Here is a 576,716-nt window from a genome sequence, read left to right as displayed (position 1 = left end):
CGTGTAAGATCCATACTAGTATCATCAAATTATCTGGTAAAATTTTTACGACACCATTACACTAACAGGGAATAACTTCCTCTTTGCAACGGATATATTCCAGGGTGTGTTCGAGTTTTATTGCCCATTACGTCTGGGATGTGCTTTGGAGGAGATTGTTTGAATAATTCTTATATTATAAAAATGCCATTATTATAGATTGCTTCTCATTCCGTGGACGGGTTTACTGTTCAATAGCTAATAAAGGACGGTCGAATGTCCCAAGACAGGTATGGAATTTTTAGTTCATTTTTAGTTTCATAGGGATGCTATTTTTCGATATGAATATATGAAGCTAGAGGAAACTATAAAAGTTTTATATTTATACTCAAGTAATGGGGAAAATATCGGTAGGAACGTTCTATTATTGATATAAAACTGCTCCAAACTGGGTTCATGGATTAACAGAAAGAAGATTTAGTGCTCGTATTTATAATCGCGCTTCAAATTGAGCATAACCTAAAAGGCTGGAAGGAACTTATTTCGGTCTTAACTTTAGTCGGTGTTCTTTATATTTTTCTGAAAAATTAGCCAGATCATTCATTGCAACCCACTATTCCACTCTTCTTCTCTGAGGACGAAATAATTGATTCTTCTCAAAAATTTGTTTGGCTTTTTTTTCATCCAGATTATCAATCTTCTTTTTAAATTTGTGAGTAATTAACCAACTCAATAATTTCAATATATTCTTCTGATTTTCTATTATTTTCTATTCTGACACTGAAAGAACTTTTTATTATACTTAACAGAAAATACTACATTTTCAACTGTTTATAAAATACAGTAAATATGACATTTTCGGAACAGCGCACGGAAATTTTTTCCCGATCCCTCTTTCCGTGCGCTTAATAATAAACATAGATATCCATGATACTAGATATCCTATGGCAACCCGAAGAAAAAAAAGAAACGAGTAATGTGTCTATAGCAACGATTTATTTATTAATGACAAATTTTATTTTCTGTCAGTGAAAATTAAGTATTTATGTATTTATTCACCGCCCTCTGTACAAGAAAGCCAAGAAGGTGCATGCCAAAAATTCCAATATGGCCGAAATATGGGATTGACAGTTTGCATTTGTTTGTATTGTGGAAATTGAGTTTTTCGATGATTAAATTCATTTTTAAAGTTTAAAGTCAAGACTTGGGATTACTTGCCAAAGTAATTTTTGTTTGCTATTATATATTGTTGTTTATATGTTTGTTGTTCTAGTGAAAGTGTAGTTTGTGTTCATTTTATTGTGTTATCACTATTGTTATTGTTCCTTCATTGTTCTATAATTTGTTGTTGGTTTTTTAACTTAAATTCTATTGCCTCTACAATATGCCGTCACACTTGTTGTTTGCCAAATTGTAAAAGCAATTTGGAGAAAGGCCCAAAAGTATCCTTTCCTTTCCAAAAGACCCTGCTCGAACCCAACAGTGGTTGAAAGCTTTGAACTGGAATGATTTTACTCCAACACAATACTCAGTGGTAAGTACAATATGCTTTCTCATTCAGTAAACTTATTGCCTCTTACATACATAAGTGAGTTAAATTTTGAGGCCGCCTGCATTTTGAGAGCAACAAAGGTTTACTCTGAAGAAACAGGACAGCTTTTAGAAGTTTCATTGGCACATTTACATTTTAAAAGAAAGGTCTTGGTAATAATATAAAACCCATTTACCACTTTTGCTTACCTAGATTCAAGGATTTCCAAATTTTCTTTGATTGAGCAGTTTTTACATTAGTTTGTTGTACTTTCCAAGACAAAGGGTTCTAACCAAACTTGCTTTGGCTGGACTTTATTGGATATAAAAAGCCATATCTATACATATCTGGATCAGGAATGAAGCGTTCTTTGATTTTTCACTCACAACTTCTAATCAACTACACGAAAAAATAAAAAAAAACATATTTTCTACTGCATCTCCATAGGTTTGTGTACAAAAAAAAATCCGATAACGCCGCCATTAAAAGGACATTCTAGGCTTTCTTGTAAAGAAGGCGGTGATTTATTACATTTTGCAAAAATGAATTCAGATTGTGAAGAAAATCGGGATATTTCCGAAAATATCTTACAACGAGCGGCAGAAGTGAGTGCAGATTTATTACCAGTGAAATCCAGGTTGAGATATGAACAAGAATATAACAGTTTTACCGAATGGCGGACTCAGAAACGAATCAAAATTGTGAGTGACGATATTCGTTTAGTATATTTTTCTGAAAAAGCCAATACTATGAAATCCTCCACTTTATGGAGTCGATTCTCTATGTTAAAGAGTTGTTTGGCAATAAAAGAAAATACTCACCATCAATATCCAAAAACGATTGCTTTTTTGAAACGACAAGCTGTAGGATATATACCAAAGAAATCCAAGATTCTTACAGCAGAACAAGTAACCAAATTTTTATGTGAAGCTTCAGATGGAGAATATCTACTAGCAAAAGTAATTTTAGTGTTTGGCATCTTTGGTGCATGCCGCAGAGATGATTTAATACGTTTGAGTTTAGATGATGTGGAAGATAATGGGCGTTTCCTTGTCGTGTTCTTACGAGATGGAAAAACTCACAGGTCAAGAAGTTTTACCATTACCAATGAAAATTGCAAATTCGATCCCTGTACAATTTACCGTAAATACGCAGATCTCCGCCCTAAACATATGGAGAGTAGAAGATTATTTGTTGCATACCGAAACCAAAGATGTTACGCTCAACATGTTGGGTGCCATACTATCAGTGGTATTCCAAAACTTATTGCAAAATACCTAAAACTAAAAAATCCCGAAGAATATACCGGACATGGGCTAAGGCGCTTTTCGGCAACCATGTTGGTGGAAAACGGCGGTGATTTGCTCACTTTGAAAAGACACGGAGGATGGCTTTCTTCCAATGTAGCAGAAGGATATATAGAAGAGTCCATACAAAGAAAAATTGAAGTATCACGGAAGTTGTTTAGCCCTTGTAACTTAGAAACTACAACATCTGTAACAGTCAATCAAGAGAACCAAAGCACACACGAACACTCCGCTTCAACATCTTTAGCAGAGTCTTTAGTTCAACAAAAAGAAATGAAAAAGGGATTGAGCTTCAACAATAATACGAATTGTACAATAAATATTACTATTAATAATAACGGTTCTGTCCAAAATTAATTTTCTTAGAATTACCTACTTGTATTTTTTTTGTTAATTTGAGTTGTATGTACTTACATTTTTGGCTTTCAAATTGATTCTTCAATGTGCTTTCAAAAAATGTCTGGACTTTTGGCCAGCTTAACAGTTTCAACACACGCGGAGTTTATATAAATCGTTTTTCTAATTTTGGCATATAAAGTGACACTTTTCAAAACTGATTAGAGTGACAAAACGTTTTACTTTATGTAACTTTAAATTAACTAGTTACATAAAGTATCACTTTATACATCATATGAAAAGTTCATTTCATCACTCCCTGTTTTTATGCATTTCCGTAGAAACATATGGGCGACATCCATCATAACATGTCATTGTCACTGTTTATACAAGGTGCTATGAAAGTGAATATTTGTGTTAAATCACTTTAAAAGATGGACTCATTCAAATTGTAGGACCTCGCTGCGCTCGCCCTACGAACATTCGTTCGTTACACAAAATCGATCTTTTCGTAACTGGTTACATAAATAGCTATTTATAATAAAATTCAAAGTGAGACAGTTAAAAAAATGGAATTAGTAGTTTCCTGTAGCTTTTCGATTTTACTTTCTTTTGAATGTAGCTAGTAATCCACGAACTGCATTTTAATCATTCAAAACCTCATCTTTAATGGACAATTTTGAAAACCTGAATCCTCTCTTGTGGATGTACGTTTACGGTAATACTTTACTTTCGTCTTTCGGGTGTTGTTTTTTTCTCGTCATATTTTTCCATTTTGTGAGTTTGGCAATATAGTGCCTCTGATCAGTGATTCAGCATTTCTTGTCCCAGCCCTTGCAGTTATTTTAGCTTATTTTAAAGCGGGTAGCTTCACTGTAATGTAGGTTTCTTCCTTTGTGCAATTCCTCTAGTTTTGTCTCCAGAAAGTCCTTAAAATATCCCTTCCATTCTTTGATTAGCTATTTCCCACTTTATATCATGAGTCTTTAATACTTAAAACATCTTTGGATCTTTTTCTATTGCTTTTTTGTCCTTCGTACATCCTTTTTTTGTTACTATTAGTTTTCTTGCTTCTTTCCGATATTCCTCGTATTTACTTATTCTTTCGTTTCTAGTTGTTTGTCTTTCCTTGTCAAACCATGTTCTAGTCCTCTTTCTTCCACATTTTCTGATGAGTTATTAGTTTTGCCTTTAATTTCTAAAGTTTTTAATCTCATTATATTCTGCTTTAAAATTCTACTAGTCGAGTTGTTCTCTTTATTGTTGTTGTTTCACAACACCCACCACCATTTGGTTAATCATCATATTATTGGATGTGGCTGATTCGATTAGTCCGTTATTATTGGATTTGTTATGGAGACTGTAGTTACCTATTGTTGGCTTAAGGATAAGTTTCTTACCTGTCTTAGCATTGAAGTCGCTACATAGTTAATTAAAAATGGCATTATTAATTTGTTTGGAATTCCAAGGTGTTGTTTTTGCTTCCTATATGATTTTTACCTATAAACTTCAATAAGAAATGAGTATAATAATGATTACTGTTGGAACGTAGGTACACACAATTGCATGGGACACATTGTATAAAAGTAAATTTTTCTATCGAATTATATAATACTGTAAAAGTTTAACAAACATAAATTGCTTGATATACGTTTTGAACACGAGTGTGTACTTGACTTAAATTCATTTTTTCTTGGGATATCCCACGTACATCATTTATTTAACTAACAAATTTCCTAACACTTTATCTGTGTAACAAATCGAGGAAACCTTTCGACAAAATCCAGTTCAACGACAATCCCAGAGACCTCATAAGTTCAGTGAAAAAGGTTAAGCCCGCCTATAGTTTGAATATCTTAACCGTAAATCACCTACTTTATTTTTGCGGCACAAATAGGACGACTGTCCGGTGAGACTGTGGATTAGCTTTTGCGGAAACGTACGTGTCCGGCTTAGTTCCAACTCCCCGGATTACACTTTGGCAAGCCAAATTGGTATAAATTCCTGGATTATTTAAATCTAGATGCGCGGGGTATTTCTGTAAAAAACTATGAGAAAATTACAACTTAGAAGCGCAAAATATTTAATGAGAAAATAACCACCAACTTTTTTGCAATTGCAAACTATTTCCTGGGCTTTTGTTGACAATTTTCAGGTGCAATTACGGTAAAACTAAAACTAACCTCAATTACGCGGTCGCGTTGCCAGACTATTCCCAAAAACAACACCAATATTGTCCTAGCCGGTGAAATAACAGGCCGACAAACAACGCGGGAACGGCCGCATTTAACAAACTTAATATTTCTGTTTATTTAATAGTTAAATCCCTCTAATGGCGAAAATTAGTATGGAGTTTTCCATGGCCGGACCTTCCTTAATGAGTCTACACGCCCCAGCAAATTATTGTCCGCTAGTCCGGAACTATTGTTCGGGTTAACGAGTATTATTTTAAACCGAGGCGAGAACTTTGGGGTTCCACCTTTTGGTCTCGCTAGAATTTCCTTTAAATAGTATTGGACGCACTCTGGGGAACGGTTTTGGATGATACTGAACCGAGGTAGGAAGCCAGTTTTAAATAACACAGCAAAGCTGTTGCAGATAACTCCAAACAGAGAATAAACACATTTTTCTGTAAAATAATGTAGTACTACGTTACTAAAGAGAAATCAAAACCATTCTGTAACAAGTGTGACGAATTTCACCGTGAATTTGTTAACACAAAAGTGCAGGAAAGGAGTCCTACAACCATGCAAAAATATCACATTTCCAAATGCTTTTAAAAGTTGAGCTTTAGTGCACCTGTGTGCGCAAGAAGTTTTACTGCACGCAACGTTGAAATTATATCACACGGTAGAAGTGTAGTTAACTATCAAATCACTAAAATATCAAAACTAAGATGGTTTCCATTTTTCTGCTTTATTCTCTACGTCACTGTATATTTTTCAAAAATATTTTTTTACTTTACTTGTTCAATTTGACAAAATAAGTATCTCTTATAAAATTCTGATTTGAAACTTTGTTTACGAGATAATTGAGTTATTACGTTCAAAACAAATCCAACCCAACTTAAAAGTTTTCTTGAAAACAGTGAAAATTCACTTAAGAAGCTTAAAAAACGTCTTTGTAGATAATTTTCAGACAAATTGAAAGACTTTAGTTTTGAAAATTGATTTAGAAACCAGTAAATTTACTTTGAAACGGTGAAACTTGACTTGAGAGGCTTAAAAATTGTCTTTGTAACCAGTTTTCACAGTTTTCAGACAAATTGAAAGACTTTAGCCTTGACAATTGACTTGAAAACTGTGAAAATTGACTTTAGAGACTTAAAAACTGCCTTTGTAGTCAGTCGTTATAGTTTTCAGATAAGTTGAAAAACTTTAGTAGTGAAAATTGACTTGTAGTCATGAAAAACTACTTTATCTAGAATTTTTGACTACAAATTCACACATTTCAACCTTGAAAATTGACTTGGACACCAAAAAGTGACTCTGTACCAATGAAAAGTGACATAAAAAGCTTAAAATTTGCACTTAAAGCAAGTTTTCATAATTTGAAAATAGATTTCAATATTTTAGTCTTGAAAATAGTCTTAAATACAGGATATTGACATTAGATTCATGAAAATTGACTTGAAGACTAACTTTTCAAGTTTTCTTACTTTGCTTTTTATTTTCTTAGAATTCTGGACTATTTTTAGGGCTTTAAAACTGCTTTCAGCTTGGAAAATCAAGTACCAATTAGGGTTATCTTCACCAAGTTTTTGACATAGCAAACTTAAAAAACTATTTTAACATTTTCCATAGGCTTCAACATGCCATTTCACGCTTTGTCAGTATTAAATTGACTTCTAGACGCTTCACTGTGATTTAATACTGAAAAATCAAATTTTAAACTATTTTTATAATAAAGTTTCAGACTCTTCATTGAGGAAAGTAAACAAATTTGTCATTAAAAATTCTACGATATTAGTCTTAAACGCTAATTTTTAGAATTAAATTAGTCCAAAATGTTTAATTGAACAAAAAAAAAGTTTGAATTGAATGATCAGTTTTACACTAACTATAGTCAAAAAAATTGAACGCCAGTAAACATTAGTTCAAAAATGCTGTTTTTTGACTATTGACTAATATTCAGTGTCAAAAATTAACTCGTAAACCTCACAGATGACCAGATTTGAATACTTTTGAACTATTTTAAAGTAAAAAACACAATAACCCAATTAGACATTTTTGTCAATTTTGAATAACATCACAGACAAGCTAATATATAACTTAGGAGGTTTGTGTCTTCCTTAGGAAGCGTTCTTCAGGAAAATGACATAATGCATGTCAACTTATTTTTTGATGGGCTATCGATTGGTGAATTATTGACATTTAAAACTGGACCACCCTGTAGAAGTATGTAACTTTGTTTATTTTCGGGAATATTTGGGTAATTGACCATTGACATAACTTACATACCTTCTCTAGAAGATTACAAAATAAATGAGGCACGTCTTGGATGAAGTAAATTTTCCAGTAAACCAAATTGCACATTTTTTAGCATCAAAGTTGATTTGTATGTGCACTTAATACCTTTATGGTATGCTTAAATTTTCGCTTTTGCCATTTGTGAAATTTGCCAGATTTTAGCTACAAATTACGCAAACAATCCAATTGTCTTGGTTGCGATGAACGACAACAATGGAAATGGCGTTTCCTACATCAGCTCAATTACGTTCGTTGCTAAACTTTTATCTCACTTCATTTCGATGACGTTTACATACGTATCCGCGTTTTCCTTGAAATTTCCCGAATTGAAACGTTTCTATTTGCTCATACATTGTACGCCAAGATAAATTTCCCTTTTCGCAGACGGCGAAACAAGCTGATGTTCGCCTAGCGACCGTGCTTTATCGCTTTATTATTCTAATATCGGCAAACCTGATTATGTAAATACTACGCTCCGGAAAATAGCATCTTTTGACAAGAACTTGAAGGGAAATTAAGAGCGTTGAAATGTAAACGAGGACCGTCTTGCGCCATCGCGTTCTTAAACAATCAGTTCGTGATTTCGTAGATTTAGCAAGCTGTACACGTAGCGATCAACAAACGGTCATTACCGCCATCGAATCCGAACACTACATACATTTTATTGGCACCGCCAACATTGCCCCGAGCTGAATTCCTTTTCACCGGAATATAAAGTTTCCATTCGTCTACCGAATACACGAAATATCAATTGTGGAACTGCAACAGATATGGAGGTAGAACGGTTTTAAATCTGGATACCGCCAGCCGGAATGATATGAATATGGATTTGCGGTATTGCGCGTTCGAGGGCAATTTTGAACACAATCATTTTTGCAAATATGAAATTGATGTGTATGGTGTGTGGTAAATCTCTCATTATGGAAGCAAACTCAATTGAAAGTTATTAATGTTAAATAAAATGAACTAACAAACAGTTGTTTTTGAGGAGAATGATGCAACAGACAAAAAAGGTCTGACAAGCAAAATAGGCAACAATAAGTACGATAATCAGTGATTTTAAAAGGTATTAATTACTGTGACAGAGAACCATATAATTAATACAGAGAACTAATCTGCCGCCATTAACTTAGTAACTAATATATTGATAAGCAGACCAGTGATTTAAAATAACTATTTATGATATGAGTGATAAAAGTACATTCTTGAGGCAAAGAGTTGCAGAACCAGCAAAGCGTATAAGTAACAAGTTATTGGCAGCTCTGCTCATGGCTTGAAACAGGCAAAATCCTACTACTTGGTACGTCTCCTAAACGCACAAAACTTTTGCTAAACCTTAACAGAAGCAACTTGAAGGTATTTGAAATGGTTTTTCAACAAAATTGATGTGATCCACTTACAGAAATTCAAACTTTTCAAGTTGAATGGAAGATAACAGAGTGATTGAGGACAGGAATTTTCTAATTTAAAAGACTGAATTAAAAATTTTCTTGACAAGCAAAATAGGCAACAATAAGTACGATAATCAGTGATTTTAAAAGATATTAATTACTGTGACAGAGAACCATATAATTAATGCAGAGAACTAATCTGCCGCCATTAACTTAGTAACTAATATATTGATAAGCAAACCAGTGATTTAAAATAACTATTTATGATATGAGTGATAAAAGTACATTTTTAAGGCACACATTTTAAAGTTTGCAGAACCACCAAAGCGTATAAGTAACAAGTTATTGGCAACTCTGCTCATGGCTTGAAACAGGCAAAATCCTACTACTTGGTACGTCTCCTAAACGCACAAAACTTTTGGTAAACCTTAACAGAAGCAACTTGAAGGTATTTGAGATGGTTTCAACAAAATTGATGTGATCCACTTACAGAAATTCAAACTTTTCAAGTTGAATGGAAGATAACAGAGTGATTGAGGACAGGAATTTTCTAATTTAAAAGACTGAATTAAAAATTTTCTTGACAAGCAAAATAGGCAACAATAAGTACGATAATCAGTGATTTTAAAAGATATTAATTACTGTGACAGAGAACCATATAATTAATGCAGAGAACTAATCTGCCGCCATTAACTTAGTAACTAATATATTGATAAGCAGACCAGTGATTTAAAATAACTATTTATGATATGAGTGATAAAAGTACATTTTTAAGGCACACATTTAAAAGTTTGCGGAACCAGCAAAGCGTATAAGTAACAAGTTATTGGCAACTCTGCTCATGGCTTGAAACAGGCAAAATCCTACTACTTGGTACGTCTCCTAAACGCACAAAACTTTTGTTAAACCTTAACAGAAGCAACTTGAAGGTATTTGAAATGGTTTTTCAACAAAATTGATGTGATCCACTTACAGAAATTCAAACTTTTCAAGTTGAATGGAAGATAACAGAGTGATTGAGGACAGGAATTTTCTAATTTAAAAGACTGAATTAAAAATTTTCTTGACAAGCAAAATAGGCAACAATAAGTACGATAATCAGTGATTTTAAAAGATATTAATTACTGTGACAGAGAACCATATAATTAATGCAGAGAACTAATCTGCCGCCATTAACTTAGTAACTAATATATTGATAAGCAGACCAGTGATTTAAAATAACTATTTATGATATGAGTGATAAAAGTACATTTTTAAGGCACACATTTAAAAGTTTGCAGAACCAGCAAAGCCTATAAGTAACAAGTTATTGGCAACTCTGCTCATGGCTTGAAACAGGCAAAATCCTACTACTTGGTACGTCTCCTAAACGCACAAAACTTTTGCTAAACCTTAACAGAAGCAACTTGAAGGTAATTGAGATGGTTTCAACAAAATTGATGTGATCCACTTACAGAAATTCAAACTTTTCAAGTTGAATGGAAGATAACAGAGTGATTAAGGACAGGAATTTTCTAATTTAAAAGACTGAATTAAAATTTTTCTTGACAAGCAAAATAGGCAACAATAAGTACGATAATCAGTGATTTTAAAAGGTATTAATTACTGTGACAGAGAACCATATAATTAATACAGAGAACTAATCTGCCGCCATTAACTTAGTAACTAATATATTGATAAGCAAACCAGTGATTTAAAATAACTATTTATGATATGAGTGATAAAAGTACATTTTTAAGGCACACATTTAAAAGTTTGCAGAACCAGCAAAGCCTATAAGTAACAAGTTATTGGCAACTCTGCTCATGGCTTGAAACAGGCAAAATCCTACTACTTGGTACGTCTCCTAAACGCACAAAACTTTTGCTAAACCTTAACAGAAGCAACTTGAAGGTATTTGAGATGGTTTCAACAAAATTGATGTGATCCACTTACAGAAATGCAAACTTTTCAAGTCGAATGGAAGATAACAGAGTGATTAAGGACAGGAATTTTCTAATTTAAAAGACTGAATTAAAATTTTTCTTATCCACGACGTTCTATTACCTTTTAGAAAATGTCCGTTTGCGCAAAAAGTTTTAATCCAACTCGGGGACAATAAACTGTTCTTTCGAGTAGAGAGTGACAAAATTAATGAGCTTTATTCATTCCATGTAAAAATCGCTGACGCAATTAAGTTCTTTGTGGGCACCGCGGAGAATTCAATTAGCTTGCAGCTGAGGACTAATCGGTTTACCGAAGCTTCGCAATTTTCCTATATTTTTGCAAAGTCATTAATTTGCGTCGCTTTATAGTCTAGCCTAGACCAGCCAGTTCATTGTCGCGCCAGCTTCGAAACCGATCACCATACCCGGCCCTTTGGAGCGTGATCGATAAATATCCGAACGAAATGCTAATTAGAATCGGTTAACCCAAGCAAATGGTGAGGAGCGTTAATTTTGTTGCGGCCGTCCACACCGAAGTTACCGCCACTTCTGTCAGGATATTTCGCAAAATAATTTCGATCGAATTCGAAGATCGTATAAAAATCCTCGGTGCGTCAAAACGTTTTCCAGATTATTCAATTTTTGATTCAAATTAGCGCGCTAAATTGGTGAGTGTGTGCAGGAAATTGAAAACGCAAATGCGTTCGGATTTATGATGGGCCCCGATTGTAATCAAATCGCTCGTGTTTTGTACAGATAATACGTTGAACTGCGTTTAAATTAGACATATTGTACTAAACCAAAAAGCAATTTGCAAATATTGCCGGAGTTTGTTGTTTTGGCACTAATCAACCAATTTTGACTACTATGGGAAAGTGAAAATGGTTGATTGAAAAAATACAAAACATGCAATTTTATTTAATTTTTTTAAATATTGTGTTTGTCAGAACAGCTTCCGTTTAAGATACTCTAACAAAACATGCTTACTTAAATACTAAATTAACCTTTACCCAAACAGAGAGCTGACTTATACTTAGTTGCTTTAGTTATTTAGGTACTATACATAAAAGTAGTTATTCGTACACTTATGCCCCTAAGTGCAGAATGTAGTACATTCTCACAAAACACTTAATTTGCAACTCAGCTCTGGAGTGAAAGATTATTTGTGCATGTGTTAGTTCCTAACCTTCCTTTTCTATATTTTTCCAAAAATGACAATTTACATTAAATTGAACAAACGTACATAGATAAATTATGAACTAACATAAAAGTACAGTTGTTAATTCAAGTTTTGATTGCTGTTTATAGTCCTATAGACTCAAATTAGAACCAACTTGTAATGAATAAAACCTCTAACATACACCATAAGAGTAACTTAGTGGAAAATGCGGGCTAACTGATTAACTATATTTAACAATTTCCAAACTAACGGACCACAATTTCATTAATGTTCCCAGATCAATTTGCTATTACAACAATGGCAGCCGAGCGGTTAAACTCCACTAATTTCCCTTCAGCAAGGAAACGAGCAAACTTAATAGAGCCATAAAATCAATCTCACTCGACGATCGCGCCCGTCCATTTTTTCCATTTTACTTTTAACACTTTTTAGATTTCGCGCCCCCCTTAATTACACATTTAATTATGGAACTTTTTCAAAGAACGGCTTACAGCATCATTAATTACGGTTGTAAAAAATGGCAGTTGGCGAGTAAAATTCTCAGTGATTTTTTCAGTCCATTGTATCGCCTTTAGGGGGATTTGCGCCTCCGGGACTAAAAAAGAAAATTAGGACGGTCGGCAAATAAATGTTTTTCAACCGTGAAATATTTCACACATTTTTTCCGGATAAAGGCTTTGAAGCGCTCCAGTTAAAAAAATCGGCTTTACGGATTATTTTGTTTGGGTTGTCCATTCTCAGGGTTTTAGGCATTTTGCCAGGATGTTATATTTATTGTATGGGTTACAGTTAATTGTTCTGATGAGAAAATGCCATTCCAATTGTTTTAGCAGAAAAATTAGAGAATTTTAACACGATTTGCGTAAATTTCTTTCGTTTTACGTACTTTCGGCCAAGCAGTCGAGTGTGGAAAAGATGCTTTCCACAAGTGTTAGGAACAAAATTTTTTCTACGAGCGGTTGAAAATTATCTCTATCTCAAAAAAAAACAATAATTCTTTATTAAAAACATAGTTAGCTTGTAATAGCTGGCTAAATCTAAATTTTTTCTAGCTTCGTAGTACTCTTCAACACTAGGAGCTCCTTCAAGCTCTTTACCTGATGGTTTTCATTACATTAATTTGAAAATAATACAAATTCCTTGTTGTAGCGTCCTATTTGGTAGTATGTTGCATTGAACTTAAATTATGACATATAATAAACAAATTTCCTTTGCACTAATTTGCAAAAGAGCCAAACTTTCTGCACTCATATGCGTGCGAAAAAGTATCAAATTCTGCACACGAGTCGAAAAACTTAATTTCGAGATAGTTGTTATAGTAAGTAAAGAAAAAAAGAAGATTAGAAGTAGATTAGAAGAAGATTAACTGATAACTGAAGATTTTGTAGGTCCATGTGATAAATATGAAAATTTTGACAGTGGATACATATACAATAGTTACTACGTAACATTAGAATGCCATAAAATAAGCCAATACATCATAACAGTCAACTACCTTGTCACAAAATTATCGATTATCTGGTTATCTTATTTCTGGTAGAGAAAAGAAAATTTTCTCTACCAGAAATAAGACTAATTTAATCAGTATGATTTTTGTCTGTTTGTCTTAGAAGTGTCTAGTTCAATTTTTATAACTTTTTAAGTTGTAATGTTATGTCATAGTAGTCCAATTTATGATTGAATAATTTACTTTTAATTTTCTCAACTGTGTCCAATAAAATTGTGATTTTTGTTGGATTATACTAAGAAAGTCATTTCTCAACTAAAGTAGTGTTCATATATTCTGTAGTCGATTTTAAGGTGCTCTGGCATACATTTTTTGTGTTGCTTATCGAGCATCAAGAACATCCGACGTTACAGGATGTTTAAAATAAAACAAAATTCATAGATGTCTTGAATATTTTCAAAGCGTAACCGGATTATACTTTTTAAGAAAATTTCTTTCTTTATCTCACTTTTCTTGCATTTCTTTCTAAAAACTTGTCTATCCTCGAATTACATAGTAGTTCTACTGATATTTTCAACTAGATTTGGAAAGTTTTGACTGTTCTATACAGATGCCTGTTTATTTTTGACATTGCGCTTACCAGTCCGTCTACACTTGACAAAAAATGACTGCGCTACTGATTTTTGGAAAAAATTTAAATTTGAATGTTTTTGACAATTTTGAAGAAAAAGGTTCTCTTAATTTTGTCACGTTTCCTGTGTGATGTCGCCATTTTGGTTAGTCTCCTTACAGTAAAATTTGATCAAAAATTAAATTGTGTTAAATTTTCGAAAAATAAGTAACTCGACTGTCTTGACAATGCTGCTTAATATTTTACTTTGTCTCTTCTTGGCCTTGTCAAATAAAATTCTGGTTTAAGTGTATTTTGAGATTTCACACCTGTAATTTTGCTTGATCATTTCTTTTAGTTTGAGAACCGGATTACCACTAATTCTACAGGAGTTACATTCAGATTAAAGGGATATACCGGGTGTAACATTTAACTTGAGACATCTCAATATCTCGAAAAATAAGCACTTTTCGAAAAAATGTTTAGTATCAAAGTTGTATTATTCCGCGGGGGAAATACATTGATGACAAAATTTGTATTCCTCTGCCCCTCCATGTAGGGGGGAAGGGGGGTAACTTTAATTTTTTAAATGGCACCCCCAATTTTTTATTGCAGATTCAGATTCTGCGGCTAAAAACACGTGGAATTTGTTTAAAACATTTTTTACAAAAAAAAACTTTTTTATTTATTTTTTTTTATTATTTTTTTTTTTCATTTTTTTTTTCTTTTTTTTTTGTTATTTATTACACCTATGTATCCCTAGCAACGACGGTTTTTTAAGCAGATTTTACCAAACATTTTTAACAAATTTTTACAAATTTTAACAAATTTAATTAAAAAATGTAAATTAAATTTTGTCGTTTATAGCGCCATCTATCGTTAATACAAAAAAAATGTTTTAAACAAATTCCACGTGTTTTTAGCCGCAGAATCTGAATCTGCAATAAAAAATTGGGGGTGCCATTTAAGAAATGAAAGTTACCCCCCTTCCCCCCCACATGGAGGGGCAGAGGAACACAAATTTTGTCATCAATGTATTTCCCCCGCGGAATAATACAACTTTGATACTAAACATTTTTTCGAAAAGTGCTTATTTTTCGAGATATTGAGATGTCTCAAGTTAAATGTTACACCCGGTATTTTGCTTTTCTAACATTCTAATAGCAGTTTGCTACTGATGGTGCAATTTTGCCTCCGTTGTCGGTTCGACGAGTTTCAAAGAAATACATTTCCGACAACGCTTTTCATCGCTTTAACTTAAGGTCTGGATTAATTATCTCGGTTGTCTCCAAGCGATTCACGGTAACAAAATAAGCATCCAAAACGGCTTTACGACTCGCTGCGCAAAAACAAAAGCGGAATGCATACAAATTTAAGGTTTTCCGGAATATTCCAGGATAGACCGGATGCATTCGCGACTCGTCAGCGTAACGCCTTTGGGGAGCAACCTGCGGCAACAACAAGCCTCTCCTCGAAGGCTTTCGCAACGAAAAGTACTTGGAGTGTATGGAAATCAATTTTCAAAGCGAAGCAAAATTAAATATGTCAGCGAAATAGTCGGGCCCGATCCAAAATTCAGCCCGCGCACACCCGAATGAAATTAATCGAGCGTTTTCAATCAACATCCCTCCTGGAAAAAGGGGATTGTGAATATGTTTGCACGCTATTCTTCTTTCTTCTGTCACTGACTTTGAAAAATTGGTTGACTCCTAAGTTGGAACCTTGACAAATTCCATTTTCTTTCTTTTTTAGTCTTTGGTAGCTATTAAGAAACTGCTAACGAAAATAATCTAGCCAGGATTTTAAAATAAAGAAAATGTTTAGTTACTATAGCGCCCTGTATCTCCGTTATGTCTTGAATAATTAACAAAAAATAGTGTAAAATGGCGTTCCTTTAAGAATCAATATTAATGATTGGGTCTTAAAATATTGTTAATTCTTATACAGGGTGTTGAGGAATACACCCGGTGTCACTGAGTTTTAATAGAGTTTTAGAGACCAATTTTTGAACACTTCGTATTACATGAAAACTCAAATATTATTTATTATTATTATTAGAGATAAATATTAATGGTAAACTCTTTGCAATTGGATAAATTAATGCCAGATGTTTGACATGCCTAACAAGTTGCTGGAAATATTTTTATTTTTTTTATTTTTTTTTATATATTTTATTTTTTTTTAGTTTATCATTAAAATAATAATCGTTGTAGATAAAATGTTGTACGTAACACGTAGGATATGTTATTAACGCACTGTGTGATTACACGACTTGGCCTGCGGCATCGTCGTGCAAATTTTCACATGCGTGCGGTAATAACATTCATATCCTACTTGTTAAGTAGGATAGTAAACTATTACCGCTTTATTATTGATTTTTTTGGAAAATCAATGGCACCTTGTATAGGACACCCTAGAGATGCTATGAACACTGAAAACTTTCAGATTTTTTATTCTCGAACTCTCTTCCAATTACAATACATTTTTTCAAAAACTGGGGATTTGGATACATTTTTGCTAGTTTTTACGTTTTACCGGATTTTTTGTGTATAAAATGATTTAAAAGTCAACAGAACACTATTTATACAACGTTCTTGGATGCTTTTCGAGAACAACTTATTATCTTGATGATATCAAAATCATATAGTCATTATCTAGTGATTTCATACTTCAGTACAAATTTAAAGAAAAGCCAAAAGTACACTTTCACACCGGAGTAACTTTGGGTAGGTACTTGAGTGAAGAAAATGTCAAAGGAGGAAAGTTATGAGGATTTCATGCCCTTGAAGCTTACTAGATGGCGTTATAGCCTAAAAGGGTCTCCAAAGGCTTCATTTAAAGAAAACTGTCTTAAAACTGTAAATATTTTTCTAACCGAAGTTAGTAAAAACGTTTGTGAATGAATGTTTTTGTTTGAATTTTTTCCTTGTAAAAATCGATTTTGTATTAGCGTTTATACCAACTTAACACAGACCATTAATTGCCATTACTACCCAATTTAAATTAGGCCTTATTGGTAAATTATAATCAAACACCAATAAGGATTTTATAGACTCAATTTACGTTTTCTCTCTGAAACACAAAGAGGTAAACTATCTCTCTGCCACAGTCAATACATTAAAACCGCATTAATTTCAGATATTTCCATTAGCAGTATGAAACATTTAAATGGTTTCAACGGGGCTATATTATACGAATGACGGGAAAATTATAATATGCATGTAAAATGAATGCCGCCGGCTGTAGTGATAAATGAATAACCTGTGTTTAACTGAAACAAGACGATCTATGTTGTTAATTCGGATATACGTTTTTATCGGTTTTTTTAGGGAAGTTTTAATATTAACACAGGATTTACAGCTAGTGCTAGCTGAAATTTAAAATTTAATTAATGTTTGGGTTTGATTTGAAAGCTCTGTAGGTGAAAGGACGGCTGGAACTTCATAGTTTATTAATTCGGAAGGGCTTAGGAGTGGAAATTTATAGTTGAATAACCCTTAACGATCTATTTTCGGTTTTGGTTCAGATTTTAATCCTCGAGAAATAAGGGTGAACTGCTAGCACACAGGAAATATTGTCTATTCAGCTAAGAAAGTTGGAAACTAATTAAGAATACCTTAGGGATGAAAGAAACTTAGTAGCGTATTGCCGTAGCGGGGTGCTCCACTTTCAAATTCTGCATAAAACAAACTTCAGACTTCATTAAGTGCTCCTTTATTTCCGCCCGGCCATTAATTAGCAGTAAAACCAGTATTTGTGAATGTTGCAAAGCATTAAAGGCTTCCTCCGAGCGTAATGAGGCCACCTGCAGCCAAAAATCTGCTGCAGGCAAAGTCTAAAGCCTTATCCCGACGCTATCGCAAACAATACCTTAATGTCTCGACGAATAAATGAAGTCAAATTTGTATTCAGCATAACTTTGGCACGTTTTCCCTGTTGTAATGTATTACCGCTTAGTAAAACGCGCAATACCACTCCGGGATATTAATAGTTTTGCGCTGGAAATGCAGTTTTCTGCAACTTCCGGCTTTATTAAAATCTTAGCTCGTTGTTTGGTAATTAAGTGGATTGTAATCGAGACTGCTCCAAGCTGTGAGTTTGTCTTGATGGTCGTAATGACCCTTTTCCTAAAGGAAATTCAAGTATAGGTGGATGTTTTTAGCTTAATTAAACGGCAGAATGAGTTATTGTCGCTTTGTTGAAAATGTTACAATTTCTTTCGTGAAAGTGTGTATTTTAATATACTAGGTGATTCAAAAACTGTGAATAGTTGGCTTATTTTAGTCGTAAAAATATTAATCTGGGAACGCTCTGTTTTTGAGGCACAGGGTGTTTCTCAAAACACAGGGGTGTATCCTGTACGCGGTGTCCCAAATTGAAAGTTTGAATCAAAAACTAATTTTGGGATTTTGTAAACATTAGGTGTTCACGAATTTTACGTTAATATATATTAATTATTAATAGTTCCTTTTTTTGAATGTTTGACATAGCATTAAAAACTGCGGCTTTTAAAAATTGAAATAATGCTTGGCAATTTAGACAAACCTGAGTTGTTTTTATAAATTTTAACTAATGGTATTGTAATGTTAATTGTCAACCAGCTATTTTAGCCGAGATTTGACAATATCGTACGAACAAATCGCCGAAGATCTGATTTCAGTGTATTCCAGTGTAAGGGTGGTTTCTCCACCAAATCATTGTATATTTTTGGATTTTTATCGGAGTTTTCTAAAGCAAATAGTAGATTTCCTGCAAATTAATTCATTCATTTAAAGGTCGTAACCTACAGGAAAAAAAAGGTAACAAAATTCGAATACACAATTTAATAATAACTGCTGTTCTAAAACGGTTGAACGTGATCTAATCTGCTCATAATTACAAATTTAATTTGCATAAAATTACCTAAAGTACAATCTGGGACATAAGACTGGATATGATTTATAAAAAACGTACTAGATTCAAATTTATGCTCGAAACCTACTTAAGTGAACTTTTTTTTATATTAAAAAAAAAGGTTTAAAAGCATTTTTACCAGCATAATCGAACAGGATATGACGCACATTGCATTATTATAATGTACTATTTAAAATTTAAGCTTTCAAAGCGAAAACTAAAATAACTGAAATTAAATTAACTTTTTAGCATCATAATAATAGAAATTAACATTTGTTTATACAATGTGTTTCATTTAAAGGCATGTAGATACTATACAGGGTTAGCCACCCAAACTGTTCATTAAGTTTATCAGGATCAAATATTTATAAAAAATTTAAATTTTGGAAATAAGATAAATAAATTAAGACACTTGAACACCTAAAATTGTCATTTTTCAAACGTCAGTATCTCGAAAACCGTTGTAGATATGTAGGTTGTAGGTTATAATACATGAAAAATAAATGAAATCGATAAGACTAGTCAAAAATACAATAATATACAGGTTGCTCCAATTAATATAAGCAAGTTGACATCAACTTCCAGTTAAACCGGAAGTGACAGAAAGATTAAAATATTTTTAAAACATAGCTTATCAAATTTCTTTTAATTCCAAAATTTCAAATTTCTATTAATATTGGATCCTTAATAAACTTTTTTTATAAAATAGTTCTAGTTTTACTTTTTTGCACTAGTGCAACAAAGTATTTAATAATTAGTAAATTATTCGATTTTATAGAAAATGTTGTATGTAACCCATGCAAAAAGTCCTTTTTTGCACTTACGTGTTATAGGTTAGGAACTTTTTGCACTTGTTGCATAAATAACTATTAATGTTTTTGCAAATAAGTGCTTTGAAAAGTCTGATTTTTAAACATTTTCTTATACAGAGTATCAAATAATGTTTTTTAAACATATATCTCTAGAATATTGAAATTGTTAAGTAAATTTAAAGCTGCGGTTTGAGAACCGAACAAAAGAAGTAGATAAGTAATAATTGGTAGTTACAGTGCGTCTCAATAAGTTTGATAAGCTGTAACTTTTGTTTTTAGAGATATCGTAATGAAACCAAAACTTTATTGCGTAGATGACTAACCAAACCTAACCTAACATATAGTTTTTTAATGAAAGTCCATGTACATATACAGGGTGTGGTTTTTGAAAATATTAGGGATTACTATTTGCATTGGGGCCTCCACTTCTAAAATATTTCCACGTTTGAGGTACCACCATAGATAACTAAATTTGGTACCAACTCCACTACACACACACCACCCTTTAGATTGTGAACAATTTCAAGTATGTTTCATGTATGTAACGGTTTTCGAGATATTGCCGTATAAAAATTTTCACATTTTGGAGTGTCAGTGCTTCTAAGCAGAAGAAGTTAGAGAAAAACTTATGTCTGTCTTAACTTTTTCTGGTGTATGCCCAGGTCAAACTGCAAAGTGACAGGTGTCAATTTTTTCACTCTGTCAAAATTGAAAAATGTTGTCGGGTAATAGATCTCAAAAAGTAAAGATAGGAGCATGTAAATCATTTTGCTCTATCTCTATCTGATTAAGAGCTATGACGGTTTAAAGTGTAAAAACGTCATTTTTCAAACGTCAATATCTCGAAAACAGTTGCATATAGAGATAGAATATATACATGAAACATACTTTAAAACTTTAGGAGAATCGAATAATATAATAATGTACAGCGTGGTCCATTTAAAATAGTAAAGTTGACACCAACAAGTAGAGCAAATTTTATAATAATTTGACATTTGTAAAGCGTTTAGTGTTTTAGTAATTTTACTTCACTTGTTGATGATGGTGAAAAACATGTTTTGTCTATCGACCAATAGACATACAGCGAATCTAGAAGGTGGATAAACTAATAATGTGTTTTTTTTGGGATGTTCTAAGAATAGTATAAGCTAAATTTAAACTTCAATCAAATCTAAATCCAAAAGCTGGTGCCGTCCTTCAATTAACATAGGTCTGGGCGAGCTTAATACATATTAAATCGAACATAACCGCGCCTTACCCCCACAGAATCGAGCCCCGGGGCTAATTCGAATAAAACCGAATTGATTTTCCTCTAAACAGCCGGGACGAAGCAGATTTGTCTAGTGTAATATTGCCAAAACAAGCGACTCCCTGTACAAAGCGGGGATTTAAATTATTATTAGAGCAGGTATAGGAATGCGGCGGAATACGGCTAATTACGGTTTTAAATGCTCGTACACATTTGGGAGCGAGCTTTGCGGTTGACGTTCGAAGCGGTTTCGTTTCTAATTATATGGAAAACTGTCGGCACGACGTTCAACGTGACAAAGGGTGCTCGTTTTACGGCAAATAACCCATTGTGAGCATGTGTACATCTACAGAAAGGTGTGGAAATATTAAAGCAGCACAATAAAGAGACCAATAATCTCGACAAAGATGGGAAGAAAACTCAAGACAAACTATAGTGACACTTTGTCTTGAGAGACTACAGCTTTGCGTGAGTTATTGATTCTGAAATGTTTCGAAAACTGGTTTGGACCATTTGCACGATAATTTCATCATCATTCTGTAATTCAATATCCTATCCATGCAGATGATCCAAATCAGTGCCAGAACAGTTCCAAATCATGAACCTAAACAATGCTTATGCCTTCTCATTTAACAGTTTGTAGAATTTGTAATAGTTATTTACGTAACAAGTAGGATATGAATGTTATTAACGCACGCATGTGAAAATTTGTTGTAATCACACAGTGCGTTAATAACATATCCTACGTGTTACGTACAACATTTTATCTACAACGATTATTATTTTAATGATTAATTGAAAAAAAATAAAAAAAATTAAAAAAATAAAAATATTTCCAGCAACTTGTTAGGCATGTCAACATCTGGCAATAATGTATCCAATTGCGAAGAGTTTACCATTAATATTTATCCTAATAATAATTGAGTTTTCATGTAATTGTATGTCCTTTTTTTAATTTAAAAAAATCTAACTAAAAGTTACTTTTAATATTAATATTAACAAGAAGCAAGATAGTGGAGGCAATAGAACTCCAGATGTATAAACAAATTGTTCACCGATTATTAACGCACTAGTGCGGTAATAGATTCAAAAAAGCAATAGTGCGAAATTACGATATTATGTAACTGTTGTAGATAAAATAATTTAAATTATCCATCACACTGTATACAGTATAACTTGATGGCTGACACTTAATTAAATGTGCGTTATTTCCAAAAAGAAGACTGGAATATGATATAAGAAGTTTTGAAAATTCCGAATTTAGATGTTGAAACATCTTCTGATCCTATTTGAGCAACTGAAAGTAACAAACCGTGAGAAACCAAATATCAAAGTACAGGGTTGGCCAAAGTGTTCTTATTAATAGAAATAGGCGATAACTATGGTGTGTGAAGCTCAAATTTGATAGAAAACTTAATGGCGAAAACTGTTGGTGAATATCTGTCACCGTTTTACAGGTATAGGGTGTTTCTCAAAACTCGTATTTTTTTGAAAGCTTTTTAACTTTTTTTTGAAAAATGTCTAAAAACTCTGAAAATTTAAATGGAAAGGTAAAGTAAAAATCTCATAAAAGTAATCCCCTATTCTCTACGAAAATTGTTCCTATTTAACTTTTTTTCTATCTCTTCAAATAAAGTGGTGGGAGTAGTCCAAAGTTTGCTTTGAAAGGAATGAAATATCTCGAAAACGGCTAATCGTAGAAACTTTGTTTTTGCGGAATTTTAAAAAGCATTTTCTGTCCTGTAGAGTAGAGTGTCCCAAAACAATGTTCCATTTAGTTGCCGGTCTTTTCGATAGAGGGCGTTTTTACAAAAATTGCATTCATCTTAGATATCTCGAAAAAATGTTTTTTTTTCGTTTTCTGATTCAAAACGGAATTGCATGTACTGATGACTGCCATTATAACCAAACATTATGCAACATATAGTATTCTAATTTGATTAATAATGTAATGTTTATAACTGTAAAAAGGCTATTCTTAATGATTTTTCAATAATACACAACGAAATTGTAATATCCTTGTTGTTACAGGTGAATAGTCTATGTTTTAATATCTATACTTCAATCTACAAGATGATTTTTTTAAGTGTTTGAAAGAGTTTTAATTATCTATACAGGGTGAGTCTGGGAAGCGACACCCCTTTGTTATTTCCTAAACAAGAAAAGAATTTAAAAAAAAATCAAATATTAATTCTAGGTGTGCATATGTTCTATATGTTGCAACACCAAACTGTTATACCAGGGTGACTCATAATTGAGGTAACCACGTAATATAACGTTTTTTTAACTGTATATTTTATTGCATATTTAAAAAGAACATTAAATTTGCAATATTTTAATATAATTTTTCGAATTATTCCACATTTTACAAAACTTGATATTTAAATAATAGGAAGTTTCTATTACCCGGTACTAGGTATCTGATGTGTCCAATGATAGTCCTTTCGACTACTATCAGTCATAATTAGAAATTTGAATTAAGCAAACTTCATAGCAGATAATCAAATCAAATTATATGACGCACCTTGATTGGGTTTAATACAAGTTCCAAACAAACTTTATTAGATATTATGGAAAACTATAAAAGACGATTACAATAATTGTAAATTGATTTATAAAATGTTTATTAAAATATTTCGAAAAATAATAAATATTTGACAATGACATGTAATATAAAAATATTGTAAATTTAATGTACTTTTTAAATATGCAATAAAATATACAGAATTTCATTTAAGAAAACATTGTTTTAACTGTGTTTTTTTTATTCAAACTTTTTTTTTTAATTCTTTTTTTTAAGAAATAACAAGGGGGTGTCGCTTTTCAGACTCACCCTGTATACAATTTTGCCAAATTGAGTTATTGATGGCTATTTTAAGCTGTAAACGTTTTCTATGAATGGAACTTTCTTGAATGAAAACTGTGTTCTGGGCTGTTGACTTGCTTCTTAAGCAACCAACTGGAATAACTTCTAAACCATTTTGTCGTGTCGTGAAACAACAAGTTGACAAACCAAATTTACAAAGTTTGTTAAAAAAAATGATTCAAAAGTAAAAAGTTGTCAGAAATTTATTAATCAAATGAGGAAAATATGAGATGTCAATTAGAAAAGCAAAAACTACTACATATTTCGTAATTCTCCAGTCCTAATTTCACAGTTACTATTCACTTATAGTATTATCAAAACATATTAAATTTTTTGACATTTTTAACACTAAACAGAATAAACAATAGCTATAATAGCACTTAATAAAAAATGTTTGCCTCGTTTAAATCCCATACATTACAGTTCCGGAAAGTTTCTGGTTGCTCGATAAAGAAATGGAGCGACGCCGGCAAGAAACAAGCGACCTAAACGAGCAAACTAGGAAAAAGCAAATATATCGTTACACTTTACGGGAAGCGAATTAAGCGACTGGAAATGTCAAAACATTATTTTAAACTAAGGTCGTTATGGTTTTTGGCCTGGACGATCCAGTCAGAGGGCAGAAAACGGAGCGCCAACTTTTATGCGCCACCTCGCAACCAGACAAAGTAATTTCGCCTTAAAACTTCCCTTATTTATCGTCTCAATATTCCCGAACTCTACTGTTGATTTAAAGGGATTTGCTTCGTTGAGTTTTTTCCCTATTTTAAACACCATTGCGGTTCTTCAGCCCAATCAAATCAGATAAATAACTGAAAATCGCTCAACGATAACCGTTATTACCCAGGACCGTCTTATAACTCACCTACGTCATGAATTTTTTATGGGACGAACCGAAAAAAAACTGGCCGGAACCCCAAAAACAAGCCGAGTTTATAGTATCCATTTTCGAAATGAGATTCTAGCTTTAAGGGAGTCGACCTGAAAGGGCCGCCGAAGAGATTTATCGCCTTCGGATACGTCTATTTCCTTAAAAAGGATGTAATAAATAGGCTTAAATTGAACTAAACCGAACGAACTTCCCGCATAAACGTGTAAGAGAACGTGCTCGGACAAATTCGTGAGTTTGTCCGAAATAAATAAAGTGTCACCGGATTTGCACTTTATTTTAACCGTACAACCGGGGATGGATTATGCTTTTTAAGGGTTAACTGTATCTGTTTGACCTTTCTTGTTTTGAATAGTGTCAATTTAAAAAAACTTGTTTTTTAGAATACTCAAAAAACAAACAAAAATGTTTCAATATAATGGACAGGAAAATTTTTTGAAAGTTACGTTTACTTCTTTATTTGTCATATTCAAAATATTTACCTTCTTATTGCATTAAGTCGTTCTATACTTCTTTCATGGTTTGCTAAAGTTAGGTTAGTTACCAAAGTATTCCCAGCTTTTTACTAACTACGTTTACACCGCGACTATCAATCATTTAGTCCTGAAATCATATAACGTCACAAGTACTATACAGTCTGTCCTAAATTCGATGCTCACAATTGGGATCTCAGTTATTATTGAAGTAACAAAAATTTTTAAATTAGAAATGTTTTAAAGAATTATATGGCTAATTCATCTTTTTTAAAAAATATTCTATTATTTTTTGTTTTCAAGATATGATGATGATTGCTTACACGGCCATTATTTTGCCAACTGTTGGTGTATTGGACAGCCGTAATCTTCGACATTGTTAGGACACCTTGTTCTGAAGGAAAAATGTTCTCTCTCTCTTTATTTATTTTTGAGGTTAGGAAACTTTTGTTTTATTTATGGAAGCCATATCTAATTTTATTATCATCTAATAGGCCAAAAAATCACCATTTTATTGATGCATCGCATGGTATAAAAATATTTATTTTAGTTTAACAGTTGTCCACTAAACGATTTGCATAATAATGGCCAAAGGAAAAATCGTAATTTTTCAGTTTTGTTTAAATATCTCGAAAACAAAAATGCTGGGTTATTTTTCACAAGAGATTTGAATTAGCTATGTAAAACTTTTCTAATTTAAACATTTTTATATTCGATAATAACTGATATCCCAATGGCGAGCATCGAATTTGGGACAGATTGAAGACTATATTATACCATAAGTACCACTTAGAATCATTTTTTAAGGTGTACTTTGTAGGTAGTTTGAGTAGCAATTAGCCAAAAGTGTTAAAATAGGTTGACATTCATTATGTCATTTTCCTGAAAAGTGCTTCCTAAGGAAAATACAGTCCTATAAATTTCTGTTTAAAAAATCGTTTTTTTTGTCATAACTGTCAGACCGTTGGAGCAATATTGATCAAATTTGGAACAAGCACTTTATTACACGTTATTACGGTCAAAGACCCAAAACTAACCCAACCCAAATTAAAAATTGTTTTGGAAACGGAAAATTCACTTAAGAAGTTTAAAAAATATTATTGTAGCCAGTTTTCATAGTTTCCAGACAAACTAAAGGACTTAAGTTTTGAAAATTGAATTAGAAAAGATAAAAATTTCAGAAGCTTAAAAGTTGTGTTTGTAACCAGTTTTCATGCAAATCGAGAGACTTTAATACTAAAAATTGACTTGTAGACATAAAAACTACTTTTTCAAGAATTTGTTACTACAAATTTATACATTTAAACCTTAAAAATTGACTTGAACCCCAAAATGTGACTGAACTAATGAAAAGTGACATCAGAAGCTTAAAATTTGCATTTGAAGTAAGTTTCATAATTTTAAGACAAATTTCAATATTTTAGTCTTGAAAATAGTCTTAGATGCAGGACATTGACATTAGATTCATGAAAATTGTCTTGAAAACGAACTTTTCGTGCTTTTTACTTTGCTTTTAATTTTCTTCGAATTCTGGACTATTTTTAGTGCTTCAAAACTGCTTTCAGCTTGGAAAATCGAGTTTCAAGACTATCTTTACCAAGTTATTGACATAACAAACTTAAAAAACATTTTTTACATTCTTCATAGACTTAAAATGGCATTCCAAGCTTTGTCACTATTAAATCGACTTCTAGACATCTCAGTGCTAAAAAATCGGGTATTTCTTAATAAACTAGACTGTTTTTAGTGTTTTAAGGCTGTTTTCAGTGCCTGAAATCGAGTTCAAAACTATCTTTACAAAGTTTTTGACTTATCAGGCCTAAAAGCCAGTGTGACCATAGTCTTGAAAATGTTATTTCAAGCTTCTTCACTATTAAATTGACTTCTACACTCATAGGTGCAATAAATTGTAGCACCTCTAAGAAATTCAGACTGTTTTTAGTGCTTTTTAAGACTGAAAAATCGAGTTTAAGACTATTTCAAAAAGTCAAGTTTCTTTAGTATTAAAAGTAAAAAATTTTGGTACCAAATGCTACAATAATAGTCTTGAGAACTAATTTTTAGAAATAAAATGTCCGAAAATTTAATTTACTTCTAGACTTGTTGTCCAGTCCAGAAAATTGAGTTGTACACCAATTAAAGTCTTGAAAATATACTTTTGGACTCTCTTTAGTCCTAGTAAAGTCAGTTCTAGCATTAAAAGTAAACTTTTATATTATTTTTAGTAGTAAAAAAGTAGTAGTAGTAGTATTAAAAAATGAGTTTCATGCAAATCAATCATACAATCTTTGTCTTGATTTCCGGACTATTTTTAGTTCTTGAATGCCAGTTTCAGACACTCAACCAGGATGGCAGTGTGAGAAAGCGAATCATGAGACTATTCCTAGTAGTAAAAAAGTTTTTAGACTATTCAGTACAAATTTGGACTTTCACAAGTCTTGGATGTTCAGTTTTAAACAATAAAACGATTTTTTAAATTGAAATTTGGAGGATTGTATCTTCCTTACGAAACGTTTTTCAGAAAAATGACACAATGCAAGTCAACTTATTTTTTGATTAGCTGTCAAATGGTGAATTATTGACACTTAAAACTGGACCACCCTATATATTATTTTGTTACGTTTTGATCTAAATCAATTGTGTATAACTGACAGATTGTTTCACTTAAAAAGCTTAAACGCAGCTTTGTTAAGCAGCTGTTTTCTGTGAAAAAAGTAGACTTGAAATTGGGTGTGGATTTAGAAATAGACCAAAGAAGAACCAAGCTCAATTGGTGCTTAATTTGATCCTTAACAAATTAGTCTACGTGTTGTGAACTTTCTAAATAGCATTATAGACAGAGACACTTTTTATGAAGAAAATTATTGTATTCATATTCTGTTCAAGTACCATTGAAACAGTTCAATAAAATAAAATAACCAGAAATAGTAGATTCTGTTAGACTACGTTTTTATAAATTTGTAATTGAAAACATATTTTTAAAACAAAACTTGCCTAGTCGAAAACGCTAGAAGACTAATAAATTAATGAATGAGAGTCTTTTTTATGTTTTTTTTTAATTAGTTAGTTTGCTAATAGTAAATCAAAGACAAAAGGCAAATCTACTGTCAAAGTAAAAAAAAAACAAACAAAAAATAAAGATTGTTTATAACCTAACCTAACCTAACCTAAATATATTAAATTATTACAAAAATGATTATGATCCTTAACTACCTACTAGAAAACTAAATAAAAGCGTAAAACTCTCTTCTAAATTATAAATTCTCTTTTACTTTCTTATTTTTTGGAAAACGTTATTTTAACAGACTCTTTATCTTTTTAAGTTTCACCTATACATTATGAACAAATAATAGCTTGAAAACGGTGTAGGTTATATTGTTCATAACAACCTGAGGGCATTATAGGCTGGCGTTAACGCCCGCTTATAACGCCTTGAAACCTTTTTTAAAATTAACAAAGGCATTTTTATACTGCCGTGCCATAAAAACAGGTAAAATAAACAATAAACAACATACCGGTAAGGTATACCTTACTTTTCAATGCCAGAAACAGTAAATAATTGTTGATTTAGATGAAACATAAAACAGATTGCATTGCATCAGGTAAAACAAAAAAAACAAACATTATGTTCTCTCTAACGCCCTTAGTACAATAATTAGCTATTATGTTTCACTTATACGTTATGAAGACACAATACCTTGGAAACGGTATACGGACGTTATCATAACGCCCGCTTATAACGCCTTGAAACCTCTTTTAATATTACCAGTGGCATTCTTCATTCTTCTTTCTTTCATTTTTTCATGCCATAAAAACTACGTATTCCCTACCTTAGGATGTTCTTGACTTTTTAGGTAATAAACTTTTGTTAGCTTTTCCTGCATTTTCTTTTATATTTTCAAAAATTTGCTGAAAACATTAAATTTAATAAAGATATTCAGTAGATATCGAATACTAAGAAAAAAAACAAATTTTATATTGAAATATATTTCCCCTATTTCCTTTATGCATAAAAACGAAATCGTATTTGCCTGCCAGGAAATTATTAGTTAAACCGCTCCCTTATATTTTATGCGTCTAATAAAATTATTAAGAAATTCCCTCGGAGTTACGGTTTCACTTTAGAGGGGAACCAAAAAAAGAAAAAAAAATCAAAGAAAAATAAAAAAGGGCCAGAAAATAAAAGAATAGAAAACGGGGTCGAGCGAAATTTAATTCAATCGAGATGTTTGCGACTCCCTCTCCGATATTGCCGGTTCAAGGAACTGGTTGACGTCTGAATAAGCCGTTGGGACCCCGAATTAGTTTGGAACTGTAATACGTCCCTCGGTTTATGGCAAATTTTTTCCTTGTTTCGTCCGGTTAAGCTTCAAAAACGGCATAATGCAAGACGTTTTCGCAAAGTTGGTAATAAATTGTCCTGGACGTGGAAAAGTTGCGCCTCGTTCTACTAAACTTTTACTAAACAGCCGTAAAGGCAGTCTCCTTATGTAAATTGACGGGCGATTTATTGCCAGTCGATAAAAATACGTTAAATTTGGCAAGGAATTAATTATGTTTGATTTTAAATTTTGGATTATTATTTATGGTTTCTGTTTAACCTAACATGCAAATTGAATGTTTTGACAAAACTGGTATTATAACCGTTATCGTGTTTTCGACTAGGCCAACCGTAATTATATTTTATTATATGTGGAGGGTTAGAGTAAATATGTATTTAAAATAATTTTGGGTGAATGAAACTATTGACCTATATTATCTATAATGGCATTATTAATTAGTTAGTTTGGAACAAAGCAAATTACTGGAGCTGGTGTAATTTTTTAATCAATTATGCTTAATTAATATAAATACAATACAACAGCTGAAAATTAAAAGCAATTTAAATAATTAGTCATAATATAAATAATGAGATTTTATATAGGGTGGTCCAGCCAATTAAAAAATAAGTTGACATTCATTATGTCATTTTCCTGAAAAGTGCTTCCTAAGGAAAATACAGTTCTTCAAATTTCTGTTTAAAAAATCGTTTTTTTTGTCATAACTGTCAGACCGTTGGAGCAATATTGATCAAATTTGGAACAACACTTTATTACACGTTATTCCGGTCAAAGACCCAAAACTAACCCAACCCAACTTAAAAATTGTCTTGGATACGGAAAATTCACTTAAGAACTTTAAAAAATATTATTGTAGCCAGTTTTTATAGTTTCCAGACAAACTAAAAAACTTGCATCTATTGCTAAAAATCTAAAACTAAAAATCTAAAGCATCTAAAACTAAAAAACTGTTACTACAAATTCATCTGAACTAATGAAAAGTGACATCAGAAGCTTAAAATTTGCATTTGAAGTAAGTTTTCATAATTTGAAGACAAATTTCAATATTTTAGTCTTGAAAATAGTTTTAGATGCAGGACATTAAATTAGATTCATGAAAATTGTCTTGAAAACGAAATTTTCGTGCTTTTTACTTTGCTTTTCATTTTCTTCGAATTCTGGACTATTTTTAGTGCTTCAAAACTGCTTTAAGCTTGGAAAATCGAGTTTCAAGACTATCTTCACTAAGTTATTGACATAGCAAACTTAAAAAACAATTTTTACATTCTTCATAGACTTAAAATGGCATTCCAAGCTTTGTCTCTATTAAATCTACTTTTAGACACCTCAGTGTTAAAAAATCGGGTATTTCCTAATAAACTAGACTGTTTTTAGTGTTTTAAGGCTGTTTTCAGTGCCTCAAATCGAGTTTCAAGACTATCTTTACAAAGTTTTTGACTTATCAGGCCTAAAAGCCAGTGTGTGACCATAGTCTTGAAAATGTTATTTCAAGCTTCTTCACTATTAAATTGACTTCTACACTCATAGGTGCAATAAATTGTAGCATCTCTAAGAAATTCAGACTGTTTTTAGTGCTTTTTAAGACTGAAAAATCGAGTTTAAGACTATTTCCAAAAGTCAAGTTTCTTCAGTAATAAAAGTAAAAAATTTTGGTACCAAATGCTACAATAATAGTCTTGAGAACTAATTTTTAGAAATAAAATAGTCCGAAAATTTAATTTACTTCTAGACTTGTTGTCCAGTCCAGAAAATTCAGTTGTACACCAATTAAAGTCTTGAAAATATACTTTTGGACTCTCTTTAGTCCTAGTAAAGTCAGTTCTAGCATTAAAAGTCAACTTTTATATTACTTTTAGTAGTAAAAAATGAGTTTTTTTAGTTCTTGAATGCCAGTTTCAGACACTCAACCAGGATGGCAGTCTGAGAAAGCGAATCATAAGACCATTCGTAATAGTAAAAAGCACGTTTTTAGACTATTCAGTACAAATTTGGACTTTCACAAGTCTTGGAGGTTCAGTTTTAAACTATAAAACGATTTTTTAAATTGAAATTTGGAGGACTGTATCTTCCTTAGGAAACGTTTTTCAGAAAAATTACATAATGCAAGTAAACTTATTTTTTGATTAGCTATCAAATGGTGAATTATTGACACTTAAAACTGGACCACCCTGTATAATAAACACATTAACTGTGAACACATAAAAAAGTTAAAATATAATAATTGATTGATCTGAGCTTACTTTAGAGGGAGCTAGTTAATTATGTTGTTTTATTAATGTTATGTTAACTTAACATAAATGTACGCTTTTGTGGTTAGTGTTTTTTGATGGCATATCTGTAGATAGTAATTATGTTTTTAAAAATCAATTTAGAATTCCATATAGAAAAAAATTATTGAACCAACATATATTTCTAAAAGCTTCAAATACAGCTGCACAGTTTTGCTGTGTATCACAACAGGTAAACTTTTGATAACCTACATAACATTATTCAGTTATATGCGTCTACAAATAACCAGTTTGGCATTCTTAAGCTCTCTACCATCCTTTACTCTGTTGAAGTATCTAAACCCCGCTAAGCTTTAAAATGCCGTAAACCGGAAAACTTTTTCTATTATCCACGTGACGCAGTTATAATTCTCTCATAAAAATGAGCGGTTGCTACAGTTTGCGTTTCACCTGCACACCGAAAAAGCGGTTCGCAGAGACGCGAATCGGCCCCGAATTTATAACCACAATAAAAATAAAGGGAGTTCCTCGGAAATTAATTAAAGCGGAAGAAACGGCTCCTTAAGAATCTTAAAATTGGTGCACTGCCGCAGGTGCGGCCGTAATATAATAAACTTTTCGGCAAAGCTAATCCGGAATAAGCAGAAAGCTCGGAGAGCAATACGGGAATAGGTGGGAATACAAATAGGGGGGGTTTGGAGTCCCTTCGGCCAGTTCTCTTTGGAGGCAGCGGAGCAGTGTGCCGGCGCGTTTGCTCTGGATAACTTGTTGCCGAAATCGGGTTCAGTCTGGATGAAACCGTCTACGAAGGCTACAGTTACGCCTCCTCGGTTACATGTTGAATATACTCTCGTCAACTCTGTGCTAAATTTGTAAACTGGAAAAGTCGGGTTTTTAGTGTTTGTAATTGTGAGGATTAACTAGTGTAAAAGGTGTTAAAACAAAAGTCCAGAATGTAGAACAGGGCATTGTTCCGAGAATTAAAGTGAATACCATCATTTCATAATTTGTGTGAGTATGACACACCGTTTGTTTTGTTTTTTGATTAATTGATTTTAAAACTGTTTGTTATTGCTCATCTATGCTGTTGTTGTTTGATTTTAAATTTGTTTTAATAATATTTCAAGTTTGATAATAAGAAAGATGAATATAATAACCATTGAGATGAAGTGTTAATGGGACACATTGTCATGTTAATAAAACCATTTGTTCTTAATCTATTTTTAAGAGAAAAATGTTTTTATTAATTAATTAAATTGAAAAAAATCAATGAAGGAAATACAAAATTCGATTGTAATCAACTTTTCCAATATCTTTTTCGCAAAACAAAACGTCAACCCCATGATGAATACTTTGAAAAATGCGTTCCATCAACATTTGCACCTGATCCAACAATTATTAATTTTTCTAAAAATGTAAACAATAATGATTGTTTTTATCTTATATGAGACACACTGTATAAATACCAATTGGATTGCTGGTTTCAAAAAATATATTAGTCAAATAAGTATAATTTATGAAACATAAGAAACACAAAGAATTTATATGTTTTGTTAGTACAAAAGGAAATGTCTGTGAAGGATCGAGAAAAATTTCAGAAAATTTGATTTTGCAAGAAAAAAAACAATACTTTTCAAAATAAACAAAGTTACTCTATTAGAATGTCAAGAGATTATCAAAAGCAAGAAACATACTATAAAACGCTATGAATTCTGAATTTTATTATTATTGTATGCATGATACAGGATGGTTGCCATAATAATAATACAGAGCAGTATTTTTAACATATGAGAAACTACCTTTAAAAGCTCAGGAGTTACTGAAATTTTGCGATATGTTGAACTTTTCAGACAAGACAATACTTTCATGAAATGAGAACGAAATTTGCCAAATCTGACCTGGTTGAAGTATCCATTAAATGGATACTTTCAGACTGTTTACAGAGAAAACAAATAGGACTCTTTTTCGTTTTGTTAACATTTTTATTGAAAGACGATATTACTTGAAGCACGAAATAGATCGAAATAATATTTATTTCCAAATCACATAAACTCTCAATTTAATAGTAAGGAAAGATGGTTTCACTATAGAAATCAATATGTGCCCACACCGTTAAAGTTCAATATTATACTGGTGATTGATTCCACAAAAGTAAAATTACATCAAAAACGTAAATTCCATAACTAAAGTTGATATGATGGGTCGAATGTTAACTAAACTTTTTCACAACATTTTGTTTGCATATTATTATGAAAAAGACTAGCAAAAGTGCCTTCAGCAAATACTACTACCAAATTTAATTATTTTTGCATTTGAAATTAGTTGGTAAAGCTAAACGGCCAACAGCATATTTACTCTAAACTTAACTACGAATCCAACTTCTCTCCAACTCCTCGGGGTTCATAAACGTTGAACTATTAAAAATTCCACAGCCGGAAAATTTGCCCTGTCAAGAATATTATGATTCTGTCAAGAAAGTTATTGTTGTGGCTTACAGCTAAATATAATTCTGCACAGTTTGCCTAAAGTATGTTTTAGGGTAGTTACTGTATTTTAGTTTAAGAAACTAAATTAAAATTCACAGCGTTGCGCATTGAAATTAGTTTGATTTGTTAATTTGTTGCAAAGTAACCCAAACTAGAAATTTTAATCACTTCTCTAAAATTTTCTTAGAAGAAAATGTCGTAGTTATACCAAACAATGTCAGACATTTAATAAACTTACTAATGCCAGTGTCAAAGGAAATTAAATAATTTTCTTTCCCCAAAGTTACAAAATCTTAATATTTGATTTATTAATTTTTAAGAGTTTTAAACAGCAATATAAGCTAGCCGTGATTTTTTCCATTATTCATTTGAATCTGTTTAGATAATTGAAAAAGTCCTCCCTATTTTTGAGTGTTAACTCAATTAAATGCTAATGCCATGTTAAGTAAGTGCATTAATAATTCAACACGAAAGTAGAAAGTAAGAAGGCGATCCTTCGGAAAGAAGAAAATCGCGTCGTCTTCGATGAATATTTTAAAAACGGCCATGTCATGTTTACGTATAGAAAACACGGGCCCGATCTATCCAGAGAAATGTGATTTGAACTCCCCCAGGATCGACCCGACGAGATTCAATCAAGATATGATATTAGACTCGAAAGGCGACAAACAAAGATATAAGCAGAGGTTTTCTTGTCGCATTTCGCCATTGCGGAGCCGTATTTTTTCCTGCTTGCTCAGGAAATGTGAAAGGACGAGTCGTTTTTTTGCCACTTTCCAATTTGGAGTGGATTTGCTACTCGGAACATTCCATTTCACTTTTGTCATCTTATAAGTACTAGTACTGTGAATATTATATGTGGTGTTTTATATGTTGCATAGTTTTTGACATTTTCAAGCTTTTACTAATTTTTTTTTATATAGTAAAATTTAAGTGTTTTTTTATTAATAACTTTTTGCTATTTTGTGTCGTTTTTGTTTACTGGATATCAATCTCAATCTACTCAACGTTTACTCATATTATGGCTCATCAAAGTGGCTTGATAACCAACACACAATATCCTTCCTAAAACAATCTTAAAAAATCTCTCTAGTTTCTGCGTTTAAGATACTCTAAAATTGCTCACAATTTTCTTATTTTGATTATTTGCTGCTTTGGTGCTTTGAATCGTCCAGATTTTTCAAAGTGAGGTAAAAGTCCATGTTTTTATACTGGAAGAAATGACTGAGTCTAATGAATAAAATGCACCCAGGTCCTTGAAGCAAAATACATTTTAGCAATGAAAGTGGAGATATAAACTGCTCGTCAAAAAGAATGGTACAGCAAAAATTTTTGGTCATTTTTAAGCGGCTGTTTCTTCAAATGGTTTCACTCGGTTTATTTTAATATTTTTTTGAGGATTAAAAGGTATTTTCTTCTTTCTGATAACCTAAATATTTTTTGGAAAATTGTGACTGATTAAAAATTCGGTCTAAAGCCATTTCTGGCAAAAAAGCTTTTTATGTTTCAAAATAACCTTAATCGAGTTTTATGGTCAATATCTCTAGACGTTTTTGTCAGTTTGGTATTAAGGGCGGTTTACAAATTTTATTGCAAAATTTCAAAAATGGTGTTATTTTTATTTTTCTTGTTTTTAATTTAACCATTTCTTTAAATCTTTTTCAAACCAGTGAATTAATCAGACATTTTTCTGGTAAATATATAAATCTGATTGAGTATAATATCACAAGCGACTCCAAAACCATTTTGGCGTTATGTAAATCAGAAGACCCTCTGAAATGTTGTGGCAAGGACACAATTTAAATCAGCCATCAATTAATGTAAACGGTTTTCGTAAAAGAGTGTAAAATACAAATCATCTGGGTACTGCACTGAACACTAAGTTAAGCTTCATCAGCCATGTTAATAAAGTAATTTCAGAAACTTCACAAATGATGGTATTATAGAAATTGTAAATCTTTCAATAACATTGCACAATTAGAAACGCTCTACTGTTCATTAGTTAGAAGTAAATTAGAATATGGCTTATTGATATGGACTCCCATTTACGATAAACATAAGAAGGTATTAGAACAAATTAAAAAAAAATCGTAAATATTTAGTCTATAAAGAAGATAATAATAAAATAAAAAAAATAAAACGTAGAAAGATGTACTTTCATATTTCGAAACAATTTTGATTTCCAGTCCCAAACTGAAATATTTTTTCGTTGTCAACTGTAACAATAAGATATACAAATAATGTCATTTTAGCTCTGCTCAAAAAACTTTTAATTAATTTAAAGTTTAGTTAGTAAGTAGTTAGGTTAGGTTAGGTTAAATAAATAAATAAAACAACTTTTGCAATAATGCAATTCACATAACTTTCTATTTTTGTTTGATATCCGATATATCAAATGCGTGATTTGATTGAGTCATTTGAGTAGATATTTCTTAACAAAATATATCTTATAGCAGATTTCACTCCAGTACAACTGAAAAACACGAAACGTGTTTTAAATTTGTTACTTTCATGTTGTGTTTTCGCCTATTCAAACTGCCTAAATCAACAGAAAATCGTGTCCATTCATAATTCCATGGGATACGACCGACATTTGATCTCCGTTAAGTGGAAATGCATTTCGTGTTTTTTTAAATATGAACCGGAAAGTTTGACGGACGATAAAAAGGACGTGACCCGATCCGAATAAATGTATTCTTTTCATTAATCTTCCTTTGCTCCGATGCGGAAATTTTCAAGGTTCATAAATTATTTTATTCGCAATCGGCTGATAGGTAGCTTGTTTTTCGGTCCGATAGTTTTTGCCCGTGATTTGTGGTTTTACCAGCACGTAGGGAATGATGGAGACTGGCCTGAATACTGATAAGGCCGTCTTCTATTTTCATTTGCTACAATGCCCGTTTTCTCCCGGATTTTCGGCTGCGGCTTTTCATATAAACAGGTGCGGTAGGGAATTTTCAATGCGCCATGATTTGCTCATATTGTTGTTCACTCATTGAGGTTAAGACGTCTCGCAGCTTGTTCTTGCTCGGTACAAACTAGTTCAAGACGCTCGACAGTCATCGGATTTCATTAAAGTCGATCCCGGCAAGGCGGAAATTCAATTTTCCCGAACTTATTAGATCGACACCGACCTATTCGAGTTAAATGCTTCGAAGGTTAACGGGAACACATTCGTCCAAATGCCGCACGAGACGAGACCCCCCCTTCTAATTTAACACACGAGATGAAAATTTAATTCTGCTCTGTTAGGAATTTCCAGAATAAATATGATGTTAGATTATAATTTAAATTTACGGTAATAGGTTTACTAGGCGCGTAATTTTATGCTCCGCTGAATTTGACAGGCCAATTTTGCTGCCGCTGAAACTGAAAGAAGAAAAAACTGCGATGGAACGCTGTTCTGGATATGGGGTGACTTGAGTGATGTAGTCGCATGTAGTCGACAAATTACCAGCAGAAAGGTGGTTGGTGTCTCACTTTTATCCAAGAAAATTTTCACGTTTATGCTAGAATTTTAGCTGCATATTGCACTATGCGCAGCAGTAAAAAAACGAGTTACTATGTGCATGTTTTCTTTTACAGACATATTAGGTCCACAAACCCCCCCTTTTGTGTAATCGATAAACATTTTAGCAACTGACCATATAAACGATAACAAAACTCACACCTAACCCTTGAGAATTAATCATCGTTGCTACAATACTGCGTACGCTTTAAAATAACACTACAAAAAACCCTATTCAAGCTTTGAACGCGCCAAAGTTTCATCACAAAGAAAGCTCTCGGAGGCGTTGATGCCGTTCCGAGCCCCGGCATTTTCAAAGACTTTTCCTAAACGATTTCTCATGTCGGAATTTCTGCAGGCAAAAGTTCCATATAATAGAGAAAGTTTCGTCACAATAGACCTCTTAGGCGACTCATTTTTTAAACGGCGCCTTTCCGTATATGTGCGCCGGGAAATAATTTGATTTTTCTTTCAATTACCGCGGAAGACCCGATTTATTTGTTTGTCTGCCAAATATTGAAAGTGACACTGCCAAATTTAATATTGCAGTAATGTAACCATTAGTTTTTATAAATAAAATTACACTCAAATTAGGTACTGTTAACTGGTTTTCTCTACTATACAGTGTGTCGCTGAAAGGTGCGAAAAAGTTGATAACTTTGAAGATACAGAGTGTCAAAAGTTCAATTTGGGTTTAGTTTTTCTTAGTTTTGTAAAATGTAGAGGGCGCTACGACACCTTGTACACATTTAAAACCAAATAATTTTTTGAGTAACCCTGTATTTCATTTTTCAATAAAAATGTTTATTTTCCAACATCTTTTGTCTAAAAAAGGTGTACGTGGTAAGATTTGATATGGGTAGCCGTTTTTGAGATATCTGGATTTAAAAAATGTACTACATGATGACTATGTACTTCATGGTATCATTAAACAGTAAGATTTAGAACTAAAAAGTAAAAAAATACATTAAATGTGTTGTTAATTTTATTATCTAGTAAAAATGATACCTAATAAGAGATTTATCGACAACAAAAGTTAAAACATTCTAATTAAAAAAAGCTTTCAACAAATATTCAAAATGACTTCCATTTTCGTGTCTACTATACGTTTTAAAAAATTAAATTCAATTCTCTTTAGCATTTTAGTTTCCTTAATTCATCTTCTGGACATTAAATCCAGATATCTCAAAAACGATTGCCCTCAATCAACTCTTACCACGTATACCTTTTTTTAGATAAAAGACGATGGATATTAAAAATCTTTTACAAGGGAAATAAGAGCAGACTTGTATTTTTCAAGTTATTAAAAAACAATATTTCGGAAAAACTAATACAAAATTGAACTTTTGACACCCTGTATCTCCAAAATCATCGACTTTTGGACTGAGGTAAGTTAGGCTATATCCTCATATTTAAGCTTCGAGAATTTGTGGTAGCATTTTTTCCCCTGTGACACCCTGTATACTGAGAAAAAGTAATTTAATTTTTATACGTTTACTAAGCAACTCTTAAAGTATCAATTCGTTTTTAATTACTTCTCCTTGATAATCCTTTTTCAAATTTTCACATTTACCATAACCTAAATTTTGTATTTCTCTCAGAACAAAAAAACATTTTTCCATCTAATCAACATACTCATTATGTTTTTTATTATTCTTCCATCTATTTTAACTTAACTTCAATAGGTTTCTCATTTACCTTATCTTAAGTTTCCTCGTACCACTCGTATTTGAACTCCAAACGGTTTCATGCATACATTATCGCCATTTAAAAGAGCCAACAAATTCTAAGTAAGAAATAAGGGGTATGTAAATGTACAGGGTGTCCTAAATCGAGACTCGCTTATTTTTAAAAATACAGGGTTGCGATTTTCATGATAGTAGGCTGCTTTTTCGTTTTTAAGATACAGAGAAAAATTGAAAAATATTATTTTTGAAATTACCTTTCGTTTCTCAGATATCCTTAAACTTATTGAAAAGATAAATGAAAAACACAAAGCTTTCTCCAAAATATTTTTTTTTAATAATTATAATAATTTAATTTTAAAATATTCACGTTACCTGTAGGTAAAGAGGCATAAATGAAAATTCATGTTTTAAATTATTCTAATTACTGAGCAATTAAAATTGTAAGTACCTGTAACATATTCTTATATTTTAATTTTGGTGGTTAATTTATTATTCTTTTTGGAACTAAATGTCTTAGAACTTTTAAACATGTATTTATTTTAATAAACAAAACTGCAAGCAACTAATTTCTTAATTATAAAACTGAAGAAAAAAGAAATAGCAAACATTTTAAAAAAAATAAAAAGTCAGCCACTCTACAAAAGTGTTGAAAATGGGACACCCTGTACAGTTTCCAGAAAACGGCTTTTAATTCAAAATGTTTAATATATTATTGTAATAATGCAACTGTTGTGCAATGTGCTATCTTTTTCACTAACCATCATTGGAGCAAATTTCAACAAAATTGACTGAAAAGTACCGTCTAACCTATTCCAAGTTAAACGGTTTTTTCCATTTTCCTATCTACCCGAACACAAATTTTAGCTATTTCAAAGTTAATTCATCCACCCCATTCTAAATTTTATGTTTTTTACGTTTTTCTCACAAGCCCAGTTTTTTTGGAGTTTAAAGGCAGTATTAGCAGATTTTTTAAAAGATATTTAAAAGCGTTTCTGAAAATTATCGAAACGTTCAGAACTGTCTGGCATTTTGAAAATGGGCCTGTCCCACAATTTTTTTTTATTTCATAACTACAAAGACGGATTGAAAATATTATACCCGTATTTTTTTGTTTTCAAAAATATTAAGTCTAAATAGAAAAAAAATGATGATAAAAACTACATTAATATCATGTTTTAAACGCCCGCCGCCGGTGACGTACTACACTATCAACCAATCAGCGACAAGAAGTGAAACAGTTGGCGTGCAACAGCCAATAAAATGGCCCAGAATTACGTACGTCACATGCGCGCCAAAACAGATCTTTTAAATTTAATGGACAAATTCAAACTAATGTAGGAACATTTACGACCATAATTTTTTCCTCAAGAATATGAAAAATTAGTTTTTTGCTCCTATTCTTTCGATTCCAGTCATTAAAACAAAAATTTATGATATATGGGATAGGCCCATTGTGTTAGGAAGCTTACCTATATAAAATAAATTTAAAAATGTCCCTATGGAAGAACTGATAAGATGCCAAAACAATCGTAAGCCTATATTCCTAATCAGCAACATTTCAAAAAGCTTAAGTGTAAAACTGTTTCATCTTTACTTCCATATAAATAATTTTTAAGTTTTTAGATGCTTGTGTGTGATTTTTGGAGAATTGTGATGTTTTAAAAGGTTCATATTAAAATGATTCTAGAGTCATCTCACATTAATAATAGATTACCGAGAAGCCTACAAAGTATTCAGTACATTCAGTTACACAAAATTCGCAATCATCAAATTGCTGTTGTCATATTTAAAACTTGTCTTCAGGTGGTTCTCAGACAATTTTAACCCCAATAAAATTTTCCATAACGATTAGTTCTATATAACATGGTTAAAACAAAAAAAACAACGTTTACTAAAATGGGTTATTTCCGTTTTCTTTTTTGGAAAAACAAACTTTTACATCAAAATAAATACAATAAAAGGTCGGCCACAAGTGAATTTAAGAGGCCGATCGTAATGGAAACAACTTGTCAAAACCATTGCCTGCCTTTAAGCCTCGCTCGATTTATCCCCAGTAAAACATTACAGGAAACTTTCCACCCAGAAAGGCATTATTTTATTTGTAGCAAGGCTGGCAGTGTTGGCGTTATAGCGCTCGATTTTTTACGGTGATTTGTAACCATCGGAATGTCAGCTTTTGTTTAGGAAACTTCGCTTCGGATTAAAGTGTTCGGAAACTGATTTTCTCATTTATTATCGGTCTCGGCTACAATAAAATGCGGGGAAGTGTACAAGCGGCAACACCGCAAAAGAAAACTACAACAGTATTATAAAGAATATATGGCCTCATATTCGAACCTATACATATGGCATATGTCTTTTTGCTAACCACCCAAATATACCAGAAAAATCATTTGATTTTTTTAAATTTTTCCAGTTTTAATGGATTGAACCAACAGCATGGACGACATAAACTTTGCGGCCCAGTGTTTGGTTCAGCTGTCCAACAGCAGGTACCACTTCACTGTCCCTCTGGACCTTTCCCACAAAGAAGGTAGTCGAGATCCCCCAATTGAAAACCAGCAACCACCTGGAGATGTTCCAGAAAATGTACCCACCCAAAAATCTTCATATATGGTTAGCAGAATCCTGACAGATTTGAAACAAATCAAACAGGAACCTGTACCGGAAGTTCCACCAGTGCCGGACAATTGTAAAACGGACGAAACGCGGAAAAATTTAAAAAAGGATAAACAGAACAGAAAAGTGTCCGTGATGGCAGTGCATTTGAATCGGAGCAAAATGGAGAAAAAGTTAAATTCTAGAGACAAACTGTTCGGGTCGAAAAAAGTTTCAGTGTCCAAGGGGGTGAAAAGACACAGTGAAGGGCAAGTCGGCAGAAAAGTGCACAAGTGTTCGTACGAGGGTTGCTATAAGGCTTATGGAAAGAGCAGCCATTTGAAGGCGCATTTGAGGACGCATACAGGTAAGTTATTCAACTTTAAGAAGAAAAGTTATTTAATTTAAGTTTGTCGCTATGAGATATGATCTGAATTGCCCAAAAGTTCTCTTTGATGCAAGGCAATTTAAGGTAAAGTTTGAACTTTCTGCATGTTGAACCGGACAGGAAATTTCATGTATAGAAGTAGTGAAGTACCTTGTAATTAAAGTCAGTTGTATCTTTGAATAGTCCTGTAGATTTCAAACATTTTTCATGTATCATAACCTATAGCTATCTGCAACGGTTTTCAAAATATTGGCATTTTTAGTTTTTGGAGTATCATACCTCCCAATCTGAATAAGATAGAGCAAAACCGCGTGCATGTTTTTATCTTAACTTTTTGAGATGTGTCGCGTGGTCATTTTAGAAAATTTGACAGGTGTTAGTGTTTTTACTGATGAAACCTGTCAAAATTAAAAATAGTACCAAATGAAAGATCTCAAAAAGTTGAACATGCAAGCCGTTTTGCTCTATCTCATTCTGGTTAGGAGTTATGACACTTGAAAATCTGAAATTGATCATTATTCAAACATCAATATCTCGAAAACCGTTTTAGATAAATATAGGCTATAAAACATGAAACATATTTGAAATTGATAGGACTATTCAAAAATGCAAGTTGACATCAACAAAATGAAAATCCTAAAATTGAATTTATGCAGTAATTTCTGAAAATCATACACGTTGCAACTTATGGTGACAAAGCTAAAAATTTAATATTGCATGTGACTAGCAAAATAGCATTCAAATTGTAACGTCGCAAAAAGTTTAAAAAGGAATTTATGACAATATTGCCGATTCTGGCAGAAAATGCACTGTAAAACTGTTCCGAATTGAAGACTTTTGATTTGCTTTTCAGTTTACCGTTAAAATTACAAACAATGGCTATTTACAATATTTCGGTACGTTGAATACAAAAATAATAGTTTTATTTGAACTAGTATAATAGATATTATACAATTTTGCAATTTCTAGTACGATATAGCAAAAACCCGAGGATTAAATTTTAATTTATTACTGCAAACAAAAACTGTGCCAGTCTATAAATTCAATTTATCATTAACTGTACACCCGGGTATAAAGCAGGGCATTATGGTAGTTGCCAAACGTTCGTTATAAATAAAATGATATGGCTGCATCGACGTTGAGGGATTATAAATAAGCATATTTTAGTTTCCAATTTCCATTTACCATTAATAGCGGATATTGATATTGGATTTAATGCGTACCTCATAGAGCGATTAAATATTGATTCAAAAATAACCCATTTGGTACGAAATATATTATGATGACAAAAAGTGTTTATGGACTTTGGGTTGCATTAGTTTATTTTTTGCATTAGCATTAGTTTTGGGTTGTATTGAATATGAGCAATAAAAAATTATGTGAAAATTTGTTGGTGTACTGGAAACCAAAATAATGTGTGCTTTTAATGCTTTTGCCGATTGAAAATTTACTTCATATAATCGCAATTTTTTTATAAAATAATAAATTATACTGAGTGACAAAAAACCTTGTTTTTTATTCTATAATTTTATTCAACTATTCAGATTTGTAGGCAAATCACAGTTTATTACTGATTAAGACCTGCCAGAACTTTGAAAATAGACTTGCTTTTTGTTCTTACAAGTTTCAAATAGCGCATTCAAAAGTAATTTAGTAACATTTGTATGTTTTATAGTGTGATTCCGTTAAATATGAGCTATTTGTATTATTGAAACGTAAAATGCATTACTACAAGATAATACTAAGTTTAAGAAGAAGGGTTGTGATAAAAGAATATGCTTTTAGTTTAACTCATCATTGGATGAGAGAAAAACGAAAGGATTGTCGCATATTTATGTTGGGTCAATTTTACCAAACTTATACAATGATTCAATGATGTTAATTGTTAGTTTGAAAATTGATTAATATACAAACAGTTTGACTTAAAAAAAATGATATTAGCAATTGCTATACATGACAGCTTGTGTAAGACAAGAACATTTGAAGACAATTTGAAAAACATTTTGCAGGTAGAAACTACAAACTCAATTTTCTCCTCCAAAACTGCTTATTGGCATAACAAATGTCAATAAACCAAATTGAGAAATATTTTCCTACATCTGAAAGCTCTTCAACGATAAGAGCTATATCATTTTTTTTATTAGAACCAGAACAGTCAATAAAAATAAACAGTAAATAAGGAAATTGTATAAATGAAAATTTTGCTTAAAATGTTACATTGTTGTATAATTCTTGTCCCTCATCAGTCTGATAGATACTTTAAAACTTAATTACAAATAGTTCTTATTTCTTTCTATTTTATTGAATTTTTTACTAAATATAACTTTTTCTATGCTAATTATTACTTCAGAATCTCTGAATATCAGAAAACATACTGTGAGCTAATAAAATTGAAGGTAAACCGCAACATTTTTCCGCAGATCGAAATAAAGTGAAACCCATACTTTTATCGAGAATTTTCCGAAGCGTTTAAACTCAAAACCAAAACTCCATAAAATAAAATATCTCACTCCTTAGCCGATACATAACTCTGGCTCGTCGGCGAACAAGTTTTAAATCGATACTCGGTCTCGAGCAAGCTTATAAAAATTTCAAGAAAACCCAATTGTTCGAAACCGGCTTAGGAGCCAAAGAGAATTAGGAGTTCCGTTATTCTTAAGATTAGATTATCTGAGGGGGGAGCAAAAATTGTAAAACGCGGTTCGGATTTTTGATTAAATTGCCGCCATTAACCGACGAGATTGATCGTTTTTTTGCGGTCGCGGATTTTCTTGAACGTTCGCAACTAAATAATTTACTCGAAATGCTGGACCAGTAATTAATGAGGGAATTTCAAATAAATTGCTCTCAGTGAAAAGTCATTATATAACGCAAAACGCCAACAGAGACACTATACAATTTTCGTGATAAATTAACTCACTAACTAATTGAATTGCGCAATTAATTCTGCTGCCGCTGACATTGGCTGACAATTTATAATTCTGACTGTTGCACTCGTTTTAATTACTTACTCTGCATAATGCGTTGAATGCAGCAGCAACGTATTGATGGATATGTCTATCTATTCATGATTTGAATCGAAGATGAACTAAACTGAAAGCAAATTTTGGACAGCAACCCATTTACAGTTATGTTTCATCTACTAGTGATGTTCCTCCTAAAGCAAGTTTCAACAACCTGAATGATTTAATGAATATCGGCACAACTAACCCTATCCTGGAGATAGCCATTATACGCAACTTTAATTACATATAATAACATCTGAGTATAATTTCCTATTCCACATTACCATTAAATTATGAAATTGCCTCCAGCTGCCAGCAGGAATTAGTGCCGTAAATACACATTAAGTGCATCGCCCAAGTATGAGTTCAGCAATAGTTAAGTTGCTTTCTGTGTTTCTAATTATTTTAGTAAGGATTACCGCGATGGGAATGTTGCTCAAAATAATCCCCGTAACGTTAGTTCGCTTCCAAGTTTACTTTAAATGGGCTCTCAGTTGATAATTGTGTAAATTTGAGATGGCCACGCCTCGCGGAACTTAACGGTTACGATGTACTAACACCGAATGCTCTAGCCCGCACTAAATGTTAGGAATTTAACCGCAACTTTGATAATGTACGAGTAAAAAAATCAATTAATACATTAATGAGGCCGATTGTAAATTAAGATTTTCATTGTTAAAATCCATTCATTCGACGATACAGAGTAAACAAAATTCGTACAACAACTAATTTAGTTTTGCTTCTTCTGGAAAAAAATTCTGACAGGATTTTTCAGTTAAAAAGGCGTAAAAAAATTAAGAGTCCCAGAAAAAGAAGGTGATAAATAGGCATAACAAAATAATGTTTTAGAGTAGATATCGGTCATCGACCAAAGTTTTGATTACTTTTACTTCAAAAGGAGGATCATCGCCAGCAATTATGAAAGAACAGAAGATTTGTGTATTTAATGAGCACAACTATAAAGCGTGTTACAGTTTGCATATTTTATCTAATATTTTGATATGATCAGCCGCTTACCTTTTTGGTTTTCCATTCGTGATTTATTACTAACAATAACAATGAATAAACATAATAGGTGATTTGAAAACATAACATAAGTAATTATGCTAAAAAGTCCTATTTCCAGAGCCCATTTTGGTTAACCTAAGCTTTGTTTCTTTTTCTGTCAGTATTTTTCCATATGACGAAGCGAATGCAATTTTTAACTCAGAATGTAAATTTACCTCAAAATACTTATTTTGTACTTTTATTATTATTTTGGTTAGAGCTATTTTTAATGTGACGTTTCGCTCTAAACTGCTCTACTTTGGCCTAATTTAAAATACCTTGCAACTTTACCTTAAGGCGCTAATCACTGACTAAGCAATATTTTTTGAGGGTTCTCCTCGTAAACTAATTTTTGGAAAAAAGTTTTTCTCCTACTATTAACAATAATCATCTAACCTAACTTCATCACTCATACTGATTCATTACATTTATAATTTTTCAGTTTAAAATTCTGTAAAAACTAGAAGTTTACAAAAATAAAATAAGCATCATAATTTATAAGTCATTTCAAATTTTGAATTTGCCTCATACCAACCCAAAAACCATTCTGAAGTTGGTATTGAAACGGCCAAGCGGTTATCTTTGGTACTTTGGGCGTCTTATCAGTAGGTAGTAATTCAAATTTCATCAGCATATGATACAACAAAGCCTTCATTTCCAATAAAGCAAATCGATAACCCAAACAAAGCCTGTGGCCAACTCCAAACGGCATGTAAACGTATGGGTTCAAATTGGACTTATTTTCTTCAGAAAATCGTTCTGGATCAAACTTTTCAGGATTTGGATAATATGCCGGATCGCGATGTATTCCATAAATTGGTATAACAATTCGGTCTCCAGGTTTAAGTTTAATTGAGATGTTGTTAATAGTCTGTAATGTGTAGGGTTTCACTACTAATCGATCAGTTGATACAAATGATGGCCATTTCCTTAAAACTTCTGCAACATTTTTTAGATAGAAATTATTCAAGTTGATCAGTTAATCTTCCTTACCTGAAATTACCATATCCATGTAACCCATCCCTTGCAAAACATCTACAGTCAATTTTTTGTACTTTTGCGATGTTTCAACTATTTCTTCTCGTAATTTTCTTTGAACAACTGGATTTATAGCCAACTCATAGGTCGCAAATGACAAGGTTGTTGCCACAGAGTCTAATCCTCCAAACAAAATTATGAAAGCGTTTGCGATTATTTCTGTGGAGGTTATAGGCGTTGACAAGTTATGCTTCTCGTCTGAAACTGTACGTATTAGGGCAACATTTACCGAACATCTGAAATGTCTACCTTTTTTGGTTGCTTCAACGAGTAAATGCACCACATCTGTACGATTAGTGGGCTCTTGCTGTTCCTGCTTGACTCGTTGTTCAATAGCTTCAAGAAATAAAGCTCCTTTTTTTCGGTCTATAACTTCCAAGTTTAACAACTGAAAGCAACAAATATTAAGTATTATTATACGTTTACGTTTTTTTAGGTTGGTACTTTGGATATCCTAGAAGGAAGAAGCTGTAAAATTAGCAAACGACTAATCCTTTTAGCTGACTTAAAATTAGTTATATGTCTAACAGACTTGTAAAACTCGTTATTTTTATCAGTCAAAGAATCCACTTTAATTCCAAATGCCGTGCTAGCAATTACATCATTTGTGAATCTGCAAGTTAATAATAAAACTTCTCTACCAGGCTCAAAAAAGTTTATTATTACCTGGTAAAATAATTATTAAGATTCAACTCAGTTATAAGTTTTCCCTCAGTTACAGTTTTCAAAACATCCACAAACTGTTCAACTTCTTCAACAATCAAAGTAAACATCAACTTTAATTTACTGCTCGTATACAAGGGAGTTAAAAGGGATCTAACGTTTTTCCACTCTTGACCTACGATAAACAATAATATTGTGTGTTATAACACATTTAAAATTAGAGCTATTAATTTAACGAATTATGGGATTTCTGATTTCCTGAGACTTCCTTGAATCAGAAGAAGAACGCAATTAACAGATTGGCGGTTAAGAGAGTACAAAAGTGTTGGCAGACCTCAAAAAAAATTACGTGACAATATCCAGAAGAGTTCCGGAAAAAACTGGATGAGGACTGCTATGGACAGGTGGAAAATATGGAAGAGGCCTACATTCACGAGTAAATTAGAATAGGTTGATAAGAAGAAGAAGAATTATGGGATTTATAATACTTGTGATACATTCAAAACTGTATCGTATCATTAACAACGGCGATGTGAACATAAATTATGAAAGTCAACATTAACATTAAGTAAAATTTTGATATTTCCGATGATATAACAGCTACAGCTAGCAGTATAAGGTATCATATAGAAAAGGCAAATTTTTAGTCACTGAGTTAGAAAGTCTTGGTAAACGGAAAAAAGAGGGTTGCTCAGTCATTAATCAGGCTTTAGAGAACATACCTCTGATCGAAGACACTAAAGGCCAAAATGTATTCGTCAATTTTGAAAACTGTCAATTTATTGTTTTTGAAGTTCATGGAAACTATTTACTTAGTTTTAATAGTATTGGGTATCTAACGTGTTATGCATGCTTTTGTAACTATCTTAATAAATAATACAGGGTGGTCCAGTTTTAAGTGTCAATAATTCATCATTCGATAGCTAATCAAAAAATAAGTTGACTTGCATTATGTCATTTTTCTAAAAAACGTTTCCTAAGGAACATACAGTCCTCCAAATTTCAATTTCAAAAATCGTTTTATAATGTAAAACTGAACATTCAAGACTTGTGAGAGTCCAAATTTGTACTGAATAGTCTAAAAACTTGCTATTTACTACTAGGAATAGTCTTATAATTCGTTTTCTCAGACTGCCATCCTGGTCGAGTGTCTGAAACTGGATTTCAAAAACTAAAAACAGTCCGGAAATCCAGACAAAGATTGTATTGTGCATGAAACCCATTTTTTACTTCTAAAGATAATCTAAAAGTTGAACTTAAGCTAGAACTGACTTTACTAGGACTAAAAAGAGTCCAAAAGTCTATTTTCAGGACTTTAATTGGTGTACAACTCAATTTTCTGGACCGGAACAAGTCTAGAAGTAAATACAATTTTGGACTATTTCATTTCTAAAAATTAGTTCTTAAGACTAATATCGTAGCATTTGGTAGCAAATGTTTTTACTTTTATTACTTTAATTTTTGACTTGAAGAAACTTGACTTTTGGAAATAGTCTTAAACTCGATTTTTCAGTCTTAAAAAGCACTAAAAACAGTCTGAATTTCTTAAAGATGCTACAATTTATTACACCTATGAGTTTGGAAGTCAATTTAATAGTGAAGAAGCTTGAAATAACATTTTCAAGATTATGGTCAGTGGACACACTGGCTTTTAGGCCTGATAAGTCAAAAAATTTGTAAAGATAGGTTGTAACACAATCTAGATTTTTAAGAAATAATTTTTATCTCGAATTTTCAGCACTGAGATGTCTAGAAGTCGATTTAATAATGACAAAGCTTGGAATGCCATTTTAAGTCTATGAAGAATGTGAAAATGTTTTTTGTTTTTTAAGTTTGCTGTGTCAATAACTTGGTGAAGATAGTCTTAAAAATCGATTTTCCAAGCTGAAAGGAATTTTGAAGCACTAATAATAGTCCAGAATTCTGAGAAAATGAAAAGCAAAGTAAAAAGCAAGAAGAGTTAGTTTTCAAGATAATTTTCATGAATCTAATATCAATGTCCTCTATCTAAGACTATTTTCAAGACTAAAATATTGAAATTTGTCTCAAAATTATGAAAACTTGCAAATTTTAAGCTTCTGATGTTACTTTTCATTAGTTCATAGTCACTTTTTGGTGTTTAAGTCAATTTTTAAAGTTTAAACGTATGAATTTGTAGTCAAAAATTCTAGAAAAAGTAGTTTTTTTATGTCTACAAATCAATTTTCAATATTAAAGTCTCTCGATTTGCATAAAAACTGGTTACAAACACAATTTTTAAGCTTCTGAAATCAATTTTTATTTTTTCTAAGTCAATTTTCAGAACTAAAGTCTTTCAGTTTGTCTGGAAACTATGAAAACTGGCTACAATGAAATTTTTTAAGCTACTTAAGTGAATTTTTCGTTTTCGGTCTTTGAACGTAATAACTGAATTATCTCGTAAACGAAGTTTTAAATCAGAATTTTATAAGAGGTAATTTCTTTTTCATCGTGAACAGTGTAATTTAAAAAAACCGTAATTTTTGAAAAATGAGAGACATAGAAGATAAGGCAAAAACATTAAAAGCATCTTCCTGTATCTACGGTACTGGAGAATTTTGGCAAACGTCATTCATAATGAGTATTAATTTCATAAGTGCTTGTTCCAAATTTGATCAAAATTGCTCCAACGGTTTGACAGTTATGACAAAAAAACGATTTTTTAAACAGAAATTTGAAGGAATGTATTTTACTTAGAAAGCATTTTTCAGGAAAATGACATAATGCATGTCAACTTATTTTTTAATTGGCTATGGATTGGTGAATTATTGACATTTAAAACTGGACCACCCTGTATAGTAACTAATTTGTTATGTGTGACTACAGTTTTATGTAGGTTTTGGCACGTTTAGGATATTAATAGTTATTAATAAAGGTTTTCGATACGACAAAATTCATTAATAAATGACCTCTCAAGCACAATAAATTGCGACTCCATAAAGGGTCTACATTTTCACCGAGTGCCTCCACATCTCGACCACAAAAATACTCAAAATCCTTCACAGTGATAATTTTTAGTAGTTCTGGATCAGTCACGCATAATACAGGATTGTACATTTTGTAGACACCTATAAAACTTGAATAAAATTCACTTTTAGAACAGGATACAATTAATATGAAGCCGTCTTACCCATTTGCTTTAGAGTTTCTCGTTAACCATTCCGTATATTTGGTACCAGCATCCTGCCCATTGAACATTTTCATTTTCCTCCAGCTGTCTCCAAATAACACCCATGGCGATTTGCTCTGGTACACTCCCAAGGTTTTCCAGTAAGACAACGGTTTTACCAGAAAGTACCAAGAAGCGATTAATACTACTGCGACTAGCCACAACATCATTGGAGCTTAATTATAAAATGAAGTTATAAATCGGTAGATTGTTTTAAATAGGGGCCTCAGCTGATAAAAAATCATTGATAAGTTGAATGTACATTAAGTATTAATTAAATTTGCTTAACCATTTTTCTTTTGTTGCCTTTACAATAGAAACAGATTAATCAGTTTTAACCTTTTTGTAAACATATAACTGGGTTAACACAAATAACGTTAATAGCTTATTTTTTTCATTATTGCATTTGCAGTTCATTGATGGGTTGTTGCCCTCATCCTGCTGTTAATCCACAGCAGAATCAGGATTAATTTTGTCAGACCTGTGAAAAATGTGGCAAATGGATTGAAAGAGGAACCCCTTTGAGTGTCCTTCTAGATTACCGGATCTAAAGCCTCTGAACTTTTTTTTTTTGATAAACTAGATTTTTTATAAACTTCAGAAAGCTGTAGCTGTAGCTGTGACTGTCAATAATGTATGAGAAAATCTGTAGCTACCCAGATACTTACCTACTTACTCTTAAAACTTTCAAAGTTCAAATTAAAACCGAGCATTCTATACCCAATTAATAAAATGACAAACAATGGAAAACACTTAGCAACTAGAAATTAAAAAAGATTACTCAAATTGTATTCGTGGAAGTTAAGATCCATTTAAGAACGTTTCCCTTTAATGAATGTTATAAAGGGTCCTGTCGTTACGACCGAGTGTTCATTTGTTAAATGCACGTTTACGTTTTGTTTTCCCAGTAAAGTCAGCTGTAAAGCCGAATTAGTTTTTACTTGTATTCTCAGCGAAAAAAGTCTTAAACCTTCACCGATAATAAGTTCGCTCTGTTTAAAATGCCCGGTACCGAAGCAACAGCAAAGAAAAACATTTTCCCTCCGTCGTGCGGAAAATAATTAAGTAAAACGTTTTGCGGGGAAAACTACACGGAACAGATTCCACCGTTTATTAGTTTCGGAATGATCGCGGGGCCGGAAAATCGGTCCAACAATAACAGACAAACGTGCCAGCCAAATGAACCGTGTTTTGGAGTAAAATTGTGTAGAAACTGGTTTGTTACTTTAATAAAGTAAACAATATAGTGTGTCCTAAATTGCAGTTGAATGCTAGAAGTAAGAATTTTAAATAAATTCCGAAATGAAAGACTTTTAAACCAAGCCAAATATGTCAAACCAACACATTTTTTTTTTCATATAAAAATATGTATAAAAAATTGGAAAAAACTGTTTAAAGTGCTTATTTCGGCTAATTAAAGGTTTTTTAACTTTAAGGGCATCGGTGAAGCAAAACGTCTTATGGGAGATTCAATGCATTTTATGACAATCTTTTAACCCAAATTAAAAAAAAACTAGGCTAGATATTGCTGTTTTTTAAACGGCATATGAAAGAAGACTAGAATGTGCGAAAGTCAATATAATTTTAATAGTACGTCAATTAAAATATTTAGAAGCATTTTAACAAAATGCTAAAAATACCATAATTTTCAAGTCACTATTTTTCCTACCTGCAAAACTTTTTTGGTGACAAAAATAACTTTCGCACATTCCCCAAACCTTTAGCTATTTAATAAAAAAAAATCAGGCAAATAACTTAAAAATTAAAGTCGTAATTTGGGTTAAAAGATAGTACTAAAAAGTTGCTCGAATTTCGGAGCGGAAATCTTGCATCTTTGTTCCATATCACCCTAGGAGCATCGTCGCTTAAACAGTAATGTCTGCGTTAACACTGCCGTAGTTTTATCGACAGAAACAAAGAACGAACAGTGTTTTTTATATATTTTTCTACACGTAGGCCAAGCATCGCGATCGGAAAACGTAAAGTCTTTACCGATCCCCTTAACTCATCAATTTCACAAAATCGACACATTCTTTCATCATTTGTTTCTATGATACAGTAACGAAAACACTGCAGCTGTATAAAAACTTTACAGTTTCATAAGTATATTTTTGACACAACAATCACGTCACGTGATAGCTGTCAACCATATCATAAATGTCAAAATTAGCAGCAATCAGAACGTGGAGCTATTAAAAACAGTTTTATTTGTGAAAACGAAATAAATCTTACAGCTTCATAGGCCTGTTTTTTGACAGTTGTGACGTGACAACTTTGTTGAAAAAGTGTTTTAATGTCACGTGACAGCTGTCAATTACGTAACAAGTGACAAAATTAGCCTCAATCGGAGAATGATCATTTCAACTGGTTTCACTGAACTATCATTGACGAAATGAACTGTACAGCTTCTTGCACGTGTTTTTGACAGTTGTGACATAACTATAAAGTTAGACAATGTGTTAGTGTCACGTGATAGCTGTCGATCACGACATAACTGTCAAAATTCAGTCTCAATCAGAACATGGTACCTACTCTTAAAGTCACCGTTTCAATTTCTGTTGACGTATCAGCGACGAAATAGATTTTACAGCTTTATGGTTATGTTTTTGACAGTTATGACGTAGCAGTTTTGTTTTGTTGAAAAAGTGTTTTAATGTCACGTAACAGCTGTCAATTACGTAACAAGTGACGAAATTAGCCTCAATCAGAGAATGATCATTTCAATTTGTTTCACTGAACTATCATTGACGAAATGAACTTTACAGCTTCTTGCACGTGTTTCTGACAGTTGTGACATAACTGTAATGTTAGACAATGTGTTAGGGTCACGTGATAGCTGTCGACCACGACATAACTGTCAAAATTCAGTCTCAATCAGAACGTGGTACTCTTAAAGTGCCCGTTTCAATTTCTGGTTGACGTATCAGTTACGAAATAGATTTTACAGCTTTATGGGTATGTTTTTGACAGTTGTGACGTAACAGTTTTGTTCAAAAAGGGTGTTAATGTCACGTGACAACTGAGTTATTAGAATGACTCAATTTATGTGGAAGTAACAAAACTACTCAATAACTAGAAACTGGCGGTGGAACCATCAACACAAGCAAAGCAAAATATTTAAATTATAAATTATTTTTTCTGCCTTATTTTGAAATAAAAGACTAGGTTTAGCTATGTTGATGGTATGTATAGAAATTTTAAAATAATCAATACAAAAACATTTAGAGAACCATTACAAATCAATAGGATAAACGAAGATAGAGAATGACATTTTTTGAAAAGACAGTTTACCGAAGTGGATGTGATCTAATTTCATTTAGTGACAATTTAGTTGGTCAGAAGATCATTAAAACTTTCTAACAAGTAGTCAGGTTTTATGATCTTCTATGTGCTGTATATACTCAGATTTTATATAACGAACATGATTTAGTCATTGAACTGTTTTGACATCTGTTAGGCATACAAAAGTTGTTATAAAACTCAATATTAAATGAAGCTTAAATTATACAAAATAAGACCAAAAATTACGTTATTATTCCTTAACGAATTGCGATTCAACATGAAACGAAAACAAAATGCTACGACAGTAAACGAGGACGCAGAAGGCTGGAAGCAAAATGTTATCGAAACAAACAAAACGTCCCAAGAAACAAAAAATTATCCCCCCGAATAAACACAATAAATTTTCCATTAACCGAGAAAGCGTAACTTTCAAATTAACATCAAAATCTCCGGCCCTGTTCATTAACTATACAAAGCGAATGCTTTCTGACCTGTGCCTGGCTTTTTTCCACGTTCCCGGACGTTTTGGGCCTTTCCTTTAGCGCTTTTCTCGAGAATTGTGTCTTAAATAATAATTGGAGCCGGATCGAACACGGCAGCGGCCTACAAAGCGGATTTTGTATGAAACATTCATCGGGAAAAAATGAGCCAATAAAAAATGAGCTTTGTATAAATTGCCCCCGATTCGAATCAATCAATTTTAATATAGGCCGCCGGTTTGGCGGTATTTTGTTAGTCTCCAGGGGTCCATAATTCATGAGGTTTTTGCTTTTCAACTAGATGAACGATCGAACGAAAAATTCTAGTTTTGCATAGACTTTTGTTGGAAATTTTATGGTAATCATGGGACTTTTTTCACAACAAGAAATTCACTGAAATGTTGTTGCTTTGAAAGTTTGTTAAAAACAATAATCAGTGGGAAGAATATGTAATTAGGTAAAGGAGGTAATATAAAATTTAATCGTAAAACAGCTAATTATACAAAATAAATAAAGAGAATCAATTTTGTTACTTTTACCTTTTGAATAATGCATTAGGCTGATGTAGATGTAAAATCTTAGAATCATATAATTTGTAATTCAGGTACACTCAATGATTACTGTTAATTTTGAGCTTAGTTAACTTGCTGAAAAGTAATTACTGTATATCAGACCAAATTATAAGTTTAGTGACATTTTCTTATGCTTTCGTTAAACTTAGCTAATCTAATATAAATCGAGATATAAACTTGTTTAATAAACTAAATGTTGTTTATGTGATTTAGAAAAAAACCTTTTTACACTATCAGAGGTTTTTTTTAACTTTGGAGGTAGTCAAAAAGAAAAAAATATTTAGGTTTATAGACTATACCTTACAAATAAAGTTTTACTCTTACTGTTAGTTAACCAGAGAAAAATACTGATTCATTTAAATGGAACGTGGCAGTTTAACTCAAGAAAGACCTTTGATTTCTGAGATACAGAGAATTTGAATTTTTGAAGATTGTTCTGGATACATTTTTAATCTGATAGTTACCAAAAACATATCAATATGCACTGCAACCGATCTGAAGAACATGAAGTTTCTGATAAACAGTTTTGATGACATTTTGAAATAATTGAAAAATAGAAATAAAGACGATTTTTAAAGTGATTTCAACTTTAATAGTAATTTCAAATAGTTTTGGATATTGCTAGCATTAGTGTCAAATAAGTTGATTGACCAATCTGATCATTTGTAGTAATTATACAGCAAAAGATTGATCAAGTAGTTAAATTTGATTTGAAAACCAGTAGAAATTTCTGGAACAGCCAAAATATAATTAACATTGCCTTTGTAAGTCACTTAAGGATTACAATAAATCCGATTGACATCATCTACTATACTGAATATTACTTAGACTTTCATTATTCAGCTTTCTTGAAGAAAACACCATTTTAAGCTAGTTGGTACGAAGGCGTAAAAAGGCCACAAACATTTTTTTTCTTAAATTCCTCGGAATAGATTTAGTTAAATTCCGACTTCCAACTCAGAATTTACATTGTCACATTGCAAAAGCTCTTCAAACCAAATTAGACAAAAATTTTCAGTTTGGCAACATTGCAAACATTCTTCGAAGCAAATTAGTAAAATTTGTTAACTTTGGCAACATTGCAAACACACTTCAAAGAAATTAGTCGGATTTGTCAGTTCGATTACATTAGAAACACTGTTCTTCGAACCAAAATTGTAGAATTTGTTAGTTTGATAACATTTCAAGGACACTTTTGAGCCAAATTACCAAATTTGGTCAGTTAGGCAACATTGCAAACAGTCTTCGATCTAAATTAGGAGAGTTTGTTAATTTGGCAACATTGCAAGCAAACACACTTCAAAGAAATTAGTTGAACTTGTCAGTTTGGACAGATTGGAAACACTCTTCAACCTAAATTAGTAAAATTAGTTTGGCAACATTGCAAACACTCTTTGATCTTAATTAGTAGAATTTGTTAATTTGTCAACATTGCAAAAACACTTTTCGAACCAAAATAGTAGAATTTGTCAGTTGGACAACATTGCAACTAAATTCCGAGTTTGAAGTCGGAATTTAACTAATTTCCGAGTTCGAAGTCGGAATTTAGTTAATTTCTGAGTTTGAAGTAAAAATTTAACAAAAATAATGTCTGTGGCCCTTCTACGCCTTCGTAAGTTGGAGCCTAAATTATGGAAAAATTGCTGTACTGGTACATTAATTCAAATTTTCCAGACAAGGAATGTCCTATTTGATTCTATATGTCATTTTTTGATTTGAAATCCCATTGTTTCATTAGCTTTATGGGTTTTGTTCAGCTTTCTGTCTACTGTAAAGTTGGGAAATCTAAAATATTATATTGTGAAAGTGGTGGCCTACATACATTTTATAACCGTTTTGTCGAACATGTCACTTCATTACCTAGACTAGTTTCCACGCAACTCTTGCCTTGAACACCAATCCCGTTATTGCAGTGCAGTTGGCATAAACGTTCCACGTTACCGGTCCAATAAAGCTGACGAGACTCCAGGCGTTATAAAAGGTTACGATGCCGATGCCGAAGAAAGAAAACCCGGTATTATTGTCGCTTAAGCAAAGTCATGCGCTCCCATAACTGGTTTATAGAAAGTTACGGGTGCAGCTGCCACGGATATAAGGAAAATATAATTTTATTTTCCCAGATGTTGTCCGAACACGTCCTGGCTGGATCAGGAGAAGATGGATATAAAGCAAGCTACAATTAAATATTTCCAGATTGAGTTTCATCTGGAGGAGAAAGACTTGTCTAAAGAAAGCCGCCGGGGGTAGGAGTACTTTAATTTCCATATTTCCTCCAAGACGCGATTTTTCCAATCTCCAATATCAAATTTCCTTGCAGACTGAGCTTCTGGAAACGTTCCAGACCTGGCGACGAAGCAATATGCTTTATGTATCGAAGTTTCCTTTGCTCTTAATCAAAACCGACTCCAATTACTTTGTATGGGCGCCAGTTCAGACTGCTTCTTTATAAAAAAATTAGTTCTTAACGTTCAAAAGACATTCAAATCGCTATTTTGATTACAATTTTTCAGTGCAGCATATTTCGATAGGATACCATTAGCGGGATTCTTAAATTTCAATTCTTAACTATGGATCGAAATGTTTTCGATACTTCCATAAACATGGATCAACATTTTTTCGAAAAAGACTTGTCTGCCGAAATAATTTATGATCCTTTTCTGCACCATTTCCAAATGTAGTTCAGAACAGACCAAGTGAGATTCAAAAAAGGTCAAGCGTAATTCAGAATAAGGAACTGCAAATCAGAAACCATCAAGTGATCATGGAGTTGTTCGTCTCATTTGAAAAATTCTTTGGCCCAGGGGAAAAGCAAAAATTGATTGAACTATTGGCAGAATTGTCAAAAAAGCTGGCAAATGGAAAATCCAGCAAGTAAATGGCAAAAGGTATAATTAGGTGTCCCTAAAATGTGCAGAAAAAATGCTACCACAATGTTCTTTAGGCTTCATATCATAATAAAAACTAATATTTCTGTGAAAAACTAATAGGTATATGACAGGTATATGACATTATTAACAAAAAAGTTTTTAGATTTCATAGAGATTTAAAAATGTGTTAAAAAATAGAGGGTTCCATTTAAAAAACTAATATTTTATCTTCCACGCCTTTATGAACCACCAAAAAGTAATTTTAAATTATGCATCTCAATATTCTCTAAAACTAAGAGAGAGATAATAAACTTTACTCTATCGTTGACTCACCTTGTACTGAGTTGAAATGCCTCAAATTTGCAATGCATTTTTTGTTGTATATGCTGTATATCCAGAAAGAAAACTTTTATTGAATATCAATTTGCGTATCTGACTCCTTAAGAAGTGGCCTTTCAAACCTTTAATTGCACCTTAAATTCGGCGATACAAGGTGTTGACAATAACCAAAAATTTGGCAATCTCGATTATTTCCAATAGCAGTTTATTTGATAAAGATGCTAAATGATTTTATTAGTAGTCTTATGGTAATAGTAGTATTCCAAACAAATATCTGCTTGGAAAGCTTAAGAAGATACAGGGTAAAATGTCATCAGGAGATGCAAAGTAAGCACTTATTTGCACAACAATTGTTTTAAAATATTAAAAGAAAACTAGTGTAGATATACTAGTCTGTATGACTCAATTAATAAAACAGAACCCTTGTCAAAAGGATTCGTCTGGTTGGTTTAACAATTCTCAATTTGGAGTCGACTAGAAAGCACGAGAAACTGCGGTGGGGCCATTTAAACGCCAAGGGCCATCGCTTCCCAACTAAAGCCAAAGACCCTGGAATATAATTTCACCGACCTGAAAGATATTAGTTAGGGACGTGCCTTTTACTTTCGGCTAGAATGTTGAATCGTCCTGTGCCGTGTCCTAATTCCGTGCACCGCAACCAACCCTCGCAAAAAAACATTTCCCCCAACCTAGATTTAAAAGCCAAATTAACTGTCCCGTGCGAAAACATTCCAACGGGCTTTTTCGGAAATTAATACCGCCCCCTAAAATGAACTGGAGCGCGGTCCAGATATTTGGTCCATTGGCTCGAAATAATGACGTTATTCAGATTTCCTCGTAATCAAACACTCGTCCATTGTTAAGGGCTCGTCCTGCCTGTCGACCGCCTGTATGGTGGTTTTCATTTTGATTACGACTCTAATACACTGAGTATCAATGAATTCTAGATTTTGCACATTTGGTTGGATTCATGAAATTATTAATTAGTGTACTGGACCTCCTGCAATAGAATCTAAATTCTACATCTTCATTTTTCCATTTTTAGTTATTTCTTTGAATTTGATTTCAAAATTTCTATTTCACAGGTTAAATGACACTTTTAAAGTTTAAACTAAAGTTACTTTTAATATTTGAACAAGAATCGTTGTGCAAATTAGTGCTTACTTTGCAACTTCTTCTGACATTTCATCCTTTATCTTCCTATGTTTTCCAAGCAGTTATTAGTTTGAAATACTACTGCTAATCAAGTCACTTACCATCTTTATCAAATTCCCACATTTAAAAATAAATTGGTAAATTAAGAAAAACTTGAAATTAAACTTAAACTAGTCGAACAAAAACTCACATTAAAGATTTTGAAAATAATAAATACAAAGTGAACTAACGAAAAGGTCGCACCCCACGGGTCTTAAGTAATCAGATACAATTTACAATCAGATAAAAATCCAAAAATGTACAGTGATTTGGTGGAGGAACCACAATTTACCTTACTGCCATGTTGTCAAATTCAGGGTGGTCCAGTTTTAAGTGTCAATAATTCACCATTTGATACCCAATAAAAAAATAAGTGGACTTGCATTATGTCATTTTTCTGAAAAACGTTTCCTAAGGAAGATACAGTCCTCCAAATTTCAATTTAAAAAATCGTTTTATAGTTTAAAACTAAATATAGAAGACTTGTGAAAGTCCAAATTTGTACTGAATAGTCTAAAAACTTTTTTACTACTAGGAATGGTCTTATGATTCGCTTTCTCAGACCTGTCATTCTGGTTGAGTGTCTGAAACTGACATTCAAGAACTAAAAAAAGTCCGGAAATCAAGACAAAGATTGTATTGTGCATGAAACTCAATTTTTACTACTAAAAATAGTATAAAAGTTGACTTTTAATGCTAGAACGGACCTTACTAGGACTAAAGAGAGTCCAAAAGAATATTTTCAAGACTTTAATTGGTGTACAACTCAATTTTCTGGACTGGACAACAAGTCTAGAAGTAAATTAAATTTTCGGACTATTTTATTTCTAAAAATTAGTTCTCAAGACTATTATTGTAGCATTTGGTACCAACATTTTTTACTTTTATGACTGAAGAAACTTGACTTTTGGAAATAATGTTAAACTCGATTTTTCAGTCTTAAAAAGCACTAAAAACAGTCTGAATTTCTTAGAGGTGCTACAATTTATTGCACCTATGAGTGTAGAAGTCAATTTAATAGTGAAGAAGCTTGAAATAACATTTTCAAGACTATGGTCAGTAGACACACTGGCTTTTAGGCCTGATAAGTCAAAAACTTTGTAAAGATAGTCTTGAAACTCGATTTGAGGCACTGAAAACAGCCTTAAAACACTAAAAACAGTCTAGTTTATTAAGAAATACCCGAATTTTTAGCACTGAGGTGTCTAGAAGTCGATTTAATAGTGACAAAGCTTGGAATGCTATTTTAAGTCTATGAAGAATGTAAAAATTGTTTTTTAAGTTTGCTATGTCAATAACTTGGTAAAGATAGTCTTGAAACTCGATTTTCCAAGATGAAAGCAGTTTTGAAGCACTAAAAATAGTCCAGAATTCGAATAAAATGAAAAGCAAAGTAAAAAGCACGAAAAGTTCGTTTTAAAGACAATTTTCATGAATCTAATGTTAATGTCCTGCATCTAAGACTATTTTCAAGACTAAAATATTGAAATTTGTCTTCAAATTATGAAAACTTACTTCAAATACAAATTTTAAGCTTCTGATGTCACTTTTCATTAGTTCAGTTACATTTTGGGTTTCAAGTCAATTTTTAAGGTTTAAATGTATGAATTTGTAGTAACAAATTCTTGAAAAAGTAGTTTTTATGTCTACAAGTCAATTTTTAGTATTAAAGTTTCTCGATTTGCATGAAAACTGGTTACAAACACAATTTTTAAGCTTCTGAAATGTTTATCTTTTCTTATTCAATTTTTAAAACTAAAGTCTTTTAGTTTGCCTGGACACTATGAAAACTGGCTACAATAATATTTTTTAAACTTCTTAAGTGAATTTTCCGTTTCCAAGACAATTTTTAAGTTGGGTTGGGTTAGTTTTGGATCTTTGACCGTAATAACGTGTAATAAAGTGCTTGTTCCAACTTTGATCAATATTGCTCCAACGGTCTGACAGTTATGACAAAAAAAACGATTTTTTAAACAGAAATTTGAAAGATTGTATTTTCCTTAGGAAGCACTTTTCAGGAAAATGACATAATGAATGTCAACTTATTTTTTAATTGGCTATGGATTGGTGAATTATTGACATTTAAAACTGGACCACCCTGTATAGTCTTAAGTAGCTGTTACACTGTTATACATTGAGTTGTACAATTAACATTGCAGTACAATTAGTTACAATTTACAACATACACACGTTACATTTTCACTTATACTACTTGGATATTTAGGCTATCAAACATACAGTGTGTCCCAAATTGGTTCTACATGTACTGGGATCTCTGTAACCGTAAGAGCTACAGAGTCGGTTAAATAGGGCATGTTTTAGAGAATTTTATGTGAAACTTTTTTCCGGTTTCCAAATTAAATTATCTTTCTCCGTTTTCCGGAAAATTGGGAAAACGTCAGAGGCTGCATTTTAAACAGTTCTCTTATGACCGCCATATTGAAGGCGAAATCAAATTGAATATCACTGATTATCATTTCTATGAATACCTGCGTACTAGGAATAAGGGCCGATTGCACCGACATATTTAAGGGTTCACTCAAATCACAACTTAGTCTAGGTGAACCTTTAGGTGTATGCCCTTTTACATCTATGCAATCCGCCATAAATCATTCGCAGCCAGTGTCAAGGTATGTCAGTGTAAAATTGCACTCTTTTTCAAGTCAAATCATACTCACCAATCATCCAGTATGACAGCAGACATTAGCGTAAAACCAATATTAGTTCGAAAGTGTCATTAAAAACGATAGTCAACTAAGTTTTCAAGCATCTCAATCTACCGATAATATTTAAAATTTTAAAATTCACATTTAAAAATCAATCTTCTTTTTGGATCACCCTGTATAAGATATAAGATGTGCCCCTATAAGTCAATGTTGACGTGTTCGAGCGTTTTTTTCAGGAAAATCATTAGCAGTGGTGCGACCTTTTCGTTGGGCCACCCTGTATAATAACCCCATTGAAGATGAATCAATATCAAATCTATGATAAACCTTAATTCTGTGCTGTATTATGATGTTCCTATGAGGTATTTGAATTGAAACATTTCCAACAGTCACAATTATAATAATTCATTGATGCTACTTTTAACTTATTACACTTTTCTAGTTTAGCCATTAATTTAAACAAAAGTTTAGTCGTGCAGTAACTTAATTTAATTTGTAAAGTGAAAATTTCCTTCTCTAAAAGTACAATCAACCAGAGAGTTGGCACGAAAATTAATGGCCCAGTAGTAAAACAGACGGAGTTCTACAACCAGTTGTATTGCAACGTCTGGAAAATTGTTTTCTTCTCCACGTTTAAAGCAAAATATCTCGTATTTTCCGGGACATCATAAATAAGAATGAGCCACTTTTATAATTCTTCTCTTTCATATCGCAAAACAGACTGGCAACTTCGAACTAGATCGTATAACCGATACCGTTTCAATTTAAATCGTTCATATAAAGTTTATGAATATATTTCCGACGTATGTGCTTTTCAGACATTTCAACTTCTGCGGGCTGCGGGTTTTGTTCTTTCCGGCACGTATTTGGAAACGCCTGATGTTTAAAATTTCCACACTAATGTTATTATTAAAGTTTCTTAAGATGGTTTGTAGTAATAATGACAATAAATTTCTCACTGAAGAATATAGAAGTTATACTGTTTATATGAACATGGTTAACCAGGCAGATAATAATAATTATGCATAAATATTATTGGGTTTTCGAAAAAGTCTTCTAGGAACACTTATTTTTGCTGTAGAATTAAAGCAGATAAATAATGTAACTTATGATTCTATACAACTTGAATGAAAAATGAGAAAAATTTTGTTTAACAAAAACTAATTAAGACAGATTGTACAGAGTGGTGAGAGCCAGGTTTATAATACCTTATTGAAATAAACTTTAAATTTACGTGACAATTTTATTGAAATATTTGGAAACGTCCACTTTATAAGCAAAAACGTAACAAACTATGTTAATTTTCTTCCAAATAAACATGTTTCCGTTTTAATCGAGACTCTCTCTCAGCTTATTCCGTCTGCAAAATGTCAATATCGAATGAAAGAGCACAAAAACAACTCGTCGGAATTAAATTTGACCCGAGTCTAATTTATTGCCTTTGATTTTCAGCGCTTTGATCGTAATGAGCAATCCGAGATGAATTCGCCCACTTTTTTTGAACGCACCTAGCGACCGTCAGTGACTCAATCGATACGGCGATGAAATGGCCAAGATTGATTCGAATGCTTTTTCTCTAATTGGTCGACTAGCACTGGAAATTTACCGATGGAAATAATTTTCTATTTGTGCAGCGGACAACCATTAGCAGGGAATTTATTTCATTCGAAAGGGACAATGTTAATTGTTTACTCAGTTTACTCACGAATCACGAGTTAGAAATAGTTATTTATCTTCACCAAGTATGTAATGTGTGTCTCACCCAGGTGGCAATGAAGAAAATCAGCAGGTTAATAGGAAATTTAATGTGGATTCCAAAAATGTGCTTAAAACAGTCATTTTCTCACATCAAGCGGGTTTTCCAGTCGATTTTGTCGTTAACTGTCATTTTAAACTGTGTTTCTGGCAGTTCAAACTTTGACACCCCTTTTCTCCCTGACTGTACCAAATTTTGTAGTGTTTTTTCAGGTTATTGGACAGGAAATTTAATGAGGATTCCAAAAATGTGCTTAAAACAGGCATTCCCTTACTACAAGTAGGTTTTAGAGGCAATTTTATCCCTGACTGTCCTTTCAAACTGTGTTTCTAGCAGTTCAAACTTTGACACCGCTTTTCTCCCTGACTGTACCAAATTTTTTTCAGGTTTTTTCAGGTTATTGGATAGGAAATTTAATGAGGATTCCAAAAATGTGCTTAAAACAGCCATTTTCTCACATCAAGCGGGTTTTCCAGTCGATTTTGTCGTTAACTGTCATTTTAAACTGCGTTTCTGGCAGTTCAAACTTTGACACCGCTTTTCTCCCTAACTGTATCAAATTTTGTAGTGTTTTTTCAGGTTATTGGACAGGAAATTTAATGAGGATTCCAAAAATGTGCTTAAAACAGGCATTCCCTTACTACAAGTAGGTTTTACAGGCAATTTTATCCCTGACTGTCCTTTCAAATTGTGTTTCTAGCAGTTCAAACTTTGACACCGCTTTTCTCCCTGACTGTACCAAATTTTGTAGTGTTTTTTCAGGTTATTGGACAGGAAATTTAATGAGGATTCCAAAAATGTGCTTAAAACAGTCATTTTCTCACATCAAGTGGGTTTTACAGTCGATTTTGTCCTTAACTGTCATTTTAAACTGCGTTTCTGGCAGTTCAAACTTTGACACCGCTTTTCTCCCTAACTGTACCAAATTTTTTTCAGGATTTTTCAGGTTATTGGACAGGAAATTTAATTAGGATTCCAAAAATTTGCTTAAAACAGTCATTTTCTCACATCAAGTGGGTTTTACAGTCCATTTTGTCCTTAACTGTCATTTTAAACTGTGTTTATAGCAGTTCGAACTTTGACACCGCTTTTCTCCCTGTCTGTACCAAATTTTGTAGTGTTTTTTCAGGTTATTGGACAGGAAATTTAATGAGGATTCCAAAAAATGTGCTTAAAACAGGCATTTTCTTACTACAAGTAGGTTTTACAGACAATTTTATCCCTGACTGTCCTTTTAAACTGTGTTTCTGGCAGTTCAAACTTTGACACCCCTTTTCTCTCTGACTGTACCAAATTTTTTCAGGTTTTTTCAGGTTATTGGACAGGAAATTTAATGAGGATTCCAAAAATGTGCTTAAAACAGTCATTTTCTTACATCAAGTGGGTTTTACAGTCGATTTTGTCCTTAACTGTCATTTTAAACTGTGTTTATAGCAGTTCGAACTGTGACACCGCTTTTCTCCCTGTCTGTACCAAATTTTGTTGTGTTTTTTCAGGTTATTGGACAGGAAATTTAATGAGGATTCCAAAAATGTGCTTAAAACAGTAATTTTCTCACATCAAGTGGGTTTTACAGTCGATTTTGTCGTTAACTGTCATTTTAAACTGTGTTTCTGGCAGTTCAAACTTTGACACCCCTTTTCTCCCTGTCTGTACCAAATTTTGTAGTGTTTTTTCAGTTTATTGGACAGAAAATTTAATGAGGATTCCAAAAATGTGCTTAAAACAGTAATTTTCTCACATCAAGTGGGTTTTACAGTCGATTTTGTCGTTAACTGTCATTTTAAACTGTGTTTCTGGCAGTTCAAACTTTGACACCCCTTTTCTCCCTGTCTGTACAAAATTTTGTAGTGTTTTTTCAGGTTATTGGACAGGAAATTTAATGAGGATTCCAAAAATGTGCTTAAAACAGTCATTTTCTCACATCAAGTGGGTTTCACAGTCGATTTTGTCCTTAACTGTCCTTTCAAACTGCGTTTATAGCAGTTCAAAGTTTGACACCGCTTTTCTCCCTGTCTATACTAAATTTTGTAGTGTTTATTCAGGTTATTGGACAGGAAATTTAATGAGGATTCCAAAAATGTGCTTAAAACAGTCATTTTCTCACATCCAGTGGGTTTTACAGTCGATTTTGTCCTTAACTGCCATTTTAAACTGTGTTTATAGCAATTCGAACTTTGACACCGCTTTTCATCCTGTCTGTACCAAATTTTGTAGTGTTTTTTCAGGTTATTGGACAGGAAATTTAATGAGGATTCCAAAAATGTGCTTAAAACAGTCATTTTCTCACATCAAGTGGGTTTTACAGTCGATTTTGTCGTTAACTGTCATTTTAAATTGAGTTTCTGGCAGTTCAAACTTTGACACCCCTTTTCTCCCTGTCTGTACCAAATTTTGTAGTGTTTTTTCAGGTTATTGGACAGGAAATTTAATGAGGATTCCAAAAATGTGCTTAAAACAGTCATTTTCTCACATCAAGTGGGTTTCACAGTCGATTTTGTCCTTAACTGTCCTTTCAAACTGTGTTTCTAGCAGTTCAAAGTTTGACACCGCTTTTCTCCCTGTCTGTACTAAATTTTGTAGTGTTTATTCAGGTTATTGGACAGGAAATTTAATGAGGATTCCAAAAATGTGCTTAAAACAGTCATTTTCTCGCATCAAGTGGGTTTTACAGTCGATTTTGTCCTTAACTGTCCTTTCAAACTGTGTTTCTAGCAGTTCAAATTTTGACACCCCTTTTCTCCCTGACTGTACCAAATTTTGTTCAGGTTTTTTCAGGTTATTGGACAGGAAATTTAATGAGGATTCCAAAAATGTGCTTAAAACCGGCATTTTCTTACTACAAGTAGGTTTTACAGGCAATTTTATCCCTGACTGTTCTTTCAAACTGTGTTTTTAGCAGTTCAAACTTTGACACCGCTACTCACTGATTATATGTACAGTGCGTTTTTTTTAACGCGCAACATAGGATTTTACGTGTTAAATTTTTAAGCCCATGTTAGACCATGTTATTTTGGAACTACAAGTATAAAACTTGACGGGTGTGTCTTTAGTACCCTGAAGCCTAAGTAAGTCTATCAATTTGCTCTAAAAAGTGATTTAAAACTGGAAAAAAATCATTTTTTTTCGAAAAGATTTTATCTTTTCATACTCCCTGTATGCATTGTTGTTCCTTGTTGTTTTTGATACTGGCAGGGCAGGTAGCAGGTAAAGTGACTTATTTTGACTGCATCACGACCCGACATCCTTTGAACGTCAAAAGGGCATTTTATGATTGTTTGGAATATACTGTTTGGCTTCAAACGAAGGTCAATTTGAACAATGCACTTATAAAAATACTTCTTTTGTTCTTAACTTGCTTGATATAAACTTAATGATCACCCTGTTTTATTTTCTACGCCAAATTTTACCTGCTACCTGCCGTGCCAGTATCAAAAACAACAAAGAATAACAATGCATACAGGGAGTATGAAACGATAAAACCTTTTCGAAAAAAGATGATTTTTTGCAAGTTTTTTAACACTTTTTAGGCCGAATTGGTAAATTTACTTAAGCTTCAGGGTACGAAATAGCCACCCGTCAAGTTTTATACTTGTAGTTCCAAAATAACATGGTCTAACATGGGCTTAAAAATTTAACACGTGAAATCCTATGTTGCGCGTTAAAAAAAACGCACTGTACAAAATTTTGTAGTGTTTTTTGAGGTTATTAGATAGGAAGTTTAATTTTTTCCATTCCAAAAATGTACTTAAAACTGTAATTTTTTTACTCCAAGTGGGTTTGACAAGCAATTTTGTTCCTGACTATCAAACTGTGCTTAAAAGTTGCAAAAATCAAGAATTAGAACTCTAAGATTTATGACAGATATTTTGACAGTGGTCACGTGACTGCCTTGCTAAATTGTTCTCCAAAAACCACGTGATATCTGTGACTAATGTCAAAACTGTTAAAATTTGCCTAGAATTTGTAAAAATTACAGTTTAACACAGTTTTGACGTGTTTCTGAGATTTATGACATTTATGTTAACAATTGTCAGTAAATTAAAAATTATATGAATAATAATCAGATTTAATTTTCGTTATTTTCGTATCTCAAAAATATATTATTTGTCATAATTTGACAATACAGGTTTTGATACAAAAGGTTACGTTCATAAGAAAGTTATAAGATTGAAACTCATTTAGTCATTTGGTACAATAATCTATACTTTGTCAGAGAAGTTTTACTTTATTTATTTTATTATTGAATTAAATCTGTAAAACAATAAATAACACATCAAAACAGCCTTTTATTCAGTTTTTATTTTGACCATATTGACCGAAACTGACTTTAATAAAATAAATGCAACGCAAATTTTAGTTAGACCCATAAATTTACTGGTCAAATTGGAATTGGCTGATAAAATTAATTAAATTGAAAACCGTTTATACAGTCTATTGAAAAACTTTAAATGTAAGGTTATTTTTACTTCTGTTGAAATAAATTACAAAACTTTTTTTAAATAATAAATTAAAGAATACGTTTAGGAAATGTTTTATATTTTTTTAATGCAAACAATTGTCACTAAAGCCTCTAGTGTCATACAGTACGACTATTAAATAAACATGGTGGACAAACAAAATTCGTAAATTATTTCTTAAGTAAGGCTTTCAATGGAAGTGACCAAAATGTTTATAACTGTGCTTTTAAAATTGCTAGCACTTAAATAATAATGTTATTTAGTAAAAAAATCGAAAGCTTTATAGGTCGTACAATCTTCCATGGAAATCTAGACAGCAAATAAAATATTACAGAATAATCTTCCCACCTGAAAAATAGTTTTGCAAAAATGTCTTTACCCATTAATAAATTCCAAAGAACAAAATGGCTCTTCACTGTAAATCCACTCTTCTCTACACAGCTTTGCGCGCTCCCGCTCGCTAAACGTAATAAATCTTCCCCCATCCTTTGTACAACTTTTACATAAGTTTCCTTATCTGCGAGCAAACTTTATCTCCCACCTATTGTAGTGAAGCGAAAGTTTCATCTCGCCTTACGAACGTTTCTAAGCCATTGTATCTTTGCGTTCGCCGTAGGAAGAATGGCTCTACATTCATTTGCCGGATTAAAGTAGTGCTTTGAAGAAGTCGATGCACGCGACCCACTCTATGTTTATCAGGCATACGCGACGGCACAAAGCTGTGTTTATCTTTTAGAACACACGGTTCTTCCATATTGTCTCTTGGGATAGTGCAGTTTAGCAGTTCATTAGCTTGAAGTGGTTCGATTCTTTCATATTTAGGGCAGCTGGAGTATATTCTTTGAGAAACAGCTTTTTGTGTTTATAAACATGACTTTCAATGGGACACCATTTTACAAAATTGGATAAAACATTCATTTCTAATATTAAGTTTTGAAGGCAAAATTATAAAACCACTTCAGTTACACACAACAGCCAAAACCAACGTTTCAAAGGTAATTTAAGAACTAAATTGTCATGGTTTTCCAAGGCTTGTTCATTGTAAACAAGCCCTGGTTCGATGGAGTTTCTTTCTGTTATGGTTAGGATAGAAAAAATGTTCGTTAAACCACCTAACTTCAATTATGATCAGCATTAGGAGCTCTTATCGTTTGAGAATAAAAAAAATTAGACTGAGAAATAACTCAGTTTTAACCTTTAAAATACAACTGAATTTGTTAAAAATTGAATGTATCGAATATTTAAATTTAGTATCTTCCATATTTTGAAAGATTTCTGAAATTTTCAGTCTTTAGGTTATATGGTAAGTTTTAATTCTAGTCTTAAAGTTGCAACATTTACAGCGATGTGGGATTCGAGTTTTATAACACCTTGAATTTAAAATAGATTTTTTTAATAAGAAACTTTTTATTACTGCCTGTTAACAACGGTGTATTTACGCACAAGCTACACAAGTTAAACAATATGCAAATATAAAATACAGGGTGGTTCAGTTTTAAATGTCAATAACTCACGAATCCATAGCCAATTAAAAAATAAGTTGACATTCATTATGTCATTTTCCTGAAAAGTGCTTCCTAAGGAAAATTTCTGTTTAAAAAATCGTTTTTTTTTTGTCATAACTGTCAGACCGTTGGAGCAATATTGATCAAATTTGGAACAAGCACTTTATTACACGTTACGGTCAAAGACCCAAAACTAACCTAACCCAACTTAAAAATTGTCTTGGAAACGGAAAATTCACTTAAGAAGTTTAAAAAATATTATTGTAGCCAGTTTTCATAGTTTCCAGACAAACTGAAAGACTTTGAAAATTAACTTTTCATGCAAATCGAGAGACTTTAATACTGAAAATTAACTTGTAGACATAAAAACTACTTTTTCAAGAACTTGTTACTACAAATTCATACATTTAAACCTTAAAAATTGACTTGAACCCCAAAATGTGACTGAACTAATGAAGAGTGCCATCAGAAGCTTAAAATTTGCATTTGAAGTAAGTTTTCATAATTTGAAGACAAATTTCAATATTTTAGTCTTGAAAATAGTCTTAGATGCAGGACATTGACATTAGATTCATGAAAATTGTCTTAAAAACTAACTTTTCGTGCTTTTTACTTTGCTTTTAATTTTTTTCCAATTCTGTACTAATTTTAGTGCTTTAAAACTGCTTTCAGCTTGGAAAATCGAGTTTCAAGACTATCTTCACCAAGTTATTGACATAGCAAACTTAAAAAACAATTTTTACATTCTTCATAGACTTAAAATGGCATTCCAAGCTTTGTCACTATTAAATCGACTTCTAGACACCTCAGTGCTAAAAATTCGGGTATTTCTTAATAAACTAGACTGTTTTTAGTATTTTAAGGCTGTTTTCAGTGCCTCAAATCGAGTTTCAAGACTATCTTTACAAAGTTTTTGACTTATCAGGCCTAAAAGCTAGTTTATCCACTGACCATAATCTTGAAAATGTTATTTCAAGCTTCTTCACTATTAAATTGACTTCTACACTCATAGGTGCAATAAATTGTAGCATCTCTAAGAAATTCAGACTGTTTTTAGTGCTTTTTAAGACTGAAAAATCGAGTTTAAGACTATTTCCAAAAGTCAAGTTTCTTCAGTAATAAAAGTAAAAAATATTGGTACCAAATGCTACAATAATACGTCATGAGAACTAATTTTAGAAATAAAATAGTCGAGAAATTTGGAGGACTGTATCTTCCTTAGGAAACGTTTTTCAGAAAAATGACATAAGGCAAGTCAACTTATTTTTTGATTAGCTATCAAATGGTGAATTATTGACACTTAAAACTGGACCACCCTGTATACAGTGTGTCCAGAAAAAGGAGTGCCATTATGGGAATCTTGGAAACGGTTAGATATACAGATTTGTTTAAATGGGAGAAAAGTTGCGTAATCATAGTGTATATATATTTTTCTTTCCTGCATTATTACTTAACCCCAGTAGAATTCCATGGTGGTAATAGCTTTCTTTTAGAATGCTAGACTTGACAACTATGTTACAGATTTTCTTGAGCATAACTTGATTTCCCAACCACCAAATTGTTATAGCTACTTTCATCCATAGTTTTTGCAAAAATTCGCAAAAACTTTAATCGTTAAATTATTTGTTTTTACAATTTTAAGACTTACTTGAACAGTAAAACCCAAAAAACACTAAAAAACACAATAACAAATTTATTAAGTTGGTGTAAGCTATAGAGTGAATATTTTCTGGTAGTTGAGAGTTTCAAATGCAAAATTTTTGAGACAAATGGATTTTCATTGCCAACTACCTTTTATGTCATGCAGACTAGATAAAAATCAACGATCCCCCATTCAATATAAGTCTGATCCAATAAAGGAGACCCTATCAGAATCGAGGTACGAGTTGCGGCAACTAAAAATATCGCATTACCATTTTACGGCGAGTTTTTATTTTCGCAGTATGGACCGAGAGCGTCATAAAGGCGATCCGACCCGTTGGGAAAGTAGCCGTTTTAATATTTAAGGGCAACGTTTTCGACTTGAATGGCTGGCTTAATGGCCGTTTAGCCGTTGCACAATAGCGTGTATTATTTGTCTTTCAATAGTCACGATCGCATCGAACGTAACCGGCTTTCGGAATACAAGAAAACGCCATAAAATTGAGTGCCGTTCTAACCGAATTCAAACGCGATTCAATTTATTTATTGATACGGAACAACGAGCTGCGAAACGGCGAGAAAAAAACAAGAGGGGAAATTTGGCTTCACTCAAATTAAGACAGTAGGGAAATCCACCCTCGAAAGAGAAAATTCGAATTCCGATCGTTCCACGCTGAAAAATAATGAAATGCCTCACTCAGGACGAAACTTGACAGCCTCGGTCTGGAATCCGGCAAATATCCGACCTAATTCCTCTTCTGCCTCCGACACGTCTGGAAGAACATTTGCTCTATAAGCAAACGACATTCTGGACGCATTACGTTAAATTGCTCCGTCTACACCCTCGCATTTAAGCGACAAGGGCAACCGGTTTTCCAATAAAGGTCTATTATAAATATTCCTTTTTCTTTATAAAAACATGGTTGCGTGAGAAACCCAGCCTTTAACTGTTTTTCCAGTAGTTTTAATAAATAAACCTCTAAATAACTACTATATTGTAGTTTAATAGGTATTTTTACTAGATACTATAAGATAAAATTATAGTGTCACTTACGGAATGGTTTTTTGTTATACTCTACTGCCTCGATCACTTTCAGTTAGTGTGCGGCAAAATATCCTACTTACTTAACCAGTGTGGAAAGTAGTACTTTCCCGCATGGGCAGTTGCTCAAACGACGCATAGCTGTGTTATTATTTCTCGATTTAAATGTATGTTTTTGAAAAAAAAAGAGTGCGGAAAAGAAACTTTACCGCATCCAGTGAAGAAACAGTATATTCTACAACAAGGCTATTTTTTCTCATTTTAAAAAGTTGATGATTTTATATTTTACTTGAACACTAACGGAAATCTGAAAGTCAAAATGCAATGTTTGGATGCCAACTGTTAGTGAGATTTTGACATTCGGAAATAATACAGAACATTTAGATTAGATTGCAAATAGCAGCATTACAGAGCTTTAAACCTATAGCAACAAGGATTTTTGCTCAAAAAGAAACTCAAAAAGTCTTTCAACTGAAATATCTCACAAATACGAAAACCAATGTAATGAATTTTGTATTTTATTTCTATTGACATAAAGAAAATTTAGGTTGGATTACAAATAAGGCTGTCACAGGACCTTAAAACTTGGCTAGAACGCTTTCAAGTCTCAGATAATGACAATCTTGAAACATTTCAAATACACGAAAAACTAGAAAATTCATAAAAATTTTGTTTTAGAGTATTTTTTTATCTGCTTTGTATTTACATTGTGACATAAAAGATCAAGTTTGGATTACAAATAAGAGCGTCACAGGGCTTCAAACCTGTGAACAATGTGTTTTTAACTCTTAAAAAGTTACACAATTTTTAAAATAAAATATCTTTAAAACATGAAAAACTGGAAAATTGGTTTAAACGCCATTTTATAGTATTTTTTATCGTCTTTCTAATAATACAGAAAAATTCTAGATTGATTTACAAATAGGGGCGTCAAATTTTGCCACAACCATTTTAAGTTTCAAAAAGGGACACTATTTTTAATTTTTAATATCTGAAGAGCACGGAATGCTAGAAAAATAAGTTAAAAGGCGTTTTATAGTAATTTCATAGAAAAAAATATAGATCAAGGCGACAGAGTCCTTCAACCCTGGCAACAACGCTTTTCACTCTCAAAAAGTGACATAATTTTTGAATTGAAATATCTAAACAACACGAAAAACTGGAAAATTGGTTTAAACGCAATTTTATAGTATTTTTTATCGTCTTTCTAATAACACAGAAAAATTCTAGATTGATTTACAAATAAGGGCGCCACGGAGCTTCAAATTTGACAACAACCGTTTTAACTCCCAAAAAGGGACACTATTTTTAATTTTTAATATCTGAAAAGCACGGAATGCTAGAAAAATCAGTTAAAAGTCGTTTTATAGTAATTTTATAGAACAAAATATAGATAAAGGCGTCACAGTCCTTCAACCCTGGCAACAACGCCTTTAACTCTCCAAAACTGACATAATTTTTTAATTGAAATATCTAAACACACGAAAAACTGGAAAATTGGTTTAAACGCCATTTTATAGTATTTTTTATCGTCTTTCTAATAACACAGAAAAATTCTACATTGATTTACAAATAAGGGCGCCACGGGGCTTCAATTTTGACAACAACCGTTTTAACTCCCAAAATGGGACACTATTTTTAATTTTTAATATCTGAAAAGCACGGAATGGTTGAAAAATCAGTTAAGAGTCGTTTTATAGTAATTTTATAGAAAAAAATATAGATAAAGGCGTCACAGTCCTTCAACCCTGGCAACAATGCTTTTAACTCTCAAAAAGTGACATAATTTTTGAATTGAAATATCTAAACAACACGAAAAACTGGAAAATTGGTTTAAACGCCATTTTATAGTATTTTTTATCGTCTTTCTAATAACACAGAAAAATTCTAGATTGATTTACAAATAAGGGCGTCAAATTTTGCCACAACCATTTTAAGTTTCAAAAAGGGACACTATTTTTAAATTGAAATATGTGAAAAGAACGGAAAGCTAACAAAAGTTAAGAGTTGTTTTATAGTAATTTTCTAGAAAAAAGAGGCAGGCATCACAGACCTTCAAACCTGGTAACAATGCTTTTAACTTTTAAAACGTGACATAATTTTTGAATTGAAATATCTAAAAAACACGAAATGCTAGAAAATTTGTCTAAACTGCGCTTTTTTCATCATCTTTTTACTGACATAGAAAATTTGATCGGATTGCAAATACCAGCTCTACAGATCTTTAAATCCGACAACAAAGCATTTCAAAACTGAAAAACTTAAACTAAAATATCTGAAAAACATGAAAAAACCTTTTATTTTCCAGTATTTTTTATTCTCTTACCATTTACATCTACAAATTCTAGACTGGATTACAAAAAAGGGTCTCACACTGTTACTAACACTTTGTTAGTATATGAAGGTTGTTCGATAAGGAAAAAAGAACCCGTTTACAATTGATGCCTGTAAGTACTGCATTTAATGCTAAATCGTGCTAACTTAATAACCTCCTTATAAAAAAAACTGTAGCAATAATTTGCAATTAATTACTCTTTAAACAGTTATTAGACTAATTACTGAATCCATTAGGCTATGTTAACTTGTTGTAAAATCAAAACACTGAAAACGCTGAATATAACCCTAGTTTTTAATTAATGTCCAAATGCCAAAAATAATTTCCTTTCTAGAGAATAAAAAGAATAAGCAATAATTATTACACTTGACAATTGAAACAAAGGCACACAAATTCTGAAATACAAAAACTGAAATAAAGTTTTGCTCTAAACTAATTATTGTCAATAAAAAACGCAATCAAATCGATAAGGTCAAAGAAAGAAATCCCCATTCCCTCAACAGAACGAGTTCGAAAAGTTTTATTCACTAGCAGCAGTAGCAAACTTGGGGGACTACTTAAAAACCTTCTCTTGTTATTTTCCAATCATTTCAGATTACTTATTGCAATTTTCTTAAAACGCCAGAGCTACGACTGTTTCGCTTTGGGAAATATACAAATTCGCTTTTAAAATAATAATTTTCCGTCATGTTTGCCGTCTCGAGAATACGAGCGAGGCTTTCTATTATGTGACGTTTTCACTTCTCTGGGTAATGACTAGAACGAATTTCCTCCTGCTAATTTTTTCTTTTGTTAACAAGACTGCTGACTGTCCGAAATAACGAATGCTAGCGGCTCCTGTCATTATATAAGATGCTTACACATGTGAAAGAGAACGCGGGAAGATAAATTGTTGTCGGTCTAGTTAGGACAATAAATTACGCTTTACGCAATGTCCGAAATGGCTGCGGGACCAGAGTTGAAAGTTAAATAGCCGCCAGTGTGCATGTTTACTCGGTTTTACATAATGGCAGCTACAGCCTACGAATAATACAAATATGGAAACGTGTGTTAGATCAAACTGAAATGTTAGTTGTACGTGTCAGTCAATGTTTTGAGGTCTGTCTGAAATGAATATTAATATGGATTTTATGAAAATGTTATTTCACAAACATTTTGTCACAATAATCACAAATTGTGTTAATTTAATCGTAAAAAGACAGTAAACTTTTTTATGGTTCATTTTTTTTCACCTGTTTCACCTGTTTGGACGTTGCCGTATTGACAAATTCCTCCTTTAAACCTCAATAATATGTATCTTTCATTAAGCAATTATAAATGAAAATGAGAAAACTATATTGTTTTGAAAAAAAACATTCTTAGAATCTCACATGTTTTGCATGCAATAAATGCTTTTCTTTTCGAAATCTGTATAATTTATCGGTCCGTTTATTACTGCAACCAACAATACACCATCAGGTTCACATCTGCTCGTGGAAGATGTGGCAACATTTTGACGTTAGGAATTTTAAAAAGTTGAAAAACACCAAAAACTACAAACAGAAGAAATAAAAACTTAATTTAGGGTTGTTTAAGTTTATTAATGAGTGTTGTTATTGCGAGACCTTCGTAGAATTTAAGATTTTTCTTCACCAAACTGGAAAACTTACAACATTTGGTGGTAAACAAAGGCGGAAAGTTTCAATCAAACTTTGTTGAGAACAACAACAACATTCAATTTAAATTATCTGGAAAGAATATCACAGATAGGTGCTTTCAAACGAGTCATTAACAGCCCAATACCAACGTTTCAAGAATTATTCCATAAAATTTGCAAGGAAGGAAAGGCAATGTGTGTATCCTGGGGACTATTAAATCCTAAAGCAGTGTTTTAACTTATAACAGAATTGTTGGTGTTTTAAGAACTTGCTTCTTGGTTTTGTGATATAGATTGCTTATTTATTTCATTTCGTAAATTTACCCAACATTAAATACATATCAATTTGGTTTGGTTGTGTGATTTATTTAACATGTTTTTTCAATTTCAGTTCAATTTATTGTAAGAGCAGGTCAGTTAAAGAAATTATCTAATTTTATGATTGTTTATGAAGAAAACTAGACAGATAAAAAAGAAACTTGAGTGTACTTTTTAAAGATTTTATTTGTATATTTCATAATGTGTAAATAATACAATTATTAAAATAGTAATTGAACCTACTGTCTGATGGAAAAGTATTTAACAGTAGCACCTTATGTTTCTAGCCTTATAGTCAGAGAAGATGTGGCAAAATTTATAAGGACTAATTCTGCAAAATAATGGCATTTGATCAAATTTATGTATTAAGTAACTTGTATCTTTCTAATATTACCTGAAACATATTAGAAATTTGTTTTTTCAACACTATGCATAAGGATTTTGACAACACCATTATAACCATAGTTTCAAACACCTTTCGTTCAGTCTTTTAGAGCAATTCTTAATGGGACTTTTTAAATTTAGACCCTTTCAAAGCATGATAAGCAAACTCCAGATTAGGCAAATAAAGGTACCTGAAACATAAGCTATTTAGTATTAGCAGCTTATTAATACCTCTACCAGAGTCCTTTTTATAGTATTAGGTAAATCACCTTGTCAGCTTCTGCTAAATACACCTTTACTCTATATGCATGTTTCTTTGAGAACCACTGGCTTGAATAAACTTGGTTTTTGTAGTGTTCTTGTAAAAACTCTTCTTGGGAGTAAGTAAATATATGGGCTGTTTCATTGTGACAGTGTTTTCTATTAGAAAAGGCATCCTTTTCTGTTCCACAAACTCTAGTTCCTTCAGAATGTTTCACTGGGCCCCTTGATAGTTGTAAAGTGTATTAAGAAGGTGGCATTTTCAAAACTGACTACCGAAACACACATACATTATCTAGTCTCACACGTAGTATCGCAATTAAAAACAAGTTAAATCAAAATCCTCCTTAAAATATTGTAAAATTTATATCAAAAATAATGTCTCTTTGTTTATTTTTTGTCAACAATGGCGGCCGATTTTCCGACTGCTCAGTTCTATTTCAAAAGTCTCTAACCTCTATGTCTCTATTAAATTCTTTATTAAAGTTAATTTTGTTGAAAAAAAATTTAAATTTAAGTTTCTTTTGGCAGTAAAACCTCTTTAATAGTAGTTTTCCTATTCAGTGTGCAAAGTTATGTTTTCCCACACGCGAAAGCAGTTAGACTAGTTAGGATAAGCTTCAAGTGCGGGAAAACTACTTTGCACACGTGTTAGAAACAATATTTTTTCTACGAATGAAATATCTATACATTTTGTTTTTAATTTTTATTGATATTAAAAACAACAACTTATAACTATTTATTGTTATTAACAACATTAATGTTAAATGTACAGTTGGTCGCGTTTTTTAAATTGATCCCAGATTGAGCAACTGAAGGTAAAATACTGGTACTTGGAACTGCTTCACTTTCTTTAGGATTGAAGGTCAGAATTTTGTTACTTAATCCTTTTTTATAACTTGTGGATTCATCAATGTATTCTTCAGCTATCGTAGTCGATTTCCAACCCCCCAAGCGTTTTATGTCAGTGATTCCTTCTCCAGAATCGGCCAGGAACGTTGCCGATGATCGACGATAACTGTGCCCTGTGTAGAGTTCTGGATTTGGCAACTTCAAAAAAATAGCTATTTCAGAAGGCATTTTTCCAAAACTGTTTACTCCAACACTTTGCGAAAAACATTTACCCTTTCTGTAAACTAGGAAAAAACGATTGTTTGACTTTTTTGGACGTAGGCCGGTGTATCTTCTGTACAGTTGCAGGTAGGTTCCGTTATGAACTTCTTCTGATATTATAAAGTTTCTTGCTGTATGATTTTTGGAATCCCTAATTTTAACAATTATGAGGTTTCCTTTGTCTTCAATATCTGTAGTGGTTAAATTGGCTAGCTCTTCCCTTCGACATGCACCAGCAAGTCCGAATATAGTGGCAACTTTAATTAACAGGTAAATTTCATCTGGTGCGGAGTTCATAAAACTGAATATTTCTTCTTTTGTAAAAATTTTCGCCTTTTTAGGTTTAAAACCAACATTCTGCTTTTTCAGAAATGCAGTGAGCTTATAAAATTCACCGATATCGATGTCTCTTTTTATTTTTATTACATTTTTGAGCATTGAATACTTTGACCACATTGTGTTAGGTTTGAATTCTTTGCTTAAAGTAACAAAATACGCTAAAAGTACCTCTTCCTTTAAGGTTTTTATCCCCTTTTGTTCGCACCATTGGGTAAACAACTCGTACTGTTTCTCGTATTTTTCTCGCGATTTGAGAGGCAGCAATTGCAAACTAGCCATGTTGGCGGCTTTTAGAACATCTTCCGGAAGTTCATCTTCAGTGATATCCATTATTAAAATAGTTTTTTTAAGTTAAATAAGTAAGAATAAACACTGTTGTAGACTTTAAATTGCATATAAATGCGTTGTTTGACAATGAGCTTTGGTTTCTAAGGAAACAAGCCTCATTTTCAAAGACAGAGGTGGACAAGGTGGTTTATTTACCTAAACTGTACGGAAGAATAATGTGAAAAAATTCGTGTTTTTTATATGAAACCCCTGAATATTATTACATTTTTGAATTCTACGCAAAATTCTAATTAGATTTTATATATAATAGTCTATATAAAACCACTGTTGCAAGGTATAATCAGCATTTTAAAAAGTGTGCGGGAAAAAAATTTTCCCGCATAGTGTGCGGGAAAGTGCCACTTTGCACACACTTTTACGTATGCAAAGTAGCTTATTTGCAAACATTCGTAGAAATAATTATTTTTAATACTTGGTGAAGAAACTAAAATAAGATAATACACTTGTACCAATGGTTACTTGATTAGTTTCTTGACCTAATTCGTTAAATTAATAAAACTCTGTTGTTGTTTTTTTTCTGAAATAAATTTAAATGAAACGCAAGTAATATATTTCTTTAGCGCAATGTCATGTTCCCTAAAATTGATGACAGGCGCTTTTGAAATTTTAATGAATGCTGGATGTGCCTTCCATGTTTAGTATACAAAACAGCACTGCAACGCAGTTTGAAAGGAGGGAACACTCGATAGGATTACACCGTGAAATTCTCAATGAGGCGTTAATTTCCGTACGTGTTATAACCTTTATGACAGAATGCCGAGATCGATGAGCGTTGGGACATCAAAAGCGTGGATCGCGATCCCATGCAAAACGTTTTACGACAGGAAAGTGAGCGAGGTAACGTCGAAACGAGACTTCAAAGCAAATAACCATTCGAGGGAAAGCTAAGCGAAACGTGCGCCTATTTATTTTAAAACACGTCCAAAATGACCCCGAGCCCGATTCCAGATAAAGGCAATACACCCGCACCGGACAAACATTTTAATTTGCCTTGTCGGCGAAATCTGGATTTGGACTCTGGATGTTTATAGCTGTGGAAAAACATTAGTATGGTTTACGGGCGCTAGTGGTGCGGCTAAGCCAAGCCCCACACGTAAAATAGGAACAAAACGGTTCTGGTTTTTGCGGTCGACGTGTACATGCGGATTATTAGCAAAACGTGCCAAATGCCGCAGAATTTAATTAGCCAGTGTAAACGCTAGACTAACTGGTTCTCTAAAATATAAATATTTGCTAATATTGCATTTCATAAACAATGTGTAGCAAATAACAGTAACAACGTCGTATATTACAATTTGAACATTCAAAATTCAGGAAACGCCAATTTCACATTTTCGGTATGAGTATCTTTTCAAATTTTTGTTTAATGCATCAGAATGTAAAAAAATGAGAAAAATATGTATTTAATAAAAAATAGTCTACAGAGGTATCTTTTAATAACATAACCTAACCTAAATATATCTGAGACATCAACATAACGGAAAATCAGAGATTTTAGGTCTAAAAGCTGTAATCTAACTTAGAAGGTAAAATTTTGGTATGGAAAGTAAATATTTGGAGAAATCATTGACAATGATGGACTCCAAAAACAGATAATACAAAAGAGTTGAACATAAAACATATCCATGAGCTGTATATGCTGTGTGTTTTACGTTTTGGAGTTTCTGTCTGAACCTATTATCTTGACAAGAAAAAAAATATTGTCAGATTAAACAGTGTTTTCAGCAACTTTAAATGTTTTGGCTGTCCAAAAAAAAAAGATAAGATAGAATAGTTCTTAAGTTAAAAACTGAAACTCAGTTACTGGAGCAAGTTAATTTGGATGTTTCAACCTAAAACAACTACTGCCAAGAATACAATTACTGAGCTTCCGAAAAATTTTTTGATTTTATTAGTGCTTCTCAATTCTGTGCTTAGTAAACTAAAGCTGTCAGGACTTGTTTGATTTTGAAGTCACAAATAAAGTAACCAATCTTTGACAAAAGTTGTTTGAAGAACTGCTCCAATAAACAAAGCAATGCAGTTATGTTGGAAAAACGGGCAAACTTGTGCAAAAAGTGTAGAAATATTGTAAAACTATATGATCCTTAAAATTAAAAAGTAATATAAAACTGAATGCAATAGTTTGAAAGGGTGTTCAAATAACAGGAAATAGGAGATAATCCTCCATCAAATCAGATGCTTGTGCAGTCTAGCAGCTGTTCCATATTTTGTATTATAAACAGTTACGAAAACTGTATATTAAGTTTTTTCAGAAAAATCAAAAAGAGTGAGGAAAAGTCTACACCATTTACACATGTAGTTTAGAAAATATCACTTGGATTTTAAAAATATAAGTTGGATTTCACAATCTATAACTTGTATTTCATTATCGTAAATTTGGTTTTAGAAAACGTAAGTTGTATTTCAGATTCGTCACTTGTATTTTAGAACACGTTATTTCAATTTCAGATTTTTTTGTGTTTCTATGTGGTTATTAGTTCATTGTTTTTTTTTAATATCACTTTAAGCAAAAAAACCCGTCCATCGGGAGTATTAATTTATATAAAATATACAGGGTGTGCAATAACTATATGACAATCTCTCGGGGGCATGCAGGGGAGGTCAAAATAATACGATTTGTTCATATAATTAATTTTTTTTAAAGTCACTAAGGGAAATATCGAGCCCCAAAGAACTGCCTTCCAATTAACGTTTTTGGCCGTAATCTTTGAAACACTTTGTATATTGTAATGATTATTGGGTTTAATGTTTTATCGAAAGAGACCTTCTATTTGACATGAAAACCAGGTATCAAGACTTCGAAAGGCTGGAACTAACTGGACCTAAGACACAATTTGCTTACACTTTGACAGCTGTCATTATTTTCAGCTGCAAACGCCATTAATGGATACTCTAAACATTTTTATCGAAAAATTATACTCTTCTTTTATTTCGATAAAATAAACGGTTTTCGAAATAAATCGATTTTTCATTGAACTGCTTAAACCACAATGTTATTAAAAATATTCGTTAAACTATTTACTTTTTTTACTTATATACTTTTTTTTATAAACTTTTTTTGCTCCACTTTAGTTTTCCAAATTACCAATGACCATGCCTAAAATCCAACTGCTCTTTTCTATACTACAAGTGACTCATCTGAAATACAAATTGCAATTTCAAAAATCAAAGTTATTATTCTAAAATTGAAAGTACCTTTTCTGAAATACAAATGATATTTTTCAAATCCATCTTATGATTTCTAAAATTCAACTGACGCTTTCTAAACTACATGTGTAAATGGTGTAGTAAGTTTGCTAATACATATCACCTTAACAAAGTAATTGAGAGGTTTTGTAAAACTAACTAGAAGACAAAGCTTAAGCGAAAAAGAACACTTTTTGATACAATTGTTTCGTCAGAAAAACGTATTCATCAAGAATCTGCAAAATTTGTTTTTTTAACTTATTCTTCTGCGTTAGGTTAGGTTAGGTTAGGTTAGGTTACGTAAGGATAGTTTTTCTTAAGAAACAAACTAATCTAAATTTACCAATTTATGAAAAACGACAACCAGTATATGAGATAACATAAAACTACACTAATTCCAAAAAAGTCTAAAACAAAGTTCAGATGAGGTAAGTCTTGTAATCTAGTCCTCTAAAGAACATGATTTCATTAACCATACTCATCATAAGGTTATACAAAAAATACTGCTAAGAAATTGTAACAGACGTTTTATGTTTTTTTTTTTAAATTCCTAAATACATTGACATAAACTGCTGAGTATAGCTTTCCTTTGGGAGAAACTTAGGAATACACATACTTGATCATACAACAAACAATCAGATATTTTCAAAGACAGCATTCTTCCCACAATGACAAATAGCTAATTTTTGTCTCATATTTCTTACATTCAACACGACCTGTCCCCATCAATAGAAAAACTTTAATCAGCCACTCCATACGGACGTTTTCAGCAGTTCGCTTTTAAACGAGACGCAATTTTTCAAAACCAGTTACACGAAAAGCAAGAATGGAGTGCGAATTTCGGTCCATTTCTTTTTCATCGCGCTGATTGAAAACGTATCGATTATGCTCCCCTTTTTTAGGGGCGGGTTGAGCTTACCGTTTAACAAAACACCCGGCCATATTTCAATTCGACAATACCACACAAGAAGCGATCCAGTTTTTGCTTACAGTCGGCTCAAATTCAGAAATTTGATATAGAAAATGTTCATCCAGCTAAAGTTATTCGGCCCGGTTAGGCTGACGGGTTATGGCTTTATGGCGATCCCTTATAAAATTTATGAGGGACCATGAATATCTTCAAAAAGTTTGCCAGTTTTCTTGAGGTCATTACATTTTTTATTCTGACGGCGCGTTTATAAGAAAAATGCCAGCGATTTTTGGTTCATGTGTGATTTTTGTTAAGAGCCGTCAACTCAAAAGTGTAAAAATATATTAGAGCGATCAGGGCTGAGAGTTTTAAAACTTATCAACAGACTGTATTATTTCGTCTTTTTGCTACATTTAATTTTAAATAAATTCGTCTTGTAAAATTATTCTTCCGCAAACTAGTCACAAGCAATTAATGGTAAAAAAGTGCATCCAATTAAAATCAAAGCCGCGTCCCGTCATCTCTTGCGGTTTTGAAGTGGCGCCCGTTTCATGCAACTCCTTGAAACGAGAAGAGTATGCTGCCAGAGAATTCGTAACTAAAACAAACTCGTCCCTTTGAAACGTTTATTTGAAGTTAATTTGCTACGGGAAATGCGGAATTTTGATATGAGAGTCTCGTTTCTGCATTTGTGTTCAAATGCAGTACGTTGGTTACAGTGACATGTTTGGTTTTGTTCCGTTTCGACGTAACTCAAAGTTAGAATAATTTGTCCACAATTAAAAAAAGCTTGTAACATCAGTTTATTGCTCATGTAATTAGATAATTTATGATCGGCATTTCCATCTCTTTATAAAGCAGTTTATAACTATTTGATCCCTAAATTACTTAATCTAGTTCTCCAAACTCTCAGAGTCAAAATTACTTATCGGGGGTAATATCCCTAGTGCATTTAAAACTACTCTGGCTCAATGCTATTTGTTAATAGCTATTTATGTAACCAGTTACGAAAAGATCGATTTTGTGTAACGAATGAATGTTTGTAGGGCGAGCGCAGCGAGGTCCTACAATTTGAATGAGTTACACAATAAGACATCTTCGAAACGTGTTGCATACATAATTTTTTCTAATTTTGACCAAAGAGCGGTAAAAATCATCTTTTAAAGTGATTTAACACAAATATTCACTTTCATAGCACCTTGTTTATAAACAGTGACAACGACATGTTATGATGGATGTCGCCCATATGTTTCTACGGAAATGCATATAAACAGGGAGTGATGAAATGAACTTTTCATAACTAGTTACATAAAGTGATAATTTATGTAACTAGTTACATAAAGTAACACGTTTTGTCACTCTAATCAGTTTTGAAAAGTGTCACTTTATATGCCAAAATTAGAAAAAACAAATTACTTAGAAACAAGCATTCCAATTTTTCCACAGGAAAAATTAGATGCACGTGGGATATTTGGTAAGATTATTTCCTGAGTTAAATAAACATTTTATTTTAATTAAAACAATAAGAACAATAATTAATAAGAACAATAACTTTCAAGCTAGAAAGGGTAACACTATTCTTTATGTTGCTGTGAGGAGTGTGAAATTTTTTCGAATTTTTTTCCGGAAAAACTGCTGACAGCTAAGTTGACAGTTGTTAAGTGATTTTTGCACTTAAAATTGACATTTGTTATATTAATTCTTGATAGCGATTGGTCAAAATTGATAGGAAGGAAATAATCAATAAAAATTGACATAAATTTTGACTTTTGTCATTCCAATAGGAAAGGTTATCTATTGTTGTAGTGAAAGATGGGTTTTATAATGAAAACAAAATTACAAGAAATTTCAGTTTCGTTTGATATGACCAAGTGTTATCTCCTCCTCTAGAATATTTAACCAAGTTTGGTCAATATTAATAGAGGATGTAGCAACACAGGAGTCATGGTTAATCTAATATATGCACTTTCTTTTATTTTACGTCTTTTTGAAAAAGTTTCTTTGTCTATGATACTACATTCATTCCATTTGACTCTATGACCATTATCAAACGCGTGTTGGCATATATTAGATTTGTGAAAGTCTCCAGTTCTTAAATAATTATGGTGTTCTTTAATACGTTTTTTTAAAGGTCTGGAGGTTTCACCAATATATAATTGATTGCATTTGCAAGGAATTTTATATATCACGTTTCTTGTAGATTCATTTTCATTGTGAGGTTTTGTTTTAGTTAAGTGTGATCTTAATGTGTTTTGAGTTCTAAATATTGTTCTGATTGTTTAGCTATTCGTTTGATTTTGTCAGAAATACCTGGAATGTAAGGAATAAAAAGGTTAGTAAAAGGCAAAATTTGATTTTGATTTCCAGATTGTTTTGGATGTTCTAAATCCCTAAAACATTTATTAATAAATGTTTCAGGATAGTCATTTTCTTTTAGAACATTTTTAATGAATAATTTTTCTTTATTAAATTGTTCATTATTGCAAATAATTTTGGCTCTATCAAATAAATTTTTTACAATACCTTTTTTTACCATTATTGGATGATTGGATTTGTAGTTTAAATATCTATTTGTGTGGGTTGGTTTTCTGTATACTTTTGTTTCAAATTTGTTTATGTATTTTTTGATTAGAATGTCTAAGAATGGAAGTTCGTTATTTTGTTCAGTTTCTGTTGTAAATTTGATTGTGGGTTCTATTGAGTTTATGTGAGTTAGAAATTGTTTGAGATGATCATTACCGAATGGATATATTGAGAAAACATCATCATTATATCTCCACCAGATTGTTGGTTTATGATTAAAATTATTATGTTATTTTCTTCGAAATGTTCCATAAAAATATTACTTAATATTAGAGACAATGGAGAACCCATTGCCATTCCAGAATTTTGTTGGTAATAATCATCTCCATATTGGAAGAATGTTGTTTTAACACAAATTGTTAAAAGTTCTAAAATAGTGTTTACGCTTAAAAACTTGTACGTTCCCCAAGACTTGAATCATTTTGCAATTTAGATCTAACAATTGAAAGAGTTTTGTCAACTGGGACGTTCGTGAATAATATAATAAACAAAGAAACAATGAGTAACTCGTCTCAACAAACATATAGAACATATCTCGGACTAAATTAATTTTGAAATAAAAACTGGAAAAGTTATGTATGGATGAACAAAACACTATAAGGTAAAATGTGCTAGTCGTGTGACTTGGCATTATAGTGAAAGGTAGCAACAAGGGTGATTTTGCCAAACGACAAGTCTCCGCCAAATCAATTTATCCTCAAATAGGACAGAAGCTGTCGATTGTAGGAAAAGACGAAACCCGACAATCATTAATCATCTTGAAATTCATGAAAGGCATACCCCGACTAGAACAATAGAATCTCATAAATCATAATCCTATCTGTGTAATAGATGCGGTGTTTAGACGTTGCCAGATGTCGGCGCAACTAAGGAAAGTCATTGCAGTTTTACGTCCCTCTTTGTCTGCTTGAGAAACTCGGTTTAGCTATTTAATAGAATTTCCAGGTTCCGGCTTCGAAGCCGGAACTTGTTGACATCGTTCAGTACTTAAACTACCGCCGAAAGTTTTTGATGGAGTCGATAACCCACTTTCGTTGCTACCGGCGGGGTCTCATTAAGAATTTTTTTCGGTAAAAGTTTGCATGTCGGAAATTTCTACATTGAAGTAGTCACTTTCCCGAAAAGCGGAAATTTGATTTCGAACATGACGCGGCCGACTTAATGTCGCCTTCGTAACATTGAGAAATTTCCCGCACTCGAGCGAGTTGAGTGCGTCATTAACTACGAAACATCGCTTATAGCGACTGCAATTCTAATAATCCAACTTTAAAGCGTTTTGTCGTTTAAGTTGGCACGGTTTTAGCAGTTCTAGCGAGTTAAATACTTGCACCGGTTAAACACGTAATTCCGGAAGTTTTGGTGTCTAGCGTCGTGCCAGGTATTCTTGGAAAGACGTTAATTGAGTCAAAGGCTAGTTAAGTTTAGAAACTTGGAATGACAGGTATTAGTAGTCGCTGTCACTAGTCACTTTGAGGTGTATTAATGTTAATAGATCTAAAAGTCGGTGAAACTTTCTAGATTTTACTTGACCAGTCAGGTATCACTTATTGTTAGAGTCCGGATTGAAAAGTACTGAAATAAAGAAGCTTAAGGAGCATTTGGAATGTTTTTGGACTTTTTAAAGAGCCTATTGAAGGTTCTGAAATACTTTAGAGGCATTTTAAAATTCTTAGAAGGTTCTAGAACTTTTTGGAAGCTTCTAGACTGTTTTAGAAGCATTTTGGAGTTTCTGTAGTGTTTTGATATCTTTTTAGAATACTTTCGTTCTAGACGGTTCTGGAAACTTTTGAAATCTTGTAAACTGTTCTAAAAGCATACGGAAACTTTTAGAGAGTTTTAAAATGTTTTGAAAGCTTCTAGACTGTTCTAAAAGCTTTTGGAATGCTTTTAACTGCTTTAGAAGCATTTTGGAGTTTCTGGAGAGTTTATAAAACATTGGACTGCTTTTAAAACATTGTGCTCTTCGGGTGTGGTAAAGTTACTTTTCCGCATTGCAAGATTAATTTACAATAAATGAATAATAAATCTGCAAATATGAAGTTTATATGTGTAGAGCAAAAATACCCACTTTTACCAACCTTTTTATGAAATGTTCAAGCAAGGTGCGGTAAAGTTACTTTTCCGCACTCATTTTATACACGGGTTTTTCAATAAAAAGTAGCCACCCTGAATACCTTCCAAAATAATTTCTCTGTTAAAAAATGCTAAGACACGTCAACAAAGATTGCAAGGGGGACATCTTTTTACGTAGGATTTGAATTTCTGCCATCAGCCCCTTTGCCGCCATAGTCACCCCCACTAAGTTTTCAAATAGCACCATACCCTGTGTGGCACATCGTTGAAAAGGGTATTTCATAAGGAATTAATTGCACTATTTTATTTGTACATTTGCTTTGTATTGAGACCAAAAAAATAAAAAATACGTTTTGTGTTTATTTTTTGTTACCTGCAGAAATAATAGCAAATAGCGGTTATCAGTTAATTAATGGCTCAAAATAACCTCCGTTAACTTCCATACAATAATACAAGCGACTTTGGAAGAGTTCGCGAAGTTGTCGGCATTCATGTATTATTCTCTGCCTAAGGTCTGCAATATTGGCCGGTTGTGTTGCACAGACTTTAGATTTTAAATGCCCCCATAGAAAAAAGTCCAATGGAGTGAGGTCGGGTGATCTCGCAGGCCATTCCATGGGACCACGTCTACCAATCCATCTTCCAGGAAATCGATTGTTCAGATATTCTTGAACGGGAAGTGAATAGTGTGGAGGTGCACCGTCTTGTTGGAAAATTAGTTGATTTTCAAATAAATTTTCATCATTTTCTAGTACCTCTGTTATGGTCGGATCTACAGTGGTGTCAAAAAGCTCAAGATAAGTAGCGCCATTTAAATTACCGTCAATAAAAAACGGACCAACAATGTGGTCTCCTAAAATACCTGCCCAAACATTAAGTTTTTCTGGATATTGGGTATGGGTTTCCCTAAACCAATGTGGATTCGTGTCTGACCAATACCTACAGTTATGCCTGTTCACTTCTCCATTCAAAAAAAAACATACACTCATCACTGAAGTAAATATTGTACAACAAGTTCACGTTGTTTGTCAGATTCGTAGACATAATTTCACAAAATTGTAGTCTTCTATCATAGTCATCTTCGTTTAATTCCTGAACCAATTTTACCTGGTATGGATGAAAATTGTGTTTTTTTTAAATTCTCCATGCACTGCTTGTCGAAACACCCGATGCATGGGAAATTTGATTTAAAGACTGATTATTATCCATTGCAACGTGTCCCAAAACAGCAACTTCAATTGGTTCATTAATAATTTGTCTTTCAGGTTGATGTTTTTTGTTTGTCACTGAACCAGTTTCCATGAATTTTTGCATCAAATTTAAAACACACTGACGTACAATTTCTATTCTTTCGGCAGTCGTGTAAACCATATTGACAATGTTCCTTCAAAACGAACTTACAAGTTGACCGACTGAGGCAAAAACATGGAATGAAAAACAGGTATTCGGTAGTGTTATCAGCAGTTTGACCAAAATAACAAAAAAATGTTTTTATTTTTTTTGGTCTCAATTCAAAGCAAATGTACAAATAGAATAGTGCAATTAATTCCTTATGAAATACCCTTTCCAACGATGTGCTACATAGGGTATGGTGCCATTTGAAAACTTAGTGAGGGTGCCTTTGGCGTCAAAGGGGCTGATGAGCAGAAATTCAAATCCTACGTAAAAAGATGTCCCCCTTGCAATCTTTGTTGACGTGTCTTAGCATTTTTTAACAGAGAAATTATTTTGGAAGATATTCAGGGTGGCTTCTTTTCATTGAAAAACCCTGTATAATCTTTACTGTAAAGTACAAAGTCGTTGCATATCTGTCTTTTTATGTGATCTGAGTTTAAACAAAGTCAATGTTCTCTTGACGACCGCCATTTTCCGATAAAGGCGCTCCATCTGGCCATAATCAAAACACTCTCGAGCAAGCGTTTCCTAAATCAAATACTCTTCGCAGCCTACGCTCTCGATATACGTGTGCCGGGGATTTATTTATGGAAAAAGCGGCACAAAGCGGTCTGATTTTGGTTCTTGAATTATTGACGTTTCGTCGGAATTTCCTACAAGCCGTGCGTGCTTGAACATAATTTTTTGTTCTTACGTTCGAGGATAAACTTTCACAAAACCGCCAGAATTAAAAGAGAAAGTTGCGAAATGTTTGTACATTCTGTCCAAGATAAACATCAAGGAAATTTGGTATTTCAGTAAATGACATTTATGATTATTTTCGATTAATAGGACAAGAGATAGAAATCAACTATGCATGACTATAACGCTACAGTTGAAAAGTTTCAAATTTCGTTTAATGCACAATTACTATGGTAACATTGTTCATTTTATAATTTAGTTATTGGTTTAATAAACATTTTGATTGCCATTAAAATTTAGCTGTAAAATAGATTTGGATGTTGCTGTAAAAACAAATTAAGATTTGTACTTTGTGTAATGTTGTTTTGTACAAACATTTTTACAAATATTTTGAAGGACATCAAAAACAGTATTTATTATTAACATAAAATCTCAATAACAACAGTAAAAACTACTAAATTTAATGTATTTGTTATAGCCTAATTTTGTACAATAAAACATTTTATGAAATATTATATAACAAGATAAATCCAGTTAAATAGCCATTCTGAATTCACACTTTAGTCTGACCACAAATGGTTTAGCCAAAGTTCTCTATATCCATGTTAATTCGGGAACTTACTTCATCCGTATATAAATCCACAAACTATTTCCAAAACAGTCTACTGCTATTAATAGAGTTCTCTAATTTCGATTATTATTATGCTACCACTGACAGAGTTAGTTGTTTAATAACTTAAGCGTAAATTTGAGAAAGGATTAGAAGCAGCCACAATATGGTTTCACAATTATTACGAAAGACAATTTTAAAGGAAATTGTGATTTGTTAGTAAGTCAATCAAAGATTTCCTGTGAAATTTAGTCACTTATTTCTGGAAAGAGTGCATGCACGTTTAAAAAATTTGAAAAGTAAGAAGTATGCCTATAATATGCCTTTTGTTGTGCAAAGTAACTTCTCTGGTGTTAATTAAAAAAAATATGAAGTTGCACTTCTGACAATAATCTCATTATTTCCAAATTTTAAATGGCATAGCGTCTTTATCTGAACAAAAATCAATTACGTTCAAATGCCATCGAAAATCACTACAAAATGAGCCAAAACTAGGCACTATAACTCAGTTTGACACTTACCATTTGATAATTCGCGATTATATTATATTTCTAAACTCGATCACTCTGTATATAACACTTTTAATACATTTTTAGAATAATTATGCAATGTCATGTATAGAAACAGAATTGAATCTTAATATATGTTAAGAAAAAAAATGCTTTCTCCAGCTCATACAGGGTGATAACTATCTTTTAAAATTTACCCTTCCACATTACTGCAAAAGTTATGAACCAATTCGTGTTGGTTTAAAATTAGACAAAATCTGTTAAATTCTGTTCAATATTCTATATTGGAAACGGTATATTATTGGTGTGCTAATAATATATAAACCATTATTCTAAATTTTCATTTGGTATGAATTTTAAAAAATGTGTCAAGACTCTAGACAACACAGGCAAAATGCTTTTTTGCGAAAATACAGGTATGAATCTAATTTCAGAATCCAAACATTAAACTTTTTTTTCTAATTACCAAGATTAACGTTTACAAAATATGTTTTAATACACCGTTAAAAAAGTAAAAATCATCAGAATTAAATGAACTAAAAATTATAGGGTGTTCCATTTAAAAAAATGTAACTTATTATTGTCATATGTCAGAAATTAAACGTAATAGAAAAAAACTGACTACGCCATTGGATTCTACGTCAAAACTTCTACCAAACATTAAACTAAAATTATACAATTCCAGATATTTTAATAAAATTGTTTAGATGGCAATAAATAATTAATTATTGTATTGCAAAATTTAACTCTGCTGCATTATATACAGGGTCTCTAAAATACCATACAGGGTAATTCAAATTCGACCCTCACCATTGGGATCTCAGAAACCATAAGAGATACGTAGGGTTTGAATTTCTGCCATCAGCCCCTTTGCCGCCATAGTCACCCCCACTAAGTTTTCAAATGACAACATACCCTGTGTGGCACATCGTTGGAAAGGGTATTTCATAAGGAATTAATTGCACTATTTTATTTGTACATTTGCTTTGAATTGAGACCAAAAAAAATAAAAAATACGTTTTGTGTTTATTTTTTGTTAACTGCAGAAATAATAGCAAATAGCGGTTATCATTTAATTAATGGCTCAAAATAACCTCCGTTAACTTCCATACAATAATACAAGCGACTTTGGAAGAGTTCGCGAACATTTGTGAGGACTTGCGGTGTCAGTTGTCGGCATTCATGTATTATTCTCTGCCTAAGGTCTGCAATATTGGCCGGCTGTGTTGCATAGACTTTAGATTTTAAATTCCCCTATAGAAAAAAGTCCAACGGAGTGAGGTCGGGTGATCTCGCAGGCCATTCCATGGGACCACGTCTACCAATGCATCTTCCAGGAAATCGATTGTTCAGATATTCTCGAATGGGAAGTGAATAGTGTGGAGGTGCACCGTCTTGTTGGAAAATTAGTTGATTTTGAAATAAATTTTCATCATTTTCTAGTAGCTCTGTTATGGTCGGATCAACAGTGGTCTCAAGAAGCTCAAGATAAGTAGCGCCATTCAAATTATCGTCAATAAAAAACGGACCAACGATGTGGTCTCCTAAAATACCTGCCCAAACATTAAGTTTTTCTGGATATTGGGTATGGGTTTCCTTAAACCAATGTGGATTCGTGTCTGACCAATACCTACAGTTATGCCTGTTCACTTCTCCATTCCATATCCTAAAATACCATACAGGGTAATTCAAATTCGACCCTCACCATTGGGATCTCAGAAACCATAAGAGATACGAGAAAGTTTAAATTGGGGCAAAGTTGCGCAATATAAAGCCCAACCAAATGCTGTTTTAAAAATTTTGATTTTCCGAGTACTTCCGAAGATATCCGAAAAAAACTGAAAATTTGATTTTTTGTTTTTATTTATTTCTAACCTTATTTGAAGAGATATCCCAAAACTAAAAGCATCTTTTCATTGCCACTTTTTCTTAGCTATTCGATGATGGATTCAAATTTGCCACACGACGTTTCGTTTTCTGTCAGTCATCATCAACTTTCTTTTTTCTTATGGGCGCCATATTGGATTTTTAGCCCACCAAATAGTACGTTTTATTCTGATTTTAGTGATGTATAATAACTTATGATTTGCTTCATAAATAACAAAATAATTCAATAAAAACTATTTTTACTTTAGTTATTGGCTTTGAGTTAATGGGCCATTTTAAAAAATGTCATTGTTTGACAGTACTTGTCAAACACGATAATTCGGACTATCATTAGAGCGTCAATCATAGTTAAAAATGTATCTAGAAAAGAAACCCCCGCAGAAAATGTTATTATTACACAAGCATTGCTGAACTATTTAGGTTAATCAGAAAAAGAGATTTGTTAGCATTATCTCTAACTTAAAAGGCTTATTTATGTTTCCAAGAGAAAGATCATCATTTTAGGAACTTAATTTTTTGCCAAATTTCAATTTTTTATAATGTTAAGTGCAAGTTTATAGTTATTTATTTTGGAAGTGACAAACCATTTTTTATTCATTCATATTTATTCGAGTGAATAAACCGGTTTAAGTCACGTGTCTTATACAGTATTTTATTAAATTTCGACTTCTTATATTAAAAAAAAAAACTAAAATTACAGTTCTATTAAATTTGCACCGCGCCCCGTAGATGTAACATTGATGTTTGTTTGTTTACATCTGTAAATAGGCGAATGTCATTCAGAGTGATTTAATAGTTACTTTGCAGCAAGTGACTTAAACCATTTTTTATTCACGAAAAGAACAACTAGGTCCACAAGCGTAGCGAGTGGCCTAAGCTCTTCGAGTGAATAAACCGGTTTAAGTCACGTGTATACCTTTGTGACTAAGTATGTTCAGGCCAATTGCGTGTGACAAGTACTACTACCAAGTAATCTTCATAAAACGTTTCATTAACTCAAAGCTAACTAAGGTAAAATCTCTAAAAGCTCTAATGATCGTCCGAATTATCGTGTTTGACAAGTACTGTCAAATAATGACATTTTATGAAACGGCCCATTAACTCAAAACCAATAACTAAAGTAAAAATAGTTTTTATTGAATTATTTTGTTATTTATGAAGCAAATCATAAGTTATTATACATCACTAAAATCAGAATAAAACGTACTATTTGGTGGGCTAAAAATCCAATATGGCGCCCATAAGAAAAAAGAAAGTTGATGATGGCTGCCAAAAAACGAAACGTCGTGTGGCAAATTTGAATCCATCATCGAATAGCTGAGAAAAAGTGGCAATGAAAAGGTGCTTTTAGTTTTGGAATATCTCTTCAAATAAGATTAGAAATAAATAAAAACAAAAAATCAAATTTTCAGTTTTTTTCGGATATCTTCGGAAGTACTCGGAAAATCGAAATTTTTAAAACTGCATTTGGTTGAGCTTTACATTGCGCAACTTTGCCCCAATTTAAACTTTCTCGTATCTCCTATAGTTTCCGAGATCCCAATGGTGAGGGTCGAATTTGAATTACCCTGTATACGTACCAGTATGTATTGCTATATTGTTCTGGTTGTTGAATTGATAGTCTGTTCATAAATAACACTTTCTCCTTGTTTAAGTCTATAGTGAAACACATTCATACTTAATGTTTTCATTAGATTAGATCATTGCAAATTAAACTACAGTATAAGTAATAGTATATTATTAACAAAGGTTTGAGGGATGTAAGACATAAGGTCAAAAAAACTGTCAAAGCCGTGGATAATATAGCGTTTTTTCCACAATTAACTATATTTTTTATGATCCTTGTATTGAAAATTTAAAAATTTAGAATAACAACAAAACAACAACATGAAGAACCAACCTAATTTATTTGTCTCTGTCAAGAGTATATGTTAGGTGTCTTAATAGACGTTGGCATTATTATTTACCTAGGTCAATAATATTTCCTTTTTTGTTGTGTTTGTGTCAGACTAGAACTAGAGATTAGACTCTATTTTTACACGACCATTAAGGTAGAGAAAACCTTTTGGAGCCTTTTAGTATACCGGTTACAGTATTGTGAAATTAAAACTTATAATCAGACGTTTCGGAGATATCAGCCACAGTACAGGATTGGCGATTTATAGTTACGCAGAACTTAAATTATTGTAATTTATTATGGATTATTGTCAAACATTTTGATAATCGAGGATAACGAAGCTGTAAAACTAATAAACTAGCACTTGAAGTAATGAAAACGTAATTTGGAAAGGTTGAGAGATATGGCGTTGGATAAATCTCGAGACTCATTTACATAAGCTCGGAACAGTACTTAACACCTGACCGTTCGCCATAAATCATCCGATAAGCGATGCTGCGTGCTCAAGAACCTCCCGTTGTAAACTTCACCCTATTAATTAAATTACAACGAGCCGCAGTCATTAAGGTGAAAGTTCCTCGCGAAACTGTACCCGAGAAATAAGTCTCTATTAATATTTCACTCAGTAAAGAGCTGAACTGAAAGGGGCAGAGCAAAAATGGTATCCGCAAAGTTTAAATACACAAAAGCCAACCGAATTAGAGGTAAGCAAATTAAAAGTTTGCTTAAATTCTGGCTGGGCTCTTTTAACTAGGTTAACTGGGGATTAGTCGGCCGGTCGAGCTAGAAAATATCTGTTTTCTTCGCAAACAACGGCGGGCATTCGAAGGAAATTAAGCGCCTGAAATAAGGCAGATTAGGGAATATTAAATTACCTCTAATTCTATCCATCACAGACCGAGAAAGAAAGAGAAACTCGCTTTTGAGCAACGAGTTTTTAGTTGCAATTTTAGCAGAAAAGCTTATATGATTTTTATGCACAAATAATATTAACCAAGTGAATAAATCACGTGTTTTTACTCATCATAGTAAGTTCATATGTGCGGCATCAGCGTAAATCACATTATGTGATTGGTCATGTGGCACTTTGGAGTTACCCATGAATCTTTCTGTAGTAAGGAAACTTGTGCATTTCGTACATTAATCGTCAATTCGTTTTGAACATTTACTTGAATTTTTAAGTTTTCGAAGTACTTAAATTCTGTCATATTGTTGGTTGGTGCTTCTGTACGTACAAAATAACATTCTATCTTTTTTAAAAAAAAACTAAGTTACTGACAATATTGTGTGGTAGTTTTTCCTTATTTACCAAGGATATGGTATTTCTGCGTTTTCTTAGGGTGGTTTGTTTTTGGAGCAGCATGATTATAAATATTTTTTAAAAAATCGTGCAAAAAAGTACTCTTTTTTGAACGATTTTTAGTATTAGGCTTGGCCTTCAAAGATTCAATAATTTGATTTTTCCATTTTTTGAGGGTAGGAACGAGATTTGAAAAAACGGTTTTCACTGGCCTATTTGGATGTTATTTGGCTACTTCTGCATTCAAAAAAGTCATTTCATTTAACTTTTACACTAGTGTCTAAACTAGCTCCCTGGCGGCAAAGGATTCAATTAAATTAACTATATTTTGGTTGATTATTATTGCCCCAGGAATGCTCTTTTCCACGATATTAAATTTGTTAAAATCAGTCATACAGCAGGTTATTTCCAAAAAAAAAACCCTCACCATTTTTGTTTTTAAAAATAACTGAAATTTTAGTTTTTAGTTTGTTATGCAAAATTTATAGAAAATGCAATTTTCAAATTGAAGATGGCAGTAACGCCATATGGTGGTCATTTTTAAAACTTGAAAATGTTTTCCAGCGATTCTTCATGACCAATTTGCCCAGTAATTTTTTTACCCCAAAGTCATACGATGAACTGTTTCTGAGATATTGGGTCACCCAGTACATTGTAACTTTTTTGTATTCGTTATGATGACATGAGGTTAACTAACCTCTCTCTAATAGTAATTCTTGTGGGAAAATTATTAATTTGCATTTTACACCATGTTCAAATTGTAAGTGTCTAAATTCGGATTTCGTATCTCTAAGTAATATTCTACAAAATGTGCTACAAGATTTTTTTAATTTTTACCACCCTGTATCTCAAAAACGGAGCAACTTCGGACTAAGGTAAGTTGCTTTAAATCAGCTTATTTTGATGCCAGGAATATGTCATATTATTTTGTATACACCTTTTAGAGACATCCTGTGTAATACAAATTTAAGATCTCTTATTATAATTTTTAAAATTCCTAATCATTTATCATCCAAACATTCCTAAATAGCAAGTTCATCCCTGGAATATGGGTAGCAGTTATTTCAAGCACGGGTATATTCTAAAATATAAGCCAAATATGTGTCCGGTATATGAAAATATATTCCTAATACTACAAGTCTGACACTGTGTCTATTTAGTTCATGTTTATGTGTCAAATTTTGTTAGAAATTTAAAATGTTCCTGTCAACACAAATATATGAATAAAAGAAAAAATGTTGTTTTGTTTTGTCACTATTTATACGTATATGACATGAATTTCTTTAGTTGCTATGTGGGTTATTATTAAGAGACTCACACATACATATTTATAAATCAAATACTTCCACTATACATTTTAAGGGAGTTTAATTATTGATAAAAAAATTTCTACATATAATACAGTTAATAGGACGTTGCTGCTTCAAAAGCTTGAAAGTGTGGGCATAGGTGGTACTGTGCGGAAGTGGTTCGAATCATACTTAACCAATAGAAGTCAAAAAGTCAAATTTGGGAATTATTTGTCAAATAAATTAAGGGTGGAACATGGAGTACCGCAAGGTACTGTTTTGGGTCCATTGTTGTTTTTGTTGTTGTATATGATATCGTTGAGGTTGTAAGTGGATGTCATATAGAGTTGTTCGCAGATGACACAATGTTGTACGTAACTGGAAGGGATTTAAATATAATGCAGCAAATAATAAATAACAATCTGGAGAGACTATACAAATGGCTTTGCTATAACAGACTGTGTGTTAATACAACGAAATCAAAATACTGTTTGTTTGGAAAAAAGTGTAATTTGCGAGGTATTGACTTGGACGACATACATGTAATTGTTAATAACACTAGAATTGCGCATGAGCATCAAATTAAATATCTCGGAGTGATTATGGACTCAAACTTGAACTTTTACGATCATGCTAATTATGTCATTCGAAAATTCTCAAAAAAAGTTGGATTTATTGCAAGAATTGGTAATCAACTATCGTTACACACCAAACTGTTATTATATAAAAACATAGCAGCTCAAACTGTTTTGATTTTATATTGAGTGATAAGTGTAAGAGCAGCCAAATGTTCAATTCTATTTTGTATGGTGGATTACAGGAATACAACAAGTTACCCAATGTGATTAAAGAGTGTGATAGTATAGAAGTTTTTAAGGGTCTAATTAGAAAACATGTTTTAGGATAGGTTATTTGTCGAATTATTAATTACTGTTTGTATTTTATTTTTATCTATTTTAACTTTGTGTGATTTAATTGTTTTTATTTTTAATGTTTTTTCCATGTAGCTTTTTATGCTAAATAAATATTATATTATTATTATTATTATTATTATTATTATTATACAACTTTGTAATTAAATGATATCTGATAATGAAAACCATAATCTCACTATCGGTCTGGCACAATTCTTGAGAACACGACACACACTTTACATCAAACCACTCTCCTTGGCATTAATCCAAAAGGGTATAGTTTTGCGGCCTACTGAACCTTCATCCCCTAAAATTTTGACTAATTTTAAGCGGGAACTGAAGGCGGTAAAATTTATCAAACAAAGCCTCGCGGCCGGATTATTCAAGTGCCAGCGATGTATGATTTATAAGCCGTTATTGTTCTGGAGCCCTCGCAAAAGATGATTAATGTCGTCTTAGTTATGTTTGCGCCGATCGACAGACTTTGTTGCCTCGCTAAACCCCCGAATCTTTTGCTTAATGGCCCTATCGATTTTCCTGTTTGTGCGCCCGACAAGGCAACGTTGGCTTTTTGCCGTTGTTTTTTCTTGCAGGTGTTTTGTTCCAGTCGCTGTTAATATCAGGAAGGTTATTTATTGTATCTTGATGGGCCAAGAAAGGAAAAACGAGACGCTGCTAATGTTCCTACTTGCGTAAATGATGTGGAAGTGGTAGTGTTTTTAGAGGATTTATAACAGCACTCTTATTCTAATATTACTGTTAATTTTATTGGTAATTTTTAGGAGAATGTCATTATAACGGACCTTTATAGATACACAAAAAAAGGAAAATGTGTCAGATCTAAACATTAACGTAATTTTTCTGGTAAATTATTTAGGTACACAATCTCCTCTGGTAGAAAAATAGGAAATAATCTGTTATTTTTTTTATTTATGAGAAGTAATACAATTTTCACTAGGTTTTAGTAGAAGTTTTGCAGCTTGTCTCAATTGAATACTATTATTATTATTATATCTCACAAGTTAGTCTAACATACCGTTATACTATTTTATTAAAAAGTTGGAGTGCATTGGAAGCCTTTTGGAGCAAAGTAAAAAATTTGAAAATTTTGACAAAAAATAGCATTTTTCGAATTTCCGAAAGGTTCAAAGTGGTTATTTCACCTAATTTGAGGTCCTTGGATATAAATATACCCTTTGCTGTGCATTGGAACCCTTATGGAGCAAAATAAAAATTTGCCAAAAATGCACTTTTTGCCAAAACTGTTATTTTTTGTGTTTTTGAAAGGTTGTAACTTTTTTATTTGAATTCCTATCAATTTTGCTATACCGCCATTAGAAAGAGCATAAAAAATACTACAAAATGAGCCAAAACTCGCCGATTTAACTCCTCACGTTACCGAGATATTGAATTTTAAAAAGTACTTAAAAAAGACCTCTAATACCATTCTTTAAATTTTTTTGAAAAATGAAAAATTCAAAATGTTTTTTTTGAGCTTATTTTACCTAATTTAAGGTTTTTCAGTTACAAATATGCCCTTTTCTGTGCATTAGAACCCTTTTGGAGCATAAAAAAAAATTGAAAATGTTGACAAAAAATGGCATTTTTCCGAATTTTCGAAAGGTTCAAAGTGGTTATTTCACCTAATTTGAGGTCCTATGATATAAATATACTTTTTGCTGTACATTGGAACCCTTATGAAGCAAAGTAAAAATTTGCCAAAAATGCACTTTTAGCCAAAACTGTCATTTTTTGTATATTTGAAAAGCTGTAACTTTTTTATTTGAATTCCTATCAATTTCGCTAAACCACCCTTAAAAAGAGCATAAAAAATACTACAAAATGAGCCAAAACTCGCCGATTTAACTCCTCACGTTACCGAGATATTGAATTTTAAAAAGTACTTAAAAAAGACCTCTAATACCCTCTTTCAACTTTTTTGAAAAATGAAAAATTTCAAAATGCTTTTTTTGAGCTTATTTTACCTAATTTAAGGTTTTTAGTTACCAATATGCCCTTTTCTGTGCATTAGAACCCTTTTGGAGTATAAAAAAAATTTGAAAATTTTTACAAAAAATGGCATTTTTCCGAATTTTCGAAAGGTTCAAAGTGATTATTTCACCTAATTTGAGGTCCTATGATATAAATATACCTTTTGCTGTGCATTGGAACCCTTATGGAGCAAAGTAAAAATTTGCCAAAAATGCAGTTTTTTGCCAAAACTGTAATTTATTGTATTTTTGAAAGGCTGTAACTTTTGTAATTCCTATCAATTTTGCTATACCGCCATTAGAAAGAGGATAAAAAATACTACAAAATGAGCCAAAACTCGCCGATTTAACACCTCACGTTACCGAGATATTGAATTTTAAAAAGTACTTAAAAAAGACCCCTAATACCCATACACACCTAAGGAATTCTTTTTAATTTAAAATGCCTTTTTTGTGCTTATTTTACCTAATTTAAGGTTTTTAGTTACAAATATGCCCTTTTCTGTGCATTGGAACCCTTTTGGAGCATTTTTACCAAAACTGTCATTTTTTGGTATTTTTGAAAGGTTGTAACTTTTTTATTTGAACTCCAATCAATTCCGCAAAACTTTTTAAGATAAAAAAGTTCACAAAACCGGTATGTTTCTACCTTAGATTGGAAAACAAAACAATATTAATAAAAATAAACGTACCAAACAAATTGTGAAGGTAGTTAAAAGCGGTTTCGCCTTTTATCTACCCCATTTGCATCGTTTGAAATTACTCCCAGCTCTCGTTTTTTGTGCAATGTTTTATGAATTTGCGGAGTTAACACGTGTTTTCACATTCCAGCCAGAAATATCAACGGGTACATTCCGAAATACATTTATATTTAAAAGAATCAGCTGCCGTTGACGTATTGTGTTGCCGCTTTCAACTCGGTTTCAGTCGACGCGACGTGTGTTTGGCTTCGGAATGATGGAGTTGAACGGGAATTCGAGAGAAAAATTTACTTTGTTTTCAAACTTGCACATTGTAACACTATCGTAAAAGAAACGTTGTTTTCCGAGTTTTTAGTTCTTAAACACCAAATAGTGAGTTTCCAATAAAAATTTTTAGAGGTTGAAACGAAACACTAAGAATACAGAGCCTTCTCTTTAAGTCCTTAGAGCTTATGAGGCTCAATGCCACTAAAACTGTTTGACAGGCAAAATTTAAAAACTTTTTTTCTGGTTTAATTAACAAAATTCTGTTCCTGTACATTCCATAATTTTATCGACACAAACTAACATGCAGGCGTTTATTGAACCAAATGGAAATCAAAGTATTAACATTTTAAAATTCTCTAAACTCTCGATTTTGCCTATTGTCGCAAAATAAAATACGTAATTAAAGCGGGCGCGCAATTAAAACCGAATTTTAAAAGGGAGAGAAATAAAATAAAATTGTAAATAGGTTCTGTTGAATTAAAAATGTTAATTACAGTTTTTGTGCAGGCCTGCGTTCGTTGCTTCTCTGGAATTTTAATTACTATATTGTAGTACGGCGTAGAAATTCAAGTATTTCAATTAGAAAAAAACTCCCTTTTGTAAGGTTGTTCCTTTTATTTCATTATTTCCAGTGCAAATTAGATTAGAGCTTTTAAGAATATAATATGTTTTCTATATGTATATTTTAGATGGGGGATACTCGGTAAATTGCGGTGATACTAGTTCTAGCAGCAGTTTCAACATGGTAAAATTTAAAAATTTAGAACCATAAATTACTGAAAATCTCCCAATCTATGCACAAAATACGTCAATATTGTAAGATTTAGGTAAGAGTGTTCTCAGCTATTCAAATATGTAAAAACTTTCTAAAAAAATTGGATATAGGTCAGAATAATACTACTAAGACAAATAATGCATGATATGAAACACTTAACAATACAACATAAAACGAAAAAGTATAACAAAAAAAAAACAATTGAACACACAGAATGTTTAATTCAATATAATTAAGAATATGAGACTACTCCACAAATGTGTCCAAAACACTGTATACAGGGTGGTCCAGTTTTAAATGTCAATACTTCACCATTCCATAGCCCATTAAAAAATAAGTTGACATGCATTATGTCATTTTCCTGAAAAATTCTTTCTAAGGAAAATATAGTCCTTCAAATTGTTTCAAATAAATAAATTTGGAACAAGCACTTAAAAAAAAATAAAAGAAATTAATACTTATTATGAATGACGTTTGCCAAAATTCTCCAGTAGAAGTAGATACAGGAAGATGGATTTAATTTTTCTGCCTGATTCTTTACGTCACTGGATATTTTTCAAAAATTTCAGTTTTTTTTACTTTACTTGTCCAATTTGACAAAATAAGTACCTCTTATAAAATTCTGATTTAAAGCTTCGTTTACGAGATAATTGAGTTATTACGTTCAAAGACCCTAAATCAACCCAACTTAACTTAAAAATTGTCTTGAAAACAGTGAAAATTTATTTAAGAAGCTTAAAAAATGTCTTTGTAGCCAGTTTTCATAGTTTCCAGACAAATTGAAAGACTTTAATTTTGAAAATTGACTTAGAAACGAGTAAATTTACTTTGAAACGGTGAAAATTGACTTGAGAGGCTTAAAAATTGTCTTTTGACCAGTTTCCACAAATTGAAAGATTTTAGCCTTCGCAATTGACTTGGAAACTGTAAAGATTGTCTTGAAAGGCTTAAAAACTGTCTTTGTAGTCAGTCGTTATAGTTTTCAGATAAGTTGAAAAACTTTAGTAGTGAAAATTAGGTTGTAGCCATGAAAAACTACTTTATCTAAAATTTTTGACTACAAATTCACACATTTTAGCCTTGAAAATTGACTTGGACACCAAAAAGTAACTCTAAACCAATGAAAAGTGACATCAAAAGCTTAAAATTTCCATTTGAAGTAAGTTTTCATACTCTGAAAATACATTTCAATATTTTAATCTTGAAAATAGTCTTAAATACAGGATATTCACATTAGATTGATAAAAATTGACTTGAAGACTAACTTTTCAGGTTTTTTTCCTTTGCTTTTGATTTTCTTAGAACTCCGGACTATTTTTAGGGCTTTAAAACTGCTTTCAGCTAGGAAAATCGAGTTTTAGGGTTATCTTCATCAAGTTTTTGCAATAGGAGACTTAAAAAACTATTTTTACATTTTCCATAGGCTTAAACATGCCATTTCACGCTTTGTCAGTATTAAATTGACTTCTAGACGCTTCACTTTGCTTTAAGACTGAAAAATCTAATTTTAAACAATTTTTTCTAGTGAAAGTTAAGTTTCAGAATCTTCATTGATGAAAGTAAACAATTTTGGCACTAAATGCTACAATATTAGTCTTAAAGACTAATTTTTAGAATTAAATTCAAAAAATCCCCCTATATCGACGCATTTAAACAATTTTGAAGGTCTGTGTCTTCCTTAGGAAGCGTTCTTCAGGGAAATTACATAATGCATGTCAACTTAATTTTTGATTGGCTATCGATTGGTGAAAAATTGACATTTAAAACTGGACCACCCTGTATATTTATAACCGTAAAAATTCAGTTATATTAGAGAAATTAATAGAGGGTTTTGCTTAAAATAGTGCATGTAGAGTCTGGTAAAGTCTCCTTAAAAAGTACGTTTGAACAGTTTTGTAATTTAGACAAAATCGACATTTGAAAATGGTTTAATAAAAATAAAATTTAAAATAAATCAACTTTGGTAAACGTTGTCTGGTAAAATGTTGCTTCTACTATGCCAATCAAAGAACTTCAATTGATTTGAATTGAGATACACCAACACAAAGGAACAAACGGGGCAATTAAATTTTCTGATCTCTAATCAAGCTTGAAAATAGTTCACGTCCGTGTACATTAATATTGGAAATCATCTCCGGGAAATTGCATGAAAGACGCCAGTTTAATTAAACAACAGAAGACCGAGTTGATTAATTAATAATAAAACTGTACCCCATTAATTTGCAGCTGGAAGCCCTTTTAGATTTCTCGAATAAATTACAACTTCAATTAGCCAATTTTAGAGGACCAATTCGATGCCAATATTTTCCACCTCGAAATGCAGAAGATGTTTAGCAATTTTGTTTGTGTGGAGCGTTTAAGTGGATTTTTTACCAAACAATTGCGTTGCCAATTCAGTAATAATACGGACGCAATCCGGTTTAGGTTATTAACGTCCTATTCAAACACCAAAGGGAAATTGTGGCCGGTGCTTCTGCACCACTGGACTCTTATTGCAATTGCGCAATTATATTCCCGTGGTTTCGAAATAGCAATTTTGGGTTTGCAATTATCGAAACACCCCAAAGTTACCAAGCCAACACTCGGTTGTCCTTTAAACAGAATCTTTTTTTTTTTAAAGCAGTGGGAATATTCTTTAACCTTCCCCAAAATACATGGTTAGTCCGTATATTTAGAGTGCTTTTGAAAAAAATAAAAAGACCCAGAAAAAAACAATGGCAACGATACAAAGGCGTAGAAAGGCCACAGACGTTATTTTTCTTAAATTTTGACTTTAAACTCGGAAATTAACTAAATTCCGACTTCAAACTCTGAATTTAGTTAAATTCCTACTTTGAACTCGGAATTTAGTTAAATTCCGACATCGAACTCAGAATTTACATTGTCATATTGCAAAAGCTCTTCAAACCAAATTAGACAACATTTTTCAGTTGGGCAATATTGCAAACATTCTTCGAAGCAAATTAGTAAGATTTGTTAACTTTGGCAACGTTGCTAACACACTTCAAAGAAATTAGTCGGACTTGTCAGTTTGGTTACATTACAAACACTCTTCGAACCAAAATTGTAGAATTTGTTAGTTTGATAACATTGCAAGGATACTTTTGAACCAAATTACCAAATTTTGTCAGTTAGGCAACATTTCAAACAGTCTTCGATCTAAATTAGGAGAGTTTATTAATTTGGCAACATTGCAAGCAAACACACTTCAAAGAAATTAGTTGAACTTGTCAGTTTGGAAAGATTGGAAACACTCTTCAAACCAAAACTGTAGAATTTGTCAGTTTGACATTGCATATACTATTCAAACCAAATTAGTAAAATTAGGCAGTTTGGCAACATTGCAAGCACTCTTTGATCTCAATTAGTAGATCTAAAATAGTAGAATTTGTCAGTTTGACAATATTGCAACTAAATTGCGAGTTCAAAGTCGGAATTTAGTTAATTTCCGAGTTCAAAGTCGAAATTTAACTAATTTCCGAGTTTGAAGTCGGAATTTAGTTAATTTCCGAGTTTGAAGTCGGAATTTAGTTAATTTCCGAGTTTAAAGTCGAAATTTAAGAAAAATAACGTCTGTGGCCTTTCTACGCCTTCGTACAACGATAATATGAGGATGAATATCTGATTCAAATGAAGAGCTCCAAAATGTACGTAAATCGTCTTCAATTAATGAAATATACATCATTTACACTCTGTATTGTTGGGGCTCTATATTAAAATATATCAAATCGCATATAACTTGACTAAGATAGGAGATAATAACATCTTTTATCTTATTCTGTATAGGTTTCTTTTGAGAATTTCCCTCTCACGCCGACCAGTTTTTATAATCAGGAATTTAAGTAAAATAACTTCCTTAAACATCATTGTAAATTGATATTTAGACTTTTTTTGTTCCGTTTAATGGCGTTACCAACTAGGGTATTTGCCAGCTCAATACGAAAAGAGCCAGATAGGCGAGCTCAAAGCTCCTGGTTCTCTAGAGCTTTTTGATTAAGAAGTTTTTAGTGCTGTGAATTTTCTGCGTTTTTGTGGTGTTCTTCAGGTGGTTCTTGGCTTACTTTCTTCTTCTACTTCTTGGCTAATCGCTTGGCTAATGGTATTATCCCAAAAAAACCACACAGGAAGGACTTCACAACTACTCTAAACACATAGAGACATCTCTATTAAAAGTCCAGGTACCGGAAAAAGTTTTTATCTACAACAAAACGAAAACACAAATTTTCCCAACAACACACGTCACAATTTAATTTTATTGATATTGAGAAATTTATTGATAATGTCAATGATCTCTGCATTTGGCTTTCCTAAAACAACTTCAATATTTAAAGGTGCAGTAACACCCACTTTGATTAACTGACACTCAAAAAAGATATGGTTTAAATCTTCAATCTGTCCACAATCACAAAAATGATCATCCTTAACTTTAATTTTAAATAAATGAAGTTTTGTACAACAATGACCAATGAATATTTAGACTTGTAGAACAAATCAACCTAAGCTTGACAAAGATTGTCTTGTAATACAATACAGCAGTCAGCTTAAGTCTTCAATAATGTTGGTTTTGTTAATCCTGTACTGGGACGTGTGATATAAGTAGAGTAGAATTCTATTTATCGACTATATTCTAGGTGTTGGACATTCAATGCACAAAGAGCTAGAAAGCCACAACATCGCGTGAATTCGGCACCTCTAAAAGGTCTCTAATTCACGCCATATTTTGGCTTTCTAGCTCTTTGTGCATAGACTGTCCGACACATACATAGAATTCTACTCTACTTATATCACACTTAGTCCCAGTGCTGGATTAGAACATCATATACTTAAATCTAAATTACATTGGGTTGGTTCTAATTATAACGCCCTTTTGTGTAGCAGAAAAACTCTTGATTGGCAGTTTAAAAAAGGTTTTTTTGTATAAAACAACAACCTGTAAATTGGGCTTAAAGCTCGCACCCTTAGCAACCAGCCAGAAATAAGTTTCGAGTTTTAATGATGGCGGAATGTTTAAAGAGCAAAATCGAGCCGGGGCTACGAGTTTTATAAACGAGCAACATGTCCGACGGAATTAAAACATTCATCCGGACATGGCGGATTGGACGGGGTCGACTTTATTAAAGCGCGAACTTTCCATATCGTATCTGGGACATAACTCCCTCCTGACAGGCTTTATTGCTTATCCATAAATCTGGCAAGCACTCTGTCTGGACGACCGGGCGATATTACGACCTGGACTTGCCCCGGAGTTATGACCTATCAAATTTTCGATATCGCAGCAATACATTGCCGTTCTTTCTCTCTCGATTTATGTAAATTGCCTACGTAATGGCCTCAGACTCACACATGTTCGATATTTATTTACCACTTTCAGATGAATGTCAAGATGATATCATTGATTGCTTAGATTTGCTTGTATGTATTAAATAAATGAAAGTTTCATAAAACCAAACATATAACAGGATGTATATATCAAAAATCAAACACAACTTTTACATTGCCTTTAAAATGTGGAAAAAACTATAAAATGTTGAATATTACATAATTAAAAAAAACACATCCATTTAACAGAGGCTTCTAGATTTCTATTATAAATGACAAAAGTCTCCAAAACCACTCAAATCATACAAGAATTTTCTTCCTGCCTCTAAAATCAATCCGACTTAGAATTATTTAAGAAATTGCTGGTGCTTCTAAATTTCTTGTAAACTATTTAATAATCTATTCTAAAATTCAGATGAATTTAAAAATATTGTTAATACTGCGAATTTCCTCTAAAACCCCTCAAATTATTCAAGAAACTTTAAGTAAAGGTTTCTTAAAATTACCCTGAACGTATTGAGCTGTATAAACCTGACAACAGTGCTAACTTTCAGAAATTACTTTTTAATTAATTGCTAGTTTATTTGACGAGTTGGCTGAAAATAAATGACACTCTACTACTGCCACTCTTCACGGTATTACATTACACAGACAGTTGTAGAGGCCTTTGGATCTTTTTAGAAGGTTCTCAGTAGCATTTAGAGGTCTTCAAACCATCTTAGAGGCCTCTGATAATTTAAAACAAGCCTAGGAGAGTTTAAGACTTTTGTAGAGGCCTCTGACACTTTTTAGAAGATTCTCCGTAGCGTTGAAGGTAAATGAATCTTTTAAAATGGTTCTAAAGGCCTATGACAATTTAAAATAGTTTTGGGAAAATTTAAGACAGTTGTAGAGGGATCTGTAACTTTTCAGAAATTTCTCAGTATATTCAAAACGGTCCTAGAGGCCTTTGACAATTTAAAACAAGTCTGGGAAGGATTAAGATACTTGTAGAGGCCCTTGGCACTTTTTAGAAGATTCTCAATAGCATTTAGAAGTTTGTGGAACTGTTAAAATGATCCTAAAGACCTCTGTCAATTTAAAACAGTGCTGGAAAAATTTAAGACAGTTGTAGAGGCCGCTGGAACCTTTTAGAAGGTTCTCAGTAGCATTTAGAGGTCTTCAGCATATTCAAAACCATCCTAGAGGACTCTGGCCATTTAAAACAGTTCAAAAAGGTTTAAGACAGCTGTAGAAGGCTCTGGAAATTTTAAAACACTTTTAAAGGCCTCTGGAAATTTAAAACAGTTTAAGACAGTTGTAGAGGCCTCTGGAACTTTTTAGAAAGTTCTGAGTAGTATTTAGAGGTTTTCGGCACATTCAAAACCATCCTAGAGGCCTCTGACAACTTAAAACCGTTCTAAAAAAGTTTAAGACACTTTTAGAGGCCTCTGACAATTTAAAACAGTGCTGGAAAAATTTAAGACAGTTGTAGAGGCCGCTGGAACTTTTTAGAAGTTTCTCAGTAGCATTTAGAGGTCTTCGGCACATTCAAAACCATCCTAGAGGCCTCTGGCAATTTAAAACAGTTCTAAAAATGTTTAAGACAGCTGTAGAAGGTCCTGGAAATTTTAAAACACTTTTAAAGGCCTCTGGAAATTTAAAACAGTTTAAGACAGTTGTAGAGGCCTCTGGAACTTTTTAGAAAGTTCTCAGTAGTATTTAGAGGTTTTCGGCACATTCAAAACCATCCTAGAGGCCTCTGACAACTTAAAACCGTTCTAAAAAAGTTTAAGACACTTTTAGAGGCCTCTGGCAATTTAAAACAGTTTAAGACAGTTTTAGAGGCCTCTGAAATTTTTAGAAGGTTCTCAGTACCATTTAGAGGTCTTCGGCACATTCAAAACCATCCTAGAGGCCTCTGACAACTTAAAACAGTTCTAAAAAAGTTTAAGATACTTTTAGAGGCCTCTGGCAATTTAAAACAGTTTAAGACAGTTTTAGAGGCCTCTGAAATTTTTAGAAGGTTCTCAGTACCATTTAGAGGTCTTCGGCACATTCAAAACCATCCTAGAGGCCTCTGACAACTTAAAACCGTTCTAAAAAAGTTTAAGACACTTTTAGAGGCCTCTGGCAATTTAAAACAGTTTAAGACAGTTTTAGAGGCCTCTGAAATTTTTAGAAGGTTCTCAGTACCATTTAGAGGTCTTCGGCACATTCAAAACCATCCTAGAGGCCTCTGACAACTTAAAACAGTTCTAAAAAAGTTTAAGACACTTTTAGAGGCCTCTGGCAATTTAAAACAGTTTAAGACAGTTTTAGAGGCCTCTGAAATTTTTAGAAGGTTCTCAGTACCATTTAGAGGTCTTCGGCACATTCAAAACCATCCTAGAGGACTCTGACAATTTAAAACAGTTCTAAAAAAGTTTAGGACAGCTGTAGAAGGCTTTGGAAAGTTTAAGACACTCTTAGAGGCCTCGGGCAATTTAAAACAGTTGTAAAGGCCTCTGGAACTTTTTAGAAGGCTCTCAGTAGCATTTAGAGGTTTTCGGTACATTCAAAACCATCCTAGTTGCCTCTGACAACTTAAAACAGTTATAAATAAGTTTAAGACACTTTTACAGACCTCTGGCAATTTAAAACAGTTTAAGACAGTTTTAGAGGCCTCTGGAACTTTTAGAAGGTTTTCAGTAGCATTTAGAGGTCTTCGGCAGATTCAAAACCATCCTAGAGGCCTCTGGCAATTTAAAACAGCTCTAAAAAAGATTAAGACAGCAGCTGTATAAGGCTTTGGAAAGTTTAAGACACTTTTAAAGGTCTCTGGTAATTTAAAACAGTTTAAGGCAGTTTTAGAGGCCTCTGGAACTTTTTAGAAAGTTCTCAGTAGTATTTAGAGGTCTTCAGCACATTCAAAACCATCCTAGAGGCCTCTGACAATTTAAAACAGTTCTAAAAAAGTTTAAGACAGCTGTAGAAGGCTCTGGAAAGTTTAAAACACTTTTAGAGGCCTCTGGCAAATTTAAAACAGTTTAAGACAGCTGTAGAAGGCTCTGGAAAGTTTAAGACACTTTTGGAGGACTCTGGCAATTTAAAACAGTTTAAGACAGTTGTATAAGCCTCTGGTACTTTTTAGAAGATTCTAAGTAGCATTTAGAGGTTTTCGGCACATTTAAAACCATCCAAGAGGCCTCTGACAACTTAAAACAGTTCTAAAAAAGCTTAAGACAGCTGTAGAAGGCTCTGGAAAGTTTAAGACACTTTTAGAGGCCTCTGGCAATTTAAAACAGTTCAAGACAGTTGTAGAGGCCTCTGGAACTTTTTAGAAGGTTTTAGTAGCATTTAGAGGTTTTCGGCACATTCAAAACCATCCTAGAGGCCTCTGACAACTTAAAACAGTTCTAAAAAAGTTTAAGACAGCTGTAGAAGGCTCTGGAAAGTTTAAGACACTTTTAGAGGCCTCTGGAAATTTAAAACAGTTTAAGACAGTTGTATAAACCTCTGGAGCTTTTTAGAAGATTCTCAGTAGCATTTAGAGATCTTCGGCATATTCAAAACCATCCTAGAGGCCTCTGGCAATTTAAAACAGCTCTAAAAAAGTTTAAGACAGCTGTAGAAGGCTCTGAAAAGTTTAAGACACTTTTAGAGGACTCTGGCAAATTTAAAACAGTTTAAGACAGTTTTCGAGGCCTCTGGAGCTTTTTAGAAGATTCTCAGTAGCATTTAGGGGTCTTCGGCACATTCAAAACCATCCTAAAGGCCTCTGACAAGTTAAAACAGTCCTAAAAAAGTTTAAGACAGCTGTAGAAGGCTCTGGAAAGTTTAAAACACTTTTAGAGGCCTCTGGCAAATTTAAAACAGTTTAAGACAGTTTTAGAGGCCTCTGGAGCTTTTTAGAAGATTCTCAGTAGCATTTAGAGGTCTTCGGCACATTCAAAACCATCCTAAAGGCCTCTGACAAGTTGAAACAGTCCTAAAAAAGTTTAAGACAGCTGTAGAAGGCTCTGGAAAGTTTTAAAAAACTTTTAGAGGCCTCTGGCAAATTTAAAACAGTTTAAGACAGCTGTAGAAGGCTCTGGAAAGTTTAAAACACTTTTAGAGGCCTCTGGCAAATTTAAAACAGTTTAAGACAGTTTTAGAGGCCTCTGGAGATTTTTAGAAGATTCTCAGTAGCATTTAGAGGTCTTCGGCACATTCAAAACCATCCTAGAGGCCTCTGACAACTTAAAACAGTTCTAAGAAAGTTTAAGATAGCTGTAGGGTTTGAAAAGTTTAAGACACTTTTAGAGGCCTCTGGCAATTTAAAACAGTTCAAGACAGTTGTAGAGGCCTCTGGAACTTTTTAAAAGGTTTTCAGTAGCATTTAGAGGTTTTCGGCACATTCAAAACCATCCTAGAGGCCTCTGACAATTTTAAACAGTTCTAAAAAAGCTTAAGATAGCTCTAGAAGGATCTGGAAAGTTTAAGACGACATGTATGATAAGTTATCTGACAACACATTTTGTCTCTGTGGCGATTATTAAGAGGGATGTGGTTTCTCCGTCTATGAGTTATAGTAAGAAGTAAAGAATTTTCTAATTTCTACACCTGTATACCTAGACAAACTATGGTTAATCAGAGTGAAACATACATTTTACGATTATGACACAAATTCCATCTGTTGTAGAAATAAGACTAGGCTGTTTAGAATTCTGTCAGCGTTTCACTTAATATCAGAAACGTCACAAACACAAGCTTAGCAGCATTATCAGAGTGGTTTTTGCTAATGCTCAAGCTGAATCGATCATTTCCAGCATATTTACATCAGTTAAACTGCCAGCAAGTTAGCCGCAACTATTAAAAGTTTCTTAGTGTAGTTAGGAAAATATAAGACTACTAATTCCAGCCGCGCTAATAAATTAAAAACTTTCTTCTTGTTCCCTCTCCAAGAAAATACATTTCTGTTCTGACTTTTTCATTAAAAGTTCGCCTATTGTGAAAACTGCGAAATCTAGTTAAGGAACATGCAGACAATACGTCTCTTTCAGTCGGAGGTTTTTCACAAGGCCCGAACAGATAAAATTGTAAAAATTACGTCTTCGCCGAGATCCGGCTCTAAACTTTTCAACCGTACTCGTCGGGGGAAAAAAAGGGTTGATGGAATAATTTACTCGGGAGGCTCGAATTTTTGTTGCGCCTTTCGCAAAAAACTGGTTAATTAGGGCAAAATCCAGATTTGCGGAATTAATTTAAACGAGCTGAAAGAGATTTTGCTTTGACGACGACGACGGACTGTTTAAAAGGATTTCGCATTTTTTTCCGCCTGTCGACATTAAAGCGGACGCATATTTATGACTTTTTATACGGGTACATATTTAAACAAAGCCGAGAAGGATTGGAGCGTTAATTGGGAAAAAATTGTTCTATGTCAGTTATTTCCGGATTCATTTTTATGTATGGGAGGGTAAAAACACTTCCAATGAATGTATCTAGATTATACGTCCAGTGTGAAATGTGCAAGCTAAATTTGAACAAAATTTAACAGCAACTTAAATGTTACTATCACACAAATATTTTTTTTTATTAACATTAATTAGATAACAATGGATTTGGTAATATTTTTTAATTTAGAACTGGAGCACACACATGAAGATTCTTGGAAAGTTGATTGTACAATCGATTTGGAGCAGTTGGAAATAGTAGAGTCTTCTTCCAGTGATTTTCTTGGTTTACTTGGTACTAGATTCTTACTTCTAGGATAGTCGACATACATCTGGAGTGACGGTGAATGTCATGGAGAATCTTCAAAAACAGTAAACTGTAAATTAAAAAAAATATAATAATTATATGAATATACTAAAATAATTCTGGCTTCTCCAAGTTAAGAAAAAACATTACGGAGCCATTTGTGCTTCAATAATAATTTAAATTTATCACTCGTATTTTAATACTTCTTCCAGTCTTTTTACTGAAAGTTAATAAATTGCTTCCTCAAGAGAAATGTGTTTAATTTACAAATTTAAGTCGATAATATTAACAATCTGAATTATCTTTTCACTTCATAGTTATTATGAACTTCTTTCTTTAAAATAAGTAATCAACTTTGTGCCATTTTATCTTAAGCGTCATTTTTGTTTTTTGACAATTCCAGGACGAAAAACATGTTTATTCAATTTTAAAAAAATGGTGAGGAACTGGCGTCCCTAATGAACGTACAACCTGGCAGCCAGATGGATTAAATTGCACGGAATATAATTATATTTGTACTTTTTTGTTAATTAAATTAAATTAAAGAAAATCAGGGTTTAGAAACGTTTTCTTGCAGTATGTTATATAAAACGTGTTACTGAGATTTATGAATGTTATATTGCCAATTGTCACGTGACCGTCTAACTAGATAGTGTTATACAATCACGTGACAACTGTCACTAACGTCAAAACTGTCAAACCATGCTCAAAATTTGCAAAAATCAGGGTTTAGAAATGTTTTCTTGCAGTATTTGATATAAAACGTGTTTCTGAGATTAACGAATGTTATTTTGCCAATTGCCACATGACCGTCTAACTAGATAGTGTTATACAATCACGTGACAACTATCACTAACGTTAAAACTGTCAAACCATGCAAAAATCAGGATTTTGAAACGTTTTCTTGCAGTATTTAATATAAAACGAGTTTCTAAGATTTATGAATGTTATTTTGACAATTATCACGTGACGTCTAGCTAAATAGTGTTCTACAATCACGTGACAACTGTCACTAACGTCAAAACTGTCAAACCATGCTCTAAAGTTGCAAAAATCAGGATTTTGAAACGTTTTCTTGCAGTATTTGATATAAAACGTGTTTCTGAAAATTATTACAGTTATTTTCACAATGGTCACGTGACCGTCTAGCTAAATAGTGTTCTACAATCACGTGACAACTGTCTCTAACGTCAAAACTGTCAAACCATTCTCAAAATTTGCAAAAATCAGGATTTAGAAACGTTTTCTTGCAGTATTTGATATAAAACGTGTTTCTGAAAATTATGACAGTTATTTTGACAATTTTCACATGACCATCTAGCTAAATATTGTTCTACAGTCATGTGAAATCAGGGTTTAGAAACTTTTTCCTTGTAATATTCGATATAAAGAATGTTCTTGAGTCACTTTTCGACTACAGTTTATGACACTTTGGAGTTTATTTTTAATGTCCTTTTCACTCTTGAATTATCATACAATCAATTTGAACCACCCTGTATAATTTACGTATTTTTGAAGAATTTTCTTTGTATATTATATATTCATTCCATTTGACTCTATGATAATTATCAAACGCGTGTTGGCATAATAGTTGCAGAATAATTGTATATTGCATGTGTTGTGTGACATTTTGGTTTTTTACCAAGTAACTTTCACAGCACTTTCACTTCAGTTTAATATACTATAACTGAATCTGCATAGTTATCCTATATTTTTGTCGAAGAACGCCCGGATTCCAACTAATCTGTCAAAAACAATTAAAATATCAGTGATAAATTTAATACTTCTTCCAGTCTTTTTACTGAAAGTTAATAAATTGCTTCCTCAAGAGAAATGTGTTTAATTTACAAATTTAAGTCGATAATATTAACAATCTGAATTATCTTTTCACTTCATAGTTATTATGAACTTCTTTCTTTAAAATAAGTAATCAACTTTGTGCCATTTTATCTTAAGCGTCATTTTTGTTTTTTGACAATTCCAGGACGAAAAACATGTTTATTCAATTTTAAAAAAATGGTGAGGAACTGGCGTCCCTAATGAACGTACAACCTGGCAGCCAGATGGATTAAATTGCACGGAAAATAATTATATTTGTACTTTTTTGTTAATTATTTGGGGCTTCCGCTGGTTCGCGTACACGCTCGTCCGCTACAGAAAAATTAGTTGCAAATTGGAATTTTTAATTAAAAATCAACAACAATCCGGTGTTTTTTCGCGAGAGGCGGTTCATCGTAAATTATTCGACGGATTATTAAATCAAATTGACCGTGTATGTACAGTTTCTCTTTGTTTACACATATCCGATAAACGACCTAGATTTTACAAGTTTAATGAAAATTTATACAGCAATACATATGGGAATCTCGTCAATGATAAGAGATGGCAAAATTGCGCCCTGTATAACTGAAAAAAGCCTATTATTATATTGTACAATTGAGCAATAGAACTAAGAGAAAACGCAATAAAACTTATAAATTTAATATACTAGACATTATGTAAACCGATCAGGAAAAGGAATTTTCTAACAATTTAAACAACTTTTATTAAATCCACTAATGTCTCAACGGAAGACAGAAAAGTAGTTTCACGATTGCGATTCAAAGTTGTTCTAGGGCATTTTGACAAAACGTAGAGAGCGCAAGCTGACTGCAGAACAACGGAACCGAACCAGACAAAGTAATTTAATTCCGGAGCCGGTTATTTATGTCTCAATATCGCAGGTTTTGTGTCCAATTTAGCGCCCGGTGACAACTGCCTTGCTAGAGTTTGCACATTTAGAATTTACGGATCGTTGCCGAACATAAACGGTATTCTGATGAGTTAGTGTTCCCGGTCTGGGCGACGCTGTTTACGCTGCACTATTGATGGGGCGCTCTTAGGTGGCGCCGCTATGGTTTTTCTTATCGGGCGTCGTTGTTGCTGACTCAATTGCTCTATGAATGCTATGGTATCGTTTATGGCGCAAACCTACATTAAAGATAGGTTAATAATGTTGAAAGGTTTGAGATTATCAAGATATTCAAGAATTTCCCATAGCTGTTGTCAAAAGTGGTTACGCTAACAGCAGGAAAACACACTACACTTTCTAGTTTTTAGCTTTTATTGTAATTCGTAACCTATTTTTGTGGCATTTCAAAACTGTTTTAGGCATATGTTTGTTTTTAAAATGGTTGGAGAACAAAGGTAATGTAATTACAGTTTGAGCTGCAGTTGACTTTAATTTCATACTTTCTGTGTTTCGTTCAAGACGTTTTTATTATTTTTCTCTTTTATTGCCTCTTTCCCAAAACATTTTATAGCCGAATAGCAAAACGCTTATATTAATTAAAACAGCGAGTTGAAAAAGGTATTTCAATTAACTTTTAAAATGCCCAAAAGTACCTTAAAAACTTTTTTGAAGGAATTATGATAATTATACAAGGTGTATCAGAATAGTGTGTGAGAGTTTTGGTTTTCAAAAAAATATGTTTTTAATTGTTTTTGACAGATAAGTTGGAATCCGGGCGTTCTTCGACAAAAATATAGGATAACTATGCAGAATCAGTTATAGTATATTAAACTGAAGTGAAAGTGCTGTGAAGGTTACTTGGTAAAAAACCAAAATGCCACACAACACATGCAATATACAATTATTCTGCAACTATTATGCCAACACGCGTTTGATAATTATCATAGAGTCAAATGGAATGAATGTAGTATCATAGATAAGGAAAATTTTTCAAAAATACGTAAAATATACAGGGTGGTTCAAATTGATTGTGGGATAATTCAAGAGTGGCAAGGATATTAAAAATAAACTCCAAAGTGTCATAAATTGTAGTCGAAAAGTGACTCAAGAACATTCTTTATATCGAATACTACAAGGAAAAACCCTGATTTCACATGATTGTAGAACAATATTTAGCTAGATGGTCACGTGAAAATTTTCAAAATAACTGTCATAATTTTCAGAAACACGTTTTATATCAAATACTGCAAGAAAACGTTTCTAAATCCTGATTTTTGCAAATTTTGAGGATGGTTTGACAGTTTTGACGTTAGTGAGAGTTGTCACGTGATTGTAGAACACTATTTAGCTAGACGGTCACGTGACCATTGGCAAAATAACATTTATAAATCTCAGAAACTTGTTTGATATCAAATAGTGCTAGAAAACGTTTCAAAATCCTGATTTTTGCAACTTTAGAGCATGGTTTGACAGTTTTGACGTTAGTGACAGTTGTCACGTGATTGTAGAACACTATTTAGCTAGACGTCACGTGATAATTGTCAAAATAACATTCATAAATCTTATAAACTCCTTTTATATCAAATACTGCAAAAAAAACGTTTCTAAATCCTGATTTTTGAGCACGATTTAAGAGTTTTGACGTTAGTGGCAGTTGTCACGTGATTTCAGAAGACTATTTAGCTATACTATGAAGTGACAATTGTCAAAATAACTGTTATAATTCTAAGAAACACGTTTTATATCAAATACTGCAAGAAAACGTTTCAAAATCCTGAGTTTTGCAAATTTTGAGCATGGTTTGACAGCTTTGACGTCAGTGACAGTTGTCGCGTGATTGTAGAACACTATTTAGCCAGACGGTCACGTGACAATTGGCAAAATAACATTTATAAATCTCACAAACTCGTTTTATATCAAATACTGCAAGAAAACGTTTCTAAATCCTGATTTTTGCAATTTTTGAGAACGATTTAAGAGTTTTGACGTTAGTGGCTGTTGTCACGTGATTTCAGAAGACTATTTAGCTATACTATGAAGTGACAATTGTCAAAATAACTGTTATAATTCTCAGAAACATGTTTTATATCAAATACTGCAAGAAAACGTTTCTAAATCGTGAGTTTTGCAACTTTAGAGCATGGTTTGACGTTAGTGACAGTTGTCACGTGATTGTAGAACACTATTTAGCTAGACGTCACGTGATAATTGTCAAAATAACATTCATAAATCTTAGAAACTCGTTTTATATCAAATACTGCAAGAAAACGTTTCTAAATCCTTATTTTTGCAAAACTTTTGTGCATGGTTTGACAGTTTTAACGTTAGAGACAGTTGTCACGTGATTGTATAACACTATCTAGTTAGACGGTCATGTGGCAATTGGCAAAATAACATTCGTTAATCTCAGAAACAAGTTTTATATCAAATACTGCAAGAAAACATTTCTAAACCCTGATTTTTGCAACTTTTGAGCTTGAGCATGGTTTGACAGTTTTGACGTTATTGACAGTTGTCACGTGATTTCAGAAGACTATTTAGCTAGACTATAAGTGACAATCGTCAAAATAACTGTTAAAACTCAGAAAATCGTCTTGTTTCGAAAACTGTGTTAAAATGTAATTCTTGCAAATTCTAGTAACATTTTGACAATTGTGACAATAGTGACAGACATCACGTGGTTTTAGAGAATAATTTGGAGTAGGAAAATGACTCTTTTAAGCGCATTTTTAGAATCCTTATTAAATTTCCTATTCAATAAAGTGAAAAAGTATATAAAAAGTTTCACAACCAACATAATGGCAATAACGTAATTAGAAACGGTAGAACATATACAAAAAACAGAAGAACGGTAGAAGAACTACAAAAACGGTAGACCTGGCAACATTGAGTCTATGAAAAATTCCTCCCCCTTACTACTGGAAATGTGCAACGTTGCCAAACTGAAGGTTCAAGGAGACAATATAAGACGTTTAACATGATGGGTTTGAGTGGCCGACTCATATATGTAGCAATAATTATTAAGATCTCAAAAAGAGAAAAAATATGGAAAACTTCCATTTTAAGAAATTAATAAACAATTATTAGAATGGCATTACTAATTTTGAACAGAAAAGCAGTTCTGTTAACTGAAAAACAAGTCATTTATGCTTAGTAAGGAGAATGACATAAGAAAGGAATAATAACGTGAAAATATGAGTTTTTCTTGCACGAAAGTGATTCATCCACCCTTACTCTGGTAAAAGTAAGTTAAATAAACAATCTGACAACGATTGTATTAAAAAAAAACTAAAAATACGGTGGCACCTAATTCGCACCAGAACCTACACTTGCACCAAAACGTTAGGTTTTTTAGGTATCAAGATTAAGCCTAAGTCAGGGGTATTGTGTTGGCACGACTAGGTTAATGTCATTTTCAACTTAGTTGAAAATAGTGCAAAATTACATTTTCCCAACAAACCTTTTCTGTGTGGTGAGACAGTAAAACCAACTAGCAACTAAGAAATTTTCTGCAACTCACAAACATAAATCAATCATCAAATTTTTTTTTAAATAAAGACGCAAATAAATGTCTAAGTTATTCGATGATTAGATTGTGAGCTACTAACTGAGTGGTTAAACGATTTTCTTCACATTGTACTTTGAATTCAAATGTCTAAATGACATACGGCCAGACTACTACTACGTTACACAACAGTTTTATAAACTCGACCTCGATAGAAAGTACAATATAAAGTTGAACGTAACAGGCCCCGCTCGGTTGTAGAAAATAAGAAATGGACGATCATAAATAAAGTAGTAACATATCGTATTTCATCCACCCACTTTAACCTCTAACGGGCATTTTTCCATTTGTCAACTAAATGCGAAGGAAAGAGGAACTGCGGCAGAAGTAATACGTTGGGTTTCACGTTTGGAGACAAAAGTTTTCGATTCAAGCCGATTTTTCCGCCTCGGGCTTCACTTAACCCGACCCGGCAAAAGTGAAACCAGTTTCCCAGGCCGGCAAATTAACCTTCCGATAAATTTGACTGATAGCTGCATTAAGGGTGAAAGTTGCCGCTTTGCTGACTCCCCCAAAACAATTTCTTAAGGTATTGCGGGCAACACCGGCTCCTAATGGCCAAACTTAGGGGCAATCTCCTGTTGAATCAATCAACGTCACGTAAACCGAGAACTTCAGGACATTCGGATCTTGCTTAATTGCCATGTGTTTGCCCTCGTTTCCACCTAATTTCACCCTTCAGTTGCACATACAATTTAAAACAGACTGAATGCCCTTTAAATGTATCGTCAAAGACCAAAAAAACTCTGACTGGTAATTTGAAATGGCAAACAAATTAAACTGCACGCAAAACAATTACGGTTGTCCTTTTTTTTGTTGGTTTTGAGTGCCTTGTTAACGTAAATGAGTCTCGTATGGTAAATTTTAATTAAAAACTGACAAAACCGTACTTTTTAACTATTTCAAAATTACAAGCTTTTCTATACGGGAAACCAAACTAAACTACTGTAATAAATAATTAAAAAAAACGACACCAAAATAGTTATTCATAGAAATTTCAATTGCATCATTGAGGTTACTAAGACAATTGTTATTTCTAAGCCCGAAGGCGTAAAGGTAATAGTTTTGGAACAAGGTGCGGAAATTGACTATTTTACCTACCATTTCAGTGTAAATAGCTAATTACGCATAGTTTTCCGTTACGTAATGACCATCTTTACGCACAATTGTAAAAAAAACGCACAGTTTTAAGATGGGCCAAAAACTAACTGCTCTAATGTTGGGAAAAATTGATTTTGTTTCCATTTCTTGCTTTATCAAAGTATATTAGATGAAGAATGTTAATAAGTTGAAAATATACTTTTTTTATGAAAAATTACTCTGAATTATATAAATTGTGAAAACAGGACTTTCCATTTTGTCGTAGGTAAAGTATAGTACGTCACACGTGCTATAAGGCATTTTATGCACTCATGGAATTACACACTCGCCTCGCCACTTATTCCATATCGTGCGTAAAATGCTTCTTACAGCACTAGTTACGTAATATACTATTATGTCTGAAATTGAGAAGTTGAAGCTTCTTTACGCAAAAAAGCTATTATTTGAATTAAAACCAAATTTAAGAAAAAATAATTATACAAAGCATTCCAATTAAAATGAGCTATATTGTAATATGTTGACACACTATTTTCCAAGGGAGGTTTTTTTTAACTGAAGAATCAAATACGTCACAGTCAGTCTGACAACACTGCCAAATTAGTGTTTATGAAAAAAAATATGGAAATATTGAAGTGGAGACCATTATTTTCCATTATTTTAGATTTAACTTTGAACAGCTTAAAATGACAAACTTGACATATTAAAGCTTTAATTAAGGCACCTTACTATTTGAAAATCAGAAAAACTGAACGGAGTCGATTGTACAAGTCACGTGACTTGTGACAGCTGTCATACTTAGGTTAAATTACAACATGTGTTAAAACACGATATTTATTTTAGTTTTAAGAAATTTCAACAGTTTGAAAAGATTAATAAGTCCCACATTTAATTTTAAACTTGTGACTTAAATAATGCTAGATGGTCAGATTGACAGTGACATATTCAAATATTATCCGTTTTTTAAAAACATGTCAATTCTGAACCCAGATTGCATTTCAAGCAGTTATTTCTTTGTACAATATGATATCAATGCAATTTTGTTTGGTTGTGACGTCATTCTACTCTACTTTGATTTTCCGTATAATCATAAATCCGAGTACAGAAAACCGATATTTCTTGCAGGTATAAAACACAACGGTTTGAGGTAGTAAAGGTTTATTTGCTCCCTAGAGCTGGTTGGGAGCATATAATTTATTTTACCGTCTCGTAAAGGGACCGGTCTAGGAAATGACATGAACGGAGCCTTGTTTATCCGGCTTTTATATCGACGTTTTGGGAATTAGCTACTAATAGGATTAAACCTCGTTAATAAGATAAGCGCCTAATCAAGATGAATGGCAAAATTGCCCGTTTCGGTCAACCCGATCCAGATAATCGATCCTGAATGGCCTGATAGGTGAAATTTCAAAACTCATAATCCACATTAGTTTATCGTATAACGCATTCAGCTTAAACGTGTTTATCACTCAGGTTGTCATGTTATTAAACGGTGACCTATGTTGAAAAGTTTGGTGGTTATAATAATTATTTACATTACCTACTCGTGTGGTAAACCTTGGTTTTAGAGAATAATTTAGCTAGGCATTCACGTGACCCAGAGAATAAAAAAATACTGTTTTAATTTTTGGAATCCTCATTAAATTTCCTGTCCAATAACCTGAAAAAAAAAAAAGTTTGGACTGCCAGAAACACAGATTAAAAGGACAGTTAAGGACAAAATTGCCTGAAAAAGACCCTTGGAGTGAGACAATGACTGTTTTAAGCACATTTTTGGAATCCTCATTAAATTTCCTATCCAATAACTTGGAAAACAGTACAAAATTTAGTACAGTCAGGGAGAAAAGCGGTGTCAAACTTTGAACTGCCAGAAACACAGTTTAAAAGGACAGTTAAGGAGAAAATCGCCTGAAAAACTCACTTGGAGTGGGAAAATCACTCTTTTAAGCACATTTTTGTAATCGTCATTAAATTTCCTATCCAATAACTTGAAAAACACAAAAAAATTTAGTACAGTTAGGGAGAAAAGCGGTGTCAAAATTTTAGCTGCCAGAAACACAGTTTAAAAGGACAGTTAAGGAGAAAATCGCCTGAAAAAGACCCTTGGAGTGGGACAATAACTGTTTTAAGCACATTTTTGGAATCCTCATTAAATTTCCTATTCTATAACCTGAAAAAACACTACAAAATTTAGTACAGTCACATGTAGAAAAGCGGTGTTAAAGTTTGAACTGCCAGAAACACAGTTTAAAAGGACAGTTAAGGAGAAAATCGCCTGAAAAACTCACTTAGAGTGGGAAAATCACTCTTTTAAGCACATTTTTGGAATCGTCATTAAATTTCCTATCCAATAACTTGAAAAACACCACAAAATCTAGTACAGTCAGGTAGAAAAGCGGTGTCAAAGTTTGAACTGTCAGAAACACAGATTAAAAGGACAGTTAAGGAGAAAATCGGCTGAAAAACTCCCTTGGAGTGGAAAAATGACTGTTTTAAGCGCATTTTTGAAATAGTCACTAAATTTACTATCCAATAACTTGGAAAACACTGCAAAATTTAGTACAGTCAGGGAGAAAAGCGGTGTCAAAGTTTGAACTGCCAGAAACACAGTTTAAAAGGACAGTTAAGGAGAAAATCGCCTGAAAAACTCACTTGGAGTGGGAAAATCACACTTTTAAGCACATTTTTGGAATCGTCATTAAATTTCCTATTCAATAACTTGAAAAACACTACAAAATTTAGTACAGTCAGGGAGAAAAGCGGTGTCAAAATTTGAGCTGCCAGAAACACAGTTTAAAAGGACAGTTAAGGAGAAAATCGCCTGAAAAAGACCCTTGGAGTGGGACAATAACTGTTTTAAGCACATTTTTGGAATCCTCATTAAATTTCCTATTCTATAACCTGAAAAAACACTACAAAATTTAGTACAGTCACATGTAGAAAAGCGGTGTTAAAGTTTGAACTGCCAGAAACACAGTTTAAAAGAACAGTTAAGGAGAAAATCGCCTGAAAAACTCACTTAGAGTGGGAAAATCACTCTTTTAAGCACATTTTTGGAATCGTCATTAAATTTCCTATCCAATAACTTGAAAAACACTACAAAATCTAGTACAGTCAGGTAGAAAAGCGGTGTCAAAGTTTGAACTGTCAGAAACACAGATTAAAAGGACAGTTAAGGAGAAAATCGGCTGAAAAACTCCCTTGGAGTGGAAAAATGACTGTTTTAAGCGCATTTTTGAAATAGTCACTAAATTTACTATCCAATAACTTGGAAAACACTGCAAAATTTAGTACAGTCAGGGAGAAAAGCGGTGTCAAAGTTTGAACTGCCAGAAACACAGTTTAAAAGGACAGTTAAGGAGAAAATCGCCTGAAAATCTCACTTGGAGTGGGAAAATCACTCTTTTAAGCACATTTTTGGAATCGTCATTAAATGTCCTATCCAATAACTTGAAAAACACTACAAAATTTCGTACAGTCAGGGAGAAAAGCGGTGTCAAAGTTTGACCTGCAAGAAACACAGTTTAAAAGGACAGTTAAGGAGAAAATCACCTGAAAAACTCCCTTGGAGTGGGAAAATCACTCTTTTAAGCGAATTTTTGAAATAGTCATTAAATTTCCTATCCAATAACTTGAAAAACACTACAAAATTTAGTACAGTCAGGTAGAAAAGCTGTGTCAAAGTTTGAACTGCCAGAAACACAGTTTAAAAGGACAGTTAAGGAGAAAATCGCCTGAAAAACTCCCTTGGAGTGGGAAAATGACTGTTTTAAGCGCATTTTTGAAATAGTCACTAAATTTACTATCCAATAACTTGGAAAACACTACAAAATTTAATACAGTCAGGGAGAAAAGCGGTGTCAAAGTTTGAACTGCCAGAAACACAGTTTAAAAGGACAGTTAAGGAGAAAATCGGCTGAAAAACTCCCTTGGAGTGGGAAAATGACTGTTTTAAGCGCATTTTTGAAATAGTCACTAAATTTACTATCCAATAACTTGGAAAACACTGCAAAATTTAGTACAGTCAGGGAGAAAAGCGGTGTCAAAGTTTGAACTGCCAGAAACACAGTTTCGGACAAAATTTGCTTGGAAACCCCCCTTGGAGTGGGAAAATGACTGTTTTAAGCACATTTTTGGAATTCTCATTAAATTCCCTATCCAATAACCTAAAAAAACATTTCAAAATTTGGTACAGTCAGAGAGAAAAGCGGTGTCAAAGTTTGAACTGCCAAAAACACAGTATTTGCAATTTACCACTAGTCATTATAATTTGTCTCTATTACATTAATTTAAAGAGTAAATTATATCTAATTTAAGTATCACCTTTTTATAGTCACGAGAAGAAAATATTACAATAATGATCACACTAGTCCTTTAGTTTGTCATGCCACAACACACACACACCATTACTTTCATATTTAACATTACTCTGAACTTGTGTTGTCTACTTATAGGGACTTTCTAGAATTGTAAATTATTGTATACTTTTATTATTTTACAACCCATGTTGAAGGGCTTTCAATAACCCTAAAAGGCATAAGTTGTGTTGTTCAAAAATATAATAGTAACTTAATATAACATTTCACCAAAATGAATGAAAATGGCATGTTCCTATCCTAACCATCCAAACTTAATAGATAATTGCTTTTTTGTCTTGTAGGGCAGAAGATCAAAGCAAAACTACTTCTCTCTCAATTGTAAAATCTACTCTACTGATACAAGGCACTTGGCTAATTGTAAGAAAAAAATCTAAAATGCAAAATGGATTTAAAATTTAAATGTTTTAAAAAATTATAGTTACTTATACGTAAACTTACGTAAAAATTTATACGTTTAGTGAATTCTTAATGTAAGCTGGCAAACCATTATCAGATCGAACCCCAATATAATTTAACGTATTTTGCAAAACTGTTGTCCTATAATTAATGAAATATGTATAATTTTACTATAACTTTGTCTAAAAGTGCAATAAGATTTATTTTTTAATTATACGATCTCCTAACATTATCCTAGCACTGATTTCAATTTAAAGGCATACCCAACATTTGCACATTATTAATGATTTCAATTATTGACAAATTTTAAGTAAATTTTACAAGTGAAAATCCACAAAAATCAAAAATGCAGTGTCATTTATTCAAATATTAAAATTTGAGAACAAGAATAAAATAAATTTTAACGATATTACACAGACGTGAATCTATTATTACTACCTAACTGACACAAAATCACCATATACCTAATATTCTTTCATTTACTTTAAAACTTAAATGCGCTTAAGGAAAGATCCTTTATTTTCCTTATTTAAGGCAGTTTTCAACTTACAAGATACTTAGCCGAACTTAGAAACTTTAAGGCTTAACTTGAACTTTAATTCCAATCATAAATTATCTATCAACTTGTAGATTTTAGCGTGGTCAATAATTCAAACATTTACTCTCTATGTCATCACTCTTTAGTTAGGTTAAGTCTAAATTAGCAATAGTCCTTTATGATTAGCAACACGTACATAACTAATGTTTTCCCATAGCAAATAATAATCCACATCAATCTACGTTTGCAAATTATCGCTTTGGCATAAACGGAATTGTAAATTTCTAAAGCTCTAAACAGCTTTGTAATTTCGATTAGGTACAGAGAGGTATTAACTGTGGAATATGTCCCAATTAGGTGTTTGAAAGGGGGTGAATTGTTTTTAACCCTCCAAATGAGTTACTTCACTATCCGTGCAAAGCGCCAGCTAATCCCCTACCAAAGTAAATGTACAACTGCCTGCTAAATTAGAGGTAAGCAGATTAAAACTTACACTTAGATTTAGCTGATGGCGTTTAATTAGGGCAACTAAGGATTACTCGAAACCACTCTAGAGAAAGTCGCTATTTATTCAATGAGAGTTAACCCAGGAATATTAAGTTTTCGAGGGCAAAAAACTTATCTTTTCAGGCATATTCGGCTTTAATTAAAACGGAATATCGGCGGTGGGGTATTAAGGAAATATACGGGAAAAGTTGCGGTAAGCAGATTAAAACTTAGACTAAAATTCTATGAAAAGTTTTAATTATATTAACAAGAGATTATAAAAGCTTGTTCGCTTGTACACTCTTCAGGTAAACAAAGTTTGAAATTGAATATAAAAGTGACTGCAAGAACAAAGAAGGCTTTTATCATTTCTAATACGGATTTCCTATCAATTATTCTAGCTACACATCAGATTTCGTTTGCAATTCCAGGCGTAGAACTGTTTTTCCGGCTTGTTCGATCCATCAAAATCCGAGCGGATAAAGATATAGATTTCCACGTTTTTGGCAAATAGACTTATCGACCTCCCTGTACAATTTATTATAACGGATGATTTTCGGAATGTATAAATCGGCACTGATAATATTTACGACAGTCAAAAATAAATATGAAAAAGATCCTTGCTTGGTTTGTTTATATTCATCCTTCAATATAATATATAAAGCAAAACATACATTTTTGCTTATGAAATTCAACTCACTTTCTAGGTTGAGTTGCGACACTTGTCACTTTGCTTTTACCAAAACCATCAATCCATTTCTGACCAAATGCGACGCAATTGATAATAATCCATCCATCACAGGCCTATAATAATTCATCAAGCAAATCGACAGATTTATCTTTCCAGGGCCGACAACTTGAGTGACACGTCACCGATCAATAAGTTTGCAGTCCTGCGTTCCTTTTGTGTCCCCGAGATATTTCTCAATCCGACCGAGATATTTATGGTCAGAGACCCCCTCACCACCGTTTTTGATATATTTTTCAAATGCTTTTTGAATATTGAGTGTATTATTCTGAGTGGCATAATATGCTGTTATTTCAGAACAAACAAGTTTTTTCTTTATTGAAAACCAATTAAGAAAACTGGTTTGGAATCAAAGCTAGATTTAAATATATTGTGTTACTATTTAAAAAATATAAGTATATACCTACAGGGTGGTCCCGTTTTAAATGTCAATAATTCACCATTCGATAGCCCATCAAAAAATAAGTTAACATACATTATGCCATTTTTCTGAAAAGGGCTTCCTAAGGAAAATACAGTTCTTCAAATTTCACTTTGAAAAATCGTTTTTTTTTGTCATAACTGTCAGACCGTTGGATCAAATTTGGAACAAGCACTCTAGAAATTAATACTCATTATGAATGACGTTTGCCAAAATTCTCCAGAAGCGTAGATACAGGAAGATGGTTTTCATGTTTTTGTCTTATTTTCTAGGTGTTTGGATATTTTTCAAAAATTACAGTTTTTTTTAATTTTATTGTTAACGATGAAAAAGAAATTATCTCTTATAAAATTCTAATTTAAAACTTTGTTTCCGAGATAATTCAGTTATTACGTTCAAAGACCCAAAACTAACCCAACCCAACTTTAAAATTGTCTTAGAAACGAAAAATTGACTTAAGAAGCTTAAAAAATTTCATTGTAGCCAGTTTTCATAGTTACCAAATAAACTGAAATTCTTTAGTTGTGAAAATTGATTTAGAAAAGATAAAAATTTATTTCAGAAACTTAAAAATTGTTTGTAACCAGTTTTAATACAAATCGAGAGACTTTTCTAGAATTTTTGATTACAAATTCATACATTTAACTCTTAAAAATTGACTTGAACACCAAAAAGTGACTCTTAACTAATGAAGAGTGACATCAGAAGCTTAAAATTTGCATTTGAACTAAGTTTTCATAATTTAAACACAAATTTCTATATTTTAGTCTTGAAAATAGTCTTAGATACAGGACATTGACATTAGATTCATAAAAATTGTCTTGAAAACTAACTTTTCGTACATTTTACTTTCCTTTTCATTTTCTTAGAATTCTGGACTATTTTTAGTGTTTCAAAACTGCTTTCAGCTTGGAAAATCGAAGTTATTGACATAGCAAACTTAAAAAAACAATTTTTACATTCTCCATAGACTTAAAATATCATTCTAAGCTTTTTTACTATTAAATCAACTTCTAGACACGTCAGTGCTAAAAATTCAAGTATTTCTTAAAAATCTAGACTGTTTTTAGTGCTTTAAGATGCTTCAAGACTATCTTTTGACTTATCAGGCCTAAAAGCCAGTTTGGACACTGTCCATAGTCTTCAAAATGTCATTTCAAGCTTAGCTTCTTTACTATTTCTACACTCATAGGTGCAATAAATTGTAGTATCTCTAAGAAATTCAGACTGTTTTTAGTGCTTTTTAAGACTGAAAAATTATTTCCACAAAGAAGTTTATTCCGTAATAAAAGTAAAAAATGTTGGTACCAAATGCTACGATATTAGTCTTGTGAAATAAAATAGTCCGAAAATTTAATTTACTTCTAGTCTTGTTTCAGAAAATTGAGTTATACACCAATTAAAGTCCTAAAAATAGACTTTTGGACTCTCTTTAGTCCTAGTAAAGTTAGTTTTAACTTTAGAAATCAACTTTTAGATTATTTTTAGTAGCAAAAAATGAGTTTCATGTACAATACAATCTTTGTCTTGATTTCCGGACTGTTTTAAGTTTTTACCAGGAAGGCAGTGTGAGAAAACGAATTATAAGACTATTCCTAGTAGTTAATAACACATTTTTAGACTATTCAGTACAAATTTGTACTCTTACAAGTCTTGAATATTCAGTTTTACACTATAAAACGATTTTTTAAATTGAAATTTGATGGGCTGTATCTTAGAAACGTTTTTCAGAAAAATGACAAAATGCAAGTCAACTTATTTTTTGATTGTCTATCGAATGGTGAATTACTGACACTTAAAACTGGACCACCCTGTATATCATTAAGTTAACTGCCATTTTTATGATTCTTTTGTCATACAAGTGAGGTATTGCTCAGTCCAGAAACAGTAATTCAATTGGTATGGTTTGTTCAGGACTTCAGTAGTGTTCTTGGCCATTTCAAAATGATTCTAGAGGACTCTATCAATTTTAAACAATCCTGGAAGGTTTAGAATGCTGGTAGCTTGTCTATACCTATTTTTGGAAGCATATCATGGAATTCATGGAACGAGGGATATGAGTTGTTAAGAGAAACGTATACAGATTATGACCAAAAACTATTATGGTCATGGTACATTCTGTCAACGATTCCCTTGAGAATCCTATTTTTTGCTTTCGAAAGTTGCTGTTCAGAAATATTTAATTTTAGGGGCCTAAAATACAGTACTAGTTTTCAGCAGTGTTTAATGAAGTCTCAAAACTTGTAAAGTTTAAGACACTTGTAGAGCCCTTTATCATCTCCCTCAAGTGGAAGGTTTAGATACTTATAGAGAATTTTTTAAGTGTCATTTAAAGGTTTCTGGTCTTTCAAAAGGTTTCTGGAGAACTTTGACAATTTCACATACTTTCTAAAAGGTTTACGAACCTTTTGTGGGCTTTTCGCAAATTATAGGAACATCTTGACTGGTATTTAGGAGGCCACTAGCAATTTTGTGATATTAGCTTAATGAGGATACTTGTATAGGATTTTAGCAATTTATGTTTCAGTTTTTAGTTGCTTTGCTTTTTGAGTGTTCTGGAACTAAAAAAATAATCATAAAGGTACCTGGTAATTTTTTGAAATGTTTAATATATTTGGATAAGCATCTGGGTGTTCTAAAAATTAATTAAAAAGTTTGGGACACTTGTAGTGACTTTTGGCTAATTTTGTAAAGGTTTTTAGTAGCATTTAGAGGCCACTGACACTTCGAAAATAAATCTAGAAGCCTCTTAGAACTTCCACAAGAAGATTTAGCACACTTACAGAGGCCTTTAGCTATTTTTACACGGTTTGGGAAAGTATTTAGTTTTAGTATTTCCAAAATGCCTCTGGCAATTTGAAATGATTCCTGGAAAGTATTCTCGGATGCTTGTAATGGATTCTGGTAACTTTTCAGTAGGCCTCTAGCTATTTAAAAAAAATGAAGAGGTTTGGGTCATTTGTAAAGGGTTCTGCCAGTTTTTGAGACGTTTACTGTACTATTTAGAGGATTAGAAACTGTATTTGCATAGGGTTTTGGCATTTTAAAAATGACAAGAGAGTTCTAACAGTTTTTGGAAGGCTTAGAGTAGAGACTCTTGGTACTTTTTAGAGGGCTTAGGATGCTTGTAAGTGCAATTTTTTAAAAAACTCTTGTTGTAATGCCTCTTCTACCATGAAACACCTAAACATAAACGTAAACGGATAAGATAACTGTAGTGGATCGTACATATTGGTTCAAAACGACGTTTTTTTCGTACGTATTTTGATTAATCATAAGATAAACATAACGTTGGAAAAAATAACTTTAACTTTATGTTTACGTTAAGTTAAAACAAGTAGCAACTAACACTAAACAATCCTGAATTGTAAAGAGTAATTTCTCAAAAAGTGACTTGAATAGAACAAAAGGCTTAAAACTGAAACTTTCATGCCACTTTCCCCAAACTTTATAAATTCGAAATGGAAAAACTTTGGCTCTAGTTGAATGGATGAAGCTGGAAAGTGTAGAACTCCGGTTCAGTAACATCGAATTCCAAAGCGACTTTTTCTTAATAAGGATCGTCTAGTTAATTTTTCAGCTGGAAATTTGAGAAGTGATTTATTTATTGAGAGGAAACTGAAAGGAAACACGCCGCAATCGCACTCAAAGATCGATTTAAAGGGCCGCAGTCCCAAGCGGGTCGCGTCTGCTTTCCTAATCCAAATTGAAACTGCCACAATGCCAGAATCCCGTTGTGTCCCGACCCTCACCCAAATGGGGTTTGCTGACTAGATGCAACTGCAACATACACTAGTTGGGATGCAACAAGAGTAAAGGGCTGTTTCGGGTTATTCCTGTGAGAGTGGCTTTTCAATCTTTATCTTTACAGCTTTTACCACCAGTAATTTTGTAAAAATAAATGAAGATGAAAGCAATTTCGGTGAACAATTAGGATATCAATTAAATATACATATTAAAACTTGTTTATTCGAAACATTGAAGAACAAATACAGAGTGAGACTGAACAATGACACACTCCTATTATTTCATAAGTAAAAAGGACATTTTACTAGTTACTGGTTAAATAGCTTTGTAAATACTATTGACACAGCTTTATTAAAATAATAAAAATTATGAAAAAAAACATTCGATTTTACAGGAACTACACACTTAAGTTATACAGGGTGGTCCAGTTTTAAATGTCAATAATTCACCAATCCATAACCAATTAAAAAATAAGTTAACATTCATTATGTCATTTTCCTGAAAAGTGCTTCTTAAGGAAAACAGTCCTTCAAATTTCTGTTAAAAAAATCGTTTTTTTTTTGTCATAACTGTCAGACCGTTGGAGCAATATTGATCAAATTTGGAACAAGCACTTTATTACATGTTATTACGATCAAAGACGACCCAAAACTAACCCAACCCAACTTAAAAATTGTCTTGGAAACGGAAAATTCACTTAAGAAGTTTAAAAAATATTATTGTAGCCAGTTTTCAGTTTTTAAGACTTTAGTTTTGAAAATTGACTTAGAAAAGATAAAAATTTCAGAAGCTTAAAAATTGTGTTTCTAACCAGTTTTCATGCAAATCGAGACTTGTAGACATAAAAACTACTTTTTCAAGAATTTATTATTACTACAAATTCATACATTTAAACCTTAAAAATTGACTTGAACCCCAAAATGTAACTGAACTAATGAAAAGTGACATCAAAAGCTTAAAATTTGCATTTGAAGTAAGTTTTCATAATTTGAAGACAAATTTCAATATTTTAGTCTTGAAAATAGTCTTAGATGCAGGACATCATCATCATAACATTAGATTCATGAAAATTGTCTTGAAAACGAACTTTTCGTGCTTTTTACTTTGCTTTTCATTTTCTTCGAATTCTGGACTATTTTTAGTGCTTCAAAACTGCTTTCAGCTTGGAAAATCGAGTTTCAAGACTATCTTCACCAAGTTATTGACATAGCAAACTTAAGAAACAATTTTTACATTCTCCATAGAATTAAAATGACATTCGAAGCTTTGTCACTATTAAATCGACTTCTAGACACCTCAGTGCTAAAAATTCGGGTATTTCTTATTAAACTAGACTGTTTTTAGTGTTTTAAGGCTGTTTTCAGTGCCTCAAATCGAGTTTCAAGACTATCTTTACAAAGTTTTTGACTTATCAGGCCTAGTGTGTCCACTGACCATAGTCTTGAAAATGTTATTTCAAGCTTCTTCACTATTAAATTGACTTCTACACTCATAGGTGCAATAAATTGTAGCATCTCTAAGAAATTCAAACTGTTTCTAATGCTTTTTAAGACTGAAAAATCGAGTTTAAGACTATTTCCAAAATTCTCTTCTTCAGTAATAAAAATAAAAAATTATGGTACCAAATGCTACAATAATAGTCTTGAGAACTAATTTTTAGAAATAAAATAGTCCGAAAATTTAATTTACTTCTAGACTTGTTGTCCAGTCCAGAAAATTGAGTTGTACACCAATCAAAGTCTTGAAAATATACTTTTGGACACTTTAGTCCTAGTAAAGTCAGTTCTAGCATTAAAAGTCAACTTTTATATTATTTTTAGTACTAAAAAATGAGTTTCATGCACAATACAATCTTTGTCTTGATTTCCGGACTTTTTTTAGTTTTTGAATGCCAGTTTCAGACACTCAACCAGGATGGCAGTCTGAGAAAGCGAATCATAAGACCATTCCTAATAGTAAAAAGCAAGTTTTTAGACTATTCAGTACAAATTTGGACTTTCACAAGTCTTGAATGTTCAGTTTTAAACTATAAAACGATTTTTTAAATGAAAATTGGGAGGACTGTATCTTCCTTAGGAAACGTTTTCCAGAAAAATGACACAATGCAAGTCAACTTATTTTTTGATTGGCTATCAAATGGTGAATTATTGACACTTAAAACTGGACCACCCTGTATATTGGTCTTATATTTAAGAATATAATATATATAATACAAGTTTTTCATCACTTACTGTTTGTAGTAAATCCATTAAGTTTGCTTCAACTTGTGGTTCAAAATCTAATTCACTTTGCAACCGATGTGTACCAATATCAAGACTAAGACTTCTTTAAAACACTATTTCTATTGATGTTATGGTGGGTAATTTGCTTACGAAAAAACAAAAATATATATCACATTTAAGCCTAGAAAATTATAATACATATAACAGTAGCAAAAGACAAAAATTGAATCATATAGAAGCTTATCGTTTGCCACAAAAAGAAGTTCTACAAAAGTTGATATTAGAATTTTTCGGAAACAACTCCCTTTGCAGGAACAAAAAAACTTTCCTTCTTTATAAAACTTCAGAGAAACAGCCCCAATTTTTTCAAACAAACCAATAACCAATATAGGGCGAACCATTTGTATGAAAATGGACCTTTTCCTAAAATAATACCAAAGTGTTTTCGGGTGCCTGGTGTCCTGGACCCTTTTTATAGGGTTACTTTCGGCACGCAAATAACTTATAATAAAATAAATTCAGCCTTTGACTTCCTCGGTTTCTTTTTGTGAAATGTGTGTACAGAAAAGTCCAAAGCGCTTTCAGGCGCTTAATTACGAGTCGAAATAAGGAAAACACGGCCCAACAATGGAAGTAAGTGCTCGAGTTCTGCCTGAAACCTTTTCAATACGCATTTCACTGAAAGGATCGGCCCGAACTGCTTAAAATCAGGGCCCCGAAAGGTACATCGTTAAACAACTAAAAGTACTTAACAGCCACTCGAAATTTAAAAGCGATCCGCCCTTGCAAACAGGACGAGAGACTCTATTCTCCTTCACCCTTCTACGATTCAAGTTAAAAGTTGATGAACTGTGTAAAAGGACTTTTCTGCCCTTAAGGGAGGTTTTATGGAGGTTGTTTCGAATTAGGTTAGGTGTGGCATCACTCAATAATCCTAAACTTGTATTATTTTATTACCCCAGAGTCTGCAACATTTAATCAATTCAATCTAAACGGATTCGGATAAGAGTATAAAGTACCATTGATTATGGTAATTTGCGGTGCTGACTGAAGGGAGAGATATATTTAGGTTAAAATTATTCAGTTCACAAGCGATGTCCGCTAATTACCTGTAATTGAATATGCATATCGCCGGGTGCTTGATTGGGTTATGGCAATCGAATATTGACGAAACGAATTTCCATTTATCATGAAATTTTAAATCAATTCGACCTGGTAGTATCATTTAGTTCAAAGAAATTTCGTTATAATAATTTTTAGCGTATTCTTTTTTTTATTTGTATTTTGTATTACACTAGTATAGTATTACACTATTAGATGAAAAATTGAAAAACAAAACTGGAACTTGATTAAATTTGCAGTGCATTTTTCTGTACTCTGTATATCCATAAAAAATATTGTTTGGAGAAAAGAAAAAATTATACTGTTTTAACAAATAATTTTTTTTTCTAATTTTGGCATATAAAGTGACACTTTTCAAAACTGAGTAGAGTGACAAAACGTTTTACTTTATGTAACTAGTTATGAAAAGTTCATTTCATCACTCCCTGTTTTTATGCATTTCCGTAGAAACATATGGGCGACATGCATCATAACATGTCGTTGTCACAGTTTATACAAGGTGCTATGAAAGTGAATATTTGCGTTAAATCACTTTAAAAGATGGTTTTCACAGCTTTTTGGTCAAAATTAGAAAAAATTATGTATGCAACACGTTTCGAAAATGTCTTGTTGTGTAACTCATTCAAATTGTAGGACCTCGCTGCGCTCGCCCTACAAACATTCATTCGTTACACAAAATCGAACTTTTCGTAACTGGTTACATAAATAGCTATTATTATTACACATATTGTCTACAAATTATAACGGAAGTATTGAACAATTTTGTACCTGCCTTTTCTAAATATAACTTCTCTGCAGTGCGTTTTAATATTATTTTTTATCCGTAAAATTACAAAGAACCTTAATAGCTTTTCTACGTTTTTTAAATTACAAAACTCATTTTCAGACCCTTGATTGCGAATTAAAAGACAAAAAAAGCTAAATTTTCACAACTTTCTAAGAGAGCACCGCCGACCGCTAATTACCAAATTCTGCCTTCAAGGGCAAGATGCTCCACTTTATAAATCTGTCCCTATTAATTAAACAGCCCCAACTAGTTAGGAAGGGTGCGACTCGAAGGGCGAGGAGCAAATCGCGCCCAGATTCGGGTCATTAGCGCCTTTAAGTAGACTCTTAACGCAGTCGAAATTATACCTTCTCTCGGCTTTGTTGTTGCTAAAAGCTCGGTAAGATTACAATTTTCCCCACAAAAAGGAATCGTTTGTCTTTCTTAAATGAAATTTTCTAGATTTAGCAGCCGAACCGTCTAGAAATTTACGAGAATCTGTTTTATTCTTAGAGACAGATTTTGGCAAACTATTCATGTTGTTCAGAGAAAATAAAGTTTTACATTAAAAATAATTCGTGATTTAACCAATACAACAAATCAAATCAAGCTAAAAATACTTGACGAGACACATTATGTTAGTGTCTTGGTATTTGCCATAAAAGTTATTACTACTATATTTCAGATAATCTAGAGGCCCTATTTAACTAATAGAGCTAACAGAGCTCTCAAATATAAATGACCAAAGAGTTAACTGTAGTGATAAGGTATGTTTCAACGAACCATATAATATACTTACCCTTTCTCTTTAGCTGAAAATATACCATTATACAGGGTGGTCCAGTTTTAAATTCATAATTCACCATTCCCAGCCCATTAAAAAATAAGTTGACATGCATTATGTCATTTTCCTGAAAAATGCTTCCTAAGAAAAATACAGTTCTTGAAATTTTCGTGTTTTTTGTCATAACTGTCAAACCTTGTAGCAATTTTGATCAAATTTAGAACAAGCACTTATGAAATTAATACTTATTATGAATGACGTTTGCCAAAATTCTCCAGTAGCGTAGATACAGGAAGATGGATTGATTCTTTACGTCACTGGATATTTTTCAAAAATTTCAGTTTTTTTTTACTTTACTTGTCCAATTTGACAAAATAAGTACCTCTTAAAAAATTCTGATTTGAAGCTTCGTTTACGAGATAATTGAGTTATTACGTTCAAAGACCCAAAATCAACCCAACTTAACTTAAAAATGGTCTTGAAAACATTGAAAATTTACTTAAGAAGCTTAAAACATGTCTTTGTAGCCAGTTTTCATAGTTTCCAGACAAATTGAAAGACTTTAGTTTTGAAAATTGACTTAGAAACCAGTAAGTTTACTTTGAAACGGTGAAATTGACTTGAGAGGCTTAAAAATTGTCTTTTGACCAGTTTTCACAAATTGAAAGATTTTAGCTGTGGCAATTGACTTGGAAACTGTGAAAATTGTCTTGAAAGGCTTAAAAACTGTCTTTGTAGTCAGTCGTTATAGTTTTCAGATAAGTTGAATAACTTTAGTAGTGAAAATTAGGTTGTAGCCATGAAAAACTACTTTATCTACAATTTTTTACTACAAATTCACACATTTCAACCTTGAAAATGGACTTGGACACCAAAAAGTAACTCTAAACCAATGAAAACTGACATCAAAAGCTTAAAATTTCCATTTGAAGTAAGTTTTCATACTCTCAGAAAATATATTTCAATATTTTAATCTTGAAAATAGTCTTAAATACAGGATATTGACATTACATTCATAAAAATTGACTTGAAGACTAACTTTTCAGGTTTGTTTACCTTGCTTTTCATTTTCTTAGAACTCTGGACTATTTTTAAGGCTTTAAAACTGCTTTCAGCTAGGAAAATCGAGTTTTATGGTTATCTTCACCAAGTTTTTGACATAGCAGACTTAAAAAACTATTTTTACATTTTCCATAGGTTTAAACATGCCATTTCACGCTTTGTCAATATTAAATTGACTTCTAGACGCTTCACTTTGCTTTAAGACTGAAAAATCGAATTTAAAAAAAAAATTCTAGTAAAAGTTAAGTTTCAGACTCTTCATAGAGAGTAGTAAACTTTAAGTAAACAATTTTGGCATTAAATGCTACGATATTAGTCTTAAACACTAATTTTTAGAATTAAATTAGTCTAAAAATTCGGACTATTACCAGTGTTTAATTGAATAAAAAAAAAATCCTGATTTTTGACTATTTTCAGTGTCAAAAGTTAACTCGTAAACCTCACAGATGACCAGATTTGAATCCTTTTGAACCATTTTAAAGTAAAAAATACAATAACCCAAGTGGACATTTTTGTCAGTTTTGAATAATATCCAGTAAGCGTAGAAAATAAAGACTATCCCCCTATATCGACGCATTTAAACAATTTTGAAAATGATTGGCTATCGATTGTTGAATTATTGACATTTAAAACCCTGTATTTTTAATATTTTCGTTACATACATATGAATATGTATAAATGAACAATATTGTTAAATTCACTTATATTATTAAAAATTAGTTTTTCAATTTTAATTTATCATTTATTTTCAATTGTCGTTTCTATCACGTGCGTAAAGTGCCTTTCCCGCACTCGACTGATGCCCACACTAGCGTAGCGAGTCAACTTCAGTCAGCGTGCAGGAAAGTATCACTTTCCGCACTTGTTAGGAAAATAACTATAGTTCCACCCATTACCTCTCCGTGAGTAGTTAAGTAACTTATTACTTAAATATACTATTATTAGTCTGGATAGCTCTGATTAAAAATATGAAAATCTACAGGTATTATTATACAGTGTGGAACAGCCAAATGGAATAAATTCGATAACGAATAAATGAGAGCGTGTTGGGAAAAACGCTTGGACACGTCGATTTGTATTTTTAGATGCGCATTTATTAAAAAAAATAAAAATTATATAGGGTGTGTCATGTGACAGTGGCCGATACCAGCTTTCTTATTTTAAATACAACCCCCTGTATATTATTAGTTTTTTGGATTCTTCAGAAAATTTTAGACATAATTCATGTACAATGTCCCATACCTATCTTCAACTGTTTCGGAAATATTAAGTGATTTCAGATGTATTACAACAATTAACAGATAGATAGATAGATACACAATCTTTATTTTTTCATACGAAAAAAAGGCTATCGACCACACGTGGTCTTTCTGCCTATGTTTACAGATTTTTAGTTATTTACAATCTTATTTCTAATCAATATTTACAATTATAGATAAAAAAAAAAAAAAAATTCTATTGGAAGTGCTCCAACAGGGTGGATGCGGGAAAGAGGTAACGGGATTGTCTAGTTGGTCTTGTTAAGCACAGTGGAGTAATTATAGTCCAGTTGTGTGGGTTGTTTTTCCATTTGTTTTGGAGTTGTACGAGTCTGTCAGTTATTTTGGTCACGTTTGTACGTTCATAGAGAAGTTGGTTGGATGGGTTGTGTAGTGGGTTTTCTGGGTGTCTTATTTTGGTTATTAGTCTTAGAGCAATCTGTTCCGTTGTTTGTATGTGTTGTTTAGTTTTCGGAGTTGAGTTTGCCATTAGCATGTTTCCATAGTCTATAAGTGGTCTACAGATGGATTTGTAAATTTGTGTTGCAGTTTTGGTACTGATACCTTTATTTTTGTAGGTTAGTGATCTAAAATGTTTTGTTCTTTTAATGAGTTCAGTTCTTGTATTTTTTACATGTTTAGTAAATTTCATTTTGTTGTCTATAGTCATTCCTAAATATTTAATGTCATTTTTAGGGGTAGTTCTTTGACCATCTGCTGAAACAGTTGGTGAGTCCGGTGTAATTTTATGGTTGGAAAGTAGGAGTTGATTTTTAGTAGCGTTAGGTGTTAGTCTCCATTTGTAAAACCACGTCATTGTGCGATCCGCAATTGTCTGGAGTCTTTCTACTGCTTTTTTAGTAGTTTTATCATGTGTAACGAGTGCCGTGTCGTCCGCGTACTGTAAGATATAAGCTGTATCGTCTATGTGTTTTTTATTTTGAAATCGGTGGTTGTATATATCATGGCAGTAGATATTATATAAGAAAGGCGAAAGTGGTGAACCTTGCGGAAGGGCTTGTTCAGGACAAAATGGGAATGAGAAGGTATTGTCTATGCATACCTCTAATTGTCTGTTGTTAAGTAGGTTTTTAACAATTAACATTAAAAAAAGAAAATTATTTTATTTCACAAATTCGCTACATTACACTCAATACTTATTTTCACGAACATTTTGAACATCTTTTACATTGAAATTAAAGTTTTTTTGTTTTTTTTTACATTATTTGTGAAATAAAATAATTTTATTTTTTTAATGTTAATTGTTGTAATACATCTGAAAACACTTAATATTTCCGAAACAGTTGAAGATAGGTATGGGACATTGTACATGAATTATGTCTAGAATTTTCTGAAGAATCCAAAAAACTAATAATATACAGGGGGTTGTATTTAAAATAAGAAAGTTGGTATCGGCCACTGTCACATGACACACTCTATATAATTTTTATTTTTTTTAATAAATGCGCATCTAAAAATACAAATCGACGTGTCCAAGCGTTTTTCCCAACACGCTCTCATTTATTCGTTATCGAATTTATTCCATTTGGCTGTTCCACACTGTATGATCTCAATGAAACACTACTGCAAGTAATAAAAAAATAAGACCTACCAATTTAGTAGAGTGAAATCTACATTAAGCTGTGTTTTTATAAACTTTTTCATCAATTTTATCGTTGTTTGTAGGAGAAAAACCATTCCCCTGTGAATGGAAGGGGTGCGGTAAAAAGTTCGCACGTTCCGACGAACTGGCCAGGCACACGCGCACCCACACCGGAGAGAAAAACTTTGCGTGCCCTGTCTGCAATAAAAAGTTTATGAGGAGCGACCATTTGACGTGAGTATAGTCGTTTATTAAAAGCCCATTCTGATGCTCGCAAAAACTCCCTTACCGCTTGTTTTCCACCCTCGAAAAGTTTGCTCAAGTAATGAACCGCTCGCGTTCTTTATTATTATTAAATCTTCAACGATCAAGTGGTGTAATATCGCCTAAAGAGATTGTCCAAAATTTTAGACGAAGAGTTTTTTTTCGTTTTCTACTTTTAAGCAGGAAAAAACCTGGATATCTAGCAGAGATTTCGCCCAGAAAAATTATCCAGTACAGAGGAGGAGGACAGAGTTCAGCACTGAATGTTGTTTTGAGAGGTTGAATTTCCAAGTAAACGCTTATGAAATGTTGTAGATAACTGAAATGGTATAAAACTAAACCTAACTAAATATAAAAATTCCGGAATGCGGATAGTTACAGCACAAACAAAAAATAATTTTAACAAAGTTGCAACAAATTTAGAATACAGTATAACATTATGAGCAAATTGATCAAACTAAACCTAACTAAATATAAAAATTCCGGAATGCGGATAGTTACAGCACAAACAAAAAATAATTTTAACAAAGTTGCAACAAATTTAGAATACAGTATAACATTATGAGCAAATTGATCAAACTAAACCTAACTAAATATAAAAATTCCGGAATGCGGATAGTTACAGCACAAACAAAAAATAATTTTAACAAAGTTGCAACCAATTCAGAATACAGTATAACATTATGAGCAAATTGATCAACTATTCAACCCTAAAATCACCGTTTATCTAAAGCCTAAAGCTTTTTCTGCAAAAACGCCTTTACTGTACGTTTTCCACCCTCGAAATGTTTGCCCAAGTAATGATCTGCTCGCGCTCAATATTATTATTATCAAATCCCGCAAACCACCTCAAAAGGTCTAATCCTCACTTATCGGGATTAGCAAATAACATTACAAACAAACGAGCCCACATATTCTCTGTTTAACTACCGTCTAAGGTTACATTTGAAAAGCTGATTCGACTGATTGCTCGAAGCAGATTATTAAACTAACACGACGGAATTCATAGGGAGGCAACAATGGCTTTATTAATCTGGAGAGTTGTTCCAAGGCCACGCTCAGTTTAACTAATGCAGAATGCGACAATTACGAAGGTAAACATGGAATTTCTACTCCAGCCAATTATGGAAATTTCACTTGGATAGAGATCCAGTCACTGGTTGCGCCACCAATTAGAGCTATTAACTTATATCAACCTGTTTATAATTCACGTTAGTCTTTGAACCGTTACATAGAGAAGCCATTTGTTAAAAACGTTGCAGAAAATATGGTTTTCAAGTTTCTATTAGTTTTTGCGCAACTAGGGAGGAAAGTGCAACTTTTGCTTTCCGCTTCGCTGCAAAAAGCAGTTTACTCCAGAGTTGCGCATCTAATTTTTTCTAAGACCAATATTATATTTTATGATGAAAAACAGCAGTTTAATACTGTGTGTAACACAACCGTGTTATATGAAGCACGAGACCTGTCTAAGCGCCCGAGAGAGGAAGAGGAGTTTTAGAGGTTATGTAGTTTAAGTTAAGAGGTTACGGATTTTTTCCCGAACTGATGTTTTGGCTTTGTCTTTTGATTTTCTTTTTTTTGTTATAATAAAGTATTAATTAAAGTCTACAACCAGTGTCTGCTTCTCTGAAACAACAGAGCATAACGGTGGCCCGTTACATGTGTCAATAATCGGGGATGTCTGGATGAAAAACGAGGTGTTGTCACTTTTCCTCCCTAACGAGTATTTTCACACATTTTCATTCCTCAAATAAGGGAGGAAAGTTTTATTTTCTATAAGGTTTGTAGGAAATGACCTATAGAACCAGTTGTAGTGCAACTATTCCGCTACTGGCATGGTAAATACCTTTAAGTTGTCAAACCAAATTATACGGCTAATTATATGCCATTTTAAAAAAATTTCTTTCTCTCCCAAAGATATTCAAAGAAACCCGAAAATTTGGATATTAATTTTTACTGCCTATTCCCTTGATTTGATTTTGATATGGTTCGGGACTTTTTGATAATCGACCCATATGGTCTTCGGGCGGGTTTAGGATCGGCCAAGAATGCCCTTGGGATAAGTAGCCCTATTCCACAAGGTACTTTTTGAGCACGGAGTGGATTCTGTCTGGGGATCGTTGACAAATTTTAATTCCTCACATTTTTTTTTTTTTAATTAATTTGTATACTAGTCCACTATTTTATTTTATTTTATTAAACTGTTTGTTAATAGTACCTAACTTACAGAAATTAAGTCTCTCGTCAGATTTTTAGCTGCTGAAGATTATATAGGTAGAAACCGATCCACCAAAAGGATTATTATTAATAAAAACTTGCACGAAGAATACACCCTCTTTTTGTGAATAACCTAAATTAGTATGTATTTTTTGTCGATTTCTTTTACGAGATAACTGAAAATATATAATAATTTACTTTTGCCACTTTTTCTCTTCTACAACATATGGCAGTATCATATTTGAGATCCAGGGTTACTATCACCAACTGTCATTTCTCATATGGGCGAAATATTTGATTTTCACACTTTCGATTACAGCTTCTGTTTCTGATTACGATAATGTATCATGTAATATGGTTTCATTCTTTAATTTTGCGGAAATAACAAATATAATGTTTTTATTGTTGTATGAGGTAATTAAAGTATTGTAGTTAGTAATTGAAGAAGCTCATTAATCAACATTCCGAACACATTTCGAACCAAATTAGTGTAATTTGTCAGTTTGACAACATTGCTAACGCATTTCATATCATTCTGCTAGATTTGTGAGATTGCCAACATTCTGAACACATTTCTAATCAAATTGGAAATATTTTTCATTTTGACAACATTTTCGAATAGTGTTAATTTTGTTACAATATTTTGAGAAACAGTCACAATTTTTTAAATTCTAACATAATTTTCAAAGAAACAAACAAATATCAATTACCGTAATTTACCTTCCAATTCAAATTTGACTTCAAATCACTAATTTCAGTAGTTTACTGATTTTACAAATGCCAATTTTGTGGCATAATTTCAGAAGTTTTCTAGTCGACATTTGGTATAAAATAACTAATTTTGGTAATCTACCGATTTTACAATTGTCATTTTAGAAGCCTAAATTTACAATAACACTAATTGCATTGTCATTTTTTTTATCGCTACTAAAACACCAATTTAGGTATTACATATGAACGAATTTAGTCGATTTCTCGTCTCTTTCGGTTAGAATAATCCTTCATTCGCTAAACCCCAAGTCTTGGCTACTAGATGTCATTTGAACAAAATTCTATTAGGTTCTTATGCTTCTGATATTGTAATTTCAGTCTGAGAACCATACTTTGGAAAGTGATGTAGAGTTGCTAATTAGATAATATTATTATATTGAAAAACTTGTCTATTATAAACGAAAACAAATCACTGTTGTTGTTTTTTTTTGCAAATTTATGATATATTGTGTCACTACCAGTGACATAAGCAAACCAGAACCTCTTAACGGAAAATACGGTTTACAAGTTTCTATTAGTTATATTTGCGCAACTAGGGAGGAAAGTGCAACTTTTGCTTTCCGCTTCGCTGCAAAAAGCAGTTTACTCCAGAGTAAAAGACCAATATTATATTTTATGAGAAAAAACAGCAGTTTAATACTGTGTCAATAATCGGGGATGTCTGGATGAAAAACGAGGTGTTGTCACTTTTCCTCCCTAACGAGTATTTTCACACATTTTCATTCCTCAAATAAGGGAGGAAAGTTTTATTTTCTATAAGGTTTGTAGGAAAAGACCTATAGAACCAGTTGTAGTGCAACTATTCCGCTACTGGCATGGTAAATACCTTTAAGTTGTCAAACCAAATTATACGGCTAATAATATGCCATTTTAAAAAAATTTCTTTCTCTCCCAAAGATATTCAAAGAAACCCGAAAATTTGGATATTAATTTTTACTGCCTATTCCCTTGATTTGATTTTGATATGGTTCGGAACTTTTTGATAATCGACCCATATGGTCTTCGGGCGGGTTTAGGATCGGCAAAGAATGCCCTTGGGATAAGTAGCCCTATTCCACAAGGTACTTTTTGAGCACGGAGTGGATTCTGTCTGGGGATCGTTGACAAATTTTAATTCCTCACATTTTTTTTTTAAATTAATTTGTATACTAGTCCACTATTTTATTTTATTTTATTAAACTGTTTGTTAATAGTACCTAACTTACAGAAATTAAGTCTCTCGTCAGATTTTTAGGTGCTGAAGATCACTTTATAGGTAGAAACCGGTCCATCAAAAGGATTATTAATAAAAACTTGCACGAAGAATACACCCTCTTTTTGTGAAAAACCTAAATTAGTATGTATTTTTTGTCGATTTCTTTTACGAGATAACTGAAAATATATAATAATTTACTTTTGCCACTTTTTCTCTTCTACAACATATGGCAGTATTATATTTGAGATCCACGGTTACTATCACCAACTGTCATTTCTCATATGGGCAAAATATTTTATTTTTACACTTTCGATTACAGCTTCTGTTTCTGATTACGATACTGTATCATGTAATATGGTTTCATTCTATAATTTTGCGGAAATAACAAATATAATGTTTTTATTGTTGTATGAGGTAATTAAAGTATTGTAGTTAGTAATTGAAGAAGCTGATTAATCAACATTCCGAACACATTTCGAACCAAATTAGTGTAATTTGTCAGTTTGACAACATTACTAACGCATTTCATACCATTCTGCTAGATTTGTGAGATTGCCAACATTCTGAACACATTTTCAACCAAATTACTATAATTTGTGTTTTGCAACATTGCAAACACATTTCTAATCAAATTGGAAATATTTTTCATTTTGGCAACCTTTTTGAATAGTGTTAATTTTGTTACAATAGTTTGAGGAACGGTCACAATTTTTTAAATTCTAACATAATTTTCAAAGAAACAAACAAATATCAATTACCGTAATTTACCTTCCAATTCAAATTTGACTTCAAATCACTAATTTCAGTAATTTAGTGATTTTACAAATGCCAATTTTGTGGCAAAATTTCAGAAGTTTTCTAGTCGACATTTGGTATAAAATAACTAACTTCAGTAATCTACCGAATTTACAATTGTCATTTTAGTAGCCTAAATTTACAATAACACTAATTATATTGTCATTTTTTTTGTCGCTACTAAAACACCAATTTAGGTATAACATATGAACGAATTTAGTCGATTTCTCGTCTCTTTCGGTTAGAATAATCCTTCATTCACTAAACCCCAAGTCTTGGCTAGTAGATGTCATTTGAACAAAATTCTATTAGGTTCTTATGCTTCTGATATTGTAATTTCAATCTGAGAACCATACTTTAGAAAGTGATGTAAAGTTGCTAATTAGATAATATTATTATATTGAAAAACTTGTCTATTATAAACGAAAACAAATCCTTGTTTTTTTTATTTGCAAATTAATGAAATACTTGTGTCACTAACAGTGACATAAGCAAACCAGAACCTCTTAACGAAGATAAAGTAATCTTCGCTTGAAGAAACTCGAAATCGTAAGGTGTCACTTAAATTTTCTTTTGATTTTGTCTACTGAGATCATATTCGGAATTACCTATGTGTTTTTACATGGATGATTCTCTTGACTGGTTTCCTAAGTTAACTGTTAAAGTTACTTGCACTCTGGTGGAACTAAATTTTCAATTTTAAGATGCAAAATCAATATTCTTTATGCTAAAAAGTTAGAAAGTGGGTCGCATATATAATAAAATCGGCACATACACACACACACCACGTTTGCTTTGATCTTTAGACTCGCCTTTGGAGGACACGAGCGAGGTTATTCAATTACCTGCAGCGTAATCGGGAAAGTGCTCGCTTTGAACCGATTAGAACCTCGAGTGTTGTAACGTTTACGAAGTTATGCCCATAGGTTTGGAAATTTGCCTAACGAATATCTATCCGGTGTATTCGTCAGGATTTTAACCCCTACTCAAATCCTTCCTAAACTCATTTATCAAGGTAGCTAACTTAAAAGAGTGATTGTTTGAAAACGCACCCCCTCGGGAGAATAATCTCGTCCTTACAGGCTTTGTTAAGAAAGCACCGAATAAAGGGCTTATCTTATTATTAGACACTCGAAAGTTAGTTAACGCAACGAAGGGCTTTGATTATAACGTCAAGTACTACTCGAAACCGGCCCTTTCTAATCGAATTTTGTTCTGGATAAATATAATTGGAAATATGTTCCGGTTTACGGGCAATTATTTCCTCTAGGGTTGTTCCTTTATCACTGTGTTGATGGTAATTTTTGAGTACACTCTAGCAGATTCTAGATTGTATAACAATGTTTATTAAGTAAGTGTATCATTCAATTAGTTGTTCAAGTTTCATCTTCAGTAGTAATTTTATTGTTGTTATTGTGTAAGTTGTATAATATTATTGCGTGTACGAGAGGTCGAGGATGACTCCAAGGTATATCGGAGGATTATTGTGACGAAATGTATTTCCTTTAAAGAGCTCTTTTAATATCATCTTTTTATACAGGGTGGTCCAGTTTTAAATGTCAATAATTTACCATTGCATGGCCCATTAAAAAATAAGTTGACATGCATTATGTCATTTTCCTGAAAAATGCTTCCTAAGAAAAATACAGTCCTTCAAATTTTCGTGTTTTTTGTCATAACTGTCGAACCGTTGTTTTGATCAAATTGATCAAATTTGGAATAAGCACTTATGAAATTAATACTTATTATGAATGGCGTTTGCCAAAATTCTCCAGTAGCGTAGATACAGGAAGATGGTTAAGGCCTGATTCTCTACGTCATTGGATATTTTTCAAAAATTTCATTTTTTTTACTTTACTTGTCCAATTTGACAAAATAAGTACCTCTTATAAAATTCTGATTTGAAGCTTAGTTTACGAGATAATTGAGTTATTACATTCAAAGACCCTAAATCAACCCAACTTAACTTAAAAATGGTCTTGAAAACAGTGAAAATTTACTTAAAAAGCTTAAAACATGTCTTTTTAGTCAGTTTTCATAGTTTCCAGACAAATTGAAAGACTTTAGTTTTGAAAATTGACTTAGAAACCAGTGAGTTTACTTTGAAACGGTGAAAATTGACTTGAAAACAATGAAAATTTACTTAAAAAGCTTAAAACATGTCTTTTTAGTCAGTTTTCATACTTTCCAGACAAATTGAAAGACTTTAGTTTTGAAAATTGACTTAGAAACCAGTGAGTTTACTTTGAAACGGTGAAAATTGACTTGAGAGGCTTAAAATTTGTCTTTTGACCAGTTTTCACAAATTGAAAGATTTTAGCCTTGGCAATTGACTTGGAAACTGTGAAAATTGTCTTGAAAGGCTTAAAAACTGTCTTTGTAGTCAGTCGTTATAGTTTTCAGATAAGTTGAATAACTTTAGTAGTGAAAATTAGGTTGTAGTCATGAAAAACTACTTTATCTACAATTTTTTACTACAAATTCACACATTTCAGTCTTGAAAATTGACTTGGACACCAAAAAGTAACTCTAAAACAATGAAAAGTGACATCAAAAGCTTAAAATTTCCATTGGAAGTAGGTTTTCATAACTTGAAAATACATTCCAGTATTTGAGTCTTGAAAATAGTCTTAAACACAGGATATTGACATTAGATTGATAAAAATTGACTTGAAGACTAACTTTTCAGGTTTGTTTAGCTTTTCTGAACTATTTTTAGGGCTTTAAAACTGCTTTCAGCTAGGAAAATCGAGTTTTAGGGTTACCTTCACCTAGTTTTTGACATAGGAGACTTAAAAAACTATTTTTACATTTTCCATAGATTTAAACATGCCATTTCACGCTTTGTCAGTATTAAATTGACTTCTAGACGCTTCACTTTGCTTTAAGACTGAAAAATCGAATTTTAAACAATTTTTTATAGTAAAAGTTAAGTTTCAGACTCTTAACACTAATTTTTAGAATTAAATTAGTCCAAAAATTCGGACTGTTACCAGTTTTTAATCGAATAAAAAAATGCTGATTTTTGACTATTTTCAGTGTCAAAAATTAACTCGTAAACCTCACAGATGACCACATGATCGTTTTGAACCATTTTAAAGTAAAAAATACAATAACCCAAGTAGACATTTTTGTCAATTTTGAATAATATCCAGTAAGCGTAGAAAATAAAGACTATCCCCCTAGATCGACGCATTTAAACCATTTGGAAGGTCTGTGTCTTCCTTAGGAAGCGTTCTTCAGGAAAATGACATAATGCATGTCAACTTATTTTTTGATTGGCTATCCATTGGTGAATTATTGACATTTAAAACTGGAGCACCCTGTATAAAAAAGAGACTCAAGACAACTAGATCTGTAAAAATGTTGGATAACTCTTCAGACGAGAGAAATTTTAGTTAACCATTTTTTTTTGCTGGGTTATCCAGGTGTATCAGAAGCTTCTCCATGTAAGTTATCCAATAACACTTCCACTTCCTTTCGTTGCCTTATCCAGTTTGGATAATGTGAAAATTGCGGAAAAATTAGAGTCAACGAAGCACCGACCTTTTAGGAACGTCGGAGAGTGGACACACAAACACTAATTGCAAAAAATATTGTCACGTTTAAAGTGTAAAGCCTATTTGGCACAGCAAGTTAAACGAACCCCTTTACCAAAATCTTGTTTCAGAGGTAGAATCAAACCAGTGGATAGAAAAAAAATACTTTAATGACTAAATAGCAGTTAAAACTAAATGACAAAATGGTTGGTCGGAATCGAAATAAATCGTTTAAACATAATCCCCAAAAGTAACACTTTAAACAATAACATGCACAAATTACTACAATAATAAAACCATACTTTTGTTAAACAATTATAAGTGCTTTCTGGAGGGTTTGGCTCTCGCAATTATTATAATTTGAGAAATGGTTTACTATTTCATTAATTTACGAACCCGGTGCAAAATTCAGGACTACTACATGGTCTGGCACGAGACGGAGTTTTCTGGCTGTCTTCTACCGTCTAAGCCTTATTTATACCAAATTGAATCAGTGACGAAATCTATCGTTTGTAGCTTGTTTTCATATTCCTGCATAGCAAATTTAAATATTAATTTAATTTTCTTATATCTATGACAATGAGCTAAATTAAAATAAAATTGTTCAATGACGTTTAAAAAGTGTATTGATGGGTGGATGAGCAGTAGTTGGCAAAACGTCCTACTTATTGTACTAGTGTTCGATTGAGTGTAGTATTTATGCCCTTTAAACGATTGTGACAACTAAGCAAAACTGTGTAATAAATAATAGTAAAAGTTGCTCTATCAAACTAAAAAGAAACTTATGTCTGAAACTGAACTAAAACGGGTAATTTTTTGTAACAAACTTAAGGTGCCATTGATTTTGAACCTCGAGAAATTTCGTTCTTTTCTTAGATCCGAAATTCCCTCTCGGGAGCTAAGTTGAAGCACCGAGAGCAAATAATCTAGTCGAGGATGGGACATGTCCTGAAATAGTTTGTTTTAATTTTCAGCAAACACGCCCGGAGGCATCCGGACTTCGACGCTTCAGTTTTGCGGCAACGACGGGCGCCGAACCGGACTTTTTCGATCAACTCCAGCGACGGCACCCCCTCCGACGTGCTGTCGGACTCCATGTCGAGCCCCTAAGCGAGATAATATATACGTGTTGTGTAAATAGGAAAATATATTGTATACTGCTTCTGTTACGTCTTTGTGTCTTTCATTTCTGACAGGAGATGGGCGGTTATGACGTATTCTTTTGCCGCAAAACATCATGTAGGGTCCTTTATATTAAGTGGAAATAGACGTGACAAATTTACTGGAACAACTAGTCATCAAAATGATGGAGGAGTGGGTTTAAAAGGTCTGTCAAAAATTTATCAAAAACAATCTGAAAAAACAAAGAAACTTAAAGACAGACTTCTTCATACACCAAAATTAAGTTGTAGGCTTGCTCTCCAACAATATTGGATTAGGTTTTTCCAACTGTTTAAGTATAACAAAGATTACTCAGTCTTCAAAAGTTTCACCAAACCACCCTGTATAAGATACTGCTGCATCTTGATGTTTAGCAAAAAATTAGTTATCATTTGTTGAGGCCAATTGCTATTCAAGAGACCTGACAACTTACTTACTTACTTATAAGTTTTATACAAGATGATTGTTTATATTTTGCTCTGTTAATAATCTGTCAGCATAGTTTCAATTATTAGCAAAATTGCAGTACTTTTCTTGAACCGTTAGAATCTGATGTTAAAATGTTTTGAATACCTAAATTAAAACACCCTGTATTTTATTTGCTCAATCAAAAATTCTTCTTTTCTGATTTCAAATAAATGTTTTTTTTAGGTTACGTTGTTCACAATTCCAGTAGCAAAAATATAGTCGTATTGGCTTTTTCTGTCAATTTGATAACTTTTGCGTTACATTTTTACATCACAGTTTTAATCTGAAAATCGCCAGTTTAGCTTTTAGTCAAAATTTGTATTTCTTTAAACTTGACACGTTTCCAACCATCTGAAACTCTGACAATAAGGAGGATAGAGAAACATTCTAATGGGCATTTTAACTTACCAGAAGCTGCTAATAGAGATTAGAATGTTCCAGAAAGTCCTGAAACCTTTTAAGAGACTTTGAAAGTTGCCAGAAGCCACTCAAAACTATTTTGAAAGTGCCAGAGGCCTCTGAAACATTCTGAGGGATATCTCAAAGTTCCAGAAGGTTATAATAGCCATTAGAATGTGCCAGAAGCATCTGAAAGCTTTTAAGAGATTTTGAAAGTTGCTGGAAGCCTCTGAAACATTCTAATGGACATGTTAATGTGCCGGAAACATTAAATAGAGATTTGAATGTGACAGAAGCCTCTGAAAATCGTGAAAATAGTGCCAGAGGCCTTTGAAACATTCTAATGGGCATTTTAACTTACCAGAAGCTGCTAATAGAGATTAGAATGTTCCAGAAAGTCCTGAAACCTTTTAAGAGACTTTGAAAGTTGCTAGGAGCCAGTCAAAACTATTTTGAAAGAGCCAGAGGCCTCTGAAACATTCTGAAGGATATTTCAAAGTGCCAGAAGGTTCAAATAGCGATTAGAATGTGCCAGAAACATCTGAAAGCTTCTAAGAGATTTTGAAAGTTGCCGGAAGCCTCTGAAACATTCTAATGGACATGTTAATGTGAAGGTGCCAGAGGCCTCTAGCAGGCATTTTGTATTGCCAGAGGCCTCTGGCACGTTAAAAACAATTCATAGTAAGCTTAAGAAGGTTTCAGAGGCCTCTGGCAATACAAAATGGCTGTCAGAGCCCTCTGGAACGCAACGGTGTCATGAAACAACTCCTGTAGGAGTATTTTTGAAATTGGGCTTGAAATCCGTTCTATCTGATGTTAAAATTGACATGTGTCAATCACTTGTCAACTTCTTGACACATGTTTTGAATGCCTAAAATGAAACACCCTGTATTTTATTTGCTCAATCTAAAAATCCTCTTTTCTGATTTCAAATAAAAGTTTTTTTTTAGGTTACGTTGGTCACTTTTCAAAACATATACAGAATTTTTTTTTTTTTTTTTTTTAAATTCCAGTAACCAAAAAATATTGGTCGTATTGGCTTTTTCTGTCAATTTGATCACTTTTGCGTTACTTTTTTACATTACAGTTTAAAAGCTAAACTGGCGATTTTCAGATTCAGTCACAATTTGTATTTCTTTAAACTTGACACGTTTCCAACCATCTGGAACTCTGACAACTTTTGACAGTTCTAGCGTCAAAATGACCCTTTTGACAGACTGAATTCGTCAGGAGTCTGAGGATCGTCAGCAGTTCAAAATTGACTAAAATGACTGAAAATAATCCAGTAAGTAAATTTTCATAATATTTAACTGTTTTTCAACGCTTTGCCCTTGAAAATTAATTAGAATGACTGCAAATAGCCCAGTAAGTTTATTGCTATGAAACTTGACGGGTTTTCATAGTTTTGACATTGAGAAATTACTAGAGTAACTGCATTGGTCCAGAAAGTCAATTTCTACGAAATTTTACCATTTTAGAATATTTTGCCAAATGTTTTTATTGATTTTGACCCTTTTTATCGTTTTGACTTTAAAAATTGACTGAAAAAACTAAGTCAAGTCAATTTGTATGTAATTTGATTATTGCTTAACGTTTTGACCTTAACAATCAACTAAAACACAATAATACTCCGGTAAAACAATTGTCATAAAATTTTACTTGTTTTTACATTGAAAATTTACTAAAATGCAAATTGCAAATAGTTCTAATATTGATTTGTTGGTGTAATGTGTAAAAGTAAAATTAATTGCAATACTAAAATCACACTGAAACCAAAAAAGCTGCCTTTTAAAAAAATGAAGAATTGTTAGTTTAACTTCAGCTTAACTAAGGTTTGTTAATATATGCAGGTTAAGCGGCTGTCTGGGGGTTTCACATTAAATTCTAGCCTTTATGGAAAGCTAATGAGAAGTAATCAAACCCTAACATTTAATCTTGAGGTAATTCAGTCGCATGCAAGGTTTACATAGGCAAATTCGGAGCTTATACAGCACATCCTGGTCAATAAGCAAATTACCAAGCTGAAACTGCCTCAAAGCCGATTGAATCGACTTAATCTCTACTCCATTCGAGCCGATCTTGAGTGCCCGATTAATTATGTCTTCAACATACTGTGTAATTAGACCAATTACCCGCAATTTTACACTTTGATGACTACAGCGCATTTCAGCTGAAAATATAAAGGATTTCTAGAATTACTGGAGGAAATTTGAATAAACGGAAATAAATTGGAACTAAAACTTTAATGGGAAAAATTTTCGCCTAACTGCAACTGTAAATCTGCTAAACGTGTCCGGGTTTTTCTAGATTACGTCTTCTATTTGCATAGAAATATGCGGCTTATACATGGAGTTTAATTCAGTGACGTCCGAAAGCAGGTGATAATATGTCAGGAATTATACGCAAAGAGTTAGCAAAGTTTCAGTGATCTATTGTGTACGTGAGAAACTTTTTGGTAAGGTAAAAAGCATTTATAACCAGACTCAATAAAATGGTAAGGAAAAGGTAATCTATCATTATACCCAACAAAATCCATCGACAATTTGGATCTCTTCTGCGAAATTGCAAAGCCATAGATTTCCAGAACTGTACAGTAATTGCTCTGTGTAACCGCACCGATATCGATCAAATATCGCTTACATCGAAAATCCCGAACCTTTAATATTGGAAATGGAATCCTTTAGAGAAAATTGTTTCAGTTTATTTAGATCTGCTCTTACAGTGAAAAATTTTAGTTAACAACATACCGAAACCAGAATCAAACTTTAGTAATTAGCCGCATCGAGACAATGGAACAGCCAATCAGGATCGATTTGTTGCTGATCTCCGATTGCCGAACTTATTTGCGAGTTCGACTTTAATAGAAACGTCGTAATGCAGATCGCGGTTGCGAAACTTACGCCCAACTTTCCGTAGTTATGCGACAAAGATTGATGTCTGGACGTATAAATTGCCGGAAATTTACTCGGTAACTCAATTAGAGTTAGCGACGCCCGAAAATATCTCCTTCCAGATTGTTCCGGGGCTTATTTACTGTCTTAATTACCGACCCAGTTTTTGCACTCGAACATTGTCTAATTCACATGTTTGTTTTGTTCAAATGTAACATTTTGTCATCATGATGAGATTGAGTGGTTGTTGAACATGCAATCCGTCTCAAAAATAATATAGAATTCATGATATTGACCTTACCATCCATATAGCTGTTGATGAACTAAGGGACGTTACAGAGAATATTAATATTAAAACAGCCTAAAGGTATTTAGCGTGCATATAGACTTCAAAGAAACCTCTGAATATTACTGAAAACCTTTCAAAAGGTGGCAGAAGCTTCTAAAACAGTCTTGAACGATCTACGGCATTTCAAAAATTGCCAGAAGCATTTTGAAAAAGTCAAAAACCTCTAAATAATAACACCTTCCAAAAGGTGCCAGAAGCTTTTAAAAATGTTCTGAACGATCAGAGGTTTCTAGAATCATCTTGAAAATATCAACAATCTCTAAACGATACTGAGAACCTTTAAAAAGGTGCCAGAAACTTTTAAAAATATTGTGAACAATCTACGGCTTTTCTAAAATTGCCAGAGGTTTCTAGAATCATTTTGAAATTCCCATAAACCTCTAAATATTACTGAGAACCTTTAAAAAGGTGCCAGAAGCTTTTAAAAATGTTCTGAACGATCTACGGTTTTTCTAAAATTGCCGGGGTTTCTAGAATCATTTTGAAATTCCCATAAACCTCTAAATATTACTGAAAACCTTCCAAAAGTTGCCAGAGGTTTCTAGAATCATTTTTAAATTCCCATAAACTTCTAAAAAGTACTGAGAACCTTTCAAAAGGTGCCAGAAGTTTTTAAAAATGTTCTGAACGATCTACGCCTTTTCTAAAATTGCCAGAGTTTTCTAGAATCATTTTGAAATTCCCATAAACCTCTAAATATTACTGAGAACCTTTCAAAAGATGCCAGAAGCTTTTAAAAATGTTCTGAACGATCTACGGTTTTTCTAAAATTGCCAGGGGTTTCTAGAATCATTTTGAAATTCCCATAAACCTCTAAATATTACTGAAAACCTTCCAAAAGTTGCCAGAAGCTTTTAAAAATGTTCTGAACGATCTACGCCTTTTCTAAAATTGCCAGAGGTTTCTAGAATCATTTTGAAATTCCCATAAACCTCTAAATATTACTGAGAACCTTTCAAAAGGTGCCAGAAGATTTTAAAAATGTTGTGAACGATCTATGGCTTTTCTAAAATTGTCAGAGGTTTCTAGAATCATTTTGAAATTCCCATAAACCTCTAAATATTGCTGAAAACCTTCCAAAAGTTGCCAGAAGCTTTTAAAAATATTGTGAACAATCTACGGTTTTTCTAAAATTGCCAGAGGTTTCTAGAATCATCTTGAAAATATCAACAACCTCTAAACAATACTCAGAACCTTTCAAAAGGTGCCAGAAGCTTTTAAATATATTGTGAACAATCTACGGCTTTTCTAAAATAACCAGAGGTTTCTAGAAGCATTTTGCAATTCCCATAAACCTCTGAATATTACTGAGAACCTACCAAAAGGTGCCAGAAGCTTTTAAAAATGTTCTGAACGATCTACGGTTTTTCTAAAATTGCCAGAGGTTTCTAGAATCATTTTGAAAATCCCGTAAACCTCTAAATATTACGGAGAACCTTTCAAAAGGTGCCAGAAGCTTTTAAAAATGTTCTAAACGATCTACGCCTTTTCTAAAATTGCCAGAGGTTTCTAGAATCATTTTGAAATTCCCATAAACCTCTGAATATTACTGAGAACCTTTCAAAAGGTTAACAACAACAATTAAAAAAGAGAAATTACAATTTCGAATTTATGGTTTTGGATAAAGCATCTAAAAATACAGTTTGTTTGCCTCCTGTAACTGTGTAATCGACAACTTTTTAATAACATTTAGTATCTTAGCTTTCCATGTACCTAAAAACAGAGTTAACTTTCCCATTTTTCTTGCTGTTAAATATTTCTTAATTATATTAATCTTTGTTTCTTCTACCTTTTAGAGTGCTCTCTTTAAATTTAGTTTTAATTGAGCAAATAAGCAGCATATTGGTACGGAAGCAATCTAGCCAGTTTTATAGGATTTCCATGACAAGAAGAGACAACTATTGCAAATGAATTGCTTTAGACAAAGATGGAACTAAGCTTTGTGATGGAAATAATGTCATGTGTGTTGTGTTGTCACCTACAAAGTTTATCATCAGTATGTAATGCAATAGTTTTCTTTTCTTATCATGGAATTTCTATGTATAATTTTAAATCTTCCTTACTTTCATATGAAATTCTTATAAAACTATTTTATTTAGTACAAAAAAAGCCACAACTGCAGTGACATTAACATTCGGATAAATCTAGTAATGTTACTAGAAACATGAAATGTTTTAAGATTGCCATCTAAAATGCATGTTCTTACTAGATAAACTTGAAATAAACCTGAATTTTTATTAGGGTTACTAAAAAATTGTGTATAATGAATAATAAGTAAATATAGTATTACAGCCGGTACTCTGAAATGTCCATTTTCTACTCTTTGAATAGTCTATAAAAGGAGCAATACACCTTCAATTTTAATCTAATTCACAATCTATTGAAAAAAGACCAAACACCACCCGAAAAAAGCTTTGAGTTGCCACTCAAAGTTACCTTATTTTTGATGGTTTTATCTTCTGGATATATCAGCTGTGTATAGCTTTAATAGGGCAAATTTCACAATCAATTTTCAAATCACGCTCCCGTAAACCTAAGAACAGATTTTTCCCATCGAACCAAGAAAATTAAATAAGCAGGCCACGAAATGAAGCAAATTAATTCGGGTTTTTCGCCGTTTTTCCAGCATTTCATCTTCCGCCTCAGCTAACTAACTTTGCTGCTTCGGAAATAAGATTACTTCATTGCATTAACAATGGAATAACCTGCGGCTTGTCTTGGGATATTTAATTTTGCGGAGAAATTGGATTTTTGTCGAAAGTTTTCAATATGATTCGACTCGATTTGCCCGAGAGGAATCTCGTGGCTGTTATTTGATCCCCTGTCTAAGGGTTATGTTCCCACACACGCTGCGCTGTTTAGTTTAAGGTGGAAAGTTTCTTTGTAGGTTTACCACCCACTTTTTGAACAAACTTTGAATAGCTTTGAACTGCTTGCGGCTAATTAAATATTTACTTTGTAATGTAAATCGAATAATTCTCTGAAAATGTACGCATTTTGCAAAGAGAAACATCAAACTAGGACGTAGATTATCTTGAATAATTATTACACAGTTTCCTGCGCAATAAACAATAATTTAATTCCAATAAATGCAAATGGAAAAGTGTAATTAAGGACATTAACAATGCTGCATAATTATTTTAATTAAAACCAGCTCACAGCCGTTTGAAACAGGATAAATCAGATTGATAAAGGCTGGAAATTTTGTAACATTATAATAATAATTACTAAGAGCAATACGTTTTCCCTGTTTGCAAATTAAGTTGCGTTTAGCATGTTTGGGTCCAGATACGACTATGTAATTTCCCTTTTATCAGGAAAAAAAATCCGGCAATCCAACGAAACGCAAATGGAAATTAAACAGAGCCCATAATTCATCTTTTCCAATTAGCGAAAATCATCAATTAAAAATGTCAACGCTTCGTTCGCAATCTGTCTCTCTATAAATCAAGGGCCTGCCATTCCAACGGCGATGGCATGCATAGTCGTTTTCATAGCTTCAGCAAATTAAAAAAAAAAAACTGTTTTGGCGCTGCTCTAAACAATCAAGAGCATAATTCAGTCCCCAAAATGGGATAGGACATGTTTTTCACCTGGAATTCTATTTGCCGTTGAATGGATGTGATGAGAGTGTGTCATTCAGTAAAAATTGATGGACGTAGAATTAACAAGAACTAGTGTTGATGTCAAAACATTTCTATTTCAATGACTGTTACTAGGTCTGTACCTTAATAAATTTAGTAAAAAACTGTTACAAAAATTAATCATTAACTCTTTTTAGTAGTCTTCACATAAAGTAAAAATTTGCATTGGGTATAACAGCAAATATTGAAAACTCTCTATTAGCTGTGGAGCATCAGAGCAAATCAATCAAATCATATCATTCCAAACATAAAAAAACTATTATAAATAAATAGAAAATAGCCAATTATTATTATAAGGACTACTGTTTGTAGTCTAACAACTAATTTATGTATTATTTAGGAGCTTAATTAGATGGTTTAAGACAGTTTCAGACACTTCCAGATCTAAAAGTTTGAAAATGTAGCAATGAGACATTAAAGGTAAGACTGATAATTGATATGTTTCTTGCCAACAAAATTTTAAAATAAATAACTTGATAAACGTGTTCTTTTTCTTTTGCTGCTATCCACTATTTTATTATTTATTTTATATTTTGTAACTATTTTAATATTTTTTCACTTCTATTGTTATTTCTTCTTTGTTCGTATTCTGGACAATCATCATGTTTTGACACTTTTTAGAGTAAATACACAAAATCAGTTCAGGATGACTATTTTGACTTATTAGATGAATAATTAATTCTTTTCGTTGAGCAGTTTATACCAAAAAATAAAATGACTGCTATATCAAACTACGTTGTTTAGTATAGTACAATTCCAGCTGTGGGTACTTCAGAAAATTAATTTTTAACCTGAAAAACAAGTTTTAGATCATTTTAAGCTTGAACCTTACTTTTCGGACAATTTTCAGTAATAAAAATCAAGAGTTTAACTATGGACAGTCCAGAAAATTGGAAGGATAATTTTCAGACTGATGACAGCTTGAAAAGCCAGTTTTATACTGTTTTTATTCGTAAAAATTACGAATCAAACTGTTGACAGTCTGGAACATTTAATTTCAAGCTATTTAGTCCGTAAAGTTAATTTTCAGACTGCTGATAGCTTAAAATCCAGTTTCAAACTATACTTTTACTAACAAAATGATCACAAAATAAACTCTTAGCTGATCAGACCATCGGATTGTGACTAGTCCAGTATAAAAAAAAATTATTTTCAAACTATTGACACATTGGAAATCCAGTTTCACTCATAAAAATCAGGAGTCAAACTGTTGACAATCCAGAAAATTTAAGTTTATGCCATTCAGTCTATAACAGTGATTTTCATGACTATTAATAGCTTGTAAATCCAAATTCAGGCTTTTTTAACTCGTAAAAATCACGAATCAAGTGGTTGGTAGTCCAAAAATTTAAATTTTAGACTATTCCACTGTGAAAAACAAGTTCTAGACTATTTTAAGCTTTAAAGTCATTTATTAAGGAAATTTTGAGTTACGGAAATCAAAAATTCCACTGTGTACAATCCAGAGAAATAGATTTCAAGCTACACAGTCTGTAAAGTAAATTTTCAGACTGGTGATAGCTTGAAATCCAGTTTCAAACTATACTTTCATTAACAAAAAGATCACGAAATAAACTGTCAGCAGTCCAGACAATCGAATTGTTATTAGTTCAGTACAAAAAAAATTATTTTCAAACTACTGACACATTGAAAATCCAGTTTTTACTCATAAAAATCAGGAGTCAAACTGTTGACAATCCAGAAAATTGAAGTTTAAGCCATTCAGTCTATAACAGTGATTTTCATGACTATTAATAGCTTGGAAATCCAAATTCAGGCTTTTTTAACTCGTAAAAATCACGAATCAAGTGGTTGGTAGTTCAAAAATTTAAATTTTAGACTATTCGACTGTGAAAAACAAGTTCTAGACTATTTTAAGCTTTAAAGTCATTTATTAAGGAAATTTTGAGTTACAGAAATCAAAATTTCCACTGTGTACAATCCAGAAAAATGGATTTCAAGCTACACAGTCTGTAAAGTAAATTTTCAGACTGCTGATAGCTTGAAATCCAGTTTCAAACTATACTTTTACTAACAAAATGATCACAAAATAAACTCTTAGCTGATCAGACAATCGGATTGTTACTAGTTCAGTACAAAAAAATTATTTTCAAACTATTGACACATTGAAAATCCAGTTTTCACTCATAAAAATCAGGAGTCAAACTGTTGACAATCCAGAAAATTGAATTTTAAGCCATTCAGTCTATAACAGTGATTTTCATGACTATTAATAGCTTGTAAATCCAAATTCAGGCTTTTTTAACTCGTAAAAATCACGAATCAAGTAGTTGGTAGTCCAAAAATTTAAATTTTAGACTACTCAACTGTGAAAAACAAGTTCTAGACTATTTTAAGCTTTAAAGTCATTATTAAGGAAATTTTTAGTTACAGAAATCAAAATTTCCACTGTGTACAATCCAGAAAAATAGATTTCAAGCTAGCCAGTCTGTAAAGTAAATTTTCAGACTGTTAACAGCTTGAAAATCCAGTTTCAGGTTGTTGTTATTCATAAAGATCACGAATCAAACTGTTGATAGACCAGAAAATCCAATTATAAGCTATTCAGTGCATAAAAGTGATTTTGAGACTATTGGCAGCTTGGAGATTCAATTTTAGACTATTTTACTACTAAAAACCGTGATTCAAGCTGTTGCGGTGGCTGGAAGACAAAATCAAATTTTAGACTACCTACTATAGTCCGGAAAGATTCAGTTTCTGGCTGTTTTTTTTTCATAAAGATTATGAATTAAACTGCTCGCAGTCCAGAAAATCGAATTTTAACCTATTCAGTCCATAAATAAAGTGATTTTCAGACTATTAAGTTTGGAAATCCAATTAATTTCAAACTGTTTTCACTTATAGATATAACGATTTAAGCTGTTGGTAGACAAGATAATCCAATTTTGGACTATTCAGCTCTAGAAAGTAATTTCTACACTATTTCAAGTTAAAACTCACTTTTCAGATAATTTTGAGCTGCTATTTTTACTAAAATTCATTCAACATTCTAACAGTTAAACAAAAATTAAAACGTTTGATTTTGATAAAAAAAAGAGTGTTTGAAAATATACGGATATTTTAACTTTAAAGGTTGTTTCTTAAAGTGAATTCTAGTTAAGGTTCACATTTTACATTATTTGAGAAGAGCTTTATACTGGTCAAAGTTTAAATTTTGGTCCAAACCAAAACAAAACAGTTTTAAACGCTGACCAGTTTGGACGTAACTTATATTATTATAATTAGTGTCCTTACTTTCAATTAACTTTCTAGTTATTTGACAGGACAAGTTGCAGAGAATTAGTAAAAGTTTTAACAATTTATAGTTCTCTTCCAAAATTCATACTTTTGTACTCTCTTCTGTAAGTCCATTAATAACATTAACCATCAAAGTGATGGGGGCCAGGAGATTTAGAATTGATTCCCTATTATTTCAGTATTTTAAACGATTCTACTAAAACAAAAGTTTTGAAATACTATTATTATTGTAGTAGATGGAGTGTTAAAGTTACCGAAGCGTAGCTGAGTGGGTTTCAACTTTACAGAAAGTCCGGTGTTTTAAGCAGCAATTTAAATTCTCAAAGGCGTCCAGCAACTTTGATCGAGAGCTTACACGACTAGTCGATATGTCACAATTAAGGAAAAATCACGGTCTTGAAAAGGCATGTAAATTATCTTAAAACGTCAACGTTCGCTTCGTAGAACTTAAGCTTCACATTCGGTTTGAATTCTTTCTCAACTCCTTTCAGTTTTTCCGAGTTTTCTAACGAATAAAATCTGGAATTGTATAGATTCGGGGAAAAGCCCGGGGTTCTAATCTCCCCACTCGCAGTAATTCGTATTAAATTTGTGATGACCGTGTCCACTTAAAGGTTTAAAAACTAGACGCGCACGGAGATTAAGAGATAAAGTTTCCCTCGGAAAGCTCGGTTCGTGGCGTTAAGCAAGTTCTTATCAGAGGATTTTGAAATTAAGCCTCGCCTGGTTTTTCGGGTTTCTTTTCTCTCTTGTAAGTGGTTTGTTATTAATTTAGTTTGGACTTTTTTTTGCCTAAAGATTATACTCGGCAAAGTTTTCAAGCGGTATAAAATGTTTAGAGTCTGGCATTTTATACTATTTTTCTTCTTTCATTACCGGAAACTAGAGTTTGCCTATTTAACTTGGATCTAAATTTAATTTTGACGGTAAAAATGTAATTATATAGTAAGTTAAAATTATTATGTAAGTTTGGAAACTTTTAATAATTGTTTCTTAGTCTGCCAACGCAAATTTTTACATAAATCGTTAAATATCTCAGAAACTATTAAACTTAGGTATATTATACATTATACATGAAGCCGGTTTGAAGTTAAACATCGAATTCAAAAATATTATACAGGGTGGTCCAGTTTTAAGTGTCAATAATTCACCATTCGATAGTCAATCAAAAAATAAGTTGACTTGCATTATGTAATTTTTCTGAAAAACGTTTCCTAAGATACAGCCCACCAAATTTAAATTTAAAAAATCGTTTTATAGTGTAAAACTGAACATTCAAGACTTGTGAGAGTCCAAATTTGTACTGAATAGTCTAAAAACTTGCTATTAACTACTAGGAATAGTCATATCATTCGTTTTTTCAGACTGCCTTCCTGGTAAAAACTAAAAACAGTCCGGTAATCAAGACAAAGATTGTATTGTACATGAAACTCATTTTTTGCTACTAAAAGTTGATTTCTAAGGTTAAAACTAACTTTACTAGGACTAAAGAGAGTCCAAAAGTCTATTTTCAAGACTTTAATTGGTGTACAACTCAATTTTCTGAAACAAGACTAGAAGTAAATTAAATTTTCAGACTATTTTATTTCTCAAGACTAATATCGTAGCATTTGGTACCAAATTTTTTGAAAACAAAGAAACTTGACTTTTGGAAATAGTCTTAAACTCGATTTTTCAGTCTTAAAAAGCACTAAAAACAGTCTGAATTTCTTAGAGATACTACAATTTACTGCACCTATGAGTGTAGAAATTTAATAGTAAAGAAGCTAATCTTGAAATGACATTTTCAAGACTACGGATAGTGTCCAAACTGGCTTTTAGGCCTGATAAGTCAAAAGATAGTATTGAAGCATCTGAAAGCACTAAAAACAGTGTAGATTTTTAAGAAATACTTGAGTTTTTAGCACTGAGGTGTCTAGAAGTCGATTTAATAGTAAAAAAGCTTAGAATGATATTTTAAGTCTATGGAGAATGTAAAAATTGTTTTTTTAAGTTTGCTATGTCAATATCTTCAATTTTCCAAGCTGAAAGCAGTTTTGAAGCACTAAAAATAGTCCAGAATTCTAAGAAAATGAAAAGCAACGAAAAGTCAGTTTCCAAGACAATTTTTATGAATCTAATGTCAATGTACTGTATCTAAGACTATTTTTAAGACTACAATATTGAAATTTGTCTTCAAAATACGAAAACTTACTTAAAATGCAAATTTTACGTTTCTGATGTCACTTAATGGTGTTCAAGTCAATTTTTAAGGTTTAAATGTATGAATTTGTAATGAAAAATTCTAGAAAAAGTGGTTTTTATGTAAACAAGTCAATTTTGAATATTAAAGTCTCTGGATGTGTATGAAAACTGGTTAGAAACACAATTTTTAATCTTCTGAAATCAATTTTTATCTTTTCTAAATCAATTTTGACAACTAAAGAATTTCAGTTTATTTGAAAACTATGAAAACTGGCTACAATGAAATTTTTTAGGCTTCCAAGACAATTTTTAAGTTGGGTTGGGTTAGTTTTGGGTCTTTGAACGTAATAACTGAATTATCTCGTAAACGAAGTTTCAAATTAGAATTGTATATGAGATAATTAATTTTTCATCGTGAACAATAAATTTAAAAGAAACTGTAAATTTTGAAAAATATCCAAAGACGTAGAAAATAAGGCATAAACATGAAAACCATTTTCCTGTATCTACGCTTCTGGAGAATTTTGGCAAACGTCATACATAATGAGTATTAATTTCTAGAGTGCTTGTTCCAAATTTGATTCAACGGTCTGACAGTTATGACAAAAAAAAACGATTTTTTAAAGTGAAATTTGAAGAACTGTATTTTCCTTAGGAAGCCTTTTTCAGAAAAATGACATAATGCATGTTAACTTAAGTAACTTATTTTTTGATGGGCTATCGAATGGAATTATTAACATTTAAAACTGGACCACCCTGTATTATACAGGTAGTTCAATTTAATATAATCAAATTGGTACCTAATTCAAGTAAAATCGGAAGTCCTTTTGTTTTAGATGGTGGCTACTCAAATTTTCAGATTTTTCTTATTTGTACTTTTTCCATAATTTGTTCTATACACTTCTCGGTGGTCCACCCTGTATATTAGCAATTCCTTCTTCTTCTTCCTTCCCTCTTCATTTTTTTTGTCATACTTCAAGAAGTACAGTCTTTTTAAAACTTTCTAACTGTTCCTAAAATAGTTACTAATACTTATAAGGCTTTTCAAAGCATCTCAAATCAACCACACAAACAAAAACAAAATATGTAACAACCCAAAAAAAAAGAAAAAACCTATAACTGGAGTTATTATCTTTGAAAAGTTATTACTCAAGTTGAACCGAGTTTTTAGTACGGTTGATTGGACCTATTCTCTACACTCTTTTTCGTTTTGTGCTATTACACTTTGTCCCATGAAGTTGAAAATAACGAAGCAATTCCGCTACAAAGCGAAAAGTGCACCAAAAATTTTCTCGAAATAGAGTTCCGTTGTAGTGGCAACACGGTTTCCGGTCGTCCGAAAACAATTCGTTCTTCGAATATTTATCACGGGACATAAAAGTTGCGTTTTGCAAAGTTTGTTACACTGGAAATAGTTTTTTCCCCTCCGGTCAAACTTTATTGGAGCAATCAGGGAAATTTCATTTTTGTTTACTCGCATCCAATATTTGGAAATAGTTAACTTAACTGATTTGTGCGCCTGTTCTTCGGGTTTAAACTGACGTAAATTTGCAAAGTTAATTACAAAGTTTCGGTCTGTACATTTTACGCCGCCAACCCCAAACCGTATACAACCTGTACCGTGGCCTGATATATAGACAAAGGCGTTAAATTCAAGTTGGATCAAAGGAAGGAAATATGTGAGGGTCAAATCGATAAATTCTTTCCCGCTTTGCGGCCTCCGGCTTGCTGTTAATTAAATTTTTCAGATCTCGCTTCTCTAGTTTAGAGCAAACGTGCAGCTATCTACATTGTTATGCTCTTAAAGCTTCGATTAATTTTGTTTTCAGATTTTATCGAGGTTTATATCGTGTTTATATTTTTAAAGCAATCGGGAAAATTGCTTTTATACGTAACGTGATGAGGGATATGAGTTTTTTAACAACAAGCAAACATGTGATAGAATATCTGAAATAAAATATAGATAAATAATATATGTTTTGATAAATCTATGTTTTGATCAATTTTTATAATTTTGCTATTTTTTTGATTTTTGGACCAATTTTCATGTTTTGATCAATTTTCATGATTTTGCTATTTTTTAGTTTTTGGACCAGTTTTCTTCATGTTTTGATCAATTTTCATAATTTAGCTATTTTTTAGTTTTTGGACCAATTTTCATGTTTTGATCAATTTTCATGATTTTGCTCTTTTTTAGTTTTTGGACCAATTTTCATGTTTTGATCAATTTTCATAATTTTGCTCATTTTTTAGTTTTTGGACCAATTTTCATGTTTTCATGATTTTGCTATTTTTTAGTTTTTGGACCAATTTTCATGTTTTGATCAATTTTCATAATTTTGCTCATTTTTTAGTTTTTGGACCAATTTTCATGTTTTGATCAATTTTCATGATTTTGCTATTTTTTAGTTTTTGGACCATGTTTCATGTTTTGATCAATTTTCATGATTTTGCTATTTTTTAGTTTTTGGACCAATTTTCATGTTTTGATCAATTTTCATGAATATTTAATATGAATAATAACCTAAACGTAGTAGTCGTACGTACGGAAGTCGAAACAGTTATGTGTACTTTCATAAGTGCGTAAAATGCCTTACAGCACTATACTTTACCTACGACCAAATGTAAAGTCGTATTTTCGCAACTCATTGTTTTCCATGAAAAAAGTATACAGTGTGGAACAGCCAAATGGAATAAATTCGATAACGAATAAATGAGAGCGTGTTGGGAAAAACGCTTGGACACGTCGATTTGTATTTTTAGATGCGCATTTAAAAAACATAAAAATTATGTAGGGTGTGTCATGTGACAGTGGCCGATACCAACTTTCTTATTTTAAATACAACCCCCTGTATATTATTAGTTTTTTGGATTCTTCAGAAAATTCTAGACATAATTCATGTACAATGTCCCATACCTATCTTCAACTGTTTCAGAAATATTAAGTGTTTTCAGATGTATTACAACAATTAACATTAAAAAAAGAAAATAAGAAAATTATTTTATTTCACAAATTCGCTACATTACACTCAATACTTATTTTCACGAACATTTTGAACAACTCTTACATTGAAATTCATGTTTTTTTGTTTTTTTTTTACATTATTTGTGAAATAAAATAATTTTCTTTTTTTAATATTAATTTTAGTAATACATCTGAAAACACTTAATATTTCCGAAACAGTTGAAGATAGGTATGGGACATTGTACATGAATTATGTCTAGAATTTTCTGAAGAATCTAAAAAAATTATAATATACAGGGGGTTGTATTTCAAATAAGAAAGTTGGTATCGGCCACTGTCACATGACACACCCTATATAATTTTTATTTTTTTTAATAAATGCGCATCTAAAAATACAAATCGACGTGTCCAAGCGTTTTTTCCAACACGCTCTCATTTATTCGTTATCGAATTTATTCCATTTGGCTGTTCCACACTGTATAAGTAGTACATACTTTCCGTAACATTACTTGATCTGTTTGCTATTACAGACGATTTTACAGAAATTGGTATTTACTTAAAACCATGTTAACAATGCATTACCCGATGATGTCCAATTAATTTACTCTGATAAAGCCAGAAAAAAGAACAATAAATGTCTTCGTTTGAGACCATACCAGTGGCCACTTAGGAACTCGCAGGCCTAAATGACTGATAATGACAGTTCCAATGTCATTACACTATTCTGCCAGTCATTGACAGCATATTTTACAAACTTTTACAAGTCGTAATAATGACTAACAATGGACAATTCGTAAAAGAAGAAAATCAACAAATTGAATGTAAAGTAAGTATTTGGTCATACTGAAAGTGTTTAAATGTTTTCTTTCTTCAGCCGAATCCAACGATGTTGTTAATCAAGTTGCTGTAATCTCTGGAAGCAGAGAAGTAAATAAGCCTCCTTTTGTGTTGACCCCTAATGATACTAGAGACCCTAGCTACTCCAACTTGGAACTACCTTAGTATGTTCTACGTTTCTGTAGTTTTAAATATAAAAGATTATTTTAAACAGTAGAGTAGTATGTCGGGAAAGATTAGCAAGACAAGCAAGAGTCATGAAGCAACAGTTTAGAAGAGAACTGATGACTGATGAGCTATGTCAAGGTCTAGCACTTAGTGGAGTCAGACTGCACAGAGAGTTCACCGATTACCGAGTCAAAATATTCAAAAGAAGCATTATTCCTCCATTCACAGCAAAACAGAAGGCGCGACTCGAAGAACTGCTAGCTGACTAATCTAATAATTTATAGGTATTAATATATCCAAGTAATTTTACCACTGAAATGATTTATTCAATTTCCAACTTTCGTGTATAATTCCCACGCAATTTTGCGGCGGATTGCATATTTTTAGTCTAGAATTTTAATGGATGAAATTAACGTTGCCGCTACTATAAAATATCTTCGCTTCTTGGCGTTTTATTGTGCTTGGAAGTCGTTATCTAAAACTGCCTGCTCCTCGCTCTTTACAGCCTGACAGTAAAGCTGGCGTAATTAAATCTTTTTACGATCGAGGACGGTGTTGGAGGAGAGAGTCTGCAAATTTGTTTTACTAGAACCATTAGCGCACTTTTACAACTGTCATTATGTAATTCGTCAAGCTAGATCCTTAGAAACTTGATGATTTTGCTAATCCGTTTCTGCGAAGTTAATTGAAAATTATACGATGAAAATATAATCTAGTATAATTCATTTAAAAATGTTACTGGCCATCTATTGTCCAGGGTGGTGAATTCTAGATTTTCGCTCTAAAAATTGCGATTTTGATGCTACTTTGTATAGTTTGTCATCTTGCCCTCACATGCTAGTTTACGTATTATCATGATATGATTAGCAAATTTTTACTAAGTTAGTGCTTCAAGCCGACTAAAATATTTGAAGCACTTAAAATTGGCAGACCTAAAACGCTTATAAAGTTGGAAGGAAAACTCTAGTGTGCAACAGCTTAGAACAATTCTGCAACATGAGTGGAATATAGTAGAAATCCACTAGAAATTTAGCTGGAAATTACAAAATGCGTTTTTTCTTTCAAATCCTGTCTTACAAATGCAAATAAACTGTAACTTTAGCTTTGTTTGGGTGATTGATTTAGAACGGTTTCGAATATGGGTTTGGACCATTTGTATACTGTAATTCAGTAAACTTATCCCATTTATGCAAATAGCCCAAATCAGTGCAAGAACAGTTTAAAAAACCAAACAAAGCTAATGTCATACATCACAGTTTTCAGTATGTTCCTTTCAAACTTTTTTGCAAGAATTTACAACAAATTAAATACAAAAAGTCTGGAATATTGCAAATAACTCGAAAATTACTAATTTTATTTTTCTCAGTTTTTATATTGTTTTAGTAAATAAAAGCGCATGATACGAGAAATGGGGTGTGCAAGTATACAGGGTCAGTTACAAAGTATACCAACTTTCTTAATTCAAACCTAACATCCTGTATATTACTTACACGTACACGCCACAGTCTTTTATTGGCAATTTTTGATTAGTTTAGTGATAGCAAAATACAGGGTGGTCCAGTTTTAAATGTCAATAATTCACCAATCCATAGCCAATTAAAAAATAAGTTGACATTCATTATGTCATTTTTCTGAAAAACGTTTCCTAAGGAAGATACAGTCCTCCAAATTTCAATTTAAAAAATCGTTTTATAGTTTAAAACTGAACATTCAAGACTTGTGAAAGTCCAAATTTGTACTAAAAAACTGTTTGTCTAAAAACTTGCTTTTTACTATTAGGAATGGCCTTATGATTCGCTTTCTCAGACTGCCATCCTGGTTGAGTGTCTGAAACTGGCATTCAAGAACTAAAAAAAGTCCGGAAATCAAGACAAAGATTGTATTGTGCATGAAACTCATTTTTTACTACTAAAAATAATATAAAAGTTGACTTTTAATGCTAGAACTGACTTTACTAGGACTAAAGAGAGTCCAAAAGTATATTTTCAAGACTTTAATTGGTGTACAACTCAATTTTCTGGACTGGACAACGAGTCTAGAAGTAAATTAAATTTTCGGACTATTTTATTTCTAAAAATTAGTTCTCAAAACTATTATTGTAGCATTTGGTACCAACATTTTTTACTTTTATTACTGAAGAAACTTGACTTTTGGAAATAGTCTTAAACTCGATTTTTCAGTCTTAAAAAGCAGTAAAAACAGTCTGAATTTCTTAGGGGTACTACAATTTATTGCACCTATGAGTGTAGAAGTCAATTTAATAGTGAAGAAGCTTGAAATAACATTTTCAAGACTATGGTCAGTGGACACACTGGCTTTTAGGCCTGATAAGTCAAAAACTTTGTAAAGATAGTCTTGAAACTCGATTTGAGGCACTGAAAAGAGCCTTAAAACACTAAAAACAGTCTAGTTTATTAAGAAATACCCGAATTTTTAGCACTGAGGTGTCTAGAAGTCGATTTAATAGTGACAAAGCTTGGAATGCCATTTTAAGTCTATGAAGAATGTAAAAATTGTTTTTAAGTTTGCTATGTCAATAACTTGGTGAAGATAGTCTTGAAACTCGATTTTCCAAGCTGAAAGCAGTTTTGAAGCACTAAAAATAGTCCAGAATTCGAAGAAAATAAAAAGCACGAAAAGTTCGTTTTCAAGACAATTTTCATGAATCTAATGTCAATGTCCTGCATCTAAGACTATTTTCAAGACTAAAATATTGAAATTTGTCTTAAAATTATGAAAACTTACTTCAAATGCAAATTTTAAGCTTCTGATGTCACTTTTCATTAGTTCAGTCACATTTTGGGGTTCAAGTCAATTTTTAAGGTTTAAATGTATGAATTTGTAGTAACAAATTCTTGAAAAAGTACTTAGTTTTTATGTCTACGTCAATTTTCAGTATTAAAATCTCTCGATTTGCATGAAAAGTCATTTTTCAAAACTAAAGGGTTTCAGTTTGTCTGGAAACTATGAAAACTGGCTACAATAATATTTTTTAACTTCTTAAGTGAATTTTCCGTTTCCAAGACAATTTTTAAGTTGGGTTGGGTTAGTTTTGGGTCTTTGACCGTAATAACGTGTAATAAAGTGCTTGTTCCAAATTTGATCAATATTGCTCCAACGGTCTGACAGTTATGACAAAAAAAACGATTTTTTAAACAGAAATTTGAAGGACTGTATTTTCCTTAGGAAGCACTTTTCAGGAAAATGACATAATGAATGTCAACTTATTTTTTAATTGGCTATGGATTGGTGGATTATTGACATTTAAAACTGGACCACCCTGTATAATGTGAGAAAAATAAAATTAGTAGTTTTCAAGATATTTGCAATCAGTCATCTGGCAATTTTCATTTGGACTAGAGACTAGAGGTTGGCAGTTAAAAATATTAATTATTCTTAATAAAAATGCATGTTTCCTACACATTTTTAACTCTAGCTGAACAAAAGCATAAAACAAACAAACCAGTCGCCGTTGAAACCAAATTTAAAAGTCCATTATCCGATTGTAATACAATAAACGCGGAATTTACAAAGGGGTAAAGACCGTTTTGAAATAAACATCCGCAAACCGGGAAACGGGCTGCTCATTAAATTTACAAAGCGAAATTGTCTGTCCTTCAAACCGGATCCAAAGAGTTCCTATTTGTGTTTCTGACGTCTTTGGTGACGTGGCGGTCGATCCGAACGCAAATAATCCGGATGCCTCTGTTCCTCCCTGTTAGCCATTGTGCTAGTTGGTTTCAGACGTTTCGAAGCTTATTAGTCGTTTCTCCAGTCGAAATCTGGCGGTTATTGATGGAACTGGGTCCCGTCTTATTGAGTAAGTCGGATACTGTCTAGTAGAGTTAATGATAACGAACCTTTATATCAAACGTTCTAGAGTCTATAAATCGAATATTTGGAATTGTCTCATGATACAGTTATCAAAATAGAAAGTGAAGCACTTAAGCCAAATAAATTGCTTTGGTATTTGTTCGTAACTGAGTTCAATAAACTTTGGTCTAGTATCAGAGCAATGTTAACGGAAAACACCTCCAGACGGTTTCAAATGTGATTTTCTTGGTTTTCCAATACTTGCTTTTAGTTTCTTATTTGTAAATTTTACTTTACTGGTCTCCATGTTTTTCTTATGAAGCTAACTTAGCTATTTTTGAACTAAAGAGTGCTCAGGGGCGGGGTAATTGGTACATGGAGACATGAAGAGCTGAACAAGAAACACTGAAAAGTGTGCGGTTACTTACCTATTTCCCTGTTGAGGAGATAGAAAAGGTTGGGAATAAAAAAGTAGTAAAACGGTTGTGATGCTTTTGTGTTTGGGAAAATAGATAAAAAATGTAACTATATCAATTATGTAAAGTGTGAAGACAAATAGCTGACCTTCTTAGTAAACTATAATGGTGATGGTGTTACAGAATCGTAGCAACGAAGAGCCTAAGCATTTGATGGCCGTCAGATTTATGGATGAGGGAGAAAAGGGAACAGAGAAAAACAAAATGATGGCATTGATGGAGTGGATGTGGAAGAGGAGTTGTCGAGATGAGAATAGTTTGAGTAAATGCTGGAGCTTATGATAAATGATGGACAATAGTGAAAATGTGTAAAGCGACTATGGAGACCAACAGTTTTTGGGAGGAGTGTGAGCGAAACAGTCAAAACACGTGAGAGGACCACTGGAAAAATTACAGGGCACGTTCTCACTGTCTGCTGGCTATAGAAGTACTCTAGAAAGCTAGTAACCACCAATTGATAGAACAAGTAAATGTTTGGGAAATTGAGATACAGGAAATATGCATCGAATGAAAGGAACAAGAGCGTGAGTATATTAGGAAGGCAGAAAGTACATAAAAAAGATATCTGAGTGTCATAACTTTATGGGTAAGAAGGACAGTGGAAGTAAAGAATGGCAGAAAGTGTGTGAGAACATAAGTGTGGTTTAGACTAGTTCAAAAATTTGAATTTAGGTTAGGAGGATAAGTCCATGACTGACCATTAGCCACTAAACCGTAACAAACATACCTTATCATCTAATTGGGCATATGCAAATTTAGTATCATCATCGAAAAACCACAAGTTTTGGGAACTAGAATGCTATTCTGAAAGAGGATTTTAATGTTTCATCATGAAGACAAAGAAATTCAGCAGTTTCTTAATTAGGATGAGTATAAAAGTTGGTACAAATATTTAAGAGATGTAATTTGTCTAAAATAAGTGGAGATATAGCTGATTTACAAATACATCTACTATCGTTAAAGGTATTGAGACCTGGGTACTCAGCACTTGGTTTGTAGAATATACATATGGTTTTTGTGGTTATGAGCCAGATCGTTTCCTATAAAGATTTAACTAAAATACCTCTTGTAAATGAGTAAGTTTATTTACCTTGAAGAGCCCATTCCACCAAGAAAAAAATCAGACCCATTAATGTTTTATAAACTTGCAATTCAGCCCTATTATGGTTACATGGTGCAACAAGCTTTATTTATAACTATATCTTCAACTCTGCTGTACTAATGGTAAATGTAGTAAAATTTAGATCGCTGCTCCATCTACAGGAGTTCCTATAGTTGACCACACCTACTCTAAATCTATCATCTAAGAATAGTTGTCAGTAGCTGTTAAACTTTTACTAAATCGCTCTAATCTACCTGTTGATATACTCGATTCCATAAATTTAGATTATTTGAAGCTAATTACCCCTTATCTTAGAAACGACCTACTGTTGTACTGAAATCGTATTAATTGGTCAGGTGATAAGGAACTTATCTAAAAAAAAAACAAAATAATTATATGTTAATCAGCATAAAGTGGTACTCATCGAGCTAGTCTAGAAATAGACTTAAAACTGATATAAACCAGCTCGCTACCGCTTATTTCAAGAACGTTCCAGTAAAACCAAAGCAACAAACTCGAAAATTTAAAACACGAAAAATCCAGTTCAGCCAAGAGCCATAATCCCTCGAAGAATAAAGCTCCATTGTATCCGACAAATTTTAGTGCCCAAGTCGGGCAATTATCCAAAATTATCACGTTCTCGCTCTTTCATATACGCGTCCCGGCTTCAGGACGATTAATTCGGCTTTAAGGCATCCCCTCCATCTATTCCCGGTTCTAAACAAAAAAAGGGCGAAAGGTCGGTATGCGGGAAATAATACGGAAACGCAAGGCCTGCCAACATTAAAAAGATAAATTATAAATATAAACGGGGGGGTCTAGCGATAAAGGAGTAAATTCGGCGCGAAACAATCCCGAAACAGGAGATGGATGGCTGAAAAATGCCGGTTTACGCTTAATGGGCGGATTTGGGCGGCTTAATGTCGATGTTATGAGCCGGTTTTGTTTTTGGGGATTGCGGCTTTTTAGCCGGCCGAATCGTCTGTTTTGAGACAGACAATTTTAGGGTGAATCGTCCCTTCCAAAGCCCTTCTAACTACTGGCAATATTTTAAATTTAAGTTTATTGTGTCACTCGTTAATCTTAATGTAGGTTATGGGATTTTGGGGGGACTGTTAGCTAATACGTAATCTTAAACATTAATTATAGGACTCATTTAGTTGGTCCTGTAAAAATAACTCAACACTTAATTCGCTGCCCATTTGATTAATGTCAATAACAGCTTTGTATTATAATTATTATTAATATTATTAAGCAGTAGCACATAGCAAGTAATTTTTATAATAAATTCAGCTTTCTAAACATATTAAATCATTTTATGTGAATTTTTGGAGCTGATCATCTGAATTCTTTGTCACATACTGCATTTTTTGAACTAGCTCTATTTTGACTGAGCGTAGCTCTGTTATTTGAGAAGCTACAAATGGTGTAAATAACCAAAGTTCTAGTTTTTCCTATTGATAGATTCCTTCACACAACAGATTTTCGTTCTCAAATCATGGTTTTTCTTCTAAATTAACTATAATGATTAATATTTTACTTAGCTATGGTATCTGATTCTTTAATTGGTCAATTTTTCCATATGTTACTCTAGTTTACTTATGTAACGTGATCCTCAAGTCTGCTCCTTCTGAGAACGTTTTCTATCTAATGTAATCTTAAAACCACTTTATCAGCTATCACCGTATATTTTCAGAAAAACTGTCTCCCTCTCCGTCATTACTCATACCAAGTTTCGAAAACACTCGGTAGGAAGGTGGTTTTTATTTTAGGTAATATCATCTTTTATAGAGCTTGGAGCACATTTTTTTTAAATAAACATTATTAGAATAATGCTTTTCTAACCAAAAAATTGCCCAACCTAAACAATTTTCCTATATGAATAAAAAACACTCAAACTTTGTTTCTATGTAGTCGTAATTGAAGAAACACAAATAATAAATAATCCCAATATTTACTTTATTCTAAAAAGATTCTCGAACTCATTCATTGTACCATTGTTACCTCATAATCAATAAAATGACAAAAATAACATAAGTGATATAATAACATAAATAAACATTCTCAAGTGTTTTCAATTTTATTTCTCGTCCCTTATAATGAACGGACGTCATGTATTTACATACCTGTTTTCGTATTATTTCTCAAAAAGTGGAAAACAAGTAGTTTACTAATTATTGTGTTCTTCAGCGACGTTTTTACGTTTGCGGTAGCCGAAAATTTGAAATGAATAGGGAAGCAAATAAACATCACGTTTCATTTGAATATTCATTTACACTGATGTTGGAAGTTATGAAAATAGATGCGACACTCGAGTTATTTGCATAAATTTTCACCTGAAATAGAATATTCTAACTCTAGAGGATAGCGTTGATTGTTTTATTCGTTTTTACAATGCAACTGATGGCCAGTCGTGTACATAACTCTTATCTTCAAGTAGTTATGGACGTCAATATAATCATTCGATACTACTTTTTGGAGATTCTCGTGTAGATTCGATTAATCATTTTAAACTTTTTTTGGATAGTAAAGTATGAACATTGTTTTAGTTTAAATAAACAGAAAACTAAGTGCTTAAATTAATAAGATTTTGTTTTAGGGGGGTTTTCGTTGTGGACTAGTTTCAAGACAAAAACTAGAAATCTGAGAGATTTTTTTCTTCATACCATAAAGTATTTTAGTTTTCTATACAAAATATTCCAGTTACCGTCCAACGTTTTATAACGGTACAATTTTGGTATTAACTAGACCTGAGAGTTTCTCAAAAACATTTTAAAAAAAACCCTGCCACTTAGAGATTGGTTTTTAGAATTTTCTGGAGGATTTACTGCCTCGAAGTCCGGAGAAAAAAACAGGACATGAGTAGATCATGTAATCTGAGTAGATGAGTAGATCATCAAATAAGCATTTAAAAAAGAACAATTAAAAGTATACAGATTCAGGTCCGTATTATTTGAAAAATCTCTAGGGAGTAAAATAAAAATTTGCCAAAAATGTACTTTTTACCAAAACTGTAATTTTTTGTATTTTTGATAGGTTGTAACTTTTTTATTTCAACTCCTATCATTTTTACTCCTATCAAAGGCAAAAAAAATACTACAAAATGAGCCAAAACTCGTCTCTCTAGCTCTTCATGTTACCGAGATATTAAATCTTAAAAAAGACCCCCTATTATTTAATTTTTTTGAAAAATTGTAAATTTTAAAGTGGTTATTTCACCTAATTTGAGGTCCGTTGGTATAAATATACCCTTTGCTGTGCATTGGAACCCTTATGGAGCAAAAAAAAATTTGCTAAAAATGCACTTTTTACCAAAACTGTCATTTTTTTGTATTTTTGATAGGTTGTAACTTTTTTATTTTAACTCCTATCAATTTTGCCAAACAGCCATTAAAAAAGGCATTAAAACGACTACAAAATGAGCCAAAACTTGCCTCTCTAGCTCCTCATGTTACCGAGATATTAAATCTTAAAAAGTACTTAAAAAAGACCCCCCATTATTTAATTTTTTTGAAAAATTGTAAATTTTAAAGTGGTTATTTCACCTAATTTGAGGTCCGTTGGTATAAATATACCCTTTGCTGTGCATTGGAACCCTTATGGAGCAAAATGAAAATTTGCTAAAAATGCACTTTTTACCAAAACTGTCATTTTTTTGTATTTTTGATAGGTTGTAACTTTTTTATTTTAACTCCTATCAATTTTGCCAAACAGCCATTAAAAAAAGCATAAAAACGACTACAAAATGAGCCAAAACTTGCCTGTCTAGCTCCTCATGTTACCGAGATATTGAATCTTAAAAAGTACAAAAAAGACCCCTAATACTATTCTTTCATTTTTTTGAAAAATCGGAAAATTGAAAGTGCTTTTTTTGTGCTTATTTTACCTAGTTTGAGGTTCTTTGGTGTAAATATACCCTTTGCTGTGCATTAAAGCTTTTTTAGAGCAAAAAAAAATTGAAAATTTTGACAAAAAATGGCATTTTTCCAATTTTTGAAAAGTTTAAAGCTTGTTTTGTACTTATTTCACCTAATTTGAGGTCCCTAAATTTGGCAACAGTGTCTCGAGATCTAACAATTTTGAGCACCAGTAATTTGATTCTTATTATACATTGTTGCCAATAATTTCTATACTAACTCGGCTAGAGATCTGGCAACTTTGACACGATTGTCATATTTGGTCAAAATAAATACTTTGTTATAAAACTAAACTAAAAATAATGCAAAACACTTTCAATGTTGAGCATAAACTGTATTTATTAAAATTTTATCAGCAATTTAAAAAAAATATATATTATAGAAATCATGCAGTGTTGCCACTACATATAGTTACAATTTGCTTTTTTTAACTTGTTTATTCATAATACTTTTTTTGTAGGTAGTAACTAAAATCAGGTCTAATTAAGTCAAAATCACTTAGGTTTGTCAAAACTGAATTTTGTTTAAACAAGCTATAAATATACCGCTATAGTTCACAGTGTTGTCAAGTTGTAATTAGTTTCTAAAACATTTTTTTTTACCTAAATTACGATTGCAGTGTTTGCAGATTGATCTAAAAAGCTCAAGATAACTTTTTTCTTGACTAAAGATTGTGACAAAACTACTCCTGCTGAGAAACTGAACCACCAAAACATTGAAAACAATGAGTATGAGAAAAGTTAGTATTCGAGTGTTTTCAAAAATAATCCAAAAGTGGTTTTCGGTTCTGAACAAATAAACAACATCGAGTACCCTAAAGAGGTTCCATCTGATAAAATCAGATCAGTTTACTATAAAAACTCGGCGTTGACGTGGAAAAATCAGGTTGCAGATCATCGTTCGGTGTGAAAAGTAAGTCACAATTATTATCAAAAAACAAAAAAAATTCTAATATATTGTATTTTGTTGCAGCTTCAAACATGAAAGTTGCAATTTTGTTACTAGCCTTTGTGGCTGGTATCCAAGCCGGTGTTTACACTGACCGTTTTAAGGAACAATACGCGAAGATCCACAGTTCCGCTAATGGATACTTCTCCAGTGAAGGTGTGCCTTACCACTCCATTGAAACTCTAGTAGTAAGTATAATACCAGTATAATTGTAAATAAAATATGAGGAAAGTTAATGGTATTCTGCTCTCGTGGCTTTGAATTAATTTGTTTTAAATTGATTAAAATGATTTAGATGACAAAAGCCTGAATGAATTATATATTGTTGAAACTTATTCGAAAATTTTCTTCCAGGTTGAAGCTCCTGACTATGGTCACGAAACCACCTCCGAAGCTTACTCCTACTACTTGTGGATGGAAGCCGTCAACGGTTACATCACTGGTGACTTCTCTGGCTTCAACACAGCTTGGGAAAATTTGGAAAAATACATTATCCCCACCTACCAACCCACCCTGAGCGGTTACAACCCTAGCTCGCCAGCCACCTACGCTGACGAGAAAGACCACCCCAGCGAATACCCCTCCCCGATGGAAAGCGGTGTCCCAGTCGGTCAAGATCCTCTTTACGAGGAACTCAAAGAAACTTACGGTACATCCTTCATGTACTCCATGCATTGGCTTTTGGACGTAGACAACATCTACGGTTTTGGAGATGTGCAAGGACAATGCGAAGCTGGACCTACAGCTACCGGACCGTCTCTAATCAACACTTTCCAGAGAGGACCTGAAGAATCAGTGTGGAGAACCATTCCTCAGCCCACTTGCGATACTTTCAAATACGGAGGAACCAACGGTTTCTTGGACTTGTTCGTCGGTGACAGTAGTTACACCCCCCAATGGAAATACACTGCCGCTCCTGATGCTGACGCCAGAGCCGTTCAAGCCGCTTTCTGGGCTGTTCAATGGGCTAAAGAAAAGGGTGTGTACAGCACCATCTCCGACACTGTTGCCAAAGCAGCCAAAATGGGTGACTACCTTCGTTACGCCATGTATGACAAATACTTCAAGAAGATCGGAGACTGCACAAACAAATACAGCTGCGCTGGTGCTACTGGAAAGGACAGTGCTCACTATTTGATCAGTTGGTACTTTGCTTGGGGAGGTGCTATGCCCGACCACGGTAACTGGGCTTGGATCATTGGAGATGGTGCCAGTCACTTTGGTTACCAAAACCCCTTGGCCGCCTACGCTCTATCTCATGTCGATGAACTAAAACCTAAAGGTTCTACCGCCGTTCAAGACTGGACCACTTCTTTGGAAAGACAAATCGAATTGTACGAATACTTGCAAACTCCTGAAGGTGCTTTTGCTGGTGGTGTTACCAACTCCTGGAAGGGACGTTACGACACTCCCGACTCCAACGTGACCAAAGATGAATTCCACGGCATGTTCTACGACTGGGAACCCGTATACCATGACCCTCCATCCAACAGATGGTTCGGTATGCAACCCTGGTCTACTGACCGTTTGGCTCAATACTACTACGTCACCAAGGACTCCACTGTGGAACCTATCTTGCAGAAATGGGCCAGTTGGGTTATGTCCGTCATTAAGATTGAAAACGGAGACTTCCAAATGCCTGACCATTTAACCTGGTCTGGTGTCCCCCCAGAAATCCACGTCAACGTTGGTGTCTACACTCATGAAATCGGTACCGCCTCCGCCACCGCCAGAACTTTGGCTTATTGGGCTGCTGCTTCCGGTGACACTGAAGCCAAGGAATTCGCCAAGAACCTTTTGGACGCTCTCTACAAGTACGCTACCGACAAAGGTATCACTATCCCTGAGACTCCTGACCAATACGGAAGGTTTGAAGAACCCGTAAGTACACTCAAATCCAATGATTTCTTTATAATATAACGGTACTGATTTAATCCAGGTTTACGTACCTTCTGGATGGACTGGAACTTACCCCTACGGTGATGTTATCGATCAATCTGCAACCTTCATAGGAATCCGTTCCTGGTAAGTTTTCTGTTATACCAATTCAACCTCAGAATTACAATAATAATTTTATATTGTAGGTTCAAGAACGACGCTGATTGGGACAAGATCGAAGCTATCATAGCTGGTGGAGACATCCCCGAATTCACCTTCCACAGATTCTGGGCTCAAACTGATGTCGCTATCGCTTTTGGTACCTACGGTATCTTGTTCGACGAATAAGCCTGTTTGTGATTTGAAATTCTACGTAAATTATTAATAAAATTTTGTCTACATTTTATTGGTTAGTTTTTTTTTGAGTTTCAAGTGTATGCAAAAGGATGTAAAATCATGCTAAATATCTGCTTTTAGTGCTTGAAGAAGACTTCCACAGTAAAACAAATTTGTTACCAAATATCCGAGAGTCTCTTGAAAAGTGAGTGGTTGTACATTGCTGTTAATTGAAAAATCATATGCCTAATGTTTGTAACGTTATAACTTGGTAATTTTTCAGGATTTCAGCGACTGGAAAAAACTAAAGTCTTCTAGTCAACCCTGCTAAATACTGGAATAGTATATTTCATTACCAGTACAGAAATGAGGATTTTTCCGTGCGCGCGTGACAAATTCTCGTGTGAGGCGCAGCCGAACACGGGAAGTCATGCAAGAACGGAAAATCCATTTCTGGACGAGTAATGAACGATATTTTTTATTATACTTAGGTACCTGAAATCACCATAAACAAAAATTATCGCAAAAAATTATTAAGAAAATCGGGAATATTTATTTTTATTTTTAAAACAGTAAAAATGTAAGTACATACAATTCAAATTAACAAAAAAAATACAAGTAGGTAATTCTAAGAAAATTAATTTTGGACAGAACCGTTATTATTAATAGTAATATTTATTGTACTATTCGTATTATTGTTGAAGCTCAATCCCTTTTGCATTTCTTTTTGTTGAACTAAAGACTCTGCTAAAGATGTTGAAGAGGAGTGTTCGTGTGTGCTTTGGTTCTCTTGATTGACTGTTACAGATGTTGTAGTTTCCAAGTTACAAGGGCTAAACAACTTCCGTGATACTTCAATTTTTCTTTGTATGGACTCTTCTATATATCCTTCTGCTACATTGGAAGAAAGCCATCCTCCGTGTCTTTTCAAAGTGAGCAAATCACCGCCGTTTTCCACCAACATGGTTGCCGAAGAGCGCCTTAGCCCATGTCCGGTATATTCTTCGGGATTTTTTAGTTTTAGGTATTTTGCAACAAGTTTTGGAATACCACTGATAGTATGGCACCCAACATGTTGAGCGTAACATCTTTGGTTTCGGTATGCAACAAATAATCTTCTACTCTCCATATGTTTAGGGCGGAGATCTGCGTATTTACGATAAATTGTACAGGGATCGAATTTGCAATTTTCATTGGTAATGGTAAAACTTCTTGACCTGTGAGTTTTTCCATCTCGTAAGAACACGACAAGGAAACGCCCATTATCTTCCACATCATCTAAACTCAAACGTATTAAATCATCTCTGCGGCATGCACCGAAGATGCCAAACACTAAAATTACTTTTGCTAGTAGATATTCTTCATCTGAAGCTTCACATAAAAATTTGGTTACTTGTTCTGCTGTAAGAATCTTGGATTTCTTTGGTATATATCCTACAGCTTGTCGTTTCAAAAAAGCAATCGTTTTTGGATATTGATGGTGAGTATTTTCTTTTATTGCCAAACAACTCTTTAACATAGAGAATCGACTCCATAAAGTGGAGGATTTCATAGTATTGGCTTTTTCAGAAAAATATACTAAAAGAATATCGTCACTCACAATTTTGATTCGTTTCTGAGTCCGCCATTCGGTAAAACTGTTATATTCTTGTTCATATCTCAACCTGGATTTCACTGGTAATAAATCTGCACTCACTTCTGCCGCTCGTTGTAAGATATTTTCGGGAATATCCCGATTTTCTTCACAATCTGAATTCATTTTTGCAAAATGTAATAAATACATAAATACTTAATTTTCACTGACAGAAAATAAAATTTGTAATTAATAAACAAATCGTTGCTATAGACACATTACTCGTTTCTTTTTTTTCTTCGGGTTGCCATAGGATATCTAGTATCATGGATATCTATGTTTATTATTAAGCGCACGGAAAGAGGGATCGGGAAAAAATTTCCGTGCGCTGTTCCGAAAATGTCATATTTACTGTATTTTATAAACAGTTGAAAATGTAGTATTTTCTGTTAAGTATAATAAAAAACTTGTTAACAAATGTATTCCGGGAGTCATAAAAAGTATAGACATTTTTGAGGTACCTGACCATTTGTTAATATGCAAAGCCAAAACTCGGTTACTTTTAATGCCGCAAAAAAATCTCAGCTTTGCAAAATTGATTAACAAAGTTAGACAGGTTTTTAAATTTGAAATTCTTATTGTCAGCAATAATAGGCAAATACAGGAAAAATTACTAAAACAATCGTTAAACAAAACTGATTGGTTTTGTTACAAGTATTATAACCATGTAGAAAATGGCATGAATTAAAATTTTATTCTTCTTTTTGGCAAATTGCCCTATAAAGGAAGCAAAAGCCATATTTCCCTAGATAGGGGATTAAGGAAGGAAGGATTCTTCTTTTGGAAAATTTGAACCGAAATATTGAATAGCTTAAGTGCTTGAACGGTTGTTGATTGAAAACACATTATCAACGTTCAACATTTGTGTTTAATTTAAAAATAAATAATAACTTTAATCAAAAACTGATACTTTTTTCTTCAGAACGACATAACAATGTTGAATTTCGTAAACATTAAAAAAAAGTTCCAAAAACAGGCCTCCTGGTATTCATTAAAAACAGGGAAAACGAGTCCCCTTCAGAAAAAAATTAAAATTTCCACCGGGCAAAAAAAAATAAATCAGTGTCTTGCCGTAATCTGGAAAGTTCGTCAAGAAATGCGTGAATGAAGCCGAAAAAGAAAGTATCGCTTTATTTTTACTGGGAAAAGATAACGCAAAAACGCCTTCCAAAAGCTTTTAAAACGTGACTGGAAGTGGGGGTGTGTTTAATTTCAGTCGGAATGGAAATGCGACAATTCCCAATGCACTTAAGCTTAATGTTAGTGTAGTTTTATATGTTAATTGCGATACGGTTGCGATACTGAAGACAATACGTAATTACTTAAAAGATAGCTGGTTTAGTTACAGTTTGAAAGTGTACGATGAGGTTGAAAGTTGTTTTTTTAGTGTTGGTGCTTTTGTCACTAATTTACGGCACAAATGGATGGTTTAGAGCGAAGCTCTATTTAAAGTATTTCAGCCGTCAGTTCACGAGTTACGTTGATAAAGTTGTGCCAAACACCGAATGTTCCAAACAACTGAAAGCATGGATTGGAGATTTACTAACATTCAAGAAGACATGGGCTTTAAAGAGTATGTCCAAAAAGTGTAAAAACTCTCAATTATCGTGGATTGAAATATAGAAAATCTCTAGTACCTAAAGGACCCTCAATTTAAACCTAATCCAGCTTCTTGTCAGTAGTAAAAATGATGGATTACTATTTTTGGTCTAGTTTGATAAAACACTAAGTATACATGTGCAGTATTTACGCAAGTAAATCACTGCACAGTGAATCAAAAAAAGCAGTTTTCAGCTTTTTCTTGACCAATCACAAAATACGAACATTGGTGTAGTTGACGCAAATACACAAAAACTCATCTTTAGAGATATTTTAAGCAGAGTTTACAATTATAAATAAGTAATGTTGATTATAAAAAACGAACTAATTGCATGCAACAGAATTGTAATATTTTTTGTATTTAAAACAAAAACAATCAAGATAGTTTTGAATTTGAAAACAGGGCTTAGAAAGAATCAATTTTTAAATGACATTCAATGGAAGATAAGGAAAACTTTACTTATCTTAGTTAAAAAACACCAGCTATACTTGATAATCTATAACGTGGATACACGGTTATGTGGTAATGACTATCTACACAAGCATTTTCATACTTTTGGGACATTTACGGTAGATACAAATTAAGAGAACAAACATTTTAGTGTTGGATGCCACGGCCAAACCACAAACCGGTCTTCTGTCTTTGAACATTTTCCATTTTGGTGACTACGACGAGTGTCTGAGAATTCACGAAGTTAAACCTGACCTGGGAGTAATTGAAGGAAAATATTGCACGGCTGTACTAGTACCTTTAAAAAATTCTTCAGGAAGTCCGGATAACTTACTAGACTTTGCCACTGTAAGTTTGCTTCTCGACCGTAACTGATCTCGCTATTTCTCAAAAAGTTTGGAACGGTTTCAGTAAGACTCATCCATAAGCAAGTCGGCAACAGCACAACTTTCAGTCATGTCGGGCCAAACTTTTCAAATTAAATATTTATATCCGTTCGTATTGTTCCTTTCATAGCGATAAAACTGTAGGTTTTAAAGAAAATTGCTTTTGTTCTCGAGACAAATGCCGGAATTTCAATTTATCCTTCTGGATTTTTATAGCGGATTTTAAAGTTCCAACGTTACAGACGCTAAGAGAAATTGTGGGCGTTGGTGAAGCTGACGATTTGAAGCAAATAGTTGGAATGGTCAGGTTGAGCTTTGGGCTTTGCCTACCTAAAGCCTGCAGTGCCGATTCTATACAGATATTGTGGAATCATTTAGAATATACGTTTGGATTGCAAGGACATCTTAGTATGAACGAGGATTTTTGTACTTATAAAGGCAAAGTACCTTTCAGATTTCCCTTTGATGGTTTAATTTTGTATGTTATTTTTTGCAAGTACTTCAAATTAACACAAAGGCTACTTTCAGATGGGGGTTCGCTTTTTACATTCTATTATTGTGCTTGGCTACTGTATATGACCTCATAATTCTCACAAGAAAAGAAGGTAAGTATCGAAGTTTATATCTGACTACAGATTTATTATGAAAGAAATGGTCACAGTGCACATTAGATTGTAATTACACCTGATGAACAATTTTTAGTGGGGTCGGGACTGAAATAATATAAAACTCTATTTTTTAAACCAAAACCCTGTTAGAATAGTATATACAGGATGGTCCAGTTTAAAAAATCGTTTTTTTTTGTCATAACTGTCAGACCGTTGGAGCAATATTGATCAAATTTGGAAAAAGCACTTTATTACACGTTATTACGGTCAAAGACCCAAAACTAACCCAACCCAACTTAAAAATTGTCTTGGAAACGGAAAATTCACTTAAGAAGTTTAAAAAATATTATTGTAGCCAGTTTTCATAGTTTCCAGACAAACTAAAAGACTTTAGTTTTGAAAATTTAATTAAAAAAGATAAAAACTTCAGAAGCTTAAAAATTGTATTTGTAACCAGTTTTCATGCAAATCGATTGAGACTTTAATACTAAAAATTGACTTGTAGACATAAAAACTACTTTTTCAAGAATTTGTTACTACAAATTCATACATTTAAACCTTAAAAATTGACTTGAACCCCAAAATGTGACTGAACTAATGAAAAGTGACATCAGAAGTTTAAAATTTGCATTTGAAGTAAGTTTTCATAATTTGAAGACAAATTTCAATATTTTAGTCTTGAAAATAGTCTTAAATGCAGGACATTGACATTAGATTCATGAAAATTGTCTTGAAAACTAGGCTTTTTACTTTGCTTTTCATTTTCTTCGAATTCTGGACTGTTTTTAGTGCTTCAAAACTGCTTTCAGCTTGGAAAATCGAGTTTCAAGACTATCTTTACCAAGTTATTGACATAGCAAACAATTTTTACATTCTTCATAGACTTAAAATAGCATTCCAAGCTTTGTCACTATTAAATCGACTTCTAGACACCTCAGTGCTAAAAATTCGGGTTTTTCTTAATAAACTAGACTGTTTTTAGTGTTTTAAGGCTGTTTTCAATGCCTCAAATCGAGTTTCAAGACTATTTTTACAAAGTTTTTGACTTATCAGGCCTAAAAGCCAGTGGGTCCACTGACCATAATCTTGAAAATGTTATTTCAAGCTTCTCACTCTTAAATTGACTTCTACACTCATAGGTGCAATAAATTGTAGCATCTCTAAGAAATTCAGACTGTTTTTAGTGCTTTTTAAGACTGAAAAATCGAGTTTAAGACTATTTCCAAAAGTCAAGTTTCTTAAGTAATAAAAGTAATAAATGTTGGTACCAAATACTACAATAATAGTCTTGAGAACTAATTTTTAGAAATAAAATAGTCCGAAAATTTAATTTACTTCTAGACTTGTTGTCCAGTCCAGAAAATTGAGTTGTACACCAATTAAAGTCTTGAAAATATACTTTTGGACTCTCTTTAGTCCTAGTAAAGTCAACTTTTATATTATTTTTAGTAGTAAAAAATGAGTTTCACGTACAATACAATCTTTGTCTTGATTTCCGGACTTTTTTAATTCTTGAATGCCAGTTTCAGACACTCAACCAGGATGGCAGTCTGAGAAAGCGAATCATAAGACCATTCCTAGTAGTAAAAAAGTTTTTAGACTATTCAGTACAAATTTGGACTTTCACGTCTTGGATGTGCAGTTTTAAACTATAAAACGATTTTTTAAATTGAAATTTGGAGGACTGTATCTTCCTTAGGAAACGTTTTTCATAAAAATTACATAATGCATGTCAACTTATTTTTAACTTATTTAATTATTGACACTTAAAACTGGACCACCCTGTATAGATAAACTCATTTGCAACTGATTTTGGCAATGTAGAAATTAGATAAAATTTAGAATCGTTTCTGCCCAAAAAACTCCACATTACTCCACAAAATTTTAACAATACGAAACTCTTATGCGACAACCAATAGAATATGACATTATAAACTTCTATTAATTATACTTATTTTTATAAAATAGTAAATTAGCAGGTACGCCTTTTACTGAAACCAGACTTTCACTTAGTTTACATGAATTAACAATAATTAATACAACTTTTTTACTATCTTCCAGGCTATACTATAACTGATGAAATAATCAGAGCATTCTCCTTAACAACCAATACCTCAAAAATCTTTCAAACCTCCCCCAACTTAGAGGAGTCAAACAATTTCAGCTGTCTCAAAGGAGTTAAAGTGATTAGCATGCTATGGGTGATTTTCGGTCACGTATATTTAGTGGGAATGATTACAGGCGTCTCCAATATGATCGATCATTTTCAGGTGTGATGGTACCTTCAGTCTTAAAAGTGTGTAAACTCATGTGTACATATTTGCAGTGGAGAAAGAGCGTTTCAGCCTTAACAGTGTTTTTAGCTCCCTACGCTGTCAATAACTTTCTAGTTATCAGTGGACTACTCTTGTCTTACAGATATCTTCAAATTAGAGAAGTAATAACCGATAAGAAGGCTTTTCTTTACTTAGTATTTTTTAGTGGAAGATTTCTAAGGTGAGATACATTTTACAGGTTATTTCTGATAATTATCTTGGAAATTTTTTAACAGGTTAAGTCCTGCCTTAATAGCAACAATACTGCTTTACATGTCAGTGCTGAAGTATACCACACAAGGGCCCTTTTGGCCTTTGGTGATCTACAAAGCTGCTTCAGTTTGTAGGTATTCTGGTTGGATTACGGCTCTTTTTGCCACCAATCTGGTTAAATTTCGTCATCAAGTAAGTAACAATTGATGATCTTAAAAATGGGTAGTAGTAATAATACCAACTACCACTTTTTTTCTAAAAACTTTGGATGTAGTGCATGGAAAATAGTTGGTATGTGGCTGTTGACACTCAACTGTGGTTGCTTGCTCCGTTTATCCTACCGTACCTTGCTAAACATCCTAGAAAAACAGTAGCAGCTCTAGTTGCAGTGTCCCTGACTTCAATGGTTTACACTTACTTTGTAACTGTCCTCACTAATGAGAAATGGAGTGTGTCTGAGTGAGTTATACCTCTTTTACAATAATTTTTAATGCTGACAAAACATAACAGTGGAGTGTCTTCCTATCACGAACAAATTTACCAGTCAACTTTTGTGCGAGCGCCTATCTGGATTTGTGGTTTGATAACCGGTACGGTCCTGCAGAAAATCCCAAAACTTCAACTGCCAAAAGTAACAAAAATCCATCAATGGACTTATATTTTAAAGTAATAATTCGTAAGGTTCTAGTGTCGTTGATGTGGTTAGGAGTCGTTCTAACGTTTTTCTCAGTTGGAGGTGCGCACAACATTCTAAGTAACCTACCGTACGATCCGCACTACGCAGGAGTCTACAATGCTATAGCGGGGCTGTTGTGGAGTATGGCACTTTGCTGTTTGATCGTCTTGTGCTGTTACGGTTATGGAGGTTAGGGTTAACGTAGTTCAATCCAGGGATTTCTTATAGATACAATATTTTCATGTTATTTTATTTAATTAGTCAAGAGATTTTTTTTCAATTTTTTTTTAATTTAGTATTAAGTAGATTGTTTCAGGTTTATTGTAAGGCAACTTATCTACTTTTTAGCTTCTTACTTAGTAAGCTTCATAATTCTATTAACTTACTTTAGAGAAAGACAACTGTAGACTTGATCAAGTAGAACAATTCAGATCTTATTAAATTTGATAAAGCTCTATCCGATGAGAAACCAGATATCTATCAGCAATCATGCCATGATAGTAAGCTAACTCTAACAGGAAAAAGCGTGAATGATAAAAATTACCAAATCACCTTGGGGGCGGTAGACTCTAAAAATATAAATCAAGCAATAATAAACAAACAAATCAAATTACACAGACACTGATAAAGTAAGATAAAAAAACACAAGGGAATACATAATTCAACCATACAACCAAAGAAAAACCTAAGAGACAATTGTAAAAAACATTTATAAAGCTGAAGAACAAGAAAAGAAAAAACCAGGACGTTGGAAAGAGAAGTTCTTTGTCATATTAGAAGAGTTGTATAAAGATAACTAGTAGGCTTACTGAAGATTCCAGAAACTAAAAATGATAGACAAAAATTTCTATCTAAACAACAACTGAAATCAATTTGGATGTTAGCTTTAGACTACATTTTCTGTTCAATCTATTGACAACTTTGGAGAAATTTGTTCTGACCAACACCGCTCATAAATTTTTACTTGAAAAGAATTGCATGAATACTTCACTGAAAATGCAAAATAATGATGAATTCTGCAGAGTGGTGTTACAAGGCTTCTTGCTGGATTACATGCTCTTTTTTTTATACCACTGTAGAGAAAGGTAGCAAAAAATACATTATCCCTAATAGCCATACAAACGAATTGAGAAAACTAATAACACAAAAACTCAAGGTAACTGAATAAGGGTTATTTCAAATCTGGTGGAGTAATCTATCTTAGAAAAATAGATACAGGGCGACAAACAAGTTTACTGGAATGAACTAATTTAGCTCAGCCAAGCCTAATACAGATGCAGCAACATGTCGATTGTATGAAAAAAACTTATAAAAAGTGACAAAAAAGACTTATACAAAGTCAGTATTTTTTCCTAATTCAAAGTACAGAAACGATTAAATTATGACAATTTCAACAATGTAATGCAATTTATGCATACCCTGATGAATCCATGGTATTGTGAGCACGTTCTGAACAAGTCTAAACTCCCTGGAAAAACAACAGTTGATTTTGACGACAAAAAAAGAGTCACAAAACCTAGACTGCTTATGATCCAACATTCTACAATTTAATGCTAGAATCTTTCAATGTTCTAAACAGAAATCTTGCTAAACTTAATCATCAAATCTAAACTTAATATCAATCTAATTATCAAAATCTTTAGCAAAATTGTCAAAGAAAGGATAAAATAATGAAAAGAACTGTCTCAAGTTTTAAAAACACATCTTATTTACTTATTTTTAATTTTAAGTTCATTCAAAAACACTATTTTTTGATTCTTGATGAAGTCCCTGGTTCATATTTAACAGTGTTTAATATTTACAATTTTTAGGAGTTGTAAATCAGTTTTTGTCGCTAAAGTGGTACCGACCTTTGGAAAAAATATCTTACAGCGTTTACCTGCTTCATCCTTCTGTGATTTTATATATCCATGGAAGTGCCAGAACTTCTAGATACCACACAATATTTACAACGGTAAGCTGCTTATTTATCTAATAACATTGTATATGCTAATCCTGACAGTAGTTTCATGACTTTCTGGGTGACCTACCTTTTGTCGTGGTGGCTTCTTTTATATGGTGCCTGGCATTTGAGTTACCGTTCATTCACATAATGAAACTGCTACTAACCAGAATAGTTAATAAGGGTGAGTTTTTAAGGGTTTTTGAATATTACTAAACATTGTTAACCATTTCAGGTTCAGCCATAAAACATTCAATAGAATTCAGCTTGGATAAAGTAGAAAGGGTGAAACACAAAACCAAATACTATTGAACTTAAATATTGAAACTCTTTAATATTTAATAAACCTCTATATTATAACTAAAGCATCTCAATAAAATTTCAAGTAGGAGAATTCCGGGTAACTTACAAAACAGTTTGTACAAACACGACTTTATAAATATTATATAAAAAGCCTTCTAAAATTTACAGCAACATCACACTACCTTAACTAACATTACTCCTGCAATAATACTTCTAGAATAAACCAAGCCAATGGGCCTGTCTAATCTAACAAAAGCGATAAAATATGGCAGTTAGGTAAACATAATCAAAGTAACGATTTTCGAAAGAGATTCATGTTAGTTTTACGTCAAAAATCGTCACCCCGTTATAAAAAGCTAGAACACATCCATGTTATGGCAGTGATCCACTATACAAAGAAAGTTGCCTACTGGCAGTGCATCGTAAATTACTATGTAAATAAATGGACTAAATTGTTAAACAACTACCGTAATTTGTTTATTAATAAATTAACTAGAACGTGGTTTATTCGGTAACCACCAGTTTCACCCTCAAAGTGAGAGGTTTTTCGTATTTCTCACCGGTACCGTCGTTTTCGGAAGGTTTTCCATGGATCACCAGGTCAAATTGACCTGGTTTTTTGAGACGTCTCTTAAAGTGTAATGCCCATACTCCGTGTTTGTTTGCCAGCTCAAACTTGTTTTCGTCGTTTCCTTTCACGATGGTGTAAGTCATCGGTGTCTGTAATGAGTAAACAGTTTAAACGATTTTTTAATAAAGAATTGCTTGACGGCAAATTTCTTAACATATTAAGAGAAATTGAAGTAAAAGCAGCTTAAAATTAGAGCTGTAAAATGATTTTTTTTTGACTGTTATCCATATTTTTTTACAAAATAAGCAAGCACATTTTTCAAGTTAAATCAAAATCAAAATATAAAAATAGGGAAATTAAGTCTTAATCTGAAAAATCTATAATTATGTGGATTCTAACCAGTCAGTATTTGCGCTGTAACTGAATTTAGTTAAATTCTGACTTTGAACTCGGAATTTAGTTAAATTTCGACTTTGTACTCGGAATTTAACTAAATTCCGACTTCAAACTCGGAATTTAGTTAAATTTCGATTAAATCCCGACTTCGAACTCGGAATTTAGATAGATTCCGACTTTGAACTCAGAATTTACATTGTCACATTGCAAAAGCTCTTCAAACCAAATTAGACAAAATTTTTCAGTTTGGCAACATTGCAAACATTTTTCGAAGCAAATTAGTAAAATTTGTTAAGTTTAGCTACATTGCAAACACACTTCAAAGAACTTAGTAGGACTTGTCAGTTTGGTTACATTACAAACACTCTTCGAACCAAAATTGTAGAATTTGTTAGTTTGATAACATTGCAAGGACACTTTTGAACCAAATTACCAAATTTTGTCAGTTAGACAAGATTCCAAAAAGTCCTCGATCTTAATTAGGAGAGTTTGTTAATTTGGCAACATTGCAAGCAAACACACTTCAAAGAAATTAGTTGAACTTGTCAGTTTGGACAGATTGGAAAAACTCTTCAAACCAAAATTGTAGAATTGGTCAGTTTGATAACATTGCATATACTCTTCAAACCAAATTAGTAAAATTAGTCAGTTTGGCAACATTGCAAACACTCTTTGATCTTAATTAGTAGAATTTGTTAATTTGTCAACATTGCAAAAACACTCTTCGAACCAAAATAGTAGAATTTGTCAGTTTGACAACATTGCAACTAAATTCCGAGTTTTAAGTCGGAATTTAACTAATTTCCGAGTTTGAAGTCGGAATTTAGTTAATTTCCGAGTTTGAAGTCGGAATTTAGTTAAATTCTGAGTTTGAAGTAAAAATTTAAGAAAAATAACGTCTGTGGCCCTTCTACGCCTTCGTAGTAACTCAACAAAACTTTGTGACAAAAATATTAGATAGATAATTATTTTAACACTGTGTGTTTCTTTGACAAAGCATTTTTTGGATATAGAATATTTAAAAATTAGGAAGAATGCTTTGTATAAGATTTCAGCATTTTCTGTTTAGGCACTGTCTCCAAAAGAAGTTAGAAAACGAACTACAATTTTACTTATTTGTTTCTTCAATTGTTCAGTTCTGTTCAATTTTATATGAAAGTTTTTTTCATGTTTTTTGAAGTCAATACTTTATTTATATTTGCTGTTAATTTTGCGCTACCCTTTTCGTAAAGAAACACTAATCTTTTACTGGAAAATGCATTTCAGGTTTCAATATCTGGCTTAAAGGCTCTCGGAATTCATTAGTGTAACTCTGTTAGTTTCTTAGAAAGAATGATTGAAAAACCCACGTTCTTGATGTGCTCTCTTTAAGAGATAGTATACATACAGGGTGTCCGGAAAATGTATAACTAAAAATTACGCAAATCTCTCTCAAACAAACCGAAAAACATAGTTAGTTTGGCAATACCTTTATTGTTCCTGTAAATATTTCGGAACTAAAGATACATTCTAAACCGCCACTAAAATTGTGCATATGGTTTTTCTCCATTATCTAGAAACTTTTGAGTGCTATTAATCATTATTATTACTGATTTTAATGTCAATACTAAATAGTTGTTCAATGAAGTTAAAGAAAAGTCTCACCACCAGTTTGGAACAATCATGGAAATTATTTTCCAAGACGAAATCTTTTAAAGCAATATTTGTGATAATTTAAAGATATTTAATACATTGGCTTACCTTTACTGCAGGCTGTACTTTCAATATTCTGATCCTATGCTTGGTCTGCGACAAAGAAATCTTCAAATCCAGTTCTTCGTTGTGATAATGCCGGCGCATTCTTCTTCTTGATCTGAGGCTTTTCTTAATCAAATGTGGAAGTGTATCATTCCGTGCTGATCTGTGTCCTTGGTGCCTTGAATCTCTTCGGTGTCTTCCATTTATCTGAAACAAACTCTGATATAAGACCTCTGCAGACTTTTAAGTTTATTAGCACTAGAATTGACATATTTAGCCTGACGCAGACAAATTAAACCTAAAGGTAATTAATAAACCGCACCTGGGCTACAAAAAGGAAAAGCCATAAACGGCAAACCAGCAAAAAGCGATTTTCAAACACAAATAACGAGCCTCGCACCCCCAAATCCCATCGGAATCGAATTATTCCGGAGCATTTGCAAGTGTCACGTGGCAGCAGTCAAGGATTACACTTAATGCCATCTGGAGGACCCCAAATGCGTTTAATATTTGTCCGATCGAGTTTTTATGGCCCTCAATTTCCCATCGATCAACTGGCCCGAAATTAGACTCGGACTGACACTTGAGGTCCCTAAAAAGCTTAAGTCGTGTTACACGCAGGTTAAGCCACCGAGTTTTTGCCCTTTCGATTGAGGGGTCGCGGAGGTTAAATTGCTTCGGGGGTGTTTTTTTAACTGTCAAGAACGGAGTGTGTTTTCGTGTGAGGGGATTTGAGGGAACATTAGGCTTTTTGCCAAGGCAGTGTAAAAGAAAGCTTGATGTGTTGTCTGAATTTAACAGCTTGAATATTCGATCAGTTGGGGTATTAAGTAGCCATATATAACACTATTTCAACAAGTTGAATTGTGCTTAAAACCAATAGAAGTCAATAAATAATAAAGCTATTTTTCTAATTTTGGCATATAAAGTGACACTTTTCAAAACTGATTAGAGTGACAAAACGTTTTACTTTTCGTAACTAGTTACGAAAAGTATCACTTTATGTAACTAGTTATGAAAAGTTCCTTTCATCACTCCCTGTTTTTATGCATTTCCGTAGAAACATATGGGCGACATCCATCATAATATGTCGTTGTCACAGTTTATACAAGGTGCTATGAAAGTGAATATTTGTGTTAAATCACTTTAAAAGATGGTTTTTACCGCTTTTTGGTCAAAATTAGAAAAAATTATGTATGCAACACGTTTCGAAAATGTCTTATTGTGTAACTCATTCAAATTGTAGGACCTCGCTGCGCTCGCCCTACAAACATTCATTCGTTACACAAAATCCATCTATTCGTAACTGGTTACATAAATAGCTATTATGAAACCAGTCAAAAGTTCGTATGTAACTAACAATTTTCTGCTCAAATAAGGTTAGAGTTACATAAAACCGAAGTTTCCAAACATGAATTTGTTTAATTTATCTGTCGTCAAATGGGTAAACAAACTGGATAGAATGCAATCTAATAACAACAGTTTTAGTAAACTAGAAAATGGTAGCGATAAATAATATACTAATGCAGGATCTTTAAAAAATTATCAAATTATACATAGGAAACCAGTAGTATATGGATGTGACGTAATTGTACAGTTAGTCATAAGAACAGTTTGGCAGATGTCACTTCTTTGCTAACTATGTCGTCCCCATTTTGAATGATTCTCTCTTCCCATAACTGGTTTTCATGTGTAATTTTGAAATTTTCAAAGATTTTTACTTTAACATTTTTGAATGTAAAAACAAAAAGCGACTAAGCTACTAAATTTTATGCCACAGTCTTTTATTGGCAATTTTTGATTAGTTTAGTGATAGCAAAATACAGGGTGGTCCAGTTTTAAATGTCAATAATTCACCAATCCATAGCCAATTAAAAAATAAGTTGACATTCATTATGTCATTTTCCTGAAAAGTGCTTCCTAAGGAAAATACAGTCCTTCAAATTTCTGTTTAAAAAATCGTTTTTTTTGTCATATCTGTCAGACCGTTGGAGCAATATTGATCAAATTTGGAACAAGCACTTTATTACACGTTATTACGGTCAAAGACCCAAAACTAACCCAACCCAACTTAAAAATTGTGTTGGAAACGGGAAATTCACTTAAGAAGTTTAAAAAATATTATTGTAGCCAGTTTTCATAGTTTCCAGACAAACTAAAAGACTTTAGTTTTGAAAATTGAATTAGAAAAGATAAAAATTTCAGAGTCTTAAAAATTGTGTTTGTAACCAGTTTTCATGCAAAGCGAGAGACTTTAATACTAAAAATTGACTTGTAGACATAAAAACTACTTTTTCAAGAACTTGTTACTACAAATTCATACATTTAAACCTTAAAAATTGACTTGAACCGCAAAAAGTGACATCAGAAGCTTAAAATTTGCATTTGAAGTAAGTTTTCATAATTTGAAGACAAATTTCAATATTTTAGTCTTGAAAATAGTCTTAGATGCAGGACATTGACATTAGATTCATGAAAATTGTCTTGAAAACGAACTTTTCGTGCTTTTTACTTTGCTTTTCATTTTCTTCGAATTGTGGATCATTTTTAGTGCTTCAAAACTGCTTTCAGCTGGGAAAATCGAGTTTCAAGACTATCTTTACCAAGTTATTGACATAGCAAACTTAAAAAACAATTTTTACATTTTTATAGACTTAAAATGGCATTCCAAGCTTTGTCACTATTAAATCGACTTCTAGACACCTCAGTGCTAAAAATTCGGGTATTTCTTAATAAACTAGACTGTTTTTAGTGTTTTAAGGCTGTTTTCAGTGCCTCAAATCGAGTTTCAAGACTATATTTACAAAGTTTTTGACTAATCAGGCCTAAAAGCCAGTTTGTCCACTGACCATAATCTTGAAAATGTTATTTCAAGCTTCTTCACTATTAAATTGACTTCTACACTCACAGGTGCAATAAATTGTAGCATCTCTAAGAAATTCAGACTGTTTTTACTGCTTTTTAAGACTGAAAAATCGAGTTTAAGACTATTTCCAAAAGTCAAGTTTCTTCAGTAATAAAAGTAAAAAATTTTGGTACCAAATGCTACAATAATAGTCTTGAGAAATAATTTTTAGAAATAAAATAGTCCGAAAATTTAATTTACTTCTAGACTTGTTGTCCAGTCCAGAAAATTGAGTTGTACACCAATTAAAGTCTTGAAAATATACTTTTGGACTCTCTTTAGTCCTAGTAAAGTCCGTTCTAGCATTAAAAGTCAACTTTTATACTATTTTTAGCAGTAAAAAATGAGTTTCATGCACAATACAATCTTTGTCTTGATTTCCGGACTTTTTTTAGTTCTTGAATGCCAGTTTCAGACACTCAACCAGGATGGCAGTCTGAGAAAGCGAATTATAAGACCATTACTAGTAGACAAAAAAGTTTTTAGACTATTCAGTACAAATTTGGACTTTCACAAGTCTTTGATGTTCAGTTTTAAACTATAAAACGATTTTTTAAATTGAAATTTGGAGGACTGTATCTTCCTTAGGAAAAGTTTTTCAGAAAAATGACATAATGCAAGTCAACTTATTTTTTGATTGGCTATGAAATGGTGAATTACACTTAAAACTGGACCACGCTGTATAGTAAAAAATCGAACAACAAATGCCAATTTCCAAAAATCCCCCATATATCTAAAACAAAGAAAGACTACTGCTTTTCTATTCTATCTATTATCTATCTATAAATCTATTATCGTTTGCTTTGTACTCTGTAAAACCGACGAAACAAAGTCATCTCGTACATGAAGGTTGTTCAGAATTCTCTGTACAATCCAAATATGCAAAAATCTATATGAATTTTAATAAAAATAAGAAAGTTATTATTGACTTAACAGTATAACCAGAAGTGTTAAAATGTCAAAAATATTTTTGTTGGATTGAGCAACCTGACCATATTTGTAGCCAAATTTTCAAAACATTCCTATGAATACCTTTTTGTATATCAAACTATAAAACGTTTTCAAAAATCCTTCGGTGTTTTTCTCGTGCGACACTCAGTATAATGCTTGTCAAACTTAATCAAACATTTTATTTTTTTGTCAGATATCTACAAATCTATTTGTCTTTTCAAAACTTTTTAAGAAACCCCATACCTACAGTAAAACTTGGACAAACACCTTTCATCAATGAAATCAATTTTAATCTTCCACTAATGGCTTTTGCTTGCTAGTAGAATAAGTTAAATTATTTGTATTGTGCCCGAAGGACCCGTTTAAATAAACGATCTGTATGTCAAGAGATACTTTCAACCCAAATTGCATTACTAAATCTGGACCGAGTCCCCTATTCGTAAGCTCATCGACGAATTAAATATTAAAGGTTCAATCACACTGATTGTTAACCCGGAAAACTGGAGAATTCTCGGGACGGTATCGGAAGCAAAAAAGTGCGAGAAAAGCTCCCGTTTAATGTTTAACGTTGTTTTGTCTTGATCCGTGGATTTAGTTCCGAGTAACTGCGTTCAAACATTTATTTTCCACTCTCTGGATATGAGTGCATCCCCCCAAAAATGGGCGCTGAAGGGTTTTTGGCGAATTGAGGTTTCAATTATTCACAAATTCGTGTTATGGTCAGGGCGCAAAAACGAGTTCGGAGAGTACAGGTCAAAGTAAAGACCGAGAAGGGTTTTCGTTCGGTCAAACACCTTTCTTCGCAAACAAGCGCCTTAGCCCCCTAGAGATGAATACTTCATGGGGCGCGCAGTTCTAATTAAGTTTCGGACACGTCGGATAACCGGATCAGCTGTGCCCGTTCCCAGATCCCCGGAGCAGGTAATCCTCATAAATAAATTGTCGCGTTTGCGCCAGCTCAAACTTCAAACTCTACCGGGGTGTAAACAGTACGACTTCGCTTCAACAAAAAAAACGTGGAAAAAAACTGGAAAACCGGAGAAAAAGCAATTTTAAAGACGTCGCTCTGCCCTCCGGAACGTAACTAACGAAAGTTGATTTGCTTGACACGGAGTCTCTTAAAGTTTGGGCCCAGAATGGGGCTCGCCGTAAATAAAATTTGCCCCACACGTCTCGGACTCAATCAGAACCGGAAGAACGTAAACAACGTATCCGGGGGGACCGATGGCTTTTTTTTTAACTCGATACCTTGTTTAATCCTATTTTCTTGGATTAAGAATTCACGATCATGGAAACTACAATAGCAAAGGAATAGTTTTGATAATTTATAAATTCCTGAAATTTTTATTAGATTGTCACAATAACCCACTGGTGTCGTAGAGAAAGTATATTTATATTCATCATTGCGAATAATAATCATCATTATACAGGGTTTTTCAATGAAAAGTAGCCCCCTGAATATCTTCCAAAATAATTTCTCTGTTAAAAAATGCTAAGACACGTCAACAAAGATTGCAAGGGGGACATATTTTTACGTAGGATTTGAATTTCTGCCATCAGCCCCTTTGCCGCCATAGCCACCCCCACTAAGTTTTCAAATGGCACCATACCCTGTGTGGCACATCGTTGGAAAGGGTATTTCATAAGGAATTAATTGCACTATTTTGTTTGTACATTTGCTTTGAATTGAGACCAAAAAAAAAAAACGTTTTGTGTTTATTTTTTGTTAACTGCAGAAATAATAGCAAATAGCGGTTATCATTTCATTAATGACTCAAAATAACCTCCGTTAACTTCCATACAATAATACAAGCGACTTTGGAAGAGTTCGCGAACATTTGTGAGGACTTGCGGTGTCAGTTGTAGGCATTCATGTATTATTTTCTGCCTAAGGTCTGCAATATTGGCCGGCTGTGTTGCATAGACTAGATTTCAAATGCCCCCATAGAAAAAAGTCCAACGGAGTGAGGTCGGGTGATCTCGCAGGCCATTCCATGGGACCACGTCTACCAATCCATCTTCCAGGAAATCGATTGTTCAGATATTCTCGAACGGGAAGTGAATAGTGTGGAGGTGCACCGTCTTGTTGGAAAATTAGTTGATTTTCAAATAAATTTTCATCATTTTCTAGTACCTCTGTTATGGTCGGATCAACAGTGGTCTCAAGAAGCTCAAGATAAGTAGCGCCATTCAAATTACCGTCAATAAAAAACGGACCAACGATGTGGTCTCCTAAAATACCTGCCCAAACATTAAGTTTTTCTGGATATTGGGTATTGGTTTCCCTAAACCAATGTGGATTTATGTCTGACCAATACCTACAGTTATGCCTGTTCACTTCTCCATTCAAAAAAAACATACACTCATCACTGAAGCAAATATTGTACAACAAGTTCACGTTGTTTGTCAGATTAGTAGACATAATTTCACAAAATTGTAGTCTTCTATCATAGTAATCTTCGTTTAATTCCTGAACCAATTTTACCTTGTATGGATGAAAATTGTGTTTTTTTTAAATTCTCCATACACTGCTTGTCGATGCATGGGAAATTTGATTTAAAGACTGATTATTATCCATTGCAACGTGTCCCAAAACAGCATCTTCAATTGGTTCATTAACAATTTGTCTTTCAGGTTGATGTTTTTTGTTTGTCACTGAACCAGTTTCCATGAATTTTTGCATCAACTTTAAGATATACTGATGACCAATTAATTTATCTGGATGAAAAATGTACAATTTCTATTCTTTCGGCAGTCGTGTAAACCATATTGACAATGTTCCTTCAAAACGAACTTACAAGTTGTCCGACTGCGGCAAAAATATGAAATGGAAAACAGGTATTCGGTAGTGTTATCAGCAGTTTGACCAAAATAACAAAAAAATGTTTTTATTTTTTTTGGTCTCAATTCAAAGCAAATGTACAAATAAAATAGTGCAATTAATTCCTTAGGAAATACCCTTTCCAACGATGTGCCACACACGATATGGTGCCATTTGAAAACTTAGTGGGGGTGGCCATGGCGGCAAAGAGGCTGATGGCAGAAATTCAAATCCTACGTAAAAAGATATCCCCTTTGCAATCTTTGTTGACGTGTCTTAGCATTTTTTAACAGAGAAATTATTTTGGAAGATATTCAGGGTGGCTACTTTTCATTGAAAAACCCTGTATACAGTATTCTACGTTAAGCTAACTTGATTATGTAGGCTACCCCCCCCAGTTGCTAATCTTAGATTTGCTTTCCAATTGAGTTCATTTTAAGAATTTAACTTACCTGGCACGAAAAGCAACCCTCAGTGGTAATCAATTTATCCTTGGCACCACTAGCATACCGATCATCTATGGGATAAGTGGGAACGTCCCCAATATCATAACCGGCCAAGGCAGGTGTAACAGTTGACAAGCAATGTCCCTGTCCAATTCTAGTGTATCCCTGGGGACATCCGCAGGAGTATCCGCTGCCACTGGCGGAGCATCCGAAAGCGCAAGGAGCTCCGATGCAACTAGGCGCCACCTGTCAACCAAAAAAGTAATCCATTAATCAAATCTAATCGAAATTAAATACGAAATCAAAATAATAGCGCCGCATTCATTTTTCACGTCCGGTAATAGGCGTCGAAATAAAATTTATGATATTCAGGTCGGAGATTAATGGGGTCGCGCAAATAAATTGAATTGAAAACGACAGCTCTGAATTCAACCAATCAGAACAAAACATTTTAAAGGTCACGCGGTTGATTTAATTACCGATGCAGTTTTAAAGTTGTATCACCAAAAAGCGGTTATATGAGCGGCAAACAAGGAGGATCCGAAAAACAAGATGCTCCACTCGACTTGTTATCAAAAAGTTACTTCCATAAATTTTCCACGTAATCACCTAAGAAACGAACATAGTGCCGGCTGAATACAAATCAGAAGACCGCTCGTCGATGCCAGGAGCACCGGAATATCAAGTTAAAATTAACGAATATTCCGGTCCTGTTATTTATGGAAGTTTTTCCGACTGAACCTTCCGTCTGGTAAAAGTTTTTCACGATATTTACTGTAGCTGAGCAAAGCTAAAAAGTGTTGATGTCGAAATGTGTAAATGTGAAAGTTTAAAAAAAAATTGAAACAAGAAAGATTTACCATCACTAAATAAATGTATGTACCAGGTGGCCAACTCAGAATGTGAAGACTGTATTTGGATCAATGTTTTGACCAAAATTTCCAATTTTTGCTATTTTGAAGCGTTCGTAATCAGAAAAGTAAGATATGCAGTTAATACAACTAAGTTGAATTAGTCAAAGGATGTTTTAAAAAATTTAACGCCCTATAGCATCTAAGACACGTTTATTTGCATAAATCTTTTTTGTCATTTCTGTAGAACGCCTTTCGTACCAAATATGAGGATTCTACCTTTAGAACCAATGGCGGTAAAGTGAATTTTCCATCAAAGTAATCTTAATACCGTTGGAGCAATATTGATCAAATTTGGAACAAGCACTTTATTACACGTTATTACGGTCAAAGACCCAAAACTAACCCAACCCAACTTAAAAATTGTCTTGGAAACGGAAAATTCACTTAAGAAGTTTAAAAAACATTATTGTAGCCAGTTTTCATAGTTTCCAGGCAAACTAAAAGACTTTAGTTTTGATAATTGAATTAGAAAAGATAAACATTTCAGAAGCTTAAAAATTGTGTTTGTAACCAGTTTTTATGCAAATCGAGAGACTTTAATACTAAAAATTGACTTGTAGACATAAAAACTACTTTTTCAAGAATTTGTTACTACAAATTCATACATTTAAACCTTAAAAATTGACTTGAACCCCAAAATGTGACTGAACTAATGAAAAGTGACATCAGAAGCTTAAAATTTGCATTTGAAGTAAGTTTTCATAATTTGAAGACAAATTTCAATATTTTAGTCTTGAAAATAGTCTTAGATGCAGGACATTGACATTAGATTCATGAAAATTGTCTTGAAAACGAACTTTTCGTGCTTTTTACTTTGCTTTTCATTTTCTTCGAATTCTGGACTATTTTTAGTGCTTCAAAACTGCTTTCAGCTTGGAAAATCGAGTTTCAAGACTATCTTCACCAAGTTATTGACATAGCAAACTTAAAAAACAATTTTTACATTCTTCATAGACTTAAAATAGCATTCCAAGCTTTGTCAGTATTAAATCGACTTCTAGACACCTCAGTGCTTAAAATTCGGGTATTTCTTAATAAACTAGACTGTTTTTAGTGTTTTAAGGCTGTTTTCAGTGCCTCAAATTGAGTTTCAAGACTATTAAGTTTTGACTTATCAGGCCTAAAAGCCAGTGTGTCCACTGGCCATACTTGAAAATGTTATTTCTAGCTTCTTCACTATTAAATTGACTTCTACACTCATAGGTGCAATAAATTGTAGCACCTCTAAGAAATTCAGACTGTTTTTAGTGCTTTTTAAGACTGAAAAATCGAGTTTAAGACTATTTCCAAAAGTTAAGTTTCTTCAGTAATAAAAGTAAAAAATGTTGGTACCAAATGCTACAATAATAGTCTTGAGAACTAATTTTTAGAAATAAAATAGTCCGAAAATGTAATTTACTTCTAGACTTGTTGTCCAGTCCAGAAAATTGAGTTGTACACCAATTAAAGTCTTGAAAATATACTTTTGGACTCTCTTTAGTCCTAGTAAAGTCAGTTTTAGCATTAAAAGTCAACTTTTATATTATTTTTAGTAGTAAAAAATGAGTTTCATGCACAATACAATCTTTGTCTTGATTTCCGGACTTTTTTTAGTTCTTGAATGCCAGTTTCAGACACTCAACCAGGATGGCAGTCTGAGAAAGCGAATCATCAAGACCATTCCTAGTAGTAAAAAAGTTTCTAGACTATTCAGTACAAATTTGGACTTTCACAAGTCTTGGATGTCCAGTTTTAAACTATAAAACGATTTTTTAAATTTAAATTTGGAGGACTGTATCTTTCTTAGGAAACGTTTTTCAGAAAAATGACATAATGCAAGTCAACTTATTTTTTGATTAGTCAATAAATGGTGAATTATTGACACTTAAAACTGGACCACCCTGTATTATACTTTACCTACGATCATAAAGTCCTGGATTTTGCAACTCATATAATTTAAAAAATGTATTTTCATAAAAAAATATACGTTCAACATATTAATATCATATTTGTACTAATCATAGGATTATGCTTCTAAAAAAAAAATAATAATGCAATAAAAAAAATTCGCAAAAACATGTTACCTAATTGTTAGTGTTGTTCTTAAAATAATGATTTATGATATACAGTTATTAAGAACAAATGGAATATCTGTTTTATTGCTTGTTGAGACTTTTGTCAAGTGTTACGTTATTATTATTATACACCTCAGTTAAATTATTATTAGTATTAGAAGTAATACTTTCAGTAGCATTACATGATGTGTTTGCTATTGCAGATGATATTCTAGACAAACCTGAATTTATACTTAAAACTTAAAAATTCTTTGAAAACCGTGCGCTTTTTTTACAGATTTATAATTTATAACAACAACTGTGCGTAAAGAGGGTCATTACGTAACGGAAAACTATGCATAATTAGTTATTTACATTGAGGTCGTAGGTAAATAAAATTAAATAATTAAAGATTACATAACGCGATGAAGGTTAAGAGTTTTCGAACATTTTATATTGTTATTCCAAGAGTTGATAAAATAACTAAATTTTAAAGCCTGTCAAAAGCATTTCTAATTAAATAAAAAAACTGTTTTGTAGAAAACAGTAGAATTACTCTAGATCTGTTTAGCAACATGCATAAAATTGAGAATGTCAGTGTCAAAAGCACTACAATACAGTACAGTTAAATCACCCTGTTTGTTATTTAAATAAGTTTTAATTTAGTTGTCTACAACTGCTTTTCCCAAAAGAATTCTAAACTATGTGAATACACCTCGTCTTTTTAAAAATAAAATACAAATACAAAACGAAACAACATTGGTGCTACAGAGTGTTTTAAAAATTTAAAACCATTAACTTTGAATGTAAATAATCTTTGGTGTTTTTTTTTAACTTTTTTGTAATTTTACCGTACCTTTGTACAAAAATAACTAGTTTTTGTTTTTGGTACATTTCATAAATGTCAAAATGTCGTTGAAAATAAAGTGGTTTATTGTTATTTTTATTATCACTGCAATTGATTGGTGCTACATAACTATTTTGTTCTTTAAGACTTATATCACTTGCGACTAACTAATTCCACAGTTGGAAAATAACTTTCGCTAATGATCTAAAGCCGGTCTGAAGAAGAAAGATTAAAGTACGATTGACGAACGAAACAAAATCCATAAAATCCCCATCTTTTTCGAGCGAATCGTGCTGATTTATTTGCGGCAGCTCTAGCGTAAAATCAAATATCTCTTTAAACAAAATATGATCCCCGCGTTCGATATATACAACGCGACAAAGGCTGAGAGAGGGTGATCCCTCACTTTGCATGCAAATAAGAAAAGTTAGATTACGTTTCCGGGCGACAAAATTATTATATTTTTGATATGCATTTAGATATGTTTGTATGTGAACTTTCTTTGGTTTCGAGTTAACCGAAGATGAAATTATGCAGGAGACGAGAAGAACGGAGAATCATCGTCACCCGGCCCACTAACTCATTAAAGTCTTAAAACCCTTCCGACAAGATAAATTAAATTTAAACCCGGGCCTCACTGTCACCGGCTTCCGTGCAAGTTTAAGACCCTTAATCGCGGTCTGTCAATAACGGGGAATTTACCTTTTCCGAGAGATGCCGACCGACGTGGATCTGTCCGATACAGACGGTCTGCAGGTGATATATTAAGCAGGAGCAATAAAAACTCTTATAAACATTAGTCTTTGATGAGACTGCTAACCATTAGGTTTTTGTTCTTGGAAAGACAGGGACGGACTCTTACCTGAACGCAAATATTCAATCTGGCATCGAATTGATAACCCTCAGGACATCCGCATCTGAAACTACCGAGAGTGTTGAAACAATTTCCAGGTCCACCACAAGGATTGTCCAAGCACTCATTTTTGTCCACGCATTGATTGTAGTACGGATGCAAAGAATAGCCGTCCGGACATCCGCACCTGTATCCACCAACCAAATTCTGGCAACCTAAAACCAGACAGAATTATCCCTGATTAGCCAAATTTGCGCCTGCTTTATTGCAGGAGTCGAGAAGACGAGGTTGTTTATAGCCCTGTTATCGTTACACGAAACTGCCCTGAAGGGCCGTTTGTGGGTCGTTACGTTTTGTCTTGTATTTACAGTGTCTTAAGTTTTTGGAGGGTTGCAAAACTCACCTTCCGGACATTTAGAGTCGTCGGCGCATTCATCAGCATCGAGGCAATACGTTCCCGTTGAGTCTAGTTTGAATCTTCTTGGACAGATGCATTTAAAGCTTCCTAGAGTGTTGACGCATCTGCCTGGTTTAGAGCAGAAACCAGGCTTATCACATTCGTTGATATCTGAAATTCAAAAATCAATGGTTGATGAATTTAATAACAAATTATTAAAAACGTACAAAATGTTGTGGAAGATGTATCAAAGTGGTTACTGCAGTAATTACATATTAGCTGTTCTAATAAATATACAGAATTCTTTCTGATCCACTGGGACAAATTACTAGAATATGTCAAAATCAGGATAATATCCAATATGATTCAAAAGAGTGATACTTTCATAGCAAGCATTAAGTAACAGGTTAACTTCTGAATTTTAAACAAAAACACACAATTTTTTTATGTTCCTGTGGAAATTTTCACAGAGATTGATTTTAATCCTTTATCCATTTTCTGTCTAGGTAGCTAAGCGAAATACGGATTAGGTATCCAATTTACTGAAAGTTTACACCTTTCTACCTTTTTCTTCTTAAAAAAACAGATCTAATATATCTAAATCTGGAGATCTCGGTTACCATCTAACTGAACCACCTGTACCAATCCATTGCTTCGAAAAATCAGTACTTTTTAAATTAATTATAAATTAATCTCGTAGCAGCATTCATACGGTACAGACGTGTGTAGTGCGGACAACCTGTAAAAACTTTTTTGTGCCGGATAGGAATTTTAAAATTTTGTTTGTCAACAAGATAGCTTATCAGGTGGATTTACAGGGCGTTTGATAAATCAAGAGATGTATCCTGGGAGTTCGCAAGAGTCCGAGTCGGACTTGACCTCCCAGGATGAAGGGTTTAAAAAACCCAAATCCAAGAAAAGAGGTAGAAAACCCAACTCAACCCCCCCCACCCCCACACCTACAACACCGACTCGGGATGCGAAAAGACCTGCATTCGACAAATTATTAACACAACCAACCACATCAACAGGAACAACACCAATTACCAAATACACCAATGTTCAACTTCAACATCCAACATTTCTGTGTACATTTACTGTTACTGCACCATCGACTTTGACACGAGTACAACTAGCTCTCAAATGGGAGGAAATCAACTACAATAACAAAGACATTATAATCAAGCAAGAATCCAATTTCATAATCAAGACTAATGATGAAAACACCACTAAGAAACTACTCGACCTTTTACAACAACAAAAAGTTATAAACTCTTTCAGTTTATACACAGCTAAACCAACACAAGTTCAAACAAATTCCAGCCGAAGCTTTACCCCATCCTACTCAGTTATAGCGACAGGAGTGGAATTGGACATTTCTGATGAGATGTTCTTGCAGCACCTAGAAAAAATGCAGCTTAAAATTCGCTTCTGTAAAAGAATAATCTCCCGGCAAAGGGGAAAACCCACTTTGATGATGCGTTTGATCACAGGCGAACTGGCGACGTATGAAAAACTCATGACCGACCGTGCAGTGCATTTTCTGGGACGTATGTACAGAATTATTGAGAGCAAGCCACCGGAACCAATTCCAGCACCATGTAGCCGATGTAGCTCATTCGAACACCGCACTGAAGACTGTAAAAAACCAACTAAATGCAGCAAATGTCAAGGAAACCACCAAACCAGCACATGTACATCCCCTCTACCCATGAAGTGCACTGCATGCAACGCAGAGGACCACGCAGCCTGGAGCCTAAAATGTCCAAGAAGACCGACAGCGCCGATAGAAGGAATTCCGAATGTAAAGGTTAAGTGCCATAACAAAAAGACCGCTGAGGTGTCAGAAGCTTTAACGAAGGAGAGCAGAGTCCACTCCCCCATAACAACTCACGACTTTATTATAAACAAATATAAACATCAAATTAATAAAACCAACAACAATAATAGAGAAGAACTGCTTAAAAAACTTAAGAAACAATTTATTGAAGACTTCAACATTGACACCACGGCGGTATTTTTTGGCAACCACATGTATATTTTGATGTTTGATTTGTCACTACCTAACAGGATTTCCCCAACCGAACCCTTTGAACAACTTAGACAAACAATCACAAATGCAGAACGTTCAACTTAAAAATGATTTACGCCAACATCAACGGACTAAACCATAAAAAACATCTTATCTATAACTACATTGAACAAAACGATACTGACTGTTGTATGTTTGTAGAAACGAAGACTAAAATTGGACAGACACCAACGTACAGAGACTGGCAGTTTATCTGCAGACATGGTAACACACTTAATAACGCTAGAGGAGGGGCCACAGTGTTGCTAAAACCGAAAATAAAACTGGGAAAGGCAAACCCTCCCTCTCTAAACAACCCACTAAACGACTGCCTTCACTTTACAATACCTTACTTGGACGACAAAATCCACATATTCCTCGTATATATCCATCCTCACTCAGACATTGAACAAAACATTCTGACTAAAGCATGCCTCTACAAGTATGCTATAATAATTGGAGACTTTAACGTAAACAGAAACAAAAAAGTACAGCTGGCCAGATTCCTAAACAACTCAGACTTTATACAAAAACAAACACCGCCGACATTTTTAATGCCAGAAAACCAGGACTCGACACCAGACATATTACTACATACGGCAAACCTGACAAATATTATAAACAACGTTGATTTGACAAACGAACTGGGTTCCGATCATCTGGCTATTAAGTTTGACATTGACATCCATCAAACACAACCTATAAAAAATACGAAAGAAAACACACAAAAATTTGATTTAAACAGGACAGACATAGAAAAAGTACAACGACAAATACATGACTACATTCAATCACAAAAGATAAAGCCTTCTATACAAAACTTACAAGAACAACTGACATTGGCAATAGAAAAATTTTCTCCACGAGTCAAGAATACTTTTTACCAACACACTTTGCCAAAATTTATCCTGAGACTAATCAAACGCAAAAGGGAACTATACAGACTATACACTCGCACTCAAGACAATGATTTAAAAAGAATACTTAACGAACTCAACAGAAACGTCAAGACTTTAGTAGAGCAATACAAACAAGACAAATGGCTTGAGGCGTGCCAGGAAATCGAACTTGACAACGGGAAAACATACTGGCAAAAAATAAAAAAACTCTCACGTTACAAAAAAAATAACCCAGTTGGCATAATTAACGAAAATGGTTCAGAACAAAACACAGACCAAGACAAAGCTAACGCTTTTGCTAGACACTTCGAAAAGGCTTTCCAAATCTCCACCAATCCTAACTTTGACCATCAGAACTGGACCCTAATAAACGAATGGTACGACAATTACTTTGACGACCAAACTAACAACAGATTTCCACTAATTTCAGACAATGAATATGATGAAGCACTAACGCACCTTAAGAACACCGCACCTGGCAAGGACAAAATAAAAAGCAAACTACTAAAAAGCTTAACTCCTGAAACCCACAAACTCATACTAGACTCACTTAACGACTGCATTAAATCCAACACAATTCCGGATACATGGAAAACTGGTATAATAATACCCATTCCAAAACCTGGACTTGACAACACACAAACACAAAATTACAGACCCATCACACTACTTCCAGTACTTAGTAAACTGCTTGAACTTATTATTAAAAACAGACTTCAAGAGCAGATCGGACAACATATACCACCATACCAGTTTGGTTTTAAACCAAAGCACTCGACTATACACCCACTTTTCATCTTAACCAACAACATACAAACAACACACCTCAATAACAATAAAACAGCATGTCTATTCATGGACATAAACAAAGCTTTCGACAGTGTTTGGCATAAGGGACTACTCTACAAACTACATAGACTTAACACACCAAAATACTTACTTTACACTATCAGAAACTTACTGGAAAACAGACAACTGCACGTTCGAATAGACAACAAACTCTCCTTTTCCTTCAGCCCTGAGCAGGGACTACCGCAAGGCTCACCTCTTTCACCTTTACTATATAATCTGTACTGCCATGACATATACAACCATAACAAACAAGACAAAAATCATATTGACGAAACAGCATACATATTACAATACGCAGACGACACTGCACTTATTGTTCACGACAAAACTACAACAAAAGCAGTTTCAAAACTACAATCACTTACTGACGACACCATGACATGGTTCTACAGATGGAGACTAACGCCTAACGCAACTAAAAACCAGCTTTTATTACTGAACCATCAAATAAAAAACGACTCACCAAACATAACCGCAGACGGACACACAACTGATCCCAAACAAGACGTTAAATACTTAGGGATAACACTGGACCAAAAACTAAAATTCACAAAACACCTTAAAAATGTCCGGACTGAAATCATTAAAAGAACAAAACACTTTAGGTCACTAACATACAAAAACAAAGGCATTAGTACAAAAACGGCAACTCAAATATACAAATCCATCTGTAGACCGGTCCTGGACTACGGACACTTACTTAGAGCAAACGCTACGGACAAGACTAAAAAATATACACAAATTACTGAACAGATTGCTCTAAGACTAATAACAAAAATACGACATCCTGCAAACCCACTACACAACCCATCCAACCAACTTCTCTACGAACGTACGAACATGACTAAAATAACTGACAGACTCATACAACTACAAACCAAGTGGAAAAATAACCCAAACAACTTGACAATTGTAAATCCACTATGCATAACCAGACAGACTAGACAATCCCGTTATCTTTTCCCCGCTCTCACCCTGTTAGAACATTTTAATTAGAACTTTTTTTTTTTCTCAATGTATAATTTGTATATATTAATTAGAAATAAGATTACCTGTACATATTAAAAAAACATGTATACATAGGCAGAAAGACCGTAATGGTCGATAGCCGTTTTTTCTTGGAAATAAAGATTGTTTATATATATATATATATATATAAATTAATCGTGTTAACTTTTCAAGTCAATAGCTGAAAAAGGAATGAAAGAGTAAGAGTTACAAGAGGAAAGTGAAAAACACTTCCGAAAGTAGAAGACAGAAGGGTAAGGAGTAGAATTAGGTGAGAGAGAGTAAAGAGAATCAAAGGTATGAAAAATTGCTAAAAAAACATCACTGAATTGATTAAATATGAAAAAGAAGAATGTATAAAAATTGAAAAGAACATCATAAAATATAAAAATCGTAAGAAATATCATGTAATGATGATTATGTATACAGGGTGGTCCAGTTTTAAATGTCAATAATTCACCAATCGATAGCCCATCAAAAAATAAGTTGACACGCATTATGTCATTTTCCTAAGGAAAACACAGACCTCCGAAATTCAGTTTTGAAAATCTTTTTTTGCTGCAACTGTCAGACAGTCAGACTAATTTTATTCTAAAAATTAAAGTTTTAGACTAATATCGTAACATTTAATGCCAAAATTGTTTACTTTCATTAATGAAGAGTCTGAAACTTAACTTTTACTATAAAAATAGTTTCAATTTCGATTTTTCAGTCTTAAAGCACAGTGAAGCGTCTAGAAGTCAAATTAATACTGATAAAGCATGAAATGGCATATTTAAGCCTACGAAAAATGTAAAAATAGTTTTTTAAGTCTGCTGTGTCAAAAGCTTGGTGAAGATAAGCCTAAAACTCAATTTCCCAAGCTGAAAGCAGTTTCAAAGCCCTAAAGTTAGTTCAGAGTTGTAAGAAAATGAAAAGCAAAGTAAAAAAACCTGAAAAGTTAGTCTTCAAGTCAATTTTCATGAATCTAATATCAATATCCTGTATTTAAGACTATTTTGAAGACTAAAATATTGAAATGTATTTTGAAATTATGAAAACTTACTTCAAATGCTAAATTTAAGCCTTTGATGTCACTTTTCATTAGTTCAGAGTCACTTTTTGGTGTCCAAGTCAATTTTCAAGGTTGAAATGGGTGAATTTGTTGTAATAAATTTTAGAAAAAGTAGTTTTTCATGGCTACAAGTCAGTTTTCACAAGTTTTTCAACGTATCTGACTACAAAGACAGTTTTTAAGCCTCTCAAGTAAATTTTCACCGTTTTCAAGACAATTTTGATGTTGGGTTGGGTTGGTTTTGGGTCTTTAAACGTAATTACTCAATTTTGTCGTAAACAAAACTTCAAATCAGAGTTTTGTAAGAGATATTTATTTTGTCAAATTGAAAAAGTAAAAAAAACGGAAAATTTTCAAAAATATCCAGTGACATAGAATATAAGGCAGAAAAATGAAAACCATCTTTTTGTATTTACACCACTGGACAGTTTCGATTAATGGAAGTATTAATTTCATATGTATTTGTTCTAAATTTGATTAAAATTGTTCCAGCGGTCTGTTATGACAAGAAACTGATTTTTTAAACTGAACATTTATGGACTGTATTTTCCTTGGGAAGCATTTTTCAGGAAAATGACATAATATGTATGTTAACTTATTTTTTGATGGGCTATAGAATGGTGAATTATTGACAATTAAAACTGGGCCACCCTGTATACGTAAATGAAATATGCTGTATGTAAAACTGACAAAATATTTTAATAAATGTACCATTTCTGAAGATATCGTGCATGAACCATATCAGGTAAAAGAAAAAAAAACGTAAGTCTATTTACCACTCTAATAAAAGTGTTGAACAAGTAATGAACATATACAAGAAGATTTTGAAAGTGATTGGAAGGAAGAGTTTATTATAATTAAAGGAAGAGCATGCAGAAGCGTGAAAAGAATTTAGCTTCAAAAACTTCACAAATAATTCAACCTTCTACACGTAAATAACTATTACAAACATAAGCGAAAATAATTTGGATTAAACGTTTGTCAAATCATCAACCAACGTCATAACGACAAATATGGAAAACAATGGTTACTCATTTTCGATTCATACTCCGGTGTACTTATCTCTCGAATGCAAGCAACAATTTACCTAAATCCATTAATAACTGAGAACGGAATTAAATAGGCAAACTTGCGACCGTGCAATGCTGGCAAACAATTATCATTACCCATGAAACATTCATAAGCGTCTAGGAGAGGAAGTGAAATAAAATTGTCTGGGCTGGTGCATGGGGAATAATTGCAAACATGCTGCCAGGTTTCCTGTTACATTTTATGGAAACCTTAATTAAAAATTGATTAAATTGTTTCGGAGAAAGTGGAGTGATATACGGAAATTTAAACAAATAAACATTATTGTCTTTAAGATACTAAACAACCAACGTTTACCTAAGACAGAGGCCATAACTAGCAATTTGCTGGAAGCAATTTCCAGTGCCCTCATCTCGGCTAAACGGCCTCCGGTAAAAATAACGAGCGCACAGTCCATAAATAAGGTTCGTTTCGGCTATTTCTCAACATAATTACTGACCGCGTGTGTTGGCGTCCCTAACCACTCCACGTTGACTCCAGCAAATCCCCAATGATTCCAGAAAATCCCCCTTTAAGATATATACTATCGTCGAAATAATCCAGACAGCTTCTATACGCTATTCGCATGTTTTCGTTTGAGGTCGGTTACCTTGCAAAATTTGATTTTTTAGTTGTTTGTCACTGTGAAAAATTTACCTAATCACGTTTATATGCTTTTCAATCTGTCATATTTCTAAATCAAAAAGAGAGGAATGAATGCTTTTAAAAAATGAAATGTAAGCAGTTATAAAGTGAAAATGTAACATGTAAAAGAATGTTTCATATCAGCAACAAAGCGCATTTTTCCTCAAAATGTCTTTAGGTAATCTGTACACATCTCCTTATAAAATATGTCACACTATCAAACCCATTCATAATACCTCCATGTCATCTTAAGTAAGTTTATGTCAAGCCTTCAAATCTGATGAAAAAAGTCCAAAATGTTTGAAACCTCCAGAACTAAATGTTCTCAAGAGAGACTGAATTGGGACTTGAATTGACAAAAACTTGAAATCTAATCTAAAATCTACTTTTAAACCCAACTAGAAAGTTAGTGAAGCAAAAAACACATAATACCTTAAACCATCTACAGATGGCTTCTCCAAGTATCTCAAAAACCCAAATCTATTGAAAAACCTTTGAATGCAATGAAAATTGACCAAACCTCTAAATGCTTGAAACCTTATGTTTACATATTATGAAATAACTTAAAGAACTTCCTGTTATAACGAGTTACTGTACGAAAGTTTATTAATCTACAGCATTATGGACTTCGTTAAGTCTCTGAAGGAGAACATTTTAAAAACTTCAAAGATTTCAGACAGTTTTGAACTTAAAAAGCTGGGTTAGAAAAACTTAAACAGGAGAAACAGAATTTGTCGAGAAAACCACCATAAAGTTCAAAAACCTATTTGGAATATCAGAACTTTTAGGACCTCTAAAGACACAAAAACCTATAAGGACTTAAAAATTAATGGCGTTTTTAAAAAAATTCTTCGTTTTTTAAGCTTAAAAATCTCCTTAAAAACAGTTTCTCCCAAAATCGGAGAAAATTGTTAAGTACAAATCTGTTAAAACTTAGAATACTGACCAGAAGATAGTATAATAATGATCCATTGTTAATCGAAAATCTGAGAAAGTAATCAAAATTTTCAAACATCTGTACGCAAAAAGCTGAATAAGACTTTTTCAGGGAACTAAAAAAGGGTTAGTAAGTTTTAAAAGCTGACCTGGAAAACTTGCAAATGCTTTAGCCCTTTTGAAGATCGATGCCATTCGAAAAACTTTAAAATGCTAAAAATACTTTATAGCTAAGAAATTCAGCTAGAATTAATCGAAATGACATCAACAAAAAAAACTTATCTGAAAACACTCTCTCCAGGTACTTGTATTTCTCTAAAAATACTGTAAAACTTAGAAACAGTCGATATAAAATAGTTCAGAACGTTTCAAAACCTGAAAATTTGTATTACAAAAACTTGACAACGAATTTTCTGACAGACAATTTGAGGAAGAGTTTCAAAGAAGCACAATTCTGAAAATGCTTTTATCTTAGAGAACCGAACTCACTGCAAGAGCTTCAGAACCTTCAAACCAACCTAGAAAAATTACAGGAACTAAAAACCCACTAAAGAAAACTTGTCTAATGACTTGGTGATTTACAGCTGTCGAAAATGCTTGACATCCACTTAACACAGTTTTTCTAGTTTTCTCAAGATACCTTATTCAAAAAGAAAAAGTTCCCTGTTTAAATTTCGATTATGTTTAACAGAAAAATTTAAACAAAAAGCACTAAATTATGGTAAAGTAAGTGTTGTTTATTTTCTGTTATGCTTAATCTTTATTTAATTTCCAACCAATTTAAACTGATAAACAAAAGAAAAACTTACCTTCGCACTTATCACCAACTTGAGTGTAGCCCTCCTCACACGAACAAGTGTAACTGCCTTCTGTGTTGACACAATTCTGCTGGCACAAGTTCTGACCAGTCGCACATTCGTCCAAGTCACGACATGTCAAACCATCTGCGTTAAGTAAGAACCCAGTTGGACAGGAGCAAGTAAAACTTCCATCGGTATTGTGGCAGTTATATTGACAAGGCGATCTTTCACACTCATTGATATCTGAAATGTTAAAACATTTATTTTTGTTTAAAAGTAAGTAAACTGGATTTACCAATGCAATTTTGCCCGAAACCATCTGACTTGTAGCCTCTATTGCAGCTGCACTTGTACGAACCCATGGTGTTGATGCAACGACCATTTCTGCAGAGATCTGGGATTGTTTCGCACTCGTTGATATCTGTAAATCGCCTTGTTAACTGGATTTCTTAATTTAGGAATTTAAAATAAGCAACAAACCTTCTCCTGTTATCAAAAAGCCACTTTCCAAACAAAGTTCCTGGTATTCCACCGAATATTTGGTAGGACAAGCATCACATCGAGGTCCCCACGCCTCACCCATAGAACAGCAGCAACCTGCTTTGGTTGATTTGAAAGCATGTTCGTAACGGTTCGTGCATTGCCTGTTTCGATAACAAAAACCTTCCCTTCGATCTGCAAATCCAACCAATTAAATTTGGTTTCTCAAATTGCCATCAACACCTACCTAAACACCTCTTTCCATCTTCACTATGCTCGAAACCTTCCAGACAATCGCATCTAAACGACCCTTGCAAGTTAATGCATCGTCCATTCTCACACAAATCAGGGTGAACTTCGCATTCGTCAATGTCTTTGCAATCATCACTGTAATCTACTTGAGTGAAACCTTCAGGACAGATGCACATGAAGGAACCCACGAGGTTTTTGCACATAAATCTGCAGTTGTTGGCAGGAGTGTTGCATTCGTCCACATCTGTTTTTGGTTTACATTAGTAATAAATGTGTATGAAGAATGGGTTAGTACTAACCCTGACAGTGGCGTCCGTCTGGGGCTAAAGCGTAGCCGTAAGGGCAAATGCATCTAAACGAGCCGGGGACGTTGTGACATCTGAAAGCGCATTGGTTGCCTAATTCTTGACACTCGTTGATGTCTTCGCAAACCTGTAAAAACAACAATTTTTGAATGCAAAAATTTTCTGTAAAGAATATTAAATAAAAAGAGTTGAACAGAAAGTTAATTAGCTAATGCTGCAAGCTGTTCTGCACCAAAAACAGATCATAAGCCAATAGTGTCCATTATAAAAAAAGTGTCTCTGAGGTGAGTTCTCCAAGACTACAAAGAATGAAAGTCAAATTGTTAAAATATGACCTCAATATTAGTTCCAAGCCTGGTAAGGAAATGCTGATGCTGATCTTTTATCACGAAATTTTTTAAAAGATGAAATTGTACAAGATGATGACTTTTTAACAGAAATTGTACATACGATAAATGTAACCGAAGACAGACTTAAACATTTTCAAAAAGAAACAAGTAATGATGTGGAACTTGTAAAATTAAAGGAGTTTTGTTTTAAGGGTTGGCCACAGGACATATCTAAAGTATTACAAATTTAAAAATAACATTCATTTATACAATGATATTTTATTTTTTGATGACAGAATTATAGTTCCATTGTCCATGCGTAATGAAATGCTGTCTCAGTTGCATGCGAATCATTTTGGGATTATCAAAACACAACAAAGGGCGAAAACGATACTATTCTGGCCGGGAATTAATGAAGAAATTAAAAAATATATCAGCACATGCAAAAAATGTATGAAATATCAAAGTAATAACGTCAAAGAACCATTAATTCTACGGGAACTTCCTGATTTGCCATTTCAGAAAGTGGCAAGTGACATATTAGAGTTTGGTGGTCACTTATATTTAGATTAGATATTTAGACTATTTTTCGAAATGGCTAGAAATAATTGACCTTCCATCAAAAACTGCCAGTGCTGTTATTAAAGCCTTTAATAGCTATTTATGTAACCAGTTACGAAAAGATCGATTTTGTGTAACGAATGAATGTTTGTACAATTTGAATGAGTTACACAATAAGACATTTTCGAAACGTGTTGCATACATAATTTTTTCTAATTTTGACCAAAAAGCTGTGAAAACCACCTTTTAAAGTGATTTAACACAAATATTCACTTTCATAGCACTTTGTATAAACTGTGACAACGACATGTTATGATGGATGTCGCCCATATGTTTCTACCATAGAGTATTATAAAGTAATAATATAGTATTATAAGTCTATGGTTTCTACGGAAATGCATAAAAACAGGGAGTGATGAAATAAACTTTTCATAACTAGTTACATAGAGAGTTACATAAAGTAAAACGTTTTGTCACTCTAATCAGTTTTGAAAAGTGTCACTTTATATGCCAAAATTAGAAAAACATGTATTCAGCACCCATGGTATTCCAATAGAGGTTTTTGCAGACAACATGCCCTATAACTCGTTTGAGTGTCAACAGTTTGCAAAATGTTGGGGTTTTGTCTTTAAAACTTCCAGCCCAAGATATCCAAGATCCAATGGATTGGCAGAGCGAGCTGTGCAAATTGCAAAGCAGATGTTAAGAAAATGTGAAGATTTAGATATAGCTTTGCTTGAGTACAGAGCAACACCTATTTCGGGACTAGAAAAATCACCAGCGGAGTTGCTGTATTCTAGAAGGCTTAATTCATTAGTACCCATGAGGTCAGAGTTGCTAGCTCCTCAGTACATTGATTATAGTGAGGAGAAGAAGAAGTTAGAAAACAAGAGACAACTTCAACATTCATAAGACCAGGGTTTGCAGAAAATGAAAATGTAGCAATCAAGGAAGGAAAAACCTGGGAACCAGCAAAGATTATTAAAAAGCTATCTGAGCCGCGATCATACTTAGTGGAAAAAGAAAATGGAAACCAAGTCAGAAGAAATAGTTTCCATCTGCGTGGATCAAAAATTCATCCAGACTTTTGTAAAAGCGGTCTGATTGACGAGGGCGATGATAATATTAATGTTGGTTGGTCAAGTAGGAAGAGTTGTGATACATCTGGCCCACTTATGTCGACAACACATTTAGATGATGGCACTATTGACAATTCTAACTTGGCAAGTTCAAATAACACTTCTTATACTCAAGTTAGGAAAAGCAACAGGTCAGTGAGAAGGCCTAGTCGTTTCAAGGATTATGATATGTACTAGCTGTACTAACTGTGTTGTTTAATTTGGTTACTTTGTTAATCTGCATATTATGTTTTCTTCAAATGTTTAATTACTTTATTTTAAGTTGTTGTTAAGGGGAAAGGTGTAATATATGTGTCACGACAAGAGACAGTTCGGCTTGTCAGACTCATGACTCATTAATTAAAGTTTGTTTTTGTTAATAATTATCTTCTTTATTTCGTTTGGCTAATAACATTACACAAAGTTTGAACGGAAACTTTAAATTTCACCACAAATTCAGTTTTTATGTTAGAAATTTTATTTTTTTTTTACACAATGTGTCTAGAATATTGTGTAAAATTCTCCCTACTGACAGACAATTACTGACCTCATTAAAAGGTACTTTTTCATTCGAGTAGGCTGATAACTAAATAATACAAAAAAAAAGAAAAAATGACGACAGAAAACCTCATTAAGGCTCATTCGAGTCCCGGAATTCAACAAACTCGTCGAGACGATTACTTTCCAGAAATATCGGTCCCGCATTTCAAGTGGCTTCATTATTTTCGGGGCACGGCAACTTGAACGTTCTCCCCCCGCTGAAAAATTCCCTAACAACGTACACAATAACGTTACATAGTATGGTCGAGAGACTCGTTGGTATGCTTGTTAAAGCCCACTTTTCCAGTCGCCTTTTCGTGTTTTATTCCGCATTATTTCAACGGAAAAGTTACATGGACCACATTTTTTCTGCTCGCATTCTTGAAAGTTTACTTGCACGAGTTTTAGTTTAGAAATGTTAGTTAGTTAGTTTTTCTTCTTTATTTCTAATTATGGTCACAAATACATTTCCTGTAACTACAAAAAACATTCATGAAAACACAAAAAGAAACAGCGTCATTTTAAGATGAGCGTACACCTAATAGTCTCTTACATAATCCCTGATACAATATGGCTCTAAATTAATTAACATCTGTTTTACCTTTCTTTTAAAAAGTTTCTCATTTCTTTCTAATTTTAAATCATTTTGTAATGTATTAAAAAGCTCCAAAAAGGCATAATATGGATTTTTTCGGTTATAGTTAATCTGTGTATCGGATAATTTACATTTATGCTTCGAGTGTTATAACTATGATGTACCTCCAGATCAAACATACTTTTGTTTTTGAAAAAAAAAACTATACATTCATAAATATTTAGTCCCCACACCGTCAGAATGCCATTAGCTTTGAAAACCCCCCTGCAGCTCTCCCTGTATCCCATTTTTTCGACTATTCTAAGTGCTCGTTTTTGTAAAACAAAATTTTTTTCCATTAAGCTATTAGAACCCCAAAATATTATCCCATACTTGAGCACAGATTCAAAGTTTGCGTAATATAGGATTTTTAATGTTCTTTCATTCATGTATTTCGCAGTGACTCGTATGCCATAGCAAACTGAGCTAAGCTTTTTGTTTAACTCTAAAATATGATTTGACCAGTTTAGGAATTCATCCAAGTGAATTCCAAGAAATTTGGTATGTTCTACGAGCTCTGTATTTGATTGTCCAAAAGTTAGTGTTCCAGGTTTTTCAATTTTGAATTGTTTTGTTCTAAAGAGTAGAACCTTTGTTTTATTATTATTAAGTAATAATCTGTTACTTTTAAACCAATCTTGTGCTCTGCAAAATAAGTTTTCTCCCGATAGTGCTAGGCTTTCTACATTTCTTCCCACTGCCAATAAATTCGTATCATCGGCATAACAGGTCACATGCTTATTTTCTGAAAGCAGAATGTTGCTCAGGTCATTAAGAAATACAATGAATAAAATAGGTCCCAATATGCTTCCCTGTGCAATTCCAATTTTATTTTCCTTCAGACTTGAGAAATGTTTAGTTTAATTGCAGTTACTAACCTGCAGGGGTCCTGGAGCAAATCCATCATTGCAAGTGCACTCAAACGATCCAACCAGATTAGAACAAGTTCCGTTACCGCAAATATTTGGATTGTTGTAACATTCGTTTTCGTCCACGCATTTTTTCCCGGTTGAGTCCAATGTAAAACCGGTTGAACAGTCGCAACGGAAGGAACCGTCCGTGTTGACGCATTCTCCTCCTTCGCAAACGTTTGGCATTAATTCGCATTCGTCCAGGTCACTTCCGGTGTCCATCCGGCCCGGACCTTCCGGACACATTTTCAAGAAGTCGGCTACAAATCAAACAGATTTCGTTAGTTAAGCAATTCAGCTCACGTCCCTGTCTAACCTCAAAGTTTTTTGTTCTGGCGAAATGTAATTTTGGCTACCAAAGAAAAATTATGTGTTTGGAATTTAATTTGGTTTCGAAAAGAAACAAATTTATTAACCCTTCCATAAAGCAATGATATAAAAAGCAGACAAGGTAAGTAGACAGTTTTCAGAATATGTGGAGCAAATCTAAAAGTTTGGAAAACGCCAAATATCTCAAAAAAATCCACTTTCCAGCTTCAAGAACTGTATAATATTGAAAAACAATACTTACGAGAACCTTCAACAGGACATCGTTCACATTGTCGACCCCATGCGGCACCTTTAGAACAACAGCACTCTTTCGCCGTTATTTGCATTCCCCTAGGTTCAGTGCACTGGCCCCTGGCAAACGAGTCGTAGCATTGATCCTGTCTAGCGTCCACACACTTCATAGAGATTTGATCCAGGAAAAATCCATCCGGACAAGTGCAAAAAGCACCTCCGAGCGTGTTGGTGCACTGTCCGTTCTCGCAAATTCCTGGATTGATGGCACACTCGTCCACGTCTTCGCACACTCCTGTGATTTGGCTCAGTTCGTATCCTTCTGGACAGGTGCAGATAAAGGAACCCATTACGTTGGTGCATTTGCCTGGTGGTGGACAAGTTTCAGGAATCTGTTTCGAGAACACAAAATTTAATAATGTTGTAGAGCGTATTTTCAAAAGATAATACACCAACATGGCGTAGTAATGGCAAAAAATGGAGAAATGAAACAATTCAAAAACAAAATTTTAACTTTGAAACACACTTATTTTATAAGAAAGTTATTGACGTGCGGTAAAAAACATTTACTTTCTACACCATTTAGACATGTAGTTTAGAAAGCGTCAGTTGAATTTTAGAAACCATAAAATGGATTTAAAAAATATCACTTGTATTTCAGAAAAGGTACTTTCAATTTTAGAATAATAACTTTGATTTTCGAAATTGCAATTTGTATTTCAGATTAGTCACTTGTATTATAGAAAAGAGCAGTTGGATTTTAGACATGGTCATTTGTAATTTGGAAAATTAATGTTGAGCAAAAAAAGTAAAAAAAAAAGTAAATAAGTAAAAAAAGTAAACGAATATTTTTAATAACATTGTGGTTTAAGCAGTTCAATGAAAAATCGATTTATCTCGAAAACCATTTATTTTATCGAAATAAAGAAAAAGTACAATTTTTCGATAAAAATGTCAAGAGTATCCATTAATGGCGTTTGCAGCTGAAAATAATGACAGCTGTCAAAGTTTAAGCAAATTGTGTCTTAGGTCCAGTTAGTTCCTGCCTTTCAAAGACGAGATACCTGGTTTTCATGTCAAATAGAAGGTCTCTTTCGATAAAACATTAAACCCAATAATCATTACAATATACAAAGTGTTTCAAAAGTTACGGCCAAAAACGTTAATTGGGAGGCAGTTCTTTGGGGCTCAATATTTCCCTTTATGGGACACCCTGTATATTTTCTATAAATTAATACTCCCGATGGGTGGGTTTTTTGCTTAAAGTGATATTTAAAAAAAAACAATAAACTAATAACCACATAGAAACACAAAAAAATCTGAAATTGAAATAACGCGTTCTAAAATACAAGTGACCTTTTCTGAAATACAAGTGACGAGGCTGAAATACAACTTACGTTTTCTAAAACCAAATTTACGATAATGAAATACAAGTTATAGACTCTGAAATCCAACTTATACTTTTAAAATCCAAGGGATATTTTCTACATGTGTAAATGGTGTAGAAACAGAAGATGACTTTGTATAGACATTTTTTCATCCTGTTACTACAGTATTATCAAACATCAGCAAAGTTAAGGTAATCTTCTGCCCGTCTTATGCAATTATTTTCGCTCAAACGCGACAAGCGCGAAATATTTTATACTCTTAAGTGAGCAGCCTCTAAAATAGCTGTTTAATATTAGAGAACGTAAAAAGTGAAACTTTGAAAATTGTTGGACGGCGCCGCCTTTTAACTTTACGAAAATATTAAACGAAACTTGACGGTTAAAATAAGCGACGCTAAATGGAATTTTCTTAGAATAGACGTAGGCATTTTAAAGGCAAATTTCTTATGTAGGGCACTTTAAAAATATTCGAGAGATGTTTCACGTTGGATAGATAGTCACAACGTATTTGTTTCTCATAAATCCCCATATGAGAAGATATTACAAAACAATGTTATCGACAAAGAAGTGTCAATACTAGAACCAATAAAAACGTGATTTTCAAAATTTCGGGATAGACTTACCTCATGACATTCATCCACATCTCTACAATTATGCTTATCGACTGACAAAGTGTATCCAGAGGCACATTCGCAGGAAAACGATCCTAAATTGTTGCGACATCTGCCATTTCTACACAGGAACGGCATCATATGACATTCGTCAATGTCTACACAGTCGTTGTTATTGCTCAACTTGAATCCGGCATTACAGTGACACTTGTAGCTACCAATCACATTAATACAGCTGCCGTTGTTGCAAATATTTGGATGACGCAGACACTCATCTATTCAGATGAAAAGAAAAGAAATTCAGTACTAGTTCATGGGATAAGGGATAAAAAATAATTATTAATAAGTGAAGTAGAAATTCATAAGTAAAGTTTGTAAAAAACAAAAGATTGGAAGTAACACATACTCTTCTTCACAATAAAGTTATTAGAAACTCAACAAAATACGTTTCACTTGGTAACTCACTTCACCCATTACAAGAATATTCACTTTAAAAAATGCAATCCTATATTATCCTCTCTTTTGGTATGGCATCCAACTAATAACTAATCTATTAATTAAGTTCATTAATGATCCCCATGGTTAAATTATGTTTACTTTTTCCTTACAACCCCTGATAATGAGGCGCTTCTATTGTAGGTGTTAGGTACCAATACAGTTATTGTGGAGAAAACTGTGTGTCACTTCCATTCTTTAACAAATAATGAGTTAGGAAAATAAAGAGTGTTCCACAACAAAAGACGCAGATCGATATATAAAAAGGTAGTTGAATGTTTTACAATTTGGCAAATTTTTTTATGTTGAAATGGTCAATCCAACGAAAATATTTACAACCTTATAGCACTTCAGGTTAAACTAAAACTCGAACACAACTTCGTTACTTTAAACATGTAACACCGCATCTATTTTTATAAATAATTTTTCTTTAAGTTTAACTGGAAATATCCAAATTTTATTGGTTAGATCCAGCTGACTATCCAAAATTACTCCACCCAACGAACTTCATGGTTCAGCAAGACTTCTAAAACGTGTCGAAAAACCATTTAAATTTCCTGATTTTCACTTGCTATTTTTTGAATGGCTTATTTTAGTTAATATTCCTAACAATAATTCAACAAACTAGTTTAACAATTTTGTCGTGGAATATTCTGTACAGTGATTCTGTAATCCGTATTACCTATGTCCACACAACTGTCTCTTGAAGAAGTCAGCCTGAATCCAGTGTCGCAAATACATTGAAAACTACCTTGCAGGTTCTTACATTCCCCATTTTGGCACACATGAGGTTTTTCAATACATTCATTAACATCAACGCAGTCTAAAATAGTTTTAGAATAAATTTTCTCTTTTCTTAATCTAACAATATACTTACCCAAAAATGAGGAACCATGTTTGTAACCTTCAGGACACTGACACTCAAAACTACCAGGTAAATTTACACATTGGGCATTTCCAGAACACGGATTCTTGTTACACTCATTATCATCAATGCACTGATGCGAAGCTGTGTCGTATATGTATCCTCTGTTGCACATACACTCAAAACTTCCTGGAGTATTCATGCATTGTCCATGATGGCACATGTTAGGCATCAATTCACACTCATTGATTTCGTCTGATTTATTGGTCATTGGATTCCTTACAAACCCAGGAGTGAGACCGCACAAAGCATCTCGTTCACCTGAAATATTAAGAAATATTCAAAACTTTCGTAAATTTCAGAAGGGTGAACACAGCAAAAAGGTGTAGCTTTCATGTGTATATACCTACTGGTGCCTTGGATGGGACACGGTTCACACGGTTGTCCCCAAGCTTGTCCCATTGAGCAACAGCACACTTTTTTGCTCTGATTATCGCTCATTGGACTGGTACACTGCCATCTGCTGTAACTCAAGAAGCAAATATCTTTGCGCATATCTACGCACTCTCCTAAAATAATTCCCAACTTGAGTAATTACATCACAACCTGGTGAGAAAAAACTCACGTCTTCCAGGTAGCGGCATGTAACCTTCAGGGCATTGACAATAATACTTTCCAGGCTCGTTTACGCATTCACCTATACTGCAGATTATTGGATTCTCGGCGCATTCGTCTATATCCACGCAAGTGTACCCAGTTTCGTCCAAACGAAAGCCTTTATTGCAAGAACACATAAAACTACCAAAAGTGTTGGTGCAGTGGCCGTTTTCGCAGATGTTCTCGTGTTCTTCGCATTCGTTTATGTCCTCCAAGACTACCTAGAACAAATGATTTAGAAGAACTGTTTGCAGACTGTACATTTACAGGAATGTTGGCAAAACGCTGTTTCACATTATTTTGCAAGTATTTATATTGTTTGTCGTGAAAATGAATGAAAATGAATATTTTCAGATTGATCAGGGAGCAGAATCTCCTAATAATCCACAATAATAGAATAGTTTTGCTTTCTTCGTGGTTTCTTCAGCCTATTTTTTTATTTTCAGGGTTTCTCATATAGTTTTTTAATGTTTTTTTAAAGTTAAAATGAACTGTTATACAGGGTGGTCCAGTTTTAAGTGTCAATAATTCACCATTTGATAGCTAAACAAAAAAAAAGTTGACTTGCATTATGTAATTTTTCTGAAAAACGTTTCCTAAGGAAGATACAGTCCTCCAAATTTCAATTTAATAAATCGTTTTATAGTTTAAAACTGAACATCCAAGACTTGTGAAAGTCCAAATTTGTACTGAATAGTATAAAAACTTTTTTACTACTAGGAATAGTCTTATGATTCGCTTTCTCAGACTGCCATCCTGGTTGAGTGTCTGAAACTGGCATTCAAGAACTAAAAAAAGTCCGGAAATCAAGACAAAAATTGTATTGTGCATGAAACTCATTTTTTACTACTAAAGAGAGTCCAAAAGTATATTTTCAAGACTTTAATTGGTGTACAACTCAATTTTCTGGACTGGACAACAAGTCTAGAAGTAAATTAAATTTTCGGACTATTTTATTTCTAAAAATTAGTTCTCAAGACTATTATTGTAGCATTTGGTACCAACATTTTTTACGTTTATTACTGAAGAAACTTAACTTTTGGAAATAGTCTTAAACTCGATTTTTCAGTCTTAAAAAGCATTAAAAACAGTCTGAATTTCTAAGAGGTGCTACAATTTATTGCACCTATGAGTGTAGAAGTCAATTTAATAGTGAAGAAGCTTGAAATAACATTTTCAAGACTAAGGCCAGTAGACACACTGGCTTTTAGGCCTGATAAGTCAAAACTTTGTAAAGATAGTCTTGAAACTCAATTTGAGGCACTGAAAACAGCCTTAAAACACTAAAAACAGTCTAGTTTATTAAGAAATACCCGAATTTTTAGCACTGAGGTGTCTAGAAGGCGATTTAATAGTGACAAAGCTTGGAATGCTATTTTAAGTCTATGAAGAAACTCGATTTTCCAAGCTGAAAGCAGTTTTGAAGCACTAAAAATAGTCCAGAATTCGAAGAAAATGAAAAGCAAAGTAAAAAGCACGAAAAGTTCGTTTACAAGACAAATTTCATGAATCTAATGTCAATGTCCTGCATCTAAGACTATTTTCAAGACTAAAATATTGAAATTTGTCTTCAAATTATGAAAACTTACTTCAAATGCAAATTTTAAGCTTCTGATGTCACTTTTCATTAGTTCAGTCACATTTTGGGGTTCAAGTCAATTTTTAAGGTTTAAATGTATGAATTTGTAGTAACAAATTCTTGAAAAAGTAGTTTTTATGTCTACAAGTCAATTTTTAGTATTAAAGTCTCTCGATTTGCATGAAAACTGGTTACAAACACAATTTTTAAGCTTCTGAAATTTTTATCTTTTCTAATTCAATTTTCAAAACTAAAGTTTTTTAGTTTGTCTGGAAACTATGAAAAGTGGCTACAATAATATTTTTTTTCTAATTTTGGCATATAAAGTGACACTTTTCAAAACTGATTAGAGTGACAAAACGTTTTACTTTTCGTAACTAGTTACGAAAAGTATCACTTTATGTAACTAGTTATGAAAAGTTCATTTCATCACTCCCTGTTTTTATGCATTTCCTTAGAAACATATGGGCGACATCCATCATAACATATCGTTGTCACAGTTTATACAAGGTGCTATGAAAGTGAATATATTGTGTTAAATCACTTAAAAGATGGTTTTCACAGCTTTTTGGTCAAAATTAGAAAAAATTATGTATGCAACACGTTTCAAAAATGTCTTTTCGTAACTGGTTACATAAATAGCTATTAAACTTCTTAAGTGAATTTTCCGTTTCCAAGACAATTTTTAAGTTGGGTTAGGTTAGTTTTGGGTCTTTGACCGTAATAACGTGTAATAAAGTGCTTGTTCCAAATTTGATCAATATTGCTCCAACGGTCTGACAGTTATGACAAAAAAAACGATTTTTTAAACAGAAATTTGAAGGACTATATTTTCCTTAGGAAGCACTTTTCAGGATAATGACATAATGAATGTCCACTTATTTTTTAATTGGCTATGGATTGGTGAATTATTGACATTTAAAAGTGGACCACCCTGTATAAGTATATTTGAGAACGTCTTATGAATAAACTTGTACTACTATCTTTTTGATGCTTATGTTTATGGTCACTTGTGTGATAAATTATTAATTACACTATGTAAAACTACACTTACGGTGACGTCATTAGGTTTGTAGCCTTGTCCTCCAGGACATAGTTGCTGATACTCAAGGCTGTTAGGATTCGGACAAAGCTCGCACTGAGGACCCCATGCTCTACCTACAGAACAGCAACAAGAGGCCTTGGTAACGTAATCTGCAGTTGGATATTCGCATTGTCCTGGCCCTTCCACGTGCAGAAAACATCTTGACGTCCTACGATCTGAACACCACCAGAGTCACTTCCGAATCAATATTGGATTTGAGACTCACCGATGCAAGCATTTCCTTCAGCGACCAGTTCATAGTTAGGAGGGCACAAACACTTGAAACTACCCTGAGTATTGCTACACTCTCCATACAAGCAAGACATAGGGCTTTCACATTCGTCAATGTCGGTGCAATTTCCTCCAGTACCATCTACCTTGTATCCATCGTAGCATTCGCACCTGAATATCCCCAAAGTATTCTCGCACTTTCCATATACGCAAAGCGTATTGAACACTTCACACTCGTCGATATCTGAAAAATGAGTATATTTAGGGCTAGTCGTAGATTTAGGGGTGGTACCACCGAACCTACATAGTTGGTTAGTAAAGCAATGGTTAGTGGTTAGTTGTACTGACCGACGCAGGAATGGTCGTTGCCTTCGCTTGGGTTCATAAAGCCCATGTCACATTCGCATCGGAAAGACCCAGGATAGTTTACGCATTGGCCGTTTTCGCATAAGCTGGGGTCGTTTGTGCATTCGTCGATGTCTTCGCAATTGTAACCATCACCTTTGAATCTATAGGAAAAAGATCCAACTTGAGAAAATTCTGGTTAATCGTCCAATGGAAATATTTCATAAAAACCGCAAAAAACACTTACCCTGAATCACACTCGCATCGGAATGACCCATCATTGTTAATACATTGCGCATTCTGGTCACAACCACCATTATTCGTAAGACATTCGTTTATATCCCTACAACTAATTCCATTTCCTGTAAACCCATCCAGGCACCTGCATTGATAAGATCCCTGAAACAATTCCATTTTACTAATAAGATTATTTCCCAAATGGGCAGAACTTACAGGAGTATTAAGACAATCTGCGTTTTCATCACAATCGTAGGTACCCAAATAGCACTCGTCATCGTCAGTACATTGAAGGCCACCTTCCGGTTTTACCGAATACCCCTCCTCACAACGACATTGGAACGAACCCAAAGTGTTGTGACACTCACCAGCTCCACAAATGTTCTTATTTTGCTTACATTCGTCAATATCTACAAAAAAAATTTGAAAACACTCTGGAAAATAACTTAAAAAATGCTTACCAATGCATGAAGTTCCCAATGTTCCAGCCAAAAGTCCTTCAGTACAGTGACAGATGTAGCTGCCTATCGTGTTGGTACATTTACCTCCGTTGCAAATTCTAGAGTTTTCTTTGCATTCGTCAATATCTGAGCAGCTTTTCCCGTCTAAATTAAGCTGGTACCCTGATCTGTACAAAGTAAGGAAGGTGTGAAAGTACGTCAAGCTGAGCTAAGCTAAGTCATACCCACAAGAGCAAGAGAAACTGCCAGGAGTGTTGACGCAGACGTCGTCACATGGTTCAAAATCACACTCGTCAATATCTGCAATAGTTTCTGGTCATTAAATAGTAAAACATTGGTACGTCATTCTTAACCTTCACAATGGGACTTTAACCCAGTTTGTTGGTAGCCCTCATTGCAGATACACTGATATGTTCCCATCATATTTTCGCATACACCATTTGAACAAATTCCGCTCGTTCTGGAACATTCGTCTATATCTTTGCATGATTGTTTGTCCGCAGCTAGTTCATGACCTGGAGGACACTCGCACTTGTAGGAGCCTTCAGTGTTGATACATTTACCTCCCCTGCAAAGTCCTAATAACACAAACTTTATTGTCAGTGACCAGTGATAATTAAGTCTTTTGCAACTAATTTTAATGCGATTTTAATTCATCATTAAATCATCTTTTGATACTTATATTGCCTTACCAGGAGTTTCTTCACATTCATCAATATCCATGCAAGTTTGCATAGGAGGTTGAGTCCTAAATCCTTCATTGCACTCGCAGTAGAAATCACCGGGTGTGTTTTTGCAAACTCCATTGCCACAAACGTTGGTTGTGGTAATGCTACACTCATCGATATCTGCGATATACAAATATCAAGATTGTATTTTATTTAACTAAACATTATGAACAAAGATTCTAACCAATGCATTTAATGTGATTTTCGTCATAATCATAGCCTTTATTGCAACGGCAACTGTATCCTCCTATGGTGTTCTTGCATCGTCCGTTTTGGCACATTCCCGGAAACTCGGTGCATTCATTGATGTCTTTTCTTTCCAGATATCCTATACCTAGAATATGGCAAATAAGAAAATTAATAATTCCATCAAATACAACAAAATATTCATTTGAAAATTGATAGCTAACCTAACTTGAGACAAGTGTAACATGGTTTTTTTATAAATATCATGTTGCACTTATTTGTAAAGTATTTTTGAGATAACACAAATCGGTCGTTTCTATAAACAGTTGAAGAAAACGTACGTAATGACGTCTTTTAATGACTTTGTTCGGGGTTTCCAAATAAGTTTCCAAAGTAACATTTTGAAAACCCCGAGAAACAGAAAGAAGCAGCATAGGAAGAACCAGGAAGAGATGGATAGATTATATCTGACATCCAGAAATTAAAAAGCATGGAAGCAACTAGAACAGGCCTATATCCAACTAGATGAATGATGGCTGAAAGAAGAAGAGGAAGAAGAATGACTTTGTTAGCAAATGGTATGAGGTATCGACTAATACTTAATTACCTGCCACATTTAGACCTGGACAATGTTTTAAATTACTAAATCATTGCACCAGAGGATATACAGGGTGGTCCAGTTTTAAGTGTCAATAATTCACCATTTGATAGCTAATCAAAAAATAAGTTGACTTGCATTATGTCATTTTTCTGAAAAACGTTCTCTAAGGAAGAAACAGTCCTCCAAATTTCCATTTAAAAAATTGTTTTATAGTTTAAAACTGAACATCCAAGACTTGTGAAAGTCCAAATTTGTACTGAATAGTCTAAAAACTTTTTTACTACTAGGAATGGTCTTATGATTCGCTTTCTCAGACTGCCATCCTGGTTGAGTGTCTGAAACTGGCATTCAAGAACTAAAAAAAGTCCGGAAATCAAGACAAAGATTGTATTGTGCATGAAACTCATTTTTTACTACTAAAAATAATATAAAAGTTGACTTTTAATGCTAGAACGGACCTTACTAGGACTAAAGAGAGTCCAAAAGTATATTTTCAAGACTTTAATTGGTGTACAACTCAATTTTCTGGACTGGACAACAAGTCTAGAAGTAAATTAAATTTTCGGACATTTTATTTCTAAAAATTAGTCCTCAAGACTATTATTGTAGCATTTGGTACCAAAATTTTTTACTTTTATTACTGAAGAAACTTGACTTTTGGAAATAGTCTTAAACTCGATTTTTCAGTCTTAAAAAGCACTAAAACAGTCTGAATTTCTTAGAGTTAGAAGCTTGAAATAACATTTTCAAGACTATGGTCAGTGGACACACTGGCTTTTAGGCCTGATAAGTCAAAAACTTTGTAAAGATAGTCTTGAAACTCGATTTGAGGCACTGAAAACAGCCTTAAAACACTAAAAACGATTCTAGTTTGATAAGAAATTTTTTAGCACTGAGGTGTCTAGAAGTCGATTTAATAGTGACAAAGCTTGGAATGCCATTTTAAGTCTATGAAGAATGTAAAAAATGTTTTTTAAGTTTGCTATGTCAATAACTTGGTGAAGATAGTCTTGAAACTCGATTTTCGAAGCTGAAAGCAATTTTGAAGCACTAAAAATAGTCCAGAAGTCGAAGAAAATGAAAAGCAAAGTAAAAAGCACGAAAAGTTCGTTTTCAAAACAATTTTCATGAATCTAATGTCAATGTCCTGCATCTAAGACTATTTTCAAGACTAAAATATTGAAATTTGTCTTCAAATTATGAAAACTTACTTCAAATGCAAATTTTAAGCTTCTGATGTCACTTTTCATTAGTTCAGTCACATTTTGGGGTTCAAGTCAATTTTTAAGGTTTAAATGTATGAATTTGTAGTAACAAGTTCTTGAAAAAGTAGTTTTTATGTCTACAAGTCAATTTTTAGTATTAAAGTCTCTCGATTTGCATGAAAACTGGTTACAAACACAATTTTTAAGCTTCTGAAATTTTTATCTTTTCTAATTCAATTTTCAAAACTAAAGTCTTTTAGTTTGTCTGGAAACTATGAAAACTGGCTACAATAATATTTTTTTAAACTTCTTAAGTAAATTTTCCGTTTCCAAGACAATTTTTAAGTTGGGTTGGGTTAGTTTTGGGTCTTTGACCGTAATAACGTGTAATAAAGTGCTTGTTCCAAATTTGATCAATATTGCTCCAACGGTCTGACAGTTATGACAAAAAAAAACGATTTTTTAAACAGAAATTTGAAGGAATGTATTTTTGGACTGTATTTTCCTTAGGAAGCACTTTTTAGGAAAATAACATAATGAATGTCAACTTATTTTTTAATTGGCTATGGATTGGTGAATTATTGACTTGTAAAACTGGACCACCCTGTATTTTTCTTGAACATTTCAAAAACAAAAGCTTAAACTTGTAGCTAACCTTTCGGGCACAATTCTGAATAAGCTGCAGAACCCAACCGAGGACAAGGTTCGCATTTGTTCCCCCAGGCTTTTCCTATCGACGAACAACAGCACAATTCCTTGTGGAACAAACCTTCTATAGCGTTGTTACATTTTCCGTGTTTGAATTTGGTGTAACACTGCTCTTCTCTCAAATCTAAACATTGGGTTCCTGTAAAATAATGTTACCTTTGATATAGAGAATCATTTGAAAAATCTTATATTACTAGTATCATCCAACGTGAGACCAGGTGGACATGTGCACGTAAAACTACCGTCAGTATTAACGCAAGTACCACCTCCTCTACAAATATCAGGATTCAAGTCGCACTCATTGATGTCAGTACAAGCTTTTCCGTCAGCTTTAGTGTATCCTCGAGGACATTCACACTCATTCCTGTTGCATCTCTCGCATGGAGAGCCCCAAGCCACGCCGACTGAACAACAACACTCCCTTCTCCGGCTCAGCTGTGGCAAATTATTCTCACATCTTCCGTGATTCAGTTTGGTCCAGCAGGAACCCTTCCTGTTATCTGTCCATTAAGTTAGAACCCGCCAAAATTTTGTAAAACAAAAACTCTAACCAATACAGATTCTTCCAGTATTATCCAAGATCGATCCGGGATCGCACTCGCACTTGTACGAACCAACAATGTTAACGCACTCTCCATTAAAACATGCTTCAGGTCCCAGTTCCCGACACTCGTCCACATCTTCACAAAGGAAGTTTTGAGTGTTGAGTTGAGTTCCAGTTGGACAAATACATTGAAAACTACCCGGGGTATTTTTACATTGTCCACCCCCGCACATCTACAAAAGAAATCTAAGCTTTCATAATGGAAATATCTCTTATGACTTCAAACTTGTCATGCTTTTTCATTAAAAATTCTACAGTTACTAATTAGTGTTCTTACCACATCATCCACTTCACACTCATTAATATCCGTACAAATTTTTCCAGTTTCGTCTACTTCATATCCAGGATTGCAAATACATCGATAGGTGCCAATCAGGTTTTCACAGGCACCATTCTGACAGATGTTAGGGTTCTGAGCACACTCGTTGATGTCGTTTCCGTCAAAAGTGGAACCAGGTCCATGAGGGCATAACAGTTCAAAGTCGGTTGTACCAGGCATTGGACAAGGTTGACAAGTTTGCCCCCAGGCCATTGGTTTTCCGCTGATGATGGTACAACAGCAACAACTGGACTTTGTAACTGCTGTAGTGGACGGATTAATGCACTGTCCATCTCTATACTCCTTCAAAGTAAGTTTTTAATGTAAACCAGTAATTAGATAAATTGAAGAGCTTACTTGATAGCACAAATCCCGTCTAGTATCCAAACAAGATCGTCCATCTGACCCTAAACTAAACCCGGAATGGCACTCGCACCTAAAGCTTCCTGGTGTGTTGTAGCAAGTACCAAACTGGCAAGGATTACTGATACACTCGTCTATGTCAAAGCAGTGGCGCCCGTCCGAACCAAGACGGTACCCGGGGTCACAAACGCATCTAAAAGAACCCTCCATGTTGATGCATTTACCATGATCGCACATTCCTAAAAATGCAAAACTGTCAGTAAAAAGCTAACAGTAAAGAGTATGATAGAGACCAGTTGTAGCACACTCATCCATGTCACTGCAGAAAGTTCGGTCACTAGATTCAACAAAACCAGGAAGACACTGACAAGTGTAGCTGCCGGGAGTGTTTTCACAACGTCCATTCAAGCAAATCCTTGGATTCTCGTAACATTCGTCGATATCTGTAATTAGAACATGGATTATCGACCTAACAAAGCTGGGTTTACATTTCAGAAACTTCAATATTAGTCTCTAAATCCATGATATTATTTTAATGCAAAAAATGTTCTTTAGTCTGAAGTCATTTCAAGTGTTTTTCCTTATTATTGCTGTTATTATATTATTATAGGCGATTGGACTGGTTTGACGATCTGAAGATGACATCTTCAACATGTTTTAGATCCCAGGAGGAGGATAAGATACATTTTTAAAAATAAGCTTAAAAGATGCTAAATATTCCAAATGTCTGAATCTTTGTATTGTCTTCGACATTAATTTCTATTCATCTTTTCATTTTATTATTCGTTATGTTATAACCAGCAAATTATTTAACAAAACTTGCGTCATAAGACTAGTCTAGTTAGGTATGAAGGCAAGCCTACCATAATTCAATTTTTTAGAATTTTCTAGAAGTTTATACTAAAAATAATTATTTTTTCTTGTCACTCTCTCTTATTTTTTATTTGAACCATTCGATGATCAGGTATATTGTTTTTCTATTTGTATCTCGTCTTTTTACCACCTTTCCTACTCGATCTCTTCTCATTTAGTCTAACTTCTGGTTTTTTAGCCTCTGCTTTTTTATATTGTCCAAGAGTCTTTCAACCGACAAATTATTAATATTAATATTATAATTATTATTGGCTCCTGCCACTAGTACTATCTTACAACAGAAGATTTTACTCTTCTTCACACACAATGCAGAAAATTTATCTAATTTGAAGTGTGAAGTATGTTTGCGATTCTTGTGGTTCCTATGGATACTTATCAGGTCCAAATTTAACAAAACATGAATTAGTATCTGATTTGCTTTTATCTTTTTTGAGATGGTTTTTTGCTGGCCAACTTTGGACTCCTTCTTCAGCTTTCCTTACATTAAACCAAATTTTGTGGTTGCCTTCAACCTATTTCTTGTCTATTATCATAGACAAGCAAAATTTTTAAGGAACACAAGATGTCTGAAGTAAACACGAAAAACTCCGGTTCCCTGAATACTCCTATAAACAGTAGCATTTCTCAATCAACTACCTCCTACTGGTTGCTACTAAAATAGTTTTTTTTCACGAATTATATTTTTTAAATTAAGCCAATATACAACAAAGTTATTAAACTCTTATTAAGCAGTAAGTGAAACTCACCGTTGCAAGCAAATTTGGATTGACTAAGCTTAAACCCTTTTTTGCATTGACATTGGAAACTTCCATCCATGTTAATACACATTCCATTAGAGCACATTCCAATTTCGGCGCATTCGTCGTGATCCGTGCACATTGTCCCGTCCGGGGACACGTCGAATCCTGGAGGACATATGCAGGTAAAACTCCCCGGGGTGTTAATGCAACGTCCATTTAAACATTTGCCTTCATTACATTCGTTAATATCTATTAAAAAAAAAGTAGTTTTGATATGGGGAGTATAAATACGGTGGAGTTAGGGTAGTAAGAGCAACAAAAAGCATCACTAGCCTTCACACACTTGCGATTTTCCTTTCCTAAAGCCGTCATCGCAAATACAATCGTACCCTTCAGCCAAATCCACGCATTTTCCATGACCACAAATCGTTGGTCTGAGCATGCATTCGTCCACCAGTGTCCCGACTAATTTGGTATTTGGTTCTGGACGTTCCCTCCAGGTAGTTTGGTTGTATTCTCGTTCTTCGATGGCAGGTGGAGGATAGTAAATTTGTTGTCTTTGGCAAAGCTTTCTATGTTCGTCTAGAAGAAAAATTCACAATTGGAAACAATGATTAGCACTATAACAAATCTTACCGCTCCCATATTCAGGACAAGGTGAACAATCATCACCCCATCCTTGCCCAACGTGTTGTCCACAACAGCAATCTTTCTTAGACAATCTGTACTGCAACTCATCTCTACAATACCCCGACGGTGTCCTGTAGGTGTAGCAAAGTCCTTGACGCCCATCTGCAATTACACTTTGCCAGCAAACATTCCCAACATTTTGTACAAAACCAAAAAGTCTTACCAATGCAATACTTTTTGTCCTGACTTTGTATAAATCCCGGATTGCACAAGCAAAAAAATCCGCCTGCTGTGTTTACACAGGCACCATTTTCACAAATATCTTCGTCCTCACATTCGTTCTTGTCGTCGCACCTGTTGGTGCTGGGGTTCCTAGCCTGACCTGGAGGACACTCACAGGTAAAAGAACCTACGGTGTTGACGCACTTTCCTCCAGAGCATAGATGAGGAATAGCTTCGCATTCGTTAATATCTTAAAAACAAAGAATTATGTGTTGATTGTTGTTTAGAGTTGAGTATGAAAAGTTGCTACTTAATATGTATTAAGGATATGCACAATTGTTCAGAAAACTACTAAAAATCGTAGTTTGTACTTACCAATACATTCTTCCGTTTTCTGATTCTTCAAAAACCCAGTATCGCACTCTAATTTGAGAGGACAATGTTCGCAGGGATGGCCCCAGGCTTTACCCACAGTGGCGCAGCATAAAGTTTTGGTGCAAACCACCCCTTCTAGTTGGTTGACGCATAACGGCCCTTTAATGCCGGTGTAGCAAGGTCCTGTCCTGTAGTCTGTTGTTTAACAATGAGTAAGTTATAAAGAAGTTCAAATTTTAAGTTGGTTTAGCAAGAAGTTGTGTGGTACAAAAGGAAAGTGAAACTTACACACCTACATCACAATGGTTTCCTGCAAAACCATAAATACAGGCGCATCGGTTAGGTCCTATGCATCGTCCGCCATTTTTACAAGGTTCGTCACATATTGCTAAGAAAATAGTTAATTGTTAATGATTTTTGATAACTAGTACTAGTTAGTTCAAAAAAGAACAGTTGAGACTTACGTTCTGTACAAAATTCTCCATTGTATCCTTCTGCACAGCTGCACTGTCCATTGACACAAGTACCACCGTTCATGCATATAGCTTTACAGGGTCTACCGTCCTCTAATATTGTTTATAAATTTAACAATTTGCTAGAAATAAAGAAAATAAAAAGAAAACTCACCAGAGTAACTTTGCCTGTAATTTTTACAGCTTGACGCCCTTTGTCCACCCTCACACAGACACACATTAGGTGTGATACACTGTCCAGGACTGCAAGTTCTCGAACATACAGCTAGTTTAAAAAAATATTTTTCTTTATTATTAACCAAGAAATATTTAAAAAAAATAGTTGAAAACCTACGAATAATGCAAAGTCCTATCGCGGCGTGTTTCTGCCATCCTGGACAACAATACGATCTGGCCCTACTTCTGCACACATTTGGACTGAAAAAAAAAATAGAATTGATATAATTTTTGTTAGTATAATTTGTCAAAATAATATGGTTCATTGAACATAATACTGGTTCTAATTCGAGAAATATTTGTTTTTTATGACAAATTTTTGCTCTGCTGTACTTCTAGTAAAAACTTGATTTCAAAACAATGTTGTACTGTTAAAAGAAATATAAAATACTGGACTGAATATGAGTTTTGTTGAAATTACACAAATTTTTACATTATGCATGGCAAAATGCAAATATTTTTGTACAAAAAGTCTTATTTTAATAACTATTTTGTCTTAGGCTTTGCCATAAATAATCTGTATGTCCCTAAAGAATTTATATTTAAATTACTATAACCTTATCCAGTCTTCAACCTCATTACAAATTAAGATAATCGACATTCTACAAGTAGGTAGGCGAAAATACATACGTTATTTAGATCAAGTCAAAGCAGAACCAACTTCATATAAACAGTATTAACCAGGCATTTAAAACAGTAAATAGATACAATAAAATATAATGTTCAATATATTTATTTAACATATGATATAATCAGTAATACATGCTGTAAATGTTTTGAATGTGACAAGTTTAAAGAAGGAAACGTCATATTCAAAACATTTATGTATTTCATTGTAACGTCGTCCTATTTTGTTGTTTAGCAAAAAATTTTGGTTAAATAAAAACAAATGTGTTCATTTGATTTCAAAATGATTCAATTCAATCAAAATTATTTGAGAAAATACACTTTTTAAAGATTTTTTAAGTGAATTTGCAACCAGTTTCAGAGAAATTGTACATGCTTAATTTTCTTATTATTGCTTTTAAATTTTACTAAAAAATAATATTGGTCAAAAGCTCTTATGGATTTCAGTGTGGCAACACAAATATCGAACTGTCAAGAAGTTAACACACAAATTTGCAAAAAATCAGGATGTTTGAAAAAAAATAAAACATCTGTTATACAAAAACTAGATAGATAAAAGATATATAAAGAATAAATACGATAATTAAAAATAAGATAAATTATTAATATATTTGCAGACTAAATGGTATGAATTGGATTTTTGATTTAGTTACATTTTTTAAGTTAATTTTTTCACGACTATGAACACCTGATTTAAAATCAATCAAAATTTGACTTTATGAGTGTTGGTATTCATCGATTCAGACTAAATTAGACGGATTGAATTTTGAAACTCAAAGGTTTCCTATAAGATACAAAGTATAACTTTTTAACCCTATTAATACCATAATTTCATCAACATTATTCACCTTTTTGAAAAGAAAAAACAGAATATTTGCTTTATTGCAAAATTGTTTAATGGAATTTGAGTGTAAACTTCTCGACTGTCCCCTGTTTATGTTACCATTTTGATCACCTGGAATGTCCAAGTTCCTTCAAAAAATATTAATTTAAAAAAAAAATAGTACACTGTATAACAAAAACGTGACAAAATTACACATTAGAGAAAATAGAGCTGATAATCAAATAACAGTATTAGTAGATACTTTTTTATTTAGCAACATTAGTACAATATTTTTAATCACAAAATAAGTTATTTTTGGATATTCTTACTATTTTTATGCAAAATGATACTCTCTAATTATTTTTTTGAAATAACTGTATAGGAAAAAAAGTCATGGTGGAATTGGATCAAACACTTTGGTGATACCAATTGAATTTATTTTTACCAGTTGGTATTATGATATTGAATAAAAAAGCGTGTTACAATATTTAAAGATATGTAAATAAAATTTAAAAACAACATTTCTGTCTAAATGGGTGTTAAGAAATGTACTACAAGAAATAGTTCTTGGAACCTGATTATTCCCATTGTATATAAATTACATAGTCAAGACCCTGAAATTTGCATAGATTGTTCTATTTATTTGCAAAAGGTGACACTATGATTTATATTAATGAAGAGAACACAAACTAGTTGCAGCAACATATAAATTATAATGTTGTCTTGAAGTATTGTTAATTTTAGGTATAGTCGGTAAAGTAAAGTTAATAAGTGAAAACGCTTGACCAATTTTATTTTCAAATGCCAGATTATCTAAACAAACTGAACAAAGATATATAATTTTAGCTAAACAATTGAGATATAATTTTAGGAAGAAACCGATTTTGTACTTAGTTTAATGGCATTTAACTTGCATAATTTAAAAACAAGAAATGTATAATCTGTTGTCAAAATAATGAGCAAACCTCGATTTTTTTTTTTTCGAAAAATTTGCCTATTTTAGTTTGCATAGTGGCAACGTTGTAGCTGTTAAACCGAAAAGAACAGGTCACGTGTTTTCATTCATTCATTCTTTTTAAAATAACTGGAATCATGATATAATTTTCGTGGTACAGTTGATTATTTATTGATTCAAACCAGCCGATAATATTACAATATCTTAATCAATTTTTACTCTAATATTGCTTTACTTTTAAATAAAATTTATGGTTAATCATTAAACTGATTAACAAAATCCTGTTTCAAAATTTGATAAAAATTAAATTAAAAAACATAATTCAACCGTTGAAGTGTGGACCAAATCGTTTTCGATAATTGATGGTTTTAATCTCGATACTCCGTATATACAAAGTACTCGGCAGGGGGCTTGGTACTAACAAGCCCATGGTGGTACCGTGCGCCCGAATTACAGGGCGTTCATGCATAAAGCATCATTGACAAACCCACCGAAGGTTCATATTTCATTAAAGTGATTATTTTTCTTCCTTGAAGGTATCGGTAAAGTTTCTTTTTGTTGCTATCAGATGGAAGCCCGTTTGTTAACGAGATATTGTACGGTTTGTTAAGTAACATTATTATTTCATCAAGTGGAAATGTATAGTTAGGAGCTATTAAAGGCCCAGTTATCTACTCCCACCTCAATAAAAATGCATCGTTTTAGGAATTATGTCATTGGTTTAGAGATGATGATTGGTTGTGACCGATTAACAACGTCTCGAAAAGTTTGCGGAATGTAAATTTGACCTTCTTTCAAATCCAATGTTATTAACACCGTTTAGTTGTTTATTATTAATTATACTCACAATAAAACAGACTTTAAAGCAACAATAATTATTAACATAACAAGTCCAAAACAAATCTGCAAAGGCAATCACGCAAAGAGACTGGGGATGGTGATAGTTGTGTCATCCGCATAAAGATTATATTTTTCGCATTATGGAATGGCCCAGTTAGATGGTTTGTTAGATGCTAATGTATAATAAGATTAAGTGAATTGTATATTCAATTTGCTTTATAAATTATTAAAACCCAATAATTATTAACACAACAATTCCAAAACAAATCTGCCAAGGCAATCACCCAAAGAGTTACTGGGGATGGTGATAGTTGTGTCATCCGCATAAAGATTATATTTTCCGCATTATGGAATGGCCCAGTTAGATGGTTTGTTAGATGCTAATGTATAATAAGATTAAGTGATTTGTATATTCAATTTGCTTTATAAATTATTAAAACCTGAAAAAAAAAAGTGAGACCTTAAAATCAGAAACAACCTCTTTCAGAACCTATCTAAAAAAAATAGGTTTGCATTTAAAAAAATATGCAAATAAAGCAGTAGTTAACACTACTCATTAAAATTAAGAAAATTTTATTAATTACAAAATTTTTTTTATTAAGTAAGTAATGTAAACGCAAATAACGGGTCGGTAATAATCGATCCTAAAGTGTGTCAAACGCGTCGCTCACTTAGATCGAAAATCAATAAAGCGTTATCAGAAAATTAACTATTACGAACGAGAGTGTAAAAGCTTTTTTACGACCCGATAAAAGTCCTCTTTGACCGTATATTACATTCGCATTAGTATGACATGCAGGAAACTTTATTTTTCGTCTTCGTATGTGAACTATGCCATACTGGACCTCCGATACACTTTTATAAACAATAATTTTCAATTAATTTTTTGTGCGTCATGATTGCCAATAAGTAGCTGGTAATTCGCCTGTCAACCAAATAAAAATAGAAGTAAAGTGAAGATGAATTGAAAACGAGTAGTTGGCAGGAAAGCTCGAAGACAATGTTTCGCAAACATTGACTCAAGATGTTATAAAGACAAGAGCGTTGACTTTCCCATTGACCACTTAGAAATCACTTAGGATGGTTAATTAGTGCTTGGCGGCAATTAATGGCTGAGTTGAGGCACAAAGTCAGCCACAGTTCGGGAATTTATTGGTCGTGGACTTCCTTTTTTACGTTGACCCCAATTGGACCTCGCTTATTGACAGGAAATGGTTCATCTCTTTTCCTGGAAACGGAAAAAGACCCCCCATACAAATCTGGCCGCCACTCGATAATATTCACTTAATCGTGATTTAATAAACTCATTGGTAAAGTTCCGACACCTGTTGTGTTCATTAAACTCTTGAGATTCAATCGCGGCGAAGGACAATGCATTTATTGTGGTGTAATGAGAAAAAATGCACAAGATTAATTAAACCAGAGGAATAGGAGCAAGTCATTAAAAATTATTACTTCTCGTGTAAGTAGCAAAATGTTGAAGGAGGTCTTGAGGACTTAAGTAAAAAATCAGTTACGGGAAAAAACTAGAACTAAGTACAAGAAGAAGAAGGAACAGCTACAAAAGACTCAAAGAAAAATTGAGATTTTAATGGCATTACCAAACATTTATCTTTAATTTTAGATTGTAATGTACTGTCTGTTATTACAACATTCAGTAAATTTCTAATAATAGAGCATTCGAAGTTTGAGGATTATGATTTTGCTTATCAGATTATTGTCAACAATAATTATTCTTCTGTTTTCTGTTAGTGCACTGTTTTAACAAATTTTTAATTTTCTGTTAACAAAACTTGTTACAACACATAAAACGTTTTTAGTACAACAGTTTCAGATAAATAGGTTTGATTTAAATATTTACTTTATTGTTAGGAAAATGTTAATTCACATTTTAGCTGGCGTGGTTTGATCACTACAGTAAATCCTTGACTCCATAAAGAAATTATTGACTAAAACATGGCAAGTGCAATTTAATTAGTTGTCAAGTATGGATATAGTATTGAAAATTAAAAACTCTTTAATTGTAGAAATGTCATTATCGTATCATACATAGCTAGTAATGAGATTAAAATAAAGCATAATTTTTGGTCTGCATGATATTCCTCTCTTAACTTTTTAGTTAACTTGGCAGAATTTTGAAAAGCCACATGTCAATGAAAAATTCTAGATTGGAATCCATCTACCACCTATATAAATACTGTAGATTAATACTTTTATTTCAGTGAAGCACAAAGTTGAAAATATTTTGCTAAAAATGCAAAATAGTAATTGGAGCATTGCAGTGTAGAAATCGTAGATAAAAGTCTTGGAGGTGCATAACATACTTCCTTAGGGAAGGTTAAGACGCAGCATAAGATAGTTAAATTAAGACTGAGAATAACAAAGAATTTTTTATGAAATTAAGGGTTAAAGAAAAAGCAACCTTGAATATGTAAAATTATAATTCACTGAGCTAGTAGAGAAAATTGCAAAAACTAAAAACTAAAGGAAGAAGCATTAGAAAACTCAATTATTATTGAATAAGATTAGTAAGAATTTATAACAACTTTTCTAATAACCTCACCAAAAAAAACTAAATGAGCCTACAAGCCAAGCTGACGAGAAAACTGATCTATTGATAATCTGAAATATCAAGCTAAAGTCGTCTTGAGATGCAAAAGAATGTTGAAAGTTGTATGGATTGGTCTTTTTTTTCTACTTTTAAAATTAATTCTTCTAATAACACTTAAATTGGAGGAGAATTAATGAAATTGAATTTGAATTTATACAGCCTGTAATGTAAGGCTTAAATGTTATAGTAAAGATGAATCCAGAATTAGTAATTAAGATGCCAAGGGCATTATTTCCTATAATGTGTGTGGTGTCTTCAATGTTTAATGTCCGTCTGTCATGTCTTTCATTCTTTAATTTTTTATTTTCTTTGTTAAAATTATAAAAAAATATTTCTTAGATAATTGACCTTAATAGGTGTCATTGATGAAATAATGGACATTAATTCATTAATGTATGCTTAAATATAGGGTGTCCGGAAACAACATGGAAATATTCTGAAGAATTCCGAGATGAAAATGCAGCAAAAGTCGGTGAGAGATTGAAGAAAGCAGAAGTTCAGGAATTATCTGTAGTAAGAAAAGATCCTGCAAGATGTCTACTAGCTTGGCTGTGGATAATATGGGTAACATACATCTGTAGAAAACAGAGCTAATGGGTAAAATAATAGAAAATGGAAAGAATTCTTGTCAATCTGTGCCAAATTGTATTCTTTCGTTTTAAAACAGGCAAAGATCGATTCCAGTGTTGTTCTAGTCTGCATAATTGTTACTTTTGAGCCATTCTACGTCTGTTGGGACTACATTGGATGCTGAATTTGGCTCGTTCGTGGTCAATCTGTGCCAAATTGTATTTTTTCGTCTCAAAACCGGCATAGATCGATTCCAGTGTTGTTCTAGTCTGCATAATTGTTACTATTGAGCCATTATACGTCTGTTGGGACTACATTTGGCGCTGAATTTGGCTCGTTCGTGGTCAATCTGTGCCAAATTGTATTCTTTCGTCTCAAAACCAGCAAAGATCGATTCCAGTGTTGTTCTAGTCTGCATAATTGTTACTTTTGAGCCATTCCACGTCTGTTGGGACTACATTTGGCGCTGAATTTGGCTCGTTCGTGGTCAATCTGTGCCAAATTGTATTCTTTCGTCTCAAAACAGGCAAAGATTGATTCCGCTGTTGTTCTAGTCTGCATAATTGTTACTTTTGAGCCATTCTACGTCTGTTGGGACTACATTGGAGGCTGAATTTGGCTCGTTCGTGGTCAATCTGTGCCAAATTGTATTCTTTCGTCTCAAAACAGGCAAAGATTGATTCCGCTGTTGTTCTAGTCTGCATAATTGTTACTTTTGAGCCATTCTACGTCTGTTGGGACTACATTGGAGGCTGAATTTGGCTCCTTCGTGGTCAATCTGTGCCAAATTGTATTCTTTCGTCTCAAAACAGGCAAAGATTGATTCCGCTGTTGTTCTAGTCTGCATAATTGTTACTTTTGAGCCATTCTACGTCTGTTGGGACTACATTGGACGCTGAATTTTTCTCGTTCGTTGCCAAACAAAAATTCTATTTTTTTGTCTCAAAATCGGCAAAGATGGATTCCGGTATTGTTGTTTTGACTTCAAAGATGCTAAAGGTGGCACTCATCTCAGCGTTCACGCAGGATAGATTCACTGTAATTCTAACTAAAGTGGTTACAACAACCAAAGAAAACATAATTATAGTCATTTTTTCAAAAACAATAACCAAAACTACAAACTACTTACCAACTACTTACTTAATTTAATTCAACACAATTTCTGAAGAAACCAATTTAGGGAATTTAGATCCACAGGAAGAAACCGGCAGTAAGTAACCTAGCAGGAGTGCCTCTTCGAGACAACACTCTTGAAGTCACTTCTTACCATTGATTTCGAATAATTTTGAAACTTTGATACTTGTATAAGTTGTTTGCTTTTGCATGTAGCTATTATATTTAGGAAAAACTTGGTTGCATGATTAGAAAATGTATACATTTTAACTTGAAACTCATCAGAATGCATCATTGTTGAACTGCATTAAGGTTCGGACGTGTAAGATGTACATTTAGGAATTTAAATATCTTTGAAGAATAGAGCCATCAAATGCGAGAATTATCGTTTCAGAAGTAACCGTTAGTCAAAATGCCACAAGTGAGAATCAATGGGCATTGTGAAAAACGAAGACGAACCACAATGGCCTTCGAGCCTCTCATCCGCGCTTTAGATACCAAATGAACCGTAATTAATTGATAAAGGTACCACAATTAATCACTATGCGGTAACTGTTTAGAACCGCGAAGAGAATTAAGAAGAATTACGACCGGCGGGGGCCTAGGCTGGATAAACGGACTAATTCCGGCTTATTGGAGATTGTTGGTCTAATGCCTCCGAGATTCTACAGAAGATTTCATTAATTAACGAAATAAACAACCTATTAACATGCCGAAGGAACGTGGATTATAATCAATATTAATAATAGTACTGGAAGCTCCTAGGCTCGTATTTATAATAAGAAAAGTGCGCCAACCAATTTTTTTTTCAATTTCCATCAAATCGATTAAGGCTTGATTTACATTGAATGACAGGGTACTTAACCAGGTATAAAGGATCCTCTAAGTGGTATTTAACCCACTTGAAAGCCATTGCGTGAATTAAGACAATGGCGTCTTTGACTTGGAAACTAAAAATCCGCTGCTTTATTGTCATGTAAATTCACCGAGAGAGTGATACCAGAAACATGACAACATGGTTACTTGCACCAAGTCCGTTCTCACCAACATTTCTAACGTCTAAAAACTAAAAACCAACCCACCAAATATGAAAACCAGACAGTGTTATGCTAATAACTGAAACGGATTCCGACCTATTTACGATTTTTTTAATAGAGCTATTTTGCTATTTACGGAAGTGCAAAATGGATGAGTGGGTGGATATTAAGGCCTACCACCGGCAATTTCATTCGTTTAACATTTTATTGGGTAAAGGTCGCGGTCGTTAAATACCTACAGAAAGATCTAATCATAACACGGCATGGCCCAACAATGATGTAATATGTAATGCAAGTATGTGTTTATTTAATAATCGCTTAAGAGGTGCATATTTTTTTCTATTTTGACGTCGAGTCTCCAATGCGACCCAAAGCTTTAATAAAGTCCTAATATAGTTTCAAGGATGTTAGGATAACCATCTTGTGATTATACAAGGGGTTTCTTATGTTTTTCCTTAAGGGACATATTGTAACGTTAACTTAAAATAAAATAAGAAAATTTGCTATACAGGATATCCGGAGATGGTTTTTGATTCATTTGGCCATCGAGGATATGGTTCTTGACAATACCAAACCAGCGCTCGACCGGACAATTACTATATCGCCTTCTATTAGACAGAATGGTACTCCATAATGGAAGGTAAGGAATATATCGTTTAAAAAATATATCAAAAAATGTTTTATTTTGTAATGGATTGTTTTCTTGAGATTCTTCACAGTCGTTGACAATATTTATATACTTTATGACCCCTAAAAAATGTTGATAATAAGCACTGGTTTCAAACTGAGACAAATTTTTCGAAAATTCAGTAAATTTGTCGGCCGTAGCATCAGTTGTTAAGTCGGTTTCTTTGATGAAATTTGTATCAGGCTCTGTCATATTAGCAATTTCAAACAGAGCTTTCTGAACAGCTGCATTTTGTTGTTCTGACATTGTTATGATATAAAAATTGACAAACCACCTAGACAAATTTGGCCAGTCTACGTTATACGACACTGCCAATAATTGCTTCATAGTTTTTCTATGTGCTTCCTCATAATGTTCACAAATTAACGTTGACATTAATTTAAACATATGAAAGCAGCAAAGATGAAGTTTAATGAAGTCTTCCGGCAATGTTTGGTTATTATTCAAAAAATTGAAAGTTAATTGCAAGTAAGTATTTAAATCTATGTTATTAAAAACTAAAAGGGAAGCACTGATTAAGGCAAAACTAAAATCTGTTACAATATCCCTGAATATTGGCCACCCACTTCTTTCTGACAAACAGTAGCTTTTAAAACCAAATAGCCAGTTGGATATTGATTTTGCATCGTGAGATGATGATACCATTTCAAAATGGAACATACCCTATTTGATGAAGGTATCTGTATCACACCAGCATAGTAATATACTCTTTTATCTCCATCGTTAACCTTTCTTATAAGACTTCCAGTGGAATCAAGATGTAATGGTGATTCGGAAAATATTTTACTAAATTAATTTGTTCTCGGCTAAATAGGTGAACATGAAAAGGCACTCCGACACAACTTATATACTCTGGATGATCATTTTGCATTTGTATCATATCTAGGAAATCATCTTTGTTTCTGTCATTTTTGGCTAATTGTTCTGGTCTTACTCGTCAGTACACTTTTTCGAAAACTCGATTATAATTAACTAACAGTATAACTTATAGAGAAGTTTGTATAAACTACAGATTGTCATAGAATACTTATACAATCTAGTATCACAGGTCCAGTATGAGTAATCTTGTGGACAAAAAAATCGCTGTCAATCCACACCAAAATGCCTTTTTGCATACAAATACCTTGAAATGTATTTAAATTACCTCACAATGCTTCATTATTGCTCAAAATGTCTCATAGTAATAATGCCTTAAAACTGCCTAAAATGCCTCATATACCTTGAAATACCTCGAAATGCCTTTAAATTATTTAAACTGCCTCAGAATGTCTTCAAATGTTTACCTACACATTTGTGGTATTCTTAAATTTAGTTATAAAGCCCCTTTTGTACATGACAAGGGTCAAATTGAAAAAAAATTACTTTCTCAGGTTACTCTTTCCAAATTTTAAAGACTCAAAAGCTTAAAATGCATTTTTTACAGCCACGTGACTGTTTTTGGGTTAGGTTAGGTGACAACAAAAAGGATTTTCCAATTTTTGACACTTTATTTGAGCTTGTTTCGAAAGCTTAAAATTGATTTTCTAAGTGACTGTTTTTTTCAAATTGTAACAAACAAAAATATTTTTTTTTCTAATTATGGCATATAAAGTGACATTTTTCAAAACTGATTTGAGTGACACAAGTTTTACTTTATGTAACTAGTTACATAAAGTATCACTTTATGTAACTAGTTATGAAAAGTTCATTTCATCACTACAGATTGTCTGAAATTACGGGTTATATTTTGACGTTTAAACGAATCTTCTAACTGTCATAGTAAGTAAGTTAGCACGTGTCAGATAAATTAAAAAAAAAAATTAAAAACTTAAAAGAAACAGTTGAAAAATTAAATTATAGTATTTGAAATTTAGTGACTTTGTGACTTTTTTGACTTTGATAATTAAATTTTTGAGTTTGCACTACTGTAAGGACCAGTTGACATTGTCAAAAACAGTCACGTGACCTTCAGAAGGCAGTTTTCAACTTTCGAAAATTGATAAATAAGATTTAGACAGTTGTAAAAACGTAAATTGCAAAATAAACGTCACGTGACTTGGATAAAATCAATTTTTGAGCTTGCAACACTGTAAAGACTAGTTGACATTGTCAAATACAATCACGTGACCTTCAAAAGGCAATTTAAACTTTGGAAAATTGATAAATAAAATTTGGACAGTTGCAAAAACTTAAATTGCAAAGTACACGTCACGTGACGTTGACAATGTAATTCTAAACTTGCACCACTACAAAGGCCAGTTAAATCTGTCAAAAATAATCACGTTAAAATGTGATTTAAACTTTATAAACTTGGTAAATTAAATTTAGACAGTTGTAAAAGCTGAAATTGTAATAGGACACATCACGTGACATTGAATAGCAATTTTAGAGCTTGCAACACTGTAAAGTCCAATTGACACCTGTTAAAAACAGTCACGTGACCTTAAAAATGTAGTTTAAATCTTGAAAAATTGGTAAATTATTATAATAATTTGTAATGAATATTGTTTCAACTTAATATCACGTAACAAAGATTTACCATAATAATTACATGTGCCGTCAATTTTGTTATATTGATAATAATAATAATATAATAAATTTGTTTATTTAGCTAATAGCTATATACAAAAAACACAGAACAGTAAGTATAGGTATACAATTCTAAATATTTTCAAAATGCGGACATATTTACAATGTGTTCGCGTAGATGGACTTTAAACATTCTCACAGTATTACATTGTTTTATACATTTTGGTAGCTGATTATAATTAAGAAGTCCTCTATATAAAGGCGAATTTAGGGCTTGATCTGTATTACAATGTCTCAAAATAATAAAATCATCACAATTTCTTGTACTGTAACTATGGACCTCAGAAAAGGTTGTTATTTTCTACACAGGTATTCCGGCAGTAACCCCCGTTTCATTTTAAAATAAACAAATACACATCAAACATTATCATCTGACGTACGGACAACATATTCAAAGTTTTCTGCATGGTACTTATTGAGGACATATCTATTACACTTAAGGATGGTTCTCATCGCTCTGTTCTGTACGATCTCGAACTCCGCACCTTAAAACTGGGTAGACCATAAAGAGAGTGGAACAGAACTGCAAATGCGGCGAAGCGATACTATTATATAGCAATAGTTTGGTGTACAATGACAAATTTTTTCCGACTCTAGAAATAAATTAACTTTCTTTGCATATTTCCTTAACGTATAGTCAGCATGAGCATGGAATGTTAGACATGGATCAAAAATTACTCCCAAATACTTGATGTTTTGCTCATAAGATATGCTATGACCATCCATTTTCAGATCTATGTCGTCAATATTAAAGCTATTCAATTTACATTTTCTTCCAAATATACAAAATTTAGTTTTTGCTGTATTTATGCTCAGGTTATCTTGCACAACCAATGAAACAATGTTCCAAATCTTGATTTACTTTCTGCTGCATCTGCATTAAGTTAGTTCCAGATATATAAATCATAGTATCATCCGCGAACAGTTCGACTCCACAATTCTCAACCACGCCCACAATATCATTTATATACAATAAAAAACAACAACGGTCCTAAAACCGTCCCCTGTGGCACCCCATACTCAACCGGTAAAGAATCAGACATACTATTATTCAACTTAACTTTTTGTCGCCTATCATTCAAGTACGACTCAAACCTATATACATTATATTGTCTACTGCTTGGTCTACTACAATGTATTCCTTAAAATATCGCTAAACATTTTGAAATATACAGTAAATTGCCTCAAATACTAAGAAATGCCTTATAATAACCTTAAAATGCCTCGTAATCCCTTGTAATGCCTTGTAATACCTAAAAATGCTGGTAATACTGGCAAAGTGCCTCATAATACCTCGAGTTTGTACACCAAAATATTTTGGCGATTTACCCCTCGTTAAACTGCCAACAGAAGTTTACAGATTTAATGTTGATTTATATGTAATTTTTTGTAGTATTCTTAATTTTTTTATTTTTCTGTGATGTAGCTATCATGATAGCAAGATAGTTTGATAGTGCTTTCACGAAGACGATGGACTTATCAATTTTTTTTATTGACTACCATTTTTTAGTTTCACTTGAACACTGTTTTGTATACCAGATGAACGATTGAATATTTGAAGTTTTTAGAAGAATAAGTTATTTTATCAGATGGAAGTTACCGAATGATATATGGATAATATGGGATACGCTCAGATGACGGACAACTAAAAAGTTTTCAGTGAAATACTGGTGTTGGAAGTGGTAAAGGAGATATTTGTGAAGTGTTTGCCTAGCCTCTGTAGACTTGCAGTTTCGATGGATGAAAAAGTGAGAATTTTCGAGCAATAGTATAAAATCTGTTTAGAATGAGAGGGTAAAAAAGTGAAAAAACTGAGGTGAGATTAAATTATGGGAAAAAAGAAAATGAACGATGCATAAATGAGAGAAAAAAAAATGGGAAATCTCAAACAAGAAATGAGGAGTTTTCCAAGTGTTGTGTTAAATGCTAACGAAATTGAAAAAATTCGGACTTAGAGGACGGGAATGGAGAGACAATCTGAGAATGGAATGAGTTGATGTAAACTGTGTTTGATATTGGTAGGAAAATGAGGGGGCAACAAGTTATTAATGAGAAGAGGACAGAAAATAGTTCAGTTAGTAATGCTTTGGTAAATAGAGTTTTATAGATATTTAATTTGCAATTTTTTTCAGCTTGTTAAATAGTCTTGAAATTCAAAAAACTCGTTTTTCCTCAAATTTTATATTTTTAAAAGAGGCTAAATTAGAAGTTTGTTGCAAACTGGAAAAATGCCTATTCAAAATTGTTTAACTCATATGTGAGTGAATTTTATGTTTCTCTTGCAAAATTTTGATACTTAAAAGACATCACAGCAAATAAATGTTCTCAATTCAACTGTTTGACAACACCGATAAAATAAGTTTAATCCTACCTTTGAAGGATTAATTACAACTAGGAATCTACCACAGATCCACTTTACTTGAGCTGAAAAAACATCTAACAACATTCCGGCTTAAATCTGAAATATCTGACACCACTCTGAAAGGGATATTATCGAGATAACTCACATGTTAATTAAACGAAACGATCATAATCCGCGATAGTGATCTTCAGGCGAGGGGAAAAAAAGGCTGAATGAAACGGGCATATCAGTGACCCGAGAAATTTTATCGCAGTAGGGATTAGTCATACACAAAAACAAACATTCACACTAATTAGAATAAGTAACCGTCTACGTAATACTGACACTCGTTCCCGAGATAATTAACGCTAGATCTTGTTTGTTGTACAACATGGCAGACCGCCTTGTGCTCATCGCGTTTTGATATGACAATTAATGCATTTATCGTTCACTGGTTGGTTCTTGACAGGATGGAATTAAATATGATAATGAAGAGCAATAGTAGGTTTCTTCGTGTGAAACGCGGATCACCATTGATCATCATAAAATATGCAATAGAAAAAAAGAAGAAATTTTGAAAATCGATGCAAAAATATATGTGTAAATGTGTAGGGAGATGAGGAACATGATTTTAGTTTACAGTTTTTTGTTTGGCAATATTTTTTACTGAAAATTAATATTTTTTAGCTTTCGTACATACATTAATATTAAGTAAAACTTGTTCGTAATCAGCTGGATTTGTACTAACCACCTCTACCTTTCTGGTGTAACGCTCTAAGGTAAATGTGGGTATATCGAGTCCAGCTAGTGAAACTAAAATTTTCAATTTATAAGCCAAAAATGATATCCTTCCTCCTTAAATTATAAAGAAAACCTTGGGTATAAAATTAGCAAACACTGAAGGACATCCACGCATATCGTTACACATAGAAATTATGAAACAAAGGACCAGATAAGCCTAACTATGATACGGCTTTTCAGCAATTCCGCTTGACCTTTTCGCATATTATACACAATATTCAGTTCAAGGTTATCCAAATTTCAAAAAACTTGCGTACACTTTGGACACGCATGCTATAAAAATAGATTTTCTGCCATAACAACAAACTTTTCTCTACTGATATCATACTGTAATAGTAACTGGTGACCAATTTAGCTTATCAGTTTTATGGAATCCCACGCATTGGTACGCATATTTTTCTAGCAGGAACCGCAGATAAAAGTGCGAATCCCACGTTCAAGGTTATATTCCCATAATATAATTAGGTTAATGCTCATTAGGAAGTAAAACCAAGCTATTGTTAACTGGTACCCTGGTGGAAAAAAACTTAGAAGGTGTGGGTACTTACCCTCCGGGGGATAATGCGTTTGGAGTTGATTGATGGTCTAGGGTCGTCTCGAAAATTCCTACTGAATCTATTGTTGGCCGGTTCCGAAGCACTTTAAACTAATTAGATAAATTATGATCAAACACGCAGTTCTTGTCGGCGTATGCCCGTTAGGGGGCATTTTTCTTCTGATCTGTAACAAATAACCTGGAGTTAGTAAACTGGGTTAATGTGGAAATCATTAAACTCAAATTTTTGTGAAAGAACCATAAAAGTTCATCACAGTTTTGTCACTAAAAATGTTCAGAATCTGTTGATTGATTCTGCATTGATGAATTCACATTTAACGAAGCCTTTTTGGAATATGTTGCGTAGCAGCAATTTTCAAAACTTTCTATAAGTACTTTTTTGTCGTGAAACACCCTGTACAGCAAAGCAGAATGTTTTTAAATACCAAACATACCCACATTTTATTTTCAGGGATTATCCAGAAACAAAATCATAATTTAAACACATTTTTCCAGGATTTTACAGTGCTGAGAACCAACTATTTTGTAAAGAGCATTGTGGCAAAAAGTGAATTATTTCAAATAGAAACACTCTTACGTCATTTGAATCAGGTTGTAATGGTCCATACAGTGTGGTCCAGTTTTAAATGTCAATAATTCACCATTCGAAAGCCCATCAAAAAATAAGTTAACATACATTATGTCATTTTCCTGAAAAATGCTTCCCAAGTAAAATACAGTACATAATTGTTCAGTTTAAAAAATAGGTTTCTTGTAATAACTGTCAGACCACTGGAGCATACATATGAAATTAATACTCATATGTGATGTAAATGACGTTTGTCGAAACTGTCCAGTGGTATGATTACAGAAAGATGGTTTTAATTTTTCTGCCTTATTTTCTACGTCACTGGATATTTTTCAAAAATTTCAGTTTTTTTTTACTTTACTTGTTCAATTTGACAAAATAAGTATCTTATAAAATTCTGATTTGAAACTTCGTTTACGAAATAACTGAGTTATTACGTTCAAAGACCCAAAACCAACAACCCAACATGAAACCAAAAATTGTCTTGAAAACGGTGAAAATTGACTTAAGAAGCTTAAAAAAATGTCGTTGTAGCCAGTTTTCATAGTTTCCAGACAAATTTAAAGACTTTAGTTTTGAAAATTGACTTAGAAACCAGTAAATTTACTTTGAAACGGTGAAAATTGACTTGAGAGGCTCAAAAACTGTCTTTGTAGTCAGTCGTTATAGTTTTCAGATAAGTTGAAAACTTTAGTAGTAAAAATTGACTTGTAGCCATGAATAACTATTTTATCTAGAATTTTTGACCACAAATTCACACATTTCAATTTTGAAAATTTACTTGGACACCAAAAATTGACTCTGAACCAATAAAAAGTGACATCAAAAGCTTAAATTTTGCATTTGAAGTAAGTTATCAGAGTTTGAAAATACATTTCAATATTTTAGTCTTGAAAATAGCCTTAAATACAGGATATTGACATTATTTTCATGAAAATTGACTTGAAGAGTAACTTTTCAGGTTTTTTTTACTTTGCTTTTCATTTTGTTAGAACTCTGGACTATTTTTAGGGCTTTAAAACTGCTTTCAGTTTGGAAAATCGAGTTTTAGGGTTATCTTCACCAAGTTTTTGACATAGCAGACTTAAAAATCTATTTTTACATTTTCTATAGGCTTAAACTTGCCATTTTCACGCTTTGTCAGTATTAAATTGACTTCTAGACGCTCCCCTGTGCTTTAAGACTGAAAAATCGAATTTTAAACTACTTTTTATAGTAAAAGTTTTGTTTCAGACTCTCCATTGATGAAAGTAAGCAATTTTGGCATTAAATGCTACGCTATTAGTTTTAAAACACTAATTTTTAGAGTTATTAAATTAGTCCGAAAATTCGGACTGTTACCAGTGTTTAATTGAATAAAAACAAATAAAGTTTGAATTGAATTATCAGTTTCACACTACCTATAATTTAAAAAATTGAACGCCAGTAAACATAACTCAAAAAATCCTGTTTTTTGACTATTTTCAGTGTTCTTGTTCCAAATTTGATCAAATTTGGTCCAACAGTCTGACAGTTGTAGCAAAAAAAAAACGATTTTTAAAACTGAACTTTGGAGGTCTGTTTCTTCCTTAGGAAGCGTTCTTCAGGAAAATGACATAATGCATGTCAACTTATTTTTGATGAGCTATCGATTTGTGAATTATTGACATTTAAAACTGGACCACCCTGTAGAATGACCTACCAGACAAAATGTGTATAGTTTCCTAAATATACAGGGTGAAAGTATCAAAAGAAAACTGATTTTGCTGCAACCCCAAAAACTGCACTATTTCAATAAATTGTATAATCTTTGTTTATTCAATTGAGCATCAACAAAAATCATACATTTGAAAACTCTACAGGGTGATAATAGGAAATTGTACCAAACTAGTCTGTACCTACATATTTAATTTTTTAGCTACTCTGTTAGTTTTCATTGTCCTTTTAGGGCAAATTATCATTTACGTTCATAATTATACCTTTTTGAACTTGATGTTCTATACCCATAGTTACGCTTGACCTCTTATTGAAATATTGACTTATGAACTCCCATGGACGAACAACACTGCAATATGGAATTACCTTGACGTTCAACAAGATAACGATTAGATGACCACTTAAAACAATTTCAACTTACCCACAAACTTTAATAACGAAAACTGCTTAATATTCTTGACTATCGGCAACTTCACTCACAATATTCAACGCACAGAACGGACTTTTAAATTGATTTGCCCTGCATCTCATTGTGGACAAACTGAATTTATAGCAACTTTTCATTTCAGCCAGCTCTTCCTGCTAAGTGCTGTTAATTGAATAACTACTAGAGTTAATCGATATGGCACTACACATTAATCTTTTCATCTACGTTTAAGTCAATATTCGTTAATGCTGTCGAATAAATCGTTTTGGGAGACTGAAACTAAACTGATCTATTATAAAGTGATTTCGTCAAATTTATCTCTAATTTAGAGCCAATGGATTTACGTACAGGGAGGCCAAGTTTCTATTGTTATGTCCTTTATCATTTATGATTGTTTCGTGTGATGTGGAATTTGATTTAATCTGAAAAATTGCAACTAAGATTTATGGCATTATACCACTACTACTTAAAGCAGATCTAGAATTAAATGTAGAATTAACAGCAAGGGGGCAAATTGAAAACATTTTAGACGTGACTTTGATAGGTTTATATCTTTCAAGCATCTGTTAACAGGATTTTTTTATTAAAAGAAACACAATTTTCCCATTCTTTACAATAATATCACACGCCTACGTGCTGAAATTCATCCCTATTTAAATATGTAAACCGCGCCAAGAACAAAAACCAAAGAAGACATTTCAGATCTAATCAGTTTGAGAAATAACTAATCAATTCCTGGCATGTGACAAATAGCATTCAGTCACGTAGCGCCTATTTATCAGCCAGCCGGCGCTTAGGTAGCGCTTCGTTATGCAATAGTTAACCGAAGGGTTAAATCGTCGATAATTAACCGCTCCCTCCTAATTGGTGTGACCATGTAAGGGTCGGACTTTCCATCATCTGTTGGTCCAAACTGCCCGGATTAATGTCGCAACAAAACACGCAAGAACAAAAGTGTTAATTCCTGCCTGTTATGGCAGACATCCATTAGGCCAAGCCGCACCGCCACGAATTATCGGTTACCTAACCGACGATTTGAATAATGAGCCTTATTTAAGTTTTCTATTCACGTAGTTCAGATTTCATTGTAACACTGTTTGGATCTTAATTAACGGTTTAAGAAGCGAACATTTTCTGTCACTAATTTTTTTATTCCATTATTGTATTACCAAACTGTCAAATTGTAACATGGCAAACATTGGTAAAACACAAATCAAAAAAATTTATATCAATCCACAACTTATTGTATAAGTTTGATTGAATCAAGCCAATGTCGATCTAATAAATCCAATTACATCTGAAATTTTGAATGGGAAATGACACTTTTAGTCGAAGTCTGCACATTGCAGATTATCTGAAATCAATTTTACTTAAACCGAAACAAAATTAAGGCTTATCTTGACTTGCTGTTCAGCCGATTCGTAATGGTAAATGCCATTTTTGCTATTTTTGTAGAATTTTAAATTTTTTGCAATATTGGATTATTGAATTTGAAAAAATAGATGACGTAACAGAAAGGTAAATGTTTCAAATGTGACAAAAAGATTAAAAATAGTTTCTAAGATATTTAAAAAAAGTTTTAATTTTTTATTTAGTTTACTTAGAAATATGTTTTAAAACCAAAAAGACACTTTTTTTCACTGTTTTTTCGTCAAAAAATGTATGTACCAAACTCAATATTCTTAACGTTTATGTACATCTCAAAAACTGTAGGTTAGGGCAGAGACAATTATTAACTGGGGACAGTACTAAAGGTATTTTCAATTTTAAATTGCAAACTGTGACTGTTTAATAAAGTAAAATTAATAAACACCAAAATTAAAATGCGCAATCGTATCAAGTAAAATTAATAACTATTACAATTTGTAATTTACCTTTCTTGTCTAAATGATTTTAGATGTTGTTTATCACCAGGACCTACAATTTTACAATAGTAATCTTAGGTGTAATATACAGGGTGATTCCAAAGTTGGTGCTTTCCTTTCACCTACGAATAGGGCTTCAAAAAATAAGTTTTTTTTTTCCTTTGACGCCTTTTCGAAATATGAACAATAACGAAGATACAGGGTGTCAAAATTTTACTGAAAAAAAAAAACAAAATAAAAAATAACTTAAATTTAATTTTAACTAACTGCAGGTTATTCTTTATCAACAGACATAAACATAAACAAAAGATTTCAGCCGCCTTTGAACTAAGTTTTAATAATTTGACATTTTAAATTAAAACAGCATTTAATTTTAGGCAAGCATTAAGACGGTTTTTATTTTTTTACTCGAAAGCGGTGAGTCGTAGCAAAAAATAATAAAAGGGGTTTTATTTTTAGAAATGAACAAGGAATTCAATAATAAATTTTATGTTGAAAAAAAAACTAGTAGGGTAATATTTTTTTTCGAAAATGTTTTAAAAAATTATACGCGCGCCACTGGTAAACGCAAAAAAATTGTTGTTTCTTGGAAAATTTCCTTTCCACGTAGCTACTGACCTAAAAAATTTTGTTTAATTACTTCAAGTGGTTTGGCCAAAATCATTAATTTTTATTTTTTCAGTAAAACTTTGACACCCTGTATCTTCGTTATTGTTCATATTTCGAAAAAGCGTCAAAGGAAAAAAACTCTATTTTTGAAGCCCTATTCGCAGGTCAAAGGAAAGCACTAACTTTGGAATCACCCTGTATTAGAAATGCTTTGCTTTATTTAAGTTATCAAAAATAATTTCAAGTTTGCAGTGTTGCCGAATTAACAAAGAGAATCAACTCAACCAGCAACTTTACATTTTCAAATGGAACACTCTGTATACATAGACTATAAAACTAAGATTTTCCTCCTGTGCCTTGTATATATTTACATTCAAATTTTTGTTGCACCTTTGTCATAAAACAATTTTACATTTTTGGTGCAAAATTATTAACTACTATGTTTGAAGGTTTCTGCCTCTTTGTTTTTAAAGTCAACTTAAAGATATAAAATAGTACCTACAGAAAAATCTAGACTGTAAAGTGACAGTTCAATAAGGCAAAGAGAAATGATCATGAAAATGTGAAACCTGCGTAAATAAAGAGGAAACCCAAAAATTCTTAGACTAAAAATCATACTGATGAAATTATCCAAAGTGCAGAACTTTAAAGACTAAAAACTCAAAAAACTGGATGGATTTCAAATCAAATAGAGAAATAGCGAAAAGCAAAAAAAATACTGAAAACTGTGATTATTTTCCAAAAAATAAATTATAGTTGAGTAGGTGATTCATTTGTATTTTTTTAAATTTTGACACAGTTTTGAAAAAAAAAGTTTGTAACATTATTTTTTTTATAAAAATCAGACCTTTTGTACTAACTTTAACAAAAATAACAGTTTTTGTCCAAAATTTGCTTTTTTGATTTTAAACCGTGTTGAATCATCGATTTACACTTTTCTTCTCTTACAACTTGACGGAATAAGCTAAAGGTAGTGATGCAGGTCACGTCAAAAAAAAGAGCGCCATAATATAGGCCGGGCGAGCAGAAAATCCGCTTATCTCGTTTTATCTAACAATAGTCTTGAAAAGTGGGTCGTGTGAATTATTACTGTGGGATGTATATTTTTCGACCGTCACGAGATTAACTGGCTTCACCTAGTTTTTGGAGTAAATAACTTTGATAATGGTACATGAGCTTCTTTAAGTTCTGTCAAGCTCATAATCCACTTTACTACGTTTCGTAATAAATTCGTATCAGTCAAATTGGGGAACTAGCAACGCGGAACAGCTGGAAACGGTGAATTATAGTACTTTGACTTATGTCAAAGAGTGAGAAACGATAAAGTATAATTTTACTGAAAATGGTGCATTACTGCTCTTTTACTGTTAAGCTGCAAAACTTAAACTTGAAAAGTTGTTGCATTATTTTGAAGTCGCTTGTACTTTGGAAAACAGAAAAAAAAATTTAATTATATCTAGACCACTCATACCACAAACTTACTGCAACTTTGTAGTTTCTAGTATTACCATTATATGGCTGAAGGTTGGAATTACAAGCTTGATGCCCTTGATGGAAATTTATGAGAATCATTTCAGAGAAAATGCAAATACTTAAAAAATAATTCTTCACATAAGGATATGAGTAAAATGATGTTGAAACCAACTTACCCCATATAAGAATGTTACTTCTTTGAAGAGATACGAATGAATAAAAGTTTGAAATTTGTTTTACAGTTTATGAGCTCTGTTTTCCTCAAATTTGCACTTTTTTACAACCTCTCTGTCTTTTGTGATAGGTACAACATGTAGGGTTGCTCTAAAATTAATAGAGATGGACAGATTTATAAAAATAATTGTAAGTCAAAGTGAAATAAAAAGAAACATTTTGTTTCTATTCCTTTACATAGTTAAAAAATCTTTTTTCTAATTAATATATCCTAACCTAACCTATTTTTCAATTTTCAAACCGTGCAGAAATTAGAACCAAAAATGTTTACAATTTCAACCCATTGGATGCTCAAAATGCAACTTTGTTATAAGAAAAAATGCTTCAAAAATGAAAAAATAGGTTTTTTTATGCTTAGTTCAACTAAAGTAAGACTTTGTGAATATGTCTTTTTGTGTTTAAAAAACTTTCTGGAGCTTAAACAGAATTTTGATTAAAATAACATTTTCACAATTTTTAAATGTAGAGCACCAAAAATAGTACCAAATAGACACAAAATTGTCTTTCCTCGCTCATCATCACGTTTTCGAGATATTTTAATTCAAAAAGTACATAAAAAACACTTAATCACACTCATTCTTACTTTTATAACTTAGAACAATGGAACTTTCAGTTTGCAGCTTAATTACCATATAAGAAACACTTTTGGTGTATATTTCTAACCAAACTTCTGCTAAGCTAGAAATGATCAAAATATTTAGTATAATAAGAATAACTACTTTAGAGTTTGCAAAAACACACTTGAAAATTAGATTTTTTCTAAAATGTTTTTTGTCATTTGTGAAATTTTGCTTCAAATTGTAGTTTCTAGATTTTTTTACTCATTTAAGACAAAAACGTCTAGTGCCTTTGAATGTAACTGTGACATTATTACTCAAGTTTTTAATCACAGGTATAACATCAAATTAGGAATTTAACATACAATTTTACAAATGTAAGTACGCTTCTTTTTACCTTTTATTAATTGACAGCTTTGATATTTTGATGATATATTAAATAATGGCAAATTTTAAAAAATAACCCAACTGAGTAAATTATGCGAAAAAATTATAAAACCAATTGAAAAAATGATTATGACCATTTTAAAAAATTTGATACAGGGAAAACAGATACGGGGAGCAGTTCAAAAAGTTTGACAGCTTCAAATTGTTTTAAGTTGTATTTTTAGGAAATTTTGATGTGGAACATGTGATAGTCCATACTTTTTTTCTAAGAAAACTTTGGAATTTTTTTTCTTTTTGCATACTTTTTCAGGTAAGTTTTCAAAAAATTGAAAAACAGTCCAAATAATCACTTCAAAATGGTGGCAAGCCAAATCACATGAGTTTTTTCTTTAGAAACTAAAATAAAAATACCCTTTTTTGGGACACATTATTAAGACCCGAGGGGCACTTCTCAACCATAGTATACAGGGTGAACCATAAGTAATGGGACACCAAGCTAAGAGTATATTCCTGACATCAAAATAATACGATTTAGCCAAATTGTCTTATACCGAAGACTTAAATTTAGACCATCCTGTGTTATAGGATGTTTTATATTTAATTAAATAAAAACCAAAGTCAAAACATTAACAATCCTCAAATTGATTCAACTTTTTCTGGTTTTTACCCAATAATCTAAAAATGACTAATAGACAATACTGAAATCAGAAGTAATAAATTTAAAGTAAAATAGTAAAAAAATACTTACGAATCCAAAACAATAGAAGAGGAAACCGAAAAACGAGGAAATAGTCTAATAACGGCGCGCGTAGAAAAAACTGCACGCGCAAAACGTTATCACACTTCAGTACAGCATGTCCTTCCGCTACGGATAACGACGGAATATAACGCGTGGGCAGAAGCGACGTTAGGCTGAGTTTACACGCACAACGTCCAAAACACAATGATGCGATCTGTTCGGTTGGACGGTTGCGTTCGGACTGTGGACCAAACCAACATAAATCGGCCCTGATCTGATGATGATATCTCTTCGTCGGCTTATTTTACCATTCCAGAGCGCATGTTTGTGGTCAACTATATGCCACGATTAGAAGTCTTCATTAGCGTATTAGTTCCTTAATTAGTCGATATTCTGGAGGCACGCCTCCGCGGTTTTATGTATAAGAGCCCTTCGGTGTATTTGAGCTTTTAACATTACTAACTTGCCAGTGTCACCACAGTGAATAGTTCTCAAAGCAATTTTAACTTATAAACAAAAAATTTTTATTTTTTTATAAACCATGAACAGATTTCAAGGAATAAATTGTATGGTAAATAAAATGAATTGAAAACTTTTAAGCTTTTACTTTACCAAAAGTGTCGTGTTGGACAACAGTTTACCAGAGCTGTAATTAAAAAAAATCTAGGTTGTATACAAAATTTGAAAATTCCTTTTAAGCTACTTTATGATGAAAGAGTTAATGATCAGCACCGTAATTGAATTAAGATGTGGATATTGTTTTTAGGGTCCGAATGAGAGTTATTTTTTAGTTTTTGAAAGGTTGTAACTTTTTTATTTCTACACCTATCAATTTCGCTAAACCGCCATTAAAAAGAGGATAAAAAATACTACAACATACCCCTAATACCCCCCCGTTCTTTAAAGTTTTTTGAAAAATAAAAAATTTTAAAATGCTTTTTTTGTGCTTATTTCACCTAATTTAAGGTTTTTAGTTATAAATATGCCCTTTGCTGTACATTGGAACCCTGTTGGAGCAAAATAAAAAATTGAAAATTTTGACAAAAAATGTCATTTTTCGAATTTTCGAAAGGTTCAAAGTGGTTATTTCACCATTTGAGGTCCTTTGGTATAAATATACCATTGACCAAAACTGTCATTTTTTCAGTTTTTGAAAGGTTGTAACTTTTTACAACCGTTAAACCGCCATTAGAAAGAGGATACTACAAAATTAGCCAAAAGAGAGCTCGCCTCTCTCGAGCTAACCCTTATAGAGCAAAATAAAAATTTGCCAAAATTGCACTTTAGACAAAAATTGAATTTTTTGACTTTTTGAAAAATCGTAGTTCTTTTATTTAAATTCGCAGGAAATTCGTTCCTATGCCATTTGAAAAAGCATAAAAAAGACTACAAAATGGATTAAAAATGGCCTCTGTAGCTCCTCATGTTACCGAGATATTGAAGTTCAAAAAGTACCTAAAAAACCTCTCTAGTATCCCCTCATTCTTTCAATTTCTTTGAAAAGTGATAAATTTTAAAATGCTTTTTTTCTGCTTATTTCATTTAATTTAAGATTCTTTTGTATAAATATGCCCTTTGCTGTGCATTGGAACCCTTATAGAGTAAAATAAAAATTCGCCAAAATTGCACATTTGACAAAAATTTAATTTTTTGACTTTTTAAAATATCGTAGCTCTTTTATTTAAATTCGCAGAAAATTCGTTCCTACGCCATTCGAAAAAGCATAAAAAAGACTACAAAATGGATTAAAAATAGCCTATGTAGCTCCTCATGTTACCGAGATATTGAATTTCAAAAAGTACCTCAAAAACCTCTCTAGTACCCCCCATTCTTTCAATTTTTTTGAAAAGTGAAAAATTTTAAAGTGCTTCTTTGTGCTTATTTCGTTTAATTTAAGGTTCTTTTATATAAATATGCCCTTTGCTGTGCATTGGAACCCTTATAGAGCAAAATAAAAATTTGCCAAAATTGCACTTTTGACACAAATTTAATTTTTTTACTTTTTGTAGCTCTTTTATTTAAATTCGCAGGAAATTCGTTCCTACGCCATTCGAAAAAGCATAAAAAACGCTACAAAATGGGTTAAAAATGGCCTCTGTAGCTCCTCATGTTACCGAGATATTGAATTTCAAAAAGTACCTAAAAAACCTCTCTAGTACCCCCATTCTTTCAATTTTTTTGAAAAATTAAAAAATTTAAATTGCTTTTTTTGTGCTTATTTCACCTAATTTAAAGTTTTTAGTTATAAATATGCCTTTTGCTGTGCATTAAAACCCTTATGGAGCAAAATAAAAATTTGCCAAAAACGCACTTTTTTTCAAAACTGTCATTTTTTTAATTTTTGAGAGGTTGTAACTTTTTTATTTGAACTAGAATACTAAAAAAGATACTACAAAATGAGCTAAAACTCGCCTCCCTAGCTCTTTGTGTTACCGACATATTGAGTAGTTAAAAAGGACCCCTGGTACCCAATTCAAAGTCAAAAGGGTAGACCCACAGGCAACCCACAGTAAGACCAGTTAATGAAAACGGCAAATTAAAAATATCATGAATAGGGTAGATTCCAAAACATCGTTAAAACAAAAACAGACTACCTACTATTAAATACATATAATAATTAATAAAGTAATTTACGAAAAGCAAAATGCTACTATTTTACAAAGTACTGTTTGTTAAATTACTTTCTACCACTTTAGGATCTTTCTTTCTACAAATAATGTTGTTTGCAGGATTTCTACCTTCCATAAAACTGTTTCATTAATATCTCTTTTAAAGAGTAATAATTATCATATTATGCACCAACCATAGTCAAATGTCTATACATTACGACAGCATAGTAAATATGATGTAACCACACACACGACCTAGTTTAGTTTATTACAATGTCTCGTTCTAACTACTGGAGACGTGAGGTTCCTCACAGTTAATAAATCAAATAATTCCCACATTAGTAAACTGGTGTGATTAATTATTAAGTAAATTACCTTATTTTGAGGATTTTTAACAGTTTAATAATAATTATATTATTAAGTTTTAGAGTGGTGTCAAATTTTGAAATATTATATGAGCCTGCATACAAGTAATTTATGGTTAATCGTAAATTATAAAACGTTGCCTGCAATATATTGCATCTGTTTTATTCAAACAACAAATATTTAATTATTTTGTTAGCTTCGTACTGTTTTGTGACTCATCAGGATTGGGTCGACCTAATTTTTTAATTAAGCTACTAATAATACGACATTTACTAAAAAAAATAAATTGGCTAGGTACTATACAAGCTGTAGGTAGTAGAGATACTTTAGTTTAGTCGAAATTAAAAAAAGTACTTTTTCACCTGACCCTGTTTTGGAATACAGTTTTTCGCTCAAAACTAATTTTACCCTGTTATTTACAGATATGAAATTTTCCAATCCTCCAAGCTAATTAAAAATTTGGAAAACGTCTTTGACATTTGAGAAGAAAACTACAACATTTTCAGGCTTTTATTAAAACAAGAATCTTAGTATGTAAGTTTAATTAGAAAGGCATGCCTTTTCAGGCAAAGAATAGAAATTGTTTTGTAAGTATTATAGCCATTTGCCTAAACATTTATTAAGTGCAATCAATAATTTTTCTATTTTGTTGCAATTTCATGGAACATACGATATAACTAAAAATATATCTTAATCTACTTAAATGCTGTTGATCAGTAAGGCTTAAGTAAGAATCACATCAAGAAAGTAGTTTCATTTTCTCCATATTTGCCCAATCCACACTTATTTAGGCAAGACAACACTGTCTTTCACTAAATCTTCCATTTCCTTTATTTCAGAATCCCAGTTTTCTTTGGCTATTTCAGGAATTAACGCCTTCACTAATTTCAATACAGCCTCGACGTTATCCTGTACAAAATACGTTATACAATTTTGACTACCTATAGTTTCCCAGCACAATTAACCTGAAAAACCCGAAGGACTTCATTATGGGAAACATTGTCTCCGGTATCTGTAGCCATCGCTATTACGGCATACATAAGTCCCGCTTCTTTGGCTAGTACCACTTCCGGTACTGTGGTCATACCAACCAACTGACCACCCCAACTCCTGAAAATAAGTTCTGCTTTTACAACGAATTTTACAAACACCCTGTATGTGTAAAGTCTTACTTGTAAAGTAAAACTTCTGCTTTGCTTGAGTATCTTGGTCCTTCTATAGCTACTACACAACCTCCATTCCTAATTTTTAGACCCATACGGCAAGCAGTTTGCATGATCACCTAATCAATGACTTAATATTCAGTTTATGTAACGAAAAAAAATTAAAAAAGCATACTTTCCCTAGTTTTGGATGAAATGCCGGCTCCATAGGCATGTGGCATATTCCGGGTGGATGTCCGCATTCCCCGTCGTAGAATGTTTGCTTCCTGTTTGTAGTTCGATCTAGACGAGAATGTGAATAAATCTGGCAAAAACAATTTAGGGGTAGTACCAATAAAACCATCTACGAGCACCAGACTTCCTGGTCGAATAGAGTCATCAAGAGATCCGCATGCATTGGTAGCCACTAGGTGGGTACAACCTTCTTCTTTAAATGCCCAAATGTTTGCTCGATAGTTTATAGCACCTGTAATAAACGATTTTTTGTATTTTAGTTGTATGAGTGGTTTCACAGATTGTTACTGGTAAAGTATTAATAAAATTTAACTTTGTTTGACTAATATTGCACAGAACATGAGTGCGAATACTGTAAGGACACAGACTATTTCAAAGAACGGTAAGCTAAGAAAGAGGTAAGCTAAGTGAGCTAAAAACAAACAATTTCCGAGTTTTGATAACTTGGCAAAACGTTTCCTATACAAAATGAAATGAATGAACATGACTGATGCATGTCCTACCCCTCTTGTTTTCCAGATCTGCTGCCAAAATTATGGTAAAACATGTAAATAATTATTTTTTTATTTGCAATAAAGTATTGAGTTATCAGCGACAAAAATTGATTGTTAATGTCATATTAGAATAATCAACCCGTTAAAATAACGGTGATAATATGTTTGGAGTGCGTTTTAAATTTAGGCTTTTCTTCTGGAACTTTTTGATCCAGATGATGAGAGTTTTAATATTTGAAAATAAAAATTATACCTGGCATTTTGTCGTGTTTTCTTCCATGTCGAGGTAATAGAACACAGGGTACTCCTTCAATTTCTCCCAAAATTAACACATCCGTTGGATCCCCAAAGGGTGTGGTGACCCTCTTCTCCGTGCGGTTTTTGATAATATCAGGATTATCAAGACCAGATCCTCCGATTATGCCTACTTTAATAGCTTTTCCCATCTGCAAACACATAACATTTTCTCAAAACATAATGAATGACGCAGTCACTAATAAGATAAATAAGGGTTGTAGCTCCTCAATCAACTGTGATAGTGAAGTTTTTGTTATCATCAGTTATCACAAGTATTTCAAGCTTATTGTAAATTAAAGATAATAAAGTTTTAGGCTGTGTCAATTCCTCTACTACTCAAGGGACAGCAAGAAGTAAGAAATCCAAAACTACAAAGTTGTTGTCAATAAATTCATTTTACTTACACTTCAAAATTGGTTATTGAGTTGATTTACACTCGTCCTAGTGATTGAAGTAATTGGTTGAACCACTTTTTATAGCAGATCTATGGCCATATACTATAGCTTCCCTATAACATCAATGAAAGCCTGTTGGATCGATAAGGATTCTGCGTGTTAACTAACCCTCAGTTGAGTTTTGTTTTGTTCAAGTTTGTATAGAAACAGCAGGGATGATATTTAGTTGTATTGCGATATCAACAAATTTTACTAAAAATGCTATAAAAATAAAGATAAATCATGTGAGATTATAAAAGAAAGAGTGAAAATTAAAATCCTTTTAAAACAGTAAAATTCAAAATTTAGAGCAAATATAAAACTATTTATGTCAGTGGAGTATCAGTTATCATGTGGTCAGTATTACTAAATATATATTTTAAAATACTGGCAATATTCAGTACTGACAGTAATATTGATTGTGTGAGGACCGCCTAAAGCTAAAAATTGTTATAATTACAATTTTGACAAAAATGGTATTTTTTAATTATGCTAGCGCCCTTATTTCAAGTTAAATCTGTTTCATCTAAACGCCATTCTTACTATGAAAAATATTACAAAATAAACCGAAAATTTGTATTTCTCACTCATCACGTTTCCGAGTTATTCCAGTTCAAAAGGTATTTTAAAAAACGCCTATTTCTTACGGTTTTCAAACAATACATTGCTTTTTTGTACTTAATATTGCTCTTTCTATGCACTTTTTTATTCTTTATAGAACCTTGCAATATTTTACAGTATGAAACGGGAGCAAAGCTAAGTTTGCTTATCATTAGTGGTTTCAGCTACTTTTTCGTAGTTTTATGTTTTATCAAAAATCAATTTTGCTATTTTATGTCACAAAATCAACATTCTTGATTCTCAAAATATAATAAAACCAAAAATTCTCCACTAAAACAGCGCAGAGCTTGTATATTATTATTTTGAAATCAAACAACAATGTTATAGTAATAATATTCCTGCACCAAGTGTCAAGAAGAACAACAGAAAATGTCATAAGATTTTACAAACAAAATAAAAAAATATTAAAGTTTTTTTAACTTTTAAAGCACGTCACAGAATTTAAAAGTTATACAATTATTACCTGACGTCAGATGATCAGACAAATTCGTATTATTTATGTTAGAAAGGAAATTAATATGTTTTAAAACTGCTTTACTGTGAAGTTGGCAAAGCTGTTTAGTTATTTTGAAACTTTATTTTTTTATAAATTATCAATAGTTCTAGGTAAATTAAAAGTCATAATTTGTTTGCACTGAGATTGCAAGAGATGCAATTGAATAGAAAAACCATGAAAAACCAAACACTTGAGATATTTAATCTGTAGTTTTTAGAATTTACAATAATTGATGATGATCCAATAATTTCTCTAGCTTAAGTGTTTATGGAAAACAACTAATAAAGAAACCAAGAAACAGTATTATAAATTAACAATACAATGTTAATACGTTTATAGGCATCTCTTGTATCTTTATAGTTCGCTGGTCCAACGGTTGATATTCCACGTTTGCCGTTTGACAGTCAAATAGCTTTCATCGGTCGTTCCACAGAGGGCACTACTAATACTGCAGGAACGGTAATCTAGTTATCTAGATTTAAAAAGATTCGCATTTGTTTCAGTTTTCCACCAATCGCACCTGTCCGCAGATTCAAACGTCATTCAGCTTCAGGAACGTGGATCCAACCAGCTGTCCGGCCTATCCGTCTGTCAGTTCGAAATCGTTGGTTAAATGATTTGTTTGTTTGTTTTGTGATCGTCGCGAGTGATTTCGCGTTTAGGTTTTTTTTTCCAATTGAAATTAAACGAAAAACTGCCACAGAAAAATGACCACGACCGGATTATTGCCCAGTTATTACAGCAACAGGCCCGTGCCCTTTTGGAAACTGTGCAAATCGAAAGCGAAGTTTATTGTGTTTTTGCTGGTTCTTACGTTTTGTATAGTCTGTTTCGGCACGTTTTTCTACTTGCCCGACTTCAGGGGCTCTAGCGGACGCATTTACGATCAAATCAAACAAGTGGGGCCTGAGTTGTTGATACCTCCACCACCTCAGTTGGAAGACTCTCAAGAGGCCTTACCTATCATTCGACATGAAGGAGAAGCTAAAGATGATCCTCATGTTATTGGAGATAGAGAGAAACTCAAGGTTCGATATATATCCTTTTTACATTTGCTTTTAATTTGTTTATTTCCTGTTAATCATTGTATACTAGAGTAGTTAGATGGCCTACTAATCCCTGAACTAATCCTGAAGTAAACTTTAGGCTCATTGCTTCTTGGATTAATCTTTCATATTTAATCCTTGTGCATACTGGCATGAATATTCTGGTAGGTATAATTTCAATCAAATCTTATCTGGACCATTAAATTTACATACAGTACCTACCCACTTGAGTTAAAAACACTAAAACAAACTTTAGTGTTAAATGTAGATAGGTCAATAACCTTTGTCACATTTTATGTTGCCTTTCAGGTCAATAGAACAACCTTGAGAACAATTAAAATTAGGAACACATATCATTAATGCATTCTAACCTCAAACTTTAATAATAGACTAATACAATATGTAACTATTGAAAAGAACAATCAAATGGTGCTTAAACCAGCTGTTAGGTCTTTTATTACATTCCAACTAAATAACCCACTCATAAAAACAGCAATAAATGTTAAGATTTTGTTTATTTTAAAGTCAGGGAGAAAATTATGAATGAATACAAAAATACCTAGTACCTACTAGGAATAGGAAAAGTAGTTTGTTGTTGTTACAGACTAAAGTTTCAAGCTTGCTCTTAGAGCTTAATTTAGGTTCTTTTAGACTGGTTTTATCTTGGGTTTTATACTGAAATTACCGAGGAAATTACTGTCAGTTTGTGAATAGCTTGTGCTGGATTCCTGAGTGATGTATGATAATTGTACCATAGTCCCATACCTAAAAGTTATAGATTTTGTGTCTGTGTAGGGAGTCAAAAAGTAATTAATTTCTAATCACCCTGTACCACCAAAGAATGACTTTTCTATGTCTGGAACTTCCTTGCCCCAACCCATATTTTATGTTTCTAGATTGTATACCTGTACAAAAACACATTATTATGGTTGTTCCAAAGGTTCACAAAATGTACAGGGTAATTTAATTAAAATAGCAAAGTGGCGTTTGAAGTGGCCATATTTAGGTATCTTAGGCAAGTGGCAAAGATCTGAAAATATTTTAAAACACTAGGTCACAACCACATGCTTTATACCATGGCTTATACAACCAAATTTTGACAAGACTATCCTAGCTATGACTTGTACTCTGTAAACATCTAACCTACTGTCCACCTATAGACACTGTAGGTATATTAATAAAAAGAATCATAGTGTATTAATATATTTCTCCCTATACCTATTTCTAATGGTTATGGTTATTTGTGTTTTTAGCTTGTTGTTGTTTTTAACTTTTTAATACGCTATCATCATACTTGATCATATAGGTATCAATACAAATCCACAACAAATAAACTTTCTAGTACTAAGCTAGGTACTCAATCTTTGTGTTAATCTTATACTAGGTACCTACTTAAATCTGGGGATTGATGGGTTTAATTAGAAATAGTACTTACCTAATTAAATAAATAAAACATTACCTTCAATAATAACTTTAGTAAAGGTCCACCAATAGACCAATTAGAAAAATTTAATACCTAATTAGCCAAGTCCTAAAACAAAACTTTTCAAGATATACAAGTATAATATAGAAATTCTAAGCTATTGATCATCATGTTTTAAAGTCTTACAAAAGTGTCTTGTCTTTGGTCTTGTTCACATTTCCGATTTAAAACTGCAAGTTTCTATTGTGTCATTAGTATTTATTAGTCTTAGGTGGAGCCCTAGTATTACCTGAGTATCACCCCCAAATTAATCTTTGACCTAGTCTGAATTGAGATCCAGATGTTAAATGTTGATTAATACTATTTATTCTAACTTGATGAAATAATAGCAAAATTTAGAAAACCAGCAACTTGTTTTCAATGTTTTTGTTCCATAATGTTCCCTTTTATTCTTATGGTGAATTATAATATGATTTTTACCTATTTATACATGCACCGTCAAGACATCTTTTACTTTCTAGGCTAAAATTGAAGAAGACAGAGAGCTCAAAGTTCTAGAAAGGCCGGACCAGGCTGTGATAGTGCCAAAACGTCGTACATCGGGGGAGTCACCTCTACAAGCTCCAGTTGGAATTGAGGAACCAGTTAACCAAGTAGAAGAGGTTTTGGGGCCTGGGGCTGTTACTGTGCCCCCAGCTGCTGCTAAATTTTATCCACTAAGACAGGGTGGCGATGACAGGGAACCGGCAATACGAGAAAAACGAGAGAAAATTAAAGAGGTAAGAGTTCAGTAATTTGGTTTAGGGTTTAATAAAATGTTCCTTCTGTAATAAGTAGGTAACCTTTTATTGTTAAAACCTGGCTTTGCTAACCATCTAATTTGAGAATTTAATAAAACACACTTAAAATTTGTTTCAAATGTTAACATTTTAACATAAATGATTTCTTTGAACTGTGTGAGTGATGCAAGAGGCAATGCTTGAATAAGGATTACAGTTCTATATTTGTATATGACATAATTACTAATCAAATGCAGGATATATAAGAACACTGCAAGGCATTTATCATTTATTTGAAATTCTGTAGCCTCAAGCTTGAAAATTAAAGTGTTTGAACTGGTTCTTTATGCTTAATACTAGTACTTGTACCATAAACTGGGGTAAACCTAAGCGAAGGCCAATAATTATATTAATAGTTGTGTATATTTAAAGACTACTGATTTTAGAACAATAGTCATAGTTAATTGAAACTGTTCTAATGGACTTGCAGAATCATATTATTTAAATAAAAAAAATAAGGGAGTTACAAACTAAATACCAGATAGTTAATGAAAAAAAAAAGGTTGCCAGGTGTGACCATATTTTCTCTATTTCCTGTCTGGTAAACATTTTTTAGCTTTGGCGGTACATCAACCGGTACTTTTATAATCCGCAATAAAAACAGTTTAAAAAAATAGGGGAAGTGCCCAAAATCACAAACTAAATAGAACCACTAACTATTTCTTGTAAAATTAGGACCTTTTCAGGTGGTCAGGTCAATTCTATAGGCTGTAAAAAGATGGAAAAACAATAATGACAAACCTACAGGGCAAAATACCTTGGGTATAGCATTTACAAATTAGTAATGCTTTGAAAGGTTGTTCCAATTCTCCACTCATGTTTTTCCAATGGGATAGTGCAATAAAATGTGGGCAATTTTTTAATAGTCTGGTCGGTGTTCGTTATTTGCAGTCAAAAAAAAAATTAATTACCAGATTACTTACATTCAGTAGGTATAGTAAATTAGTGGAAAATACAAAACGTTCATTAATGGTCGATTGCACCAACGTGTTTAAAAGCACTCTAAGCTAAATTTTGATTTACCTGACATTTTGCACCTGACTTATCACAGTCAAATAAATCACACAGCTTAAGGTAATCTTAATCAGTCCTATAGAATACATGTGTGTAGAACTTTTTTTAAAAGAAAGAAATCATAACGTTGGAATTAATATTAGTCAAATCCTCCTCTAAATAAACAAGAGATCCACAAATTCACACACAACAACCATTTACCATGTCCGGATTAAAAGGTCAGACCTATTTTTCCTTTGATGGGTCAGCTTCCTCCTACTAACCAACAGTTTGTTGATCTTGACCTTTCTATTCTATTCTGTGTTGATTTGAGCAATTAGTATTGTTCTATAATGACTATTAAGTTATTGTACTTGTTACTATCATATCAAAAAATAGGTTTCACTTTTCTAGCACAGTAGTTATAGCAAGAATGCTATACTGTGGTTCTAGTTTGATGTAGTTTATTGTGGACTGCACTGTACTTACCTAGATATTCGAGACGGACCATAATTCATTCAACTTTATTATGTTCCTACGTTTTCATTAACCAACCGTAACTACGGTAAAGATCAAAGACAACGTGATTTGAGTTTCCGAATAGGTAGGAATTTGCTCTGGAATTCAATTGTTATCATGAAACGTGACATAGATTATTTTCGCATATTCTGATTAAATCTGACATTGACCCTGACAGTGTTTAATGGATAAAGTAGGACCGAATATAATAGGTGCTGCCTTTGCACTTGCAATAAGTGAATATTTTATAAATTTCCCATAAACTTATCCAGCTAATCAGGCCTGCTAAAGGTAATAGTTAATTAGATTTACTGGTGAATCCACCTACCATTTTAAAGGCACAATTGAATATCAAGGTCCGACCTTGACGAGCTTATGGTTTCCGTATAATGAAACAAATAATTATCAGCTTTATTTGAGGAACGTTATGTTTACTGATATTTTTTTCCGTGGAACAATGTTAACTATTTTTTATAAAGCTACGCAGAACGCCTGCATCGAATTATGTTAATTACGAGATGATAGCGTCAAGTCTTCAGTTTTATCTTTTTCCTTCTTCATGTCTAAAACGTTTCCCGGATAAGTGACTTCATAAGGAGAACCGTCATTTTCCACCACCCAAACTGATCCTGGTTTTGCTGTTCCTAGTATGTTTGCCAGTCCTTTAGCTACACTAGTAGCCTACAACCATTAAAATGTTGAGATTGACAGTCTTTTTTCGATGATAATAAATAATATACAATTATACATACTTTTTGAGGACTGGATCCCTCGATTTCGTCCGCATATTCTTGTGCAAACCTGTCATTAATAGCATTAGCTGGAGCTTCTGTTAACAATTTGGTGTCGGTTAAACCGGGGCACAGAGCAAAAACTTTTACTCCTGTTCTTGTTATGTGGTTACCTAAAATTCCCAGTTCCTCTACAAACTTGCCTTACGAGTGTCCTTTAAGGGTGTAAACCTACCACACCCTAAAGCTTTAGAAAATCCACAAACTCCAAACTGAGTCATGGTATGCAATGGATAGCCTGATGAAGGTATAATTCCTAGAATGGAGCCGACGTTGACTATAATTCCTCCGTAGCCGTTGCTTGACTTTGACATGTATTGAAGTCCTAGTAGAGTACCAACCACACATCTACAATTTGTTTATTAGTAGCTATAGTTATCTTGAACGAAATGTTGTATGAGCTTTTACCCATTCATATTAGTCCAAATCTGCTTGTCCCACTTGGTATCATTCATAATCCCTGCACTGTTGACAATAATCTCTGGGATGTCGTGGAACTGAATAGACTTCCGGTACACATCGTCCAGAGTTAAGGCATCAGCTACGTCAGCTCCAAAAAACAATACCTTTTCCTCACCAAACTCCTTGCCCAGCAAATTCAAAGCCTTCTCTCCCGATTCCTCATCAATATCGATTATAGACAAATGTAGCACTCCTGATGAAGTTTACCACTAACTTAGCACATACAATTATAACCTGAGACACTAGTAAAAACCTCTTCGTAGAAGCTCTCTGGCCACTTCAAATCCAATTCCTGAGGCTCCTCCGTTGACTATAGCCGACTTTTCTTCCAGACTGAACTCTTGCTCCACAGCCTCCGAACAGTATTTATTGGTGGGCAGACCTTTGCCCTTGAGCAGAGCTGTGACTATCTTTAAGGAACGTTTAAAGAAAAGCATTTTTTCGGAAAATTTTGAATAATTTGACAGTTAATGTGGTCAATATTGTTGGGTTATTGACTTTGACAATAGGTAGTAAGGTTCAGTTTTTTGATGGTGACCAAACAAAATCACATTATGTTTTCAACTACTCTGAATGGGGTTTTTGGGTACTGCTCCTCTAATATGCCAGGTTAGCACTTTCTCTTCAGTCTTGACGTCGAAATGTTAAACTAATTGAAGATAATGCGAAAGATAATGATTTTAGCAATGAGTAAAAAGAACAAGTATCAGGAGGTAACAATAATACAAATTATAACCCGTTTGTGCATTAAGCGAGGGGGACGGAAGTTGATTGCGCATTCGCCTACTGCGCAGTTGAATTGACGCAAAGTCATTGAAAGTTTGGAGTTTCAAACCCACAAAAATTTGTTGTTTGTATTTGTTGTAGTATAGTGTTAGTTTGTTTTGTTTGTTTGTGGTTCTTTAACAGTTGAGTTTTGCAAATTTAAATTAAGTTGTACAGTGGACAATAATAATAGTGTTTTATAGTGCCAACCGGAAGTTGACGGCCGCCATATTACTCCCCCCGCCTCCCCCTTGTTTCTGTCCCCCTCTTTGATTGCTATTGCTCCTTCCTGCTATGTTTACATTTTTTTTATTCATTGGATTTTAGTATAAAGTAAAAATGTGATCAAGATTTTACAGATCCATGAGCCTTTTTAGTTCGATTATTGTGACTATCTCACTAGATGAAACTCTGGAAGAATCGAAGGAAGAACTTAAAATTGTATCTTCTTTCTAAAAAGTTCCAGATCTTCGCGTAGGTTTCTAAGGACGACAATATGCTTTTACAAGTCTGTTGTACTTTTGAAGCTGTATTCATAAAAACCATTTTGTTGTTTTTACTCATCTTTTCGTTCGTTCGATATAGTATTTGTTTTTCTCTTTGTTGTGGAGTCTACTTTTATCAAGAGTTTTATAGACTTTTGCCTTCATATACGATCATAAAAAATCCAATATTGTCAGGTGACTGTAGCGGCCGAGGTAGCGGCCATTTAATTAAAGAACGAGGATTTCTCCACTGATTTAGAAAAACTTGATTCAAGTATCTCATCTCTGAACATTTAAACCGTAATGAGCAAAGCATTATCCTGTTGGAATTCTTTCATAGGGGATATTGTTAAGTTACTTATTGCAACAGTTTCAGAAAAACTAGTTCATTCGAGAGTTCATTAAAAGATTTTATTACCTGTATATTCTTAGTTTGCTTGCTTAAGAATCTTAAGAACTGCTCGGTTTACTGTTAATATAACTATTATCATGTTGTTTTAATTTGAATATAAAATTAGGAGTAAGCAAATCCTAAAATAACTTACACAGTAACATTTGTTTTAATAATAATGATAATAGAGTAGCTGTGTCAGTCATCTTTCAATTGGTTATGCACTTATAATTAGTTGGACTATATTAAAAATTCGTTTTATATTTATCCTATCAGATTTAAGTTTGTTTCCTCAAAAACTTTTACTTAATTTTAAATTTACGTCCGAATGCCAAAATTTATTATTATAAACAACTTTTCTTTAAGATTTACCAGGGATTTACCTATCAAGCTTTTAAACAAAAACCATAATAAAGACGTTATTCTTCTTTTTATTGTTTTATGAATTTATGATGGTGTTGGATGGCTGAGCTTTCAATAAACAATCAAGCCAAGTCATTACGTATTGGATCGTTATGTAAAAACACAATTTTCTTGAAGATTGATTTGCAATTCAGCTTGTTGACAATTACATCAGGACCTCAGAGAATGTTTAGTTTTTATCGGCCATTGGTCGAATTTACTGAGGAACAGAAAAAAGTGTGTCTAATGTTCGCTTTCTTCTTGTTTCGCTTTATGAAGTGGAAAATTGATTATGTGGTATGGACAGTTAGTAAGTAAACGATTTGCAGGTTTTCTATTAATAATATCGCCACGGTACCACCGAGTAGTACCTTTTTTACGGTGACCAACTACTCTACTATATCGGACCAAATAGCGATTTAAGGTTGGTTGGAACAGTAAATAGCTTTCTTTAGCATATCGTGACTGAAAATTTCAAATTACCTGGTGTAATTGGTAGGCTCATGTCTAAAAGTAGGTGAAATTGGGAGTACAAAGAAATACATGCGTTTCAGTTTGGTTACTTTAAAAACAAACTACCGCAAACTACAGTTAATTTGACCTACATAATTGAAATTTCAATTTTGTTCTTGTGAGTGTTAATAATCCAATACAATATCTTTCCTATTGTAAGGTGGTGAGAATCTGTCACGAGAAGGACTATTTACCTACTTTTAATTTGTTTCACTTGTTTTTGAAGTAATTTACAGAAAATGTCTAAGTTGTTGTGAAATAAAATTGTTCCCTGTTACTGCAAGGGTGTTATTAATTGAGGAAATATTGTTTCAAATAGACTATAAAGGTTTTTTATTCCAATAAAAATGCTTTAAAGTCCTACTCTTGAATTTCCAATAATATGTAATTACTCGACTCAAATACAACTTAGAGACTCCTACACACAACTCATAAACAACTTGTGGTGAAGTTATTAAGGAAACTATTATTCATCATAGACAATTAAGCTTTTAATTGCATAGAATTGGCGCCTCTAATATGTTTTTAAACTTAGTTTTTGTTACTTATCTATTTACTTATAGTGGTTGAACGTCAAAACAATATTAAAATAGGTTTAAACTTCAGTTACAATAATAGAAGGAAACAAAAACTGTAAAACGAATTCAAGGTAAACATATATAACAATTTTTTTCCTCATTATAGTATCATGAAACTAATAGCTTCTTTTAATAGAATACACACTAGGAGATACTATTTTAGTATAAAAAGGCACATTTAAATGCTGTTGTTGTTTTTCAGGATAATATTGTCTAGATATTCGTCCAAGATGTCGAATTTTGTCAGCATCATCACCAATTTCGTTGAAATGTCCACTGTAGACGTAGACTTTTTCATCACCCCGTCGAAAGTCATCCTCCATAACAATCATTGTTTTGTTTTGATTATAATCTCATTCTTAACATATTAAATGTGTGCCCCCTAGGTCATTTCTTGATTAATTTCAAACCCAAAATATGTTCTCTCGTTAGGCATCTCTATAGAGCAACTGAAATAACTATTCTAAAAGAGTCATACTAGGTTCTACTTTGTCCCAAACTATCTTGAACATTTATGTCTAACAGTATTGTGTGGTCTCTTACATGCTGAATATTGCTGTGAGGTTATAAATTATGTCTGTCGAAAGTGCCTTTTGGAATCTAAATAGCTATTCTGGAATGACGTACAAGTTGTCTTTTTGCTTCTTTGTTAAAGTATGAAACCTTCTAACAATTACAGTAAGTAAACTGAAAAAATGTTGTTGGTGTGTAAGTGTTCTATTCCGTCATATTATCTTAGTGCATTTCTTTCCAGATATGATTTCCAGCTTGGTTTGTCTTCCCAGTGTTATTTCAATATTTGGAGATATCCTAGAAAATATCTCTCTCGAAGCTGTTTTAAACAATTTTCTTGTGAACAATCCCGTTGTAACTTGAAATGATGGTACAGGATGGAGATCATTCACAGTCCAGAAAAGGGATTTTCTCAGAGATTTTGATTCTAATAATGTCAAAGTACCTATTTGAACTAGTGAAATTGCAAGTATGTGGCAGCAAACTTCACATTGTAAGGAAGCAGAACAGTGGTTTTCTAGAGGGTTTTCTGTATTCTCATAAAGCGTAGTGTAGTTCCTGTAAATGTCGTTTAGTTGATAAATTCAAGGAAATCATTACATGATACTTCTTAAGATTGAATCGTTACTAGAATTAAGATCCTTAATCTGCAAAACATTCTTATGAGAGATGTCTTTTATGAGGAATGTCATTTTATTAGGCAAATGTTTCCAACCAAGATTTGGTGAGATACTGGTATATGTTGTATTTACAAAGAGGAAATTGTCCATAATTTTTGGAGTTTGTTCGAAATGCTTTTGCTCAGCTTCTTCTCACCATAGATATCTTCTGTTATTTCTTCAATAATTTGTTACACTAAAAACCGATTATTTTGTCATATAATAGTGACGACGTTCTTCCTTTTACTAGGGTAGGTTCAACATGTAAAATATAGTTATCAGATAATGGTTTATATTACAGTCATTAACCTTTACCGGAATTATAAAATTGCGACATTATGCCATGGCATCGCTTCATGGACTTTTTAATAACATTAACACCAAGATTAACACTGTACTTTTTGAGTAGAACTTATTTTGTGTCATTCGCATACTAACAGATAAAGACTGTGTGATAGATCCTCCGTTTATACATAAAATGAATAATGTCGGCCCCAGAATGGATTCCCTGGGGTATTCTCTGATTTATGTCTACCACTCGAGAGTATATTTTTACACCGCCCGCTAAATGCAGACCTTGTGCTTCCTGTTTATTAATAAGGATGAATAAGTTTAGATGCAGCGTCTTTCAGCTCATTTAATTTACTGAGAACGGTCATGTGATTTATGTACAGGATGAGTTTTTTCGAGGAATATCGAGAGGAATATTGAATTGATATTCTATAGTAGTAGAAATGCAGAGTTGCTTTAATCACTCTACATTTGTTCTTTTTCAGGGTTTTTATATTTACTACTCAAGTGTTTTCAAAGAGCTTTCTATCTAGTAATCTCCAAGTTTCATATTCTGCGAGTTTACCGAGGAGTCTAGGTTTTACTCGTAAATAATTATTTCAGCTTTATTAGGTTTTTTGGTAATCTGTTCCAAATTTGATTGCATTTAACTTATTTTTGGATTGTCTTTTGCTGGCGAGGGGTAAACCGCTGGGGCATTATGGTGTACAAATTTTAGGAATTAATGGGTATTACTCGAGGTAAATTGGTATCTAATGACAAAGTTTATAAAAAGTGTGGCAAATAAGCTAGTTATTAAACGAAAGAATGCACCAAAAAGATCACGAAAAAATAAGTCAATTTTAACACCCTCTAGCGGCCAAACCGTCTAACCTACCCATTCAAATTGAGAGACTGTTAGAAATTTCATTGCCTTGGCTATCCATTGACATATAAAACACTACTAAAAATGGTGCAAATGAACGAGTTATTGAAGATTGAACAAAAGAATGCACGAAAAAAGTCATAAAAAAATAGTCAACTTTGACGTTCTCTAGCGGCCAAACCGTCTAACATATCAACCCAAGTTGGGCAATTTTTAGAAAGCTTATTCCATGGGCTATTCATTGACGTATAAAACTCTAGAAAAAATAGTGCAATTGTCAAAGTTAAGGCCCTCTAGTGGCTAAACGGTACCACTGACCAACCGACTTTTCTATGTCAATGGAAAACTCATTTCATTGGCTGTCCATCGACATATAAAAGTATACACAAAGTGTTACAAATACGTGTGTTATTTACGGTTTACAGACAGGGTGCCCCAGAAACACATTTTGACTGGTTTGGGTTAATTTGACCCTGGAAAATTAGGAAAACAGGGTTACACGAGCTACTAGGAGGTCTACTCTAATGTAATTCATAGAAATTTCTAGAAAAAACCGATTTTGCAAATAACAATTTTTGTTAGGGTCAAATTTGCCTGAAAAGCCACCACTATTCCAATGGATTTTGCGTTATATTGGCCACTTAGTGCAATCGAAAATCGACTTTAATGATTTTATTTCTATAGTTTTGCTACGGCTCTAAATTTGACACTGTGCTAGGTTTGTCGATTTAAAAAAAATCCCTCAAAGAAGTTAGAGTGGTTACAGTCAAGAAAAACGTTTAGTTAGTTTTGGAGCCCTCTGGCGGCCAAACGAAGCACCCTATCAACACAAACGGCCATATTTTTGGAAAGCCCATTATATTTTCTATCCATTGAAATATAAAAGTCTATACAAAGTGTTGCAAATAAACGAGTTGTTTGATAATAAAGACAGTTTTGACTAAATTTGACAAATTTTTCAAATAAGTGACCTAATACAAACTTAACCTACCTTAATTTTGAACAGAAAATCAGGCAAAGTTATAAACACTCTTGTGTTCAATTTGAAAAACGCTCTTTTCCCTGTTTTCCCTGCTCTTTGTCCTGTATAATTTTATCGTTTTTCTTCACCCACTCTTAGAACAAACCTTGTATAATACGACAAAACACAAAATTCAAGAAGAAAACGTTTCCTGATAGGCATAAATTAAAATTATTGTTTTGGAGACTAAAAATATTAAATTTCACGTAGAACGGTAAATATCTCAGAAACGGATACAGATAAGTGTATGACATTAATACACGAACTATGTCTAGAATATGACGTAGAATCCAAAAATGCAATAATATACAAGGTGTCCCATTTAAACTAAGCAGCAGTTGATATCTACTTCCGGTTAAGTCGGTGCACGCATCTTTTCTTAGTAAAAAAGGTTTTTTAGACTCTCCAGTCGTGGTAATTCAGGAAATTAGTGGGTATTGTTAGGTTAGGTTAGTTATTGGGAATTATTAGGAATTACTGGACATTACAAGGAATTAGTGGACATTATTGGCATATTAGGAATTAGTGTACAAAATTGTACTCAGCGGTTTACCCCTCGTTTGCTGGTCTCTGTTTTCATTGCAAATTTGGGGTTTTGGTACGTGTAAACTAATTTAAAAGTATTAGGACTAGAGTGGCTGTTCAGAAAATTAACATAACGAATTGCTTCCATTAAGTTTAATCAGTTTAAATAATTATAATTTAAAAGATCAAGATGTGAGTCATGTAGTTTATTAAAAAAAAACTAGACAAAAACCATCTGCACAGTTTGGGCGCCTGCGAAAGTTAAAATTAATAATGCAACATCTGACTAATTTAGTATAAATTTGGGTTTTTTTTATGAAGCTGAACTATGAGTAGCTCTTATATAACGTCACTTTGTAACTAATAATTACAATTATCTACTATATCTTGTGTATTCAAGCTAAAATGCTAATCTTAATTACATATTTTTCTCAAACTTTATGCCGAAGGTACTTCATTGCTGTAAAGTCGTTTTAAGTTTATGATTTAATGAGCACTGGTATTTACTCGACAAACAAATTTTGTTTATTTAGCTTTGTCTGAAGAATAGTTTAAAGATTTTTGGATTATGCTTTACGGCTTAATTCAGTTTAAATACAGATTACTAAATTAGTTTTGATGCTACTGAGTTCAGTTTTTTATTCTCCAAACCAGTTGTAAAGAAATCAGCGGGCATTGAGACGAGAGGTTAAAAGTAAAGGGAGATTTGCATACTTGGATCGCAAATAATCGACCAAAAGGCACAACAAAACTGAGGGTCCGGGTGGTCTCTGACGGGATTGGGTGCAAAACAGACGATCGTCAGCTTAAAATGAATTTTGTTTTATTTTTAGTCATAATTTGAGTGATTTATTTTTGACGACCGATTGTTTAACGCAAACAGTTGCCTTATCAGTTTTTGTTACACGTAAATTGGAACCTTATAAAATTTATTGCAAATGGTAGCTGTGATCATATATGGGTTTAGTCATAGTTTTCGGAATAGTTTCTAATGTGGGTAACAGCAGGCCTTTGATATCACCAGATCTAAATCCCTGGAATATTACAGTCAAATACTTGAAATTCAGATAGTATAGTCATAAAAATTGCCACTTACAATTTTATCAACGTTTATATGACACAATTTTTTGATTCCATTGAAAAATTTCGATTACTTTCCGAGATATCAAAAAAAAAAAACTTATTTTGAGAAAACATTAAATTATATCGCCATCATAAAAATACAGTCGAATTCTGGATAATGCGTTTTGCAATTTTTATCTGTCTTTGATAGTGCCTATCAAATTTAGTTTAGTTTAGTTTTCTATTGTGGATGATTGATCAAATTTGCTTGGAGTCATAGTTTTCGGAAATAGTACCTACTGTGGAAAACAGGAATGGCCTCCGATATCATCCATATCCTTGAGATCATACGTTCAAATACATGCAGATCGGATCTTGGGTGTATGCCCAAAAAAAGTGAAGCCCATGCAATTCACGTCGTTACCTGCTTAGCAGATTGTCGACGATAACCAAAGGGTCGATTAACGTCTTATCTCGCTGAAACGAGAAGTTCATCCTTCCTTAAGTTTTTTTTTTTCGATTCTGGCAGGGAATCAATCTAAACCGATCCTATCTGTCTTAAAGTATTTACTGACACAAACATGCCCGAGTCATATCCGAGCGGGTAAAGTTGAAAAGAATTCGTACGTGGGATCGCCGAAAGTTCAATGTATCGAAAAGTGTTCGGATTGTGTGAATCCGAGGACGTCCGAAAAAGGAACTGAAAATAAGGCGAATCACACACATACACAATGGAAAAGATCGAGTCGAGGTGCTATCTAGATTTCGGTCGGGAATTTGAAAGACGTCTCTAATCGGTGACTTTACGCCAAGGTGAAATGTTCAGCCATACTAATTTAAGCATGAAAGCCCATAAACAAAAAGCGTCACCAAGAAAGAAGTAACCACGATTTGGTCGAAAAAATCCTAGCTTAAAACTATCTGAAACCATATAATTAACCGAAAATTTTTAAAACACATTTTGTTCACTTGCTATGCTAGATTAACTAAAACTAGACGAAAAAAGTTTAGTAGTGGATGTCGATACAAGTCAATGGCTGGATATCAATCAAATATTCATATTTCAACTATTAAATTGAAATGATTGTGAACGAGTTGTTTTAAATCCAAAAAAGGCTTCTGAACACTGCTTTTAAACTTTTGTTTAATTTTTTGCCATTGGCAATTTCCGGATTTATATTTTACTACTGAAAACTCAGCTAACATTGAACCTCCTATTATTGAATAGAATTTCAATTCGATGCTCATTAGTATTTATTTGCAAACACTCAAAATGTTATCTGAAATAAGCCATTGAAAATCAAAAGCCTTTAGTAGTGGGTTATGTAATATTTAATTTTGTTGTAAAAGTATTAATAAAAGTAATCAAAAGAAATTTAGAACTTATTTTTTTTAAATTACTTTAATAAAAAGTTAGCCAACCATGTTTCATTTTAAACTTTTGACTTTTAGCATATCTTCTTCAACTTAACAACTTGCTTGTTGCTATGTAAATTCTAAAATTAGTCTAATGAATTCTTCTCAATATTATATAAACCAAATTAAGGTAGATTAACGTTTTATCTTTTGTTTCAGGTAGGTAACATAAGTGTTTCGTCTTGGACGTCATCTTTTTACTACAGTAAGTACAAAAATTTATATACGTTGATTTCAATGTATGTTATACACTTGATTTCAATGAAGTGTTTTTACACTCCTTGGATGTTATAAATGATTTAAAAGCAGTATTACTTCTTGTATACGTTTATTTTTAGCGCTTTTACAAGTGCAAAATCTTCGCTTCTCCAAACAGTTTAGTTCTCAGTCTGGTGCCCAAATCTGTACTGACGTTATTGAATACGTCCACTGTCCTTTCTTGTATGTCTTGCTTGGCCAGTTTAATGGAATCAGCCAAATTGTTTACCTAATCATAGTTACCACACTTACTCAATTTACTAATGCGAAAAAAGTGACTTACCAAACGGTTCTTGGCTGCGTCATCCAAAACTTTATCCCAGAACACCTTTGGTTGAGAGTAGTTATCCTCATCGTAAAATTGTGGGTAATAGTCTTCTTTTCCGTCGAATCGCGCTGGGGGTGGTGTCCAGGAAGCGGCAAAAGGGTCTCCAGCGGGCCCCCCAAAACTGTTGGGGTAGTAGTTCGGGGCTCCTCCTTGACTGAACTGACACATCAATCCGTCTCTTTGGTAGTTTCGCTGTTAAAAGCAACAAAATAGTTTTTAATCCCCAAGTACTAAGGAAAAACAGTACCGTGGCATTAACTGGCTTGTTGACTGGCAGCTGTTGGAAGTTAACCCCCAAACGGTACCGGTGAGCATCTTGATACGAGTATAGTCGGCCTTGTAGAAGTCGATCAGGAGAGTCCCCAATTCCAGGAGTGAAATTGTTGGGGCTGAATGCCAGTTGTTCCACTTCAGCAAAGTAGTTGTTAGGGTTGCGATTGAGCACCAGTTTTCCCACTTTGATTAAGGGAAAATCTTTGTGTGGCCATACCTATAGGTTTTATTGATCATTGTCAGTAATGGGTCAAGTTATCATATGTTAACATAAAAACTAGGCAAAATGTCCAACTAAGGTTGTTATAATATGTTTTTTTTTTAAGAAATGATGAGATACTGTTACTGTAGATTTGCCCAAATATAACAAATCAATTAACTAATTCTACATTTGTAGTAAATATCTCTAAAACTTTGCTGAATATCTCAATGCGTGTTTTAGTTTATGGTATCACTGTTTTACTTTAGATCACCAATTTTTGAGACACCTTGTATAGCTTAAAATAGATCTACTAGGAAGTCAACAGCATGACCACTAATGAACTATGTGGAAACTATTTATCAACATTGCTTATGTATAGTAAAATAACTCTCTCATCTAACTGAGACTGCTCAAAATATTGCCGTTTGAACTGAATGCGACATTTTTGCTTCTTTGTGGAAGTCAATCACACCATAAGTCATTGATTTTGGGCATTTTACCTCATAAACCAAGAATGCGGCGGTATGACAGCGCCATCCGCAGGTGATGGCCTACAAGCCTGATAATGCGAGATGTCAAATAGAGATTATACTTTAACCTTGTGAAATAAAAGATGTAAGGGAAAACCATCAAGAATGTAATACCAAAAGAAGAAACTTCCTTCAAAAAAACCACTTACCTTAGTGATATCAAAAGGATTGAACTTTTGCTTTCCAGCCTGTTCCGGAGTCATAGTCTGAATGTAAAACGTCCATGAAGGATACTTCTTCACATACCCGTCAGCTTCACCAATAGCATTGTACAAGTCCCTGAGATAATGGTCCGGGTCTTCTCCTGCTACCTTCTCAGCCTCAGAGGGGTCTTCAAAGTTTTCGATTCCTGCAAAACTTTGCTTTACTCTACTATCATTTTGCCTTTAGTTTAAAAGTACCTTGATCAGTTTTGTATATAAACTTGCACCAAGTCAACTTCCTATCCTTGTTGATCAATGAGAAAGTGTGCGACCCATAACCGTGCATATGTCTGTGACTTTTTGGTATTCCACGATCGGAAAACAAAATCATCACCTACAGTTTTTGTCATTTATAAGATGAAAGTTTTTAATTTTAAATCAAGAATGAATTCACACCTGGTGCACCGACATTGGGGTAAGCGACAAATAATCCCAGAAAGTGTCCCAGTCCCTCAAATTAGTCACGGGATTTCTCTTCTGGCTATGAATGAACATGGGGAAGAGGATGGGGTCTCTCATAAAGAAAATGGGGGTGTTGTTGCCCACCAGGTCCCAGATTCCTTCTTCGGTGTAAAATTTCAAGGCAAAACCTGTCGACAAGGTGAACTGCATGGTCTAGTTCATCGTTTAAGTTTGCATTAAGTGGTCGACGCAAAGAAGGAATGCGTGCGTGTACAGGTGTTGAATTTTAATTCGTTAAATGAAACTAATTAACTTTTTCTTACCTCGGGGGTCCCTCACAGTGTCCGCCGAGCCCATGTTTCCTGCTACGGTCGAGAATCTGAAAGATATAATACTCGTACATTTCCTGCTTGTTTAGCGCAATCTTCATTTCTAATGTCTGACTAATATAATTATTATTGCGTCACTTCCATTTGCTGTGAAACAGATATTAGTTCAAACCTCATATCAGTACCTTACTGCAACTGGTGTTTCTTTTCCTACAGCTTCGAACACTTTCGACACTGTTAAGTCACTAAGCTCTTTAGTGCACTCGAAATAACCAAATGCTCCCGCTCCTTTGGCATGAACCACTCGTTCCGGTATTCTTTCCCTACAAATGCCTTTGTATAGTTGATTTGCATTTATTATTAGCTAATATTTGAGCTTTGAACCTGTGAAAATGACTGAGGTGTTCCACCATTTGCCAGTCTCTTAAAGGAATCACCCCATATTCACCTACTGTCAAGCTGGTACCCGGATTTACGATAGGTATTCCTGCGCTGTTAGTTGCGCATCCAATTTTATCCTGAAAGACAATTTTATCTATGGATATTTAAGTAAAGAAATACCTTGAGAAATACTGATGTGTTACTCTAGAAAGTTTTAACAGTTTAAGGCAATGTTTATTAGGTGTGATCAATGTTTTTAAATAAAATAGACATTTTTGACATTTTGTTTGTTTGTTACGAACAAAGCATGTTATAGAAATGGTGACTTTAAAAAAAATTAGTACAAGTTTTATATGTATTTTAGAATTTAGTCAGTTACATTCGATTTTCGAGGTGGCAAATTTACTAATGAGTTAATAGTATATTCTTCAATGAGTGTACCTATAATGTAACAGTTATTATACGCGAGATGAAGACTATAGGTAGTCTTCTACTTGTGAGTGATTTCTAATTTGGAATACGCTCTTATTATTGATATTGATAATCGTAGAAAGAGTGTTTTACAAAATTGTAGGTATGCCAAATGCGATACTCTCGTATTTTTATCAATTTTAGTTTTCTTTTATTGTTTGTTCGATACATTTTGATGATGATTTTTTTTATATTTCTACCATATTTTAGCATAGAATCGAGCATAGAATACACAGGTAGACTCAATAAGTTAAACCTTTGTAGAAGAAGAATAAACTCCATTTGTTCATTTGATCAAAAATGATCAATGAACTGAAACTCATCATCATTAGTCAATTAGTCTTATTCAACAGTTTCTCAATTGAAATAACAGAATTTATCAGATTTGTCGTTATTTTGTCGTGAGACATGAATGTTTTTCATTTTAGTTATAACTTCTAGTATTCTAGTAGAACAGAATACTGTGTAACAAAACCTAAGGACTGACCATTCAGATTCACTAATTTCAGAGAAATAATTACATATTTTATGATGTGATGGTAGATACATTTAGTTTTTTTGTTTGAATTTTAGTAAGATTTTATACAGTATATACAGGGTGGTCCAGTTTTAAATGTCAATAATTCACCAAAAAATTAGCGCACATGTATTATATCATTTTCCTGAAAAATGCTTCATAAGGAAAATACAGTCTTCAAAATTTCGAAGATGTATGTATCTCTTGTAAAATTTTGATTCAAAATTCTGTTTGCGAGATAATCAGGTAATTACGTTTTAAAACTCAAAAAAAATGAGAGGATTCAAATTTGGTCACCTGGGAGGTTTACAAGTTAATTTTTGACACTGAAAATAGTCAAAAAAACAGGATTTTTGGACTAATTTTTACTAGCGTTTAATTTTTTAGACTATAAGTAGTGCCAAACTGATCATTCAAAGACTTTTATTGTTGTTTCAAGAAATTTGTACTGAATAGTCTAAAAACTTGTTATTTACTACTAAAAATAAGCTTATAATCCGTTTTTTCAGACTGCAATCCATTGTCGTTTGATTCAATCTGCAATCCATTGCCGTTTTTTTCGACTGCAATCCATTGTAAAATGACTTTACTAAGACTAAAGATAGTCCAAAAGTTTTTTTTCAGGACTTTAATTGATATACAACTCAATTTTCTAGGCTGAAACAAGTTTAGAATTCAATTAAACACTGGTAACTGTCCAAATTTATTTTTTTGGACTAATTCATTTCATAAAATTAGTTTTTAAGTCGAATATTGTAGCATTTAGTTCCAAAATTTTTACCTTTATTACTGAAGAGTCGATTTTTCAGTCTTAAACCAATAAAAACAGTTTTTTTTTACAATTTTTTGAATCGAAGGAGCAGTATACAAACTGGATTTCAGGCCTGATAAGTCAAACACTTTGTGAATAGAGTCTTGAAACTATATTTTTCAGACTGAACACAGTCTTAAAGCACTAAAAACAGTTTAGATTTTTAAGAAATGCTCGAATTTTTAGCACTGACGTGTCTAGAAGTCAATTTAATAGTGACAAAGATTGAAATGACATTTTTAAGCTTATAGAAAATTTAAAAATCGTTTTTTGAAGTCTACTATATCAGAAATTTTGTGAAGATAGTCTTGAAACTCGATTTTCCAAGCTAAAAGCACTTTTAAAGCACTAAAAATAACCAAGAGTTTTAAGAAAATGAAAAGAAGAAAGAAATGTATTTTCAAGACTAAAATTTTGAAATTTGGTTTCATATTATGAAAACTTATTTCAAATTCAAATTTTAAACTTCTGATGTCACTTTTCATTGGTTCAGTATCTTTTTTTGGTGTCCAAGTCAATTTTCAAGGTTTAAATGTGTGAATTTTTAGTCCAGAATTTAAAAAAAAGGAGTTTTTCATGTCTACAAGTCAATTTTCAATACTAAAGTCTTTTAATTTATATGAAAACTGTGACGACTGACTACAAAGACAGTTTTTAAGCCTCGCAAGTCAATTTTCACAGTGACACAGTCAATTTTCAAGACTAAAGTATTCAATTTGTTTGGAAACTATTAAAACTGGCTACAAAGACATTTTTTAAGTCAATTTTCAACGTTTCCGAGACAATTTTTAGGTTGAGTTGGGTTGGTTTTAAGTCTTTGAACGTAATAACTCAATTATTTCATAAACAACTCAGAATTTTATAAGAGATACTTTCTTTTTAAACTTGAACAAGAAAATTATAAGAAACTGTATTTTTTTATGATCTAGTGACGTAGAGAAAAATTAAAACAATCTTCCTGTATCTACGCCACTGGAGAATTTTGACAAACGTCATTAACATCACGTAATGAGTATTAATTTCATAAGTCTTTGTTCCAAATTTGATCAAAATTACTCCAACAGTTATGACAAAAAACCGATTTTTTAACCTGAAATATGAAGGACTGTATTTTCCTTAAAAAGCATTTTTCAGGAAAATGACGTAATGCACGTCAACTTATTTTTTGATGGGCTATCGAATGCTGAATTATAGACATTAAAAACTGGACCACCCTGTATTAGGATTCCGGAATGCAGTTCTCTCTTAGAATGCATTAGCATTTAACGTTTAGATACGTGCACTTACGAATTATGGAACACTCAGGAAAATTTTAGCAATAATGGCATTAAATATTTTTTTTAGAATGCCAATTTACATTTACTTTATTTTATTTTAATTAATTTAGGTACTAATATATTTAATTTGTGTAGTAGTGTAGTCCAAACCAAATCACACTTTGTAATTGGCCAAGAAAAAGCAGCAAGTTGACTATTTTGTAAGACAAGCAGTGATGACAAACATGGTAATTAATTTGGAATATTTTAAATGAAATATGCAGATGTTTTTAATTTTTACCATCCAGATGTACTATAATAAATTACGTAAGACTTTTAAAAAACGCACAATAAACCGATTAAAAAACATATAACGGAAATTGTACGCTGTTTGGAAATATCGGACAGGCATTTTAATTACCAGCATACATCATTTTGAAATTCCCTGGAAACGTGGTTTACTTGTCGAATGGTTTATTAGCATTTAAAGAACTGCATTCGCACAAGAATCAATAGGCTATTGTATGACCCATGCCCAATTGGGAAGTACCGAAAGCGTTCCCCCCATAATAATAAAATAATACAAAGTTCAGTCCGGATATTTCTCGGAAACGAGACATTCCTGAAACAAGCAATTTGCTGAGATGCGCTGGTACCGGTCGTACTCTTACTGCATTCCCACTGAGTAGAGTTTTGCGGTACTGGTACCGGTGGAAGTCAACGTAAAGTGTTTTTTCCGTACGAAAGTATTTCATTGAACTTATTTATTGCTGTATGTAGTATTTCAATGAGGTTTTTGTAACTTTTTGCATCACGCTACTACGCTATAAATATTAATCCTGATGGTTTTGCAGATTTATGTGTCAACAACTTCTTTTTAAATATTCATAATTTAAAAGATACGTTTTAGGTGTTTCAGGCTGATTGAAAATAATATCGGTTTTGTTAAAATAATATCTGTTTTATTATTTATCTGTTTTTTATGAGTATGATATGATAACTTTGATGAGTATGAGTAAACTTTTTTAAGATAGTTATCATCAAGTCGAAAGAAAAAATAGGAAATGTCCAATTGTAGTTCTTTTTCGTATTCAACTTTGCTGACTTTGTTTTTCATGATTATTAGCTGGAACTTCGACTATTTTACGAAATGCTTTTAAACTCAAAAGGCAATAGTTTTTAGATTACTTATTTAGTATCGTCATTACCGGTTCTTCCATATTCAGCAGGTCTGGCATACATAAAATAATCTCTATTGGTAGCTGTTGTGATATGAAACTCATTTTAGGAACAGTTTCGGATTAATATTGCTCAAGAATATTAAAATAAATTATTCCTTTTTATTTGTCTGTAGATTTCATTGGAATTGTTGGATTTTGTGGTGTCGATGACCTCTCAATTTTTATTAGCTCGATAATCAGTTTTTGTAATAACTACTAGACGCTAATTAATCTTAATTTTTGTACCACGGAATATTTGGATCTATCATTTTTTTATGCCTCCTGAGAAGTTTTAACGTTGTTTTGTGAACAAGTTTTTCTTCTTTAATTTTCCGATTGATCTGCTTTTATCTTCCAAATAGCGTGGTTGGGTACCCCTTTGAAAATTTGGGACTATTGTTTCTGTGCCGCAAAATTTATTGGCAATTTTCGAAGCTAAAGACAACGGGCGATGTAAATACTCCCCGGCTATTATGGCATTCCGGGCATTGCTTCATAATGAACTCACGATTTCCCGTAAGACACCGGCCCTGCCTTGGAACCAATTATTCGGTCGGTACTACGTCTTTCGCGGGAACGTTTTGTCAATTTGGCCCCGCTCGTTTAATCGGCATATCCCGTGGATAAATCGCCAATTTTAACTGCCTTCGGTACCAATAAAATTCGCGATTATGTCGTTTATTACTGTCGCAAATAGACTTTTGTGTTTAACATACGATTTTAAGTGGACTGTATTTAAATTAAACGATGCACATTAATAGGACTCACCTGCTCTTGTCGTTGTCACAAAATTATCGGTACCGAAGCCAGACTATTTGAAGCGGCTGTACGACGCGTACTGCCGGATTTTGTCCGCATAAATGTGCATTAACGCGAGGAATTTGTACATAAAAAATTATACTAAAAAAAACATGAAATCCCCGAATTAGTTCATTCGATCAACAACAGGGAATTAAAAAAAACTGTATGAGTTTCCAACATTCCGCCCACCATAAAACCTATGGTTGTGGTTTTATCCCAAAAAAAACATATAAATGAAATTAGGCAAAAAAGAGAAAAGGAAAAAAAAAAAAGAAAGAAAAATAAACTAGATTACTAAATCAAGAAAAGGCAATAAAAGAAAGGTTATGTTTGCAAGTCATTGTCCTGGTAAAGGACAAAGCTTGACGACTGGACGCTGCAATAAACCGCCTTGTACCTTTAAGGTAACGACGCGAACAGTGCCGTCAGCACCTGGATGCACCTTGATCACCCGTCCTAATACCCATTGCTTAGGAGGCGTGCGCTCGTCTTTGATAAGAACCAACGTGTTTGGCTTAATGTTAGGCAGACGGGTTAGCCATTTAGAGCGCTGTTGCAAAGTATGCAAGTAATCTTGGTTCCAACGCTTCCAAAAATCAACATGCATCTTCTGCAGAAGCTGCCATCTATCCAAACGATTCAAAGGAATGTGTGTTACGTCTGGCTCGGGGAACCCCGTGAGTGGTTCCATTGTCAAGAAGTGACCAGGAGTAAGTGGAGACAAGTCATTTGGGTCATCACTAATAGGTGAAAGGGGACGTGAATTTAAAAGACACTCAATCTGGGTTAGCAGAGTGTAGAATTCTTCGTAGGTAAGAATTTGTTCGCCAGTAACACGGTACAAATGACTTTTCACAGACTTAACTCCGGCTTCGCTGAGGCCGTTGAAATGAGGAGCACCTGGAGGGTTGAAATGCCACTTAATTGACAATTCCTTACAAGCCATTTGAGAAAAGGCAAGAAGCTGATTATACGCTCCTTTAAAGTTTGTTCCCTGGTCTGAATGAATTTCGGACACTCGACCTCTTCGCGCCATAAAACGGCGAAAGGCCGCTAGAAAGGTATCCGATGACAAATCGGAGGATAATTCCAAATGAATTGCCTTTGTACTGCAACATACAAAAAGACAAATATAGGCTTTAGTAGGTTTTCCTCCCCGATACCTTCCCATAGTAATGGAAAACGGTCCCGCATAGTCAAGACACACTTGAGAGAATGCTTTAACTTGGGTTAGTCTAAATGAAGGAAGATCGGCCATGAATGGCGCATAAGAGCGAGGTTTCATGCGAAAGCATTTGATACATCTAGACAGGCAGCGATAAATTGCGGAACGGGGAGATAATATCCAGAAATTCTGAATGATTAAATTGTGCAAAGTCTTCATTCCTGGATGAAAATTATCATTATGACTCTGTTCGATAATCAGTTCACATAATCTGTGATTTTTCGGTAATAAAACAGGAAATTTAGCATCTATAGATAACGAGGAGTTTCTAAGCCTGCCGCCCACCCTAAGGAGACCCACTTCGTCTATAAAAGGGGCCAACTTTCTAAAAGGTTTAGGTAAAGGGCTGTTATTACGACAGTTTTGTAGAATATTCGAAAAACTTTCTTCCTGGGCGTGTAATAGGAGCAGAACCATGGACCTTTGCATAGCATCCTTTGGAATAGTTTCCTGAAAGGAAGAAATCTGTCTTCTGGTGCGAGAAATAAACGTTAAAACGCAAGCAAGGACTCGTTGAACTTTTCGCAATGAGGAAAACTTAAACAGAAGATCTGTTAAAATAGAAGAATCAGCCTTGGTTACGTGAAGAGACAACTGTTTCTCCTCAGATGTTTCAGGGGTACCATCCGACACTACTGAGCGCTGAGTTGGCCACATATGACAAGGGTGAGTAAGAAATTCGGGACCCTTCCACCACAATTTATGCTCGAAAAGTTCTAGAGGAGTGAGACCTCTGGATGCGCAATCGGCTGGGTTCAGGTCCGTAGGAACGTATTTCCATGAAGAAGAAGGAATCAACTCTTGAATACGGGCCACTCGATTAGCCACAAATGTTTTCCATCTGTGTGGCGAACTAAGAATCCAAGCAAGAGTGACTTGTGAATCAGACCAAGCATATACTGCATCAATGGTGAGCAGCTTTTCATAAGAGGATATAACAAACGTTAGTAAGTCGGCTAATAAATAAGCGGCACATAGTTCGAGTCGAGGTAATGAAACTATTTTGAGTGGCGATACACGAGATTTGCCCGCTACCAAGGAGCATTCTGTTTGTCCGTTACTGGAAATTGACCTGAAATACACAGCACAACCGTAACCGCAAGAACTCGCATCGCAAAATCCATGGACTTCCACACGCGTAGTTGATCCTAGGCACGACATAAGACGAGGAATGCGAATTTTAGAAATTTCAGACAATTCAGAGGTTATTTTTTCCCAAGTTTTTACAATTTCATGAGATGGTATTTCATCCCAATCAGATTTGGACAACCATAAAAGTTGCAAAATGCGCTTAGCAAGGAAAATCATTGGAGACAAAAACCCAACAGGATCAAATATTCTAGCAATTTGAGACAATATGTTCCGTTTTGTACAGGGTACGTTGATTGGAGTATAACAATATGAAAATATGTCATTTTGTGGATGCCATTGGAGACCTAAAACCTTTACAAAATTAGGACCATCACTATCAAAAGTCAATGGCATCTGTGGATCAATAGCTTTTACCGCAGATAATAATTCGGAGCAGTTGCTGGCCCATTTTCTCAATTCAAAACCTCCCTTTTCAAGCAAAGAGATCAGCTCTTGTTGTAATTTAAGAATGTCTTTCACTGATTCAGCACCAGCAACGCAGTCATCTACGTAGACCGATTCGTCTAAAACCTTGGCCGCTAGAGGATGATTATTTCGCTCAAAAGCGGCTAATTCTTTCAGGGTTCTTAAGGCTAAATAAGGCGCAGAAGATACTCCAAAAGTGACCCGATTTAAATGGTATTCCTTGATACTCTCATCGGTCGAAAAACGCCAAAGAAAACGTTGATATTTTCTATATTCTGGCTTGATCAGTATTTGGCAGTACATCTGTTTAATGTCGCAAACAAATACGTATGGGTATATTCGAAATCTTAACAAAATAGAGGACAAGTTTTGATGCAGTTTAGGTCCAGCAAACAGTGTATCATTCAAGCTTAAACCCGCGGTACCCTTTGCGCTAGCGTCGAAGACAACACGGAGTTTAGTAGAGACGCTGTCTGGTTTAAGCACACAATGATGTGGCAAATAAAATGCGGTTTTAGACTGATAATCTGAAGTAGAAACCTCGGAAATATATTCCTTTTCAATGTACTCTTTTATAAAATGTACGTATTTTAAATGAAGTTCAGGGTTTTTATGTAATCTAGACTCTAGATATGTAAATCGCCGAAGGGCTTGTGAGTATGTATCACCAAAGTTCGGGTCTTGATGTTTAAATGGAAGTGGAACTATGAATCTACCTGAAGCCTCACGAGTCAACAAGGAAGTGTAGATACTTTCACAACGCTGTTCATCAGGAGACAACAACTTCCTAGAAGTTGGCACTTCTTCCAGTTCCCAGAATTTTTTAAGTGCTAGTTCCATATGAGGATTCAAAGAAACATGACAGCTAACGAGAGAAGAATTTGATGGTACATTTCCAGCTGGACCCTGTAAAATCCAACCAAAGATTGTTCTAAGTGCAACAGGTTGACCTGCGTGACCAAAGATTTGACCAGATCGTAGTATATAAGGTACTAATTCTGCACCCAACAGAATATCTATGGAACTAGGGATTTGAAATTGAGGATCAGCTAGAGGTAAGTCTTGAATGTGCTGCCAATTGGTGGTATCAATTACCATTTTCGGTTGGTCTGAGCAGACTTTGGGTAAAAGAATGGCTTCAAATTCAAACCCTGGCTCAGATTTGCCAAAAGGCTTAATAATACAATGGGCTTTACCATAAGTCGGATTAGAAATTTGGTTATTGATGCCTTCAAGAGGAGTAGAGCACGGGTAACGCTTTAAGCCTAAACGATTGGCACAGCGTTCCGAAATGAAGTTGGCCATGCTAGCCGTATCAAGTAAAATTCGCGCCTTTTGATAATTCCCGAAAGCATCAAGAATTTCAACGATAGCGGTAGATAGTAAAATTGATCTTTGGTGCCCAAATGGCGAGGTGCACGAGAGTGCTGAAGCCGTTGAGGCAGTTTGAGAGTTTTGTACTCCATCAGAGTTTTGAGCTGCATCTGCAAGGTTATTTGAGGCTTGTGGGCCGTGAAAAAATGATGATTGAGAAGTTCCAGAATTTTGATTGTAAATTCTTGGAGAACCTAAATGAAGCAATGTGTGATGTTGTAAGTTACACATTTTACACCGCACTGTAGAAAGACAGTTACGTACGGTATGACGTGAACGCATACAGTTGACACACAAATTGTGACTCTTAACCAAAGCCAGTCGTTCGTGAGGTGATTTAGCTAAAAATAAAGAACATCGATACAAAGCATGAGACGCTGTACATAAGGGGCACTTTCGATCGACTGCATTTTGTTGGCCCTTATCTAAAACATTATTATTAAATAAAACATCGGTTCTATGAGTGTCTTTGAACTGACATTTGCTTCGGGGATTTTGATTAGCAACCTCAGATTTACCTTTAGAAGCAGGCGTCATAAACTCCACCGACTCCAAAGCCTTGCATTGATTATTCAAAAAAGTTGACAGCATAGCATAGTTGGAAACTCTACAGTACTATGTTCAATTTCAAAATCCATTCTGGTTTTTGTATCGAGTTTTTGTAAAAGTATATTGAAGATTATGAAATCCCACGAATTTGTATCAAAATTCAAACCTCTCAAAGAAGCAAGATTTTCAGAAAAGGTGTCAATTAACCGGCGAATATCTTTAGCCGTAGGCTTGAAGATGGGTTGTGTCAAATAAATTTCATTGAAATATGCAGTGGCTAAAACACGCTTATTTTGGAAACGAGTCTTCAAGGCATCATATGCTATCTGATAATTTGGGGCAGTTAACGGAATGGACTTGATTAAGTTGAGAGCATCAGCTTTAAGTGATGTCGTTAAATAATGAAACTTTTCTATGTCTGATAGAGTTGGGTTAGTATGAATAACACTGTTAAATAAGTCGTAGAATGCAGGCCATTGCTTCAAATTTCCATCGAAAACAGGTATGTTGATTTTTGGAAGTTTTGGAGTTAAAGTTGAAGTAAACTGCGTTGACGTTTCCTGCTGAGCAGTCTCAGACAATGTAAGTTCAAATTTTTTCCCTTTAACGTCATAAACATATTTATCTGCTAGACTTCGAATTTTATCTTCTAACTGAAATTCCGCGTCAGTTGAAATCAAAGAAACAATGGAGTTATGATACTCTCTAAACTCATCATGAATAGAGTCGACAAATTCCAATCTTGCAAACAAGTTTTGCTTATAAAACTGATCATCGGTATTATTCACCGCATAATTATAAATTTCTGACAATCTTTGTAATGACACTTTACGTCGCAGTCTAAGTTTATTCAGTTCGACAATGATATCTGCATCCGTCATTTTAGCTTATTGTTATTACTATACAAATTTAAATCAGATTTATATTTTAAATTGGTTTAAGAAATTGTCGACCCAAACTGAAAGTATACTACAAACTTGGTTTTTATCGCACGCAGATAAGCTAAAAATAGCCCAAACCCCAAATGCCTAAAATGCCCGAATGTACGGGTGATCAAGTGTACAGCAAAAAAGTGTTCAAGTTGTTTTAAAGTAAAATAATAACGACGTACAAATCACAAAATGCAGATGAGTTGCTCAAAAATGTTTGTTGTGTGACGATTTTGCCAAGCAATTAGTAATTCTGAAGAGAAATGAGCTAATTGTTGGATATAAGTAATGTAATACTAATTAGATATTTCTGAAGAGAAATGAACTAATTCGAGAAAATATCCGGCTCGAAGGACCAAAATGTCGCAAATAGACTTTTGTGTTTAACATACGATTTTAAGTGGACTGTATTTAAATTAAACGATGCACATTAATAGGACTCACCTGCTCTTGTCGTTGTCACAAAATTATCGGTACCGAAGCCAGACTATTTGAAGCGGCTGTACGACGCGTACTGCCGGATTTTGTCCGCATAAATGTGCATTAACGCGAGGAATTTGTACATAAAAAATTATACTAAAAAAAACATGAAATCCCCGAATTAGTTCATTCGATCAACAACAGGGAATTAAAAAAAACTGTATGAGTTTCCAACAATTACGGTCGTTTTTCAGTTTCAGTCCAGGTAAAGCATAAACTGAATACACGTTTGATGGAAGATGATAACTCGGATTCTTAGATGAGTCGCATTCCTAAGTTGACTTTGTAATTAACCTTAATATTTCATGAATTCCCATAAAATCTCCTTGAAATATGAAATCATTAGTAAAGTACTAAAGTCAGATAAAGTTTTAAAATTAGTTAGTACCACTCAAATTAATAGTACCATATAATGCAATATAGTACCTAGTTGGTTGTTTTAAATTGGTCCATTAAGTATTTAAGATTATTTTTTTATCATAATTTTTAAATGCAAATAGGAAGTTGATTTTTTCAGGGTGTCCGTGGTTTTTGTAGGAGGACTTCCACTACGTCTTCTATGCTGTACCTACATAAACTATCAAGTAATTTTTCATAAAGAAATTACCAAAAATGGTAAAGTAATAATAATTATTATTTAATAATAAACATCATTAAAATTACCATATTGAGAATTTTTTCAGACGTCTGAATTTTCTTACAGAATAATTTTCCAAATATTGTTTTTGGATGTAGAAAGACGTTGTAAGTATAAATTTAGTTTAACACCCTATATCTGCTCAGCTTTATAACAAAATGCTTTTTGGCGTCAAATTTGAAATTTTAATTAAAAATAACAGTAAGTATCTTTTAAAGGGTATAACAATTTCTTCTTTTGGCATATTGGAAAATCACTAAACTTACCTCATTTTGGGCTTTCCATTGCTCGAGTTGTCGAGCTACTGGTTCTCTCTTGCTCATGGTTCTTCAATTGCACTATTACTCCTACACTAGACAAACCCTAATAGTGAATGTACTTATTTTTATAAATATTAGGACTAAATGCGCTTTGTTTAGGATGTGGTACTTGCATATCCGAACGATGCGGTTTTTTTATTTTGTTGTCAATTTGCAAGGTGACCTGGATCTTTCAAGAACTTTACTCAAGCATAAGTTGGTAGTTAATGATAGTTTGTCCTGTCATTGAAGGGGATTCTTCAAACAGGAAACCGCAGGAGCAAATAACTTGATAATTTTGTGATGACCGCAGTTTTTGTTTTCGTTTTCAACCCGCAAACTTGCGTCTATCAAAATCATTGTTGGGAAAATGTTGTAATCTTTTATTTTTTTGTTGAAAAATCTAGGTAATTCAATATTCACACGCGTCTGGGCACTCAAAAAGGTCACGCCCGCACCTTCAGATCGATTAATGTGATGGATTCTCCATTTGACGTTAATTTTATTTGGCAAAGTGGATGGATGGCTTTCGTTCAAGATTGATCGAGACACTTACCTCGAAGCCAGCTCCCCTCGATTGTAACGGAAATCAGCAAAACTCTCTTAAAAGGGATTTTCAGTTTGGCTGTTGCTTAATAACATTATTTATTAATGTATTCCAGTCTGTTAAGTCGATATCTTTGTTCAACAATGAACCCAAAATATCTGCAACTACAAATTGAAACAGGAATATATACACTTTTAAATTCAAAGTTGAATTTGCACTACAAGTCGAAAATAGAATATATTTGAATGTATTAGGTTTGTTTGAGATTTGATGCTTTGAGAAGTTCTTTCATATCCAAACACTAGTAAATATTATCAATGTGTTAATTGATTATAACAGGTACATATCTACACCATTTCTAACAGTAATTCAGAAAGTTTACTCAAGTGTAATTCAGTTTAATTTTTGGCCTAAATTGTGTTATTTTTTTCATAACATTCATTATATTACTAATAGTATTTATCCGCAGATAATGTATTTTATGGAATTGCTTTTGAATGTTCTGAATTTCATTTGATGATTTCCGAATTCAAATCAATCAATTTAGATTTTTTTCGATTTGCACTTGATGATTTCTGAATTACAGTTGCCTATTCTGAATTACATTTGATGGTTTCTGAATTGCAGTTTTTTATTCTGAATTACGCTTGACGTTTTCTGAGTCTCACTTGGCCTTTTCTGAACTACATTTGGAAACGGTGTAAGTCTAATATGGTTCAAATTAGACTGAGACAGAATTTCTCAATGATAATGTAAAGTCTATTGTCAGGGATGTAAACAACCAATATAATCTTAAATCAATCATCGAAACAAAGTCAATTTTCCTTCAACTGAAACAGAACAGATCATTCCATTTAACGTCATTTGACATTACGTGCCCCTCAGCAAACATGGATCCGTCAAAGTCACGTGTTCTGGAATGGTCTAGTATTGTAAGTCACAGTAGATAGTTTGTGATTGGTCAAAAAAATCAGTTATTCCTTACTTTTAAGAACTGTTTCGTCGTACAATATGCTGTTAAATTATTTCACGTTCACTTTGGAACACCCTGTATACCTAAATGTTTCATCAAAATTTAAATCATCAAGCTGGCAAACAGTAAGAAATCCACCACATGAGTAGCTTTAAATATTGCGAGGCAATGACGTAAACGCCAACTAGGGTGGCTTACTCTGTAGGTACTTGTCTTGTATCATCTTTCACGAGATTTTCACGCCAAAAGCTTAATTAGTAGACTTTCCATCGCTATTTTAGATGGTATTGTTGATTTTAGCAATGAAACGTTAAATACCAAAAGTGGACTTATTTAAGTTTACCTATTTATTCTACCGAGCATTCCAACACGATAGAAACTTATGTTTTTGTGACATACCGTGACAACGTTTTGACCTCGATTGTTCCATAATCTAAGTCACAAAAGATATTTTTAGATTCCGGTACTTAGTTTAGATCATTTTTGTTCTAATCGAGGGGTAAACCGCTGAGTAAAATTTTGTACACTAATTCCTAATATGCCAGTAATGCCCACCAATTTCTTGTAATGCCCAGTAATTCCTTATAATTAACCTAACCTAACCTAGCTTAACAATACCCACTAACTTCCTGAATTATCACAACTGGAAGTCTAAAAAAACTTTTTTAATTAAAAAAAGTTAAAAGTAAGAAATTATGCGTGCAACAAATTAACCGGAATGGGATACCCTGTATATATTTTCATTTTTGTATTCTACGTCAAATTCTAGACATATTTCGCATATTAATGTCATATACCTCTATGTATATCTGTTTCTGAGATATCAGGAAAGGTTTTTTCTAGAAATGGGTGCAGAAAAACGTCAAAATATATAATACAGTGTGGTCAAAAAATCAGTTCTAAAAAAGTACAGAAAGTTTAGTTTTTCACACATTCTTATAATTCTGTCTGATTCTCTGTTCAAAATTAAAGAAGTTTGTATTACGCTACTTATTTAAAAAAATCACTTTTTAAATTGATACATTGAACCACCCTGTAACTGTCAAAATAACCGAATTAATGAAGGTTAAAGTAGTAGTTGTCAAATTTAGTCAAAACTGTCTTTATATTGTCACACACAACACTTTGTATAGACTTTTATATGTCAATGGATAGAAAATAAAATAGATTTTCAAAAAATATGGCCGCCAGAGGGCTCAAAAACTAACTGAATACTTTCCTTGACTGTTACCGCTCTAATATTTTTTAAATCGGGCTGATACGGCCCAGATATTTGGCACAAACCTAGAACAATGATTGCCAAATCTAGAGTAGTAGCAAAACTGTAGAAATACAATCATTAAGGTCGATTTTCGCTTACACTAACTGGCCAACCTAAAGCGCAAAACCTATTAGGATAGTGGCGGTGTTTCAGGCAAATTTGACCCTTACGAAAATTGTCATTTGCAAAAACGGTTTTTCAAAAAATTTCCAACCATTATGTCGTGGTAGATCTAGTAAGTCACGTGACCGTGTTTTCCTAATTTTCTATAGTCAAATTAGCCTTCATACGGCTGTTTGCTCGCTAGAGGGCGTCAACGTTGATTTCTTTGACCTCTTTGATCTTTGGTAGATTTTTATACGTCAATGGACAGCCAATGAAATGAGCTTTCTAAAAATACCTTAACTGGGGTTAATACGTTGGACGGTTTGGCCACTAGAGGACGTCATTTTGTCATGACTCTTTTGGTGCATTTTTTTGTTCAATCGTTAATAACTAGCTTATTTGCTATACTTTGTATAAGCTTTTATATGTCAATGGATAGCTAATGAAATGAGCTTTTTATTGACGTATAAAAGTTGATTGATTAGTTGTACGGTTTCGCCGCTAGAGACAGTCAAAAATTTTGAAAGTAAAATAACTTTATTTATGTTTATATTTCAATGGTAGATGTATAGAAAAAAATATTGTATGATATATTTTAGACCTTTTCAATTTTATTAATAATATTAATTTAATTCCCAAGTAATGCCCACTAATTCCTACAGTTACTATAATGCCCTAGTGGTTTACCCCTCGGTTCTAATCAGTTTGAGATATTAGTATGGATCCATTTAGGAACACTTTGTACATAGCATGCTGGTGGTGACTTTTCTATCAACTGTGTAGTGTTGTAAAATTTTTGAGAAAGTTCTCATATTTGGTAATTTTCTGAGAATGGATAATTTTTTTAATGTACCTATACGTTTGTATGATGTTTAAATATAATAATGTTTTGCTATAATAACCAAAAGTAAATTAATAGCTATTTATGTAACCAGTTACGAAAAGATCGATTTTGTGTAACGAATGAATGTTTGTAGGGCGAGCGCAGCGAGGTCCTACAATTTGAATGAGTTACACAATAAGACATTTTCGAAACGTGTTGCATACATAATTTTTTCTAATTTTGACCAAAAAGCTGTGAAAACCACCTTTTAAAGTGATTTAACACAAATATTCACTTTCATAGCACCTTGTATAAACAGTGACAACGACATGTTATGATGGATGTCGCCCATATGTTTCTACGGAAATGCATAAAAACAGGGAGTGATGAAATGAACTTTTCATAACTAGTTACATAAAGTGATACTTTATGTAACTAAAGTAAAACGTTTTGTCACTCTAATCAGTTTTGAAAAGTGTCACTTTATATGCCATAATTAGAAAAAGTATATTGTATTATAAAATATAGGAGCAGCAGCATTTTAAAATAATGCGCCTAGAAACCAAACTAGTAATTTTCACAAATACAAACAAACTTAGTCTGAATCATAGTCAGAGTGTCCAGAAAAGATAGTATCTCTGACATCGTCCTCAATTGCTTCTACTTCTTCTTTTTGGGAAAATATTACCTTGAGAATTATACCAAATATTTCCCAGGATAACCTCGTTCTGGAGATTATTCTCACTACAACTGTGGGACTGATTACATGTTGACTTGGGCTTTGGTTGAGTTATTCATGCTATGTTTGGTGATACCTCTAAGCTTGAGTTTTAATTGTCAACTAAAACAGAGTTTCTAATCTTGGCACTATGATGGCATCATCAAAATTCCTCAAATGTAATTTTTTCATTAAAAGTTGTGGTTTCCCATCGAGTGCATTGTTAGCATTCTGTCGTGTTCGCAAACTGAAGATTTCATCTACGCTTTACGAGTCTGAAGTGCAGTGTAACTGTAGCCTGAGTCATCGCCCATCAAAGTGCCTGACTAGTGGATTTATCTAAGTACTTTGCTAGTTTCTTTCTTTAGTATGCCTATATAGGTATATAAAATGGCCAGTTTTTTTTAAGAAAGTTTCGATTGGTGTCTTTTTCGCGCCAGATGCTCGACGAACTCGAACGAAAGAGTGAATTAACCTCGTTGGACCGGTCAGCGGACGACCACCGAGTTGTTCGAGTGTTTGTCATTCCCGTGGGTCTTTTTTCGTCCATCGAATATGATTAGCGAGACGAAAAAGTTGACAAGGAGTCGCCAATGTGGACAAATCGACCGGCAGGACGATAAATCTCGTTCGACACCGAGCGCCAGCTTGCAAAGTTCTAACTTTTACAGTTTTTGTATTGTCCCAAGTATTTGAAATGCTTGAGGCACAATGAAATCCAAGTCCGAGCGTTTCAAATCATATCTAGAAAGTCCGACTATTCTGTCGAAGGTTCAAATCTTTACAAATACTACAAGTTTTCTATAAAATCCATCATCAGACGTTGAAATCTGAAAATCGAGGTTTTTGAAACTATCTCTGTGGAAATAAATTTTTGGAAATGTTGATAAACTTCGTTTTCGCGAATGCTTTTTGGGTGAAAATAGTTCTTGTAAATACAAAAAGACAATCTATTTTGTATTAGCTTTAATGACTATTAAATGTATTATTAGGTGGCAGTTTTACTATTCTACAGGATGGTCCAGTTTTAAATGTCTTTAAAAACTGTCAAAAATAAGTTGATATTCATTATGTCATTTTCCTGAAAAGTGCTTCTTAAGGAAAATACAGTCCTTCAAATTTCTGTTTAAAAAATCGTTTTTTTTGTCATAACTGTCAGACCGTTGGTGCAATATTGATCAAATTTGGAACAAGCACTTTATTACACGTTATTATGGTCAAATACCCAAAACTAACCCAACCCAATTTAAAAATTGTATTGGAAACGGAAAATTCACTTAAGAAGTTTAAAAAATATTATTGTAGCCAGTTTTTATAGTTTCCAGACAAACTAAAAAACTTTAGTTTTGAAAATTGAATTAGAAAAGATAAAAATTTCATAAGTTTAAAAATTGTGTTTGCAACCAGTTTTCATGCAAATCGAGAGACTTTAATACTAAAAATTGACTTGTAGACATAAAAACTTCTTTTTCAAGAATTTGTTACTACAAATTCATACATTTAAACCTTAAAAATTGACTTGAACCCCAAAATGTAACTGATCTAATGAAAAGTGACATCAGAAGCTTAAGATTTGGAGTAAGTTTTCATAATTTGAAGACAAATTTCAATATTTTAGTCTTGAAAATAGTCTTAGATGCAGGACATTGACATTAGATTCATGTAAATTGTCTTGAAAACGAACTTTTCGTGCTTTTTACTTTGCTTTTCATTTTCTTCGAATTCTGGACTGTTTTTAGTGCTTCAAAACTGCTTCCAGCTTGGAAAATCGAGTTTCAAGACTACCTTCACCAAGTTATTGACATAGCAAGCAAAAAACAATTTTTACATTCTTCATAGACTTAAAATAGCATTTCAAGCTTTGTCACTATTAAATCGACTTCTAGACACCTCAGTGCTAAAAATTCGGGTATTTCTTAATAAACTAGACTGTTTTTAGTGTTTTAAGGCTGTTTTCAGTGCCTCAAGTCGAGTTTCAAGAGTATCTTTACAAAGTTTTTGACTCATCAAGCCTAAAAGCCAGTTTGTCCACTGACCATAGTCTTGAAAATGTTATTTCAAGCGTCTTCACTATTAAATTGACTTCTACATTCATAGGTGCAATAAATTGTTGCATCTCTAAGAAATTCAGACTGTTTTTAGTGCTTTTTAAGACTGAAAAATCGAGTTTAAGACTATTTTCAAAAGTCAAGTTTCTTCAGTAATAAAAGTAAAAAATGTTGGTACCAAATGCTAAAATAATACGTCTTGAGAACTAATTTTTAGAAATAAAATAGTCCGAAAATTTAATTTACTTCTAGACTTGTTGTCCAGTCCAGAAAATTGAGTTGTACACCAATTAAAAGTCTTGAAAATATACTTTTGGACTCTCTTTAGTCCTAGTAAAGTCAGTTCTAGCATTAAATGTCAACTTTTATATTATTTTTAGTAGTAAAAAATGAGTTTCGTGCACAATACAAACTTTGTCTTGATTTCCGGACTTTTTTTAGTTCTTGAATGCCAGTTTCAGATGGCAGTCTGAGAAAGCGAATCATAAGACCATTCCTAGTAGTAAAAAAGTTTTTAGACTATTCAGTACAAATTTGGACTTTCACAAGTCTTGGATGTTCAGTTTTAAACTATAAAACGATTTTTTAAATTGAAATTTGGAGAACTGTATCTTTCTTAGGAAACGTTTTTCAGAAAAATGACAATGCAAGTCAACTTATTTTTTGATTAGCTGTCAAATTGTGAATTATTGACACTTAAAACTGGACCACCCTGTATATGTCCCCTTTCAGCTTGAATAACTAGCTTCAAGCATATTGATATTCTATGAAGAAGATATTTTTGATAATTTTCTGGTATATTTCTCTCCATTCTTCAAAAACTAGCGCTGAATGAACTAAATTACTAGACGCAGGATCTTATGATCAGAAATGGGATATGTTGTTGCTTATCCAGATATTCGCTGATTACGTATTACTGTTCATTATCAAAAATTGTAAAGATATTGTAGCTTGTTCTTGTTAAATAAGAAATATCATTTGAGCTTCTTATTCAGTTTTTTATGCTCTGATTTTAGATTTTAAGTATGAAGTTCATTTATTTAAATATAAGGCTTGTCCCAAAGTTGTTAAGCTAATAGAGCTAACAGAAGATGTCAAAGTAGTAGTATTCGAAACTTTACAGCATAAAATGTCTATAGTGTTTGAGTCACAGGGCGTGATAGTTTCCTCCAGAAAACCACCATTTTTAAGAAACAGCTGACTGAGCATTTTTAGCAGATCTTTTTCTTCTACAGTATGGCAACAATGGTTTTCCCTGTTCTGATATAGATAACCTGAATGGCATGCTTTAATCAGTAACTTTGACTTATTTTTAGTAAATCCTGTGCAAACCTTGACTGAAAAAGGTTTGAAGTGATTCCATTTTTATCTGATCCTAAAAATAATGCACAATAACAGATTAGTTATCAACATATAGCAACCGTAAAACGTAACAAAATGATCAAATAGATTTAGGAGGATTTAGATAGGTTTTTTCAACAATTTTAAAGATTCTATTTTGCAGAATTGCAGCTTTATATCAATACAGTTATCTAATAAATAGAGATTAGGTTTGTTCCTTTCGTAAAGTACTTAATATACAATAATTATTATGAGCGGAAAAAGATACCATTCTGTCTCATTAACATGAATGCAACATAATTGTAGATCATGGCAGTTAAAGAAAATTTTTCGATGATCGATAAATACTTACATCTATGTTATACGTAATAAACTACATTAGACCTATATTGGAGATTTTTCATATAAAGTTATGATTTACTAAGCAACAGTTATTTTTATTCTTGCTTACCTATAACTCTCAGCGTAGAAAAGTCTATAGGTAAAACAATACAAACTCATTTCCCATTATTTCAATTTCGGAAAAGCTTATATTTCAGTTTCCAGAGTTGGTCAGACATTTTGTTTTGGAAAATAGTCACTAAAGCTTGAATATTGTTAGTCATAAAATTAATATAATTTCAATTTCTAATAATATATAAAAATCTTAATTTTATTTACTCGAATTTTCTAATGTTGTAATGCTAACTACATTATTAATACATACATTATTGTTCTTGTTACATGTGAAACATTTTTCACAGTCTTGTCAATTCGTATTACCATTTAGGGGAATCAGAAAAAAATAATTTGCTATCCCGTTTTACATATGAATAACGTCTTTCTGCTTTTACAAATTTTCCATTAATATCCCAAGGCTTTGTCAGCTGAAGTTAGCTAACGGATATTTTTCACTCTACGAATTCTTGATTTTTTATTGGTATTGTTCCCATTTCAAATAAACATAATTCACACTCTTGGCCTAGAAAAATATCTCAAAACAAGCATTTCACTTAACGTTAGTTTCATTTGTAACAACAGAATCTGCATGCATAGTGTAGTCGAAAAGAACGGTAACGCCAAACAATAATTATTATTCGCCGGAAAAAGTGTGCTAACGTGTTATTAGGCAAAGTGCTAAAAGAAATTTATTACGTGCGGCATTCTTTTACGGTTATATACCTTACAGTTTCAGTCATGCAACGCATAAAACAAGTTAAAAAGCTTGTTTTTCGGACTTGATTCAATATGAATTGATAACATTTGGATTTATTGATGAGTCAGTTTAGTGTCGGATTTATTATGTTGCTTTGACAAGAGACGATAAGCAAACGAAGATTGCCTGATCTTATTTTGTTAATTTGGAAATGTTGTTTATTTTTGTTAAGTGTAGTGATCCGTCGTGTTATTGGATGTGGTGTAACAATTATCACGTTTTGGGATACTATGATTTCATCATAAATTATTTTATAAAGTTTTTTTTTTATTTATTTCACTTGAAAGAGTCAATATACATGGGTATTTGACTAAGAATGTTACAATGTTGATATTAAGTAGTATTGAAATTAATGGATAGTGCGGAAATAGTATTTTTTCTACGAATGTTTGCAAATAAGCTACTTTGCATACGTAAAAGTGTGTGCAAAGTGGCACTTTCCCGCACACTTTTTAAAATGCTGATTATACCTTGCAACAGTGGTTTTATATAGACTATTATACATAAAATCTGCTTAGAATTTTGCGTAGAATTCAAAAATGTAATAATATTCAGGGGTTTCATATAAAAAACACGACTTTTTTCACATTATTTTTCCGTACAGTTTAGGTAAATAAACCACCTTGTCTCTGTCTTTGAAAATGAGGCTTGTTTCCTTAGAAACCAAAGCTCATTGTCAAACAACGCATTTATATGCAATTTAAAGTCTACAACAGTGTTTATTCTTACTTATTTAAGTAAAAAAAACTATTTTAATAATGGATATCACTGAAGATGAACTTCCGGAAGATGTTCTAAAAGCCGCCAACATGGCTAGTTTGCAATTGCTGCCTCTCAAATCGCGAGAAAAATACGAGAAACAGTACGAGTTGTTTACCCAATGGTGCGAACAAAAGAGGATAAAAACCTTAAAGGAAGAGGTACTTTTAGCGTATTTTGTTACTTTAAGCAAAGAATTCAAACCTAACACAATGTGGTCAAAGTATTCAATGCTCAAAAATGTAATAAAAATAAAAAGAGACATCGATATCGGTGAATTTTATAAGCTCACTGCATTTCTGAAAAAGCAGAATGTTGGTTTTAAACCTAAAAAGGCGAAAATTTTTACAAAAGAAGAAATATTCAGTTTTATGAACTCCGCACCAGATGAAATTTACCTGTTAATTAAAGTTGCCACTATATTCGGACTTGCTGGTGCATGTCGAAGGGAAGAGCTAGCCAATTTAACCACTACAGATATTGAAGACAAAGGAAACCTCATAATTGTTAAAATTAGGGATTCCAAAAATCATACAGCAAGAAACTTTATAATATCAGAAGAAGTTCATAACGGAACCTACCTGCAACTGTACAGAAGATACACCGGCCTACGTCCAAAAAAGTCAAACAATCGATTTTTCCTAGTTTACAGAAAGGGTAAATGTTTTTCGCAAAGTGTTGGAGTAAACAGTTTTGGAAAAATGCCTTCTGAAATAGCTATTTTTTTTGAAGTTGCCAAATCCAGAAATCTACACAGGGCACAGTTATCGTCGATCATCGGCAACGTTCCTGGCCGATTCTGGAGAAGGAATCACTGACATAAAACGCTTGGGGGGTTGGAAATCGACTACGGTAGCTGAAGAATACATTGATGAATCCACAAGTTATAAAAAAGGATTAAGTAACAAAATTCGGACCTTCAATCCTAAAGAAAGTGAAGCAGTTCCAAGTACCAGTATTTTACTTTCAGTTGCTCAATCTGCGATCAATTTAAAAAACGCGACCAACTGTACATTTAACATTAATGTTGTTAATAACAATAAATAGTTATAAGTTGTTGTTTTTAATATCAATAAAAATTAAAAACAAAATGTATAGATATTTCATTCGTAGAAAAAATATTGTTCCTAACACGTGTGCAAAGTAGTTTTCCCGCACTTGAAGCTTATCCTAACTAGTCTAACTGCTTTCGCGTGTGGGAAAACATAACTTTGCACACTGAATAGGAAAACTACTATTTTGCAGGATATGTCAAATTTTCTGGAAAACGACAATAGTTGACCAGATTCTCCAAATCTCTTTGTCTATTTAACTGAATCTGTAGCTCTTATTGTGGTCGCATTTGTTTTCACGGAAACTCACACTCCCTGGATTCAGCAGGAGCCTAATTCTTGAAAGCAGGGAACAGAATTCCCAAGAATGTGACAGAAGAAGCTGACAATGGCAGGTTCCTGTCACATTCTACAGACCTTTCCTTTGATTCCCTCGTTTCAAGAATACTTATCCAGGATGGAATGTGACTTCACGATGACGTCATTTTTCAAAACGATAATTTGACCAAATGTCAATTTACGTCACTTTATTAGCCCGTCTGAAACTAAATATAACAAATTTAGAAAATTGTAATTATTTTGCGTACGTGTTTGGTAGTAGGTACTCACTAAAGTATGACAGTATTATCTCACTTCAATAAAATGATCAAGTTGATTATTTTATTTGCTTAACACACCTAATTCGATGCAGCATGAATCATTAAAAAATTCCCTCATCTATACACACCCACTGCTTAATTTGGGTTTGGCATAATACAATATAAAAATCGCTGGAGTAGGTGCAGATGTTGCGTATTACAATAAATCAAATCACCTTATTATCCTTTTTACGGAATCTGTTTCTGTGCAGTAAATTTGAGGGTTTAGTTAACGTGGGAACGTATTTTCGAATTTGCATCAACAATGAATGCCTCAAAATAGACAGCAATACATTGGTACGCCATTTTGGTCCATTACTCATCGCGTTCTTTGCCTCAATGCCTGGAGCACCGACTGTCCGACAGGATAAATACAACATAACCGTGTCCGAGCAGAGATAAAGCATTCGTGACGATCTAATCGCTTCCTGAATCGCCAGGAATGCGAAGAACGGACTGATGCGATTGTTAACATTCGATTTCAGGTCGAAGACACTCTCATGCTTTGAAAGCGCAAGAATAACAGCGAGCCTATTTTTAAAATGCCGTTATCGTGGATTTTTCTGCGTTTTTCCTCTACAAAATACCGAAATTGCACAATCGATCAGAACGAGGGACACGCGCCTCGGACGTGGGATTTTGCTAGATCGGAACATGTCTTGTTATCGACACTAATTGATGTTGAGGTTATCGGAATTGTGGTGCAGCAGGTCAAATTGGACACGCTTATGATAGGGTGCTTGTATGTGGCGTGATATTGTTTGGCAGTTTATTGTAAACACATTGATTGACTGTTTTGCGGGCTATACACTGCGTAATTACCATGAAGAATTGCAATTTTATGCAGATTCGGTTGGCTTTTGATATCTACTTTTTTTCGTTTTGTTTAGGTCTTACTCCGGAAACGTTTTTATCACACGATACGAAATGACCCCTTCAAGACACTGGTGAAGCAAAAATGAATTATAGTTTTGCCATAACCATTCCATGAATGTATATATCTCGTAGAATCTCTACAAAACAAAATTACGTCTACTCAACATGGGGAATTTTGTTTGTTGTTGTTGCATCATATTTTTGTTACTACTTTTTTATAAGTAAATTGTAATTAACTTTTGCAGGTTTCTTCACAACCTTTAACATTCATATTACCACGTTGAACATACGAAAATATACAAATTTTTCCTTTTTTTTTCAAAATTTGTTGTAAAAATATTTGGAAGGAAAGTTCTTTTATTAGAATTTTAGGATTTTAGGGAGTTAACACCCTGTATATCGAAAAGTTTCCCATTGAAACTTACAAGAACAGGTTAATGCCAAAAGTGCAGGGTGTCCAATAGTGATACCTAATACCTTAGACGTTTATGAAGATCTGGACGTACGATCAGTCTGAAAAGGGTCCAAGATTTTGCTACAATCATTTTTTTTGTGAAAACTGCATCAATAAAATGTTCTACAGGATGGTCCAGTTTTAAGTGTCAATAATTCACCATTCGATAGTCAATCAAAAAATAAGTTGACTTGCATTATGTAATTTTTCTGAAAAACGTTTCCTAAGATACAGCGCACCAAATTTCAATTTAAAAAATCGTTTTATAGTGTAAAACTGAACATTCAAGACTTGTGAGAGTCCAAATTTGTACTGAATAGTCTAAAAATTTGCTATTAACTACTAGGAATAGTCTTATAATTCGTTTTCTCAGACTGCCTTCCTGGTAAAAACTAAAAACAGTCCGGAAATCAAGACAAAGATTGTATTGTACATGAAACTCATTTTTTGCTACTAAAAATAATCTAAAAGTTGATTTTTAAGGCTAGAACTAACTTTACTAGGACTAAAGAGAGTCCAACAGTCTATTTTCAGGACTTTAATTGGTGTACAACTCAATTTTCTGAAACAAGACTAGAAGTAAATTAAATTTTCGGACTATTTTATTTCTCAAGACTAATATCGTAGCATTCGGTACCAAATTTTTTTACTTTTATTACTGAAGAAACTTGACTTTTGCAAATAGTCTTAAACTCGATTTTTCAGTCTTAAAAAGCACTAAAAACAGTCTGAATTTCTTAGAGACACTACAATTTATTGCACCTATGAGTGTAGAAATTTAATAGTAAAGAAGCTAAGCTTGAAATGACATTTTCAAGACTATGGACAGTGTCCAAACTGGCTTTTAGGCCTGATAAGTCAAAAGATAGTATTGAAGCATCTTAAAGCACTAAAAACAGTCTAGATTTTTAAGAAATACTTGAATTTTTAGCACTGAGGTGTCTAGAAGTCGATTTAATAGTAAAAAAGCTTAGAATGACATTTTAAGTCAGTAATGGAGAATGTAAAAATTGTTTTTTACGTGTGCTATGTCAATAACTTCAATTTTCCAAGCTGAAAGCAGTTTTGAAGCACTAAAAATAGTCCAGAATTCTAAGAAAATGAAAAGCAAAGTAAAAAGTACGAAAAGTTAGTTTTCAAGACAATTTTTATGAATCTAATGTCAATGTCCTGTATTTAAGACTATTTTCAAGACTAAAATATTGAAATTTGTGTTTAAATTATGAAAACTTAGTTCAAATGCGAATTTTAAGCTTCTGATGTCACTTTTCATTAGTTCAGAGTCACTTTTTGGTGTTAAAGTCAATTTTTAAGAATTAAATATATGAATTTGCAATCAAAAATTCTAGAAAAATCAATTTTTATTACTAAAGTCTCTCGATTTGTATTAAAACTGGTTACAAACCAATTTTAAGCTTCTGAAATAATTTTTTATCTTTTCTAAGTCAATTTTCATAACTAAAGTATTTCAGTTTATTTGGAAACTATGAAAACTGGCTACAATAAAATTTTTTAAGCTTCTTAAGTCAATTTTTCGTTTCCAAGACAATTTTTAAGTTGGGTTGGGTTAGTTTTGGGTCTTTGCACGTAATAAGTGAATTATCTCGTAAACGAAGTTTCAAATTAGAATTGTATAAGAGATAATTAATTTTTCATCGTAAACAATACATTTAAAAGAAACTGTAATTTTTGAAAAATATCCAAAGACGCAGAAAATAAGGCAAAAACATGAAAACCATCTTCCTGTATCTACGCTTCTGGAGAATTTTGGCAAATGTCATTCATAATGAGTATTAATTTCATGAGTGGTTGTTCCAAATTTGATCCAACGGCCTGACAGTTATGACAAAAAAACCGATTTTTTAAAGTGAAATTTGAAGAACTGTATTTTCCTTAGGAAGCCTTTTTCAGAAAAATGAGATAATGTATGTTAACTTATTTTTTGATGGGCTATCGAATGGTGAATTATTGACATTTAAAACTGGACCACCCTGTATATTCGGATATCTTGAATTGTAGATAGAAAACATTTTGATCACAGTTTAATATGGGTTATCAAACAATTATTACGAGAAGAAATTGCTTCTGAATTATACAAGGTGGCTGAAAATTTATGTTTTTCTCAACACTCATTAAAAGATTGATAGTTGTGTTTTTTTATGGACCATCTGCATATTATTATTGAAAATAAAACTGCATTCAAATGATATAAGTATCGTATATTCTTATACCTAAATCTTACGGATTCCAAAACGTACTTGTGAAAATTATTGCTTTCGCGGTAAGAAATTAAAATTGAAACATCAATAAAAGTTCTATTACCATAACTCAATTAATTTACTTGAACAAATTCACTAATAACAATTATTGCTGAAAATGACGACAAAACGACCATCTAATCTTATTGGATTTTTATTTATGGGATTTTTAAAGAAAATGTGAGTAATCGCGTTGTTAAAAGTGTTGAATGCAATGAACAGCTGTAGATAGTTGGTTTAACAAATTTGTGACAGTTACTGAAAATTAAAAAAGACAACAAGAAGATTGTCGTTATGATGTGATAGAGTAGTCATAAGGGAGGATACCATAAAAAATATCAAACCACGAAAGATTTTCTTTGAACATCGATAATAAAATATTATGTATGCCTGCACATGTTCCTATAAAAATGACAAAATTATAAAATTAAGTAAAAAATTTTCTCACCAGGTTAACTTTAGTTAGGGCCTAAATCAGCAGAGGAAAGGGGAACTGGGAATGTCACTTGGATGCTTATTCCTAAAACGAGGAGAGTTATCAAGGGAAAGTAAGCAGAATGTAACATGAACATGCCATTGTCAACTACTTCTGACATATTCTATCAACACTTCTCTTGGAAATCTCGTTTTGTGCTTTCAAGAAGGTCTTGGTAGGGAGAGCCTTTGGGAAAGGGAAATATGAGACGCTAAGCTGCAAGATTGACGTATTTATTTTAATCTGTCTAATCTATTCTTAGGATTTCTTGGATTTGACCAGCACTAGCGTCTGATTTCACGATTTCTATGGAAATTATCTTTGGAATAAAATTATTCCGAAGTGAAAGTACTGGCTCTAAATGGGCTCTAAATGGAACTTGGTACTGGCAAGAGACATCAGAAATCTTTCATTTAGTTGACCTTTGGTGCTGCTTTCATCCTTTTTTCTTCGTTTTGCTAAAATAACAACTTTTATAATATAAATCTAGTCATTTTCGATTACTTGACTAAACAAAAAGCATAAAATATCAAGGGTTATTAAACCCTCATTACTTCCTACTTTCAAAGATTAAACACAGATTCTTCACCTTGCAGGCTAGAATCTTTCAGCAAAATTTCACCGGCTTTCACAGAATTATTTACGTAACTCAAACTGATTGCATTAGATAAACGTCGCTAAAAGCCCGCAAAAAAATGAATAATTAGTCGATTGATTGAGCTAATTGCTACCAATCATGTAATGACGCTAGTAAATTGCGACCGTCCAATGCTAATGATAATTCCGCCGGATGCATATTTCATTACAGGCTCTCCTGATGATGATAGTTGGGATTGCTATTCAGCTCAGCCGGTTCGACCTTCATTTTCTGATGCTATTTTTCTCTTAAAAACAAACATATACCTGAGATAATCGCATTTTTACAGGATCGTAAATCGAACAACTCGTAAATTATCGCTACTGTCGTATATAAAACAGTCGAGAGGATTGATGACGGTGGCAGTAAACAGTAATGATGAGATGATAATTATTTCTACCGTATGTAAATCCCGTAATTGCATTGTTAGTTTTTTTTTTTGGTTCAAGAAAACGGAGTTTTAAAGTTACGGGATCGTGAAGGAGGTGAATGTTACGTCCGACAGATTTCTGTGGCTAATTTCCTGTGTTTTGTTTCAAAACTTAGTTAAGAGAGTTAATTAACTCGGTTTGGTTGTTGATGCCGGAAATTGTTCATTTTGCTATATTGCCAAGACAGGTGTTTTCTTCCGCATTAATACTTTATTGATTACACGTAAGATATGGCATATAACACAAATATTTACTGAAGCTCTGCTTGCTTTGTCATATGAAACGTTTCTAGGTCACAATCATAAAAATTGAACATTTTAGGATCCTGACGGGGTTTAGTAGATTTCCATCATTCTCCACAGCCCTGACTGCGGGCTAAATATTTACTGTTTCTTATGCCTTGACTCTTTTATCAAAGTGGATTAATTATATTTAACTGGAGATTGAATAAAGCGATTACCATAAACGTTACTGGTTGATTCCACTTTTGTAGCAGTCAATACGATAACGAAGGGTCATCTGTACTATTGTGAGCGTGATTCTTATACAGGGTGGTCCAGTTTTAAATGTCAATAATTCACCATTCGATAGCCTATCAAAAAAACTGGAGCAATTTTAATCAAATTTGGAACAAATACATATGAAATTAATACTCATTAGGTGATTTAATGACGTTTGTCGAAACTGTCTCTGTCTGTTAATTTTTCTACCTTATTCTCTACGTCACTGGATATTTTTCAAAAATTTCAATTTTTTTTTTACTTTACTTGTTCAATTTAACAAAATAAGTATCTTTTATAAAATTCTGATTTGAAACTTTGTTTACGAGATAATTGAGTTATTACGTTCAAAGACCCAAAACCAACCCAACCCAACTTAAGAATTGTCTTGAAAACGGTGAAAATTGACCTAAGAAGCTTAAAAAATGTCTTTGTAGCCAGTTTTCATAGTTTCCAGACAAATTAAAAGACTTTAGTTTTGAAAATTTACTTATTAACCAGTAAATTTACTTTGAAACGATGAAAATTGACTTGAGAGGCTTAAAAATTGTCTTTGTATGCAGTTTTCACGGTTTTCAGACAAATTGAAAGACTTTAGCTTTGACAATTGACTTGGAAACTGTGAAAATTGACTTGAAAGGCTTAAAAACTGTCTTTGTAGTCAGTCGTTATAGTTTTCAGATAAGTTGAAAAACTTTAGTAGTAAAAATTGAATTGTAGTCATGAAAAACTACTTTATCTAGAATTTTTGACTACAAATTCACATATTTCAACCTTGAAAATTGACTTGGACACCAAAAAGTGACTCTGAACCAATGAAAAGTGACATCAAAAGCTTAAAATTTGCATTTGAGTAAATTTTCATAATTTGAAAATACATTTCAATATTTTAGTCTTAAATACAGGATATTAACATTAGATTCATGAAAATTGACTTGAAGACTAACTTTTCAAGTTTTTTTACTCTGCTTTTCATTTTCTTATAACTCTGGACTATTTTCAGGGCTTTAAAACTGCTTTCATCTTGGAAAATCGAGTTTTAGGGTTATCTTCACCAAGTTTTTGACATAACAGACTTAAAAAACTATTTTTACATTTTCCATAGGGTTAAACATGCCATTTTACGCTTTGTTAGTGTTAAATTGACTTCTAGGCGCTTCACTGTGCTTTAAGACTGAAAAATCGAATTTTAAACTATTTTTTATAGTAAAAGCATGTAAAAGTTAAGTTTCAGACTCTTCATAGATAAAATTAAACAATTTTCGCATTAAATGCTTCGATATTAGTCTTGAACACTAATTATTAGAATTAAATTAGTTCGGAAATTCGGACTGTTACCAGTGTGTAATTGAATAAAAAAAAGTTTGAATTGAATGACCAGTTTTACACTACCTATAGTCTAAAAAATTGAACGCCAGTAAACATTAGTCCAACAATCCGGTTTTTTGACTATTTTCAGTGTCAAAAATTAACTCGAAAACCTCAGAGATGACCAGATTTGAATCCTTTTGAACCATTTTAAAGTAAAAAATACAATAATCCAAGTAGACATTTTTGTCAATTTTGAATAATATCCAGTGAGCGTAGAAAATAAAGACTATCCTTCTAAACAATTTTGAAGAATGTCATTCACATCACATAACGAGTACTCATTTCATAATTGCTTGTTCCAAATTTGATCAAAATTGGTCAAACGGTCTGACAGTTGTAGCAACTCTGGAGGTCTGTGTCTTCCTTGGAAGCGTTCTTCAGGAAATTGGCATAATGCATGTCAATTTATTTTTTGATGAGCTATCAATTGGTGAATTATTGACATTTAAAACTGGACCACCCTGTATGTTGGTCAGTACAGGAAAATAACACCAAATACAAGTTAAACAATAGAAGGTAAAGAAACCAAAGGTTACTGCGGAAAGATTCAAACCGTTTCTCTGATAAACGTGATGAGTTTTTGTTATGAATGGCAAGACCAAAGTCGTTCCATTCTTATCTGACTGGAAAAACGTGCCAAATTAACTTTCCTGATAAAAAAAGTTTAATATATTATTTTCTTTCAGTATACAATGTGTCCAATTGTAGGTGGAATACCATCAGGTACTTATTTGTTATTAATTGATCACACATTTCTCTATCTGAGTTTAGTCCTTTGAGAGGGAAGCAAATTCCAAGTAAGCTGCATCTGATCAAAAACAACTTCTAGACACTTTTCTTTTTTATGCACAAGTACGCAGTGGTTTTAGCTCTTTTGTTGTTTTTTACTGGATGGAACGACCACTATGTAATTCTTCTTTGGTGTAGATTTAATTTAGGTCTTATTTTCTGTATGACGTAGGGGTTATTTCAAAATTATATGTATCTAATTGGGTCTGTAATTGTAAATTGGGTAATAAAAAGAGTGTAGTCTATTGACTATCACATTATTATGGACAAATGTTTTGGATTTTTATGCGATTTTACAACAAACTTGAGCAACATCTGCTAGACTGTACAAATTCAGAGCAATATTTCAGTGGCTTTCTCTGCCCTCTACCACTTTTTATATCGATTACCTTTTGTGGGCCACTATATACAATTTTGGAGAAAACACACCCATAACACCACCATATCATCTGTTTTGTACGTCTCTTATCGCTTTTTTCTCTTGAAAACTGCCAACAACATGATCTCATTCGTTTCGAAAACTCTCTGATAAGCGCAGATGGCCAGCGGCCTGGGTGTGTGTTCTCTTGTTCTTCATTCTTCATTTACCAGTCGATTTAACCGCGTCTTCGTGAAGAGTCGACTGTATCCAGTCGGGTTTCCTATTGACGAGTGTTGGTTTTTGGTTCTGGTGATTTTGTGTGAATTTTCCACCATTAAAATCATGTACAAGTTGGGAGGTAAGCAGTTACTTTTTGTCGAGAGACTCGAAATTCCAACAAATTCTTCTCCTATAGGAGGAGTAGTTAGTGTTATGGTGCTGGCATACACTGCAGTGTATTTAAGCCGTCACACACGAACAGCATACGAAATGCCGTCCACCACTCCGATTTCACTCAAAGAATCTCCAATGTTGTCAAAACTTATGCGGTCATCTTTGGTGGTAAAAATGTCGGAGAAGTCCTCTAACCGCAAAAACGAGACGAATGACGTGGGGGAGATCAATTTCTATTCATGGGAAACATTCAGTGACGTTGATTCTAGTACTACCGAAAGTAGTGATCTGGGTAATGTTAGTTTGTCTGACATCATCTCCAGTGAAAAACGACGCTGGAAAGTTAAAGAGGTAACTTAACTTTCTGAGAAACATATACATAGTCAAAGTGGTAAATGTGTGGGAAAGACACACAAAGTAATCTGTACTGATAATGGAAATTACAAATATCAATAATTCAATTTTATCTAAGTCTCAGATTTTAAGAAAATATAATAAAGGAAAACATTCTTGGTAGAATTTGGTAGGCTAATAGTCTAATATCGAGGGGTAAACCGCTGAGTACAATTTTGTACACTAATTCCTAATATGCCAATAATGTCCACTAATTCCTTGTAATGCCCAGTAATTCCTAATAACTTCCAATAACTAACCTAACCTACTCCTATTCTAAATTACCACGACTGAAGAGTCTAAAAAACCTTTTTTAATAAGAAAATATGCGTGCAACGATTTAACCCGAAGTAGATATCAACTGTTGCTTAGTTTAAATGGGACACCTTGTATACTTATTGCATTTTTGGATTCTACCTCAAATTCTAGACGTATTTCGTGTATTAATGTCATACACTTTTCTGTATCCGTTTCTGAGATATTTCCCGTTTTATGTGAAATTTAATATTTTCAGTCTCCAAAACAATAATTTTAATTTATGCATATCAGGAAACGTGTTTTTCTTGGTTTTTGTGTTTTGTCGTCTTATACAAGGTTTGTTCTAAGAGTGGGTGAAGAAATCGATAAAATATATCATACAGGATGGTCAAAAAAAGAGCTCAAGACAACAGTCCTAAAAAAGCACGTTCTCTGATTCTCTGTTCAAAATTAAGGTAAGTTTGTATTAGGTCACTTATTTGAAAAATGTATGCTTTAAATTGATCCACTGAGCCACCCTGTAACTGTCAAAATAATCGAGTTATTGGTTAAAGTAGTAGCTGTCAAATTCAATCAAAACTGTCTTTATTATCAAACAACTCGTTTATTTGCAACACTTTGTATAGACTTTTTTATGTCGATGGATAGAAAATATAACGGGCTTTCCAAAAATATGGCCGTTTGTATTAATAGGGTGCTTCGTTTGGCCGCCAGAGGGCTCCAAAGCTAAATAAACGTTTTTCTTGACTGTAACCACTCTAACTTCTTTGAGGGATTTTTTTTTAATCGGTCATGTACGGCTCTGATATTTGGCCCAAACGTAGCACAGTGAGTGTCAAATTTAGATCCGCAGCAAAACTGTAGAAAAAAAATCATTAAAGTCGATTTTCGCTTGCACTAAGTGACCAACATAACGCAAAACCCATTGGAATAGTGGGGGCTTTTCAGGCAACTTAGACCCTTACGAAAATTGTCATTTGCAAAATCGGTTTTTCAAGAAATTTCTATGCATTACATCGTAGTAGACCTAGTAGCTCATGTAACCGTGTTTTCTTAATTTTCCAGGGTCAAATAAGCCCTAACCAGTCAAAAAGGGTTTCTTGGGCATCCTGTCTGTAAACCGTAAATAACACTCGTATTTGAAACACCTTGTATTTACTTTTAAATGTCGATGGATATCCAACGAAATGAGCTTTCCATTGACGTACAAAAGTCGGTTGGTTAGTGATACTGTTTGGCCACTAGAGGGCGTCAACTTTGACCAATTTTTTCGGTGTATCCTTTTGTTTAATATTCAAAAACCCGTTTAATTGCACTATTTTTGCTAGAGTTTTATACGTCAATGGAGAGCCAATGGAACGACCTTTCTAAAAAGTTTTTAACATGGATTGATAGATTAGACGGTTTCGCCGCTAGAGAACGTCAAAGTAAACTATTTTTTTATGACTTTTTCCGTGCATCCTATTGTTCAATCTTGAATAACTCGTTTATTTGCACCATTTTTAGTAGTGTTTTATACGTCAATGGATAGCCAATGAAATGAGCTTTCTAACAGTCTCCCAATTTGAATAGATAGGTTAGACAGTTCGGCTGCTAGAGGGTGTCAAAATTGACCAATTTTTTCGTGCATTCTTTCGTTCAATCGTCAATAACTAGCTTATTTGCCACATTTTGTATAAACTTTTATATGTCAATGTATAGCCAATGAAATAAGCTTTCTATTGACGTATAAAAGATGATGGGTTACGGGTTTTGACGCTAGAGAACGTGAAAATTTTTAAAAGTAAAATTACAAAATTCATAATTTTTCATTATATTCGAACGGAATTCATTGAAATTACCAAACTTTATTTATGTTTAAATTTGAATTTAGATGTTTTCAAAATACCAATGTTCCTCCAGTAATGCCCATTAATTCCTAAAATTTGTACACCATAATGCCCCAGCGGTTTATCCCTCGTCTAATATGCCTTAGAAATCCTAAAAATATCTAAGAACCGCTGATAATTGTGGTTGATCTACATTTCTGTTCAACAAAAAACCGAATTTATTGTTAGGTTAGAATTTCTCTGGAAGTCTAGTCTACTTGTGTCCATTAGTGATCTGGACAGAAAAACAGTCTAACTTAAGGCTTTCCATTAATATGCCACAAGCCAAGCCTTCGTGTTCACAGTCACAAATAAGGTTCAAGAACCAGATCAATTAGTAAAATAGTCGTAGTAGTAGTATGAAGATGTACTATCAAAATGTTGTCAGAAATTGTTCAATAATCGTAAATTTAAACTATTGATATTTCAAATTAAGATCGAAGTTTGTTTATAAGGTTTTCCCTGAAACAGATCTTTTCCTTCCTTCATCGCACATGGTTTGGAGAATTTATCTATGCGAAAAATGGCACAAAATTCAAAATAAAGAGTAGAATTGCCACGAGAAGTGTTGATAGAATGTGACAGAACTGGTTGACAACGGCATGTTTCTCTCAAATTATGTATTCTTTTCTCTTGATAACTCTCATCCCTCGTTTCAAAAATTTAGGACCTGGATTTCATTGCCAACATGGCTAACGCTGGAGCAACATTTAAATGTATTGTTGTAATCATATTATGTACAACATCTTTGTTTCAGACTCTTTAGTTGTTTTTTTGGATACAGCTTATTTGACCACCCGGTAATATCGCAAGTATTTACAATTAGTGATAAGTGTAATTTTATGGTAAGTTTTAATGTCTTTTCAACTTACGATTATTACCTGGCCGGTGGTCGTAAACCTGAAATATCCCTAATTAAACGCAACCTAACAAGACATTTTATTTGCACAAACCGTGTAAGCATGAGATCTTTGCCTGATGGTATTTGCCAGTAAAATAACTCAGCAAACTGAAGTTTTGCTAGTCGTTAACATGGAAAACTCCTTGAAAACCATAATTTTCGATTTTAAACCACTTCAACTTTTTTTTTAAGAGAGTGGTTTAAGTGATTTGCAATTAAATCACCATGGAAGCCTAAAACGACGTCTGAAGACAATCCGAAAGCGAAAAACTGATTTAATGGTTTAGCCACTCGCGTAAAGTGCTTGAAAAAAGAACCACGTCACCGGCGACAGCTGGTTTCCGTTTTAACACCGTCTCCTTATTAAATTATTGCACTAATTAGGTTCCCAAAGTGTTTGCCACCCTCATTAAGGAGTTGATGTCAGCAAAAGGACGCTCCCACTCACGAATTGCGATTAAATTTTGTTTTTCTTTTTGCAGATGATGAAGCACGCTTGGGATAACTACGTCACCCACGCTTGGGGCAAAAACGAGCTGAGACCAGTGTCGAAGAGAGGTCACACTGGCAGCATCTTCGGAAGTCAACCCTTGGGTGCCACCATCCTCGACTCTATCGACACCTTGTACCTTATGGGCATGAACGATGAGTTCAAAAGAGCTAGAGACTGGTTGGCCACTGAGTTTGACGTGGATAGTGTGGTAAGTCAACTAAATGGTAATTTTTGTATGGTACACCTGTGTGTACGCCCCTGTTCCGGTGTGGAGACTCGGGAGAATAGTTTAACGCTTAAGTGAGCATCGGTATTTAAGAAGCATCCTCTCGATTCGTTCCCAGGATTCGTTTGAGCGGATATACACAAATTAATAAAATGTCGTTTTGTGGTCAGTTTTTTTTTTGTGTGCAGTCCCTGGTTACGGTTCGATGTCGATTTACCGGGAATTTTCCGGTAGACGTGCGGTGAAAACCGCACCACCTAGTTAGCATTTTTTTGGCAATCAAATGAGTATTCCTTTGTATAACAAAGTATGTATGGTTCATTTTTTTTCCCGTGGCGGTTACGTCATCAAGTGCTCCGCCATATTGAAATTTACGCACGTCGTTTATTACAAGCTAGGTTATCCATCTATCACCTGTTTGGACGTTGCCGTATTGACAAATTCCTCCTTTAAACCTCACAATATGTATCTTTCATTAAGCAATTATAAATGAAAATGAGAAAACTATATTGTTTTGAAAAAAAACATTCTAAGAATCTCACATGTTTTGCATGCAATAAATGCTTCTTTTTTTTCGAAATCTGTATAATTCATCGGTCCGTTTATTACTGCAACCAACAATACACCAGGTTCACATCTGCTCGTGGAAGATGTGGCAACATAAAGCATAGTTCCAACTGACAGTCGGCTAAACATTTTGAGGTTAAGAATTTTAAAAAGTTGAAAAACACCAAAAATTACAAACAGAAGAAATAAAAACTTAATTTAGGGTTGTTTAAGTATGTGGTTTAAGTTTATTAATTAGTATTGTTATTGCGAGACCTTCGTACAATTTAAGATTTTTCTTCACCAAACTGGAAAACTTGCAACATTTGGTGGTAAACAAAGGCGGAAAGAACAACAACCACATTCAATTTAAATTATCTGGAAAGAACATCACAGATAGGTGCATTCAAACGAGTCATTAACAGCCCAATACCAACGTTTCAAGAATTATTCCATAAAATTTGCAAGAAAGGATGTGTGTATCCTGGGGACTATTAAATCCTAAAGCAGTGTTTTAACTTATAACAGAATTGTTGGTGTTTTAAGAACTTGCTTCTTGGTTTTGTGATATAGATTGCTTATTTATTTCCTTTTGTAAATTTACCCAGCATTAAATACATATCAATTTGGTTTTGTTGTGTGATTTATTTAACATGTTTTTTCAATTTTAGTTCAATTTATTGTAAGAGCAGGTAGGTATAGTATATACGAAGTCAGTTGAAACTACTCAAAAAACAATTCTGGTGGAATAATCGTCGGAATCTTTGTTAAACATGGGCGGCGTTATAAAAATTTATTAAGGCGCTTTTTGCATGAACTGATCAATAAAACAAGTAAGAAAAAGGTATCATTGTTAATAAACAATGTAACTTAAACCCCCAAGAACTGTATTAAATATGTAAACACACACTGAACAATATTATTTATATTTTAATATGATACGAATGAAAACTCTAAATACCGGACTGCACTGCCTTTTTCACAAGTACGGAAGGAAGCTAATCGAGGGTCTAACAAGCATCTGAAAAAACTAAAAATAGTTTTTAAAATGCTGGCCAATAGAAACTGTGGTGCAACCAATCAAACAGCTTTACGGTGGTTATACATACTCAGAATTATTGGTGACACTCACACATCAAGTCCACGTTGACTCGCTGCAAATTTCTACGGGGGACAATCACATACAAATTTGCTCGTTTTTTCCTATGCTTTATGTGGTGTGTTGATCGAACCCCGTATTTTGACCTGTCCCAACTGACTTCGTATAGACTATACCTCAGTTAAAGAAATTACCTAATTTTATGATTGTTTATGAAGAAAACTAGACTTCTTAGATAAAAAAGAAACTTGAGTGTACTTTTTAAAGATTTTATTTGTATATTTCATAATGTGTAAATAATACAATTAAAATAGTAATTTAACCTACTATCTGATGTAAAAGTATTTAACAGTAGCACCATCTGTTTCTAGCTAGTCAGACAAGATATGGCAAATTGATAAGGGCTAATTCTGCAAAATAATGGCATTTGATCAAATTTATGTATTAAGTAACTTGTATCTTTCTAATATTACCTAAAACTTATTAGAAATTTGTTTTTTCAACACTCTGCATATGGATTTTGACAACACCATTAAAACCATAGCTTCAAAACACCTTTTGTTCAGTCTTTTAGAGCAATTGATAATGGGACTTTTTAAATGTGGACCCTTTCAAAGCATGATAAGCAAACTCCAGATTAGGCGAATAAAGGTACCTGAAACATAAGCTATTTAGTATTAGCAGCTTATTAATACCTCTACCAGAGTCCTTTTTATAGTATTAGGTAAGTCACCTTGTCAGCTTCTGCTAAATACACCTTTACTCTATATCCATGTTTCTTCGAGAACCACTGGCTTGAATAAACTTGGTTTTTGTAGTGTTCTTGTAAAAACTCTTCTTGGGAGTAGGTAAATATATGGCCTGTTTCATTGTGACAGTGTTTTCTATTAGAAAAGGCATCCTTTTCTGTTCCACAAACTCTAGTTCCTTCAGAATGTTTCACTGGGTCCCTTGATAGTTGTAAAGTGTATTAAGAAGGTGGCATTTTCAAAACTGACTACCGAAACACACACACATTATCTAGTCTCACACGTAGTATCACAGTTAAATCAAAATACTTGTTAAAATATTGTAAAATTTACATCAAAAATAAAAAATGTCTCTTGGTTTACTTTTTGTTAACAATGGCGGCCGATTTTTCGAACCTTGTCGTCCTGATTGATTGCCGACGTGACTAGATGACGTCAAAATTCTATCGCGCTCGGAACGCATGTAATAGACAAGAAAGGCAAATGATGACATAACCGCCACGGGAAAAAAAATGGACCATACGTAAATTTCTATCAAAACTAAAAAAAAAATAACATGGGAAAACGGTTGTTGTGTTGGATTTTTTTGGGCGTGTACAGTTTATTTAATTGAGAAACCTTTCAGATAAAAGTTGTAGAGCGCATATTCGTTTATCAAACTGTATTTTGTTCAATACAGAGAGTCGTTCAGACACAAAACATCTCAACAATACCGAAAATTTGAATTTTGCGCTGCACGGTTACTAAGATCCACAAACAAACCTCAGTTCTGCCAATCTATTGTCAAACGTTGGTGAATGTTTTTAATAAGAACCACCAATAAATCATCTTCAGACATGTAGACAAGTTTGGCGATGATTCAAAATGTTGATATTTAAAAAGCATGAAAGCAAATTTCTTCCAGGAACACAATCCAGACCTGCAAATTCTCTTTGTTTAGGTTTGTAAAGTAAAAAATAACTGCCTAATGGCATAGTGACTAGTATTGGCAAAATTTGCTTATTTTGAGGTTGTCTTTCTAAAGGTTTCAAATAAAAATTGGATTTATTGGTTCACACTTCAAGCTACAGTACCTACATTGTGTGTCTTTCAAGAGCTTAGGACAGGTAAAAAGAAACTTGATTTAAGCATGTAACTACATTATGTCAACAATCTACCACAGTGTGGTAAACAGTTCTAGAAAGCATATAGCCATCAAAAACAGAGCACCTAGTGACTCGTTACGTTAAGTGTTTGTGCCAATTTCAGGTTTTGCTATAAACATTCACTAATAAATTTAAGCTGTCTACTTAGAGTTTCCTAATTTTCATTACTGATACAACAGAACAATTAATAATACTTGATCAAGAAACATCAGTATACCATAAGATCTTCTTACCTTGTAAATCTAGGGAAAAATGCTCTGATGAGTAGTTCCAAAAACATTTCTTTTATTTAGATACAACAAACTAAATAACAGTTATGTAGTAAAAACTTAAACACACTGTAAATAGGAACAAAACAAATACATATCACAATAAAAGTAACTAAAATCAGAACACTTTTGAAAGTGGCATTTCCACAAGCTTAACCAAAACAATTTTCAATGTTTTGGCTTGTTTAGTATTGTAACTGTAATTAGCTTGATGATTCGCCTACAAATCCATTTGAATAGTTATTATAGCTAACTTATTATTAGTAAAGGTATCTACCTAATTTACCTATTTAGCAAATTCGGTAAGGATAGGTTGTGGTCAGTTCAACCAAGTTTGCACAGTTTTTCAGATATCAATACTTTGAATCGATTTATGATTTTCCACAGGGTTTTACGGTTTTACCTAAACGCCTGAGGTGATAAATTCTGTCGTTATTGTTCCAGTTAAATAAAATATAGCATTTGCTTGAAAAACTGCCCTGCAAAGTAAATATGGCTCATTGAACCCATTGGCTCGAAATTTAAGATTATACCTACTAACTTTTATTATTCTGGATAAAACTAGTGTTAAATAAAGTATCTTTATTACATTTCACTCTATTTTCTTACCCAAAATAGCCAAAAGTGAGACCAAAATTATTATAATTTTAGTAGGTTGGTAACACTCCCAGCTTCTTATTTGTTCATTGATCTGTCATCATCATAGCGACCGAGTGGCGCGAAATTTTAAAGGTTTTGAGTCTAAATGGCCAAATCTTCAGAATTGCAAAAATATATTGATAGCCAAAGATAAGCTCTACAACATTTATTCAAGAAGTTTATATCATACATCAGGACAATATAACCCTAAAGTATATAGTTACGTTTACACTAATATACAACTTTATAAGATTATTTCCCTCATTGTACTAGCAGCCAATAAAATTCAATGAACCTTTCTAGTTCGACCAATGAGAGCCGTTATATACTGAATAAATCCCTAGTTGCTAAAATTTTACACTGAATAAACCTCCTACCTTTTTCGAATACGTTTTTTTGAAGAACATTTGATATTAAACGAAACGGGATTTAGACACATATAAAATTTAAGCTATTTTCTTCAATATTAACAATTAATAAATCACTATAACGTAGTTTTCATTAAACAATTACATAAATTAAAATATTATGACGTCTGATTGTCAATCTGAAATGTAAACAAAAATATACATGGCTGAACGAAAATCTCGTCTGCTGGGGTGAGTTCAATATTATCATTAATTTCATCACCTTTAGTTTAGTATTTGTGTTCTAACTAAGGTGTTTTCTTGTTAATAAACTAAAATGTGAGTTTTCAGGAAATAATCTTGACATATACCCCTCCGCGTTCACGTTTTATCACGTAAAATGTGCATTGGTAAGTTTTTTGCAAAATTTTTCTTTTAGGCAAATGTTTTCGACTAAATAATTATTTGGAAAAAATCCTTCGACCTGCGGTCTCAGGATTTTATCGTCGAATTATTTACTCTCAATCATTTTCCAAGCAAAATTTTGCAAAAAATCACCTATGCACAGTTTACCCGATAAAACTTGAACGTCTCGGGATATAACCTATGAGTAAATATTCTTGTAGGTGGCTGACGTGTCAGTTTTTGAAGTGAACATCCGTTTCATTGGCGGCCTACTAACTTGCTATGCCCTGACTGGTGACGTAATGTTCAGAGACAAAGCGCAACACATCGCCGACAAGTTGCTGCCAGCTTTCAACACACCCACGGGCATTCCCAACGCTTTAGTCAACTTCAAAACTGGGGTATGTTACAACCTTGTATGCCTTTTTTTAGTTATTTCACTGTTTTTGTAACCTAGACAAGCAAAAACTACGGATGGGCTAGTGGCAGCTCGAGCATCCTCTCGGAATTTGGAACTTTACACTTAGAGTTTGCCTATTTGAGTGATATCACCGGCAACACTATCTACAGGAACAAAGTAGACAAGATTAGACAAGTTCTCAACGAAGTTGAGAAACCTAACGGTCTCTATCCGAATTATTTGAACCCTAGAAGTGGGAAATGGGGACAGCGTAAGCAACCAAATTCAACTATCCCTAATATGAGACTAAATATACGAGTTGAATTATAGATCACATGTCTATGGGAGCTCTGGGAGACAGTTTCTACGAGTACCTACTCAAATCCTGGCTGCAAAGCGGTAAAGAGGACAACGAAGCCAGGCAAATGTTTGATGAAGCCATGGACGCTGCCATGAAACACTTGCTCAAAGAATCCCCGGCTGGTTTGACCTATTTTGCTGAGATGAAGTTCGAGAGAGTCGAACACAAAATGGACCACTTGGCTTGTTTTTCTGGTAAATTTACTTCGTTTAGCCATTTAACGGGTTTTATTTATGGTTTTCATGCAGGTGGTATGTTGGCTTTGGCTTCAAAAACCCTGAAAGACGATCACTCCTCAAAGTATATGGATACGGCCAAGCAAATCACCAACACGTGTCACGAGTCGTACGACCGAACCTACACCAAGTTAGGCCCTGAATCATTCAGGTTTAGTGAAGGAGCCGAAGCTAGAGCTTTGAAAAGCACGGAGAAATACTACATCCTCAGGCCTGAAACGATAGAGTCGTACTTTTATCTGTACAGGCTGACCAAGGATGAAAAGTACCGTGATTGGGGCTGGGAGGCTGTGCAGGTAAGAGTGTGACTAAACTGAACTTTTAACAGTTCAAATAATAATGTAAATGGGGTTCTAGGCTTTAGAGAAACACTGTAGGGTGCCTGGAGGCTACACGGGAATCAAAAACGTTTACTCCGAAGAGCCACAACAGGACGATGTTCAGCAGAGTTTCTTCCTTGCAGAAACCTTAAAGGTGAGTTTTTTTCTGATTTTTAGTATTGTTCCAATAGAGGTAAATGATCCGGAGGATATTTTAGTTATGTGTGTTTAAAAACACAACAAAACCAATCGGTAAACATATACTGCTACCAATAATTGTGTTTTGCCTAGTGGCCTTAACATAATCATTTTAAGTTGATTGGTTGTAGTTATGAATCTTGTTTTTTGCCAGCCCATTTTTTTTGGGGTTTAGGATGTTCACACTCGCTACTTTCACAAAAAAAATCATAAAATATATCTACATGGTGGTCCAGTTTTAAATGTCAATAATTCACCAATCGATAGCCCATCAAAACATAAGTTGACACGCATTATGTCATTTTCCTGAAGAACGCTTCCTAAGGAAAACACAGACCTGCAAAATTCAGTTTTGAAAATCTTTTTTTGCTGCAACTGTCAGACAGTTAGACTAATTTTATTCTAAAAATTAAAGTTTTAGACTAATATCGTAACATTTAATGCCAAAATTGTTTACTTTCATTAATGAAGAGTCTGAAACTTAACTTTTACTATAAAAAATAGTTTCAATTTCGATTTTTCAGTCTTAAAGCACAGTGAAGCGTCTAGAAGTCAAATTAATACTGATAAAGCATGAAATGGCATATTTAAGCCTACGAAAAATGTAAAAATAGTTTTTTAAGTCTGCTGTGTCAAAAGCTTGGTGAAGATAAGCCTAAAACTCAATTTCCCAAGCTGAAAGCAGTTTCAAAGCCCTAAAAATAGTTCAGAGTTCTAAGAAAATGAAAAGCATAGTAAAAAAAACCTGAAAAGTTAGTCTTCAAGTCAATTTTCATGAATCTAATATCAATATCCTGTATTTAAGACCTATTTTGAAGACTAAAATATTGAAATGTATTTTGAAACTTACTTCAAATGCAAAATTTAAGCCTTTGATGTCACTTTTCATTAGTTCAGAGTCACTTTTTGGTGTCCAAGTCAATTTTCAAGGTTGAAATGTGTGAATTTGTTGTAATAAATTTTAGAAAAAGTTTTTCAACTTATCTGACTACAAAGACAGTTTTTAAGCCTCTCAAGTAAATTTTCACCGTTTTCAAGACAATTTTTATGTTGGGTTGGGTTGGTTTTGGGTCTTTAAACGTAATTACTCAATTTTGTCGTAAACAAAACTTCAAATCAGAGTTTTGTAAGAGATACTTATTTTGTCAAATTGAAAAAGTAAAAAAAACGGAAAATTTTGAAAAATGTCCAGTGACATAGAATATAAGGCAGAAAAATGAAAACCATCTTTTTGTATTTACACCACTGGACAGTTTCGATTAATGGAAATATTAATTTCATATGTATTTGTTCTAAATTTGATTAAAATTGCTCCAGCGGTCTGACAGTTATGACGAGAAACTGATTTTTTAAACTGAACATTTATGGACTGTATTTTCCTTGGGGTGCAAACTTTTAGACCTCCACTTTCCCACTCAGAACTTCCAATTATCAAAATTTGTAATATAGCGTAACTGGGGTAATAATTATTTCCATAATAAGCAGGTCTGGGAAAACAGTAATCCAGTTTCTTTCTTACCAAATCATAATACGCCTATAGATCCATTAAAAAATATACTTTTAATAGTTTTTATATCTGTCCAACTCATGAAAGGAAGATATGGAGCACCCTGTAGGTTTTTCCCATCTGCTTACGCGAAGAAATGGAAAGTTCTCAGAAATTTATTGTTGGATAAAATTTCAAAAGAATTTTAGGAAAATTTAAGAGAATGATGCAGAAATTTAAGCAATGGAATTTAGACTATTTGGAAATTATAAAATACCAAGTAGAAGTGTTTCTTGGAGCAGAGTGTAAGTAATCTTTACAGCTCCATGGAACCAAATTTGACAGTTCTGACGTCGAGGAACACTTTATACTTTTCTTACGATACGAAAGAAAACCTGTTCACCAGTAACGGGAAACTATAAAATTATTTAAGTTTATAGCTTCATGAAGGCAAATTTGACAGTTGGAACATTAAAAAGTACTTTGCTTGCGTCACGTGATTGCTGTCATAACTGCCAAAACTCACTCACTAGTGATCTGGTGAGTGAGAACTATTTTGGATTGGTAATTTTGCCTCAAAGCTGTGTGATTTTTTGACATCAAAGTGTCTGTTAATGTCAATAATTTTATGGAGTTATAAATACAACTAATCTGCATATTCTAATAATTGTATATTAGAGCTGAATGAGTTTTGACAGTTGATAGCATATTAAAGGGACGCTTACCCAAATCGCTAAATGTCAAATTGGGAGCTCTTTTGAGGTGCAACTACAAAGTACAAATGTTTTACATTTGATAGTTTCTTCTTATTTCTGAATGAGTTTTAATAGTTAGAACAAATGTCACCTGATTATATGCCACGCTAAGTGTCGTAACTGTCAAATGTAACGTCACAACTACAAAATGTACCTCCATAAAGTTACAAATAAAAAAAGCGACGCGATTATTTTTACTTTGTACATTTTACATTTTCACTGTTTAATAAGTTTTGTCAGCTGTCAGATGATTATAAGTTGGTCATTAAACGTTATAGCCAATTCAGTCCGTCAAAGTGGTAACGTTTTTCTTACCACACGACTTTAAAAAGCTTTTTGAGCTTTAAACGTTGCCAAGATGACTGAATTAAGAGTTTTAACTTTGACAGCGTGGATTTCAATGTTATTTTCAAGCTTTTCCAAGCGGAAGGAGAGTCTGAAGAACTGAAAAGCCATACATTTTAGTATTGGAATCTATTTTATATGAACTACACCATTTACACATGTAGTTTAGAAAGCGTCAGTTGAATTTTAGAAATCATAAGATGGATTTGAAAAATATCATTTGTATTTCAGAAAAGGTACTTTCAATTTTAGAATAATAACTTTGATTTTCGAAATTGCAATTTGTATTTCAGATTAGTCACTTGTAGTATAGAAAAGAGCAGTTGGATTTTAGACATGGTCATTTGTAATTTGCAAAATTAAAGTGGAGCAAAAAAAGTTAATAAAAAAAAGTAAATAAGTAAAAAAAGTAAATAGTTTAACGAATATTTTTAATGACATTGTGGTTTAAGCAGTTCAATGAAAAGAAGAGTACAATTTTTCGATAAAAATGTTAAGAGTATCCATTAATGGCGTTTGCAGCTGAAAATAATGACAGCTGTCAAAGTTTAAGCAAATTGTGTCTTAGGTCCAGTTAGTTCCAGCCTTTCGAAGACGAGATATCTGGTTTTCATGTCAAATAGAAGGTCTCTTTCGATAAAACATTAAACCCAATAATCATTACAATATACAAAGTGTTTCAAAAATTACGGCCAAAAACGTTAATTGGAAGGCAGTTTTTTGGGGCTCGATATTTCCCTTAGGAATGACTAAAAAAAATAATTATATGAACAAATCGTATTATTTTGACCTGCTGTATGCCCCCGAGAGATTGTCATATAGTTATGGGACACCCTGTATATTTTATATAAATTAATACTCCCGATGGACGGGTTATTTGCTTAAAGTGATATTAAAAAAAAAACAATTAACTAATAACCACATAGAAACACAAACAAATCTGAAATTGAAATAACGCGTTCTAAAATACAAGTGATTTTTTCTGAAATACAAGTGACGAATCTGAAATACAACTTACGTTTTCTAAAACCAAATTTACGATAATGAAATACAAGTTATACAGGGTGGACCATAAGTAATGGGACATATAGCTACAGCATATTCCTGACATCAAAATAATACGATTTAGCGAAATTGTTCTATACCGAAAATTAATATTAAGAAAGATACAGGGTGTGAAAGTTGAAATTTTATTTTTGTTTTTTTATCATATCTTCACGGTCGTTTGATATAAATTACTGAAAGTTGGTATAAAGGGGTTTTGGCAGGCGTTAAATACGATGCTTTCATTTGTTTTGTAATAGCTGATAGGGGGCGCTAGCTGCAACCATATCCGTTCCTTCAAGAGACTCTAACTTTTTTTTACGGAACTGAAACGACCATATGCTCTCAAAACATGATTCTAAGATGTTTTCTATGTAAAAAAGGTATACTTGTTGTAAGTCTTAAAAGTTGACTGTTTTCGAGTTATTTAATGTTTTATTATTGCATGCATTGTCGTATGTTAATACGATATGTGCTGTATACCCTTAAGTTACACACATAACAGTTTCTGTATGTAAATTTGACCGTTTAAAAAATGTTTGTAAACTTTAAAATAAAGCTAGTTGTTATGAACGCCCTTTTTGTTTTTGTATCAAATCCTACTTAGAATTAAAAAAAAAATAGTAATTAAAATCTGCTGTACATGTAAATGCATGCAATAATAAAAGATTAAATAACTCGAAAACGGTCGACTTTTAAGACTTACAACAAGTATACCTTTTTTACGTAGAAAACATCTTAGAATCATATTTTGAAGTCATATGGCCGTTTCAGTTCCGTAAAAAAAAGTTTGAGCCTCTTGAAGGGACGGAGATGGTTACCGCTAGCGCCCCCTATCAGCTACTACAAAACAAATGAAAGCATCGTATTTTACGCCTGCCAAAACCCCTTTATACCAACTTTCAGTAATTTATATCAAAAGACCGCGAAGATATGACAAAAAAGCTAAAATAAAATTTCAACTTTCACACCCTGTATCTTTCTTAATATTAACTTTCGGTATAGGACAATTCAGCTAAATCGTATTATTTTGATGTCAGGAATATGCTGTAGCTCTATGTCCCATTACTTATGGTCCACCCTGTAGATTCTGAAATCCAACTTATATTTTCTAAACTACATGTGTAAATGGTGTAGTTTTTTTCATGTTTCATTTCATTTCATGTTTTGATTGTGGTAAAATTAAAATACATTCAACAACAACCTCTGTTAGTAGAGTAATAAATGATCTCTTCATTTTCATCTTTCAGTATTTATATCTGCTCTTCTCTGATGACGACTACTACAGTCTGGACCAATGGGTGTTCAACACAGAGGCTCATCCACTGCCAGTCAAAGGAATAAATCCTTTTTACAGGGAGGCGGCCGCCTAACGTCTAGTCAAAATCTAGGGGTCGGCTAGAAAAAGGGGCCACAGCGCGAAAGCCGATCCGTAACGGCTGTAGTGAGGTAGTTTTAACAAAGTCTGTTGTCCAAAATTTAGGTATTAATCGCGGTTAATTATGTTTTGGTAGTGAGTTTTCAGGCGGCTGTATGAAACAAAGAGATTTGAGGTTGGTTGTTGTGGTTATGTGGAGTATTTTGATCTCAAAAGTTGGGTAACTATTTTTTAAGATGAGTTCACATGTGCAGCATATGCGTAAATCACAGCACTGTTTGTAGTTTCTGATTGTTCAAAATTGTATTTGCTTGACCAATCACAAACGGCAAACAATACTGTGATTTACTCAAACACTGCATATGTGGTTTTATCATTGATTGGATAAATACAGTTTCGAGATTTATGGCAGTAATAACTTTGTTAACAGAAATAACTTGATGAAGAAGAAACATAATATGAATCTTATTGATAAATAAAGGTTGATTCATGCCATTTATGGGCCAACAAAAGGATCATCAAAATTTCGAATAACTTTTTCCAAAACCATCGGTTCTATGGCCGCAATTTCAGTCCGAATATTGCGCTTAAGGTCTTGCATTGTCCGGAGAGCATTCGCATACAGTTTTTCTTTCAAAAATCCCCAAAGAAAATAGTCAAGAGGTGTTAAATCGCATGATCTCGGGGGCCAATTGACATCGGAATTTCTTGAAATTATGCGGTCTTGAAATTTCTCGTGCAATAAGGCGATTGTTTGGCGAGATGTGTGAGCCGTTGTTCCGTCTTGTTGAAACCAAAGTTTTTCAGCATCAATACGATCCAGTTGTGACCACAAAAAGGGTGTTATCATGCCGCGATAACGTTCCCCATTGAGGGTAATGGCCTTTTCTTCCGCATTTTCAAAAAAGAATGGTCCAACGATGCCTCCAGCCCATAAGCCGCACCAAACGGTTGTTTATGATATTCGTGTGGATTTTCAAAACCCCAGAATCTGGAATTTTGCTTATTTACGTACCCATTAAGGTGAAAATGATCTGAGTGCAAAAAATCACTCACTGCGGCCATGTTTTCAGGAGTACGAGCTGGAGGAGCATGTTGGTATGGACCTTTTACCGAACCAGTTTCCTCAAAACGATTAACAATCCAAAGAATTTTCTAGGCTCTGTAGGGCGTCCATGTCGGACAAAACTAAGTTATAGATGGCGCACCCATTATTAATTAATATTTTTTGATTGGTAAATCTGAACTTTGACGTCCTGTATGTAGTCAACAATCTGGATTAAGCATTTTGTACAGACATTTTCAAGACATCCTTTATATTAGTTACTCAACTAGGCTAAACTCTTAACTACAACTGCCTAATTCCTTCTTCGAAATCTGTTGACAACTTTATTTAAACTCTCTCTAACTGGATTTGTGGATAGAGCTGTCATAAACTCCGTACCAAAAAGCGACTCTCTATTTTAAAATTTTTGAGCTTAACCCCTTAGATTCTTAACAGAATTTAAGTGAGTTTTGCCTTTTTGTTGTAAATAAATTCACAGATATTTGAGGTGCGCAAGTGGTGTGATTGAGTTTCTTTGGTTACCATTTTTTGCAAATGAGTGAGTCAGAAACCGCTGTAGGCTATATTGTAGTCTAGACGTTTTATCTTCCCTATGGGAACTTTTTTATTTATATACTACTAAGTAAACCGATATAATTCTTTCAATTGATATAAGCCAAACAGTTTAAGGTGGACTATGTTTTCCTCCTTTTTAGAGTTGTTTCCAATATAAGTGAACTAAATGCATTTTTTTAACTCTAACGAAAGTTCAATTATAGGGACTTATCCAGACTGCAACACCAATTTTGTGACTGTAATAAATCTATTTTTAATTGAACACTCTATAACTTCAAGAGACTGATTGTTAAGAAATTTATAATGTTGGATTTTCTTCGCGAGGTTGAGAGAGATCCTGAGTCCTCTGTTTTCAATTTTAATAATACCAATTTCCGAGATTATATTTAAAAAAAAACTTTAGATAATCTAAATAATTATTACTAGAGATATTTAATAAGAGTTTTTTTGTACATATAGTATTGTTGATATTTTTTAAGTAGATAGTACAATTGTCGCCACTGTAACATAATTTGTAAATGAGATTCTTTATATACATTACATGTAGAGTACTTTTAAAAAAATTGGTGTATTGGTAGTTCAGTGAGAAGAATTAATTCTGGAATGTATGATATTTATTTAACTAATTAGTAAGGAGAACGGTATTGTATGGAACAACAAATATTAAAAAAATAAAACATGACAATTTTCATTTGCCTTATTTTTGTATTTCCACTAATTTTAGTATCCCTTGACCTTTATTGATTTTATTTGGGGGGTATTCGTTTTCACGCTCCATGGAGCAAGTAAATGACGGAGATATTCCCAATAAAGGATTAAAACAGGGCGACGGACTCGAACCGACACTGGAATATGTCACACGACAAACAAACGCTGGGAGGTCAAACTTATTAACAAACAAATTGGTACAACTGGCCGCCTACGCAGATAATATCAATATTATGTCCCGCAGAGCGGAAGAGGCGGCAGAAATATACACACAACTGAAGAGAGAGGCCAGAAACATCGGACTCGAAATAAATACACAAAAGACAAAAACACTAACCCAGGCAAGAACAAGAGGAAACGAAAACTACCTCAGAGTAGAGGATAACGTGGATGCTGTCCAGAGCTTTACATAAATAGGTGTTGAACTCAAAACGAGAGGATCAGAGGAATCGGAGATACAACATCGAATAATATCGACAAACAAAGCCAACTTCGCTCTGTCACATATATTCCGCTCCAAAATCATACACAGAAAATCAAAAATCAGGATATTCAATACCATCAGCAGGCCGATACTATGCTATAGATGCGAGACATGGGTCATGACAATGAACTCACAGAATAAACTGGAGGTGTTTGAAAGGAGAATACTAAGACGGATCTTTGGGCCACTAAATGAAAATGAGATATGGAGAAGATAATCATGAAATCTACCAACTTTTCAAGGAGGTACGTATTTCAGAATTCGTCAGACTACAGAAGCTACGATGGGCAGGTCACGTAGTCGGATAACAGACTACCAAAAAGGGCCCTCAATAGTAGGATGCAGGGCAGAAGACCAAAAGGGAGACCACGGAAAAGATGGGAGGATGGAGTGAATGAAGACTCGCAAAACTTGATAAGTGTTAGAACTTGGAGGAGAGCGGCGTTAGACCGACAGTATTTGAGGCGGAGGATAAAGGAGGCCAAGGCTCAATTTGGGCTGTAGCGCCATTGGAGAAAGAATAAAAAGTAAAACCATAAATTGACCAACTGTCAATTTACGTCATTGTGACGTCACATTCACTCTGCTTGCTTCATGGAGCGTGAAAATCAATAACGTTTCCGTCGTTACTCACTACTCAGTAGGCTGAAGAACGAGATTAGTTGAAATACTTTTATACGTCTATGGTACCCGCCTACATAAAGAAAAAGAAATCTGTATTTAAGTCTATTAGTACTCATCAATAGATGGCCATAGCAATCCAAAAACTTCGGACCAATATCGGACTTCATGCAGAGGGTGTTTCCGTAACCTGGGTATTCAGACACTCACGGGAATTTATATTTATGAAATTTGTAAATTTGTACATCAGAATAAAAATTGTTTCTCTGCCGGCGTGGACATGCACTGCTACTCTACAAGGGCTAGAATAGACCTTCGGCCTGCTAGATGTCGTTTGGAAATCAGTAAAGGCTCTCCTCACATCGCGGGCCTAAACATTTTTAACAGACTACCTATAAGTATAAAGTCTGAAATTAACTTCAGAAGATTTAAAATTGCGTTAAAGCGATACCTTATCGAGAGGGAATTTTATAGTATAGTTGAGTACTTTGGTGGATCTTAAATATGGAAAAGTCTGTTTAATTTGTTATTTTGTTGTCTGTCAAACTGTATTTTGTTAAGTGTGTTAATTGTTCGTATATGACTTGTGACGCATTCCAAACATATTTGTATGTCAAATGGAATAAAGGAGTTTTATTATTATTATTATTATTATTAACTTTATCTAGGCATGAAGTATTGCTGGTGCAAAAGTGAATAGCTTATACAGGGTGATTCACGTTGAGTGTAGCCTAGGTTGAGTCCAAACTCTCTATCTAAAATATTTTGAATCAGTCGGAAACAAACACCAACTTTTGATTTTCAAATGGAACACCCTGTTTCTAATCTCATTTTTGAATTCCTCCCAAGGGAATATTTACCTTTAAGTCGGATAGATAAAAAAAACTGCCAGAACTTCGTTTTTTTAAATGCAACCACCAAAGTATTACGGTTTGTAATAAAAGAACAATTCTACGTATACTCTTCCTATACCTAATGTCTTGAAAATAAGGATTCTTTTTCAAGAAAATAAAGAAAATTTATTTTCTTAATTTATAGAAAAGGTACATTTTTGTAGGGATGTCAAGTGTTTACCATTATAGTTAGGTTTAGTAGGATTGTATGTATGTAGTTATTAAGAAAATTAACAGTATTACTTGATGAACTTCAAAGGAGGTGAAAAAGGTGGTACGTGGAGGTAGAAGGTGGGAAAAAAGGTTTTTTTTGTTTTTGGTTGTTGATTGTCAAGAGAGACTTTTAATGAGAGCTGGAAAGTCAGTTTTCTAAAAAATTCGAGCAAAAATCAGACTATTGAAGATCAGGGGATCTTAGAAAGCTGTTTCCTTCCGGAACGGAAGTTACTGAGTGTAATACCGAGTGCTACCAGCAATTGTACCGCCTAGTCCACGTTATGACATGGAGCAGATTGTGATAGAGGACCTATTCCAGAAGTGGTTAAATCGATAACCGAGGAGGCCTCCCGGCTGTTACCGAGATACAGCCTTTGCAGTTAAAAATCCACCTCAACAGAAAAGAAGAAGATTGGTCAACTGACGGTTTATTTTGGACAATTTGGACTCTTTGACGAAGAGTATTAGTTGTAAGTAGTTTGTAATTTTTTGTATTAAAGATATTTGTAGTTTCAATGATATATTTAGAAGCAGGATTTTTAGGTAGAAAGTAAGTTAGATAGGTTTAGTTATTTACCTTAAAAATAACTTGGCATCCCTATAATAGAATTTTTATTCAAGCTTATTTATTTAAATTTTCTTTATTTACTAGAATATTAGAATGAATGGTCAGGGTGAATCTAATGCCAGTTATGACGATATTATCATGCAACTAGGAGGTGAGGGAGATTTCAGTAAATCTCATCAGGATGATAATAATCATGACACTAACTTCAACCGTTTCTGACTTATCAACAGTTTTAAATTTTCAAAAAAAAAAGTTTCAGGACTTGAGAATTTAATTAAAGTTTACACCACCGTTTTGCTGACAAATTCACCATTTTTATAAAATATCTAAGAAACGGTGCAAGATAGGTATAGGGAAGTATTAACAGTAATTACTAGCCTTCTTGCGAGGAATTCAAAACAGGGTGTTCCATTTGAACATCAAAAGTTGGTGTTCTTTCCGACTTATCTGGCAACACTATTAAGTCCAAAATAATTTGGAAGAGAGTTTGGACCCAACCTAGGCTACACTCCAAATTGCAGTGAAAAATATTGAGTTGTTCTCTAGATACTCACCCTGTATAGCTTATTTTTCTCTCAAGATTATATCAGTTTATTTTAAAGTACAGTTACTACTCAACTCATTTATTTTTAAATTCAATAACACTCTTTTTATTAAGAAAAACAAATTATTTTTAATTCTTGAATTACCTAAAATAAAGCAGATACAAAGACTAGAAATTAATTAAATATCCTGTTCGACTATTCCTGGCGTGCTTGGGCTAGGAAAGTAAGGGTTCGAACATTTGTGAGTTTTAAAATATTCCGCACCAAACTCCTGTTGAATAAACATTATTTTAAACTATACAAAGAAAGGAAAATATATCTTCTAAAAGGTTTGATATGAAGTTTTTTGCTGAATATTTTGCAAAAAATCTTACCTGATACATAGATCTTGTCACCGACGCACTTTTAAACTCCTCACTTTTGGCAAAATTCCTAGCTCCGTACCATCCAGCCAACGTTGGACTATTAATAATATCCACGTGGACTTCAGACCGAAACGGCCTAACAGAAATCAAATCAGTCAGCAATCGTTCCTTCAGTCCTGGAAGATTCGCCAAACCGCCAATCACAACCACATTTGAAGCCAATTTGAGCTGACTGTCCGAGTCGAACAGTGACAAAACGTAGGCGATAACTTCCGAAAGTCCAGCTTCCTGGCTACCTAACATGTACGGCTTAAAGAGGAGTTCAGGAGCACGGAACATTTCTACACCGATGTGCAACTGGTGGGCTTCTCCCGGTTGAGACGATTCTCCCAGGTCGGTAGGTTCGTATGCTCTAAGGATTTCATCAAATTCGAGGAGTTTCTCGTTTTCACCTTCACTATCTGAGTCTCCTCCTAAAAACAATACATAAATGAATAGATATAATGCCGTTTGTGTTGATTTTTCCTTTATAAATCCGTGCTGGTTTTTGTTAATTAGATTACAGTCATTCATACATTCTATAATTCTTTTACACATTGCCAGTTCAAAAAGTTGGGAAAATCCTGGCAGAAGGCTTATAGGGGTATAGCTATTCATTATTTCTGAATCACCCTTTTTATACAATGGTTTAACAAGAGCAGTTTTTAGTTGATCTGGAAACACCAGATTTAAAAGAATTGTTAATTATAAAACACAGTACATCTTTTAATTTGCATATGGAAAGTTTTATTAAGCTGGTTGGTATTTCGTCAAACCCACTGCTGTGTTTATTCTTAATTTCGTGCGCAAGTTCACAGACTTCTTCCGGCGTAAGTGGTTTTAAAAACATTGACTTATCATTAAATGGGATTTCACATCTATAAGAATTCGTATCTACTTTTGGAACTATATTTGGTATGCTGTTTACTAAGAAACTATTAAAATTATTGGCTATGGCTTTAGCATTTCACTGTATGTCACGACAATCACTAATTTTTCCTGAGATTTCTTTAGTTATCGTCCACAGACATTTCATTTTGTTGTCCGATTTAGTAATCCTATTTTCATAATTTTTCCTTCTGACATTCTTTAAAAGCTCATCATATTTTCTTTTGGTAGATTTGTATGCCTCCTTATATTTGTCATTATAACGGCTCAAGGTAAGAAGTAAATCTAACTTTTGTTTGTAATTGATAACTTCCGGATCGTGTTTAAATGATTTTAACTTTTTTGTTTTGACTATTTTGAGCGGGAAGTTTTGGTTAAAAATTCTTATAAATGTATTTATAAAGATATCCCATTGATTGTCTACGTTATTACTAATTACACTATACACACGTTCCCAATTTTGGCCTTTTAAACAGCGCAAAAATTATCTTTATTCTTTTGAGAGAATGTTCTTGTTTTGGTATCACTAGAGACTTTGGACTGCTTTGTTTCAAAAATAACTTTTTGCGCCTTATGATCTGAGATAAAGTATTCTATCACACTACTATGTACAGTATTCACATTTGTAAAGATATTGTCTTTACAAATAGTTATTTGGCAAAGTAAAACTACAAAATCATCAGCAAAGCTTTATCAGACCTACAGATCGTAAATAGGGTAGATTAGCCAGTAATTGACCAGTTAAGTAAATTTTTTACTCAAAAAATCTACAGCTTTTTTGGTAATTGATTTAATTCTAATTAAATATTACTAGCAACCAGGAACAGGTGTAAAAACTTCCGTATGATTTTAAAGAAATTTAAAAGCTTCCTCAAACCTACGAAATGTTCCTAAAGTAGTCTAAAAAATTTCAGAAGTTTCCAAAACACTATAGAAACTCCAAAAGCTTTCAAAACAGTGTCTAGAAGCTTCCAAATGCTCCTGAAGCAGCATTAGAAGCTCTCAAAAGCATTTGGAACAGTCTAAAAGCTTCCAAATGTTCTTCAACTATTCCAGAAGCTTTTAATACCTATTTATGTACCTAGGGCGTTAGAGAGAACATAATTGGATCCCAAATTAGGGAAAACTAGGTAACTTGGCTAAATAGTTTTTCTCATTCATCACTGTCAGAAGTGTCAGAATCTTCTAACTTAGCTTTCACACTCTTTTTTAATATTCTTTGTTGGTTTTTTTCTTTTGTTTGCAAGATTTCCGAGTTGTTCTTTCTTTTTTTTTAACAATGCTCTTTCTTGTTTTGCCTTTTCGTTTTTTATTTTAAACCTTTCTTTTCCTTCTGTAATATTGAAGCCAGAACAAAGGAAGCCTAGTGATTGTGTTTTTGAGTGATTGGCCACCACTTTTTATGTTGTTAAATACTGGAAAAGGATAGATTTATCAAGTTTTATCAAATCGCACTCTTTTATTTTATAACGACTAAAGAACTGCGCGTTAAAAGGTGAAAAAACACTGTGCATTACTAAAACACCAGTAATTGACTAGGGTAGACAATTACTAGGATCTTAAGTATATTTAGTTCTTATTGAACTATTTTTTAAGAGCCTTTGTAAAGTATGTTTATAAAACTACTATTTTTTTGTTATTGGTAGATTAAGGAATCGTTCCTGTAACATACTAAAATTCATACAATGCGTTGTAAACACAATGCAATGAAAATAATTTAGTTATTAACTTCAAAAACGGATCTTAAAGATAAAACAAAAGTTTATTCAGTTCGTTTTCTGCCTGAAGATATTTCATTAACCCAAAAATGAGCTCCTGTTGGCACTTACTGTAATACTTGGGCATTTTCGGTTACCGAAAATATCAAAATTACAAATACTACTACAGAAAATAAAAACCAAATCAATAAATTCAAATTACAGCTGGAAAAAATTTGAGAAAACTGTCAACAAACGTCAAAAAATCAAAAACAGCAGGAACATTCACGAATTTAAAAATTCCCTACGTCAATGAGTTCCAATTTCCATCTCGCTCAGTTGACATGTAATAGTAAAGAAACGACAATTATTACGTCAATGCCACTAGCCCTGGAACGAACTTGAAAAATTGAAATGCACTTAAATGGGATTTACTATTGAATGGTTTGGTATAAAATCATAAAGTCAATTCAGTTATTGAATTAAAAAAAAAATAAAAACTTACCATCTTTACTGATGGTCTTGTAAATATCCCAGTCTTCGTCCCTCATACCAAAATCATCGTTGCCCTTCTCTTTCTTAGCCAATTGTGATATAATTCGCATGCGTTCTTGTCCGGCAGCAGTCCTTCTTTTAGCCATATCCTGTTTTCGCTGTTTTCTGATGAGTTTTTTCGTCAAAATTTCTTGCCGCTAAAACCGTCTTGTTTAAGCATTGAAAATTGCCTCTATTACTCCATACCATCTTCCTGATGTTTTGCAAATACGTTGACAACTCTTTATCTGTTTCAAACGTCATTTTAGTAAACCTAGCTTGTTTGGGTGCTGGTTCCTCCACTTCCTCCATGTTGGACGCGGCTAAAATTTTTTGCTTGGTTTTTTCGATTTTGTTGTTCAACTGTAAAATGTTTTTCTCCAGGTCCCCTACGTTTTTTATTTGGAATTCCATTAAAGTTCGTTCAACCTATATTTTTTTACGTTGTAAATAAAAGTTAACTAGGTCTGGATAATAAGTATTAACTGTTTGTCTGTCAGCCCCTAACTCAATCATTTCCTTAATGTCCAGGAACTGTCCGAGCTTTTCCTCATCTTCAGCCAATCGTTCCTCCCGTTTTCTAGCGTTAATCTCGATCAGCCTACGAGCCAATTCTCTTTTTCGTTCTTTTTGTTGTTCAACTTAAAACCCAATTTCATTACTTAATAACATTATTATGTTTTAATAAACTTTTATTACCGGTAGCGGCCGAAGTAATAGCACTAACATTGAATGGAAGCTGGATTTTTTTAACATTATTTTCGTAATACTCAGCACTAGCCCATTTGCCTAATTCCTCTTTGTAATCAACCGCTATGCGACAAAGTGTGTGCAAAAGCTCTTCAGCTCTACTTAACGTGATCGCATTGGCGTGTACTGGGTATTTTAGCTGCAGTAGACGGTGTAGGAAAGTCAGTATATGGCAACCACCTGTCCGATGTAAATAAGTCATATTTAGTTTGCTATTTAATCTGCAAAATGTTGATATTTGTTAGATAAATTTAGTTTATCTAGTAATAGACATTTGCTGTAACATCATCAAGTATGGCGAGAAAAAGTTGAATTAAAAGATTTGTTTCTTTTAAAGCTCAAACCATTTTAGTGCTCCATTGGAAATTAAATAAATCAAAGAGATCTGGCGTTTTAATAAAAATAAGTATGTGCTCCGAGAACATACACGGTTAAAGATACATTTTTAGATTATAATCCACAGTGAAAAAAGATATTAATATACCACAATTAAACGTGCAATAATAGTCCACTCCAAATAATCTAGGCATCAAATTTTTTTGTTGGGGAAAAATACAATTTAGTTTTTTCAAATTTTAGAAATTATTTGAGGGTATCCTAGGGTCTTTATAATAAATTTTCAACCTTGTAGACTTCCTGCTAATTTGAGAGTAAAAAAGACCCACATTTTTAGGAGTCATGCTAATATCTGGTAAACTAAACATAGTTTCTCTTATTGTAGAGAATAAAACTTACTAATAGTTATTGGTTTTTTAAGTAAATTATTACTTCCAATGTCAACCAAAAATATACAAGATTGTAATAAAGAACTGAATAACTTAAAAAAATCCACAAAATCTAAAGTATTAAATATAGAGCAAAGTGATTTAAGTGAAGAGCTGTTTAACGTATTTTTTAATCACAAAGCTGCTATAATTAAAGTGAAAATCCAAAAAGTGTTTCTTTTAAAAGATTCAAGAATTCCACTCCCCAATCAATTTTAATAGAGAAAACCTGCAAAATGGATGCCTTTAGGATAAGGATTATGATATCTCAAATAGTTAACAAAGATCTGGCTGGGAAAGTTGAAATTCTGACTATTGTTTTGATTTTTTGGCAACCATTAGTTGTGTATCCCTGTTCCAATATCAACTTTGAAAAAAACAATTTTGTAAAAAGGAATTTATTTAATTTTGGAACTATTTATTTCTATTTCAAAATGAGTTTTTTGGGATAAGTGTGACTAACAATTATACAGTAAAATGAGGAGGCCAGCCACTATTCCCAAGTATTATTTCAAAATCATATAATTAAACACATCACAAACAAAAACCTTGTTCAAGAAAAGGCTCATAAAACCAACAAATAAGCTTACTCACCATGAAAAGCAAATGACTAAACTTGAGGTTTAGAAAAGAGTAATTTAACTAAAGGAACAATTGAGAAAACTGAGTGAATGAGAAAATATTTTTCTCAATATTTTCTTACAATACCTAGAAAATTACCAAAAAAAATATTTGTTTATTGGGGGTAATAGTGGCCCTGTATGTCAATTAACCTGGTCTTCTCTTCTTTCTTGGTTTTCTTCCTTACATCAAAAAAACTTATAATCTACACTCTACATTATAAGTTTATTACAATATTGCCCAACTTTCACCAAATTCAAAATTAAACACAACAAAATAGTAGTACCTGTATTAAGTCTGCGAGTGTGCTCAAACACCACCTGATTGTTTAAAACTGGAATAACATGACAACATTGGTACCCAAGACTAACAATCAAAACATCCTCAGCTCTTGCCTGACTTTCTGGTTGGCAGTAAAAACCAAATAAAGCATCCACACCATAACACACACTGGGAATATTGTAGCACTCAAACAACAGCTCACTCATTACTAAAAATGATCACAGTTAACTGACCTGAACTCATCCTTATACCCACCACTAACATTGACGGGACATATTGGGATTCAAAACTGTTTCAGTACACAAAACCGGATGTGCCACACAGTTTTCAGTGTCAATCCCCAAGTGACTAAAAGCATAATCAAATAAATGCTCCTGAGCTTCAAAGTGAGTAACCACATTCTTGTCAAATTGGGTTTTCAACTGAAATCGCACCGCCTCTATGTTAACTATATCATTACCCACTTGCAGTTGGGGTGTTTGGGGGATTTCCACAGAGTCTTTTTTTGTGCGTTCTCTGCGGGGCTTTGCTATTAAGTTTCGGAATTGTAGCAGTGGCTCACTGTCTATAGACCATCCTACTTTGCATGTGTATGACCCTGTGGTGGTGATACTTGGTGCTAAATACGTGTTAAGTTACAAAAAGTGACTTACCATTGTCTATTACAATCGGAATGGAGTTATTTCTGTGAGTTGGAGTGTACTCATGAACTATGTCGGGTACCGACTTGGTATCTATAAATTGCAATACCTCCATAATGTTTTATACAGAAAAATCAGTAAATTGTTGTTATAAATAAAAATATTAGATTTTTGTTTACTAAACATGTAAACAATAAAGTGAGGTTACGTTTACAATTCACAATATGACAATATTGACAATTGACGTAACAGCTCTAGAGATACTAGAGAGAGAAGACAAGTATCGATTTTCTAACTATCGACATTTCTGCCTAAGCTGAAGCAGAGACAAGTTTTTCCTGAACCTGAGAGGCATTGGTTAACCAATTTTGCTTGGCAATTAGCATAGTTAAGCTTTATATCTATTCTGACGAGAAATGCAATAAATACTTTCTTTAGCATTTTGGATAAAGCTAACAATTGTTTAGAATCCAAAAATTTAAGTAACTTTTTAATTAGTAACTTGAAATGAAAATTTAACTCATTTGTGTGAAGAGCAACAAGAATATCCGTCTCGATTTTAAGTAATTAAATAAAATTTCAATAAAATATATAATCATAATAAACTATAGAAGAACGTGTCACGTCTTCTCTAATATCGACCAAGCTCAGAGTATACGGTGCTGTTCATCTCTATGTTAGCACATGTTTGGAACGTTTTCCTATCATAACCTAACTTTACAAAACTTTTTATTTACGTTCTGTAGTTTTGTGTTAAATACCTCTTTCTAGTTGCTTTTTTACTAAATTGAACTATTTTAAAAAGCATATGTTGTATTACCTTACTATCCTTTAGTTTTTACTGTTATGCTGCACCAAAAATCATCCAGGATTGTGTAATGTACGATTATTGTTACCTGTATTAAAAATCTGAAATTTACACATAACAAATCAAATGGAGCTTACCAATACCAGATTTTATGTTGGAACTGCCCGAGGTTTACTGCTTAGCACATCTGACAAACCTACCGACATTAAAGTATACAAAAATACTGAAACTTCTGAAGTGACTGCCATTTCTGAAGGAAGAGATCAAGATGAACTGCTTGTAGGATATGCCAGTGGCAATGTACATTTCTTTGACATTGCTAAAAATGCTTTTACTAAAACTTTGAACAAACTTGACGGTGATGAGGGAGTCTGTGGGATTGCATGCAGAAAATCAGCTGTTGTAGTTGGTAAACGGGATGGAATCATTAATCTTTGGTCAAAGAAAAGTAGTGACTTTTTCTCCCTTAATCTTGATGAGGCTGGAACCTTGAATACTATTGTATTGAATCAGAGCAAGGAGAATATTCTTGGAACTGGAGGTGAAGTCAATGATTTTAAATTGTGGGACCTGGAAACCAAACAGTGTGTTTTTAAAGCTAAATCTCTAGGACATGACCATTTGCAACTACCAATTCCAACTTCAGTGAGAGGTATTACTTTCTTTAATGATTCACCAAGTTTAGCAGCCTGCTGTACTAAGGAAGGCCATGTGCTGTTATATGATGATAGAGCTCAGAGAAGACCTGTGGTAACATTTCTGGAACCTAAAGCAAGTTACACAACAATTTCCACAGCCTACAGAGAAACACAAGTACTTGTTGGTACATGCAGAGGTTATCTGCAGTGGCTTGATCTTAAACAACCCCCAAAAGTATTGAAAACCTACACAACTTTTACTGGAAGTGTCACTGATATAGTTTGTGATCCTTTGGAGCCTTTTGTGGCTAGTGTTAGCCTTGATAGGCATTTGCGGGTGCATAACATGGACACAAAACAATTGGTTTCTAAGTTTTACATGAAGCAGAATTTAACTAAGTTGCTGGTGAGGCCAGTGGTTAAAGATGAAAGTGAGGAGATGCAGCAATCAAAAGAAGTGGACCAAGAGTATGAGGAGCTGTTTAAGAATATGGAGGAAATTCAAGAGGGTGATGAGGTTACTAAGGACAAGAAGGTGAAAAGGAAAGGGAGCAGAAATGAAAGTAAAGTTAAAGTGAAGAAGCTTAAAAAAAGTAAAAAAGTGGTTTCCCAAGCATAATAAATAAAGGTTTTAAATTATGGTGTATTGATTATTTATCCCTAATTGAAAAATAGTTAATAGTTTAGTTGAAACTTCTATGGAAGATGCTGCTAAATAGCTTAAATCAGCAGAGGAGTTCACATGTATTTTTAAATGCTTCTATGGCTAGCTTTCTGAAAAAAAATGGCATTTGATTAATGATGGTTAAGGATTGCTAATCCATTTGCTATTGTGAATGCACCCATTTACTTTTAAACTTTTTGTTAGATGTTACAAACACGCTAAATAAATAAAAGTTTAACAATTTCGAAATGTTCAAATTCAATTAACTTATTTCTAATTCTAATAGATTTCAATTTGTAAATCATTTTAAATCAAATCAAATTTTTGGTGATGTGTGCATAGTTTCATTATCAATAAACACTGTAAACATAGAAGAATTTCAGTGTCATTGACAACGTGCAATTATTTTACTTTATGCGTACCCCATTCATCTTAAATTCTCAACGTTTCGAAACATGACGCATTCTCAGATTGTCTCTCTAATATAGACACGAATAACGCACACACATTTTTTTATAATCGAAATAGTGTAGTCGACGCAAAATTGGGAGTCCGATCTGGCGCTTTTCTTTAGTCGCGACGCGAACTCGACTCGCTCCCGGATCTTAAATTTAGAAAAGCGCTCCGAACTCGTTTTTTCTAAGATATTTAAGTGTCGTTTACTGCCGTTAAATTTACCTGAAAATTCAAAATAGTGTAGTTTGACATTTTTTGTAGAATAGTGAATATGAAGACCATACTCCAAAGGAGTGTAGGAATGCTGTTGTGCTGTAAGTTATAGATGTTACGTGAACGTGTTGGCTACTCAACAGGTTTCTTTCAAACCATATATTAGTCGAAAATTTTTAATCCTATTTAGAAATTTAAAAATAACTGGATTTCTCAATATATTTACTCTAGAAAATCAACTATTAGGCAAATATAGGTAGAGATAAACCTTCCTGTTCGTACGCTCCATTGTTTACAAGTATAACATTAAAGAAGCGGTAGTACCCACTGTAGATAAATATACATAGAACCGTTATACCCAAAGAAAACAAATCAACCTTAACCGGTCGTGTAGCAAATTTAATTACTCCAGCCCTTACCAATTGCCAGAACAGGAACCTGGACAAAATTGGGTCAGTACCCTAAGATAAATATTTAACACTTGGCAATCTATGTGGATCTGGACGTTTTAATTTTAAACCAAAAATAATCCAGGCTTCCTTACCAAAAAAATCTCTTGAGATGATTGATGGGAGCTTTTTATTGTTGGCTTTTAATTTTTAATTTGAGTATCAAGTGGTTTTTTGATTTCCAATAAATATTAATACACATGCCTAGAAAATGTGTATTTATAATAAAGTTAATTTTTATTTACCAGGACTTATTGAGGTTTTTGATTAATTTCAATACTGTTTTCAAGTTGGTCTATTAATATCTTTGATAAGACATTTCTCATACTAAAAAAAATTTAAAAATAAAAACTGAATTCGAGCAATAAATCAATGTTCATCAAAGTTTTTGAAGCGGATTTGCCGAACTAATTAAGATAAATTTCTATATAAATTAGACAATAACTTGACTAATTTATCTTTCTTTGAGATACAATTCTGAACGTATTATTGCGTTATGCCTCACTTGGCGCTTATTAATCAATCAATCAATCAATCAAAAAAGTAGCTTTATTGTCGGAAAGTTAAAGTCCCTGAAAACACATACAAAAACAGCAAAAAATGAACATATATAATTATTACATACAATATGAATCACACATTATTACACCTTACAATTATTAAAATAAAAACAAAACAAAAAGGCAGTTACCCTGTATAAGAGAGGAGAAAGAGGAAAAAAACAAACCGTGCTGCTTGGTCAATTTATGGCAGAACAAGGCGCCTTAAGATCTGGAGTTGAATTCGTCCAGAGAATAGTACGTCAAGCAAAAAGCTCTCAGCCTCACGCCTAAATCCATGCGCAGATGGTTGGCCTCTCACGTGGAGAGGAAGGTTATTGAAAAGTCTCTTGCCACCGTAAATAAGCGACGACCTAATCTTCTCCGTGTGAGGAATGGGAAGCCTCAAAATGAATCTACTGCGAGTCACCGAGCCGGAGCCCTCCGACAACTGACCCCCAAACTTGCCACGGACAAGACAAATCGTCTCTAAGATGAAAATGCAGCACAAGGTGAGGATGTTCAATGAAGAGGGGTCTTCATGAGGCTCTGTATCCAACACGACACCTCAATGCTCGCTTCTGCAGGAGAAACACAGAATTGAAATTTTGCTTCGAGAATAAACTCCCCAGAAAGCTATGCCGTAGCGGAGATGGCAGTCAATCAGTGCATGGTAATCCAGATTGGCAGAGATAACCCTCAATGTCAGACCAACAGACCGTCCACATGCTTGTTCATTCCAGGGACGCACAATGGCACACCCTCAACAAAAATCTCCTGCAATGAGCATCCAAGATGTAGGATCTTGGTCTAACTGATATTTAATGACAGTAAGTTGGAATTGCACCAATGTTTGATTATGGAGAGGTCCCCATCAATAGTGGCAGTCAATGAATCGTGCCGCTCCAAAGAATGGTCGCGTCATCAGCGAAAACAGTGTCCGTTAATAGGGAGCGAAACAATATCATTGATGTATATCAAGAACAGCAAAGGTCCAAGAATAGAGCCCTGAGGGACACCCGAATTAACATTAACTCTCCAGCACCATGGCCCCCGATGAAGACCTCCTGGCTCCGGCCGGACAAGAAAGAGCGAAACCACAACAAAGAAGCGGCTCGGAAGCCATAAGCTTCAAGCTTCCAAAGCAAGATCTGGTGGTCTACGGAGTAAACTGACATATTTCTAGTCTACTTTAGATGATGTTTTGCCCTCTAAGAAATAGCACATAACTAACACATATTGATGTTTATGTTTCATATAAAATAGAATTTACGCCAATCTTAAGCCCATGTCAAGAGCAAAATGTATGAATAACAGTTTGACAGAAAAATCGTCACGGTTTGGTAATATTGTTCATTACTACTAACGCAACAATAAACGTCAAATCAACTTTAGTCTAATGTAATTAATGTTTTTTTTTTGGTTGTCATTGATGTTGGTACACACTTCTGAATAAATTTTTTTTTAAATTTTTATCTTGTATTTTCGATTAAATATGTAGCCAAAACTAAAACTACAAATTTCCAGTTCTACCAGCTTTATTTTGAAAGTATTTTATATGTGTTTTATACGTATTTTATTACTTACTACTAACTAATATTTCTAGTACTTGAACCACTTTATCGCATTTTCTAGCAAATCTTTGTTCTGATAATTTTGAAATTAGAAGTAACAGCTATTTTGCGTCTCTTGAACAACGATCAAAATAACAGTTATTTTGAATACTTGTATTCATTTGTTCTAGAATCTAGACCAATAGTTATCCTCAAAAATCAAAATTAATAAAACTAATTTATGTCCAAAGCCTCTGGAATTTAATAAACACTAAAAACAAGACAAGTTCGTTGGGGTATTAAAATTGCTATAGGTTGTCTAGTTGTCATAGTCGTCATCAGTGAAATTCAGAATATTTGGCGTCAAACGTACTCTAAGAATGTAGTTATTCCTGCAATTTTACTACTCACTTCCGAATCATACTAATTCTTAAAATAAATGGGTTTACTTTCTAAAAATCGACTTTTCAACGTGAAAATTACCGACTGTTTAAGTGCCCGTAAATTACTACTAAAGTTGCCTCATTAAATTTTCATTATTATGAACCTCAACAGTCATAAATGTACAGAACGTTTATTTATTTTGGAAGTATAACTATCTATTTATAGGACTCATCAACGAGTCAAAATTGAAATATAGTAGGTACAAATGAGGTAGAAAACAGGGTATTGCAAAATAATGTAAGAAAGTATTTGAACATTTTTTAAAATTTCGTTTTTCAGAAATTGTACTTTTTACGAATTGCTTTTCAAACATTTGTAAGTACTTAATAAAGACCGCAATTGTACTAGAATAATTTGATAGAAATATAATACTGCATATAAAACCTATTCTCTTTTAGCAACCCCAAAACATGTATGATTGAACATGTGTGGTTTTGTGGTTGTTTTGCCAGCAATTTCCGTTTCAACTTGTACAAATTTCTTTGCATTTTTTTGGTTTCTGCTTCCGTTTTCAAATTATTATACTTACTAATTCCGAATTTTAGCTAAGTTTTACAGTAAATTTTAATTTATTAACGCTGTAATTAATGATTGTATAAATAGCGGCTGAATTTATTTCTGCAAAATATTTTCTTGCAATTTTTGCATTTCTTACATGTTCCAAAAGCTTGCAATACATAACATATATTTTGTACATATATTTTAGTTTCCAAAAAGCAGTGTTTTGATAAAATCACAAAATATTGTACAAATAAACCATTGTAGTGTAGATTTTTTAAAATGCTTTATCTTAAATTACATAAAAATAATTATCTCTTCAAATTTTTAAAATATTCTCACTGGCTTTCTTTGCATAAAGTAGATTGTGACCAATAATACGTGGTTCTCAATATGTGTAACATTCCTTATCTAGTCTTATCAACTCATTCTATTATTGATCAATCTTTATCCAACAGTTTAAATAAACATTATTCTTAAAAACATTTTTGTTTATATTGGCTTTCCCTCAAAGTTGCTATTTACTTGCAACTTGCTTTTCTACTAGTATTTTCCCAGTTATCCAAGAGCCAAAAATAAGCAAATAAACTTCCGGAAAACCGTTTCCCAGTTTCAAAAAATACCAGAACCTCTTAATCGGCTGTAAATTACTGAACTGGCTCCATTATCGGGCGATTATTATAAACCGCAACGGCCGTTTGGTGGATACGTCGCGTTGAAACTTAATAGTAAACAATTCTGGAATAGAGTGCTGTTCCTAAAAATAATCCAGTTTCACAGGCGAGTGCAAATAAATCTGTGAAAATGATAATAAATAGCCGACAATAGGCGGTTAATTGATATTACCTCTAGGTGCGGGTGAGTAATGAACCTTGATGTTGATTTCTGTAATGAAAAGGAAACTTGATTGATTTTGCCAATTTTACATTCAATGATTCGTGTGTGTGATATTGATAAAAATTGCGTGGGAGTGTTCATCAGCTCACGTGGCCTTAACATCAGGACAACAGAACTTAGCCGAAGAGTTAACGAAACGTGTGCACGTGCCTGCATTCTGCAGAACAACGTTGTCAGATCTAACTTTCTGTTTATAATCACCAAGTATTGCTTCACCGTGATAAACAATCAGTGTACTTAAATTGATGTAGCTTTAACTCTCAGAAGAAAATCTGCAATAACAGCAACGATTTAGGTACCAACGCACTTACGGTACAGCCAGAGTACTTGGCAACATGCCCTTAACTTAACGAAGCTTGACCCGTATATCTTGCCTGAAAAAGGAATTTGTCTCTTTAGTACTTTTACGTTTACATCGTACCGTAGTTCTGCTCTCTTAATACGATTCGAGGACGATAGGTGGTACTTTGGTACTTGTTGCTAGCACGATAGTACCAGACCGGCCACTTTTGGTACAGTTGGCCAATAGGAGTGTTAAGTGCTGACGCAAAGGCGTAGAAGAACCAGAAGGACGAAATATTAGGGGGCGTCAAATTTTTGATCTTCTGAAAAAGAAGTTTGCTACGTAGATTCTTGCTGTACCACACCACCGATAAAATACACCGATGAGTGCCTGGCTGAAAGTAAAGCAATTTAAACGCTGTAATTTTGTTTGACCTTAATTTTCAAATTTTCCAAATGACCCCCTGGATAGGTCGTTCTGAACGAAGCGTGGCGATAATGGCGAGGAGCGGCCCCATGTTGCAGGGAGCGGCCTTTTGTGAGTTAACAACGCGAATCGGCCTTTGTCATTTGTTAAATGGGCAACTAACCCATTTCTCAACGATTTCTTCTATTATTTGTTATAAACGTAATAGACAAAAGGCCAACTTGGAAATGGCCTACTTTCAAATTTGTTCTTCTCTTATTATTGTACATATGCCGTCTTCTTGATAAATTAAATTTCTTTAATGTTAATTTTTGAATTTTAGATGAATTCTAAATAATCCATCCAATCCAGTCTTACCTAATTTCAACGAACTAGACAAATAATAGAGGGTATCTCACGCTGCGTTCCAGAACACTCAGGATTTTAGAAAAGTTACATATTTTAGATTAAATGGGTGTTGGAACTTGCTTTACAGAACCAGAACCTTTCTGTTTTTTGGTACAACTTGATGAAAAAGAGTGAAAATGAGCCCTGTTCGGAAGAGACTCACCGGTTTCAAAAGAGCAAAATATCTCACAAAACACTCCACTTAAGGTAGTAATGAAATTGCAAAGAATTGTGAATTTTGATGTGATCCTAATTTAGTTTGAATTTTTGCTGATACTGTGGCTGATATGTCTCACGAAACCAATAAATAGAAACACATATCTTTCCTTTTTCACTTCCGGATAAACCCACAAAACCACTAAAGAGAGTATATATTATAATTTTTGTTTTTGGAGATTATAGGATGGAGGACTTATTAATAAATGAAAAGTAATGGGTAAAAATGTAGGGCTGTGGTAAGCTCTACACCATTTATCCATGTAGTTTAGAAAATATCACTTGGATTTTAGAAAATATAAATTGGATCTGAGAATTTAAAACTTGTATTTCAGTATCGTAAATTTGATTTTAGAAAACGTGAGTTGTATGTATTTCAGGAAAGGTTATTTCAATTCCAGAATTTTATTATGTTTCTGTGTGGTTATTAGTTCATTTTTTTAATTTAATATCACACAGGTAAAAAACTTGCCTATCCGGAGTATTAATTTATATAAAATATACAGGGTTAGCCACCAAAAGCGTTCATTAAAAGTATATCGATTTCCAATATTTTTTATGTATCCATAACCTGGAATTATCTACAACGGTTTTCGAGATATTGATGATTTAAAAATAACACTTTCAGGTTTTCAAGTGTCATAACTCCTAACCAGAATGAGATAGAGCAAAACGGCTTGTATGTTATTATCTTAACTTTTTGAGTTCTATCATTTGGAAATATTTTTATTTTAATTTTATTTTATATTAGTAAAACACAAAATTTTCTAATATGTCCACGCAATAGATCTCAAAAAGTTAAGATAAAAACATGCAAACCGTTTTGCTCTATCTTATTTAGATTAGGAGGTATGACACTCCAAAAACTAAAAATGTCATTTTTCAAACGACAATGGCCGCATTAGTTTTCACTCTTCATGGAGCAAACAGAGCTTTTTTGACGTCACAATGACGTAATTTGACAATTGGTCAAATTATGGTTTTTGCCAAATTACGTCATTGTGACGTCAAAAACGCTCTGCTCGCTCTATAGAGCTTGAAAACGAATGCAGCCATTATTTCGAAAACCGTTGAAAGTGATAGGACGGTTCAAAATACAATAATATACAGGGTGTTCCAATTAAAATAAATATCTTGATAAACTTTTAATTAATGGTTTGGGTGGCTAACCCTGTATAAAGAGCCAATTGCTCTATAGTAACAATTACGAGTAACAAAGCGTCAACATGAATAACAAGGTTTCTGATATACAACTTTAATTTTCCAAATTTCAAATGACCGTGTCAAAAATCCGACTGATCTTTTCTGAAATACAAGAAACTATTCTAAAATACAATTTGCAATTTCTGAAATCAATGTTATTATTCTAAAATTGAATGTACCGTTTCTGAAATATAAGTGATATTTCTAAATTCCATCGGGTAAGACTCACAAATAGAAAAACAAACTGAATCTAGAATGTATTAGAGATAAAAAATGATAAACGAAGTCATTGGAAAAGTTATAGGTACAAATATCGTAAAATGGTAACTTAAATCTTCATAGTTTTTCCAACTTATCCTGAACAAGTATTTTAGAAAACAATTCTAAGATGTTAATGCAAAGATGAAAAATATTGTTTATACCATTGGATGTCTTAATACTCCTAACTGAAATGATAAACTTATTATTAATGTTCGCAAAAAGGTGAAGCAGACAGAAATAAGGACAATAACCCAAATAATATTTGGATGTTCATTTAGAAATCACAATTCTGTATCAATAATTACTTACTTCTGTTAATTTTTTAAAAAACCGATTGTTATTAGAAAATTATGATCAAAATGGACCGATTTAACATTTTTTCGAACGCTTTTTAAAAGTTTAAAAGTAAATCAAACATTAATCAATGTCGAAAATTTTGAAACTGTCAATGACTAGTTAATTGTTAAATTTAATTTCGTTAATAATTATTAAAATTTACTTTACTTATAGTGTAAATGTTTTTAATTCATTAAAAATATATGTTTTTTGGTCATAAAATGCCATTTTCCTTCAAAAACTGTCGCACAAAAAACATTATTTTTACAATTTTGACACGCTCTGTATCTCGATGAAAGGGCACTTAAGAGGGTATGTTTATAAGAAATTTGTCTAATATTTTTGGATGTATCTTGCCTGACAGTTTGTGACACCAATTATATACGTATAAAAGGCTGAAAGAAGACTATTTTTGGCCCATATGGTAGGTACCTACAATTTTTTACGCACAGATTATTTTTTGGATGGAAAAGTTCGAACAACCTGAATGGTTCATTTTTACTTTACCGCCCGGGCCGTAAAAATAATCCAAATTTCTAGGGCGCTTGTTTTCGCCAAGGAAACCTATACGTAAACAAACATTGTTAGAGTATTTTTTGTTCGCTGAATGTGCTTTCTTATGGGTTATTCCAAGAGGTCCAAGTCGGTCAATTTTATCCTGTTTGGTGCTCTGACAATCACAGCTCACAAATTTAAATATTTTTATTTTCAACCAGGTATGTAATAACGTTATTTCTTATGTGTAAACCAGGTGGAAAGATGAAAATTACCTGCTTTTACTTTCCACCCGGGCGGAAAGTACTCACTTTCCACACGGGTAAATGTCACTTTCCAGCCGGGTGAATGTCAATATGCGTTTTGTCATATCTGGGCTTACCTTTTATAGTTAAGAGACTGTTCCGCCACCTCTGCAACAGCTCGCAGCTCAGGTGATGATGAGTAACATCTGCGTCTTCAGAAATCTCCATGTTAAAAGCACTTTAAGAAACGTTTCAGCTCAAAATATTAAAGACGGAATAGCACACCGCCCTCTGTACAAGAAAGCCAAGAAGGTGCATGCCAAAAATTCCAATATGGCCGAAATAGTGGTTGACAGTTTGCATTTGTTTGTATTGTGGAAATTGAGTTTTTCCATGATTAAATTAATTTTTAAGGTTTAGAGTCAAGACTTGGGATTACTTGCCAAAGTAATTTTTGTTTGCTATTATATATTGTTGTTTATATGTTGATGGTTCTAGTGAAAGTATAGTTTGTGTTCATTTTATTGTGTTATCACTATTGTTATTGTTCCTTCATTGTTCTATAATTTGTTGTTGGTTTTTTAACTTAAATTCTATTGTTGTTTGCCAAATTGTAAAAGCAATTTGGTGAAAGGCCCAAAAGTGTCAGTCTTTTATTTTCCAAAAGACCCTGCTCGAACCCAACAGTGGTTGAAAGCTTTGAACTGGAATGATTTTACTCCAACACAATACTCAGTGGTAAGTACAATATGCTTTCTCCTTCAGTAAACTTATTGCCTCTTACATACATACGTATGTGAGTTACATTTTGAGGCCGCCTGCATTTTGAGGGCAACAAAGGTTTACTCTGAAGAAACAGGACAGCTTTTAGAAGTTCCATTGGCACATTTACATTTTAAAAGAAAGGTCTTGGTAATAATATAAAACCCATTTACCAGTTTTGCTTACCTAGCTTCAAGGATTTCCAAATTTTCTTTGATTGAGCAGTTTTCACATTAGTTTGTTGTACTTTCCAGGACAAAGGGTTCTAACCAAACTTGCTTTGGCTGGACTTTATTGGGTATAAAAAGCCATATCTATACATATCTGGATCAGGAATGAAGCGTTCTTTGATTTTTCACTCACAACTTCTAATCAATTTCACGAAAAAATAAAAAAAAACATATTTTCTACTGCATCTGTATAGGTTTGTGTACAAAACGAAAACCGCTAACGCCGCCATTAAAAGTGGCATTCTAGGCTTTCTTGTACAGAGGGCGGTGAATAGCACAATAATGACGTTGTCAATATTGTAAACAAATCACCAGTAGTTTATTATGGTTGAAGTCATAGCTACTCGTAATTATACTACCTTATCGTTAGAGACTATTAGCAATCAATATTTCAGCTGAATGATTTATTAAAAGTTTGATGAGATTTTGGTAAATGGTTGAAAATAAAATAGTATACAAACCACGGTAGAAAGTTTATTTTCTGTCTCGAGATAAAGTACTACCTAGTCACCTAGTCTCTCGACAGAAATCAAACACTTTCTACCTGAGTATGTAATATACTATTCCCAGTCTGAGCAACCAGCTGACATTCTTTAATGGAATATACCGGTGGCACAGTGGCAAACCAAAACCTGAAACCTGAAACGCCGGTTTATTTATTACAGCCCCAACAGTCACACATGTCTCTGAAGGCATATGTGCGGCCCATCTTCTGTTTTATCCTGTTCTCTTGATACTTATGTGGATTTCATTTCCAATAAATTCACGCATGAGTGCACAATTACAACCCTTTCGTCTGTCCCTTCTCTACATATGCAGTCCAATCGCTGATTTTCTCATCAGCAACAACTTTGAAAAGAGTGGGCGGACTGTTCCTAATCGAATTTTCTCCCACACAGTAAAGGGGGCGTTGGGTGGTAAGACAGGGGTGGGGGAGTCACGTAAGGATCCGCTCTGACGTTGCCTGTCGAAAGTGCCACAGTTGATCTTTGCCTATCAGGGTTGCAGAAGTATGGGGTTGGTTTCGCGCTAATAGAGCCTCAAGCTGTTCTTGTTTGACTCGTTATCGATCGATTAGGAGCAAGAAATATAGAGCTGAGTGGTAAAGATACGATAGTAATCTTTTGCTTTCCTGACCCTTTAAATCCAAATGGGTACAACAAGGCACGTTCGCTTTAGCCATGGCTCTATTTTTGGTTTATAATTTGATTTTACCTTTTTTTAAGTCTTAAAAATTTAATTTTTCGCCGATTGTCAGTAAACCTGTCGTTTTAGTGCCTAACGACAGGCTGTAAACAACCACTTTTACTGCCTAGGCAGTAAAAATTTTTTACTGCCGCTTACCTGGCGCAGGGACAATATAAATATGACATCGTTTACACAACATAAAATTTAACATTTATTAAGAAAAAACACCAAACACTATAACATTTTTGGAGTCAAACATTCAATAGTATATACCTATAATTATTTATAAACATTAACAGTAAAATGAGAACATCCTTCTATTATTATTGATTTGTCGTTCACTTCGTTAGAACTATTTTTCAAATACACCGATGAACTAGAAGTTTCATCTTTTCTCTTCCCACTGTCACTGCAGGTGGGAATATTCGCTAGAATTTTTTCACTAATCACACTTTTGCTTTCGACTGATTTCTCTATGTAGCCTTCAGCAACACTTGTGGACTTCTATCCTCCATGTCTTTTTAGCATTGTGATGTCAGCTCCAGAATTAACAAGCCAAGTAGCAGACGTCCTTCTAAAGCAATGTCCAGTGTACTTCTGAGCATTTGGTAGTTTTAAATAAGTTGCTATCTCTTGTGGCATAGCACCAAATTTATGAATTCCAACAACTTGTTTTAATGCTTTACCCCTCCAAGATCTGAAGAAAAATCTTCGGCTTTCAAATCCAGAAGGACGATAAGAAGCATATTTTCTATACATGTCCAGGTGTTCTGATACCACAAAAGATCTCGGTCTCTTCGTTTTGGTATCAGGAAGGGAAACTAATAGCTTATTGCCCATATCTTCAATATCATCTAATTGCATTCGCACAAGTTCGTCACTTCTACATGCTCCGGCAATCGCAAGAACCGCCGCAACCTAGACAAAAATACTTGGTTATTCACTTAAAATTCGATCCAAAGTTCTGAAACTTACTTTGGTTGATAAATAGTTGGCATCTGGAGCTACCGATAAAAATTTAATAACTTCTTCCTTCTCAAACACCTTAGATTTTTCGGGTTGGTATCCATCTTTCTGGCTTTTTAAAAAAGCCCTTAGTTTCAAATACTTTGCCAAATCTACATTATGATGAGTGCTTAAGGTGGATTTGAGCATAGAATATACACTCCACAATGTAGAAGACTTTAGTTTTTGAGACAGCTCAGCAAAATATGCGATTAACACGTTTTCTGAAAACGAACCGATGTTCTTGTTCTTCCGGTAATCCATAAAACGGCAGTATGTGTCTTTATATATTTTTTTCGATTTTTCCGGTAGGAGATTAATTTCTACATTCCTGGCTGCTTCTCGCACCTCCGGAGGCGTTAGTGGTACATCGTCGTCACTCTCCATAGTCTCCATCATGAAGAAACAACTTATAAATTTGACGAAACTTTTAGATGTCAATTTTGGCTTATTTAAGATGTCTATTTAAGATCGTAATCATAGCAACCAAACAGGTATAATTATTGTTGTAGGTACATCATAGGTGGACAGTTTTCATTATTAGAAATAGGAGAGGTGTATTACTACTTAAATATAAAAAGTTAAATAATCGGCGAAAAAATTATGTGTTTGACTCGGCGAAAATGCACATTTACTGCCTCATACTTTTTCGCTTTATAAAACAAATAACTAATTTTTACCTTTTTTTAAGTATTAAAAATTTTTAACTTTGTTCCACAACTTTGGACCTACCTTCTATCTACCTACTTGTATTTTGATAATATTTTTAAACGTTAATAATGCTATTGTTGAATAAACATTCATTTTTAGTAAATTACAAAACTATTTTCCATTTTAACAAACCCAAATAAACAATTTTATAGTTAGCTATTAAGTAGAAACAGGAACTAGGAGAAACTCCTTTTTTTCAAAATTTACTAGATCAGAATATTAGATACTCTAAGTTTGAAGTTTTGAAGCTATTCAAAAATTACAATTTTTGTTCAAACCTTTACTCTTCAACTTCGGACCGTAGTTTATGTTGCAAACTTGGGTTATTATGATGCATTTATTGTGAAACACCCTGTATATAACTATTATCTTAAAGCAACCATAAGATTACTATCATATGGTTGCCTATTGCTGATAAAAGTAAACGTTTAGTTTTACACAGCAGTAGTATTTTATGTTCGTTTACCTACGACCTAATTACGCATAGTTTTCCGTTACATAATGAACCTCTTTACGCACAGTTGTAAAAAAACGCACAGCTGTAAAAAAAGCGCACAGTTTTAAGATCGGCCACAAACTATCGCTCTAATGCTAGGAAAAATTGATTTTGTTTACATTTCTTCCTTTATCAGAGTATATTAGATGGAGATCATTGCGTAATATATTGTTCATACAGTTTTAAGTAACTACCACTTCGTCTAGAATATTATTTGCAATAGCAAACACATCAAGTAATATTACTGATAGTTTTCCCTTTCTTCTTAATAACTGTAATGTCACCATAAATAATTATTTTAAGAACAACACTAATAATTATTTAAATAAGTAGTTTTTTTTATTACGTTATTATTTTTTCTTTAGTGGCATAATACCTATGATTAGTACAAATAGGATGTCAATACGTTGAAAATATACTTTTTTAATGAAAAGTTACTCTGAATTATATGAAATGCGAAAACAGGACTTTCCATTTGGTCGTAGGTAAAGTATAGTACGTCACACGTGCTCTAAGGCATTTTACACACTCATGGTGTAACGTAACTCGTGCGTAACTTTTTGAATATCGTACGTAAAATGCTTCTTACAGCACTAATTACGTAATATACTATTTTTGCGAGAAATGGCGTTAGACCGAATTTTTTGACAACACCTCGGTCACACCCTGTAGAGCATCACGGGTTTTAAAAGTGAGTACTGCTATCGTATGCCAAATAAAAAAAGCTGGAACTCCTATCAGAAAAACCAAAATAACTACATTTATGAAGAACCCAATAACAGACCAAATTAAGATATGCTAAAATAGAATTACCATGTATTGCAGGAATGGAAATTTTGCAAAAAGAATTATTGAACCAAATTGGTGAATATTTAAAAACTTGCAGGGCCATTTCTGCCTTACCAATATGATGCAAACTATTGGTTTTAAATAATAAAAATGGACTATAAATAGCCATAGAAAACTCTTTCCAACTGGAAAATTAGTCAGTAGTCTTAGTAAAAGTCCAAAATTACCAAGCTGTGATTTATCTTATGTAGATTTTAGCTTTGAAACTAGATATAGAGTCAAAAGATTTCCACTTTGAGTGTGAATGAATGATGACTGAACCTAGTTTGAGGCTGTCAACTTTAAATATTTACAATTTGCTTTAATAATTAGCAATACTGTCTTTTTTCAGTCAAAGGGAATAATAATCGATTTTTCAAGTCAGTTTTATTATGCCATATCATGTCCGTTCATGTATTTCAGCGAGTCTTTCTAGGTAGCCATTAAAAAGAAATTTCAGTGGAAGTGTGAGTCTGTCTGAGACCTTCTCTCAACCGAGCTCCAAGTTCTGAGTCGACTTTTTCAAACATGTTGGAAATTGCCCTCTCCGCTATGACGCTATTAGTCTGCCTTAACCAACTCAGCAAATTTTCAATAGTCCTGTTGCGTTCATCCTCTTTAATAACCTGAAAACTTATTTTATAAGATGGTTTTATCAGGATTTATCAGGTTTACCCTCGTCCACAATAGTCTGGCTTGGGTATAATTATCAATTAAGCCATAGTCAGTACGATCCACCAAACCGCTCAGAGGGATTTTAGGAGCCAAAGCTCTGGCTCTTTTATCGTTTTTAGGTCCGTTGAAACTGTTAGGGAAATAGTTGGGTGCACCACCCTGACTGATAATCGTGGACTCTCCATCTCTGTTGTAATTATGTATCTGTAAACGGGTTCATGTAATGGACGACATTTTAATCGACTGGGTGATTAACTGCACCAGCTATTTCAACAACAACAAACCGGGCTTTGAGAAAATAAATTTCGAACCGATAAATATGACAAATGGCTTTATAGGCTATTCGGCGGCAGTAAAAATGTCTCGTAAATTTCTGATGTTATACTTACTTGAAATGGTGAATTAACTGGTAGTTGGCCACTGTTTATACCCAGCCGGTACCTTTGGGTATCTCCATAGTTGAAAATCCTACCCTGTAGCATTCTATCTGGTGAAAAGTCGATACCTGGAAGAAAACATATTGAGTTGACAAGACTTTTTTTTAGTCATTTTCAGAAAATTATTGTATGTTTAGACTAAGAGGAAAGGCACGTTGATTCATTACAGTCCATTGCCAAGGGTGATGAGTAAAACAATTAATTCTGAATCCCGGGTGTCTGGATGTATTTATTAAAAGTGACAAAGTCGGACTCTAAAAATACTCTAGTGTCGTGTCGAAATAGGTTTACAAGCGCTGGTGGGCGAACTTGTAAACAGTAAACACATCGCGTATATTTGCGTGTCCTTTACCCAAAAAATTTATTTTTAACTTTGCGATTATTCGGCCAATTTCAGATTGCACCATTCTCAATGCCAACAAAAAAATTTGATTAAATAATATTTCATTATCTCGGCAAATCAAGCAAAACGTGGACTAAATGAATTTCCTTACTACAGCAATCTAAAGGATACTGTGTTTTAATTACATTCATAAAATTGCAAAGTTGGATTTTAAGTATATTGATATCATAATCAAATTAATCAGTTTCTCAGTAACTTGTCATGATTGCTGCCTTGATTCTAAAACGATTTAAAATACTAACGTGCAACTGCAACTAAAAGATTGAGATAAAAAATATCTTGAAATTCTTTGAGAGAAGAGATGTCTATTATTTGAAAGACACACAACGTTTCACAAAGTAGACTTCGCTTAATTACATCTTCTGTCAAACTTATTTTTTGACATTTGACAAGGTTTTAAGTAAAAAACAAGATACTCTTTGACAACAATTCAAAATTGCAACAATCGCAAATACTATACATACATACGGACTTCAAAATTACTCTTTTTGACAAAATATTTAATATTGAAATAACTTGAGTTAGATTGCTTAAACTGTTTTTGACTTAAAGTTGGAGGTATACTGATTGTATATTATTTTATATTGAAATACATTTTACAGGACCAGTAGTTAGAATGACTAGTAAATTTATAAAACCTGCATTTTCATATACTCATTTTTAGAGTCCGCATTTCTAGGAATTTTGCTTTTTGTAAATAATAATAGCAACTAATCTTTGACATATAACGATTTACGCAAAAACCCGTCATTTGACAGATTTTTTTTGTTTTTTTTGTTTTGTTTTTCTTTTTGTGTTTAATTTTGTTTTTTTGTGCTTATTTGCTGCTATTTTTTGTATGGTTTTATTTTGTATTGAGATATTCAAGGCTTCTGAGGGACAAAAACATACCAATTATCTGTTGCAAAATGGGCGAGTATCAATTTACAAATTTGACCAAATAATTTCCAAATGCTCTGAAGTAGTCTAAAAAAAAGCTTTTCAAAACATTAGAGAAGCTCTAAAATGCCTTGCAAAAGCTTACAAACAGCCTGTCAAATGACGTGTTTCTGTGCTCCAAAAGCTTTTAGATCAGTCTAAAAGCTTCCAAATGTTTTTCAGCTTATCTATACAGTGTGGTCCAGTTTTAAGTGTCAATAATTCACCATTTGATAGCCAATCAAAAAATAACTTGACTTGCATTATGTCAATTTTTTGAAAAACGTTTCCAAAGGAAGATACAGTCCTCCAAATTTCCATTTAAAAAATCGTTTTATAGTTTAAAACTGAACATTCAAGACTTGTTTTCACAAGTCTTGAATGTCCAAATTTGTACTGAATAGTCTAAAAACTTTTTTACTACTAGGAATGGTCTTATGATTCGCTTTCTCAGACTGCCATCCTGGTTGAATGTCTGAAACTGGCATTCAAGAACTAAAAAAAGTCCGGAAATCAAGACAAAGATTGTATTGTGCATGAAACTCATTTTTTACTACTAAAAATAATATAAAAGTTGACTTTTAATGCTAGAACTGAGTCCAAAAGTATATTTTCAAGACTTTAATTGGTGTACAACTCAATTTTCTGGACTGGACAACAAGACTAGAAGTAAATTAAATTTTCGGACTATTTTATTTCTAAAAATTAGTTCTCAAGACTATTATTGTAGCATGTGATACCAACATTTTTTACTTTTATTACTGAAGAAACTTGACTTTTGGAAATAGTCTTAAACTCGAGTTTTCAGCCTTAAAAAGCACTAAAAACAGTCTGAATTTCTTAGAGATGCTACAATTTAATGCACCTATGAGTGTAGAAGTCAATTTAATAGTGAAGAAGCTTGAAATAAAATTTTCAAGATTATGGTCAGTTGACAAACTGGCTTTTAGGCCTGATAAGTCAAAAACTTTATAAAGATAGTCTTGAAACTCGATTTGAGGAACTGAAAACAGCCTTAAAACACTAAAAACAGTCTAGTTTATTAAGAAATACCCGAATTTTTAGCACTGAGTTGTCTAGAAGTCGATTTAATAGTGACAAAGCTTGGAATGCTATTTTAAGTCTATGAAGAATGTAAAAATTGTTTTTTAAGTTTGCTATGTCAATAACTTGGTCAAGATAGCCTTGAAACTTGATTTTCCAAGCTGAAAGCAGTTTTGAAGCACTAAAAATAGTCCAGAATTCGAAGAAAATTAAAAGCAAAGTAATAATCATGAAAAGTTCGTTTTCAAGACAATTTTCATGAATCTAATGTCAATGTCCTGCATCTAAGACTATTTTCAAGACTAAAATATTGAAATTTGTCTTCAAATTATGAAAACTTACTTCAAATGCAAATTTTAAGCTTCTGATGTCACTTTTCATTACATACATACAGTTCAGTCACATTTTGGGGTTCAAGTCAATTTTTAAGGTTTAAATGTATGAATTTGTAGTAACAAATTCTTGAAGCAGTAGTTTTGATGTCTACAAGTCAATTTTTAGTATTAAAGTTTCTCGATTTGCATGAAAACTGGTTACAAACACAATTTTTAAGCTTCTGAAATTTTTATCTTTTCTAATTCAATTTTCAAAACTAAAGTCTCCGTTTGTCTGGAAACTATGAAAACTGGCTACATGTGAATTTTCCGTTTCCAAGACAATTTTTAAGTTGGGTTGGGTTAGTTTTGGGTCTTTGACCGTAATAACGTGTAATAAAGTGCTTGTTCCAAATTTGATCAATATTGCTCCAACGGTTTGACAGTTATGACAAAAAAAATGATTTTTTAAACAGAAATTTGAAGGGCTGTATTTTCCTTAGGAAGCACTTTTCAGGAAAATGACATAATGAATGTCAACTTATTTTTTAATTGGCTATGGATTGGTGAATTATTGACATTTAAAACTGGAGCACCCTGTAGAAGCTCTCCAAAGATTTCAAGACAGTCTCAAAGCTACTGTATGCTTCTAGAGCAGTTTAACAGCTTCCAAAACTTTCTAAAACCGTCTACAAGATTTAAAATGACTTGAAAGCAGTACAGAACCTTCAATGCTCCTAAACTAGTCTAAAAAGATTTCAAAACACTACAGAAACTCCAAAATGCTTCTAAAACAGTCGAAAACCTTTCAAAACCATCTAGAATTTCCAAATGCCTCTAAAGCATTCCAGAACCTTCAATATGCTCTTTAAACTGTTCAAAAACTTTGCTTGCTTAAATGTTTTAATACACTACTAACTTTAAAATGCTTCCCAAGCAGTCAAAAGTCCAAAACGGGGTAAAAGTTTTCAAATGCTCTTCAACTAGTCTAGATGCTCCCAAAAGATATCAAAACAGTTTAAAAAAAGCTTTCAAAGAAATTCTGGAACCGTCTAAGATTTTCCAAATGCTTCCAGAACCTACAATAGGCTCTTTAAACTATCCAGAAACCTTCCAAATGCTCCTTAAATAGTTCAAAACAATTTTGAAAGTTTTCTAAGTCTAAAATCTTCCGTATACTTCTAAAGCAGTCTAAAAGTAAAAAAATTTGCATCTTTGAAAAAGTTGTGATTTTTTTTAAGGATTTTTTACAGAATTTTATACTTTTTTGAAGAAAAGAAGTTTGCTTTTAAGCGCTTTTTTTCACGATTTTTGTGCCTCTACTCATTTCCATCAAAAACTCACCAGGTATAACATGTGACACATCAAAAGCAATCTGTTCCACTTCGGCGAAATAATTAGTTGGATTCTTATTAAGCACAAACCTCCCCACAGGAATTAAAGGATAATCATGATGAAGCCATACTTTAGATTGATCAAAAGGGTCGTAAGGACTCTTTTCAGCTTGTTCTGGGGTCATCACCTAAACACAAATACAAATCGTTAACAATGATTCACTAAAACTCAAACAGAAAGATAACCTGAATATAAAAAGACCATGAAGGGTAGTTCCCTTTCTCTATCGCATTGTAAAGGTCCCTGACGTAATAGTCACCATCAAGACCTGCAATTCTATCCGCTTCACTTTGAGTCAAATTTTCTATACCTAAAATTAGACAACTAAATGAAGGGTTTTGGAAAAAAATTGTCTTGAAGAGTATACCTTGGTTGCACTTGTAGTGAAATTTGCAATATCTGAAAACCCCTTCAGCATTGATAAGGGAGAAAGTATTAGCCCCGTAACCGTGCATTTTTCGGTAACTAGCTGGTATACCACGATCTGTAAACAATTGCAAAGTTTGGTGAGTACTTTCTGTTCTTAAGGAGACAAAGTCCCAGAAAGCGTCATAGTCTGGTCTAATGTTAGTCACTGGATTCCTGCAAAAACCAATTTAAGTAACATAAGCTAAAAGAGATGACGGATGTACCTTTTCAAAGCGTGCATGAACATGGGAAAGTTAATGGCGTCATTGACAAAGAAAATAGGACTATTATTTCCCACCAGGTCCCAAATCCCATCCTCGGTATAAAACTTAATGGCAAACCCTCTTAAGTCTCTATAAGTATCAGGGTAGCCACGTTCTCCAGCTACTTGAGAAAACCTACAAAGCACCTGGTGAACCAAATTCTTGACAGTTTACTGCACTTACCTGACAGCAATGGGAGTTTTCTTCCCAATTTCCGCAAATACGGTGGCAGCTGAATATTCAGTGATATCGTGAGTGACCTCAAAGTACCCGAATGCTGTGGCACCTTTAGCGTGCACCACCCTTTCAGGGATACGTTCACGACTAAAGTGGGTCAATTCGTCGATTAGGATGGTATCTTGAAGAAGGAAAGGACCATGGTAACCCACTGTTAAGCTGGCTTCTTTTCGACTCACTGGGTTACCACCATTTGTGGTCATACTCTCATCATTGTCCTAAGTAATTGTTATTAAGTACAATTAATAGAATATAAATTGAAACTGTGTGGTTTTTATGTACAGAATGACAAAATTTAAATTAAATATTTAGCATAACTTCCATAGTGTTGAACATCCTGTATACTTTTCCAAAATCTTAAAATATGAAAGATAACCATATTGGTCCTGTCCGTTTACTTGAAGATTCATTCTGCAATCTTCTATTCTCTAGTTCCTCTAATGAGTTTGCAGAATCTTTATCTTTTTTTTTAAATAAGTAAAAATATCTTTGCCATATTGACTATAGTTTTTTACAGGGTGTAAAAAATAATTTTGATTTCGTCAAGCGAAATAAGTATTGGATACACCAAAATTAAGAGATATAAGGATAGATAAAGCTTTCTGTCAAAAACAACAAAACAGTACAAAAATCATCAGAGACAAGCTCAAGACAAGACAATTTTAAATTTTAACACAGAATAGTAACTTTTAGTATTATCTCCTACTTCCATAGTAATAGATTCCTAATTATCTGTTTTAACAAACTAAAGACAGATAAAGTCAAGAACACAGTTTGTAATGTTAATTTCCAACTTTAAAAGTAGTCAGTACGTTTCTGTTGTCAATTTTGACAATTTTAAGACAGAAAAGCAACTTCTAACATTATTCCTTACATTCACTAGTAGGAATGTATGACAAAATAGTGTCTTCAATTGTGTAAATAGTTGTTAATTACCCATTCAGGTGTTTTGGTACTATTATTAATAATTAATTAAACAGTATTAAATGATTTTTGTCCAGTTTAACCAAACTGGTTAGTTTTACTGATTGTTTACTATCAAAAAACAGTTTTATTTAAATTTTAAGATCAATTTAAATAAATTATAATTTGCTAGACATTTTTATTCGTTTTATGTGCACGAAATATGAAATTTTACAAAAAATTGTTTTTAAAAACTTGATAATGGTTTCAACAAATAATTATTGAATTTGTTAGTTTATTTACTATAATGTCTTAGTAAACAATAAATGGGCTATTGCTTTTTTGATCGAAATAATAACCGTCAAGAAATTATTAAAAATGTATATAAAATAAAACAAAAATTGTAAATACAGTGTGTACTACAGGAGAAAATTACTCGGTTTTGCGATTTTCAGTATTGACATTATATAGGGTAGTCAAAAGGAGAGTTTAAGGGCTACAAATTACTATTTTTAATTACCCTCTAACTGTAAAAATAATAAATTGATAGTAAATTTAAAAACAACAACAAACAAAATTAAAACAAACAACAAACAAAACAAACAGTATTACAAAATGGAATTAAATTTGAAAAGTTCAGTTTCTGATGTATTTTGTTACAGGAATGTTTGATCGCTAAGATTACATTGAAATGTGTGTGAGTAATGTAAGATTCTGTAATGTGTTTATACGAATCTTGTAGATATTTGTATTTATTTTACTTTTAGGTACTTCATTACCTGGTATACAGGATGTCTCAAGTTTGCGTAACAAACCCAACCCATTGTTTTTTAATTCTATGTCAAATTCTAGATTTACTTAATGTGTAATCTGTGTCGATATTCAACTAGTTTGGCTCTGACAGTCTTGATTGATTGAATTTTGATCATCTCCTGAGCTTCATTATTCTTGATTTGAGTAAAAAAATTGCAGTTTTTGTCCCAAATTCGAGTAACCAACCAAACTTTTGTTGGTTAATTTGATTATTTGAAAGTGGAAGCAGCTGAAAATCAATACAGACCTTTTACGCTGGTGGATTAAAAAAAAGTTTTAATCAACATTTAGGTTTCACCTAATTTTAGTAATAATATTTTAAATCAGCCTATACAAAACATGATATAAACAACCTCAAATAAATAGTACTTACCTCGTGTTTCTTGGAGTACTCCAACAACACTTTTGATGCAGGATCCCGATTGTCGTAGGTAAACGTTGTATGAGACATTTTTTATTTTCTAGTCAATTTGACACTGAGTGGCAGTACCAAAATGGTTGCGCATAACTGTTTACTTAATATATTTATAGTAATGTAATTTTTTTCTGGACTAAAACCGCTAATCGAGATTAGGTGTGTGGATAAGTACCGCAGGAAAACAAGTTTCTGGTTGTTGTTTTAGGACGAGGTCAATGTATCCCGACTTATTCCTATAATTCTTGAATGGTTTTCTATAAATCTAAATTATTTTGATATAAAGCATACATACTCGTACGTCTAAGAAATGTTTAGATCCACAACTTGATTTGTGGGTCTAAACATTTCTTAGTTTAACTTAGTTAAACTAACATGTTAAAATTCTTATGTTAGTTTAACTAACAGGAATTTAAGTTTTTTTTAAATGTTTCTTTGGTCACCAATTTGGTCATTAAATTTGGTTTTTTAAGTGTGAAAATTTAATTTTTTAAACGTCATTATCTCAGAACACAGTTGATTATAATTTTTGTTACATGAGACATATACAAGGTGTCCCATTAAGGGAGCAAACATTTCCGAAAATGTTTTGTCATGAGACACCCTGTCAACAACAGTGATAGATTACGTCAATATAAAATATTATGTTAGTTCATGATTTAATAACATAATAACTGAAATATTGTTCTAGAGTGAGAAGAATGTGACACTGTTATTTTAATCATTATTATTTAATTATTGATTTGAAGAATCATGCAAAGTTGTTTAGACTAAGAAACTATGCTATTTTAAACACACATCTTTCACAATTTTCTAAATGAACTGCCACTGTATACTTCTTATGCATTCTGAATATAATTAAAATAAGTTTTTCCTTATCTCTTGTTTGATATAGTTAGGCATGTACCTGATGGCATTAATTGATATCAGGTCGATTTCAATTTTTTTTAAATTGTAACACACTGTTTAACCTACTAAGCCATCATCAGAGAGATACAGCAGTCGAAAATGGGTGTTTTCTATTCTACCAGATTTTCTATTTTATACTTTAGTTTTACTTTTTTTACCACAAATAAGTTTAATAAAATACTTAATCGAAAATGTTTATTAATGTTCTATAAATTACATTATTTTTAATAACCTACTAAGGTTATCAGAATGATTAATATTTAATGAATTACGTAACTAGGTATTTAGTACAAAACAGCTAACAAACCACAACAAAAAAAAAATTGTACGAAATTTCTAATTTTAACTCAAAAGTCAATATGGAATTCTGCTTCAAGGTTCAATGCCGTCCTCAGACGATTTCCTAATGTTTTATCCACTGGATCAAACATGGTTTCTATGGCTCGTTTTTGAATGGTTGGGGTAGTTCTCTTCAGCCAGTCAACTAAATTTTCTACCAGCCTTTGTCTTTCGTCATCTTTTAATACTTGTTGGTAGAGAAGTCTTGGTTGGGTGTAGTTGTCATCATTACCACTATCAATTCTGCCAAAAAAATTACATTAGTAAAAATATGACAATAAAATCATATTGCATAACTGAATTGGTCAATATTCGTACCTTTTAGCTTCACCATGTAAAGGAATAGCAGGAGTTAATGCTTTGGCTGTTTCATCATTCACAGGCCCTTCAAAACTGTTTGGATGGTAATTAGGGGCTCCCCCCTGGCTATTGACCGTCCCATAACCGTCCCTACTGAAATTATGCACTTGGTAGGGGGCGTTTACAGGCAATTGTGAATAATTCACCCCTAATCGATACTGATGCGTATCCCTATAGGCAAACATTCTTGCTTGTAACATACGATCGGGAGACACTTCAATCCCTAAATTAAACCCAAATTAAATTCTATTTTCTTGTATTAACATTACCGAGACTTACCAGGGATTAAATTAGCTACATCCATAGCTAATTGCTCGATTTCAGCATAGTAGTTGCTAGGCAGTTTATTGAGTACGATTCTCCCTACAGGAATCAAAGGATAGTCTTCATGCAGCCACACTTTTGTAAGGTCGAAGGGATCGTAAGGGCTTTTGGCGGCCTGTTCCGGGGTCATAACTTGAATATAAAAATTCCAGGAAGGATAATCGCCTTTGGCGATGGCATTGTATAGGTCTCGTGTATGATAGTCCGGATCTTCACCAGCTATTCGTTGTGCTTCGTCGGAAAGGATATTTTCTATTCCTGAAGAAGGAAATACAATGTTCTAAAAGCTGATTTAATATGCGAAAACAAGAAGTCTGCATGCCAGTGCAATTTAAAAGAAATAAAACAAAATTAAATTCCTTTGTTACTGACTTCATTAGTTAGATGAGTTAGGATTGGTAGCAAATCCTAAATCACCTAAAAAATCTTTATAGATTATCTAACTTCAGCATTTTCACTAATAAACTATTTCTATCTTCATTCATGATTACTGCTTTTCATAAAAGTTGATTTTAAAATAAAGTCCTTTTTTCAAGCAAATCAGAATCTATCTAATAGTTCTTCTGATTTTGTTAGATGGACCTGATTTTCTCATCCTTTCAACTCACTTTTAGGATTGGATGAGGAAAAAATCTTGTGTTCTCTTGCTGCTGTTGCATGTCTAATATTTTCTTAGTTTTTTGCCAAATTATCGTGGGTTTATTTATTAAAATGCATAAAATTCTACTTGTGGACAAGCAACTTAACCAGTGGTTGACTAATAATATTCTATGGTCAATTACTTGACATAAAATCCAGATTTAAATGTTTCCCAGGTGATTTTCTCAACAAAAAGAACTGTTTATCTAAAAACTCTCAAGTTTTGGCTGTTCAAAATAACAGAAAGGAGGATATTGAACATGTATCTACGTTTACAGGCGATTATTTCTAATTTTCTTTCTTTAGATCAATTTGATTGTTTTAAATTAAAATACATACAAATCAATTGTATGAAACAATGTCAATGCTTTTTCTTAAATTGTTTACCTTGGTTCGAAACAAAATGGTACTTGATCCAATGAAAAACGCCATCATGATTGACGAACCCATAAGTATGAGAGCCATATCCATGCATGGTACGGTACGATCTTGGTATTCCTCTGTCTGAAAAGGTAATAAATGTCTGATGGGTGGTTTCTGGTCTCAACGAGCAAAAGTCCCAAAACATGTCATAATCCGGTCTTAGATTTGTCACTGGATTTCTACAATAGTTTGAAATTTAAAAGTAGTATTGCATAGCTTAATAATGTAGATGTCATAGAAAAATGATAAGACTAATAAATAATACCGTTTCATAACGTGGATAAAACTAGAAAACACTGCGGCATCCTTGACGAAAAAAACAGGAGTGTTGTTGCCAACAATGTCCCATATTCCATCTTCGGTATAGAATTTGATGGCAAAACCTCGGACATCTCTGACAGTATCCGGATATCCACGTTCACCAGCCACAGTAGAAAATCTGCAAAATTGTTTTTCAAAATTGCCTGTAAACAGTAAATTTGTTTGACAAATTAAAGTGACGGACACTCAATTTCATGTAAATATGATATTTTAAAAACCTGCTTCAATGTCGCTTACCTCATAGCTATTGGTGTTTTCTTGCCTATTTCTGCAAACGGTTTTGCTGCAGTGTATTTAGTGATGTCGTGAGTGATCTCCAGGTATCCAAAAGCTCCAGAACCTTTAGCGTGTACCACCCTTTCAGGGTTGCGTTCTTTCACAAAGTGACTGAGTTCATCCAGAAGCATTACATCCTGAAGGAGGGTGGGTCCGTTATATCCTACAGTCAAACTGGCATTCTTAAACCCGATAGGATTGCCTGTGTTGGTGGTGATTGACTTTTCTTCTTCCTAAATTCAACATAATTTCCTGTTTGGCGAGGCAATTTAAAAAAAGGGTGCTTACTTCATGTTTTTTGGCAAATTGGATTAGCTGGTCTGCGGCTGGATCACGTACAAACGGAGTCGAAGGCATTTTCTACGATTTAACTAGACAAGTGGTTGGTTTAGGTGTTTAAACGGTCCCTTAAATAAGTTTACAGGAAACCGCATTGTTTTTGTGTCCCACACGAAATTTGGCTATTTGATAATTATAGTTCCCTGAAAGTTGTGCGGTACTATTTTAAGACGGGTCATCGACTTGTTTAACCACTATCTCTGGTACAGGGTTTAAATAACATCCTGGATGGTCTAAAACTGCTTAATCCACTAGTACAGTTCACTAAATCCCGTAGGCGTGAAATTCTGGATGAAAATGCCGGCGGCGTGGGAGATCAAGCCTGGATAACTAAATCAGGATAGCAGCACGAAAAGGCGGACAAAATCCCGGATTATCCCATAAAATGCACGGACGGCCTTTTGGCACCCTTTTGCCGTTTTCTTCGGCTCGCTTGCAACATATGGTAGTAGGGCAACATGGGGTTGTGGGCGATAAAAAACACATGTGACCCGAATTTACCAGGCCATAAAGGGGTTGAATGCTCTTTGTGGGATTAAACGGATAATGGATGTAGAAGTAATACCTGATATTGCACAAACAAATGTTAAAAAAAATTAGATTTGATAACGTTTTTGATTATTTTTTAGAGACTTTTTACAGTTTTGTCTGGATGTAATAATCATCTCAAGCAGATTTGCTATTTTGTGAAGCTGCCCAAGTCTTGTACCTTTATATTTCTTTAGGGTGTTTTGACAATATTTGTATATTGCCGTCTCTGACATGTTTAAAAAATGATGCTGATGATGTCGAAGAAACGTTTGTATTTTAAATGTGATCCTGTAATACATACATTGAAAGAAGTTTGCAAAAAGTGTCATTCATGTTGCATTATCTTATTAAGTAGACTCTGAATCCAAAATATCTTATTCCTTCAGATATCACCGAAAGGTAGGGAAATTTTTAAAAATTTTAGAGATCACCCAATTTCTGTATTTTCCCCAAAACCTAAATGGATCTTACCGCAATTACCGTTGATTTCAAATGGATAGCTTTGAAATGTCTGCACTCATTTAAAGAAACCTTAGAAAATACAGGGTGGTCCAGTTTTAAATGTCAATAATTCACCAATCCATAGCCAATTAAAAAATAAGTTGACATTCATTATGTCATTTTCCTGAAAAGTGCTTCCTAAGGAAAATACAGTCCTTCAAATTTCTGTTTAAAAAATCGTTTTTTTTTTTGTCATAACTGTCAGACCGTTGGAGCAATATTGATCAAATTTGGAACAAGCACTTTATTACACGTTATTACGGTCAAAGACCCAAAACTAACCCAACCCAACTTAAAAATTGTCTTGGAAACGGAAAATTCACTAAAGAAGTTTTAAAAATATTATTGTAGCCAGTTTTCATAGTTTCCAGACAAACTAAAAGACTTTAGTTTTGAAAATTGAATTAGAAAAGATAAAAATTTCAGAAGCTTAAAAATTGTGTTTGTAACCAGTTTTCATGCAAATCGAGAGGCTTTAATACTAAAAATTGACTTGTAGACATAAAAACTACTTTTTCAAGAATTTGTTACTAAAAATTCATACATTTAAACCTTAAAAATTGACTTGAACCCCAAAATGTGACTGAACTAATGAAAAGTGACATCAGAAGCTTAAAACTTGCATTTGAAGTAAGTTTTCATAATTTGAAGACAAATTTCAATATTTCAGTTTTGAAAATAGTCTTAGATGCAGGACATTGACATTAGATTGATAAAAAATTGTCTTAAAAACTAACTTTTCGTGCTTTTTACTTTGCTTTTCATTTTTTTCGAATTCTGGACTATTTTTAGTGCTTCAAAACTGCTTTCAGCTTGGAAAATCGAGTTTCAAGACTATCTTCACCAAGTTATTGACATAGCAAACTTAAAAAACATTTTTTACATTCTTTATAGACTTAAAATGGCATTCCAAGCTTTGTTATTATTAAATCGACTTCTAGACACCTCAGTGCTAAAAATTCGGGTATTTCTTAATAAACTAGAATCGTTTTTAGTGTTTTAAGGCTGTTTTCAGTGCCTCAAATCGAGTTTCAAGACTATCTTTACAAAGTTTTTGACTTATCAGGCCTAAAAGCCAGTGTGTCCACTGACCATAGTCTTGAAAATGTTATTTCAAGCTTCTTCACTATTAAATTGACTTCTACACTCATAGGTGCAATAAATTGTAGCACCTCTAAGAAATTCAGACTGTTTTTAGTGCTTTTTAAGACTGAAAAATCGAGTTTAAGACTATTTCCAAAAGTCAAGTTTCTTCAGTAGTAAAAGTAAAAAATGTTGGTACCAAATGCTACAATAATAGTCTTGAGAACTAATTTTTAGAAATAAAATAGTCCGAAAATTTAATTTACTTCTAGACTTGTTGTCCAGTTCAGAAAATTCAGTTGTACACCAATTAAAGTCTTGAAAATATACTTTTGGACTCTCTTTAGTCCTAGTAAAGTCAGTTCTAGCATTAAAAGTCAACTTTTATATTATTTTTAGTAGTAAAAAATGAGTTTCATGCACAATACAATCTTTGTCTTGATTTCCGGACTTTTTTTTGTTCTTGAATGCCAGTTTCAGACACTCAATCAGGATGGCAGTCTTAGAAAGTGAATCATAAGACCATTCCTAATAGTAAAAAGCAAGTTTTTAGACTATTCAGTACAAATTTGGACTTTCACAAGTCTTGAATGTTCAGTTTTACACTATAAAACGATTTTTTAAATTGAAATTTGAAGGACTGTAGGTTCCTTAGGAAACGTTTTTCAGAAAAATTACATAATGCAAGTCAACTTATTTTTTGATTGGCTATCGAATGGTGAATTATTGACACTTAAAACTGGACCACCCTGTATAAATTAACTGTCTACACTGTCACATAAACATTAAATAGTGTGCAAACTTTTAAACTATAAAACGATTTTTTAAATTGAAATTTGGAGGACTGGTGGTTTTTCGAAAATATCTTAAGAACAAAGCAGAAATTTAATGTTGCTAAGATAGTGTTGGATTTCTCATTATCCTTGCAGTAGCTCTTACTAGAAGCGAGACCCTTGTATAGAGAATCGAATCTTGGACACACTGTATGTATATTGTGGTTTATGATTAATAAGTCTAATTAACTTTTTCCCCCAAAACCTAAATGGATCTTACCGCAATTACCCTTGATTTCAAATGGATAATTTTGAAATATCTGCACTCATTTAAAGAAACCTTAGAAAGTATAATATGTACACAATATATCAGAAATTCAGCCTGCAAAAGTGAAGTAAAATTCGAAAGTTTAGCATAGCATAGATAATACAGCACTTTTTTGAAAATGCTCTCTTGTGGTTTTTCGAAAATATCTTAAGAACAAAGCAGAAATTTAATGTTGCTAAGATAGTGTTGGATTTCCCATTATCCTTGCAGTAGCTCTTACTAGAAGCGATACCCTTGTATAGAGAATCGAATCTTGGACACACTGTATGTATATTGTTGTTTATGATTAATAAGTCTAATTAACTTGGCACTTATTTTACCATAGAGGTATGACGATTCTCTAAAGCACAACTAAAACCAGGTTCCTGGATTTTAGTAATAATGTACCTCTATATCACAAAGATTATCAAACAAAACTAGTTTTAATTTATTCAAAATGTGTGCCACACATGGCGTTGAAATCGACCGGTTTTACCCTGCCAGATGTTGCACAATCTAACAGGTTGGGGTGTTAAACGCAAGTGTAGTACAAAAATAGGCCGACGCCTCGGACAGTCCCGGGATTAAGCGGGATTATTGCACCTAGTAGGCCCTGTGCTCCTGCTCAAACTATCCAGAGTTGATCTCATACGTCGCCTGGATACGGCCTAAAAATCCCCAGATAATCCGGGATCGAACTTAACTAGCCACTGCGTTGCTAAAATAATTTCAATCCCGACTAACACCGTACCGAATGTAAAAAAATTGCTGTCATGATGTTCGGTATTTGATTCAGCAATAAACGCAAACTCTGCCGATATAAAAATCTATGAAATAACAGAGATAGAGAAAAGACAGCGTCGCGACGCTTCACCCCCTACCTCATGCTCTCCTGATAAAACGCGGATTGTTCCCTGGATTCAGTCCTGGCTCAAACGCGATCCGAGTCCAGAATTCCTGGAGAAACCCGTCAGTCCAGACGCCAGCGTCGCGACGCTTGCTTTCCTGCAATCCTGCTCGCCGTAAAAGTGGATTCTGGAAAAGTTTTCTGGCAGGCGTTACACATATGTCGGTCCCAATTTTTGAGACCTCATGCGTGCCTACTTTTCGTTTCTTATTATTCCGATAGTATCATAAACATAATTTTCGCAGTCCTGATTTTAAAAAGTGGGCGTCGCGACGCCTGGCATCCCGTTATGCACTCCTGATGCGGCGCAGGCTGTTTCTGGAAAACTATGGCAAAACATGGCGGTATCAAGTAGCCTGAACGATCCCGAAAACGTCTAGAAAGCGTCGCGACGCTTTATTTAATTCTGACGTCCTGATTAGCTGATTTGATAATTCTGGAAACTAGCGATACAACAACGCTGTCTTTTAGCTGATTAAAATTGTTTGATGGAAACGAGTTTATTTATGATGCTTGAAATAAACTTTTTACATTAATGGAAAATGTAAAAATTTATGAAAAGTTTGGACTGTATTGTGTCATACGGTTTTAATTTGCGTATGAACTACTTACTGCATTATTATTCTACTCTAGCTACTCAATAAATAATTTTTTTATAAGAAGTATCAGTGATGTTTTACCCTGTTTGTACTGTGCTGCAAACCCAAAACACTTACTTTTACAAATAATTCGTACCGAATTCCCAGAAACATAACTGTTTAGGAAGAAACTTTAGGACACTAAAGATAGGACACTGTAAGACTTTTTTTGGAAGGGAAATTAACAGGTGGTTAATTAAATTGATGCAAATGGGGTTCTTTCACTCAATTATTGATATTCTGACAGTTTGATTAGCTGAGGAGATTCTATAGAATGGCCACCAAGATCTCCAAACTTGGCGCCACTTTATTTTTATTTTTTGAGTTGTTTAAAATTTAGTGGAGAGTTGAAGATTACAAATTCTATTATTCACCACCGATTATCATCGTTATTACGAGAATGTTAGCGAGTTTCTTACAAAATTTGCAGGAAATTTGCAAACAGGCTAGCATTTGATATCATTTTTTTACTGTTTCATAGTTTTAATTAATTTTGTTAACAATGATGAAATTATTTGTCGTTTTACTTGTAATTAGCGAATGCACTTTCCTTGATTGATGATTATAAGAAAAAATTATTAAAGGTTGTTGTCCAGTAAATTTTCTGGATTTTAATAATCATTATTGTACTATTCTGCTTCCATAATAATAACAAATTTACCATAATCTTTTAATTTGTTTTATAGATCTAAATCTTACTTGTTTTATATTTAGTATTTAGTATTTCTATCGAGTAAGTGATTTGTTGTCGATTTTTTGTATAACATTATTAACGTAATATTTGCTATTACTAAAATCACGGAAAAGATCGATACAGCAAAATTTTTAACGACCTGTATCTTTAAAATGCTGAATTTAATAAACAAAAAAGGATTTTAGAAAGACCGTTTCTTCTAGAATCAGGACCGTCCTTCATTTTGCCTCAAAAGTGGTTTCTTCACAGATATACCGGGTAAAAAAAAATGTGATGTAAATTTCTTGAGTTTCAACCCAGTGCATTTGACACCTGGATGCGTATTCTTGAAACGAGGGAAGGGAATTATCAAGGGAAAGACCTGTAGAATGTGACAGGAACCCGTCATTGTCAGCTTCTTCTGTCACATTCTATCAACACTTCTCTTGAGAATTCCGTTCCCTGCTTTCAAGAATAGGCCTCCTGAGATAGTTTTAGAACATGAATCTGATGTCATTTCATGGGTTTGGTTGATACTTCAGGGGCCTAATTCTTGAAAGCAGGAAACGGAGTTTTCAAGAGAATTGTCGATAGGATGTGACAATAGAAGCTGACAATGGCGGGTTCCTGTAACATTCTACAGGACTTTCTCTTGATTATTCCCTTCCCTCGTTTCAAGAATACACACCCAAGACGTTTGGAGTTTTTACAATTTTTGCTCTATAACAGAAATTACGATGTGTTTCTGAAAAAGTATCACTTTTTTATAAGTTACCATGTATCTCGGAAATACCACAACTGATTTTAATAAGATAAATTGATCGTAAAAGTTTATTGGTTAAGTAGGTTAGTACTTTACCGCACTTGTCTTAATTATGGTGGCATTAACTTCAGTACTATCGTTGTAATGTATTTTAATAGCCATGGTCTATATCTCCGGATATGTTTGGGAGTTTTTCAATTTTTGGTCTACAAAAGGAATTACGTGGTGTTTATGAAAAAGTCACACTTTTTTCGAAGTTACCCCGTGTTACCATAAATTTGTTACAAAAAAAAAACAAGAAATCAACAAATATCACGGAAAAATATTAAAATATAAAATTAGACACTTGTCACTAAAAATAACGCATTTTTAATTATTAATGGGAAAGTTTACATGCAAAGGCATAATTTTTATACTCCAGAGGTGCTAATATTGTTGATCACGTTTGACATGTTTTCACTTTATTTGCTATAATGTCATTATGACTTTTTTCTGTCGTGAAAGTACTATTTATGTAAAGTTTTTGTTTAACCACCCGAAGTACAAAAAGACTTCTTTATTACCAGTTACAAAAGATTTCAATTATTGTAAATACACAGTTATTAAAAAATAAACGTAAATGTGAACTTCTTGAATTTTTTGTCCTGAAAGCAGGAAAAAATAAATCACGTAGTTTTGATGTACTTCCAGTACTGCCACAAGAAGAACTGAAAAAAGAACTGAACAAAGTACAAATGTACATAGTCTGACACACATTGACTCAACTTTTGATAGCAGCTTAGGAAAATGTACGTAAAACTATACAACTTTCTACGAGCAATAATAACAATGAAAGGGGTGGGTAATTTATAGTGAATAACCCTGTACACAGTCATACAATAACCAAACAAAAACTGACTAGTTAATTCTAATCGTACTGTCTTAAAAATAAATAATAAACAAAATGTTTTATTGTGTCAATCAGCATCAAATAATATTGATATGTTCCACTTGTGACTAATTTTTATTTTAGTTTTGTGATATGCTGTTTATAATAGGATACTTCCTACATTATTTCATATACTATTTATGCTTGTTTGGTGAATGATAATAGAGAAATTGATACATTTTTTGAATTTTTATTTTCTTTTCTAACCACACTTGGTATAAATTAATTTTCTTGGAAACAAAAAAGCTGCGATAATGAAGCTTTTGTTTTCTTTATCAGAATACGTCGTTTATGCTAAAGAAAGACCCTCTTCAGCATAAACATATAAAACCAATAACAAAACACCTTGATTACGGCCCGGTTCGTTAACACGATATCGCGGTTTACGGCATGGTGCATTTCCCCCTCGTTGTTTACATTTCTCTTCTTCCCGTTCATGTTTTCCTGTTCGGTTGTTGACAACGTTTTTGAAGTTGTTTGACCGACAATGCCCTCTCGGCCTTGGGGCTTCCAATTATTTAGGGCGAAGCGTAAGCGCAAGAACTTCAACCCTTCGCGGAGACAAAACGAAACCTCGAACTTGCTTTATCAAACCAACCTGCATTCGGGGGTTTGTAACGCCGAATTTCGATTCGTTCTTGGCCTTTGTCGGGTACAACGCCCTTGGGCGTTGCCTTGCCAGAGTTCAAACAAACTAGGCCGTCGAGGGCGAATTTGACAGGACCGAAGCAGCCTACAGAGGTAAAACAGCCCTTAACGGAGCCAAAAAAGGGTGCGTGTCTGCGTTACGCAGAGCTGATGTCATCGACCTTGCCCTTAGAGCTGGCGCACCCTTAAAAGCAGGAAGTACGTTTTACTTCTAAATTATTATGCTTTCCTACGCATATAGTTTAGTTGTCATCAACTTTTGACCTGGAAAAAAATCCGAAAAAATGTTGTATACAATTTGATTGTATAGGATGTTTATACTAAGTTTTCCACCTCGAAGATCCTGTGCTAGTGGGCAACAGTTTTATTTAATTATTTATTTAAACCAAGCATATTTTGGGTACTATTGTGCAGAACAATATTTATTTATTAAAATTTAGTTTGTAAAACTAATTTTTAAACCGAATTAATCGGCCCAAAATTAGAATTCTTAAAAATGTTAAACATTTTCAAATTCAACTAAATAATAGCCACATATTTTATACAGGGTGGTCCAGTTTTAAATGTCAATAATTCACCAATCCATAGCCAATTAAAAAATAAGTTGACATTCATTATGTCATTTTCCTGAAAAGTGCTTCTTAAGGAAAATACAGTCCTTCAAATTTCTGTTTAAAAAATCGTTTTTTTTGTCATATCTGTCAGACCGTTGGAGTAATATTGATCAAATTTGAAACAAGCACTTTATAACACGTTATTACGGTCAAAGACCCAAAACTAACCCAACCCAGCTTAAAAATTGTCTTGGAAACGGAAAATTCACTTAAGAAGTTTAAAAAATATTATTGTAGCCAGTTTTCATAGTTTCCAGACAAACTAAAAGACTTTAGTTTTGAAAATTGAATTAGAAAAGATAAACATTTCAGAAGTTTAAAAATTGTGTTTGTAACCAGTTTTCATGCAAATCGAGAGACTTTAATACTAAAAATTGACTTGTAGACATAAAAACTACTTTTTCAATAATTTGTTACTACAAATTCATACATTTAAACCTTAAAAATTGACTTGAACCCCAAAATGTGACTGAACTAATGAAAAGTGACACCAGAAGCTTAAAATTTGCATTTGAAGTAAGTTTTCATAATTTGAAGACAAATTTCAATATTTGAGTCTTGAAAATAGTCTTAGATGCAGGACATTGACATTAGATTCATGAAAATTGTCTTGAAAACTTACTTTTCGTGCTTTTTACTTTGCTTTTCATTTTCTTCGAATTCTGGACTATTTTTAGTGCTTCAAAACTGCTTTCAGCTTGGAAAATCGAGTTTCAAGACTATCTTTACAAAGTTTTTGACTTATCAGGCCTAAAAGCCAGTTTGTCCACTGACCATAATCTTGAAAATGTTATTTCAAGCTTCTTCACTATTAAAGTGACTTCTACACTCATAGGTGCAATAAATTGTAGCACCTCTAAGAAATTCAGACTGTTTTTAGTGCTTTTTAAGACTGAAAAATCGAGTTTAAGACTATTTCCAAAAGTCAAGTTTCTTCAGTAATTAAAGTAAAAAATTTTGGTACCAAATGCTACAATAATAGTCTTGAGAACTAATTTTTGGAAATAAAATAGTCCGAAAATTTAATTTACTTCTAGACTTGTTGTCCAGTCCAGAAAATTGAGTTGTACACCAATTAAAGTCTTGAAAATATACTTTTGGACTCTCTTTAGTCCTAGTAAAGTCAGTTCTAGCATTAAAAGTCAACTTTTATATTATTTTTAGTAGTAAAAAATGAGTTTCATGCACAATACAATCTTTGTCTTGATTTCCGGACTTTTTTTAGTTCTTGAATGCCAGTTTCAGACACTCAACCAGGATGGCAGTCTGAGAAAGCGAATCATAGGACCATTCCTAGTAGTAAAAAAGTTTTTAGACTATTCAGTACAAATTTGGACTTTCACAAGTCTTGGATGTTCAGTTTAAAAGCAAAAAACGATTTTTTAAATTGAAATTTGGAGGACTGTATCTTCCTTAGGAAACGATTTTCAGAAAAATGACACAATGCAAGTCAACTTATTTTTTGACACTTAAAACTGGTCCACCCTGTATAAAACACCCATGATATGCAGTTCACATTTTTCTTATTTCATAGTTTAATAAAACCCAAAAAAATATAAAATAGGTGTTTTTTTATTTTAAAAAATACTAAGTTTAACATATCAAAACACCGTCTACCGTTTTCAACCAATTAGCTGCCAGAAGCCATATCATTAACTTTTCTTTCAGAATTTGTTGTGAAGTTTTGTTGTCGTGCTAAGAACGTGTTATTTGGCAACATTGCACTCTGCGGACTCCACTCGTGACTTGACTTTGAGGTTATAAATCAGCTGATTGGAAGATACTGTCAAACGTCAGACAGCTATAGCCAATAAAACTACTGAAAGTCGTCTACGTCATACAGGCGGCAAATCCGTCGATTTGAACTTATTAATGCATTTTCAAAGTCCTGTAAATTACCAAATAACATTTTTGTTTCTAAATAAACTACAAATTCCGACATTTCAGACTAAGCTTCACGATTTTTAGGTACTAAAACGCAGTTCTACGTTATGTGAGATAAGAAAGAACGAAAAACTGGAAATCAATGCTCCCGACAAAAATGGAAAAACTCCATGTTAGCCTGCCGAAACGGAGGTGACGTAATTGGAGAGTTGATCACAAGATATCAATGAAAGTATCTGATATAGTGTGGTCATGTGTCGAATGACAGACTGACACATTATGTCACAAAATTATTTTCTTCTTTGTCGGGAGAATTGACTTCCAATAGTTCTTTCTCCTGATCATTGAATTTCTATTTTATTCTTTCTTCTACTATACCAAGGAAAACAGGCATAAGAGAACTATAAAACTTTTATGAAAAATCAAACAATAATAGCAAGTTTGCTAAAGTGCAGAAAAAGTTTAACTTTTAATTTAGCTAAACTTCGTAAACTTTCCAAAAATCCTGAAAAACTGTTAGAAAATTTGGAAATGCTCGAGGCATTCAAAAACTACCGAAATTCCGAATGGACTGGAAACGATCCAGGGAATGATTGCAATGCGGTCTTGTTGCCTGCATTTGTTCATCATCTTTCTAATAATAAAGCGTAATAGTTTTTAGGTATTTACTTCCCAGTTACTGACGGACGCAACAGCTAGTTAATTGGAAATGGCTTTTAGGTTTGGCTCATAATTTATTTTACAATCCATTAACTACCGACGAATTATTTATTTAGTTTGTAGGATCAGAAAGTGTGAAAATGTTGCTTGTAAATTTTGATATGAAGTTTGTGCAGTTTCCGGTCAATGTTAAATTTTGTTGGTTTACTATCAAGAACACTGTAGTAAGTTTAATTTAAAAAAAAACGATAAAATCAGTAAACCATTGTAAATACCTTTGCTTTCAGTAGGCATGCTAATTAAACAAATACGTGTCTGTATTTAAATTTTATAGTAAAAAGTTGAATTATGCACCTTTTCTGACTTTGTAACATGTCAAACAGTTACGCTAAAAAAATACATAAACTTTATATCTGAAAGAAACACAAATTCCATTAGAGACAGAGTAGTCCTAAAGTGTGTTAAAATAAAAGTAGTTGCAGTAAAACTAAATAATTTGACTCTTATAACAAACAAAAGAAAAAGAAAAATAATAAAGTTCTTGTATAAAGATATAATAAAAACTTTTTATGTAAAAACAAATAACTTTCCGGTCCTGTTTGAAATCGTAGGCGTCGCGACGCCTCATACCGTATTATGCACTCCTGCTCCTGCACAGGCCGTTCCTGGAAAACTGTAGCAAACCTGGCGGCAACAAGTAGCCTGGACGCTCCCGAAAACATCCGGGAAGCGTCGCGACGCATTGTTTCTCTCTGACGTCCTGATTGCCGGGTTCACTTGTCCTGGAACTAGCGACACAAAGCTGCACTTTCTGGCTATTCACGTTCCAGGAGACAATTTCAATTTTATTAAATAGGAATAGGTCAATGTTGACGTCAAATTACGGATTTAAGCCAAATATTTCCTAAACCAAGAATTAATGACAATTTATCACAAACATTAAGTTTTCCAGGGACTGATTTTTTTGTCACTTAACAACTCTTTCTCAGTAATTTCTAATTCACTTTCTTTAGTATTTTTCCCATTTTTTTCCACTACTTTCCATACTAACATTTTACTATGATTTTTGAAGTTTTGAACTGTAAAAGGTCTGAAAATGTCAAACCATTACCTTAAAACATATTTAGTTGGTTACAAGTAAATTTTGAAACAATAATTTTGTTTTGTCATTGCAAGTAATTAGAACCCAATAAGGACCCAAGCACCTCTATAAAACTTTATTAAAACTTGTAAAACTAACATATACAGTCCTTGCCCTGAAAATAATTTGGATTCACATAACATCTAGGACCCTTCCCAGGTCCAGCAAAAAACAGCCTGATTACGCTAGTTCCAGGACTACTGAACCCAGAAAACAGGACGCCATAAACACCCAAAGCGTCGCGACGCTTTCTGGACACTTACAGCAACAGACTACTTGTTGCACTTAAGTTCACTTCAGTTTTCCAGGAACAGCCTGCATAATATCAGGAATGCATAACGCGATGTTGGGCGCAAAGCGTCGCGACGCCCACGACTGGAAAAACTGATATACACGATACACTAGCAATGTACGAAGTTGCTGAAAGCCTGCAATTTTTAAGAATAGAATAATAATTGAACAACAAATACACTCAAAATGATAAAACTACAGAAGTAATGTGATTTAATTGCTAAAATTTCTCAGTATAATCCCTATACAATAACCAGAACCTGTTTTTTTAAAGTTTCAAAGTTTTCCGCTGAAGCCCCATTACCTCCCAACATCAAGTGCTTTAATTCCGTCAAATGTAAAAACGGCTGTTCCGTTAAATTTTTTAATCCTGGATTTCTGGATAGGTCCACATACAATAGCGATCGACACTCGTCCAAAACTCCAGTAGGAAATTCCGAAAGTGTATTATGGGCTATTGTCAATATGTGCAATTCAGGCAGCCGAAATTCCCCAGAAATTTTAGCGATTGCATTATGATTCAAGCTAAGTGTATCTAGTTTCTTCAAGGGATTTAACAAATCAGCTTGGATAGTTTCTAGAAAGTTTTCCGACAGGTCCAAAGTAGTCAAACTGGTTAAGTCTCTAAACACCGTAATTGGCAAAGATCTTATTTTGTTATGGCTTAGATTCAACTTTGTCAGATTGGTCAAACCGCTGAACGCTTTTTTGGGTATTGATAGTAGGTCGTTGCCTGATAAATTCAGATCCTCGAGTTTTGTAGCACCTTCGAAAGCAGAGTTTTGCAATTCTCTGACGTGGCTGGAAGGAGCCGATATTGCTTTCAAGTGCGCCAGTCCTAAAAATTGTAATATTCAATGTCAGTAATAGTTATTTATGTATCAAGATAAGTAATATACTAAGTATTTAATTTATAAAACACAGGACAACAAAATAGGTCCCATAATTAGAAACCGTATGAGTAAGAACAGAAAGTTAGTTTGTCAATGTCTTAAAATTTGCAGTTGTTTTCGAACCTAACCCCTTTTCAAGAATATGTTTCAAAGAAGATGTTTTTTATCTTAATTTTTGATATACAGTGTGAGACAGATTTTTGGGCAGTTTAAAGGGCATATTAAAGATTCTGGAATGCTTTAGAGGCATTTGGAAACTTTTAGACCGTTTTGGAAGGCTATCGACTGCTTGGGAAGCATTTTGGAGTTCCCGTAATATTTCAAAACCTTTTTAAACTACTTGAGGAGTATTTGGAAGGTTTTTGGACAGTTTAAAGAGCATATTGATGGTTTGTTTTGGAGTTGAAGGTTCTGGAATGCTTTAGAGGAATTTGGAAATTCTTAGACGGCTCCAGCATTTTTTGGAAGCTTCTAGACTGTTTTGATATTTTATGGTAGCTTCTAGACTAGTTGAAGAGCATTGGGAATCTTTTAGACTGTTCTAAAACCTTTTGGAAGTTTTGAAAGGCTTCCGACTGTTTTAGAAGCATTTTGGAGTTTCTGTAGTGTTTTTAAATCTTTTTAGACTTGTTTGAACAGTTTAAAGGGCAATGAAGTTTCTGGACTGCTTTTAGGACATTTAAAACCTTGTAGACAGTTCTAGACATTTTTGTAAGCTTTTAAACTGCTCTAAAAGCATTCTGAAACTTTTAGACTGTCTTGAAATGTTTTGAGAGCTTCTAGACTGTTCTAAAAGCTTTTGGAAGGCTTTCGACTGCTTTAAAAGCATTTTGGAGTTTCTGTAGTATTTTGAAATCTTTTTAGACTACTTTAGAAGCAAATGGAAGGTTTCTGGAGAATTTAAAAAGCGTTGAAGGTTTTGGACTGCTTTTAAAGCATTTGAAAACTTATGAACGATTCTACAAACGTATGGAAGCTTTTAAACTGCTTTAGAAGCTTACGGAAGCTTTTAGACTGCCTTAAAACTTTTTGAGAGCTTCTAGACTAGTTGAAGATCATTTGGATGTCTTTTGAGGGTTCTTAAAGCTTTTGTAAGCTTCTAGACTGTTTTCGAAGCCTTTCGACTGCTTGAGAAGCATTTTGGAGTTTCTGTAGTGTTTAAAAACCTTTTTAGACTACTTTAGGAGCATTTGGAAAGTGTTTGAATAGTTTAAAGTGCACTGAAGGTTCTAGACTGCTTTTAAGGCATTTGAAACCTTGTAGACCGTTTTTTTGGAAGCTATTAAACAGCTCTAGAAGCATACAGAAGCTTTAAGGCTGCCTTGAAATTTTTTGAGAGCTTTTATAGATGTTGAAAAGCATTTGGAAGCTTTTAGACTGTTCTAAAAGCTTTTGTAAGCTTCTAGGCTGTTTCGTATGCTTTTGCAAGGCATTTTGGAGCTTCTATAGTGTTTTGGAATGTTTTTACATCTTTTTAGACTACTTCGGAGCATTTGGAAATTATTTGGTCAGTTTAAATTTGTAAATTGATTCTTACTTATTTTGCAATAGATAATTGGTATGTTTTTTTCACTGAGAAGCCTTCAATATCTCAATATAGCTATTACAATTTTAACCTATACAAAATAAAACCATACAAAAAATAGCAGCAAATAAGAACAAAAAACTAAATTAAGCACAAAAAGAAGAAAATAGCAAACAAAGCATGAAAAAAAATCTGTCAAATGACGTGTTTTAAAGCAAAATTCCTAGAAATCCGGACTCCACTAATAAGAATCTTCTTAAAAGTGTCAAACCCTGTAGAGTCAAAAGTTTGAAATAATGAAAATTGATAAATAAGACACTGAACCACTTTGATAAGCGATTTAAGCTAAAAGTAAGGTGACAGAACAATGTAGCAAATGTTTTGAATGTAACGTTTGTTCTGTTATTAATTACATTCAAAACATTTTTTATTTTGGTTGGTTTACTTCATATATAAGTTTTTTAGTCACATACACGTTTATGTAGATAGTTGATCAATAAAAATACAATAATAAACTGATTTGACATAAATTTACCTGAAAATGTTCCAGTTTTAATCAGGGTCCAGTGACTACTAGTGACTTCAAAAAGTCGTAAATTGCTAAATATTGAAAGGACTTGTAGATCTATGTTGACATCCTGATTTTTACTGATGTGTATAGTTCTCACTTTTTCCGCGTTTTCTAATGAAAAATCCAGACTTTTGCCTTCAGATAAACCGCGAGTATCTTCTAACATCAATACTGTAGTGTTTTCCGTGATCAGTCCTTGTAAGTCATTTAAATAGTGAATTTTTTTGCACCAAACTACAAGTCCCGTTAATGTACATTCTGAAGCTTCCGATTTCACCACCATAATGGTACCACATAAAATAGTAACTGAAAGTCGTACTAAAAATAACATTGTTTCCACTGTAATGACAATAGCTTGAACCGTGGTTAATGAATAAATATACCAGTACCGTAATTCTATTAACTGTATTAACAACAATCAGGGTTATCGCGAAAAACAACAAATTTGCCTTTGGTCTTGCAGATCTTAGTGTATTTTTACAGCAAACTAGTTAGCTTGGGAAGATTAATGTTTGATGTGTTTTTATTTTCTTTATCATTGGACTATTGTCCTATGCTTTTATTGTGCAACAGTTCAATTTAATTTCTATCTACGGAACAATATAAGATAGAGTAGTTACTGTCGAACATACCTGTTAATTTACCCGGCAAAACTTTACATTTCTAGTAGCAGATGGGATATTAATAATTAAATTTGTGGTTTGACGTATAAAAATAAACTTTGATGTTTTCAAAGTCATGCTTCCATCATGGATAAAACTATAAATGTATGTTGTATTGGATTGAGAAGTAATAATACCTAATTTTATGTTTAGGATTTTCAACCAAAGGACAGCTTCCTATACTTGGTATACCTATTTCTATTAAATGATGCAACGGTTAATCAAGCAAAATCATAGTAAAAAAAATTATATTTAATTAATTAAAATCTGTAAAAAGATACGAAATAAGCATATGAATTATTAGAAATGTGTGAGGGTTCTAAAAATTCAAATTATTTAATCAAGTTTATTATTTTTTTAGTTTATGTTTCAATTTGACATTTTTTTATCAAATATTAAACAGAGATTGAAGAAGAAATGGACCAAGTGCGTGGCTTGTTAGGTGTAAACTAAAAAAACGTCTTTTTTGTGCAATACATAAAAAAAAGAGTAAATTTATTGAAGAACTTTTGTTAAAATAGAAAAGACATTCTTGATGATCTCGTTGTATAATTTTTATTTTTTTAATTACTTCTAAACTGTTGTCTAATGATGTCAAAAAACTTCAAACTTCCAAAAACTGGCTGTACAGATTTACAGTTGAAAAGTCGCATAAATGAAAACAAGATCACACTCAATGTGACCTTAACCTTATCTTTAAAATTTCTAAGATATACTTGGATTATAAAAATAAAGATTACTATTGAAAATAAAAATAATTTAGAATTTTTAGGGGTAATAATAATTCTGGCTTGATCTATAAATCATTAAGTGTGGCATTAAAAAAATATAGTTTATATGACTTTTATGAGTCAGATTTAGATATGTTTATACAGGGTGGTCCAGTTTTAAGTGTCAATAATTCACCATTCGATCAAAAAATAAAAAAACGTTTCCTAAGATACAGCCCACCAAATTTCAATTTAAAAAATCGTTGTATAGTGTAAAACTGAACATTCAAGACTTGTGAGAGTCCAAATTTGTACGAATAGTCTAAAAACTTGCTATTAACTACTAGGAATAGTCTCATAATTCGTTTTCTCAGACTGCCTTCCTGGTAAAAACTAAAAACAGTCCGGAAATCTAGACAAAGATTGTATTGTACATGAAACTCATTTTTTGCTACTAAAAATAATCTAAAAGTGTATTTTTAAGGCTAGAACTAACTTTACTAGGACTAAAGAGAGTCCAAAAGTCTATTTTCAGGACTTTAATTGGTGTACAACTCAATTTTCTGAAACAAGACTAGAAGTAAATTAAATTTTCGGACTATTTTATTTCTCAAGACTAATATCGTAGCATTTGGTACCAAACTTTTTTACTTTTATTACTGAAGAAACTTGACTTTTGGAAATAGTCTTAAACTCGATTTTCCAGTCTTAAAAAGCACTAAAGACCGTCTGAATTTCTTAGAGATGCTACAATTTATTTGCACCTATGAGTGTAGAAGTCAATTTAATAGTGAAGGCGCTTGAAATGACATTTTCAAGATTATGGACAGTGCACAAACTGGCTTTTAGGCCTGATAAGTCAAAAGATAGTATTGAAGCATCTTAAAGCACTAAAAACAGTCTAGATTTTTAAGAAATACTTGAATTTTTAGCACTGAGGTGTCTAGAAGTGGATTTAATAGTAAAAAAGCTTAGAATGATATTTTAAGTCTATGGAGAATGTAAAAATTGTTTTTTTAAGTTTGCTATGTCAATAACTTCGATTTTCCAAGCTGAAAGCAATTTTGAACCACTAAAAATAGTCCAGAATTCTAAGAAAATGAAAAACAAAGTAAAAAGTACGAAAAGTTAGTTTTCAAGACAATTTTTATGAATCTAATGTCAATGTCCTGTATCTAAGACTATTTTCAAGACTAAAATATTGAAATTTGTCTTCAAATTATGAAAACTTAGTTCAAATGCAAATTTTAAGCTTCTGATGTCACTTTTCATTAGTTCAGAGTCACTTTTTGGTGTTCAAAGTCAATTTTTAAGGTTTAAATGTATGAATTTGTAATCAAAAATTCTAGAAAAATCAATTTTAATACTAAATCTCTCGATTTGTATTAAAACTGGTTACAAACAATTTTTAAGCTTCTGAAATAAATTTTTATCTTTTCTAAGTCAATTTTCACAACTAAGAATTTCAGTTTATTGGGAAACTATGAAAACGACTGGCTACAATAAAATTTTTTAAGCTTCTTAAGTTAATTTTTCGTTTCCAAGACAATTTTTAAGTTGGGTTGGGTTAGTTTTGGATCTTTGAACGTAATAACTGAATTATCTCGTAAACGAAGTTTCAAATTAGAATTGTATAAGAGATAATTAATTTTTCATCATGAAGAATAAAATTAAAAGAAACTGTAATTTTTGAAAAATATTCAAAGACGTAGAAAATAAGACAGAAACATGAAAACTATCTTCCTGTATCTACGCTTCTGGAGAATTTTGGCAAACGTCATACATAATAAGTATTAATTTCTAGAGTGCTTGTTCCAAATTTGATTTAACAGTCTGACAGTTATAACAAAAAAAACGATTTTTTAAACTGAACATTTATGGACTGTATTTTCCTTAGGAAGCCTTTTTCAGAAAAATGACATAATGTATGTTAACTTATTTTTTGATGGGCTATCGAATGGTGAATTATTGACATTTAAAACTGGACAACCCTGTATGTTAATTTATTTTTGTGAACATTAAGTCAAATTACGAAAAAAGCAAACCTAATACTTTAAAAAACACACCTTAGTTGTTGTAAGAGAAAACGAAACCGAAAGGGGCCCAAGTGTCTGAAATGACGTCAACATTCTATCAGGACGTCAGAAAGTATGGAAGATGAAACAACGTGAGAGCAGCGTTTCGCACGTGCTATCTCTCATAAATAGCAGAAGACTTAGGAAAAACCAGTTGGTTTTAAACTCTGTCACCTACACTGTTCAGCCAATTTTGACTCCTTCAGCTCAATTCAGTCCTAAATGTATTTAAAATTGAGCAGTGTATCCAACGTAAATATATTTTCTTATTTGCCATTTTCAAATTTGCGACCTTCAGGAAGGTCGCTGCCATATATTGTGCACAAAAACGGCACGTGTGGGAGGATAAACTGAACGGTGACGTCAATGCCGTATTAGGGTTGCATAAGGGAAGGGGACGATACGGCCCTTTTGGCTTTCGCTCTTTCTCTCCCTTCTTCTGATTATTCACCGAACTGGCCTTATTATTTACATTTGAACCTGATATTTGAATATGGTAATTAAACGGAAACTTACAAAAGATTGAGAAATTGTCGATCATTTACGAAGAATGAAGTTATTTACAATACAATAAGTGTCATAAGATGTGAAAAAATGGTTTCAGGAAAATGGACAAGAAAAATGAACACCAGCTCAAGATGACTAATGTACCTCTGTCAGATTCCTTGAATTCCAAAAACGACATCGTTATACCACGCAAACTATATTACTGGTACAGTCCTTCCAGGATCTCATCAAAAAGTTAGATACGCAATGTAACAAAAACCTATCAATTCAACACACTTCTTATGAGAATCTCCTTTCTTCTAATCTACTAGACAATAATATTGCATTCTGTTGTTGTTGTGCAAGATGTTTTGAAATACTTGTAGGCAGTTCCAAATTTGGCTACTCTGTTTCTTAATTCGGATCGAGTCGCTCTCCCCAGTAGAAACATTTCAACAGGAAGTTGTGCAAAACCATTTTGCAACTTGTTCGTGAAGTTTTGAATACTGTAAACCCTCACAGATTGGTAGAAGAGACACCCTATGAATGCCCTTCCACATTTCCTGACCTAATATCAGCTTGTAAAACAAACTTTTTTGTCTAGGATATTGTAAGTTAGTTAATGAATAACATTAATAGAATGTTTTTACTTTAAAAAGTGAACAAAAACATACCCGACTGATTGATAATATAGACAAAAAAGGCACCTAGAGTTGTTTACAAGGCATTAATACAATAAACCGATCTTTGAGATCCTTGCCTCCACATAATTTCCTCTCTAGTAACAATTCAGATTTGAGTATTTTTTGACATATGGTATATGGAATAATATACTTTTGCAGAATTAGCAGAAAAGAAACTTATTTCATAGTAATACTTTGTTATTACCATTTTAACCAAAAATCTCTAAAAATGTCTTGCATTCGAAACTTGCAATTTCTTTATACAAGCGCTTACAAAAGGAATGCAAGAATCTTTCTTACCTTCTGCTATTTTAATACAGTACATCCCAAAGAAGAGACGAGCTCATCCGGAACGCCGCTCTTTTTGTTCCTTTTTTCTCTTTGCGCCCGCCCATTTCGGTCCTTTCCGTTCCTTTTTCTCTTGCTTCGTTCGCGTCTGGTTCGGCGCCATTGCAAAGTGGAACGAAGTGACGAGAGGACCTTCGATCTCCGGGTCTTTTGAACAGCATGTGACCCCGAGTTCTTGCAGATGACGTCAACAAGCTATCAGGACCTCAGCACAACAGAAGAGGCTGTGCGATATACGTTTTTCAATGCAAGAAGGGCTTTAGTTGACATGCTTAGGTTGCTTTAAAGTAACGAAGTGAAAACCACTCTCATTTACAATATCCGTAAAAATAAACCATTTGAATTGGTGATAAAATCGACAAAAGAGATTCAGGTCTAACTTAAAACTAGGGAGAGGACAGGTTATTTACAGATTTTCTCTAAAATGTTCATAACTCATATTTCCTTCTCAATCAAATTAGAAACATTATTTTTGATACTTTTAAAAGCTTCCTAATACTCTACTTAGTAAACGTTTTATTGAACAACACTCAACCATATTAATAAAGTATATTACATTTACAGATTACATTGTGCTCTCCATGGGTTACGATGAAGAGCTAATAGCTAAAGGAGAGCTGCGTAAAGCCTGCTCCAAAAGAGGTAACGCCTATCCCCCTTCACGACGAGTAAACACAACCGGAAGGTAAGATTTAAACTTTTCACAAAACTCTCTAATAAAACTGAACAAAAATTTAGATTGTTGAACTTAAGGAAAATCATGAGTTCCGAGGTAAAGTTGGAAACGCACCCGGTGGAAGCGTACCTAATCACTTCAGGTGATGAACACCAGGTGGGTTAAGTTCGGTGAGTAAAGCCTGACTTGAACGACACCCCAATTCGAGTAAGACTCCTCCTCAAGTTGTTATGTTCTTACAGAGTGTGGAAGTGGACGAGTACGATCGACGTCGAGAGTTTATTTCGGGATTCAGTGGGAGTTACGGAGATGCCATCGTTACCATGGAAAAAGCAGTTTTATGGACTGATGGCAGGTACCATCTACAGGCTGACGAAGAAATAGATTGTAATTGGTTGCTGATGAGGGAAGGACACAAAAATATACCCACCAGGTTTGTGAAAAGCAGTGTACTTATAAAATTAGTATACAGGAACGCCTTAATTGTAACCAACTTATGTTAAAATGAAAGTTATATTGACCGTTGTGTTATTCACTTCTGTAGGTTTCTTTTTTGCTGATTTTTGAGCTTGAAGACAATATGTGACCAAGTTTTTGGTCAATTTTTGTTTGGTGACATTCACAACAACGTAATAGACTTGTGCAGAAAAAATGCACGAAAAAGAACGTTGTTATTTTTCTTTTTTGAACCGAATATGTTTCCAAATGGCTCAAGAAGAAGTTTATTGTAATTCATAAATGTGCCTCTGACAACATGATATTCTATACCTACAAATTATGAAGGGTGTTTGGTCATTTGTGTCTACTAAGGAAGCATTCTTCGCTATTTTTTCTACAATTTTTCCTTCATATATACCAACTAACATGTATTGATTTGGTATTATTTAGTAAGTTAGTATTAATAAAGGAAGTTAGTTTGTTATTACAAAAGATATATGCCAAATTTGTTCCTGGACATTTGATTCAAGTCAAACCTGGGTTTTAGCTCTAGAATTTAATTCCTTAAACTTTTTCTGTTTTTGGCTCCAATGATATTATTTGCTTTGCATGTGAAGAATTTTGCTCTCAAAGTTTCTATATCCTTGTACTTCTGATCATTGATCCCCAAGTACTGCTAAAGGCAAGCTTTTGCATTCGATTCGTCTTCTTCACCATATTATAGAGATTTCTACAGCTTAAGGTGATGTAAGCGAACTGTCTGTACTACCTCAAATTGCTAGTGAGCGTAAAAAGTATGATGGTTGTTGCATTATTACGACTTCTGGGTGCATATTCTTGAAATTAAGGAAGAGAGTTACCACCATACCAAGAGACCAAGAGAAAAGTATGCAGAATGTGACAAAAACCTGCTATTGCCACTTTCTGCTGTCACATTCTCTTAAAACTTTTCATGAGAGCATTACTCCTTGCTTTCAAGAATTAGGGCCCCGGTCAATCAACTTGAAATACTACTATGTAGCTATTATAATGGAGTTTTATTCTAGAACTGAATGGTTGAAATCGCAGTTTCCTGACGGTGGTAGATTGGGAGCCAACCCGAAAATAATATCCGAATACATGTGGAGAAAATTCAAGCACGAACTCGAAGGAGCCAAAATCGAACTGGTGGCTCTCAACGTTAGTTTGATTGACGAGATATGGCCTAAACACGAACGGCCGAAAAAACGCAGTAAAGACGCTTTTGTTCTGGATGTGGAGTATACAGGTACCACCGTCCTTCAGGGCCGGGACGCCACTTAAAATTCTTTAGTTTTGCAGGGAAAAACTACACTAGCAAACTGGAAGAAGTACGAAAAGTAGTGAAAAAAGCTGGGGCTGAAGCTATGGTGGTCACAGCACTGGACGAAATAGCTTGGTTGTTGAATATTCGGGGACGGGACGTCCCGTTTTCACCATTTTTACGAAGTTACCTAATCTTGGACATGAACAATGTATTTTTGTATGTTAATTCCAAACAGCTAAAGAAGTCGGACGTGCTGAGTTACTTGCATGCCCAGTCCGCTTTTAGGCATCACGACACAGTGCAGTAAGTTTACTGTCAACAGAAAACATCAATAAAAAAACTATATCCTCACTCTAGGATTCAAAATTACTCAAATATTTGGACGGATTTGAGGACCAAGTCCCAGCTGTATGGAAAAATTCTAGTACCAGCGCATTGCGTGTATAGTGAGGGCGCTAGTCATGCCATTTACGAGCATATTTTTGCAGAGAAAAGGCTTCCTTACCAATCTCCTATTATCTACCTTAAATCAGTAAAAAACCCAGTTGAGGTGGAGGGTATGAAGAAAGCTCACATCAAGGATGGAGCAGCAATGTGCGACTTTTTTGCTTATATTGAAACTAGAGTAAGAAATGTTTTTTCCCACCCATTAAAATACTAATGACTGAATATGTATATTGCTTTTTGCATTGCATTTTCAGTAAGAAACTTTCTGGGACTGCTTGCAAAATTATCGATTAGACACAGACTTTATTAAATTAGCTTTCAGATGTCTAAAGGAAAATTCTTCACCGAAATGGAAATCGCTGACATCCTAGACAGATACCGGTATGAGCAGGAAAAAAGTTTGGGCAACAGTTTCAGAACAATAGTGGGGTTTGCTGGTAATGGGGCACAGCCCCACTACCTCCCTACTAAAAACACCAATGCCATTGTCTTTGACAACGGAACTGTAGTCATTGAGTCCGGAGGACAGTATTATGGTACCATTTTCCTTTTTTTGTATTCCTTAGTTTAAAACCATGAAAATGCAGAAGGTACAACCACAGTAGCCAGGACGGTACACTACGGTGAACCGGAAGAAATGATGAAGGAAGCTTACACCAGAGTGTTGGTGGGACAAATCTCTTTTTCAGCTTTGACTTTCCCTAACAACATGAAGATGGCGGACGCGGACATATTGGCCAGAGGTCCTTTGTGGGATGTCGGGTTGGATTTTTTGCACGAAACTGGCCATGGAATTGGAATGTTTTCAGGAGTTCGAGAATGTAAATGATTCATTATGATTTATTTGTTAGTTTTTCAAAAATACATTTTTAGCTCCCATTGCAATTCAGTATGACCTCGAGGTGTCTACTAAACAGACCTTCAAACCTGGATATTTCTTTACCATAGGTAAGATTGAAGCCATATTTAATCGTTTATAAGAAATAACATTTTAATGAACGCTTTTGAGTTTACTGTTTGGGATTTCATACTGATGGCTTTAGCAGTTTATTTTTTGAGCTCCAGCATTGAACAGAAAGTATGGGTGTATATAGGAGTAGTATTTTGTGAAATTTCAATCAACACTCCATAGAGCCTATAATACAATTTAATTAAGTGCTCTAATTTAAAGCTACCTGATATCTCTTCATTGACATATAATGGAGCTCAAAAAATGGACACCCTGTATATAAGCCTTCTGACATTTTCTTTTCAAACCAGAGCCAGGTTACTATAAGGAAGGCTATTTTGGAGTAAGGCTACAGAACGTCTTCCAAGTAATAGAAAAACCATGGTTACAGCATACTTCCGGTCACAAATATTTGGGTTTTAAAATTCAAACACTAGTGCCCTACCAGCAGAAACTAATGGCTATGGAGTTGCTTTCCACCCATCACGTAGGTTTCTTCTATATTGTAGCTATTAAATCTAGTGTAAAATATTTTTCTAGAGAAAATGGTTAAACCGATATAATGAGGAAATCAGACAAGAAGTAGGGGCGGAACTAAAACGCCAAGGCAGGATGGACGGTTTCTACTGGATGATGGAAAATACCAAATACATTCCCGAAAATTCCGCCTTAACAATCTCATCTACGTTTAGTCTAATTGCGATCTGTATTTTTGTAGTTTTAGCTTAAAATTTTGGGTAAAAAGTATAAATGATTTAGTCTGTCAGTATTGTGTTGTTGTTAATGTTGATAACTTAGTCAGTTTGTCAATGCACATTACATTAGTAGATCCACAGCATATTGATAAGCTGTAGTTTACTGATAACAAGAAAAATGTGTTCAATGTTGGGTTAAGTTTTAGAGTTAGTTTTAAAGTTATTGTTTCCACTAACAAGCCGAAAAATGGGTTTATTTGCATTTAATTCTCTGCCTTCTTTATTTTTCTTCAACAATTGCATTTGTTAATTTTTGTTAGATCTTAAGATATATTTCGTATTAGCTACAAATCAATAAACAATTATTTATTTTCAATTATCCAAAGTACTACCTTCTCTAATCACCAAACTGAGACCCACTTGAGTACAATTAACACAATAAATCATCAGTTGGTTTTTTCTAATTTTATTCAGGATTTCAGGAAAAAATAAGTACATAATGATGGTATTAACAAAAGTGCACCTTACAATATTCGAAATTGTCTTGAAAAGTACAACAATGGTTATAATATACTTCCTATCAAGTGCTGAATAAAAGCTCTTAGGCCAGCTGGGGCATATAGTCAGGATTTCTGTTATGGTAACCAAGGCATAACCGCTTAAAGAAACATTATTGAGGTGTCATTGCTATTTTCCCTTAGTAGTTAAAAATATTTAAATAAAATACTAGATACATATGTGAATGAATTTGAACTGAAAATAGATGAAAAAGAAGTGATCAGTAATGTCTTATAAAAATGCTAATTATTGAAAGTGATCTCTTTATTCTTAATATTAATAATACATTTTTTTCATAACAATCTTATCTTGCAGTTTAGGCACCTTTATGTTCATCAAGCACTCTTGTCTCCTCCAGAAGACTTGGGATGCAAAATAAACATATTATGACTTCCTTTAGCTAGCAACCGACCTGTTGCTTTGTGTTTGAACAAAAATTCCAGAAATGCCACTGAATGTCCTGCTCTTAAAGTATTTGCCAATACCTCAATTTGATCACCCAACTTAGCAGGAGGAGGGTAAAACCTACAAACCAAATTTGCTAAAATCAGGTCATTTAAAATAAAAGGAGACTTACGCTACTTGTATGTCAATAGAGACATGATAGTTGTTGCCCAGTTTATGGGTTGAAAAGGCGAAACTGGAGAAATTGTCACCCACAGTGATAATGAAACTTGGATGAAGCTCACCTTGGGAGTTTATATGTTCCTGTTCAACTGTAAATTCGCCATGTCCTGTGCCATTTTCTATCGACAACACTTTTACCTTTGCAATAAGAATGTTCGTTTTTTATAGAGTTAAATTACAGCCTTCATAAAGGTACAATTTATAAAAATAAACCACTACCTTACTTAGTACCCTATCAAAGAGCTTTGAGTTTTTGACATGTTGCATCATTTCGGCAGCACTTACGCGCGGTTTTAACATTTTTGCATATGTGTATTTGTATCATTCGGGTTATAATTGTTATTTAACTTAAAACAAAATATTTTTTAGATTTAAATTGTTGAAATTCTAAAACGTAAACATTAAATTAAAACATAACCTTAAAGTTATTGAATTCACGTCTAATTCAACGACATCTGTGAACAAATAGCGCTACTAATTATTAGATTATTACAGATTAAACCCTTCTTTTACTATATGTATAGAAGCAACAAGGAAAGAGGACTGACTATTCAATATTCATTAATATTTTTTGACATTAATGACAGTGACAGCGCACAATGTCAAAATATTAAAATTTCGTCAGAATCTCGTGAAACGTGCATTTGTCGGCAAAAATTTTAAAGAAAAACTTGATATTTTAATTAAAATATCCAATTAAACAAGTAGAAAAATGGCACTTCACGTACCTAAAGCCCCGGGCTTCGCCCAGATGATGAAAGAAGGAGCCAGGGTAAGCACCCTTTGTTATAATAACCCATTAAAATCACATGTGTTCACTAGTGTGGGTGTTTCCACAAAAAAATAGGTTTTTTTCTCTTAAAAATTTTAAGGGTAACACTGTTTGTACGGTTACGTTCCCATACCGGTATCATTCTACAAGTTGTAATTTCTTTTTTAAAGTATTACTCTGGTTTGGAAGAAGCTGTGATTCGAAACATTAAAGCCTGCAAAGAGTTCTCACAGTCAGTGCGTTCAGCCTATGGTCCTAATGGCATGAACAAAATGGTTATCAATCACATTGAGAAACAATTTGTAACAAGTGATGCTGCTACCATTATTAGAGAATTAGATGTAGAACATCCAGCAGCCAAGCTTATGATCTTAGCTAGTGAAATGCAGGATGCAGAAGTTGGTGATGGCACTAATTTTGTGATTATACTTGCTGGAGCTTTGCTTGGTAATTACCATTCTAGTGTAATTTACTTAAAGTGGACAAAAATGTAATTGTAGAGTGTTCTGAGGAGTTAATCCGCTTGGGTGTTACACCCACTGAAGTGGCTGAAGGTTATGAAAAAGGCCTTGAAAAATGCCTGGAACTCCTCCCTGACTTGGTGTGTTACAAAGTAAAGGACAGTAGAGATGAAAATGAGGTTAAGCAAGCCATCAAGTCTGCCATTGAGTCTAAACAGTATGGAAATGAAGACTTTTTAGCTGATTTAGTTACTAAAGCCTGCATTTCAATCCTGCCTGAACAAACCACTTTCAATGTAGACAATATCAGAGTGTGTAAAGTTTTAGGGTCTGGACTGCAGAGTTCTCAAGTAAGTTGTCTAATTATTAGGTTTGTACTGCTTAACTAATGAAAAATGTAGGTTGTGCAAGGCATGGTTTTTAAAAGACAAGTGGAAGGTGAAATTACCCATGCTGAGAATGCTAAAGTGGCAGTTTACAGCTGTCCAGTGGACATAATGCAAACAGAGACTAAAGGAACAGTACTGATTAAGACAGCTGATGAGTTGATGAATTTCAGTCGTGGGGAAGAGAATCTGCTTGAACTGCAAATTAAGTCAATTGCTGAGTCTGGGGCTAAGGTTATTGTAGCAGGAGCTAAGTTTGGAGATATGGCTTTGCATTACATTCATAAATACAACATGATGGCAGTGAGGCTGAATTCCAAATTTGATTTGAGGAGGCTGTGCAAAACTGTAAGTATTTTAAGTTTTTCAAATCATATGAAAAGCACAAAGTGAGAAACTTTGTCTTGTTTTTGAAAGTGTTTAATTTTTCAATTATCTAGAAGTAAAAATGTTTTTTAAACTTGGACATGTTGACACAAATTTGTTTTTTAATTTATATGAAAAAAAAAAACATTATAAAATTAGAGTGCTTAAACTAAGCTATGGCAACAGCTTTTTAAGGTCTTTAAAAAATTTAGTTATAAAATACCGTTTCTAAAACAAAAAAAAATGAATATTTCTTTCTTCAACTTTTTGAACAAAATGATTACTGAAATAATGATTTTTGTTTGATGAGTTTTGTCATCACAAGGTTTTATGAGGGCTTCTATATTCCATTTATTTATTAGCGGACACATTGCACCTTTAAAACTGTATGCTGTATGTTGACATTATTTTAGCTAACTAGACTAACCTATCAAACCAGACTAGCTCATCAATTTTAGCATAACTAATAAACTAATTAAATTAACCAAATTAATTTACTTCAAATGTTTACCTACACATTTGTGGCATGCTTAAATTTAGTTATAAGGCCCCTGGTATTGGGACTTGGGACAATGATAAACTTTGAAGAAATACACAACACAACAGTCACGTGACAGTTTTTAGGTTAGGTTAGGTGACAATGTAAAGGTTTTTCCAAACTTCTGACACTTGATTTGAAATTTGTGAAAGATATGTTCTGAAAGCTTAAAATTGATTTTCTAAGGTCAGGTGACTGTTTTTTCAAATTCTAACAAACAAAAATGTTTTTTGTACCGTTTTCTGAAATTATGGGTTATATTTTGACGTTTAAACGAATCTTCTAACTGTCATAGTAACCAAGTTATCACGTGTCAAATAAAGACACCTATCATTTAAAAGAAATAGTCGAAAAATTAAATACATAGTATTTCAAATTTAGACAGTGGTAAAATTGTAACAACTATGTCACGTGACTTTGATAATTCAATTTTTGAGCTTGCAACACTGGAAAGACCAGTTGACATTGTCAAAAACAGTCACGTGACCTTCAAAGAGCAGTTTAAACTTTGGAAAATTGATAAATAAAATTTGGACAGTTGTAAAAACTTAAATTGCAAAATACACGTCACATGACTTGGATAAGTCAATTTTTGAGCTTGCAACACTGTAAAGACCAGTTGACATTGTCAAAAACAGTCACGTGACCTTCAAAGAGCAGTTTAAACTTTGGAAAATTGATAAATAAAATTTAGACAGTTGTAAAAACTTAAATTGCAAAATACATGTCATGTGACTTGGATAATTCAATTTTTGAGCTTGCAACACTGTATAGGGCAGTTAATATCTGTCAAAATTAATCACGTGACCGTTAAAATGTGGTTTAAACTTTATAAACTTGGTAAATTAAATTTAGACTATTTTAGACAGTTGTAAAAGCTGAAATTGTAAGAGACACATCATGTGACTTTGATTATGCAATTTTAGAGCTTGCAACACTAAAGTCAAGTTGACACCTGTCAAAAACAGTCACGTGACCTTAAAAATGTAGTTTAAATTGTGAAAAATTGGTAATGAATATTGTTTCAACTTAATATCATGAAACAAAGATTTTACCATAATAATTACATGTGCGGTCAATTTTCTTATATTGATACACTATATTGTCTACTGCTTCGTCTACTACAATGTATTCCTTAAAATATCGCAAAATTTTCTTTATTTAGGCTTTATTTCCCTCAAAATTCCAATGAAAATATCGCAAAACATTTTGAAATATACAGTAAATCTAGTCTCAAATGCTGGTAATACTGGCAAAGTGCCTCATAAGTGTGTACATCAAAATATTTCGGCGATCTACCCCTCGAATTAACCTTAACAATCCAGTCTAACTATAGCTTACCCAAACTGAATTGTTTTTTAGTAAAATTGGCTTATACAATGGAATTGTGATGAGGAATGACAGATATAAAACTGCTGAAATGATTTAGTTCACTATTGAGCACTGTTAAGTAATTTTTTCTTGAGACACCCGACGTGTTAATTAAGAAACATCCAAAAAGGTCCCCCCAACTTTGTGTTAAAACAAAACTAAAAGAAAAATGATTTAATTACCTGTCTAGTACAGTTATGGTGCAATTAAAATCAAAGTTCCTTCCGGTGGCCAAAAGCCAATAAATCGTGCCTAATTAGGGTCAAAACCGCATCAAAATCCGTTGTTTTACTTAACAGGTGAATGCCACTATTTTGCCACGATTAGTGGCGCCAACCCCTCAAGAGCTAGGCTATTGCGATCAAGTATGTTTAGAGGAGTTGGGCGACACCCCAATAGTAGCATTCAGACAAAAAGGTTCTGAATCTAGGATAGCCACGATCGTAATCAGAGGAGCCACGGACAACTACATGGACGATATTGAACGTGCTATTGACGACGGAGTCAACACTTTCAAGGTTCGATTTTAACCCCGTTAAATACCGTTTCATTTTAAGGCGGATATTATTACAGAGCCTGTGCAGAGATGCGCGGTTTGTGCCTGGCGCTGGCGCCACTGAGGCCGAATTGGCCGTTCAACTCTTAAAATACGCTGACACATTGCCAGGACTAGAACAGTACGCTATCCGGAAGTTTGCCACCGCTTTAGAAACCTTCCCTAAAGTGTTGGCGGATAATAGCGGGTTGAAATCTCAAGCGGTGCTGGAGAAAATTCTAGATGCTCACCAGGTAAGCTTATAAAGGGTGTCTCAACAAAAGCGCCGGATTTAATATTTAAAAAAAACACATATTATTTTCGAATTAAGCAAAAATTTATATTTAAACGTTAAGAGGAATAGTTGCGATTAAACATGAAATACGACATCCGACAAATAGCCACCACGAAACCTGTGGCACACGGCCATTCTTTTCATAAAATTCTGGATCACGTTTTCGCATAAATGTGGCTCTATTTCAGCAATAACGCGTCGTATCTCTTCTTTAAGGCGTTGAACTGTTTGTGGCTTGTTTACATACACCTTTTCCTTCACGTAACCCCAAAGAAAGTAGTCCATCGGCGTTAGATCGCAGGATCTTGGTGGCCAATTTTCATCGCCAAACCGAGAGATGACACGGTCTGGAAACTTGGTACGCAGTAACACCATTGTTTCGCGAGCTGTGTGGCAAGTCGCACGCACCGTCTTGTTGGAAAAACATATCCTGCACATCAATATGATCCAAGTCGGGCCACAAAAACTCGGTTAACATTTTGCGATACCGCGCACCATTAACATTTAGCGCATTTCCAGCCGCATTTTCAAAAAAATACGGTCCAATCACTCCGCCAGCCCAAAATGCGCACCAAACAGTTACTCGCGGCGGATGCATTGGTTTTTCCAGTATAATACGGGGATTTTCAGCACCCCAAATTCGGCAATTCTGCTTATTTACATACCCGTTTAGCTGAAAATGTGCCTCATCGGAGAAAATGATTTTCCTCGAGAAATCAGCATCAATTTGGTGGTGCTCCAGCACCCAATCAACGAATCCACGGCGCTGCGCATGATCCCTTGGCTTGAGTTCTTGCGTCAGTTGAATTTTGTATGCGTGCAAATGCAGATCTTTTGTCAAAATTCGTTGTAGAGAGGGTCTCGTAATGTTCAATTCTGGGCCACGGTGGCGTATGGATGGCGTGCCTGGATTCTCGGTCACACTTTTCCTCACTAAGGCAATGTTTTCAAGGGACCGGCAAGGACGGCGGCGCACAGTGCTCTTTTCATCTATCAACTTGAATTTTGTCTCAAATTTTTTAATTAAACGGCGAACTGTCGACTCATTTGGCGCATTGTTGCGACCGAAAATTGCACGTAATTTGCGAACTGTTTCCGCGAAACATTCCCCATTTTTGTAGTAAGTTCACAATAATTAAACGCTGTTCGTTCGAATACCGCTCCATAACTTTTAATCGCGAGGTCAGTACATGACAGTTGTCAAAAAATAAATGTCAAACTAGTCGCACAAAAAAAATGGCGGCAAATTCAAATCCGGCGCTCTTGTTGAGACACCCAACACAACGTTTAATCAACCAGTTACAACAACAAATGTTTGAAATTTGTGTGAAAACAGAATGGACAAAAGAACGCTGGCGTGGACATCGAATCGGACAATGCTATCCTGGACGCGGTAGACAAAAAAGTCTTGGACTTGTTCCAGTCCAAATACTGGGGAATTAAGTATGCGGTGGATGCAGCCGCCACCATTCTACGAGTTGATCAGATCATCATGGCAAAGAGGGCAGGCGGACCTAAAGCGCGACAGCCCCAAGGCAGCGACGACGAATCTTAGTTTTTGTGATCACACACTGTATTAATTTAGTTTGGATACTTTTAATTTTTTTTTGCATTAATCGGCATTTACTTTGATTGAGCATTTCACATTTCATGTTAACGCTAGTTCCGGATTAGTCTGGACAATTTTCACTAATAAATTAGCAATTTTTTATTTAGCGAGTTTCATTTCATTCTATCTTTTAGATATGTGTACTAACGCATACGCATGCGGCATACTAAAAATTACAAAACTGATTTGTGACCATTTTATACCCGATTTAGAAAATTCATTTTTTCTGTTTTCTGAAAAATAAGAAAACCTGCTGTTTGTTATTGAAACAATAATAAATCGAGCCGTTTTGAAACTTTCAAGACAATGTCTAGGATTTTTTAAAAATAAATACAACTAAAAACTCACTGAACGTTTAATACAAAACTAAATAACATTTTTCTCTTAATTCATAATGTTAACACAGCCAGTAAACGGTAGGAAAACATTAACAAATCACTTAAATTAGAAATAGTAGAAAAAAAACTTGCTGCAATTATTTTAAGCCAGAGTGTTACTGCAGGTTTCTCATGAAAAAAGTAACACTTTCTTCTTATTGATCATATTTGAAATTATGTAGATTATTTTAAATACAAATGGATAGTAGGACTTCTTATTGACATTTCACAAAATTGGAATTATTTTTAGCGATTCTTTGGTACTACTGCTCTAATTTAGACACCCGGTTTTATTGCTATACTTTTTCCCTTTCCTTTGAACACAAAACAAAAATAGTAGTTTTATTTTCTTGTTAGTTAACTGCTTTTGAAAAAAATAGATTTTAGATTAGATTTTTATGAATAAAAACAGACGGACATAAAGGAACGCAAATTTAGCAGTGGTCAAATATTATGAACAACAATATAATGAAGGTTCTTATGTGCTGCCAAAACAATCTGCCACCGATCTCATTTATTTAAATTCCTCATCAGGTCTAAATTAAAAAAATTATATCTACTTTGGTTCATAAAAAGCTGTTTTTCTCGAATAGGGATTGACTTTAGAGCAATGAACCAAGAAAACTCTTTTTTGGGAAAATGCACTGTTCAATACCTGAAAATCTCCACTAATGAATGATAGTAGAGAGTGAAAAAGTAGCAATAAGATCTCTAGTATTTGTCTTCTCTTGTACTGTGTCTTGCAAATGGTTTCTAAGATATTGACAAAAAAAAACATTTTGAACAACCTCTGTATCTTGAAAATTGAAGTGTGCAGAGAAATGCAGAGTATTTTTTATTTTTTTTTCATGAGAAATCTGTTGCTCACTTTTTACAAACGTTCTATCACAGTATATACATTGGCAGACAAAAATTTTGCATATTTTTAAAAGTAATTATTATTTCTTTCCTAAAACTATTTTTCAGGTTTTTTATGAGTGGATAGCTTCTATTCGAGATTTTTTAATAAAATAACGTTCAAATAGGTTTGATACCAAATACAAACATAGAAAAATATGCAATATTTTTATCTACGAGTTTATTGAACTTAAAATGTAATATGTTCTGGCTATAGTAAATAAATTGCAACGTTGAAACACCCATTTTCAATCAGTCTTACTTGAATGTTTACAATTCCACCCAGTGTGAACCAAAATAAGTGTTCAAAATAAATCTTTTAAAGCGAATACTCGCTTAAGTATAACTTAAAAGTAAATCTCCAACAAAAAGTTATAACGAGTTTGGTAACAACAAAATAACCGCAGAGAGTGTTTTCAAAAAACACAAAATGATTGTCACTTACCGACTAAAAAACTCCAAAATAAAGTAACATAAAAAAAATTAACTCAAAAATTCTGAATAATTTAACATAAACTTAACGTTCTTGTACTGTAGGGGTGGGAAAAATAAAGCCCTGAGAGTTGTGGTGCGGATACCACTGCACTTGATGCGCCGCCTCGGTGGGCGGCGGATTGGGTGAGTAAACGTAGCCAGGGGGTGGTACAGGCGTGGACGGTCCGTAAGGTGCTATAGGAGAGGCGGGCACCACCATGGTAACGTTAGGTGGCGGTACGGGGGTGTAAATTACGGATGGACCTAATTAAGTCAATAAAGCCAAAAATAAACCCTCGCCCACAAATTTTAATTATTTATATTAATTTAAAGATGTCACGTAACATGTAATTTGAATTTGGGAGATTCTGAATATGTTTGTTCAATGATTTGTTGAATCAAATACTGGCGGTTTTTTATCCTGCCCGAACAAGCAGTTTCAATATACCTACTGAAAATTGCTATTCCATATTAATTATGATTTCCAAAGGCCATGCACCCACTTCACTTTAAAATCGTTAATAAGTATTCTAATACACAAAAAATGGCAAATGAAATGGCCGCAACACTAATTGCAACAACTCTGCTGGTAAATTTTCATCATATCTTTGATTTCTAAATAAACATTTTCCCTAAAACAGTTCTGTTCAATTGAAGAGAATAATGTAAAAGAAAGCAGGACTTGGCAACTGCGCGCCATGCCAATCACAAAATCAAGCTTTGGTTTAGTGTTTTGCCAATTTTCCTCAATTTATTCATTAAACCTTGGTAAGACTGGAGAAAAAGATGAAAAAGATACTCAGAACCCGTTTTATACCCATAAACCAAAGTAATGAACACTATGCACGCAGAAAATCAAAATCAGATGTGGAGCTAGGATATACAGGCTGACCCTTAATATCACAAACTGTAAAGAGAAATAGAACATTTAAAACTATGACTAAAAGTTCCTTCCTATACACATACCAGGACCCTAATTCTTGAACGCAGGAAAGTGTTGATAGAATGTGACACAACTGGTTGGCAATAATGGGTTTCTGTCAAATTATGTATTCCTTTATCTTGATAACTCCCTTCCCTCCTTTCAAGAATAATGGTGTCAAAGTTAAAAAATAATATAGTTTTTTGTAGATATGTCCTGAAAAACGCTGTTTTATTAGTGTAAATCGATTGATTTTGCATAAAGTAGCGACAGCAATTTTTTATACCACTGACATACACTGGCTTAACAAAATTAAATTTAATAATCAACTAATTATTCGTAATTTTTGATGATGTAACACTCTAGAAAACAAAGCACCCATTTTTTCAGTGGCGTAGAAAGTCAAGCAAAAAATCAACCTTAACCACAAACACTGTCAATCGAAAATCAATAGATTAGCACTAAAAAACTACATTTCTTAAGTCCTGCAAAAGTTGTTCTCAGTGTGACAAACGGTGTCGGAGTTGTATTCATCATTTTTCAACTTTTAAAGCCCTGTTTCTGGAAGAAAAGGCATTTAAAAGCGTATGTTAGTAAAATTTGTAGAATCTTTTTCTCATATTTTGGAAATACTGTCTTACAGTTTCTGACAGCAAACATCCTGTATAATAATGAAATCTACCAACTTTTCAGGAAAGCAGTTAACCCAGAATTTGTTAAATTACGGCATCTAGAAAGGCTGGACGTAAAAGGGTTCTAAATAATAAAATGCAGGGCAGAAGAAGCCTCCAAGGAGACCACACAAATGACAGAAAGATGTAATAGCTGAAAATCAGCAAAACATGGAAGATATTATAGAGAGAGAATAAAAGTAATCGACTAGTAACTTTTCAGCTGTATGCAGCCTTTCTGGATATGGAGCTTCTTATAGAAATAACCGGCAAAATTCAGAAAAATTTCCGGGAAAAGTATGAATTAATTTGCATAGTGACAATTACAGTTACCACAGTGTTTTCACTCATAAAACGTCTCAACTATTATCCTTCTCTTCTGAGACACAACAACAGTTTAATATAAGTGGTTTCCCCATGCATCAACGAAGACACATCTTAGCAATACAAATACATTTTCCTAGTATCAAGTTAATATATTTTGTTGGACTGTTAAATGTAGTATGTAATATAAGTAAAATGGTTCACAAAACTTCATTGATACAAGTTTGCGGAAGAAATTTGTATCACTAAAGTTATGCCACAACTAAATTAATAACACCAGATACTTGTTGAGGACTTGTGTAGTTTTTGTATAAGTTTGACATTCAGTTTTATATTTAATTTTATAAGTAGTCCCATCACAACTCTAAATTAAGTCGGTATTAAAAATAGGTTAGTTAAAAAGCAGACAAACTTGTACTTATAGAATGACCACAACGTTGAATAACTTTCAATATGATATAATGCAAAAACTTACCAGACTGTAAATTCACCATGGGGGAGTAAACGTCCATAGGTTGAGGGGTGCGAGGCTGATAACCCCCGTTGCACTCTACCGGTTGCACAACATTTCTCAGATCCATCGAACACTGACGCGATACTCTTTGACAACCGCTCTCCACCATCTCACCCATGCAATCGGAAAATGGATTGGTTGGAAGGGTAATCGGTGTGGGTGGAGTGAGCGGTGGATATTGAGGGTATTGTTGAAGGTGGTAATTGAAAAATACCGGGTAGGATGTATCTGTAACATTACGATAATTTCAATAATGTGCTAATGCAAATTGAAAATGTTGCCGAATTAATTCAACTCCACTAAGAAAATATGGACTTCTACTTTAATCTAATTATAAGAGAAGTAATAAATTTATTCTTCAAACTACTGCCACGAAAACCACAAGTTCCCATACAGAAATTAGCTTTTATGTTAACTCATTCTGTTGAGATGGAAGTGTTTCAAAACAAAATTAGACATCGGCCGTAAAAATGCAACATTTTCAATCTAGACTATACAGTGCGAGTAATTTTACCATGATAAGAAACGACGTTAGGTGTGACAGGTGCGGACGCTACCATTGGTTTATAATCGTAGAATGGATTACTCTGTGTTTGTTCTGACTGTTGGTGATAATAGGAAGCTTCTGGTTGAGTCGTAAATTGTAAAGACGTCAAAGGGGAATTCCAATTATTATTAACTTGGTCCCATTGGAATCTTTAAGAGAATATTCAATATTAACGCTCAAAAAGCATTAAAAAAGTTAATGTAGAAAACAGTTGCATTGCTGAAATTCTGAATACAGAAATCTGGTTGTATTTTTTAAATTGTCAACCAAAACATAAAAAAATATCTACTTTTCTGGTGGTTTTATGCTACATATTTTAGACATATTCATATTAATTAACAAAAAAGTGAATAGCGTTGAAAGTAATAATTATAAGTTGCCAAATCATTTTCACAAGTTTAAGTTTAAAAATGATGGAAAAAAATTCTAAAAAAATAACCAACAAAAATTGTGCCTAATACGCAGAAACCTAAAATCCGTGTATACCAAAATTGACCGAAACACTACAGTAAAATTCGCTTACTTAGATTTTGAGTATTTAGAGGAATATAAGTAATACTAAACCAAACATTCTGCGCCATTTAGCTAAAACCCTTATAAAAATTAGTATATTCTGAATGTTTGCAGATAGCGCAATGTCCGATAATAATCTTGATAATAACTGTTTAATGTTTCCAGAAAAAAGAGACCTAAGAACGAGGGGTAAACCGCTGAGTACAATTTTGTACACTAATTCCTGTTTTTGCCCAGTAATGACTAATAATTCCCAATAACTAACCTAACCTAAAAATACCCACTAATTTTCTGAATTACCAGGACTGGAGAGTTTAAAAAAACCTTTTTTAATAAGAAAATATGCGTGCAACGATTTAACCGGAAGTAGATATTAACTGCTGCTTAGTTTAAATGAGACACCTTGTATATTATTGTATTTTTAGATTCTACGTCATATTCTAGACATATTTCATATATTAATGTCACACACTTATCTGTATCCGTTTCTGAGATATTTACCGTTCTATGTGAAATTTAATATGTTCAGTCTCTAAAACAATAATTTTAATTTATGCATATCAGCACAGACATCAGTAAACGTTTTCTTCTTGGTTTTTGTGTTTTGTCGTGTTATACAAGGTTTATTCTATGAGTGGGTGAAGAAACACGATAAAATATATTATACAGGATGGTCAAAAAAAGAGCTCAAGACATCAGTTCTAAAAAGGACGTTTTTCAAATTGAACACTCCTTATTCTTATAACTTTGTCTGATTCTTTGTTCAAAATTAAGGTAAGTTTGTATTAGGTCACTTATTTGAAAAATTTATTCTTTAAATTGATAAATTGAATCACCCTGTAACTGTCAAAATAATCGAGTTATTGAAGGTTAAAGTAGTAGCTGTCAAATTCAGTCAAAACTGTCTTTATTATCAAACAACTCGTTTATTTGCAACACTTTGTATAGACTTTTATATGTTAATGGATAGAAAATATAATGGGCGTTCCAAAAATATGGCCGTTTGTGTTGATAGGGTGCTTCGTTTGACCGCCAGAGGGCTCCAAAGCTAAACGTTTTTCTTGACTGTAACCACTCTAACTTCTTTGAGGGTTTTTTTTTAAATCGGTCAGGTACAGCCCCGATATTTGGTAACACAGTGAGTAGTGAGTGTCAAATTTAGAGCCGTAGCAAAACTGTAGAAATAAAATCATTAAAGTCGATTTTCGCTTGCACTAAGTGGCCAATATAACGCAAAACAGATTGGAATAGTGATGGCTTTTCAGGCAAATTTGACCCTTACGAAAATTGTCATTTGCAAAATCGGTTTTTCAACAAATTTCTATGCATTACATCGTAGTAGACCTAGTAGCTCATGTAACCGTGTTTTCCTAATTTTCCAGGGTGAAATTAACCCAAACCAGTCAAAATGTGTTTCTGGGGCACCCTATCTGTAAACCGTAAATAATACGCGTATTTGTAGCACTTTGTATATACTTTTATATGTCGATGGGCAGCCAATGAAATGAGCTTTCCATTGACGTAGAAATGTCGGTTAGTTAGTGGTACCGTTTAGCCACTAGAGGGCGTCAACTTTGACCAACTTTTTTGGTGTATCCATTTGTTTAATATTCAAAAACCCGCTTAATTGCACTATTTTTGCTAGAGAGATTTTATACGTCAATGGATAGCCAATGGAAAGAGCTTTCTAAAAATTTCCCGAGTTGAGTTGATAGGTTAGAAGGTTTGACCGCTAGAGAACGTCAAAGTTGACTTTGTTGTTCAATCTTCAATAACTCGTTTATTTGCACCATTTTTAGTAGTGTTTTAACGTCAATGGATAGCCATTGCAATGACCTTTCTAACAGTCTCCCAATTTGAATGGGTAGGTTAGACGGTTTAGCCGCTAGAAGGTGTCATAATTGACTAATTTTTTCATGACTTTTTTGGTACATTCTTTCGTTCAATAACTAGCTTATTTGCCACACGTTTTATAAACTTTTATATGTCAATAGATAGTCAATGAAATAAGCTTTCTATTGACGTATATAAGTTGATTGGGTTAGGAGTACGGTTTTGTCTCTAGAGAACGTGAACATTTTTAAAAGTAAAATTACAAAATTCATAATTTTTCATTGTATTCCAACGGAATTCATTAAAATTACCAAACTTTTATGTTTAAACTTGAATGGTAGATGTATAGAATGATTTTTTTATAATATAATTTAGACGTTCCCAATTCTATTAATAGTTTTCAAAATACCAATATGTACCTCCAGTAATGCCCATTAATTCCTAAAATTTGTACACCATAATGAACCAGCGGTTTATCCCTCCCCTAAGAATATTAAGAACAAGTAAAGTAAAATAAGACGTTTTAATGATAAATTATTATTAAAAAAAAATAGAAAATTTACCTGTCCGAAGCTGCACAACTTTCAGGAGTAATAGGAGTAATCAAACCGTCAGACACCGTCAAATTCACTCTCGTAGAATCATTCAATTCCTCCATTTTTGATTCAGGAGAAGGGTTGTGCATTTGCTACAAATCGACAATCATAAACCACCAAATTTCACCTCTCCCCTTTCCACAGCTTACCAGAGGCACCCCAACATAACCGCTGACACTGTTGATTCCGTTTTGGTCCAACGTAGTTAAATCGTTCATGCTTTTGCTCTGTTGTTTGGCTTCTTTGTTCTTTTTACGCATCGCTCTCACTTTATCCATGGAAGCTAACTTAGGACCTGCATGCAGAGTCGCGTTTTTCGCAAACCTATTTGGATATTGTACAGAATAATCCACACAGTTTTGATGTAATGTAATTGACACAAAATATTTTGTCTTTAACATTAAAATTTTAGTTTGAAAACTATCAGAAGTATCAAAATTATCCTATTCTAGAGCAATTATTATTATAATTATTTAGAATTCAGTTTAATGCTGAAACACAATATTAAAAGTATAAAAAAAACAACAAAACTACCATAAAAATTCCATATTAATAATAATTTTGCATACCGATATGGTAAAGGCCAAGGTTGGGCGTTGTTTTCAGGAGCCAAGTCCGTGTATTTGACCAACCGTTTTTCGGCCATTCTAGTGATATACACGATGCATTTATCATGATCCTGATGAAACTGTTGGATGTAACAATCCAAACGTTCTCCTGTATTATTGTCTTTTAGAACGCACTTGGTTCCGAGTTTTAGTTTATCGTCCCCTCGGTACCAATCTCCAAGTCGCAATTCTGAAATTTAAATGAAGGAGCTTGATTTATTGGCTTTTTGCCAATAGAAAAAACTACAGAATAACAGAAAAGCTTTGTTCCCAAATAAAAAGGAATTATTGCCAATTAATTAACCAATATTTTTGTTTTGTTTTTAACTTATGGATGTGTTGTTTACGTCGCTTTTTTCAGACGTTTTTAGACGTTTTCCAATTTTCCAACCTCCTCAGAAGCTAACACTACAATGTAAAGATCAAAATGGTATTTCTTTTAATTTCAGTAACTCAGCAAACAGAACCAAGACCATGGCTTTTAAAAATGTTATAAGAGGTTTGAAAATAGACTTAATCTAAATAACTTAATAAGCTCCAATCTACAACTATAGAGATTCCACAAATTTGAAATTATTACTTACCTTTTCTCACATCATTCCATGAATCATACTCAATATTTCTATAAATGGTAGGATCCAAAGCTTTAGCCACTTTGAAAGGAAAAGGTGCTACAACAACATTTTCAGCTCCTTCAGATTTCACCTCCTCACTAGTTGTAGCTTGATCATTCTTGTCTTCCAACTCTGCCTGATTAATTATAGGCACTTTTTCATAAAGCATTGCATTTACTATAGAATCTACATTTTCAATTTTGAACACATCTTCATAAAGCATTTTGTAGACTAATGCTGGAATTGGTATTAAAACATTTTACAACAGTACTGAAGAAACTGAAAAAACTCACATTGGCAAAAACCTGCATTAATTATGTGTTCTTTTTTGTACACTGCATCATAGTGGTCCCCATCCATAAGGCATAACATTAATGGTTCGGTTTTAAGGCACCTTTTAGTGACATTAGTTATTTCTTGCTGATTAGCACAAACAATCAAGACATCCCGCCTACATTGAGATACTTTAATGTTAAAAAATTGAATTTTTAGTTCAACTCACTCATATTTGTGACTGGCTAAGAAAATTTCAATTTGTCCACATACAACCATATGCTTATGAAGCAAGTCTAAGTGGTGCAACCATTCTGACTCTTCTTTAACTAGATGAGTGAATTGAGTAAAGTGTGCACGTCCGTAATCTATGCATTCATTGCGTACACGTTCATGGTATACTTGGCAATTAAACAACTATAAAGCAAAACACTTGTAGGAATTACTTTTCTGATGTGAGAATGACTTACTTGTTCACTAATTGCTCGAAACAAGCAAGTTTCATCATAAGCTACACTTTTTCTGTACAAATCTATACTGTCAAGCCAGTTATCAACCAGTTGAGGGTTTCTACCCTTCTTGGAAAACTTTCCAGACATTTTACCTATAAAGGGTGAAACAATTTAAAATTAAAGGCCTCCTAGGCATCTTCAATATAAAAAAACACACTCACCAAATTAGTAAGACACGTGTATGGCCTCTGTTGTGGCCTTTATAAATTTGAAATTGAAATTGAACAGAAAATGTGTTTAGGGAGAGTGTGGAACCTTACACAGTGAATGGCTTAACCGGAAAATAAAGATATAAATGGACTCGGGTCAGGTTTATTGAATTTTTTAGTTTACATTTTGTTGTAAATATAAAAATACATACAAAACACTGTTTAAATTTAAACTTACCAGTAAAACTAGTTTGAATCAGCAATTTTTTACTTCACATTTTTTAAATTCCACCGGGCGAAAGAATGACGCTACATCTACAATGACAACTGACAGATAGAAATAACTTCTCTTCTTCTTGGCATTAAACAATCCTGTGTAATCTTATAAAGTTTACAATTTAAAATACCAAATTCTAAAGCAGTTTTACTTAACAAATCTTCTTTGGGTAATGGAAAAAATAATTTATTATACTGAGATATTACGATTGCTATATAAATAATTAATCGGAAATCGAAACATAAGCTTATACACTAGTATTTGCTAGTAGTGTAAACCAAATTATATTATTATACCTACTTTCGCTCATTTTGTGTTATTAGTAAGTACTTCATTATTAAAATAATACTCTCAAGCATTATATCAAGAGACAATAAGTTCATTTCTAAAAAAATACACCAAATTACAGAAAAATGCACATGTAGCAGGTATCAAAAAAAAACGCAAATACAGAAAAAAATGCTCAAGAAGTAATTTTTTTTACAGAATATCACAAAAAAGTTTGGAGGCGTAAAAATAGAAAAGGTAGGTAACCCAAAGCATTATAATATAGTTTGAATAGCAAACTATTTTAATAGTAGACATCCTTTAACAACTATCGTATATGTACAAATATGTATGCGATCAGCTTTGATTAAAAAAAAGAAGAATTTTTGACAGACAAACTTTGACATTAACTGAGGCCCTAAACGTAACCTTACATTTTCCAAAGTAAATAAACCATATACAAATACAAAACAAACTTTTTATACTGAATCGGTGTTTTTCTATAAAACTAAGAAGCTTTTTGTCGTTGTTTTCTGACTAATGATATCAGGAAATATGAATAATAATGTCAAAGGCACTTGTCAGGAAATGTGTCCTGAATCTGAAGTGTTGCTGTAAGTATCCTGTTACTCAAAACTCAATTTTAAGGAATTATTATGGCTTTAGACGAGAACGTGAAGGTCTGTTGCATATCCTGGAGACTGCCCCAGACACTGTAAAGTCCAGAAAACCAAAAGCAGACAGAAAGCTTATGGTAAAATCATTTTCTCGTTCTGCTGCTGGAAAGCAAATGCTTGACCCTAAAAACCTAAGACCACCCGACGTTCTAGTTAAAACCATCACCTACCTCATGGAACAGTAATTTGTCTTCTTACTACTGTACATTTCAGAGGTTAATTCTAAAAAATTGTATGTAGGGTGATCGCAAACAATAGAGTGCCTTGGCATGTTACTTATGACTTTATAATGGATCGCCTGAGATCTGTGAGACAGGACATGGTAATCCAAAACCTTGCAGTAGCAGAATCAATACAAATTTTACAGCCAATCATTAGGTTTCACACTTATGCTTCATACAGGTGCTGTTGATTTTGTACTAAAACCTGGAGTTACTGAAACATTTTAGGTTATGCAATGAATCTTTGAGTAACTTTGACCCTCACATAAACCGTACTCATCTGCAGGAATGTCTTAAAAGACTCCTGTGTCTGTATGATGAGTTTGATTGGACTTGCAGTCCAGAAAACAATTTAAAGAAACACAGGCTTGAATTTGAGGCTTTATATTTGATAGTTAATTTAGGAAACACTACAGCCTTATTAAGGACTTTAGGTCTACCAAAAAGTTGCAGGTATTTTTATTTATCCAGATAATTTCAATAAACTTTTCTAATCTCATTGCAGAAGTGGCATACTCAACTTAGCATTGTTGTTATCTTTAAAACACTTTGAAAATAATTTTGTTAGAGTTTGTGGATTAGTCAAGAGATTGCCAGTTTTGTTGCAGGCTGCTGCAGCCATTCACATTCCACAAATTCAAAGGTAACTTTCAAAGAAACTTGATAATAATTATTGTCAATTGTCACTCTAAAATAATCAATTACCAACAGACAAGCTTTGCATACAATGTCAGTGGCCTACAACAGTAAAAATCTTACTTATCCCTTACACAAACTTAAAAACTTAATTCTCTATGAAGATGTCCAGCAGTCTAAAAATGACTGTGTTTACTATGGATTGAAATGTACAAATAATGAGGTGCACTTTGTAAAAAGTGATTTTTCTTTAGAAAAAGAGGTGGTAAGTGACAGTTGGCCAAACATGCTTGATTTAAATTCCAAAGTATAAATATAATTTTCAGATTCAGCCTAGACAATTGGATTTTATAGATGCAGCACTGAAAAATGTTGATTTGAGTGATTTAATTTTGAGTGGATAAGTTTGTCTGTTGATTTTTTTTTCTAATAAAATAATTTTTATATGTCCAATATGTAATGTACTTTACTTTTAAATAAATTAATAATGTTAAACATTTAACATGTTTATTTTCTTTATATTTATGTGCCACTTAACAATAATAATTTTAATCCTTGAACTTCTAGCAGTTTTGAAGAAAACTCAAGCTTTACTAAGTTTTCTTAATGGTAGTTACTTTTCTCCAATTAAAAATATTCACAAAGTTAATAAATCAATTATTGTTGGGTTTGTCACCGAATTCTGTAAATTACGGTGATCTATTAATCCTTATTTTGTCATTCTGTCAAATGAAATTACAGAAAATTTGCTATAAAGGGATTAATATAAACATCAAACACTAGTAGACACTCCCACACTGTTTAAACACAATATAAATGAATTGCTTGTCACAGTTAATTATATTAATAATAATCTAATATAAACGTAATTACTGATTGCTGGAAGCCTGGAAAAAAGAAGTTTTAAGCTGGATTTATTGATTGACACAAGACAACATAAGCACAGCATCTTGAAATGTTAATTTATAGATTTCTTTGAGGCATAAAGCAAATTCTTGTGTAGAAATGACAGAGGTTAAGACTTTTTCTTATTCTCAATACAATAACAAAAATAAGAGAAAGAAAGTGGTTGGAGTGAAGTAGAATGTAGTGGAGTGGAGAAAGATTAAATTAAAAGACCTCATAAATCAAAAATCACAGGGTTCGGGGTCTGTGAAGTAAATTATTCAATCATTTATGTTGAATGACATTTGAGCCAAATAAATAGGATTCCTTTTTACAATACAAATAACACATTTTGATTACAGTTAGACACAAGTACATAGCATAAGCACAACACAAAAGTTGAAACTTGGCCAACTCTTGTGTTATGCTGTGCTTGTGCATATACAGGGTGATTCAGGTTTTAATACACAAATTTTAACCACGTATTCTACGTCCAAACATAATCCCAGTGCTCTATAAACTATATCCTGGAAATGCGTGTCTTTCAGGAAATACAGGATGTTATATAATGGAAAAAGGTCTTTTGGAAATTTTTCTTCCGACACACCGTTTTCGAGTAATCGAAATTCGAACTTATCGAAGCAAAATAAACTATAACTGTAAACAACAAACAACTAAACATTTGTTAAAAAAATTATAATAATCGTTCAAAATGGTGTCCTTCGACTTCAATGCATTTTCTGCAACGTTGGACTAAAGAATTGACTGCTCGTAAAATTGGCAACCTTCTTTTTTATAAAACTTTAACACCCTGTATTTCCTGAAAGACGCATTTTCGGGATATAGTTTATGGAGCAAACTGGGAGTATTTTTGGCCGTAGAATACGTGGTTAAAATTTGTGTATTAAACCCGGAATCACCCTGTATAAATTGTCTTGTGTAATTATGCCTCATGTTTTAAGTTTCTATGGTATAAAAAAAAAATACAAACATACACACAAATCAAATTTAGTGACATATGGTACTGATGTGCCTCCCATTTTGAAAGGCTGATTGATGGGTCTCAAATTGTAACATGCTGCGGGTTATTCTGCCCCTTTAAGGTAAAGTGCAAATGATCTACCAAACAAACATTGATAGGTGCATTGTCTTTATTTAAGTAAACCATGGAATGTGTCAAGTATTACGTAAATAACGCAATGTATTATAAATTAATATTTAGTCATAAAATGAAACAAGCCATTCTCAATTTTTAAGTGAGATTCTTCACTAACATTAACTGTAATAAAACTGTGTAAATTAAAACGACCTAAATCTGATAAAATCACTTCTCAATAAATATTTAAAATTAATTTTAAATTATTAATATTAATTTAAAAAGTCTAACAAATCACTTTTACTTAACTGATGGTTATTATTGCTGGCCGGCTGATTGAAGCCGCCTGTTTGCGGCAGTAACGGCACCTTTCCGCCGCCCAATTGATTCATTGGAGTCCTGCTTGCCGTATTATTTAAGCTGGACGGCAACAAACTGTCCAAAGCCGACCAATTCTGCTGAACAGAAGCGCCTTGCGGTTTAAAAGTTGATGTTTGTGTAGTCGGTCCGCCCATCCATGGGCCAAAATTCTGGTTAGTGTTGTTGATATTGTTAAAATTCATAGGTGACGCTGCAAAACCTCCAGTCAACTGTCTTAGATTACTGTTGTTGTTTGAGTTTATTGTTTTGGGAGTGTTATCCAGTAAATCCCCGTCCAATAAATTAGCAGTCAAATCTTTAGGTGGACTTGCAATGGGGTTAACAGCTTTTTTAGGCTCTATACTCGGTTGGTTGTTAAACAACTTTAAACTATCCTGTTGTTTTGCCAGGGCTTGCTTTTGTTCCATGCTCATAAGAGAAGCAGGCGCAGGTGCTAATTCAAACCCAGCAAACGCGTCTACTTCTGCGGGTTTCACGCTAGGTGTCGGCATGGTAGCCGTTAAAATTTTTTGCTCGTCCTTGACAGTGTTGAGCTGTTCTAGTTTAGTGCGATGCTCGTTTTCTACCGCTTGGAACATGTCTTTGACTAGAGAGGTTATCGCACCAAACTGAGCAAGCGTAAGACCGTTTTCAATACACAACGGAATAAGAAAAGGTAGAATACGTGTCGCTAAAATTTCCTTGCTGATGCCTAGTTTTTTGTGTGTCATGGCAATTTTGTAGATTCCTAGAATACCCATCAGGACGGCGGGTTCTCGAGAAGGTATTTGCGGTAAGAATGGTAAGACCTGATAAAAATTGAAAACTTGTTGGAATAACTATGAATTATAAAAGTAAAAAGTTATTTTTTGTTTTTTTAACTAGACATTTAGTGGCAGAAAACCTTTAAAAAATAATGTCACTATAAGGACAAGAAAGGTTAAGTAAAACTGTATAATAACGCCACACAGTTTCAGGGTAAAACCCATCTTAATGATATCAATACCTAGTCTCTACCTTTGATAGTTTTTATACCAGATGAAAACGTAAAAAGTACTCCTTTTGCGCCACTATTATGTTCCTAAATTAAAGTCGTAACTAAATCGTCATTTTGAGCCAAAATCCATATGTTGCTATTGCAGATTGATGTTGACACTATTCTAGCTTTGAACTTATTACATTTTTACTACCTCAGATTTGACAACAAATCAGTGAGTTTTTATACTTTCTTGCACTGTCAAAATTAACGAAACACCAGTTTTATTGATATTCAGGATCAACTTATTGCACAATTGAGTAATGTTATGTCAAATTTTTTTTAATATAATTCATTTCTTTTTATATTAAAGAGAAAATACATGGTTAAAAATAGAGAACCACAACTTACAAACCAGTAAAATTAAAATATTCAAACTTCTTGAATGTTTTCTCTGCTCCGTAGTTTTAATTAAAGTATTAATTATTTTTTTAGGTTGTAGAAAGATGAAATAACCGACTGCAAAGTTACTTACCTCATCCAAGACTAGCCATTTATCCAAATGCTCCAACAACTTCCCAACACACAAAAGACAGTTTACCCTCACACTCAAAGTAGAGGTACTCAAACAAAGCTTCTTAATTCTCGGTAATAAACTATTTTTCACATTGGCATGATCCAGCAAACCGGCAAACGTTGGCAACACTGACAAACACAACTCGTGGATTTGGGCTGAATCAGAGTCAAGTCCCCTGTACAACATTGGCAGGACATGTTGTTGCACGTCTTCTGGTGGAGTCAGTTTGAGCAACAACTCCATTTTCTGGAGCATTATTAATAAAATCTACAAATAATGGATTTTTTAGCAATTTACCACTAAAAAAATTTCAAAAAAATCGTACTTGTATAGGTTCTGCCATTTTCATCAAAGGTTTCAAATGTGGAAGTACAAAAACTTTATACTCTTCCTTAGAGCAGTCTCGCGCAATTTCAAATATGCCAGGAAGAATAAAAGGTACCATAGTGGGCTGGCCTAGGTCCCTAACTACGCAGGCTAAAACTCTTTGGAGTTTTACCCGATGCGGAAGTTTGGTCAAGGCTTCCGGTAACCCTTTATAAAACTGGGACTTTTGTAAATTGTCCCACTGAAGCAGGGAGTCAAGGTAGGTCAAAGTTTTCACTCCCACGTCGTCAAAATACGGAATCTACATCATCAAAAATGCTGTAAATCTGCAATTTTACTCAATCAGTGCCAATCAGCTACCTTCATGAACTGGTGAGCGTCAGGTCGAATTTCTGGAGTGAAATTCAACAGGAGTTTTACATATTCCCTTAACTCTTCCGGAATACCTTGCAATTTTGTTGTGCTTAGGTTCTTAAGTTGCTGGGCTCTGGATTTAAATTGTTGCAAGTCTCTGATAGGTGAATAACATTGCTTACCAGGGGAATGTAATGCATACACAAGCATACCTGCATTACAATAATTTGGTATTTAAAACTTAGAAGTTGAAAGTGAGTCTACTTAAAACTAAATGAGGACTGGGATCTTGGAAGTTAAAAAAAGACCCTCCTAACCTAAATAATGATCTTTTGCATTCAACAATTATAGTATAATTTTGAAAGACTAAATTAAATGAATTCTTGCAGGGATAATTTTTTAGACATACATCAGGGTATTCCTACATATCACATGACCACTTAGACTAAAAGTACATATACATTTATTTTATTTTATTTAATTCCCAGGTTATTTCTAGAAATAATTGGTTTGCAACTTTTATTATTAACCAGCAAGGTATTATACAACTCTATCTACAACATGACACACTTGAAGTCCTAGGCATTTTGGTTTTTTGTTTTCTTTGTCAATTATTACATCAAAAAATCTTTTACAATCTACCCTAACATATCATAAATTTGTCTAAAATCATTCCTAATTAAATAATAATTTATTAAATTTTAGCTTCATAGAACACAAATTCTTTCAGAACCTATTTTCCCACATCAAAATTGTATTTTAGATTTCAGTAAATAAGTCAGTATTAAGCTTTCTTCATTCATTTTCAAACACTTATATTTCTAGGAAAATTAGTAAGAGTTTGGATTGAATTCAGTATGAAATTTGACAGATTTTTGGAAACAAAACCAAGTTTAGTTACAAGTTTTCAGTTTAATCTTCCAGTAAAGATTGCATTAAGCTTAAACATCCATTTAGATATTAAAATTGTGATAGTCCAAAAACAAAAAAAAAGGACAACACATTATACACATTAAAAGTACCTACTGAAGTTGTTAAGGAAGGAAATTTGTGTGTAAATAAATACATAGACAACTTGAGGTGAATAAAAACAACAATTAATATTTATCAAAAGAATCAAATCAGGATTATTTGGAAAGTACCAACTACTTACCCAAAGAAAACATATCACTTGCTGTGGAATGGCTCTGGCTCACAACACACTCTGGTGCTAAGTAATTTAAATTTGGCTGGCAAACACCAGGTAATGTTGGGGAATAATCTTCAAAAGGAAAATTTGCAACCTGATTGGCAGGATTAGTGTTATGAACACTAAAATCCAGCCCAAAAATCTTCCACACCCCTGATGCATTAATAACCACACTTTCTGGACAGATATTCTTGTGTAACAACTTGACATCATTGTGCAGAAACTGTAATCCTTCAGAGATTTGTAGCAGCCCATATTTGATTTCAGTGTCAAACAGGTTGTAGTCAGACATGTTGGCCGGCTGAGGCATGTTGTTGGTTTCACCCAAAACATTGGCCAAACTGGCAAAAACTGGTTCAGCTGCAAAAGCCAGACTGTCTCTGCTCTCCTCCAGAGGATGTTGAACAGTTAATACTTGTGGATGTCTGATTTTGGTTAGTTGTTGGACGCCACGTTTAAGGCTTTCTAGCACCAATTCGCGGTCGTTTTTGTTCCATTTTTCTAGCTGGCGCTTCTCAAAAACAAAAATGGAAGCTTCCTGTTTGGTTGAACGTTTGGTACCTTTGTAAATTTTCCATAGAAGACCTGAGTGAAATTGTTAGTATAAAAGTGTAAAATAGATAATGTTTTGCTTACCAGGCCCTGCTGAGGCAATGTGAGCTGACGATTCATATTCCCTGGTCACTGGATTTCCTGGCAGCACTCCTGATAACTGACTTACAGTCTGGCTCACTGAGCTGCTAACTTGGTACAAATACTTGTTGAAAACCTCCATTTTCGAGTTGTTCGGATATTTTTTAGTAACAGGAAGTTGGGTTTTGAAACCCAATATCAATAACAATATTGCAACTACTGAACAGTGAACAGTCACAACACTTAAACTTAAAAAATAGTAAACAAACAGGAAAACTTCAAAAACATGTGGTCTTAGGTGACATATGTCACTTAGATCAGTTACGTATTTTTTGTTTCAGGTTTTGGCGAAAGTTAGAATGAGACAGTTAGACAGACAGATCATTTATCATTTTTCATTGGTCATAGATATGACAAGTTCTTAGATGGGAATAGATCAATTACATACATGAATTATTATAATGTTCAATAAAAGTAATCTAATGTATATATTATAGCCAAGATTAAATTAAAAAAATTTTAATTTAATCTTTTGAAAAATAATTTGAAAAAAAATAAATATAGCACATAAATGAATTTAAAAATTGTCCATGAGTGAGTCTAGTGACAAAGATCGAGTAAAAACTCCCAGTAGGGAGTAGGGCTCAAAGTTTGTCGGAAAAAGAAAAATTCGTGTTACGTGAAGCTATCGCTAGGGGTCGAAACCCAGAGAAGGTGATAAAAGAGTTAAAAGATTTTAAACCCGAGCATCACAGTTCGACTGTGAGTTTCCCTGCTCCGACACAAACAGCAACTTCTTCACACAAACAAAAGCTTGACAAACCCAGTTCAGTTTGTTTGACAGGCAGTGAGGACGAAGAAAATACTCTTGACAATACTGTCGTGGGCGTTCAAGCTCAAACTTCCCAAGCCTCGGCTTCGACTTCTAAGCCCCAATCTACGGAAGTTTATTTCAAACCAAGAGCTTCGTTAAGTAGAACTCCGCCAAAACCACGTGAAACAGAGGATCCTTGGCAGGAAAGTCCCTTAGAAGTGGTAGTGCCACCAAAATCCCGCCCCTCAGAATTATTACAAAGTTCTAATAATTCTTGCCCACCCCCTGTGATTCGGGAAAGAAACCGTGCCATACGCCCTAACGATATTTTAGTAATGGCTAACATGACTTTACAAGCAGCTTTGGCTGAGCCAAAAACTCCTGCCACCCCAAAGTTTACATGCCCATCTACATTTAACCCTTCTATTGACTCTCCCAGTATTTTTATAAATAAATACGAAAAAGCAGCGATTGTGAATAGCTGGTCAGAAAATCATAAAATATCTTATTTGGCTAATTTTTTGGAAGGTCCAGCCCATACGTGGTTTAGTAATTATATTAGTGAGCCAGAGAATCAGATGAAAACATGGCTGAATATTAAATCAGATTTTTTGAAAGAGTTTTCAGGAGAACAGCCACTCCGAAAGTTAAAATTTAGATTAAACACCCGCAAACAGCAGGACGTCGAAGACATTAAAAAGTACTATTATGATCTATTGGCAATCGCAAACGAGATTGACCCAGAAATGACTTTTGACGCATTTAGGGATCATTTTGAAAATGGTTTACATCCGTCTTACTATGAGATGTATTATTTGCTTAGTTCTAGCAATAGAAATTTTAACGATTTAAAGCAATTGGTCATTAAAATAAGCGATATAAAAGAAAGGACATTGGTAAACCAAATGACACAGAGTACAGCTTTATTGTCAGTATCTGCGGCAGTCAGTAACAGTAACAGTGGTAATAACCCAACAAACCGGCAAAGGACCTGGAATGACACCAGGCCACGGACATTTTTTAATAGGAATTTTTCGAATACGATTCAAAATCAAGCACGAAATACCTATGTTCCAAGGGTGAATAATTTTAGACCAAATCAAAATAATCCGAGGAACAACTCATTCAATAGGGGGCGACAATTTGTAAGAAACAATTCGCAACAACCCCGGAACCAGGATACTTTTAACGGGAACAGAAATCAGAACTGGAGGAATAATAATAGCAATAATTATTTGCCTCGTACGAGAACGCACGACGGCCGGGTTATTTGCATTGATTGCCGTAGGCCCGGTCATGTGTCTTGTAACTTCAATAATAGGCCTTTCCAAAGGAATGCACCTCAAGGCCGAAGAAACCCAAACGACAGAGGACAGTTTCAAAACTAAGAAGCCCGACCGAAATTGTCCAATTGTCATCTACGGGCACCAGTAGACAAACATTAATAGTACATATCAAACTTATCACAGTTAACGATAAAGATAACGTCCCTGTTTTACTTGATACAGGAGCTTGTAAAAATGTAGTCGACATAGATTATATCAGTAACATGAGACGATTACAAGACAATATACAACTGGTAACCGCAGGAGGTTATCCAGTTCAACCTCTCGGCAATTCAGAGGTAATTATAAAGGTTAATGGCACAATTATTTTCGTTGAGGCACTAGTGGTGCAAAATTTATCAAAAGCCTTAATTTTGGGACATAACTTTTTGGCTAGTAAAAAATCATTGATTGACTATAATACCAATACTGTGACATTATACCATGAACTTGACCCATTGATTTTACATTTTGGCAACAATGTCAACAACAACATAGGGGAAATAGAACAAATGGAAGATACTAATAAGGTATTTGCGAACGTCGAGATTGAGTCAACCGCGCGAAGTTTGAAGGTTGCACTTGAAACCGACTACAGGGTCGAGGTTGGTCGCGAGATAACGGTAGAGCTCGAATCAGCTAAGAAAAGGCCACAGGCGTCATCAAACGATGATGTCACGATCTCTGTACGTCTCGCTTTAAATATTGCTGCTCTCGTTACTTTCCAAGTTGTTGCAGCCAGTCAGTGGCGTGCTATTATTTTATCAGTAAAATGTAACATTTTCGTCGTTTTTAATAAAGAAAATAAAAGACAACAAGTTTTTCAAAGGAATGGAAACTCCTTCTGCTTCTTTCTTCATAAATTGTAAGACGTTACTGACGATTTCACGGCCTTGGCTGTATATGATAACACCTTTCTTTCCAACCTTTTTGAAAGACATTTTGACAAAATAACGTTTTTTATTCATAACACTATGTGAACTTCAACTGCGACCATCAACAATACAACCAAAACACCAGACTAAAACGGAACCTAACCTAACCCCCTAAGTCTCCCTGTCCGCCACTACATTTTTTTAAACTTGGCAACACCGTTTAGAGTGCCGGCTAGTAAAAGCATATAAAAAGGTCCAAATGTACCTGGCCGCTGCCGCATCTGTTTTAATTGTGTCCAAGTAAAAACCGTACTACGTTGCCAAGTGGCTTTTTGACCGCTTAACAATATATTTTCGGGAATATTTTAATAGGACGCCTCTGATTATATCTAATGCGACGGCAACTGTAGAAGGAGAAAGAAATAGTTTTAAAAACTGCGTCATTGATGATGCGGTGGCCTTTTCTCATCTGATTCGAGCTCTACGACTGAACTGTGCCTTATCTCCGCACGAGTTCACGAAGTACTGCTTTATCGAGAACGATAAATACCTACGACCAAAAGGGTTGATTTGTTCAAATATTTTTGTAAGAAATGGCAAATGGTACATCAAAATTAATAATATGAGGTTTAAAGAAGTGTTCATATTGAAAAATACCACAATCGGTTATTTACAGGAAAATATAGAAATGGATATAACAAAAATTCCAGTTCATTTTATTGATGAAACTGAAGATGATGAAGAAATGATTACCATGAATGACCATAATCTAAGCAATATAACGAACCCAGAATTGTGTAACAAATTACAGACATTACTTTCAGAATATAGTGACGTTTTTTCAAAAACACCAAAATATATGGGAAAAACCGATGTCATTAAACATGAAATCGATGTAGGGAACGCTAAACCTATAAAACAGAAACCTTACAGAGTGGCACAAAAAGAAAGAGAGATAATAGATGAACAGATAAGAGAAATGGAACAATACGACATAATAAGACAAAGTAACTCGCCCTGGGCAAGTCCCGTCGTATTGGTAAAGAAAAAGTCGGGAGAGACACGATTTTGCGTGGATTATCGCAAGTTAAACAATGTGACGGTAAAAAATTCATGGTCAGGATCTAATATTGAGGATATTTTGACGTACTTAGGAAACGCCAAATATTTCTCATCGTTAGACATGTATTCAGGTTATTGGCAAGTCAAAGTAAAAGAAGAAAGTAAGCCACTTACTGCCTTTACAGTGCCAGGTCACGGATTATGGGAATTTAATGTAATGCCTTTTGGATTGTGCAATGCCCCGGCAACATTTCAACAGTTAGGAGATGTAGTGTTTAGAGATTTAAAATGGAAGGAAGTTTTAATTTACATGGACGACATTATAATTTTTTCTAAAACGATAGATGAACATGTGGAAAAATTACGTAAAGTTTTCAATAGACTCCGAAGTGCAGGCTTAACACTAAAACCTAAAAAATGTGAATATTTAAAAGAAAAAATTAATATTCTTGGTTATACAATTTCGAAAGATGGAATTTTTCCAGATAAATCGAAATTAGTTTCAATCGAAAATTTTCCAAGGCCAAAAAATGTAAAGGGTGTACAAAGTTTTTTGGGACTTTGTAACTACTACCGGAAATTTATAGAAAATTTTGCAAAAATTGCACGTCCCTTACATGATCTAACAAAGAAACAAAATAAATTTGATTGGCGGGACATACATGACAAAGCATTTGAAACACTAAAACAAAAATTGATTAGTGAACCAGTTTTGGCACATTTTCAACCAAATAAAGGATGTGAATTGAGGGTAGATGCATGTAAAGATGGAATCGGAGCAATATTATTGCAGGAAGATCATGAAAATGCGTTACACCCAATAGCATATGCAAGTAGAAGCCTTAGTAAAGCTGAAAAGAATTATTCGATAACAGAACTTGAAGGGTTAGCAGCTATATGGGCGCTATCCTATTTTAGACATTTTATTTATGGAAAACCTATAAAAATAGTGACTGATCATCATGCGCTATGTTGGTTAAAAACCTTGAAAGAGACTACTGGACGTTTAGCGCATTGGGCGTTAAAGTTATCTGAATTTGACTACACAATACATCATAAATCAGGAATTGCTCACAGAGATGCAGACTGCGTAAGCAGATATCCTGTTTTGCCAGCAAATACGAAAGTACAAGAAATTGACGAAATACCAACCTTTTTATTGGATATGCGTAACATTGCAGAATTGCAAGCAAAAGATAAAAACATTTTGGAAATAATTCAGGCTATAAAACATCCTGAAGAAGCTACAATTGGTATACGTAAGCAAGCGAAAAATTTTAGACTTGAGTCAGAAGTTTTGTACCGTATAAACCCGCATGAAGTGGGCCGGACTAAACTTTTAGTGATACCGCAACAGTTAATAGGGGAAATTTTGTACTCCCACCACTCAGAACCGCTGAGTGGCCATTTGGGATTGTCAAAAACCCTAGCGAAGATAAAACAAAGATACTATTGGCAAGGGTTGCAAAAGGACGTGGAACGTTTTGTAAAAGGATGCCCGGATTGTCAGGCCAGGAAAGGCCAACAAAATCAAAAGCCTATTGGTCTGTTACATCCTATTCCAGTTGGCACCCCATTTGAAAAAGTTGGAATAGATTTGTTAGGTCCGTTTCGCAGAAGTAGCAGCGGCAAAACCATGATAGTAGTAGCGACAGATTACGCCACAAGGTGGGCGGAGACTGACGCATTACCGAGCGGCAAAGCCGGACCTGTAGCGAAATTTATACTGGAGAGAATTATTACAAAACACGGTGCACCCAAGGAATTGTTAAGCGATAGAGGGAAAGTTTTTCAATCAGAATTGGTTACGGAATTGCTAAAAAAGATGGGGACAACGAGTCAGTTTACTACTGCATATCATCCCGCAACTAATGGCTTAACGGAAAGATTTAATAAAACTTTAGCCAATATGTTATCTATGTATACTAATACTGATCAATCAAATTGGGATGAATATCTTCCACATGTGACTTTTGCGTACAATTCTGCAAAACAAGATAGTACTAAATTCTCACCATTCATGCTGGTGTACGGTCGAGAACCTATTTTACCAACAGAAGCAAACTTGTTGCCACCCTTAGAAAGTAGTAATAGCGACCAAATTAGAGACATTGGTTTAGCAGTCAGAAATTTGGCAGTTGAAAATATAAAACGGCGTCAAGACATAGATAAATTACGTTATGATTGTAAACACCGCCATGTTGAATTTGAAGTGGGGGACCAAGTGGGGGAGACGTTTTCACTCCTATCAGGAAAGTAGGAAAAAGTGAAAAATTACTGCTTAGATGGTTTGGTCCTTATTACATAAATCGGAAAATGTCTGATGTGGACTATGAGATACGAAAGGGCATTTCGCCAAAATCTGAAGTGGTCCATGTAAGCAGAATTTTACATTACCATGACCCATGGACACCAGAAGGAACCCCGCAACAAAAATAATACAAGCATTTCGGTTAATAATTTATTTTCTTTGTTTTAAAAAAAATAAAAGTTCACTGTCTTTGCATTGCTGCCTATGGCTTCAACAGCCAAACGCGGCGCCACCGCTATTGAGGCGTCGTTGACGCCGCCTTCCTCCTCTGTTCTGTCTTCCTCTGGGGATGCTGGAACCCCAGGAGGAGCCTCCACCTCACCTGCCACCTCAGGAGGAGCCTCCACCTCACCTGCCACTTGAGGGGGAGCCTCCGCCTCGCTGGCCGCAGAGGGACCAGCTTCCACTCCTGGCCCCAGTTTGAGGCTGGCCGCACCCACGGTGCGTCGGGCCCGCTGGGCAGCCAAGAGGGCCATCAGACCGGCACCGCGGCCCCGGCCCCGGCCCTTTTTGGTGGCGACTTCACTTCCAGGTTCCATCTGAAAGGGAAGATATTGTTAACATTGGATAGCGAAACAAAGAGAATTTTTCTTTGGAAGGAAAAATATATCGAAATGATGAATAAAAAAAAGGAAAAAAAAAAAAAACCACTTATACTTACTTTCAAAAATGACACGATGCACTACAAAAATACTGTGAATGCACTAACAAAACACACACGAAAAAGGAAGGTAAAGTTTCGTGTGGGTCAGAGGACGAACTGTGGAGAATGTGATAAGAAAACCGTATAAATACAATTCAGATCCCTCTCCACCGGAAAGCCAGGATGCTGAAATTTGCAAAATGCTTCCAGACGATGAACTTGTCAAATGTTAAGGTTATCAGAGAAATGTTTTCCCAACAGTTAAATGGTGCACCATGCTTAAACCCATGGGATTCGCTGATTTGGCCAGTTCGGAATAATATCTTAATGAGACCAGACATTGTTCATTGCAGACCGATTAATGCATAAAATGCAAAAATGCAATTAAGCATAATGTTTAAAACAAAGTAACAATTATAATGTACGGCTCCACATATTGAGCTATGTACCTATTTTTACAGGGCCCAAGGATTTTATTCTGTTATCTGCGTCTGAATTTTTATTGCGCAAATTCTTAAAATTCAAGAACAGATATCAGTTTAATTTTCCCTATGTGATAAAAAATGGTTACATGTAATGGAAATAAAAACATTGAATATTGTTATTGTAATGTAGGTACCTACAAACGAATAAAGATAAATAATGATGTTGTCGGTGTAATAATCACCTTGACCATATAGTTGTTTATGCATTTGGTAAAGAAAGCAACTAATTCGCGAGCGATAAGACAAATTTGATTCATCGCTACGCGCAGTTATGAATAATGACTAATTACTAGATTCGTTTAAATAAACCCGAATGGGACAACAATTTACAGTGTCATTTTAGAAATTGGTCGTGAAGTAACAGTTGGGTGAAGTTGACCTATAATTTTCGCGAAAGTGCCAAAAATGGAATGGATCGTGAATTTCTTGTTTTATATTAGGTGTGTTACCGAAATAAACACCAAACTGTATTTATACAAATTGGCACTGTACCACTTGTGGGAACTGCAAGGAGAGTTTGATCAAGTGGTACCAATACAATTATTGGGGATTACAAAATCTCTACTTGGCCTGTGGACTCAAATTATTCACACGGAGTATACCATACTGCTACTTAGCGAGAAAGTACGTCAAGGGGGTACCTACTCCGTTTTCGACATGTGATTGTGCAATTTGCATATCACCCCAACAACCTCAATATCGACCTGAGGATTTTTGGCGAGCATGGGAAAATGTATTTGTGCAAGGATGTCCTTGTGCTACATGTGTGTACGGGAGAACTCAATTTTTGAGTCAACCAGGTCATCCGCCATATCCGCATGCTTATGTGACGCATGATATGACATATCAGTTTCGGGTACCAGTAGTGCCCCAAACGCAAGAAAGGGATGGAATATCAGAAGTCAATTCTGCTGGCACATCTTTTGGAGGTGCATTTGGACCTCCTGAATCACACACAAGTCAGGTCGACCGCAATCCGGCACTAGGCCCGAATCCGGAAAACCTGGCGCAGGTGCAAGAAGGGGGGTCCATTAATCAGCAACAAACTGAAGAAGTTCTTAGACACGCGGTAACACAGCCGTTTATCGCGCAATTGGAACCATTTGACAACATGGGGCCATATGCTACGTATCAGCAGCTATGAGATCTGCAATTTAATTTATGTTACCTCATTATTGTTTTGTATTTTAATGGCTATATATATATGCATATGTTGATACAGACGTGATATACACAAGTGGATGATATATAAAAAAATATATATACAATAAAAAAAATTTGGAATGTATGATGTCATATTATCCCCAAATAGCGAGTATAATCTAGTCATGAAATTAATCAAATTATTTTTTTAGCGCCATGAACTAATAGGTGTGATAAAAATGTTTCGCTGAAGAGGCGAGTATTCCTGACACGACGCTCCGACAATCTTGTTGGTTGATAACGAGCTACTAACATAAAAGTTCGACGTTGTTTACATGACTAATTGTGATTACGCGGTGCATACACGGGATTCCTTGCTTTACAGCATTTGGAAAATGAATTTCACACGTTCCATTTTTTATTTTTTAATGGAAAATGGATCGTACATACTAACAAATAAATAAAGGTTACAAATGATGCTCAAATTAATTTTGTTATAAGACATAATATTGTATATTAAGCCTTAAGTAACACATACTAACCTTTTGTCTTATATTTCATGTAACACTGAGGGCTATGTAAGAAAGAGGCGAACTATGATGAGCCATTATTGTTGTTGGAACTCCCGATGGGCCTGTACATTAATACGAAGGTCCAAGCTAGCCGAATCATCGATTCATTGATCGACCCACACCACAAATATTTATGGAACAGTGATCACAATGGTGTTCAGTGATGTGAAATGCGAAGTTTGGCTCATAGGACTAAGCCTCTATTGAACTTTTCTCAGTGTTGCAATATTTTTTTTTTGTTCTGCCATTGCCGGAACCGAATATTAGGTTTCTTGTTGGAATAAGTACTAACTTATTATTAAGACATGATTGTAAACTTAACTGAGTACCATGAAATACTCACATATGTAAACCTACTAACCATTTATCATAATACCTTGGTATGTACACATGTACATTTTTGAATTTATGTTAACGATATGTTTTTTTTCTATTGTTTAAAGTTTTTATTATTGTTCATATAAAACTGGGGACCAGTTTTTCTGGGGCGGAGGCATATGTCACGAATGGAAAATCCGTTAATTGAAAAGATGGACTGATTAACTTAAAAAACATCGAGGATTGCGAAATATTAAGCGCACGAGGCAAGGTCGCATCACGTTGCACCGAGTGTGTCATCCACCGAGTGCACCGTATCGGTGATGAGTCACCACCACCTGCTTTGCAGAAATGTGAAAAACAAGCGACAATAACAAACTGCGTCAGCCGATCAATCGGGTATAAAATACGCCGATTTTAGCAGTATAGGATAAGTGTGAACCGATCAACGGTAGTGCGACCAGCTGACCCGAGAAGTCGAAATGTCGACTCTCCTCGGAAAAAGATCAAGTTAATTAGTCCGTTCTCCAAAGTTGTTCAAACGCGAAGTGACCAAGCCATTGCCAGGAAAAGCTAAGTCCTTAGCTATGACTATGTAAGTACAATTGTTAATTGTCAACTTTTTGTATGTTTACAACCGTATTGTGCATCCATTTGTGTATACCGTATTTAATAGATTTAAGTGTTATGCAAGGAAAGCTCAGTGTTTGATTCCATCCCTAAAACTGAGATCCCGGCGCGACGTTTATCGTCGTGAGTCAGTTTAATTGGTGAACCCAGAAGGGCTCATAAATTAAACGTGACATTATTACGGCGCTCTTCCAAAACATTATTTTAAACAAAATTTTGTTTTGAAAACTGACTAGCTCCAAATTATATGAGCAATCAGCATTAATTTTGTATTTAGAACAATTAAATAAATAAAGAAGATAACAAACGATACAAACAACATTAAAAAGTATAAAACTCTTAAACATCACTATTTCTTGAGATGCGCTGTTGAAAACTCTCATCTCTCAGGCATAATGTTGTAAATAATTTACATTATTTATCCTTCTTTAAGACCTTTAATAAAAAACTAGTATAAAAAGTATATTCATTTCATTAACCCGTAGAAAACCTGCGCTAGAGTTCTTTAAAATATTTTGTCACGTTTAAGGGTGCGTAGTGAGGGATGGTAGAGAAACAACTCAGGTCACAGGTAAGCCTCGTTTATTGTAAAAGTGATTAAATTAAGGAATACAGTGGGTTAATCTTACCCCTTGATTAGAGGGGCCACTGTAATCACCGGCGTCTGCATGAAAGTACGTGAAGGGCGAGTCTACTTCACTTCGCAAGGTGTTCTTGTACGGTGTAACCAATGGACCAAGTTGATAGGGTTAAGGGTTCTAACGGTCACTTCAAGTTGCGAGAGAACCCTTCTCTTTTCAGCCTGGGATCCTAAGAGGGTAGCCGTCCCACCACTTCAAGTTAGAGTCTGTTGCTCGCCGACCTCCCCCTGGGGATGACCCCAGAGTTTGGTGGTTTAGTCGAGCTACGGTGCATCTTTTACTCGTCAGCGACCTCATTATGCTCACCTTGCTGGCTGTGCTGGTTACTGGGTGTGCACCGTAACTACTAACACGGGTGTGACAATATCGTTACTTGATTTGGTTCTCTCATTCAAAATAACCCACAAATTTTAAATTAGTTAGGTTGAAGGGTTGACTTGGATCAACCCAACCACATTCATAAAAAAAGTCAAAATTGTGTTTTCTTTTTCAAATTAATCTTTAATTGTGAAATAAATATGTAACCAAATTCCTGCCTCAACTCGCTCAAAATTTGCTGTGAATATGAGTAGCAAAATCTCAATCAGAAATTTACAGTTTATCACTGTTCTTGTAAGTACTTTCGTTCCGGTAGTTACGCTTTTAAAGTAAACTTCTAGGACTCAATCAACTACGGACTGTTATACCGTTATAATGGACCATACCATCGAATGTTAGGTGGGTCCCTACTAACCGAAGGCGTACTTACTGCTGCATTGTTACTTGCTGAAGCCCTATCCCCAGTACTTGTTAATGTAAATCAACTAACTACTCAGATATTTCCATATTCACATTGAAATTATTTTAGAACACTATAATTTTGGGACATGGAAAGAGACAAGGACTAAAAGTGATACTGATTGTATCTTTGATAACTCACATTTTAATGGCAAGTAAACGGTTTTGGGTGTGCGTTCTCGCCAGGATGGTGTTTGCCTCTGTTCATCAAACGCCAAAGCTGTGCCATGCTCTTTTATTGGAGAAGGATATGAACCTGTCAAATAGGGAACGTTTAGAAAAAAATGTGAACGTGTTAAACGCATTGGGTTTGGTTTTTGGACCAATTGTGGGTGGATACTTGTTACAAAACTTAACTGAGTTAGCATTGGTGTCTTCAGCTTTGATGTTGGTTTGTTTAGTTCTTTTGAAAAAGATAGATCCTGTGGAATGCGAAAATTTATCAGACCAAACTTTAAAAACTGCAAAATCAAGTTTTCAGAACTTCAATCAATGTGATTGGAGGGTAAACTGGGATGTGCTTGTTTTAAAATACTGCTTTACAGCCAGCTTTGTGGTGTTCCTCACTAAGTTCAAACTACTTATTCTTCACAAGTATAACATTGATAGTATGGTAACAGTGGGTTTTAGTATAGCCTATATGAACTGCATAGTCTTCTTTTCTAACTCCTACACTATTACTCTAAAGGATCATTTGGTACAAAATTACCCAGTATATTTTCTCTTTGAAATACAAATTGTTTTTTTAATTATCCTTTCAATCTTAACGTGCTTTGCACCTAATGTAACAATTTTTTTTATTGTGGTTGTACCTCTTCTCATCCTTCATACTCTCACTACTAACACATGGGATTACTTACTGAAGAACAGATCAGATAAATCATTGCCCCAAGCTAGTAAATCAGTAGAATTGGTGGCTAATCTTACAATCCCTTATTTACTCTGTTTAGCCTATTATTTGTTAGGATATGTTGCAATTTTTGGGTTTACTTGCGGTCCTTTGGTAATATGTTGGTTTGTCGTAAAGTACTACAGTGGATTGGGTAAAAAAGATACGAAGACAATATGTGGTTTAAACAAAGAAGAAATCTGCTTAAGAAGAACATGGTTATCAAATTTGTGTTTGGATCGTGTGTTTTCAGGCTAAATAAACGCAAATTTTTGCAAAAATTAAAAACGTTTTCTGCTTTTTGCAAGTATAATAGGATGCAATCTCATATACAAACTAGGAACATTTAGTTGGAGTAAAGATTTACTGACTTCTCAGAAAAGAAGGTAATAATTGATAATTTTATGATTTGAAGGTAATGGTAATGACAGAGGTTTTCTAAATTACCCAATAGCATGTCGAATATCTTTGAAAGTACTTATTAATAATACATAACTAATTAAATCTTAATGCAGGTACTTTGACCTTTTACAAAAAAGATTGAGATAAAAATAAACGTATAGGTGTTTCAGTATGATGGGTTAAAACATTAAAATATCTAACGAAACAAAATAGCAAAAATCTAGTCATTTTGTATTATGGAATCACAGAACAAGAACTTGAAAACATTTTCTTCAAACCAACCAACACTAAACACAATTTGACACTGTTAGTTTTTACCTGATCATCAACATGTCAATTACCAGGAGTCCACTGACAGACGTTTGTTGTCAATTTCATAATTTTTTTGCCTTTTGTTCAACTGAAAAAAAATTGTGTAGAACGTACATCCGCTTCTATTCTGGAATGACTTCTACCAGCAATGAAAAAAACCGGTAGGCACAAGCTTTTCCCGTATTTCTTTCAGACTTTAATTGAACATTTGCGAGCAGATTGTGCAGCCAAAAGAAAATTTGAAGAACAGTGCAGAGCTAAACGTGCGCTAAACCAAAACTTGATAGCTGGTCATCAAAATATTGGGGGTGAGTAACATTTGATTTCAGAGATTAAAAAGTGGGTATCATAAGTCTAAAAATTATGAAACTGACCGTAAGAAAAGGGATGTTAAATTATAAATTATTATTTAATAACTGTTGAGTTTCAGGTGTTATTGTCCCCAGTACTTTTCCCATCCCTAAAGAAACGCATATCATCCAAAAGTCCTCCCTACCACCTCTAGATTCCATTCCTACCACTTCGTTTTTAGCAGGTTTTATTAATTAAGACTACAACAAAACAACAAAATTGTTAATCCAAACATATTTCAGACGTTAACGACCAATCAGTGGGTGTTTCAGGCTGCAAAGACTACAGACCTTTCTCTAAATCTTCTGATTTCGTTGGTCAAACTGCAAACAACCCTCTAGTAATGTCCGAAACTAGTACCCCCAAACCTATGGGGTTCAAATTCACTAAATCTGGACTACTTAGCACCCTGCAAACTCTTCGGGAACCCGTAGTGGACTATCAAGAAACTAGAGGAGTACCAAGAAATGAGTACTTAGGTGGTACTGCTTAAAAGCTTGAGGTTTACTCTAGTTTTTTAGGGAAATAACATTTTTAACATTGGTGACGTCATTGTGCACCCAAGCCTACACCGCTGCCATTACAATTTTGGTAATGTTGTGGAACTTGATGCCCTTAGTTGAAGGATTGATTTATTTTGTCCGTTTCCTTCTGGATAAAGCGATAGACATTGTAAGGACCGAGGACAACAAAGACAGAGCCATCAAATCAGTGATATTATTTGGGGAGCTCACCATCATTGTTTTCATCGTTTTCTTGATTTTTGGCTTGATTTTCATGCCGGTTTACGTTCTGATGGCCAGGCTGTTCAGCAAGATTTTCTCAATGATTGCTTGGTGATCCAGGCAAAGTGTAGGGACTAACGTAAATAATAAAGTTGTACAAGAACTTATGTTTGTATCACCTATCACGGTTTTTTCTCTAATGCACTAATTATCTTAATTTGGTGAGTTTGATTATGTAAATGACCCTTAAGCGCTCCACTTATTTTTCTCCGAAACAATCGATTTCCACCCTGTGTATAAATCGCGTGTCTATGAGTTTCTTAGCGACCGGACTGACCATATCTGACCACCCCATTCTTCCACAAGCACGCCATCCTAAGGGCTCCTCTGTACGTGTGTATATACAATTTGAAAAGGTGCGAGTTCAAGCCCTTAGGGACCGGTTTTCGTGAATGGGTTATTGCCGTTTAACTTGTGATGGTTGCTGAGATTTTTTTTGTCACCCCTACGATGACTAGGTGATTTACATTTTGATTGTGATCTAAAAAGTGTGAAGGTGATGAAAATGAAACCGCGGAAAGAAGGTAAGATTTGGTACAGTTGTGAAAAAATGAGCGTCATATACTTAAAAGTTATGATTTATAGGGTTTTTCTAAATATCTTTGAAATTAATATTTTTCTTAGACTGTGCTTGTTATTCACTAATTTTGAATAGACCAACAGAAAGAATAGACAGGCTTGTCTACTATATTATAGGTGTTATACTCGTAAGTAATATAACGTGATAATAATAGCTCTTACAAATCAGATACTATTTTATTAATTTTATTTTTAATTGAGTGGTATTTGTGTAGTTATTTTTACGTGCCACACTTTTAGCACTATATGCAATTAAATGTCTTTAAAAACTTAAAGAAACTAAAATAGAGTCTTTGTTGTAAAATTGAAAAATTACTATTTATTACCGCTTCCAGGCATATTTGAGAAACCTGTCAAGCTGTCTTGCACGTGGAAAAATAATAGATGCAGGTGATAAGCTATTTCCATCAACACTATTATGAGAATGGGTTTGCTTTAACTAATTGAAAATCTGATTTTAAGGTTGTGTTGCAAAAATCCTTTTGATTAAATGCAATAATGCGTGAAAAAATTGCGTTTTCTACGTTTAAGACGTTGTTTAAAACCTTGAACACGAACTTGTCCAGCAAATTTGTCATTCTCCAGGTATAGCAGAAAAATGCTTCACTCTGCCCTGTCTTTATCTTATAAACAGACAATGGGCAGGTTGAATCGCTGTTTGTAATTTGTGATGAAAATTATGTTTTTTTTATAAAGAGTTCCTTAAAAATAACAGCTCAATTATTCTCTGTTAAGTCAGTTGACACTTATTTGCGTGACATTGCCATTTTCAATTAGAATGTGACACTGTCATGGAGTCCGTTCTAAGTTTCTAATCCATTTATGTTGTTTATGACAGTCTTCTGAGTCTTTCCTGATTTACTTGATGAGATAACTCAAAATAAATGACATTATACCATGCCATACTTCCTTCTCTACAACGTAGCATTATCATAAATCAAATAAAAAGTTTCAGATTTTGGCAACCATCATTAGCTTTTATAGGTTTTTGTTTTGGGGTCGCCATATTAGATTTCTACTTTTTTAAAATTTTGCTCTTTGTAAACACATAGTTTTCGTTATTATTACGAAATTGCAAGACTGAATCATAACATGTGGTATATCATGGTAATCAGGCAAAAATTTCAGATTTAAATTCTAGTATTGCGCCCATAAGAAAGTTAAAAGTTGTTGATGGTAACTAAAAATCGAAACGTTGGATATCAAATATGATACTTCCACATTGTAGAAGCGGAAATGTGGCAACGTCAAAGTGTCATTTATTTTCAGTTATCTCATCAGACAAATTTAGCAAAAAAGTTAAAAGTTGTTGATGGTAACTAAAAATCGAAACGTTGGATATCAAATATGATACTTCCACATTGTAGAAGCGGAAATGTGGCAACGTCAAAGTGTCATTTATTTTCAGTTATCTCATCAGACAAATTTAGCAAAAAAAAAATAAAAACTAATTTTGAAAATTTTGGTTTTGTCTTCGAAATCTCCGAAAGGACTCGATCTGCAGTTATCCTACCTTCTATTGCACCTTCCCACTGTGCTGAGATTTATCATTATACCTCCATCCATTCTTTTGCATAATATTTGTATTACATAAGCAATTGATCTATTGATTGATTGGTATTTTTTAATATTAAAATGTCCACTTTGTGCATTAATTTGCCCATGAGGCACTACATCTTTTCCCGTGGATTCAGTTCTGAATGAATCAATAACCCTTATGCTCTAATTTGATTTAAAATTTAACGTTTTATTTCTATAATATTACTTTCATTTAGAAACCATATACATCGAGTTCCTTGTAACATTGTAATAAAACCAAAATTTGGCACTTAATCGGAGAAATTTTCATTAAACCCCGTCGGGTCACGCAATCGAGAAACAGATCATAAAATAAACAAAATATAATTAGACCGGTTTTAACGTCTTGTTCCTTATGTTAATTATGTATTGGGGTGAGAGTATTGACAAAAAAATCCCTTAACACGTGAAAGGGGTTCTTGAACCGTATAGAAAGGTTGGCATAGCCTAAAACAATCTCTTGCACGCAACTTGGATGTTACACGGTATTTTAAAACTATTTTGTCTCAAACACCCTGTATATGGTTTTTATAGTAAATAGACAGACAAGAAAATTGCCGTTGTGCTGCAAACTTTCAAGGCGAAACTCGAAACTTTCAGTCACGTAATAACAATCATTCGCGTTAAAAACGAAACTGACAAGTTTTAATTTCCCTTCTCAGCTTTTTCGGCATGCTATCCAAGTTTTCAGTCTGCCATGAGCTTCTTTGCAGTCGTGTGCTGTTGTGGTCCTATTACAGGTAGCTAATAACAATTTGGATAATTTTGTGTTAAAAATTGCAGTAGTTTCAGCCATTCTAGTTTTCGACTCTACAGCCTTAATGAACGAGGTGTTAATCCCGGCTGACGCGGCTGTAGGCTCGGTGATTTACAGACTGAGAGCGTCTGACACCGCTTTCGATTATCCTCTCACTTTTGACCTGAAAGATTCTTCCGCAGTGGCTGTAGAAGCTTTGAATTGCACCAGGTTCAATTCTGTAAGTAGCCTATATAGATAATGAAAGTAAATTAGAATGACGACTCAAATTTGTCACGTCATCTTAATTTGCTTTGATTTTTGCTATATGTATAGGTATAAACACAGACAAATTTAGGTGTGTCAAGCCAATTTGATTTTGAAGAAAAAACTTGAACCCGGACGATTCTACGATTTCAAAGTTGAGGTTCGCAATCAGAGAGGACAAGTTGGAGTGATGAATTGCTCCTTTCAGGCCACCAACGCCACCACACCTACGGAGAAGATTTTTCCAGGGGCTCCCACTATTCTGACGATTTCAGAAGGTGCTCGAAGAAACAGGGAACTAGGTGAGTTGCCAGATATAATATTTTTGGATTTTGCTTTATACAATATTAGTTTTAACGTTTCTTTTGTAATTATTTATGAGAATGAAATAAGCAGATGTTTATGTGAGAGTGAAATATGAGTAAGAACGACTGATGGATAATAAAACATCTAGAAGCCTCGGAGAAGAAGCTTTGTTCCTTCAAAAAATGCAGCGAGAGAAGAAAATAGTCTTATCTTAGGATGGAAGTTATGGAATAATACTCTAGATGAGATAGATGAGGATGGGAGCAGGCAATTATTGAATGAATACGTGTGGGAGATAATGGAAGGGAAGTGAAAATGCAGAAAGGAGGTAGAAATAGAATTTTTGATGACGTGGTAAGGGATATAGTTTAATTGCTGAGGCACTTCTGCTATGGGGTTAAAAAGAGAGAAAAACGAAAAGAGGGGCTATGTTCGTATGCATCCGTTGGTTAAAAGAGTGAAAAATTTGTTTGGCAAAATAAGCTGGTATTAAGAAATATAAAATCTGGAATCGTAAACGGGATGAAATGAAAGATAAAAAAGTGATGAAATACGTTTATTAGGAGGGATGCAAGAGATAACAGAACAACCTGGAGTGAGAAATACTGATAAAATACAACAAAGAAGAGAGAAAGAAAGTGAAACTGAAAACAAGAGAGAATGAAGTAAGTTGAACTACTTTTAATATTGGGAGGAAAATACTAAATCATCTTTCCCCCCTGTTGGAAGAAGTGGAAGATTAGAACATAAGGGGTTTCCTGGAAAGTGGTGTCATTGGGTAGTAGGTTGAGGAGGTTGAATTTACCTTGTGAAAGTAAGCTTAGTTCCTAACGTGAATTTGAAGTAAAAATGCTTAGAACTCAAAGAAATAGTTAAAGTTTCAAATTTGTTTTCCATTGTAACCCACAAAATGTATGACATATTTTGAGCACTTGTTATAGGATCTACATAAAGTTACAGCTGGTTGATGCAGATAATAATCTGCACTTAAAAATATCTGAACTAAATAAATAAAATTTAAAAATGTTTTGTAGGAACGCTAATAGCCAAAGGAAACCCTCACAAAATGAAGGCAGTTTACATTGAACTGTATGGTACTGTCCAGTTTGGTATTCACCAGAAGTTAATTAACGAAAAAGATGCACAAGGTACTATCGTACTATTAGCCCCTTTGGACTATGAGACCAAAGCAGTACACCATTTAACTATTCTAGCTAATGTACTACTTTCAAATTTTAAAGTACTTGCAAAGTTAATAAGCTTTTTCTAAAGGATCCTTGGACCAATATCAATGAGGACACCAGAAATATTGCTGGTTGGCCTTTATTAGTAGCGGTAATAGACGAACAGGACACCCCTCCAGTTTTTACGATTGCTCCACCGACCACCACTTTGAGTCACACTCTTGAAGTGGGGGATACCATCTTAAGGTAAGGTACAGTTCTTTACAATTAAAGTTTTAAAATCGTTTACATTTTGGATGGTTTGCAGAGTGCACGCTGAAGATGGTGACCGTGGACAACCTAGACCTATTAGGTATTCTCTAGATCCTGAGGATCCTACCAGTTCAATGTTTCAGATAGATGAACAAACTGGTAAGTTGTAAGCAGGTAGTATCATGTTATTACCTATTTTGGCAGAAATTAGTGTGAACATAAAACGTTCATACACTCTGTGTGGGATATTCAAAAATACTCTTCAAACTTAATCAAACACCAACTTGCCAAGCTTCATTAAACTATTAACTATCCACAAACACGAAATCCTCGCATACCGCGTCCTCGAATTTCTTTCGCAATTACTTTAAGGAATTATTTCTCATATATGAGTCATACACGTCCAGCCTTGCCAAACAAAAGAGTTTCCTTTTGTACGAACAGAATTTCCATATAAAATAAATATGCAGTCAGAATTTCCGCACGTCCGGAAACTCGTAATAGGTTATCGGGCACGAAACTATGCTACAACTGGAAAATTTTGGTCTCCTCTAATATGTGAGGCCTTGGTTTACTAATTGCACGTAAAGTTATTAAATATTAAAACAGTCCTTGATTTTTCTAATTGGATGTGTAAAGTGGGTAGCAAAAAATGTTTATGACCGGACATAAGGGATTGGGGTCGACGTGGCACGCACACACTTTCCATTTTTGCACTTTTGCCATTTCGATTTTGAATTTCATTTCTGAAGGAAAGGGGAAGCACGCAAAGCTTTCACTCTTCTCATATTGAGTACCTTTAATCGCAAAAGCTGCAAACGGAAGCAGAAAATTGCTATTGGAAATGCAAAACGCTTGATGATGGCCTAGATTCAGATTATGAAAAGCATTTTAAGTAAAAACTTTGAAAGTCTTTTTATTACTTAATTTCTTTGTTAATGAGTGCGTTTAAATTAACTACATTGCTCTCTCCTTCGGCTATTCTAGGTCCCCATCTGGCTGTTTAATTCCATTTCTATTAAATATCTTCAAAAGTTTCTTGGGTCCTTTTACAAGACGATTTTTTAACAAGTTTGTTTGGTATTTAAATTTTCCCTGGAGAAAAATCCTTTTAGTGTTTAATATTATGCAACCTATTAATGGTAAACGCTTTTGAAAATGACAATTTTTTGTTCTGGGATGTTTCCTGCTCAGCTATTCCTAAAGGCTAACTCTAAATCTTTTCTCTATGTCAGGGTTCTATACAGGGTGGTCCAGTTTTAAATGTCAATAATTCACCAATCGATAAATAATCAAAAAATAAGTTGACACGCATTATGTCATTTTCCTGAAGAACGCTTCCTAAGGAAAACACAGACCACCAAAATTCAGTTTTGAAAATCTTTTTTTTGCTACAACTGTTAGACAGTCAGACTAATTTTATTCTAAAAATTTTAGACTAATATCGTAGCATTTAATGCCAAAATTGTTTACTTTCATCAATGAAGAGTCTGAAACTTAACTTTTACTATAAAAAATAGTTCAAAATTCGATTTTTTCAGTCTTAAAGCAGTGAAGCGTCTAGAAGTCAAATTAATACTGACAAAGCATGAAATGGCATATTTAAGCCTACGAAAAATGTAAAAATAGTTTTTTAAGTCTGCTATATCAAAAACTTACTTCAATTGCAAAATTTAAGCTTTTGATGTCACTTTCCATTAGTTCAGAGTCACTTCTTGGTGTCCATGTCAATTTTCAAGGTTGAAATGTGTGAATTTGTTGTAAAAAAAAATTTTAGATAAAGTAGTTTTTCATGGCTACAAGTCAGTTTTCAGATAAGTTGAAAAACTTCAACTTATCTGACTACAAAGACAGTTTTTAAGCCTCTCAAGTAAATTTTCACAGTTCCAAAGTAAATTTACTGGTTTCTAAGTCAATTTTCAAAACTAAAGTCTTTCAATTTGTCTGGAAACTGTGAAAACTGGCTACAAAGACATTTTTTAAGCTTCTTAAGTCAATTTTCACCGTTTTCAAGACAATTTTTATGTTGGGTTGTGTTGGTTTTGGGTCTTTGAACGTAATTACTCAATTTTTTCGTAAACAAAACTTCAAATCAAAGTTTTGTAATAGATACTTATTTTGTCAAATTGAAAAAGTAAAAAAAAACGGAAAATTTGGAAAAATCTCCAGTGACATAGAATATAAGGCAGAAAAATGAAAACCAACTTTTTGTATTTACACCACTGGACAGTTTCGATTAATGGAAGTATTAATTTTATATGTATTTGTTCTAAATTTGATTAAAATTGCTCCAGCGGTCTGACAGTTATGACAAGAAACTGACTTTTTAAACTGAACATTTGTGGACTGCATTTTTCTTGGGAAGCATTTTTCAGGAAAATGACATAATATGTATGTTAACTTATTTTTTAATGGGCTATAGAATGGTGAATTATTGACATTTAAAACTGGACCACCCTGTACTTACTCTTACTCTGAAATTTGTAGCGTATAACCGTAATTAGCCTGAGTGTTCTCTAAAAAAACAGTCCCTGATACTCACATGTTTCTAAACTTACAAGCAATTTTATTACAGGTGACTTAAAACTAGCTGTTCCTGTTTTAAACACCCTGTCGCTTTCCACCCAGGGTCAACCGATCCTCTTGAAAGTAACAGCCGAAGAGGTACGGCAAAATTCACAAGAAGCACCTTCACAATCCAGCACAGTTCAGCTAGCTTTAATTCCTCCAGGTAAGCAGAATTTATCTGGGAATAAACGAGCATTATACTGGGTATTGGGAAACGTTTTTACTTTTGAGTGATTAGAAACTAATATTAATTATACTAATATTATCTTCTTTTAATGACTTTTCTATTACAAAAAAAGGTAAGACATCAGGTACTCCAATATTTGGATCCATGGAGTACCATGCCCTTCTTGAAGAGAACGCCCCCATTGGAACCATATTAGAGTTGCACCAGGCTGAAATCACCACCGAACCTGGAGACGTCATCACCTTAGAGCTCACGAAGAACAATGGAACCTTTGAGATTATTCCTAGTGTTGTGGAAGGCTTTGCCGAGTTCAGGGTTATAGTGCACGATAATCGGTTGCTCGACTATGAAGCTAGGCACCAGGTGGAGTGCTATATCGTCGCCAAAGAACTAGGGAAAGGAAATTACACAGCGAGGGCGAAACTTAACGTTTTTTTGATTGATGTAAACGACAACCCTCCTCAGTTTGTAAAAAGCCAATTTACTGGCACGGTACCTGAACATGCTAACGTTGGTACCACTGTTTTGGTGGTGGAGGCTGCGGATGTCTATAAAGAACCTGGCAGTAAAGTCAAGTACCTGGATTTGGTAGGAGCTGGGAGTGAACTTTTTAGGTGAGTTTTTATTAAACAACTGCAATAGCATTACGATTTTTTTGTAAAGTTTGGATCAAGAAACTGGGTTGATCACTGTCGCTAACTCTTTGGGACTGGATGCAGAAACTCGTCCTCAAATCCAATTGGAAGTTCGAGCTGCAGACGAAAACGGAAAAGGGTTGACTGCATCAGCAGAGGTGTTGATTGCGGTCTTGGATATCAACGACAACGCACCCCAATTCGACAAGGATGTCTACGAATTCATTCTGAATATCGATAGAATCAGTTTTACCACCCAAGCTTTTATTAAGGCTTTCGACTCTGACGTCCTCCCTCCGAATAATGAGGTTAAGTATCAGTTACTCACACCTAATGAGGACTTATTTCTCAATGAAGACACTGGAGAGCTTTTACTGAAGAAACAATGGGAACCAGACGATTTAGTCAGTCTTAAAGTGAGAGCTTACGACAATGGAGTTCCTAGATTATCTAGTGATGCCGAGGTATGTTGATACATATTTTTTGGTAAGGTTGTTTGGTGATATCAAGTTTCAGATAAGAGTATATCCTCCAGAGTCAAAGACGCGCAAAATGCTGTTTATAGTACCAGAAAAGTACCCAAACAAACATAATACAGAGAAAACGTTAAGTGAATTGACTGGTGGCAGAGTTGTAGTGGAAGAAATTAGACCTTATACAGGTTATGAACCTGGGGCCACTTACGTCACGAGAGATCAAAATGGCGACAAGTAAGTGAAACTAAAACCTGGCGTTGGTAAGAGAATTATTTATTGTAATATTTAGGAGCGTAGTCGTGGCAACAGTACATTACACCAAAGACTCAGTGGTGGACATTAACAGAATTCAGCAACTGCTCGACGATCAAAATCAGCAACAGCAAACTATAAACAGGGAGAATCAACAAAATACCATCATCAAAGAAAAAGAACAAACAACTATCAAGCAAAGTTCTAGTGGTGATTTGCTGTGGTTACTAATTTTGTTTATAGTTTTGGCCATTTTGACTGCTATTATATTGATTCTGTGCTGTATATGTCGGCCCTGTCCATTGTATATTCCTCCAAAGAGGAAACGAGTTAGAAGCTCGGATGTTGTGGAGAAATTGGTTGTTAAAGGTTAGTTTCATTCAATATGAGTTTTTTGATCAAATAATCATTATTAAACCTCAATATTCATCCAGTTTTATCTGAATTAGGTTCAGGACATGGTCGAGAAACAAAATCAGTTCAAGTTGCTGAATGGTTTGGAAGAAAAGAGGCTTGGAGCGCTGAAAAAGAGGCGGTGCCGGTTTTAGACGCTGAAATCGACTCCCTCAGAAGACACGAGATGGAACGTGGATCTGATCGGGGTGGCATCAGACAGCCAGTATTACAGTAATCCTAACAAATCTTCGTATTTCTAGTACTCATCATTTTTTGGTTTTAGACAGCAACGATTCCAACATACCTACTACCATCCCCAAGAAGCTGCTAGAGAGCATTTGTACTACCGTGAAGGGAATGCTGATATTTTAAGACTAGTGACTAGGTACTATAGGTTGTTCTTCCAGAGAACCACGTAATACATTTTTAAAAATTAATAGAGCTGGGTCTGACCCCCAGCATCTAAACGGACCTTTTGCAGAACATAGTCAAAGCCAACCATTTCTAGTGGACAGTGGCAAAGATATTTTAATGAGACGCTTTATAGATCAACAACAAGCAGAAGCTTCAAGGTATTTCCTTACTTTGTATGTACAAATAGAAAGACCATTAAAGAGAAAGCTTGCTCTTCTTGGTTAACTTTCTCTATGCTTAAGGGCACAGGTCTTACTTCCCAACGCAGTCAGCAAGCTTCAAACAGAGCAAGAATTCCTTGAAGCATCTTTAAGACAGCAAAACGCTTTGCTAAGACAATTGATCCTGGACAAAGAACGTGACCTAAAACTGGAAACCCAATCTCTCCCAGCAGGTACTTTGAAAAATCGTTAATTTTAAGGTTTTTAATTCAGCTTCAAAAAACAGGAACGTACATTCTGTCCGTAGGGACTCAGACTGATCAGGACATGAGCACTCAGACTGAGCCTCAATACTTAAGACCCCCAAGAAGACGGGTTCAGTCTGATTGGGAGCTGAGTGACGATGGGTCTGATGAGGAAATTGCCATTATTAAGGCAAGGGCGAAACGTCGGCACAGAATAATTAAACCTAGGAAGATCAGAACGCCCATTTTAGGTGAGAATTTGTAAATTAAGTAAAATTTACAAAATGTTCTGCTGATTGTAGAAGAAAGTGAGGTGGAAGTGGTGGACAAATACGAAACCTCACACAAACAAACCAGCATCGATCAAGGGGTGGACGCTTTTACTAATGCCGCCCCTAAAATCAAACAAACGCGCACAAGCCAACTGCGCCAGCGCAGAGCCAATAGCGAAACTTCCCAAAGAAAAAAATCAAAACCAAAACCGCCCAAATCCAAGTAAGTTTTTCTTAATTTAGTAAAGTAAACATAAGAAAAATTATTCTTTCAGATCCGCTTTGAGACGAGAAGTTTTAAAGGAAATCTCCGCTTCTTTGGATCAGAGCGAAGACAGTGACAACAGCTATCAGAAATCCCGTGATGACCCTCGATACTCAGATGACGAATACTCAGAAGACAGTCTGGAGGACATTAGTCCTCGTTCTGAACAAACCATAGAAACCTCAAGTTATAGCAGGTTTGCGACAAAAAATTACACTTTTGAGAATGCCACTCACAATAATTGAATACTTTATGGTAGGCAACAAACGCAATCTTCTGAAGCATTTAAGTCCAGAGCTTCTGAGTCACTAGATCGTCGAAAGCAAAGCTCAGAACCGCCATACCGAAGCCCTAGAGGACGTCGAAGGCTCAGCACTGACTCAGGCCGAGTTAAGCAACGCTACAGTTCCGAATCTGATTTAAGAATGATGAGTGCTCAGAAATCTTCTAAAGTGTCTCAAAAAGGCAGCGTTAAAAAGAGTCAAAGCCAAATTGATTTGGGCAGCGCCAGAGGAGCTGAGGGTAAAAAAGGAGAGAAGAAGTCAGAACCTAGAAGGGTGTCTAGGTGAGTTTTGTTAAAACAAATGATCAGAAAGTTTCCTTTTGGTAAGTAACAAATAATAATTACTAGGTATATGGAGTGGTACACTAAGAAGCAGAAACCAGTAAACGAAAAACTTGAAAAACCTCCTCTTGATAAAGGCAACACAGAAGTGGTGCTCGATCCAGAAAAGATAGTAAAACCAATGGTAGAGTCCAGACTGTATAAAGAAACAGTGTCCAGCTCTGGAAAGAAAGCGGACAGTGTCAAAAAGTCTAATCTTGGCCCTGAACATCCGCTTTTACAACATTCAGAACACAGGTATTTTTTTATTCTTTTCAATTAAAATTGTTTGAAAAAAACTATTTAAAAAGTGTATCTACAAACTCAAGACATTGTGATGAATGCACTTTTATTGTATGTCGCAGATTCGAATGCCAGTTTCCAAAAAAACGACCGGAAGAAGACGCAGATAGTGGAATCGTGCTCACTAAACCGGAAATGGCTCTCAAAAAGAGTATATTTACGATCGCCTACAATGATGTACATACAAAACAGTTACGACCTGATAGTTCTGTTAATACTCCTTAAAAAGATCTTTCAATAAAGTTCCTTTCTGGGATTAAAATTGGTGTATTTGAGTTAAAAGATGTTTTATTGTAAACTTAAGTGTAAATATATTTTGATGAGTAAAACGTTTCAGTTTTAGTCTGCTTTAACATACTGGCCTAATTTGATATACAGGATGTTCGAACAAAGTTAAGAAATATTCTGGTTGTGAAAAGTGTGAGTATTGTTGAATAAAATAAAATTATTGTCAGTTGTTTGTACACAAAACGAAATATCCAGTGTTGCAAAGTCAAACAGCAATACACTGTAAAAGCCCGTATAAAAATCACCTAGAAGAACCTTTAAAACAAAAACCAATCAACCTTTTTCCATATACAAAAACCAACATTTTTTACTAAATATATAAATTTTATTGAATAAAAGCTTATCACAGGATTTATGGAAATGCACGTTACAGTACAAATAAATTTAAAAACAAGTAACACAATCATATTTTACCAATTTATCAGTCCATATAATGCATATGTCAGGCGCCAAACATATTAGTCAATAGTTTGTTGTCATCATTTTTAATACACGTGGAGTTGAGTTGAGAACAGTGTAATACATACAAAGTATTCCAAATGGTTCGGAAAAGTTAACATTAAAAGCTGCAAAAATGAAATTTTGAAATATCAGGTCAGTTTAAAAATTATTGAAATATATTGACTTAAAGGCAAACTCAAACAAAACTTAATTGAGAACTAAAATTTGTTGATTTGTTTCGAAATAGCGAGATTTTAAAAATGATCCGGTTGATGTGGGCACTCAGTTTATTAAACTGATTTTTTATTAAGTTGCATTTTCAAGCACACAATGGAATTTTTCGATAATAACCTTAAAATATAACTTTAATCCTAATGCTATCTAACTAACACAAAACATATCACATTTTCACATTCGATCTTTAAAAGTCATACAAACGGGTGACTTGGGTGACACCAAAAACTCAAAGGTGACTTCCAATGGTTGGTGCACGCTGATCTCAAACTTTTCAACCATTTTTTCTAGAATTACCGGCAAAACTTGCTCGATAAATCGTTTTCCCGGACAGATTCTTTTGCCGTAACCGAAGGGAGTGAGGAGGTAGGTAGCTGCCGCCATTGTTTCATGTTTTTCTTCGTTCAACCACCTAAAAATGTCCTCTAGTGTCTTTAATAGTCAGTTCACATGTCACACACACATAATAGTAAGTCCACAAGTGCCGCATTTGTGTACTGTGATTTACGCAAATACTGCACATGTGAATTTACGATTTTACATACCTTTCGGGTTTAAACAGTTTGGCATTTTTAAAATTCCTGTCATTCTGACAAGCTGAAGCAGTTTGGCAAAGCACCACACTTCCAGCGTTGACATGGTATCCGGATAGATCCAGGTCGCATTCTGTCACTCTGGCAAGAGCGTGCACAGTAGGAGAAATGCGGAAAGTTTCCATAGAACAAGCCTAAACCTCAAAAGTAGTTTAAATACCAAAAAAACAGTAAAGCAAAACACTATAACCTTTACGTAAGATTTCGATTCGTCCTGAATGATTTTCTCCTGACATTCCGGATTGGCAGCTACTTGGTGCAGCAACAAAAGCAGACTGTTCTTCAAAGTGAAGATTCCGGCAGCCAAGAAGTCCACAATTGCCGACTTTTTCTCACGTTCGTCAATGTTGGCACTTAACACCGACTAAATTTCACATTATAAAAATTTTAACGGATCAAAAAATTTAAGAAAAACCAACCTGAAACACAGCACTGTCTTTAACAGAATCGTCCGCATTTCTGATGAGTTGAGAAGCAAACTCGTACATATTTCTCTCGCTCTCGCACAATCTCCGGTACACTTTAGTGGGAAAAATTTTCCAGAATGGCAAACCGAAATAGGTGTCCCTACAAGCTTTGAAATGTTCGTGGACCTCATTGGCTAAGTTTATGGCTGCTTCACATTGTTGGTCTTCAATTAAGAAGCCCATTCTTCTTCCTGACAAGAATTCATAAAAAAGTGTAAGTAATAGGAAAACCATCAAAATGTTAGTGTAACTGTTTTGTCGTTGGTTCTAAAAACTGACCTCTTAATCAATCTCAAGATGTTGAAGAAACTTCAGTAAATCATTCTTTTTCAAAAACCAATAATAAGACAGATGAAGAAGTAAAAGTGAATGTCATTTTTTCAAAAAGAAGGATATCTTGCTTTTTCGTTTTTTAAAAAGTCTCAGATTTTTTACTTGATTCGGTTATACAATCACTGTATAGGAACATGTGATTTTTTGTAAATATTTTCTTTTTTTTTCTAAAGGTACTGTCCTGTGTGTGGAGTCCACTAGATACATTTGTATCACAACAATGTTGTACAAAATGCTGGAAACTCATGTTTCCAGTCTACAAAGCAAAACATGTTTTACTCGCTATGTAAGACAGGAAACATGAGTTTCCAGTATCTTGTTCAACATTGTTGCTATACAAATGTATTCTTCAGTAGCCTTCTCTATATTATCTCTTTTCAATCTGAAGAAAAAATGGTGGACGCACTAATTCCAACCCTATTTGCATAAACTAAAATGTGCCATAAGGAAGACTAAGAAAATTGAATTATTAGTAATGAAAAGCAACATTAATGTGATTTATTATAATATACCGGATGATACGTGGGTGACCCACGCACGAAATTCAAAGTCAAGTTTAATTTAATGTTTGGTCGAGGCAATAAAACGTCTGCCTCGATTCCAATTAACATAAACACGAACGTTTTTTCACCGGAAAAATGCCACAAGGTTAATGTTATTGTTGTTTTTTACGGAATTCGCAGACCATTTATAATAAAGCGCACTGGGGCTCCCGCACTTACCTAAAACTAAAGCGCAGGTTGCTTCCAGTCCTAATCGACCAGCCAGCTCATCCAAGTTGTGAATCAAACCGGTTTGATCTCGTTTCTGTTTGATTAAGTGACACCAATCGTCCGCAATTTCTTCCATTTGTGGTAGAAAATCGTGGATTGTTTTGGGGCTCGTCAACACTGTGGTTAGGGAAGTTCTCAAAAATTGCCATTTTTCACCTAAAAGATGTCATTTTTAAGTAACAATGTTGTTTTTGATAAACCATGCACATAAACAAATTTGAAATAAGACAAAGACTGTGGATAAGGCAAAAGTTCATAAAAGTAAACTTATAAAAAAAATTTGATAATACACTTTATAAGATGTTTTTCTAGGTAAATGTGTACTATAGTGTTCGGTTACAGATTGAACACTTCTGAACTGATGTGTACAACGTTAGATTTCAGTTTCATTAATTTTGTACCTTTGTACTTTTAAAATCCTTATAATTTTTATCACAATCTGGAAAGATGTTTCGTTAATTTATATAAATAATGAGGAATATTTATCTGATTGACTGCGAAAATTTCAATCTGAATCTAACCAGCATTAATTTCAAATTTGCTTAAATTTCAAGTTTGATTTACTTATTTACTTCGATTGATTGTATAGATATTTACTTCGATTTTAGAACATGTCAACTTATTGCTTATTTTAAATGGGACACCCTGTAAATTTTTCAAATAAGTAATCTAGTACAAACTTACTTTAAGCAGGCAAATATATTTTCTATGCTGTTATATGTTAGAAAATATTTCCTCAAAACTGGTTTGCTAAACGGTTAGCAAAGTTTCTTTTTTGTTTTGCAAACAGGACAGTAAATATTTTTCAATAAATAATATTGCATTATTACACGGACAAGCAAATATTTGCTTTGATTTTAACCAATTATTATTAGTCTTAAACAGAGAATAAGATAAAATTAAAAAAATTGGAGTGTTACATTTGAAAAACTATGAGTAAATGACAAATTTCCCATAAAATGGTAAATATCTCAGAAACGGATACATATAATTATTGATATTATACATAAAATGTCCAGAATTTGCCATGACACACAAAAATGCAGACTTTATATATATCTATCATAGATAATTCATTAAATTGATCTCCTAATCTCTCAAAGTAACTTGGTATCTTTTGTCTTAAAATACAAAATGTTTACCCACTTTTAATCGTACAAATACCCATTACAAAGCATGTCCTATGACAATAACAAGCTGTAAATTCATCAATTAAATATTAATTTTCTCATTACAATAATTACATTCTAATTTATTACACTAAATCGCGTCTGACTGGTTTACCAACAATGCAGTATAAAAATCAAACAAAAATAGAATCACGTTACAATGAAATACCTGATGTGAATGTTTTGAATGTGACGATTGCATACATTCAAACCAAGTTGTTGATTAAAGTGTACAGGCTATTAAAAATCGCAAACACTGTATACTAATCATACATTACTATTTTTATACAGGGTTATTAAATAGTTTCGAATAGTCATTTTGTATTTATATTAATGTATCATGGACAGTCTATCGATTCTTTTCAGCTCAATCGAAATATTTAGCACCAAACCACGTAGCTTTTTTGTATTTCAGTTTGATTTACTTATTTTTTCATTTATTTTTGTATTTTTTTAGATATTTACTTCGATTTTAGAAGATGTCAACTTATTGCTTATTTTAAATGGGACACCCTGTAAATTTTTCAAATAAGTAATCTAGTACAAACTTACTTTAAGCTTTAAGCAGGCAAATATATTTTCTATGCTATTTTATACGTTAGAAAATGTTTCCTCAAAACTGGTTTGCTAAACGGTTAGCAAAGTTTCTTTTTTGTTTTGCAAACAGGACAGTAAATATTTTTCAATAAATAATATTGCATTATTATACGGACAAGCAAATATTTGCTTTGTATTTAACCAATTATTAATAGTCTTAAACAGAGAATAAGATAAAATTAAAAAAATTGGAGTGTTACATTTGAAAAACTATGTGTCAATGACAAATTTCCCATAAAATGGTAAATATCTCAGATACATATAATTACTGACATTGTACATAAAATGTCCAGAATTTGACATGACACACAAAAATGCAGACTTTAGATATATCTATCATAGATAATTCATTAAATTGATCTCCTAATCTCTCAAAGTAACTTGGTATCTTTTGTCTTAAAATACAAAATGTTTACCCACTTTTATATACTAATCATATTCATTACTATTTTTATACAGGGTTATTAAATAGTTTGGAATAGTCATTTTGTATTTATAGTAATGTATTAAGTATGGACAGTCGATCGATTCTCTTTAGCTCAATCGAAATATGTAGCACCAAACCACGTCATCTAAACTGTCAGTATACAGGGTGTTTCTTAATTGCGTCCTTATTGAGTTGCAGATCTAAGAAACACCCTATGTGCTATATCATTAGTAAGTTTTATTTTTTGATCACTATGTACTAACTTGTTTTTTTCTGGCTAAATTTCACAAGATAACTTAAGGTTATAAACCAAAACTCACCTTGTTCATTAACCAATCCGGTGCTTGCATACCTTTCCGGATGTTCTCTCCTATACTGAGCCACAGCCTCTGTAGGAGGTCGAATAGGGCACTTGCCAGTGCTCCTCAAAACTTTTTCGATATCCCCCCTATCAAACACACTAATAACAGGAACGTTGAACAGCGCCTCCTCTTTGAAAATTCTCCCGTATTTATCTTTCATCTCCTTGTAAAATTGGGGTATTTTACTAATTTGGTACCGTCCAATAAGGAACAGCCACCCAGTACCGATAAGAGGCAGAGCCAAAGGTCCGGGAATATTTTGCACTTCTTTGCATTTAAAATCTTGCAGTTTTTTCGTCTGCCAAGGCGGCCTCAATCCCATTAGAATGAAGAATAAGGCGGCCAGTACTAATGTGATTATGTCTAACATGTTGTGTTTTGCTGTGGTAAAAAATAATAACAATTAGGACAAGAAAATTTCCAAATTAAGTGTATAAAGCAAATCTTAAGTTACCTGGTGGTTAGAAGTGATTGTCGGTATTGTATTTCACTTAAAAACCCGAATCTTTAGAAAAAAATGTAAATAGCCTATTTGTGTAGCTTTGCTTATCGAAAATCAAACTGAGGTTGATTAAGTTTAGTGTGCTGTCTGGCTTGGAACTTGTTTACATGCGTATCTTAAGTGATGATAACCGAAGGCATTTTGTTTATTAAAGAAATCGTAAGCTTAGCAACAATTATTGTTAACGATAAGGGAGAACAAAAGAATTAAAATGTGCTGTTAATTTAAGTGAGAATTAAAAATTTAGAGAAAAATAATTCTTTTTCAAAATACTAAGTTTACACCAAAACTAAAACTGTTTAGTCATATGCAAATAAAGTTGTTTAATGTTCGTAAATATATTAAATGAAAAGAAAATAGCTAAATGTATTCCAATTTCAGCTGGACTAGAACCAACAAGTTAGAAGTCGTCGGTTCGAATCCAGCTAAAAGGAAATTTTAACTAACGTGCAAATGCCAAAAATTATTTCCTTTCATACAGTTAAATAAATTAATTGAAACTTATGTTACTTAAAAATTTTAATCAAAACTCAAAACCATTATACTATTTGTACTACTCTCAGCAAAATATAAGCTCTGCTTGTAGCAAATGCTACGAAAAATCAAAGATTTTAGCCTGAATATTAAGTCAGAAATTCAAAATTTGATCTTCAGGCCTTAAAATTTGACTTGCAACCCTGCAAGTTTGATTTTCATGATAATATTTGCGTTATTGCAACGGTCGAACTTAGAACAACAGAGCTTTCGTTTATATCTTTGTTTTCTGAGATATACAGAAAACAATGAGTAAGAAAAGAGAAAACAATGAGTTAGACAAAGATGACAACAAATTTCGTAAGTGATATGTGTCAACCTGTCAAAAGGAATATGTCGTCATGCGGCAGTTAAAGTCACATAACATAATGAGACTAACTGGCATCTTATGATTTACGTCACATCCGCTTCGGCAAACTGACACATGTCACTTACGAAGCTTGTTCTCGTCTTTGTCTAGCTTATACATTTCTAATGGTTTCTCGTCTCTTAACACTGGTTTCCTATGTATAATTTTGAATTTTCTATTAGCGTTTCAAGTTAAGATTGCCAGTGGAACTAAAATCGGGCAACACGTTCTTAACCTAACATTATAAATAATATGACACTGTCACTTTATATTTATGAAACCAGTGCCAAATTCCTAACCAAAAATCAATGTAAACAAAGGAAGAAATGACAGTTGGATTGCCCAAAACTGTTTTCAAAACTGATCACCAGAGGGAGTATCTCTTATCTTGAAACGCCAATATTTGTGTGGAGTGTATGCCATATAAGTTTTAACGTTATGACATTGACATAAAATGTCAAAAAGGATTTTTGATTAACGCTGCCAACTTAATAATAATGACGGACTTTAGTAACACCCTTATGTTTTCTTTCTGATACTACCCTTTTAATGGCAGTAATACTCATTAATTTGAATGTGATAGATTAGATAAAAAATAAACTAAACTAAACTTATCTTAATAAATATCTAAAGCTACCTGATGATATAGCAAATAAAAGAAAGCATTGTAAAGAAATTGAGTTAAAAAGTGTTAAAAGCCACAAATTTGATTTCTTCATTTATAAAAACTAAATAATACTTGAAAAACTAAATAAACTATTGAAAAATGAGCCAGAAAACTAACAATTTCATTATCAAGTTATTTTTGTAACTCCAGTTTGAGTCCAAATTTGACTGCAACTTTACTATTATTCTCTCCTTAAAAACGGTCCAAAAACCTGACAAACTAAACCAAATCTTTTTTTGCAGAAAGTTTTTTTAACAACAAATTGTACATACAAAATCAGAATTTTGTCAAAAATATGTAATTTTTTCGTCTTTTTTAAAATCGTTTAAATTTTTAATTAATGTAAGTAATGTTGTAAATATTTTCATAATTTCTGCACAAGTAAAAAGCCCTTTTAAATTTTCTTTTAAAATAAAGATTTAGAAAACACGCAATAATGCAAAAATTTTGATGATTATGCGGTAGTGGTATTCCTAAATTTTTTTTTTCAAATTTGCTACTAAATTTAAAAAATCACCAAGATAAACTCTAGTCATTATTAACCAAAATTTACTTCGTCAAACATTTTTGTTTTTAAATTTGAATAGATTCACTTGTTGAGCTATTTTAATGGTACTGTTTTAACTTCACATACCACTTTTTTAAGCAAAATATCGTGGGAGATGCTAAAAATATTTGTTTGAAGCACCACACCGTAAAGTCGCAACTAAAACCACGTTTCGCTCGACTGCAACAAACAATTACATTTCGTCTAGCAAATTTTTTCGTACAAAAAACTCTATGACCAAATTGACGGAAAGTGTTTCTAATTAAGCGTGACGCGGAGAAAGTTGCGTTTAGATCGCCGTGTATTTCGATTCAAGCAATAATTATGGTTTTTCGAAACGTGCAACTAAGCTACGACAATTTACCTGCTATTTTTGGGGAAAAATCAAAATTCAAACACGCTTTTCCATCGAACCATGATTCCTTAAAAGATCGCGTTCGAATTTCCGCGTTCGCGCATCTAACAACAACGAAGATCGTTTACCGCTCGCGTGTAGTACCCATGATAGTACCAAAACATTGAACCGTAGAACCCGAGAACGGAATAGTTGAGGGCAAAAGGCATTGCTCTCCGCCTGGCCGCTGACGGAAGTATGGCTTTATTAATCTAATAATCCGCGCCATTGTCAGTGCAACAACGGGTTTTCAATGGGGGAAAACATTTTAGTAATACACACAGTAATTCCCAATATTTCCAAAGTTTATACCACAAAATAAACCACTAAAAATTCAAAAAGTCGATAAATCTATTTTGATAAAATATGAGGATTTTTTTCATGATTTGTAAAGTTTTGACTCAATACGTATTTTTTTCTAATTTTGACATATAAAGTGGCACTTTTCGAAACTGACAACATTGACGTAACGTTCTACTTTTCCTAACTAGTTATGAAAAGTAACACTTTTTGTAACTAGTGATGAAATGGCCATTTCTTAACTAGTTAATAAATGAATAGGACAATTTATTAGCTTTTCTGTGAAAGTAAAAAATAAGCACAATCTAATATCAAAAGGAACATAACAATTTAAAAAATCAATTATTGTAAATATTAATTACACAATTTGTACAGTTCGACAAGTTGATGCCCAAATTTGTCTTGCTGTTGCTTGAATTTGTTGTTACAGCAACTGATTTGGCACTGTTTGTTTCACCAAGAATGCTAGCAGAAATGCTTTTTTTGTTTTCAATTGAGTTTTCAACATATCCCTCGGCAACAGAGTTCGATTTCCATCCCCCATGTTGTTTTATTTTCAACAAATTGGCTCTAGAGTATGCAAGAAAAGTAGCAGACGACCTTCGAAAGCAATGTCCAGTGAATAATCCTGGATTTTTTAAGCCAAGTAAGTCAGCAATTTTCTTTGGTAACTGGCCAATACTATTAATACCTACTGGTTGTATACTGCATTTACCATGTAGGTAGTTAATAAAAAAATTGTTGTGCTTCATATTTTTTGGTCGCATATTAATGTATCTTGTATATCTACAAAACTGATTCCCTCAATACCTCCTTCCGTTATGACACATTCACGTGATGTTTTTGTTTTTGTGATTGGACTGTTAACTCGAAAATGCGAGTGTTCATCTATTACATCTTCATTCCGAAGAAACGTTAATTCCACCTTTCGACAGGCGCCTGCTACACCTACAATAAGGACCACCTGAAATATGAAAATAATAATCTAAGTGATTATATCCAAATTTTGTGTAATAGTTTAGGCCTACCTTAGCTAACAGCCACTTGGAATCATCTGCTTCTTTTAAAAACTCCGACATGTTTTCTCTAGTAAACACATTAGATTATTTTTATTATACTTAACAGAAAATACTACATTTTCAACTGCTCAAAAAAAAAGAAACGAGTAATGTGTCTATAGCAACGATTTATTTATTAATGACAAATTTTATTTTCTGTCAGTGAAAATTAAGTATTTATGTATATATTACATTTTGCAAAAATGAATTCAGATTGTGAAGAAAATCGGGATATTCCCGAAAATATCTTACAACGAGCGGCAGAAGTGAGTGCAGATTTATTACCAGTGAAATCCAGGTTGAGATATGAACAAGAATATAACAGTTTTACCGAATGGCGGACTCAGAAACACATCACAATCAAAATTGTGAGTGACGATATTCTTTTAGTATATTTTTCTAAAAAAGCCAACACTTTATGGAGTCGATTCTCTATGTTAAAGAGTTGTTTGGCAATAAAAGAAAATACTCACCATCAATATCCAAAAACGATTGCTTTTTTGAAACGAAAGCTGTAGGATATATACCAAAGAAATCCAAGATTCTTAAAGCAGAACAAGTAACCAAATTTTTATGTGAAGCTTCAGATGGAGAATATCTACTAGCAAAAGTAATTTTAGTGTTTGGCATCTTCGGTGCATGCCGCAGAGATGATTTAATACGTTTGAGTTTAGATGATGTGGAAGATAATGGGCGTTTCCTTGTCGTGTTCTTACGAGATGGAAAAACTCACAGGTCAAGAAGTTTTACCATTACCAATGAAAATTGCAAATTCGATCCCTGTACAATTTACCGTAAATACGCAGATCTCCGCCCTAAACATAGGGAGAGTAGAAGATTATTTGTTGCATACCGAAACCAAAGATGTTACGCTCAACATGTTGGGTGCCATACTATCAGTGGTATTCCAAAACTTATTGCAAAATACCTAAAACTAAAAAATCCCGAAGAATATACCGGACATGGGCTAAGGCGCTCTTCGGCAACCATGTTGGTGGAAAACGGCGGTGATTTGCTCACTTTGAAAAGACACGGAGGATGGCTTTCTTCCAATGTAGCAGAAGGATATATAGAAGAGTCCATACAAAGAAAAATTGAAGTATCACGGAAGTTGTTTACCCCTTGTAACTTGGAAACTACAACATCTGTAACAGTCAATCAAGAGAACCAAAGCACACACGAACATTCCGCTTCAACATCTTTAGCAGAGTCTTCAAGTAGTTCAACAAAAAGAAATGCAAAAGGGATTGAGCTTCAACAATAATACGAATTGTACAATAAATATTACTATTAATAATAACGGTTCTGTCCAAAATTAATTTTCTTAGAATTACCTACTTGTATTTTTTTTGTTAATTTGAGTTGTATGTACTTACATTTTTACTGTTTTAAAAATAAAAATAAATATTCCCGATTTTCTTAATAATTTTTTGCGATATTTTTTGTTTATGTTGATTTCAGGTACCTAAGTATAATAAAAAATATCGTTCATTACTCGTCCAGAAATGGATTTTCCGTTCTTGCATGACTTCTTGAGAATTTGTCACGCGCGCACGGAAAAATCTTCTTTTCTGTACTTGTAATGAAATATACTATTCTTCGCTTTATACCCATCGCTGCATCTTTTTAAATACGCAATCAAACTGTAATAACCTTTAATGTATATGCCTTTCATGTTCAGAGACAGCTCCCCTCTCAACATTGAATAAAGAGTGACCATAATGTTGAAGAATTAAGATATCTCTTTTCCTCGAAGTAAGCAAGCATAACTTTTTCATTTATGTGTTTTACCTTTTTTGATTTAATCCATATTTCAAATTTTTCGTAAGCTGTATCGTACAGCGACTTAGATTTTTCAGGAATGAGAGTCAGCACAGCTTTTCTTGCAGCCTCTTCGATATCACTCGGTAATTCTGAATCTAAGTTGTTCATTTTTCAGTTAAATTATCGCACCCTTAAATATCTGTCGCAAAATTTCTCGCAATGTTTACAGCATAAACTATATTTAACGTGGCAAAATTTTGATATATTAACAATACACGCACAAGTCACCATAGATATTTCATTTGGAACAACTGGTGGGGGATTGGGAGGTAGGAATAGATGTTGGATGTGAAACTATAATTTACTTAGTTTGTACCACTTTTAACTATTATACCATCCAAAATTAGAAAAATCATTTATAAAACACGTTTCGAAAATGTCTAATTGTGTAACTCATTCAAATTGCAGGAACTCGCCTTGCTCGTCCTGCAAACATTCATTCCTTACACAAAATCGCACTTTTCGTAACTGGTTATATAAATAGCTATTAATATATTTACTTATTTCCGTAAAACCACGAACAAAGATATAAAAAAAAAATAAAAAACTGCTAACTGGATGAGCTAAATATGATACTATTACTAGTTTTTCATTTAAAAGCATTCACATGATTTTTCAAGATACTCAACATAATTTTTGTTGATTTTTATCTCTCTTTATTATCGATGTGCTTCTCAAATTATTTAAGATCTGTTTAAGACACAGTTATCTTTGTTTTGCAATTTGACACAAGAGTACACTGGGACATATGATCGGTTTTACTGTTTTCTTAACTAAATACATTTTTAGCTATCACTCTGTAATATTTTACCAAATAAAAGTAAATGTAAGTTTCTGCCATCGTTGACAAGCACCGGATGCTACTTTTGTGTTGTATTTAGAATTATTTGTTTATTCTTTATAATTTCTCTCTACTTAGCAATGTTTAAAGTAATTTTACAGTGTTAAATGTATATTAATAAGAATGGTCAAAATTGAGTTCAATAAATAACTGTATAATACCAGTGGATAGAACTATTAGAATTGATATTATGCAGGTATCACAATTAGGAATACCATGATAGGAAAAGAACTATTGCAAATCAATGATCCAGAAAAACAAAGTGTATCTCCAGGTTCCTATCTATAAATTTGAAAGTGGTTTTATATTAATTTGAATGAAGTAGGTACCTTAAAGTTTAAGAACTCTGCAGATTAAGACTTCACAAGTTATGGCCAATCTGGTGGTTTATTTTATTTGAAGACAGTATATCGTGTGTACTTTAACTTGGTGTTGATCAATCACTGCCATAAGGATATAAAATCCAATACAAAGGGGACCTCTCAAATATAGAAATCAATAAATAGTGAGACTTATCCTATATTTGAAAATTTCAAAATTCCATTTTGAAAAAAACTGCGTCAAATTTTATGTAAAAATGCATTTTTAAGCAAATAAAAAAACGAATGATGAAAATAAAAGAGAATGGAACAAGATAACCTAAAGTAGAACCGAGGAAAAATCGAATGAGAGAGACGTATAAGATAAAATCTTTACTGATTTCAGAAACGATGATCAAAAATTGGATAAGCCATTGGAAGAAACTCCTTGAATTCTCTGTAAGTGCCCTGATGCAGTCTTGTAGAGAACTTAGTTTTCTACATTTCTTCTTATTATAGTTTTTTGACATTTTCTAGTATTCTCATAAACAATAGGAAGAGAAACCAAAACAAAAACGACATCCCTATATTATTAACAGTGGTACCCACGACAAAACCAGTTACTCTGACGCTCACACACCCATACATAGCACATATCCGCTAATTCACACGACCTCGACGATTTTTTTCCCTAAACCAAAACCCACTGACCAAGGTCAAGGTTGTCTTGTCGTGTAAACGCAAATAAAACGACGATCGCGGTACCCATGTGGTACTTATTACTCAATCTTGCATTCGCACGTATAATTTTTTCATTCTGCATTATTTTGTTTTGGTCGGCGTCGGGTTCCGTTCATATAGTGTGGAAGTCGGCATTCACACCAGACGTTAACTGGGTACCGGAGCCACATTTTTGATTCAGTTTCTTTATTTCATGTGTAGAAAAGTGACGTTTCTTGGAAATTTAAAGAATTTCTGCGATATGTCTTGAAATTGTTTATATTGAATTTCTGAGAGTTTTATGGTCATTGGTTTTCAAATAATCAACTTTTATACGTCGATAGAAAGCTTATTTCATTGGCTATCTACTGGCATATAAAAGTTTATAAAAAGTGTGGCAAATAAGCTAGTTATTGAACAAAAGAATGCACCAAAAAAGTAATGAAAAAATTAGTCAATTTTGACACCCTCTATCGGCCAAACCGTCTAACCTACCCATTCAAATTGGTAGACTGTTAGGAAGCTCATTTCATTGGCTATCCATTGACGTATAAAACATTACTAAAAATGGTGCAAATAAACGAGTTATTGAAGATTGAACAAAAGGGTGCACGAAAAAAGTCAACTTTGACGTTCTCTAGCTTCCAAACCGTCTAACCTATGAAATCAAGTCGTGAAATTTTTAGAAAGCTCATTCCATGGGCTATCCATTGACGTATAAAACTCTAGCAAAAAAGTGCACTTAAGCGGATTTTTTTAATATTAAACCAAAGGATACACCAAAAAAATTGGTTAAAGTTGACGCCCTCTAGTGGCTAAACGGTACCACTAACCAACCAACTTTTCTACGTCAATGGAAAGCTCATTTCATTGGCTGTTCATCGACAAGTAAAAGTATATACAAAGTGTTACAAATACGCGTGTTATTTACGGTTTACAGAGACAGGGTGCCCCAGAAACACATTTTGACTGGTTTGGGTTAATTTGACCCTGGAAAATTAGGAAAACACGGTTACATGAGCTAACTAAGGTCTACTACGATGTAATACATAGAAATTTCTTGAAAACCCAATTTTGCAAATGACAATTTTCGTAAGGATCAAATTTGACTGAAAAGCCACCACTATTCCAATGGGTTTTGCGTTATATTGGCCATTTAGTGCAAGCGAAAATCGACTTTAATGATTTTATTTCTACAGTTTTGCTACAAATTTGACACTTACTGTGCTAGGTTTGTGTCAAATAGAGTTGTACTGACCGATTTAAAAAAAAAAATCCCTCAAAGAAAGAGTGGTTACAGTCAAGAAAAACGTTTAGTTAGCTTTGGAGCCCTGTGGTGGCCAAACGAAGCACCCTATCAACACAAACGGCAATATTTTTGGAAAGCCCATTATACTTTCTATCCGTTGACATATAAAAGTCTATACAAAGTGTTGCAAATAAACGAGTTGTTTGATAATAACGACAGTTTTGAATGAATTTGACAGCTACTACTTTAACCTTCAATAACTCGATTATTTTGACAGTTTGGTTCAATGTATCAATTTAAAGAAAACATTTTTTCTTTAAAGAAAACACATTCATAAACATACAAACTTACCTTTATTTTGAACAGGAAATCATACAAAGTTATAAGAATAAGGAGTGTTCAATTTGAAAAACGTCCTTTTATAGAAGACTTTTTTGACCATCCTGCATAATATATTTTATCGTTTTTCTTCACCCACTCTTAGAACAAACCTTGTATAACATGACAAAATACAAAAACCAAGAAAAAAACGTTTCATGGTATGCATAAATTAAAATTATTGTTTTGGAGACTGAAAATATTAAATTTCAAATAGAGCGGTAAATATCTCAGAAAAGGATACTACTAATCATTTAAGTGTATGACATTAATACAGGAAATATGTCTAGAATATGACGTAGAATCCAAAAATGCAATAATATACAAGGTGTCCCATTTAACCTAAGCAACAGTTGATATCTACTTCGGGTTAAATCGTTGCACGCATATTTTTAGACTCACGAGTTGTGGTAATTCAGAAAATTAGTGGGTACTGTTAGGTTAGGTTAGTTATTGGGAATTATTAGGAATTACTGGGCATTACACAAGGAATTAGTGGACATTATTGGCATATTAGGAATTAGTGTACAAAATTGTACTCAGCGGTTACCCCTCGGTATATACAGGGTGATCCATAAAATGATGTTTTTGGAATAAAATGCATTTGTTTTGTCGCTCTTTGGAGCGAATTTGACAGTTGGTTGAGTTATGGTTTTGAAAACGAATTTGAAAACGAATGTGGCCCAAGTTGGAACATTTTGAAACATTATCCTTGAAATGGATGATAAAAACCCTTCCTGATATGATGCAAAAGGAAGGATACTTATATTACTAATACTACTAATATGGTATGTTGATGTCAACAATGACTAATGATATAATCTGTACCTACATTAGAAATCAACAATTTTTCACAAGACACGTTTTGTAGAACAAGTTTTGATCTAATTTTATTATCATTATAATTTTGCCACACCTGGTATATCTTCTCGTAACATTATTCAAGTTATTGTGTTAGATTAAGATTAACTCTGACCTACACAACCATATGTTTATTTATTGTTAAATAATTATAATGTGTATATAAAGTGGTAATTGAGATTTCTTGTCAATTTATAAAACAGTGAAAATTTCAGGTCTAGAGCAGAAACAAAACAATCGTGAACAAATCATCAATTTTGCTATGAAGATGATAAACCTGACCAATTTATTTAATAAAATACTCAAATTAGGGGCAATACATAATTTTTTTTTATCGATCTGAAAGGTGTCTAAGCTCAGCAAATTTTTCTACAGAACCTTCAAGTAATAAATGTTCGATGAATGTTTAGAAAGTTTAAGGAAAACACTTTGTACGGAGCAATAAGATGTCGCTATCCTTGGCTGGTAATACAAATTAGAAAATACAAAAAAATAGTCATTTTACTTTTCAATAAAAGACATATTTGTATTTCGAAGTACTCAAGTTAAAGTATTTTATTATTTTTACTCAAAAACGGTTGTGGGTTGTAGCAAAATCACAAGAAAGCTTTTTTCTTTAAATGTTTGTTAAATTAATTATAGCCAATTAGTTTTATTTCTTGATATATGACTACTTACTTAACCCTGACTTACCTTGTACACCTATAGCATATTTTAGAACCTCCTAGAAGGATCAGATAAAAAGCCTAGATATAAGAATAACTTTAAAGTTTTTATTTTAATAATAATAATAATAATTAACACAAATAAAATAATACAATGACTGTACACATCGTATGTTACAGGACACCGTGATACTTTCTTGCCGCTGCGCTTATAAAAGGACTTACAAGAATAAAACACTCTGTACGTACTAGTAAGTATGTATAGTATTATGTATATCACACTGTCCTTTATTACCGCCGTTAGATTAGTTGCTGATTTTTCCAACCTATCCGTTATAATGTTTTTTTAAAGAATTTACTCGTATTTAGATTTAATTAGTTGCTGGATGAGTTTAATTATATTTACACCGATCTAAACTAAGCGAATAAAAAGCTTGAAAGAAGGTTTCTACAAAAGGTTGGTTATAAACCCCAAAACTGGCTAAATTTTGAAAATAAATAAAGGTTAAATGTTTGTTATTGCCTTTGACTGTTTGACAACAAACAGTGAAAGAACACTAAACAATCCAGTTTTCAACTTAGATTACTTTAAGTTCATGTAAATGTGATTGTCTTGGACAATTTAACTGACTTAACTAAGAATATCATACAGGTAAGTGGCGTGTTTTAGTCTTAGTCACGGACTGGCTTCCAGAAACTAGGAAAATCATGAAAAACACGTCAACACGGTAAGGCCTCGACTAATAAATGCGTAATTTAGAAAAACTGTACAAAGTTCCCGAGGAGGTTAAATTTTTCAACCTTCGGACACGCTGCTAAGACTGCTCCGAGTGGAGCTGATTCCTATGCGGCTAGTAGAGTCCGCGTTCAGGTCGGTCAAGTCTGCAGGCAGTATTAAAGGAGTGTTCATAGGGCCGTAAACTCTTTCCTGCTCTTCCAGTTGCTGGGCGAAGGTTTCCTCTAGTTTCTACAAAAAGCAGAAAATGATTTACTACAACTAAAATGAGTGTTTAAAAATGGTCTATTAACTCGACATTTCAGGTACATACCACATTTAATTTGCAAACCAACAACCAATAAAGAATTATGATTTAGTTATTAAATTAATTTTATAACAAAATTTTTTTAATTTTTTTATGCACTATAGGGATTAAAAGTGCTCTTTTTCATCCGTAAAATTCTCTGCATTCTGTTCAACGCACCATTTTTGGTAAACAAGAAACTGTTTTTTGTAAGCCTCGCGAGATTTTTCTGGAAGAAGGCTAGCGATGGCCTCTTGGGCGGCCTCTTCAATGTTCATTTTCAAAAAATACGATTTTTCTGGACTCACCGTTTGATAACAACTGATTGACATTTGTTTTGTGCCATAGCAACACTTCCAGGGCACAATAAATTTTAAGTGAATCCACCATGCCAACAACAATCAATAACAACTATCAGTAATACGAGAGTACCGTTGTAACCACTGTTAGTTTTGTATTTTTTTTTATTTTTAGTTTCTCGCATTCTAAAGTGCATAAAATAGTATATAAAACATAGTGTGTTTCACAAAATAACTCTGTAGTTTTGTTAGCACATGATAATTGTTACCTTTGTAGGTAAACACATATTCTTTGGTAATTGTGTGAAACTTCATGGAACGAAAAATTAAAATTGTCTATTGCAATCGTTCTTTGAAAAAGATGCTCAGAATAGGTTTTGCCAAATACCAGGATTATTAAAAAAGTGGGACACTTTTTGCACACTGTATGATGCTACAAATTTATAGTGGGCAATAATTTGGCCTCTTTGTACGCTTTAGGGCTGTGGTATTTGCCGTTTTACAGCAAAATCTGCTTTAGAAGGAATAGTATTTCTGACTTCTGCTGATTACTAACCACTTATTGCTAACAATGTCAGCAAGACATCTACTAGTTTAAAACGCGTAACATGAAATATCTTGTATACTTACTATATTATTTTAACACTAAAATATCAGTTGTAACATAATAATATTATATTAATATTATTATTTTTAATTGGTCATGTGGCATCACAGTTTGTCGTGTATAAACCTTAATTCGATTATTGAAAGGATAGAACAATCACAAGTTAAATCCCGTTTTATTTGTATTTAAGAGGTATCCTGGCGGTTGACCAAATCATTGTCTAAATATCCAAGCGTGACATGACAGAATAGACAGATGACTATAGTAATTACCAAAAGCCAATTGGTCAACCGCGAGGATACCCTTTTAGCTTTGTTTGGATTGGTCAATCAACAAGCCGATGGAACCAGAGCAAGACAGCAAAAAAATTAAAAAAAAAACAAAATAGAAATGGAACTGACACTTGACACTGATAACAACATTCCTATTTTGTCGCAGTCAGCTGTCGCAACGACCTTTTTTGTTTTCGGGTTTTCCCCCAACAAATCAAAACGAAAAAATTGAGCGCTTTAAAATTTAAAATAAAAGTCAAAGCTAAAAATAAGTCGTTTCTAAAGGAAAAAACAAAAAATAGGAGTTGTTTTTGTGGTTACTTTATTCACTTGTCTTTGTTGACGTCAGTTGTCAAATACCAGATTATTCAATCCAGTATATCCACCGCCCTCTGTACAAGAAAGCCAAGAAGGTGCATGCCAAAAATTCCAATATGGCCGAAATAGTGGTTGACAGTTTGCATTTGTTTGTATTGTGGAAATTGAGTTTTTCCATAATTAAATTAATTTTTAAGGTTTAAAGTCAAGACTTGGGATTACTTGCCAAAGTAATTTTTGTTTGCTATTATATATTGTTGTTTATATGTTTATTGTTCTAGTGAAAGTGTAGTTTATGTTCATTTTATTGTGTTATCACTATTGTTATTGTTCCTTCATTGTTCTATAATTTTTTGTTGGTTTTTTAACTTAAATTCTATTGCCTCTACAATATGCCGTCCACTTGTTGTTTGCCAAATTGTAAAAGCAATTTGGTGAAAGGCCCAAAAGTGTCAGTCTTTTACTTCCAAAAGACCCTGCTCGAACCCAACAGTGGTTGAAAGCTTTGAACTGGAATGATTTTACTCCAACACAATACTCAGTGGTAAGTACAATATGCTTTCTCATTCAGTAAACTTATTGCCTCTTATATACATAGGTATGTGAGTTACATTTTGAGCCCGCTTGCATTTTGAGAGTAACAAAGGTTTACTCTGAAGAAACAGGACAGCTTTTAGAAGTTCCATTGGCACATTTACATTTTAAAAGAAAGGTCTTGGTAATAATATAAAACCCATTGACCAGTTTTGCTTACCTAGCTTCAAGGATTTCCAAATTTTCTTTGATCGAGCAGTTTTCACATTAGTTTGTTGTACTTTCCAGGACAAAGGGTTCTAACCAAATTTGCATTGGCTGGACTTTATTGGGTATAAAAAGCCATATCTATACATATCTGGATCAGGAATGAAGCGTTCTTTGATTTTTCACTCACAACTTCTAATCAACTACACGAAAAAAAAAAAAAAAAACATATTTTCTACTGCATCTGCATAGGTTTGTGTACAAAACGAAAACCGCTAACGCCGCCATTAAAAGTGATATTTTAGGCTTTCTTGTACAGAGGGCGGTGGTATATCTCGTTTAAAAAGTGACGTTTTAATCGGATTCAGTCTTTCAATCCCGTTAATATTTAAGGATCGACTAATCAATCCAAATCGTTAATCTGCGTTGCTTATATCGAAGATTTTATGGCGGTTTACTTGATCGGATTGAATAAACGGATTCAATTTGCTCGATATAAACGTAGTCTATGACAAACTGATGATGCCTTTGCCTTAATGAGAAATAACGAATGTTGAATAATCTCACTCTCAAATTTTGGACTCAACAACACAACTGGACATATACAGGGTGTTCCGTAAAAAATACGCCAAAAAGCAAGGTTAGATTTTAAACATGCATTAATAAAATGTTGCTCCTCTTTGATATACAGGGTGTCAAAGTGTTTCTTTTTACTTTTAAAATTTATTGGATAATCATTGTAAATATCATCGTAGATACATGAAATTTTGGTACTGGGGGTTTTGGATGGCGGGAAATTCAAATTTGATGTCGTTTTTGCGTCAGCTGATAGAGGGCGCTAGTTACGCGTGATTGTGATATTATTTCCTCTTCCTTCCTGAATCCCCTATTTAACTAGGAGAATATGGCTTCTGTGATGTTATTTTCAGCTAAAACTTTTTTATAGGACGTCCTAGCAGAATTTAGAGTAACGCATTTGATAGATCGATTATTTTTACGAAGAAAAGGTATACTGATTTGAAATCCATAGATAGATATTCGACATTTAACAATTTGTAAACCTAATGGATGGGATGCTGATTAAATACGAGTACATCACGAAAAATCTATCAATAAGTAATCATTTTTCAGACCTGAAAACAATAAGAATTGCGTTAGCTTACTTTATGGAAATGCCTCTCCTTTAGACTATGTAGTACTAAAAACTTTGACACCCTGTATATTGAAGACGAGCATTTATTAAAATAACATTTTATTAAAGCATGTTTGGTAAAATCCTAATATTTTGACGTCTAGAATTTAACCTTGCTTTTTGGCGCATTCTTTACAAAACACCCTGTATAAAACAAAAATTGCTTGCAATTATCTGAAGTATCCTGTAGTTTATTAATATACCTACATAATCTTTAATACAAAATAAGAAAGTTCAGATAATATGACTTTTATGGACCAGTGTGGTTTAAAACACCTTTTTTTTTAAATTATATCCTTTTTGAGATAGAAAGTAGCTCATCTTGTCACTCTGTAAATAAATAAATAAAATGCCTTTATTTCAACAACAAATGAACAAAACCTGTAGTCTCAGTCAGGGTCAATTTGTTGTTGTTTCACTGTGTCAAAAATATGGCCTTCCTCAGGGAAACATCGCCTATTATTTAAAATAGTTGCACCTCTCTTTAAAATCCTGAATCATAGAGTAATTTTTTCAAATACAACTTGCGTTCTAAACTGCATGTCAATGTTTGAAAATTAGACCACTGAGAACTCAAAATAAGCTTAAAACACAACTAATAAACAACGCTTAACAGCAAATTAAAAAACACAAGCGAAACCTAAACGACCATAACACAAATGCAAAACAGAAGTACACAAAACACACAGACTATAACAAAATTTCCAAAATCCGGACACAGAGCTACAACCCCCCTAACAACCGGGCACGATCACAAAGTACCGCAACCAAGAATGATCAAGAAAGTACCTCGACATCAAGACTGAAAACCCGGAAAACGACGAAGCAATTTAAGCAGCCGAATCGTCGCTTTGATCCAAACTGAAATTGCGTTCTTTCACCACGGTACGACTTGGAGCACCGGCACCAAGAAAACCGGTGCTCCAGGTCCTATGATGGCCCCAAGACGGCCGTTTGCGATCACCGTAAGGACTAGAAGGTACGGATTGCGCCACCTGTTGCTCGTCAAAGTCCGCGGAACTACCCTGTTCGGGAATCATGAGTCGGGGCAGATATTGCACGTATTTGCTGTGCAGTGCCTCACGATGCAGCTGTTCCTCGATTCTCTGCAGATTTCGGCGAAACAGAAAAAGTGTAGAGGCAACATTTGTTGTCAAAACACGATAATCAAGAAATAAACTTTCACTTACACAGTTTACAGTAATTTCAGGAAAAACAATTAACGCACATGTTCTACAGAGTATTACAAACAGGTAGGCCAATCTAACAAATTTAGCTTATTGAGCAGAATAAAGTTGACTTTTATGATATCGTTTCAGCTTCGGCCACTCTGTATATGCAATATAAAACGTGTCAAAGTTAATGAACGAAACGAACGAAGTTATCGTTTATTTCAAACTTTTTAAAAATACTTTGAGATACTGATTTTTAGTATAAATTTTGTAGTGAAAACATCAGAGAATGAAAATATAGTCAAATTAAATACTATTTGGGGAAAATTTTAATTCCTGAATCCCAAACAAACTAAATCCTACGGTAATGCTGAAATTAAGAAGCTATTCGAAATAACAGAAAATTTAATTTAAACTGACATCTTGTATCTTGATAACTGTGACTCAAAAATAAATTCTATACAGGGTGGTGCAGTTTTAAGTGTCAATAATTCACCATTTGATAGCCAATCAAAAAATAAGTTGACTTGCATTATGTCATTTTTCTGAAAAAGGTTTCCTAAGGAAGATACAGTCCTCCAAATTTCAATTTAAAAAATCGTTTTATAGTTTAAAACTGAACATCCAAGACTTGTGAAAGTCCAAATTTGTATTGAATAGTCTAAAAACTTTTTTACTACTAGGAATGGTCTTATGATTCGCTTTCTCAGACTGCCATCCTGGTTGAGTGTCTAAAACTGGCATTCAAGAACTAAAAAAAGTCCGGAAATCAAGACAAAGATTGTATTGTGCATGAAACTCATTTTTTACTACTAAAAATAATATAAAAGTTGACTTTTAATGCTAGAACTGACTTTACTAGGACTAAAGAGAGTCCAAAAGTATATTTTCAAGACTTTAATTGGTGTACAACTGAATTTTCTGGACTGGACAACAAGTCTAGAAGTAAATTAAATTTTCGGACTATTTTATTTCTAAAAATTAGTTCTCAAGACTATTATTGTAGCATATGATACCAACATTTTTTACTTTTATTACTGAAGAAACTTGACTTTTGGAAATAGTCTTAAACTCGATTTTTCAGTCTTAAAAAGCACTAAAAACAGTCTGAATTTCTTAGAGATGCTACAATTTAATGCACCTATGAGTGTAGAAGTCAATTTAATAGTGAAGAAGCTTGAAATAACATTTTCAAGATTATGGTTAGTGGACAAACTGGCTTTTAGGCCTGATAAGTCAAAAACTTTGTAAGATAGTCTTGAAACTCGATTTGAGGCACTGAAAACAGCCTTAAAACACTAAAAACAGTCTAGTTTATTAAGAAATACCCGAATTTTTAGCACTGAGGTGTCTAGAAGTTGATTTAATAGTGACAAAGCTTGGAATGCTATTTTAAGTCTATGAAGAATGTAAAAATTGTTTTTTAAGTTTGCTATGTCAATAACTTTTTTTCCAAGCTGAAAGCAGTTTTGAAACACTAAAATTAGTCCAGAATTCGAAGAAAATGAAAAGCAAAGTAAAAAGCACGAAAAGTTAGTTTTCAAGACAATTTTCATGAATCTAATGTTAATGTCCTGCATCTAAGACTATTTTCAAGACTAAAATATTGAAATTTGTCTTCAAATTATGAAAACTTACTTCAAATGCAAATTTTAAGCTTCTGATGTCACTTTTCATTAGTTCAGTTACATTTTGGGGTTCAAGTCAAATTTTTAAGGTTTAAATGTATGAATTTGTAGTAACAAATTCTTGAAAAAGTAGTTTTTATGTCTACAAGTCAATTTTTAGTATTAAAGTCTCTCGATTTGCATGAAAACTGGTTACAAACACAATTTTTAAGCTTCTGAAATTTTTATCTTTTCTAAGTCAATTTTCAAAACTAAAGTCTTTCAGTTTGTCTGGAAACTATGAAAACTGGCTACAATAAAATTTTTTAACTTCTTAAGTGAATTTTCTGTTTCCAAGACAATTTTTAAGTTGGGTTGGGTTAGTTTTGGGTCTTTGACCGGAATAACGTGTAATAAAGTGCTTGTTCCAAATTTGATCAATATTGCTCCAACAGTTATGACAAAAAAAAAACAATTTTTTAAACAGAAATTTGAAGGACTGTATTTTCCTTAGGGCGCACTTTTCAGGAAAATGGCATAATGAATGTCAACTTATTTATTAATTGGCTATGGATTGGTGAATTATTGACATTTAAAACTGGACCACCCTGTATAATAAAACTCCTATACATTATGCTCAAATATTCTGTGGGTAATCGACTCCCCTACCTTTTCGTAACATTCCGTATAAAATAAAGATCAAATTGGCAATGTTTAGTGCCTTGGTCAAATCACAACTATGACTAAGACAAAATGGGAATAAATTTAGTTTTCAAAAATCTTCAAAATATTTAACACAACATTCAGATAGATGCTTACCTGTTTTCGAGGTTTTAACTGGGCTCTCCACTCCTTCAGCTCGGTCATAAATTGTTCTTCTCTCTGTTTGAGCTTTAGCGTTTCATGCTCCAGCAACATTTTCTTTTTCTCATTCTGCAGCTGTTCTAGTTCTTTGATAGTCGATTCGCTCATTGCCCTAATAAAAATTCGCTATTTTTTTATCTGAATACAAAATGAGGCTGTACAACTTACCTCAACTCTTCCAACTGCCTTTGATGTTTCAGCTCGAACCGTTGTTGCTCAGCTTGGTATCGCTTCTTCTCTTTTTCTTGGAACTATTTTTTCCAACCAAAATTAGTAATGGTAATAATTTTAATAAGTTTGTAAACTCACCTCTTTGAAGCGGTTTTTCTCAAGTTCCGGCTCGCTAGCAACGCTAACCGAAATCCGCATTGACTCCCTAAACATAGCCTCACGCGCTTTCATCTCATTCCGTATCCGTTTAGGAAGGTTTCTCTTTTCAGCAGTCTGCTTCTTTAGTAACTCTTCCTCTTTTCGCATTGCGCGCCTCTTTATCTGTTCTTTCTCTTTTTCGTGACGGGTGAGCATTTGGTGCCTTTGCAGCATGAAAATCTCCTTAATCTGGCGTTTCATCAGCTGATGTTTTTCGTGAATGTGCCGCTCCTCCACTTCCCATAAAGCGGCTTCGCGCGTCCTGGTTAACTGTTGCTTTTGCTGCAAAAATTGACGTTCCATCAAAGCGATTTTCTCGCGATGCGAGTCACTGAGCCGACGCAACGAGCTCTCGTGGCTCTCGTTCAGCTTTTCCAAAAACGCTTTTTCGCGTTCCGAGTGGTCCGCGTCCATTTTGTCTTTGCGGTTCTTGAACTCTTGCTTTCGTCGTTCTTTCGGTAACAAGTCGACTTCGGCTTTGAGCAGGCGCAGCTCCTGCTTCAGGCCTTCCCTAAACAGTTTTAGTTCGCGCTCCTGTTCGGCACGGATTTTCTTGGAGGTAGCGCGCAGATCGGCATCCTGTTGCGCTTCAGCCCGCTCGATTTGCAATCTGATTGAAGTAAATTTGTTACAAAAAATATCTTTTCTGCGGCAATTCAATGTACACAAGTAGAAAATGCACTTATTTTTGGTCAATCAAGTTTGGATTCAAGAGTGTTGAAAAAAATACCGAAAACGTTGTTTGTTAATAAGGCAACTTTCGTGCCCTCTAGTAGGCAAACGGTGAAAGTTATTTTATTAAAACTCATAATGAATAATGTCCCATAATTGTGTAGAAAACCTTTATGAAGAAAAAAAATATGGTAAATTTGTACAATGTAGCTTTCTGGACATTGAAAAGACCAAAATAAGAGCGTTACTAACACATCATTCAATAAGTCCCGGGACTAACCCACAGGTGGCACTACAAATCGCAATTTTATATTTTTCCCTTGAAGTACCATCTTTCAAACGACAGCTGTCAAATCCTGAGCTCATTCCCTTCAATATTTTGTTTGTGAGAATTTTTTTTTTGAACAACTTTTGAGTTTTTTTAAAACATGGAAAAAAGTGATTTTCGTGTGCTGATTAAACACTGTTTCCTGATGGGAAAAAACACCGTCCAAACAGAACAATGGCTTGAAAAATGTTACGGGGACTCTTCTCCATCGAAAACAACGATTTGTAGGTGGTTTGCTGATTTTAAACGCGGTCGTACAGACACAAATGACGCTGAACGGTCTGGACGCCCAAATTCGGCTGTTGTTCCAGAAAACATCAAAAAAATCCACAAAATGATATTGTCTGATCGTAAACTGAAAGTGAGTGAGATAGCTGAGGCCTCAAAGATATCAGAAGGTAGTGTGTTAACAATTTTGCATGAACATTTGGGTATGCGAAAGCTGCTTTCGAAATGGGTGCCGCGAGTGCTCACTATTGACCAAAAACAACAACGAATTGATGATTCAGAGCGCTGTTTGGAGCTGTTTAACCGTAATAAAAAGGATTTTTTGCGTCGATATGTCCACCACTACACACCTGAATCAAAACGGCAGTCATCTGAGTGGACTGGACCCGGCGAAAGCCGTCCAAAGCGACCAAAAACGCAACAATCGGCTGACAAGGTTATGGCCTCTGTATTCTGGGATACACACGGTATATTGTTCATTGACTATTTGGAAAAGGGAAAAACAATCAACAGCGACTATTATTGTGAATTATTGGACCGATTGAAGGATGAAATCGCACTAAAACGGCCCCATATGAAGAAGAAAAAGATTCTCTTTCATCAAGACAATGCACCGTGTCACAAGTGCATAAAAACGAAGGTCAAATTCAACGAATTGGGTTTCAAATTGCTTCCCCACCCACCGTATAGTCCAGACCTGGCCCCCAGCGACTACTGGCTGTTTCTTTTGTCAGACCTCAAAAAAATGCTCCAGGGAAAGAAATATCAATCAAATGAGGAAGTCATTGCTGAAACTGAAGCGTATTTTGAGGTCAAGGAAAAATCGTTCTATAAACATGGTATAGAAAAGTTGGAAAATCGTTGGAATGATTGTATCACTCTAGAAGGGAACTATATTAATGAATAAAGACGTATTTCATGAAAAATAATTGTTTTTCTTAGTTGGTCCCGGGACTTATTGAATGAAGTGTTATTTAATGCGGCGTTGTCAAACAATTTTCCTAATAACCAAGGAGGAAGAAACGTCTCTCAAACAAACAAACATTCTGCTCACGTCGGCAAACTCAACGAGTGCTTGAAAAAGTGTCAATTAGATCACAAAACGTCGCACCACAGTTAATTGGGTGTTTCTGTCACCCTCCTCATTCCACGACTACCCAAGCCGTTATTCTGGTTTTTGGTCCTAACTTAATTATATCTTTTTAGTTTTTTGGTTTCTGGGCCATCACGTTTGAAAGTTTTTAAAACAAGTTTTAAAATTTTGCCTATTTTGAAATAATCCATCCTGTGTTAACAATATGGAATTTATCAAGTTTACTCCTTTTTTCTTTTGTTATGAAGCCCTTCCAATCCTTCCTTCCTTCTAACCATTTTCCAAGTTTTAGGTTATCAAGTCAAAAAAATCGGTAGTTTACATGACATTCCTAACTAAACTGCTCGTCAAAAAGAATGGGACATGCTAAGATTTATGATAACACATATGATTTTCTTTTCAAATTTTTTTTTGGGTCACCCTGTATCTCGCAGTGTATGTTTTTTACTTAAATTTGGTAGTTTTAAGTGTAAACTTGCTAATCCCGCTCTTCTTCCACAAAAGATCTAAAGAAATTGTTTAATTTTAAACAAGAGAATCAAAAGTAACCACATTTTAAAAATTTTGCAATAAATTTTGTAAACGGCCTTTAATTGCCAAACTGGCGAAAACGTTTAGAGATATTGACCGCAAGACTCGATTAAGGCTATTGTAAAACGTAAACATTTTTTTTGCGAGAAATGGCGTTAGACCGAATTTTTCATTTTTTGACTACACCTCAGTCACACCCTGTATACTAGGATCCGTGGCACCTTTCAAAAAGATCATTTAGGTCAAAAGAAAGAGGAAGAAAATACCTTTTAATCCTCAAAAAAATTATTAGAATCAAGTAAATCAATTTGAAGAAGCAGCCGCTCAAAAAAGAGCAAAAATTTTGCTGTCCCATTCTTTTTGACGAGCAGTTTATAAAACGCTTAATTAAAAATAGTGTAGTTTATAAAAAATTTTGAAATAATCGCAAGTTTTACAAAAAATTAAGTATTTTAGAGTAAATATTGTGATCGCAAAGCTGAAATGAGATGCAATGCGACGTTGTGAAACTTTGCAGAACTTTGATGGAAAAAATCTTGATACTTAAAACAACATTGACTGATGAATTTGTGTACCAAAATATTGACAAAATTTACGTGTGATTCTTGAGTTAAATTACGATAAAATATTCATTTAAAGAAACATCTAAGTTTCTATTTGGAATAAGTGTCAAATCTCAAAAACTGAAAGTGCTATATTTGGCAACAATTTCGAGATCTTAACAATGCCTTGTTTACCCAAACTTGTAACTCTCACCGTTTAAAAAAGCAATAACTTTGTATATAATGTCATTAAAGTACAATACAATTTTACTTTGAGTACTTTTTTTAGCAAAAAAGTTAACTCACCTTTGTTGCCGACTGAGAACCTCCAAGTCATTCTCGTAGGTGCGTTCCAAACTTTGACGCTCCTGCTCGAATTTGCGCTCTTGCTGCTCAAGCGCTAAGTGTTCTTTAGTGGCCAGATCCTGGAACTGTTTTTGCTCCTGCTTTTGCAAGTATTTCAACTCTCTGAAGCGACACATAAATAATCAACTAAGGAAAATTCAGTCTGTGGTTAATCATTACCGAAGTTCTTGCTTCCGATTGAATAACGGATCCCATTCAGGATCATCCTCGTCGCCGTAGATCACCTTGCTGGTGGTAGTGGTGATCATCACGCCGTCGATCATAAATTTCCTAGTGCGTTTGCGCGTTTTTCGATTCATAATAGCGGCAGTTTGCGACTGTGTTCGCGGTGGTTTTCGCAGAATTACGCCTGGTTCTTCTATATCATCTTCGTTTTTGACTGTTATAATAAAAAATGTGATTTAAGCTCGATCAAAGCAACGAAAGTTGGAACTAACCAGAATCTTTTTCATTACTACCCCGACTTTCGTGACTGGCTATAGATATGCTTTCAACATCGGATTTGTTCACTGAAATAGGTCTGCGATGGTGAGAATCGGTGCTGCGCACTGAACCACAATCGCTGTGCGACCTATAAAAAAAATCCATAATACTAATCCGTTACTTTTCCAATTTAGCAGGATTTACCTGTCACTGGTAGCCGATTCGTAATTATCGGAGTACATTTTACCGTTCAGAGCGTTTCGCCGGTAATTATCCTCGCTACTCGGGGAATACACTATTCTACCGTTCATTTTATAGTTATCCAATATAATAGAGGTGCCTACAAGAAATAGAGGTTATTCAAAAAAACTGTTGGAATCAGGGATGTATACCGTTAGTTACGTCAAAGTTGTCAAATGTTTTTTCATTTGCAAAAATGGAAAAAAAAAATCTGAGAAACATAATCGGGTTCGGGTGTTTGAAAAACGTTCCTTATAACAGCACATAGAATTGCTGTTATTCAAATTTATTATCCAAGATATCTATCTATACTCCTTCAATATAAGGTAGGTATTTTATATTGTTTATCTTTTTATAGTGAACTTAAAACACACAGTTCCTTGACATATAAAAATCCACTCAATTTAAAAATTATAAAGATTTTCAAACAGATACTTATTATTGAGATAAATATTGCTACAAAAGTCCCAAATAGAAAAAAAACTGTTTTGAACATTTAATACATGAAGTCAAGTACCAGCAGCTAGTAAAGCTGCCTACTTATCATCGTAAAAATAAATTAAAAAATCAGCCAAGAAAGGAGAGGTTAGGAAAATATGTTTGGTTAAGTAAGGTTAAGCGGTGATTGTTAGAGGGCAGAGAACTTTCTAAATCGAATCACTTATTTAAAGCAATAACGTTTTCACGTATCGTAACTCCTTATCGTACGCGGAGACGTTAAAAAAGTGACAAATACGTTCTATGTATGGTATTCGAGAAAATAATACTAAAAAGATATTTTAAACTTTTGTTTTACAAATTTATACAGGGTGTCCCTGAAAGGTCTTTGTGCCGCAGTTAGCTGAGGTCAAAATAAAGCGATTTAGCCGTATTTGCCTTTATCCAAAAGTTGATAATAAAATTACAGAGCTACAAGGCGGCAAAGCGCGGCAAAGTCAATTTTTAATCGTAGTTTTTATACCAAACCATTTAAAATTTGTATTTTTTTCTCGGTAACGGTAAATCACTTTTGATTGTAGGGTAGGTGGCGTTTTTGCCTGTTATTTCAGCTTAGAAAAGGTATACCTATTTTAGTCATGTCGCTATGGACAACCGTTTTCGAGTAAAATGCGTTTGAACTACTAAATGTATGTTACTTCTCAGTCTAAAACAGTCTGCAGAAGTAGCTCTGTAATTATCAACTTTTGGATTAAGGCAAATATGACTAAATTGCTTACACTCCAGCTAACTGCGGCAGAGCGTTGTAAAGACCTTTCAGGGACACCCTGTCTATTGAGTTCCCTGTAACCCTAATTAAAATAATAATAATAAATGCTTGTAGTTGCTTAAAACAAAGACATTAATATATACTAACATATACAGGGTGTTCCAGTTTTAAATGTCAATAATTTACCATTCAATAGCTCATCAAAAAGTAAGTTGACATGCATTATGTCATTTTTGAAAACTGCTTCCTAAGAAAGATACCGTTTTCCGAATTTCAGTTTAAAAAATGGTTTTTTTTGTCATAACTGTCAGACCATTGAAGCAATTTTGATCAAATTTGGAACAACTTATTTTCTACGTCACTGGACATTTTTCAAAAGTTTCACTTTTTTTTAATTCCTTGTTCAATTTAGAAAAGAAAGTATTTCTTGTAAAATTCTGATTTGAAACTTCGTCTACGAGATAATTGAGTTATTACGTTTTAAAACCCAAAAAAAACTGATACTTATGCGGGCAAAATTGGATAGTTTATTTAATGAACATTGAACTTTCAAAAAATAAGTAGACATGTATGTTGTCATTTTTTAAAAAAACTCGTTCCCATGAAGATACAGCCCTCCAAAGATCAAAAATCGTGTTTTTTGAAGATCAACTTTGGTACAAGTACTTATAAAATTGATACTTATTACTTGACGAAAGTAACTTTGGTCTAAGCTGTGCGTGTCGATACAAGAGAATTGATTGATATTTTGAACTACCTTAATTTTTATACCTCTGGACTTCGCTCAAAGGTATGATAATTGATTATAATGAAGGTTTTTTGTAGGTGGCTTTAAGACCCCTTTTAATAAGCAAGTCCTTGTACCAAATTTGATCGATTTTCACTTCACAACGGTCTGAGATTATGATAAAAAAAACGATTTTTCTGAACTTAGGGCTGTATTTCTCTCTGATGTCTTTTAAAAAATGACAACATACATGTCAACTTATTCTTTGAAAGAGAAACCACTTCTTGCAGATTTATTTTTGTAAAATCATATTTGTTTTTTCAATTTTTGGCTGCCCGGATATCCCTTTTTTTTTGGTTTTTAAAACGTAATAACTCGGTTATCTAGTAAAATGAATTTTGAATCAAAATTTTACAGAAGATACATCTTCCTTTAAATTGAACAAAGAATTGACATTGGAAAAACTGTATTTTTTGGGAAATATCCCGTCAGCGTAGAAAATAGAAGAGTGGGAAAATGAACACCAACCCCCTGTATCTACGCCACTAACAAGTTTGACAAACTTCATTTTGATCACATAATGAGCATTCATTTCATTTACTCAAAATTTGATCAAAATTGCTTTAACAATCTGACAGTTACAGCAAAAAAAAAAGATTTTTTTAAACTAAATTTTTTCTATCGGATAGTAAATTATTGACATTTAAAACTGGACCATCCTGTATATACCTGCCCCTATTCTATCAAAGTTTGTGCCAAGATGATATGTCATATTATAAACGGCATTTAACACATCTTTTACCCCACCACAATTTGAGCCAATTATGTAGGCAACGTTGCCCGCTTGTGCAACTACGCTGACAAGTAATAAACAGTTATAAGAGACGAAATTAGTCTATGGCGAAAGTCTTACTGTAAAAAACTTTCGTGTGTATTTTTTCAACACATTTGTTCTGCATATTAATATATACGAGTATTTTAAAATTTACATTGTAAAATATGATTTGGCCTCATAAGCTGCGAAAACGTTGTAAGAAACGTGGCAACGGCGCAGAACACGACTATACGAAGCTGACCAATGGGGAAGCTCCTAGCTGGTGGTAGTATTTCTAGTAAATTGCGGCCATGTTGAAAATGCTTTGTTGTGATTTGCATTTTGATGGTGTCATCACGTATTTCCAAATAGTTTGTAAAAATTTCTCAATTTTCAGTAAAAAAATAAATAATATTAGCAATATATTTAACCCTGTATGATATAAGATGCACAATTCAGTTTTCCGCCACTGAATTCCACTTCGGACTATAAGGAGAGAGACAACAACCTAAAACACGTGTTAGCACAGACCCATCCCCACTCGCCGTTTGTTCATTCATTACTTTCAGCTGCAACGGATCGATAAAAAGAGCTGTCTGCTTAAAAATTATCTATATTTATGAATGACTAGGCAGGTCTATCATAAGATATTAATGTCTTTGGCTTAAATACACAATATAACAGTGTTGAGCATTCTCAAAATGCAATATTAATAAGAATGTAATGCAAACCTGGTAAAAATTGTATTAGAACTCTACTAAATTTATCAGAGATAGAAACTGGAAACTCACCTCGAATCTCATCTCCGTACTCGCTCTTGGTACTTCCCGATTTACCCGAACTGCTGTTCGACAAATCACTGGTAGAACTCCTAAAGGTTTCCGCTCCTTTATCCACAATATACGAAGTAGAGTCCTGTAATTAGCAACAGTTTACCCTTGCGATCATCTTCCAATCTAAGTTCAAAGCACGCACCTTAACCTGTACTTTCTCCTGGTCGATTTTCACCACCGACACGTGACTAGTATCCAGCAATCTGGAGTTCTCCTCTGATACATCCAATCCGGAGTCATTGATGACGTAACTGGAATCCGTGATTAATACCTCGCTCTCGTCCAGCTTCTTTCCCCTAATCTGGGAAGGTTTATCTCTAAATTCGCTGGGCGGCGGGTACTCTAACGAGTCCAGCGAGGGACAAAACTCATCATCGGATGACTCGATCTGAGTTTTGTTGGTCTCGTTGGCCACGATCACCACCTCACTCGAGCTATGGTTGCTGGGCGACGTGGACGACGTTCTCGACACGTGGTGCGAGTTGTCGATTATGATCGGTGGATGTGTCGTGGTCACAACCGTGACCTGATTGATGTTAGACGCCAAACTGTTGGACATGTCCGGCAAGTCCGAATTGATTGTTATGGTGGAGGTGTTTTTGGTGCGTTCGGATACTACCACAAAGTTCATGCTATCTTCGGGTGTCGTTCCCCTAGAGAAAGTACGATAAAGGTTGCATGTCAAGTATTTTAAGTGAGGTCATAAGATTTATGTCATTGAGAAATCAATCAAACTAAATTTTGTGCAGTTTTATTCAAATTACTAGCTGGGATATTTTTTTTAAAAGTCATAATTTTGAGTGAAAAGTTTTATACTGTTCTCGCGGAGTGAGTTTACCCGTGCGTCACGAAGGCTACGTCATTTATAATCATATGAATCAAATCAAGTTTTCGTCAACAAACCTGTTGTGTTCATATTATAGAAAAGGGCGTGTCTAAAGCTTCGTCACGTTTAAAATTTTGCGTGTATTGTCAGTCAGAAAGTAGAGATCTTTGGCTGCAAATTTGCACTAAAACAACCTTATACCAAAGCAAATCAACAATATCTTGACCGAAATAACATTTTTTATTTATGAGAAGTCTCCGTTTGGATCATAGAATTCCGTCTCAATTTGAAACCTAATTTATTTACCAAAATTCGCAGAGATGTATCACCAATATGTAGTATTTCTTTAACTTTAAGCTCTTGATTTAGGTTCTGGATGGTTACATGTTTCTCTAAAATAAATACAACAAATTAAAAATTTAATAAGACATTCTGAGTGATGCTGTAGTATCTCATATCTCATTTTCAGGTTGCAATCCACTAATTTTATTTTAAACCCGCTGGAAAACATTTTAGACGCTTATTTTATTTTTTCTGTGACTTTATTATTAATATGTTTGAAGAAATTTTTATGAAAAATCTATAATGCAACCCAAAAATCTCAGTCTCTGGAAACAATGAAATGTTAATAGATGTTTCTTACAAAAGTAGATATATTTTACTATTATTAACATACTATCGTTGTACATATCATATAATGTATTTCGAACATCCATTTTAATGCTTTCAGATAAATCAGTGGTCTTGACCCATCGATAACGTCTCGATTTAGGTTTTCTAGGTGAGGAAATCATAAGATTACTTGCTTGCTTTTCCCGAATCGAATAAACAGTTTTGCGAGAAATTTTCAAAGCAGCTACAACCTTCTAGTATCAAAAAAAAAATACATCAGTAAGAATATGTAAGGTCTTAAAATTTCTTATTTTCTTCCTGAACAGATGATAAAGCTTCTAAAGGTCCTCCATTGGTTTTTTCCAATTCAAAATATTCACAAAGGTTAAGAATTAACTGCTGGGCTTGTATGTGGAGAATTTTTCCAGACATTTTCTAAAAAAATACTGTAATAGTAAGTAATTCCGAATTTACGAAAAACCAAATGGCTAAATAAAAACCATAATAGACACTCCCACTTTTTTTTCAAAACAGGTTAGTAATTGTGCCAATTTTGGTTAGATCGTGACAGCCGACATAAAAAAAATAAAAATATTAATAATAATATTATGAAAGTACTTACAGAATGTTAAAAGCGTAGAAACAATAGCTCTTAAAAGAACTGTGGTGGTGTGGTAAATAGAAAACTTTATAAATGATTAACAACACAAAGAAACTTAAAAGAATTAATAGTAAACAAATCAAATAAATTTCGATGGTTGTCAAACTGACAATGACTGAAATAGAAGCGCTAATCAGTAAATGTTTGTTTTGGAAGACATTCACTTAGATATTTACCCTTTCTGAAAGTGAACAATAGACAAGGATGAAGTCAGTAACGCATGTCTACTTCTAAATCACAGGGGGATGACGCACGGGTAAACTCAGACCGCGAGAACAGTATGTTGAGCGTGTTTTTTGTCAACAAGAGAAGGAAAATTGACAAAAACAATAATTAGGAGACTGTTTCTTCTCTAAATGAATGGAACATTTTAATTATACCTTCACACTAAAATACTCTAGTTTCTCTTGCTTGCTAGATATGGATCCATTAAAATTAATATTTGAAATATGTGATCTAATTTATCAACTTACGTGGAACTATTCACAGTGACAACGTTGTCACCCGTATTATCCACGAACGGTACAGGTTCCTGCGACAGTCTTTTACCCAACTGGCTTTCCAGAGCCCTTTTAACTTTAGCGATATTTGATGACCTGCTGGCATCATCTGGATAGTCTCTGCTAAGCTCTGGCTTTGGTTTTACTATAGAAAATTGAGAAATTCAGGAACGCCAAAGTTAACCCATGATTTCGTTCGTTGTAAAGTAACAACACATTTTCAATTATTTTTAACAGCTTTTCTAAACACAAATAACATGTAACATGTTATTAAACCAAAACTTGGAACAACCTGAATATTAGTTTTAATAAAAAATATAATAAGTAGCTACTGATCACATTTTCCTTAAGTACAAGTAGGTATATTGCATAGTAAAAATAAAAATATTAATTAGATATTTCACTTACCCTCAACAGGAGGAGGTAATGGAATCTCAGCCAACCTGATTGGCCTGTTCATTTCAGGAGGAGTGTTTGGAGGTGTGATTGGCGAAGAAGGTGGGGTAGGTAAGGCGACGTTGCTTGGCATAATTGGAGGTGGGGGTGGAGGAACCGCCATTTTGGGAGGCGTCGCTGGGGCGGCTGGCGGTTCTTTGATCGGTGGCGGAGGAGGCACGTGATTGGCGGGTGGTTGAGGTGCCGGACCTTTGTCTTTTTCCTGAAAATTTCTCGTAGATTTAAAGCAACTAAAAATGTATTAACAACCTGAGAGTGTTGAGTTTGTAGCGGTGGAGGAGGTGGAGCGGGGCCTTTTTCGTGAGAGGGTCTCCGTACGGCCGACTCCTCCTTTTTCTCCACGGCCGGTTGAGGTAACGCCGTCGGTTTTTTGTCGTCTTTTTCCGAGATAGGAGATGGAGATTCTGATTGGATATCTTGTTACTCTTACTGCTCAACCATAAATACTTAGTAACAACATACCTTTGCGATCAACCTCATTGCTTTGAACAGAAGCCGCGTCTTCCTCGATGTCCAGAGGCACTTGAGACGCTCGGTTGTCCTTTAATATAATTTTTAACGATAAGACTCATATATCAATGTTTTAAAACCAAAACATCACCATAAAATACGAAATTAATTTTTAACAAGACCTTCCTAAATTTAAACTGCAAAAAATCATTCATATCACATCAGAAGCTGAAAGCAAATTACTCATATAGACAAATTTTCATTTTCCATAAAATGTTACTGCAACTAGTGGTTGTTGAAATATTTAATTCACTAGATAATATTTACCAACCACATAAAAAGGTGCTTTGCAAATAAACAAGAAAAAGAAAGCTGTTATCAAAAATTTCAGGGACAAGCTAAAATTCGGTAAGAAAAGTAAAAACCACTGAAATGTGTTTCAATAAGTTAAATAATTGGGGAATTCCCCAGTAAAATCCCAACCTCAGTGGCGCCCAAATTCTAAAAAAAGTAAACAAACAAAAGATTGTTCAGCCAAAAATAATAATTTACAAATAAAAAAACTGCGTAAACTATGGGTGCAAGCTTAGAACATTTCCACCCACATGATTATGTTGTACTAATTCATATTGCTGAAATCGTGGGAAGTCACGATTTTGGCGCATTTGATTTACAGCAATTTAAAAAAAAAATATTCAGATTTAAAAATACCTTTACGTAAATATTAGTAAAATATTCCTCGTATTAATATGAAATATGATGTTTAACCTATATTACATTAGCTTGTGCAAACATAAAATTAGCAGTACTGAAGTACAAAAAAACCAGATACTAATATTTTCTATTGGTTTGTAAAGTAGAATATCTCGTATCTACACCATTTACACAGGTAGTTTAGAAAATATCACTTGGATTTTAGAAAATATAAGTTGCATCTCAGAACTTAAAAATTGTATTTCAGTATCGTAAATTTGATTTTAGAAAGCGTGAGTTGGATTTCAGATTAGTCTCTTGTATTTCAGAAAAGGTCTGTCGGATATTAGGATAGTTATTTTAATTTCAGAATTTGTCACGTGTATTTTGAAAAAAGTTATTTCAATTTCAGAATTTTATTATGTTTCTGTGTGTTTACATCAAAGTCAAAGTTCTGTTTGTTTGGCAGCAAGTATAACTAAGACATGTGAATGTGAATAGTATAAACATAGTCATCAATAATAACGCCATCAAGCACGAGCAGCAGGTTAAATATCTGGGAGTGATTCTGGATTCCGGCCTGAAATTTCACCACCATGCAGATTACATAACGCGAAAATTTTCAAGAAAAGTTGGTTTTATTTCAAGGATGGGCAGACAGTTCTCACTCGAAACTAAGCTTCTTTTCTATAATTGCCTGGCGGCACCACACCTGCAGTTTTGTTCCACCCTGTTGTATGGTTTACCTGCTTTTAAGATTGGTGCGATCCAGATTGTTCAAAATCGTGCAATGAGGACAATATTAAAGTGCAACAGATATACACCCATTTCGACGATGCTCGGCGTTTTGAATATTTTACCGGTGAGACAAAAAATTTTATATAATGTGCATGTTTTTATGTTTAAAATTAAAAATAAGATGTTACCGTCGTATATTTGTGAAAGATTTAAGTTTTTTAAAGATGTTCACCGGTATGATACTAGAGGTTCTGCGGATTTTATATTGTCTGATTCGTGTAAAACTGGTCAGTTGTATAATTCTATGTTATATAAAGGACTGCAGGAATTCAATATGTTGCCGAATCATATTAAAGATTGTAGCAACCTCGTGAATTTTAAAAAATTAATTAGAGAACACTTTTTGTAGTTTTTATATTGTGATGCCTATGTATTTTTTAAATTTATTTTAAGTTTTTTATACCCTTTGTAATTGTTTTTGTATATAGCATTATGCTAAATAAATCATTATTATTATTTATTAGTCCATTTTTTTAATTTAATATCAGCGAATTGTTTTATATGTAGTAACAATTACGAGTTACAAAACGCCAACAAGAATAACTTTGTCAATGAATACAAAATTTACATCCAAACTGGCATAACTTCATTTGCTAAAACTTTTAATATCTTTGTAACAATGATAGCACAATTACCTTTCACAAATGTTAGTATAAAGATTTATGATATACAACTTTAATTTTCCAAATTACAAATAACCGTGTCAAAAATCCGACTGATCTTTTTTGAAATTCAAGAAACTATTCTAAAATACAATGTGCAATTTCTAAATTCAAAGTTATTATTCTAATATTGAATGTACCGTTTCCGAAATACAACTGATATTTCTAAAATCCATCACATGGTTTCTAAAATTCAACTGATGCTTTCTAAATTACATACGTAAATAGTGTAGAAAGTTTTTGAAATTCAAGGTTTTTGTTAATTTTTGGTTATAAAACGTGCACATGATCCGAGAAATCGACCAACAGAACTGAATAGACATATGAAATAAACAAATACTTTAAAATAAAAAATGCAGATAGAACATGGTGAAAGTGGTGTCACTTTTTTATTTCTGTGACTGACACCATCGACATCTAATGTTTCCTTCTTTATACATAAATAACTATTAAGTAAAATTAGTATTGTGCAGATTTTCTCATTAAAAATATGCCAGTAGTCAAAATAAAAGAACATTACAAAAAATAATGCCCTCACCTGAGGTTTTAACCTAAAAGCATTAAGAACCTTACCTGCTTAACGTGAATAGGGAGTGCGGGAGTACCAGAAGAGCAGCATGCATAACAAATAAAGCCGTGATAACAGCAAAGTTTTGCAGTATATTATAGATTAATGTAATTTATTCAAATACTTTTTTTAGGGACATTTTGTGGTAACTTACCAATCCGTTGATAAATCTCTTTGCGCTTACGCTGCTTCCTAGAGCGCTAAGCATGAAAATATGTACAAAGCAAACGTTACCGAGAGATAATCAAAAACATGTTAAACGCGAAGCTTGTTTGTTACACTGTACAAATATTGAACCTGAATTATTGCTTCATTAAAGACGTGACAAAGTAGTTTTAGAACATCAAAAAACCATAAACTTACTTCGGGATCGTCGTCGGTTAGTTCCTCTTCCACGACTTCAGCCCGGTACTCCAACAATAAATCTATGACAGGTTTGGAGTCTAAAGTCCTGTTGATAAAGGGGTGTTTAAGCAGGTCATCGCATGTTGGCCTTTTTTGTGGATCTTTGATCAGGGCTTTGGCCAGAAAATCGTTAAAGTCCTTCGACCACTTGGAAGGTTGCTCTAACCTTTTAGAACAAACATAATTAAAACAATCACAACAATTAACACAACAGGACTTACTTAGGGGGGTCGCTTTTTTGGATTTTCAACAGCACTCTCATGGGTGACATTTCGTGGTTGGGCGGTTCGGTCTGAGCGAATTCAATAAGCGTAATACCCATAGACCAAATGTCCACCTTAAAATCGTAAGGATTGTCCCTGAAAGTTTCGCAAAGCACCACTTCAGGCGCCATCCAATAGGGGGTGCCGATAAAGGTGTCATGCTTCTGCAGTGTGGATTTGTTCTTGGCAGACACTCCAAAATCAGCTGGAAAAAATTACAAATTTAGAATTTTCAGAAGTCACCACACAAAATCAAATTAAATCATACAATACTAAAAAACAGATGGACAAAGGATGAGACAAAGGACACTATCTATTTATTTATTATTAAAACTGTTAAAAAACACACATTTTAACACCCTAGCACCGACAGTCAAGGCTTTCTATGAAGGCTTATTAGGGTTTAGGTAAGTGCTATACAGGGTGAGTCTGGGAAGCGACACCCCTTTGTTATTTCCTAAACAAGAAAAGAATTTGAAAAAAAATCAAATAATAATTCTAGGTGTGCATATGTTCTATATGTTGCAACACCAAACTGTTATACAGGGTGACTCATAATTGAGGTAACCACGTAATATAACGATTTTTTTAACTGTATATTTTATTGCATATTTAAAAAGAACATTAAATTTGCACTATTTTAATATAATTTTTCGAATTATTCCACATTTTACAAAACTTGATATTTAAATAATAGGAAGTTTCTATTACCTGGTAGGTACTAGGTATCTGATGTGTCCAATGATAGTCCTTTCAACTACTGTCAGTCATAATTAGAAATATGAATTAAGCAAACTTCATAGCAGATAATCAAGTCAAATTATATGACGCACCTTGATTGGGTTTAATAGAAGTTCCAAACAAACTTTATTAGATATTATGGAAAACTATAAAATTACAATAATTGTAAATTGACCGTCATTTGAACACATTGGAATTTAATTAATTTGAAATTTTGACAGTAGCACTGACAGTAGTGGTAGGGACTACCATTAGACCCAATCCCCCCCAACAGATACCTAGTACCACATAATAACAACTAGATACCTCCAGATTATTTAAATATCAAGTTTTATAAAATGTTGAATATTTCGAAAAATAATTCTTGTATATTATAATTATAATTCTTGTATAATATTTGACAATGACATGTAATATAAAAATATTGTAAATTTAATGTACTTTTTAAATATGCAATAAAATATACAGAATTTCATTTAAGAAAACATTGTTTTAACTGTGATTTCACTTGAGTCACCCTGAATAATAGTTTGGTGTTGCAAAATATAGTACATATGAACACCTACAATTTTCATTCAAACTTTTTTTTTAAATTCTTTTTTTTTAAGAAATAACAAGGGGGTGTCGCTTTCCAGACTCACCCTGTATAACTCCCATTAGTGAGTAATCTATAGTTCAACTCAGTATTTTAAAAATTGTATGAGATGATCTAGAAGGAGTTTTGAATGAAGAAAAGTTGAATCAACTGACTAGTTAAATGTCTTGACTGATTTCAGACATCATTCATGCCTCATCAACCATTAAGCAGGTAAAAAACATTATTAATTTGCTAAGGTTTAAAATAAAAACTAACATTCTTGCCAGTGAATTTTTCTAAAAGCTATAGGAAACCAAAAAGATTCCTTATTACTTGTTGACCAACTATCGACCCTACCGAGAATTTAGGCTGGTTTAAAACAAAAAGGCGAAAAGGAAGAAAATTAACCACTCTCAAACGTTCTTCTTTGCACTTCCAGGAAAGAGGGGGTGGTACCTGCCATAACCCTTACCTGGTGGCCTTTTTCGCAACCACCCAAGTAGCATAAATTCAATATATAAGCATCTTGCACAACGACACTGTGTGCATATTGCGATTCGCCTAATTGGAATTTCTGAGAAGGCGAACGTGTATGCGTGTGTTATTAACCCTCACAGCCTCCGGCGAGGCTGCATAAATATTTCAAACATTTTCTATCACCCAATCATTTACATAATAAAACTCTCGACCAGCCTATTTTCATCATATTTTCTCTTGTACGATTATGTTATGGGATTACCGACGAGGCCTAGAGAGAGATTATGTAGATTTTCGTGAATACCGTCCAAGGTGAGATTTTGTCGTTTCCTTTTCACGTTGATCGATCGAGATGTTTAGCACCGTTTTGGGCAGGTTTTCGTGTTTGCATTTCCAATAGAAATTGCTAAAAGCCGTCTACGTAATGCTAGCTTTAATATCTAATGGGCTAGTCACGTAATATTAACTTTCCACTAGAATTCTGAATGTTTTCTAGGTAAATTAATCTTCTTGATGAGGGCTTTACTGATAGTAGGTTTAAACCTCCCTGAGGGTCCATAAACACCAACACACCCTAGTCTGAAACCCATTAATTTGAATTAAACAAACTTGTTCAAATATTAATCATGCACATAAGCCTGAAAAAAAACAAATTAATTTGGTTTTTCAGAGTCTAGCCTACGTATTGTGTAGAAATATCCGTTTTGCGGTCTAATGAAGCGTTAATCTACGCTAGGTTATCTTAAATCTGAAAATGTCGGTTAGGTCACAACACACATTCTAAAAACCGTAAATACGGCTATCAGACATCAACACAAACTTGAATTTAGTTAATAAAACAGGAAAAACTAGATATGACATCATAACTGGGTTTTACACCTCTACGAGGGGCTGTGCGAAAGTTTTTCTTGCCTTCTTTCCACCAATAAAATGACCTTAAAACGAAGAAGTGTCTGCATTTCTATGTAAATAAGATGTCGACGGTTCTCCGTATTAATAACCACATTTTTGGTAAATCTAGACAAACTTTTAACAGTTTGAACCTTTACTTTAAATAGAAGAATAAAGCTTATTTAACGTTCATCAGTTCCATCCAAATGGTGTGTTATTCTGAGAAGCTATAGTTTATGAACCGTGTTAGTGGGCATAAACATGTTTGGCAGCCGAGCCAGGAAAATAAAATTATGTATTGGTTATTTACGTTTTGGAGTTCACGCCTTACACTTTTTACGATGACGTTTTAATAGCCTATTTCGAAATTTTCTACCTTCTCAAAATCTTAGCATAACAGAATAATTTGGTATTACCATTGGATTTTTTTGTAAAACGTTTAATGGATAATGGCACATTCAATGTTGTTGTTTTTAAAGTGAAAATAATATATAAATTAAGCTGAAGTTTTCTCTTCACAGACTCACAAGGTGCTGATATATGCAGATAAAGGTCAGGTTAAGTAATTTAAATTGGATCATAATTGTAAAATTTATGGGATCATTTGGACTCCTTCCAAGTTATAACGCAGACGTTTCCTATATTTCCTCCATTTGTTGTATAAATAGGAAAGAACTTGATAACAAAAGGTCATTAACTAAATGTTGATTTACCAGAAATAACAAAGTGTTTAGACCAAACCAGTGACACCCAACAAATTCATTTATAACTTAAAAACCAATTGCAGGTTGGTATTAAACTATCCTTAACGTTAATGTTTCAATAAATACCTAACTTATTTAAACTTAATAAAAAAACAATCATTTTACACTGTGTAACGTTTCGTTTTAATTTGACATACAAAACAGCTGATGTCTTTCTAGAAGCAATTTAAATTATTCTTTAAGTACCAATTAAGTGGTGACTAATTTATTTGAAAAGCTTAAATAATAACTCATATTTTAAGATACAAACTGACTAGAAAGCTAAGTGAAAACGATTTGGAAGGCGATCCAAGCCTAAAGCAGTCCGTATCCAATTAAAGTCAATTAGGGAAGCTGGCTTTTCAACGAACGCCTTCCCACGTTTTTCCCTTTTGATATAAAGCGTGTTTGATGTTTTTACATCCAAACTATGAAAGTACGTGTATCTAAAATTAGTAAATACAGTGTAGAAAATTCTGAAATGACGATCTGAATTAACCCTTAAGTAAACCTCATATAGGTAACTAACCTGCTTCTTCCTTTGTACAAAACAAAATTTATTCGCAGAGTTCTCTCTTTCCAAAATTTGCTTGTAAATTTGAATACATTTCAAAGAAAAAGTCCGTTAAAACCTCTACAATAAGTCCCTTATTGTAGAATTTACAATATAATCAGATTTTAACTGAAGCACATATTAGTTATGTGATGATACCGCTTTGTTGGTGAAGGGGAGATATGACGACCAACTCATAAAAAATGCAAACAAGGCTTTAAGCTAAGTCCAGAACTGGCTAAGTAAAAATTCGTTACAACTGACACTTAAAGAAAACCGAGGCAAGAGACATTAGGAAGGAAATGTGAAAACCAAGATGTCACTCAAATATCTGATAGCCAAGGAGTTCGAGTTAACATGAAGTTTGCAAGGCCTGTAAAATATGTCTCTCAAAAAAGCCTAGACCAACTGGGAGTTCTGCAAACATTCATGTCTAATAGAGACCCATCAGTTACAAACAGATCGTGCTTTATATGGATTCGTCCAATAACGTATACGCCCCAATGTGGTGTAATGTTACCAGATTTTCAATATACAGTTTATGTCTATCAGATCACTGAAATATTATGTTCTAAATTATTATGTGTGTAAAGTTATACCCATTGAATAGAACCACAAAATATTGCAAGCAAATTCAAAAGTCTTTTTGTAAAAACTGGAAAAAGTATTTTTTATTTTAAGCAAGTCTAATATTTGTACATCAAAATAGATGTAGATTTGAACAACTTTGACGTTTAGACAATAATCAAGTGAATAATACAGAGGACAGCTAAATTAATTTAAGTCTGAAATAGAAGTGTGTTTGAAATGTAGTATAATTCAAACGGCAAGAAACCTTTCTGAGTAGTGAACTCAGGAACACCTAAATACTTTCCAAGGCCTGAAGATCATAGGTTGGTATTTTTAATCTCAACTTAATCAGTATTTACTAACTTAACATAGATTTTTAGATGTAATAACATAAAGAAGTGACCAGAGATAGATAGCTGCCTATTTAAAAATTCCTTTACAGCTTCTCTTTTCTCTAGGTCACACTATTCACTTCTGATGCATGTAATAATAAATTTACATGTCTTACAAAACCAAACACATCTTTCCGTTTCACAACTGTTGTTGTCATAATCCGCTAGTTTATTTTAGGAGAAATAGTATTATTCAACAATACATCTAATTCAGGCTATACATAAATAGAATTTTATGAGTCAAGTCAAATCAATATGTTTATTACCAAAAAACTTTTTAAATTTTCTTGGCCCTTATTGTTAATTAGCAATTAGATCAACCGCCTACCAATTTAACGCTCCACAGTAATGCGCTTAAGTTATGTAAATGGGCTTCAGTAAAAGTTATTTAAATCGACCCAAGAAGCCCTGGAACAGATGCATATCAGTATTATGGCGAGACGTAAGGGGGCAGGGACATGATGGTACGTGCTCTAAAGTATCATAATCGCACGAGCTGAGGCTTAAAAACAACAAAACCCTGAATTAGTTCGGTCAAGTCGGATAATCGGCCGGCTCAGACCCTACTTTATGGTTTCTTGGCTACAGCGCGTTTAGGTTGGCTGCTACGTTGCCACACCTACATTATATGTGCCACTGAATACAGACTGGAAGCATAAGTGTAGTAAATTATAGTTCTTTCTGATATGTTAGAGACAAATGACAGATGTCGATTTGTACATAGGAGTTTCGTTGGCATAAAGTGGAATTCGAATTTGAATACTATACTGACTGGTGCTAAGCTAGCCAAATACACGGAAATAAAATAAGAATTCATATTTACATCTTACCTTCATGTCAAATATTTCACTACTGAAGAAGACAACAAAAAATTATATTCTATGACATCCAGATCATTTACTAATATGTATGTTCTTTGGTTGCATAACAAATAGAGATATTGTAGATAGATATTTGATTTCTAAATAATCGTATATTGAAAAAAGTTGCCCATACATGAATCACATGTAGAATGAATTGAAGAATAATGAGTCATTTTAAGCTTCATTGTTTAGTATAAATCCTTTTAGGGACGATGGCAACTTTCTGTTTAAATGGTATGGTTCATCCGCAAAACTGCAGGTAATGTAAGAATCATCCCCAGTGCATGACTGAGATACATATTCAGTAACCAAAGATGGTGAATGAATGGGCAGGTATAATAATCATCATGTTTTTGGGCTAATGGCCTCAGAGGACAAAGAGTCCGTTTCAGTCTGATCTAATTCCTGTCCGCATACAGTTATTGTCAAATGAAAATGAGCATAAAGTTAAAAACAATGGACAGAGATAGGAATTTGAACATTTGACGTTTTTTGTTTTGTTAACGATTTTGTTTATGTAATAATGTAAAATGGCCCATTTCAACATGTAAAATGTTAGAAATTATAACTGTAGGATCTACAGTGTTAGAAACCAGTGCTGATACATTAAAAATTAGTTTTACTGTGTTGTTTCTTCTTCAGTCACCTCTTTCCAGGCAAAATTAATAGTTTTTCTCAAAGCCAGTAATCTAACTCAAGTTAAACTGTGAATGGTGAGGCTGCTGTGTTTACAATACACAATTTTATGCTAAAAAAAATGATTGCAATTTAGGACATTCAGAAATAGTCCTCAGTTTTTCATTTTGACCCTTTAAAGTAGTTATACAATTACTAAGAATTCTGGTTTTATGGACTACCTAGTTATTTCTTTTTTGGGATTTGATAAACACTTTGCTACCAACCTTTTCAAAGCACAGTTCTTCAGTTTTTATTGAGAAACTTAGACTAAAAAGGAAGTGCAAATGAGTGGCTAAATTTTGGAAAAATAATTTGTTGATACCTTATCATTTTTACTTCAATTTTATTGTTGCCACCTTCAGATTTGTTAGTTGTGTTGTCATTATACATATGTATTGTCAAATTGGCAGGATTGGTTTTGGTTCACAGATCTACTCAAAAAAAGTTAGTTATGTTAAGTAGATTTATGAGACTTCTATGTGCTTTTTGGTATTATTACTAAAGATCTTCTACTCAGTCCAGGTGTTGCAAATATAATTTGCAATTAAGTCAGTTACGATGGGCGTAAATGCACTGAATAATAATCTGTTCCTATAATTAAAAAAAATTAGATATCTCAATAAACTAATACATTTAGATCAGATACTAAAACTAAAAAGTAACGTGTGCAAAAATGCGTTATTCTGAATTAAACTTTTATGATTGCCAATAAAACGACAAGTAAAGCTAAGTTATTCCAGATTTTAATAATAAAATCTCGATATTTTCTAACTGCCTACATTACCTAGAAGAATTTTCTACTAAAAGCCTCTTATTTAAGGATGTTTTCTCATTTTTCAATTTCTTTCCACTGCATGTTGTGAATCAAGTGTTTAAAGGACTTCAGAACATTTGCCTTTGTTGCATGCAACTTCTACATGCATTGATGTATCAAACTTCTTCACCTATAGTGTGTTTGTTTCTAGTACAATAAAATTTAATGTAGCTAGATATTGGCCTAAATCGGGGAGATAAAATGTTTGCATAAAAAATCCAAATGTTAGGACTACCAATGGGTATGTTCACAACTAATTTGTGTTGGCTAAAACTAGTCAAATTTAGTATGACTAGTAAAACTATTCTGAAGAAAAAGTACCAAACTCATCTGCACTATATACAGGATATTCAGTTTTATCTACTGTTTTAATGGATTGTACTGAAACTTGCTGTGGATGACCACCATCAGTGCCACTTGGCAACGTAGCAAACCAAGCAAGCATTAAATAAACTAGACTGTGAATTGCCGCCTTCAAAGCTAAAGAATATTGATTATGACCATTTAATGAAACTCAATTGCCTTAGAGGGGAACAACCATTAATACGTTTCGATCCGAGTACTTCTGGTTCACAAGAACAATTACGGTACGCAGGCCTTATAAAATATGAATTCTGTTTGTTTAGCTTTTTAGCCGCTACAGTTAAGTTTATGCCCGCAACGAATAAATTACATTAAGGCCTCACAAATTGCGGAGCCGGTAGAAATAAATGCCGTAAAGCATAACCGGCAGTGATTAAACCACTCCTAAACCTGCCTACACATGTTACAACAGACAGGTAGGTTTCGGTGTAAAACGATGAATGGAATGGGCCAGTTCTAAAGTTAGTCATAAAAGTCCTATTGTTTTGCTGGATGAATCATGTAAAACGCACTTGAATCTTTGAAAATCTTACTCCTAATGGGATGGTGACCTAACATAATAATATAAAAAAAAATCACAAGAAATTCATAATTCTTTCCAAGAAAGCTGACAACATATGGTTATTAATAGCTTCTATGTTAAGATTAAGTAACCAGTCAATAATAGTGGCACACGACATACATTTATAGCCGGGAGGCGTCAATAAAAATGCATTTTCTCTTGGAAAGTGTGTAGCGTTCTGTATATTTGCACTTTACTTTTAAACTATAGTCACTTCTGCGTAATGATTCAAATTACAAATGGCGGAAATATGTATCAAAGTAAGATCGTTGACTTCAAAGTTCCAAAATGCTTCAAATAGTAAAGAAACAATTAATCCAATTGACTAAACTCTGAATTTACCTTTACTACACAATGTTCTACTCTTACTTATTAGTTATTACCTAACTCAGGTGTCCATGTTTTAACATTGAAAGAATGGAAGGTCGTCAACAAATTCACACTTTAAAGCAGACACCTAAATAAGTATGCTTTATGTCGGATGTGTGGAAAACAAGCAGTTAACAATAGAACAAGCCGTCTATTCAATCATTTTTGTTTGAAATAATTAATAAACATTCCATCCTATAAATAATTAATTAACTAGAAACAGGTTGACCAAAATAATGTCTCAAATACTATGAGAAGTGTATTTAAATTCTAGTTTGACACAACTAAATGGTAGTTATGGCTAACTACACAATTTTCTGAAAATAACTCATGACAGATAATTTATGATCAAAATTAATTTATAGCCTGAATTATTTCCTAAAGAAAAACCAAGTAGATACCTATCAGCTGATAAAACAGCTGCAAAGATACAGCCAGCACTTATTAAAACAGGATCTCTGTGGCTTTAAATACACTCTTTAGTGACTCATGTATTTAAATATACTACCCAAGAAAAGGTCAAAGCTGGGGTCAAAGATAAACCTAAACAGGTGCACTAAAGAACAATATTTACTTGACTGACTAATGACTATAAAGGGACAACATTTATATATGAGTGAGGCTCCATAATGAAAGAAAGTGTAAAAAAGCGCAAAATATATGCAATCAAATTAAAAGTCAGGTCTCCAAGACCATGTTACCTAATTTAATTGAGTTCATTGATTATTTATACAGGATACTTATTTAGAACCAAACTAAATGTTTTAACTTGTTGATAACTGTTGTAAATAAATTATTGTGCATGTAAAGTGAAGTAAACTGAGTAAATAATAACGTTGTGGTAACGTAAAACGCAAACTATTGACTTATCCTACTTATCTTTGGTTGAGTAATGAGCAAATGTAACTGAAACTACCACTAAAAATCCTTTACATAATCTTATCATTATTTGTTTCAGATTTCAATAGCTCACAACTCACAACCATTGAATAGTAATTGATCTTCACAACCTAAATTGCACTTAAAGTGAAATCATACAGGCAATTAAAAACAAACAAAAAGTCAATCTTACACATTTAATTTTCTGCACAAAATTTGACTTTCTGTAATTTTTTCCAAGTAAATCAATTCAACTTAAGGATAAATGTTCTATATGATCAGGCAAATTGGCGCAAACGTTTTCAAACAAATTTCAACTTCAAATCATTTAAATGCTTCTGTAAAATGTCTAATAATTCTTCATAAAGAATTGTCATTAGTATTGCTGTAGTATCAACAAAAAAACTGGCAGCAAAAGAAATATAATGTAATAAAAAATAAATCAAATTACTTACTAGAAGTATGTGACATCAAAAATTTATATCTAAGCTTTATAAAAAAGCAAATCCCTGTACAAACGACAATCAAACTCTTTTGAATGAAAAACAGAATGGAAATTTGGACTGAATACAGAGAGACACCTAGGAAAGTCAAATATACCTAAACAGTTACCCTAAAAGGCAATATTTATTTTTATGAACTAGTGCTTGGGTAATAAAGGGTAAATATAAAGTTGAGTACTTTGTACTAGCTAGCTAAAGTAACAAATAAGCAAGTTGCTCCATGTGTGTCACTCTAATAAAAAACTGATTAAAGAGCTTGCAAGTATAAAGAAAAAGAAGATAACAATTGTTTTGTAAACAAATATCCTCTCCTCTCACTGCACTTTAGTTAAGCAAAAGGTAAACAACGCTGGAACATAAAATTTGGAAAATTCAGAAGAAAATCCTCACATATCTTATATAAAGTGTCTGATTCATAAGTCAGAAGCAGTAAACCCTAATTGCAAAACAACAAATTAATTACTGTTGGTAAATGAGTCATACCAGTCAATCTGGAGACTATTAATAACTGCCTTGCATTAATAAATATTAAATTCAAAAATAAGCTTCAGTAGAATTTTAACAGGTCAAGCAATTACCAGACAGTACTCTGATTAAAACCAAAAAAATTAAAAAAATATAACACTCACCAATTTTTACACCTCCTGCCATGGTAAGAAGAACATTTCCAGCCTTTAAATCCCTATGGATCACATGGCTCTTGTGTAAAAACTGCAGTCCTTTACACATATTCTGGCATACATAAGCAATTTGGGATTCAGTCAATGGTTTCTCCAGTTCAATCATTATACTGTCCAAAGCTCCACCATCACAATACTCGATCAACAGCCACAACTGCAACAAACCTCTATTATAACTACAAAAATCACCTGGTAAACTTGACAACTGACTTGTTGCTCTTTCTGGAAAGCCTCGAGGAGTTCCACAATGTTGGGGTGTTTAATTTCAGTCAGAATGTCAATTTCAATCATGAAATCTTGCATATCATCTTCACCGTCCAACCTGCACATTTTGGCAGCAGCCAATAGGCCGTTTTGACGGTGTTGGGCCTGTAACCAAAAGCAAATTTGGATGTCTAAACATATTGTTACAATCCAAATGAGTGTACCTTGTAAACTTTTCCATAAGCTCCATCACCCAGTTCACCTATCATATCCCAGTATTCCTCAGGATCAACATCCATTTTAACATTATTGTACACTTTCTTCTTTTTGGCGTCATTGCCGCCAAAATGAAGAGCTTTTTTAATGTTATTGAAAAAGGACATTGTGAACTATTTGTTTACACTGGAGCACTAAGTTTTGATAAATTTATAAATGTCTATACCACTAACTAACCGAACTTTCGGTGGCGCTTTCTCATTTTTCCAGTGGTTTGGTCACTTGGCAGTATCAAAGGAAGATCTAATGGAAAAAAGTTGTCAGTGACAAAAAAATAATTCAGAAAAATTTAATCTTAAATTACTGTAGGTGTGTTGGCTGTGGGTAAATATGGATTTCAAATATATTGTTTGTTTATTGTGGCAAGTGGCCTTGTCTGTCTTATCTCTGTAAATTAGTAGGAAAATACAATGAATGATGAAAAAAAAATCTCATTCATGTAGACACACATTATTTAAGTAAAGATACCCCTCCTAACTTCTTATAAAGTAATTAAAACAGAAGCCAAGGCAGGTAATGTCTTTGGACTGATATGAAGCCAAAAATTATTTTAATCCCCAGATTAGTGCACAAAGCAAAAAAGCTAATGGAGTTCATTTTTCTAAGAGCTAGAAAACATTATAAAGTATCACATGATGATTACTTTGCTTAAAATATCCAGAACAAAGGTCAGGCACACATCTTTGTCTCAGGATTTGTTGGTTGCAGTAATAAAACATAAAAACTTACAAAGAGAGGACCACTGCACCCACATGCAACTGAAAAATGAAAGCAGAAAAACAGGACATTTCCAGAACAGGGTTTTATGAAAAGTGGGTAAAACCTGGGGTATTGATTTAAAATACTATCATTTTAATATTTCAAATACTTTAATCAACTTAATTAAAGAAACAGCAAAGACTTTAAAATAAATGTAAATACCAATCATCCAAAGTATTTAGCAAATGAATCTAAATTGGACTTCTGATTAGGTTGCACTTGTGCATTCCCCAATGCAGTCTATGGAGAATGTGGCAGATGCAATAAGAATGTGAAGGACAGCAAAATAATTGTAAATTGACAGTCTGCTTTCAATGACTTGACCAAAGAAAATCACATTATTGCAAATTGATGAAAAGAACATGGAAGAGTAGAATTTGTGTAGGTTATTTGAATCTGTCACTCTCATTAACTTTATTTGAAAGTGTATTAGTTGGTCTAGCAATAAAGACACAAAAGCTTGCCCAAAAGAAAAGAGTATTTATAAAAATATTCAAAAATAAAGTAAAATCTGCAAGAAAATCTATGAGTAAATAGTATTTCTTGTGGCTCAAGTCATTTTTATATAGGCTTCTGGTTATCCGAGGATTAATCAAGGCTAATATCTCTGATACAGTATGCAGGATTGAAAAACAATGGCACAAAACCAATATTACCTACATTTAAAATAATTACATTCTTGTGAAGAAATTCAAAGACTGAGTGAAAAGTGTTGTCTGTGGCAAAGTTCTAAATACTGCACACACCACACACTTTACACAACTCTTACTAGAGCTATATTTGAATTTGCCCTGAACTTGAAGCTTATTTTTAGCCCAAAACATTAATTAAGTCTAAGGGGATCCCGGCCACTTATTTAAACACAGGAGAATGCTAGGCCCCCTCAGACTTCTTTTCTCACAAAAAGTAAACAAAACCCATTCAAGGTGGTATTAAATTTGGGGCATTAGGGGACAAGTAAGTGGGCCGATTTAAGACCGAAAATTCGTCGTTAGATCGTGGAAAAGCTGGGAAAATCCGCGTTGGGCCTCATTAAAACAAACCGATGTCGCATGACGTGCAGTGAAAGGAAATGTCAGAGCCACAAGTTTACGGCCAACAACCTGCTCCTGGACCGATTCATATCCATTTTTTCGCACTTACTTAATGCACAATGATCTCCGAAATCTCGGGACACGAATGCGGACACTTAAACACTTCCGTGCGGACACCTGTACGTATTTTTCGTCGAGTTTTCGCGTATTTTCATTACACCGTAAGTGGCAGCCATGCGAATTTTTCCGCGCCCCTCTTGCCCCTTTCACACCACGCCTTCAAATGACATGTCCGGTGTCCTGCGCAAGCGAATTCAACGTTTTTAACAATTTGGACGGTTCATATGTTTAAATGTGAAAATCCAAAAAGCCCCTAAAATTAAATTTAAACTGTTGAGTGTATGTATTGTAAAATAGATGTAAAGAATTCTAGAAAGCTTTTTTATCATTAATTATGTCTCTTCTTATTTTTAGTTCAGTAAATGTTTTCAATCAAAATTGCAAATTAAAAGACGGCCTGATGTGAGGGGTGTGACACTGACGAAGATAGGAATATGTTGCAATATTCAAATCCAGACCATTGAGTTAAATAAGTAGTTTTGGAGTCGACATCTCAAAAATGGTTAAAGTGGAAACTCTTTTATAAAACGACTTTGCAAACGTTAAGAAAACGAGCACCAAAGCATTACGTTATATAAAGCTATTTTCTGGCATTTTAAGTCTTGTCCATGGTAAACTAGGGTAATCTAGTTAAACCCTCTCTAAGTAAGAACCTCCTTAAAACTCCTGATCCCAAACATACCCGGTAACTCAGTAAACCATTTCCTTGATTGAAAAGCTCAATGGCAATAGGTATGTCATTAAAAGTACTCTTGGACTTTTCGGTATACAAATTTAATTCGTAAATAATTCTGAATTAAGTACAGCAGTGTATAATAATCATACGCCAATTGTCAAGAAAATTGCAATTTAAAACATTACAACATTCTTTCTTAACTTAATAGTACCAGGATACTTATGGAACCAAAGTAATGTTTTATTTATAATATAATATTTTAAACAGCACAAACTAGACCAACAATCATACATCAACATCAAACAAAACATAAAGGAAATAATAATCACAACAATAACAATAAATTACCACCCAAGGTCTGACCTCAAGGTTCACACATTGTAATACTGAAAATGGAGAATTTATGGCGACAAATCCCGCGCCAGACTTGACGCTTTGTATCTGGGATACAGCTCATCAAACCTCCTATTCAAAAATTGCATTTTATTTAATAAAGCTGAGACTGTATCCTCCATGTATAATTGCCTGCGCCACTCTAACTGTGGCAGCAACAACTCAGTTTGGGCTATCCTGGACTCAAGACTCTTTACTTTATTACACACCGAGTCAATGTAAGCATCTTGCAGAGTACTGTTTGAGTTTTTACCTGTTTTTACACTTACTCAATTAAGCTGTTAATACAGGTGGGGAATAACTTACCAAAACAGGTTATAGTGGCCACATCAATGTTGTAATATGGATCCTCATTTTCCACCAGAAATGACACTGGAATCAGGATGTTTTTAGTGTTGCGCAGCTTTAGTACATGCTTTTCTCGTGTGGCATTGCATATTTTAAATAGCTCAGAAGTGACAGTTTTGTAATCCATATTGGGGTAAATGAGAAGGGACTTTTCTTCCACCTCAGGGTTATCTATAGTGGTTAGCCAGTTCAACTTGGGGGTGTTTTGAGCTTGTTTAAAGCTTACCTGATGTATTGAAATGTCGGATTCTCAGCAAGACTGTGGCAAAGTCCATTTTATAAACCACCTGTATGAAGTCGGTAAATAGCTTTTTTTAGGTTTTCTCTGAAAACTCAGGAAAACCACTCAGGACTTTTAAATATGTTTGTTTATTTATTTATTTTGCAAGCTTTTGCACTTGCATAAAGTGACAAGTGACTTTTGACACAAATGACAGTTGTTTGGTTTTGGGTAATATGATCAATACAGTCAGAATAGTTTCCATCTTTGTCTAATCTTAAAAAACACCTTAGTAAGAAAGAGCACAAAAAACAAGCCTTGAGTTCACATGTCAACTTGAAAAGAGGATTTTTTTTCTCAGACATTATAACCTAAAAAAAATGTCAATATGTCATAACAAAACCTATAATAATTTATAATTAAATTATTCTTGATTCTTGCCTAAAGTTATAAATTTATATTATAAAAGGGTAAGTAAAGTGGTTTTGTAACTAATAAATTAAGAATTCGTGGCAAAACATTTTCGAGTTAAATTGAGTGATGTCTCCTCTAGCCTCTACCCTCTATCCATTTAAGCAAAAATTCAAATATGTGGCTTTAGACACCTCAGCTTCGTTTCAGATGTCGCAGCCGGCTTCACGCAGCATCTGGAAGAAAATCATCACCAACTTTGTTAATTCTTTCAAACCAAGACAACTTCAGGGCAACTATATGGGCACTGACCTTTTTGGCAACAAATTCTTTGAAATACCAGTAAATTCATCCAGTTCCAGGTCACGTCCTAGTCGCTGGTTTGAACCTCCAGTTAAGGATGATTTTCAGAGTGAAATGTCCTCTGAATGGGAGTCTTGGTTACGTGGTAGGTGAAGAACATTTCTGGAACTGAACCAAAAAAAAAACTAAAATTGTAACCAATAATTAAATGACTTCAATTGGCTTCATTCAAATGCCTTGCCAAAAAGTATGAAAAATCCTACAAAATAGACCCAAAACCCAAGTTTTATCACTTTTTTTCATATTAAAAATTATTTTCTACTAGGCTTTAAGTATATTCTTTCTTAAGTAGGTTAGTTCTTACTATACATTCTTTCCAATTATCTACTGCTAATCATAACTAATAGTAAGAAAAGTAACATTAGAAACTCAGTTGAAAATCTACACAGTCAATTGGTGTATACTAATTTAGTCACATTTCTAACTCAGAATCAGATAATTACAGATAATGATTTATTTTAATATTTGGTTTTAAACTTATTAGGTATTTTTTAAACTGTTATTTGTTTATGCTTTTAAATGATTCAATTTTTGTATTATATCTGTTTGTCATTTTAAGGGGGTCAAGCATGTATTTTTGAAACATTTCTAATTTCTTGATATTCAAACCAGAAAAACAGAGTCCTTTAAATTGTTTTGGAAATGATTTTGTCAGAACTGCTCATTCTATCTGTTTGCTTATGGTATTGGGTACTGAAGATCAAAAACCCTTCAACTGTAATTTTCTAATATATACAGGAAGAAGAAAGGAGATTCCAAGTGATGTGGAAATTGCCAGAAATCTAGCCATAATGCAGTTAAAGAAGCAGAAAGCAGTTGAAGTGGATGCTAAAGGAGGACTGCCCACTCCAGTGCAAAAAGGCATGGAAACTTTTCCTATACGGCCTGAATATGAACGAATTCCTGGTAAAAAAAGCTAAGAAATTGGTTGTAGTTTTAATTTATAATATTATACATGTAAATAATATGTTGTAGTTTAATTTAAATTATAATAAAATATTAATAACGGTGTGTTACAATCGTTGACTTTAGTTTTCCGCATTAGAAAAAAAATATTTAATTAAAAAAAAAAAACTAATAGTAGAACAGAATTTTAACTTTTTTAAATGATTAATTGAGTGATTAATGATGATTATGAACTACTCTATTTAAATTTTTCGAGTAGCTAACTGAATAAAGTTCACATAACATTTCTGCAAGACTTTTTGTCATTCAGCTAAATTTTCTCAGACTAGTAAGCTGTGTGTCAGTTTAGACAAAAGATTCATTGGGACTTTTATTGGAATAGGAGTATAATATGTGTTCTGCGAAGGTGAAATAGGGTCTTTATCAATTGACCAAACCTACTGGGATTAATTAATATTCTATTTCGAACGAAGAACTATATCCAAAATCGTCCACACGTAGCTGATGTACCATCCGCTCCCCCGCCTGTACAAAAGAATGATCTAATATTTGATTTTCGGTCCATTCCATTTCTGTCTTGATCAATTTCAAATTTGCAATAAAACAAAAATAACAGCAACAGCAGTGCAGTAAAACAAATTCTTTAATGATCATTCGACCTTTTTGGAATTGAAGTGTTAATTAACTCATCTTGGCGTCCATGGCTTTAAATGAAATTAGACAAAGAGTAAACCTGTGTTTCTAATAAAAATAATCTATTGTTTAAAACTGCCTTGGACATTAATTCTTCAGAGTGTTTTCTGTAGTACTCTGGGTTATGCAACCTTATCAAGTGGGTATATGCTGGATTTCGTACTTTGATTAGTTCGGTCTATTGCAATAATTGTATTGATTATTTAGATGCAATTTTGGAAATAATGGCCTTAAAATGAAACAGGGTTTAAAAAAAGGTTTTAAACATTTTTTCAACAATATTACTTTCAAAATTGAAAGCTATGGTAAGTAGCATAATAGTAGTAGTAGCATAAATATGCATTGAAAATGGGACACTCTGTACATATAAATGTACCATTAATCACCCTATATTTGGATTTGTTTTTTTATTCAATCGCGAAACGTGCCTTCCCTTAGCATATTATTTATTATCATCATTTTTTTTTTCTTGAAAAACTAACCTTGTAAATAAACGTTTTATAGTTCTGATATTATTATTACTCAACTACTTATTTGTTATATGGATGTATGCACCTAGTATAAATTACCATAAATTAGAATTTACCATATATCATCGCACCGACCCAGCCAAGTCAAAGGTAGCGCAACCGAGCCGCTTCCTCCCCACCCAAAAAGTTCACCTCTATAGGGTTCCCACGTGCTTATATGGTACCCATCGTAAACAATACACTTTTTAGTTTAACTACTCACATTACACGATCTCAAACACTGCCACCTCAAACAAAACCATGAGCGATATCACAAATTCGCGAAAATTGGTCGTGTGGGTCCTGTTGGTTTTGGGGCGGCAAGATTATGGCGGCGCGGTGCCCCAACTCGACCTACCCCAATACGAGTCGAGTTCGGGAAAGTATCCTCAAAATTTTGTACCCGAACCCAGTTATTCGCCCTCCAATCCTTACGAAAATCCTCAAGTGAGTGTGCATGACAATCAACACGGAGTTGGTAAGACGTTTAGAGGGGATGTGAGGGGTTTACTGCAGGCTTTGGAGACGCAAGCCTCACAACAGTGCACCAATAATGTGGCAGCTCAATGGAATTTTGAGACTAATGTGAATCAAGTTACGCAACTAGAGGCGGTAAGTTTTAAACATACTTACACAATTTTACAAATTTTTAAGCTGAAAATAGTAAAAAAATCTTTCAGTCAGATTAAACATTATTGAGAGTCAATTTTTAAGGTTTGTAGCTAAAAAGTATTTACAAAGACAGTCAAAATGTTAAATCTCCAATAAGTAGAACATTTTTTAATGTTTGGAAGTCCATTAAATTGTAAGCTTACTAGTCAACTTTTAGTCCAGAATTCAGGAAAAACATATAAAAATTGTTAAATTTCAAACAACCATAAACTTATGATGATGAGGATGGAGTATCAAATTATAAGTCAAAAGTGTTGAAATGGAAATAAATTGGAGATACTTTATAGCTTATTGTAAGTCACTGTTTGTAACTATACAAATTGCAAATTAATCTTTCAACTATAGGGTATTGTAGTTTAAATACAAAAATTAGTATAATGATTTGATAGATAAATCTTCAGCCTGCAAACAAGTCAATTTTTTAAGTAAAAATTAGTAAACAAAAACGACAAAACAAATTACAAACTTGTTTTTTGTGATTTAAGTACATTCATGAATTACAGCCAAAAAACACAAAGTTTCTAGTTACATTTGAAATTTGCAGGAAAGTTTTTAATTTCTCGATTTGAGAGTTAATTCTTGTATTTGAAGTTTATTACTATACGTTAGACTGCTAGAAAATTAAATTGTTGGTTTATTAAGAAATTTTAACCGAAAAAGTAGTTTTTGAAAGATTTATTAACAACTTGCAACAATTGAATAGTAAATCTGACTTAAATGGGTTTTCAAGTTTTGATGTTATTTAAATTTACCAATATAAGATTCTAAAACTAAAAGCTAAAAATAGCTTGTGCTATTCTTCAGTGAATCCAAATCTAGAAATGCCTATAATTGCACAATATACTCACTTTCAATAGCACTTAAACGCATAAAAGTTCTACATAAAATCAAAAGAGTGTCATGATAAGGTTTATCATTGTTTTAACCTACATCGAAAGCTACGGTTGCGTAATAACGCCATCATTTTTTTGCAAGACATGTAAATTTGAACTGTTTTTAGTACCACGAAGGTCTTCATTTTTGATACTGTTTTTGTCAAGCATATTTCAACCATAATACAAACTTTCTTTGATTTATAGTACTTATTTCTTGTCTGAGTATAGTTTTCTTAAGGAAGTAACAATATCGTTCTCACAGATCCAACAATATGCGAAAGCGATACACTTTTTCTCGCTATTGTTTCGTATATTATGAAGTCTACAACGCTTTTTCTTTGTAAATAATTAATCGAGCCATGCAAACAAATAATAATAACATGTAATATCAAGGTACTAACCAGGTTCTAGTAAGCACACACTTTCGTTTCTTTTGTGGATGTTTTCTAGGTAGGTACATAGAAAATCAAAGTGAACTAAGATGACTTCACTATGTTTTCACTAAATTCTAGCTCTTCATATTACCGAGATACTAAATCTCAAAAACTAGTTAAAAAACCCCTCTTATACCCCACATTCTTTCAGATTTTTTAAAAAATAAAATAACTGTGTTAAAAATGAAAAAAATGCTTTTTTCCAATTTTTGAAAAATTATTCTTTTTTTATTTTAATTTTTCTTAACGACGTATATAATATTTTCGACCAAAAAACATTAACAAAAAGTCAAGTATGCAAAATTTTTTAAAATTATCTAAGTAAACCTGGAAATAGCGTTTATGAAGCTATTTATGATTACCAACGCAACAACAGTGAAATCAACTTGTTACAATATTGATTTTTAAATATTAATTTGATTTTTTGTATACTTGTCAACTATGAACAAGACATTTTTGCGTTTCACTGATAACAATAAAATCGTTTACGTTTCGTACAATGTATGGGAACGACCATGGTCCATTATCGGGACGTTTATTAATTTAATTGCATACATATTCATTTCTTTGGTGGAAAATACCAGTTTTAGTAGGGGTAATTAGTATTGTAAGTTCCATGGAGAATCCATTTTATGAATCCGCTACTTACACGGTGATTTTTGTACAGGTTTTTTTTAAGGCCAATGCCAAAGTCCAGGATGTAATTGCTAACTATTAATAATTGTTTAAACGTCGCCTTGGCTGGTTAATTGTTGCTATAGTTTAAAAATCTTAAAATAATAAGGGTAAACAATTGTATCGAGTTGTCAGTAATTTTTACGCCCTCCAACTTTAAACATATAACTACCGGAAAATGGTTATTCATAATCAGATGATTGTGGATGATAGAATGCTATTTTTGAGACAAAAACTTTATAATAAAATTGCTTAGTTTAAATTCAAATTAAAAATAATTATTCTGATTAACAAGTTTTGTTTGATTTTGTATTCAGGATGATCTTATGTGTTTTATCAAAAAAAGTTTGATATTTTTTTCAAAATTGTCTTCGGTATTCTCGTAATACAGAAACGGTCTTTTAAACCTAGTTTTGCTTATTAAATTCGGCCTAACCTAACCTAACCTAACCTGAATTGATTGAGAATTTGAGATTATCAGATCTAAAAGTGTAAGGATCATAGTTACTTAAGTAATAATGCGCGCGAAATAATCAATTTAAATATAATCAGGTTACATAAAATTGCGTAAAAACCTGCGCAACTTTTATTTTTGGTTGAAATTTGAATAATTTTTTGCACCCATACTTTCTGTTCCATTTAATTTTTTAAGTTTTAAGATCCATAAAAATAAATTTTGTTTAATTAAATAAGACAGTCCGATGAAGTGTTTTCAAGATACCATTAGTTTTAAGTTGTGAAATTTGGAATAAATTGGATTATACAGCTCTAATAAAACCTAAAAATTTTGTAAACAGTTCCAAAATTAATATTCAAGTTGACTAAGAGAAAATTTGGGTTTATAGGGCACAGTTTTACATAAATTTTCCATTTGAATAATTTAGAATTCTACGTGTTCTAGTACAATTTTCTAAGTGCCACAATAATTGAAATTGCCTAACAAACCCTAAGAGAGTTCAATGCCAAATAGGTGCCCCATACTAAAAAAATAATGTCAAGTTTACGTTAAAAAAATCTTGCAAAACACATTGGAACACAAAAGTTCTCACATGCTTAGGGTCAAGGCGCCCAGTCAAACCGTCCATTTAGAGTTTAGACTATACACACATCTTTTATTATTTAACTATTAACGATTTTAAACCAAGTCCGGCCATTGTTCCGTTAATTTACTGCTAATTGCTAAGAATTTGCTTAGGAATCACTGTAATAATAGAAATTATAGGTTGAGTGGTTTTCTGGCAAAAAAAGCTTTTGCCAATTTTTTTACCAATAATCCTGAATAGTTAATAATAAAGGAGGCTATAATTTTGCGACTTAGTAACGACAAACAAATTAACATAATAATTGCATAATAAACATCGCAGAAGAGCATTCAAGGCTTGTTCCATTTGATATGGCTGGTCAGAACTGGAATGCACGGTGCGTTACCTTGAGGTCACAATTAATCAGGTTGCATTTTTTTCCAAACGATGCAACTAGTGCTAAGTGAATTAATTTAATATGCGATTGTTATGGAATTTAGTGTTTGCCTCTCCTAGATTTTTTGTGTGAAAACAACATCTCTTAAATGAATCAGAGTGTGTTTACTTGAAAATCATACCGCTCCTCCAAAGCTGTTTTGCGTAATTATACTTCAATCGATTAAATAACCAACAATGATTGTCATTACTTTTGATTCACACAGTTGAGGGCGTATTTTCCTCTAGTTCTCATTAGATGACAACTTAATTTCCGGCTAAAATGCATCAATTAAAACGTAAATCTTTTATATAACATTGTTTTACCAGGAAGTATACATACTGCTTAAGGAAAAAAAAACAGTAAAGAATAATAAAAAATGTACAATAGAAAGACTTTTTTTTGTTTAGTCAGTTTTGCTTCAAGTGTAGGAATTGAATATTTTTGTTTTCAAACGTATGAAGCTGATTCAAATATTCGTTTGTTTGTTAATATGAAGTTATCTATTTAAACCACAAACCTAATTTGTTGAAATGTGCCAACTACAGAAACAATAAGAAAACTAGTTCCAAATTCAACCAACCATATCTCTGTTATTTTAAAAAGTATCAAAAATCAAAAAGTTGCCAAAAACTGTCTTAATGCACTAAATTGCTTAAAGAAAACTAGTACCGAGTTCAACCTACCTTATATCCGTTATTTTAAATTAAAAATATCAAAAATCTGTAAAAGAGAAATATGTAGGGAATTTCATTATCTACAAAGTTGTATTAGAGCAATATTTTGCTGTAGGTGACCGTCCGTAGAAGAGACTTGTCAAAAACTGTCTTAAGGCACTAAATTGCTTAGAGAAAACTAGTTCCAAATTCAACCAACCATATCTCCGTTCTTTTGAAAAGTATCAAAAACTGTAAAAGAGAAATATGTAGGAAATTTCATTATCTACAAGATTGTATTACAGCAATTTTGCTGTAGGTGACCGTTCGTAGAAGATACATGCCAAAAACTGTCTTAAGGCACTAAATTGCTTAGAGAAAACTAGTTCCAAATAACCATATCCCCGTTATTTTAAAAAGTATCAAAAATATGTAAAAGAGAAATATGTAGGGAATTTCATTATCTAGAAAATTGTATTAGAGCAATTTTGCTGTAGGTGACCGTCCGTAGAGGATACTTGTCAAAAACTGTCTTGAGGCACTAAATTACTTAGAGAAAACTAGTTCCAAATTCAACCAACCATATCTCCGTTATTTTAAAAAGTATCAAAAATCTGTAAAAGAGAAATATGTAGGAAATTTCATTATCTACAAGATTGTATTACAGCAATTTTGCTGTAAGTGGCCGTCCGTAGAAGATACTTGCCAAAAACTGTCTTAAGGCAGAAAATTACTTAGAGAAAACTAGTTCCTGATAAATCCAGAGTGTAGAAACTAGCGTGAAATAAGCTTTAGTACTCAAATTGAGATAGTTTTTAATGGTTTTTATTAGATTTTTTTAATCTTTCAGAAAGTTTTTTCAGCGTAAAATTTCAGATCATATTGTTGTAAACCCATTACATCAGTCGACATCTTTGTTGTTTTGAAATGGTTCTCTTGTCCCATTTTTACTCCATTTTGGTCAGCATGTCTGCTACTTTTTATTGCACTTTCAATCATTGTACTTTCTTGCTAGATTTTTGGATGAGCAGTCACGTGCAACGTCACCTGCCATAGTTCTTTTTAATTGATATTTGCAAATCAAATGGAGATTAATGGACAACTTGCTTTGAGCTTCTTGTTTCTATGGTTATGGCCTCACATTTGCTATAATCTTAAATTGGTTTTGAAATATTTATTTCACTGTTTTTTCATAGATAATTTTGTTATACCCGTATATCCAAAAAACTTGAAGGTTTCTCACCTATGCGACCGTTTAGCTTCCGCCAGATAAGTAGGACATACCGGTCACAATAATTCATGTCAAATCACAAATATTTAACAACTTAAGTCCTCCATAACAATATTATTAGTTTTTTTTTGTTAACTAATTTTTTTGTTCTACTTTCTTATTACCTTGTCAGTAAATTCCACTGCAAATTTTTAGTTGATTTGTTGTTTTTTTACATTCTTTGTAGACAGAATTTTGTTGTTTTTTTTTTGTAATTTACTTACAAGTTCTCCAAAGAAAAATAATTATTTAATTCGGAAAAAAAGTTAATAAAATTGAATCATTAATCATAAAAAAAATCTAATTGCACTCTTTTAACAGTTGCAAGCTCAACAAAGTTACTCGGAGTTCCAGCATGGAATATGGACTTTACTGAACCATGCCAGCAACCTTAACATTCCAGATGCCAGAACGTACCGCCAGATCCGGTACTATTCAGTAGTGGGTCCTGCTGCTTTAGCCCCTGACCAATTAGACCGGGTAAGTCTCTTTAAATCCATAGTACCACTAAAAAGTTACACTTTTCTCTTTGAAGTACAACAGATTAATTAACGACATGCTGGCGATTTACAACACGGCGTCAATATGCAGCTTCAACGATCATTTCCACTGCGGTTTAAGGCTACAACCTGATCTCAACAAGATAATGGCCAAAAGCCGGAACTGGGACGAGTTGCAGCACGTCTGGACTGAATGGAGACGACAAACTGGTCAGAAAATGAAGGAATTGTTTGAACAAATGGTTCAGGTTTCAAATTCAGCAGCCAAACTTAACAGTATGTTTTCCACTTCTCGTTTTTGGTAACAAGGAAAAATTGAATTTCTTGCAGATTTTAGCACAACAGCAGACTATTGGTCTTTTCCTTTCGAGTCCCAAAGCCTGGAATTAGACCTGGAGGATGTATGGAATGAGGTAAAACCATTATATGAACTGTTGCACGCTTACGTGAGGAGGAGATTGAGGGAATATTACGGGCCAGAAAGGATCAGCAGGCAGGCACCTTTGCCTAGTCACATTTTGGGTAAAATACAGTCAAAAGTGTACAATTTGACCTTATTTTTTTGGGTATTTGTGTAGGAAATATGTGGGCTCAAAGCTGGAGCAACATTTTTGATATTACTCAACCATATCCAGGACAACATTTCCTGGACGTTAGTCCAGAAATGGTTAAGCAAGTAAGTTTCCTTTAATAATTAAACCAACTTGAATTTTACAATTTTTTTTATCTACAGGGTTACACACCAATAGACATGTTCAGGTTGGCTGAAGATTTCTTCGTTTCTATGAACCTTACTGCGTTGCCACTGGATTTCTGGCAAGGTTCCGTTTTTGAAGAACCTGGAGACCGTGTGGTGCTCTGTACGCCGTCTGCCTGGGACTTTTGCAACCGCAGGGATTTCAGGTTGTTTTACATTACAAACAAGTAAGCAATTTTTCATTAAAACTATTTGAAAATTCTAGAATTAAAATGTGTGCCACTCCATCTATGAAAGATTTAGTCACAGCCCACCACGAAATGGCGCACATTCACTACTTTATGGCTTATAAAGACCAGCCTAAAGTTTTTAGAGATGGGGCTAATCCTGGTAGGTTACGTTTTCTCACAAGACTTGAAATAATAATGTATAATTTTATGTTGTAGCGTTTCATGAAGCTATCGGTGAGGCTATTGGACTATCAGTGGGTACTCCAAAACATCTCCAAGCGCTAGGTCTGGTGCCAGTGTCCATAGACGACACAGCTTTTGACATAAATTTTCTCTACCAAATGGCTTTGGATAAGGTGGCCTTTCTACCTTTTGCCTATGTTATGGACAGGTGGCGTTTTGATATTTTTAACGGCAAAATTGGGAAGGAACAATATAACTGTCACTGGCATATTTTACGGTACGAAAGTACCACCAATATTTTCTGGAAATGTCTAAGTTTTGGGTTTTATAGAGAGCAGTTTCAAGGAGTGAAACCGCCTGTTTTGAGGTCCGAAATCAACTTTGATCCTGGTTCAAAGTACCATATTCCTGCTAATATTCCATATGTCAGGTAAGTGATTTTTGAACAAAATAGATTTAGTGATTCTACCAAAGATTTAAATAAAACCAATTAGTCCATAAGATGGCTATTTTGCATTAGGCTGATATAAAATAAGTACAATATTCGTATGGTGGTTTTGTATGAAATTAGCAGCTTTATTTAATCTAAAGTTTGTCAATGGTAAGTTTGCGGTGACGTTGTTGTTAAGAATGACAGAACTGGACACTGGGTTTTAGTATACATTATCATACGGATCTTACCGAATAGTATAAATTAGCATAATTGCGGTATTTTTACTCAGTCACCAACCTGAACTCAAAAATATAATAAAATAAAGTCAAATGTCAAATGACATTATTACATCATTCAATTTAAGGTTTCTGCTGATTTGAAATTTGTAGGGTTTGTTGTGTTTATTTTTGATTTATTATGAAATATAATAATAATATTGTATAACACAATAATTAAACATACATATTGACTAGAAAACGACTGTAGTATTGCCGAATTAATATATTCAATAAAATCTATAACAAAACATCCTGTACATAACAAATAGCATGCTAAACATGCAGTGACATACCAAACTGTATGCGTGGCTGCATAGTTAATGCAAACTTAAAGTTGTATAGTGGCATAATCGTCACTAAAACTCAAAATCAGATATGTTACAGGGCGATCTATTTTTACCACTCTCTAGGTCTCTCTGTTATTGATGAATCTTAATAAGTATTACTTTTAAAGCACTCTGGTATTTCAGGTAACTTTACACTTATCAAAAAGAAACAGATTCTTATAGAGCTAGTTAAAATTTTATAAAGTCTATAATGTCTATTATACTAACTTAATTGTTTTTAAATTAAACAACCTGGTTTCTATTCGGTCTTGGTCTCTATTTTCTAAATAGATGGGCGTAGTGCGTACTGTTACTGCGTACTTACAATTCGCTAGGGTTATCTACAACGAAAATTAAAACCAACTTTTACTCTCTCCATACATTTTCTTTAATAACATATAACAATAACATCACACATAAACATCTTAAAACATAATACTGACATACTGACGGACTTAAAACCCTAATAAACTAAGCTAGTACGTATTAATGGTGACCTAAATCGCCGCCTCCAAAGTCATGGCCGCCCCCGCTAAGTCCACCAAAGTCTTGGCCACCTCCGCTCGATCCTCCAAAGTCATGACCGCCTCCGCTTGAACCACCAAAGTCGTGTCCGCCTCCACTTGAACCGCCAAAGTCGTGTCCGCTTGAGCCACCCAGGTCTCCACCCCCACTTGACCCACCAAAATCGTGTCCACCTCCGCTAGATCCTCCAAAGTCGTGTCCGCTTGAACCACCATAGTCTCCGCCCCCGCTTGAGCCACCGAAATCGTGTCCGCCTCCGCTTGAACCTCCAAAGTCGTGTCCTCCTTCATCTCCACCTCCAAGTCCACCACCACCTTCTCCGTGTTCTTCATGAACTGGTACTGCTACTGGCACTTTAACATGTACAGGGTAGGGCTTCTCTACTTCAACGGGTACTTTCTTCTCTACAGTGTAAGGGACAGGGTTGAAAATAGGAATTTTCACTGCGTAGGGTACAGCTTTCTCTACCGGTACTGGAATTTTCTTCTCTACTGGGTATGGTGCTGGTACTGGAACTTTAACGGGGTACGGTTTGGGTTTTTCTACTGGGTAAGGAATAGGGCGATCAACTTTTACTTTCACTGGTACTGGAACTGGTTTGAACACTGGGTAGGGAATTTTCTTCTCCACGTGATAGGGTACTGGTTTAGGGATGTGGACGGGGTAGGGCCTGTCTACGTGGACTTTCACTGGTACTGGTACTTCCTTGTAGACTGGGTAAGGTTTAGGGACATGAACTGGAACTTTGACTGGGTAGCGAATCTCTTTTTCGACTGGGTATGGAGCTGGTACGTGCACTTTGTAAGGAACGTGGACAGTTTTTTCTACTGGGTAGGGTTGAGGTACCAGGACCTTTACTGGATAAGGCTTATCCACGTGAACCTAAAATTTAATATTTTTTTAGAAGGTCTCTTAAGTAAAAGTCAATTCAAATAATTAACTTTGTATACACCTTTAATTGTCAGAATGGAATAAATAATAAGTACACAAACCTTGACGGGAACGTGCTCAATTTTCTCTACTGGTACTGGTTTGTGAACGGGTACTTTAACGTGCACTGGTACTTTAACCGGGTAAGGAACCTTCTTCTCCACTGGGTAGGGTTGTGGAACATGTACTTTTACAGGGTAGGGTACCTTCTTCTCGACTGGCACGTGAACAATCTTCTCTACCGGATACGGTACTGACACTTTCTTCACCACTGTCACCGTCTTTTCGTGGTGGACGTGTCCTAAAAGAAACCCGTTTTAGCTTCACTTGGTTTAAGGTTATGATTATCCTCAGTTTAGCCAGCTTCAGGGTGGTCAAAGTGGGGATTTTCTTACCGAAATCACCTCCAAATCCTTCATCACCCGAATCGAATTCACCCCCAAACGAGTGTTTGAAAATGTCCCCAAAGTCTAGAAATTGACAAAATAACCGGTCAACCACCGAATTGGGGTTATACAATAAATGACACGAGTTAATTAAATGGATGACCAGGTTAAATCCTTATGATGATTGATTAATTACGATGCGCTCCTTCTCCAGTTTAGCTGTAGTTAGATACTTTTTTCTGAACAAGCTGTACATACAAACCAAAACCGAAAAATTGGCTGACGTTCTTACCAATTGAGCCGCCATGTCCACCCCCGAAATCGCCGCCGCCGAATCCGCCACCGTGACCGCCGTAGCCCAGGTTGAGGCCTCGTTTGTCCTGCTTCTTGGCATCGGTGGAAGATTCTTCAGCTTTGCTGTCCGCGGCCTTTTCTGCTTTTTCTTGTTTTTCTTCGGCGCCCGCCAACAGCAGGAGTGCGCAGAGCGCGAAAAAACTCTACAAAATTCAATAATAACGGATCATTTATATTATTCAATTAAAAAATAATTGAGTTTTGAATTGTCATAGTCAAAACAAAATTTGAGGCGATGATGGTAATATGAATAATCCAGTCGAATTTCCCAAGTCTATTTTCAGTAAAATGTACCAAATTTGTAAAGAAATGATTATGTATTTTTAGAACCTTTCCAAGTACAGATTGAAAGATAAAATGTTCGTTTTGACATTCTTCACGATGACTTAATTTGACAAAATTTCTATTTTTGTGTCAAGTTACGTCACATTTGCTCTGCTTGCTCTTTAGAGCGTCAAAACAAATGGAGACAAAATGCTTCCACAAAAATAACAATAATTTCTGAACGATTCTTTTGAATTAGCCATAATTGGTCTGTTTTTCGATTTGATATCTGTTCAGTAAACTCAAACGGCTTGCAATATGATAGCAGACAATTGCAACTCTCAGAATGTACTAATAAAGTAAATACCAGAAAAATAGAGGTAAATTGCCTGAGCATGAGATAAATTAGAGACTTCAATCAGTAAAGATTTTTCGCTCTTCTTATTACTCCTTAATATACTAATTCATTAAATATTGTTTTTTAATTTAAGGTTTGTTCTATTTCTTGATGGAACTGTGTAACATTTTTCTGTTTTCTTAGCCAAAATTAGCCGGAAAAAAACTAAATATTGTTATTTTAAAAGACTACAGAATTAAATGGGAAAACCAAATCTCTCAATGTCAGCCCCATTTACAACTGTATCCATTTAGAATAACAATATCCAGTCCAATTTTGACTATCAAGTAGTTAGAAGAATAGAATTATTAATAAAAAGTTTACATTTGATTCAAAGCTTAATATTAAATGATTTAAGTACTTTTTACATGATTTTGGAAAGACAAAATAAGATGGGGTTCTAGTTTTTTCTATCATTTAAATTATAATATTAAATGAGTATAGAGATCTTTTTAGTCTTTATTACAAAGTGTGCAATTCTAACATAGAATATGGCAAGAGTGATTAATTATATGTACCTAGAGATATATTTGGAAAAAATATTTGGATTTTGCGAAAAGATGATGAAAAACTAATTTGGTATTTTAAATGGGTGGGCTGTTTGCCCATTAAGATATCTTGTTTTCATTATCGAATTTTTACATTTTGATAAAAACCGAGTTTACAGTCCAAAATTTTGGACACTGGACTGGTAAAAATGGAGATCATTACTAATGGATCGCCACTCTATTAAAAACTTAGAGACTAAAAAATTACGTCTATGAAATAACATCATAATGCTGCTTTAAACGTACAACAATAACGATTTCAAATCAACTATAAGTACAAATTTTGAAACAGGATGAGTTGACCCAAATGTCCAACAACAGCTGAAAAGATACTATACACTTTGTGTGTTTGATTTTTTCCACTAAATCAATGGTGGATGACGTATTTACAAAACAAAAAAATACAAAAATTAAGTGATTTTGTTAACCACTGTAAAAATGTTGGATAACAATATACATTTGATTATAATTTATAACATTTGCTTCCAAGATTGCAATGATGATGATTGACAATTTTAAAGGTGCTTATTAGGAATGATTTAAACAAACAAATGACCCTTCTAAAACAAAACATCAAAACCATTAGAATGCAATAATAAATCAAACACGAAACATTTTTAGAATTTTGGACACGCTCTTCTAAGCACCGTAATGGACGTCGTGCTTTGCACTAATAAAATTAAGAACCACATAGAAAACGCATTAAGCAACCAAATCGTTAATTGCCGACAACAACGAATCCGGTGGAACAGAACAAAAAACGAACGTGCATGCTTCGGACCTTTCTCTGTCTGTTCGATAAGACACATGGCAAGCGCCCGCACTTTTCCACAAGTGAAAACGGACAATTATGCATCGAGCAAATTTCTTTCCGGGGTCTGATCATTTAGAACCAACCCAGAACATGCACGTTATGTAACGTACGTCATCTTGATGATGTAGATGCTGTTACGGTCTAGAAACGTCTTCAACGCAGAATTAAGTCAGTCCTTCCTCAATTACAGTGATTATGAAAGTGATGATGATTGAGGATTTTTGTTTAGTTTTTCAAATTATTAAAAAATGTCAGGTGCATTTCTTGGAAGGGGTAAACATAAGGAGAACATCATTGTCAGAGCATACAGGCGGTCGTTTTTGTTGTAGTTTGCAATCGTTTATGCAAAATCAGACTTTCTATATCTCATAATAATTTGTGAACAGATACATCAAGAAAAGGTATATTTACCAGATGCTGGACATCGTAGCAAACAAAGTAACCTTAAAACATTATAATTCATGTCACATTCTGATATACCATATTATGTAATTGATTCATTACACCACAACAATCATTTGATCGATACTTACATATCGGTAAAAAATGTTGAATAATGATATCCATTAAATCTTCGTGTCGTATTCAGAATTTTCATTTTTTGGTGCTTAGTTAGAATAAGGTTGATTCTAGGGCAGTATACAGGGTGGTAAAACTACACAGTCAAAGTAAATGCGCTGTGACATTCATTTTCTCTAAGAAATATTTTCTGATAATTAATGAATTTAGTTTAGTTTAGTAAGAAAGCTGAATTATTCATCATTGTCAATGCGAGAAAATTAATCAAAACATTACATCCTGCTTTCTATAATTGCTCTGAAACACCCTGTGCATTGACTTACTGTGGTAAATCCCTGAATCTGCGCTTTCTTCTGTATATTTGCTTTGCTGTGTGTATTAAAAATTAACAAAACAGAAATAGAAATTGAAAAAATAAAGGGAAAGTTAATGAAAACTGATGATTTTTTGTCTTATCCAAGAAAAGTGTGTTTAGATTGGATATTAAAAACCAGCACAAAACTAAATCTATTTATTGTTCCATTCATGTCAACTCTTAATTCTCTTTTTTCTTTAAATTTTTAAAAATTGCTGTAATAAGGTATTATTATGTTTCTACAAAAACTTTTTCAGTACTGAACTGATTTTCATATCTTTTTTTTACTGTAATTTCAGTGGTAAGAAAGCTGGATTATTCATCATTGTCAATGCGAGAAAATTAATCAAAACATTACATCCTGCTTTCTATAATTGCTCTGAAACACCCTGTGCATTGACTTACGGTAGTAAATCACCGAATCTGCACTATTTTCTGTACATTTGCTTTGCTGTGTGTATTAAAAATTAACAAAATAGAAATAGAAATTGAAAAAACAAAGGGAAAGTTAATGAAAAGTGTGTTTAGATTGTATATTAAAAACCAGCACAAAACTAAATCTATTTATTGTTCCATTCATGTCAACTCTTAATTCTCTTTTTCTTTAAATTTTTAAAAATTGCTGTAATAAGGTATTATTATATTTTTACAAACTTTTTCAGTGCTTAACTGATTTTCATATCTTTTCTTTACTGTAATTTCAGTGGTAAGAAAGCTGGATTATTCATCATTGTCAATGCGAGAAAATTGATCAAAACATTACATCGTGCTTTCTATAATTGTTTTGAAACACCCTGTGCATTGACTTACGGTAGTAAATCACCGAATCTGCACTATCTTCTGTACATTTGCTTTGCTATGTGTATTAAAAATTATTAACAAAATAGAAATAGAAATTGAAAAAATAAAGGGAAAATTAATGAAAACTGATGATTTTTTGTCTTATCCAAGAAAAGTGTGTTTAGATTGGATATTAAAAACCAGCACAAAACTAAATCTATTTATTGTTCCATTCATGTCAACTCTTAATTCTCTTTTTTCTTTAAATTTTTAAAAATGCTCTTGACAGGTGCTAAATCTTTTGGTTTCTCCGTATTCCATGTAATTAAAAGAGATTAGCATTTACATTAATCATTAATTCTTCTTCGTAATTGATACAAATGTAATTATTGATTGTAATCCAAGATTTTCTTCACACATTTTCTTCCTAGAAATTTTCTTTAATATTACTCTCTCTGTATGCCAGGGAGTTCGATAAGTGCAGGACTTCTGGTATTTTGATTCTATAATTTTCTGTTTTGTCGTCTCTTTTTAGTTTTATAGGAGTTTCTACGTCACATGTTCCCGTAGGGAAATAATCGAAACAGCTAAATTTTTGATAAATTCAAGACGTCCTGTATCTCCAAAATGCCTTTACCAAATTGGATTAAAAATTAGGCAAGAAAAACGAGTCTGAATAAAAATTAGTTTTCATTTCAACCAGTTTGTTTTGATCAACTTTTTGCTATCATACTATTGGGAACTAAATATAAAAAAATAATTCACTTATATAGACTGAGCTTGAAGTAATTAAAATAGTTAAGTAACTAAATAATTTTATACAGGTTGTCCGAAATTTTAAGTGACACATGCCGGTTGGTTGGAAAAATTAGGACACCTTACAGCATTCTAGATTTACATTGTGATGTTATAACTAATACAGAGAAAATTCAAATACAAAAATTGACAACTTATTTATTGATTTTAAAACGGAATTCACCATATTAACACAAAATATAACTATCTGTATCTTCTCCAATCAATCAGAACGCTATTGTTACAGTATTCATATTTTTTCTAATTTTTACTAATAGAAAAAAAAAGTCAATTTTGAAAATTTGAAATCATTTACAAGGCTGCAAAGTGATAAATCATTTAAAATTGAGCCTAAATGCAAATTTTTTTAAATTTTGAAATATTTAACCTAAAAATTTGAGTCCTTTTTATAGTTTCAACGTTTTAAAGTAGAATTTGTCTTGAAAGTCACATTTCAAGGGTTCGAAGTACAGAAAGTTGAAAATTTACAGTTTCTCTTACTTTTGTGAAAAGAAACTTCAAAGTTGGAGGATAGTACTAATTTGAAAAAGTATTCTTGGTTTCTTGGCTGGTCAAATTTAAGAAAACGAAATGGAGAGAAATTTTAAACCTTTCAGGTCACGTTTCATATGTTTAGTCTAAAATTGGGATTTTTTGGTAAAATTGTAAGTTAATTTTTGTATTTGGATACTAAAATTTAAGTTAAAAATTAAAATTTTATTGTTTTAAGTTTTGTACTACATCCATAGTATTGCCGCTCACTGTATGTTTACGAAAACATTGATTGGCAACTGAACACTAATGAATAAAGTGTTCAATTATAATCGATTTATACGAGGGGATCTCATTTAAGAATTCAAATTAAGACATCAAAGTGTGAGACTAGAATGATCGCAGCAAAAGCTATTTATGTGACACCCTTTATATTTCAGTTGTTGCCATTCTATGTTATATTGTTTTTACGTTACAAGTGTGTAAATTAAATTTTTTTTTCATTGATTCAAATGAATTGCCTAATTATAAACCTATAATATAATCACAAACCAGTTTTAAAAAATTCAGTCAAAATTAGCTTTTGATTTAACAGTAGAATACGAGTAGTTTGTAATAATATAAATGGCCTTAACCGTCAAATAGAAAATCCAAACCAGTTTCCTATACACTATCAATGGTAGTAAAAGAAAGTACTTACTGTAATTACAATACTATTCAAATAAGGACAATTAACAAAACAAAAATAGGAATAGACTACAAACAGGAAACCGTGTAGAGTTTCTTTAATTACCATACGGTCGTACCAAAGTGGTACCGGTCCGGAAACGCGCACTGCACTTTCCACTGTTTATACTAAATTAAATCGTTTCCGTAAAAACGGTCTACTTACCAGAAGCTTCATGCGTGTGTGGTTGATTCACTTTGGTGCGGCGAAATGGTACTGCTCGCCATCCCCATGGTACTTCCCCATTTATAATAGCGCTTTCTTCCCCCCGGAACGTCGATAAAATCGGATTATATATGAAATAATATAATATCGGTTAGGAACCTGACTTTTTTTCGGGGCCTTGCACGATCTCAGATGGTACCGATGGTATACGATGTTGCTAACTTTATTACGAGAGGTACTCTTGTTAGACTGCCATAAGTGTACATGTAATGTAATTAGTGTTGGTTTGAGTGGTGCTCGGTAAAATATTATGCAAAAATTAGTACTCGTAACTGACTCTTTTGTTGTAAAATCTAAGTGCACTTTTTGCACTTATTTTGGTTGTATATACAGGGTTCGCAATTATTGTGTGATTTACCTAAATGTTAGAACTGTATTTTTTTTTAAAATACTCAAATTTTACTACTCAAACAGTTTACAAATCAAAGTTATATGCAATATTTAAACCACTTTGGTTTGATCTTAATTAATTTTAATATTTTCTTATCAAATTAAAGTTTTTCCTGTTGAAATCGAATATCTTTTCAATGAATGTGCCACGTTTCGTCATTAAACGAGTTTGCATCACAGTGTTGATTAATTACACTCTAAATTAGTATATTATATCACTTTACAAATTTACCTGCCTAAATGAAAAATTATCTGAGATTAATTTAACACATTACACTAAGTTTGTATGAAATTACTAGATTGTTTCCGGGTTTAATTATGATTAACCAGGAAATTGTACTGATATTTTGCTGGTATTTTAAATTAAAAACATTTTTTGAACAATATTATTATTACAGTAACTTGATTTACACTAAATACTGTCGTGTTTTCAACATTCAATCAAAATTGCATTGTAGTCAGGTCTAAGAAATTAAGGTCTCAAGAATCCCAAATATTCTTAAGAACGTTAAAACTTGAGGAGATCGAGACTGATCTCTAAAATGCTGAATTTCCTGTAAAATCTTCGTACAACCTCTTTCGTAAAAAAGTCATTTTTTACGGGTAAGGAATCTTTTAAAATTAATGAAATTGTCACTCTTCTACCAAATGCAGTTTGATGATTGGTAAAAAAAAGCAGGACCTTTTGCTTTTCTTTAACCAATCACGAACTACCCACCGCCACATTTTTGGCGCCATTTTGTCTTCTTAGGTTAGGTTAATGTTATTTCTGATTTGGTTAGGTTGTGGATTCTGGCGCCATTTTTTCAGTATGTAATTGAAAGAAAAAAAGTTATATTTTTCGCGATTTTCTGAAGTAAGAAACTTTTTAAATTATAAATAAAAATCAGAAAAGATATTGCAATGCTCTAGACAAAGATGGAATTACACTTTGTAAGTGTCATTTGACAGTTGGTCACGTGACCAACTTCAACAGGATCTCCATATTTGTGTAAAGATTGATTTTCAATAGTTCTCTTTTCTAATTGTGGGATTACTAATTGTATAATTTTAACATTTTGATACCTTCATATAAAATTGCTAGGTTAGTGAGACATTTTTAGTATTATTTGTTACTTTATTCAACTAAATATTCCTCATAAAACTTTACCAACTTTGTAGTCCGATTATTTTAGCTGATTTTCTGAGATGAGACAAGATTTAGGACTTTCAGATGAAAGTAACATTCTTAATACTTTCAGGATTTTTTTACTAAAAACTAAATTTTCTACAACTTGTAAACAAAATTTAACATTGTTAATAATACTTTCCTACAGAGAATTTCATGAAAAAAACATCAATTCACTTCAACCATATATACACTTCATTAGTAATAATTACCCATAATCGTTAATGAGCAAAACCTTAAACATGATTTAACCGGAAGAGATCCATGTTAAATAACGTAAAAGTATAAAAACTAAAATAACTGCTCATTTGCTTATTTTAATATTTTTTGATTTTAGATTTAAGGGTCTTGTGTTTGTATGTGAAAATTTTTATACGAAATACTTTATAAGAAAGTGTATTGTCATTTATTTCTGAAGTAAAATTAGGTTTGCTGTTTCTTTCACATTTACTAAAACTATAATAACTCGCTTATTAAAGGTAAATTAAATAAAATACACAATTCAGCAATGTGGCTGATATCAAATTTAAAAACATACAGACGAATTTTGAGCCTTTTGTGTAACAGTGGAATGGTCATCTTCCGGTGACAAATACAATACTAAGACAGAAAAACTGAAATAATGACAAAAAAATAAGAGTTACTTTACAGTCAATTTTAAAGCTTTTGAAGCATTAAATTAAGTGGAATTAACTTTCAAAGTTCAGTTTTTAGTTTATCTGTAAGATTAAGCGGTATTTAAATAGAAAATAATAATTACCTATTTGCCATTATGATAATTAAATAAGTTTTCTAACTTCAAATTGAAACTTGAAGCTGATTTTTAGGTTTGAGAAGGATCAAACTCACAAAATGTTTAATTCTTCTGTATTTCACCAAAATTTAGCAATCATAGACCTGTCAAAATTTGACCAACACATTTCCAGTCCAACTCTTCAGGCTTTCCACACTTATTTATTTAATCTGATTTCATGATTCTTGCCTAGTGCTTTAATCTCGTTTTGAAAACTATTTCACATAATATTTCCAACTACTGTAATTAAGCAGATTGAAAGGCAACACCTCGTATAACTTTTAAAACGATCTAAAGCCAGTAGAATATTCAATTTAGCGACTTATTTCTCAATGTTGTTTAACAGGTGACAGTGCTTATAATGTTTCCGGTCATCAAGTTATTACATATATGGTGTCGAAATTAAGTTACAGTTACTTTGGTTTCGCACAATAGTCCAATTAACTGGCTCAACCTTTGAGATGCACTGAAATTTCGTAAACTACGCACAACATAATTCTTCGAGGTTTTTTGGTTAGCATAGTGCATTTCCTATGATGAGTAAATAACTTTCCCTTGTTAACTCAGGCTGATTTGAAAATTAATTAAACTGTAATTTTTAACAAAACCAACTAAAAATATCCAATCAACTATACATAATGCCTTACTAAACTCTTCAATTAAGGGGAATTAAGACAGTGGTGGTTACATATTAACAGTGTAATTATCTTTATTGCGCTTGCACTATTACAATATTATGTGGAACAGTTTGAAAGTAAAATTATTGTTTCTTGTCTAATTTGTTACAGTTATGAAAAATATTAATTGCAGTTTAAAGTCAACAATTTCAATTTTGCTAAATCCACACCACTCTGAGACACATTTGACTTAAGGAATCAGATTAGTTAGTAAATAAAGGGAAGAGTCTAGTTATTCAACAGCTGACGTTACGTTAACCATCACTTGCGTAACTTCAAACCCATCTCCATTCGACTTAATTCTTCACACGCTACGGATACGTTAACAAACTAATCGAAATGTTAATAACAATTAGGCGAAACCCATTGGCGTAGATTGGGCAGTAATAAAAATCGTCGATTGCATAAACTATTGCGCTCGATTCGTGCGCAAACTTTCGTTTTTTATGGGTTCTTCTACGACGTTTAGTTCCGTCAATGGTTTTGATTCTTATCTTTATTAATATGTCTAGATACCGCAAAATGTTAATGATAAAGTATTTGATTTTTGTTTAATATGTCTGAGATTCAGGAGGTTTGCATTAGCTTTGCAATGTCTCCTTTAAACCAAGTTTAAAGTAAGGGTGGTTCAAACTGTGACAGTAGAGATGATAAAATTTACAGTCTGAACGACACTTAACTTAAACTCAGCTTAAAGTACGACAGTGCAAATGGCGATTAATCTTGAAAGTTTTCATTTTGTCACCCAAACTGCTATAAAATTGAAGGTTCAGACATGTTTATTCAATTTTTCTTTAAATACTACTCTATACAGAAATCTCAGAGAAAATCACTAAAGCTGAAGGAAATAATATGTAAATGTGCATATCTTTCCGAAAAAATTTTCTATCGAACTACTGAATTTCTTTTCCTAGTGAAACAACCTGGATACTTTTTCTGGATTTCTTCAGAAAGAGCTGCAAATTTCTTGAATTTCTATTCAGTACACTTGATAGTTTGGTTGGTATCTAAGGACATGTTTGGCAGTGCTTCAATTTTTGACTTACTCTGTATCTCGGAAATACCATCACTAACTTTAATAACATCAATAATAACATTAACTTATTACGAAATTAACTTAACAGGAAATGCGGCTTTTTCTTACATATTCCGATTATTTTTACATTTATTGTGTCCAGATTCATTAATTGTAAATGAGGCATAACACTGTCACCTTTAAATCCAGCTTTTCATTTCAGTATCAATTTTTCCATCCTGAAAAGTAGACTTTCTCAATAACTGGCTTGCAGTTGCGGACAATTTGGTGGTCAAACAAATAGTGGTTTCAATATTTTTAGCCAGAAAATGGACTTAAGATATATGCAAGTTAAACTAAGTACTTGCCACTTATAAGCCAACAAAAACATTGGTGCAATATTTAAAAGACCGTTTCAACAAAAATACTTTTACTTACTAAAACCTTTTCATTTGACCAGTTTCCATTTGATTTGAGAATAAATTTATCCAGAGTACTATTTTATAGTAATATTTGTCTCAATTTAACTCATACATCTTCCATTCTCACTCTCAAATTTGTTGCACTTTACTTGGTTATTCTTCAGGTAATCCAAATTCTCTTAAAATTTTTAACTCATTCTCAAAGATTTAAATCTGTCTTCCAATTAAACTTTAAACTTGTCTTCCGTCCTTAATTTAAATAAAACTAAAGTATTTGACAAAACAATGTAATTTGTTTATAAAAAAATACAGCATTATGTTAAACTCTCACTATATGAATTTCAAAGTTAACTTGACTGACTGGTGAAGCTAAAGCTTGTTATTAACTTTAATTAGAGAAAATTAATCTATTTTAAAAAATTCAGGTGGTTTACCAATTTTCCCATTCTCCAAAATTGATTAACCCTAAACCTTTCTTCTTTCCTCCCTCTTCTGATCCGCCACCTTGAGAATCTTCACTCTGCTGTTCGCATTTTACCTCCTCTTTTTTCTCTTCCTCCTTGATTGGTACCGGCACGTACTCTTTTTCTGGTACCTTCTTTTCCACATAATGGGGTACGTGTTTGATCACTTCATAAGGCACTGGGCGTTCCACATGTACCTTCAAACATTCGGACATTATACTACAACAAACCACAGTTGTATGTAAGTACCTTGACTGGATAGGGTACTTCCTTGTATACTGGCACTTTGACTTCCTTGTATACCGGATAAGGTTGTGGTACTTTAACTTCGTAAGGTACTTTAACCTCTTTCTCTACTTTGTATGGTACTGGACGGTCCACATACACTTTAACAGGATAGGGTTTCTTGACTTCGTACGGTACTTTGACTTCTTTTTCCACCTTAACTGGATAGGGTTTCTCCACTTTGTATGGCACGGGGTGGTCTACTTCAACCTAAATAATTTTTGTTGTTAAATGCTTGTGAAAGTATTTTGGTGTTGTGTTTTAAACCTTGACAGGCACATGGACAATTTTTTCCACCGGGTAAGGTTTATGAACATGTACAGGCACTTTGACTGGTACTTTAATTTCTTTCTCTACTTTGACCGGGTATGGTTCTTTAACTTCGTAAGGTACTTTAACCTCCTTGTAGACTGGATAAGGCTGAGGGACTTTAACTTCAACTGGGTAAGGTTGGTCTACATGAACCTAAAAAAATAAGAGATAAAAGTATAAAATGGGCTAATAAAAATGCCATCAAATCGAACAAAAAATTTTGATGTCCTGGAACAAAGTTTTGGTCGTTTCTGTGTAAACTTCTGTTTCATAATCAGCAAATCAGATAGTAGAAGTAAAAAAATTTAAAAAAATTGTAGAACGTTCTATAGAACAGTAAATGCTCCTTAAAATGTTGTAAAGATGAAGTCACCACAATCCTCCGTTTTGGAGATATTTTTCCCCATTTCTTTCAAAGACATTTTCGATAGTTTCCTCTTGTGGCAAATGTCACATGACATATTGTAGTAGTAGTGCCTAACCTAACAACAATTTCTCTATCCTTTGCACGACTTATTGGGCCACCCTATGTATGTACAACTGATACTTTATAACTTACCTCAACAGGAACTTTGACAATCTTTTCTACAGGTACTGGTTTATGGACAGGAACTTTCTCATGCACGTACACTTTGTAGGGTACCTTAACCTCTTTGTAAACTGGATAGGGCTGAGGCACTTTAACCTCCACTGGTACTTTTATTTCTTTGTATACGGGTACCTTGACTTCCTTTTCTACTGGGTAAGGTTCCGGCACTTCCTTGATTACAGTTACAATCTTCTCTTTTTTCTGCTTCTTTTCCTCTTCAATAGGCACTTAAAAGATTATCTTCTTAAGCTACATTACTAATTATTCGATACACTTACGTTGGAAGACTGGACATTTGATTTCTCCTTCTGAAATTTCAAGCCCATGATGACCGAAACTTTGGAGTTGTTCCCCAAACTCAACATTACCCCCAATATTAAATTGGGAGTAATCTGCAAGTTCCAAGTGACCTTTTTCTTCAAGCTCCACTCCGGCCTCCTTTTTAGGTGGACTAGACCATTTCTGGTTATTATGGTGAGCTAACAATCCAAGAAGAAGGCTTCTTTTTTTGGGTTCTGCTTTGGTGTTGTCTTTAGCCAAAGCCACAGCAACAAGTAACACTAACAGGCACGTCTAGAAGTTTTGAATATTAAAATTTTCCAAATTTGAGCACCAAAATGGTCACTTACTTTACGAAGAATCATGGTTTTTGACTAACTAACGCGAATAGTGACTAATCGCGAAAACTACATCGATAAAAGACCTTATTGAATTTATAGAAAATTGGAGACCCTTCCAAATTGATCTGATTTTGCCACTTATTCTTGCTGATTATTATTAATGAGATTAAGAGTACTTTGACTATTATTACAGGTAGATCCTAATGGTTTATGATTTTGTGTGGTGATTAAGTCACTATAGGGGTTCCGTGTTTACCTAATAGAATTACTAAACAAATTCGTGTAGTTAATTAGATAACATATTTTATGTAGTTTACTTGGTAATTAACAGTAGTAGGTTGAGGTCTGATAGTTTTTGAGATATTCAATTTTTACTTGTAATTAAAATTTTCTCAAATTAAAATGATTAGTTATAGCTTATTAGTTCTTGGGTACTATTCCTAACTTAACTTATTGATAGAACATTCTAAATTATTAGTAGTAATTTTTTATATCGATTATGGAAAAACATATCTTTTAATAGAAATAAAGAAAAAAATGAATGAGAAACAAGAAATTGAATTTAGCAATAGATACTGCGAAAGTTCTGTTCATTTAGGATTTTCTGTTTTTATATTTTGTTTGTAACTTTTTTTTGACATTAGAATTCAAATTTTACACCAGAAATCCAATTTTATGGTTAGAGGCTTGATTTCTTGAACTAGATTAGAATATTTAGGAGGTTAGGCCTTTTTTGTTTCTATTAATCGCAGCAAAATTGTACAACTTAGTATTTACAGTACCATAAACAGAGTTTTCTCTGGTAAAGTCGAAATTTCTAGTTGCTGAAGAGAGTTAAGTCAGAAAAAGAGGCTTGTTACACATTTCTGTCTTGTTTTTGTATGAACTATTCATACCTTATTTTGTCTCTTGTAGCTATGCACTTTTTAGAATATTTTGTCACAGAGCGACAAAAACAAGTTAAATCAAAATTTACAGTTTTTTCCCAACTTTCACAATTAATTCAAAAATAGCAGCAACAGGAACATTCCACACGTCCATGGTAGGACGAAAGAGGTAAAAAGCAATAAACGCTTGAGTCGATCTGAGAAACTGCTCATCTACAAAGAATCAGCAAAGATCAATGAAAACAACAACTGAAAATGACAGTTTTACCTCATGCGATGATATCTGGGAAAAGTTCGTGGTGTTTAAGCAAAAAGTTAAATTTTTAGGAATAACACAAGATCACAGTCAGCTCTAAAATAGCAACAAACTCTAAAACGGCTCCAGGTCCCAGTAAAATTGAGGAAAATGAAAAAACCAATATTCTAGCACAACCTCATTATTGATTAATAAATTCGAATTACATTCGTTTTATTAACTTTTAGTATTATACCTACATTTGGTCTCATTGCTTCATCTATAAAATCCAATAATCCAAGAAAGTCAACAAAGGTAGTACGCCTTATGGTCGTACGCGAATAGGAAAATCAGCATTTAAAATAAACGTAACACACTTTTACATCTGACCCAAACCGACTAATTTATCTGACTACGATAAGTTTTTTGCATTATCATTGGAAAATTAAAGGCTATTATTGCCAAACGATTCCGTAATCCACGGCCCTGTCGCCTAGTTTAATAATGATTTTTATTAAATGTTGTTAACAATTGCAGTTGCAGATGTAACTTTCTGACTGTGTGTTTACAATTGGAATTACAAATCATGCCTCACTGGGGTTCGGTGCATAAACTTTCTTAGTTATAATTTATTGCTAAGTTCTGTTTATTATAATGGGCGATTAATTATGCCGGTCGCTAAATGAGTACATAAAAGTACGACAAAACACCTTTAATTGTACAAAAATGCATATTATTGTGATCAGTCACAAAGGAGTAATAAATGGTACTCGGCAGTACTCAGCAACATTGTCAAAATCTTCTTATGATTTTTAAGTCGAAATAAAGCTGATTGATATTTGATTGGAGGATTGAAAATGACGGTATTACCGGTCACGAATAGTTCTTATAAATCTCTTAAGCTGTGGATTAACAAGTTGGTAAATAAACACAATTGAAAGACGTTAATCATTGTACAATACTTGAAAGCTGCTTAAATTTGTAATTACCACACATGTAGACTACAATACGTTGATTCCATTAATTATTTTCCTCTTATTACCTGTTTTGCAACTCCAGCAACCGACTAATCAAAGTAATTCTTCATATTTTTTTTGTAACAAATATTATTTAGTATCATAAATCAAAGAAGCGTTTACATCTCAGTGGACAGCCAAGTAAGATAGAAACCTACACAGCTAATTTGATTATGATTAATCTATGAAAGTGTAATAATTTCGATATTAATAGAACTTCAAATAGCTTCTGCAGACAATTCTACAGGGTGGTCCAGTTTTAAGTGTCAATAATCCACCATCAAAAAATAAGTTAACATGCATTATGTCATTTTCCTGAAAAACGCCTGTTAAGGAAGATACAGTTCTCCAAATCCATAGTCGAGTAAACTTTGAGATAGTCTCAAAGTTGACTTTTAAGGCTTTCACTTTACTGAGACTAAAAGAGAGTCCAAAAGTCTATTTCAGGACTTTAATTGGTGTACAACTCAATTTTCTGGACTGAAACAAGTCTAGAATTCAATTCATTTCTAAAAATTAGTTCCCAAGACTAATATCGTAGCATTTAGTGCCAAAATTGTTTACTTTCATTACTGAAGAGTCTGAAACTTGACTTTTACTAGTAAAAATAGTCTTAAACTCTTTTTTCAGTCTTAAAAGACTAAAAACAGTCCGAATTTCTTAGAAATGCTACCATTTTTTGCATCTATGATGTGTAGAAGCCAATTTAATAGTGAAGGAGCTTGAAATAAATGCTTCAAGACTATTGATAGGATACAAACTGGCTTTCAGGCCAGATAAGTAAAAAACTGTGTGAAAATAGTTTTGAAACTCGATTTTTCAGTTTGAAAACAACCTTAAAGCACTAAAAACTAGATTTTTGAGAAATGCTAGAATTTTTTGCACTGAGATGTCTAGAAGTTAATTTAATAGTGGCAAAACTTGAAATGATATTTTTAAGCTTATGAAGGATGTAAAAATTGTCTTTTTAAGTCTGCTACGCCAAAAACTTTAAAAGCAGTTTTAAAACACTTAAGAAAGTGAAAAGCAAAGTAAAAAGAACTTAAAATGAACTATTTTCAAGACTAAGATATTTAATTGTTAAAAAAATTGTTAAATTTTCACAATTTGTCTTCAAATTGTGAAAATTTACTTCAAATGCAAATTTTAAGCTTGTGATGTCACTTTTAATTAGTTTAGAGTCACTTTTTGGTGTCCAAGTCAATTTTCAAGGTTTAAATGTGTGAATTTGTAGTCAAAAATTGTAGAAAAAGTAGTTTTTCATGTCTAGGTCCAATTACAATACTAAAGTCTGTCACTTTGTCAAAAAATTATGAAAACTGACTAGAATGGCATTTTTTAAGCTTCTTAAATCAATTTTCTGTTTCCAGGACAATTTTTACGTTGGGTTGGGTAGGTTTAGGGCCTTTGAAAACGGCGAAAACATGAAAACCATCTTCCTATATCTACGTCACTGGAGAATTTTGACAAACGTCATTAACATCACATAATGAGTATTAATTTCACCCTGTAGGTTTGGGAATACTTGAGATTACCAAAACGTACGTATAAATTTCTGTACAATTTGGTGCACTCACGTTACTGGTAGTACCAGGTCGGCCGAACATGTGAAAAATGTTGCTAAATCCCAATAAGAAAATAATTGAAACTTTATTTATCCAATTTATCTTAAGACGTTTAGAGAAAGGTACAGTTTTCCAGGTGTAAGCTTATACAAAGTATTCCAAATGATCCGGAAAAGCTGCAAAGGTGAAATTTTGGAATATCAAATAACATATTTTTAAAGTTCAATGAAATTTTATCCAGCCAGTTTCGACAAATCTGAGTTTACATTTTGAGCAAAGAACAGGTTTTATTGTTGACTAAAATATGTAATAATATTTCAATTAGAAGTTGACATAGGGATGAGCTTTCAGTTCTTTCAAATAATCAAAAATCTCATTTCTAATCCATCTTCGAATCGAACACGTTATGAGGTATTTTAGGGAATAATGAAACCCTCCGTTTTTTGCTCAAGTTTCAACTCAAATAGCTGGAAATAAGATAAAAACTTAATTAATTTTTTGCTGACTACAGAAATTCTTAAAGAAAACATAAAAATTGGTACCAATCTATTAAAAAAAAGGTGGAGGTAGCTGGTCTGAATCCTAAAAATTCAAATCGACCATTTAAAGAAAGATTTTTTAACTTTAAGTGATACTTCAGTGTTAGTAACACCCTGTATACTTATATACAAAACAATGTAGAAACTTTTTAGTATTTTTTTTCGAGTTTATTTACTATCAATAGTGAACAAGCAGTAAACAGCAATATGACTTCAAATTCCGGTTTTGAATTATTGATGTAGATTTCAAGAAACTGTAACAGCTTTGCAATGTTTTAAAAATAGCTCTTAGATGTCGCTGTAAGTTTTAGTTCTAAAATATTTTTCGGTATTTTACTACAAAACTTGTTTATTATTAGTATACATAGTGGACCAAACTGATGATGCATTTATAAGAATTTTGCTAGGTCATACTTACTCAGTTTTCACTTTTTGCACTTTTTACACACACAACAGTTGATAATCGGGGATAATAGTAACTCTTTCTTCTGCAATTTCCGGAAAAATGGCTTTAAGAATAATTTCTCGTTTTGTACATGGTCATTCACTGGAGACTGACCTTTCGGGCATCCCCGTATTGCGTATGAAATTAAAAAAACTGACAGCCATTTGATATAGTTTTAAATTTGAATCTAAAAATTACTATCATAATATTCCAAACCTTAAAATACTAGGGCTACAGCCAGTAATCAAATGACTATTTCAGTATTTTGAATTACATACAAAGAAGCTCAAAAAAGGGTGTTAGTCAGTTCCCAGTGAGAGTAAAATAAAATAAAAAATAAAAATAAAATTAATAAAAAAAAAGTAATTACTATTATTATTTTTTTTTATTAGTAATTACCCCTGTACAATCGGTTTTTAAAGCAAAACTAAAATATAATAAAGTAATAAAAAAATTAATATTACCGGCTAGGAAAGAGTACTTTAGGGTAATTTATTTACTATTTCTAGTCATCAAATTCTACGAAAAATGTCCCATTGAAGTTTTGAAACCAAAGGTTTCCATATACACTTAAAAAAACAATTTGGCCGTTGGCATTTTCTTTATGTGAATTGGCATACTGCAGTTCCACTTCATATCTTTTAAGTAAATCTAACGGTTTCCTTTCAAAAATGCGTTTCAATGCAAATTTTCGACCAAGTGTCGCAATAAATCCCAACTAAACGCATTGGCAAACCAATCTGTCTTATGTGTATACCATATTTACACGGTAGAGCAACCAAGGAGAACGCTCGTACATTACCAAGTTTTGAAACCTGATTATCTTTAATTATTTAGCAGAGATATTTCGAAATTTTTTATCGTTTTCGATAATTTGATATAGTAAATAGTCGCTCAGTTGCGTAACGAACGGCCTTTGTTTACAAGGAAACGATCTGATACAAATTACATTTTAGCAGCAGTGAATTAGTAGCAGCAGTGAATTAGTAGCTGTCACGCTGCTTGTGATGTAATTCTGGTGAAGGGTGGTTTCCATTGATTTATTGATTATCGGCTTGCAAAATTAATGAAACTACTTATTGTACAAAAATACGTTTATTTTCTACAAAAATAAGTTACATTCAGTAGAAAACAACTTAACTTATTTGGCGTTTTTCGTTTTCATAGTTTTTTTTTACACATATAAATAAAAACGAACAAAACAATAAGACCGTTTCACAATAGAGAGGGTAGGACATAAATTAGAAGGAAGATTTATACAGGGCTAGGTAGCTCCACAGGGCTCAGGTAACAAGAAAAAAAGGGCGCAGCCGCGCGGATCACTCCTCAATTCCAGTCTCCTCCGTAACTTTGATGTTCGTAACCACCGTGCACTGGTACGGCCACTGGTACCTTAATTGGTACTGGGTAGGGTCTCTCCACTGGGTATGGTACAGGTTTGGCCACTGGGTATGGTACGGGCCTGTCTACGGCCACTTTGACTGGATAGGGTACTGGTCGTTCTACTGGGTAGGGTACTGCTTTCTCAACTGGGTAGGGTTGGGGTACTGGAACCTGAATAGAACAAAGTTTTAGTGAAAAATTATTAGTGTTGATAAGGGACTAACCTTGACAGCAACTGGGTATGGTCTTTCCACTGGGTATGGCACTGGTTTTTCCACAGCTACCTTGACAGGGTAGGGTACAGGTTTCTCAACTGGGTATGGGACGTTTTTGATCACATGGACTGGGTACGGTTGTGGTACGTGAACTGGGTAGGGCCTGTCTACTGGTACTTTAACTGGTACTGGGATTTCTTTGTAGACTGGATAGGGTTGGGGTACGTGCACTGGTACTTTGACTGGTACTGGAACTTGCTTTTCTACGGGGTAGGGTTGTGGTACTGGAACTTTCACTGGGTATGGTACGTGTTTGGTGACTGGGTAGGGTTGGGGTACCAATACTTTGACTGGGTAGGGCCTGTCTACTGGTACTTGAACTGGGACGTGTACGATCTTTTCGACTGGGTAGGGTTGTGGTACTGGGACTTTAACGTGGACTGGAACCTTGACAGGAACAGCAACTTGTTTGTACACTGGGTAGGGTTGTGGTACTGCTACTTTGACTGGGTATGGTACGTGTTTGGTTACTGGGTAGGGAATGTGTTTCTCTACTGGGTAGGGTACTGGCACTCCTTTGACTACCGTGATGGTCTTTTCTGCGTGAGAACCTGTGAGAGAAAAGTTTGCGTTGGGTGGTAGGTTCGTATGAAAAGGCTTGTTATATGGAGGGAGTTAGTTGTGATCGAATGACTTTTTTACATTTATGAAGACTTACCCAAGTCGATTAATTCAGGGCCAGCGTAACCGCTGAAGCCATAACCAGCCCCACCAGACACTATATTGTCAGTATAAGTTACCAAACACACAAACAGAGGAGTGGGCAGAGTTTTTTTGAGTGCAAGGTTAAAATTACTTATCACTTACCAAGGTTTACACCTCCTCCATAGCCTCCATAACCACCATCCCAGCCTCCCAATCCTTCAAGTCCTCCAGAACCAACTGAGTATCCATGGTCGATGTCACTTCCGTAACCATATCCAAGACTAAGCAATCCGCGTTTGGTTTGTTTTTTTTCTTTGTCTGCCGATTTCTTCTCCTTGCCCTCAGCGTTGACCGCTACTGCTGCAAGGACTAAGATCGACAGTAGTAACTGTAACAAACATAAAAATATTCTAAGAAATAGCTAATTCTATGTATGGAGCAGAAAGTTGCTTTAATGTCGAATTGGGACAAAAATGCTACTTGAAAGATTATACGAACACAAGAAGTATTAACCTTGATTATTTTTTGATTTAGTTTTAATTCTGGATTAGAAAAGTTTTTACTAATACAAACTGTAGAGACTTTAGCAAAAGTAAAAGTGAAATTAGATTAATTAGACAAATTACATGTCACACAGACAGAATTCAGAAATATGGTCTTAAAGATTCGAAGATTTTCTAGTTCTACCGAAAATTGCTAGATTTGTTGCAATATTCAAAGGAAAAATGTCAGCAAATTTGAGTTTTTTTAGTAGAACCAAAACTGACATTTAAACCACTCAAACTAGAATTTAGTGGATTTTGACTTTAAACTTTAAACATCCAAAATATGTTATTACAAGACTGTTTTTACTAATTACAAAATCATTAAATCTCTCTCTGATTCAAAAGTCAAGTCTAATCACTTAACACTGATTAGACTTGACTAATTTTTCAATTGAAACAGTAAACTTATGATTTTGTAATATTTCATTTAAAGTAAAATTTTTTAAAAACATAAAACTCATTTTCAAGGCTTAAAATGAGTAGGTTTGTAATTTTTGTATATGTCAATAATATTTCTAGTTTTGACCAGTCAAAATTTTGGCAAGTTTGTTTTTTTTTATGCTTTATCCTCGAGTGCAATTTCCAGACAAAAATAGTACACCCTGTATATAGACAATCATTTAACATAAGCATAAACACTTTTCTCTTGCCAATATTAAATATTCTTCATTATTTTTCTTTTCTGGAAAAGCTTAAAGTAAAACAAACAAGTGCAACATTTTAACATTTTGTTTGTGCTTCTTTAACGTGAACAGTATAGTTGCATTTTCTAGAAAATAAGTAAAAACTTAGCTCAAAATGACAGATTTACAGTGAATTTTCTCGTTTTTTGGTCATAAATTGGAAAAAACTGTTTTTTTTTTAATTTTGGTCTAAGCACAGAATCTAAGGCACTTTTATTAGTACTCACCAGTAATTTTGTCAACATAATTCACAATGTTGCCATTTTAAGCTTGATTTTGAGAGCTTTAACAGTTTTAAATTACTACTAATCTACACCGTTTCTAACTGTAATTCAGAATAGTCATTTGAAATTCAGAAATCGTAAAGTGTAATTTAGAAATTGTTAATTGCAATTCAGAAAGTATATCAACTGTAATTCAGTTTAATTTTTAACCTAAATTGTGTTATTTTTTTCATAACATTCATTGTGTTATAAAGTATATTAATTTGTTAAAGTGCCTTGGAGTTTTAGTTTTAGTAATTTTACCCACAGATAATGTATTTTATGGAATTGCCTTTGAATGTTCTGAACTTCATTTGATGGTTTTTGATTTGCAGTTCCTTATTCTGAATTACGTTTGACCTTTTCTGAATCTCCCTTGGTCCTTTCTGAACTACATTTGGAAATGGTGTAGTATTATTTTCTTAGCTATTTGTCTAGATTCTACAGAAAAATCGTTGAAAGGCAAAATTTCTCTTTGCCGTTTTTGGAATTACTCTTCAAATATGTACAGATAACAGATGATTGAAACAAATTAGTACTCCTAAACATTTGCTGAAAATTGTTGTAACAAGAGTTAACACCTTTAGACATTACACATGTACACATTGCAGAAGTAATTTTTAAGTTATTTTTGACACTCTCACAACATTTTTAGTTTTATGAGTTGTATTATTGTAGCATTTCAAACTTAACTATAAACTACAGTTATTGGTAAATTATAGGTTTCTTCTTTTACAATTTGTTAAAAAACACTGTCATGCTGTGCCAGAAAAGTAGCTATAGTTAGCACATTTCAATTTTAAGTTAATATTACTATCTATTATAGTGCTTTTCCCAAATTTTTAGCAATTTTTGCAGTATTATTAATAATATTTCCTCATCACTTCTCCAAGTGACTACAAAAATGTTTATTGCTTTCAGATAAAATTCCTGACCTTTTAAATATAAACTGTATTTGAGCTTTTTCAATCACCTTTCAGGGGTTTTCATGTTACAGTACATTCAGGAAACCTAATTTACCGAATTGTTTGCAAAAACAACAAAACGAGCTAGACAATAGTTTCAAATACAAGTAGTCATTTCCTTACAATTATTACTTCTTGCGTTAGTGTAATTTATCACAAAAATACATTGTGCCAGGCCAGGTAACGAGAGCAAAAAAACCAAACATAACCAAACTTGACATTGACCGTTCCGCTAAACAATTCTGAGGTTTTACAAGAAATTTGCAGGTCTCGCGGTTTTGTTCCGGTTGATTAATGGCCGATCGAACAAAAAAGCCAATGTCTCGGTCACTAATCACTATTTCACTTAAAAATAAATTCTAAAAGTAATCCAGGATATGCATCCCCGCCTACAATAAACCAAAAAAAGAAAATGTAATGCAACCAAGCTAAAACAATATGCAAATACTCTGTCCGAACACCCACCAATACCATTAACATAATAGCGTGTCATTGATTGTGTAATAAATTCATATTAAAAAAAAATCAGGCCATCCTGCAATTCCTGCAATTAACCGCCCGTGAAAATAAAAACGATTGCAACCACTTAACATTCTATATCGCTGCCAATTAGAGGTATTTTGCTTGATCAAAGCTCATTTGCATTGCTTAAGAGCTTTAGTAATGAAAGTGAAATGGAAAAAAGTCCTGACCTCAGCCAATTGGTTTGCAAAACCCATTGTTATTATAATGAAGATGATATATTGTTGTTGAAACAATGATAGTTTATCAGCAATTCGTTACGCCAGGAAAATAAGAACGCCACTGATGTTTTTTTCTGTTATATACAGAGTGAGTATCAAAATAACAATTGGCAAATTGGCTGATAGTAAATCTACTAATAAATTGTGATTGGTCAAGAAAAAGCAGCTGCTTTTTGACCAAAAAAGTGCTGTGATTTACGCAAATACTGCACATGTGGACTTATCATGATCAACTCTGTATCTATGTCTTAGAATCATCAACTACTGACAAATGCGTTAATGTTTTCTAGCATTTAATATTAATTATCAAGTTGCAAAGGACTGAACATTTTTAATGGAAGAATACAAGTCAAAAGCTTTGTATTAAACAAAATGCATGTTATGACTCTAAATTCTAAATTTAAAACATCTCTTCACATAATCAGAGACAAATAAAAAAGACCTTAATAAATTTCGGTTTTTTTAATATTTTTGGAATTTGTCAGAATTAATCAAATTCTTAAAGGACATATTTTAAAATGTATAATTTTAAAAGATACACACATTATTTTAAAAATGCTTTCAATAAAGTTTAAGAGAACGTTCTGTTTTGAGAAAGAATAAGAGCGTCGCTTTGTTGGGAAATTCGAGTCCCTCATCACTCTAAAGAATATTATAATATTTTTCCCAAAACAAAAGTTTCAATAATTTGGCTTGACAGAAAGGAGAGTAGTGAGTGGCAGTTATATGCTATAAATTATGCAATTAAAGTTACCAATTTTGGCATTAAGACCATTATCATACCCATTTGTTTTACTAAAACTGTGAAGAGTGTAGCATTTCTATGATCTTGGTATACATTATTTAATTTAATTTAAATCATTTGACATGAATGAATGAATGTTATGAAATTTGGGTTGCAATAAGAAAAAAGGTACATTATGTACTTCAAATCTCGATCCAATGAGATTTTTGGGAAAGAAAATGAACTTCTAAATTTGACAGCAAGAATGAACAATACGAAAGTTGAAGAATTCTTAACTATTTATCTTATTTCGATGATCGTCATTAACGTATTTCTTATTTTTGGAATTGGTAAACCATTGGAAACCATAATGTAAAAAATGGAGAATAATACAGTTGAAAAAAACAAAAAAAAAAGATAGTATTGTAGAGTTAAACAGCTAAACTATGTAAAGAACAGGAAACGGAATAAAATTCAACAGAAAAGTAGAAGAACCTTGATAAAACAATTGAAAAGACCTTAAAAACTAAAAAAAGTGATGCTTGACCATCTAAGAAACGAATATTATGATATTACTCTTAATCTGATGTATTATCCCAAAATTGTGTTATTTAGAATTCAAAACGTTATAGAATTTATTAAATCAGACAAAAAACCAGTAGAATGTAGGTTTTGGTTAGAAACTTGTTTAAGGAAAGCACCATTTAAATTATTAGTCTAAATGAGTTACCCTTTTAGGTACAATGAAATAAGGAGAAAATTTTTCAATCTCAATAGGCACAAACATAAATCCAGTTAAAATCATATAAAATTCAAATAAAGTCACCAAATTGGACGTAATTATTACTAATAACACTGAAAAGTTTATGTAAATCAATAAAAAAGTATAATTTTGCGTAAAATAGCAAGGATTTATTTAAGTCTGGAAAGTTACTTTTTGAAATAAAAGTTTTGATATTCTCTAGAAGATAGATCAGAAAATAATAAATAAAAGTTAAATAATTCAACTGGTGGTACTGAAATCGTTCAGTTTAGAAATTAAAAAAATTGAAAACCAGAGTTTGAAACTATTGTTTTACCACCAACGAATAAACAATGTAAAAACCACTTGTTAAAGTAAAATTTTGGAAAATATTAAATAAAAACACAAAAATAAATAAAATGAAAAATCACTAAAACCGACACTGGAAACACGAAACACAAAAAAGTAGTCCAAGCAGGTATAAGGTAGTCGCGGATACTACTTGGCACAAAATAGGTTACCACTCACCAAAGGTTTCATCGTGGCTGACATGCAAGAAAAAGGGTGCTTAGTTCGAAGCGAACTGAATACCGAAAACGTGCCCCCGTTGGCTTTTATAGCGGTGGCCGGATGGTACCGCCGCCCGGGTACCGCACCACTTACCACTCTTTGACGATGGGTACCACGTAACGTGGGTTGATGCAAGAACTCCTGCTGCCGGCCATTGTCGGGTGTGCGCGACGGTTTTATTATTTTTTGGAGGTTAGTTTTGCTTCAACGGTTTAATGTTTGGATAGTAGTTGTAAATAATGATGATGAGGGTGGTTTTCGGTAAGTTACGATTTCATTTATGGAAGACTAAAAGTAGATCATAATACATATTTTTTTGGAAAAGGTAGGGCAATTTAAGTTGAATTATTTCTCAGTTTATTTTTTTATTAATTTATTAATACTAGTTATGTCTTAAGCGTCACAATAATCAATATTTTTTAATGTTTACTTTTTTTAATTTTTTTTTTTAATTTTTAATTTTTTTTTGTCACAAAATGTTACCTCTCTTTACAACGATGCAAGTTCTTAACAATAGTGTTCAAAAAGAAACAAAGTCTCACATAATTTCTTTGTCTTTGCAATCCCCTGTATACTATATAAAAAATGTTTAATATTTTGATTTTTTGTAATTGATACTTATATCAAAAATTTAATTACATATAGACTTTACTTTATATGGAACCTTATTTAAGTTTTGACTGATTATGTTTCCACAAAAAGTGCTAATTTATTAAAATAATGAATTTGATTTTTATGTTCCGTTTTGGAAAATTCGGTTTTGGTGAGCACTTGTCTAATTATTATTGAAAATCTTATTCTGCAATAAATATACACATGGTTGTTTATTAAATACATAAACAAATACTATTTACATCTTGAGGCGAGTTCAAGGTCTTGTTTACAGGACCTGTTAAGGTTATATTTGGTAATTAGCAACACTACAGCCTAGAATCATTTTTAGGTTAGACAGAGTCGACAGTTCGGTGATAATTGAAAATAAACGTTAAAGTCGTAAAATATTTATTTAATAGCCAATTTAAGTTTTTTTGAAAAATTAAAAATTTTAAAGTGATTTTTTTGTGCTAATTTTACCTAATTACTTGGTATAAATGTACCCTTTTATGTGGATTGGAATTTTTTCTTTTATCTTTTGGAGCAAAATAAAAACTTGCCAAAAATGCACTTTTTATCAAAACTGTAATTTTTTGTATATTTGATATGTTGTAACTTTTTAATTTCAACTCCTACCAATTTTGCTAAACCGCCATTAGAAAAGATATAAAAAGTACTACAAAATGGGCCAAAACTCGCATCTCCAGCACCTCACGTTACCGAGATATTGAATTTTAAAAAGTACCCAAAAAAGACCCTTAATACCCCCCCCCCCCCCATTACTTCAATTTCTTTGAAAAATGGAAAATTTTAAAGTGCTTTTTTTGTGCTAATTTCACCTAATTTGAGGTCCTTTAGTATAAATATACCCTTTTCTGTGCATTGGAACCCTTAGGGAGCAAAGTAAAAAATTTGCCAAAAATGCACTTTTTACTAAAACTGTCATTTTTTGTATATTTGATATGTTGTAACTTTTTTATTTCAACTCCTACCAATTTCGCTAAACCGCCATTAGAAAAAAGATAAAAAATACTACAAAATGAGCCAAAACTCGCATCTCTAGCTCCTCACGTTACCGAGATATTGAATCTTAAAAAGTACACAAAAAAGACCCCCCATTCTTTCAATTTTTTTGAAAAATGAAAAATTTTTAACTGCTTTTTTTGTGCTTATTTTACTTAATTTGAGGTCCTTTGGTATAAATATACCCTTTGCTGTGCATAGGAACCCTTATGGAACAAAATGAAAATTTGTCAAAAAAACACTTTTTACTAAAACTGTAATTGTTTGTATTTTTGATATATTGTAACTTTTTAATTTCAACTCCTACCAATTTTGCTAAACCGCCATTAGAAAAAGGATAAAAAATACTATAAAATGAGCCAAAACTCGCTTCTCTAGCTTCTCACGTTACCAAGATATTGAATCGTAAAAAGTACCCAAAAAAGACCCCTAATTTCCATTCTTTCAATTTCTTTGAAAAATGGAAAATTTTGAAGTAATTTTTTTGTGCTAATTTCACCTAATTTGAGGTCCTTTGGTATAAATATACCCTTTTCTGTGCATTGGAACCCTTAGGGAGCAAAGTAAAAATTTGCCAAAAATGCCCTTTTTACTAAAACTGTCATTTTTTGTATATTTGATAGGTTGTAACTTTTTTATTTAAGACGGACTTCAGGACATTATGTTCCCTCTAACCCCATAAATAGCTGTAAAATAACGGGGGCGTTATAAATAAGCGGGCATTATTATAACTATCGCTTATAATGTTCTGCGGTTGTTATGGACATTACCTATTTTGGATCTAGGGCAATATAGCATTATGGTTTAACAATAGATCAGTGAAATTTAAATTTAAGTTAATTTGTCATAAAATATATCTTTTATTAAATGTTTCCTAATTTAAAACTAAATAACTGATCGACAGAACCATAGGCACCCAACCTGTTACAAACTGATGCAATCCACTGATGTTTATAAATATATTTTCAAATAAACAACTAAAAAAAAATTAATACAATTTTACTCTTTCTATTACTTAATATTTTTTTATGTATTTTATAAACCTTCGGGGATTTTCCCACACTGTAGTTAATGTTGATGCATTTTGTAAATTCCTTATTTAAAACCCACCAATTTGTGATTGATGTATTTTCCATATTTATTAATAATTATTTACTTATGGCATAGCTAAATCAACTGTTTGAGAGTATCTGAGCTGAGTTTTGAAATCGTCAGATAGGGACTACTAACCCATTAACCCAATATTTCGGTTTTTAATTATTACATAGCTGGTTTGGCGCCATTATAAATAATGTAAAACCAACAATTTCGCATAATTTATGAATTCATGTGACTGGGAACTGCTTTGTGCAGACGTAACAGTACCAGTAGTACTACTCTCATATGGCTGTTAGTCAATCGTGCCAGATTAGATTACCGGGTCATCGCGGGTACCACCTGACGCGGTACGTACTTGCCTTGGTTACGTAAAGGACGCTACGCTTTGATGGGTACCGAACATGTCACACTTTGCTATTAAAATCAAATTTTTTTTTACTTAAAAAGTGTTGAAAGTTATGTTTTTGCGAAATTTCACCAGTTTAACATTGTGAAGTCTAGATGATTCACATTTTTCTTTATCATAAAAAACTAACTTTTAATACAATCATTAATTTAATCGTAAAACTATTCCTACACAATTCACATCTCTGAATTATTGCATAGAAAGTCAACATTCATATTTCTAGCTTTGAATTTAGCTTGCATTTGGACTATAAAGTTAATTTTCAGGTTTCTTAATATTATTTCCACATTTCTTAACACAAAAAAATTGAACAGAAAACGTAGAATTACACTTTTAATTCAACTGTCATGTGTCTTAACTTGAATTTTCAAATTTCTAGCTTAAAAAACTTCAGGGTTATGAAATTTTGAATATTTTTTTCATACTCGAGTGAGGTAAAGTGCAATTTGCACTTATTTGAGTGCGGGAAGGAGTACTTTTCCGCACTGCAAGATTAATTTACAATAAATTTATAAGAAACCTGCAATTTTGAAGTTTATATGTGTAGAGCATAAATACCGATTTGCATCAGCCTTTTTATGAGATGTTTAAGCAAAGAAAAAAATACATTTAAATCAAAAAACAATAACTCGATATTTGATTTTAAATCAATTAAAATTACACTTCTAATCAATTTTGTCAAATTTGCACACAGAGGCTTTCATTTTAGTAATTTTGACCAAAAATAAAATTTTGAATTCCGAAATTTTGTACCTAACACATGCGTAAAGCGTCTTTTCCGCCCTTTAACTGCTTGCCCTAACGACGCAAAGTGGAGTCTCGTGCGCAAAAGTACCACTTTCCACACTTGTTAGGTAAATAACTATTTACATTTATACACAGAAAAATCGACTAAGTATGTCTAATTGTCTTTTAGAGCCAACTGTCATGTTTTTTGACTTACTTGACTTTAAAAATTAAACTATTTAGTCAATTTTCAGATTTTTGGGAAATGTTTAGAGCTGATTTTTGGCTTTCTAACAACGGCTTCCAAACTTGTTGCCACAAAATTTTACTGAGAAAAGCAAAATTTCATTTTAAAGCCAACTTCATGTTTATTGACATAGATTTTCACATTTCTAGCTTAAAATGTTGCAGAAAGCTTTGAAATTGACTTTTAAACGTTGTTGTCTCAAAATCTTGCCATTGAACTATAAAGTAAATTGAAAGTTTCTGAATATGTCTTTCACCCTTTTAGCCACAAAAACTGACTAGAAAACGTAAAATTGCACTTGTAAGTCAGCTTTCATATTTCTAGCTTTGAATGTGACTTGAATTTGCACTATCAAGTCAATTTTCTGGTTTTTGAATAATGTTTCCACATTTCTAAATACACAAATTGTCTAGAAAATCCAGAATTATACTTTTAAGTTATTTTACTTGTTTTTTGACTTAGATTTTCACATTTAGATCTTAAAAAGGTGCTGGAACTTTTAAATAAGAATTTTAAACGTTGAATATTGCGTGAAATACTTGCCATTGAACAAAAGTCAATTTTCAGGTTTTTGAATAATGTGTCCACATTTCAAAATATAAAAATTGCCTAGAAAATCCAAAATTTTACTTTTAAGTTAACTTGCTATTTTTGAGTTAGATTTTTACATTTATACCTTAAAAAGTTGCTGGAACCTGCAAAATTGAATTATAAACATTGAAGATTGCCTGAAAGACTTGCCATTGAACCATCAAGTCAGTTTTCAGTTTTTGAATATGTCTACCACACTTTTAGCCAAAAAACTGACTAGAAAACGTAAAATTGCACTTTTAAGTCAACTTTTATATTTCTAGCTTTGAATTTGCACTATCAAGTCAATTTTCAGGTTTTTGAATAATGTGTCCACATTTCAAAATATAGAAACTGCCAAGAAAATCCAAAATTTTACTTTTAAGTTAACTTGCTATTTTTGACTTAGATTTTTACATTTATACCTTAAAAAGTTGCTGGAACCTGCAAAATTGAATTTTAAACGTTGAAGATTGCGAAAAACATAACTTTCGTTGAAGATGCGAATCAGCATGCAGTAAACCTAAAAATGTCTATTCTGTTGGCTGGAAATTGTGTAAAATTGGGAATGCGCCGTTTTATGTTTTGTTCCGAGACTTTGTGGGCAAACTGTCTGCCAAAACGTGGGTATTTACGATTTTCATTTTCAGAAAATTAGCCCTGCTTAGAGCATTTTTCACATCTTCAAAATATTTTTTAAACGAGTGTTTTTGTGTGTACAACAAATAGTGAGATTTTCCAATGCGAGACAATTCAGCCTACCATATAAGAATAGCCCTCGTTTTGCAGTTATTTCGCAATATCAGGAGATATCATATATGTAATCAAGAAATAATTTCGCTAGCGTAAAACAAGTTTAAGGCCGGAACACTTTCTTTGATATACGTGAACTGCTTTTGGGAGTTGCGTAACTGTAACATATAAAAAATGTTCCAGTTGGGTTTAGCGATATCTGTTGAAGAAGTCTTAACTTGTCACTCTGCAAAAAAATATCGTTTGAATAATTCATAAGAAAAATAATATCCTATTATGTAACGATGTGGTGGCGAATAAATGTGGGGCACGTTATAGGCTTATCTTCAAGTAAATTTATTCATAACGCGGCTTCTGGTCGAATGCGTTTGTGTGTGGAATGATCTACTTTTTGACTCTCCAAAGTCGTTTAAACGGCCATTAGGAGAGGTTGAATAGAAACGGAGAAATGCCATTTATGTCTAGTGGACAAGGAGAGATAACATCTGCGAAAAAAATCTGAACCGCTTTCACCCTGTTTATAATCCAAGCGCAAGAACTGACTTGTAAAGGATTTTGTTAATGTCGCATTGGATTTTACTTTTAAAATGCCATCAAGTTTGAGTAATTCCGTATATTTAGAACTTCGTAATTTTTATTATTTTGTGGGATATTCAGCTTTCACTTTTTTTCCGTTTAGTGAAAATGATGCAAAAAATCATAGTAATACCGGTAAGGTAAAGTAAAATTAAGTGTGACAGGGAAATTTACCAATTTTACCAGTAAATTTCTAATTGAAACTTCCAGAGATTTAGTTTAGCAGTTCTTTAGGACCATTTTTGTTCTCTTGCAAATCTTTTGTAAATTTTACCGTTTGCTAGTTATTTAGGAAAAACTGGGTTGATGCAACAAATTTTCAATTAAGTTCAAATTGTGGTTTGAAATTTAAGCACCATGTAACTCGGTTATTTTTGTGAGTTGAGGGAGGTTGAACCACTCAAATTAACCGTCTTGAGCTCCTCTTTCCAGTGGTGTTAAGCAAAAAAATCTATCTGACAAATTGCATACAGGGTGACCACAAACAGTCAATCACTACAATTTTCATGTACACCCTGTATACTGGAAGCAAAATCGGTCCTGCAAACTTACGGTGCTAAGCTAAGAAGTTGATTAGAAACATTTCCGGTCCCTTGCAAATTTTTCATAACTTTCACCGTTTTCTAGTTATTTAGGAAAAACTGGGTTGATGCAACAAAACGTTTTTTGAGGGCGGTAAAAAGTGGAAAACACAAATTTACTATAAATCAATAGGGTACAGGCCTACGAAAATGCAATAGAAATTAAAATATTAAAATAGTACAGGAGAAAACAAGAAATGTCACAGCTTATTACATTCAAAGTGATCATCACCCTATTTTTCAGTCGAATTGTAGTTTACAAAAACAGTTTGGTGCACCCCCACTTTTTGCCTTGTAACTCCTTAAGAAGGCTCTTAAATCCAAAAAGTTCTTAATACAATCTTGTAGAGAATGATATTTCCTACAAACTTTATTTATTTACATGTTTTGTATCTTCTCAAATAACGGAGCTACGCTTAGTCAAACTAAAGTTAGTTTAAAAAAACCAGTTTGGTACATCCTGTCACTTTTTGCCTTCTAACTCCTTAAGGAGGCTCCTAATTTAATTTTAAAGATCACGTGACTGTTTTGGAAAAAAAGAGTTCTAAAAAACTAGAGTATGTAATAAAAAAGAAGATTTTAAAATGCATTGTATCATAAATAAAATAGATGATTTGTATTAGTTTCTTCCAAATGTTTTTTCCTTCGATTCATAAAACTTAGTGTTATATTTAAATGTCCTTTCCTAAAGATGAATGCTTTTACACAGTTACAAGTTACAGGAGAATGTAAATCCTTAAAGTCCTTAGAATAGTTTCAAAAATTTTGTTATAAACTGAAATGTGTTAGTTCTGATATTTACAATACATCACTAAAAATAATAAACTTTTAACAAAATCTTAGTTTATATGCATAATTTTTGGCACAGCTATAATGACAGTGGATATTTTATATTTTGGATCAGTTTACCAATGTTCTGGGTGCTAATTCTTGAAAGCAGGGAACAGGATAACATTCTGCATACCTTTCTCTTGATAACTCCCTTGTTTCAAGAATAGACACCCTGGCCATCGCTAAAAATCTGGCATCGCTTTTGGTGCAGGTTTGTATAGATTTTTCCAACTTAAATTTAAGAACAGTAGAGTTTGATTAATTCTTATGGCTAATATGTGCAATTGTCCCATCAAAGTTTCCATATGAAAACCACAAACATTACCCAACTATTTGTGCGTAAACTGTATAACTTGTCATAACCAAGTTATAGAACATAACTACTATTTGAAAATGTCATACATTCTCCGTTATGTAGTTGAAAGGCGTAAAAAAAAAGTGATTGTAATCAAATGAATACAAGTACAAATGACTATGATCAACCAATTCTCCCTTAATTACTTAGTAGAAGTCGTGTGTCGGAATTTTTACCCACTTTTATTACAAAACTGTACAAATTAAAGAACGGCAATAATAATCACCGTTCGGATACGTATCTAAGCTGTTTTAAGTAGCAATTTGCGGTTACAACACCGGACATAATCAAACGCTCTTGGTAGATGCCAGTTTTGCGCTTTGATTACGTTACGAAAACCCCAATTACCTACCAACTGGGCAAGTGGGCAAGGTTGCCGGCCATTTTACGAAGAAACTACAGAATTTTCGTGAATTTCACTTCTTTTATGCGACATTTTCCGGCTTCGGAGCCGTCTATAAACTCGTTTCAACTAGGTGTATCTGTCACGCATTGGCATTAAAATCTTGTGTAACGCGATAGTTTATGGCGTCACACAAGAGAGTTATAGCAAAATAGGACGATTACATGTGATATTATTGTTACAGATACTTTGTTAGTACCTTGCTGCAGTTCCAAATCTACCGTTCCCTTTGTCAAGCTGCCGATCAATATGTGCCAGGAGATCCTCGAAGGCCACTACACAAATGCGACATCTATCGCAGTAAAGATGCTGGGAATATACTCAAGTAAGTTTTTATTATGCTTTCCGATTCATTTTATGTGCTAATTGAAGTAATAAATGGAAACAATTCAAAAGTAGGGCAGAAACCTATGCAAGAGCTGATGGTATAGTGACAACCAAGGCGAAGTGAAGAGTGTGAAAAGAAAAACAAATAAAATTAAACAGGTTGGAAAATAAAGCAAAGAATATAAGATTAAGGAATAAAACAAAAACGCACTTGAGCAAAATGTTATTTAGTAAAATGATAAAAAGTCTTTCTAAAATTTTGCATTAAGCAGTTTTCCTTTTTCTACATTGTGACTAATTTGAGAGGCTACTTTAGTTGTCCACAGTCAAAAAACAGAATATTTTCATTACACTAAGTGCTGGAAGTCCAAAGTGGGGTTTTTCGATTTTACTCTTTTTTGGATACACATTTTCCTTTTTTGCATCAATTACAGTATTTTGAACTTGCGATTTTAGAGAAAAATACTCCAAATTATAAAAACGATGCTAAAGTAACGAAAACAGTGAGAATAAAGCAAATTGACATAAATTTTTGTCTAATTTTCAGTGATGATGGTAAGTAAGCATCTCCAACAGTAAAGCAGGTTTTACACCGCAGTTTGATGTTAAAGAAATTGATCAAATTATTCACAAAGCAGCTTTAAAAATCAATTTAATCACTGTAAAACTAAATTCTATGTCAAATTTACGTTATATGTTTTACGAAATAGAACAGGTTATAGTTCCCTTTGTTGTTCTGGCACCTGATTCATTTCCTTTAGGCCCCAAAATGCTTTAATTACAACAAATATCATTATAATTCAAATTTGCTTGAATTACACCACTATCTTAATGGATTTTGCCATAAAAACGAAAAATAGTCGTCACGCAAAAATGAACCCAAATCACATAACTCTTGTTCTACTAAATAAATGAATACACTATGCAAGTTTTCAAAGAGGATTTTCAGGTTTTTGAATGTTTAAATATTTCATTTTCTGTAAATTTAAAAAAAAACACACACACACTGACTTTAGTGAGTTTTATTCTTTGTTTAAAAACTTTATTAATTTTAGAAACAGTACGTTATTCTAACCTAAAACCTACACTACCAATTTTGTACAGTAGTCAGGACGATTATGAAATTTTAAAATCAAAAATACAAGTACTACAAATGGTTATTGGTTGGTAAAACTGTTTTTACTGACAGCTTTGACTTAAAAGGTTGATAGTTGTAAAATGAAGAGATATTGTGCTCCAAGAAGTTTATGTGTTTATTTTAGACAAAAACTTTCATAAAATAAATGAGTTCCACTTTTATACTGAATTAATGGATTGTAATAATTTGGTTATTAAACATTTTCTCTTTATCAGTCCTCTGATTCTTCTTGACGAGCAACTTGGTTACTGTACATAATACAAAGTAGTAATTTTGTGGTTACAATGCTGTTCAATGAATCCCAAGGACCAAAAGGTCCACTTTCTTGGTTGCATAACTATAAAACCGACTTCGTCGGCGTCTGATGCACTACATAATTTGTAAAACAACATTATTAAGCAATTTGTGGTTTTTCGACCGAAATCGAATGCAACTAGCACCATCTTTGCTTTAAAGGAACCGGCATTATCGTTGAATGGGTTCTAATTAAACTGGAGATGAACCAGTCATCGCTTTCCATTGTAATGACCAGTGGTATCTGCTAACATTGTTCTCTCAGTTTTTCAACCTCATTTTGCTTAATTTAATGCTAATCTATTCGGTAGCGGTTCATTATCGCGTATTTACACGCTTTTAATTGGTATATTAGTAGGATTAAAGGGATTTGTTATTAAATATTGCTTGCTAATTTTAAAACGATAAATTCGAGTGCATAGGGACTTTTTTTGGTGCTTGACATTGAGGGAACACATCTAGGGCAGCTCCACATTTAGGTCAGCTAATTAGTTTTAGATATTACATTATTTTTTAAATTGGGTTTTTAAAACGGTAATTTGGGGTTTAGTAATGATTTTGAAGGCTATTACGTCGTTAACTTATATGAAACATGTGGTGGTATTTTATTGTGCAAACTGTTTTTTGCTTAACTGCTTATTGATGTCTCGGTGACATCATTTAATATACTCCTACAACACTCAGTAAAATGGTTCATATAAAAACTAAAATAAGCTAGATTTAACATTCTCTTGAACAAAATGTTAAAATGTTAGCAAAATGATACATTTTGCATTAAGCAGTTTTTCTTTTTCTACATTGTGACTAATTTGAGAGACTACTTTAGTTGTCCACATTGTCAAAAAACAGAATATTTTCATTACACTAAGTGCTGGAAGTCCAAAGTGGGGTTTTTTCGATTTTATTCTTTTTTGGATACACATTTTCCTTTTTTGCATCAATTACAGTATTTTGAACTTGCGAATTTAGAGAAAAATACTCCAAATTATAAGAAACGATGCTAAAGGAACTGTTTTTTGCTTAACTGCTTATTGATGTCTCGGTGACATCATTTAATATACTCCTCCAACATTCAGTAAAATCGTTCATATAAAAACTAAAATAAGCTAGATTTAACATTCTCTTGAACAAAATGTTATTTAGCAAAATGATATAAAGTCATACATTTTGCATTAAGCAGTTTTTCTTTTTCTATATTGTGACTAATTTGAGAGACTACTTTAGTTGTCCACATAGTCAAAAAACAGAATATTTTCATTACACTAAGTGCTGGAAGTCCAAAGTGGGGTTTTTTCGATTTTACTCTTTTTTGGATACACATTTTCCTTTTTTGCATCAATTACAGTATTTTGAACTTGCGAATTCAGAGAAAAATACTCCAAATTATAAGAAACGATGCTAAAGGAACTGTTTTTTGCTTAACTGCTTATTGATGTCTCGGTGACATCATTCAATATACTCCTACTAAACTCAGCAAAATCGTTCATATAAAAACTAAAATAAGCTAGATTTAACATTCCGATGAACTTGTCAAATCAAAAATTTATGTAGTTACTCTCTGAGGTTGCAGTTTCCAGTTTTACTGTGGTAAATATAAACAATATTTGAAAAAGCAGAATTAAAATTGTATTTAAATAGCGATAAAAAAATTTGTTTTTTGCTCGAACACATAAATTATTAACTAAATTTAGAAACCGTATTGATTGAAAGGAGAATGCTTGAGTTGATCTTTTAGATGTAAAAACATACTCAAATAACGTGATCTATTATAACAAAATAGTTTATTTGGTCACGTGGTTAAACCATTTTTTTCCTTGTGATACTAGGCATTGCAATTTTTGTTTTGTGTCGTCTTTTTATTTATTTGCTTTTTTACTACAATTTTTTACCTTTCTGTTCTTTACTTTTCTTTATTTCGGTTTTATATTGAACTTACTTAATTTCTTCTTCTGTTATCTTTACAGTAAATAACGGTAAGACCATTATAAATCAATGGTGCCAACAAAAATGTGACGTAATTTAGTAGTTACTGATAAACTGATAATTTTCGGTGTGTTTTCTATCTTTGACGGAAGCATCCATGTATTACACAGAATGATTGGAAAATCTCACATTAAATTGAGGTCATACAAAAAAAAAATAACTACTACAATTTGGTTCCTATTAAAACGCTCAAATTTATTAAAAACAAAAAAGTTACATCAAGCACGTTTTCCTATAACAATATCTAAAAGTTCCCACACAGATCGGACAATTTATTCCTTTACAGTTTTTACCAGAGAAGAAAAACCCATAAGCTAATGAACCAACAAAGTGCTCCAGTATAAATTAGCCCCGGTCTAGTAATTTTTTTACAAACCAGGAACAACCGGTGACACAGCCGAAAATTCTTTTATATAAGACCAGTCCAGGTGACCTGCACTTTTTCCTATTATGCGAAACCGTTTCAAGGTTTCCGGATGGAGAAACGCGACGAGCAAATTACATTGTTTATTAAAAGAAACATTCCTTAATTAATTAACAAATTTGTGAAACTGGATTAAGCAATATTAAGTAAACCAATCGGTTACGGTGCGTGCTTTTCATGTATGAACGATAATTTTGATTGCTGCATTGATGCAAGCTTATCATTACCGAAATTCCAGCTATTTGGATGCGCTTGACTTGTGCTAATAAAGGAATGTGAAGTGTTCTGTTTATTGCACTAGTGACGAAATGTAATGATATTTCTCTGGCCTAAATAAACAAAGAAAAATCGGGCTGCCATTATCTTACCTGTTAAATATACATCCAATCTGTTAATCTAGGCACAAAGGATGGAAATTGCAACTTTAATCGGTAATTAGTCGTAAATTGTTTCTCTACCTTTCTGTATAGTGCTTTGATATACTAGGAAGTCAATTATTTACTGTTAACTAAAATGGTACCTAATAGTATAAAAAAAGTAGTGTTATATATAATAGCAACAGGTGCCAGCAGTGAAAGGGTACCAGATTATTATTAGCTTTTTTGTGTGCGTGTATTTACTTTCGTTTTCTTTTATCTTTAGAAATGCTTAGGTCCTTGACATAAATTTAAAAGTTAAGCAAGGTTAATAATACAAAACTGATGATTGTGGTGCCGCATTAATTTAAAAACAAAAATTATTATTTTCAGGTCAATTACATAAAATGAGTTTTGTTTTAATTGACAGGAAAATCTTGCAGCAATATATTTTTGTGGAAATGATACAGAAAGTATGTAATTCAAACTTGGTAAGATGAATGAAATATGGTAGTTGCTAAAAACAAACTGATAATGAACAAAAAGGTTATTCAGATACGAAGAAAAGTAACTCTACCTTTAAGTTTGGGATTTTAGATGGTAGTGAAGGAGAAGATGGTTTGGCCAATAAGAATGATAGAGAAGAACTGCGTTTTGATTGATTTTAATTCTCTCCCAGAAAAATTCACACTAACTTGTGTGAATAAAATAATGCCCTTTGCATGAAGAATACTCTGAGTGAGAAATATGGAAGTTTTGCGGAGGATGCAGCAAGAGAAAGAATTGACACTTGCTATGAAGAAATACCAGTTGCTGCATCTTATTGTTCAGGAAAAAATAATGGGCAAAACATCCATAGAAAGTAAAAAGAATTTATGGTTGAAGGACCTGAGAGAATGGTACAATTGCAACAACTGCCAACTGTTCTAGATCTGCAGTATCAAAAATACGACCTAAAGAAGAAGAAGAACCTTTTGCAGAGTATAACTAGTAAATAAAAATTTAAACTTTTCATATCTTTAGTTGATCTGAATAAATCGTTTGTTACTGCATGTATACCATTCCTTAAGGTTTTTATAACTTTCGTGTTAGAAATATTTTTCCTTTCATGACAATTAGTAATATTTAGCATTTGTTTTTCTATTTGTACATATGTCCCACATTATAGTAGTTTTCTTTAATTGCTTGTTATAATATTTAATTTTCATTATGCATGCCTTTCTATACAAACAAAAAGAAAATGTTTAAGAAGTAAATCTAAATTTAAAAACAAGAAATTGGGCAAAATACAAAGATTTGGTGATGTATTTTCAGTGAATTGCAAAAATAAATTCCAATATTATTAATCTCCTATTATACCTACCACTAGTTTTGATCATCAATCAACATAACGAGAAATTCAGATTGCGACAGACATTTTGCAAATCTTTGCAGCCATTTATAAACATACCTTTACAATTAATATCACATTAATAAAATTCAAATAGTCGTCTGCACAAGTGACGAAATAGTTTCATCATTACTTAAAGGTGTTAGTCGGCCAGCCACATGTGTATGTATAGATTTAAGGTAATTTTGTATAGTAATTTTATTTATTTCGATATAAGTTTATTTAAATTTGCATCATATGTCTGTTGTATTTGTTCCGTCGTCTCTAATTAGGTTACCAGTATGTTTATTGGATTTTCTAATATCTTGTCTTCTGCATCATTGTTTATTTCTACAGTTCTATTCGATTCTTAAATTTTCTTTACTAAATTTTTTATTTACTAAATTTAATGTATCATGGTGAATGCTAGTAGAGCTGTTGGAGCTAATTTCAAATTTTTAAAATGTTTTTATAGTTTCCAAACAATTTGAAAATTGACAGAAATGAGTATATTGACTTTGCAAAAGTAAAAATTGACTTCAAAGGCTTAACAATTATTGTCTTTGTAACCAGTTTTCTGTGACACTAAACTAATGAAAAGTGACATCAGAAGTTTAAAATTTGCATTTTAAGTAAGTTTTCATAATTTGAAGACAAATTCCAATATTTTAGTCTTAAATATAGGATATTGACATTAGTGTTCTCGACCTCACACCGCTCCACATCATGGTGAGAAGAACTGCTTCCTTTCATCTTCCATTCAAATTGCGATTCTTTCCGATAGCCAAGCAGCCATCAAAGCGTAGAGCTCATCTAACATCAACTCGATGATGATTCTGGAGTGCCTAGGAAAGCTCAATGATCTAGGAAGGAACAACAAGGTGCCCCGGAACTCCTCTGGGTTCCGGGGCACGTCGGAGTAGAAGGTAACGAACAAGCAGATACTCTGGCACGAAAAGGAGCACCAGCGCCACTGATCGGGCCAGAACCATTCTGCGGCCTTGGAAAAGCATATGTCCAGGAAGTACTTAATAAAGCTGAAGAAGAACTGAGAGCAAAGCACTGGCAAAGACACTGACAAGAAGAGCAAGATCGAAGACACTGATTAACCTCAGCAAAATTAGTCTCAAGGGATTAACGGGGTTTCTAACGGGTCATTGTCGACTCAGAGAACACCTAAGGAAGCTAGGCCTAGAAGAGGACAATACCTGCAGGTTCTGCGGAGAAGAACCAGAAACACCCCACCACATTTTGCTGGAGTGTTATGCTGTACGCCACAGAAGACTACAAACACTGGGATTACACCAGCTGGCTGTGGAAGAAATAGCTCGAACAGACCCACTCAAGATCCTGAAATTCCTAAAATCCTAAATCTTCAGAGACTGCTATGAACAAGGAAACCTTGAGATAGCAGAAGAAGATGGGGTAGAATAGATCTAATTAGGTCGCAGTACATCTGTCACCATCCACACGTACCATTACCAAGTTCTTTTTATATGCTTTTGCTGTTCATTTTCTTAGAACTCTGGACTATATTTAGTGCCTTCAGCTTGGAAAATCGAGTTTCAAGACTATCTTCACCAAGTTTTTAACATAGCAGACTTAAAAAACAATTTGCACGTTTTTTTGTCACGATTAAATTGTCTTCTAGACAATGCTAAAAATTCGAGTATTTCTTTAAAACCTAGACTGTTTTTAGTGCTTTAAGACTGTTTTCAGTTTGAAAAATGAAATTTCAAGACTATTTGCGCAAAGTTTTTGACTTATCAGGCCTGAAAGCCTGTTGGTACACTGTCCATAGTCTTGAAAATGTAATTTCAAGCTTCTTCTGGAAATTTGGACTGTTTTTAGTGCTTTAAGACTGAAAAAGCCAGTTTAAGACTACTTCTAATAGCAAAAGTTTCAGACTCTTCAGTAAAAAATTGGATATAATGGTATTGGATAAAAAACTGGACACAGTGTTTAATTCAATTCTAAACTTGTTTCAGTCCAGAAAATTGAGTTGTACACCAATTAAAGTCCTGAAAATAAGCTTTTGAACTCTCTTTAGTCTTAGTAAAGCCAGTCCTAGCCTTAAAAGTTAACTTTAAGACTATTTTTAGTAGTAAAAATGAGTTTTATGCGCAACAATCTTTGTCTTGATTTCCGGACTGTTTCCAGTTCTTGAAATCCAGTTTCAAATAATCGCCCATGGATTGCAGTGTGAAAAATAAACTAAAAGACTATTTCTAGTAGTAAATAGCAAGTTTTTAGACTAATCAGTACAAATTTGGATTCTCACAAGTCTTGAATGTTCAGTTTGACACTACGTATAGTCTAAAAAATTGAACACCATTAAAAATTAATCCAAAAATCCTGTTTTACTTTACTATTTTAAGGAGAATCACTTCTTGCAGGATTATTTTTACAAAATGAAATATTACAGTTTTTGGGAAATTTGGAAAATGCATCTTCCTTAGGAAACGTTTTTCAGGAAAATGATATAATGTATGTTAACTTATTTTTTGATGGGGTAAATGCTGGATTATTGACACTTAAAACTGGATCACACCAATGGTAAACTTCCTCCTATTGATCTATTGTTAAACTAATTAGATAGAGTTTTCATTCATAAGACTGTACCAAAAAAATTGCCCAACTTATGCTAAATCTGAGAATGGTGTCAATTATTACAACCGTGACCAAAAACGGAAGCACCAAACCGACACAACATTGACGTTTTTTTTGCATTCAATGTGGGTCGAGTCGCATTTTTTCCAATCATAAGTGGCGAACGATATTTGGTTGCGCAACGCAAAATTTACAAATGGATAGTGGTAGCAAAAGTGGCAGAACTAGAACGGAAGCGTTCATGGTCGAGGGATCTCGAAGAATCCCGTGCTGGTGGAAATCGTACACACGTATAGGCGAAAGTAAACAGGGTTCTATATTTACATCGACCACCTACAATTATATAAGTAGCCGTTACGGTTCTAGTGGTTCACCAAAAAGTTCGCCTTGCCGTTTTACGGTTTCGTTGCCTAATGCACTCGAATGTCAGTCAGGGTCGTCCGAAACGACATTCCACCATCAATAGAAAAAAAAATGGGAAACAAATAAATTACCAAGTTATTAGGATCTTAAGGCTCGAGTTTACTTTCAAATTGGTTTCAAAGTCGTTGATGGAAAAAATGTGGCAGGTTAATGATTCAATCGAATGTCGAGCTTCAGGCTACAATCAACTGTGCAATGTATTTGATTTTATTGCAGTGGAGCACAAAAATTGTGAGTGGCAAATGCCCGTTTGTTTCAATTAATGTTTAGTACCTTTGATGGATGGCTTTTTAATTGAAGCAAATCGATGCTACACACTGATTATCTGTTGACCTTAAGGAATTCAGAAAAAACTAAATCTTAGGTACAAAAATGATGATCAATGAATTCAATAAGACGGTATTCTTGAAATTGTTGACAATATGAAAAAGAAAGTTTCGATAAAAAAATTTCGCCAGCATTTCGAGAGACAAAATGTCTCAGACTTTATCTGAATAAAGCCCTCAAGAGATGAAGAAGATCCTGCCAAGGAATGGAAATGCAGCTCACAGATGATCTAATACTCTACACACATCACTTTGCTGATGATCAAGACCACCACAGCTCAGGAGAAAAAGGATCTAGAATTTAGATCAAGGAAACAAGGGTCTTAGAATCAATCTTGAATAAAGAGCAGAACAGGAAAAAGAAAAACAACAATTTCAGATACAGTATTAAGTATGTTGCTCCTATTCGAGTATCACACTTATAAATTTACAATTTCGAATTTACTCATAGGAAACGAATGATCAGAAGAGAAAACAGTGAAATTTAGTATTTGAAATCGACTTCTAGAAAAAAGGTACAGAAGAAAAAGCATCATTAACGAAAGAGTAGGAGAAAATGTGCTTATATTTAGACACTTTTTGCTAAAACAAAAGTGAAACCAGTTTTCTTTCTAACTCACCCAATTTTATTTGTCACATATTCCTTACCTATATCAGTAATTTGTAGGAATTCACCCACCTCTTCTTTGTTGTCTTGTTGTCACTGGTAATAACCCATATAAATGACAGCAAGAGTATCAGTTGGCAATTCTTATATTTTTTGTAATTTGAGGGCAGAAAGTGTGTCTTTCTGACTTTCAAGTCAGAAGTAGAAAGGACCTTCTTTATTTATTTCACACTTTCTCTTTATACAAACCATATTTTGTTTCTGGAGAGGTTAAACTACCCGCATAACACCAAAATTTTGACTAAAACAATTATATTTTTAACTACTGCTTTTAAGTGTGTTGTTGATAAAATGGGCATTTAACAACATTTGCAGTGCTTTAATTCTGAACTAGCTCAAAAGTCAATTTGATATAAATTGCATATACAGGGTGGTCCAGTTTTAAATGTCAATAATTCACCATTCTATAGCCCACCAAAAAATAAGTTAACATACATATTATGTCATTTTCCTGAAAAATGCTTCCCAAGAAAAATACAGTCCATAAATGTTCAGTTTAAAAAATCAGAACTGTCAGACAGCTGGAGCAATTTTAATCAAATTTAGAACAAATACATATAAAATTAATACTAATTATTATGTGATTTTGATGACGTTTGTTGAAACTGTCCAGTGGTGTAAATACAGAAATATGGTTTTCATTTTTCTGCCTTACTCTACGTCACTGGATATTTTCAAAAATTTCAGTTTTTTTTACTCTACTAAAATAAGTATTTCTTACAAAATTCTTCTTTGTTTACGAAATAATTGAGTTATTACGTTTAAAGACCCAAAACCAACCCAACCCAACTTAAAAATTGTCTTGAAAACGGTGAAAATAAGAATAAGAAACTTAAAAAATGTCTTTGTAGCCAGTTTTCATAGTTTTCAGACAAATTGAAAGACTTCAGTTTTGAAAATCGACTTAGAAACCAGTAAATTTACTTTGAAACTGTGAAAATTTACTTGAGAGGCTTAAAAACTGTCTTTGTAGTTTGTCGTTATAGTTTTCAGAAGTAGAAAAACTTTAGTAGTGAAAATTGTTTTGTAGCCATGAAAAACTGCTTTATCTATAATTTTTAACAACAAATTCACACATTTCAACCCTGAAAATTGACTTGGACACCAAAAAGTGACTCTGAACTAATAAAAAGTGACATCAAAAGCATAAATTTTGCATTTGAAGTAAGTTTTCATGGTTTGACAATACATTTCAATATTTTAGTTTTGAAAATAGGATATTGATATTAGATTCATGAAAATTGACTTGAAGACTAACTTTTCAGGTTTTTTTACTTTGCTTTTCATTTTCTTAGAACTCTGAACTATTTTTATGGCTTTAAAACTGCTTTCAGCTTGGCAAATCGAGTTTTACGGTTATCTTCACCAAGTTTTTGACACGGCAGACTTAAAAAACTATTTTTACATTTTTCGTAGGCTTAAATATGCCATTTCATGCTTTGTCAGTATTACATTAACTTCTAGACGCTTCACTGTGTTTTAAGACTGAAAAATTGAATTTTAAACTATTTTTTATAGTAAAAGTTGTTTCAGACTCTTCATTGATGAAAGTAAACAATTTTGACATTAATTGCTATGATATTAGTCTAAAACTTTAATTTTTAGAATAAAATTAGTCTGACAGTTGTAGCAAAAAAAACGATTTTCAAAACTGAATTTTAGAGGTCTGTGTTTTCCTTACGAAGCGTTCTTCAGGAAAATGACATAATGTGTGTCAACTTATTTTTCGATGGGCTATCGATTGGTGAATTATTGACATTTAAAACTGGACCACCCTGTATTAAGCAGTAGAATGTAAAAATAGATGCAGTTTATAGAATTGTCGAACACAATATTGTTGATAAAACTTGATCCATTAAGGTGTTTTTCCTCTCAAGGGTCTCCTTAAGGAGTTAACAAGGCAATAAGGTGCACCAAACTGAATTTGTTGCTCTAACTCCATTTCAACTGAGGGTAGCTTCGTTTTTTGAGGAGTTACCAAAAAGTGTAAACAATAAAATTTGAAGCAAATTTCATCCTCAATAAGAATGTATTAATGTATTTTTGCTCTCAGAGGTTTCTTTAAGAAGTGAAAGGGTGCACCAAACTAAAATTTTTAAATACTGCTTTTCAAGTCTCTCAAGTTTAGTGAGCTGAAATAATATTTGAGCAATAAAAGTACGGCAGTGATAGAAGTTATTGTAATACTTGTTTGCTCTAAATTCAATGAGAAAAAGCAATGTAAAAATTGTATTGAACTAATACATTGATTAGTCAACTGACTTTTTGGAATCCATCATTGACAACCCAACCTTGACTGTAATGTTTGCCAAAAACAGTTTTCCATCATCCAGTCATCCCTAGTGCATTTAATTTTTCCGGAAAAATTCGGAATAACGAGTTTCTAAGTAATTTGTTTTAACAAATAGCATGAGCGACAGTGGTTTTAAAAATCATCCGAGTCGAAGACGAGAAAATAAAATGTTTATTTAACTCAAGAAATAATCTTATCAAATATCCCTCGTGCATCTAATTTTTCCTGTGGAAAAATTGGAATACTCGTTTCCAAGTAATTTACTTAGAAATTCAGGTAATTTACTTAGAATTTCAATTACTTAGGACTCGTTCCTAAGTAATTTCCACAGGAAAAATTAGATGCACGAGAGACATTTGGTAAGATTATTTCCTGGGTTAAATAAACATTTCATTTTAATTAAAACAATAAGAACAATAACTTTCAAGCTAGAAAGGGTAACACTATTCTTTATGTTGCTGTGAGGAGTGTGAAATTTTTTCGATTTTTTTTCCGGAAAAACTGCTGACAGCTAAGTTGACAGTGGTTAAGTGATTTTTCCACTTAAAATTTACATTTGTTATACTAATTCTTGATAGCGATTGGTCAAAATTGATAGGAAGGAAATAATCAAAAAAAAACTTGAACGCTTCAGAGACCTTCTAATGCCTGATTCTAAATAACGATGATTGGTCTCATAATAATAGGTATGAATCATTCTATAACCACCGAGTATTCTTTCGTTAACTAGATTTATGACTATGGTGAGACCAACAAATCGTATTGTTTACACACGTAGGTAGGGCCGTATTATCCAGTTTCGTGTTACACTATTGCATAATCATCGTCACGTTTGTGAAAGGAAGTGAACCGCACGATGAACAAGGAAAAGTGGATGGACTGATTGAAAGTGAACGAGATCGTTTAACACCCCGAAACAATCTAACACCCATCAATCGAGATGAATCTGAACTAATTGAGGACTTTACCGCTTGATTGATGTAACACACAGTTGAATAAACTGTGGTGGTGTAAATTACTTTGAATGCTGCAGAAAAAGTAAAAAAACCTTGCTTAATCGCCCTAGAAATTGTCATTGAGAGTCACATCGCGATTGTAAATTCTTTACTGGTTGTGACTACTGATTAGCTCGAGTATAGGGCACGTGACTGCCGTGATTTGTGTAGTTCCGTGTTTACATTGAAATGCGATGAATTGATGCACGTTTAACAGGATTTTCGTTTTTTTTAACTGGTTCGCTTTGTTTGTTTATAGAAAATGAGAGTTTACTTTTCAAGGGCTTGTTCTTGAACAATAATATACATCCCGTTACTAATGTAAGTTTAATTCAGATATAACGATTTTTATGCATAATTTAAGAAAGTATCAGAAAACGTGTTATTTAGTATCTTTTCACAACAAATTGTGGTGAAACTTAAAAGCAAAACGAGAATGTTCTAGATGATGTAAATGTAAATCATTAATCATAAAAAACCTTGGACCTTCTGAAACTAGTCGTAATATAATATGCTCTTTTCATGGTATGTTCTGAAATTATTGGTATATTGCATTATCTCATGCAATTATCTGTAGCTGAAATCAGTTATCAGTGTTACCAATCACTATACGTATGCATAAGTCCACATGTGCAGTATTTGCGTATCGCAGCCCTGTTCCCTGTTCGTAGTTTGTGATTGGTCAAGAAAAAGCAGCAAGCTGAAAGCTGCTTTTTTTGACCAATCGCAAACTACTCACTGTGCTGAGATTTCCGCAAATGCTGCCCATGCAATCTTACAAATTTTTTGTAACTTTCACCGTTTTGGAGTTATTTAGCAAAAACTGGTTTGATGCAACAAATTTTCAAATCAGTTGAAATTGTGGTTTAAAATTTGAACACCCTGTGACTCGGTTATTTTTGGGAGTTTATGGTATTTTAACCACTTAAAAGAACCGTTTTAACCTCCTCTTTCCAGTGGCGTACAGTAAAAAATTCTATCTTAAAAATTGCGTACAGGGTGGCCAAAAAATCTAAATCACTACACTTTTCATGCACCCCCTGTGTTGTAGCGGTACTGACGGACTGTGAAACTTCCAGGGATCAGATGAGCAGTTCTTTATGAACGTTTTTGCTCTCTTTAAAATTTTTTGTAACTTTCACCGTTTCGGAGTTATTTAGCAAAAACTGGTTTGATGCAGCAAATTAGTTGAAATTGTAGTTTGAAATTTGAACACCCTGTAACTCGGTTATTTTTGGGAGGTCATGGTGGTTCAACCACTTAAAAGAACCATTTCAAGCTCCTTTTTCCAGTGATGTAGAGTAAAAATTTCTATCTTAAAAATTGCGTACAGGGTGGCCCAAAAATCTGACTCACTACACTTTTTATGCACCCCTTGTATAGTAGCGACATTGACGAACTGTGAAACTTTCAGAAATAAGTTGAGCAATTCTTTATAAACATTTTTGCTCTCCTTAAAATTGTTTGTAACTTTCACCGTCTCGGAGTTATTTACCAAAAACTGGTTTGATACAACAAACTTTCAAATCAGTTAAAATTGTGGTTTAAAATTTGAGCACCCTGTAACTCGGTTATTTTAGGGAATTCAGGGAAGTTGAACCACTCAAATTAACCGTCTTTAGCTCTTCTTTCCAGTGGTGTACAGTAAAAAATTCTATCTTAAAAATTGCGTACAGGGTGACCAAAAACAGTCAATCACCATAATTTTCATGCACACCCTGTATATTGGAAGCAATAACGGTTCTGAAAACTTACGGTGTTGGGTTAAGGAGTTGATTAAGAACATTTTTGCTCTCTTGCAAATTTTTCGTAACTTTCACCGTTTTTGAGTTATTTAGCAAAAACTGGTTTAGTGCAACAAATCAGTTGAAATTGTGGTTTGAAGTTTGGACACCCTGTAATTTGGTTATTTTTGGGAATTCATGCTTGTTCAACCACTTAAAAGAACCGTTTTAACTTCCTCTATCCAGTGGTGTAGAGTAAAAAAAATCTATCTTAAAAATTAGTACAGGGTGGTCAAAAAACTGGTTTGGTCCAACAAATATTTAAATCAGTTGAAATTGTGGTCTGAAATTTGGAACAGTTTAAAGTAAACGCCTGTAAAGCCCATTTGGAGTAAAAAATAATTGTTTTAACCACATTTTTGAAATCCTCATTAAATTTCCTATTCAATAACCTGAAAAAACTCTACAAAACACATTTTTGTTATAAAGTTGACCCAACCCCAACTCAAACAGCATTTAATATCAAAACCTAACAGACTGGTTTTGTCTTTATATTTAATTTTCTTTTTTTAAGATTTTTATCGGTTACTATAAGTTTTTTCTGTTGTAGACAACTAATGGAAAAAGGCTCCAGCCAATCATGGAGGGACGTCCTCTTCCAGGCCACTGGAGAAAGTCGACTGGATGGCAGCGCCTTAAGGGAATATTTCAGACCTTTGGAAGACTGGCTCAGAAATGAAAATCTCAGAACTGGCGAGTTTGTTGGATGGCTTTACGATGGTGATTATTGCAAACAGAGCATCGAAACTGCTGGACTTCAAGTGTACGGAGGATTCTATAATCACAGTCCAAAATTATTGAGTTCTGCTATGATGTGGGTTGTTTTAGCAGTGTTCATTGTTGACCATATCAGATAGAATTTTGTATTACGTTTTGGTCATCTTCTAAAAACACTAAAAGTCATTTAACCGTAAGTGTTTAAATACTTGGTGTAGCTCTCTACCAACCTAACAACACCAGATGTAACTAGTGTAAATTTTATTACTCTCTTTTAGGTAAAATGTTTAGTTTTCACTCGGTTTCGTGTATAATATGTATTTATTGTGTACCTAGACCGGTTTCGTAAGAGAAAGTAGATCAATGTTGCATAGTTGACGTGTTAAAAATGTGTTATTTGTAAATAGTCCATTAATAAATAAATTAGAGTGTTTAATTTGTCGTTTAATCACCTGTAGGAAAAGCTTGTTCTTCCATTCCACGTGCCAACTAATGAGGTAATTGTGGTGAACAAGTCATGGAATAGTAAGTAGTACTAACAAACATCTGGCTAGGTGATTCACACTGTTGAATGAAGAGAGTAATTAAAGTCGTAGTGTTGTGTTGTTTATTATTAATAACGACACGCCATACTGTTGGGTCGATTTAGCGGTTAGGCAATTGCATTGTTTTGCTAGCACGGTTTTTGTAATTTGATTTATGAGAGTTTTGTTCTTACGAAAAAATTTGGTTTAGAATGGCCGTTTTATAGTGTGATTTAATAGTATTTATGAGTAATAGACATGAGCAAAATTAATGGAAAAACAGGTATTTAGAAGAGAAGGGCAAAATTTCGCAATGATACTTTCAGCCTGAGGTGCTTACAACATACTGCTCTAAACTGTACTAAAAATATAAATCGTTTAATATGATACTCAATCGTTGTTGCTCTATCTGTTATCATTACGTTGCGGGCGGTAAAGAATAGTGCCGAGTGATAGCTATTTACGTATAAGGACTGAAAAAGGAAGATTACGCACGCAGCCAAAATTTAAACACCGACTAGCGGAGGGTATTATTAAGGGTGTAATTCGGCCTTCTTTAGGCCCATGGTGCGTACAAAGTTTTCTTCTTCTTCTTCCAATGCGTATCCACTAATGGTTGTTTGCGATAACATTTTCCATTTCTTCCTTATTTCTTGCGGTGTGTATCAGCGACTCTACATCGTTCAGCCCTGTCCACTGTCTGATATTTCGCATCCAAGACATTTTTTTCCTTCCGATCCCTATCCGGCCTTCGATCTTGCCTTCAATCAATAGATGTAAGAATTGATATTTCGTGTTTCGCATTATATGCCCCAGGTATGCCGTTTTTCTTTTCTTAATCGATTCAAACAGTTCACGTTGTCTGTTGACTCGTCTTAGAACTTTTCGTTTGTTAGTCTAGCCGTCCAGGGTATCTTCAGGATTCTGCGATACAGCCACATCTCGAAAGCGTCCAATTTTTTGATTGCAGCCGCCTTCAATGTCCAACCTTCCATGCCGTAGAGAATCTGAGCCTTAGGTTAAGGTCAAAATCGGAACAGGTAAGCACTCTTCGAAGACTTAGGAATGCCTGTCGAGCTTGTTCAATGCGACATTTTATTTCCTTGTCTGATGTCCAGTCTTCGAAAAGCCAGATGCCCAAGTATTTAAATTTATCTACTCTTTCTATGGGCCTTGCGTTAAATGTTATGGTGGAGTTTCCAAACATATTTAGGTTTCTAGAGATAATCATAAACTTTGTTTTTTTGGTGTTGATATTTAAGCCCATTGATTTGCTCTGTTCTCCTACCTTGTTGACCAGTTGTTGTAGATCGTGTATGTTATCAGCAATTAAGGCCGTGTCGTCAGCATAGCGGATGTTGTTGATCCACACTCCATTGACTTCTTTCCCATTTCCACGTCTTCCAGGGGTACAAAGTTTTACGTACAAATAATCTTTGGATGGAAAAGTAGCATATTTACGTCAGTTAAACGTCCTCCAACGAAACTTTAAGTGTATTATTTAGAATTCTTTTTGCTAACTAATTTATTGACTAACAGACGAAAAAATAACTGGTATTTTCGCACTAAAGATAGACAAAGCTCAGCATTCTAGTCACTTTCTGTTTGGTTATCTCAGTTTAACTAAAACCAGTGTTTAAAAATTTCTAGTACGGCCCTGGTTTTTACGTTCAATTTACTAGCTCTAGTGTGAGCTTCAGGTTCGTAGTTGCACAAATACTCAAATTACAAGCCAAATCTCAGTCTTTTCAGTCACTTTCTGTTTAGTTATCTCATTTTAACTAAAATCAGGATTTTTTCTAAAATGTTTCCAGTACGGCCCTGGTTTTTTACATTCAACTTACTGGCGCGAGTAAAAATTGCAGATCCGTAACTGCCCAAATGCCCAAATTACAATTCAAATTGTGTTTTATGTCAGTTAAGTGTGTTTTCACTCACTTTTTGTTTGGTTATTGCAGTTTACTGGGATTTTTCTAAATATTTCCCAGTACTTTCTGGTTTTTACGTTTAATTTACTAGCTTCTATAAAAATTTCAGCTCCGTAATGGCCCAAATACCCAAATTACGTTCCAACTTGTGTTTCATGTCAGTTGAGTGTGCTTTTAGTCACTTTCTGTTTGGTTATCTCAGTTTACCTGAAACCAACATTTTTTCAAAATATTTTCTAGTACGGCCCTGGTTTTTTACAATAACATACTGGCCCGAGTGAAAATTGCAGATCCGTAACTGCCCAAATACCCAAATTACGATCCAAATGTGTTTCATGTCAGTTAAGTGTGTTTTCACTCACTTTTTGTTTAGTTATTGCAGTTTAACTGAAACCTGGGTTTTTTCTAAATATTTCCAAGTACGGTTCTGGTATTTTACGTTCAATTTACTAGCTTCTATAAAAATTTCAGCTCCGTAATGGCCCAAATACCCAAATTACGTTTCATGTCAGTTCAGTGTGCTTTTAGTCACTTTCTGTTTGGTTATCTCAGTTTACCTGGAACCAAGCTGTTTTATGAAAAATTTCCAGTACGGCCCTGGTTTTTTACATTCAACTTACTGGCCCGAGTAAAAATTTCAGATCCGTAACTGCCCAAATGCCCAAATTACGTTCGAATTTGCGTTTCATGTCAGTTGAGTGTGCTTTTAGTCACTTTCTGTTTGGTTATCTCAGTTTACCTGAAACCAGAATTTTTTCGAAACTTTTCTAGTACGGCGCTGGTTTTTACAATCAATTTACTGGCTCCAGTGTAAACTTCAGGTTCGTAATTGCCCAAATACCCATATTATAAGGCAATCTGTGTTTCGTGTCAGTTGAGTGTGTTTTCAGTCACTTTCTGTTTGGTTATCTCAATTTAACTAAAATCAGAATGTTTTCTAAAAATTTTTCAGTACGGCCCTGGTTTTTTACATTAACATTCTGGCCCAAGTGAAAATTGCAGATCCGTAACTCCCCAAATGCTCAATTTACGATTCAAATTGTGTTTTTGTTTGGTTATTGCAGTTTAACTGAAACCTGGGTTTTTTCTAAATATTTTCCAGTACGGTTCTGGTTTTTACGTTCAATTTACTAGCTCTAATAAACATTTCAGCTCCGTAATGGCCCAAATACCCAAATTACGTTCCAACTTGTGTTTCATGTCAGTTGAGTGTGCTTTTAGTCACTTTCGGTTTGGTTATCTGAGTTTACAGTTTACCTGAAACCAGAATTTTTTCGAAATCTTTTCTGGTACTGCCCTGGTTACTGACTCCAGTGTATATTTCAGGTCCGTAATTGCCCAAATACCCAAATTACGAGCCAAATTGTGTTTCATGTCTATTCAGTCATCTTCTGTTGGGGTATTTCAGTTTAACTGATCAGGATGTTATATAAAAATTTGCAGCACGACCCTGGTTTTTAAGTTCAATTTACTGGCTCCAGTGTAAACTTCAGGTCCGTAATTGCCCAAATTTCCAAATTATAAGCCAAATTGTGTTTTATGTCAATTGAGTGTGTTTTCAGTCACTGTCTGGTTGCGCATTTTTGAAACAAGGGAAAGGAATAATCAAGAGAAAGACCTCTAGAATGTGACAGGAACCCGCCATTGTCAGCTTCTTCTGTCACATTCTATCAACAATTCTATAACGTACTTTACCTTCTTAACGGTTTGACTAATTTTAACAAATTCGGTATTGTTGAATAGAGCATTTCTTGGGCAATAAGAATCAACCAAAATATAGTTAATTTAGTTGAATCTTTCTGCGCCAGGGGACAGAAACTACTTTTGACACCATTACTCAAATTCCAAAAAAAAAATAAAAAAAAACAAATGGAATGATATGACTTTTTCTTTATGAAAAAGTAGCCAAATAACATCCAAATAGGCCAGTGAAAACCGTTTTTCAAATTCTCGTTCTTAAACCTGAAATTTTGAGAAAATGAGATTATGAGATATGGTCGAGGAACAGTCTTATTAGGTCACCCGGTACATTCAATTTACTGGTCCGAGTGAAAACTGCAGGTTCGTAATTGCCCAAATACCCAAATTACAACCCAAATTCTGTTTCATGTCAGTTGAGTGTGTTTTCAGTAAATTTCCGTTTGATTATCTCGGTTTAACTGAGATGAGGAATTTTTCGAAATTTTTCCTAGTACGACCCTGGTTTTTACATTTAATTTACTGACCCCAGTGTAAGGTTCAGGTTCGTACTTGTGCAATTATTCAAATTACGAGCCAATTTGTGTTTAATGCCAGTTGTGTGTGTTTTCAGTCACTTTATGTTGGGTTATTCCAGTTTAACTGAAATCAGGAGATTTTTTTTAAATTCCAGTACAGCTCTGGGTTTTACATTTAATTTACTGACCTTAATAAAATTTGCAGGACCGTAACTTCCCAATTACCCAAATTACGTTCCAAATTGTGTTTCATGTCAGTTGAGTGTGTTTTCAGTCATTATCTGTTGTTTTACTGAGGATACTAGGAATACTAAGGATTTTATCAAACATTTAGAAAAAAAATAGAACGAACATAAGATTACTGATAAAAGTTGTCAAATATTTTAAAAATGATAGTGAAATATTAGAAATACAATGCTATTAGTTATGAGCAGCAGTTTAATACTTTGGAATGATACTTAAATTTTTCTTAAAATATAAAATATATCTAACTCACGCAATTTCTTTAAACTAAACTCAAATAGACAATGACAAAAGAAAAAATATACAAATAAAAAAAACCTAGTGGAAAGTAAGCGGCACACGTAACTTATACGCATATCTGGTTGCACGTAATCGCTTTGTTTAGTACCAGGTTTACTAACGGACCGAATTGTATAGACCTATCAAATTAAGTTAAACGGTGATTTAATACCACGATTAACTTGGTTACATACACAGTGTGTGCGTAAAGTCAGCTATAAATTGTTTTAAAAATCAGTGGTTGGTTTACTGGAAAAATACTTTTTGTGGTGATTTTCTTTATGGTAAATTACCCAAAAAGAAGTTACAACTGTCAACAATTTTTTATGTAATTTTTGGATTCTGCAAGTATTTTGCATGTAAATTGAGGTTTCCATTTGAAGAAATAAAAATGATAACGTGCCTGAACACTTTTCCAAAAAACAATCCTCTGATTATTTTATTTCTGAATCTTTAATAGAATTTATGGGTTACTTCACAGACACAGTGTATATACACACATTTTTGTCGATCTCTTATCTTGATTACTTACTTTTCTCCAGTTTGGAAGCTTTAAAATCACTAGTCAATAGCAAATTTTCGCTCTTTGGTAATGCCTAATAAAAATTAGTAGAGAATTTGGGACAAGGTTTCTAACTTGATTAAAACGTTTTTGTCGGTATCTGCGTTGTTCGATATATTAATTAGACAATGTGATTGCGAGATCATTGCATTTCAATCTGAAATGACATCACACAATCTAATTAAGTCCCGGTTTGAAGAGATAATTTAAAATTTGCGTAAATGGAATAAAATCAATGCAAATTGCTCCTGTTATATTCAACATCGTTTTGCACTTGACGTGTATTTGATTCTTAAAATGATGGCAGTCACAATGATTTCATATATGCTAAACTTTTTCTAACATTTGCGTAAAGAAAGGTTTACAATGACAGGATATGCAAGAAAGTGATACCTACTTAAAAGTATACTGTGAATTTTACCGGAATTTTTATATAATTTTAGAACAAATCACTTTAAAAATATGTTTTTTGGCACTTAAAACAATGATCAAATAATACTAAACCAATCGCCATAGAAAATTATTTACATATGGAAAATCAGTTTTTATTTTTTACATTTGTACGGTTGATGCATTTTAAAAATTTCTATTACAAATGTACCAACTAATCAACATTTTGTTTTAGAGCAATCGTAATCATTATACAAGGTGGTCCAGTTTAAAATGTCAATAATTCAAAAAATAAGAATTGTTTTTAGAAGAAAAAATTTTTACTTTAAAATGGTTCAAAAGGATTCAAATCTGGTCATCTGTGAGGTTTACAAGTTAATTTTTGACACTCAAAATAGTAAAAAACAGGATTTTTCAATTCATTCAATTGAAACTTATTTATTTTTTTTTATTTAATTAAACACAGGTGACAGTCCGAATTTTCGGACTAATTCAATTTTAAAAATTAGCGTTTAAGACTAATATCGTAGCATTTAATGCCAAAATTGTTTACTTTCATCAATGAAGAGTCTGAAACTTAACTTTTACTATAAAAAATTGTTTAAAATTCGATTTTTCAGCCTTAAAGCAAAGTGAAGCGTCTATAAGTCAATTGAATACTGACAAAGCGTGAAATGGCTGGTTTAAGTCTATGGAAAGTGTAAAAATAGTTTTTTAAGTCAAAAACTTGGTGAAGATAACCCTAAAACTCGATTTTCCTAGGTGAAAGCCCTAAAAATAGTCCAGAGTTCTAATAAAATGAAAAGCAAAGTAAAAAAACCTGAAAAGTTAGTCTTCAAGTCAATTTGCATGAATCTAATGTCAATATCCTGTATTTAAGACTAAAATATTGAAATGTATTTTCAAATTTTGAAAACTTACTTCAAATGGAAATTTAAAGTTTTTGATGTAACTTTTCATTGCTTTAGAGTTACTTTTTGGGATCCAAGTCAATTTTCAAAGTTTAAATGTGTGAATTTGTAGTCAAGAATTGTAGATAAAGTAGTTTTTCATGGCTACAAGTCAATTTTCACTACTAAAGCTTTTCAACTTATCTGAAAACTATAACGACTGACTACAAAGACAGTTTTTAAGCCTTTCAAGTCAATTTTCACAGTTTCCAAGTCAATTGTCAAGGCTAAAATCTTTCAACTTGTGAAAACTGGTCAACAGACAATTTTTAAGCCTCTCAAGTCAATTTTCACCGTTTTAAAGTAAATTTACTGGTTTCTAAGTCAATTTTCAAAACTAAAGTCTTTCAATTTTCAAGTCTGGTAACTATGAAAACTGACTCGAAAGACATTTTTTAAGCTTCTTAAGTAAATTTTCACCGTTTTCAAGACAATTTGTAAGTTGGATTGGGTTGGTTTTGGGTCTTTGAACGTAATAACTCAATTATCTCGTAAACGAAATTTCAAATCAGAATTTTATAAGAGATACTTATTTTATCAAATTGAACAAGTAAAAAATTGCTCCAGCGGTCTGACAGTTATGACAAGAAACCGATTTTTTAAACTGACCTTTTAGTGATTTTCTTTGGAAAGCGTTTTTCAGGAAAATGACATAATATGCGATAATGGTCGATCGAGTGGTGAATTATTGACATTTAAAACTGGACCACCCTGTATAGGTAATAATTCAACAAAAAACCCAAAAAACGTAAGGTAAGATTTTCATTATGACGTTTTAAAAAAAAATTTGAATTTTGCCTTGTGTAGCTAGCATTTTTGATAATTCATTGTTTATTTAAGTTAAACTGGTTTTATTAACATAAAAAATAAACATCAATACAAGCTGTTTTACTTCCCAAACAATGGAAAAGAATATTTCT

The 576,716-nt window shown here is 33.3% G+C and overlaps 35 protein-coding genes and 4 long non-coding RNA genes across 58 annotated transcripts; 17 read left to right on the top strand and 22 right to left on the bottom strand.

Moving 5' to 3' along the window:
* The first annotated feature begins 32,647 nt into the window (after positions 1-32,647).
* On the top strand, positions 32,648-150,940 carry LOC145723931 (uncharacterized). The gene is made up of 4 exons (XM_081971992.1): positions 32,648-32,936; positions 42,024-42,572; positions 141,074-141,224; positions 150,746-150,940. The coding sequence occupies exons 2-4, from the start codon at positions 42,047-42,049 to the stop codon at positions 150,879-150,881; spliced, it is 813 nt and encodes a 270-aa protein (XP_081828118.1). The 5' UTR covers positions 32,648-32,936; positions 42,024-42,046; the 3' UTR covers positions 150,882-150,940.
* LOC145740587 (cytochrome P450 9e2-like) lies at positions 46,567-51,718 on the bottom strand. The gene is made up of 7 exons (XM_081996185.1): positions 51,495-51,718; positions 51,274-51,440; positions 48,350-48,521; positions 48,128-48,296; positions 47,933-48,071; positions 47,639-47,881; positions 46,567-47,584 (listed from the first exon to the last, which is right to left on the bottom strand). The coding sequence occupies exons 1-7, from the start codon at positions 51,701-51,703 to the stop codon at positions 47,148-47,150; spliced, it is 1,536 nt and encodes a 511-aa protein (XP_081852311.1). The 5' UTR covers positions 51,704-51,718; the 3' UTR covers positions 46,567-47,147.
* A 16,762-nt stretch (positions 150,941-167,702) lies between the features above and the next one.
* On the top strand, positions 167,703-168,413 carry LOC145734695 (uncharacterized). The gene is made up of 3 exons (XM_081988213.1): positions 167,703-167,911; positions 167,965-168,091; positions 168,142-168,413. The coding sequence occupies exons 1-3, from the start codon at positions 167,863-167,865 to the stop codon at positions 168,362-168,364; spliced, it is 399 nt and encodes a 132-aa protein (XP_081844339.1). The 5' UTR covers positions 167,703-167,862; the 3' UTR covers positions 168,365-168,413.
* Positions 168,414-178,165: 9,752 nt separating this feature from the next.
* On the top strand, positions 178,166-180,635 carry LOC145725639 (exoglucanase B-like). The gene is made up of 5 exons (XM_081974452.1): positions 178,166-178,315; positions 178,376-178,539; positions 178,706-180,232; positions 180,291-180,376; positions 180,436-180,635. Exons 2-5 carry the CDS (start codon positions 178,384-178,386, stop codon positions 180,575-180,577), a joined length of 1,911 nt encoding a protein of 636 aa, XP_081830578.1. The 5' UTR covers positions 178,166-178,315; positions 178,376-178,383; the 3' UTR covers positions 180,578-180,635.
* Positions 180,636-183,459: 2,824 nt separating this feature from the next.
* LOC145740283 (nose resistant to fluoxetine protein 6-like) lies at positions 183,460-190,782 on the top strand. The gene is made up of 13 exons (XM_081995731.1): positions 183,460-183,771; positions 184,400-184,596; positions 184,877-185,112; positions 185,163-185,239; positions 187,304-187,512; positions 187,569-187,738; positions 187,794-187,962; positions 188,045-188,229; positions 188,281-188,401; positions 188,452-188,635; positions 190,258-190,400; positions 190,452-190,572; positions 190,624-190,782. The coding sequence occupies exons 1-13, from the start codon at positions 183,561-183,563 to the stop codon at positions 190,698-190,700; spliced, it is 2,100 nt and encodes a 699-aa protein (XP_081851857.1). The 5' UTR covers positions 183,460-183,560; the 3' UTR covers positions 190,701-190,782.
* On the bottom strand, positions 190,697-252,464 carry LOC145740278 (fibrillin-1-like). The gene is given in 45 exon segments (XM_081995717.1): positions 190,697-191,411; positions 193,399-193,602; positions 200,525-200,764; positions 205,175-205,380; positions 205,569-205,733; positions 214,905-215,138; positions 215,191-215,316; positions 215,376-215,570; positions 215,623-215,871; positions 215,927-216,059; positions 219,993-220,285; positions 220,597-220,978; positions 222,598-222,860; positions 223,763-223,903; positions 223,958-224,266; positions 224,356-224,514; positions 224,571-224,823; positions 227,236-227,441; positions 227,492-227,740; positions 227,845-228,005; positions 228,089-228,240; positions 228,295-228,488; positions 228,540-228,706; positions 228,764-228,839; positions 228,893-229,117; positions 229,232-229,387; positions 229,452-229,601; positions 231,915-232,106; positions 232,162-232,467; positions 232,519-232,744; positions 232,849-233,193; positions 233,248-233,492; positions 233,547-233,696; positions 234,873-235,115; positions 235,200-235,448; positions 235,503-235,658; positions 235,720-235,968; positions 236,094-236,288; positions 236,386-236,481; positions 236,558-236,659; positions 236,721-236,831; positions 236,901-236,983; positions 252,305-252,342; positions 252,344-252,397; positions 252,399-252,464. Coding segments are annotated over 45 exon segments (8,610 nt in total). The 3' UTR covers positions 190,697-191,195.
* On the top strand, positions 206,401-207,711 carry LOC145734970 (uncharacterized). The gene has a single exon (XM_081988651.1). It carries the CDS (start codon positions 206,401-206,403, stop codon positions 207,697-207,699), a length of 1,299 nt encoding a protein of 432 aa, XP_081844777.1. The 3' UTR covers positions 207,700-207,711.
* An 11,365-nt stretch (positions 252,465-263,829) lies between the features above and the next one.
* On the bottom strand, positions 263,830-272,389 carry LOC145740301 (S-methyl-5'-thioadenosine phosphorylase-like). Of its 3 annotated transcripts, none has more exons than XM_081995763.1 (7): positions 272,371-272,389; positions 265,986-266,178; positions 265,336-265,470; positions 265,180-265,286; positions 265,014-265,123; positions 264,807-264,951; positions 263,830-264,750 (listed from the first exon to the last, which is right to left on the bottom strand). In XM_081995763.1, the coding sequence occupies exons 2-7, from the start codon at positions 266,176-266,178 to the stop codon at positions 264,625-264,627; spliced, it is 816 nt and encodes a 271-aa protein (XP_081851889.1). In that variant the 5' UTR covers positions 272,371-272,389; the 3' UTR covers positions 263,830-264,624. The 3 variants fall into 3 exon arrangements, with proteins under 3 accessions (XP_081851889.1, XP_081851890.1, XP_081851888.1); XM_081995764.1 differs by lacking the exon at positions 272,371-272,389 and adding an exon at positions 266,434-266,589 and having other exon boundaries at positions 264,807-264,964; XM_081995762.1 differs by lacking the exon at positions 272,371-272,389 and adding an exon at positions 266,434-266,589.
* Positions 268,103-336,347, top strand: alpha-Man-Ia (alpha-Mannosidase class I a). Of its 2 annotated transcripts, none has more exons than XM_081995739.1 (9): positions 268,103-268,608; positions 270,571-270,828; positions 322,079-322,297; positions 327,736-327,915; positions 327,972-328,185; positions 328,245-328,469; positions 328,524-328,807; positions 328,869-328,985; positions 333,910-336,347. In XM_081995739.1, exons 1-9 carry the CDS (start codon positions 268,288-268,290, stop codon positions 334,030-334,032), a joined length of 1,941 nt encoding a protein of 646 aa, XP_081851865.1. In that variant the 5' UTR covers positions 268,103-268,287; the 3' UTR covers positions 334,033-336,347. The 2 variants fall into 2 exon arrangements, with proteins under 2 accessions (XP_081851865.1, XP_081851866.1); XM_081995740.1 differs by lacking the exons at positions 268,103-268,608; positions 270,571-270,828 and adding exons at positions 317,946-318,141; positions 318,199-318,527.
* On the bottom strand, positions 272,803-274,128 carry LOC145740300 (15-hydroxyprostaglandin dehydrogenase [NAD(+)]-like). 2 transcript variants are annotated; one of them, XM_081995759.1, is made up of 5 exons: positions 273,907-274,128; positions 273,600-273,846; positions 273,367-273,539; positions 273,153-273,322; positions 272,803-273,081 (listed from the first exon to the last, which is right to left on the bottom strand). In XM_081995759.1, the coding sequence occupies exons 1-5, from the start codon at positions 274,088-274,090 to the stop codon at positions 272,908-272,910; spliced, it is 948 nt and encodes a 315-aa protein (XP_081851885.1). In that variant the 5' UTR covers positions 274,091-274,128; the 3' UTR covers positions 272,803-272,907. The 2 variants fall into 2 exon arrangements, with proteins under 2 accessions (XP_081851885.1, XP_081851886.1); XM_081995760.1 differs by having other exon boundaries at positions 273,153-273,304.
* Positions 283,451-298,295, bottom strand: LOC145740292 (catalase-like). Its single transcript, XM_081995744.1, has 10 exons — positions 298,139-298,295; positions 286,049-286,182; positions 285,850-285,987; positions 285,659-285,714; positions 285,330-285,523; positions 285,132-285,267; positions 284,880-285,079; positions 283,973-284,215; positions 283,681-283,917; positions 283,451-283,626 (listed from the first exon to the last, which is right to left on the bottom strand). The coding sequence occupies exons 1-10, from the start codon at positions 298,193-298,195 to the stop codon at positions 283,483-283,485; spliced, it is 1,539 nt and encodes a 512-aa protein (XP_081851870.1). The 5' UTR covers positions 298,196-298,295; the 3' UTR covers positions 283,451-283,482.
* Positions 318,539-321,946, top strand: LOC145740306 (uncharacterized). Its single transcript, XR_014181388.1, has 2 exons — positions 318,539-320,381; positions 320,542-321,946. It is a non-coding gene; the product is annotated as an uncharacterized LOC145740306 (long non-coding RNA).
* On the bottom strand, positions 323,730-324,366 carry LOC145740305 (uncharacterized). The gene is made up of 2 exons (XR_014181387.1): positions 323,994-324,366; positions 323,730-323,891 (listed from the first exon to the last, which is right to left on the bottom strand). It is a non-coding gene; the product is annotated as an uncharacterized LOC145740305 (long non-coding RNA).
* Positions 336,348-339,795: 3,448 nt separating the features above from the next.
* Arp5 (Actin-related protein 5) lies at positions 339,796-346,489 on the bottom strand. The gene is made up of 9 exons (XM_081995736.1): positions 346,287-346,489; positions 345,896-346,231; positions 345,638-345,841; positions 343,916-344,146; positions 343,703-343,857; positions 343,424-343,645; positions 343,188-343,374; positions 340,068-340,531; positions 339,796-339,964 (listed from the first exon to the last, which is right to left on the bottom strand). Exons 1-9 carry the CDS (start codon positions 346,387-346,389, stop codon positions 339,872-339,874), a joined length of 1,995 nt encoding a protein of 664 aa, XP_081851862.1. The 5' UTR covers positions 346,390-346,489; the 3' UTR covers positions 339,796-339,871.
* A 472-nt stretch (positions 346,490-346,961) lies between these two features.
* Positions 346,962-348,359, top strand: l(2)k09848 (WD repeat domain 74 lethal (2) k09848). Its single transcript, XM_081995756.1, has one exon. It carries the CDS (start codon positions 347,209-347,211, stop codon positions 348,337-348,339), a length of 1,131 nt encoding a protein of 376 aa, XP_081851882.1. The 5' UTR covers positions 346,962-347,208; the 3' UTR covers positions 348,340-348,359.
* A 529-nt stretch (positions 348,360-348,888) lies between these two features.
* LOC145740284 (xaa-Pro aminopeptidase ApepP-like) lies at positions 348,889-399,824 on the top strand. 3 transcript variants are annotated; one of them, XM_081995732.1, is made up of 12 exons: positions 348,889-349,154; positions 395,520-395,640; positions 395,694-395,787; positions 395,874-396,064; positions 397,116-397,336; positions 397,390-397,657; positions 397,712-397,979; positions 398,124-398,337; positions 398,389-398,622; positions 398,675-398,749; positions 399,062-399,237; positions 399,291-399,824. In XM_081995732.1, exons 1-12 carry the CDS (start codon positions 349,112-349,114, stop codon positions 399,477-399,479), a joined length of 2,094 nt encoding a protein of 697 aa, XP_081851858.1. In that variant the 5' UTR covers positions 348,889-349,111; the 3' UTR covers positions 399,480-399,824. The 3 variants fall into 3 exon arrangements, with proteins under 3 accessions (XP_081851858.1, XP_081851859.1, XP_081851860.1); XM_081995733.1 differs by lacking the exon at positions 348,889-349,154 and adding an exon at positions 395,060-395,356; XM_081995734.1 differs by lacking the exons at positions 348,889-349,154; positions 395,520-395,640 and having other exon boundaries at positions 395,697-395,801.
* LOC145726495 (uncharacterized) lies at positions 351,569-357,671 on the bottom strand. Its single transcript, XR_014177607.1, has 3 exons — positions 357,423-357,671; positions 353,383-354,038; positions 351,569-353,332 (listed from the first exon to the last, which is right to left on the bottom strand). It is a non-coding gene; the product is annotated as an uncharacterized LOC145726495 (long non-coding RNA).
* Positions 353,995-354,450, top strand: LOC145726501 (uncharacterized). The gene is made up of 2 exons (XR_014177608.1): positions 353,995-354,116; positions 354,188-354,450. It is a non-coding gene; the product is annotated as an uncharacterized LOC145726501 (long non-coding RNA).
* Positions 359,778-362,735, bottom strand: LOC145725648 (uncharacterized). Its single transcript, XM_081974480.1, has 2 exons — positions 360,441-362,735; positions 359,778-360,383 (listed from the first exon to the last, which is right to left on the bottom strand). The coding sequence occupies exons 1-2, from the start codon at positions 360,867-360,869 to the stop codon at positions 359,970-359,972; spliced, it is 843 nt and encodes a 280-aa protein (XP_081830606.1). The 5' UTR covers positions 360,870-362,735; the 3' UTR covers positions 359,778-359,969.
* LOC145725641 (catalase-like) lies at positions 362,876-370,845 on the bottom strand. Its single transcript, XM_081974467.1, has 9 exons — positions 370,689-370,845; positions 368,546-368,817; positions 368,324-368,497; positions 368,059-368,273; positions 367,877-368,001; positions 367,641-367,818; positions 363,570-363,685; positions 363,181-363,384; positions 362,876-363,131 (listed from the first exon to the last, which is right to left on the bottom strand). The coding sequence occupies exons 1-9, from the start codon at positions 370,764-370,766 to the stop codon at positions 362,949-362,951; spliced, it is 1,545 nt and encodes a 514-aa protein (XP_081830593.1). The 5' UTR covers positions 370,767-370,845; the 3' UTR covers positions 362,876-362,948.
* Positions 371,820-376,194, bottom strand: LOC145726750 (catalase-like). Its single transcript, XM_081975983.1, has 7 exons — positions 374,610-376,194; positions 374,283-374,554; positions 373,990-374,163; positions 373,689-373,903; positions 372,618-372,920; positions 372,297-372,561; positions 371,820-372,221 (listed from the first exon to the last, which is right to left on the bottom strand). The coding sequence occupies exons 1-7, from the start codon at positions 374,676-374,678 to the stop codon at positions 371,987-371,989; spliced, it is 1,533 nt and encodes a 510-aa protein (XP_081832109.1). The 5' UTR covers positions 374,679-376,194; the 3' UTR covers positions 371,820-371,986.
* Positions 386,109-390,736, bottom strand: LOC145727034 (uncharacterized). 4 transcript variants are annotated; one of them, XM_081976430.1, is made up of 4 exons: positions 390,636-390,736; positions 390,381-390,581; positions 389,956-390,309; positions 386,109-387,840 (listed from the first exon to the last, which is right to left on the bottom strand). In XM_081976430.1, exons 3-4 carry the CDS (start codon positions 390,272-390,274, stop codon positions 387,245-387,247), a joined length of 915 nt encoding a protein of 304 aa, XP_081832556.1. In that variant the 5' UTR covers positions 390,275-390,309; positions 390,381-390,581; positions 390,636-390,736; the 3' UTR covers positions 386,109-387,244. The 4 variants fall into 4 exon arrangements, with proteins under 4 accessions (XP_081832556.1, XP_081832574.1, XP_081832563.1 ...); XM_081976448.1 differs by lacking the exon at positions 390,381-390,581 and having other exon boundaries at positions 390,624-390,707; XM_081976437.1 differs by lacking the exon at positions 390,636-390,736 and having other exon boundaries at positions 390,375-390,393.
* A 425-nt stretch (positions 399,825-400,249) lies between the features above and the next one.
* LOC145740304 (acyl-coenzyme A thioesterase 13-like) lies at positions 400,250-401,066 on the bottom strand. The gene is made up of 3 exons (XM_081995767.1): positions 400,850-401,066; positions 400,581-400,768; positions 400,250-400,528 (listed from the first exon to the last, which is right to left on the bottom strand). The coding sequence occupies exons 1-3, from the start codon at positions 400,928-400,930 to the stop codon at positions 400,339-400,341; spliced, it is 459 nt and encodes a 152-aa protein (XP_081851893.1). The 5' UTR covers positions 400,931-401,066; the 3' UTR covers positions 400,250-400,338.
* A 173-nt stretch (positions 401,067-401,239) lies between these two features.
* On the top strand, positions 401,240-407,065 carry CCT8 (chaperonin containing TCP1 subunit 8). Its single transcript, XM_081995741.1, has 7 exons — positions 401,240-401,402; positions 401,573-401,849; positions 401,903-402,213; positions 402,265-402,597; positions 404,824-405,042; positions 405,098-405,313; positions 406,691-407,065. The coding sequence occupies exons 1-7, from the start codon at positions 401,343-401,345 to the stop codon at positions 406,907-406,909; spliced, it is 1,635 nt and encodes a 544-aa protein (XP_081851867.1). The 5' UTR covers positions 401,240-401,342; the 3' UTR covers positions 406,910-407,065.
* A 239-nt stretch (positions 407,066-407,304) lies between these two features.
* LOC145740287 (deubiquitinase otu-like) lies at positions 407,305-417,431 on the bottom strand. 2 transcript variants are annotated; one of them, XM_081995738.1, is made up of 12 exons: positions 417,026-417,431; positions 416,800-416,909; positions 416,597-416,730; positions 416,356-416,543; positions 416,147-416,304; positions 415,824-416,090; positions 415,201-415,429; positions 414,781-414,955; positions 414,599-414,723; positions 411,657-411,838; positions 411,104-411,370; positions 407,305-408,975 (listed from the first exon to the last, which is right to left on the bottom strand). In XM_081995738.1, the coding sequence occupies exons 3-12, from the start codon at positions 416,723-416,725 to the stop codon at positions 408,755-408,757; spliced, it is 1,941 nt and encodes a 646-aa protein (XP_081851864.1). In that variant the 5' UTR covers positions 416,726-416,730; positions 416,800-416,909; positions 417,026-417,431; the 3' UTR covers positions 407,305-408,754. The 2 variants fall into 2 exon arrangements, with proteins under 2 accessions (XP_081851864.1, XP_081851863.1); XM_081995737.1 differs by lacking the exon at positions 417,026-417,431 and having other exon boundaries at positions 416,800-417,019.
* A 329-nt stretch (positions 417,432-417,760) lies between these two features.
* On the top strand, positions 417,761-419,367 carry LOC145740299 (SAC3 domain-containing protein 1). The gene is made up of 7 exons (XM_081995758.1): positions 417,761-417,945; positions 417,998-418,189; positions 418,249-418,410; positions 418,458-418,682; positions 418,735-418,872; positions 418,941-419,130; positions 419,192-419,367. The coding sequence occupies exons 1-7, from the start codon at positions 417,872-417,874 to the stop codon at positions 419,267-419,269; spliced, it is 1,059 nt and encodes a 352-aa protein (XP_081851884.1). The 5' UTR covers positions 417,761-417,871; the 3' UTR covers positions 419,270-419,367.
* A 1,516-nt stretch (positions 419,368-420,883) lies between these two features.
* Positions 420,884-425,527, bottom strand: LOC145740285 (SCY1-like protein 2). The gene is made up of 6 exons (XM_081995735.1): positions 425,266-425,527; positions 424,594-425,214; positions 423,447-423,652; positions 423,085-423,387; positions 422,718-423,026; positions 420,884-422,015 (listed from the first exon to the last, which is right to left on the bottom strand). Exons 1-6 carry the CDS (start codon positions 425,402-425,404, stop codon positions 421,119-421,121), a joined length of 2,475 nt encoding a protein of 824 aa, XP_081851861.1. The 5' UTR covers positions 425,405-425,527; the 3' UTR covers positions 420,884-421,118.
* A 6,199-nt stretch (positions 425,528-431,726) lies between these two features.
* LOC145732065 (uncharacterized) lies at positions 431,727-432,794 on the bottom strand. Of its 2 annotated transcripts, XM_081984105.1 has the most exons (3): positions 432,311-432,794; positions 432,009-432,188; positions 431,727-431,978 (listed from the first exon to the last, which is right to left on the bottom strand). In XM_081984105.1, the coding sequence occupies exons 2-3, from the start codon at positions 432,186-432,188 to the stop codon at positions 431,814-431,816; spliced, it is 345 nt and encodes a 114-aa protein (XP_081840231.1). In that variant the 5' UTR covers positions 432,311-432,794; the 3' UTR covers positions 431,727-431,813. The 2 variants fall into 2 exon arrangements, with proteins under 2 accessions (XP_081840231.1, XP_081840227.1); XM_081984101.1 differs by having other exon boundaries at positions 431,727-432,188.
* A 3,698-nt stretch (positions 432,795-436,492) lies between these two features.
* LOC145725917 (uncharacterized) lies at positions 436,493-438,009 on the top strand. Its single transcript, XM_081974869.1, has 4 exons — positions 436,493-436,693; positions 436,741-436,875; positions 436,929-437,555; positions 438,001-438,009. Exons 1-4 carry the CDS (start codon positions 436,646-436,648, stop codon positions 438,007-438,009), a joined length of 819 nt encoding a protein of 272 aa, XP_081830995.1. The 5' UTR covers positions 436,493-436,645.
* A 454-nt stretch (positions 438,010-438,463) lies between these two features.
* Positions 438,464-439,702, top strand: LOC145734161 (uncharacterized). The gene is made up of 5 exons (XM_081987371.1): positions 438,464-438,622; positions 438,680-438,769; positions 438,892-438,996; positions 439,055-439,283; positions 439,334-439,702. The coding sequence occupies exons 1-5, from the start codon at positions 438,610-438,612 to the stop codon at positions 439,650-439,652; spliced, it is 756 nt and encodes a 251-aa protein (XP_081843497.1). The 5' UTR covers positions 438,464-438,609; the 3' UTR covers positions 439,653-439,702.
* A 181-nt stretch (positions 439,703-439,883) lies between these two features.
* Cad86C (Cadherin 86C) lies at positions 439,884-451,619 on the top strand. Of its 2 annotated transcripts, none has more exons than XM_081986937.1 (22): positions 439,884-440,121; positions 442,417-442,494; positions 442,541-442,731; positions 442,849-443,059; positions 444,098-444,282; positions 444,336-444,493; positions 444,555-444,658; positions 447,075-447,230; positions 447,367-447,868; positions 447,918-448,353; positions 448,406-448,599; positions 448,655-448,986; positions 449,067-449,244; positions 449,297-449,398; positions 449,454-449,585; positions 449,670-449,821; positions 449,875-450,084; positions 450,136-450,328; positions 450,381-450,566; positions 450,630-450,935; positions 451,002-451,232; positions 451,340-451,619. In XM_081986937.1, the coding sequence occupies exons 1-22, from the start codon at positions 440,097-440,099 to the stop codon at positions 451,500-451,502; spliced, it is 4,425 nt and encodes a 1,474-aa protein (XP_081843063.1). In that variant the 5' UTR covers positions 439,884-440,096; the 3' UTR covers positions 451,503-451,619. The 2 variants fall into 2 exon arrangements, with proteins under 2 accessions (XP_081843063.1, XP_081843105.1); XM_081986979.1 differs by having other exon boundaries at positions 439,885-440,121; positions 449,896-450,084.
* Positions 451,620-451,868: 249 nt separating this feature from the next.
* On the bottom strand, positions 451,869-460,135 carry shd (cytochrome P450 family 24 subfamily A member shade). 3 transcript variants are annotated; one of them, XM_081987171.1, is made up of 7 exons: positions 459,925-460,135; positions 456,920-457,342; positions 454,356-454,562; positions 453,253-453,491; positions 453,024-453,197; positions 452,786-452,967; positions 451,869-452,652 (listed from the first exon to the last, which is right to left on the bottom strand). In XM_081987171.1, exons 2-7 carry the CDS (start codon positions 457,329-457,331, stop codon positions 452,415-452,417), a joined length of 1,452 nt encoding a protein of 483 aa, XP_081843297.1. In that variant the 5' UTR covers positions 457,332-457,342; positions 459,925-460,135; the 3' UTR covers positions 451,869-452,414. The 3 variants fall into 3 exon arrangements, with proteins under 3 accessions (XP_081843297.1, XP_081843217.1, XP_081843380.1); XM_081987091.1 differs by lacking the exon at positions 459,925-460,135 and adding an exon at positions 457,416-457,576; XM_081987254.1 differs by lacking the exon at positions 459,925-460,135 and adding an exon at positions 457,416-457,587 and having other exon boundaries at positions 452,558-452,665.
* Positions 460,136-468,237: 8,102 nt separating this feature from the next.
* Positions 468,238-504,777, bottom strand: Slik (Sterile20-like kinase). 3 transcript variants are annotated; one of them, XM_081995719.1, is made up of 21 exons: positions 504,448-504,777; positions 502,594-502,888; positions 502,376-502,534; positions 502,115-502,319; positions 491,469-491,715; positions 491,206-491,413; positions 488,134-488,212; positions 487,921-488,075; positions 487,624-487,873; positions 487,189-487,360; positions 484,759-485,269; positions 484,575-484,698; positions 481,000-481,135; positions 480,810-480,943; positions 480,532-480,751; positions 480,313-480,474; positions 476,553-477,222; positions 476,412-476,494; positions 476,199-476,355; positions 473,390-473,706; positions 469,012-469,116 (listed from the first exon to the last, which is right to left on the bottom strand). In XM_081995719.1, the coding sequence occupies exons 2-20, from the start codon at positions 502,750-502,752 to the stop codon at positions 473,431-473,433; spliced, it is 4,107 nt and encodes a 1,368-aa protein (XP_081851845.1). In that variant the 5' UTR covers positions 502,753-502,888; positions 504,448-504,777; the 3' UTR covers positions 469,012-469,116; positions 473,390-473,430. The 3 variants fall into 3 exon arrangements, with proteins under 3 accessions (XP_081851846.1, XP_081851845.1, XP_081851844.1); XM_081995718.1 differs by having other exon boundaries at positions 504,548-504,777; XM_081995720.1 differs by lacking the exon at positions 473,390-473,706 and having other exon boundaries at positions 468,238-469,116; positions 504,548-504,772.
* Positions 504,778-505,453: 676 nt separating this feature from the next.
* LOC145730269 (uncharacterized) lies at positions 505,454-506,379 on the bottom strand. The gene is made up of 3 exons (XM_081981392.1): positions 506,202-506,379; positions 505,934-506,146; positions 505,454-505,880 (listed from the first exon to the last, which is right to left on the bottom strand). Exons 1-3 carry the CDS (start codon positions 506,248-506,250, stop codon positions 505,636-505,638), a joined length of 507 nt encoding a protein of 168 aa, XP_081837518.1. The 5' UTR covers positions 506,251-506,379; the 3' UTR covers positions 505,454-505,635.
* A 131-nt stretch (positions 506,380-506,510) lies between these two features.
* Positions 506,511-507,988, top strand: LOC145730275 (NADH dehydrogenase [ubiquinone] 1 alpha subcomplex assembly factor 2). The gene is made up of 3 exons (XM_081981402.1): positions 506,511-506,665; positions 506,817-507,054; positions 507,708-507,988. Exons 2-3 carry the CDS (start codon positions 506,817-506,819, stop codon positions 507,887-507,889), a joined length of 420 nt encoding a protein of 139 aa, XP_081837528.1. The 5' UTR covers positions 506,511-506,665; the 3' UTR covers positions 507,890-507,988.
* Positions 507,989-509,266: 1,278 nt separating this feature from the next.
* Positions 509,267-569,140, top strand: LOC145740282 (angiotensin-converting enzyme-like). The gene is made up of 11 exons (XM_081995729.1): positions 509,267-509,689; positions 515,439-515,597; positions 515,653-515,893; positions 515,948-516,139; positions 516,196-516,293; positions 516,351-516,520; positions 516,580-516,704; positions 516,761-517,004; positions 517,059-517,157; positions 553,183-553,323; positions 568,538-569,140. The coding sequence occupies exons 1-11, from the start codon at positions 509,339-509,341 to the stop codon at positions 568,842-568,844; spliced, it is 2,127 nt and encodes a 708-aa protein (XP_081851855.1). The 5' UTR covers positions 509,267-509,338; the 3' UTR covers positions 568,845-569,140.
* LOC145740294 (uncharacterized) lies at positions 518,129-525,915 on the bottom strand. 2 transcript variants are annotated; one of them, XM_081995748.1, is made up of 5 exons: positions 525,816-525,915; positions 519,898-520,102; positions 519,615-519,689; positions 519,282-519,520; positions 518,129-519,171 (listed from the first exon to the last, which is right to left on the bottom strand). In XM_081995748.1, exons 1-5 carry the CDS (start codon positions 525,825-525,827, stop codon positions 518,251-518,253), a joined length of 1,452 nt encoding a protein of 483 aa, XP_081851874.1. In that variant the 5' UTR covers positions 525,828-525,915; the 3' UTR covers positions 518,129-518,250. The 2 variants fall into 2 exon arrangements, with proteins under 2 accessions (XP_081851874.1, XP_081851875.1); XM_081995749.1 differs by lacking the exon at positions 519,615-519,689.
* Positions 529,691-532,771, bottom strand: LOC145740295 (uncharacterized). 2 transcript variants are annotated; one of them, XM_081995750.1, is made up of 6 exons: positions 532,620-532,771; positions 532,269-532,563; positions 531,961-532,217; positions 531,357-531,554; positions 531,054-531,299; positions 529,691-531,001 (listed from the first exon to the last, which is right to left on the bottom strand). In XM_081995750.1, the coding sequence occupies exons 1-6, from the start codon at positions 532,632-532,634 to the stop codon at positions 530,771-530,773; spliced, it is 1,242 nt and encodes a 413-aa protein (XP_081851876.1). In that variant the 5' UTR covers positions 532,635-532,771; the 3' UTR covers positions 529,691-530,770. The 2 variants fall into 2 exon arrangements, with proteins under 2 accessions (XP_081851876.1, XP_081851877.1); XM_081995751.1 differs by having other exon boundaries at positions 531,961-532,205.
* LOC145740296 (uncharacterized) lies at positions 538,374-544,949 on the bottom strand. Of its 2 annotated transcripts, XM_081995754.1 has the most exons (5): positions 544,794-544,949; positions 539,763-539,988; positions 539,614-539,673; positions 538,905-539,506; positions 538,374-538,851 (listed from the first exon to the last, which is right to left on the bottom strand). In XM_081995754.1, exons 1-5 carry the CDS (start codon positions 544,815-544,817, stop codon positions 538,624-538,626), a joined length of 1,140 nt encoding a protein of 379 aa, XP_081851880.1. In that variant the 5' UTR covers positions 544,818-544,949; the 3' UTR covers positions 538,374-538,623. The 2 variants fall into 2 exon arrangements, with proteins under 2 accessions (XP_081851880.1, XP_081851881.1); XM_081995755.1 differs by lacking the exon at positions 539,614-539,673.
* Positions 569,141-576,716: the final 7,576 nt, after the last annotated feature.

This window comes from Ips typographus, linkage group LG1 (assembly GCF_016097725.1).
Source record: "Ips typographus isolate SLU linkage group LG1, UJ_Ityp_2.0, whole genome shotgun sequence".
Taxonomy (NCBI): domain Eukaryota; kingdom Metazoa; phylum Arthropoda; class Insecta; order Coleoptera; family Curculionidae; genus Ips; species Ips typographus.
This window is presented reverse-complemented; position numbering and strand designations above follow the sequence as displayed.

Excerpts from the sequence above, each read along its gene's own strand:
- LOC145723931 (XM_081971992.1), top strand. The coding sequence starts at position 42,047 with ATGGACGACATAAACTTTGCGGCCCAGTGTTTGGTTCAGCTGTCCAAC. Across the intron at positions 42,573-141,073 it reads GCATTTGAGGACGCATACAG|GAGAAAAACCATTCCCCTGT; the intron begins GTAAGTTATTCA and ends CGTTGTTTGTAG. Across the intron at positions 141,225-150,745 it reads ATGAGGAGCGACCATTTGAC|CAAACACGCCCGGAGGCATC; the intron begins GTGAGTATAGTC and ends TTTAATTTTCAG.
- LOC145740587 (XM_081996185.1), bottom strand. The coding sequence starts at position 51,703 with ATGATGTTGTGGCTAGTCGCAGTAGTATTAATCGCTTCTTGGTACTTT. Across the intron at positions 48,522-51,273 it reads CAATTTATTGTGCTTGAGAG|GTCAAGAGTGGAAAAACGTT; the intron begins GTCATTTATTAA and ends TGTTTATCGTAG. Across the intron at positions 47,882-47,932 it reads CGTTGAAGCAACCAAAAAAG|ACGAGAAGCATAACTTGTCA; the intron begins GTAGACATTTCA and ends GTACAGTTTCAG.
- LOC145734695 (XM_081988213.1), top strand. The coding sequence starts at position 167,863 with ATGACTAACAATGGACAATTCGTAAAAGAAGAAAATCAACAAATTGAA. Across the intron at positions 167,912-167,964 it reads AGAAAATCAACAAATTGAAT|CCGAATCCAACGATGTTGTT; the intron begins GTAAAGTAAGTA and ends TTCTTTCTTCAG. Across the intron at positions 168,092-168,141 it reads TCCAACTTGGAACTACCTTA|TAGAGTAGTATGTCGGGAAA; the intron begins GTATGTTCTACG and ends TATTTTAAACAG.
- LOC145725639 (XM_081974452.1), top strand. The coding sequence starts at position 178,384 with ATGAAAGTTGCAATTTTGTTACTAGCCTTTGTGGCTGGTATCCAAGCC. Across the intron at positions 178,540-178,705 it reads ACTCCATTGAAACTCTAGTA|GTTGAAGCTCCTGACTATGG; the intron begins GTAAGTATAATA and ends ATTTTCTTCCAG. Across the intron at positions 180,377-180,435 it reads TTCATAGGAATCCGTTCCTG|GTTCAAGAACGACGCTGATT; the intron begins GTAAGTTTTCTG and ends TTTATATTGTAG.
- LOC145740283 (XM_081995731.1), top strand. The coding sequence starts at position 183,561 with ATGAGGTTGAAAGTTGTTTTTTTAGTGTTGGTGCTTTTGTCACTAATT. Across the intron at positions 183,772-184,399 it reads GAAGACATGGGCTTTAAAGA|TGTTGGATGCCACGGCCAAA; the intron begins GTATGTCCAAAA and ends CAAACATTTTAG. Across the intron at positions 185,240-187,303 it reads AATTCTCACAAGAAAAGAAG|GCTATACTATAACTGATGAA; the intron begins GTAAGTATCGAA and ends ACTATCTTCCAG.
- LOC145734970 (XM_081988651.1), top strand. The coding sequence starts at position 206,401 with ATGTATCCTGGGAGTTCGCAAGAGTCCGAGTCGGACTTGACCTCCCAG.
- LOC145740301 (XM_081995763.1), bottom strand. The coding sequence starts at position 266,178 with ATGGGAAAAGCTATTAAAGTAGGCATAATCGGAGGATCTGGTCTTGAT. Across the intron at positions 265,287-265,335 it reads GCTCGTAGATGGTTTTATTG|ATCGAACTACAAACAGGAAG; the intron begins GTACTACCCCTA and ends ATTCTCGTCTAG. Across the intron at positions 264,751-264,806 it reads AAGTCCTTCGGGTTTTTCAG|GATAACGTCGAGGCTGTATT; the intron begins GTTAATTGTGCT and ends TATTTTGTACAG.
- alpha-Man-Ia (XM_081995739.1), top strand. The coding sequence starts at position 268,288 with ATGACCACGACCGGATTATTGCCCAGTTATTACAGCAACAGGCCCGTG. Across the intron at positions 268,609-270,570 it reads GAGATAGAGAGAAACTCAAG|GCTAAAATTGAAGAAGACAG; the intron begins GTTCGATATATA and ends TTTACTTTCTAG. Across the intron at positions 328,808-328,868 it reads GGGGCTGGGAGGCTGTGCAG|GCTTTAGAGAAACACTGTAG; the intron begins GTAAGAGTGTGA and ends ATGGGGTTCTAG.
- LOC145740300 (XM_081995759.1), bottom strand. The coding sequence starts at position 274,090 with ATGCTTTTCTTTAAACGTTCCTTAAAGATAGTCACAGCTCTGCTCAAG. Across the intron at positions 273,847-273,906 it reads CAGAGAGCTTCTACGAAGAG|GAGTGCTACATTTGTCTATA; the intron begins GTTTTTACTAGT and ends AAACTTCATCAG. Across the intron at positions 273,540-273,599 it reads ATTTGGACTAATATGAATGG|ATGTGTGGTTGGTACTCTAC; the intron begins GTAAAAGCTCAT and ends AACAAATTGTAG.
- LOC145740292 (XM_081995744.1), bottom strand. The coding sequence starts at position 298,195 with ATGAGCAAGAGAGAACCAGTAGCTCGACAACTCGAGCAATGGAAAGCC. Across the intron at positions 285,715-285,849 it reads GAAACACCAGTTGCAGTAAG|ATTCTCGACCGTAGCAGGAA; the intron begins GTACTGATATGA and ends TATATCTTTCAG. Across the intron at positions 285,080-285,131 it reads TATATACAAAACTGATCAAG|GAATCGAAAACTTTGAAGAC; the intron begins GTACTTTTAAAC and ends AAAGTTTTGCAG.
- Arp5 (XM_081995736.1), bottom strand. The coding sequence starts at position 346,389 with ATGGAGGTATTGCAATTTATAGATACCAAGTCGGTACCCGACATAGTT. Across the intron at positions 346,232-346,286 it reads TCCGATTGTAATAGACAATG|GGTCATACACATGCAAAGTA; the intron begins GTAAGTCACTTT and ends TCACCACCACAG. Across the intron at positions 339,965-340,067 it reads TGACAAGATCTATGTATCAG|GAGTTTGGTGCGGAATATTT; the intron begins GTAAGATTTTTT and ends TTTATTCAACAG.
- LOC145740284 (XM_081995732.1), top strand. The coding sequence starts at position 349,112 with ATGAAGACCATACTCCAAAGGAGTGTAGGAATGCTGTTGTGCT. Across the intron at positions 349,155-395,519 it reads TGTAGGAATGCTGTTGTGCT|ATTACATTGTGCTCTCCATG; the intron begins GTAAGTTATAGA and ends TTACATTTACAG. Across the intron at positions 396,065-397,115 it reads CACAAAAATATACCCACCAG|AACTGAATGGTTGAAATCGC; the intron begins GTTTGTGAAAAG and ends GTTTTATTCTAG.
- LOC145725648 (XM_081974480.1), bottom strand. The coding sequence starts at position 360,869 with ATGATGGAGACTATGGAGAGTGACGACGATGTACCACTAACGCCTCCG. Across the intron at positions 360,384-360,440 it reads CCAACTATTTATCAACCAAA|GTTGCGGCGGTTCTTGCGAT; the intron begins GTAAGTTTCAGA and ends ATTTTTGTCTAG.
- LOC145725641 (XM_081974467.1), bottom strand. The coding sequence starts at position 370,766 with ATGTCTCATACAACGTTTACCTACGACAATCGGGATCCTGCATCAAAA. Across the intron at positions 368,002-368,058 it reads TCACTACAAGTGCAACCAAG|GTATAGAAAATTTGACTCAA; the intron begins GTATACTCTTCA and ends GTCTAATTTTAG. Across the intron at positions 367,819-367,876 it reads CATGGTCTTTTTATATTCAG|GTGATGACCCCAGAACAAGC; the intron begins GTTATCTTTCTG and ends ATTTGTGTTTAG.
- LOC145726750 (XM_081975983.1), bottom strand. The coding sequence starts at position 374,678 with ATGCCTTCGACTCCGTTTGTACGTGATCCAGCCGCAGACCAGCTAATC. Across the intron at positions 374,555-374,609 it reads AATTTGCCAAAAAACATGAA|GAAGAAGAAAAGTCAATCAC; the intron begins GTAAGCACCCTT and ends TGTTGAATTTAG. Across the intron at positions 372,222-372,296 it reads TTACATGGTGAAGCTAAAAG|AATTGATAGTGGTAATGATG; the intron begins GTACGAATATTG and ends TTTTTTTGGCAG.
- LOC145727034 (XM_081976422.1), bottom strand. The coding sequence starts at position 390,322 with ATGTTATTTTTAGTACGACTTTCAGTTACTATTTTATGTGGTACCATT. Across the intron at positions 387,841-389,955 it reads TAAAACTGGAACATTTTCAG|GACTGGCGCACTTGAAAGCA; the intron begins GTAAATTTATGT and ends TACAATTTTTAG.
- LOC145740304 (XM_081995767.1), bottom strand. The coding sequence starts at position 400,930 with ATGTTAAAACCGCGCGTAAGTGCTGCCGAAATGATGCAACATGTCAAA. Across the intron at positions 400,769-400,849 it reads TTGATAGGGTACTAAGTAAG|GTAAAAGTGTTGTCGATAGA; the intron begins GTAGTGGTTTAT and ends CTTATTGCAAAG. Across the intron at positions 400,529-400,580 it reads TCTATTGACATACAAGTAGC|GTTTTACCCTCCTCCTGCTA; the intron begins GTAAGTCTCCTT and ends TTTGGTTTGTAG.
- CCT8 (XM_081995741.1), top strand. The coding sequence starts at position 401,343 with ATGGCACTTCACGTACCTAAAGCCCCGGGCTTCGCCCAGATGATGAAA. Across the intron at positions 401,403-401,572 it reads TGATGAAAGAAGGAGCCAGG|TATTACTCTGGTTTGGAAGA; the intron begins GTAAGCACCCTT and ends TCTTTTTTAAAG. Across the intron at positions 401,850-401,902 it reads ACTTGCTGGAGCTTTGCTTG|AGTGTTCTGAGGAGTTAATC; the intron begins GTAATTACCATT and ends ATGTAATTGTAG.
- LOC145740287 (XM_081995738.1), bottom strand. The coding sequence starts at position 416,725 with ATGTCTGGAAAGTTTTCCAAGAAGGGTAGAAACCCTCAACTGGTTGAT. Across the intron at positions 414,956-415,200 it reads CCTTGGCCTTTACCATATCG|GTTTGCGAAAAACGCGACTC; the intron begins GTATGCAAAATT and ends ATATCCAAATAG. Across the intron at positions 411,371-411,656 it reads TAACGTCGTTTCTTATCATG|ATACATCCTACCCGGTATTT; the intron begins GTAAAATTACTC and ends GTAATGTTACAG.
- LOC145740299 (XM_081995758.1), top strand. The coding sequence starts at position 417,872 with ATGATATCAGGAAATATGAATAATAATGTCAAAGGCACTTGTCAGGAA. Across the intron at positions 418,190-418,248 it reads ATCACCTACCTCATGGAACA|GGTGATCGCAAACAATAGAG; the intron begins GTAATTTGTCTT and ends AATTGTATGTAG. Across the intron at positions 419,131-419,191 it reads TTTCTTTAGAAAAAGAGGTG|ATTCAGCCTAGACAATTGGA; the intron begins GTAAGTGACAGT and ends TATAATTTTCAG.
- LOC145740285 (XM_081995735.1), bottom strand. The coding sequence starts at position 425,404 with ATGGAGGTTTTCAACAAGTATTTGTACCAAGTTAGCAGCTCAGTGAGC. Across the intron at positions 423,027-423,084 it reads AAATGGCAGAACCTATACAA|ATTTTATTAATAATGCTCCA; the intron begins GTACGATTTTTT and ends CATTATTTGTAG. Across the intron at positions 422,016-422,717 it reads AATGGCTAGTCTTGGATGAG|GTCTTACCATTCTTACCGCA; the intron begins GTAAGTAACTTT and ends AATTTTTATCAG.
- LOC145732065 (XM_081984101.1), bottom strand. The coding sequence starts at position 432,188 with ATGGAACCTGGAAGTGAAGTCGCCACCAAAAAGGGCCGGGGCCGGGGC.
- LOC145725917 (XM_081974869.1), top strand. The coding sequence starts at position 436,646 with ATGAGTAGCAAAATCTCAATCAGAAATTTACAGTTTATCACTGTTCTT. Across the intron at positions 436,694-436,740 it reads TACAGTTTATCACTGTTCTT|GACTCAATCAACTACGGACT; the intron begins GTAAGTACTTTC and ends GTAAACTTCTAG. Across the intron at positions 436,876-436,928 it reads TATCCCCAGTACTTGTTAAT|AACACTATAATTTTGGGACA; the intron begins GTAAATCAACTA and ends AAATTATTTTAG.
- LOC145734161 (XM_081987371.1), top strand. Across the intron at positions 438,770-438,891 it reads TGGTCATCAAAATATTGGGG|GTGTTATTGTCCCCAGTACT; the intron begins GTGAGTAACATT and ends GTTGAGTTTCAG. Across the intron at positions 438,997-439,054 it reads TACCACTTCGTTTTTAGCAG|ACGTTAACGACCAATCAGTG; the intron begins GTTTTATTAATT and ends AACATATTTCAG.
- Cad86C (XM_081986937.1), top strand. The coding sequence starts at position 440,097 with ATGAAAATGAAACCGCGGAAAGAAG. Across the intron at positions 444,494-444,554 it reads GTGGGGGATACCATCTTAAG|AGTGCACGCTGAAGATGGTG; the intron begins GTAAGGTACAGT and ends GATGGTTTGCAG. Across the intron at positions 448,354-448,405 it reads GATTATCTAGTGATGCCGAG|ATAAGAGTATATCCTCCAGA; the intron begins GTATGTTGATAC and ends ATCAAGTTTCAG.
- shd (XM_081987171.1), bottom strand. The coding sequence starts at position 457,331 with ATGTTAGACATAATCACATTAGTACTGGCCGCCTTATTCTTCATTCTA. Across the intron at positions 454,563-456,919 it reads CGGATTGGTTAATGAACAAG|GTGAAAAATGGCAATTTTTG; the intron begins GTGAGTTTTGGT and ends GACATCTTTTAG. Across the intron at positions 452,653-452,785 it reads AAACTGTTTAAACCCGAAAG|GTGGTTGAACGAAGAAAAAC; the intron begins GTATGTAAAATC and ends GGACATTTTTAG.
- Slik (XM_081995719.1), bottom strand. The coding sequence starts at position 502,752 with ATGTCCTTTTTCAATAACATTAAAAAAGCTCTTCATTTTGGCGGCAAT. Across the intron at positions 484,699-484,758 it reads AGGAGAAAGTACAGGTTAAG|GACTCTACTTCGTATATTGT; the intron begins GTGCGTGCTTTG and ends TGCTAATTACAG. Across the intron at positions 480,475-480,531 it reads AATCGGAAGCAAGAACTTCG|AGAGTTGAAATACTTGCAAA; the intron begins GTAATGATTAAC and ends GTGTCGCTTCAG.
- LOC145730269 (XM_081981392.1), bottom strand. The coding sequence starts at position 506,250 with ATGGACTTTGCCACAGTCTTGCTGAGAATCCGACATTTCAATACATCA. Across the intron at positions 506,147-506,201 it reads CCGACATTTCAATACATCAG|ATAACCCTGAGGTGGAAGAA; the intron begins GTAAGCTTTAAA and ends TAACCACTATAG. Across the intron at positions 505,881-505,933 it reads GGCCACTATAACCTGTTTTG|GTAAAAACTCAAACAGTACT; the intron begins GTAAGTTATTCC and ends GTGTAAAAACAG.
- LOC145730275 (XM_081981402.1), top strand. The coding sequence starts at position 506,817 with ATGTCGCAGCCGGCTTCACGCAGCATCTGGAAGAAAATCATCACCAAC. Across the intron at positions 507,055-507,707 it reads ATGGGAGTCTTGGTTACGTG|GAAGAAGAAAGGAGATTCCA; the intron begins GTAGGTGAAGAA and ends TAATATATACAG.
- LOC145740282 (XM_081995729.1), top strand. The coding sequence starts at position 509,339 with ATGAGCGATATCACAAATTCGCGAAAATTGGTCGTGTGGGTCCTGTTG. Across the intron at positions 515,598-515,652 it reads CCCCTGACCAATTAGACCGG|TACAACAGATTAATTAACGA; the intron begins GTAAGTCTCTTT and ends TTCTCTTTGAAG. Across the intron at positions 516,140-516,195 it reads TTTGCCTAGTCACATTTTGG|GAAATATGTGGGCTCAAAGC; the intron begins GTAAAATACAGT and ends GTATTTGTGTAG.
- LOC145740294 (XM_081995748.1), bottom strand. Across the intron at positions 519,521-519,614 it reads AGGATTTGGAGGTGATTTCG|GACACGTCCACCACGAAAAG; the intron begins GTAAGAAAATCC and ends GGTTTCTTTTAG. Across the intron at positions 519,172-519,281 it reads TTGAGCACGTTCCCGTCAAG|GTTCACGTGGATAAGCCTTA; the intron begins GTTTGTGTACTT and ends ATTAAATTTTAG.
- LOC145740295 (XM_081995750.1), bottom strand. Across the intron at positions 531,555-531,960 it reads TTGTCAAAGTTCCTGTTGAG|GTTCATGTAGACCAACCTTA; the intron begins GTAAGTTATAAA and ends TTATTTTTTTAG. Across the intron at positions 531,002-531,053 it reads AAGTACCCTATCCAGTCAAG|GTACATGTGGAACGCCCAGT; the intron begins GTACTTACATAC and ends GAATGTTTGAAG.
- LOC145740296 (XM_081995754.1), bottom strand. The coding sequence starts at position 544,817 with ATGTCAGCCACGATGAAACCTTTG. Across the intron at positions 539,507-539,613 it reads CCCTGAATTAATCGACTTGG|GTTCTCACGCAGAAAAGACC; the intron begins GTAAGTCTTCAT and ends TTTCTCTCACAG. Across the intron at positions 538,852-538,904 it reads CATACCCAGTTGCTGTCAAG|GTTCCAGTACCCCAACCCTA; the intron begins GTTAGTCCCTTA and ends TGTTCTATTCAG.